This window comes from Trichomycterus rosablanca, chromosome 16 (assembly GCF_030014385.1).
Source record: "Trichomycterus rosablanca isolate fTriRos1 chromosome 16, fTriRos1.hap1, whole genome shotgun sequence".
Lineage (NCBI taxonomy): Eukaryota > Metazoa > Chordata > Actinopteri > Siluriformes > Trichomycteridae > Trichomycterus > Trichomycterus rosablanca.
In genome coordinates this window covers 4,348,260-4,877,500 of record NC_086003.1, presented here as the reverse complement: position 1 = coordinate 4,877,500, position 529,241 = coordinate 4,348,260, and the positions used below count along the sequence as shown (strand labels likewise).

General features: G+C 40.4%; 12 protein-coding genes across 15 annotated transcripts in view; 1 reads left to right on the top strand and 11 right to left on the bottom strand.

The window, feature by feature from the left end:
- The window catches only part of si:ch211-196i2.1 (collagen alpha-1(I) chain), a 66,464-nt gene extending 11,520 nt beyond the window's left edge, over window positions 1–54,944 (bottom strand). Inside the window, exons 1-50 of the mRNA XM_063012100.1 lie at window positions 54,757–54,944; window positions 36,393–36,537; window positions 35,763–35,921; window positions 34,023–34,218; window positions 32,230–32,340; window positions 31,855–31,941; window positions 19,522–20,034; window positions 16,018–16,062; window positions 15,535–15,654; window positions 15,060–15,098; window positions 14,889–14,942; window positions 14,732–14,785; window positions 13,538–13,645; window positions 13,070–13,123; window positions 12,924–12,977; window positions 12,661–12,705; window positions 12,485–12,538; window positions 11,959–12,003; window positions 11,357–11,414; window positions 11,217–11,323; window positions 11,053–11,106; window positions 10,727–10,771; window positions 10,547–10,600; window positions 10,084–10,128; window positions 9,424–9,477; window positions 9,206–9,313; window positions 9,003–9,056; window positions 8,538–8,591; window positions 8,381–8,425; window positions 8,237–8,290; window positions 6,187–6,231; window positions 5,672–5,725; window positions 5,319–5,372; window positions 5,187–5,240; window positions 4,745–4,798; window positions 4,601–4,654; window positions 4,123–4,167; window positions 3,963–4,007; window positions 3,082–3,189; window positions 2,881–2,934; window positions 2,744–2,797; window positions 2,364–2,417; window positions 2,142–2,249; window positions 1,995–2,048; window positions 1,802–1,909; window positions 1,618–1,671; window positions 1,456–1,509; window positions 358–411; window positions 179–232; window positions 1–83 (exon numbers count right to left, since the gene is read on the bottom strand). The exon at window positions 1–83 is cut by the window's left edge and continues 25 nt beyond it. Of these exons, the coding sequence (XP_062868170.1) occupies window positions 1–83; window positions 179–232; window positions 358–411; window positions 1,456–1,509; window positions 1,618–1,671; window positions 1,802–1,909; window positions 1,995–2,048; window positions 2,142–2,249; window positions 2,364–2,417; window positions 2,744–2,797; window positions 2,881–2,934; window positions 3,082–3,189; window positions 3,963–4,007; window positions 4,123–4,167; window positions 4,601–4,654; window positions 4,745–4,798; window positions 5,187–5,240; window positions 5,319–5,372; window positions 5,672–5,725; window positions 6,187–6,231; window positions 8,237–8,290; window positions 8,381–8,425; window positions 8,538–8,591; window positions 9,003–9,056; window positions 9,206–9,313; window positions 9,424–9,477; window positions 10,084–10,128; window positions 10,547–10,600; window positions 10,727–10,771; window positions 11,053–11,106; window positions 11,217–11,323; window positions 11,357–11,414; window positions 11,959–12,003; window positions 12,485–12,538; window positions 12,661–12,705; window positions 12,924–12,977; window positions 13,070–13,123; window positions 13,538–13,645; window positions 14,732–14,785; window positions 14,889–14,942; window positions 15,060–15,098; window positions 15,535–15,654; window positions 16,018–16,062; window positions 19,522–20,034; window positions 31,855–31,941; window positions 32,230–32,340; window positions 34,023–34,218; window positions 35,763–35,921; window positions 36,393–36,537; window positions 54,757–54,886 (3,989 nt within the window). The 5' untranslated portion in view covers window positions 54,887–54,944. The remainder of the gene's footprint in view (window positions 84–178; window positions 233–357; window positions 412–1,455; window positions 1,510–1,617; window positions 1,672–1,801; window positions 1,910–1,994; window positions 2,049–2,141; window positions 2,250–2,363; window positions 2,418–2,743; window positions 2,798–2,880; window positions 2,935–3,081; window positions 3,190–3,962; window positions 4,008–4,122; window positions 4,168–4,600; window positions 4,655–4,744; window positions 4,799–5,186; window positions 5,241–5,318; window positions 5,373–5,671; window positions 5,726–6,186; window positions 6,232–8,236; window positions 8,291–8,380; window positions 8,426–8,537; window positions 8,592–9,002; window positions 9,057–9,205; window positions 9,314–9,423; window positions 9,478–10,083; window positions 10,129–10,546; window positions 10,601–10,726; window positions 10,772–11,052; window positions 11,107–11,216; window positions 11,324–11,356; window positions 11,415–11,958; window positions 12,004–12,484; window positions 12,539–12,660; window positions 12,706–12,923; window positions 12,978–13,069; window positions 13,124–13,537; window positions 13,646–14,731; window positions 14,786–14,888; window positions 14,943–15,059; window positions 15,099–15,534; window positions 15,655–16,017; window positions 16,063–19,521; window positions 20,035–31,854; window positions 31,942–32,229; window positions 32,341–34,022; window positions 34,219–35,762; window positions 35,922–36,392; window positions 36,538–54,756) is intronic.
- A 3,481-nt stretch (window positions 54,945–58,425) lies between these two features.
- Window positions 58,426–178,637, bottom strand: cacna1bb (calcium channel, voltage-dependent, N type, alpha 1B subunit, b). The gene is made up of 48 exons (XM_063011264.1): window positions 178,294–178,637; window positions 174,242–174,347; window positions 172,434–172,573; window positions 141,885–141,976; window positions 141,569–141,721; window positions 138,447–138,640; window positions 130,488–130,591; window positions 120,162–120,277; window positions 118,823–118,912; window positions 116,925–117,008; window positions 115,207–115,425; window positions 113,851–113,963; window positions 113,313–113,425; window positions 112,729–112,860; window positions 109,967–110,039; window positions 109,757–109,874; window positions 109,566–109,633; window positions 109,191–109,297; window positions 107,556–107,618; window positions 103,486–104,046; window positions 103,173–103,372; window positions 102,633–102,759; window positions 101,466–101,595; window positions 100,526–100,585; window positions 98,020–98,126; window positions 93,361–93,457; window positions 92,286–92,446; window positions 91,317–91,454; window positions 90,351–90,552; window positions 89,880–90,044; window positions 88,290–88,400; window positions 85,287–85,370; window positions 82,553–82,672; window positions 81,595–81,660; window positions 80,057–80,148; window positions 79,684–79,831; window positions 78,813–78,940; window positions 77,208–77,304; window positions 73,178–73,283; window positions 72,561–72,668; window positions 71,736–71,845; window positions 70,616–70,776; window positions 70,235–70,349; window positions 68,766–68,876; window positions 66,461–66,499; window positions 63,726–63,975; window positions 62,033–62,256; window positions 58,426–61,225 (listed from the first exon to the last, which is right to left on the bottom strand). Exons 1-48 carry the CDS (start codon window positions 178,557–178,559, stop codon window positions 60,689–60,691), a joined length of 6,906 nt encoding a protein of 2,301 aa, XP_062867334.1. The 5' UTR covers window positions 178,560–178,637; the 3' UTR covers window positions 58,426–60,688.
- Window positions 126,558–130,706, top strand: LOC134330230 (GTPase IMAP family member 4). Its single transcript, XM_063011263.1, has 4 exons — window positions 126,558–126,631; window positions 127,732–128,350; window positions 128,485–128,676; window positions 129,235–130,706. The coding sequence occupies exons 1-4, from the start codon at window positions 126,620–126,622 to the stop codon at window positions 129,480–129,482; spliced, it is 1,071 nt and encodes a 356-aa protein (XP_062867333.1). The 5' UTR covers window positions 126,558–126,619; the 3' UTR covers window positions 129,483–130,706.
- A 7,231-nt stretch (window positions 178,638–185,868) lies between the features above and the next one.
- ehmt1b (euchromatic histone-lysine N-methyltransferase 1b) lies at window positions 185,869–223,443 on the bottom strand. Of its 2 annotated transcripts, none has more exons than XM_063011082.1 (28): window positions 223,269–223,443; window positions 206,954–207,040; window positions 206,384–206,868; window positions 204,518–204,821; window positions 204,006–204,136; window positions 203,506–203,580; window positions 203,014–203,175; window positions 202,091–202,156; window positions 201,534–201,651; window positions 201,264–201,413; window positions 200,625–200,770; window positions 200,372–200,515; window positions 199,656–199,882; window positions 199,077–199,277; window positions 198,395–198,477; window positions 198,196–198,302; window positions 197,955–198,077; window positions 197,472–197,573; window positions 197,032–197,136; window positions 196,754–196,908; window positions 195,737–195,904; window positions 194,889–195,033; window positions 194,708–194,785; window positions 193,995–194,110; window positions 193,220–193,306; window positions 192,292–192,370; window positions 190,549–190,724; window positions 185,869–189,568 (listed from the first exon to the last, which is right to left on the bottom strand). In XM_063011082.1, the coding sequence occupies exons 2-28, from the start codon at window positions 206,997–206,999 to the stop codon at window positions 189,382–189,384; spliced, it is 3,966 nt and encodes a 1,321-aa protein (XP_062867152.1). In that variant the 5' UTR covers window positions 207,000–207,040; window positions 223,269–223,443; the 3' UTR covers window positions 185,869–189,381. The 2 variants fall into 2 exon arrangements, with proteins under 2 accessions (XP_062867152.1, XP_062867153.1); XM_063011083.1 differs by having other exon boundaries at window positions 200,625–200,767.
- An 8,160-nt stretch (window positions 223,444–231,603) lies between these two features.
- arrdc1b (arrestin domain containing 1b) lies at window positions 231,604–269,481 on the bottom strand. The gene is made up of 8 exons (XM_063011720.1): window positions 269,295–269,481; window positions 244,695–244,805; window positions 241,652–241,702; window positions 238,070–238,224; window positions 237,159–237,341; window positions 236,844–237,020; window positions 234,799–235,273; window positions 231,604–233,869 (listed from the first exon to the last, which is right to left on the bottom strand). The coding sequence occupies exons 1-8, from the start codon at window positions 269,410–269,412 to the stop codon at window positions 233,802–233,804; spliced, it is 1,338 nt and encodes a 445-aa protein (XP_062867790.1). The 5' UTR covers window positions 269,413–269,481; the 3' UTR covers window positions 231,604–233,801.
- Window positions 269,482–272,102: 2,621 nt separating this feature from the next.
- LOC134330831 (glutamine synthetase-like) lies at window positions 272,103–275,481 on the bottom strand. The gene is made up of 6 exons (XM_063012099.1): window positions 275,322–275,481; window positions 275,023–275,184; window positions 274,457–274,603; window positions 273,942–274,069; window positions 273,452–273,651; window positions 272,103–273,180 (listed from the first exon to the last, which is right to left on the bottom strand). The coding sequence occupies exons 1-6, from the start codon at window positions 275,479–275,481 to the stop codon at window positions 272,844–272,846; spliced, it is 1,134 nt and encodes a 377-aa protein (XP_062868169.1). The 3' UTR covers window positions 272,103–272,843.
- Window positions 275,482–280,833: 5,352 nt separating this feature from the next.
- On the bottom strand, window positions 280,834–295,458 carry mamdc4 (MAM domain containing 4). The gene is made up of 29 exons (XM_063012098.1): window positions 295,407–295,458; window positions 294,084–294,170; window positions 293,378–293,539; window positions 292,957–293,082; window positions 292,266–292,499; window positions 291,812–291,937; window positions 291,572–291,727; window positions 291,248–291,348; window positions 290,473–290,628; window positions 290,268–290,358; window positions 289,112–289,222; window positions 288,885–288,983; window positions 288,004–288,141; window positions 287,768–287,910; window positions 287,319–287,427; window positions 286,464–286,568; window positions 286,240–286,371; window positions 285,765–285,892; window positions 285,164–285,377; window positions 284,942–285,079; window positions 284,439–284,563; window positions 284,269–284,359; window positions 283,984–284,133; window positions 283,709–283,834; window positions 283,430–283,554; window positions 282,073–282,175; window positions 281,636–281,829; window positions 281,492–281,533; window positions 280,834–281,401 (listed from the first exon to the last, which is right to left on the bottom strand). Exons 1-29 carry the CDS (start codon window positions 295,456–295,458, stop codon window positions 281,363–281,365), a joined length of 3,603 nt encoding a protein of 1,200 aa, XP_062868168.1. The 3' UTR covers window positions 280,834–281,362.
- A 1,264-nt stretch (window positions 295,459–296,722) lies between these two features.
- Window positions 296,723–299,222, bottom strand: phpt1 (phosphohistidine phosphatase 1). Its single transcript, XM_063011422.1, has 3 exons — window positions 299,021–299,222; window positions 297,598–297,725; window positions 296,723–297,521 (listed from the first exon to the last, which is right to left on the bottom strand). Exons 1-3 carry the CDS (start codon window positions 299,163–299,165, stop codon window positions 297,429–297,431), a joined length of 366 nt encoding a protein of 121 aa, XP_062867492.1. The 5' UTR covers window positions 299,166–299,222; the 3' UTR covers window positions 296,723–297,428.
- Window positions 299,223–304,956: 5,734 nt separating this feature from the next.
- Window positions 304,957–310,708, bottom strand: noc4l (nucleolar complex associated 4 homolog). Its single transcript, XM_063011215.1, has 15 exons — window positions 310,559–310,708; window positions 310,304–310,424; window positions 309,818–309,924; window positions 309,627–309,734; window positions 309,142–309,291; window positions 308,524–308,626; window positions 308,393–308,427; window positions 308,238–308,288; window positions 308,044–308,155; window positions 307,329–307,389; window positions 307,136–307,246; window positions 306,789–306,952; window positions 306,444–306,526; window positions 305,863–305,976; window positions 304,957–305,179 (listed from the first exon to the last, which is right to left on the bottom strand). The coding sequence occupies exons 1-15, from the start codon at window positions 310,706–310,708 to the stop codon at window positions 305,063–305,065; spliced, it is 1,587 nt and encodes a 528-aa protein (XP_062867285.1). The 3' UTR covers window positions 304,957–305,062.
- A 1,045-nt stretch (window positions 310,709–311,753) lies between these two features.
- On the bottom strand, window positions 311,754–316,360 carry pus1 (pseudouridine synthase 1). The gene is made up of 6 exons (XM_063011453.1): window positions 316,166–316,360; window positions 314,628–314,863; window positions 314,413–314,550; window positions 312,808–312,910; window positions 311,951–312,636; window positions 311,754–311,873 (listed from the first exon to the last, which is right to left on the bottom strand). Exons 1-6 carry the CDS (start codon window positions 316,233–316,235, stop codon window positions 311,841–311,843), a joined length of 1,266 nt encoding a protein of 421 aa, XP_062867523.1. The 5' UTR covers window positions 316,236–316,360; the 3' UTR covers window positions 311,754–311,840.
- A 1,724-nt stretch (window positions 316,361–318,084) lies between these two features.
- Window positions 318,085–343,302, bottom strand: ulk1b (unc-51 like autophagy activating kinase 1). Of its 3 annotated transcripts, XM_063011074.1 has the most exons (27): window positions 342,826–343,302; window positions 341,809–341,901; window positions 341,668–341,709; window positions 335,025–335,057; window positions 333,752–333,788; window positions 333,384–333,557; window positions 332,971–333,044; window positions 332,786–332,887; window positions 332,066–332,124; window positions 331,878–331,960; window positions 331,736–331,786; window positions 331,517–331,608; window positions 330,328–330,490; window positions 330,098–330,158; window positions 329,774–329,863; window positions 329,549–329,680; window positions 328,795–328,934; window positions 328,447–328,691; window positions 328,108–328,274; window positions 326,716–326,831; window positions 325,972–326,091; window positions 324,267–324,454; window positions 323,871–324,049; window positions 323,182–323,300; window positions 322,854–323,011; window positions 322,278–322,413; window positions 318,085–321,759 (listed from the first exon to the last, which is right to left on the bottom strand). In XM_063011074.1, exons 1-27 carry the CDS (start codon window positions 342,913–342,915, stop codon window positions 321,704–321,706), a joined length of 3,000 nt encoding a protein of 999 aa, XP_062867144.1. In that variant the 5' UTR covers window positions 342,916–343,302; the 3' UTR covers window positions 318,085–321,703. The 3 variants fall into 3 exon arrangements, with proteins under 3 accessions (XP_062867144.1, XP_062867143.1, XP_062867142.1); XM_063011073.1 differs by lacking the exons at window positions 332,971–333,044; window positions 333,384–333,557; window positions 333,752–333,788; ... (2 more) ...; window positions 341,809–341,901; window positions 342,826–343,302 and having other exon boundaries at window positions 323,871–324,046; window positions 329,549–329,683; window positions 332,786–332,879; XM_063011072.1 differs by lacking the exons at window positions 332,971–333,044; window positions 333,384–333,557; window positions 333,752–333,788; ... (2 more) ...; window positions 341,809–341,901; window positions 342,826–343,302 and having other exon boundaries at window positions 329,549–329,683; window positions 329,774–329,860; window positions 332,786–332,879.
- A 20,601-nt stretch (window positions 343,303–363,903) lies between these two features.
- Window positions 363,904–471,630, bottom strand: mmp17a (matrix metallopeptidase 17a). Its single transcript, XM_063011866.1, has 10 exons — window positions 471,579–471,630; window positions 411,808–411,940; window positions 406,441–406,576; window positions 391,455–391,741; window positions 379,540–379,716; window positions 376,196–376,298; window positions 375,504–375,586; window positions 372,224–372,376; window positions 371,600–371,857; window positions 363,904–364,505 (listed from the first exon to the last, which is right to left on the bottom strand). The coding sequence occupies exons 1-10, from the start codon at window positions 471,591–471,593 to the stop codon at window positions 364,180–364,182; spliced, it is 1,671 nt and encodes a 556-aa protein (XP_062867936.1). The 5' UTR covers window positions 471,594–471,630; the 3' UTR covers window positions 363,904–364,179.
- Between the last annotated feature and the right edge of the window lie 57,611 nt (window positions 471,631–529,241).

The following is a 529,241-nucleotide window of genomic DNA, read 5'->3' as shown; positions in this document are numbered from 1 at the left end:
CCTGGATCTCCTTTCTCTCCCTCAGGCCCTAAAAAACCGTTAGGCCCAGCAATGCCATTGGGACCAACAGGCCCTGCAATGCCCTGTATTCAGAACAGTTAACGAGTTTACAGAAATTTACAGTATGCAAACAGTAACACGTAAACTTTACGTCGTAAAGGAAGCTACAGATGTTAACCTGTGGTCCTGGATTTCCTTCATCTCCTTTCACTCCTGCCACACCTACAGGTCCCTAATTGACACACAGAAAGTGTTTAGTCATTTCAGTGAATGTAAAATACAGGAATTAAAATCACAATGGAATAGAAAATAATTTCCAGTTGTCATTTTTCAAACCTGTTTTGAAGACATTCATACCTGTGGCCCAGTTTCTCCAGGCATGCCAGGTAAGCCAAAACGCCCCATCTCCCCCTTTGAGACAGAGCAAAAATGTAGACATTATTAGTTTTAGGAGATCGTTCTATCATACCTGCCAGATATCAACTATTACTTGATAGGAGACAGTAAGCTTGTTTCCATTAGCATTGTTAATAATGTTGCACTAGGTTTAAACGTGAATAATAATGGCATATGTGGGTGTTCAGGTGTGCAGCAGCTGTTTATTCCACAAAACCACTACTGTGGGGAGTTCTCAAGTTCAAATCTCTGTGCTGCTACCGGACTATTCAGGTGTCAGAAAGAAAAATGGTTGTATAGGTTTTCTAGTCATTGCTGCTATAATAACAACCCCTAGTATACTGGACATCCCAAGACTCATTGTATGCAGTATGGCTCTTGAGAATCCACTCTTGGCTTGTGTAAATAAGCAGCCAGTCTGCATGTTTCCATGTGCAGTGTGGGGGTGGTGAATGCGGCACCATGTTAGTAGGACATTTGACGTGACTAGATTGAAATAAAAAATGCTAAATAAATAAATGACTAAGGAAATGACTGCATGACCAGCTCAAGGTAAGGACATGCTGCACATCACTGCACACCTGTCCAAAAGCTTATTGGAACTATGGACATTATTTCTCCCCATTTCATTTCATGTTTTACCACTGTCTTATCCCTGTAACACAGGAATCAATGTACACAATACAGTAATACACCCGGGGCTGGACACCAATCTATTGTGTGGCCTCGGCCATCCTCCCTCATTACCCATTGCTGCTCTGTTCCAGACAGACAGTCTAGCATGATGAAACAGAGGCAGGACACAAGTGCACTCATATAAACACGGATGGACTAACATGTTTTGTATGAATTCAGTAAACACAAGACTTATTACACAGAGATCAATGGAGCACAAGTGCATACAATGAAACAAGGTTCATGTGCACGATTGACATTTGAGAATTACAACCTAAAGCCAATTTCATACAATCGAGGACAGTTATTTGATTCATGTCGCTGAGACCTTATAATGTGTACAGATGTTAAGCTTTATACAAACGAGTCCATTTAGATTCATACCTTGTCCCCTGGTGGTCCGTTTGCACCTAGTGGCCCTGGTGGCCCTGCATCACCCTTGGTAAAGAAAATGTATATGTGTAAAGAGTGTAGTTTGGATGTTCAACTAATACAACAATAAAATAAACTGTTCATTTATTGTATGTGTTTTAAAAATCAGCTCACAGGCAGTCCTTTTAACCCAAACGGTCCACCTCTACCCATGAGACCTGGCTCACCCTAAGAAAACATTGAGCAGAATTATTTAATTATTAACATAAAATGACACATTTCTTTAGAAAAAAAAAACATTTAATGTGAAAATATTCCCAGAAATGTGGATACACATAGGAAATAATTCTGCTCTCACCAGAAGACCAACATTGCCCTTGTCTCCTTTGGCTCTTCTTTCTCCTCTGTCCCCCACAACTCCCCAGGGCCCGTCTAAACCAGTCATACCTGGGGGACCTAAATCACCCTGAAATTTACACCGGTGACAGAAACACCTTAACATTTATGATACGGTATGATACAACAATATTTGTCTTTGAAATGCTGGTCACCTTTTCCCCTTTAGGCCCAGGGTCACCAGCATCTCCAGCTTTTCCGACGTCTCCCTTAATGTGACATGATTACAGACGTTATAATATGAACTTGCTTGTAAGGAAGACTTTGCAAATTTTAAAGGACAACAAAAAAAAAAAACTCACTTCTTTACCCACTGGCCCAGGTGGACCCTGAAAGCCCTTTGTACCCTGTGGACCAACGTCTCCTTTCTGCCCCTGAGGGCCAGTGCTGCCACAGGGACCTCTCTCTCCCTATGAATAAATAATACAGAAAAAAAGCAGTAAGTAATATAATCATAAAATACTTCAGTTGTAAAGAAATGGGTACTGACTAGAACACTATCGGAAAAATATCAATCACCTGACCTGGTCCCCTTTTCTTCCTGTTGGCCCCTCCAGTCCTCCTAGACCAGGTGGACCCTAAGAGAGACAAATGAGACCATTAAAGGGTTGAGAGAATTGGGAAAAAAATTCTGAGTGAAACTCATCATCATGGAGCCTTGACCATCGTCCCTCAAAACACAGCCCAACCCGGCAGATTTGGGGATTTGAACCCTGAGACCCAGTGGTAGTGGGCCAGCATAATTTACTACTGAACCACCTAGGTGCTGTATATGACTATCACTAGTAAATACTGTTCTAGCTGATGCCACTCTTTTTTGCCTATACCATGCAAAATACATTCATTTGTCATTCAGATTTTGCCGAAACAGACCAAGCTTTAATTTTACTAGCAATTATCTGACCTGTTCGCCTTCAAGTCCAAAAGGCCCAACGTCACCAGGAGGACCGAGCATTCCCTGTGAGAGCACACAAACCTTTATGTAAGTCATTTTAGCAGAGCACACACAAAATAACACTTAACATCTTAATACTCTTTTACCTTCTGTCCTTTTTCCCCTGCTGTTCCAGACAAGCCATTTTCACCCTGAGGGCCCTGACCAATAAAACAGAGCAGTGTAATCTGACACACTGTAGGAATCCACTATAGTTTTATACTTGTTAACACTGATATATGGCATGGTGCTTAACACATTCCATCATTTAAATACATTTTGACTCACTATTTGAATACAATACTTACTGGGATACCTGGCGGTCCATTCGGGCCCGGATTTCCTGAAGCTCCTTTACTGCCCTCAGGTCCAGGTATTCCAATCCCTCCATCAGGTCCACTTACTCCTGAAGGACCCTTAAACAGACAGAAAAATGTGCATCAATAGCAGGCAGTATGACTGACACCCACACATTTAGATTTTACTTTAGGAAATGCTAGCTTTTGAAATAGTCCTTACAGCCCTTCATTAAAAAACATTAATATCTGTAATAAGCATGCTGTGCATGCAAGACACAGAGGGGCAGCTGTAGCCTAGTGGTTAAGGTACTGGTCTAGTAATCAGAAGGTTGCCAGTTCAAGCCTCACCGCTGCCAGGTTGCCACTGTTGGGCCCTTGAGCAAGGCTCTTAACCCTCAGTTGCTTAGATTGTATACTGTCTCAACTGTAAGTCGCTTTGGATAAAAGCATCTGCTAAATGCTGAAAATATAAATGTAAGATAGCCCAAGAATATTCGAATCAGACGTGCTCAGAAGATTGGGTATAATATTTTTTAATCAGGAATAAAATAGACACATGCCTGGCTACAAAAAGGCCGTGTAAGCTGTGACACAGTCTGTTATTTACCTAATTATCTTGACAAATGAAGAACACAGTTTAGTAACAATCAGTTATTTTATCCTTTTCTTAGTATGTCCTGTAGGCAGAGGTGATCTGGGATCAAATGTCAAGCCATACAAACCTAACAAAGGCACTTTGGTAAATAAGCAACACAATACAGCACAACAGCAACAAGGTGGCATGGCTGGTAGAGTGAGTTCTGCCCTGTCATATTAGATTCTGCTTTATGAAATACAATACACATTAAAAACAAGGTCGACTGTTAGAGCAAGTAAAACTCGTGACTTACAGGTGCTCCATTTATTCCCTGAGGTCCAGGTTCTCCCTGTCTGCCCTGAAAAAGTACGTGCAGTAAGCTTTAAGAACATAGTTGTTTATTTACATAAAGCTGCATTAAACCACACTGAACCATGATACTCTCCAATTTTATATTCTGTGCTGAGTCTCACCTGGGGTCCTGGAGGGCCCCTCTCTCCAGCTGGACCTCTTTGACCCTAATACAAAAACAAAATACGTTCAAATATGAGTGTCCACAAATTCTCATTATCCAAAAGAGTTATTTCATTTTTTCACTCTGTATTTGGGTTCTTTTGGTGCTTTGATGCACAGCAGTAAATTATGGTGGCTGGGGTTGAAGAGTCAAAAATATACAAACAGTCAAACTCTTCAGTTCGAATCTCAGCTCTGCCACCCAGCAGGCTGGGCACCTACACGGACAATCATTGGCTCGTTTGTAGGGAGGGTGCTGGAGAGGACACTGACATGGTGGTGGTGTGTTAGTGTGTGTTGTGCTGGCATGAGTGGATAAGATTCCTCATAACTGATGCAATTACGACCTCTGCTGGCTGATCAATGGTGCTTGCACAGAGATCAGGGTGCGTCTCTTCGTACACAAAGCTTATCCACATATGAACTCGAGTCACTTACTGGTGGTCCAAGCTTCCCTTTGGGTCCTGGTGGTCCTTTTATGCCAGCTTCTCCCTAGTAAGAAATATGGCAATGTCAATAAACATTTACTGCCAACACAATGCAGACAAATAATGGAACAATATGATCAGTGTGATGTGTCACCCTTTCTCCTGAGTAGCCTTGTCTTCCTCGCATACCCATGGTTCCTGTTAAACCCTTATTGGCAGACAAAACACAATAAGACATATTTACTAAAACATCCAATATATTTTAAATACAGTTACTGGCCACTTTATTAGGTTGTGTTATTAAAGCAGTGCACCATACATGTCAATTAAAGTTACATATTAATGTTACATGTTCTAAACTCTAATTCTGTTGTAAAAGAGACCAATGCTAGGTTTTCAGGCATGAACTGCTCATGCTCACCACAGCAGTTCTACAGGGTTGAAATAAACTGTCTGGAACAGAAACAGTTTGAATTAAAATGTAAATGTACCTAATAAACTGGCCAGTGACAATATCTTAACCTTCTAAGTCACACCACTATTATCTTCCTCCATATCGTTCTCATTTCTGGGACCGCAGCAGAAACATCACTTACATGCATGCCAACAGTGCCCTGTGGTCCCACTGCACCTGGTTTTCCATAGAAACCCTGAAAAATATCCAATAAACTATGTCAGTAGCTAAATTAAACAAAGAAGATCCAAAACTGGTAAACAGGCACAACTACCCTTTCTCCTAGTGGACCTGGACTGCCCCTGGGTCCTTCTTGACCAGGGAGACCCTATCACAAAAGAGCTGGTTAGTCACACGTGTTATTAGGGCCATAAAGATGATAATGTATTTATAATGGTAATGGATTTATAACATATAAAATCTATCTATCTGAATCAAACATTGCAGTCACCATACAGCAGATCATTTCAGATATTGTGTGTATATTTTGATCCAGCAATTAAAAAATCACAGCATAATTGCATAAAGTGTTTTTTTGACAAATGATATGTTTTATTCAGTCATTCAGAAAAAGTTTATCTGCCTTTTATGTTGTCATTTTTAGACATCAACTAAATGGAAGCTTACAGAAGGTCCTGGTGGTCCATCCAGGCCATGTTCACCAGCAATGCCAGGCATTCCCTAAAGGAATAAGAAGAAAATTGAGAGAAATGAACATAAACACTATTTTTTGCTCAGGAAACTATAAATGGAATTGAGAAAGCTTCTTATGAAAATAAAAAAAGCATATTACATCCTCTATGAACCGTGAACACCTGCTTTCTTTGTTTTGCACCAGTGGACCGAAATATCCATGGCAACAGTGCTTAGTGAAGAGCTTAATAGAAAATCCATAGTGGTGTCAAATACCATCAACCTTAGCTCAAGTATAAAGCTAAATAAAATAGGTTACACATGCAGTGGTGTGAAGGAGTAATTGCCCTTTTTTTTAATTGCCTCTGTTATGTCATATTTGTCACGCTAACTGATTTCAGATCATTAAGTACATCACGATGTTCCACAAAAAGAACAAACCCCAAAAAAACATAACATTGTGTTTAAAAAAATAGGTTATTTACTAATTTTGAAATCCCTGTATTTACCATTAGTCCTTTTTCCCCTGGATTACCCACTGCACCTTGCAATCCCTAAAACACAGAATATTACAGGAGTGTTATTTTCAATCACAATCTAATGTGTAAATGTAACAGAAATTGATCAAGTAGTCTTAACAGATAAACATAAGTGTTTTTGCTATGGCCGTACACATTGTAGAACAATGTAACTGAAATCTTTACACAGAAAAACCATGGTAAGTAATAAGTAAGTAAATATTATTATTATAGATGTCCTTTAATTTGACATGGGTTATTGTGTGCATTATTTGTAATAGATGTTTACAGTGGTTAACAGCCCATGGTTTAAACTGGATAAATCACATTTACTACATTAAGCTATAAAAAAGTAAGAATGTTTATGCAAAATCCTCCCTAATCTCACAGTACTCAGTCAGCCAAGACATATTTTATGTCAGTTTGATACATTAGTATTGCACTGGAGCAACCAAAAAATTACCTAACACGTAATGGAAGTCATTCATTCTTAGGTAAGCACTTATAAGAATTATTGTGGATGTGGAGGCTGTCTTTGAAAACTGGGCTCATTACATCCTGTTAATCCAGACCAAAGCCCAAAGCTTTTTTTAATTTACAGTGTCAATTTACTCCAACACCTTGCCTTGTTGTGAAATTAAGACATATAGGCCATGGCTTTGAACCAGTATGTTAAAAACTGTCTGAAGAACAACATCTAAAAAAAATTAAAACAATTAGAAATCTGTTTCTAGAAAAGCTCAGATCTCATTTTAATTTACCATAAAAAAGAAGAAGCAACAAAACTACGCTTAGATTTTGCATCAACATTTCTTAGAATGTTACTTCAGATTCACGTCTGAATGAGTTGCACCACCAAGATTTGTGATGAAACCTCAAAAATGGCTGTACACCATCGGTTCTCTATCCCGTCAGCGTCGCTCTCAATTAGGTGCCACCTAAAAAACATTTGACTCGAGGTGTAAACATGCTTAGTGTGACACAAACCCACACACTCACTCACACCTAGGGGCAATTTTAAATTAGCCAACAGTGAGGAAAAACAGAGGTCTCAGAGGAAACCCATGAAATAAGTGAAACGTTCAACTTTTTACAGACAGTGCCTGAGACAGCGCCTCAGTAATGCCCCAGGCAGAAATTTTGTAGAGAAACGGGAACAAAATGAATTCTTTAAATAGTAAAAAAAAATTGATTTTAGCTACATGCCTGACAAAGCAAGTAGATCATTTAAAAAATGCTTTTAAAAGAAATACATTCCTTTAAAAAGAAAAACTTATGAGGCACAGTGGTCTATTACACCTGCCCACTAGAACATCAGCAATGCTGTCGACCGGCCAGGACTCTACATAATTGGCTGAATCTGGTGGGTGGGGTTGTGCCTAAATGTAGTAGATTGGTGTTTTAACCAGGTAATTCCTGCCTTGCACCCCTTCCTTCCTAAAAAACAGTCACAACCACGACAAATTATCTAAAAAAAAATAAGATAAAATGAAAGAAAACATTTGGGGTAAGATCTTAAGTAGTTTCAATAGGCTCGAAGCTTCAGAGAAAGACTTAAGATGCAGTCGTATAGCACAGTGGTCCCCAACCACCGGGCCTACACTGGTAGAATGAATAATTAGAGTTTTCACTGCTTCTACAGTATTTTGGGTGTTATTGTCTTATTGTCACCCCTAGGTGGAAGCAGCGTCTCGTTGCAGTGAAAAAAGCTCATTTTATACCGTTTGTGAGCAACATTATTAAATCCTCCCTTCCCTGTCGGTCTGTGAAATTATATCTTACATGAAACCGGTCCGTGGTGCAAAATCGGTTGGGAAACGCTGGTATAGCAAACATGTTTTGACCAACAGAGTACATTTAGTGTGAGTAAAAAACTCATTTTAAACTGTGAAATGTAATAATGCTACACATCCTATGTCAGATTTTTCAGTTCATAATAATGGTTAAACAGTGTTACATCTTTTTATTATAAAACTTTTTACATAGACATCAGTCATCAGGTAAAAGCTGTGATTATGGTATTAGAATATAGAATGGGAACCTGTGTACCAGGCTTTCCTTCAGGTCCCACTGCTCCTGGAGGACCTGGAAACCCCTGAAATATCACAACAACACAAATTGGACATTCTGACACTTTCATTTTAAACATATTTATATTTTACCTGTGCAAAAAACCTTTTCTTACCGGAGGTCCGGGCATTCCAGGATGACCTCTTTGTCCTGTGCGACCCTAAAGAGTCAGGCAGACAATATACAGTGTCCAGAATTTTATCACACATGATGTGTGTTAAACATTTTAAATTTGAGTAGTTTTTTTTATGAACTGGGTATATGTGTCCTACCATTGGTCCTCTAGGTCCAAGCTTTCCCTGACGACCATCTGGCCCCCTGTTTCCCTTTAGTCAAATTATAAAAAAACAGAACTGTATAATTGTGCAAATGAAATAATTTGATAACAATTAATAACAACAAAATAACATTTTAATAATGAGGTAAAATTTGCAATTTTTTCTTCTTAATCACTGTAAGGTCAGAAAATAAAGTATGATACTCTAAAAAAGACAAGAGTACAATGTAATTGAAAATCAAAGAAATGTGTCAAAAACAATATAAAATACAAAAATATGTGAGCAAAAAAAATAAATATTCATAATATTCCATACAGATAGAACATTTAAAGCAATTACATTACATATCTATTTACAAAATCTATTTACCTATTTACAAAAAAAGTTTGGACATTTATTGCAGTAAAAACAAGTTTGGTAATTTTCTTAATTATTTATTTAATTGACAAAAGTATAAACCTTTGATCCCTCTTTTCCTGTTTGGCCTTGTGGACCAGCCTCTCCATCCTCTCCCTGAGAAACAGATAGAAAAGGTGGAAGGTTGTACATTAAACAGGCACAAAATTAATGTAATACATTAATTACATTAATTACAATAGCTTTTAAACATAGCACAATGAAAGTTGCTATTATTCTGTGCTGAACTTCTCTCTAGTCTGTACCTGGAGCCCACTTGGTCCAGGGTGACCTTTGACACCTGAGAACCCAGGGTGGCCAGTGGACCCAGGCCTGCCCCGATGACCTCGTATTCCTTGATCTCCTTTAAGCCCCTGGGTTAGCAACAAAAAGAGAACAGCAAAGATTTAATGTCACCACTGTTAGACTCTTTTAAAACATCATTAATGTAGAAGAAGCAATATGATTCTTAAGGAACACTTACTCTGTCACCTTTTGGTCCTGCGTTCCCCTTGTCTCCCTCAGGCCCTCTCTTACCCTGCTCAGCACATCAGAAATGTGTAAGGAACAATAAGAAAAAGCCACTGACACATTCAACATGATAAACAAAACCAACAGGTATGGTTAACTTGAACCAGGAAAGTCACTCATATTTATTTATTTCATGCATTAGCACCACTTTGTCCCGGTCAGGGTCATGGTGGGTCCGGTTTTCCCAGAATCACTGGTCACAATAAAGTAACACACCCAGATGAGGCGCCAATCCACTGCAGAGTCTCAGTCACCCCCCTTTCTCAAAAATAGCCAATCACATCTGTGTGTACACCCTGGATTCCAGTGTTAGTGGACTAGCACAATTTACCGCTGCACCACCTGAGCGTCTAGCTTCATTACGTGTTACAAAAAAAAAAAACAGACTTCAACGACTAAATATGTGGTCTAATCAAAAAGTTTTTGGGATAAAAGGACATCATAAGCAGACATGATGTTCGGTTGGCTAGAGTAATATACAGTCGCTCCTCCGAAGTTCCTTTCTAAGTGTGTTGTTGTTATAATCTATTTGTGGCTCATGGAATGTTATTTAAAAACAAAAAATACAAAGAACATTTTAATAACGGTGATACAGCATAAAAAATGCACTTACACTGACACCCATAAATCCTCTTAGACCCATTGCTCCCAAAGCACCCTAAGAGAAATAGAGCGATATATAGATATTTTAAGCTTCAGTATGTAGTGTGCATTTCTGTTTATAAAAACACCATTTCATGGCAAAACAGGGCAGTGATAGCTCAATGGTAAAGGTACTGGACTAGTGATCAGAGGGTTGCTGGTTCGAGCTTCACCACTGCAAATGTCACAAACGTAAGTCACCTTGGATAAAAGCACCTGTTAAATGCTGAAAGTATCAAATATTAATATCATAGTAATGATGTTAGCGATTTCTACAGCTGATACAGTATGTCTGCATTAATGTTATAGTACGTACAGTATTAACAATTTCACAAAGGAAAGAAAAAACCACGTCATAAAAATTGCTAGAATGATTATGTATGCTTAAATTGCCTACCTGAAAATATAAAAGTAAAAAATAATGTAGATCTTACCATAGGGCCCTCAAACCCCGGCTCCCCTCGGCGACCTGTTGGCCCAATGGGACCCTAAGAAGAAAAAACAAGCAAAAGTGAAAGGCGAGCTTAATAAATATCATTGTTGACAACAGAAATCAGTGTAATAAAATCTTTTTAAACTGCATTTCAAAATCATTCTCTGTAATATGTACTTACAGGATCTCCCTTTGGGCCGGGTATACCTTCTTTGCCTGTTAGACCCTGTGAACATACAATTGTCTAAGTAAACAGCTTAACAAGCTTATAAAAGCTTATAACCCAGGCAGGCACGGGGAGAACATGCAAACTTCACGCAGAAAGGACCCGGACTACTCCACCTGAGACCTTCTTATTGTGAGGCGACTACCCACTGTGTCGCCTATCTGACTGTAAATAGTTAATACCGTTCTATATTTTACTTTCTATTTTTGTATGTAGTTGTAAATACCTTTTAATATTTGACTGTAAATAAAACGTGGTATAATATAAAAGTAAATTCTTACCTGGGGGCCCCGGGGCCCTGGAGGTCCAATTTGCCCCTCCAATCCCTGAGCACCCTGATAATGACACAAATATTATATAAATGTTACGCATTAGGCACATCTCTGAGCACTGCTTGAAAAAAAAAATAAAAAATCTGTGCAAAAAGCTGTGAGTATTAACTTACCTGGAGCCCCGGGGGCCCGATACCTCCTGCAGGCCCGGGCTCTCCCTGTGAACCAGAGAACAAGACAGTCAGAAAGTTTAGATGATGTTTTGCAAAACTTGAGAAGTCTGAAGTGAAACAGGACTTTCAAAAATGAGGACTCGCCTGTGAGCCGTTTACACCCTGAGCACCAACGAAACCAGTGGCACCAGGAGGACCCTAAACACACATTTAAATAAAATAGTTGTAAACGGCACTGCAATTTAGAGAGATTTCATATGCTGAATCATTTTACTGTAAAATTACTGTATTTTGAAGAGTGAAATTAGAATTATTTATTTTTGTTTTTATTATTTCATTGTTATTAACCGCTTTATCCTGGTCAGGGTCATGGCAGGTCGGGTTCCACCTGGAAACACTGGGCACAAGGTAGGAATATCCTGAACAGAACCTCTCCCAGACACTAAAATCCCTTCAGTTACAGAAGTAATGGATAGATTTTAAAGAGATGTGTGATGTTCCTTTCAGGTTCTTGTTAGGAAGCAGGAAATTAAGTGTACAAATCCAAAGCTGCTGTTGGGCCCCTGAGCAAGACCATTATTCTCTGTCCCTTAATCCTCAATCGAAATATATTGAACAAGAACACACAGCAACAACACTAAAAACAGTAGTTGATTTAGTGGCCGGGTACATGATTCCAATTATGGGCAAATATTTTACCTAGCAAAAAATGTAATCACACATTCTGATTAAGACAACTTACTGGAGGTCCTGGTGGACCCTGTAGTCCATCCAACCCATCATCCCCCTGTAAAACAGACAGTAAATCAAAGACTAACAGTGCAATAATCTCCAGTATGATCCTGTTAGGGGTGTTAATTGTCGTATGAATTGGAGCATGGAGCTACAGAGCTCTCTATTTTATAAAATTGTGGCTCACCCTCACTGTGTATGTGCTACCTAAAGAGTGCTACAGTTCTAATCCTGAACAGAAAAAAAAAACATTTTAATCCTCCCACAGTCCAAAGACAGTGCTGAACTACCTACAGTGTTTATGTTACTGTTGACATTACTGCCACTTTAGATACATTACAGTGTTTTATAATAGATGAACTATGAAGTCTTGTTTATATGAAGCTCAGTGGTGTATTTTATATTCTGATGCCATGTTATAAGCCTGTTGGCTATTGGTTAAAAGAAACTGGCCAAATTATCACCCCTAGTTTCTAGTTACGTATGTAAGGGCATTGACATAAATTCAATCAATGTTTAATTAAGGCTTTACTTACATCTGGCCCTGGAGCTCCCTCAGGGCCTGTGATTCCTCTATTACCGTGTGGCCCCTATAGGTCAGAACATACTTGTATTAGGTCAACAGTGTTCAAAACCTAATCACCATAATTTCTCAAATAAAATACAGTAGCAACATTTGAATAGAAATATTTCAATGAGTTCAGACACCTACCAGAGGGCCAATAGGGCCAGGTTGCCCAGGCTGTCCTTTATAGCCCTAAATATAAAACAACCACACGACATAACAAACTAATCAATTAATCAAGCAACATAAAAAAATGCAAATTGTTATTTCGGCATGCAAACGCTAGGTGGAGACACATTCAAACCACTAGCACTATCCCACTTCTGATCCGAATGAGTGCAGTTATGTTTTTAGATGTAACTATGAACTCTAATAAAGTAATAAAATTGTTTATTTGCAGTAGTCCTTACTTTCTCTCCAGGTTTCCCCATATCACCACTGGGACCCTCATCCCCAGTAAGTCCCTAAAGACAGAAGGAGACAGTTTTGCATTCAGGGAACGAGATTTACAGATGATTTCGACGAATCCCTGTTGTTTTTTTTTAGCATCTTTTACCTCGTCTCCTTTTTCTCCAGGTGAGCCCGTTTCTCCTTTATAACCAAGAGGACCCTGAGAATAAGGAAACAGTGTGACGCTTGATAACGTAACAGAGGATATTTTATTATGGGCAAGGGCAAGCCGTAGCCTAGTGGTCACTGGTTCAAGCCCCACTACTGCCAGGTTGCTGCTGTTGGGCCCTTGAGCAAGGCCCTTAACCCTCAATTGCTCAGATTGTATACTGTAACTGTAATGTAAGTCGCTTTGGATAAAAGCGTCTGCTAAATGCCGAAAATGTAAATTATGCTGTCTTATATAAAGTTTGGACACCCCTAGTCCAAAGTCCATGTTTCCTGGTCCAACATCTGCACATTTTAATACACATTTACACTTTATTGTTACACAGAAAATCAAAACAACAGGGAAAATTAATAAACGTTTACAAATGATTATAAGATCTATTGGGTTAAGATGGTCTTAATCTACCTTTGGTCCAGGGACTCCTGGAGGGCCCTGCTGTCCTTTCACACCACTTACTCCATCTTTACCAGGAATTCCCGGTTGGCCAGGTGGACCCAGTAGGCCAGGATCACCCTGCAATGTAGGAAAAGCATCATTTTAGTGTACAGGACAGAAAAAAAGGCCTTAATAAAAGTGGTTGAACCTTCCTTCTAAACTTTCTAATGTAGTTCATTACTGGCAGGTCATGCGATGTCTGTCTGAGTTAAAGCACCATGTCACTGTTACATTTACACCCACAAAAACAATGATGACAATCCCAGACACCACAGCTCTTGTTTATGTGGTTGAAGCTTAGAGTAATGAGGGGTGGAGCGTTTTATATATTTTTCCTTAAGACAACTTTTAAATAATTGTTTCTGTGTAAAAATGTCACAGAGAAACATAAACCAGACTGTAAATGTGTTTACAAATAGAAACTGAGAATAGAATTGAGATGAGAGGGCCTTCTTCACACTCTTTTAAGCAGTATGGTGCCATTGAAAGTAACAGGCAAAGAGATTATAAAAAAATACACAATTATACTACGGTCTAACAATTTCTAAAAATAGATACAAGAACATAAAGCTGCACCAGCATTAAAATCAAACCCTAAGGGAGGTAAAAAGTGTTCAAAATAATTATACCATTTAATTTCATGTTCATGTTTTACCACCACTTAATCATGCCTGTATGAGGATGCCCGACTGGCCGATAGCACAGCATGGGATTCAAAACCCTGAGTCCCAGTGGAAGTGGGCTAGCACAATTTACTGCTGCGTCAGCCGAACGCCCAGATGCATAGCGTTTACGTTTTCTGCATTTAGCAGCCGGCTAATATTACCATGACATTATACAGTCTGAGCAATTGAGGGTTAAGGAACTTGCTCAAGGGCCAAACAGCAACCTGGCAGTGGTGGGGCTTGAACCAGCGACCTTCTGTTTACTAGTCCAGTACCTCAACCGCTAGGCTACCACTGTCTCATTTAAAAATATGCTGCAGTTTTTTTGGGGGGACCTTGTTTATGGGCCCTTATGTGTGAATATGTGAAACACTTGATAGACATCAGTTGTTTACAGCAGATGCAGGATTTTAAGGTGTGGAAGATAAAAGTGATGGAAGATTCTCGCTTCTGTTTTTAATAATGTGTCTGTGTTATTGGTCTATAAACACACACTTACTACGTCCCCCATGTGTCCTGGCTTTCCTGTTTCTCCCGAATCACCTGGTGGTCCCTAAATAAGTAAAGGAATTATAGATAAATGAAACGTACATTTATTCTTGTTGACTGCACAAACTGTGTTAGTGCTTATAAAGAGGATTGGGTCAGGATCTCACCTGTGGGCCTGGCTTTCCCATCTCTCCCTGTGGGCCTGGTGGACCCTGCTCTCTCTACAGGCTCACAGAGAAGAGAACAGAGTCAGAGAGAGAGAGTATATACTGTATATATTAAGAACTTATGCTCATCTATAGACCCACAAAACATATACTGGTGCAGTGGATACTTACAGGCCAACCTGCGTACAGCAGCTGAAAGACTGATGTTTGCTGGAAAAGATGAAAGTTCACTTGATCAATCTTTCAGTGCTATAGTACTTGACAACATTTTGATTCATTCCATTTAGGTAAGTGTGCAAACTTAAAAGCAGCACAACACTGAAACTGGACAGTGAAATATGCTTGTCATATCTCAGAGACAAGATGCTCTCTATCTTCAAAGTGCAACACCAGCAGGAAAATATGCCAATCCATCACAGAGCTTCAACCAATCAGCAGAGCTTCTATCCCCCACATCACAGAACCTTTTTACATTTATTATTCCACATACATTCATTATTTTATAAGCTACACCTACCATACAGATAAACAGGGTACAGTTACTGGAATCCTCACAGGACCAGTGACCAAAATATGCTGCGATGACTCTGACATGTTAACCTCACACAAAAACAGCAAAGGCAGGAGGAGTTAAGATAATACCTACTCTAAATGAAGCCCACTCTTCGTCTGTGTTTCTCCATAGATATAAGGTGGGTGGTCCTGGTAGCCCTGGACGTCCTGGGTCTCCATGCCGGCCAGGATTGCCCTCTGGGCCTGGACTACCCTGAATGCATCGGATTGTTTAATTTGAAATGTTTTAAACACGACCACAATTATTACACATGTACTAAATGAAACATCTCTAATCAAATGTATATATTTATATTTATTTGTATATCTATTAATATATACTGTGAGAAAATACTTCCACTTTAGATGTGAACAGTGTGTTTTTTTTATTAGACATATAAACGCATTTAATGTTTAAGTCTCTCTTTTTGGCTTTCTTTTTTCTCAGAATTAAAACAACTATAAATTAGACACTCTCAATGTCCTAATTCAACATGACAACAATAAGACAACAGCAAGAGCAGATTGTTACAGGCCCTCTTCCTTTTGAAACAGGTAAATGATTCCTGGAGCTTACCTTGTCACCCTTGATTCCTGGATAGCCCACATTTCCAGGACACCCCTGGTGTAAGCAAGAAATAAAGAAGTACAACATTGATATTTAATATAAAATCCTTTCTTTTTAAAGAACTTTTATTTTATTTGTGGCCAAATAAATCTAGTCTGATACTAAAACAAAACCAGCAGTTCTTAGCCTTTGGTGTTGGGATACCACCTTGACAAGTAGATAGGGTTACTGAAACGTTCTAGCAAAATAATCAACATGAAATTCCAGGCACATACATTTGTAACTAAATGCTTGCCCTGCTCAGTGAATAAATATATTGACCCAAGTGAAGAACCTAAACAAGGCGGAACAATAACACAGCTCAAACAGACCAAATGACCTGAAAACAGTTCTGTGCAGCTTATAGTGCTCGGCAAGTGCATATACATCACAAGTGGTTAGACTTTATTTGACGGGTACCTACTGTATATTAGACCTTGATAATACATTAATAAGTATGAAGCGAAAAGCACATCTTAGAACAGTTTGTGTTTGTTGACCCCACTTGATTTGACTTCAGTGTAAAGCATGTGTGGTTTAGAGTCCGACTAGCTGGCATCTCTCACTGGGCTTTTGCACTACTGGCCAACTGGCATCCTATGACAGTGCCACACTATAAGTATGACACATTCTGCCAGTGTTTGTTATTTATTTATTAAGATTTTACCATCATGTTTTACACATATTGGTTACATTCATGACAGTACAGGTTAGTACTCGTTACACAAGATTCATCAGTTTAAGTAATCAAACACAGTCATGGACAATTTTGCACGTCTTTGGACTGTGGGAGGAAACCGGAGCTCCTGGAGGAAACCCACACAGACACAGGGAGAACACGCAAACAGAAAGAATCCGGACCTCTCCACGTGGGAATCGAACCCAGGACCTTCTTTCTGTGAGGCAACAGTGCTACCCACCGCGCCACCGTGCTGCCCACTAGTGTTTGTCTATGGAAAACGCATGGCTGTGTGCTTGATTTGTAAGCACTGGTATAAATAAATGTAATTAAAATAGCTAAATCCACAAGTCAGAAGTGATATTTGAACCCTTTTGGATATTTAGTGGACCCAACAGCAGAACAGCAGGGCTGACTCAGAACTGCGTGAGAAAAGGAAAGTTGCTATGGCTCTAGAGTATAGCCAGATGTCTCCAGATGCTGCTACATCTGTTCCTGCTTCTGTCTGCCTGCCCGTTGCCAATGCTTTCTAACACAGTTAGTCTGGGCACTTGGATTGGACTGTGCTACGGGATTCCCTTTTTCCTGTTTTAGTTCTGGTTGCGATCAGGGGTATCATTTACTGGGTGTTGTAGAGCTTAGAAAAGTTACATCTAAAGTGAAGAATGAAGGAGGCCTACTGTTGTTTTATGTACACAAACTGAAGAGATTTTAATGTCACAGACAAGTGATCTTCCCTGGGGGTAAACAACCACTAAAACAATCACATATAGCCATATTTTTTCAGCTTGCACCATGTTTACACACTAATCCGATTGTACACACATTGTATGATCATGTTTAAATAAATGGTTCATGTCTGTCATCCTTCTGTACATCTGTACTATGGATCACTTATTTGCTAAACCAGCTGCAGATGAGATCCATTGTGATTTATGATGCAGGATTTTGTTAGTGTAGTTTTTTTTTTTAAGAATAATGACTTCAATTCAGCCTGGATCACACATTAGTTATTGATCATTTCCAGACGATAGAAAATGAGAAACAGACATCACACTGTGCTGCATGTGTTGTGGCTTAATGGCTTGTGAGGGGTCCAGCTTTCACCAAAAAATCTAGAATAAAAGGAAAAGTCATGACGACAGGCTACTGTGTCTGAACAAGTTAATCTTAATTATTAATATACTGTAGATCTATAGGTCTGATCAGAAGCGATCCATACACGCCAGCTCGTCTCACATGACTCCATATAATTACTGTGTTTTAAAGGCTTAGTTCATATGCGTGATAGTGTTATAACTCTAAGAACACGAGCAGTTTAATAATGGCCGAGTGCCAGATCTATAAATTCACAACCCATCAAGTAGTATAAGCAAGGGCAAGTTGTAAACACTCACCTTCATACCTTATAGGCATGGCCACTTCAGGTGTCAGAAATGGAATTCTAAACTTCTCACACAATCATTTATTCTACTGTTTTACCATTTTTAGTCACATCCAATTTCCAACAAGACTTTATACTTTGGGTGCATGCACAACACACGCTGATCGAGGACGGGTGAGGGACAGCACACGCCCCCATCAACAAACACAGTCAGACGCTGTTTGTTTGTTTGTTTATTAGGATTTTAACGTCATGTTTTACACTTTGGTTACATTCATGACAGGAACGGTAATCACTCATTACACAAGATTTATCAGTTCATAAGGTTATATCAAACACAGTCATGGACAATTTAGTGTCTCCAGTTCACCTCACTTGCACGTCTTTGGACTGTGGGAGGAAACCGGAGCACCCGGAGGAAACCCACGCGGACACGGGGAGAACATGCAAACTCCACACAGAAAGGACCCGGACCGCCCCACCTGGGGATCGAACCCCAGGAACTTCTTGCTGTGAGGCGACACTGCTACCCACTCACCCACCGTGCCGCCCCAGCCAGACGCTGACCGATCCCCCTGTGCACAATAGTGTGGTCCATAAAGACACGGTTTGGTGAGTTTGGCCTGCGCAGATCCCTGTCCTCAACCCCACCGAACATCTTTGGGTTGAAAGTTGATTGTAAACTAGGCTCTCTCATCCAATGGCAGTACCTGACACACGCTAAAATGTTGTGAAGATTGTTATAGGAGCAAATGTGGGGACTCGGTGTCCATGCTTTTAAAGTGAAATGCACATTAGACTCCTGGACCGGTGTCCACATGCTTTTGGTTGTGTGGTTTATATTAAATAAAATTAAAAATGGCATCTTTGTCAGAACTGGATGCCAAAAATGCCAGTGTGAATGTCAGATTCAGACTGTTAGTACCAGTTTTTACTAATTAAGTAAATTATACTAAATAGTTACATTATACTAATGTCAGTTTGTATTAATGCAATAAACTGGCTGACAAGATCATCATACATTTGGGTTCTACTTTATCCACTGTTAACAGAAGTGAATGGGCATGCAAACCTTTATTTTAGGGCTGTTGTAGCCTAGCGGTTAAGGTACTGGACTAGTAATCGAAAGGTCGCTGGTTCAAGCCCCACAACTGACAGGTTGCCACTGTTGGGCCCTTAACCCTCAATTGCTTAGACATTATACTGTCACAGTACTGTAAGTCGCTTTGGATGAAAGTGTCTACTAAATGCTGAAAATGTAATTTGGGTTGAACTGCATTAATAACTATTTTAATATACATTTCTAAGTAACCCAAATGGAACCAAATTTACTTCTTGCAAAGTCAGTTGGGAAATACATTTTCATTTCATCATATTAAAGCTGGCGATTTAACAAATAGATGCTACTTACTGGCTTCCCAGTGGGTCCTCTCGGTCCTGGAGGACCTCTGTGAAAACGGTACAACTTGCCATCCGAGCCTCTCACCAAGTTTCCTTCCCTATCAATGACAATCCCATTTTCTACAGAGACTTTAGGAATGCTGGGAGCTGTAGTACTCGAGTGAAACGGGGCCTGCGTCGGTGTCCGTTTCTCCTCCCACTCCTTTATCCGGTTAGACTCGGTGTCCTGATCCATTCCGGTGTTTTCCACAGGCTTCTTCGGCAATGGTTTGTCAGCTTTGATCTTGTCAGTGGTGATGTTCTCATCCAGAAGTTTGGACGTAGAGTCTGGCTTCCCCTCCTTGCTGGGGCTAGATGGAAGGGTTTTATGAGGTAAGCCACCGTTTTTGGAAAGGATGTCGGGGTCGGCCAGGTCGGTGTCCTCGTCGATGTCAAAGACGTCCCCGCGGCCGATAGAGCTGGGTCGTTTAGAGCCTGTGGGAATTGTGCCATCACCACGAGAAATCCCACGTCTTCTCACACCCTTTACATGAACACAAAAGGGAAAATGGGGACGTGTTATTATCAAAAAGGATCTGAACATGAAGTTTCAAAATATACAACAGCAACAGACACCTTGGCCTTCCAAATAAAACCAGCAAATGCTGCATATTGAGTGCCAGCAGTTCCACCAACCTAAAAAATTGTTGTCACACAAGGGAACGTCTAAGACTGGTCAAAAGTGTGAGGAAAGGGCACTCAAATGGCACAGCGCTAAAACACGCTAACTTGTCGGTTCGAATCTCAGCTCTGCTACCGGCAGGCTGGGCGTCTACACGAACAATGATTGGCTCGTTCGTAGGGAGGATGCCAGAAGGGATTTCTCATAAGTGATGCAATTACAACCTCTGCTGGCTGATTGATGGCGCCTGCACAGAGACCCGCGGGATAATAGAAATCAGGGTGTGTCTCTCCATACACAAAGCTGATCTACAGGTGAAAAGATGCAGTCGGCTACTGCACGTGTGTGTTAGTCACGGCTTTCCTCAGTCAGAGTGGAGGTCAGCATCAGTAGAGAGGAAGCATAATGCACTCGGGTAATTGGATACAACTAGATTGGGAGAAAAACTGCACTGGAAAAAATTAAAAGAAAAAAGAAGTTTAATCCATGGTTACATTTTAAAATAAGTATAATAACATAACAGATATAAGGACAGATCTATAAAAATGATGTTCATCCTGCTGTAATATACTGTATGTCTACAGTTTTTGATAGACTAAGCCAGTTGATGAATGTGGATGGGTTGTTATATTAACCAACTTCATCCTCAGCATTGCTTGAACAAGTAAACAACAGCACCAAACTTTACATTAAGTAAGTGGCAACAGGTTTGTACAGTGTTGTGTTATTGCAGTTAGGAACCTTTGTAAAACTTGTACATGATATTATTAGGAATAAACAGGCAGCATGGTGGCACTGTAGGCAGTGTGAGTGCCAAACAGGTTTACACACGTTCTCTTCATGTTGGCATGAGTTTTCTTCCAGGTACTCTGGTTTACTCACACTTCCAAAAACATGCTGACTGACTGCTTTAAATTCCAGGATTAAATTACAGGATTTCCTCCTGGCAGTGTTTGCAGGTTGTGCTGGACTCTTACCAATCTTGTTTGAGCCGAGCTGTTGCATAAGAAGCATGAATGAACGCATGAATAACTAAGAATGATTAAATTTTTTTATAATCATTAAGATGACGGTCCTTTCCTGTTCCCGCATGACTGAGATTTAAAGACATGAAGGAATGTCTTAAATAAATCTTGTGGCGTCCTGAGAGCCTTGACCTGAGTCCCAGTGAACAAATTTGGAATGAACTGGAACATCAATTGACGTTTTCTCAACCAACATCAGCACCTTGCCACACAAATGCCCTTTTGCCTGAACGGGCACAAATTCCTACAGGCAAACCTTAAGGTCTTGTGAGAAGCTTTATCAGAAGAAAAGGCTGTTGTAATAGCTAAAGTGATCACATAGAGGTCAGTCTATTTTAATACGTTTGGTTTTAAATGGAATGTCCAACAAGCTCATGGTCAGGTGTCCCATTACTTTTGCCTTTATAGTGTGGGTTTTCTCATAGCCAATTTGGGCAAAAGTCTTTAAAATAGAATATCTGTGACTAGTTATAGATCCATTTCCTCAGAGGAAAAATATCACAGGGAAAGTAGACAGCCGTTCAGTAAGTAAGCAAAATAATGACATAGCTGGATAAAATAGCTCTGTGTCTACACACATGTGCAAAGCCAACGAGCTGGCGGTGTGGTGGAAAACCCTTGAAGCACAGACGGTCGGAGCCAACAAGGGAAAAAACTCTGAGGCAGATGCTGCACTGCCTTGTTTTAGATCTCAGGAAATAAGAAACAGCAAAGTCCATCCGGCAACATGTGCACTAGTGTGTGTGATCAACATAACAGACAAAGAGAAAATGATTTGTGTCTTGTTCTTTTATTACCATCTGTGGATTGGATGTGGATTTAATTATGTAGTTACACAGAACTATTCTGGTCCCGTAGCGATGCTAAGAAACAACCGCACTTAACTAATATACAGGGGTTGGACAAAATAACTGAAACACCTGTCATTTTAGTGTGGGAGGTTTCATGGCTAAATTGGACCAGTCTGGTGGCCAATCTTCATTAATTGCACATTGCACCAGTAAGAGCAGAGTGTGAAGGTTCAATTAGCAGGGTAAGAGCACAGTTTTGCTCAAAATATTGCAATGCACACAACATTATGGGTGACATACCAGAGTTCAAAAGAGGACAAATTGTTGGTGCACGTCTTGCTGGCGCATCTGTGACCAAGACAGCAAGTCTTTGTGATGTATCAAGAGCCACGGTATCCAGGGTAATGTCAGCATACCACCAAGAAGGACAAACCACATCCAACAGGATTAACTGTGGACGCAAGAGGAAGCTGTCTGAAAGGGATGTTCGGGTGCTAACCCGGATTGTATCCAAAAAACATAAAACCACGGCTGCCCAAATCACGGCAGAATTAAATGTGCACCTCAACTCTCCTGTTTCCACCAGAACTGTCCGTCGGGAGCTCCACAGGGTCAATATACACGGCCGGGCTGCTATAGCCAAACCTTTGGTCACTCGTGCCGATGCCAAACGTCGTTTTCAATGGTGCAAGGAGCGCAAATCTTGGGCTGTGGACAATGTGAAACATGTATTGTTCTCTGATGAGTCCACCTTTACTGTTTTCCCCACATCCGGGAAAGTTACGGTGTGGAGAAGCCCCAAAGAAGCGTACCACCCAGACTGTTGCATGCCCAGAGTGAAGCATGGGGGTGGATCAGTGATGGTTTGGGCTGCCATATCATGGCATTCCCTTGGCCCAATGCTTGTGCTAGATGGGCGCGTCACTGCCAAGGACTACCGAACCATTCTGGAGGACCATGTGCATCCAATGGCGGTGCCGTGTATCAGGATGACAATGCACCAATACACACAGCAAGACTGGTGAAAGATTGGTTTGATGAACATAAAAGTGAAGTTGAACATCTCCCATGGCCTGCACAGTCACCAGATCTAAATATTATTGAGCCACTTTGGGGTGTTTTGGAGAAGCGAGTCAGGAAACATTTTCCTCCACCAGCATCACGTAGTGACCTGGCCACTATCCTGCAAGAAGAATGGCTTAAAATCCCTCTGACCACTGTGCAGGACTTGTATATGTCATTTCCAAGACGAATTGACGCTGTATTGGCCGCAAAAGGAGGCCCTACACCATACTAATACATTATTGTGGTCTAAAACCAGGTGTTTCAGTTAATTTGTCCAACCCCTGTACATGCAGATACAACAGAGACAACAAACCAGCATTGCTGTTTAGCGCTGACTTAAATCTTAGTTAGTTAGTTAGAGTTACTTCAGCATGCAGACTGAAATGAATTCAGGCACATGCAGCACTGCACACCGCGACTCCTGCTAACAAAAGCTCTTTCATTAGCCTTGGCTGAAAAGTAGCCAGATACACTATCACTCCATCTTCACTGGATTAAAGAGGGCTCCAAGCCAGCTTATCTGACAGGGCACAGTAGGGCTGAAATCTTTTTGATAGCCTGCCAAATGAAAGCAGCACACAGGCGAGCCTAATATGAAACCACTCACCCACAGCTGACTAATTTCAGCACCTGTCAGTGCAATAATTCCTCACTCCCCCACCAGGGGGCACCTTTCTCACCAAAGAGAACACAGTCTGTGAAAAAAATCATAATTTAAATAATTCAAATTAGAGCAAATATTCTTTTTAGGTAAGTAAAAAAAACAATGGGTCCAAAATCAGCTGGACAAAAAAATTAGCTGGACAAAAATAAATGCAATAAAATGTAAATCTGCATTTTGTTAATTTACTTGAACCTTTATTCAGTAACAAAAGAACAAAGAAAGAAATCAGCATTTCCAATAACAAACTTAAATCTATTTGTTAAATACAATCTTATTTAGAAACTGATGCCAAAAAACCTGGGACGGGGTCATTTTTACTATTGTATCACATGACATTTTCTTTAAATGATACTTTTTAATGGTTTTGGGAAATGAAGATAATTGTTGCAGTTTTGCAATTAGATTTTTTTCTCCATTCTTGCTGCATACAAGACTGATGAGGCCTGACATTGTCCTGTTGAAATAGACATGAAGTTCCAGGCAAAAAACGTAGTAACAGACCAATTCAGGCCTCCATGTCAATGGTACCTTCACATATATGCAGATTACCCATGCCGTGGGCACTGATGCACCTCCATGCCATCACAGATGCTGGGTTTGGCACTTTCAGTCAGTAACAGTCTGTATGGTGTTTTTTATCTTCGGCACATAGAATCTGATGTCTGTTTTTCCCATGAACAAGCTGAAACGTGGACTCGTCTGTTTCCACTGTCTCTTGAACACGTTCTCACCCTCAAGCAATTGCTCAGGGGTCCAACAATGGAAACTTGGCAGTGGTGGGGCTTGTTCCAGCAACAATCTAGTCACTAGACCTGTATCTTAACCACTAAGATACCACTGCCGACACACATACTGACACACACACACACGTACTGTTTGAGAAGCCGCTTTTTCCCCATCTATAGCCATTTCAAATATTCACTTACTAACTACTGAGCATGGGATTCATCATAATACTGCCATCCACTTTTCGACTGGACACTTCCCTTTTTTATCTATTCTCTGTAATATAACGTGAGACTTTCTACATGCCCCCCTTTTCTAAACGTCCTGTTTTGGAACATATTCACATTAAGAGGAGGTTGGAAAAGTATAATTTGTCTTCTCCAATTCTGACAAGAAAATTGATCTACCCAGAGGCTAAACAACCTGTAACCCTTTAGAAACTAAAACATCAAGCACAAGAACGTCAGGAGACATGAACAAAAAAAACTAGTTGTGACAAAACGTATTCATTCAAGATGGTTTAAATAGCTAATAAACAGAGAATTTGAACCTCGAGGACATTAAAAGGACTGCATCAGCACTTTTTCACCAATCAGAAGTTTAAATTTCAATTCCAGCATATTTGATTGGGTCTGTAAGTTCCAGTCTTGTGTGGCTACAGCTCAATATTAGAAACCTGTCGTCTCAGTGGTGGTGGGAACTCAACACATGTAACTTTTTAAATCTTGTTTTCATTCCAGATGAAAAGTTTAACTTTTCTAACCACCAGATGTTGCAGATTTTGTCTTTACAACATAGAATATGACTACATCAACCAGTCAGATTACTATCTTACAAACTCTTTTCATATAGAGATTTGACCAATATCTACAAACTCTACATACAGAACAGAATTAAGTCCTCATGTACTTTACATGTATCACTTTCTGATATAAATGTCAACATATATGTTGTTGCCAAGTTTATAAATTACTACTAAATGTTCACTGCTTGTGATTACTAGTTGTTTTGATTATGTATGAAACATAAGTAGTTTATTGAGTGTTGCTAAATAAACATAGGACACGCATGCATATAAAAACGACACTGAAATGAAACAGTTGCTGATATGTATGTAAGATAAATGTATGACAACCTTTCTATTTAAACTTGGATCTTGGATTGTACTTTTGTGTATTTTTTGCACCAGCTTTTAATTGTGACCAACATACTGAAGTCTCTTCAAGTACTATTAAAATGATCATTGTTCATACTAAAGCACTTCAGCATTTTATAGACCAGCACTTTTAAAGTCTCTTCAGCTATTTATACTTATACAGTACGTGACACTGGATAAGATCATTTGCCAAATGACTAAATGTAAACGTAAACACAGACACAGATTGTACTGTTAAGCTAAAAGACTGAATGACAGATTTCTGGAAAAACCAAGGAATTACTTGAACTGCCTGCAGGCAATAGTGCTGCGCATAGAAGAAGTACTGAGCATATAGCATAATACATAATGTATGTACAGGTTATGTGAGAGAAAATGCTGAGGTAAGGTAAAGCTTGAGAAGTCAGATAAGTAGCTTGTAATAGAGTCAAAATAAATTGCTGTTTCCACATAGATACAAACACAAAAATTGATGATTTTGATCATAAATCCACCAAAGATTGACCTTCCATAAATCCACCAAAGATTGACCTTCCATAAATCCACCAAAGACAGACTTGCCATAAATGCACCAAAGATGGACCTACCATAAATCCACCCCTCAGACAGTGGTATGTTTACAGGCGACATTTAACTGGCTGCGTTTAGCAAACGTGACTAATGCAAAATGCAGGGGCAATGTTGTGGAATTTCAAATCTAAAAAATAAATTTAATAACTTTCCAGCACTTTAATTTGTATACAATGCAATACAAAGACATGATAATAAAATAATAATCAAACGCATTGAAATAACAGCACTAAACATAAAGGTTAAGGAGGTAAACTGCTCTAAATAAATTAGCTATGGTTATTCACATCGTAAAAGCACAGCGTGAACTGAAAACACTGTTTTTCATGGATTATTTGTGGTTTAGATTAAACTAGATCTTTCAAATAAAGCCAAAACTATTGTAACACTCCATCACATAAACCAAAACTGCAACAATCTGTCTTTTTGCTGATAGTAACAGCAACAGAGCAAATATTTGTCTGATTCTTTTATAAAATAAAAGAAAAAAAACAATTCTTCTGCATTAACCAAAATAATCACCTCTGCAACAACACAAACACGTGGTTTCACATATTTAATACATGAAAAATATTTCTAAGCAACCTACCCTCTGAAAACTGTTACTCTGGGCCCCTTGTCTCGCAAGTCCCTGCCCGTGTAGGTCAAGTAGAATCCATCCCATTAAACACATCCAAATACTCATGACTACAAACATACAGCACAGTACACCAGTGGAACCCAGAAACTGCTGTTAGCACCTACAACAGAACACTGAGGAGTTAAAATCAGACTCACTCACAGAGGTAAGAGCCCACTCACACCCTCTGACTTATTATCAATCCACTTTCTCACTCACTCACTCACTCACTCACTCATTCACACAGCCACAACATTTACTGAAGTGATAAGGCCTGCGATAGATTTGATAGATCCAGTCTAAGGTGTGCTACTGCATTGTGTTCCATGATTCCAAACCGGACCCACCACAACCCTGACCAAGATAAAACAATGGTGAATTCATGAAAATGAAATGAACCCAGTTAACACTTCAACACCTTCTGAAAAATATTAACTAATTCCATTTCTATCACGGACAGTGAGTGCTGAATGTACAGAAGTAACGAGACACAAGTGAGCTTATAGTTGCCACTGACACATTTGTCCCAGCCTTCATCGGGTCTTACTGTGAGACTTATGCAGTAACACAGGGTTTTATTGAAGTTATGACATTGCTAAGGCTTCTGGAAGAAGATTTTGGGCTTTCTACAATAGCCAGGCATCTTTGCTGGGGTACCGTCAGTTTGGAACTTCCTCTTAATGTTCAAGGTTTAGGAAATCTTCCTCTACCCATTGCCCTTTTTCATTTTAATTAAGCACTTTATCCTGGTCAGGTTGGTGCAATGAAATTATCTCCTCCCTCAGCTTTGGTGGAAGCTCCTTTGATTTCGCCATGAACGCAAGACGCCTTAAACACTTGAATCTTAAAGCTGAAGCAAATTATTGTTGTTATTGAGTTCCCGATGGTTTAATCATGTTGTAACCAAACTTAAGGTAATACGGACTGGTAGTTGGTTTTAACATCAGCATTTTTATGTGACAAGGCAGTATTAACAAAATATCCTGCTGCGCTAATTTCTACATCAGTATTTTTTTGTTTATTTATCATATTTATCATTTAACTGATTTAGTCGCTGCAGAAAAATGTACATTTATAAATACCAGTTGTTGGGGGAGGGGGTTGAATATTTTAAATTGAAGTTTCAGTCTCCGGTGATAAATCACAGCTTCAGAAAAGATCATTTGACTGTGACATGAAGTATAAGTGTATGTGTGTGTGTGTGAGTGTGTATGTGTGTGTGTGTATGTAATTTTTTCTTAGAAGCTATGATGCAAGTTTCTACGCTCTGATTGTCACAACAGTACAGTGAACATGTCAGACAGGAGATAAGCTATAATTCAAGTGTGTCAGTAAATCATTTCTTATATGAGCTCCTGCACTCATGAACCGCAGCCATAAAAAAGAAAAATTCCAGAAATGGTTCATTCGTCCAAAACGCTGACAGTGAGCTGATGAAGACTTGATGGATCTAAGCCAAGTGGAGCCCTTCTAATTGGTTCTAATGAGTTTGGTTACAGGCATACAAAATCAAGCAGTCATGCAGTGTCTAAAAAACACCAACAGCAAGAGGGGTCAAACTGAAGAGTTTAGTTATTATCAGCATGATTGTCTAGGAGCAACAACACCTCAGTTGAAAAATGGTTAAACATACAAACTAAAGAATTAAAACCACCCAGTACTTAAAACAACATTTTTTGTTGTCACACCTCTGCCTCTGGAGGCAACATTAGTAACAACAGTTAATCATAAGTGTTTTATAATTTCATTCAACTTGGCAGCATGAAGTCCTAAATACTCGTTCTCATTTTAAACAATGTTTAAACAATGCTTCCATGTGCGTTTTTATTACCGAACCAACATAAGCTATTTGTGTTGGCCCAGTGTTCTGCCTTATGGATGATGGACAACTAAAACACTGGCTTTTACATATATAAAACACTCTATTTAAACTTTTTAATACATCTTGCCCAAAAGTCTGACTGTTGTTTAATTGGCAAATCGGGTCAAAACACTGGGCTGCGTCCAAGATGTAGAAGATGAAGCCAACTGCAGGATGGTTAATTATAGCAGAACATACTATGGCTAAAGAGCCAACGCTATTAAATAAATACCAAATCAAAAAACACAGCCCAAAGCAGATAGAGATATTAGAAAAGAGTAAAACTGCTCAGTTCTCAGAAAAAGGATAAAGGAAGGGAGCTCAGAGCCCCAAGACAGCCAAAAGACACTGCAACGCTGGAAAAAGAATAAAGAATAAGAGAACTCGTAATTTAACCATTGCGCTACCCAAGCACCCTTATAGTCAGAGGCGATTTAACCTGCCTGTGGGCCCAGGGGCTACGGCTGGTTGTGGGCCCCCACGTATAGTTTTCATAAAATCAGTACAAAACGCAAGACAACGGAGTTCAGTGGCATAACTAGGAGCTCGTGGGCCCCAGTGCAAAAAATAATTTTGGGCCCTCCTCTGTATATAGGACTAGTAACGTTAAGCAGGTTACACAGATTCCCAAAATCCCTTGCTGTGCACTCACTGTGTATTGTGATTACATGTATTCTGATATTTCATTGTCTTTTAGTCATTTTTATATTTTACTTAACGAAAATATTGTCGTGTTTTTACTTTTTTTACTGTTTTTGTTTTTACTTTACCGCTAGCATTAGCCACTTGCTACCGTAGAGGGTGTGGAAAGTGTGCGGTGGTGGAGGTGTGGAAATAAAGACACACGACAGGGTAGAGTCACTTTAACTGTTTAGTCAGGACTTCAATGAGCGTTACAGCACTTTAGACTGCCTAGTTCCAGAACCCGAACTTCAATGCTGGGACCATAATGTCCCAGAGCCTCATATACAAAACTAACTGCAGAACGTCCGAACGCACATGTATAAACCTGGTGCTGCATTCTGATTGGCTGAGCTGAATGTCACTCACATACTAGCTCTAATGTTCACGTTGCTTAACTGAAACCACCAATCAGAATTACAGCAGCTCGTTTATCTGGCCAATCAACAGTCAGAAACATGAATAACGTGTAAATGATTTACAAAATCATTGGTTTGTAAGCTTCACCATTCTTATTAACCAAAATAACTAACTAAATAAATAAAAAATAAAACAGCCAATCCGGGGCCCTCAATTATTCGGGGCCCCTGGGCTGAAGCCCAGGTAAGCCTGTGCATTAAATCGCCCCTGCTTATAGTAGTTTAATATTTAGCTCCTGGTTTGAGCAATCAAACTTAAATCTGATGTTTAAGATGCATAAAGCAGCCCACTATTATGTGGGACATCCCCATCCATAGAAAACCTTTTTTCCCTTTTAATTTAGACATACTTAATTTCCCAATGTTCAAAGACAGTGCTGAATTCCTACAGACAGCGTTACCACACTGTTTCAGCACCTTAACCAGTAGCAGTTACAGACATAGCAGTACCAGAGCCTTCTGTCCCTCTCTCAGAGCAGGCCAACTGTGGCCACAGAGCATGTAATCAGACTGGTGGTACAGCTGAGACTGGGCTGACTAGTAGACTACTGTGACATCAGGTCACCCTTTCAATAAATCACTTAATCTAAAGCAGATGTGTGCTGTAATACACACATAATTCCCTATAATGCACTCAACACGTGGGCTTCACACAAGTTTATGGAGAACAAAGTTGCTAATTAGGGATTTACCTTTGACCTATTTAAATGCAAAAAAGATGTAGGGAATGCATTGAGTTAGTGATTAATCAGAGCAGTGTGGCAGATTTTTAGTGCATGTGCAAAAAGGAAATTAAAACCAGCCACCACAACAAAAGGCTATATACATTTTAAAAAGTTATTTTTCCTTTCAAAGATACTTTTACAACTTACAAGTTTTGACTCTGAACCAGCGACTCTTTGACAGTACATAATTAGAGCCAGATTATGGGTGAAAAAGGGGGCACATAGATGGGACTGGCATATACACATGTCTAAAATATATTTCACTTGGCTTCACATAAGATGGTACATTACTCTTTTGAATATTAATGTTACAGATCACCAACCGCAATCCCTATGATGAAAGAAAAGAAAGGTAAATCAGCTACCCTGACCATGTACATATGTACTCACATACAGAAATGATCTGTTTCCAAACCACTACTGAAAAAGCAAAGGAAAATTAAGTGCACGCACTGTGAGATCGCTTGAGATTGTTACATTTGTCTTTTCTGCAAAAATTCCATTCCCAAATCTTCACTATACGAGTTATAATATTTTATTTATTCTTTAGTTGCTTTATCAGTGTAATCATCCACATTATCATGATAGGGTTTGCAGGTCTTTAGCATATCCCAGAAAGCCTAGGTTTGTGATGAACACTGTTTTATACATATCAGAATATTATGAACATTCTGAGAAAACAAGCGATGCTTTCTTAATTCCTCTGCTGCTTATGTCACCACCTTGACCAGACTTTTAATTTCATGGTTGCAGCGACATGGAAGTCACTCCCAAGCCGCCTTTAATAGTTTCAGACACAGCCAGCGGTGTCTGTTGAGCTTCCCAGGCCTCCTGGAGCTTTCTGAACCTAGGCCACCTAAGCAGCAGAACACTTTCCAGCTGTGACAGAGACAGGGGGGGCTTAATTGGGGGAATTACATTGAGAGTAAAGCTGTATTAGACTGTGGTGCCACCCGATGTAAAACTCTTGGTTGTAAAGTTTACTGATTACTAGGCCTGCACAAATAAATACCAGCACTTGTATACAAGCGTTCCATGAGGAAGAGGACAGATGCTTACTTATTTGCATAAAGATTTACGATGTAAAACAAAATTAAAACTAAATGAGTTACATATGAGCAAGTCCTGTCCTGTATGTTTAACAGGGTGAAGCTTGATGAAGAACGCTGAAGAAGAATCTTTGCTTTTTCTTTCATTTTAAAACCACAAACTTAACAAACTTAAGCAATCCGGTGTTTATAGAGATTATATCAGGGTGGTATATAGGATCTCTTTTAGTATCTCTACATGTGGTTGGATAACTCAATCTTCACTATGACCTTTACGTCCATGAACGTTAATTAAAAGACAAAATCCAGTCAATGCACTTTTAATACTCACACTTAATGCAGGGAGATTGAAGTCTCTGTTCCCTGGATCTGAATCCTCTAGTAAATCCTCCAAGTCATTTAAAGACAGTAGAAGCTCCTAAAATAAGCAAAAGAAGAAAAGAGAAGAGTGACAAGGCATGAAAGTGATAAAAGTGATAACGCCAAATACAGAGAAAAGCCCACGCACATCTGTGAGCTGTAGTGACAGTAATGTAAGGGTGTGTTGCCAGGTCGATGATGGATGCAGCCTTAAATGCTTGAATGCTTGACAGCGACCTGATCTTCTGTTGTAGCATGTTCATGTTGCTATTTTGTGTTAAGTGGTACCGCAGGTGCTGATACGTAAGCAGTTTGAGTTCAAATAATCAGTGGACTGAGTTCGTACCTCTCGATTATGGGTACGCAGAAAGCGTGAGGGTTTGTGAGCAGCTTCATCACATTGATCTCTGGCTGCATCTGCTTCTCCCATCAAAAACACCACTTGCTTAAGATCACCCTAAAAGTACAGAACACAGAGAGATGAGAAGATCCTTTCATATCAAGTCTCATATTATATTAATCAAGTCATATCATGTTAATCGTCATGACCTGGCCTCTATTACACCACTGTAAGTGAGTGAGTGTGTAGCTAAAGCTTTGGCAATAATGGGACATATGCCAAAGTAAAAAAGTGACATTTTATATTTTACAAAGGCAAATACTGTTACCATAAACAAGATTAAAAACTTAATATGTACAAGCTGGACTGCAACAGACTTTAATAGACCAATAAGAACATTTTATAAGCAATCTCATGTCAGGTCAGGATATCTCAGTAATAGATGTCTCATTCAGTCTGTATCTGAAAGACAGCTGTCAGGCAGCATACTGTATGAGATTATGTTAAGGCACGCTGCCTAGGCTTCATGGAGTATTACCAACACTACTGTTAACTTGTATGCAGCTGTTCAAACCTTTTCTGCTGACCAAGAATAAATTCCCCTATCCTTCACAGGGATCACTTAAAGTATAATTTGAATAAAACCAATAAATATTGTAAAGTGGTAAAGGCTTCAAATTAATCCCAAAATAAAGCCTAAAGCTTAAGCAGAGCTTCTACAGTAGATCAGAGGTTTTTTTTCAGGCTTTTTAGGCTTATGTTGCCTTAAACCTCCTAGTTTGACACTATTAATAGTATGACACTGCATTGCTGACAATATTTGCTCTGTACAAAACCTAGATTTGACTATTTTTACTTCTGATTCAGTATTTGTTTTGTGATTGCTGCCTTGTATAGCTTTCGCTGATGTCTAGCCTATGTTGTTTGTTTTGTCCTTTAGCAATGTTACAGTTTGACAGTGATTTTGCCTGACATTTAGCACACAAAACAGCAGTTCAAGGCGCTTTGGTGGTGCAGCGGTCTAACACAGCTGAGTGAGTAAGTGAGTGAGTGGTGGTCTGTGTTAGACAGGCACCATGTCTGGATGTTGTCTGGGTGTATGAGCAAACCCACATGTGTCAGAATTTTATCTAGGCGAGCCTGTGTGTTGTTTATGAAGCTAAGATAGCAAAAAATAAAAGAAATTAAGAAAAAAAAGTGGTGGGTATTTTTGTGCTTTTTACTGCTCCAACATTTCAGAGTTCTTTTGATCCTAAAATCAGTAAGCGGTGTAAAAATTGAGGTCCAGTGATAACCATCCAAATCTGTTGGTATTACTATGCCAAACCATAACTGTATATTAGCAGAAAAGCATATTGCCATGGTAAAGCAAATACACTGTCTATCCACTGGGACTACATGATGAGAAATCCATTTAGCTGGTAAACAAATGCAACATACAGATGTTACACTAATCCCATACTGCACGTGTATCTGTATTCTTATGAACAAGCTGGGATTTGGGAGTCTGCTGGGACGAGTCTGGGGATGTCTTCATGCGTTGTATATTTTAGACAGGTCAGATAAATTACAAGCTGACTTCATCACCTGTCTATAAAGGGGAAATTATTGTGAGAAGGAAACAAAGCTCCTCAGCAGCCAAAGTCAGAATAAAATGTTTGCCTCAAAACCATGACAACAAGTGCTCAGGAAAAGTGAATAAAGTGTTAATGAATTCTTTTCAGATGTGGAGAGCAGACCTTTCTATAGAAGAAGTACAATTGCCCCAATATACAAATGAGAATACTTTGAACTTTTACCTCAAATGGCGTTTCAAAGCCCTCAACGATTCCTCCCACCACTATAAGTCCATCTGTTTTAATTCCTAAGCCATCCTCATAGAACCAATCAACACTTTCCACCATGGCGCAGTCCACATACAATGCCAATCGGCCTGTAGACACACTAAGCGCCATGCGATGCCACTTCCCGTCAGTCAACACAGTCACAGGAAACCTAAAACAAAGAACATAAGTCCAAAAGATAATATTACTTTAATAACAGTAATAGTGCTATTGGTTTCATAAGGTTTTACGTATGTGATTTTATGATATAATAATATAATATAATGTAATATATTTTAGATAATTCATTTTTTTCTAAGCGTTAGCAATGGTTGTGACTAGAAAAACTTAAACTGAATAGTAAGTAAAGATGTCCAAATACTTTTGGCCATTTAAAGTTCATGTGTTTATGTATTGTCAAATAGTACAGAAGAAGTATTTTAGAATAATATCCTGAAATGAAGCTTGCACAGAGATAAACTCCACACTAAAAGGTAATAAGAAAGACTGAGGCAGTTTGTATTGTACTTAATACACTGATGTGGAAGCGCTGTGTCTCTACTGACTCAACAAACCACATTAAATCTGTTTGAACTAGTCTTGAATTAAAAAAAACGTTTGATTTAGTGTTTTTTTTTAGAAGTTTGATTTGTATATTAAATGTTAAGTTTAAACGTGATTTAAGATTAGCCTTCATTAGTAGGGGAAAACTGTCTGTTTTGAAATGTGGTAAGATCAATTGCTTGGCTGTATTTAATGTGGTAGGAATTTAAAAGCTTTGTTTGCAGTCAATACTGTGTTGGCATAATATCTGCAATAACAACGGATTACAGAAGGTGGTAACAAGATAAATTAATAAAACCCACTAAGCTAACACACCCACGTTATGCTACTTCACCTGAATAACACTAGATCCTTCAGTTCTGACCATGAAATCTAGCCAAGCAACAGGAATAAAACAAAACAGAAGAAAATACTGGCTTACGGCCAAACAAATCAGAAACATGCGGGCTAAATTTTGTTTGTTCATGTATGGGGATGTCCTTACACTAAGGGACATTTAGAATAGTCATTGCACCATCTGCATGTTGTTAAAGAAGAAAACGTAAGTATCTGGATGAAACCCACACAGATATGTACAAAGAAAATGCATAAAAAGCGTCACACACAGTGACTAGATATAACGCTCTTTCTGTGTGGCACCCCTGTGTTCAGCTGCGCCACCACACTGACCATATAATTTTAATGATAACAATGATTATTATATATTATTATTTTTTTAGTCATTAATTTTTACTACAAGATTTATTCTGGTCAGGATTCAGTGCAGTGGGTACGGCACTACTGAAAATACTAAATATAAGTCAGAAAAACTGACAAATCATCATCTAAGGGGAGTTTTCACCATGCCAGTGGCTTTTAAGTGTAGCTTCTTTACCTATTACAGGTTTGGGAGGAAGTAGGAAACTGGAATACCCAAGTGAATCTCAGACAAACATGACAAGAACATACAACACTCGCAGACAGAGACCAAAAATGCATCAAACCTATATTTATCTGTCAGTAAAAGTTTGGTGTTTTTTGTCTGAACCATGTATCTACCAACAGCATTTTACAAGCCGATAATAAAGTTTTACAACCTCTGTACAACCCCTTGTCCCCAGACTACATTTCTAAAGTGATCTACCAGACACAAGCAGCTTGTGTGTTACTGACTCATAATGGCGCTGTTCAGTGGAGATGAAGGTAAAGGAGTGGGCACTTATGCGGATCTGCAGAAGAATGTGACCGTCTGGGCAAAGGAAGGTGAGGAGGCTACGGTCGTCATGTTGAGAGGTGCGCAGCTGCAGCAGCAAGCTAAACTCGTCATCAAATCTGAGAGAAAGAAAAAGAGCAAAGTTATATTTAAACCAGCACAGTCATGTAAAGATACACTGAATTCACAATATTACATAGAACAATTCACTCTGTATGGCAAAACAGCCAAGATGTGGTTTGGTGTTACGTTTAGTGGAGAGCAGTGTTTCTGCTATAGTAATGTGGTCGCCTGTTTTTTCTACAGTCTCAATTTGGGCTGTGGCTTTGGTTTGATTTTGTTTTATTAATTTCGCAAGTGTTTTCATTTTTATATTAGTCTTTTGTTTTGTTCTGCTTGGTTAAGTCTCCAGGCTTAATCTATTCATATCTCAGATGCAGGGTTACACATGCCGCCTCTGTCACCAGCCTTCACCACTCTGTGACTACAACAGTAACTTTAATATTACATCTCGGCATTTGTTTAACATCCTGTAATAAAAAGCATGCATATGTGTAGCAGTTCTATAAGATCAGAATCAGTTTGTTTACCTGTAGCCAAATACTTGGCGTAGGGGCAATGAGATGGTGGAGTACTGCCCTACATGCAACACCGGAGACCTCTGATCATCCAAACTAACAGTGGCGTTAGTGCTGTTGGCCATCTGCCAGAGCTGATGTACAAGGTCAATGTATTCTAAGGAGAAAGAATGGATATAAAGCATGGATTTAGAAGCACAGACATAATGGGCAAATCACACATCAAACTAATAACATGCTAGCAACATATGTTTCTTGTAAAGGGTCAGGTACGCCGCCTATCAACACTGCTGGATTATACAGTGAGTTCTGTCCTGTGGCCATTTATGCTTTAATGAGTTCTGCTTTGATCTTGGTGGCCTTATGCTGAGTCTGTACAGAGGAAATCAGCAGGGCTGATTATGAACAGGTCTTGAAAGCCTCAGTAATGGTTTTCAGTGACATAAAAGTAGAGTCATTTATTAAATAATGCACCACTGCATTTGTTTGTTTGTGTGTGTGTGTGTGTGTGTGCGCGTGCTTGTGTGCACCACAAGCACCACACTGGGTGAGTTAGCCCTGTTATTTTTTTGGAATAAGGAGCTCAGTTAGAACTAAGCCTGTAGCAATCATTAAAAGAATTAAGCTCAGTTATATCTGGTGCAATTCATTTAAACATTATTCCAATGCAGCTTGATAACCAATACTACTGATTTACATGCACGTAGGGTGTCCAAGTCAATGTGACCAAATTCTATGAGTAGTCTGGCCCACTTGTCATTAAAATTGCTAAACTATTATTTGGGCATCTGCAAAATGTAGCATGCTAGATGTTACCGATTCTAAGATGTTCTTAATGCTTCAGGCAAATCTGGGAGGGTTAGCAACCATACATAAATGCCAACACGTCTTATCAATCATAAAGGGTGTAAAACCTGTTTAAAATCTGTTCTTAAAACCATTAAATCCCAAATGCACAGCTCAGCATTTTTTCCAAAGACTAGAGATGATTAAATAAACAACAAATCTCATCAATCTCAACCAAATCTACTAATTCAACAAATATTTTGAATCCGCAATTTTATCCATTAACAAATCTGCTAAAAATGCATTGCACTGTTTACAGACTAAAAACATTTAACATGTATTCTGCTTAATTTGATATTAATGCATTTCTTTGACTTGATATTGTGAACTTGAAAATTAAAACTCAACTCAAACATGCCTAGTGTAATGTGCACCTAAATGTTTCCTGCATTCACCTTAAGGGTCACAAGACCTATTTAAATGTCTTAACATTATACTTGCATTGCTAAATTATTACCTGAATTACGTAGCAATAGCATAAAACGCTCTTTCTACAAGAATAGTTACTTGAATGTGACCTAATAAATCTCAAGGCACCATGGAAATAGGAAATTATAAGCACACACAAAGTAGAAAAACACATTGATTCAGAATCAGGTAAATCAATTACTGCCTGGTAACTGCTGTGTTGGCTGAAGGTGATAACATGAGGAAATGAGACAGGATAGCTAAGAAGTACATGCACATGATTTACACACCGTGTAAGACGTTTTTTTTTTTAACATAGCAGGTCTGGAACATAACATAAACACAGCTGTTCTCATAAAGGTTACAAGCTGCTTCATTCTTTTTCCTTTTTTCCAACATGTTTAGGCCTTTAGTTTTTTTAAAGACATTATTTTTGCATACCAGGAACACAGCGTATCAAATAATGATCAGTTCACTTTTACATACACCACTGCAGTCACATCCCAATCTTGCACTATAGCAAACCATATCTGTCAAAAATAGGGCACATAACTCTCGTTAACTCACAGCTCTCTGCTGTCTGCACAAGCGACCTCCACTTTTAATCTCTGGCAGACGATCCAAATTAAGTCTTTTTTTTCTTATGACCAAAGCATGCATGCATTAGGCCATCTGTTTTGCTGCTCACATGAAAGCCTAGTGCACACTACACACAAGACAACTCTAAATAGTAGTACAGTGCACACCTTACACCAGGTCACTTGTAGTTGTCATTTTGTAATCACATATGAATGCACACTACTCACACCATGCCATTTGTAAGTCGTCGACAAGAAGATAAATGAGGACACATCGTCACAAAATCAGAATATTGCACAAAAAAAGAACATGAGAATTTCATACACAATTAATAAAATAGTGCAGATACAAACAATCCATAGTCACTTGTTAGGGTCAATGGTAACATAGTGCCACAGGAGGAGAGGTACGTTTTGTACAGTACCAGGGTATTTTGGACATAGTTTCATGTCAGTGTGAGTGTACCCCCCACTGGTTTAGAAAAAGGGCCAATTAAGAAAAAACTGGTACCACACAGTGTAATCCAGACACCTGAAATCACTTGGTGGAGTTTGTGTTTGAACACCCCCTGTTCCAACCTGAGGGCAAAGCACGGATCAGTCTGTGAGACTGACTGCAGGGTCACACAGAGGGCTTTTGTTGACTTGCTTTTATTACTCAAGCATGCATTAAGCTGCCCTGTGAAGCAGCCTGGGAGAGCACAATCTATGCCTAACAGAACATTCCATGCATATACACTCTATGGACAAAAGTATTTGTCCATGCCCATGTCAATGTAAAGCTAGCTTGACTGTGGAAAGTGTCACCTGTGTTCCAGCAGTTTCTACATTAATTTGATCCAACCATCTAGACCAATTTCCTCTCAGGATAGGATGGCAGCTTTGACCTTATCAACCACTATTTTATGTTCTATATTTTTTAAAATAAGAGCTTTATTTATATGGGCATTAGGAGAACGTGCATCTCATTTTAACATTTTACAACTGAAATTGTATAAACAAATCAAAACAAGTCTTTTTCATCAATCGTAAAACAAGTCTGGTTGACAAATTGTAAAAAGACCCGGGAACAGTTCAACCATATGGGAAATGTTTTGAATATTGGAATGCCCTGTTAGCAAATACTGCTTTCAACTGCTGCATTTCTTAGGGCTTTGTTAGACCTCACTGCACTGTAATGTCTTCAAATGAATGATAAACCACAATTGCAGACCCCTTGAAAGCCTACTTATACAAATGTATGCCCTAGAGCAAAGATCTGATGCCCTGATCATTCACATATGCTTTAGCTTCACTGAGCTACATGTAAGCATCATTAAGACTTCTGAGAGACAGTAATAGAGAGCGGGGAATAAAGCTAAAACAGAAAGGTTTAACAGCTTAGAAATGTTCACTCAGAGCACAATGTCCGTTATTCCCAGCATTCGAGTCTACTCTTCACTCACCAATCTCTAAAATGGATCTGATGTAGGAATTGGTAACCGTGATTGACCGCTAGTGAAAGGGGGCACTTTGTAGAGAGAGAAGTCGTCCACCAAAAAGTCGTTCTAAAAGTTTCTTGCAAGCAGGTCATACATTTTGGACCAAAGACTAGAATAGGACCAATAGCCTAGATTTTAAAAGCAAAGGCAATACGTTTGATCCATTATGACTGATATCCAGCCCATATGGCGGTAGATACAAGGAATTTATATGCTTTCAATTGGAATTTATATGAAATGGTGCTAAGCCATATGGGTTAAGTCAGCATAAAAAATGACTGGAAATAATAATACAAAGCTATATTTCAGAATAGTTGTGACAAGGGATGTCAATGATTAACGCTTTTTACTGAAAACGATCAAAGAAGTCGTTGTTCGATTAATGCTGCCTGTCAAAAATGTCTTTTAAAATCATTTCCAACAGCTGACGTTTGGTTCCAATTGAGAGTTCAGCAGAATACGTTTACCTCTCACCTCAGCCACATTTGGATATTTGAATCCATTATTTCTATATTTTTATTTTCTTTTTTTATTCATTTATATTATTTCAACATTTTGTACTGAAATGATGTGGATATTTTGCATCATGTATCAGTATAAAGGTAAATCTCTGCTTGCTATCTTACAATAACAACACAATTGTTGTCAGAAAGAGTTTTAGCATATCAACTGCACCTTTATTTACTGATTAGCATGTTTACTTAGTGTTTGTAATGAACTCACATAAAATTCTTAATAATAACCTGTTTCTGCTTACTGTCCTTATGATCATCTAAATTATTGGCATGTTTATATAATGACACCAATTAATCATTAAAGCATAAAGTCTCATTGGTATTTAGCTCAGTGATGTGTTTTGTATTGTAATGCAACGCTGTAAGCTCAGCTCAGCTATTATCAGTTAACCATTGACTACGACAGAAACTTGGGCTCTGTCTGAGGGAGGGGAGGCTGGATGGGGAATCACCTCCATGCCTCCACAGAAGCGGTAAAGCACTGACCATGATAAACCTGAGGCCGGCAGCTCTGTGCTGAAGGAGTCATGTGCTTGCCTACAGGGTGCTGTGTTAGGTCACTCAGGAAAAATCCAAATGGATGCAAAGAGAGAGAAAACTGTTTTATAAATACACAAACTGTATTTATAGAAAAATAGTATAAAGACAAGATATTTAGTGGTTTAACTTTTATCTACATGCTTATTCTGAAACGAATGCCTACAGTATACTTCTATTCACCAAAGCATTCAATACTCTGTTTATTCAATATTATTTAGAAGCCTCTTCGACCGTATTTACAACTGCAATTCTTAATGGATCTGTCTCTACAAATACTGCACACCTGGATTTGGACCATTTATCCCATTCTTAACTGCAGATAGTTTTAGGCTGTCAGATTGGACGGCGAATCTCTGTGTACTGCCATCTTCTGGTCTTTCCTTAGATGTTTGATGAGCTAGACTTAAAGACATTTAGAGACTTGCCCTAAAGCCCCTCTAGTGTTGTTTTGGCTGTATGATTTGGGTTGTATGTGCTTAGGAGCTGGTTTTCTGCAAGGATGTTCCTATATATGGCTGCATTCAAAATTCCTTTACTGTTACCATTCTCCCTGTCCCTGCTGCTAGGAAGCACCCCAGAATATGATGCTGCCACCACAATGTTTCATCTTCGGGATGGTATCGGCCATGTGATATGTAGTGCCCGTTTTTTGCCAGACATAGTGTTTTTGTTTCTGCCCAAAGAGTTCAACCTTTCTCTCAGTAGAACATCTTTTTCCTTATGTTTCCAGAATCTTTCAATTGGGCTGTCATATGCCTTTTACTCAACAGTGGCTTCCATCTTGCAACCCTGAATCATTTCGAAATGATTGTGGCCACTGTGGTTCAGTTAACACTTAACCCAGTCAAAGACCTAGTTTTATATCCTTGCCCTGATAATGCCTTGCTACCATTTGATCGTGGACATCAACAGACAGTTTTATCTAACCCTATTTACAGAAAAGCTGGCACACTTTAACTTAAAATATTTGTATTGTTTTATTTTGTAAATTTAAACAAATTTGGAATTTCATGCCTGCAACACAGAAGCATGTTTAATGCCGTTACATCCTCCTTACTATTATTTACATTTTTTAATAGTTTGGGAAATAAGAATTGAAATTGTTACAGTTTTACAAGTTGAATTTTTGCCCATTCTTGCTTGAGACCTCAGCTGCTCAACAGTCTATGGTTGCCGTTGTCTGTTTCTTATCATGAGGCGCCATACATTTTTAATAGGAGACAGATCTAATTTTTACTTTCTGTGTTTTTAATTTGCATTTTAGTTTATAATGAGTTTTGTTTATATCTAAAATCAACATTGAAACTCAAATAATACAAAAAACAAAAAAAACAAAGCAGTAACAACACTGGCTTAGACAAATAGCCATACCTAGCTACATACAGTAGATCATGTTCCAGTGCCAGATGTGGCCTGCCTCTTGGATGAAAGATGTAATCTAATGTTGGAAGACAATGACATTGTTTGATGGATTGAATATGTGGATTGCTGAGGAATCATATTCACTGCATGGTTCGCTAAGGTGTTTTGATAATGCTTTACATATGCCCAATGCTTTGTTCGATTTTCCCCCACACACCAGACCAGATGAATCCAGATTAAGCCTGGCACAGAATTGCTGACGAATCAATGTTCACTACATGGCTCACTAAGGTGTTGTGATAATGCTTTGCATGTGCCAAATGCTTTGTACGATTTTACTCCAGACACCTAATGGGTTCCAGATTAAGTCTGGCACAGGTCTGTGACAACAGACAGCCATTGATATACTTTCACTGTTCACTGTCTAAAAATTGCACAAACAGTGATGATATGACCCTGATCTAGTCCATCACTTTGCATGCCGCTTTGTTTAGCTTACTTAACAGGTAATCAACGCAATTACTGAGCATGCTTCTGTTCTGTTTAAATCCAGTTAAGCTGAAGCTAATTAAATTGGAAGATGTAGCAAAAACAAATGTGGTTCAGCCAAAAGATCTTAAAGATCACTTTCCACTTATGAAACTCAAGTCCATGAATATATCTGCTGTGATACACATTGCTTCTGAAGGACCACTGAGAAAACCAAACATGTCAGTTGCTGAGACCTCAGGTTTTCTCTTGGCCAAAACAGCACTGTAAAAGATTAGAGGTTACAAGTGCACTCCAGATACAAGGAAACAGTACATACGTTTCAGTTAAACTGGGTTCATAAATTATGTCAAAAAGAGACACTGTAGATCATTTCAGTCAGTTATATCTCACGATGCTAAAACATTATGGTAGAGCATATTATGCAAGTTATGTTTAAAAATCCCAATAAACTGGATTAATCGATTTCTCTTCATTACTCATTTAAGGGAACAAAGTATCTAAGTATCTGACAATGTACACAACAATTTACATGGTTTAAATGTGAATAAATACATTAATCAATCCTTTAAAGGAATTTCTTGTTGTGGGTTAAACCAGAGGTCATTTTTACTGGTCAGGTCAATAATGAGGCTCATTGGCTTGATCATGAATAAATAATTAATAAATTAATCAGAAAATAATAACTTAAAACACTTACTTATTCAAGATAAGTAATGTTGTAATAATTAGACGTATATAATTAGACGTATATTTGAGCTGCTGTTTACTTGGATTTCTTAACTGATTTTGTGTTGACTGTGTGACAGAGAGGCTCTTACATATATCAACCTGATTAGAAAAATATCACTTAATTGCTGATTCGATGTTTTGGGCAAAAAATTTAGATTTGATCTTAACCAAAGAAAACATCCTATTACTACCAAACTACCAAAAACGCTTTAATTTGCTTGTGAACATGACAAGCATTTATCACATCGGAATTATAAGTAATTTATTGGGTGTTGATCTATACAACATGCATGTAAAGACAGACAGGCCTCTAGCTGAAAAGTATCAGAAAATAAGGAGGTCAGACATCAAACTATGTCATTCACCCTAGAAACACACAACTAATGTTCATTTTCCAACCTGCCATCTTCGAGGTGTGTGACAAAGTTGAGCTAACATCATTTAACCCATCATTTAATTCCCTTTCCCCCCTCATAGAAAATGGCTTATGTCTAAAAATGGACAAGTAGACTATCAGCTGTTTGGCTTCTGCTTCTGGCTCTTTTTATCTGGACTTGCTTCATTTTCAGATTCCAAAGAACTGAAGTCGCCTGCTACAGAGGTCTCTTAGCAGGATCACATTACTGTAATGGGAAGGAAGCGCCAGAAGCGATGACAATTAGCCTACCCTAATTATAGTGATCTGACAAAAAAGAAAGTGGTCAGGTCAGGACTAAAGATTTCCAACTGCTTTGCTAAATGCACATACTTGCCCTATAAAATACTAGAAAAATACTTTACAGTATATTCATATCAATAACATCAAATGAGAAAAAATCTACATACAGTGAATTCAAAAGGTATCCAAAATCCAAAACAGCAAAATTATTGTTTTCTGTGCCATTTTCCATTTTGTTTGCTGTGTTTAAAACACTTACTTTAACTTCTGCCAAAAACATCACTTTAATAGTCTGACAGACATTTAAAGACCTGCACTTTACAGACCAGCCTAAGCAAAGACACACTGTAAGTAAAGCCAGTTACCACATGTCTGGTCTAGAAAACAACGTATTAGGATACTCATTTTGGAAAAAAAATTGACAAAAAACAGCTCCCAGTCAAATACTATATGGTTTACTTCATGGCTGATAAGAGGTAACCACAAGGTGAAGTCAGTCAGTGAGTTCAGAAGGACAGACAGCTCCATTTGAGCAATGTCTGTATGGCAGCCGGCTGTCAAAAAAAGCCAGGCACATTGTAGCTGTATTGCCAGAGGGGATCGTATAAGAAATATCTGTTAGCATCTTTAAATTAACAGATATGCATTTGAGAGATATACCGCACATGCTGCATTAAAAATATTCAACAAAAAATTAAAAGGCATTTACAGGTTTTCCAGACTAAAGCTATACAGCAAGACTGACAAAACAGTAGCAAAACAGTTTAATACAACGGATGCTATACTTTCATGCACTTTAGATCAACATAAGCTGTTGCTGCTGCAGTTCTTTGTGCAATACTTTAAATTGTAAATACTTTTTACACTTACTTTTTCTTTTTTTCAGTTTCTTAGTTTATTTTATTTTATACTTATCTTAGCTTATTCTTATTTTATTCATGTCGCACACACCGAGGCCTGGGTAATTGTATTTCGTTCTTATCATGCACGTGGTTTTCAATGACAATAAAGCTGAGGTCTGAGTCTGAGAAAATCTAATGTATGAAATATTAGACAGATTCAAATGAGAAAAAGTTACAACAGTATAGAAAATGCAAGTAAAAATGCAGTCTTTCTTACATGTACTTGATTTTTATTTAGTTGCAGACAGAATAACCCCAAGATATTTCATGCTTTGTCTGGTCAACTTCATTTTATTCATTAATAAACATCCATTCCTGAATTTCAGGCCTTCAACACATTGCAAATAAAGTTGGGACGGGGGGAATTTAGGGCTAGTGAGGAAAATAAAAAACTAAACAAAGATGTGATTTTAAACAGGTAATTTCCAACTAATTTTAATCATGATTTAGAACAAAATATGATTTTTTATCTTAAAACTTTTATCATGCTTTTATCATTTTCTTGTAGTATGGATAGAAACTTTTCGACTGAATGAGTTCTAATGTGACCAACAAATAAAAAGGTTTTTTTTTTAACCTGTTATTGCAAACTAGACATGACACTTGTATTAAATATAAAAATGGTTCATTTTTTAAAATTGTGTGTTAAACTGCATCAAAGCTAATGAAAGTAATAGTCAAGCTGTGTCTAATTAGGTCAAGTCTTGCATAATGTGGTTTCTGTGCCTTCCTGTGGTTTTCAGCAAATATTTGGCATTTTGGTAAAGTTTTAGTTGTATTTCAGCTGTTTTTGTTTTAAACATGATGTAAATATTGGATTTTTAATTTTTATTACATTTGCATGGGATATGGCTCCTGCTCTGGATTTTATGTATAAAAAAGTATAAGACCTTCAACTATGACTTCCATTGGCAGAACAAAGACCTGGTCAACAGCCAACAGATCCAAGTGGGCTACAGTACTATAAAGTCATGCTTTCAGTTCAGAGTCTTTGCATTGTAATAGTGTTGATTATTTTCCTTTTTCTCCCTTTATATCAGCCACTTTGAAAACTTAACTGATATGTGTTTCTTTAGGCTTCCCTTCTGTTTAGATTCTGTTCAGCTACTGCACTTGGGCCAAGAATAACTATGGTGGTAAGTTTGCTTAGCAGCCCTTGCTTATTATAATGTTACAGTGTGATTAAGCAAATGGATTTGACTTTTTACAGGTGGCTACATTTAAAATTCATTCATCTATAGTAACTGTTTTTTCTTCCTTGGAAACAATGATCATAAAGCAGGAATACACCCAGACAAAATGTCAGTAACATCAAACAGAATCAAATACTATTTTACACCTACTTACGTACTGGAGCAAATTAAAGCAATCAATAAAACTGGGATTGTTTTATTGTTTTGGATTGTAGGATGTTTTTGATCAAACATTAATAAACAATTACCCTTATTTTGTTGCACTATTTATTTTTTTCCTGTTACATTGGATACTGCATTAATCTGACATCTACAAAATAGAGGGAATTGGATACCCTCTTGTCTGCACACTGCTCGAAATACAGTTCTGCATCCCAACAGGAAATATAGCCGTCTACAGCTATTGCTTTACATGTCTCCATCTGCAAATTTCCTCTAAAAACACAACAGTCTCATTTAACAGATGCATGCAGGGGATGGTTAGGATGCAGTCTTTGCAAAGTGCATTTTATTGATCCTCCCTCTCGACCTGCTTTAGCACACACAAGAGAAGAAAACTGAAAGCATCTGCTATCTTGTAAGCCAACGTTAGACTCATGAAACAAATTCACTCAGACTATTTCCTCATGGAAAATGAACAGCTGGAAAATATTACATCCTTTTATCATGTATAATTAGAGATGACGTTTGTCTAAAGGTATTATTCTCTATAACCATGACATTAAAGGCTAAGACTTTAAGAATACAGTTACATCGACATATTTGTTTAATTGCTACTTGCAACTGTACGTTTAATGGTCAGAATGGCAACTGATATGCTACTTGATGCATGCAGGCTAATGGTACCCTAATAAAATAATGACTGTATATAAAATAAGTTAAGACAGATGTGCCACCGGCCTGGTTGGACACTCAATAGATACAATAGAAAGAATAGAAAATCACTTAATTGCCAATATAACAATGATGCTAGTGTCCGGTTGACACATCAGCAGAGTAATACAGAGGGGGGAATGAGTTTGTATGTGTTAAGGCTCTGTGTCAGAATGAATCAATAACTGGTAAAAAGAAGCAACCTGCAGCTGGACACAGGTCCGGGAAGGTGTATGCTAGCGTGTGGCCCCTCAGCAAGGGTGTAATGCAAATAGCAAGGGACAGAGAGTTCAGAGAGGAACTGAAAATACCCTAATTGGAACAATGCAAAAATTAATGTATTGCTAAATTTGAAAAGTAAAATTAATTACAGGCAAAACTGGCTACTGCTGATTGAAAACAATAAATGATGATAATAAAGATTAGGTCAAAAAGGTCCATGAGGAAATGTTTTAACATATTTGATGTAGAGTGTCTACTGTGGCCAGCACGGAGCCTTGAACTTAGGACCGTCAAGGACCTATGGGATGAATTAAAACGTCAACTGTCTCTTTCATTAGCCTGACCCCATAAATTCTTTTTAACCTAATAAGCACAGATTTTTACAAACACACTCCAACAGCTTTCCCAGGTGAGTAAAAGTTATTAAACTAGACTAGAACTTCCAGCAGACCGTGGTAGTTAAGCGGTTAAGGTATAGGGCTAGTAATCGGAAGGTTGCCACTGTTGGGCCCTCATTTGCTTGCACTGTATACGGTCACAATTGTAAGTCACTTTGGATAAAAATGTCTGCTAAATGTCAAAAGAATAATAAAGGTTATAATAAAGAACAAATGTATTATTTATAACATAACAAAAGACACATCATTTTAGATCATTTAAAAAGATGTAAACCTGTTATCTTACAACTGCATTTGTTGACTTAGTGACTTTTCTGATATTGTTGGGTAAGAGAAGCAAAATGAAACTTGCCTAAAATGGAATCGAATGGATTTATGCTGTCTGACCAGCATGTTTAACCAGTATAGCTTTGTCTGCTGAGGAATGGTTCACATGGCTAAAGTCCAGTAAAAACGCAGGCAGGAACTCAGCTTTGCTTTCAATAGTTGTTTTTCTGACTTGCTAGGGCCATTCTCGCCATCCAAGAAGTCATTCAAAGGGTACGGCAACACTATAACTGCTCTGACATACAGTGTATCACAAAAGTGAGTACACCCCTCACATTTCTGCAGATATTTAAGTATATCTTTTCATGGGACAACACTGACAAAATTACACTTTGACACAATGAAAAGTAGTCTGTGTGCAGCTTATATAACAGTGTAAATTTATTCTTCCCTCAAAATAACTCAATATACAGCCATTAATGTCTAAACCACCGGCAACAAAAGTGAGTACACCCCTAAGAGACTACACCCCTAAATGTCCAAATTGAGCACTGCTTGCCATTTTCCCTCCAAAATGTCATGTGACTCGTTAGTGTTACTAGGTCTCAGGTGTGCATAGGGAGCAGGTGTGTTCAATTTAGTAGTACAGCTCTCACACTCTCTCATACTGGTTACTGAAAGTTCCAACATGGCACCTCATGGCAAAGAACTCTCTGAGGATCTTAAAAGACGAATTGTTGCGCTACATGAAGATGGCCAAGGCTACAAGAAGATTGCCAACACCCTGAAACTGAGCTGCAGCACAGTGGCCAAGATCATCCAGCGTTTTAAAAGAGCAGGGTCCACTCAGAACAGACCTCGCGTCGGTCGTCCAAAGAAGCTGAGTGCACGTGCTCAGCGTCACATCCGACTGCTGTCTTTGAAAGATAGGCACAGGAGTGCTGTCAGCATTGCTGCAGAGATTGAAAAGGTGGGGGGTCAGCCTGTCAGTGCTCAGACCATACGCCGCACACTACATCAAATTGGTCTGCATGGCTGTCACCCCAGAAGGAAGCCTCTTCTGAAGTCTCTACACAAGAAAGCCTGCAAACAGTTTGCTGAAGACATGTCAACAAAGGACATGGATTACTGGAACCATGTCCTATGGTCTGATGAGACCAAGATTAATTTGTTTGGTTCAGATGGTCTCAAGCATGTGTGGTGGCAATCAGGTGAGGAGTACAAAGATAAGTGTGTCATGCCTACAGTCAAGCATGGTGGTGGGAATGCCATGGTCTGGGGCTGCATGAGTGCAGCAGGTGTTGGGGAGTTACATTTCATTGAGGGACACATGAACTCCAATATGTACTGTGAAATACTGAAGCAGAGCATGATCCCCTCCCTCCGGAAACTGGGTCGCAGGGCAGTGTTCCAGCATGATAATGACCCCAAACACACCTCTAAGACGACCACTGCTTTATTGAAGAGGCTGAGGGTAAAGGTGATGGACTGGCCAAGCATGTCTCCAGACCTAAACCCAATAGAACATCTTTGAGGCATCCGCAAGCGGAAGGTGGAGGAGCGCAAAGTCTCGAATATCCGCCAGCTCCGTGATGTCGTCATGGAGGAGTGGAAAAGCATTCCAGTGGCAACCTGTGAAGCTCTGGTAAACTCCATGCCCAGGAGAGTTAAGGCAGTTTTGGGAAATAATGGTGGCCACACAAAATATTGACACTTCAGGAACTTTCACTAAGGGGTGTACTCACTTTTGTTGCCGGTGGTTTAGACATTAATGGCTGTATATTGAGTTATTTTGAAGGAAGAATAAATTTACACTGTTATATAAGCTGCACACAGACTACTTTTCATTGTGTCAAAGTGTAATTTTGTCAGTGTTGTCCCATGAAAAGATATACTTAAATATCTGCAGAAATGTGAGGGGTGTACTCACTTTTGTGATACACTGTAGCTGTTTCAAGGCTCGTAAAAGCAACTTTACATGTTCATGGGGTTTACATTGTGCCTCATATACTAAGGCAAAGCTGACCCTAAAGGTAACCTACTATGGAGAGCAAACACAAGTCTGAATTTTTGGAGACAAATGATGGACAATGCACTGTTCACAAGTGAAAACAGAACTAGTCAGAACCCTTTTTTCACTTTAAATGATTCCAAAGAGCATTACATCATGGCTGGACAGAACAGCCAAAGAAAATACAGACAGAAATCATTTGGGCATGTCATGCCTTCACTATAAAATTTTCCATCACTAAAATAACATATATCCTTACCTATTTTATTTATAAATGAAAAGGACAAATTAAACCATTAAACGTTAATTATCTGGTTATGTTACAAATGACATGCAAAACGATCAGCACACTGTTATGAGAGCTCTAAGAAATAAGGGAGTACTATCTGCTTACCCCCCATCTAAACAGCATGCTGCAGAGACATGCAGCAAATGCTACAGTACTGACTTGTGAATGACATAATCTCACCAAGCATGACAGTAATTGTGGTAGGATAGTAGGATGACAGTGTGTGCACAACCAGACCTTTCTTTATACCCTAATGACAGACTACAGGCATGCTATATTTCCAAGGCGGAATGATACCCTTAGCTTGCTGCTTGTAGATGCTTAGTAACATGGAACAACAAATAATGATACACAGGTATAAACAACCTGGGGGTTTATTGTTTCCTCTTAGTTACATCAGTTGTTTGTAGATTAAATAATGCTTGCTTAACAGCAATAAGCTATTTAGCAATAAGCTACTTTGCCAAGTCATATTCTGATCATTCAAATTTTACCTACATTACCTAAACATCACCTCAATATTATTTATCAAAAATGTAAGAAAATAAAGTAAGGGCCAAAAGTCTGAGACCACTAGTGTATTGTGTATTTTTAACGTTTTTATTACTGCAACAAGATTTACAAGATTTAAAGACCCAGTGCTCAGTTCACAGGTGGTATCCAAGCAAAATACCAGTATGAAAAGAAAAACAAATCTGTGGCAAGGATCAGTCAGCTCTGCCAGCTTCCACAGCTGACTTGTCTTCTACAGACAGTTGACACAAGTTTGGCAGGCAAACATTATTAATCAAGTACAGTCAGGCAAAGAGGTGCTAAAGATATAAGAATAATACACCTACCCTGTCTACAGTAAAAAAATATACAGTAAAAAGAAAGATGCACATGCCACTAAGGGTTTTAGTTTTGCATCAGTACAAAGCCCTGAATACTGAGTAATGTTCAACTCTACACATAGAGATCTTTGTTTTTTGACAAAAAATATCAATGCTTTAATGTTCCAGTAATATGTTATCAGAGCTTTGAAATACTGAGTGCATTTTTTATTATTTATGAATAAGCATGTTTTAATTGGCATTTATCATAAGTGGTACAGGCTACTGAATAAATGCTGATCACTGAACTTGTTCTACTTATGGTGTTCAGTTCAACCTACTGTTCAACACTGCTGCTACATTATGCACTTTGTTTTCCTGTTTTTAACGAATAAAGCATAAAGACATTGATATGAAACTGTGATGTGTTTTTTATTGTAATCAAACACTGTAAGTTGTTATGCTATCAGTTAATTTCTCAGTTATCAGTCCATTTCTTGACAAAAGCAGTTTATAGTATTAATTTGAGCTGTCCCACTTAAATGATACCTTTTATATATTACACTTTTATATTGAATTGTTGTTATATCGCATGACCTAACCTATTCTAAGTTTTAGATCACACAACAGCATTCCACTATAGAATTTCCTGTTAGAACTTGGTCCCTAAATGATTGCAAGCTGTCCAGACCCTAAGGCTGGAAAACAATTGGGATGAGGTAGTGTTTGATTTCTCCGAACTTTATGTTGTTTATCTTCACTGCATAATTAAACTTATGACTCATTGGTCATTGCAAAGTATCTCATCGTGTACTCTGTTAACCGCTCCTTTGGGGCATTTAATTAGGAGCTCTACATCACTTCTTTTGTCAGAAACAGAATAAAACTTGTGCTGTTTGTTTAATAACAATGTGGCTTAAATCCGCAAAATATTTGTAAGTAAACTATTTGGCCAAAAATATGTAAACATCTGACCATGAGCGTGTTAAACATCCCATGCCAAAATGCGCAGATGAGGCTATAACAGCCTCCACTCCTCTGGGAGGTAATTTCCCCCAAATGTAAAGCGTATCTGTGGCAATTAGAGCCAAATGGTCAGATACTGATGTTGGACGAGAAGGCCTGGCTTGCACCCACATACCAATTTACGTGTGTACTACGGTTAAAAGACACAGAGATAGTAAAAGAGATAGTAATCTCATCTTGAGCTTTAATATCCGCTTGTTAAGTGGTGACGTGTCGACCTTATGATACGTCACATCCGGGTCCAAGTTGGCCGAGTCCCTCGTATTTTCAATAAGCCACAGTGCTGTGTGCCGTACTGCTTCAACAGGTCCGAGTCGAAAAAAAAACTACCCAACTGTCTTTTTACCGCTTTCCTTGCGATTAGATATCATGAAGTAATATTTTTGTTCATAATTCAATGTAAAAAGATAAACTGTCATTGTATATTCATTACACGTGTTTCAAGCTTTTTTATTTTATTTCATATAATAATGTGAGATTCTGGATTTTTACTATATAAGCTATACTGATTAAAAGTAAAACCAAAGAGTTAGAAATGTCAGTTTTCATGTAATGAATTAAAAATATGACCGCGACATGAAATGAAATAATGACATGAACTTTTCATGATTTTCAGATTACCTGAAGTGCACTAGTGTACTGCACATCTTGTCTTATTTGTATCTTAATGTATGTTTCTAATATATATATAATATATGTATATAATAAGACCTTTTCTCGTCCAGACAGCTATTGAGAAGGACTAGACATTTATGACTCGGGTAATGTTTGTAAATCCAATTTCCAACGACAGCAACACGAGTTCCTTAAGTTTCCCACAAACAGAATTTATTTTAACTTTCTTCTTACATTGACTCATCCGTTAATCCAAGTTTCTTATAAAAACTCACTATGTTCGCAATTGGCGTATAACAAACAAAACTACGATCATAAATATGTTGCTCCACGTCCTCTTTCTTTCCGTATATTTGATAAATATTGTCAGTATATAGAGTCAGTACAATTCTGCCCCCCGCAGACTCCACCGAAGAGGACTAATGAATAACAGCATACACTGATTACCAGGAAAAATCATCAATAGCTGAAATACCAAGTCACCTCAAATAAGTATTCTTTAACCAAACAGAAAATATTTATGACAATAAACATAGATCATTACAATTAGTGCAATATGGATCTTACAATATATATATAAAAAGGTTCACAGGTTTAGCCATAGTCAGTGGCGGAGCCAGACAATTTCCATAGGGGTGGCCAGACTGAGACCATTGCTCACACAGGGGTGGCACAGAAACTGATACCTTTTTTTATGTGGTCACTCACTCATTTACCTATACAGGCAGTAAGTGCCATGTAGAATCACATCACGAAGAATAATACGCTTTTTTTTCTCTTTATTTTCTCTGACAAGTGAAAAACCAAAATATAGCCTATAACCTTAACATTATGAGGAAGAATTTCAAAGATATTCCTTTGCAATACTTTATCATTTGGCTGCCAACTAGTGTGTAATGATGACACTCAATTGAACCCCAGAACATGCTAGCGTGAATACATGGAAAACTAATTGTAATTTTCTTTCAACAATATGATACAGACTGACCAACACTATTAAGCCAAATCAGCATTGAAAATAGACTTTACTTTTAATAGCCTTCTACAATGCTGGAGCTTCTTAAAACGGAATATATTCTTTTAAATAGAAGTGTTATTTAACTGCTATTAAATTGTTTTCCAACAAAATCCGCCCAATTAGGCAACACTGGAATGCGCAGAGCCAGCTGGTGCCTTTACTCGTATTTGTATATTTTCAATGTTTGCTAAAATAAAATCATCAAAATTGTTGAAATGTTAATTTAATAACTGCAATATAAAAAACACTACTGAAATACACAAAGGATAAACAATGTTAGAGCTGACAACCAGTGCCACAACCCACAACAAATAAAAGTGCATTGAGAAGCTTTTCTTGATGACAAATTTCCAAGCCATGCCCATAAGATTTAATTTATAATGGTCCATACACAATGCACAATCATGTGATATAATAATACAGCCAATAATAATTCATTTGGTGTTTGTATTTGCATTACTGGCAGCACAATCATACTGAGACTGTAGGCAATCTGGCCATTCTCATCTCTAAAAGTATGTGGACCTTCTATTTCAAAACCTGTCCCTATTATAAAGTAATATTAAGTCACCATTCCATTTTTCAGCTATAACAGTCTTCACTCATCTGAAAACACTTTCTACGAGATTTTGGTGTGTCTGTGGGAGTTTGTGCCAATTCTGTCAAGGTCAGTAGTTGATGCCTGATGACAAGACTTGCCTCACACAGTGTTCTAATTTATCCAAAAGGGTTCAGGCCAAGGCTCTCTCAAGGTCACTAAAGCTTCTCAACACCAGATTTATCAAACCATGTCTATCCAAAAAAACAAAACAAAACAAAGGACCTTATAGTGTTTGAGGGTACAATCATTCTAGAACAGCAAATGCCCTTTCCCTAAATGTTACCACACAGTTCAAAGCTTAAAATTTGTTTTATATTGTAGGTTTTATACACCCAAGTAGCTCTAGGTCTGATTAGTGTATGTTTCTTTATAAGGGGCTTAAGCCTTTTTGACTGGGTACCATATGATTCTAACTAGGCTGCTGGCTTTGGAATATCTGTCTGGAACTGTAGAAACTTTATATGATGTACGAAATACATCACATTTATAATTTCTGTACATCAGTTATGTAGTATTTGTAATTGTAGAAGTGAATCTTACCTGTCTGGAGCATCCCGGATCCTGTCTCATGTTCTGGAGAGGCGGTGGGCACAATTACAGTTGGACTCGAACTGACGCTTTTAATGCGGGCAAACATAAAAACTGCGCAAAATAACATTTGAAGTGACATGGTGGGAGTGTATTTAAAGTTAAGAAGAAAATAAAAACTGCGTTGTGTCCTCAGGTATGGAAACGACATTAGCTAAATTGCTAACGAACGTCATCACCTGTCACGACTATTTAATCCGTCATTTTAACACCTCCAGAAAATATCTCGCACAGAATTCGACCATAAAAACGAGAACTTCTTTTAAAAATGTTTTAAACTTCGTTGGAACCAAGTAAAACGGGATTTATTTCGATTTAAAAGTGTTGAGGTCGGTCATCTTGAAAACTTTACCTCAGACGACCGTTTGTTGCTCACTTCAGACGCGCTCGAGCTCTTCAACTCGCAGCGCGCGCCGTCTCCTGCGCGAGCTGCTCCTACATCCCGCCTACTTCACCCCTTCTGACCAATCAGCAGCTTGTCCGCTTGTTTTCCCCGCCCACCGAGATTAACTTCATTTCTGAGGTGTCTGTAAAAACTGCACTTCAGTGTCAAGTTCAGTTTGTCCCCGGACCACACTGGCACTCTATGTGCCCTCCAAAACGCCCTAAATAGACGTCTAACAAGTACGACCACTCATACTCAGGGGCATTTATTAAATTAGCATTTGTTTTTATAAACCGCTTCATCCTGTCATTATGCAAAGTGGTCAATTCATGGTCCAAACACATTTACCCTCTCACACCAAGGGGTAAGCACTTCATTCTATACCCACGTATGTTTCTGCAAGCTTGGAGGAAACCCAAGTGTACAGCGAAAAACCATCCATAACCAATGTTGATGTCGTTGCCACCATACAGCCCCATGATAAAAGACAATATTCAGCATTATACAATACAACAGTGCCACACATTTTGAACCATAATCTTGTCTGAAAAGAGTTTGGCATGTTGTCACCACATATGTGTGGGTCTCATAGGGGTGTTTTGGTTTCTTCCCACCTTTTAAAAAAAGGTGGAATGTTTTAAATAAAACAGGTGGCACAGTGATGCAGCATGGAATGCAGGTGATACACATCATCTGGGTTCAAACCTCGACTCATTACTCTTTGTGAGATGTTTTGTCTCTTTGTGAGATGTTCTTATGTTGTCCATAAGGGTTTCCTCTAGCTGTTTAGGCTTCCTTTCACCTCCCAAAACATGCAGCAGGTGAACTGGCTACATATAGTATTTATTTGTCTATATGTGTGTACATGTGTGTATATGCATGTACGCCACATACACTTAGAATCTATCTTTCTCCCCTTACAAAACCTTCATCTAATAATCAAAGCAGTTTAGTCCAAGAATACAAAATAGTAATGAATAGTTAAGAAATAGACAATCAATAAACAGAACAATTTGCTCATCAAACATAATGGCATCAGTCCCGATGGCCGGCTTAATTTAACAGATATTTTCTTCAAAACAAAAGTCTAGACTTTCCATACTGCTTCAAATGTGTGGAGTTTATTAAAGACAGTGTATAAAGGCAGTACATCCCTCACAGGAACAAAACATAAAATATGTCAAACAAGAAAGAATGCAGTTTTACATGCTCATGTCATCATAACATGCAATCTTAACGCATTGTTCAAGGAGATCCACAGGTCAACTAGACAAGGTACAGCACAAGGACAGAAGTGGTGCTGTGTTGAATTTGGCACCTGGCAGAACATTTGATTAATATTAAAAATCTTTTTACAGAATGGCTTTAGTATATTAACAGTTATACTACATGTACAGTTCTCATCTCAACTTCCTCAAAAAGGAAAAATAAAAGGAGGTCAATTGTGTTGTCACAAATGCAAAAGAATACAACACACACGCACACACACACACATATACACACAATCCTGCTTATATTCATTAAAATATTTTATGGATCTGAATGACACAAACAAGACCATTCAGATTCACTTCTGATGGCAGGACACTGGCATGCATTTGTCCCGCAGAGGCAATGTCCCATTTTTACACTTGTGAGCAGCCACTTGGCCTGGCTGAATTTCCAGTGTACTGCAAGTTACATGCAACAGAACTGGTTTGGTTCTGATACTGAAACCTAAGAGTTCAAGAGGTAAAGCGGCAGAGGATGCAGTGATCAGAATGTGTCACATTGTTGCATAGCCCTGCTGTAATTTATTTCAACAGTCAAATCCTCCCTGCAGTAAACAGCAAAACTGTCCAAAAATATGAAGTCAAAGAGAAACATCCTTTTGTCTGATTAAAAAAATGTTTTAGGAAGATTTCAAGCTAAAAAACATGGCCAATTTTAAGTCAAGAAGTACATAATTGCTACTAAATGTGTTTTAATAATTACATTTATTTGTATATTAATATTTTTTCAAGTTGAAGAGATTTAATTAATTAATTAATTATTTTAAAAGTGTTGCAAAGGCTATTCAAACACATTTAAATCAATTTAAATGCATAAAGGTAACAAACTTATAAAATATTTTGCGTATTTAAATTAAATTGGGGCGGCATGGTGGCTAAGTGGGTAGCACTGTCGCCTCACAGCAAGGAGGTCCTGGGTTCGATCCCCAGGCGGGGCGGTCCGGGTCCTTTCTGTGCGGAGTTTGCATGTTCTCCCCGTGTCTGCGTGGGTTTCCTCCGGGAGCTCCGGTTTCCTCCCACAGTCCAAAAACATGCAGACAGGTTAACTGGAGACACTGAATTGCCCTATAAGTGAATGTGTGTGTATGTGTGTCTGCCCTGCGATGGACTGGCGTCCCGTCCAGGGTGTTACTGTGTGCACAGGTGTTACCCCCCCCCTCCCGATATGACAATGAATTAATAAATTCAATTGTCTACTGTAAAACTATCTACTTTAAAATACTGTAAAATTAAATATTTCATTAAGTTTGATGTATTGGTGTTACCAAAAGATATTTCTTATAAAAACTATTTTTTAAACTTTCTGTTTACAATTGTCACACAAACATATTACAGTAATAATGTCCTGTTTACTTGAACACAATATTGGCAATGCTAATGGTCGGTCTACTTCTAGACCCTACATCTATCTCTTTGAGTAAGGAAACACATTTGTCTTTAAATTGTTGGCACCCTTGGTAAAGATGGCTTAATAAGAATGGTGCTATCGGCCCGGCTGACAGTTTACACAGACATGATTGGCTATGTCTGGGGCCCAGGGTATTCCTGTCTTGCACCTCGTCTTTCCCTGCAGTATATTAGGAAATCTGAGAGTACCTCTCCATATAGAATCTCATCAGATCTTCCAGGCTCCTTGGTCTGCTCCTGTGTACGCTCCACTTCATCCTGCTCCACAGCTCGGAGTCTTTTCCTGTAATGCTTAATAAAACTGGAGAGGGTTGCCAGGGCCTTTGAAGCAGAAAAGCCCCAATCACAGATCCTGCAGCATACAGGAGTGTTCGTTAGCAAAAGACCCTATTGTTTTTATATCTAATTAACTTGGTGTTAGTAAAGGGTCAGTAGTGTCTAGAGAACTCAATATTCGTATGTTAATTGTTGGATGAAAGAAGCAGTTTTGGGGGGTACAACATCCAAATAGTTTGTTATGTTCTTTAATCTTATGTTGTTGAAGGATTTAGATGTTTGCCGCCTCATAAAACTGGAGGTATAACCAAGTAAAACAGAAATTTGTCATGAATTTGACAGTTTCTGAACACAGTTGAATATAAAATGTAAATAAAAATATAACATTTCAGTTACAATTTCTTTGTACAACTAAAGTGTGCCAAAAAGTGCAATGTGGTTTTGTAAAATAAATAAATAAACAAATAGTATCGAAACTCAGCTCTGCTGTCCGACTGGGCTGGGCGGCTGCATGAACAACGATTGGCTGTTGTTCATAGGGTTAGGGGCAAGCCTGATCATAGGCCTTCATAACTGGTGCAATTACGACCCCTGCTGGTTGATTGATGGCACCTGCACAGGGCTGAGGAATAATGCTGATCAGGGTGTGGCTCTCCGTACACAGCACTGATCGGTATATAAACTCCACTCGTGCAGGTGAAAAATGCAGTCTGTACTGAGCACGTGTCGGAGAAGGCGTGTGTCAGTTAAGAAGCGTCCTCAGTCAGCGGTGGAGGGTTGAATCAGTGGAGGATGCAATCAGGGTAATTGGACACGATTAGATTAGGGGAGAAAAAGGTTGGAAAAATAGAAAATTTAAATAAATAAATAAATAAAAGAAAGACCATTTTTTGCTGGGATTCTAAAAATAAATTTTGCAGTTCACCTTGCAGTGTCTGGTGTCACCACTTCTCACATTAACACCAAAGAACTGTCTGTAGTGTTATCACATTCCATGGTAACACCAAATATCATAAACAAGTGAATGGACATTTTATCACAAGGTGCTGTTAAAGCAATGGCTTAACAAAGAAGATGCAGAGGCTATTTCTCGAGTCCAAATATAAGTGAATACATGAATATCTTTTAATTAAAGTCCTAAATTAATGTAATAGCAATCCAGAGACATGGCAAATTATTCTTAGTTGACTTGCAACACTATTCGAAGAACAACCCACTTATTCTTAACAACACATATTTACTCCATCAAATGCATTCAGGCTTATACTAGAAAGGCTCAACATGACTCTTTGGCAAAAAAAATGCACCAAACATACTGTAATTTCACAACACGACATTACATAAACTCCTTACATGCATTCAGTTCATTCAGACCAGTAAAAAATGCTACTGCCTTTTAGATATCTGTATAGAGAATCTGTCTAAAACTGCTTTACAATGTTTCCTCCCCTGCAGTCTGTATAAATTTCAATATTCAATAACTGCTCTGACACTCTTATCACTGCTTATCTCTTTAAATAAAGACTTTAACACACATAATTCTTTAAAATCTCACTTTTGTGCAACATGATCGTTTTTGCTTTCGTAATATGCTATGGTACTTAACCGTTCAGTTGATAGCCCAAAGCTCTACCCACTAGGCTACCACTGTCCCAGTAGAGATAATTAGAGATAATCGTCTCAGAATATGTTTGAGGATTAGCTGTGTTGGTTAAGGTCTAATAGAATGGTATATGGTATTGGTCTAAATAAATATAAAAATGTCCTTAATGTACCAAATGTGAGCTCTTTTCCACTGAGCTGTGGCGAAGTGTATTGTTGTCTGACAAGACTTTAGTGAAGTTCAAATTCTAAATTGTACATGTGTGAACATAAAAAGTATTTCAGCTGTCAAATATAGTGGTGGTAGCATCAAGTTATAGGGATGCTTTTGAGCAGCAGGAACTGGCATCCTAGTCAGAATTGATAAATATTTAATAGTGCACAGTACGGTTTTGACCCCCCACTTGGTTAAAAAGCCTAACCTTGCTTCACCATGTTGCACAAACTCTCAGTCTAATGCTTAAAATAAAATAATTTAGTTTTTAATTTAATTATTTTTATTAGTTACAGTTACAAATCCCAGGATGTAACAATGATGTATGTTAGGGGATGAATCTTTTTCAAGACACTGTATTATCTTCTGTTTTGCAGATATTAAGTTTAGCCCTATTACTATGATTCCACAGAGTGGAGGGCAGTATGTGTTAGCATTGCTAAACTATGTCTCTCCTCTTCAGTGCCAGATCGCACTCACAACAGGCCAAATGTACCACGGCACTGTTATTTTTTACAGCCTGTGACCAGAAAACCATGACAACAAGACAGACTGTCAAGCCACATTAGGGTGATTATCCCTGCTGGACTGTTACTTCTTTAATTAGCTTACTTCTTTAACACCCCAGCTTCACACTAATACCCAGGCACGAGTCTGGCACGGGCTTGAGACTAGGATGATAAAACTCATCCTGCACTTCAGATACATGAGAGACAGAAACCGGTCGTGCTAGCACCAGTCATCCTTCTCTGTCTCCTGATAGCTGGGGGAAATCCTGGGGCTGCATCCCGAAGCTGCGCTCACTCCCAGGGTGAAATGGTACCCATTGGGAACGCCGCTCCGACTCTGCTGGGGCACGGTAGGCGACGCCCCGATAGAAGAGTACGAAGAAGATACCGTAGTCCTCTGAAAACGTCCGGAGCCGTGAGAGCTTAACGCGTCTTGAAAATCTTCTGCTTCAGAGTAGGGGGAATCTCGCTGCAACGGGCCCAGATTGGGGTCGGAGCCGATTCGAGTGACGGGAACTGGAGACGGGTGGTAGGTTTTGCCAAGCAAGGCGTCATGCTCTGACTGGCCACGGCTCATGTAGGTGGGGCCTAAGGCTGACGGGCGGGTGGTGCGGATCTGCACTGAGGAGCTGCTGGCTGTCTTAAAAGCCACTGTACTTGGGGTGAGTGGTGTCTGGGGAAGCTGTCTTCTCCCACGGCACGGGGTACTGGAGCCTGAGGTAAAGACCACCGAGCTGCCCTTAGCTGAACTACCACCCTGCACACACAGACACACACAAAGAGTAAGAAACAGGCAATAAACAAAACAATAGATCAAAAAGCTATGTTTTATTAAAAAAAAACTGGAAGAAAAGGTTTGTGAACCCTAATCTACACTATATGACCAAATTTATTTGGTGCATAAAATGAATAATATGAAATTAAAGTAATATAAAATAAATGAAATACATTAAACTTAAGTTGAGCTAGATCTGCAGCAATATTAGTAAAGTAGCGACCTAGCATATGGTTCATCAGCAGTATCAAAAAAAAAAGTGTTAATGCCCCATGTTGGAAACCTCTACAACTTTACCAACTAGCCAACAGGCTGAAAAACAGGCTAAAGAGGGAAAGAAAAGACTAATTGTAATGGTTCCACCTGCCATAAAGATTGGCAGAAGGGCACAATTTACTGAATCATGCCCATCTGCCATGCCATTAAGGCCAACAGCAAGCATGATGATGAGTGCAGATGATTCACTGTATTGGTTCCTGTAACCGATCTCTGCATCTCAATGGACATTAATGTGCCTCTATTTAAGATGTCGGCACACTTAGCCATCATGACTAAACCGGCCTGAATGGGCAAGTTGCCTCCAGAATTGAGGTGGAATTATGCTGGGCACAAATTCAGCCAGTCAATGGAGTGGCTGTTCTACTTATTTAATAGCCGTCCTCAGTTTGTTCTGAGTTTAAGGCCAACAAAGCTCTAAAATTTGAATTGACGTGAATAAAGAAGACCACATTTTAAAAGTATCTAAAGTAATTCCAAAGGGTTCACAAACTTTTTTGCAAATGTACATACTGGTTTGAATCGATCGGGTTCACGTGATTCTCCGGGTGATGAGGATCTACTAGGCCCAGGTGATTGGTACTGGCAGAGCTCTCTGCTTCCATAGCGATCGCAGGAGTAGTATCGTTGCTTCTTATCCACAGCTGAAGATGAAGGATGCCTTCTCTCATGAGAACGTCCTCGGTCCCTCTCCAGCTCACGAGCTCTTTCTCTGGGTAATGGCTCATTGCTCATATCTGTCACGGCATTTGAAATGGTCAGGGTTATAAAAAAGTCCATGGAACAGTGGTGTTCTGCCAAAGTCAGGAGGAAAATCCAAACTGTCAACTTATGCAAAGAGGAAATTTGTGTGCATGGTTTGGTCTGTCATGAGTTAAAGGCTGTTGGCACATCAATGTGGGCTCTGAAGCTGAAACATAAAGAAAGAACCTCTGCTCCAAAATCGGCCACTTAAAAATCCGCTGATCGCATGGACAAAGAAAAAGCCGGAACAGGGGGTTTCCAATATAAAGCTTGCTTAACAGTGGACAGTCTCGCTTGAGCTCCAGCAGCTTCTGATTTATGGTAGACCTGTTTTTGGTGGAACTAGGATCTGATTACCCAAAGGACCCAAATTTCCTTTCAGCATAAGCTTATAAGTTTTAATCTTTCTGAGCTTGGGAAACAGCGCACTGTTCCATTTACTATGTTTTAACTGGTGTGGTCATGCCAGCCCTATTTATACTGGCATAGAGAAGTCACAAGTTGTAGAACCACTAACAAGAAATTAGTTCATGCCAACAAAGGCAAGTCTACAATCCCTTGTGTTTTTTCGAAGGTATTGTAGGCCAATCGAACTACTAAAAATTGCCCTAAGTGTGAGAGTGTGTGAGTGTGTGTTTGTCTGCTTTGTAAAGAATGGTGTTTTCTGTCCTTCGCCAAATTAATCAGACTTACCGCCAACCATGCCAGAATAACGCAGTAAAACAGACAATGAACGAATGAATGATAGCTTATACCAGGGGTGCCCAATACGTCGGTTGCTACCAGTCAATGTGATTGGTCAGGTCAACGTGATTGACATCAAATGTGGCCACTGTTTCTTTAATTTGCGGTTTGTCACCATAGCTACGCCTCAGCCTGCCTAAAGCACTGCGAATCTAGAAAGATTTCATTCATCAGTAGCCAGTTTGTGCCATTTTTGCATTTTTTTTATTTTGTAACCTGAACTGTTTGTGAAGATGAGGGAACAACCAAGAACAAAGAAACCAAAAACGGTTCGATTCGGGCAAGACCACTGCAAAGACGGCTGTTTCGTTCATACATGGAAGAGGCTGACAGAGAATCTCAGATCTCATGTTACAAACAATTTTAATCCTACAATCTGCCAAGAAGTCAAGGGCCTCTGCTGGACAATTTTGGAAATTACTGGCTGAGGAAAAATATCCAAAGATTAGAAAATGTGCCACATATTTGGCAGTATTTTTGGATCAACCTACTTGTGCGAATCAGCTTTTTTCCCACATGAAAATAATTAAATCTAAATATCGGTCCACTTTTACTGATGAACACTTGGAAGCTGCTTGAGAGTTGGCAGATTGATAGATTTCCCATCCAACATTAAATCAAAATGACTCTTACGGGTGCATGAAAACTTTAGATTTTTAACTGTAGTGATTGTGTAAATGTATTATGTGTGTGTGTGTGTGTGTGTGTGTGTTCTTACCAACATTACCAGGCTTTTCCTCACTAATAGCCCGATCCAGCGATTTATGCTTCTTGTCTCTACGACGGTGACATCGGTGATGATGATGGTGATGATGATGATGTTGGTGCCCCCGCTCACTCTCCATCTCCTGGTTCTCTGCTGTCGGCACTCGTTCCAGCACATACTCCTTCAAATTTACTTCGACCGCTCCTCCATGAGGAGCCAAAGAGGAGGCCGAGCGCCTCATGGGACTGCCGTGCGCGATAGGCTTTGTACAGAGAGAAAGAAGGACACAAAATCAGATGCAATACACAGAAGGGTCACTAGGTCACTACAGAGAACTGTAACAAGCCAGAACAAAGGACCAACCAGTCAGCAAACACATCATCACTGTCACACACACCTTGTATAAGAACAGCATCATAAACAGATGCTTCCTTAACCAACACAGATCATTCTCAGATAATGCTGCTAAAAGGAATATCCAGTTGAAAGTCATGACCACAGTACAAAGAGGAAGCACAGACACCTTCAGATGTTTACCTGTGTGCACCATATCCGAGCTGGTCCTTCCAAATGTAGGTCAACAATTCAAATCTACAGCCTAAACCAAACTGAGTCAGTAGTGCCTCACTGTGGCACATAACCAGAATTCTGAGCATCCCTCTGCCCACAGCTTTCCAAGCCATTTTTCATGATTAATCATAATTAAAGGTGGCAAATTACCATCTGTAGTCTGGACTTTGTGCTGCCAGGGTCCTTTGATTTTAGTTGAGGTGCATGTTTTAACCCCATTCATATGTTCTTATGCTATTATCATAAAAATTAGGCTAAACCCCATATATTTATACTGTTATACATTCAATTAGTTGTAAGAAATTTTTAAATGTGGATCTAAAATCCTAGCGTAATTCTAAATTTTGACTGGCATTTATACACAGTGACCTGCATTACTGTGACAGTACACAGTCTAAGCAACTGAGGGTTAAGGGCCTTGCTCAAGGGTCCAACAGTGACAGCTTGGCAGTGGTGGGGCTTGAACCAGTGACCTTCTGATTACTCAGTGCAGTACATTAACCACTAGACCATAACTGCCCAGTGGTCAATAAAACAACAGTTCAAATAATGTATTTAATTGAGGAAATTTAAATCTGAGAAAACATAGGGTCCTGGAAATATTGTGTCCTGGCTCCTGTAATATAGGGCTCTTGGGGGGAAAAGTACGCTCTGGAAGCATGGGACTCCAGAGATGTTTTATTGACCACTGGGATTATAGAGTCCTGAAAACACAAAGACGGCTGTGAAAATAGGGCCATATACAGTAAATATGTAAGATTTTATAGAGCTATTTTATCAGCTGTCCCTGGAATCTTAGATCCCTAGGATGTCCTGATATGAGAGACCTCTGGAATTAACCAGTTTGAAAAGAAAGAAAGATAGAAATAAAATAGAAGAAGGAATGACAGAAAAGAGAATAAGACAAAAAAAAAGAAAAAAAAAAGAAGAAATAAGGAAGGAAAAAAGGAAAAGAAAGAAAAGTAAAAAAAAAAAGAACATAATTTAAATACCGGGTGAGTCAAAATTATGTTAACACTAATGGATCTATTCCCCACAAAATGTGTGTCCGGGCTTTAAATGGTACTGTTGCTCGCTGGTTTTTGTGTGTTGAACATGATGGTGAACAGGTTGAGACTGTCCTGTAAATCATCTTACACATATGAAGTATACTTTGTAAATAAATGGTTTTAGCCATTCAAGTGTTTATAATTTTGACTCACCCTGTATAAGTAAATGGAAAATTTGTTAGTATAGTTAATGTCAAAGATTAAACACTTTATTTTACACTCCCCTAAGTTCCAGCTATTAACCAGGTTAGTGTGAGTTACAAACTCCAATGTAATAGGTAATTATTTTAGGTAACAATGATCATGATAGGATAATTTAGGGCAGATGAATGCCTTTATTTATCATATATACCATTTCTTATTATTTATTTGCATATTCCAGCTTCTTTGGAAGATGCTTAGTATAAATACAGTCTTAACTTAATTACACTGAAATGTCACACATGTTCCAGGTATTAATCAGTTACGTGTGAGGTAAAACATGATGGTAAAATGATGGTTAGTATCATACATAATTACTTAGTACTCTGGAGTTTGTACCTCACACTTAGCTCATTAATACCTAGAGCTTAGGGAATGTAAAAGAAAGCATTATAGGTAAGAAAAAGTAAAGAAAGGATGAGGAGACTGGGCTACTTAAGACTGCACATCTATCTGAAACCAGATTACCTCATTTAAAGCTAGATGTCTGATGCAAAATAAATAAATATACACTGGGGATGTGGGAAGAAGAGACTGCATCATTACCACTACCTGTACACGGTACACAATGGTACACTACTCACATACAAATACACACAAACACACCTTACTGTACATCATACACATGACTGATGACAACCCATCCCCAAATGGCTTTTATTATTTTGCCAGACGTATCTTCACAAATGATCTGAGTATAAACACATCTGCCTAATAAACAAACCAAACGTTGATGTGTTGCAAACCTGACCAGATTATTGATCTTTTTTATTTTGATTTTCCAGTTATCAGACTATGGAAAATGCTAAGAAAGAATAGATTGGAATGGGCAAAGCACACATAAGCCAGCACAAATATGAGAGGAGTGTGGCTGAGAGAAACACAAAAGTCAATAGCTAGAGAGGGGGTTGGAACAGTTGTACATACTGCTAGGTACGTCCCGGTGGTGTGGCGCGAGTGGTTCCGCTGTGGGGTAGGAAGAGGACAGACAAGTGAGGAGAGCATAGACAAACACACAGCCAACACGGACTGACTTACACAGCATCAGAAAGACACGGGACAGGAATCAGGACAGAAAGGAAGCAGAAGAGGAGGATGAGCATCATGGGAAGTCTGAGAGAGGATGATATCTGATGATATAGTGATAGTTAAAATCTGAACATGGATAGATTTAAAATGAGAAATGAGATGATAAAAATGAGCAAAGCTGGCTTTACTCTTATGTATCAGGATCAGTGGTCTTATAATGCATAACGCTGCCAAAACAGCCAACTAGAAACTTTTGCATCAACAGATCAGCCAAGTGGATGCTCTGGTGGCACAGTGGTCTGGAGGAATCTGAGTTATCTAAGCCAGTTTGAAAGTAATTTCCATGCTGGCACAACAGATGCTACTAAGGAATTTCTGGTCTGGAGTCTGGGATGTTCCTCTGCTTGTTTGGGGCTCTTGGAAGATGCCTAGAATAGACAATTTCTGTTCCCCAGTGCCTAGATCCCTATGCCTAGATACCTATCTCTATGCCTAGAATAGACAATTTCTATTCCCCTATGCCTAGATCCCTATCCCTAAGCCCAGATCCCTATCCCTATGCCTAGATCCCTATGCCTAAGCCCAGATCCCTATCCCTATGCCTAGATCCCTATGCCTAGATATCTATGCCTGGATCCTTATCTCTATGCCTAGAATAGACAATTTCTATTTCCCTATGCCTAGATCCCTATGCCTAGATCCCTATCTCTATGCCTAAAATAGACAAGTTCTTTTCCCCTATGCCTAGATCCGTATGCCTATGTGTAGAATAAACTATTTCCATTCCCCTATGCCTAGATCGCTATGCCTACAATAGACAATTTCTTTTCCCCTAATCCTAGAGCCCTATCTCTATGTCTAGAATAGATCATTTCTATTCCACTATGACTAGATCCCTATGCCTATAATAGACCATTTTAATTCCCCTATGTCTAGAACTGTTGTCTCATAGTCATATGCCATGGAAATTGGTATGGTGAATCTTACAATATCACTACAGTCTATAACTGGTGTAATGATGTGAATGGAGGTACTGCACTTAAAAATGAGCAGTAGAAAATAAATAGGAAGAGAAGAGAATAACACTGGACAACAGATAAAATAAAGAAGTGAGACATTGAAAGTACGATACAATAACATACAGTACAGTACAAGTGCACATAAAAATCAGACGAGACAGCAGAGACACTGAAATCATTATAACATAAAACATAAAGGCGTATTGGGACCACACATAAAAATCATAGTGAAGGTAAAGCATAAAACTGCTGCACTGTTTTGGTACGATATTTCATGGCAGACTTGGAATTTTAATGATTTCTTGAACTTTTTAGTGACCGAATGATTCAAACGTCATTTGTCAATAACCAAGATGAGTAGCATGGCTTTATGATTGATTGTTAGTAATTATGTGTGTCCAAAAAAATAAGGATAGTGTGACTGAACCCATTACAAAGTACACTGAACAGTGGTCTCACGCCAAGGTCAGGGAGAAAACCCAAACTGTCACTTTATGCTGGGTAGAAATTTGTCCAAATGATCGGATATAATCCAGGAACCACCAGAAAACAGATGTGCTAATAATTAAAGACTGTAGGAACAAGGGTGGCACTGTCCACACTAAGTTAAGCTTGGCTGACTGTGGACAGTGTGTCCTATGTTTTAGCAGCTCATAATTCATAACATACCTCTTTTTGGTGGTTCTCCATTTGGATAATTAGGAAAAGTTTCCTTTTCAGTATAAGCTGACAGTTTAGGGTTTCATTCCTGGGTCAAACTAACTATTTTTCTGTGGGCACAGAGACGTTACCAGCTGCAGTAAGTCATAGCCATTGACATTCCAAGACTGCCATGACTGTCTTTGACTTTTACTATACATTTTCAGATCCGTCATATCCCCTTATTTATCATACTCATTCCAATTCACACACTATTCACAGCCAAAAGTATGTAGACACCTGACCAGGTGCTTGTTGGGCGTCCCATTCCAAAACCATTTGCATGAATATTCCCTTCAACACACAGGAGAGGTTTCCACATACTTTTGGCCGCATATTTTATTCAAAAGATGCATTTAATAAATTAACCTTATTAGGTAAGGACTCTTTTTAGGTAAGGACGTTTTTGACTAAACAAACCGTAAACATTCCTGATTACATCTGAATAGTAACTTTTTATTAATACTGTATATATAAAAGCTTACCTGGAAGCCTGCACTGAGTCTGGGCATAGATGCCGCCCTCCCGTGGCCCTCCAGTGTTGGAAAAGCACCAACATCTGAATCATTATCCATATCTGTCATCTCTACTAATTCCTGCTAGATCCAGACAGAGCCCACAAACATTCACACACATTTATATGTGACACTTGCATGAGCAAGAAATTTCTACATTGACCTTAAATGGATTATATTGATCTACGCTGATGTTACACAGTGCTACAGCCACCAGTCACACTGAGTTATTGTTCTCTACAGCGACCTATGGTGTTTTTATTAGACTGCAGTGGGGTTATAAAGAGCTACAGTGGCCTCTGGTGGGCTATGATAGCGTAATAGGAGACTGATTACATAGTGGGTTGTATGAGCCATGGTGGAATTATATTAGTGGCTTAAGTAATCCATAGTGAATTCTAGTGGACTGCTATATGCTATAACAGTTATAAATGGCTACAGGGACCTATTATGTCTAGCGTGTGGTTATAAAGGAAGTAAGTGGAAGTAAGTGAAGAATTCAATGTGTTACAGCGGACAACAATGGACTATTGTGGTCTACTGTGCAGTTATAAAAAATTACAACCTATAGTGGTGACCTGTAGTGGTCTACCATGAGATTATAGAGTAATACAGTGGTCTACAGTGGACCATAATGGGCTATAGTGTATTTTGTGTAATTATAAATAAAGTCATTGGCTGTTGTGTGCTATAGTGGGCTACAGTAAGATGCCCTACGATGGGCTATAGTAGGCTTAATTTGTTATAAATGTTTTGCAGTAGACTAATCTGAGGTACCACAAAGAATTTAAACCATATAGTGTGCAAAATTTAGTTTGGGACTAGAATGTGCCCTAAATCATCTGTAATAATAAAGTTATAGCAGAGTATAGTGGACTATGGAATTATAGTGAGGTACAATGGTCTAAATTGGTTTAAAGTGGGTTATAGTGGAATATAATTGTCTAGGGTGAGTTTTAGTGGGTTATTGTGGGCTATGATGGTGTACTATGGGCAATAGTGGGATAAGGTTGGGTATGATGAGCTATAATGATCTATGAATGAAGGCAGTAGGGTTATCAGGGACTATACTGGACCTTAGGGAGGTACAGTACATTACAATGTACTAGTCTACAGTAGTCTACAGCTGGGTTTTACAGGACTACAATGATTGTTAATGGGTTACATTGAGATATAATGGTCTACAGTTTACAGTGGGGTTATAAAAGGTATCGGTGTTTTACAGTGAGCTACATTGGGCTTTATTAGTGCATAATAGGCTGTAGTGGGGTTATAATCCAATAGTGGCTATAATGTCTTATACTAAACTATGATTGTGTACAGTTTCTTCATTGGGGTTATAGAGAACTACCGGGTTCTATATGGTCTGAAAAAGGTTATAATGGTATAAAATGGTATATGGTTATAGTGGGGACAATATTGTGTTGGCACTACAGTACCTGAGATTCGGTTGTGTATGGCACATCTTCTGAACAGACCCTTTGGACAAAGTTCCTGCCCCTCTGAGTCGCCTCTAACGCCGGAGAGTTTTTCATGGAACTGTTTTGGCTTTGCCTGTGATCACACACACACACACACACACACACACACACACACACACACACACACACACACACACACACACACACACACACACACACACCTTAATCCAGTCTTAAATAACCTAAACCATATAACCAGTAGGTCATCATCTCAAGCAGATGTCCAACATACAACCAGTTATGACTGGCAATGTCTGGTACTGTTATCTTTATAACAAGTTAATTATAATAACGTAATAATTAATATTACTATGAAGCTCAGCATGATGAAACACTCACATTGGCTCCCCGTTGGTCAACAGAGGGGTTGTGGGAGGGAATTCTGGCAGGGGAGCTGCGTCAGTTTGGAAAAGATGTGGTGGTCTGGCGCTCTTCATTGGTGGCTCTTCATGTATGTGAGTAAGAGGCAACATGGGTTTGAAAAGAGAGCTCATTTTACTCTGCAGAACAGAAGAACACATGTTTTTATTCAGACAATAAAATAAAACATATGGCCAAAAGTGTGTGGACACCTGCCCATTCCAAAACATTAATATGGATCCCCCTTTATTTGTGTCTATAACAGGCTGCACTCTTTTGGAAAGACATTCCACAAGATTCTGGAGTGTCTCTATGGGTGTGCCAAGTATGTTCAGTCAACTATGCATGTGTGAGGTCTGGCATTAATGGTGGACTAGAAGGCCTGGCTTTAATAGACAGAGTTTAGTATGGTTGTAGCACAGTCACAATAGGACAGACCAGTGCCACAAAGTTAAAACCATATCAGTGTTTAAGAGTCCCCCCCTCTTTCCCAATCTAGTCATATCCAGTTACCCGATTGCATTACACTTCCTTTCTACTGATGTTGACCTCCACTCTGACCGAGGAGAGCCGTGATTAACACACGCCCCCTCCGACACATATGCAGTACTGACTGCATCTTTTCACCTGTACGAGGTGACTTCATATGTGGATGAGCTTTGTGTACGGAGAGATACACCCTGATCACATTATCCCCCGTCTCTGTGCAGGCAACATCAATCAGCCAGCAGAGGTCGTAATTGCATCAGTTGTGAGGAATCCCCTCTGGCACCTCCCTTGAACAACAAGACAATCGTTGTTTGTGTAAATGCCCAGCCTGAGATGTTCAAATTTTTATAGAATTCGTGTTTGTGTTTTTATAGAACTGATCTGATACCCCTGTTAGCAGCAGGATGTTGCTGAAACCCTCAAACTCAATAATCAGTGAGATGTTTACATACATTTGGCCATATAGTATTTTTGAAGGATGACAGATGCACAGAAGTTCTCAAGTGAACAAAATAAAACTATAGTTTTATGAAGTAATTTGACCTGAATTATAAAATCTGTACTTAATGCTGTTTAACTGCAGGTGGAAGTAATGTGAGTAGAAACGTACCAGTGGACCTGCATTAGGCTGCTGCTGCTGGAGTCTTTTAGCCCGGTTCTGTTTGTAGTAATCAAATATCATCAGAGCTGCGTACACCTTCCCAACCGTCAGCTCATTATCTGGTACACACAGATTTACAATATTATTACAATATGAAGGAAAGTGAGAAGCCAGCAGCCATCTGAATAGTTGCATGGTAACTTGGAGGCAGCAAGAACAAAAATACATGCATAACAATTAATAAATAATGGGCCCTGACGTACAGATACCTGTTAAGGCTTTCCAGAAAGATGCCTATGAGAATTTGTGCCCATTTTAATCTTGCAGTTTATCTTAAAGGTGTTTAATAAGGTTGAGGTCAGGACTTTGTGATGGCTAGTGTGGCTAAGTTCCTTCACAACAAACTTATCAAACCTTTTCTTTATGGACCTCAGTTTTTACACAGATATAGTTCTGGAAGTTGTGCTGGAACAGAAAATGGTTTCTCCAAAACTGCTGCCATAAAGTTTGAAGGATATTAATTTATTTTATACATCCGAATTCAATAATTAGCAAGAGTGTTTACAGAATTTTAGGCATGTCGTTCACCTTACTGACCAGGAGAGGGCAGTAAATATACATTAACTATATACAAACAAACGGTTCTATATTATTTAGAAATACTAAAAGCACATGTAGTACTTTCCTAATATTGCTTTATTTAAACCAAACCATTGGTACTTCAGTTGTGAAATTAATGCCACAGGTTCATAAATAATGGACTATTTTAGTTACATAAACACATCAAACTACAGACCCTTTCCAGAATGTACAGAATGTACCGGAACAGCTTACGTTTATGAGGTGTTACCAGCAGGTCCACAGTCTTGGATGACAGGCTGGGCCACACTTTATTAATCTCCCTCCTCAAGTCTACATCACACAGACGCTGAGCCAGAACACCTGAACAACAAGAGCACCAATAACATTATCAAAATTACAAAATTCAGGAATATACCTGTATACACTTGTATACCTGTCCATCATAGGGCAAACACACTCTCACACACACACACACACACACACACACACACACACACTCATACCTAGGGCAATTTTGTATCTCCAATTAACCCGACTGCACGTCTTTGGACAAAAAAAAAACCCACCCAGCAAGCTCCACCTGGGAGGCTAACACAGGACCTTTTTGCTGTGAGTGCTACCCATCAAGGCACATTGCCACCTGGATCAAATACAATCCTGGCTGATCTACACTCTTCTTAAAGAAATTAATCCTAAAATCCTGTCCAATTCATTTTTATTTCATTCTCATCAAAATAACAACAAACCAGTGGCTGAAAAGAGAAGAACTGAAAAAAATGAATGATCAGAAGTGCTAATAAATACAAAACATTATTACAAATAGTAAGTGGCACGGCACTGGGCGCTAAATGGACCTATCCGAGCGCTACCTGATGCCAGTTTGATATCCAGGGCGGTGCGTATTAGACCCATAAGCGTGGACGTGAAGTGGACCGTGTTGTCGTCAGCAATAGGCATGTTCATCCTCACCAAGCGCTGCAGGCAGGTGTACACAGAATCAGTATCACATGTAATAAAACCACAACACTTTGACTGGTCAGTCAGTTTGCGTGTTCTGGATGAGAGGTCTTAAATCTTTGATACTCAGCCCTATTTGGATGAATTTTATTTCCTCTGTTCAGTCATTTCAGCCTGTTCAGATTGTCAGAATACTGTAGGTGGTTTCCTCATAAAGCTGAGAGACAACTTCAGCCCAAAGGAATAGTTTTTTTTACTTAATGATGGTCTGATCATTTCAGCCCTGCCCACACAGACAGTTCTGTCATTACTGCTCACAATGAAAAACGTTTACAGTCATCACGACCTGACAGACCCGACAATGTGGGCAGGCCTCGGAAGTCCATGATCATCCGCTTTGACTGCCAGGACCGCCCAAAAAGTTGAAGTTCTATATTCAGTTCCCTGTAAATGCTCAAATAATTGAATAGCAAATGCAATGATCATGTTTTAGTGTCAAATTCAGACCTCTCGTTTCAACACACATCCTGACTTTCTAGGAATAATGAGAGAAATGAAGAGAAATAATAATGTAATAAAATACAGTAGGAGAGTGAGAGAGAAGCAACATTCATATATGATGAAGATGTAAGGTGTGCAGGAGGTGTACAATGGACAGTGGATCTGCTGCTAAATGGGTGCAGCACTTAATAATAAAATATGTATTTGGGTGGCTGAGAGCAGTTTTGTCAGCAAGCTAACCAGTTCATGATATGTCAACTTATACTAAATGACCAAAAGTATATGGACACCTCTCCTTAGTATTGAGCTCAGATGTTTTTAGCAAATGAGAAAACGATGTACAGTGGAAAATCAAATATCACGTCCATCACGTTTGGAACTTGAGAGGTTTGCACAGAGCCCTGTGACCTTTGGGAAGACCTTTGAGGGCAGTAGTGAGTAAGGTACTGGACTAGTAATCAAAAGGTCACTGGTTCAAGCCCCACCACTGTCAGGTTGTCACTGTTGGGCCCTTGAGCAAGGCTCTTAACCCTCAATTGCTTAGACTGTATACTGTCACAGTACTTGGATGAAAAACATCCGCTAAGACTTTGGGAGGACTTACTACTGTAAACCAAATTTACCTCTAGGTACAAATACAGTAACCTGAACCTACTTAAGGTCCAACAGTCTAAATTGCATAAATGGGCACCTAATGGGCATTGAAGCATCTGGAATAGCCACATTAATAAGAATGAATAGGAATTACTATATTGTCAATACAGTACAATACAGTACATTTCTTTAAACATATCTTACCTTGTTTGACAACTGGACCTTCCTCAATGACCCTACAGTGGCAATTTGGGGAGTCAGAATTCCAACCCTCAACCTTTAGCTCAGAGCTGTAAACACTGAGCTCCCACTGCTGTTTTTATTTAATTATTTGTTTAATAATATAGAATCAAATGAATGCCCACTGTTTTAATTTGGGATGTCCAACAAGCTCACATCAGGTGTCCACATACCTTCGACAATATAGTGTACGCCCACCACAAATTCGGTTCTCTCTACAGAAACACGGCTGCACACACAAGCCACAGATTACTGTCCATGTTCAATACACACCCATACACACACACACACACACACACACACACACACACAGACGGCTGGTTAGTTCCAAATCATGCACTTAGTTAGATAGTTAGATGACCAACCACATGGGATGGTTTCAACAATAATGACTGAATGTCTTGCATTTTCTGAAGGACAGAAGAGAGTAAAGGGGAAGAGTACAAACAAACTGAACGTCCAGTACTGTGGTGTGATTAAAGCCTGGAGGCAGCACCACGTCGGCTTTATTAAAGCGAGCCTGCCAGCGAGGAACGTTTCCACAACAACAAACACAATAAAAAACAACAGGAGATATATGTATTGTTATGATGTGGGGAGGAAGGACCCAGGGATGCGGAGGTTTAACTAAAAAGGGTTTTTATTTACAAAATCATAAACATAATATACATAAAATAAAAGGAATAACAATAACAAAAAACACTTCGGGGAATCCCGAAGGCAGCCGGACGTCGGGGGCTGAAAAGGAACAAAAAAAGCATACAAAAGAAAAAGGGAAGCGCGAGGCGCGAACCCAGGACTCTTGCCTCCCGACCGGGAGCTTTAACAGCCTGCCACAGCGGCGCTAGTGGCAGACTCGCTCCCGGCGCTATTGAAGCAAAGAGTGGGTTCGCGAGATGGACCACCTCGCGCTGTTGGCCGAAGAAGGGGGGGTAACACCGACAATAGCTGCGTGGCATGGCGCTTTCCAGCAACTAATGCTGGCTAGAGCCATGCCAGCTACCGGGTGTGATCGATTTGCGGGTTTCAAAAGTTAATGGCAAAGGCGCTGTCACCAGCCAGGGTGGCTGGGAAGTGGCCATTTGCTCCTGCGCTCCAGAGGGCGGAACGTGACGCTGTCACCAGCGGTAGCTGGGAGGGGGTCACGTTCCTCTGGGCGCAGCCGTGGGGTCTCTAGGTGGCGGCGGCACGGCGGCTCGACGGCTCGGCGGCAGCGGCCCGACGGCGACCTGAGAGCGGCAACCAGGCGGCGGCGGCGGCACGACAGCTGCGGCACTATGGCGGCAGCTTGGCGGCGGCGGCGGCGTGGTGGCCCGGCGGCAGCGGCACGGCGGCGGCGGCACATTGCGGCGGCACAACCTAAAGATAAAAAAAAACAATAAACATAAAAGGACACCGCAGTGTCAAACAAACTCAAAGAAAGAAAAAAGAAACAGCCAACAAGAGCAGAAGGTGCGACGGCTACAGCTCTGCACCTATCCCTTAAATAAGGGAAGGCACAGGTGTAGCCACTTCGCCCTAACGAGCTGGCCAGGTAATAAAAGGCACAGCTCGTTTCTGCTCTGTAAGGCCTGTGGCATCAGGGAGAGATGGTACATTCCCCTGATGCCACAGAGCCTAACATGTATGGTATATGTATGGACGCAGGGGTCCTGTTTCGCTTCACTAAACACACGTCTAAACGTCCAAAGCATTTTTCCTTTCTTTCTTCCAATCAGTTTCACTTCTTTAATGTGAGGACATGAACAGGATCTAAACCCAATCACATCTCAACACACATGGCTTAGCAGTCATGCTTTACAGTCTTATTAGTTAGCCATAACATTAAAAACCACCTCCTTGTTTCTAGACACACTGTCCATTTTATCAGCTCCACTTACCACATAGAATCACTTAGTAGTTCTACAATTACTGATTGTAGTCCATCTGTTTCTCTGCATGCTTTGTTAGCCCCCTTTCATGCTGTTCTTCAATGATCAGGACCCCCACAGGACCACTACAGAGCAGGTATTATTTAGGTGATTGGATCATTCTCAGCACTGCACTGACACTGACATGGTGGTGGTGTGTTAGTGTGTGTTGTGCTGGTATGAGTGGATCAGGCACAGCAGCGCTGCTGGAGTTTTAAAATACCATGTCCACTCACTGTCCACTCTATTAGACACTCCTACCTAGTTGGTTCACCTTGTAGATGTGGTCACAGAGCGCTGCCCACAGGGCGCTGTTGGCTGGATATTTTTGGTTGGTGGACTATTCTCAGTCCAGCAGTGACAGTGAGGTGTAATTGTAGAACTACAAAGTGCTTCTATATATGGTAAGTGGAGCTGATAAAATGGACAGTGAGTGTAGAAACAAGGAGGTGGTTTTAATGTTATGGCTGATCAGTGTATATTTTCTATTGTCTATGACAGTTTATGATTATAAGAACAAGATATTATAACAAGAAAGTGGACAAAACACAAGAGCAGAAGAAGAAGTGAGACACCTACAGCACAGAAAGCTTGATGGCAATGCTACCTACTACAAGAAAGCACAGACACGAAAAGCCAAGCACAGTTCAGTAACAGTGATAGACATAAGGACGAAAAAAAATAACGTTGGGTCTACCTTGTACGCAACTCGCGATGGACATTTCTTCCCCAAACCTAGCGGAGGGGACATGTGGCGCAGCATTTCGTACATATCGAGGTAGCATATGCGCCCACTTCACCGGGTTCAAATGTCAAACATCACGCAATTAGGAAAGGTTGCAGGAAACCAGTGGAGAAAACAAAACACAACCACAATCAGAGGGATCAAACATGGAAGTCATTATTAGGGTTGATTTGGTATTAGTTTTGAGCCTGAGGTGCCATCTTTACCCATGGAGAAGCAAAGATGCATTCAGAGTCCCTGAAATGAAAGGACCGGGGTTTCGGATATTGAACAGGGCTACAACCCTGTCCCTGTTTGTCTGCATGCTTGGATGAGGTCAACTAACCAATCAGATCCACAGGAACAAAAGTCACATGGTGCTTATTTTTTCTTCTAAATGGTCGAATATTTTTCAGCAGATTTTCAGCGCATGAGTGTTAAAAACCCAGAGTGACTTGGTATGCAATGTGGCTTTTTTCCTGCAGTTTCTATGGTTACCTGTGGTAAGATTAATAGGGAGGAACGGGGATGGGTGTAATCACTCACTAGCATAACCAGGCAATTAATGGTTGTTAATTAGCGCAACAGCACTGCCCTTTGCAGGGAGAGTGTGTAGCTTTTCAAACCTTGTAAGCCACCCTGTTAGGGCAGTTCTTTCCTAAGCCGAGTGGAGGCGAAATGACACGCAACAAATTATACATGTCCTGATAGCGCACTCTTTCACTGGAAAAAAGAGACACGGGTTAAACTACAAGACATTTATTTATTTTTATAGATACAGTGCCTTGTAAAAAGTATCCAGCACCTTTGGCCTTGGCTTTCTAGTTCAACATCAATGGGTAACCTCACAGATACTGTTCAGACTAAAAGAATATCCATTCCAAAATAATGTGAATAGCCTTTCTAGAAAACTAAAGGTTGTTGGAGCTGCAAAATAGGGAGATGACTAGAGGACGTCGTTTCTTTTTTCTGGAAGTCCATGATTATTTGAGCAAGACAACACTAGGCTATTCTGCATGTGCTACAACAGTGTAGTGTGCTTGACTGGCCTGCCTGCAGTCTAGATCTGTCTCCTGTATTGAAATGCTTGGTGACCAAGGACTGTTGAGCAGCTGGAGTCTTGTATCAAGCAAGAATGGGCAAAAATTTCACTTGCAGAACTGCAGCAATTACAATCCTCAATTCCCAAACCATTGAAGAGTGGAGTTTATCTGACATGATACTGAACACGATGGTGGTCAGTAAAACATTTAACAAACACCTAACTAACCCAAAATATCCCAATATTTCCTGAAATACGGTTTGTAGTTTAAATAGCTGAATATTTTTTCAAGGCACTGTATTTGCTTGTTAAAATATACTGTAGACAATCTGTTTTCTTATACAAAGCTTTGGTGGTTGAAGCTTAGCAAGCTTTAAAGGAGACTCTTCTACCCGACGGATCTCTGAACCGGGTGGATTTATTTGTCAGTCATGCAGAACGTCAGCTCAGAGAACACATCTTCACATTAGTTCCAGAGTATTAAGTAAGAACCACCTGACTGTTTGTCAGAAACGTCTATGAGGAGTCAGACGTACCAGGCAGCGGGGTCGTAATCCGCCCAGACACGGATGAACTCATCCAGGTGGTGAGGTCCGAGGATGGAGGAATCGCGTGTCAGGTACTCAAAATTGTCCATGATGACAGCAACAAACAGATTCAACATCTAAAAAAGGAAAATAGAGAGATGGGACTGAAATACATGAATCAGCCATGACGTGTGTCTAAATAAAAAAATAAAAAAATAAAGATGGCAATGATATTCCTAAGCGACTGACTATTTTTTAATACTATTTAGATTTAAGTAAAAATACTTACTGTGGATCCAAATATAATCTAATTACAGTAGTAAAATAACGTTCTAGTTCTTTTCACTATACCTGTATCACTTTGCTGACCACTGGTTTCTAAGCAACAGTAACTGGCCTCTAATCTTAAGTTAAAATAATAAGTCATAAATAATAGATGGATTGAATTAGAAAGCAGATTGTAAGTCAGATATTATTTTAAAACATCAGCACCTGAGCTTACAAGTGCTCATTTGACTGATGAGCACAAATTCCCACAGACACTCTTTGGGAAAAAATATTTCTAGTAAGGAAAGCCTTACTAGAGGACTAAACAGCGCCATAGCTGCCAAGAGAGAATACTCCACAATAATGCTAATGGTTTTGGAATATCTAAGCTTATTATCAGGTGTCCAAATACTTTTGTGCATATAGTGCTTTTAATCAATCAACACATCAGGCTGTGTGTCATCGCCTTCCGCTATACTGCCTGCGATTAAATCCCAGTTGTGATGTCATTAGTGCGAACACTCTCAAAAACAACACACGTGCTAAACTGACACCCTTAAATTTACATCAAGCATGCGGTAATGTTCGCTTGAATTAGTGTGACGGTACGAACCAAGAAAGAGCAAAGGAAGATGAAGGAGACGAAATAGAAGTATGCAAAGTCACTGCCACACTTTTCACTGGAGCCTGAAAACGGGTCACAGGGCCTGTCACCCAAACAGGAAAGCATGATATCATGCCAGGCCTCACCAGTAGCACTCCTGTTGATTGAAGACGTACAGACACAAACAATATAAATACATACAAGCCAATACATGCCATAGTTTCCAGATTCCCTCAATCTTTTCACAATATTTTGTACGGTAGATGGTGAATGTACAATGTAAATGTCTAGCTGAAGTAAGGTTAACATGTATACACTGCAAATCATCAGTGGAACCCAGTAAAGTACCAGAAAAAAGCATAAATTATGCATAAAATGTTACCTGAAGAGTAGCATGAGCGCCTGAAGGAAGGTGCGGAAGTTGTTGTGTTCGTTAATGGCTGAATCATCAATTAACTTAATGTTTCCAAACACCTGATTAAAAGACAAGATGGGACACAGATATGATGAAACCTTAAGGACATGTCAATATTTCTTACTGTCTTTAGGCAAGGCTACGTTCTACATTTTCTTAAACCACTTTTGAAACTGGGTGTCCACACTGCAAATTCAAAGTGACCAAATCTGATCTTTTGCTTGGTTGGTAAGGTAATGGATTAATTGGAATGGTAAAGGAAGTGTCACTGTTACAACAAGCTAAAACTGGATGGGTCACACCTCTCACAGAGGTACAAGGTGTAGCCTCGTACCTGCAAGGATTCTAGAATGAATCCAATAAACAGGAAGGTTAACCAAGGCAGTTAAATGCACAAAAAACAATTGACGCCCCTAACAAAAACATGATTCGGTCGGTTGTCACAAATTCCTACAAACAAAAAAAGCCTTTACAGAGATGTGGATGTTGATATCAGCAAAGTTAATATGGGGCTGGCCTATCTTCATAGTGATGCCCACGTTTTGGAATGGAATGTCCAACAAGCTCATGGTCAGTTGTTCACCTACACCAGATCAATCCATCAAGTTTAACATTGAGAAATGTGTTCAGTTGGACAGCCAGATTAGGTTTCACATGAAACACGAGTAAGTAAAGCTCAGCTTTTAAACGAGATATTTAATCCTGCAGCCCAGCACGCGAGTGTTTATCCAGCTCCCCGATTCCCCTGCTCCCCTGGATGCATATGATGCAATTAGCATTGATTTACAATGGCTTCCTCATCGACTGAAAAGCGGCCGCGCTCGCTTTAAACACAATACAGATGATTGCCTGTGCGCTGCTAACTAAGCAATCAGACTTAAAGGTTAGATTTATTTATTGCTGCACCAAGCCTGCCTCGTTTCCATACTGAATGTACCGCCAAGAAGCTAAATATGCACTCTAGTCAACTCTCAGTGGCATTTTCTCCTCAGTTAAACTTTACATTTATCATTTCAAAACTGTGTGTTTTTGGAACAGGAAGGTAGTCAGATGGGACAGGTTTATAGACGCTCTTTGCATGGTGTTCATTGTGTTCCAGTGGTTCATGAAAAGAGGGTATGTGAGGTCTTGTTAGTGGGTCTACAGTTATATTTCTAAATATATTTCTATTCTAGGGCAGTGGTAGATCAACGGTTAGGGTACTGGACTATAATCAGAAGGTTGCTGGTTCAAGCCCCACCACTGCCAAGTTGCCAATGTTGGGCCTCTGTGCAAGCCACTTGCTCCAACTGTATCAATCATAATTGTAAGTCTTGGGGCAGTTGTAGCCTAGAGGTTAAGGTACTGGACTGGTAATCAGAAGATCGCTGGTTCAAGCCCCACCACTGCCAGGTTGCCACTTTTGGGCCCTTGAGCAAGGCCCTTAACCCTCAACTGCTTGGATGATATACTGTCACAGTACTGTAAGTCACTTTGGATAAAAGCCAATTTGTATCAGGACTCACCTGCATTCCAATGATGGCATAGATGAAGAAGAGCATGGCAATAAGTAGACACACATACGGCAGTGCCTACAAGACAAAAGCAGATTCATCCTATTAGCATCGGCTATGAACAAAATCTTAGGCTTATACACATAGACAGGGTTTAGACCCTGAATCTTATCCTAAACCTCAACATAATACAGCAAAGTAACTGAAACAAAAAATCTATCCAAAGTAAGGCATAGCTAAGTGCAGAAAACTCAACCAGAAAATGGAGAAATTAGAGAAAGCACATAAAAACTAGAAAAAAAAAAAAGACTCTACAGGCTTTAAAAGGAAGAAAAAAGCAAAAGGTGTAACTAAACCAGCTACTCAGTCCACCAGCAAGTAAGGTGTACCCAACTGCATAAAAATCAACCAGAAAACTGTAAAACTATAGAAAACACACAAAAACTAGAAAAATAAATAGACTCTATAGGCTCTAGAACAAGGCAAGGCAAGGCAAGGCAATTGGGTGTAACTAAACCAGCTACTTAGTCCACCAGCAGGTTAGAACCCAAAATCTAGAGAAAGAAGGGAGGAAACTCAGAATGCGAATCACAACTAGAAAGAGCTTGACCATTACAAACTCAAAAAGAAAAAGCCATAGCAATTAAAAAACATAAATTGATTCCATTTGGGTCCACAAAGACATGGTTTGTTAGGAGGGATCTCCAGTGGCCTGAACAGAAACCACATTCCAATCGCAACAAACACCTTTGGAATAAATTGGAACAATCCAGGCAATTTTATCCAGCATCAGTGCATGACCTCATACTCTGATGCTCTTTTGACAAACTATTCCAAAAGAATGGAGGTTTTTATAGTCCTGAGTATTCCCGCCATACTCCCAAGGATCCCAGGTGGAATCTGGCCCATCGCAACCTTCATTATGAAATATTCAGGATAAACATTGCAGATTGCGGTTTAGGTTCCGCACCTTAAAAGACTGAACGAAGGTCCAGAGCAGGATGCGGATGGTGTAGCCTTGCCTCAAAAGCTTGATGAGACGAGCAGCTCGAAACAGTCTCAGGAAGCTTAGATTGATGAGCTTGTCCTGCTGGGAAAAAAGACAAACTATGTGAAGGTGACATGGATTTAAATTCCCTTGAATGATCAGTTAGAGTGGGAATCTTAAGGTCTTAAGGTCAGTGGTTCTTAAACTGTGGCCGGGACCATATAGTGGTAATTTCAGTCCTGTTGAGAATAAGGATGATACGTCTGCCACCTATGTGATATCTGACGTCAGTTAGTGGTCTTTGAGATCATAGTAGATCATAGTAGATCATTTATCTTAGTATTAGATTCATACCAGAACAGTGGAAGAACTGGACAAAAGTATTGGGACACCCCTTTTAATTTTTGCTTCCAACTTTGCTGCAACAATTTAGGGAACACCCTTTCCTGTCCTCAGCATGACTGTGCCCTTGTGAACACAGCAAACTTGTAATGAAACTCCATTGACCTGCGCAGAGCTCTAACCTCAGCCCCACTGAACAGCTTTGGAATGAACTGCAACATCAATTGTGGCTTTCTTGACCAACATCTACAGCTATTTTGACTTAAAGGGCACAAATTCCCACAGACCAGACTTTAATTTCTATTTTTTTGGAAATGGGATGTCCAACAAGCTCATGGTCAGGTGTCCAAATATTTTTTTTTACTTTGCATATGGTGTAGATTTAAGTGTAGGTGTTACCTTGAGGTTTTTGGCTTGGACAAGCAGATTTCTATTTTATTTTTGTTAGAAAGTGATTTCTGCTGGTCATTGTCATGCAGATTAGTGGTATCAATAATTCAAAATATGCTAAGCCTGAAATCATGCACATGTAGTAATACGTGTTAGTTGTTCTATATAATAAGGGTAAGAAAAAATAAAAGTTGTATTTATTTTAAATGAGTTAATCCTCAAAATTGTGCAATAGGAATTGAAGATCAATAGTACATTGATCTCTGTACCAGTATAGTGATGGGCAATCAGCTCGATTCTGACTATTAAACAATTCTCAATTAGATCAGTTAACAATTAAAAATCATGATCAAATAGGCAAAAGTATGTAGACACCATTCCTGATGATTGATTTCTGGTGTATAACAGGTATATAAAATAATTGTATGAAGACAGCTTGTTTTGTTCATATTTTTTAGGGACGCCAATATTTTTAAACAGGACAATAGGACCCTGTTGTAATACATGCCCTTCATAACACCATATGACGTCTGTTATGACAGGTTAATGGCATTCTTACATCTGTCTTGGTTTCAGCAAAGTGTTACCTACACATGCACTATTCACCTCTTCTGATTACTGGCTTTAGGTGTTTTAGCCACTCCCACTGCTAACAGGTATATAAAATCAAATATACACAGATCAGGCATAACATTATGCCCACCTTCCTAATATTGTGTTGGTCCCCTCTTTCAAAGCATGGACTTCACTAGACCCCTGAAGGTGTGCTGTGGTATCTTCTTCAGCACTTTGAGCTACAGTGGCTTGTCTGTTGGATCACTCCCCACGTGCATCAATGAGCCTTGGCCACCCATGACCCTGTCGCCAGTTTACCACTGACTTTTGATAGATACTGACCACTGCAGACCGGGAACACCCCACAAGAGCTGCAGTTTTGAAGATGCTCTGGCCCAGTCTTCCAACCATCACTATTTGGCCCTTGTTAAACTCCTGCTTCTAACATTAACTCTGAGGATAAAATGTTTACTTGCTGCCTAATATACCCCCCCCCCCCTCACTAACAGGTGCCGTGATGAAGAGATAATCAGTGTTATTCACTTCACCTGTCAGTGGTCATATAGTTATGCCTCGTCAGTGTATACTATAAACTTAATCATACAGGAACTTTAGTGACTGGTACAAAGCCCTGACGTCAACCTCAGTGAACACTGATGAATTAGAATCTCTACTGTGAGCCAGGCCTTGTTCAGCAACAGTGCCTGACTCTTTCAACTAAATAGGCACAAATTCCCACCCAAATCTTGTAACTCCATGTTAATGCCTATGGGTTTAAAAATGAATGTCAAGCTCAACAAGCTCATGGTCAACTTCAGGTCTTCACATACTTTCATACCAACAGTTCAGATTAGGCAGTGAATTATTTTGGGTCATATCATCACTTGCCCATCGCTTTCCACTAACCAAATACTAGAAACTGACATTGTGTGTTGAAATGAAATGGACAGAGAAACAGGCAGGACAGATGGACAGAAGCAGTGCAGGACAAATAAAGCCACTTACCGTCTGGAGAGTCAATTCAGGAGAGAAGAGGACAGGTGCCAACAAAGATTTAGCATAGAAACAGAGTGACAGTGAAATTATTAGGAGGGTCGAGAGTCTCCTCTGATTGTCAGAGCTCATTGAGGAGATGTGTTTACTACACAGCTACATTGGATAAACGTACTCTTCAGTATGTGTAGATTTAACAATGGGTAAAACCCTTGAATTCCACTAAGGTGTAATCTAAACTGTGTATGTGGTTGCGGGGTATATGGACTTTTTTACGTCCTGTATTTCCTTTATTTTCCTTTTAATCAAACATCCAGAAAGCGGAAGTTGCAGACACACAAATACACAGAGACAGAACACTGAAAGCCCAAACGTAACAACAGTGTCATTATCCTAAATACAGTTTACATACAGAACAACCACCTCAAATTCTTACCTTGATCTCAGTGACCAGGATATCAGTGATGCTGCCTAGGACGGTCACAAAGTCGAATATGTTCCACGCCTCCTTCAGGTAGTTCTGAATGTGTTAGAGAATGAAAACATGAGGGCAAAAGAAGAGGGAAGAGGGGCGTAAAAGGGGTGGAGACATAGAAACGTCACCTATACTACACTGATCAGCCATAACATTAAAACCACCTCCTTGTTTCTACACTCACTGTCCATTTTATCAGCTCCACTTACCATATAGAAGCACTTTGTAGTTCTACAATTACTGACTGTAGTCCATCTGTTTCTCTGCATGTTTTGTTAGCCCCATTTCACCCTGTTCTTCAATGGTCAGGACCCCCACAGGACCACCACAGAGCAGGTATTATTTAGGTGGTGGATCATTCTCAGCACTGCAGTGACACTGACATGGTGGTGGTGTGTTAGTGTGTGTTGTGCTGGTATGAGAGGATTATATGAGTGGATGAGACACAGCAGCGCTGCTGGAGTTTTAAACACCTCACTGTAACTGCTGGACTGAGAATAGTCCACCAACCAAAAATATATCCAGCCAACAGCGCCCTGTGGGCAGCATTCTGTGACCACTGATGAAGGTCTAGAAGATGACCAACTCAAACAGCAGCAATAGATGTGCGATCGTCTCTGACTTTACATCTACAAGGTGGACCAACTAGGTAGGAGTGTCTAATAGAGTGGACAGTGAGTGGACACAGTATTTAAAAACTCCAGCAGCGCTGCTGTGCCTGATCCACTCATACCAGCACAACACACACTAACACACCACCACCATGTCAGTGTCACTGCAGTGCCGAGAATGATCCATCACCTAAATAATACCTGCTCTGTAGTGGTCCTGTGGGGGTCCTGACCATTGAAGAACAGCATGAAAGGGGGCTAAGAAAGTATGTAGAGAAACAGATGGACATTCAGTCAGTAATTGTAGAACTACAAAGTGCTTCTATATGGTAAGTGGAGCTGATAAAATGGACAGTGAGTGTAGAAACAAGGAGGTGGTTTTAATGTTATGGCTGATCAGTGTATGTGCACCTGTGGCAATTTGTGCGCCGGTCATTTGTGCACAAATTCCAACAGATACATCTTGGAAATCTTTAAAAGCCTTTGGGAGCCTTTGGGAGACTGTTATAGCTGCAAGGGGGGTCAACTGAATATTAATAATGGCCATAGTTTGTGATTGGAATGGGTGCGCCACCTGGGTGCCTGATACACATTTTAATATAGTTACTTTAACAACCAATCAGGGAACAGACAGCACAAAACAGACTTGGCAATTATAACCAATAAAATAGTGTGAAAAAGTTGAGTAATTAGGGTAAGATTTTGGGGTAAATATGCTCTTTTACACAAGGCTTGATCATTTGCTGTTATTTTTAAACAGTGGATTCTTATTAACATATTTTAATTTTAGTAAATGTTTAATTCCTAGTAATATTATCCCTGCACTATTTGAAATATGAGGTCCAATAAGCTTGTATTTTTGGCCATATGGCGTATGACGGTATAGCATTCTGCCAAAGGTTCCTGTGTAGTTAAATGATATAGGTAATTTGCATCTGCTTTTAAGAGGAGATCGAACCGCAGCCAAATGTCACGCATTGCAAGCCTGCGGAATGGATCTTCTGCGTCAGGCCCCCTGAAGTCACGTCTCCTCGCCCCTCCCGAACGCCACAGTGATTCGTCCAGCCGCAGGCTTGGAACAACAGCAGCGAGGCCGCACCGTCTGCCACCGGCTCGAAACAGGTGGAGGTACGAGCGTCACACGGGCCACAAGCCATTTTAATAAATGAAGCTCCTGAATGAAATGGAGCCTGAGATGGGTCCTGCTGCTGCTGGCACTAAGAGTACAGATTTATGTGCCACTTACAGAGCTTCTGTTTAGAGCACGGTGCTCGCGCTTTTACTAAAACCTTCTCTTTATCTCAGTGCACTTCTCATCACATCGTTCTAATCTCTATGGTCTGGGAAAGCCACAAAACTTTGACATGTTACTGTAAACACCAGATGTTTTAATTTGCTTACTGCCAGAATCTCTAACAGCTTTTTTTAAATGTTAGGACTTACTTAATATGTTTACTAGCCCTCTGCATCTCTCTTTATTGTGAAACTAAGCTGTTATAGCAAGCTCCAATGAAGTACTCGAGGCATGAGCTTCAATCATGAGCTTTGCAAAGCAAAAAAATGATGGCAGGGCAGACATACAAAAACCTACTACAGAGAACAAGGCGAGAACAAAGTGAGCCTCCTGATAAAACAAAGCCTCTCACTCATGTAAACACAGAGATGTGCGCCAGCTAGTGGACAGTTAATGAACTACTGGTCTTGATAAACAATCGGACTGGACATTCGGTTTCTCAGATTTTGTCTGTTAACTCCAAACCTGTTAAATCTTGGTTCCTCTGTATGTATATCAAAGGCCAATGCTCAGTTATGCAAACTTTGGGTGTAAGGAGCACAAAACCAGGACCCCTAAGCAATAAAAAAAAACCAATCTATTTTTATTACATATGAATTATGGATAAACTATGTCGACGCCCTTGTAATTACATAAAATGCCTTTAACTTTGTGGCAACCGTTTGAGAAGGTTCTTTTTTGGGGGGTTTACCTAAAGACTACTGTGTTCTCTGCCTCTTATTACCTTGAGAAAGTTTTCAGTGTCAGTAAGTCCTGACTAGATTGTTAAATTACTTAACTGACTGGCTGAATCAGATTTTTAAAATTAAATTTTAAATTAAAATCCTCAAAACTGGAACAAAAGAGTAAATATTAACCAACTTCCTTTGTTAAATGTGGACCGGGGAACTGCTCTCCTATATGCTTAATGACAAATCTTATAGCATACGTCATCAGACCCACTTCCAGGATCCAGTCATTTTAATCTAGACATTATTTTAGCTGGTTTTATGTAGCCCTTGCATAGGTTGAGCTGTCCTTAGTTAGCATTCTGTGACATTATGCTGTGTGTGCTCTCACCAGCAAGCCAAAGGCGATGATCTTCAGGATACATTCCAAGGTGAAGAGGGCAGTGAATATGATGTTCAGCCACTTCAGCATGTCCTCATATGGCTTGGAAGCAGTACTGAACTGAAAGCAGAGAATCAGTGAAGCTACATCTTTCATGTAAGCTTTGATTGTATACAATGACTGACCAAAGCCATTTACATTTATTTGTAAGTTGCTTTTATCCAAAGTGACTTAAAAGTATGACTGAATACAACTCGAGCAATTAAGAGTAAAGGGCCCTTCTCAGGGGTTCAACAGTGGCAACTTGGCAGTGGTGGGACTTAAACCGGCAACCTTCTGATTACTAGTCCTGTACCTGTATCTCAATAATATAAAGGGACCCCATAGGACCCTTACTGACCAAAATTTGAGTGGTGGACCATTCTCTGCACTGCAATGACACTAACATACTGTAGTAACAATATAGTAGTCTGTGTTGTACTGGTGCAGCAATGTTGTCAGGATTGTTCAATACTGTTTAAACATACTGGTATATAAATCAGGAACACATACCCTGTCAGTATAGTTGTTTTGTTTTATGCACAATGTGTGTGCTAATCTTCTACGATTCTTTCTGATCACATGACATTGTTGGCTTTATATTTTTATTTAAGCTCTATTCTTCTCCCAGCATTGACACTAAGGTGTTTAAAAATCCCAACAACATTACTGTACCTGATACACTTAAATTTGTACAACACACATTACTACGAGATTACCATATAGTGGCATTGTGGTGCAGGGAATGGTCCACTGTCCTCTCCAACTTCTGCCTCATACATGACAAGAATGACCACAGACTAGCACACATCCTCTCTAACACGTCAAGCCATCATGCTTTTCTTATCATATTCTTACAAGGGGTCATACACATGTTACTGAGTGTTTTTTAACACTCATGTTGATGCAGCAGCAGTATGGCAATGATTCGTCTACGTCTACCCATCCGGTCTCTCCTACCTCAGACACAGCCAGTTGTGTCTGTAGTTTATAGAGTGGTATCAGCCTGGTCTGGCAAGTACAATACACTGCTGCGCCACCCAAGCACCCAAGTTAATAAATATATAACTTATGCCCGCTATTTACAACATTACATAAATTGAAAAAGAGAGAAAACAAGGAAAAAAATCAGAAATAAAATCTCTCTAGAGTACACGCTGGACCGTCTCCACTATTAATCGTTGACTCAGCTGACTCAGATCAATACTTGGATTTCATCCATTTATTCCCTTATTTGCTTAATACACTGTGGAGTAGACAAAGGCCATTCCACTTTGTTTTAAACTGCACTTTTAATAATTAATGAACGAGCCGGGTGCCAGGCCAGGGCCAGGGCTGGAAAAAAAGAGATTGAGTAAGCACATAGACAAAGGGTTTAGCTGTAAATAACGGGATGTTCTTTACAATGGTAATTAAAGAGAAGTGTACAGTTACATTGGTACAATTAAAGTTAAAATTTTGCAAACACTTGTAAAAGTGTATTAACACTTTTATTACTCTTTTGAGAGACAAAACATCTGATAAACGTACTTTACAATGTTCTGTTATGTTCTAACTTACCTTCATCATCAGAACCACAGTATTTACTGCGATCATTGTCAGGATGGAATATTCAAAGGGCGTCGAGACCACAAACTTCCACATCTTGTACTGGTAGGACTGCTTATCCTGGGGCATGTAGCGAGTCAGGGGTTTGGCATTAATGGCAAAGTCGATGCAAGCCCGCTGTGGATAAAAAGAGAAAAGGCCTTAATTTTCTCATTACAAAGTCACCAAAATAAATCGTTCCATTAAACTGCCGCTTCAGGACATTATCACTCACATTTTACTCATAATAATTTCTAAATGTGCAAACAATTATGGCACATAGATTTGAATTTCTGTTGTCATTGTACTTCTAATAAAAAGGAGCAATCAAAAGCATAAGCAATAAAAATGCTTTTACAGTGTCGATGTTTGTGAAGATGTATGTAGAAACACACGTGTGTCTAATCTATCATGCTAAATAGTCTGCAGGACTTTTCCACGTACCTCGTTTTTCTCCAGGCTGCACTCGGACATAGCCTTGTCCCCTTGCTCCTGAAATGTGATGATGATCAAGGCCACGAAAATGTTGACAAAGAAAAATGGGAAGACGACAAAGTAGACCACGTAGAAGATGGAGGTCTCCATGCGGTAGCCTGGGCTTGGGCCTTTGTCCTCATAGGTGGCATCCACAGAGTGTTTCAACACCCTATAAATACAGACCGACAGTAGACATTAAATAAAGAAACGTCAAGACATCAATAAACCTACCAATGTTACAGCTCTGTTATGAGTGACTGAATGATCTTACAGTATAACTGAATGTTTCAGTTTACATTTACTAGATCATGACTAGGAGTAAGGATTAAACCCAGGTCCCTAGGTCCCTATTGCTTGGCAGCACCCACTCTGCCTGTTGCACCACTGTGCTGCTGTCAGGAAATGTATTTTTTTTTAAATAATAATGATGTACTCAAACTTAAAAATGTCAATTTTAACACTACCTTTTAAAAGCAAATGGCTATTTCTACTCAAATATGCTGCTTGGACTTCTAACCATGATCTTGTTGGACGTACCCTTCCAAAACCATGGGCATTAAAATGGAGAGGTATTTTTTAAAACAAAAAGAGCATTCGTGAGGTCATGCTGAATTGGATGACCTGGCTCATGATTGAGGTCAAGGCTTGGTGGATTTCTTCCTTACCAAACTTGGCAAACCATGCTTTAATAGAAAAGAAAAAAGCCAAACCAAACAATTAATAATAAATATTTATTTGATATAATTGAGTCTTATACAATGATAAGCAATGAACGTAGATAAAGGACATGAACTTTTGGTCAATATAGTGTATAACAGTCCCAAACCAAATGTAAGCATTAAGCATCCCCTGAGGTCTATGAAATACATTTAACATGATGGTATCTAATAGGAAGCAGGTCTGTAGGATTCTGTGCTATGCTGTTGTACTCACATGGGCCAGCCTTCTCCGGTAGAGACGGTGAAGAGGGTAAGAAAGGCCCACAACACGTTATCGTAATGAAACTCGTACTTCTTCCACTCCCGCGGCTTAGCAGCTACCTCATCACCATCGTAATCCAGGAACAGGCCTCTACAAAGAAACATGGAGACACGAGTTGTGACATGGGTAACATTCAACTATATAGATATACACTTGAAGTTCTTCTTAAATGTAACAGATTGGTAACACTTTGTATGAATAATTATGATTCTGTTTTATTTACTTGTACAACAATATTTAGTGCATATAAACACTAATACCATATATTGTTTTAATTAATGTATGCCATCCTCTTAATTAAATCTTTTTTTGAATATTTTTGCACACTTCAAATTAAATAGAATGCAAACAAGCTGATTAAACACAAAATACAGTTTTAAAAGAGGAAAGTTAATCAACGCCAATTGGCCCAGACCTTATAAACCAATTTACCAACATTTATCCTGGTTAGGAGCCATTTGGCACCATTATTTCCAAATGAAGAATTTTCCCAGCAGTGGTTGGCCTACCAAAAGGCCTTCAAAAGTGCCTTGATAAAACATTTAGACAGAAAGTGATAAAACAACACAGGTGAACATCTAAAGAACTCCAGTCCTTGTTAGTCTCAGATACGTCCAGTGTTTAAAATTTTACTAGTAGGCCGAGACTCTACGAGAGTGGTATCCATGCTAGAGTTGCAGGCAAAAACAAAAACTAAATAATAGACCAAAAGAATTTTTGGAGAGGCCTGTTCAGATGTTGTGGCAGAATTATTAACAAGCAGTTCAGCTTTAAAGTCTTTCTTTTTATCGTGGCATGGTCTGCCCAATTATTAATGCACTCGGTTGGTCGTAAGGCATAATGTATGGTTCATTGGGGTTTGTGGGTATTTCTGTATGCTGTGTGTGTATGTGTAAGACAGAGAGAAGAATAATTCAGCACCTGCAGTCTTTCTCCACAGCTTTGGACTCGTCGGTGCAGTAGAAGAACTTGCCCTTGAATAGCTGCACAGCAATGACGGCAAAGATGAACATAAAGAGGATGTAGACGATGAGAATGTTGAGTACATTCTTCAGAGAGTTCACCACACAGTCAAAAACCGCCTGAGGAAAAACAACAACAAAACAGCAATTGTAAAAACTCATAATAGAAATACTAGATAAGCTTAGCGGAAAATCTAATTGACTCATTTTTGACTCATTTACACAAAAATAGTCGAACAATCTTGATTTGTTTGGTGTCTAATGTTTGTTTTTGAACGGGTCTTCATTGAACGGCAACAACATACATTTTAATTTTAATATAATCTCATATTTTCCTTATAAACATGTATATAAACGTTAGATGTAAACATTTTACTTTCACTGGATGTTTATGTAAATGAAGCGTCAAACTACGCCCTGGTCAGGTGTGGGTTTTGCTCAAATCTGGCAACCCTACCAGTACACGTCTTCTTTGAACAGCAACAGCATGGATTTGGATTCTGATTGATACAGTAACAACTGTTGTCCTAAAAATTATCAATGATATTGTTAATTAATTAAATTAGCTGACACACAAGACATAGAAGATTGTAAAGAAGGAGTATATTAAACGTTCTCCATCATTCACTACATTATTTTTATTACACCTTTTATAATCTGTGATGTGTGGACTTGTCTCATGTCTCTGCTTGTCTCTTATCTGACAAACCATTCTGTCTGAACAACTGCCTTTATTAGATTTGTCAATTACTAATAATGCAAAAAGATCAAAGCTGACGTCGACTATATCAGTACATTACTGATAAGCGAATTACTCTTTATTACCTTTAACAATTTCTAATTCATTGCAGTCTCTCATGAGACGACATGTCTCTGAATGATAACACATAATGAGGGAGTGCGTGTGCTTCAGAGCACATTAATCCTCCACTTCAAGCGATCCGATTAGCTCTCCGCAACTGCTAGTCAACCCAAAAGAAGGTTCTAGTCAGTCGTGTTTAATGCAGTGCAGTAGTTAATGCATTGTGGAGTACCTTTAGTTTAGGTAGGCGTTTAATGGTCTTCAGAGGTCTGAGCACTCGCAAAACCCTGAGAGACTTGATGGTGTTGATGTCTTTGCCTTTGGTCCCCCTGTGCGACAAAATCGATGAGTTAGTGCACACATGACAAAGATTTATAATAAGGGGTTTTACACCCCCCCCCAACGCTCACATACATAAATCCTTTCTACCACACACATGCTTGCACAAGCCTGTCCATATCTGCAGTGAAAGCCATTCATTCTCCCTCATCGGTCTATGTCATTCTAAATTACATTAGCCAGAGGGTCTTTGATTACTGTAATGCATGCTCTCAAAAACGCTACTACGAGTAAAAACTATTTTGAAAGAAAAATAAGTCAATAAATAAATCAAGTATTAATGTCTAGAAAATGAAAAGATATACCATGACCAACAGGATGATATCAGCTGGCTAGGCCACTTTAGCCAAACATTAATAATCAAATATAATTTGTATTAAAAGGGTCATTATCTGGACAGAGTGGCATCTGGGGTGGAATAAAGTAAAAAGGCTTCTCACAAACCTTTAAAGTATGTCTGTGAGAATTTGTGCCCATTCAGTCAAAATAGCATTTGTATGGCTAGGCACGGATGTTGGTTCAGAAAGCCTCAATCAATGTTCCTGCTCCACCAATGCTGATCCCTGCTCTGATTGAGGAGAACAAAGCTAACCCACGCCCCCTCCGACATGTGGGCAGCATGCCGTATGCATCTTATCACCTACACTTTGACGAGTGCAGTGCAGCTCAGCACTGTGTACGGTGAGACACACCCTGAGAGCACTCTTTTCTCATCTCTGTGAAGGCGCCATCAATCAGCCAGCAGAGGTCGTAATTGCACCAGTCATGGGAGAGAGACCCCACCCGGCTTAGTCCCACCCATATCTGAACAAAAGGCCAATCGTTGTTCATGTGGCTGCTCAGCCTAGCCGGCAGGCAGAGCTGAGATTCGATACGATGTATTCAAGATCCCAGCTCTGGTTCCAGCGTGCGTTTTTACCGCTGCGCCACCTGAGCGGCCTACTTTCCTTTGTGGCTGAAACACATTAATTTAAAAATTAGAAGGGGTTTCTTAATACTTTTGTCCATATAGTGTATTTGTAATAGCAACACACATGAATGTTCATATAGTGTGTTTATTACTATACACCTAAAGTGGATACACATTTATTCAAAGCATTTTTTTTCACCCTATCCAGAAAATGACCATAATTACAGGGAGAGGTCTGGAAGATTGATGACATATTATATCCAGATGTGTACATCTGAATGTTTATTGGCAGAATAAATATGGAGGAGAGATGTGAGGAGAAAATGTACCTGAAAGCTAGCAGTTCGGTACTGGCAATGATAGGTACCATGATGCAATGAAGCACTATGTGGCCAAAATATATATAAACATTCATTTTCCGCTAGGACATTTCAGGTTTGAAACCTATGGGTGTCACCTATTACAGATATGACTACACCAAATAAATACCACCATCACATTTATACTTAAATTGTGATGCTGATTCTATGATCTGTAAAAATATGTTAAATCATCAGTGTATATACCCTTTATTTCACCATACCTCACCCTCATGCTTCTGCGTGCAATGTTTATAAATAAAACACATTCATTTTTTATGTTATCTGTTGATGAAAATGGTAAAACAGCTCTATGATTGGCTTGATCACGTTTGGCTCTGATTTAACTCCACACTGATCAGTCCTGAACAATCCAATCATGGTCTAGTGTCAGCGATCAACACTATCCTCCCATTGCTTCCAAATATTGAACAGTAGTAATCAATTATACATTTATTTTCCAAATGTATAATGTATAATATAAAAATACAATCAGACGGACTTTGGTGTCCTTAAAAAGCTGATGTGGTTTCTTCAGAGGCAATGGCAGTAGTATTATTATAGTACCACTCACAATAGATGGTTGTATGCAAAAGCGTGGGCACCTTTGGACAAATCATAAACTTAAAAAAGAAAACAGTAAACAGGACAGGTGCAAGTTGCAAGTTTTGGCATCATGTCTATAATATTAAACCAAGGGTGGCCCAACTTCTGCATACAACTGTACATCTGAACTCCTGGGTGGTTATAGGAACATTTTGGAAGGGAAAAGGGCTTCATCCTTGTCTAAGTGGGATGAGAAGAAGGGCTGAGGGAGTGGTGGGTGGAAAGGTCATGGGGTGAAGGGTAGCTTTATATAATAAGACTGTCCCCACCTGGTCACACTTTGTTGAGATCTGATGAAGGAAAGCAAATGATAAGAACATGCACACACACAAAAGTAGATAAACACAGAAATACACAGACATAAGCAGCTGTACAGACAGAGAATAAGCTTTAGAAGCAGACACAGTGGATAGAGACACAATTTATACCAAAAGACGTTCAACACTAAATCAAGAAGTAAACAAACAACAAGAACCATAATTTAGTTTTTCGATCGTAGTTGCAATTACTGGATAATCCTTTATATGTATATTGTATGCTGTGGAATCCAGTGGTAAGCCTATTTCTGAATAATACACTCAAGTTTGGCTGTGTTACAGCATAAAAGGATTTTGAAAAGTCTGCGGGTGTAGCATGTTCTCACTTTTTGCCAATTATTTACAAAGATTACCCCAGATTGTAATCTCATTAGGGATAACAGAATGCACCGCAACACTAGTATTGCGCAATCGTTTCTAATTGCATTTAAACACTGCCTAATATTAAAATCTGACAGCTCAAGCACAAATAACCAAAAATATAAAGATGGCATATTATCTGAAAATAAAAAGAGTTGAAGTTTACAGAAATGACACAACGGAACTAATCTAGCCTACGGTTAGATGGATTGTGTTAGAATAATTCATGCATGCACTCGCACACACATAGAGAAAGCTATAAAGAGAAAGCAGGCAGAAGCAAGAGCGTACCCCATGAAGCTCCTGAAAGCGACACGTACAAGGAAAGAGAAAATTGGAGGCAGAGAAGAAACAGAGAAAAGCAGAGGAAGATAATGAGGTATACTAATGCAGAAAAGAAGGAATGAGAACAACACAAGCAATAGGAACAGTTCTAACTACTGCAGTAGAATTACAAAGAATAATGTAATCAGAACACATAATTAATTCCCCAAATGACACTGAATCAATAATTCATCATTCATTTAAAGGTTTCTCAGATATATACACGTCTAGACACACACATACACTAGAAGTCCAACTCTTTGCTTTCATTAATGCACTATATGAGCACAACTATGGACATTATAATGGATTTGCCATTGTGATTGTAACAAACAAGCATTTGTGCCTTTATGCACTGATGTGCAATAATACTGCTACTTATACATGTGCAATATACACCGACCAGTCACAACATTATGACCACTGACAGGTGAAGTGAACAACGCTGGTTATTTCTTTATCACGGCACCTGTTGGTGGATGGGATATATTAGGCAGCAAGTGAACATTTTATCCTCAAAGTTGATGTTAGAAGCAGGAACAATGGCCGAACGTGAGGATTTGAGCGAGTTTGACAAGGGCCAAATTGTGATGGCTAGACGACTGGATCAGAGCATCTTCAAAACTGCAGCTCTTGTGGGGTGTTCCCGGTCTGCAATGGTGGTCCAGGGTCCAAGGAAGGAACAGTGGTAAACCGGTCATGGGCGGCCAAGGCTCATTGATGCACGTGGGGAGCGAAGGATCCAACAGACGAGCTACTGTAGCTCAAATTGCTGAAGAAGTTAATGCTGGTTCTGATAGAAAGATGTCAGAATACACAGTGCATCACAGTTTGTTGCGTATATGGGGCTGTATGGGATCTGTATGGGGGGCTGCACACCTTCAGGGGTCTAGTGGAGTCCATGCCTCAACGGGTCAGGACCAACACAATATTAGTAAAGTGGTCATAATGTTATGCCTAATCGGTGTATATACATTTACATTTTTGGCAGTTAGCAGACGCCTTTTATCCAAAGCAACTTACAGTACCGTGACAGTATACAATCTAAGCAATTTAGGGTCAAGGGCCTTGAACCAGAGACCTTTTGATTACTAGTCCTATATAAGTGTATAAGTAAATGTGTTTCATTTATTCAGGCCCATAGAAAAGAACTGTTTCAGGAATTATTAAAATCCCTTAAGTGTATGTAAACTTTTAACTTAACTGGAGTCAAAACATTGAACATGTGTTTAGCTAATCCAGCTGAGGAAACTATTTATAACTCACTGGAGCAAATAAACCCCGACAGTAACGTAGCAGAGGGAATGAAAGCTAAGGTGAGGAGAATCGATGTGTCTCAGAATTAAGCTGAACTGCTTTCGAAGCGCTGCTGTGTTTGGCTCCACTTTTTTTGAAGAGAAGCAAACAGATCTGACAAAAATCCAGCAGGTGTATAATTTCCACGGCACATAATGCAACTCCAAACACATAAAACATTCTTTATTTAAAAAGGAACCAATAAACACACTCCCGTCCCACTAATCTTCCCCTCTATCTTCCACCAGCGACTGGAGAGGCAGCAGTCAAACCCCATTTCCATCACTTTCAGCCCAGTGAATCTGGCTGGATTGAAATTGACAGCTGCTGCAAATTGTTAGCTGCTGCCATGACGAGACAGCAAATAAGCGTGTACTCACGAGCAGGCGAACGCCACCAGCGCCCCGCTGACCACGATGAAGTCTAGAATGTTCCACAGGTCTCTGAAGTAGGATCCAGGGTGGAGCAGCAGTCCAAGGTCAATCATCTACAAAGGCACATAAACTGTCACTGACTGTCGTGTACGTTTATATAGTTGAGTTCAAATGTTTACATACATTCTTAAGAGATATTGGAGTGAATGATTCTATTGGCTGCTCATATTAAATGTGGCCACTGAGGATTTGATTTGGCACCGATTTTACACAGGATGCCCTTCTTAACGCAACCCTCCTATTTATCCCAGCTTGGGACCAGCACTACTGGCACTGATATGTGTCCCTCTTGATGGTTAGGTTCAGGTATGTCCATGCACCCAACCCTAGAGTCCAGCCCGGGATTCAACCCCTTTTAAGTAATATATTGATATATTGTATATATTGAACATATTATAATTATAATATATTGAACCCAGAGGTTGCCAGATTCCACATAGTGTCTTGCATCCACAAGACAAATTAAGTTAAGTTATATATTAATTAAATATAATATTAAATAATTTTTTGATTGTGTATTATTTAAACAGTAGACTAACCAATCAAGATTCCACACAGTGCCTTGCATCCACAATTAAAGGATTTATTAATTAAATATAATATTAAATGATGTTTAGAAAGTGTATTATTTAAACAGTAGACTAAGCAATCAAGTGCATTCGTGCTTAAAATAACCCAGAGGTTGCCAGATTCCAGACAGTGTCTTGCATCCACAATAAAGTGAATTACAGTTTTAATTAAGTATAATATTAAATTATGTTTAGGAAGTGTATTATTTAAACAGTAGATGAACCAATCAAGATTCCACACAGTGTATTTTATCCACAATCAAGTGATATATTAATTAAATATAATATCAATTAATGTTTAGAAAGTGTATTATTTAAACAGTAGATGAACCAATCAAGTGAATTCGTGCTTAAAATAACCCAAAGGTTGCCAGATTTCAGACAGTGATTTGCATACACAATTAAGTTATATATTAATTGAATATAAAATCAAATGATGTTTGTTATTTAAACAGTGTATTATGTTTATAATATGTGTATTATTTAAACAGTAGATGAACCAATCAAGTGCATTCGTGCTTAAAATAACCCGAAGGTTGCCAGATTCTACACATTCCCGATCTGAACTTTCTCCAGACTTTACAGGACTCAGACTGTGGATTAAAAGCACCATGACCAAAAATATGTGGTCACACCGAACTGTAATACTATTGCAAAAAGAACATTCTGCTCAAATTGGATATAAAATGTGTTTTTGGAAGTTTCATCACAGCAAGAGCGTCAGAATGCAGGTAGGACGTGAGTTTACATGAGTTTACTGTAACGCTTCTGCCGTGCAGTGTGGGTTCCATTATTCAGCTCCTGGAACAGCAGCTAGGAGTCTTTTATATAAATGTATAGTTTTTGTTTATCACTGCTGACAAGCAATATTTTCTAGTGGTGGGGGGATTGATCCAAATATCGATATTATCGATACCAACGTTGGTATTGGAATCAAATCGATATTATTGTGATGGAATCGATACTTTAGTTGTTTTGTTAAAATCCTAACAGACATCAGTACATTGGTAGGCATTGTAAGATTGTAAGTTTTTGAATACTTTGCTTTGCAGATACAGAAATAGGGGCGATTTTATGGAAATTGATTGATTGATTGATTGAGTACTTTATTAATCCCCGAAGGGAAATTATGGTAAACAATTATAATAATAGTGTAAACAATAGTAATAATAATAAGAATAATATAATAATAAGAATAAGAATAATAATAACAATAATAATAAGAAATAATAGTGTAAACAATACGTACGTAAAGTACGGACGCACTTTGCGCACCCTACGCAAATGAATCTGCGCATGCGTAGTGAGGCTCTAATTCCGTGTGTTTGTGTTTAGGTGAATGAGCGCTCTTTTCTTTTGACTTTGTGCTTATAAATGTAAACAGAATAGCATATTTTTTTTTATTTTTAATTAACAAGGACACATATATTTGGTCACTATTAAAAATTTACAAATTTATTCACCCAGCAAACACAACTACGTGGTATGAGTTAGCCGCTTTGTGGTGATACACCATGATGGTAACGATGTGAGAAAGTAAAGCACTAGAAACCTGACCGCTTTAAACAACTGAATTTATTTACAACCCTACTGGGAGCAGCTACTTACAAAAAATGTATGTATAACAATAATACACTTAAAGGTCACGAAAATTCATTCAGATTTAGCAATTTGCTGATGCAGCTACATTAATTATTAAAAACTATCTGTAGCTGTATCGGTATCGACGATACTGGCCCTGTATTTACTTGGTATCAGATCGATATCAAATTTTGCAGTATCGCACACTGCTAGTATTTCCTGTCTGGGCTATTAATTTCAGTCTGCGTGTGCTTATGTGTGTGATAAAAAAAATTGCGCAATGTGCAATGATGAATAAATACCTTTATGACCATTTCAAACGTGAACACTCCAGTAAATACGTAATCCAAGTATTTAAGCACCTGAAAGAAAAAGGAAGAATAGACATGACGTGTTGGACATCGAAATTCAAAATACAATTTAATTTCCACAGTAGGGTCAATGACCTGAGGTAAATAATTTTTCCTAAACGTTTACTCACATGACTTGATGTGTTTCTTCAATACAATATGTAAACACATTATTAGTACCTTTAGAAAAACCTATATCTCTAGGACTTATAAATAAAAGTAAAATGCTATAAATGTCTATCTTCCATTTGCCCCTGCTATTTGACCTTCTTTGAGTCTTGGGTTTGAGTATCTGAGGTGGCAGTGGCTTGGCCGACGCTTAACAGACACAACATGCCGTGTCTGAGGTAGGGATGGTCAGATGTAGGATCACCAAGTTGCTAAATTGTATTTTTAACTTCTAATGTTACTCCTACTGTTTGGCCAAGGCATGAAATATGCAGGTTCATAAAAAAAAAAAAAAAAACAGCTTCATAAAAAGTGGCCAGTGTGTGTTTACATTACAAAGGTCCTTCCTAATTAATATCTAATAAAATTCTTTGCTAATAGCTTAAATTTACCTGAATGTTCTTTGTTCTTCTGCCATGCAGCCTCATGCACTCACAGTCTTTTCTTAAGGTCTTAAAGGCATGAAGTCCAAACAAAGACTTCTGACAGAGTGGCTTTTGACAATCGAGACATAGACTGGCACGCTGCCCTGGAGGAATATCTATTATGTAAAAGGCAAAGGCTTCATCGCTAGTCTTGTTTTTATTCTGCCACTGTGACAAATCCAGATGTTTGATGACTTGATTCACTCTTCTTTGTAGCTGTCAGACTGACAGAATGATTAATTCCTGATCTAAACGTGTGTGTGTGTGTGTGGTATGGTGTGTGTATGTGTAGGTCTTACGTTATTCCGGGGTGCATTCGCGTGCACTGGGTCCTCTGCAGCCAGCGCAATGCTGCTCATTGTGATCACTGTAAGAATGCACATTTCGAAGTAGCGCAGGTTGACTACGTAGTGACAGAGTCGTCGTACCCTGCAAAACACAACATGGTCAATATGACCACATCAGAACACACCGAATTTTCTGTATGTATCAAAAGCGTGTCTTATGCCAGGGGTTCAAACTTTTTTTCAAGTCACCCACATTATATCCATGATTTTTTACGCGACCCAGGCAACACAAACAATGCGTCAAAACGAAATATACTTGATGAATAAAAATAGTGGCAATCTGGTCTCACAGTGGTTTACAAGATGTAACGTAAAGCCTCCACAAGGGGGCATTCACATACATGTTTATTTAATTATTATTATTTTTCTCTGCAACTCTTTTTTTTTGGCTTGCGACCCACCCAAGGGTCACAACCCAGGGTTTGATAAATCCTGCCTTATGCTTCAGTTTGTACAGGTGCTCACTGTCTTAGGGCGGTCATAAAGGCTCTCAGTAAATCAATAAGTCAGCTTGGAAAAGTCACTTTTCAGTCTCTGTCCACAGTGATGGTGACGGCTGTGGGTTTCTGCTGTTGGAAGCAGAAACACTAGAGGCATAATACCACACTAGCCATTAGCCTGCCAGATTAGTACTTAGTAATGTAATGGATCATCGGGTTTGAAAGAAGCTGCATGGGACACAGTGTCGGTCAGTACTAACATCCACAATCGTGGTATTGGCATGGTAGCATCGTTAACACTACATTATTTATTACTTTGTACACACATGCTGTATTTGATCTAATAAATGTAAAGAAGTATGTGGACACTCCTCCTACTTATTGAATTTTTGTGTAGGCATTTTAGACCCAGGTGGAACTATTAGCCTAGCCGGGTGCCCATGGCAAATACACATGGCTTAAGGGAAGTTGGCTCTGCAGTCTGGTTGAGGCACCTGTACTAGTGTGGTATTCCCCAAATTCATAATTTGTCTTTCCATACGAGGTACGGCTCTCCGTGAAGCGCCATCACTGGCAAATGTAACATGGGAATTGGCAATGATTCGATTGAGTGATGTGTATTGGCAATAAAGGCTTTTTTGCACTTAATATAACCGCAGCTTTGTGATGCTATACTTACGGGTTGGACTGACCAAACACAAACATGGAGCTGTAGGGTAGGATTTGTTTGGGGGCATTCTGATTCAGCTCATCCAGATCCTTCTTCTCTTCGTTCAGCAGCTGATTCTCACCATCAGTGTTATTCACTGGCGAACACAGAAATATATTACAATTAATAGAAAGCTTAATCAATATGGGACAGTAGTAGCCTAGTGGGGAGAGCTTTGTTGGTTCAAATCCAGGCTCTGCTTTGCCACCATTGTTGCACCCTTGAGCAAGGTCTTTATTAAGCCTGTCTGCTCCAGGGTTACTTGATACTGGGCGCTTGGGTGGTGCAGTGGACTATTATGCTACCCTACCACAGTTGAGATCCAAGTTCTAATCTTAGTGAGGGTATCAGCCAGCAGGGTCTCTACACAGACTTGGAAATGTCTGGAAGATGGATTGCCACCCTGTCTTGCATCCGGGGTTTCCCGCTTGGACCAAACCCACTGCGACCCCCAGGATGAAGCAGTTAATAATAAAAAAATCTTAATAAATAAAGTGTTAGACTACTGACGGGGAATGATGGTGGTCTCTCCTGGAGGAGCCGTGATGGTTACAGGAATGTTGATTGCATTCGATCTGGCCATGGTGCTGTTCTTCAGGTTATCCGAGTCCTCTTGCCTCTCTCCTGCCTGTGGGACGATGGGTAAGTGCGTGGGGCTCGATCCCAGACCATCTCCATCTCGATCTGCATCTGCATCCAGCAGCTTGTCCCTGCAAAACCACCACAAATGCGATGTAGTCACGGCAAATGTAAAAACAACATACCAGCTCACGGAATATCGAAAGTAGGAAGTGGTCATAATAATGAAGCGATCATTGCTGACCTGTGGCAGGGCGTATCCCGGTCTCTGTTCTCCCTGTACTCCTCCGCATCAATTGTTGACTGAGCTTTGATGCGAGGCCTGTGCCTCCTCCTCTCACCGTTCCCTGCTTCACCCTCTCTTTGCCCTTTCTGCCTCCGTTCTCCCTTCGATCCGTTACTCCCGTCACCGCCATCCTCTCTGGACCGGTGCGAGTGGTGGTGACGATGCTCCCTGTCCTCCGCACCGTCTTGGTGTCCTCTGTGATCGCGACTGTGGTGCCGATGCCGACGCCCCTCCCCGGCCTCGCCGTTCTCCCCGCGGCACCGGTGCTGTTTGCGCCTGTGCGGCTCCTCCGGGGTCTCCCTGTCCTCCGGAGGGTCGGTTTTGTCCACCACCAGGGGCCGGTCATGGTGAGCCTTCATGTCAGGGTGCAGGTGAAGTGCGGAGGACACGCGGAGACGATCCTCAGGTTCGAGCTCGTTGTAGAGGGCCTCGGTACTGCCGCGCAGGTTGCTGCGACGTAGCTGCGTGGTGCGCTGCTCCCAGATGGACATTTTCTGTAGAGATCGCAGCTGCTCCCTGCTGAAGGTAGAAAGAATGAAGAAATGATGGAACTGCATGGAGAAGATTACATTAACATTTGATCTGGCAAAGGTGAAGCAACTCATCCATGAAAGATCATCTTCAGTCCAAACTCAACACCTACTATAAAGATCAACATCTCTGAGAATACAATTACTTGTTCTTCTACTGTTGATCTGGACACTTTGTTACCCCGTAACTCATTTGCCAGTTGAATGGAACTGGACCAGTACCAGACCGGTACCAGTCCATTGGTCAATATTTTCCATCATTGGTGAGTAGTATTGTTGTGCACTTTACGATGTTTTTTATGCTCACCGCCGGTCTATTAAATTATATCTTATATGAAACCGGTCCTTGGTGCAAAAAAGGTTGGGGACCGCTGCTCCAATGGTAACATGGTAGTGACATCATTGTGTGTTGTACTGGTATAAGTGTAACAGGTGCAGCAGTGTTGTTGGGATTTTGAAACACTGTTCAAACTGACTGGCCTCTATTAGGAAGACACCCTGTAGAGACTATTATTTTGTGCTATCATGCTTCCTCTCCACCAATGCCGATCCCCGCTCTGATTGAGGAGAACGAAGCTAACCCACGCCCCCTCCGACACGCGGGCAGCAGCCGTATGCATCTTGCCACCTACACTTTGACGAGTGCTAATGCGGATCAGCACTGTGTACGGAGAGACACACCCTGAGAGCACTCTTGTACCGTCTATGTGCAGGCACCATCAATCAGCCAGCAGAAATCGTAATTGCATTAGTTACGAGAGAGACCCTATCCAATCGTTGTTCATGTGGCCGCTCAGCCCAGCCGACAGGCAGAGCTGAGATTCGTTACGATGTATTCGAGATCCCAGCTCTGGTGTTCAGCATGTGTTTTACCGTTGAACCACCTGAGCGGCCGAGACTCTTTTTTTTTTTTGTACAATTCTTTTATGTGTGGATACTTTCGGATCACAGGACGCTGTTGGATTTATATTTCGGTTAAAGCACTCAGGTGTTTTAAATCCCAACAACATTGCTGCACCTGTTACTTAAATAAGTACAACACACTCAAACGGTGTAACTGTTTTAGTGTCATTGTGGTTTTTAGAATGGTCTACCGTCCAAATAACATCTAGTCAAGGGGCTCATTGGGCCAATGAGGGGATTTTTTTTAAATAAATGAGGTACAGGGAGTGACAAAGTGTACAGAGCAACAGACGGGCTACAGGCTGTAATTGTATACCCACAGAGATCCATTAACCTTCTGTATAGTTGGTATAGCTTAAAATTAATCACTGAATGTATGAACTAGTATATTTGAATTCTAGCCCAAACGTAAAGACGATCTTCATGGATGGCAAATGACTTTCAGGACATTCCGTTTTATTCATGCTGTTTTCTTTCATGCTGATAAATCAGACCTCATAACCAGGCAAGCACAACGCTGCCTGCTGTGGAGTTTTTTGCCTCTTAAGACCAAGAAAAAAGCAGCGGGCGTGGCAGAACGATCTAAAAGGCCACTGTTGATGTTTTACTACAGATTTTACTCACTTTACATGATCGCAACCTTAGCTTGTACCTGACCTTCACATAATTGCTTCCCCAGAGGCTAAAAACTACCTCTACTATGTCTGCTGGGTCATTTTTATACAATACTACGTCCAGAGAGACAGCATCTATTTTCTTATGTATTTATAGCATACAATACACACAAACAGTGGCCACATTATTATGGAAGCAAAACATAGTACATGGGGTCTGTCCGAAAACCTAGTGAGCTGTCTTGCTGCCTACTCCCTACCTGATCAGCTGCCTAAGTAGAGAGGATTCTAATTACACATTGCAATTTTTTGTGCCGCACTGAATGCTGGGATTGCCTTCACTTCATGCTAAGCAAGCATCGGATGCTCCATCGTTATTCAGTCAGATTATCATTCCAAATTAAGGCACCTCAGTAGGCAGCATTTTAATGTATCTAAAAATTAAGACATGCCTTCTTCTCAGGAGCATAGGATGACGTAAAATGCGTCTATGTAGAGAGATCACTAAGTTTTTGGACAGACCCAGTATTGCTAAAATTGGTCACAGTGGACTTTAAAATAGGGATATTTACAGCTCTAACAGCCTTTACTCTTTTGGAGAGTGTATATAGGAAGTGGTATGACGTCAGGTACTGATGATGGACAAGAATTTGAATGATCCAGTTTTCCCAAATGTGTCAATTTGTCTTTATGGACCTCGTCAGTAATTGTATAGCCATTGTATAGCCACAAAGTTCATCTGTATTGTAGGAAAATTCATGGCACTCACAGTTTGGAGCCATTTGCATTACATTTACACTCCAAGCAAGGGTTAGGGGCCTTACTCAAGGGCCCAAGAGTGCCAGCTTGGCAATGGTGGTCCAGCACCTTAACCACTAGGCTACCACTGTAGGTTTTTTACATAGGCAATTATATTGAGGACATTTGCAGTAATCATTAAAGAACCAAGCCATGACATACAGTATATGGCCAAAAGTATTTGGACACCTGACCATGAGCTTGTTGGACATGCTATTTCTAAAACAAATAGTGTAAAAAAATTTTATTAAATCTTTTTAGCTAGTCAGTCAAAAGAGGATTTGTATGGCTGGGCGATGATGTTGGTCAAGAAAGCCTCAACTGATGTTCCAGTTCATTCCAAAGCTGTTCAATGAGGCTGTGGGCTTTATAGAGCTTGCTTTGCCTACAGGGACACAGCCAGGGTGTAACAGTAAAGAACCTACCTATATAATTACTTTAATACATTTGTTAGCAATTGTTGTAGAAGGGGTGTCCCAATACTTTCTTCCACATAGTGTACGTCAACTGATCTCAACTGTACTTGGTGATAATACGTCCTAACAGCTCTTCTGATGTAAATACATGAGTGTTGATCTGTGGGAGCTCAACAGGACCTTCTGCTTAGTAACTATACCTCACAAATCGATGAACAGGGGAGTAGATATAACTCCTGCAAGCAACACAAAAAACCACACAGCACAAAACATTGGACATGTTAGAAACAGGACAGACATGATAGCAGCACAAATGGTGAGAGGAAAAAGAACGTGAACACAGGGTGATAACTGAAAGAACAGACACAAAGATAATCAGGTTTATTGGCATGAAGACAAACAAACAGTATATATGGGGTCAGTCTTAAAACCTAGTGAATTAGGAGGGGACTAATTCTTATGACCCTCTTTCCATCGGACTAGCCGATCACTGTCAAGAATGGCCGTGTGATCACAGGCTTATGTAGCACTACCTTTATTATGTTACTCAATACACAGTGACAAAATCATTTAATTTAAAGCAGATCATTAATATTTGAATAGCATTGCAGGGTTAACACAGGGTACCAGTACAGAAAACAGGGGGCAGGGTTGGTGAGGATAGGAAAGGAGTGCAGACACATTCAAAAGAGAAGTGAGGAAGGTTGGAGAGCGGATTTAGGGCAATATTGTTAGGTTGTAAGTTTGTAAGTGAGAGCAAAACTCACGGTGAGTGAACGCTGCAGACGGAAGAGCTGCGAGAGAGCACATCTCGATTTTGCTTTACTAAACTGCACATGCAAACAGAATACAAACAAAACACAAAATAAGACAAAAAAACGATCAAATCACAAATGAGAACAGAAAGATGATCACTAGAGAGACATTTGCTCAGGAACGCATGTCTAGATGGGGTGCACATCTCAAACACACTATATGAAGATGGGTAACACTTAAGTTTAAGGCTAACAGTGCAGTTAAACGTATTTGCTCCTCCTTATTAGTTTTTCTTTATTTCTTGCATGTTTGTTAGAGTATGCCCCACCCACCCACCTACTAACAACTGGTGTTGATGTCAGTTGGTACACCGGATGTCCTTCCGGTCGCAACCTTCTATTTTAATGATGCATTTTCTCCCTTTTTCTTCCATTTTATCGTAGCCAATCAGTCTTCTCCTGCTGAGGATCACGATTGCGTCCGAGGAGGGTATATTTGCCTGCCCTATGCCCCTTTCCAATTGTGCCAGCTAGAGGGCGCCCAGCTGACCTGTAGCAGAGCTGAGATTCAAACTGGGGAGTTCAGAATGCCAGCGCTAATGCTCTACCAGAATATCTCACTGCGCCACCTGGGCATCTACCCTCCTTGCATTTTCTCCCCTTTTTTTCTCCCTTTTAGTGCGTCCAATGGCCCGATGGCGTCATGCTTCCTCTCCACCGATGCCGATCCCTGCTCTGTTTGAGGAGAGCGAAGCTAACCCACGCCCCTTCCGACACGTGGGCAGCATGCCGTACACATCTTGTCACCTACACTTTGACGAGTGCGGTGCAGCTCAGCACTGTGTACGGAGAGACACACCCTGAGAGCACTCTTTTCTCATCTCTGTGCAGGTGCCATGAATCAGCCGTAATTCGTAATTGCGTTAGTTATGAGAGTCCCTATCCGGCTTAATTCTACCCATATCTGAACAACAGGCCAATCGCTGTTCATGCGGTTGCTCAGCCCAGCCGGCAGGCAGAGCTGACATTCGATACGATGTATTCGAGATCCCAGCTCTGGTTCCAGCGTGTGTTTTTACCGCTGCGCCACCTGAGCGGCTACCCTCCTTATTTTTAATCAGGCCTGTAACTGGCACTGAGAGTGCACTGACAGGTACACCTTCCAATGGCTGGGTTGTTTTAGTCATATATACCCCTGATCTCAGTGGTAGTGGATTAGCTTACTGTACCGCTGTATCACCCGAGCACCTAAAGCTGGAAGAGTAGAATTTATCCATATAACTGATTTCATACAGGGGTGTGGCTGGACACCTTTATCCAATAATTAGGACGGGTGTCCAAATCCTTTTGGAAATTCTTTTTTCTGCATATTCCAGTCTGTTTGGAAGCTGGGGTCAGAGCACAGGGTCAGCCATTGTACGGCGTCCCTGGAGCCGAGAGGGTTAAGGGCCTTGCTCAAGGACCCAGCAGTGGCCCTACATAGTAGTGTATGACCTACTATGTTATGCAGGGTGTCGAAGCTACTACGATTTATAGATATGAAATATAAGTTCACAGAGTTGTTTGGATAGACAACAAACTGTGAAACACAGGACTAAAGAGTGCTGTGGTGTAAAATAAACAAGGTATAGGTTTTTACAGACTTACGCTGCGATGGAGATGTTAGCCGCTGAAATGGGGCTGACCTCCTTTACCTCCATGGCTTTCTGCAGGGCCAGGCTCTTTTTGGCAGCCTCCTCCTGCTTCTCTTCATCCTGTTAAATGCAGACATAGAAAAAAAAGTTTGAAAATTAATGACTAAGACCTGATTACACCTGGAAACCTAAATTATGAGGGGAAAAAGTCTACACTATATAGCCAAAAGTAGATACCCTTCCCAAAAGAACAGATGCTGCTATAGGTGCAATGGTGAGACAGTGGGTAGGGGTTTGGAATAGGATGGAATAGAATGTCCGACAAGCTTTTGGACAGCTGTCCACGTACTTTTAGCCATACAGTGTAAGTACAGTTTGATTAACTAACCTTTGTCAGCTCCTGGGCATTAGCAAGGTTATCAACAGCAATAGCCAAGAAGACGTTGAGTAGAGTATCTGGTTCATCTCAAGTTAAAGGCATTTTATATTAATATGCATTTCCTATGAAACCTCAATTAGATATTAAATCAGGAGCCGTCCTGACTGTCTGAACATTTTTGCTCTCTCAGCAGAGGATACAGTTGCCAAATAGAGTCAGAACGATGAAGTAAACGGAGGAGAACATCCCGAGCGGAACTCCACCCTGTGATTCGATCCCGTGGTACATCACCTCATTCCAGTCCTCTCCTGTCAGAATCTACACAAGCAGAAGAGAACAGTCACAGATTGTAAAAACTAAAAATTGGAAAACAAAGATAATAAAATTGTAATAAACATGACATTACAAACCTGGAACACGGTCATTATGGCTGCAGGAAAATTGTTGAAATTTGTCGTGGGGGTTTCATTCTCAAAGTTAAACCTTTAAAAAGAGAGGAATAGTGATAGAATAGTTATTATTATGAAAGAAACACACAGGAGGTGCCAGTAAAGAAAGACACACTGCATAATCATCAATGTCCTGGAGTTAAGAAATCTATTTAAAAGCTTATAAAGATGACAATGTTGTGAATAATTTAACAGTTCACGTGTCAATCAGGTCCCAAAATAAACTGATACAGAGTGAATGTGTTTAATCCCGGGTTAAGTATGATGTCACAGTGTTACTCATTATATAGTATTTAGGTTTTCTATTACTCTAGACTCCTCCTACGCCAACGACCCCACTGGCAATCTAAAGGCTTTCACTTAATCACTTAGCAGTAAATCGTACAAGTAAAGAGATGGACAAATGCCAAGGCTTCAACCCTCCACAGATGCTGAAACAGCTTCATTAGCCTAAGCACTACAGTAGCGGATACTGAAGAGCGTTTTATAAAAACCCAGATTTAAATCTGCACAGCAAACATTTTACTAGATTCCAAACTGAGCACGGTTCCAGGGAATCCATTTCCATCCACACATTTCAGCTCAGTTTTTGCCTCCATTTACACGCTTTCTATCACGTCTGGTTCAAAACCTCTGATGCTTCGGTCCTGTTGTGTTGGTTAGTTATGGTAGGAGATGGAAACGAAAGTCATTACACGCCGACAGAAGCAGCGAGGCCGTGCCAGAGGTCTGACTGTACGTATAGCTGGTTGGCAGTGGGGGTGGAATGCCGTTAAAGGAAGACACATTGCATAATCATCAATGTCCTGGAGTTAGGAAATGTAATTTCCTGCCGCCATGCTGGCTGTTCTTGTCCCTGCGAAGGGACGTATAGGTTCCAGGATGACAGAGGAAAAGTAAATAGAGATAAAATATTAAGAATAACGCTTTATGCGCCAAAGGTATTTACACAGTGGTCAAAGTGAAGGGTCAGTCATTATACTGCATTTCTAGAGCCAAGGAAGTTAAGGAAATTGCGGAGGACCCAACAGTAGCTGCTTGGCAGAACTGACATTCAAACTCACAAGCTTACAGATAAAAGCCCAAAGCCCTGATTACTGTTGACCACTGGTCTGAAATCTGAACCATGGTAGGCGTCCAGGGTTTGGTCCCATTAGAGAGATCTGCTCAACTTCTTTTCCTGAGGTGATAATTGTAAGACGACCTGATGTGCGCAATGTTACTTCACCAACCTGTGTGGAAAAATGTGAATTGGCTGTTTTTTAATTACTTCACAAAAATAAATTGTCCATTTTGTGAAGTCTATCAGTATGGTAAAGACTATACAAGAGATTCAATCATAGTGAAGCACAGATCTGAAAAAGAATACAAGACCATCTTAATAGCACTAAATATATAATTAAATAATAGCCACACTGCCTAGGTCAGGCCATCTCATTAAACCTAATTACCAAACTAGATAGACACACATCTGAACGATTTCTGTGACTGACAGTGAGTTAATCGAGCCAGCGGCTGTGACTGGACGTCTTGTTTATCCCCGTTTATAAAAGAGATGCAAGAAAGAAGCTCTACTGCCAAACATCAGTCTAAAACAGCATCTGTAGGGCTAATCTAACAAGGCACAACCGCCAGAAAACACCATCTCTCAGCTGCCCAGGTAGGTAGTAGGCAGCAAGACCCATAGTTTGTCTTTCAGGAATGACCCAAAGCAACACTGGAGTGTTTAAAATGTACACAATTGTTGTACATAATCTTCTACAGTGGCTGAATTGTTCAGTAATTCTGCATCTGAAGCTCCAGTCTGTCCAAACTGGTGCTGACAGGAGGTGACAGTCACCCAGTCTATTATACAAACGTTAGTGGACAATTTTGCACGTTATGACTGGGGTTTCACAGTCACTGATAAGACAGTCGTGCCCACCAGATGGTGCCTTTGGCTGACACTGACCCTTCAAAAGAATACACTCATAAGCACCGATTATAAGCCACACTATGTGGTCAGAAGTATGCAGACACATGACCATCAGCTTGCTGGAACTCCCATCTATAGAGTAGATGAATGTGCTCTTGGTAGTCAGTAGGGAGTCTATTAGAAGGAATCAACTGTAAGTGAATCAGGAGTGAATCATTTTGATAACAGACCATCACAATGATAAAAACATAACAGATCTTTTTTGACCATGAGTCCACCAAATTAAGTGCGTGTGGAATTAAAGAAGCCACTCTCATACTTTGGTGGATTTGTGTGAGGTCAGCTTTGCATGGGGAGAGCCACGCCCAGATCTCTGTGCTCCTCCACTTTCTATACAGGCACCCTGGGCAACCAAGGTCCTTACACTGCATTGATAACCCCACCCCTTAGTCCAGTCTTTCTCACCCAGTAGACTGGAGGCCAATTTTGTCTGATGCAGGAATTAAAAAGTTGTGCCTGTAAGAGGTCGCCCAGCCGACCGGTAGCAGAGACGAGATTCAAACACGGGAGCTCAGAATTCTTTATCCATTGTCTAATTCTTTAACCACTGAGCTACTTACTACTTCTTGGTGAACTCAGTGGTACTTTGATCATTTTAGTCCTGACCTAACAGACACCTCTTGTGATATATCAGGACTTGATATGGGTCATAAAACGTCATCTCTGTACCATCTACAATGGAAGAGCCGTAGTTACACAGTTCACAATACACAGATGACAAATACGATTCTCTGAAAGGTTTACTTACTGTCCTCCGAACAGCTGCATGCCAAGAAGAGCAAAGACCACGATGAAGAGGAAGAGGAGGAAGAGCAAGCTGATGATGGACTTCATAGAGTTGAGCAGAGACACCACCAGGTTCCTCAGTGAGTTCCAATACCTATTAAAAGTTGGAGTTCCTAAGCTTGTGTGTCTTACAAAAGCATGAATCTTTATGGATCTAACAATTTAATATGACCTTTATAGGACTGTCAAATCAAAGATTTTTAATTGAGAGTCAAGCATAATTCAAAGTATTGCTTTATATAATTATAAACTTCAGTTAAGCTGCCTGAATACAACTTATTTATTGCATGGCAGCTCTTTCCACCCTTGACTCTGCACTGTCATAGCAGCTTTGAATTAATGGCAGATTTGTTTTTAGTGGTTTTTGGATTAATGGAGACATTTCTAACCTCAACTCTGAATATTTTTACATCCACACCCTCAGATATATTCCAATCTTGGCTAGAAATCTACCAGGTTGCACATTTATTGAGGCAGAAGCATAAAATTAGACCATAAATATATAGTATATTTGCTCATTAAAAAAATAGTAAATGCTTTACATACTTGGTGACTTTAAAGATTCTGAGCAAACGCAGAGCTCTTAGAACACTGATGCCAAAAGATGCTCCCGGCACAATGGCTGCCCAGATGACCTCAAATATGCTGCCCACGATGACCTGCACAGATCAGCAGACACAAAAACAATAAGGCACAGAGATAAGAGTCAAAAAAGTTGCCTAAATGAAATGAATAGTAAATAGTTCTCTATATCAATGACTCTTCATTGATAAATGTACAAATACACTACATGGACAAGGTATTGGGACACCACCTCTACTACATGAATCCATGGTTTAAAGACAATCCACTGGCCCTTTTATTAAACAGCTCTGGAATGAACATTGATTGCGGCTTCCTTGACCAACATCAGCGCCCAGTCATACAAACAATCTTTTGACTGAATGGCCACAAATTTCCACAGCTTGTTGGGTGTTCAACAAGCTCATGATCTGGTGTCCAAATGCCTTTGGCTTTATAATGAATAATAGATCGCTGTTGGCTAAATGAGTTGCCTTTTCCAGTTCATCTGGCTGTGACTCACCCCAAAGTCGAAGCAGTTGAATGAGGAGTGGAAATAATTCCTGGGCCCCAGGCCATACATCTTCAGAGTCATCTCAGACAGAAACAGACCCAGGAATACGAACTCGGCCAGATCTAAAACAACCAAAGATGTGAATCAGAGGAGCACAAAAATATACTAAACATTTTAATAGAAAGTTATTATGTAATTATGTAAATTATGTAAAGCATAACACTGACTCCAATGTTGTAATACATCACTGTGTAAGTACACTGGGCAGCATTCAGAGGGATTTACACGAACGTACTGAGGACTTGGTTTGCATTTAAGGCATTGCAATTGATACAATGCAAGCAGTTGAGGCTTAAGGCGTCCTAATTTGGCAATTGTGGGACTTGAACCAGGTACCATCTGATCACCAGTCGAGTATTTAAACCAATAAGCAAACACTGAGTTGTGGTTTTACGTTTACATCATTTAGCAGACGTTTTATCCAAAGCGACTTACAATTGTGACCACAGTTTAGGCATTTGATGATTGTGGGGTCCAACTATGGTAATTGGGCAGTTGTGGGGCTTGAACCAGAAACCATATGATACTAGTCCAGTACCTTAACCACTAAGGTACCACTGAGTTGTGGTTTTACGTTTGCAGCGTTTAACAGACATTTTATCCAAAGCGACTTACAACTGTGACCATAGTTTAACCAATCAGGGGGTTAAGGGGTCCAACTATGGTAATTTGGCGGTTGTGGAGCTTGAACCAGGAACCATCTGATCACTAGTCCAGTAGCTTAACCACTAAGGTACCACTGAGCTGTGGTTTTACGTTTGCAGCATTAGCAGATGTTAATATACAAAGCGTCTTACAGTTGTGACCATAGTGGCAAACAGTGGCAGCCTGGTAGAACGTGGCAGAAAGGTAGACGACAAGTAATCTAAAGATTGCTGGTTCAAGTCCCATATCTGAATAATCAACCTACAGATTACTAGTCAATTACCTTTATTACAATTCCTCAGACTGGCAGTATTATGTCCAGCTTCAACGTCAATGTCAAAATTTCATCGTAACCACGATATCTGACCATGGGTCTGTCCGAAAATCTAGTGACCTTTCTACATAGATGCGATGACATAATCACCATAATCGCTGTCTAAGTAGAGCATGTAAATAATCTGCCATTAAGTTCAATGTCTTATTAGAGTCCTTTTTATTTAGGCAGCTATAGGCAGTAGGCAGCAAGGCAGCTCACTAGGTTTTCAGACAGACCCCATCCAAAAATGCATTGACTTTTAAGGGTAGTACTAAATGTCAGCGACTCTGAACACTGCCCCGTGTGTCTGATGTTGGTGAATGTAAATAATCTGCAGTACGTACACAGTGCATGGCTGAGCCACTCAGGCTGGTTGTAGTGAACCATGGCGACACACAGCGTGTTCAGGCCCACTATACACAGCACGATCCAGTAGAAGCTTTGGGCCTTGACCATGCGGCGGATGAAGAAACGTACTCGCTTTTCCTTGCGGCGGAAGTATGAGGAACCTTCGCTCTTGCTGCCCTTCAGGCTGGTTCGAGCAAACGGGGATCCAGGGGGCGCTGCGTGTTTGGGAGACATTGATAAGCTTTACATCAATGTCAGCTTTATTTATTTATTGGTTACATTCATGACAGGACAGATAATGACTGGATTACTGAATTAACCTAGATTCATTATTTTAAGTCTTTTAATGTCAAACACAGTCATGGACAATTTTGTATCTTCAATTCACCTCACTTGCATGTTTTTGGACTGTTGGGGGGAAAACCAGAGCTCCCAGAGGGAGCGTTTCAGACATGGGGAGAACATCAAACCCAGGACCAGTGCTACCCGCGGCTTTGTTCAGCCAAATATCGTTTACAGAAACTGCACTTCTGATCAAAAAACTGTAAGGCAAAAAGAATCTAAAATAAAAATGAACTGAAATAAAAATAAGCTGAAGGGAGTCGTAACCACAGGCTGTTAAGTCTGGCATTGAGCCCTTGAGAGAGACAGTCCTGCTGCACTGGGTTGACGCCAGTGGTTTGAAATGAAAGTCTTATATCACGGATGAACTAATACACAGGGTCGCCCACTCACGGCTCCACTTCTGCTGCACTTGAAAAAGCTAATTTGTACTCAAATTAAATACACTTGACACACAGGGAACAACAAAAATGCAACCGAGACCAAGATCGATTTTGTATATTTAATTTTTTAAATAATTGTTGATAAAAATGGTGTCAAAATTACTAAAAAAACTGTGATCATAATCTCTAAGACCTGGGTTTAAGTCTGCAGACACAATTGGCAGTGTCTGAAGGAGCGAAGGCTGGATGAGGATTCCAATATGAACACCACAATTAAGAATGTCCATCTAACAGATTAGCACGTACACCGACCAGGCATAACATTATGAGCACTGACAGGTGAAGTGAATAACACTGATCATCTCTTCATCACAGCACCTGTTAGTGGGTGTGATATATTAAGCAGCAAGTGAAAATGTTGTCCTCAAAGTTGATGTTAGAAGCAGGAAAAATGGACGAGCTTGAGGATTTGAGCCAGTTTGACAAGGGCCAAATTGTGATGGCTAGACGACCGGGTCAGAGCATCTCCAAAACTGCAGCTCTTGTGGGGTGTTCCCGGTCTGCAGTGGTCAGTATCTATCAAAAGTGGTCCAAGCAAGGAACAGTGGTAAACCAGCGACAGGATCATGGGCGGCCAAGGCTAATTGAAGCACGTAGGGAACCAAAGCTCAATTGAGGCTTTCTCGACCAACATGAGTGCCCAGCCATATATACGGAATGGGTACAAATTCTTTTTTAAAGCTTTATCAAAAGAGTGGCTGTTGTTATAGCTTAAAAGATCACACATAGGTCACTCCATATGTTTTTGAAATGGTAGGTCCAACAAGCTAACAGTCAGGTGTCCAAATACTTTTAGCCATATAGTGTAGGTATAAGTGTGTATGTAAAAGGATGTAATAATGTATATATAAAGTATTAGTGCCAGTGCTTGTGTCAGTGCTATCCTGACTTGATTTCTGTCATGATTTCTGTTAAATACCAAGCCTCACCAACAGAGGAGATGTCTGTGAAGTGTTCCTCCCCTTCCTCTGCGCTGATGAGGTCATTCTTACCCTTCTTGGCCTTTTTCAGCACTAAAACAAAACAGAAGACGTTAAGTGACTGGAACAAAGCATTTTTCACTACTCCTGTCTGACAGATGGGTCACTGTAGCATGAAGTCTAATATATTCTATACACAGCTGTCAAAACAAATAATCCCAAACCATTTTACTCTTCAAATACTAAAATAAGTGTTCCTGTCCCTTTTATCAGCTCCACTTACCATATAAAAGCACTTTGTAGTTCCACAATTACTGACTGTAGTCCATCTGTTTCTCTACATACTTTTTAGCCTGCTTTCACCCTGTTCTTCAATGGTCAGGACCCCCACAGGACCACCACAGAGCAGGTATTATTTAGGTGGTGGATGATTCTTTGCACTGCAGTGACACTGACATGGTGCTGGTGTGTTAGTGTGTGTTGTGCTGGTATAAGTGGATCAGACACAGCCGCTCTGCTGGAGTTTTTAAATACCGTGTCCACTCACTGTCCACTCTATTAGACACTCCTACCTAGTTGGAGATGTAAAGTCAGAGACGATCGCTCATCTATTGCTGCTGTTTAAGTTGGTCATCTTCTAGACCTTCATCAGTGGTCACAGGACACTGCCTATGGGGCGCTGTTGGCTGGATATTTTTGGTTGGTGGACTATTCTCAGTCCAGCAGTGACAGTGAGGTGTTTAAAAACTCCACCAACGCTGCTGTGTCTGATCCACTTTCTATCCCCCACTCCAGTGTTTTCCTGAGATATCTGCTTCTGTACATGTGCATGCGCGTTGCTAATCCAATTATCCCTGTTGTCTTAATCCCTGTAATTACTTCTGGCGTCCACAGCAGGCGTAATTGATAGAGATTAGGGGCCTGATAAGGCTGAACTACTGGGATCAGAGTATTAAGCACGTCACCGATCGTGCTGCAGAGAGTCCAGTCTCCAGTAAATGAAAATGGGTGGGGCTGGGTTAGGGCTGGTTTATGCTTTCAGCATCGTTATCATGTGGTGTTGTTCGAGAGGAGTGTGTGATCTGAAAGCAGCATTTACTTTCTGCTACTACATTTGAAGTGGTGCGCAGATGTTCCTCCTGTTGGGTATGTGACCTTCCATGCAGGATGAGCTATAAACTTGCACAAATTGTGGAGGAAGAGCTTTGTTTATTCAAAGGGTTGTGTCCTGGACACGGTAACACATTGTAAAATGAGAAAATCAATCAATGTGGTTTAATGGACTGAAGCACTCGCACAGCAGCACAATGTACCCTACGTACCAACGATATTATGAACACAGTGTACTGCCAAAATGTCAAAAAACCCTTAAATTCCTAATTTCTTCATAATGAGGTTCTGGGATTATTCCTGGTGGCCACAAGTTAGTCCGAGTCGAGTCTTGGGGCTGCTGTCAGCCTGGTCAAATGCTAAACAGACACAACCATGGCTGTGTCTGAGGAGGGGAAGGCCAAATAAGGATTCTTCTCTACATTGCTGCAACAACAACACATGTTGTTTGGTTTTGCATGAGCAGTAGAGGATTCCAGATGTAAATATGTGGTCCTTTATACATGCTGAGGTTCTCTGTAAGAAGATTTACACTGGCCAGCCACTTCACACATGACAAAGGAGGCAAGCAACGGTGCTGTACAGAAAGCAAAGGTTCCCAAAGTACAGGGAATTAAAAATATTCAGATAGGATACTGCAATAAGGGGGTAAATCCAATGCTTCCATCAATGTTTCAACAAACCACTACCAACTGTCTTATGATCTTGTACTAAAATTCCCATCTATCAATAAGGAGTTGATGTGTTGAGAGATCATTGGGAGAATTTCCGTCTAGTTAGTGTGACATCATTTTTACCCTGGTTGTTCTGTTTCCTCTTGTACCACGCACCATCCAGTGGAGATTTCTCCTCAGCATTCTCATCCTCTTCAGCCAGCAACACCTCCTCTGGAACAACAGAAAATTCATCAGCTGTGGCAAGAATTCCTTTGTCGGTCTTTATCAATACTGAGGTTTAGATATTTTTACACCTGCGACTATTTTTTCTTCCATATTTGTTCCTCTAAATGATTTCTGATCATAAAATAAGACACAATATTACACAAAAAAATAAATAGAAACATGGTATTTTGGAAAACACACATATTGGAGGGTATTCAAGCGCTTTTTACAGTAGACATTGTCTCAAAGCAAAATTACAGAATCCTGGACCAACAGACCAAAAACCCTTGTTGAGCAAGCCGAGGGTGACAGTGGCAAGAAAAAACTCCCTTAAAAATACAGGAAGAACCCTTGAAAGGAACCAAAATCAGCAGGGACCCTCATCTTCTTTGGGTGGCCTGGACATTAAATTACATTACATTTACATTTTTGGCATTTAGCAGACGCTTTTATCCAAAACGACTTACATTACAGTTACAGTATACAGTATGAGCAATTGAGGGTTAAGGGCCTTTGCTCAAGGGCCCAACAGGAGCAACCTGGCAGTTGTGAGTCTTGAACCAGCGACCTTCTGATTACTAGTCCAGTATCTTAACCGCTAGGCTACAGCTTGTCCTATAAGTATTATTAATATTTATATTATTACTACTACATTTATGGCATTTACAAGATGCTTTTATCCAAAGTGACGTACAATACTTTGACAGTATGTTGTCTACACAATTGAGGGTCAAGGACTTTGCTCAAGGGCCCAACAGTGGCAAACTGGCAGTGGTGGGGTTTGAACCGGCAACATTCTGATGGCTGGTGTTGTACCCTAATTATTTTTATATTTTGATAGTTGGCTTCCATATCACTGTTGGGATCGGTTTTGGGGCATTCCATGATTATTATAAGTCTCGCTATTATAATTCTTTTTTTATACACCTTTAGATGTAAAGTTGTTTTTGTGTTTAGTCCTGCTGCGAAACCCAAATCCCATTCAACTTCACATCATGGACAGATGATCTTATATTCACCTCACAAACCATTAGATTTTTTAGTGTATCTAGGGGTTAAGCTCTGGATGCAGATAGAAGGAGCCTCAAAGAAACCCATTGTTTGGTAGATAGTGATATGGGCTCCAGGGCAGAACTTGGCAAATGAACCCACCCTCACAGTCACTTGGATCTTTTCCTTTGGCCATCTTGATCCAAAACGAAGGTTAGCTTAGTCTGCTGAGAGTGAGAGAATGTGAGAGATGTATTACACTTACCCGCCTTACAGATCCACTCGAGGTAGCCGGTCAGCTCTCTCTCAATCTGCTGCTGCCTACGCAGCTTCAAAAACTCCTGTCTCTTCTCCACACGTTCTCGTTCCTTAGCAAACTCTCTGAGAAAAAACACACACATACACACATCAGCCAGGTTGGTCCAAATACATTAGTCCATACGAGCCAGAAGTATGACATCTGACCATGAGCTTGTTGGACATGAATTCTAAAGCTATAGTGTTGCCGACAATTTATAACTGCAACAGGTTCCACTCTTCTAGAAAAGCTTTTCCCAAAGTCTATAGACTGTGTCTGTACGAATTTGTACCCATTACATCAAAATATTATTTGTAAAGTCAGGAACTGATATTGGATAACAAGGTTTGGCTTGCAGTTAACAAACAGACATTCACCATGCAATAACGGACTGTTGACCCTTCAAGCAGACGCTGTGATCTACTGCTACCACGGGACAACTTTCTCATCTCTGCAGGTGTCTAGTTCCCCCCCGCCAGTCTAAAGTGGCCTTTCACTTCAAACAGGACCAACTGCTGTGGACCCACCATTCAAAGAACAAGCACCGATTGCCTCTAGACATCTTTAACACTTTAACACAAAAACTGAAGTCGAGAAGACGGATTATGGAAGAAAACGATCCAATAAAGTCAAAGGTGGGGTGCTGTGAGATCATTTGTTACTTGCAGGTCCCGACAGTGCAGAGACGGTGGTGATCATATAAAACAGGATTTGTCATTAATTGAATTTGTTCCCACAGATACACTTGAGAATCTTGCCTACTTACTTACTTTATTGCCAAATTCTTCTGAAACCCTCATGCAAAAGACCATTTGATTAAAGTTGCTGTTGGAACTATATTTCTACAAGTCGTGATTGAACAGAAGCCAAAAGTAAAAAAGAAAATCCTAAGCAGTAAGTGGCTCACAGTTTCTGGCAGATCTGGGATATAGAATAGAGCGTGAACAGGTATGGACAATTACTTATAAATAAAAAGCAACAATAATTTCAGAAAACCTTAAATTCCTTAAATTGTTTTCTGACCAAAATCATCTAAATTCTTACTTAAAGTAAAGACAATGAATTTAATCTCTCTATGCCCTAACTTCCTTTACATATAGGGTGTGTTCGAAAAGCTAGTGCGCTCTCTACATAGGCAGCATTTTACGTCATTCTATGCTCGCTCCCGAGAAGGAGGCTGTTCGAAATCCTAGATGCCTTAATATGCTGTCTACTAAGGCATCTTAAAATTTTAATGTTATTTTGACTCAAGAACGAGTGAGCATCGGAAGCATCCTTAGTGATCAAGGCAATCCCAGCATTCAGTGCGGCAGCTGTTCTCTCACAGAAAAATAAAAAAACATGGCTGACGGTGCAGAGAAACGAACGCGTTATTTTAAAACGTAAATAAATTGTTATGGATTTTTAACTTGTATAAACTTGTACAAGTGTTTTTATTTGCAAGTTCGGGCTTGTCAGCGAATTTAACCATATTCGGTACACGAAGGGAGATTGACATGTTGACATGCTAGCGCGCTGTGCCACCACATCCCATTGGTTTGAATGGCCCCTAGGTTTTCCCAATGGGTATTAATAACATGATTAATGACCTGTAGTATGTAACCATGGTTCTAATTTACAACCTAATTTGCCTAACATGGCTACCTAACAAGGCACCTAATTGTTGAGTGATTGTTGAGTTTGTTGGATGTCCCACTCTAGCCCCTAAACACATAGGACAATATGCACTCGTATTGGGAGGCTTCCACAAGATTTCATTTGTGGGAATTTGTGTGTCTCCATTCAATAAACTCAATCAAGACACAATCAAGGCATTTCAATTGTGGTATTAAGTGAGGGTTAGGTTCCTTCACGTCAGATTACTTCAATCATGTCATGCTGAAACAGTAAAGGTCCCTCCCAAAACTGTTCACAAATTTGAAACGCCCAAACTTACTATTAAGGAGGGGTGAGCACATACCTTTTGCTATTTTGTAAAGGGTGTCCCAAAATTCACGCAAGAAGTAATTTTGATAGAGAACACAGGTTTTTAATTAAAAATTGTAAATTTTTAATTGATTCATAAAGTATACAGTATAGGGTTATGTATGGAATAGCATATCGGGTAAATGGCCTCCACGGCTTTGCTGGCACATACGCACTCTTTTGTCGAAATTTACATTTTCAGCATTTAGCAGACGCCTTTATCCAAAGCGACTTACATTACAGTTACAGTATACAGTCTAAGCAATTGAGGGTTAAGGGCCTTGCTCAAGGGCCCAACAGCAGCAACCTGGCAGTAGTGGTGCTTGAACCAGCAACCCTCTGATCACTGGTCCAGTACCTTAACCACTAGGCTACAGCTGGCCCATGAAATTTTCCATGACTGAATTTCGTTGATACCTCCTTCAAGGCAGAACTTTCACTTTCTGTTCACAAGCCAAGTAACACGAATCAAAGATCACATTTTATTTTTATGTTTATTTTGTAAAGGAGCTTTTTTCAGTTTCTTTGACAGACTTGCTTACTCTCTTTACTATGAATTTGAGATTTCTTTACTATGCATAATCAAAGCAGGTAAGACTTTACAGCATCATAAAACATGCAGTTATATATATTTAATAAATAATAGATAGGTGTAAGTTTGTGAATTACCTAGAATTTACATGAATCACTAATGAACTTCAAATATTCTTTATTATGGACCTTGTCAACATGACACAGATATTTCTCAAAATTTGTTGTTTTCCCTTTTATGAAAACAAAACCCTAACATAAGCATTTTCATCAAAATGACTAATGATTATAAATCGTCGAGTTAAAGTTTAAAAAGCCGGAAGAAATACTGCGCATGCATACTGCGCAATCTAGGAACTTCGGTGTTTGGAACAGGCTTGTCAGACAGACAGTTAATCGTGGTGTAAAACATTAAAAGTATTAAATTTTGAATGTATTTGCATAACTTGTGCGTGATGATTCCGGAGTCAGAACGCAAACAAGCGAAATCTTCCTCAAATAGATTTGGATTGTGTTCCAAATGCAGTTTACTACTTTTTACATACAGTATGTTGTACTGTACACTACCTAGACACACTTTATAGTACTTGAGGATGTGATTTGGGGACGTTACATTGTGTGCTCGTTGTCAAAACTTAAAACAATAATATAGTAGTTTAACTTTATTTTACTATTTACTTCATATTTTTATGTCAGATATTAAGTATTTTTACCCTGTGTAGATTAGTTTAATCTGTAAACACATCCACACAAACCCATAATACTCTAGCTTTAAAGTTTCTTTAGATAAACGTGCAAATCATATTTAAAAGAAAGGATAAATAATGTAAAAATCCAGTTTACATACAGTTAAGTTTGTGTAGTTATTTATTATTTATATATGGGTGTATGTGGGTAGCACGAAAACGGGTAGCATTATAACACCAAACAACTGTGTTTTAATAACTGCTCGTTTTGATATGCACCGTTGTTTTCTTGTAGCAAGAAAGTAAACATTGCAGTTAGAAAGTGTAAATATAGTTAAAATGTTATCTCTCAAAAAAAATTCAAGTGTAATTTTACACTTTAAACGCGGTGTAAACGTATACATTTTATTTAGGAAATGTAGTGGAGTAAAAGTTGGTGTAACAACAGATACTTCAGATTATTACCACAGATGAATACTTCGTTACATTACACCACTGCTTATTTTTAGTTTTTAAGTGACCCACCTTTATTTGTAAGCCACATCTATTCGTAACCCACCTGTATTCATAACACACATCAATTTATAATCCACCTCTATTCGTAACCCACCTGTTTTCATAACCCACCTCTATTTAGTTCAAGTGTTTACCCACTTCTATCCAGTTAAGCTATAACCCACCAAGGTCACCCTACATTAGCTATCACCATCTTTAGTGAAATGTAATGTTACCCATAGTATACTTGATGAAGGCCTTATGTTATCTTAACGTTTTATTATACCAGTACAATTGTTAAGTTTCAAGCAATTTTGTAGTGTTTGATTTGGTCAAAACCATTCAGTTCAGAAAATTACTGCAACAGATTCAATGACTACCATGATATGTAAGTGTATGTTTCTTAAAAGTGTATGTTCACTTTTTATTTGTCTGAATTTGTCTTTTTTTCCAGATAAAAATGTCTTCACTCCATGAACTGAGGGTTGTTTTGATCGGGGGTCGAGAGCTAGGGGGAAAAGAGGCAAGTGGAAAGAGTTCTGTTGGAAACACCATCCTGGGCAGAAATGTGTTTCATACTGACAGAAGAACTGCCTGCTGCCAGATAGCAGAAGGACAAGTCCATGGGTTTACTATCAAGCTGGTTGACACTCCTGGATGGTGGTGGCATTATTCTGTGGAAAACACTCCCATGTTTGATAAACTCGAGATCATTCGTAGCCAAGCGTTGTGCACACCTGGACCTCACGCCTTCCTTTTAGTCATTCCTGTGGACTCAGCTTTTCCAAATGTCTACAAGATCGCTTTGGAGGAGCATCTGGAATTCTGTGGCGAACAAATATGGAATCACATGATTGTGGTGTTTAGTTCAGTAGCTCCATTTAATTCCAGAGCCTTTGAGAATCATGTGAAAAACTGGCCAGACCTAATGTGGCTTTTAAGAAAATGTAATAAAAGATTCCATGTTATTGATATTACAAACCAAAATGATGGGTCTCAAGTTTCCTCACTCTTGTCTACAATAGCTACTATGGTGTCAAACAAAAATGACAATTATTTTCGAATTGTCCATACTGAAGAGTATTTGAAAATAAATGAGAGCAAAAGAACAAGAGCCAAGGAAAGAGCACAAAAGAGAGTGATTGCAGTCCAGAGGCAAAGAGATGAAATGAAAGCAATGATGCTAAGTGAGTATTGATTACCGCCCAGTAATGATAATTTTTAATTACCAATTTACCTTATAGATCAAAAATGCAATAAATGGACATAAATAATTTTACATTTATTTTAATAATTTAACTTTATTTTTGTAATTTTAATTTAATTTACATTTTCATTTAATTTCCTAAATATACACTATTTTTAAAATGTAAGCCTCCAACACCATAAAGTTATCTTTTTTTTTGTTTTCTTCTTCAAAGGTGGTGCATATTATTCAAATGAAATTCGCCTTGTGATTGTTGGGGCATCCTGGGCTGGAAGAAGCTCTGCAGGAAACATTATTTTGGATACCGATGCATTTGAAGTTGATGAAAATAGAACAACAGTGCGGTGTGCAGTCAGCTACGGTGAAATAAATGGGAGGAAACTAACAGTGGTTGACACTCCAGGGTGGTACTATAACAGTCCTCTGAAGAAAACCTCTGAGATTGACAAGCTAGAGATAAAGCGTAGTGTGACTCTCTGTCCTCCGGGTCCACATGCATTTCTGCTGACTGTTCCCATTGCTACAGCATTCAATCAGTCCTATCAGAAAGCCGTGGAAGAGCATATGAGCTTGTTTGGGGAGGAGATCTGGGACTATACTTTTGTTCTTTTTACAAGAAAAGACTGGCTTGGTGATACATCCATTGAGGAGCGCATTGAAACTGATGAACCACATCTTGAGTGGCTAATGAAAAAATGTGGAAACCGATACTACGCTGTTACCAACAAGAACCAGCTAAATTCCACACAGTCCACAGAACTCATTGAGAGGATTGATGAGATGGTGGCAGGAAACAAGGGTGGTTATTATAAAATTGATAGCAGTCTCTCAACTCAGCTGAATGAACAGTTAAACACAGTTCAAAGCAGAGCAAAAACAAACAGGATGAAAGCAAGAAAGCAAAGAAAGGTTCTTCAAGAAGTGTTTAGAGGTAAGCTGATGCTCTTTACCAACGGTTACTCTTTGCCAAGTCAAACTGATTTGTATAGCGTTTTTTATGGACATTGTCTTAAAATAAAAAAAAACCCTGAACACAAGCAAAATTACTAGAAACCTTGAGAGGGCCCAGACTGAACAATGGCCCATCATCCTTGGGTGGCCTAGAGGATATTTTGGATAAATTAGAATAAATACAGTACATATGTAAAAAATAAAATTAATTCTAACATAGTCACAAGAAATAAAAAAGCAAAAATAATGTAATTCAGGTTCATCAACCTTCAGTCCTGCCTGTCCGTGAATTCTAAACATTGTGAGCGTCATACACAGTTTTCTATCTTGTGTGTGTGTGTTTGTGTTTCTAAATACCAGATACAAACTACAGATTGTCAGAGATGAGAATTGTCCTACTAGGAGGAGAAAAATCTGGAAAAAGCTGCACAGGAAACACAATTTTGTCGAAACACTCATTTCAATCAACAATTTGTGAGGTAATTCACTTTTTAATTAATTTTAAATAATTCATTCATTTTGAGACAGCCAAAAACTGTATACATACTGTATATCTATGTTGTAGGTGTAGCTCATAAAAGTGCTAAATAATGTACATAAAGGTAAGTGTATCCTATAAAGGGGTTGGTATGTGAAATAAAAAATTTTAGAGGTGCACTGTGTTTTAAGTCACCAGATTTCTTTGAGTAACTACTTTCAGCCCAACATTTAAGATCTCTGACCTTGAAATGCACAACTGTTATTAAATTGGCATTACCATGGACATTTTATGGGGTGGTCCTAATGTTTTGGCTCTTCAGTGTATGTTATAATTAGGGTCCCTACTAAATTCAAATGTGCTTAATTTCACGGACCTCATTTTTCAAAAAGGACAGATTTCACAGATTTTTTTAAAGATTTTTTTTTATTTCACAGCTGTCATTAAATAACACTCAAAAATTTAATAATGGAATAAATGCAAGCTACAATACACAGTACAGCCTACCCTAATGGTTGTAAGATGAAAAATATAGTCTGTGTTTTCACACACCCCTCTCTGCTTCCACAGAATTGGTCGGGAGTTTTACAAACTCAGTTACCAGTTTCAGTCATGTTTTTAGCTGCTTTAGACTTGACAGCTTGGACATTTTGTCTAACCGATTGCTAGTGTAACCGAGCATCTTTAGACTTTGCAGAGTTTATAAAGTAAGAAAAAAACTGTACATACACAAACTATTGGGAGCGGAATACTTTACTGGCTGTTCTTTTAAGCACAGCACAGAGATGATCACATGTGTAGAGAAGCACACTTCCATGACTATGGAATCCCCAAAGGGACAAAAATGTGGTCAATACGTAAACACATTAAACATTGTCAGCACTCTACAGCACAGAAAAGTCTGTTACACTAACGTTATTGCCGTATGATTGCTAGGAGCACCTCATATTGCATATTGCATTTCATATATCATATGCTACGTCAATGAAAAACGTTAATTCACTAAACAAAAACTTTAAATTTTACATTTCACCTCAAATTGCACATTACATGGGAAATGGCTCATTTCAAGGTCCATGACGCGATTTCCATTTTTGAATTTTTAAAATTTTGAATTTATTTCTATTTCTAAACTATGCACATTGCTATGCATATGTCAACACTTTATGTTAAGTGTATATTTGTAATGTCAACCATACACCTACTAACATAGATTATTTTCAGGACTTTCGAACCCAGTCACCAACTGAAAAATGCATCATGCACCAGAGGAAAGTTGATCAGTATCAGGTCTCAATTGTTGACACACCAGGATGGTCATCATCGTCTTTAGAATCTGCAGTACATATTTTGCAAAGCACGTCACTTTGCCCACCGGGGCCACACGCTTTCATTCTGGTGCTCTCAGCTAGAGAATCGTTTACTAATGAAGATCAACAAACTCTGGAAGCTCTGATGAAAAAATTTGAAGACAAAGTCTGGAGACACACTCTGCTGTTGTTCAGCCATGGCAGCTGGTTAAAAGACAGATCTATTGAGGAGTACATAGAGTGCGAGGGAAACGGCCTTGAATGGCTATTAAACAAATGTGAGGGAAGATATCACGTGCTGGATAATTATGACTGGGGAGACAAATCTCAGGTCAAAGATTTGCTAGAGAAAATAAATGAGATGGTGGTTAGAAACAGAGGGCAGCACTTCATACCAAAGCAGAAGAAGGGACTGAATATCCAGGACCTTTTTCAACGGCCCAAATTGCTGACTGAAGAGGAATGGCGTCAAAAAGAAGATGAGCTTATCCAACGCATGTTCAAAGCATTCTGGAGGAATATTGATGCAGAAGGTAAAATCCCAAATCAATGGCGAATGGGGAGCATTGATCCTGCCTACATTCTCAGTTGTATTGTTATGCGAAAGTTAATCTATTCAAATAATGAGAACTTAATCATAACCTGAAGTTTTGTATTTTATTTTCAGTAAGTGGAGATACGATGTGGGAATCAGGAAGTGATGTCACCATACGGCCACATCGCAAAGTCTCAAAATGGCTGAGAGAAAGTCAACACTGTACAAGAGCATCTTCCTCAGGATATGGCACTGAAAGCACTGATTTTTTAATTCCACATCAGAGACGAGCAGGGAGCAAAGATGGTGCCTTTATTCCCAGTTGTAAGTTTTAATATTAATTTTTATTGTGCATAACACACAGTGTATCTTTTGTAAAATAACATGACAGCCCCACCCTAAGTAGACAAACAAGTGCCCCCCAACCTAATCACCACACAGTTGTTTTGACACCACTTTAGCAAATGTTAATGAACAGTTATGTACAAAGTTTGGTCCTCCTTCCAGTTGTAAAAGTATCAGAACTTCATTAACATGCTAGGCTTTAATTGACTCTTCAAGACTGTCGGTTTCTTTAAGCAGGGCACATAAATGAAGCAAATTAATTATTTCAAAGCAAAACAAACTATAAAGAGATCTTAAAATGCTTCCAGTGTGCAATTCCATTGTGCAAAAAGTCATTCTCTCGAAGTTAAAAACTCCAAGACCAATGAAACTCTCAGACTGAACTGTTTAAATACTGGAGAAAAGGGAACGCAAAACCCCCATTAATAAAAAAAAGTTTATTAGTGGTTATTACAAAATGTCGACCCCCTTCCCTGAATGAGAATTGCTCTACTATTAGTATAGTTCTGGTTTCTAATTTGTCTGTTTTATTTTCAGTGAGTGGAGAAACAGCGTCTGAAACAGAAATGAACCCGCATTCTGAATCTGGGATTGACGCAGGATCATCTGGATATGACACTGAAAGCATTTCTATGGGCAACAATGACATACTTGAACTAAGACATGCAGTGTTAAATAAACAGATGGGTTATGACCAGGATAAAGAAAATTATTCGAAACCCACTGTAAGAACTGCACAAAGGGATAAAAGAGAGCAAAATCGTTTAAGAAGAAATTCCTGTTAAATAATGTTTTTACACAGAAGTCTGTGCACTTACACTGGACTCATATTAATGTTTACAATCAAACAGATAGCCTAAATTAGCTGTTTTTTTATTTTGTTTTCTGTTTAATAATTTCCTTAACCTTTGCCCTTGCACTTTGTCCAGATTGCTTTTCCGACCTTTGCCACATACTCAGTACTACACTCGGACAGTAGGGCTAGCACACTGACACGTGAAGTCAAATTGCCCCTTTTTTTTCTGGACACTGGAAACTGGTGGATTCCTAAAGTGCTTTTTAACAAGCCTGCAGGACCACCCCAGGCTCTCGATATTCCTTCACTGCTTGTGCCATAGCCTGAACTTGACAGTAGGAGTCACTGTCGCCAGGGCAAAAAAGTGACTTCCCAAAAATCCGAATGTGTCCCTGTGACGGCCAAACACTTCCTCCAAGAGATCACCACAAAATATAATAATTTCAATGTACATAAATTGTAATTACAGAATTATACATACAATAATACACTGCTGTTTAAAATACATGTATCATTTATTTATATTTTTTTCTTGCATGCTACAATATACAGTATATTGCTGACTACATTTCCTAAACTCCCTTAAACTGCTTAGTTTGTACTTAAAATAATGGTGTCTATGGATGCTTAATAGTGCATCAGGGAGAATTTTTAATTATAACTTAATTAAGAAAAATTCTGCTGTTAGACCAGAAATATTACCACAAATATTTCTATAATCCAATACGGCCGAGCATGATAAAACTTTATACGCTTTCCTCACTAAGGTAATAAAACTCTCTTATCTAAGCCTGAAATATTCAGCCGTGCAGACAAAGCCGTCTAGTCTCTCTGATCTCTCGTAAAAAACACTTTCAAAAGAATCGGAGAACAATGCACGAGGGAGAAAATCGAAGCGAGGTAAAAGAAAAAAGAAAAAGAAAATGTGAATAATACTAAGAGCGAGAGGGAGAGAGAGCATTAAAAATTGTGACTCTTTTAAAAGCTGACTCACCCTGATAAGACTCCCAGGACCAGGTTGAGCATGAAGAAGGAGCCGATTATGATGAGGGGAATGAAGTACAGCCAGTTCCAAGTGTTGCCCATGGCATCGTTGGTCTGCAGGGTAAAAAAGATGCAGAAACAGTTTAAAACTCTTGATTTTTTAATTACAAATTATAGCATCAGCTAAACACTGAGTGGTCATTTTATTATTATTATTATTATTGTATTTGCTGCAAATAAATGAATTTCCTAGTATTTGTTGTGGTCATTTTTTTAATGTATAATTTTCTTATTTACATTTTTTTTATTTGCTGCAAATGAATGAATTTCTTAGTATTTATTGTGGTCATTTTTTTTTACATTATTATTATTATTATTTTATTTGCAGCAAATGAATGACCTTAATCCTCACTTTCTCATGTTTGGGGTCCCCTGAGACCCCATAGCCTTTTATCAGCTCATAAAATCTTTTTTTTATCAGCTTGATTATTCATGACCTTTCCTAATATTATGGAAACTGCAAATAAACAATATTTTTTATAATAATAAAAGCTGTCAAAATCATTTACCACACTAATCTGGATGAGACTAATCATATTTATAAGATTAGTGCTTATATGCTTATAATAATTATATGCATGAGAATAATTGAATGTAACTGTAAATATTCTTCACATATGAAGTGAGTGTAATAATTTGCTGATAATTAATAATTTTCCACTCATGGTCATGACAGGAACACAGCGGTAAGATCTGAACCGCAGTGAAGCCTTGGGTTCTTACTAAAAACAATGTGGAATGTACTGACAGTACTGATCATCATTAGGAATTTAGGTTTAGCTCAAACCCCTGATTCACACAGTGGGTGCCATGACGTCAATCCATGAGCCGTAAAATCTGTTATAAATGTAATCAGATGTAATGTTAAAACAGAACCCACTTTATATTATACAATATATGTATGTGTAGATACAGAGGGGCCTTAAAAAGTATACACACTTTAATAAACGATTCCCCAACTTCCCTGATTTAACACCCCTGGACTTCTAACTATAGAGGACCATCAATGTGGGGTTTCAGAAGATGTGAAGCTTCTATAGTGATTTTTCTTTTGTTGAACTATATATTATATTGATATATACATCACAGTCAGGGTAACAGGAATCAATGCACAACCTCAAACAGGACACAGTTAATTTAATTAATGTATTAATTTAAGGAACTTTAGTGAATATTTAACTTGTTGGTATTTTATAATGTCAACAAAAACAACAATATTATTAATAATAATATAATATTAATTATTATTATATGCAGAAGAGAAGGTGATAATCAAAAGTATTATTTTTATTATTGTTGTTGTTATGATGTTACAGAAATTATTATATGATTATAAGTATTATTGGATCATGAAGGTCCATGTTATATAAAATGCCACATTATTAAACTTTCACCACCAAATGAGTAATCTTCAAAAATCCAACTAGAAACAAATCAGTATGTGTCCCAATCTTTCAGTCACAGAAAAACAACAATCGCAGAAAAAATTAAAAACTCAAGACTGCCAAGACGTACACATCCCTATACAGGTGTATGTAAACTTTTGACTTTAGGTGTACTGTTAGTTGAATCCCTCTGCCCACGACATGTCTGTTCCTTCTTCTTAAAAATGTCCCTGCTAGAGACTGTGGGGGAGGAAGAAGAGGGTGGCTGAAACCTGTTCAAACTTGCATCACAGAGCAGTGTCAGCTGTTTGCAAGAGAAAGTTTGGACATATAAAGTTAAAATATGTGGAACTGATAGAAATGTGCCTGCCAGGAGAGAACTTTGTTTCTTTACCCCATAATGCTCTTTTTATCAATTCTTTATTGATCATTTCCCCCTTGTGCACAGCCGCCAATGTCTCATGATCAGCCGCTAACAGGAATTGCCCAGCAGTGTGAATGTGGCTGGTATTTACAGTCTAGCACGTGTAAGTAAAGAGCAGTACTGGTGTACTGGTGTACTGGTCCTCACTAGAGGTGAAGAGTGATGCTGACTGGTGCAGTTCAGTTCTGATGTGGTAAGCAAAAAAAAAATCTGGACAGGGACCATAAGCTCGATGCTGTATCATATATTTACTTACACAATCTTTAATGCTTTGATGGAAATGAGAATTCCTGCCAGAGCTGCAATTACTGCTGATTGATTTCTTCACTTGCATAGTTCACTACAGCCTGGTGTAAAAGCTCTGTCAGATTAGAAACCCATAGTGTCCATTGCTTTGTAACTAGGAAGGGTCAGAAATGGTCCACTATTGTGTGTACAGTCCCTCAATTATTGCACCCAGATAAATAAGTGAAAACAGTTACAGGAAATTCTTTTTTTGTTTAATTTGTTTAATCTCACACTGAGAAAATAACAAAAATTTAAAGTATTTAATGAAATTTATTCTGTCCAAAAATCCCTGAACAAAAAATAATTAATAATAATAATAATAATAATAATAATAATCATAATAATAATCATAATAATAATAGTACCTAAAGCATTTTTCTTCATTTATATGTGTTTAGGAACTTTTAAACAGTAATCAATTATGTTTTTTTCATTGGGGAACATATACAAGTATAGGGTGACACAGAGGTCAGATTCTGATGCTTTTGCTGACCTCACAGATCCTCTTACCTCATGGACAATGATTTCTATGGACACACTTCAAAAAGCCTTTCTAAAATAGAGTAGGCTTTGACATCTGCAAAGTGAGGTCCAACACTATGCTTATGCACATGGTTTTGGAACGGGACGTCCAACAAGCTCATGGTTACGTGTCCACCAGTGGCGATTTCTCTAAGACTGCAAGAGAAGCTCAGCTTCCCCTAAAATGTCAAAAATTAAATGGTCAAATATGTACAGTTGTGTTAACATTTCATTGAACATTGAACAGAATTTATGTATAAATAAATTGACAAATTTTATGATGTAAGCCGACAATGAGCTTCCCCTCTTTGAAAGACCAGCAGCCGCCACTGGTGTCCACATACTTTTGGCTAAGACAGAATACTATATTTGTTTGTAAAGACTCAAAGTTAGAAGAAGAGAGAATGTAATATGTATAAGGGGGCTCAGTTGGCACAGCGGTAAAATAGACTAGCCCACTAACGCCATGATATGTGGATTGAATCTCAGCTGTGCTATTGTCCAGTGGGGAGTGTACACAGACATGATTCATGATTGGCTATATCTGAGTAAGGGGGGTTGGGGTGGCACTGGTCAGTGCAGGTCCCAATCCCGGATAAAATAAGAAGGGTTGAGTCAGGAAGGACATACAGGCAATTATCAGCTGTGGTGACTCCTGAATACATGCAGCTGAAATATGTGTGAAATGTGTGAAAAAACCCAAAATAAATGACAAAATGTAACAAAAATGTGTTTTTATTTTTAAGAAAATAAACCAGAGCCAAAAAAATTGGTACACAAACGCCCCCTTGTGGAGGCTTTACGTTGTACCTTGTAAACCACAGTGGGACCAGATTGCCACCATTTTTATTAATTAGGTATATTTCATTTTGTGTTTTGTTTTGATCATGGACAAAATGTGGGTTATTTTTTCAGTCACAGTAAACGGATATAAGTATGTGGACACCTGATTATGAGCTTGTTGGACATCCCATTCCAAATCCCCATTTAATGCGTCGTAAATCTACGTACCAGACTCACGCGTGACGCATTTTCAGAGCAGAACGACAATATTAAAGTAAAAACAAACAAAGGGATCTGATCTATAATGCACGCGGTACTTTTTGAAGTCACAGCAGTTTCAGACGCCGCAGATGAAAGAAACATATTTTGTAATTCAAATATCTCAATTACAATGCTTTTATAGCAGCCGGCAAAATGCAAACCTCTGTTCTGACCTGCTTTCATCTTTCCTGATGTTTCTCAGTGCCCTGAACTGTCTGCCTGTCGAATATATTCTATAAAATAATGATGAAAAAACAACAGCGGCACAATAAAGTACACTGATCAGCCAAAACATTAGGACCACACTTTGTAAACGTGCATGGTGATACATACAGTATTGCAAAATTATTGTGTATGTAATGTGGCGGATATGTGCAGCATAAAGACTTGAGGAGCGACTCTGAGGGCAAAATTATTATGGCCAGACGACTGGATCAAAGTACAGTATTTCCGAAACAGCAAGGGACGCTCACAGGCAGACATGATGACTAGGGTCAGACCAGCAGAAGGGTTGGTAACTCCTGTCCATCACTGAAAGCACCTAAACTGGCCATACAGGCACCTACTTCAAGAAAGGGACGGCTCCAGGATTCACCGTATGACAATCTACCTTTCAACGTACAGAAATGTCCTGGTACCAGGTCTGAAAACCTAGTGATCTCTCTACATAGACACATTCATCCTAAGCACACTCCCCAGAAAAGGGTGTCTAAATTCTAGATGCCCTAAAATGCTACCTACTGAGGTGCCTTAATTCTAGGAGATAATCTGACTAAATAACGCGGCAGCACATGAGCTTGTTGGACATCCAATTTAAAAATCAAACGGTGTTAAAATAACCAATCATGTCTGTATGTAAATGCTCGATGGGCTAATAGCACCGTTGGGGATTCAAACACTGGATCTTAGCAGGAGTGGGTTAGCCTAATTTACCACACAAGCATTCCTGCGCCGTTTTCATTAATATTTTTTACTGTCCCAACTTTTTTGGAACTGGAATTGCACAGGTATATTCCTTCATTAATTAATTGTCTGTTTGATCACCTCTTTATTCTGGTCAGGGTCGTGGTGGGTGCAATTTACTGGTAGAAAGGTAGGAAACAACAACAAATAAACAAAAATGCTTTTTTTTGCACTGCTATAGCGTTCTGTGCTCTCCTTACTGCCACTGCAATTAGTAACATCAACGAATAAGGCAGCAGGAGACTGAAAAAGAGGAAAAGAAGACAGTACAATAGTACAAAATGTGGGGAAATTATTCACTGCTGCCTGAGTGCAAATATAATTCTCATTACGGTGCTGACTGGTTATTTTTAACTGCGTTTAATGAGCTGGCACGTTCGTCCCGACGGCTCAGGATGGCGACGCAACAGGGTCAAGGTGCATACGGGTACGGTGAGTCAAGCCTGCAATAATGAGTCTACCCAGATACACCCTCACATACAGGATCACTGCACAGGCTCCACCCGGAGAGCTCTAATGGGCGTAGTTTGATACCTTGTAATCAAATTAAAACCATGAGGATGGGCACTTGGTTGGCACAGCTGTAGTAGCGCTTTAGTCCACCACCTTGGAGATTTCAAGCTCTCAAGTTTGAATCCCAGAGGTGCTATAGACCAGGCTGGGCAGACAGCATACACATACAGTTGGCCATGAGAAAGAGACTGTATATAAATGCAATTGTAGACCCTTGGGACGAATTGGAATGTGAACTGTGAACCAGGTCTTCTCGTCTAACATCAGTGCCAAACTCCCTCCAGTCCTGTTTGTTACTCTTCCAGAAATTCTGCAGTGTATCTGGAAGAATGTGTGTTTGTAAGGGGGGGTGCACAACTCCAAGGTGGTGGGTTTGGAATGTTACTCTGAGTTCTGAGTTGGGTCTTCTGACTTCCTGACTTTCTGACTGGCATCTTTGACTAGCTTTTTTGCTAGCGTCCTCTAGCTTTTGTTTTTGGTGGCGACATTCTGGTTCTGTAGCTGTCATCTGTCTAGAGTTTGCTCCATGGGTGGCATGGTAGCTTTGCCGCTACAGACTTTCTGAGGTCCCCTGTCTGGTTCCTGTGGTGAGCATTTGGGTTTGAGTCCCGCTTTGGGCTGCAGCTTCTGCTTTGGTTCTTGTAGTTTGTTTCTGCCTTGGTTTAGTCTCCTGCATTTGGAGGACACCTCACCCTGGTGAAGGGGTCAGTGCAGTAATATAAAGTAATACATCAATCGAATTCTAATCCAGCCAATTAGCATGTGAAATCTGTCATGTTAGAAGAGATTAGCAGGCCTCTATAATTGTGAGTGATCCTGCAGTGGTAATTTAGCAGAAATTTATTCCTCTGTACTACAGCAATAGGGTAATAAAATCAACAAGCATGAAATGAGGACTGCAGTGTCATTAGCCAAAGCCTCTGTCCTTACTGCCTCAGGCAGGAGCTCAAGATGTTCCTCATAAGAGTAATAAATAAATCAATTTCATATTCTAGATTCAAAATACACTGTAAATTACTGCCTGTCCGAAAGTATGTGGACACCTGATGAGCTTGCTGGACATCCCATTACAAAACTATAGGTATTAACAAATGCAGTTTTGACTCCATGTAGATATGCATGGTTTGGAAATGGAATGTCTAAAACAGGTAAAGCGTCCACATACTTTTGGCCATACTTTGTACAAGTACATTAAAAATATGCTGTAAATTGTTGCCTTTTCTATCTGTCCAAAAGTATTTTTGGACACCTGATGAGCTTGCTGGACGTCTCATTACAAAACCACTGGTATTAAAATAAAGTTGGCTCTGCTTTACAAGCTACATCAACGTCTATATATATATATATATATATATATATATATATATAATATACATAAGATATAGAGTGAAAGGCGGGGGGGGGTAACTCCATGTAGATACGTATGGTTTGGAAATGGATAAGTGTCCACATACTTTTGGCCATATAGTGTACAAGTATATTAAAAATACACTGTAAATTACTGCCTTTTCTATCTGTCCAAAAGTATGTGGACACCTGATGAGCTTGCCGGACATCCCATTACAAAACCACTGGTATTAAAATAAATTTGTATCCACTTTACAAGCTACACCTCGTCTTTCGACATCAACACCTGACATCACAAAAGCTGTTTTGACTGAATGGCCATAAATTCCCACTGTACACTTAAAAATCTTGAGAAAAAAAATACATACAGCCACAAAAAGGTGTGGGTGTGTGTGTGTGGGGGGGGGGGGGGGGTACATGTAAATATGTATGGTTTGGAAATGGTTTGGCCATATTGTGTACAAGTACAAATATAAACATATACGTAGGTTTTACCTCCTATTAAAAAATAATATAATTTGCTCACAAATGAACCCATTATTGTGTGTCTTCTTGAGAACGTTCTGTTTACGCTCACATGATGTTTGCCGGTGATCTGATGCCGTAAACATTCATGTGAATGAGGCTGACGTTAGCAGTAACATTAGAGCAAGAATAAAAGAATGTGATGGAATTGAAGCCGAATGGCTGTGCAGTGCAGCTGGCAGCTTATCATTCTTCCACAGATTTGCTGCTTATGAGCAGCGTATGTTGCCCCCTTCCCCCCATCTGCTACGTTCTGGCACTTTGCTGCACTTTACAGTTGGAGTGGGCCAGGTGTAAGCATACCAGCCTGGTACAACATCCTCTGAGCCCTAAAGCCGGGCGGCTGCAGGACGCCCAATGCACGCAGTCTGGTTTCTTAATAGCTTACAAGCATCAGACTGTTGGAAGTGAAATGCAGCTGGAAACTAATTATTAACAAGCTTTGATACTTCTGTCAATTTCAACTGATATAAATGGGGTACAGGGTGGTAACAGTGCACAAACCAAAGATGGGCAAAGGTTCGTAATTCTGTGCCCACAAAGTTCATCTGTATTGTAGGTGTAGCTTATAAAAGGATTACTGAATGTACGTAGCAGATAGGTGTATCTAATAATAGTCAAACTAAATGATTTTGGATCATGAAAATATGACAGTGTACAAAGAACACTAAAGTTAGCCAACACATATAAATACTGGCTACTCAATCCACCACAGTTCCAGATCCAAGTGGTAAGCCAAGCTGGCTACTTAAAAACAACCAGGCTTGACTTCAGACACTGACATCTTGCCTTAATTAAAAGAATTAAGCTGAACAGACAGCATCAAGTGTTCTGAACTGTACAATAGTGAACACATAACAGATACTTATTTGTCATTTCAGGTTTGAAAGCTACTCACATGGTACAGAATATCGGTCCATCCCTCCATGGTGATGCACTGAAAGACGGTGAGAATAGCGAACAGGATGTTGTCAAAGTTAGTGATTCCAAAGTTCGGTCCTTTCCAGTCTTTTCCTTTTCTACACACGGAGCCACTGGGACATAATCTAGCTGGAGCCTCCAGACCACAGGGGTAATCCGCAGTTCTCTCTTCTACACTCCCAAAAACATAAACACACATAGAAACAGTAAAACACATAAGAGAAGTACAGAATTATTATTATTTTGTTTAATAATGTTGTTATTATTGGAAGTAATAAAAGTAGTTGCAGTATTACATAATTATTATATTTATTATTTTTATTTTTATCATTATTATATTAGTAGTATATATTATTATTATTATTAGTAGTAGTAGTAGTAGAAGAATAAGTATTTTTTGTATTACAGTAATATTAGTATTACAGTATTATTATTATTGTTGTTGTTGTTGTTGTTATTATTATTAATATTATTAGTAGTAGTAGAAGTAGTATTAGTATTACAGTATTATTATTATTATTATTATTATTAATAATAATTTTATTATTAGAAGTAATATTACGAGTAATTGTAGTATTACAGCATTAAAATGTTAATAATAATAATAGTAATAATAATAATTATTATTAGTAGTAGTAGCAGTATTGGTATTTCAGTGTTAGTATTATTATTATCATTATTTATTATTATTATTATTATCATAATTATTTATTATTATTATTATTATTAGCAGTAGAAGTAGTGGTAGTAGTGGTAGTAGTATTAGTATTATTAGTATTACAGTATTATTATCATTATTCCTATTATTATTAGTAGTAGAAGTATTATTAGTATTATCATAGTATATATCATCATCATCAATATTTTATGATTATCATTAGTAGTAGCAGTAGTAGTAGTACTAGTATTGGTATTATTAGTATTACAGTATTAGGATAATCATTAGTAGTAGTAGTAGTAGTACTAGTATTACAGTATTATTATTTTTATTATTATTAGTAGTAGTAGTAGAAGTAGTAGTGGTATTAGTAAAAGTATTATTGGTATTTCAGTATTAGTATTGCTATTATCATTATATTTATTATTATTATTATTATTAGTAGTAGTAGTAGAAGTATTATTAGTATTACAGTATTATTATTATTATTATTATCATCATCATCAATATTTTATTATTATTATTATTGCACAAAGCAAGGTCTATAAAGACATGGTTCAGTATGGAAGAACTTCAACGGCCTGCACAGAGACCTGACCTCAACCTCATTAAACCTCATGAATTGATACTAAGTCAGGACTTCTCATCCAACATCTTCACCTTACCTTAAAATGATTGATTAATGGGCACAATTTTCATAGACACATTTCTAGCAGAGTGGAGGCTGTTAAAGCAATGTTAGATTAATGCCAGTGGTTTTGAAAAATAGTGTCCAACAAGCTCATGGTCAGGTGTCCAGAAGAGTTGATTAGTGTCCAGAAGAGTACTGATTAGTTTCTAAGCCACTTAAACATCAGACTGTTTAAGCATACTGGCACGATGGGTCATCAATGTCGTACACATGTTCCTGGATTAAAAACACACTGGTGTGCAAAACCTGCTGATGATGCCGATTGAACAGCTACCAGCTACAGCTGGGTTTGTGTTAGCAGCTCAGCCTTGGCACACCAGGAACATCATTACCAACACAGCGCACAGTGTGTGTTATTCAAATCACTGACACACACTCACACACACACATCGAGTGTATATTAACAGCCTGCCAAGCCGTTTCGCCTACTGACACACTCACAGTCAGACAACGTGGCTCCTGCAGGTACATAAAACAGCTTCTTCATTCTATCCCATGATGACTCTGTGCACAGAGCTTCTCTTATTGGAACAAAACCCTCCAGTATTGGCTCAGTATGGCCAACCAAGAAAAAGCATTTAAAGCATTTTGAGGATTTATCACTGCTTTCATTCCACTGAGATTAAGTAAAATAGAAGTGTGTGTGTGTGTGTGTGTGTGTGTGTGTGTGTGTAAGTGTGTGTGTGTGTGTGTAAAAACACTGTGACAAACAGAGACTGAAGGCTTGTCATCTTTCACTGTTCAACAAGTCCTCAGTTGCCCCCGAGAGTGTGGAAAGCAGAAAGCCGTGTCGTTCCAGGTTCCACTCTGTTTATTGCCCAGGAACCGCATTAATGCCATCTGCACTTGCTAACTTTATGTAAAATTAGCTACAAAACTGTTCGCACTGTTGGTAAAATTGGGCTAAAAACCCTCGCCCCATCCAAAAAAAAAAAACACTTCTACAACCTATTCTTAATCCTCACCGAGCATTTGATTAGGTACACCAATCTGGTCTGTCCAATATACGAGTACAACGTAATTCTTTTTTTCGTGTATCCCAGCTCGTTTGGAAGCTGGGGTCAAAGCGCAGGGTCAGGCATTGTATGCCCCTTCAAGGGCCCAACAGTGGCTGTATAGCAGAGCCTGGATTTGATCTTCTGACTGATAGCCCAAAGCTCTACCAACTAGGCTACCACTGTCTGCTTAAGTCCCAATAAAACCTCCTGTTTCCCATTTATCAGTCTAAACGGACTCTCATGGAACCCCCACTGACCAAGTTATTTGGGACCATTCTCAGGACTGCAATGACACTAACATGGTGTTGTTTTTAGCACCTCAATGTCAAAGCCAGTGTCAGAATACAGCTCCAAAAATAGCAATAAGATGCTATAGAAGGTAAGAGGTGGGTCTTTAATCATCTCTTGAAGACAAGTAAGAGACTCCGATGTTAAACAGACAGGGGAAGTTCGTTCCACCACTTGGGAGCAAGTGCAGACAGGAGCCTTGATGCACGTCTTCCTTGAGCTCTGGGTGAATCAAGATGAGCAAGAATAGTGGCTCGAAGGTTGCGTCTGTACACCTACAACCAGTCCTAACAAGGGATGTGTTCCTAATAAAGAGGCCGGTCAGTGTAAACAGTATTTAAAGATCCCAATCCCAACAACACTGTTGCTGATTTAGAGATCTTGAGACCAAGTGTAATGCGTTGTTTATTAGTGACATGTTTATTATTTTTCAGACAATTAAGAGAGAGATAGATCATACTCACCTGTACCATTTTTGTAGCAGGTGGTTTGGAACTTGCCCATGTAGAATTCCACACCGATAATGGCGAACATGACGATAGCAAAGAAGAGCAGAAGGCCGATCTGCAGGAGAGGAACCATGGCCTTCATGATGGACTTCAGCACCACCTGGAGACCTGATACACAGGTAAGTACATTACTGCATGTCCACAATTTTAAAATTAGATGTCCAACAATTAGATGTGTTTAGCTAATGATTAAGTGTCCACATACTTTTGGCCTTATAGTGCATGTCATTTTCCTGCATATGTGTTTATATAGAGGTTCCTTCACACTTACTGGGGATTCCTGATACCAGTTTGAGAGGTCGTAGCACTCGAACAGCCCGCAGCGTCCTCAGGTCAAATTCTGAGCCCACCTTGGCCAAAATCCTGCAAGACATGTGTAAGTATTAAGGGTATAATCAGTCATTTTAGTTACTCATATCTATCTATCTATCTATCTATCTATCTATCTATCTATCTATCTATCTATCTATCTATCTATCTATCTATCTATCTATCTATCTATCTATCTATCTATCTATCTATAAGGTAAGCTATTTATAATGAAAGCTATTTATAAGGTAAACTATCTATAAGGTAAACTGTCTATAAGGTAAGCTATTTATAATGAAAGGCTATTTATAAGGTAAACTATCTATAAGGTAAACTATCTATAAGGTAAGCTATTTATAATGAAAGCTATTTATAAGGTAAACTATCTATAAGGTAAGCTATTTATAATGAAAGCTATTTATAAGGTAAGCTATAATGAAAGCTATTTATAAGGTAGGCTATCTATCTATCTATCTATCTATCTATCTATCTATCTATCTATCTATCTATCTATCTATCTATCTATCTATCTATCTATCTATCTATCTATAAGGTAGGCTATTTATAATGAAAGCTATTTATAAGGTAAGCTATAATGAAAGCTATTTATAAGGTAGGCTATCTATCTATCTATCTATCTATCTATCTATCTATCTATCTATCTATCTATCTATCTATCTATCTATCTATCTATCTATCTATCTATCTATCTATCTATCTATAAGGTAAGCTATTTATAATGAAAGCTATTTATAAGGTAAGCTATAATGAAAGCTATTTATAAGGTAGGCTATCTATCTATCTATCTATCTATCTATCTATCTATCTATCTATCTATCTATCTATCTATCTATCTATCTATCTATCTATCTATCTATCTATCTATCTATCTATCTATAAGGTAAGCTATTTATAATGAAAGCTATTTATAAGGTAAACTATCTATAAGGTAAACTGTCTATAAGGTAAGCTATTTATAATGAAAGGCTATTTATAAGGTAAACTATCTATAAGGTAAACTATCTATAAGGTAAGCTATTTATAATGAAAGCTATTTATAAGGTAAACTATCTATAAGGTAAGCTATTTATAATGAAAGCTATTTATAAGGTAAGCTATAATGAAAGCTATTTATAAGGTAGGCTATCTATCTATCTATCTATCTATCTATCTATCTATCTATCTATCTATCTATCTATCTATCTATCTATCTATCTATCTATCTATCTATCTATAAGGTAGGCTATCTATACGGTAAGCTATCTATCTATCTATAAGGTAGGCTATCTATACGGTAAGCTATCTATCTATCTATAAGGTAGGCTATCTATACAGTAAGCTATCTATCTATCTATCTATCTATAAGGTAGGCTATCTATACGGTAAGCTATCTATCTATCTATCTATCTATCTATCTATCTATCTATCTATCTATCTATCTATCTATCTATCTATCTATCTATCTATAAGGTAGGCTATCTATACGGTAAGCTATCTATCTATCTATCTATCTATCTATCTATCTATCTATCTATCTATCTATCTATCTATCTATCTATCTATCTATCTATCTATCTATAAGGTAGGCTATCTATACGGTAAGCTATCTATCTATCTATCTATCTATCTATCTATCTATCTATCTATCTATCTATCTATCTATCTATCTATCTATCTATCTATCTATCTATCTATAAGGTAGGCTATCTATACGGTAAGCTATCTATTTATCTATAAGGTAGGCTATCTATACGGTAAGCTATCTATCTATAAGGTAGGCTATCCATACGGTAAGCTATCTATCTATCTATAAGGTAGGCTATCTATACGGTAAGCTATCTATTTATCTATAAGGTAGGCTATCTATACGGTAAGCTATCTATCTATAAGGTAGGCTATCCATACGGTAAGCTATCTATCTATCTATAAGGTAGGCTATCCATACGGTAAGCTATCTATCTATCTATAAGGTAGGCTATCTATAAGGTAGGCTATCTATAAGGTAAGCTGGAACCCGGGTAGAACCGATAATCCACTAGCACACCAGCGCTGAGATCCCGGGTTTGAATCTCGGCTCTGCTACCGCTCAGCTGGTCACCCCCTAGCAGACAAATTGGCCTCGCAGGGTTATCAACACTGTGTAACACCTTGTTTGCCCAGGGCACCTGTACAGAAAGTGGAGATCGGGGCATAGATCGGGGCGTGGCTCTCCGTATGAAGTGCCGACCTCATGTGCAAATCCACTGAAGTATGGGTGAATAAGAAGGGATTGGTGGACTGCACACATGTCGGAGGAAGTGTGTGTCAGGCAAATATACACCCTCATTGGACGCCTTCGGGGAGCCAGCAGGGGATTGGCTATGCTAAATTGGGAGAAAAGGGGGTAAAATGCATTAAAAAAATTACCCTTAGGTAGATGCATTCCTGTCTTGCATAAAGAGTTTCTGGATTGCACTGGACTCACCACAATGCCGTTCAGAATAAACCAGTTAGTACAAATTTCCAAGTATATAACCACACCCCTACACCAGCACCTCCAAAAGCACACCACCAAGACCCCATCCAATCAGGAATAGTCCACCAGTTCTCTTTCTGCTAAGCTCTAGAACAGTGCTGGGTATCAGTATTTCTTCTAATGTGCTGCAGGACCATAAAAGGACACCGGGATTAAATTAAAAACATCCGCCTTTCAAATAAACTAAACGCCACCCTCGGGCATCTGTACACAAGTGGGTGTTGAAATGAACATAATCTTATCTAATCCCATCATGGATCCAGTTCCAGGATGACAGTGATTTGACGTTGCCAGGGAGACGAGGTCAGCTACCATAGCACGCATGAGTCTTGATTTCAGAAATTAGCCTCATTGAGCAGTGAACCGGAACCAGTATGTGCGCCTTCTTGAAAGCGCCGTGCTCGTCTTACATCACGTTCTCCAGCCCTCAGGAAACCAAACCACTGGGCTTTCATAGCATTATTCCTCTATAGATGCTGCATCTGAACCAGATACACAGCACAGATGAATGAAACAAAAGCAAAAGGAAAGATGAAAAGCTGAGGGGCATGGAGCGTTTTCAAGAGGGAACGTGGATAGCTGCGGGAGGAACATCACATACAGGGCCGCGCTGAGGAGGGGATGAGAAGGTGAACGGAGAAAGTGGAAATGGGGATGGAAAAAGGACAGCGGCATAGCTGGAATGAAAAGATCATCAGTGTGTTGGAGGGTTGTGCGGTAAATGTGTCAGAGCTGTCGTAACACCCCCGCGACGTGTCCACCCACTCAGCATATACAAACCCAAGCCAAAAGAAAAGTGACAGGCAAGTGGGGGGTAAAAAAAAAGTGAAAGTTTTCCACCTGAAACTGTAGACATTTCTTTAGCCGTTCTGACTAAAAAAGTACATTTTGTTAATTTATTTATTTATTATATTATTTTATTTAAAATACATAATTTTTTTATTTTATACATTATTAAATAATTAAATTCAATTAAATAATAATTTTATTTAGAAATAAATAATATTATTATATTAATTAAATATAATAATAAATTAATAATAATAATAATATTAATTATTAATAATAATACATTATTATTATTTATATACATGTGTACAGTACAGTGAAATTCTTTTTCCGTGTATTCTAGCTCGTTTGGAAGCTGGGGTCAGCGCACAGGGTCAGTCATTGTATTGTATGACCAAGAGTCTTAGGGGCCTTGCTTAAGGGCCCAACAGTGGCTGCATGGCAGAGCTGGGATTAAAACTTTCAACATTTCGATTAATAGCCCAAAGGCTACCACTGTCCCACTGACTAAGCTTGTTATAACAGGGCTCTTTTTCACCCTGCAGAACCTGGGGTTGTTACCAATCCACCTTCTGCATTTTCCTTGCTCAGACAATGACCAGAGGTCACCAGAGGTGAAACACAGTCTCCAATTCACCTCACTTGCATGTCTTTGGACTGTAGGAGGAAACCGGAGCACCCGGAGGAAACCCACACGGACACGGGGAGAACATGCAAACTCCACACAGAAAGGGCCCGGACCAGCCCACCTGGGGATCGAACCCAGGACCTTCTTGCTGTGAGGTGACAGTGCTACTTACCAAGCCACTGTGCCGCATGACTTTATGAGCCCTGAGTGTAGGTAAGACCAAAGTGTCTATGGGTGTGTTCGAAAACCTAGGGAGCTGCCTTGCTGTCTTACTGCCTACATAGGCAGCTGCCTCAGTAGAGAGGATTCTAATAAGTCAATGACTTATAAGTCAGGTTATTCGAACGCGCTACTTAGACAGCGATTCCATCGGGTTTCGCATTTAGCATTTAGCATTTTGTCATTTAAACCCATAACTCTCTTCTCCATATCTCCCTCCGTGTACCGAAAACCGTTAGATTCGCTGACAAGCCCGAACTTGCAAATAAAAACACATGTACAAGTTTATACAAGTTAAAAATCAGTAATAATTTATTTACGTTTGAAAATAACTTTCTCCGTCCCGTCAGCCATGTTTTTTTTTTTTCTGTGAGAGAAGAGCTGCCGCACTGAATGCTGGGATTGCCTTGATCACTAAGGACGCTTCCGATGCTCACTCGTTCTTGGGTCAAAATAACATTGAAATTTTAAGATGCCTCAGTAGTGAGGATGTTAAGGCATCTAGGATTTCGAACAGCCTCATTCTCGGGAGCACGCATAGGATGACGTAAAATGCTGCCTATGTAGAGAGCTCCCTAGCTTTTCGAACAAACCTATTGTTTCAGGTGTATGTGACATTTTTCTTTGCACGGCATGGCACTGTCATGGTTTTATTATTCTAAATGTTCCAGTCAAGCAAGTAGGTGTCAGAGTGAAAAATAAAAGTGGTTTTTAATATCCCTCGTATTGACAGAAGCATAAATCAGAAGCAGAAGAGCTCTGAGCCCAGCCACAAGAAATATGCTTTGGGATGATTGCTGCCATTGGTCACAGGCAAAATGTAGAAATAGACAGTCGATAGCATTTTATTAAGAACAACATTATAATTCTGAGCTTGACCCGTCTTTGGTCATAGAACTACATTTTAGAGAAGGAAGCTGGAGGGAACGTGGAAGTGTGAACTGGTCTGAAGAAGATTATCGGCTTCAAGGCCAAAGAACACAATCTTTAGGCAGTTTAGACAGAGAAAACAAGCTGAATATGTTTTTTGATATGTTCAGCATCACACCCTCCCCCACATCTGCAGCAGCAAATCCCCCAATCATCACCCCAGTCCTCCCACACTCGCATTCACCCACCCTAACCTAATAACCACTGTCTAAGAAATCAAAACTATCAGACCAGATACAGGTAGAGAGACACTGAGCATTGTTGCAAGACCTGATGGAATCATCCTGAAGGTGTTGAAGGTTTGTACCACCCGGTTATGTGGGATCTTTCAACCCCAGCCTTAAACACGAGTGGGTGCCAGTGCTGTGGAAAGCGCCATGGCTAGGTGTACATACAAGCACAGGTGAAAATTAACTACAGTATGTCTCAGTACACCAATCCATTCTCCACCAGACATTGAGATCAAATTTGCCAAGGTAACTGTAAACAAAAGCAGTTGCAACAGCGGGACAATTTATGATTTGCCCCACAGTGGTCAGCTTTGATCAAATGTATTGCAGTTGGGTTTTAAATATGGCACTTGTGTTGTTTCTTTCCAGTGGTGATTCTGTTTGACTGTTTCTCGCGAGCCCGCTTCAGTATGCTTGGTCCCTGGTTGCCCCACTGGGGTTCTTGTGGTGTTTCATTTTCTGCAGCTGTGTTTAGTTTGCTTTGATGAAATGTAGTCCTGTTGGGTTTGAAATATAACACTTGTATTATGAGGGTTCTTCAAAAAGTTTCCGCACTTTATAAACTCTATTTATTAAGAATTTTGAAAACAAATGACATCACTTTTCTACATGGTCATAGAATTTTTCCCATCGTCGTACCAATTTTTTAATGCCATTAGCAAAAAATGTCACTGATGCACCGCATGAAAATCTTTTTCCCCTTAAAGCTTCTTTGAGCGTCCAAAATAGTGGAAATCAGATGGCGCTAAATCCAGACTATAAGCTCTTTCTCTCAGTCTCTCAAATACGACCGATTACTACTCCTCCCACCCTCACTGTTTCCAACCAAAATATAAAAGTGTGGAAACTTTTTGAAGATCCCTCGTATTTCTATTCAGTCCTGATTCTGTTTGACTGTTTCTCATTCTACTGGTACAGCCTGCTTCGGTACACTTGGTTCCTTGGGGAGAAGGGTAACAAGTATTAGCACTTGGCAAAGGAAAGAACCACTAAATGTGTGATGTACCATAGGGTACAGTATTCACAAGAAGGGTTTGTGTTTTTAATGCCACTACAGTAAATGAATTTGTTCAAGTATTCAACAAGTGCTATTCATACACTCATCTAAAATTACTGTCAGTAAGTTATTAATCAAGTATAAAATTGAATTATAATTAATGTAGCTGAATTTACACACGCTCGCCTCATTACTTTCTACTGAATGTTGTTTTTCATTTCCTTATTATTTTTTTAAGCTAGTAAGCAAGGATTTAGTCTGGCAGGGAGTTTTTTTTACACCTCCTAGAATGGAATGCAGTCGGGTAATTACTGTACCCACATGAACTCTGCTAGAATTGAGTTTTTCACACCTTTACATGAGAGATGGTTCACTCCCGAGAGAGTGCAGCATCACGCCACATTCACATCAGCAATGTTGCTTTTCAATGCAGGCAATGCCTTGATAAAACTGAGAGATTTTAGCTGGACATTTAAACAATCTTAATAATTCATAGTTAGCAATTTAGCTCTGACAAATTTAACATTAATAACTCATGTATTCAGGTTTTCCAAATTTTCCAAGCAAGCTCATTAAACTCAGCTTCCAATCATACAACGATCACTTTATTAGAAACACCCATCTGGCACCTACGTTTATTCAATATTGTATAAGCTCCTCCTACCATACAGATATACCTTGTGGGTATGCAAATACTGACTGTAGCCTGTGTCCCCCGGTACCCCATTCATTAATCAACAGGGTCCCTTTAGCGCCCTGTGAAAGTGTCCGCTGATGTAAGACTAGACCAGATGAACACACAATGTGTCTCTAATTGTTCACTACAACCAGTGCTAACAGGGTATGTGTTCCTAATAAAGAGCCAAATCCCAACAACACTGCTGCACCTGCTGAACTCATACATACACAGAACAGCACACACCAGTACTACCAGTACAAACATCTGCTGAGTGGGGGTCCTTTTAGATCAATGCACGGGGTATAGGAGGAGGACAAAGCGTACAGAGAAAGTGTAGCAGTTAGCAAATTAGCTGTTTCTTGGCATTTTAAATTAATTCTGATTTTGCTGGCATTGAAAAATGCTAATGAACATTCATAAATAAATTTGACTCTTGAGAATCAAGAACTTTGCTTGAGAAATAGCTTTATAAGTTAGTATTGCGCTAGTTTAGCTAATCTCAGTGTAAAAAAACTGGTGTTGTGCTGTTATAGCTGGTTTTCAGCTAATCTCCCAGCCTTGCCAATTAGAACCGACCTGACTAGGATCTGAAATCATTTTTAAATCATCACACAAGACCAGATTAAGCAAGGAAGCCTTGTTTACATTGAGGTTTACACAATGTTTAGGTCAAAAATGTTGTTTTTAGCAAGCTAAGCTAATGTAGCACATGTCTACCTGTTGTATAAGCAGTTAAAACAGAAAAGAAAGAGATTTTACTTCATATTTTTCACTTTTACACTGGAGAGAAATTAGTGCTGTTTAAAATCGCTTCTTCTGATAATTTAGAGTCAGTTCATTTTTGAATGTTTAGGATCTCTCACGTCTTTCTATATTTACTTTCACAGCTAGGCGTGTGTAGTGGCCATGCTCCAGTCCTTCTCTGTTGAGGAAGAAAGGTGATGTGATGGCTTCATCGTTTCTGATAAGCCAAAAAATCACATGACCTGTGTGGGTGGGCAGAGAAGGAACTTTTGACAATACTGTAGATGAGGAGGCTAATGAAGCCATGCTGCCTATCACGAACCATTAGCATCAGACATCACACCATGCAGCGCACACACACACACACACTGCACTCATTACATCCATACACATTCTAATCTGAAACACGTATCAGGACAAGGATTAGCCCAGCTCATATAAAGAACTCACTCTCTTTTATAGACACTAGATATTTTTCATGATGTGACCAAGATTATATTTTTAAATGGCAGTGTAAACACTTCAGGTCTTTTAAAAAACTCATTTTTTTATGTACAGTCAAGATGATTTTAAATACCTGCCATTCACATAAAATCAGTTTTTAATCATGTCCCCTTCACTTCAAATGTTCACAGAATACACTAGCAGAATAAACAACACAATATAAAACATGAAACAGAATACGCTGTGTTCCTAATAAAGAGCCAAATCCCAACAACACTGCTGCATCTGCTGCACTCATACATACACAGAACAGCACACACCAGTACTGAGAACACCCCACCACTCAAACATCATCCACTCCATCAGGGTCCTTTTAGATTAATGCGCAGGGTAAGGAATGTAGTAAGGAATGTACATAGCAGATAGGTGTTCCTAATAAAGTGCTCGGGGAGTGTAATAAAAACACAATAAAGAGCCAAATCCCAATTACACTGCTGCACCTGCTGCACTCATACATACACAAAACAGCACACACCAGTACTACCAATACTGAGAATGCCCCACCACTCAATCATCATCTGCTCAGTGGGGGTCCGTTTAGATCAATGCACAGGGTACAGGAATGGGACAAAGAGCTACTGTAAGTAATTGTATACCTACAAATATAACATAAGTAAGGAATGTACATAAAAGGTAGGTGTTCCTAATAAAGTGCTCGGGTGTGTAATAAAAACACAATCATAATGAATTCTTTAAATTTTATATGTTTTTAAATACTGTATTTACACTATCAGACTATTTAATCTAAAAATCTAAAGTGACTCACAATTGTAACCAAATACATTGAAGCAACTGAAGTCCTTGCTCAGGGACCCAACAATGACAACTTAGTAGTGATGGGGCTTGAACCAGCAATCTTCTGATCAATAGTCCAGTACTAACCTAATTTAGTTTCATTGTGACCACTTTATATAATATAAAAGCCGAAATATACTTTATATTATAATATATATGGTGCTGGTGCCACAATTGTACAGCGGATGAAAGCAAGTTGACCTGCCTCCCTCAGGCACAGTAAATTGTGCCTGTCTTCATGCCAGCCAGGTCAATAGCACCACCCGGGATTCTAATTCGAGAGCTCGAGAACTCATCTGCATATAATGTATTTAGCGTAATTGACTTTATACATCTTTATTAATAAGTGTGTCTGAAACATTTGTACCCAGTAATAAGGAGGGATGTCCACAAACTTTTGGCCATATAGTGTATGTTTGGTGTAAATAAAATAGTTCCTACTATCGTGTTTGGTGAGCGTATTGCTGATGTATTCTGTAGGATTTTCACAACCATATGCAGGCATGAATTTATTCACACAACATGCTTGATTTGGTGTGACTAATGTTCTCCTGTTATGAAAGGTTCAGAAGAGGGAGAACAGAAAGCCAACGCTTCTCTTTCAGAGCATTGTTCCATGACGAGAGTCTTTGTCAGCAGACGCAGGGAACACGCTGCTTGTATCTCTGAATGTCAAATTGTTTTCCATTAATGGATTTACAGTTCTGATTAAATTCATTTTCTTTTACCTTTTTATTTTGCGTTCCTCAGCACATTAATGAACCAGACCAGAACTAAATGGACTGCTCTGGTGCTCGCTGTGATTGATGTGCGAGGCATTATAAGGTTATTACTACAGTTACTGAGTGAGTCTGTAATGTTCATTACACTACTTTACAGACAGACAGACAGACGGACAGATAGAGAGATAGAGTTTATTGTTATTGTAGTTATACTATGAAACTTTGTTTGGTAGCTCTCTCTGAGACCAGCAGCAATAATACAATAAAAAATAAGATAAAAAAATAGAGTACAGTGGTACCTTGTAACTCAACGTCCCCTAAATTTAAAATCTTTGAAACTCAACCTTTTCGTCGAGAAATCTGTACCCTTAAACTTAACATTTCCCTTAAACTCAACAGTGTTCAGTTTGTGTTTTAAAAAATTATTTATTTAATTTCAAATGAACAATGAACAGTTGCTTTGTCCAGCGCTCGGCTTGAGCAGTGCGGTAATACGTCATCAAAGTGCGCATATGAGACAAAACCATCAGATTCACTCTGAAAGCTCCACATGTATCTGTGTTTAGCTGAATTCTCCTCACTGTTTCACTTTTAAACTTGTGTTATAGCTCGAGGTTCTGAGAAATTGTAGGAATCAGCTTTTAATTTCAATGTTTTAATATTATAGTCCACTGGACCATGGAATGCATTAACAGGTTTCTCATACATCCTTAAGGGAAAAAATACCTTAAAACTCAACGCCAGTCCCGGAACCAGTTGACGTTGAGTTTCAGGGTACCACTGTATTTACATGGTGATTTGTAAATATACACAGGGTTTAAATAGAATTGTTTTATTGTATTTAATTTTTTAGAAGAATTTTAGTCTTTCAAACAAGCGTGTGGTTATTTGCACATACTGGAACACTGAAACTAAATTGTAAGAACTGTGGGACATAAATAAGCAATTATAAATAAAAACTTTATTTGCAACACCAAGCAGGAATTTAAAATAAAGATAACTCCTTACTTCCCTTCATCTTGTCTCTGTTGACTGTAGCTTGCTTTGCTACACGTGGATGGAAATAAAGGTGATTATAACCTCCAAAGGCTGATTTGGGGCATTGACCAATCATACCTAAACAAGGGGTAAGGCACAATGCTGAGAATGTTAACTTTTATGTTGTTAATTTATGTTTCTTGAGGTTCAGGTACATAAGGGTACGTATACCATTCTGGGCGCTTGGATCAGCATATATATTACATATTTAGAAGCGCCAATCTAACTTTGGTATACCTTAAGAACGTGCTTTTTCAAGCGTTCCTCAAAACCAAATTCATTATGTGATTTGAAAACGTTTCCACCAGGTCTCACTTCATTAGCACTTCCTCAAGTTCCAGGGCTTCCTTCACACCCTTGATATGACACATCTGAGTCATGGAGGACACGGTCAGGAATTATTTGTGGACCTGTTTTCAGTGTGAAGGAAATCCACTGGCCTTTACAGATCCATGGCACCTTGGGGATGAACTGAAACAAGCCAGGCCTTCGTGTTCAACATTATCAGTGTCTAGACTGAATAGGCACAAAGAAGAGGCGGCAACTTCATATTATCACCTATTGTTTTGTAATATTATGTATGACAAACCCATTGTTAGGTTTTAACATACATTTGGCCATGTATCATATGACCTGAATTTAACAGCTGTGAAAACTACTGAGGTCACTTTGAATGCAGTCTAGCCTTGCAGATAAAGCTTGGACTGAAAGACACTAGACATTTTCTGCATTATCTTGATCCTTGTTAGGCTCAACAGACATTAAACAAGTTCTGATCATTTGTGTGATCTATTTACAGAATTGCCTCTGTACGACCAATCAACACCAAAAACTCTAGTTCTGTTTTTGATTAATACTGTGTTAACTAAATAGCACATCTGTTCATTCAACACTATCAGTGCCTGGTCTCACAAAGGCTCTTTAGGCTGAATAGGCACTAAGACGGAGCGGCAACTCCATATTAAGACTTATAGTTTTGGAATAGGGTGCACAACAAACTCATTGTTAGGGTTAAAAATACATGTAGCGTATCAGCTAATTTAACAGCTGTGAAAACCACTGTGGTCACTTTGAATGCATTCTAGCCTCGCAGGAGATGAAGAGTGGACTAAATGACACTAGAAATTTCTCACACTATTATATAAACATGTTATAATCTTTACTTTTTGGTGTCTTAAGCATTTTTAGTTTAGTTAAATGACAGTTTCCAGTGCCAAACAGTATGGTTCAGTAGAGCATCACATTTCTGGTGCAACCGAGAGCTTTGAGATGAAAATAAAGCTGTTAAACTGAGTTAACTCTAAAGCACTGAGATAAGACAAAACGGCAGGTGCGGAGCCGAGTCTCGGGCCGGAGATTGGGGAGAGGCTTGGCGACGAATGAGTTACTAAATAGGCGCTATGTCAATAAAGATAGCTAAACTCATTATACGAGGAGCCAAGCAGCTGGGACCCTCATTGACAGCTATTCACATGAATCACTTAGCCAACGTGTAAAGAAACATGATGGCAGGAGTGGGAATATAATGATGTGTTAAGCGACCATCATTCTAGATTTTAACACCTGACAGTGGGACAGGGTGAGCGAGAGTACATAACAAATCATTCTGTATACTAGGAACAATATAGCATGATAATAATCACACATAAAAAAATACACAAGCATATACACCAATCAGGCATAACATTAAAACCATCACTGTTTCTACACTCACTGTCCATGTTATCAGCTCCACTTATCATATAGAAGCACTTTGTAGTTCTACAATTACTGACTGTAGTCCATCTGTTTCTCTGCATGCTTTGTTAGCCCCCTTTCACCCTGTTTTTCAATGGTCAGGACCCCCACAGGACCACCACAGAGCAGGTATTATTTAGGTGGTGGATCATTCTCAGCACTGCAGTGACACTGGCATGGTGGTGGTGTGTTAGTGTGTGTTGTGCTGGTATGAGTGGATCAGACACAGCAGCACTGATAAAGGGACACCTCACTGTCCCTGCTGGACTGAGAATAGTCCACCAACCAAAAATATCCAGCCAACAGCGCCCCGTGGGCAGCATCCTGTGACCACTGATGAAGGTCTAGAAGATGACAAACTCAAACAGCAGCAATAGATGAGCGATCGTCTCTGACTTTACATCTACAAGGTGGACCAACTAGGTAGGAGTGTTTAATAGAGTGGCCAGTGAGTGGTCACAGTGTTTAAAAACTCCAGCAGAGCTGCTGTGTCTGATCCACTTATACCAGCACAACACACACTAACACACCACCACCATGTCATTGTCACTACAGTGCTGAGAATGATCCACCACCTAAATAATACCTGCTCTGTGGTGGTCCTGTGGATTTTATGCTTAATATGAGAGATAAGTGACATGTCTGTCATTAAGCTGTTGTAAGCAGATAAGAAACAACAATCAGCACAGAATGAAGGTTCCAAAGTCCAACACCCAATGTGATATGACTAGAGCAGTATAAAGGGAGGCCCACAGTTCTGTTCCTTGTTCTTCAGCTATTCCACTGCTGTTGGAACCCACGATCGTGCCAATAAATTCTCCAATCCAGTCAACTGTTATCTTTAACACTGTGACCTCTTAATGAAAGAAGCCACTGCTCCTGCGTTTTCTTTGTCCTGTGATCACAAACCAAGTTCAGTCAAGCTTAAAGTTGCTTACTTGGACATAGGCACTACTCTGCTGTACCACAAGCCTGTTAAGATGTTAGGTATAAAAAGTAAATGACTAGGAAAAGGAGACAAATGGAAAAGAAACAACAGAAGAAATATCGTAGGGGGTGGGGGATGGGATTTAACGTCACACAGACTGAAATCTTTCATTTCACTTACAAGCATGTAATGACCTTATAGTAATGACACTCCAGGACAATACTCCATTGAAAGATCTAAGAGACTGATCCACACTGCACTCTCTATTCTTACGGCTATCTCATACCGCTAGCATTTCATATAGTGGCTACGTTTCATTTCCTGTAAAACACGTCATGACGAACATGAAGCCTAGTCACATCGCTTACTCATGCTGGCTATCTACACATATCTATCACCCACCATATATACAACCCCCCTTTTCCCCATACGCATATTCACACTTACATACACCGGTATAACATTATGACCACTGACAGGTGAAGTGAATAACACCTGTTAGTGGGTGGGATATCATAGGCAGCAAGTGAACATTTTATCCTCAAAGTTGATGTTAGAAGCAGGAAAAATTGGCGGGCGTGAGGATTTGAGTGAGTTTGACCAGGGTCAAATTGTAATGACTAGACGACTGGGTCAGAGCATCAACAAAACTGCAGCTCTTGTGGGGTGTTCCCGGTCTGCAGTGGTCAGTATCTATCAAAAGTGGTCCAAGGAAGGAACAGTGGTAAACCGGCGGCAGGGTCATGGGCGGCCAAGGCTCATTGATGCACGTGGGGAGAGAAGGCTGGGACGTGTGGTCCAATCCAACAGACAAGCTACTGTAGCTCAGATTGCTGAAGAAGTTAATGCTGGTTCTGATAGAAAGGTGTCAGACTCCATGCCTCGACGGGTCAGGGCTGTTTTGGCAGCAAAAGGGGGACCAACACAATATTAGGAAGGTGGTCATAATGTTATGCCTAATCGGTGTATATTTAGCAGTTTTAGAAGAGTAAAAACTGTATAAATTACTAGGGGGTCGCCACTGTGGATCTGGTCCGCACCCTGGACAGTTTTACCCTGAAAAACAACACAACAGTCTTTCCATATGCGACCCTCCTATTTCTATCTGAGCCTGGAATTTAAACCCTCGATCTTAGCAGAAGCGGTCTATCGTCTTCACTCCTGTGCCACCTGATTGGTATTCAGGCCTATACTGAAAAACAATATACATTACTCCAGTTGAGTGGTCAGTGACTAAAGCTCCTGCCATCTGTACTCCAGTAATGTATTCTTTTAAAGTGAATCATTTGGATCTTTATTTGGATGAATGAATAACCACAACAAAGATAACAAAGTCTGATACGACCATAATTTCATATTTTTGCCATTGGAACATTGATCTGGGTCAGAAGTTCCGCCTTTCTTTGTTTACGAGGATCTTATATTGAATCGTAATGATGATAATTATTCCTGGAGAGCGAGAGATCATTTATTTAGTGTAATGATGAAAGGGTGGAGGTCGATTACTTATTAGAATCCTCTCTACTTAGGTAGCTGCCTAGGGAGGAAGTAGGAAACAAGGCAGCTCACTACGTTTTCAGACAGAGCGCTCTACCTTTCAGATGATAGCCCAAGGCCCTACCCACTAGGCCACCACTGTCCCCAGCTACTGCTGCCGACCACTTCTTTTCACCTGTACTAGGCGGGTTCATATAGAGATCCGTATCGCACACAGAGAGACAAGCACAGGCTCCATCGATCAGCCAGTAGGGGTCATGATTGCAGCAATCCCTATGACCTCCTTCCCTCCCTCAGATGAGCCAATCATTGTCCATGTAGGCACCCGGCTGGCCCTAGCAGAGCTGAGATTCAAACTCAGGAGCTCTGGTGGGCAAGTGTGTTTTTGTTATCTGAGCGCCCATAAAGGACTATTTTTTTTTATATGGATTATAGGATTATACGAAAAGGATTTTTTTACTTATTTAGTATGATGTCATACTCTCAGAAAACAAGCTGGGATTTACTGCATGAGTTTCTCCATCATTAGGAAACAAATTAAACAAAAATTAGTCTCTAATTATTCATTAAGCCGGTGTTTTAAACCTTTGCCTCTAATGCGTTTGCACACGATGCACTAATTAGAATCTGGAAATCGTCCACAAGTTTGCTGCCTCAACAGGATTTTCAAACACGACTGATTTTGTCCCACAAAATAAATTTGATTTATTAGATTATTAATTACATTGTCAGTGGTCATTTGTATTGAAGAGGCATAAAAGGCATAAAAAACTGCAGCTACAGTGAGTCACATGACTTGTGATGAGTTGCGAGTTTGTGTCATTGGCTTAGATTATATTTATGAAACACATGTATACATCTGTTTCTACACTCACTGTCCATTTTATCAGCTCCACTTACCATATAGAAGCACTTTGTAGTACTACAATTACTGACTGTACTCCATCTGTTTCTCTGCATGCTTTGTTAGCCCCCTTTCATGCTGTTCTTCAATAGTCAGGACCCCCACAGGACCACCACAGAGCAGGTATTATTTGGGTGTTGGATCATTCTCAGCACTGCAGTGACTGACATGGTGGTGGTGTGTTAGTGTGTGTTGTGCTGGTATGAGTGGATCAGACACAGCAATGCTGATGGAGTTTTTAAACACCTCACTGTCAGTGCTGGACTGAGAATAGTCCACCACACAAAAATATCCAGCCAACAGCCCGTGGGCAGCGTCCTGTGACCACTAATGAAGGTCTAGAAGATGAGCAACTCAAACAGCAGCAATAGATGAGTGATTGTCTTTGATTTTACATCTACAAGGTGAACCAACTAGGTAGGTGTCTAATAGAGTGGACAGTGAGTGGACACGGTGTTTAAAAACTCCAGCAGCAACATACACTAACACACCACCACCATGTCAGTGTCACTGCGGTGCTGAGAATGATCCACCACCTAAATAATACCTGCTCTGTGGTGGTCCTGTGGGGGCATTACCACTGAAGAACAGGGTGAAAGCAGGCTACAAAGATATGTAGAGAAACAGACAGACTACAGTACAGTCAGTAATTGTAGAACTACAAAGTGCTTCTATATGGTAAGTGGAGCTGATAAAATGGACAGTCAGTGTATTTATGAACCGCTACATCAATATGCGTGAACCCTGGTCCGAGCTCAGTGTGTGAGGGACGAGGGTCAATGAGGCGGGCAGCAGTGGGTAAATGAGGCAGAAATATGTAATTAGGTGAGGAACCCGGTGCATTCGCACTTCTGCCAGCTCGACAGCAACACTTCAACTGGACACCAGCTTCACACTAATGCAATCACACCTGCTCACACACACACACACACACACACACACAGTCACCCCTATCAACACCCAATTACTATCATCCTATCAACATGTGTAAAATTAGCTGCACGCCACTTCTGACCTGTCAAACCCTTCATTACATTCTCTTTGCGCCTATAACAGCCTCTATTCTTTTGGACTGGCTTCTACAAGGTCATGGAGTGTGTCTGTGGGAAGTTGTGCTCGTTTAGTTAATATACAGCATTTCTGAAGTAAGACACCAATGCTGGATGACTTAATAATCCCAATAAACATGGACATTCATTTCTTCTTCTAGAGGAAATGCAAACCCAACCCTGCTGAAGTAAAGTGTCTTTCACCAGCCCACACAGGGCAGCTCCTGTCTCCTGGCACAAACGCAGCTGGTAGCTAGCTGACAAAAAGACCAGCCGCTCCGTACGCCAAGCTGATTATCTCCCAGCCTAATCTCCACTTAATTTCCTCCCAGAAGCTGTAAAAACACATTCAACAGAGTCCCAGCATATTGTTTTGGGGGTTTTTTTTCAAGGGGGTTAAGAGAGACAGAACACACTCAGTTAGATCCCTCCAAACCAAATTTATCATTTGATGAGCTGACTCATATCATGAACTCTTGCTCTACTGACGTTTACTGGGAATGAAGATAAACCAGCATATTAGGGCAGGTCAAGCTGGCAGGAACAGTTAGATACAGGATAGGAGGTAGGTACACATCTCTCACTGAGGTTTGTTCTGCTGGTCAGGCACAGGGGCTCGGTGGGTAGCACTGTCACCTCACAGCAAAAAGGCCCTGGGTTCATTTCCTAGGTTGAGTGGTCCGGGTCCTTTCTGTGTGGAGTTTGCATGTTCTCCCTGTGTCTGTGTGGGTTTCCTCCTGGCTCATAACCGACTTTCTGTTTCATCCAAGGGTCTTCATCATCTCATCTACATCTCGGCATTTAGCAGACGCTTTTTTATCCAAAGCGACTTACAGTTATGACTGAACACAATTTTGAGCAATTGAGGGTTAAGGGCCTTGCTCAGGGGTCCAACAGTGGCAACTTGGCAGTGGTGGGGCTTAAACCAGCAACCTCTTGATTACTAGTCCAGTACCGTAACCACCTGAGCTATCCTTGCCCTTCAGACAGAACCATAGTGTATATAGGGACCCCAAAGCGTCCACCAACCCCTTCTTACATTTAACATTTTCAGCATTTAGCAGACGCTTTTATTTAAAGCAATTCAGGGTTAAGGGCCTTGCTTAAGGGCACAACAGTGGCAACCTGGCAGTGGTGGGGTTTGAACCAGCGACCTTCTGCTTACTAGTCCAGTACTTTAACCGCTAGGCTACAACTTCCCCACTACCCCACCCCCCTTTTATTTTGTCTTCTGCCGGCACAGCCAATTGTGGCTGCTAGGGGGCACCCAGTTGACCAGTAGCACAGCTGAGATTCAAACTCTGGGGGTTTGGAATCCCAGTGCCGCTGTGCCACCTTGGCGCCTAACAGTTTAATTTAATATGATATAAAATGTATATTATACATAAATACATGGTGTAAACATTATAATAAATGGATCGACCACTCTTATGTTGGATTTGTAGATTCTGCAAAACACTGACAGAGACCCCACACATGAGGGAAATGGGGACAAGACCAGAGTAACAGGGAATGACCCTGTGTATCGTTTTGGCTTTCTTTAGATCTGAACAAGCGCTAACATTTAAATGTCAGGTGAGGAGACGGGGGGACTTGCTGTCAGTAAAAGCCCGAGGGGTGAAACTGAAGAGCCAGAAATAAAGAGGACGAGGTAGGGGATGGGGGAGTGGAGATTTCTCACAGTGTTTCAGATAGTGTCTCCTGTTTGGAGGCAGCACCACAGATCCAACCCAACTGGCCTTGCGCTAACGAAATGCAGCACTGAATTAGCATAGATTTCCCCAAGAGGCATCTGTATGCTGTCACTGTAAATTTATGTACCCCTGATCATGTGATTTCTTTTATTTATTTATTTATTTATTTACTTATTTTCAGTGACCAGTATTCTAATCGAATGTGTGTGTGTCCAGGGTGCCAATCGACCACAAGGAGTCTCATATAAAGGGGCAGAGTGCAAGAAGAGTCCCTGAACACAATGGAACTGTGTCCAAGACTACATGCATGTTGGAGGGGACATGTTATAGTCTCAGCCCTCCTTTACCAGAGGGGTGGAGGAGGGTGCAGGCATGATTTTAATTAAAGATGACCACGCTGGAAGCAAATAGCGGGAAAAGGGGTGTTTACCGAACTTTGGTGTATACTAAATGTTTGTAATCCACAAGCTCTCTGAGGTCCAGACAACACTGTTCTGTTATTCTACTGTATATCAGATGTGTCCAAACTTTTCTATTTTGGTTGGAAGCGATGAGAGCGGGAGGAGTAGTAATCGGTCGTGTCTGAGAGACTGAGAGACGCTTATGGTCCGGATTTAGCGGCATCTGATTTCCAGCTTTTTGGACGCTCAAAGAAGCTTTAAGGGGAGGAAGATTTTCATGTGATGATGATGTGAAAGCAGCAGTGCTTCTATGGCTACGAGCTCAACCAAAAACGCTGATGCTGATGGCATTAAAAGGTTGGTACGACGCTGGAAAAATGCATCACAGAGGAAGGTGACAATGTAGAAAAGTGATGTAGTTTGTTTTTGAAACTAATAATAAATACAGTTAAAAAAAAAAAAAGTGCGGAAACGTTTTGAAGAACCCTCGTAATGAGACAAATAAAAATATAACAGACCTACTTTATTTGAGTGGCTAATAATCTATCTTTGAAAGTGTTGTGTAAACTAACTCGGCAGTTTATAATTCTAATAGGAAAATCATTATAATTCTTTTAATTAGACATACCCACTTCCCTTTGAACTTGGTGAAAAAATATAAATTTTCCTCTGTCACGAATCAGTCTCTGTGCTTCTGGAGAGTGCCTATGTGTCACGCCCTCTCTCCAGCCAAGGCCGCTTTTTGGATTGGTCTCCGACTAATCACCCACAGCTTAAGAGGGCAGCTTGGGAACATTTATTGGGGACTATTTTGGTTGGACTTTGCGCCTGTTAGCGCCTGTTAGCACCTGTTAGTTCCTGTTAGCTCCTGTTAGTTCCTGTTAGCTCCTGTTAGTTCCTGTTTGCTCCTGTTAGCTCCTGTTAGTTCCTGTTAGCTCCTGTTTGCTCCTGTTAGCTCCTGTTAGCTCCTGTTTGCTCCTGTTAGCTCATGTTAGTTCCTGTTAGCTCCCGTTAGCCCCATTAGCTCCTATAAGCTCATGTCTGTTTTCTACTGTCTGTTTGTTACTGTTCATACCTTGGTTAGTCTTGTTTCTGTTTGTATTAGTCCAGTTCTTGTTAGGGTTTAGGTTCATGTTTCATGTGTTCAGTTAGATTAGCATTGTTAGCTTAGGTCATGTTTTAGTGTCTTGTCTTGTTCTAAAACATCTCTGCATGTGTGTCCGCCCCTCTCTTGTTTGTCTCTTGCTGAAACCTTCTGCATTCATCGTCTAGTTTTCATTTCTTCAGAGCCACCGTGTTTATCCAAAAACTTGGGAACGTTAATGTAGGTGTAACGTTAATGTTTTAAGTCGGGGGAAAGAAGATGGGGAGCATGTTAAATTTGTTTTATGTGATAGTGAGACCCAGAGTTCAAACAGCTTTTTTAAAACCTGCTCGATAGCATCCAATAGCTGTTTCAAAAATGCTTACGGGCTGCAAATGTAGTCTGGACACCCCTGTTCTACACGCACGTACCCCATGCCATGTCAGTCCCGGACTATCACTCGCTGCTTTCAGAGCAAAAACAACAGAGTAAAATGAGATTTTACTCGGTGCTTCACTTCCCCCTTTCCAATCGTTCTACACAACAGCAAAGAGACACGGCACCAAATCAATTGCCATGGCAACTAAAAGGCCTCCTGGTGTTTGTGCCCTATTCCTAAAAAAACAGCATGATAATGTGAGCAGTTCATCATATGAGTCACTCTGAATTCATACTGCATTAACCCAAACACACCCTGGTTAAAGTCTGTGGAATGAAATTCACCCCTGATTTTGATGTCAACGCTGCCGACCACAAATGAAGCGGCTGTTAGTGCAGATCCAGCTGTTTTAAGCATTCACTCCTGTGCAGAACGTTAGAAAAATTAACGTTCGTGAGATGTTAGATTTAAACAAGAACCTTTTTTGTAACAGTGATACACTAACATCAGATCCAGTATCAGCAAAGGACGAGAATAAAGGAAGTCCCGGTGTGTCCTCAACCACACTGAGTCACTTCTATTCTCACCTCCTGATAAGATGGTCCCTCCTGAGACCCACCTTGCAAGACTTGGTACATTTAGAGCCTAAAAAAGCCTAAATAAACTGTCACACTAGAGGATTAGTAGTCTACACTAAAAACAAAAATACAGTATAAATAAAAATAACAAATGATATACACCATATGACCAAAAGTATTTAGACACCTAACTATGAGCTTGACTTGCTAAGCTCTCCAGATCATTCATTTCTAGAACAGACCAGACAGCCTTGACTGAACAGTGGAGGCCATTAATTGTACTGCGGCAAGGAATTTTCGACCTGTTCCTTCCAGTACAGGCATAGCCAGTCAAGCCTGTGAGTGGGTGCCCAGCTGGTCGATAGCACAGCTGTGATTTAAACTCAGATCCCAGTAATTGTGGGTTAGAGTATTAGAGTATCATGATGTGCTTTTCAGCCCTGTGAACCCTAAATAATGTGTCAAAGCATTTTTATGAACTTCACTTAGAAGTAGGGGTCCTGCCCAATCTACTGCCACAATGTTGGGACATTTAATATTATACACCTCTTAGCAATAGTTGTGGCCAAAACACATGTTCACATAAATTACCTAATGAAACCTTATTATTAAAAGAGCGGGCGGCACGGTGGCTAAGTGGGTAGCACTGTCGCCTCACAGCAAAAAGGTCCTGGGTTCGATCCCCAGGCGGGGCGGTCTGGGTCCTTTCTGTACGGAGTTTGCATGTTCTCCCTGTGTCTGCGTGGGTTTCCTCCCACAGTCCAAAAACATGCAGCCAGGCTAATTGGAGACACTGGATTGTCCTATAGGTACCTAGCCACTAGGATGCATAAACGAGTGCATTGTAGTGCCGGTCCCAAGCCCGGATAAATAGGGAGGGTTGTGTCAGGAAGGGCATCATTCAAATGGGATTTATTATCATTTTTTAATGCTAGAAAAAATGGCAGAGAAACAATGTTATTTGGCCAGGAGTGCCCAAAGTTTTGCATACAATTGTAGTCTAGTGCAAACGGAAGGACGAATTAAAAAAGACCCCGTGTGGCTTACAGGTACCTGTCAGATCAAGTGTCAGTATCACTTTTATCAACACTGTAGGAAGCTCATTTCTCAAATCCTCTCAAGGCGCCGTACAGACAGGCATCTGATTCTCAGGCAATTCTGACCTAGCTGGCTAGAAGTGGCAAGATATCTGACTTATTAAATTCAAGCCATGTCTGTATGTTTTCCGATTCAATTACAATCAAATTTTGGGACAGGTGACATGTCTGAGCACGATGCATACAAGTTGAGAGATGTATATTATTTATTATTTGAGGGTTTGTGTTGGTGCAGCTTCATCACAGAGTTCATTTCTACACCGATTAGGCATAACATTATGACCACCTTCCTAATATTGTGTTGGTCCCCCTATGCAACAAACTGAGATGCACTGTGTATTCTGACACCTTTCTATTAGAATCAGCATTAACTTCTTCAGCAATTTGAGCTACAGTAGCTCGTCTGTTGGATCGGACCACACGTCCCAGCCTTCGCTCCCCACGTGCATCAATGAGCCTTGGCCGCCCATGACCCTGTCGCCGGTTTACCCCTGTTCCTTCCATGGACTACTTTTTTTTTTTTTTTTTTTTTTTTTTAAAACCTTTTTCTCCCACTTTTAGCGCATCCAATTTCTACCCGTCAATCATCCTCTCACTAATGCTGGTCCCTGCTCCTGCTTGGGGAGGACGAGGCTGCTCCACGCCCCCTCCGACACATGCACAGCAATCGAACATCTTATCACCTACACTTGACGAGCGCAGTGTGATACGGCGCTGTGTACGGAGAGCCACACCCCCTACCGCACTCCTTCCCCATCTCCGTGCAGGCGCCACCAACCAGCCAGCAAAGGTCGTAATCGCACTAGTTTGAGAGAAAGTCCCCATCCGGCTTTAGTCCCGTCCCTTATCTGAACAACCTGCCAATCGTTGTTCATGTAGCCACTCAGCCTTCAGCCGGCAAAGGCAGAGCTGGATTCGATACGATGTATTCGAGATCCAGCTCTGGTTGCAGCGTGTGTTTTTACCGCTGCGTCACCTGAGCGGCCCCGTGGACCACTGTTGATAGACACTGACCACTGCAGACCGGGAACACACCACAAGAGCTGCAGTTTTGGAGATGCTCTGACACAGTTGTCTAGCCATCACAATTTGGCCCTTGTCAAACTCGCTCAAATCCTCACGCTCGTCCATTTTTCAACTTTGAGGATAAAATGTGTACTTACTAGGTCTACTGAAAAAAAGTTTGAAAAAACCTGCTCTAAAAAAACTACATGACTCAAGATAAATATTTTAATCCATTCATCAACAAGCAAAGATGTAATTTCACAACAGTTAAACTTACTCCCAGCAACGATTTCAGTGTTAAAAGCTGCAAAAACTCACATTCTTTAGTAAAGGTGCCACTATCATCACTCTGTAAGTGTTACAACAGTTTGACTGTCTCAGTATTTGAGAACAGATGGAATCTGAGCTAACGTTTACCGCCACGTTAGGTGTGAACAGCAAATCTAAGCTCAAGCAGAGACGAAAAGAAATAAACAAACAGAGCGAGACAAAGCAGCAGTCACAAGTGCTAGACAGACTGTGTACGTTTTGTAGACGTCATTGTAAAGACATTTAAAACAACAGAAACCCTTAAACACTGTAACAGCCCAGCACTTCCCCAAACCACCAGAGGGCAACCTTGCTGAGGGCAGAGCTGGGATACGAACACACATCCGTTCAACTGATGGCACAAAGCTTTAACCACTGGGCTACCACTGTCTCATATATTTTAGTGCTGCTAGACTTAGATGATCTAAAGTTAAAGTGTATCTCACCACTGCTGAGATCTGATCTACCCAGACATAACTGGCTATGTCTGAGCAAGGGAGGGCCTGAAACCCTGACCAGGATAAAGCGGTTAATAAAAGAAGGACTACCTGGAGGCTGAAATCTGGCTCATATGCCCATATTGTACAAGGGACAGGAAGAACTAAACAAGACATAGCTTTTCATTGTTACCCCCTTCATGTGCTAGGAGTGTGACATGCTGATGGAAAACAAAGTGACATTGTGCTTCCTATTACCCCCACAAATACGCCCACACCAGACCCCATTTAACATCAAAACCGGAGCGAGTCCGTTCGTTTGGGGGTACAGAGACCCCGGCTCGGGTTTAAATGGCACTCGAGTTCGCAGCACTTTAGCAGAGGCAAACTGAGACGAGGCCGAGTCACTTTGAAGCCCACCGAAGCGTCGCTGTGTGCCGAACACATGAAAGGGGATCAGCCCTCGCTCTTTATTTGAAGTTTGGGATTTGCTGCCAGCGTGAGCAGCATTAAAGCGGGGTCGTTCGCTACGGCCAGAACTGAGACGTGTACGCACGATATCAGGCGTGCTGAAATCTTCTTAAGGGGGTTGAATTGAACATTTAGCAACCAAAAAAATCACATTTCCATATTTTTTGAGAATTCTGGTAAAAACAAACAAACATACAAACAAAACAATTGAGATTAGCTTAGCATTTAGCCTTTTCTTTTAGCTCATCATTAAAAATATGCATTTTCTATATTATCTCGTGTCAAATGATGAATTATTTTTAGAATTATGAATTATTTTTAGCTTTTATATTCACATTTTTATGTCGTAATGCATTTTATTGTAGATACAGCAACTGACATTATACTGCCAAAAGTATGTGGACACCCATCCTAATAATTAAGCTAAGTGCCCGACTTTAGGCTGTTTTCTGTTCTACTATGAATGTTCCCAGTGTTTTGGTGTGGAGAAATTTCCTTTGAGATATTTAAAGACTCAAAACATTGGGCAACAAAATTTGCAGTGCCTGGTATACTATATGACCAAAAGTATGTGGACACCTGACCATGAGCTTGTCGGATATCTTATTGCATTAACATATTAGTTAGCCTTCTCTTTGCTGTTATGACAACCGTCACGCTGAAAATCTGTATATATTAAGTCAAAAAAAGCAATTGTGAGGTCATCCTTAAGGTGTTCGTGGGGTAGAGGTCAGAGGCCATTCACAGTTTCTCGACACCAAACTTCCATGTCCAAATGTCCAACCGTGTTGTTAATTAATATGAGCTTAATTTGTGCCCAGGTGAACAGTCATGTTAGGGTGGGAAACTTCCCCAAACTGTTGCCACAAAGATAGAAGCAAATCATTGATTTTATACACCTGGTAGTAATGGGTACAAATGAAACAACTGAACTTAAACACTCTTAATTAGACTGCGTCCACATACTTTTGACCTTTTAGCTTCACCTCAGAACTGTTATTTTGCGACTGTACATTGAACAGATGAAGTGGCTCAGGGATAGTTTTCAACGTAGCATCCTGATGTTCTTCTCATGAGTGGCTTCATGAGCTTCACATCAATGGAAAGAGCGCGTAACCATAGCAACTGGAAGTAGCTAAGCACCCCATCCTCATCCTTACGGTGGAGTCAGGAAAGACTGACATGACCTTGGACCTTTACCCGTATCAGAAGGGATGAAGATCAGATGAACTCAGCTTGACTGTTGAGTCCGGGATTACCGAATTGAGCCACATTGATCAAGGGCAGAAAAATGGAAAGACCTTAATGTGTGATGACCAGAGCTTGTGTTACTACCTCTAGGGTTAAAATAACAGATACTGAGAATGCAGGGCTTATATTTATTTAAAATCTTTTGCTATGGTGATGTGAAAAAGTACTTTACCTAAGATAAGAAAAGGACCACCTGATCAAAGACCTATTTAAACATACCTTTTTAAATGCTTCATTTATTAAATACAGCTTCAATAAAACTAGACACAGGTAACTTAAATAGGTTTTTGGCATAAATTAGGATTAATGATCTATGCAAGCAGCAAGAGATAAATTGACAATAAAATACTGTATCAATCTGAAAAGGCTTCAAAGCCATTTTAGAGCTATGGGACTCCCAGAAATGGCTGGCCTACCTTAATCCTTCCAAGCATGGACAAATCTTGGACAATGTGCAAAAAAAAAAACCCTAACAAACATTTAAGCAACTGCTTCAATCACCTCAGAAGGGGTCAGTATTTATGATTTACCTATTTAACAGAAACGGTATCGCCGCTCAGGTGGCGCAACAGTAAAAACACACACTAGCACACCGGCGCTGGGATCTCGAATACATCGTATCGAGTCTCAGCTCTGCCTGCCAGCTGGGCTGAGCAGCCACATGAACAACGATTGGCCTGTTGTTCATATAGGTGTGGGACATTGAGCGCGTTGATCAGGGTGTGTCTCTCCGTACACAGAGCTGGTCCGCGGCTTTTGCAATAAACTGTATATTTGATAAAATTTTTGTGCTAGCCTACGTCTGCGTAACTGAAACGATTAAAAAATACTCCAAAAAAAACAACAAATTTGAATATACCAGTTTTGGACAAGAACACGGTTTGTGTTTGATTGTTCCTGAGTTCAGTGCACTAAAGATCTTAACCTGAGGGCACTGAGTACAGACACATGTCTGACGGTCAAGGAGAAGCCCAGCTGCCCGGGTCTTTTCATTAAGCAGACAAATATTAGATTATACTGAGGCCGGGTAGACAGGCTGTGGCTAACAGAGGAAAACAGAGACTTAAAGGATAAAAACAATAAAATTATAGAAAGTATACGTCTGAACATGTACACAAACATGTCCATATGCTAGGAGCACAGACGTACTGAATTAATCTGCACAAAATAACTGAGGTGTTGGAAAGGGGAAGGAGGGAGGCGTGGAGCTGGCAGCAGGACCATGATTAATTAGGAACAATGGTGAGATAGTGGGTAGTGGGTAGAACTTTGGGCTTTCCATTGAAAGGTTGAGAGTTCTAATCCCAGCTCTGCCATGAAGCCACTGTTGGGCTCTTGTAAATATTATATTTATTATAAGTATATATACTTGGTATATATTACAAATAAAGGCAATCTATTCTAATCACAATGCTAAATGTTGGCTTCTTACATTGGTGGTTGCCACTTTCTACTGATACAAATACACTAGATGGCTAAAAGTATGTGGACACCAGACCATAAGCTTGTCCAGCATTCTGTTTAAAAACTATGGGCATTCAAGTTGAGGAGCACTGGAGGAACGCATATGGCATAGTGTGGCTCTCCATGAGCGAAGAAATAAGTCGCTGGTCTAGGGCCTCGCCACCACTTTGCCAGCAGTAAGTGGTGCAAGAGGGACTCTTGTGAACAGCCTTTTGTTCATACAGTTACACTATATGAACAAAAGTATTGGGGCACCCTTTCTATTTTTTATTTATGTGTTTCAGCCACAACAGTTTCTAACAGGTACAACAAATCAACTATATAAATATAATACTTTGCAGCAACAGTTTAGGGAAGGTCCTTTCCTGTTCCAGCATGAAACATAAAGACATGAAGAAAAGCTTGGTTTAAACCAATTCCAGTGGCCTGCACAGAGCCCTGACCTCAGTCCCACTGAACAGTTTTGGAATGAACTGGAACATCAATTAAGGTTTTCTGGACATACATCAGTGCCCAGCCATACAAATGTAATCTTTTAACTGAATGGGCACAAATTCCCATACATAGACATACCTGTACTTCAAAGTCTTGTATGCTGTTATAGTTGAAATGATCACGTTAAGGTCGGTCTGTTTTAATACCTTTCGTTTTTGAACTAAGACGTCCAATAAGCTTATGGTCCTGCGTCCAAATACCTTCGGTAATATAAATAAAGTGTATTTTATATATGTAATGTTTCACTTCACCGTCCTTTAATCTCCAGCTCTGATTAATTTAGTGGAGTCTGACGCAGTAAGTGTGTTTCCAGTAAAACACATCATTGTGGGAAATAAAGGGCAGGCTCGGCATTGAGGGAGCAGATGGATTTAATTGTATTTGTGCTCGCGCATTTGTGTGTGTGTGTGTGCAAACATGAATTTTTATTCACAGCTGTCAACACCAACACAGACTTTGAGGTTAAAGAGCCGGTGCCGCTTGAAATACACTAACCTACAGAGCGGTGTGGGTTTCTGTAGGAAAGGACTGTTTACATCAGAGCCATAAGGTCTGCGAGGTTCAGATTGTTCATCTTCCTTCGACAAGCGACGGGTCTCTGGCCGGATCAATGGACGCGATCGGTCCTGTTTCAAGGACATACACCTGTTTGCAATAGACGGGGCTGATACAATTTAGCTCAAACTGAGGGTTCACATACTTTTGTCCATTAGTCACATCAAATAGATTTGTACAGCACTTGTTACGACATACATTTGTTTTACTGTGCAGCTTCAGAAGTAAAAAAAAAAAGATTAAAAACCCTGATAAGCAAGCTGAGGGCAACAGCAGCCAAAAAATTGTGGCTCTCTGAAGAAAAGAGCTGCTCAAATCAGAGCCATAAGGTCTTCAAGGTGCAGATTTTTCATCTTCCTTCAACTACCAACAGGTTTCCGGCTTGATCTGGCACTTTATGAACACGATCGGACGTGTCTAAGGGAGGAAAGGCCGGATGGTGTAGTAGCATTCTTGGAGCAACCGAAACACAAAGCTTGACTATTCAATGAAAAGAAATGCCCGGTGGCTTTACACATGTCAAGAGGAGGCATGTACCAGCCTGTGTTGGTTCTCTGCCAACATGGTTCTGGTGCAATGGGAATTGGTTATGTCCAAATACCTGACCATCATATGGGTTTGAAAATTCAGATCTTTTATACAGATCAGTAGTTTCTGGAGTGCAGCTCGATTGCGCAATATTACCATCTGATAGCCTGTTCAGGAATCGTACATGGCCAAAAGTATTTTGACACTTGACAGTTAGCTCGTTGGACATTTAATTCCAAAATCGTTAATATAAATTAATAATTAATAGCATTAGTATGGAGTTGCCCCCGACACACACACACACTCCATTTGCACCTGTTATAGCCTTTACAGGCATTTGGAGGGGACGTTTGTGTCAGTGGGAATTTGTGCTCATTCAGTCAAAAGCAAACGTGTCAGATCAGGATCTGATGAAATCCTCCAGACCAAGGATCCTCTGTAGCCAATCCTTTGGATCCATCGTGCAACACACGCTGTAAGGCCTCTCTTGGAAGACTCTTTTGGAAAGGCTTTTCACAGATCTTTGGAGTGATTCTGTCTGAATTTGTGCACATTTCTTCAGAGGAGCATTTGTAAGGTCAAGAACTGATGCTGGACAAGAACCCTGGTTTGCAATCACCATTCAGTGGAGTTAAAGTCATGGCTCTGTGAAAGCTAGCGGTGTTTCTTTATTGTCAACCTGTCACACCGTGTGTTATGGACCTTGCTTTGGAAACCTAGTAATAAGAGGGGTGTCCACATATTTTTGGCCTTATAGCATGTATAAGACAAATAAATATTCAGTCTATACTTAATCTAAACCTGCGCCATAGCACAAAGATGTGACTATACCAGCGCAATACACTCAAGGCACCTTTGAAATAATCAAAGCTGTATTCAGAGAAAGAGATAGTGAGCAATCTGGGTGGTCAAGATGGGTGGTCAAAGTCAGTCAAAAAAAGCTCCATCGTAAAACACCGGCCGGATCACAAAAGAGCTGAGACAATTAGATGATAGCAGACTGGAAGGATGGTGGAGGAGGAAAAAATGAAGAAAAGAAGAGGAAATTCCATCATTTCCACCAATCAGGGGGTTGCCTTAGGACAGCATGGGGCCAGGCTCGTGTAGTCAAGGTAACGGTGGGAGATTAAAAGGAGCGAGATCTGTCAGGGGGCGAGTAAGACATCGCCCTTCAAATGTTCATGAGCAAGCATAACAACCACGCGCACACTGCCTGCAGGGCTGGGCGGTTCGGTGATACATATGGCTGTATGGCCAAATGTATGTAGACACCCTGTTCTACCGTCCTAAATTCCCATTGACACACTTCTAAATCACAGAGTGGGGGCTTTTATATAGCTGTAAAGGGGGGAGGGGAGGCAACTGCATACTAATGTACCGGGTTAGGCATTTTGCTCTGTACAATCTAGTCCCACTGTGGTTTACTAGATGTAACGTAAAGCCTCCACAAGGGGGCGATCACATACAAGTTCATTTCATGTTTGTAGCCTAGCGGTTAAGGTACTGGACTAGTAATCACAAGGTTGCTGGTTCAAGCCCCACCAATTGTCTTATTGTCACCCCTAGGTGGGAGCAGGGTCTCGTTGCAATGAAAAAAGCTAATTTTACACCATTTGTGAGCAATATTATTAAATCCTCCCGCCCCCGCCGGTCTGTGAAATTATATCTTATATGAAACCGGTCCATGGTCCAAAAAAGGTTGGGAAAAGCTGGTTTGCTGGAATGCAGATGTAAACATATTCATTTTTTCATGATCACTATGGAGGAAGGCCGACACAAATATCAAACACACACACACACACACACACACACTTACACACACACACAGAGCATCTTTATCTGCAGGCTGTAGACTCACCCACTGAGGACAACAACAAAGTCCATTACATTCCAGCCATTGCGGAGGTAGGAGTCCTTATGAAAGACGAAGCCCAGGGCGATGATCTTAATGCCAGCCTCGAAACAGAATATTCCAATAAAGTAGGGCTCCGTGTCGTCCTGCAAAGAAAAAGGAGGTGAGAGTAGGGATGAGTTGTTATGTTCAGACAGAGGAACATAAAACGTATTGAAGCGACTTATAAAAAGGAGGAAGGCAGAGAAGTCAAACACATGTTCAATAAGCAAATATATTTAAAAACATCGGGCGCAGTGGGATATTTCACTAGCATACCAGCACCGAGATTATGAACTCCTCGGTTCGAACCTCGGAATTGCCACCGGTCAACAGGGCGCCAAGTAGCGAGCATAATTGGCAGTGCCTGCAGAGAGGGATGACCGGACTACATGGACTGGAAAAACCCTGTGCAGAGTGCATGGGTGGAAAAGGGTTCCGTTAAGGGCTGCGCGCGGGTCGGAGGAGGCGTGAGCAGCAATCTACCCAACTCGACTGCAAAAAATCGGGGATCCCCCAGCGGCGGAAGACAAATTGACTACACTAAATTGGGAGAGAATGGGAGAATGGGTGGCGCAGAACTGCTGAGGACCTGCTTAGATCCAGGTTCAAATTTTAGCAGGAATCTGACAGCAATTCGCCAGTCGGGCGTCTATACAGACCGTGTGGGGTGTATTTCCAGGGAAACCAGGCCCTCTGCAACCATGACCAGGTTAAACAGATGGTAAATATGAAATCTAACAGAGGATATGAATTTTTGTATAATTCTTTGTGATTCTAATCTTTCTATTGGCCAAAAGTGACAGTAGAGGGTTTGTCATATCAATGCTAATAGATTTAAAATTAGAAATCCAACAAGATCCCAGTCAGGTGTCCACATACTTTTAAACAGGATCAAAATCAGTACAATATAATTAATTATAACTGAGCCGAGTCTCCTGCATGAATTGATTTTTCCTATTGAGCGTTCCTATTGTTTGCTTATCGGCCCGTAGAGTCGCCGATGGCGCGGCAGAGTCGTTTGATTAATTAGGAAACAGGAGCAGGTGGCTGTGTTTGAGAACATGTCGTTGACCTTATCTCGTACGGCCCCACAGAACTACATTTGGGACCAGCGTTACAGCCGGTATAATCAAACCCTGGCTCTTCCGCAGCCAGTCTGTAGTCTGCTAGGATTGCTCCGCCGGAGACCTCTGAGGGTCTGGCTTTTACCACAGAGACCAGGAAAACAAGTTCACGTTGCTGTTTGAAAAGAGCATGATGCCAAGGGAGAGGAACCAAAGCCTGCTCGGCAGGGGTTAGGACAAGGGTCACGCAGAGAGCATGTATTCTCATGTATGTCAATAATACCCAGCAGGGTCGGGCCTAATGAGGCACAGATGTGCTTTCTGAAGGCACCGCAGGGGTGGGTGTCAAACCGTAAACCAGAATGAGAGCTTGAAGGTGGAAGGCAGGGGCAGGTTACTGTAGTTCCCTTATGGACGAAAGTATACGGACACCTAACAACACTTCTCTGGGAAGGCTTTCAACAAGATTTAAAGTGTGTCTGTAGGAATTTGAGCCCATTCAGTCAAAAAAGCACTTGTGAGGTCAGGTACCAATGTTAGATAGAAAGGCCTTGCTTATCTTAAAGGTGGTTAATGGGTTGGGGTCAGGGCTTTATGCAGGTCACTGGACTTTCTTCAAACCAATCTTTGTCAAACCAAGACTTTAGGGTTGGGTGTCTACTCAATTTTGGCAGAATGCATGAATAAAATAAAGACAATCATGCTTACCAGGCGTTCTGACATGGGCGTCTTGTCACGGACTGGCAGATGTTGCTCCAGCGCCAGGACAATACAGTTGGCGATAATGGTAGCCAGGATCATGTATTCAAATGGAGTGCGAAGGTCAAGGAAAACATCAACAGAGTCATTTTACAGACAAAGTAAATATACTCAGGGGAACGACTGATTAAAATACTGTTTTGTTGCACATGCAGTCTAAGGCAAACCAAAGTGATCACGTGCTGTTCAGTTCAGTAAATATTTCATTCTATTAATTATTACCAGGGTAAAGTGTTATAAATGCAGAAATACATGGACTACAAAAAGTGTGGCTCAATACTGGTATTAAACACAATAAAAATGGAAAACAAATGGATCAAACGGAAATAAGTAATATGGATGAAAACGAAAAACAAACAATGGATCATGTAAAAAAAATGTTATTAACAGTCATTCGTATTCACATAGGAGGAATTCAAAAGCCCACATGTCCAAATCGACTTACATTATAGAACTGTCAAAATCACTAAATCCCAAACTCACGATAAATTTGATGTTTCTTTCATTCAATAAGAAAAAAAACAATAAAAAAAAATTTAAAGATGTAAAAAAAAAAATGTAAAAAAAAATTATGTAAAAAACTGATGTAAATAATGTAATAAAACAAATGTAAAAACTGTTTTAAAAAATAATGTACAAACAAAAATGTAAAAACAAGTAATGTTAAAAAAAACTAATGTAAAAAACTAATGTAAAAGAACTAATGTAAAAAACTAATGTAAACATTTTTTTTTTAAATAATGTAAAAAAAAAAGTAACAAAAAAACGAATTAAAAAAACTAATGTAAATTATGTACAAAAAGAATGTAAAAACAAGTAATGTAAAAAAAAACAATGTAAAAAAACGAATGTAAAAAAATTTAAAACTAATGTTAAAAAAAAAGGACAGCATTTCTACACGTCCCAGGACTGAGAGCAATTTCAGATTTCATTTGGCCTCCTAGAGTTAATTTTTTTGTAAATTGTAATTCATGGAGCAATTCCAGAGCCACACGGGGCACTCACGCCGTACCCTAATCATCTCTAAATCTCCGGAGTAGCACTCTGCTTCATGCCAAGTTCAATAAAACTTAATAGTTCAATAAAACTCTATTATTAGGTTGAAACAAATTATAGACATCAAAAGTTCATATTATATTATTATCATTATTTATTCGTTAATTTACATAAACTGCCTCGTCCTAGTCGGGGCTGCAGTCCGAAAATACTGACCTCCTAATTCATTGTTAGTAATTATGATTGGCTACAGCTGGTGACTTCTCTGTGTACAATTAACTAGGGCTAGATGACTGCACCTCTTAAGTAGTACACAGAACAGTAATCTTTTGCCAAGGTCAGAGAGAAACCCAAACCCAAACCTAAACCTTTCCTAATCTTGAAATGAATGCATCTACGTTGCCAGATTACATCTAAAGTGATCAAAGAATCACCAAAAAACAGATCTGCCATAAATTAGAGGCTTCTGGAACACAGGGAGCACTGTAAGCAGTCAAGTGAGCTGTATATCTCTATGGACGTAGAGGCAATAAAGAAGCACTGGCTCTAAAATTGACAGCTAGAACTGGACAGAAGTTTGTTCCTGATAACACAGGTAAAGAAAGGGCATAAAAAAGCAAGCTTGACTGTGGATAGTGTCAGTGATGTTCCAACAGTTTCTAATTAATATCAGACCTGTGTCTGACCATTCTGACCATTGTTCTCTCAGCATCAGGTTTTTTTTCTCTGACTTTGACAAAATATGACTGTTTTATGTCAAGTCAAACTAGCCCTATTTACACTAAATAGGCCTGAGGGAGTCAGAGTCAACAGTCATCCATATTCACATAGAATGTATTAAAAAGCCAACATGTCCAAATTCAATTGACATTATAGAAGTGTCTAAATCACTAAATCACAAACCCACGATAAATTCGGCCTTTGTTACATTCAGTAAGTAAAAACAACAAAAAATTATGTGTTGTGATACACATCACCTATAAGTATCAAGTTTGGTCAATAGTTTGACCTTTTCGCTTACTGGTCACATGATGCATAAAACTCTGGACAGGAAAAGGAAAGCTGCTCAGTTCAGTACCATGGAAAGAGGCTTTTCAGAACGCAGCTTCTCCAAGCTACTAATGATCCAACAATAAAACAAAAGTACATTGTAATTGTTTCATCTCAAACAAAAAGATGCATCAACACAATAGAAAATATCCCTGTTAGTATTCCAGCAGAGTATGAAATGAAACAAATTCCTTATTCTAATGCTTTGAACTGGAATGTTCTTATATTTAGGGTCACCTCCACCTCCTACATAAAATCAGACGGACAGTCAGACGGATTGCTGCTTTCTGTAGACGGGCGTCTAATCGACCACACGAGAGCACGTCAACCGAAACCCTGCGGACCTGCCATCACCATGGCTACGCCCTCACCTGTACACCTGTAGAGGCTACTGTGAGGGCTGCGTCCACCCCGAGCACGGAGGAACATTTAAATATTTAGTTTTCATTTTAGTTTTTTTTTATTATTATTAGAAAGCATTTAAAATACTATATTTATTCAGGTTGTTACTGAAGGGGTGAAAAGTGGTGACGAATGAAGGAAACCAGCACATATGATTCAGAAATGAAGACGCCTTGTATTTACAGTAGTGTCACCATTTCGGTTTTGTGGTTCTTGGATTAAATCTGACTATCTGGACCCAGATTCTTTTCAACATAAGGCGACAGTTTGGATTTTTTTTCCAGACCTTGGCAAACACCATTGATTTATGTACTTCTTATTGGGTGCAGTCACACTAGCCTTATTTATGTGGGCACAAAGAAATCACTAGCAGTAGTCAATCAATCACAAACAAGGAATTTGGAGAACACCACTGAATTACTAACTGAAGTTCTTATTAATGCAGATTTGGGCAAAGAAAGATTTGTTTCTATTAATTAGTCACATAATCAATAGTTGCACAATTTAATAATATGCCAAGACTGCCAGACATTACAAGTTTGTGTTAACGGCTGACTTTAGCTGTACCATTCCTGTATCACCCAGCTGATCCAGATGTGGATTAAGTGATTTATTATTCTAAATGTAAAAATATCCCTAATAAATTTATGCCATTTATACATGTTCACTACCCACTTTATGTAGGTCCAGATCATGCTTGGTCAAGTGGGTGTAAATTAGGGCCTCATCCACACTTCCGAACAGCTGATCAACCTCCTGCAAGATTTTTAGAAGGTGGAAGGAAAACGATGTGCCCTTAGGAAACACCCAGAGACACAGGAATCCAGGACCCAGGACCCTGGCTGCAGTATGGCACATACTAACCTCTATGCCTCATTGGAATTCCCATAAATTACTTATCATGCATAAACGTAAACACAGCAATTACATAATTAACGCTCCTTATTAGTATTCCTTCCACTACCAAACATTGTAGCATAAACATTGTAAGTGCATTGGCTTCACATTTAAGATGTGAGTGTGATGCCCTGTAATAGAATGACACCCCTGTATCAAAATGATGCATAAATCATAGTACATAGTGGTGATGTAGAACACATTTGTAAAGAAGGTGGGGCTTAACACAGACACGACAGTAGCTTAGAGGTTAAGGTACTGGACTAGTAATCAAAAGCCCCACCACTGCCAGGCTGCCTCTGTTGGGCCCTTGAGCAAGGCCCTTAACCCTCCATTTCTTAGACAATATACTGCCGCAGTACTGTAAGTCGCTTTGAATAAAAGCATCTACTAAATGCTGAAAATGTAAATCTAAAAAAGGATTATGGGAAGGTTTGAAAATGAGATGTTATTCAGTTATTTCAGCTTACAGTGTAATAAACAAGTAATAAATAGGTTTAATAAATGCTTGCATTTCTTTAACCCCCTGCCTATTTCATTTGTACCACTGCACTAATCCATTAACCCCAAAAAATGCACAAGCTCAATGATCGGGTCATTATTTCTAGGCTAGTAAACTTTCCCCAAACCAAGCTTTGCTTAACCAGGTAGGATATGGCCACTCTGTGATCCTTTTGGCGTATTTCCTGATCACATTATCCTCGCTGAAGATGAACAGGGAGCGGTTAACGGTGAAGCAGTTCTGCTTGGTCTGTTTGGGGTTGTACAGAGCCATAGTCCGGGCTCTTTGCGCCATCGACTGCTTGTAGAGCCTCTGGCCGCCCGGTGCGCCTCCCGGCCGGGCTCCTGCTCTCCCCGCGCCCGGCGGAGCTCCATAACGCGCCGGCACATCGTTCCCAAAACGAGCCATCCTAATAGACATGAGGGTATATCCAACAGGTCAAAGCCGAGCGGCGATCAACAAGCACAGGACGCATTATAGTGCATGAGATCGCTACAGCACAGAATCTCCATCACTGAGGTAAAAAAGAAAGAGGAATCCGCCCGGTTCTTGATTTGGTTTGGTGTGATTTGCGCCGTGCGCCGTCGCCTCTTGTTCTATCCCCAGTATGGAAAAGGATGAAACTTATCACGCAAATGTAATCCGCGTAAAACGCGCGTCAAAACACAGAATGACAGCCAGCGTCCAATCCGTGCCACACATCATCCCCAAATCACGCTGATCCACGCCGGGTGCGCGCAGAACCAGCACGTAATTACCCTCGCCTGCGCGTCATTCGTGGTAAAAAGCGCATCATGCTGGTGCCACAGGGTAGATCCTAAACATCACCTAAACAGCATATATGCATTATATTGTAAAAATAATTCGAATTCATCAAAAGTGTAGAAAAGATCAATGAAAGAAACCTGTCCAGTTTATTCCCAGTGCTGCCAAACAGATGCGCGCCGCCGATGTGACCGCTGTAGCGCGCCGCTCCTGTCCACTAACTGACCCATGTTTAACCAACCTTGGCAGGATCCTGTTTAGTCAATTTCGGTCTAGTTTAGTCAGTTATGATTTTTTTTCACTGATCATATGATCAGCTTTTATGATACTGATATAGAAAAAACGCCCAAAGCAGGCTAATGAAAAAACAACCATGATTGGTTGGGTGCGTCTGTGGGTGTGGTCACAAACCTAAGGTTCATCCAGGGGTGTCAGGATCAGGGGGGGCAGAGAAGACCTGTCTGTCCTAATGTAAACATGGCATTATGTATTGCTCCCTGGAAATAAAATAACCTCATAACCCCATTATTATGCATGAATAAAATACACTATAGATCCAAAAGTATGTGGACACATTTGCTAATCACTGTGTTCAGGTGTTTCTGCTGCAGTGTTTGCAACCAGGTGTATAACATTATATAACCTGTTCTTCAAAATCACTGCTATGCCTCCAAATTTGTCAACAGCTTGTGAAAAAGTAGAGCAGAAGGGGGAGCAAAACACAATTCATCAGAAGAAAATCTGAATCTTCTGCAAGTACATCCCTGAATACATTAAATATGGATTAGCCAAGAGAGGAGATGACTAAACCCAATTCCCTATGTCTGGATTGCTGTCTGATTCTCTCAGACGTGCTCGTATAATCCTAAAAGAGTATGAATCCGTTTTAAATAAAACGCTTTACTACTGTGAAAAAGTCAATGCAGAAATGTTGATAATCAACTGTTGGTTCTTAGTATTTTCTCCCAATTTAGTCATTTCCAATTCTCTATTACAAATTCTTTTTTGCCACACTTGTCGAGGATTGACACAAACCCGTCCCATCCAACACGTGTGAATTCTTGGCACACAGAGATCCGTATAGTGTACACACATTCACTCTTCATGCCATATGTCAGCTGTAGTCTGGTGGTTAGGGTACTGAACCAGTGATCAGAGGGTTGCTGGTTCAAGCCCCACCACTGCCAGGTTGCTGCTGTTGAACCCTTGAGCAAGGCCCTTAACCCGCAGTTGCTCAGACTGTATACTGTAACTGTACTGTAAGTCGCTTTGGATGAACATGTCTGCTAAATGCTGAAAATGTAAATATAAATGTAAATGTACTTATTTTGGGCAGTTGTATCCTAGCGGGTAAGGTACTGGACTAGTAATCGAAAGGTTGCTGGTTCAAGCACCACCTCTGCTAAGATGCCACTGTTGGGCCCTTGAGCATGGCCCTTGACTCTCAATTGCGCAAACTGTCACAGAACTGTAAGTCGCTTTGGATAAAGGCGTCTGCTAAATGCAGAAAATGTAAATGTAAAATATTTGCTTTCACTACTAGTGACGCCTCAACCAGACAGCAGGAGGTGCTGTTGCAACTATGACGAGAAGAACCCCTATTTGACCTTCCCTCTCTCAGGCATCGGCAGTTGCGCCATTGAGACTCAAACCTAAGACTTGTTTTGTCCAGTGCTCTGCTACCCCCTTTGATTCCCCCTTGTGGTTCTGACAAACAAACAAAATGCATCTGCCTTGACTCATATCAATTTGCTCAAGCTCAGGACTCACTTAATCCAGATCAGGATCATGTAGATCACTGTGCACATGACAGGAATACACCCTGGATGAGGTTCCACATCACAATCCAATAACATTTTTTATTTTTTTGCAATATGACAAAATCTACAGGGACTAAATCCACACCAATAAGCTTAAATTATTAATTTGCCTGCCAGTAATGCTCAATAATACATCTGTACACCAGCCAGATGATTTATACAAAATACAAAGAGCCTCAGGTATGGAGATACACACGACTCCCGCTGTTTTCTTCTGCCCAGACAGTAGGAGTCACTGTTGCAGTGATTAGTGATCAATCTATAGACTATCCAGACTAACCTTTCTTTACATACTGAAGCATACTGACGTTCAAGTGTCGACGGTTCCTTTAACACCGCTCCAGCCACTACCGCCTCGAAGGGGTAAAAAAGTCAGCGCTTATTTCGGAAGAGAGGGGGCGTTGGTCTCTCCGGCCTGCCAGGCATCCGTTTGCACTCTGTCAGTAATCGAGAGTGCTTTTGTGTGGTGTGTGATGCATCATCAGGGTGCTGCTGGAGCTTATTCATTTTGACACAGTGCTGAGAGATGCTGAGCACTTTTGGGCACGTTGGAAATTAGGGGAGGTTGGAGTGAACGATCGGTTAATTAGAATGTTGTGCAGCTATTATAAACACGCATATAGCTTTGTTCAGTCATTTTTACTGGCCCTGATTGTTTATTGGCTCATTAAATGCTGAAAAAGATTATTGGGTGTCACGGAGATGCAGCAGTACGAATTTGGTTTGGTTATCCTGGGTTTTGTATGTCTAGTTGCTAACTATTTGAGCTAGTCCTTTCAGCTAGACACCTTCTTGAATCGTACATTCATTCATTTTCTTATTTGCTTATCCAATTATGGTCATGGGGGGGTGCTGGAGCCTATCCCAGCTTTTCAATGGGTGCAAGGCACACAGCAACACCATGGACGGGATGCCAGTCCATCGCAGGGCAGACACACATACACAAACACACACACACACCCATTCACCCATAGGGTAATTCAGTGTCGCCCATCTCTCTGGAGTTAGAGACACTGTACTGAATAGATTCTAGTGTCTTTAAGGACAAAAACTTAGTGATAAACGTCTCATCTAAACTACAGGTCGATCACTCTGTGCAAACATTTGGTTTTTTCCATTCTGAACTGATGTTCCCTCTAGCGGCGAAATGGTGTATTGCAAGTTATCACTATCGTTATGCATGACTGTGGACTTTAAATTTATTACAAATGTATTAATGCATTTTCTCCCATTTTTCTCCTAATTTAGTGTAGTCAATCTGTCTTCCGCTCCTGGGGGATCGCCTCCTCCGACCCGTGTGCAGTCCTTAGCGGACCCCTTATTTTTTCCCCCATGCATTCTGCACAGGTGCCTCTATCTGCTGATCAGGGTCTTTGCACAGCGTTTGATGACCCCTCCCATATAGTCCGGTCATCCTTCCCAGCAGACACAGTGGGCAAGTTTCGAACTGAGGAGTTCAGGATCTCGGCGCTGGCATGCTAGTGGAATATCCCACTGCGCCATCAGGTTATTTTTTTATGGTCAACTGGTAATTACCGGTATATATTAGCTACAAAAGAACTCCAATTATTTCTAGTTTGACAAGTATGATTTCAAACATGGAGCAACTAACAGAGATCCAAATTAGAGGGTGCTTTGTTTTTTTAATCAGTGAGGTTGTGCAGCCAACAGAGGTCGTCAAAGCACATCATTCATATGGGTAGTGATATGACAAGGCTGTTGCTGTTGGTGCCACGCAGGGTTCAAACCTCACTTCTGACCCCTGTAATAGATTGGTGCCCTCTTCAGATATTCCAGCCTTGTACCTGGGTGGTACCAAGATTAGAATAAAGCTGTTACAGATGATGATTAATAAATGAATAAATGTTTGGGTCACTGGTTCCTGCTACCACGTACCTGTTACACCAGGGTAAAACGTCCTCATGGAGTGCTTCATGGGTGCTGATGATGTTGGTCGCCGTCAGGTCTGTTGGCCTCTCCATGTCAATGACAGCATCGTAGCTGCTGGTCGGATCTGTGCTCTGAAGATCTTCACTCGTTTCATCGGGCTCAGTGAGGTCTACCACCGCCGCCCTCCTTTTCTTCTGTCTGTCCGAGAGCTCGGGGGACTGAGCCCAGGAGCTGTACTCCGCCCCCAGCGTCAGCATCCGCCACATTCCAAATGTAACCGAGCGGACAGCTTAAATGATAAGATGAGCAAACTACATGAGCGATTAAGCCACAACCCATCCAGGAAGATGCATAAGAAAACCTCTCAGTCTTAGCTAAGTTCACGAAAGCAACCACTGTTCCATGTACACTAGCCCTATTTATGTGAAGACAGCAGTCCTGAAAGACATTATGGAACTTTCTACCCCACCAAATTGATAATACAGGCATTCACACCCAATGCCATATTTGCTTCCACTACTAGTGACATCTCAACCAGACAGCAGGAGGTGCTGTTGCAGCTATGACGAGCAGAACCCCTATCTGACCTTCCCTCTCTCAGGCATTGGCAGTTGCGCCATTGAGACTCAAACCTGAGATTTGTTTTGTCCAGTTCTCTGCTACCCCCTTTGATTCCCCCTTGTGGTTCTGACAAATAAACAAAATGCTCCTGTCTGTCACTCATATCAACCACTGTTCCATGTACGCTATAATGGCTGATGTCAAACTAGCCCTATTTATGTGAAGACAGCAGTCCTTAAAGACATTATGGAACTTTCTACCCCACCAAATTGATAACAGAAGTTGATGTGGGGGGTATTTTTAACTTTATCTTAATATACCATATGGCTAAAAGTATTTGGACACCTGACCATAACCTTGTATTAAAAACTCTGTGCTGCCACTAGAGTTTCTTTTAAACCGAGCTTTTATTTGTGTCTTTATAGAGCTTCCTTTGTGCACAGGGGCCACAGTCATGCTGGAACAAGAAATGACCTTCCCTAAACTGTAGCTGCAAAGTTGGTTGAACATACTTTCCTTCATATATTTGATTTATTACACCTGTTAGAAACTGCTCTGGCTGAAACACTATAATAAAAAAAAAAATTGTAGAAAAAAAGAAGGAATGTCCCAATACTTCTGTCCATATACAGTAGTGTAGTTTAGTTAATGGTAACCAGCTGCTGGTTAAACCTACCGTAAACCACAGTAGATCTTCTCTCCATCCATCTAGAGTTCTGCATTGTTCCAGCCATTCTTTCTCTTCTTCTAAACCATAGTGCAGAATCAAACCACCCCAGAGTCACCGGCGGCTATCAACCTTCACACTTGCCACCCTAAAATGAAGATAAAGAGGCCGGGCATCCAGATCTGGCTCTGAGGAATGCGGAAGGGCAGTTTCCTGTCCTGCTCGGTAAAAGTCTCAGCCTATCCGAGTTTCTCTTCACAATCAGGAAAACAACAATCATATCGTTTGTACAACATCTCAAAGCCTGGTGCACAATTAGAGACGCTTCCTGCCTAGTCGTTTAGCTAAATCCGGCTAAAATAGTACTTTTGAAACGCCTTCCCAAAGTTCTGATCTTAATCCTGTCAGAAACGTGTGAACCATACCGGAAAGTCAAGTCCATGTCAGATAATCAACAAATTTAACCGAGTAGATTCATCAAAGGTCCAACCAGAAGCTTGTTGATTGGTTTTAATTTTGTCATAGTTTTAATAATCACCAAAAAAGTTCAGAAAGATACAGAAATCATTCAAATACCGAGGGGTTTGACATGTTCTCTTAGGTAGGTCGGGGCTGCTGCATTTTTGGCTTTGTAGGCAAGGCAGCCAGCATTAGGGTGATGTCGCAGCTTTTAGGTTGATTGTATTTTGAATCAGTTGCAGGGATCTGATAGTGGACTTTGGACATGGGATGACCTACCAAGAAGGAGTTGCAGTAGTCCAGCGTTGAGATGACCAAGACCGGAGAAAAAAAATCTGTGCGGCTTTGGTAGAAAGGAATGGTCAAACCTGTCTGACGTTAAAGAAGAAGAATCAGTATGAACTTCAGTTGGAACATCACCGCCTGACCAGAGCTCTTTGGACTAAATTTCCATGGAAACACTTTAAAGTCTTTGAGGGCAGTTGTAGCCTTGTGGTTAAGGTACTGGACTAGTAATCAAAAGGTCGCTGGTATAAGCCCCACCACTGCCAGGTTGCCACTGTTGGCCCCTAAATTGCTTAGACAATATACTGTTACAGCTTTTTTTTATTTTTTTTAATGCATTTTCTCCCTTTTTCTCCCGATTTTTAGCGTGTCTAATTTTTACCCAATTGCATTATGCTTCCTCTCTACTGGTGCTGACCTCCACCCCGATTGAGGAGAGCAAACTGACGCACATTCCCTCCGATACGTGAGCAGTAGCCGACAGCATTTTTTCACCTGCACCAGCCTAGTTCATATGCGAATCAGTCCTGTATACTGAGAGCCACACCCTGATCAGCATTATTCCTCTACTCTGTGCAGACACTATCAACCAGCCAGCAGAGGTCGTAATTGCATCAGTTATGAGGTCCCCATCTGGCTCCCTAACCCCGTATGAACAGCCAAACATTGTTCATATAGCCGTCCAGCCCAGTTAGATGGTAGAGCTGAGATTCGATACGATGTATTCCAAATCCCAGCTCTCGTGTACTAGCGTATTTTACCGCTGCGCCACCTGAGCGAAAACAGGCATTTTACGAAAACAGCCATTTTACGAAAACAGGCATTTTACGAAAACAGGCATTTAACACACACCTCCTCTAAAAATGTGGTGCGCAATTTTTTCCTCCATAAACGCTTCAAGAAGCACTGCACATAACCACATTAGGTATGGTGGATGACTCATCATTTTAGGGAGGCTTTATGGTCTCAAGAATTCAAGAATGGACTGGTTTCCAAAGCACCATTTTTCTAAAGCAGATCAAACCTGCATACCTGATTTGGCACAGTTTTTACTACAGATGATCTTCCTGACACAACCCACTGACAAGTGCACCTGGCTGTTCGACCATGCCACCCCACCAACCTAAACATAGCCAGTATTGTCTGTGTAGACGTCTGATGAGCAGATAGCACACAGCAAAGTAGCACATTTTAACGCTGCTCCACCAGTGAGGCATTATAATCATATCATATAATCATATCATATAACCATATATTATTTCATTTCATTGTCCCAACCATGTTTTTCTTTTTTAGAAGTAAATTTATTGAAGAAAAAGGAGAAAATATACAACCATGATGAGAAACGTAGCAGTTTTTTTTCATATGTATTGCAGGGTTCTGGATCTAAATGTCTGAACCGGGACAAAGTACAGGACTACACTAGCAACATTTAAAATGAGAGGAACTACACCGTTACAGTAACTCATAAAACAATTATCGTTAGAAAAGAAAATGCAAGTGTAAAAACAAACCAGAAAGCAACACTTGGTTCGTCTTATTTTACATCATCGAGAGTAATAAAAAAATAAAAACCAAAGAAAATCTTTCAGCACCATTTTCAGTTTTTATACCATCCAACTACAAATGTCATCAAGTCCTGGAGTTGGATTTCATGTCGTCTATTAAACAAACTGCTAAAAGTTCTTACATGATGATGAAGTAGAAAAAAAGAATTGTTGTTTCTGAGGGGAGGGGGAGTGAAGATAATTCGGGATGGGGAGTACGCTGGGGTAAAGTATGTACACTTAAAGTCAAGACTAATACACACACTTGTAAGGGAAGAGCAAGTCATGGGCAGTCTTAAAATTTCAATCATTAATGATTAACTACAGCTGATCACTTCTCTGTGCCCGTATAAACACTTTAGGACTAGTTTGACTAGTTTGCACTCATAAAAAACAAAGAAAAGCCTTCTGACAAGGGGCAATTTGGTCGAATTGAATATTCAGCCCCAAGAACCCTGTTTGACATGAAATAAAATAAGAGGCTGCAGGATTACAGGTGAAACTGCTCACAGTCAAGCAAGCTTTACATTATCATGGTGTCATCACAAGGTTGCCATGCAAGAAAGAAGCAACAACCTTAGACACAAGTCTGTAAAACATGACAATGTAAAGCTTGCTTGACTGTGGACGGAGTCACCAGTGTTCCAGCAGCTTTTCATGAGCAATGTGATTTTATTGAGTATTTATTTAATTAAGATTAATTCTGACCAGTTTAATGGAATCCCAAAACTGCCATGACATGCACGACCCTTACAAGCGAACGTAACCGTTTGACCTTAAATGTAAGCAGTGTCCACTCACAGAGGTCCTGACCTGGGCAGCCAAAGGTTCTCTCAGGAAAACCAAACCAGTTTACAGTTTCACAGCAGTGGATGATATTAGATGTAGTTTAACACTGGCTAAATGAATAAACATCCAGCACCAATGGAAACAGAACCAGATAACCGGACTCTTGTAATGGTCATGGTGATGACACAATCACATACTGGTTAACAAAACCAGTAAAACATTGCACTGGGTAGCAAGTGAATGACCGTTGTATTAATATACATCTAAAAAAAAGTTTATGAACCTTTTGAAATTACTGGAGTTGCGTAATAATCAGTGAAATTGCCGATTCTTAATCTACATTTTCCAACTGTGCTTTGAAATGCATTGCATGTAACCAAAACCTCGTCTTAACTGTGAGGTACGGTGGAGGATGCATCATTTTAGGGAGGTTTTAAGGTCTCAAAGTCACAACACCAGTAATTCAAGAATGGAGTAGTTTCCAAAACAGACCAAGAGAGACGCCAGAATGGTCAAACCGTCCTCCTCACAGTTGTGCAAGACTAATTAAGAAAAAACATCGACTGGTTACGATGTACAAGACTTTAAATACATTTTCCAGCCTGGACTGTTTTACTTAAACGGTATTTTCAATGACAACATTAAACAATTATCATCTTCGATAACGGATTCATCCCGATCAGGGTCGCAGGACTACATACTTATTACTTATTCAATGACTCGACCACTAGGGGGCAATTTAGAGCAAGCAATTCACATCTGCATATTTTTAGGATGTAGGAATAAGGTATTTCCTGAGGGTCTAGTGTCAGAAATGTAAATGGTAAAATGCCAAGTTGCCACTTTTGGACCCCTGAGTAAGTAAGTAACCTTAACCTTTAATTGCCTGCACTGTTACGTATTCAGTCATTATTATGAGTCGCTTTGGATCACAGCGTCTGCTACATGTCAATTTCATCAAACTCTTAATCCTGGTCAGGGTCACAGTGGGTCCTGTTTAACCAGAAAACACAGTGGTGCTGTGTGGTACCCACTTAACCTGCTGCATGACCGTACACAAGACAATATACTTATTTACTTATTTAACAACTCAGCCACTAGGGGGCAATTTAGAGCAAGCAATTCACATTTGCATATTTTAGGACGTGGGAACAAGGTATTTCCTGAGGGTCTAGTGTTAGCAATGTTAGAATGTCAATGGTAAAATGCCAAGTTGCCACTTTTGGACCCCTGAGTAAGTGAGGGCCTTAACCTTTGATTGCCAGCGCTGTTACTGCACTGTTACTTATTCAGTCACTATTACGAGTCACTTTGGATCACATGTTGTAAACCTTTTTCTCCCCATGTCATTTTTATCTCATAATCATAGTCATAAGTCATAATTTATAACTCATAATCCTGGTCAGGGTCACAGTGGGTCCTGTTCAACCAGAAAACACAGTGGCAAAGTGTCCACAACCCTGGTGCTGTGCGATACCCACTTGTCAGATTGACCATCTCCGTTATGGACGTACGCCTGACAATATACTTATTTACTTATTCGACTCAACCACTAGGGGGCAATTTAGAGCAACCACTTCATATTTGCATATTTTTAGGATGTTTCCTGAGGGTCTACTGTCAGCATTGTTAAAATGTAAATGGTAAAATGCCAAGTCACCACTTTTGGACCCCTGAGTAAGGAAGGCCCTTCACCCTTAATTGCCAGCGCTGTTACTGCACTGTTACTTATTCAGTCACTATTATGAGTCGTTTTGGATCACATGTTGTAAACCTTTTTCTTCATTTTTATCTCATAATCATAGACATAAGTCATAATTTATAACTCATAATCCTGGTCAGGGTCACAGTGGGTCCTGTGCAACCAGAAAACACAGTGGCAGTGTCCACAACCCTGGTGCTGTGCGGTACCCACTTGTCAGATTGACTGTCTCAATTATGGACGTATGCAGGACGTTCCAAAGGGTTCACAAACTTTCTTGCGGGTGTAACTGTCTATGCTGTCACATTTATAACAAAAAGACAGTAATTTTTTTCCATCATAAATGCAGAAATGGCATAAATGGCAGTCTGACCCCCCCCCTTCCAAAAAAAACCCTTCTGCTAAAAAGGGTAAACATCTGGATCTGCATTGCGACACTGGCTGGACACTGGCTGTGAGAAAAGAACAGTAAATGAAACCATAAACCTCTGTATGTTCTTGACGATTCAAAATCCTGCCAGTCACGCTCCAGCCTGTAGTTGTAAATAGCAAACCAGAACCAGTACGAGAAATCATTCTTAATGGTCCAACACGTTCATGTCTTTGTTTTCTTCGATCGAAAAAGTCAACGTGCCTTCAGCTTTCATCTGCAGCCGGCATGAGTTCCACCGAGTGTTGTCGGTCCGAGCTGCTGCAGTGTGTCTGTATGTGTGTACGAGGGTGTGCTGGTGAGGATGAGGCAGGAGGACAGTGAGGCTCAGCTTGGGCTGGGTGGTATGGCGGATGAGCTGGTGTCCGGCACGGCGCTGACGTGCTGCTCCCCCGGTGTGCTGTCCGCCTGCCGCTGGGCGATCGCCGCCGCCGAGTGCTTACACTTAGACGAGCCGCACTGGCAGCTGAAAAGTTTGCCCTTTACGTCCCAGAAATGTTCGCCGTAGTCAAACCTGGATAAGCAAAAAGAAATAAAGGTCAGGGCAATACATTATGGCTTTCTAGATAATAAGTAAGGCCCTCCCTAATCGTGTCACGGACCGTGAAATGAGACGTTTCCCGTGTAACATGTAATTTGCTGTGAAATTCAAAATGTAAGGTTTGTGTTTAGTTAAGTATGTGCCTCACGTCTACTGGTTAATTTGCACTGTGAGGCGGTCCTGATGTAACCGAGTGTGTTCAGAGTTTGCCGAGTTTATAAAGTAAGAAATAAACTGTCCATTGACAAACGGTCAGGAGCTTGATACTTTACTGGCTTGTTCTTTTGAGGCGCAGCACAGACTACACAGAGATGATCACGTGTGTAGAGAAGCACACTTTTCCATTGATTATGGAATCCCCAAAGGGACAAAACGCACCCAATACGTAAACACACACATCAAACATTATCGGCACACTACAGCACAGAAAAGTCTGTTACACTAGTAATCCTACAGCAATTTAGTTAGCAATCGATTAGTCAAAATGTCCAAAATGTGGAAAAATAAAGCAGCTAAAAACACGACTTGGGTAAATGAGTATGGAAAACTACCAACTAATTCTGTGGATGTCGAGGGGGGCGTGTCAAAACTCTTTGAAAAACAAGGTCCGTAAAATTAAGCACATTTTTTTCCGTGAATTAAGTAGCTAATTATTATACCTTAATTATACGTGCTAAAAAATAACCATCAATCCTAAACTAAATGAACTGTGCAGCTGATTGTCTATGATTATGATTTAAAGATGAGCTAGCTCATTTTGTGACGTTTTTAATATTTTGGGCCCCCACCTCTATGTCCCCAAATCCATGTCTACAATACAGATAAGAATAAGCGGACGAGGAATAAACGTTGACAGGCAACAGCATCTACTGTCGTGATCATCATCCACATCCCGCCACTTTTCATTACTCCTAATTGCTCTATAACGACTGCAGATTAGCGGCGCGGCTCACCCCAGCTCGTCGCCGGCGCTGACGTTCTTGCAGGCGAAGAAGGCGATGTGGGGGAAGCGCAGGTCCTGGTGGGAGGTGAACACCCGGCAGGGGAAGAGGTTCGGCTCGCAGTGGTGGTTTATGAAGCGGCTGATGTTGCCATAGAAACGGGCATCTATACAGTACATGTCGCCGACCTGGAACGAAACGGAGCATGATCATTCGAATGTGATGAGCGACACGTGAAGCAACACTTATATTACCTCGGCATGCTTCAGAAAGCATGAGGATGGGTTTTCTTTTATGTGGTCGAACTATAGTGCTTTGTTTTGAGTGATGGCGCCAAAACGGGGCAGGCCGTCAACAGACACAACTTGCTACGTCTGAATGAGGAAACGCTGGATGAAGAGATCTGTTGTCTGGTCACTGCACGATGAGCAGTGGAGGAATACGTAGAGAGGAGCGTGGTCCTCCGTAAGTGCTGACACTCCCTGTCAGAATCCAGTTAAAGGTGCAGCTGGCGGATTTACACCGCAAAATTTAAGCTTTATGTCATAGTTGAAGGGAAAAGATGCCAAAATAAATAAGCTTAACCTAATTCAAACTACTGGTTGAGAATGAGGAGGATTATTCTGCAGCTGCTGATTCGATGCAATGTCCTTAAGCATAAAATAGTGTTTTCATTAAAAGTCCTTACTACATACACTAAGCGTCCAGAATAATGTGGACACCCAATTTCAAAACCATGGGCATTAAAATGAAGCTGCCCACATGCTACTGATATTATAAAAGCATCCACTCATCTGAGAAGGCTTTCTACAAGATTATGGGGTGTATCCATGATCATTCAGTCAAAACGGCGCTGCAGGTGGACGAGAAGGCCTATCTGGGAATCGATGGTATCGACATTCTAATTCATGCCAACATAGTTTAACTAAGTTGAAATTGCGGCTTTGCGCAGGCCATTGAAGTTTCTCCACACCAAGCCTTTCAAACCATTTGTACAGTCACACATTCACACAGGAAAGAGCCTTCCTTAAACTGTTGTTGCGGCCGCTCAGGTGGCGCAGCGGTAAAAAAAACGCACGCTGGAACCAGAGCTGGGATCTCGAATACATCGTATCGAATCTCAGCTCTGCCTGCCGGCTAAGGCTGAGCGGCCACGTGAACAACGATTGGCCTGTTGTTCAGATATGGCCTGGACTAAGCCGGGTGGGGTCTCTCTCTCTCTCTCTCATGACTGGTGCAATTACGACCTCTGCTGGCTGATTGATGGCGCCTGCACAGAGATGATTGCAGAGACATGAGTGCTCTCAGGGTGTGTCTCTCCGTACACAGTGCTGAGCTGCACTGCACTCGTCAAAGTGTAGGTGATAAGACGCATACGGCATGCTGCCACGTGTCGGAGGGGGCGTGGGTTAGCTTCGTTCTCCTCAATCAGAGCAGGGATCAGCATTGGTGGAGAGGAAGCATGACGCAATCGGGCAATTGGACGCGCTTAAATAATTTTTTTTTTAACTGTTGTCGCAATATCAGAAGCATGTAGTTTGTTTATATCATTGATTCTATACACTGGTTAGTAATAGTTGCGGTTAAAATACCTAAAATGAATAATTGTAAAGGGTGTCCATTTAATTTTGGCCACATAGTGTATATAAATTGTGAATCCAGCCTGGGAGACAACAGATCTCTTAACGCTCTTCACCAACATACAACAGAGACTACATGGCATTATGAGATAGATTATTTTTAGTCTGACTCTACCTTGCTGTCCAGGCTGAACAGGTAGGAATCATTTTCTCTGACATCTGCTTCTGCGTCGGAGATGATTTCCCCCACGTATCTGTAGGAAAGAGGACACAACAGTCAGCAGTGTGGGCACAAACCACCAGGCAGAAGCGCAAGCCAAATTTATTGCTGAGTGCATCTGAAACTGATCCGGAGACAACAAACCTATTCCCTCATCCAAACCCCGCCCCCTTTTTTTCATTTTAATCAATCACTTCATCCTGTTAGGGTTGTACCAGGTCCCGTTCCACTGGGATTTCACCATCACACAGTCACCCAGACATATACAAGTCTGTGTAGACACGTGGCCGGCAGATAGCTGACAGCATAATAGACCACTGTGCCACCTGAACGCCTACTGTACCAATCAGAACATAATTAATTTCCCTGCGCACTCTGGCACCATCTGCCGGACGCACAACACCCACACAATCTGAGGTCCGTGCCAGGCTACTCCTTCATTTACATTTTCAGCAGTTAGCAGACACCCTTATCCAAAGTGACTTCCAACTGAGACCGTACAAGCAATTGCCCTTGGCTAAGGGCCTTGCTCAGGGGTCCAACAGTGGCAACCTGGCAGATGCGGAGCTTGAACAACTCCAGTTGACCTTATAATTACTAGTCCTGTCCTTCCCAGCCAGCCTTCGATTAATCACACACGGCAAACTGTGTCCGTTTTGGAGATGGTGGCCTTGTGGAAATGAACCCAAACTGCCCTGACCTGAACATCCTCCTGGGTCTCACCAAGCGTCTGCATGGCCTCCATCACCGCATCCATAAACCCCTTCTTTAGCCCTCCTCTCCTTCTTTCCTTAGTCCTTTCCTTTTCCTTAGTTCCTCACCTCATAGAACTCTGTATTAACTTTAATTAAATAACACAGAAACCGACACAGGTGAGGCTTACTCGCAGACAAAGGTTCCTTGAGGGATGTCCTGTAAGGTCCGAACTCCCCAGCCCATCTTCTGAGTCCTGAAGAGCTGCAACCTAATCCTGAGAACAGAACAAATTCAGTGGAACACACAGTAAAAGATACAAAGAGAAAATGACTATAATCTATGACTGCTGCTGGTATCTAGGTTTATTATATAAACTACACTTAAAAAGCTACACCTGCCATACAGATGAACTATGCAGATAAACAAGCACTGACAGTAGCCCATCTGTTGCTCTGAACACTTTGTCCACCACCCAAATAACATCTGGATAGTAGAAGTCCTATGGGAGTTCCAATCAATTGATAAATAGGACACAGTTTAATGTCAAAGTGGACAGAGCAACAGATGGGCTACAGTCAGTACTTGTATACTTCTAAGTTCACAGCATTTAATTTATTTACTAAAATTTTAATGTTATGTTTTATACTCTTTGTTTACATTCATGACAGGACAGATAGTTACTGCTTACACAAGATTCATCAGTTCAAGTTTTTGGACAATTTTGTATCTCCAGTTCACATCTTTGGACTGTGGGAGGAAATCGGAGCTCCCGGAGGAAACCTTCGCAGACACGGGAAGAACATGCAGACTACACACAGACCCGAACCACTCTACCTGGGAATCGAACCCAGGACCTTCTTGCTGTGAAGCGACAATGCTACCCACCGAGTCACCGTGCCACCGCATGGCAAGTGTGGCTCCTAAAAACTCAGGTGTGCCTAATAAAGCGCTCAGTGACTTACCGTAACCCATTTTGCACGACGCGGTTTTTGCAGGTCCTCCAGCACGAGCAGGCATGGTTGCACTCGAAGATGAAAGGCGGCTCCTCGCAGCAGAACTCCGGCAGCAGCCGACTCTCCTGAAGGACCGAACACAGGGCGTCGTTTTTAAACCAGTAAATCAGTACAGCGGTGAGATCATGTTTACTATATATAAATTAAGGCACTACCTAATTCACTACCATGTTTACTAGCGGTGTAACATTTTTCATTCATGTAGCGTTCAAGTGCCTCACGTTTACTTGTTCATTTGCACTATGAGGCGGTCCTAGCACTCCTACGGCAATTCAGTTAGCAATCGCTTAGTAAAAATGTCCAAGATGTTCGAAGTGGAAAGCTGCTAAAAAGTCGACCCGGGTAACTGAGTTTGGAAAACTTCTGATCAATTCTGTGGACACAGAGGAATGAGGGCGTCTCTAAGCACGGCCGAGTATTTTTGTACTTGAGACGGAGCCTTTACATTCAACTATGTTTATATTAATCAATTAAGGTAGGCTGTGCTGTGTATTGTAGCTTCTATTTATTCTATAATTTAATTTATTGTGTGAGTGTTATTTAATGACGTGAAATCTGTTATATTTGAAAAAACGAGGTCCGTGATATTAAGCACATTTTCCCGTGAGTTGAGTAGGACTATAAGACAAATGAATACAATAATATGGATCGGTCTGCGATACCTTGTCATACCAGCAGCGCAAACTGAGCTGGCCGCACATACAGCTGGCTGAGGAGCAGTCTTCTTTACAAACACAATACTGTAAATAAGAGGAAAAAAACAAACAGTTCACATTCTATTAGAATCTATTACAGGCCACAGCAGCAACAAGTGCACTAACGTACGTTATAGAGCTGAATTACCTGCAAGTGTGTGATGTTTTTATCAATGTTCATGGGGGAGGTGACGCAGTTATCAGGCACGTATTTGTAGTCATTGGGGCATGGTTCAGTGTCCACACCATTCACACATGGCACAGGTACTCTTTCATAACCCCGCGATATGTCCCTGAAAACCAGCACATCACATCTCAGATGCCAGTAGATATGCATGTAGTGTTGGGATGAATCAGATTTGTAGATTCAAATAAATCAAATATTTATGCAATTTTTCGCTTTATCTCTCAATCTATTGGTGGTTGTATCTCTCCTCTACTGCTGCAGACCCCTGACCGAGGTCGGGCGTACCCAAGGTGCGCCTCTTTTGACGTGTGCAGTCACCAACTGCTTCTTTTCGACCAACCAGCAGAGGTCATAATTGCAGCAGCAATTAGCAGCAGGAGTCACTTTAGCCCACCCACCTTCAGACATAGCCAAGACATAAGCAGCCGGTTGGCCAACAGCAGATCTGAGATTCAAACATCAGAGCTTAAGATCTCAGTGTGCCAATTTATTCATATTTATTTTCATTAAATTTAGTCTATATGAATAAAAGCGTCCCCTAAATACCATAGATTTAATTGTAGACCTATGTATATGGTCATTAGAAGTCACTAGATACTGGCAGTCACAACTACTAACAAGGAATTAAAAGGCCATGGCACAAAGCTAAATGACATTGTAGAATCTTCTACACCATCAGGTTGATGCAGCACAAATTCTTGAACAGTACGTTTCAATCACTGTGACGTACAAGTCAATCATAAGTATTTGTACACTTTTGACTTTGGCTGAATGCAAGTCACACAAAGCAAAGAGCAAGTAAAGAGTACCTGTTGAGAAGCTTTTCTCCTGAAGAGGACTGTTCACCTCTGGCCTCTCTCTGCTTCCTGTTGGCATGTAGAGCGTTCCACAACTTGGATCCCTGATTGCAGCACTCCAGGGGGGTGTCTCCTTCCCGGTTTTTCAAATTTGCATCTGCTCCTCGCAACAAGAACGACCTGCAGATGGCACAATTTAGCCGTGATTAAGCCACATGCTTGGTTTTCCTCACTTAGTGCATGTCAACAGAGGTTATGTTTTTAAATGTAAGATTTACCTTTGAGAGATGCTTTTCATTAACATATATTTGAGGATGCCTTTGATTTAATCAAATGTCAATTTTTATCTTAAAAATAAACCTTTCTATGATTTGACTCAAAACCTAGAGAACTTAAAGTTTGTTTGTTTTTGTTTATTGTAATTCCAGCTCAATTTGGCTATGTACATGGCATTATATGTGGGTTCAAAAACCAAGTTTAAGTTAAATCAAAATTGATGTACTATATTTGGTTTTTTATTTTTAGATAATTCAAGAAATTAAGTATTTTTTGTGGATTATTGTGTTGGAAAAGATCTTTCATATTAGTGTCTTTGTAATATGTTTTCTGCTATTGTCGATGGCTTGGCATTCTGTCAGGATATGTTTTATTGATAACTGTGATCCACAGTACTGGCAGTTTGGCGCATCTTCCCCCAAGAGAAGGTGTCTGTGCGTCAAGGCTGAATGTCCTATACGGCATCTTGTTAAAACCGTTTGGTCGTGTCTCTTCATTGGATAATGGGTAGGGGTTCTGTCAAGTTGTGGCTTGATTTCATAAAGTTTGTTGGCTGTGTTGCGATTCCATTCCTCTTGCCATGTGTTTTTGCAAAGTGAACGGATTGTGTAAAGGGCATCAGTGGGTGGGACATAGCACCAGGTAATCTGTTTTTCTGCAGCTTTCTTTGCCAGGTTGTCTGCTTTTTCGTTGCCCTGGATATTGCAGAGAAATTAAAGTAGACACAAAAACGTTCAATTATGTGTTACTCACGTGACACATTCTAACCGGTTCTCCCGTGATGCGATGTGCAGTGGAGAGTCTCCATGCACGTTGACCACATTGAGGTCACATCTGGCATTCAGCAAAATATCAGCAATCTCCACACAGCCAGAGAACGCTGCCCAGTGCAAACAAATGTTCTCCTCCTGAGAAGATGAAACACCACTAAATAACGTCTCACAATAACAACTGATGAACTTAGGCTCAAGATGCAAGATTTCAGTAGTCGACTGGACTAGTCAGACTGTTGTAATGAAAACCACACGGACCTTGTCTCTGATGTTGGCGTCAGCACCTTTAGACAGCAGCAGCTTGACTAGATCTACATGTTTGTACTCCGTTGCCCAAATCATTGCTGTCCAGCCACCATCATCCTGTAAAAAACAAAAATAAAGATGCTAGATTCTCCAGGTAACATAACAGCCTTTATTTAAGAACAATCCCAGATCTAACTGTGAATCCGATTTTTTTTGTCATAAAACCTTGACATGTGCACTGATTATGGTGCACTAAATCTCATCATTTATTATTACTTGTATTATCATGTGCATGCCCCAATGTACGATTACTTCCATGAAACGCATCCTAACACATACAGGGACATGTTAAGCAGGTTGTACTTATCACTGATGAAAGGAGAATGGAGGAAGTCCATTAAAAATATCTTATATACTCTAATAGCAAATGTGCACAATTAAACCCCATTTACCTGACAGTTAATGTCTGTAACGGCTGTAGACAGCAGGTGCTCTACAATTGCAAAATGTCCAGCCTTAGCAGCAAGATGGAGACACGAAGAGCCCTCAGCATCCTAAAAGAACAAAAAGATTTCAATCAAATTACTAAAATAGTTACAAAATCTATACACATGATTCATGTTTTCCATAATAGCAAGCTGGCTAATCTTGAACACTATTTTTGCTGTATTTTTAAAGATACCAGATTTTTTCTTTTTTTGTTTTCTTTTGGTTGCTTCCGTATTTAGGGGTTGCCACAGCAGATTTGGTGGGCATACCATTTTTTTTTACATTGGTGACAACTGATCTTTATAATTAAACACAGAAGTCTAAAATGAGTCAAGTTTTTATTTTTTTATTTTGGTTGCTAAAATATCAGAACATTCAAATCAGAGGTGAAGTTTTCTTTGTAGTTGTTTGTATTCTAAAATGTTGTCAGTGTGTATTTTGAGTACCTTATGGGAGACGATGGCACCAGCTCTCAGTAGGTAGCGCACCGTATCCAGCTGGTTGTTCTCACAGGCCTCCATCAGAGGGGTGCGCTGGTCCTCATCACAAATGTCCAGGTTAGCACCGGCCTAAAAAGCCCATACAAAATTATAAACACAGGACCATGGGACGCATTTAACAGGTTTGGGAGGGGGGAGTTAACATACGTGTTTTGACTTCTAAGGTAGATCATACATCAGTGTTTACCTGGACCAACATGTGGCAGATCTCCTGATGTCCCGCCTCAGCTGCTACATGGAGGGGTGTGCGTTTGCTCTGGCTCTCATTCTTAAAGTTAGGATCGATCCCATCCACTGGGGGGGAAAGAAAAACGTCTGCATCAGAATATTGATCAGCAAGAAAAGCACAGATGACTGTCTGGGCTGTGAGGATGAAAGCGTGTTACCCAGCATCAGTAAGACTTTCTGTAGCTCGCCCTGCTTGGCTGAGATGTAAAGCTGTTTTGGATGAAAGCGAAGCTTCTTGGGTCTGCAAGGGGGCAAAAACATGTCAGCTGAATACAGGCAAACATTTCTAGCCAAGTTTCTCTTTAACCCTTTAATGGTCACCAAGAAAATAATGTTTAAAATTATTTAGTTGCATTTCTTAGTTTTACTTCGATGCACTTTATGGCCAAAAGTATGCAGACACTAAGCTCAGGTTTATCAGCGACCCTAACAAATGAGTCCTGACACTACACAGGCTCTACACAGGCTCTACTCTTCTGTAAAAAGCTTTTCCACAAAATGTTGGCATGCATCTTAGAAAATTTGTCCTTATTCTGTCAACAAAGCATTTGTGAGTTCAGAGACTGGCATTGGACAAGAAGCCCAGGCAAACAATTACCATTACAGTTTATCTCAAAGGTGTTTGGTCGTGTTAAGGTCATAGCTCTAGGCAGGCCACTGTGGTTCCTCCACACCAAATCCATCAAACCATGTCTTTATGGGTCTTACCAAAGTGTCACCACAAAGTTAAAAAGTATATAATTGATTTTATTCCCCTGTTAACACCTGAACTGATCATTAGAAGTGATGTCCACATACTTTTGGACTTATAATGTGTGTGTGTGCAGTTTGTCTTCTTACTTCTCTGCATCCAGTGCCAACAGGATGGTCTCCAGAGTTTCCTTAGGTGGTGCTGGAGTGAGTCCAGCCCCAGGTCCTGTGCTCGCAGGTCCTGGCCTGCTGACTCCTGTGACTACAAATGCATTCCCAGGTTCAGGAGTTCTAAGTAAAGTGCTGTCTGCTTTACTGTCTGCAGGTACTGAGAGACAAGATGGCCTAAAACTATACAAATAAGACAAAAGGTTTACAAAGCTTACACTGAGTTCAAGCTGGTCAGGTTAAACTATTACATTAGCCTCAATAGTCCCTCATGTGTTATATCAACTGTTATTGCATGTGTTATAGCTCAGCAGGCAAGGTACTGGATTATTGATTGCCCTAAGCAATCTGTGGCATTGCACTCAATCCCAATAGTAAGAAAGTTTGAGTAAAGCGTCTGCTTAATGCCATAAACAGAAATGTTTTGTATTCATCCAGAGTGACTGAGAAAGGGGGCAATAACTTTTTCCCAGCACTTTGTCACAAGCTGTACCCACTTTGGTTCTTGCAAGAGCTAAACAATGTTATGAAGAGCAGACTTGTGTTATGAAGCAGCCATACCCTTCAGTCGTAGTGTCAGCCTTGCCCTCTGAGAGTCCCGTAACGCTGGAGCTCTGGCTTGGCGGCACTGTGGAGGTAGTGTCAGCTTTGGCGATGGTGACCTCCTTGGCTTTGCTGAGCTCCTCACCACAGTGTGGACAGAAACTTTGGCCCTTCAGGACTGATGCGCAGCGTCGATGGAAACGGTGGGAGATGTTGATCTCTGGCTGGCACTCCATGAACGTTCCCTATAGTCCAGAGAGGTGTATGCTATAAGTGATACATTGACACTACCTACAATCAAGCCAGCTTGACATTACATTAGAAAATGCACTGGCATTTGTTCATCAGGTGCAGTAGTGTTGTTGGAATTTTAAATACTGTTTAAACCTAGGAACACAACTATGAGTCTGTTAGCAGTTGTAGTTGTACAATTGGAGAATTTCATGTCTATCTGGTTGGAGCACTATTTTATTTGGAAATGCCAACAACACTGCTGCACCCATGGTGGCCCCATTCCAAATGTTACAGTCAGTAACTGTATATGCACAGCTAAGGATCTATATGGTTGGTGTAGCTTATAAAATGGTCCATGAACATTCAACATAGATGTGGTTGGTGAGAACATCTTTCATGTGGTAAAACCTTAAATATCCACAGCCAACCAGATAATCTAACATTTGGGGTAAGTGGAAAATTGCATTTAAATGCGCTCATTTCAACTGGTGGAAACTCACCGCCCTGCAGAAGTAGCCGCAGCCCGGACAGCACTGGTGTTTGATCATTCCTGTACGATGATCCTCGCATAGAACCAACAGCTGCACGGTGTTCGACGGCCTCATCATCTCATGCTTCAGCACTGCACTCTGACACCGACTCAGCTACACGTGGTAATGTGTTCACAGCATAAGAAATTATATTCGTTAACCATTAGGACCATACACACACACACACACACACACACGCGTACTAAAAAGTATGTGCTCTCACCTGTCCATCGACACTCTCGGTGGCCATGCACTTTCTATCGGCCAACGTGAGGATTTCTCGGCTTTTGGGGGTCTCTATACGGCAGCTACAGAGGGGGAGCTCCTGCCCCATGTCTACTTCTAAAGTGTCCGCTGTGCCTGATGCTTCTGCACAACACAAACCATGGGTTTGTTTTAAACAAAAACTGTTTAAAAACCCAAACAAATACACCCCCTTTAGGCTTCCCTCTCATGTCACCCCCTTAAAACAACTATATATTGTTGCTTATCGTTGTACATCCTTTCTTATATTAAATCAACTGCTTTGTAAGTTAAGGAAACACCTTAAGAAATGTGACCGAATACAATGGAAGTAATTTAGGATTGAGGGCTTTGGGTTCAGAGGTCCAACAAAGGCAATTAGGTGATGATGGGGCTTGAAGTGACAGCCTTTTAATTTATAGTCCAGCACCTTAACTGCCGAACTGCTGAGATTTCTGTGCAGGCACAGCCAATTGTGCCCTGCCTAGATCAAACTCATTCATTTATTCATTGTCTGTTTGCCACCATTTTATCTTGGTCAGGGTTGCAGTGGGTCTGATTCATTGAGCCCCATCACTTAGATTCAAACTGAGATGTAAAATTTAACAGCCACTCTTACCTGTGTTGTCTGTGTTCAGCAAAGCATCCTGGGCCTTCAGGTTGAGTGATTCTAATGGCACCTCGGTGTACTCTTTGTCCTGTTCAGCAGAGGGAGCTGGTGGAGTTTGGGCTGGACCCTGATCCTCTAACTGTGTCTGGGTAGCCAGATCTACAGGAGAAGGATCAGGGAAATAAACAAGAGGTCACGACAAGTACTGGACATCAGATGTGACAGATCTGTTTGACAGTGCGAGCAGCAGCGGACTGGAACTAAACCACGTATTCTTACCTGAAATTTCAATCGACTTGGTCGTCAGCTTCTTTTTGCGTTTCTTGTACGGCCAAACACAGGGGCCGTCTCCCTTGGTTTTCTTTTTCATCTTCTTCTTCAAGCTGGACTCAGAACCCTGAGGCAGATAAAGTCATTTTAAATGACTAAATAAAGTTGTTTTTTTATTAAAACACAAGGTGTCACTGTATAAAGTACATTATAAACCCCTGCCCGCCTTCATTGCTTTGTCAAGTTTGGCTTTACAGAACTGCAAACTAGCAAACTCTTCTTTTTACCAGTCAGCAGCAGGCTCCCACACATAAACATATGCACGTAGGAACACATTAGACTCCATGTATTTCTCCGTTGCTTGTGCCTGCAGGTTTTGGACTCGCTTTGTGTTTAAAGCCACCGCCATGCTGTTGCCACCAAGATGGAAGCATATCCTTTCATTTATATGTCCAAATCAACACATCTGTCAGCAACAGATGTGGATAAACATTTAGAACTCAGTAATTAGGTATCGGCACTGTACTCACAAATGTTACAAATAAAACAATAATTTATGATCCCACCAAGTCTGATTCTTCTCCACCTTCTTCTTCTGCTCCTGACTCTTCTGATTCTTGTTCTTCTCCAGGCTGAAACAAACAACCAGCAAACCTTTTCAGAAACAGTATTTTTGAACTATTTAACCATAGTCAGTTCCTAAATTAGTATCAAGTTTTTATAGTAAACATAAACATATACATATACACAAACATATACAGACAATTTTTGTTTCTTTTTCCCTCATTGGTGTGGTTGAAGTGTTCTTCAATTAAAAATTTTGGGATTTGGGCGCTCAGGTGGCGCAGCGGTAAAACACACTAGCACACCAAAGCTGACATCTTGAACTCATAGGTTCGAATCTCAGCTCTGCTACCGGCAGCCTGGGAGTCTACACGGACAATGATTGGCTCGTTCGTAAGGAGGGTGCAGTTACGACCTCTGCTGGCTGATTGATGGCACCTGCACAGGGACGAGGGATAATGAGGATCAGGGTGTGACTCTCCCAAAGAAAAGATGCAGTCGGCTACTGCACACGTGTCGGAGGGGGAGTGTGTCAGTATCGCTCTCCTCAATCAGTGGTGGAAGTCAACATCAGTAGAAAGGAAGCGTAATGCAATTGGGTAATTGGATACAACTAAATTTGGGAGAAAAATTGGGGGAAAATGCAAAAAAATATTTTGTAAAGTATAAAGTTGTTACAGATACAATATATTTTAAAGGTTAGACTTCAACCCAAGTTCAGCAAAGTGTTTAGATGCAGCCAGTGCCAATGATGGTTCAACCAGTAATTAAGATGAAAAACTAATGTTGGATAATCTTCTTTCCTAAATAACACAATTGTTGGGGGGAGGTGATTTCTTTTTCACAGCACTGTTTATCTCCTCACTATCATGCTTCAGCAACTGGTGAGCAGAATATGACCATTAAATCAAATCAAGACTCAAACCTGTGGAACTGATGTTACTCTGTCGTCCTCCTGAGATGCTTCGTCCAGATTTTTATCAGCCAGATCCTCGCCGTCTGAATCCTCTGAACTTGACGACTCCTCAGACTCTTTTCCTTCCTGCTCTCCATTTACCTGCATGGCCTCTGCAGCCTCTTTCAGCTGCTGTAGAACAAAGAGTCGCGGCGGGTCAGAAGCTCTCAATGTATGCATACTGATTTAGTCATTTCCAGTTCCCTATTGCAATTTGTGTCGTGTGCACCACATATACGCAGGTCCAGGAGGGCTGAAGACTAGCACACGGCCCCTCGGGCACATGTGAAGGATGACATTGCTTCTTTTCCACACGTGGAGGGACACACTATGCCTTCTGTATTTCTTTATAATTCGTGACAGCAGGATTTGCTGAAAGTCCTAATCGACATGCCACGTCTCAACAATTCAAAACAATTAGACCGATGAAATCAGCATGAAAAAGCTGGGTGAGAGGAGTACCTGCTCCTGGAATGTTGGAGAAGTAGCGTCTCTCCCTTCTTCATTTAAAGATTCTTCTGTTTTTGGCACCGTTGTCTGCAACAAGAGTCACAAGAGTCCTCAGTCATTTTTTTCACTATAACTGCATCACCCCGCTGTCCACCAGTTTAGTTATGTAATGGTAATGATGTAAAAATGAGTAAAGATGATTGAACAGTATAACTGATTGAACTTGTAGTGTGTAGATTAGCCAAACATTAGACTCCTGAAGAACCTGCTAAACTAAAGAGCTACCATTTCTACTGGCTGACACATACTTTCAACAAATAACACCAGAACCTAATACCACAAATGTTCTGAAGCATAGAAAATGGTCAAAATAACACATAGTACACTAGTAAGCAACCAGTTACCTCCAGTGCCTGTTCTTAAAACAGCTGTATAATGCTTTAGTTTTTTCCACTGCTGACTACATTTAATAATAACAATAACCAAATAATTTTTGAGCTTGGAAGGCTGACCTGAGGCTTGGATGGAGACTCAGAGATGCACTGGAACATCTCCAGCACTGTCCGCTGCTTTAGCACTTTGGGCTTCTTCTTAGGAACGAGGCTGTACGTGCCCATCTTCCTCCTCTTCTTTTTCACAAATGCTGTTGAGCAAACACAGATCTGCATTTAAATGCCTACATACATGTGCATATGCTATTTTTGGACTGATTAATAATTAGGTGCAGACAAATCAGATTTGGATCAGGTTAATTGCAGTATACACTGTCTGTACTGGTCTTAAAAGTAATAAACACCTTTGGGATGAATAAGAACCTTTGTGAGCCAGGTCTTCTCATCCAGCATCAGTTCCTAACTTTGCAAATGTTCTCAACAGAATGCTCATGATCCTGGAGCTTAGCAGTTAATATACTAGACTAGTGTCTAACAGGTTGCCAGTTCAAGCCCTACTACTGCCAAGTTGTCACTGTTGAGCCCCTGAGCAAGGCCCTTTACCCAATTCATCCTGTGTATACCCAGGTTACCTGCGTGTGGCTTGGTCGGCGTGGCCGCTGCTGTCGACGTGCTGATCGCTGACGTTGTGGTGGGGGATGGCGGTGTGCTGGCAGCTGCCTGGGTGGTGGCTGTTGTGTCAGTTGTGACCGGTGTGGTGACCGGTGGTGACGTGGCAGTCGTTGCCGGTGCGGTAACAGCTGGCGGTGTGGTGGCGGTTTGCTTCTGAGGTAGCTGGTCCTGAGCAAGAGGGGTCTGTACAGGCGGTTGAGCTTCAGTTCGGCCGCCGCTCTCACCTTTCGCCACGCTCAGCTCTTTAGTTTCTCGGTTTAAAATCTGAAGGATGAAATGCATGAGTTGAACTACATGTACAATTTACAGACAATGTGTCTGATACACCGACCATATACAGTAATGGGCAAATACATTATACATTATATTAACATCCAGCACAAATGTGGTAACGACTATTTCTTCATGGCATGATCCGGGATATATTAAATACTGAGCTGCCACATTTCACAGCAGTCATTAAATTACACTAATAAATTAATTGATAGAATAAATGGAAGCTACAATACACAGCACAGCTACCTCAATGGTCGAATGTAAACCTAGAACATCCAGTGACGGTGCAAGGCTTAATGTTCTGTCTCAAATGTTTTGACACGCCCCCCTCTGCGTCCACAGAATTTTTTTTGCTGCTTTAGACTTCGACATCTTGGTCTAAGCAATTGCTAACTGAATTGCCGAAGGATTGCTTAGACCGCCTCATAGTGCAAATTAAGCAGTAAACGTGAGACACTTGAATGCCAAGTTGGTACTCAGCAAAACTTTGTCATATTCCAGTTCTGTTAGTTTGCTGATTAGCGTTTGTACGAGGGATCTTCAAAAAGTTTCCGCACTTTTATATTTTGGTCAGAAATGGTGAGGGTGGGAGGAGTAATAACTAGGGATGTAACGATACACTCTACCCAAGATGCAATGCAATTCACGATACTGGATTCACAATATGATTTGTTTTCCGATTTGTTTAAACAAAATTAAATTGAAGACAAATTATGACAAAGTTTCCTTTTATTATTTCTTTAAAAAAAAAAAAAATACTGTATTTGTGCTTTACTTTTATTCATCTAAATAATGAACACCCTTTTATTTTTGAGGTAGGTACAAACTATGCAAAACAATGCTGCACATTTCCCTTTTTGTGTATAAAAACAACTGAAATGAAATTTAAAACAAATCCCACATTAATTAAATAAATGAATAATACAAATAAAGAAAGTATCCTCACATAAATAAATTTGGCTGGAAAATTCCGAACCTGGCAACCCTGTAGTGACGTCAACCAGACGAGGTGAATAACGCCAGCGCCCTCTGCTGTTTAAAGTGAATATCGATTCATTTTACATGTAAACCCATTTGAATTGTTACACGTCAATCGATTTTTAAATGTCTTTGGCTCATCGTTACATCCCTAGTAATAATCGGTCGTGTCTGAGAGACTGAGAGACGCTTATAGTCCGAATTTAGCGCCATCTGATTTCCACCTTTTTGGACGCTCAAAGAAGCTTTAAGGGGAAGAAGATTTTCATGTGATGATGATGTGAAAGCAGTGCTGCATCAGTGGCTACACGCTCAACCAAAAACATTTTTTGCTGATGGCATTAAAAGTTGGTACGATGCTGGAGAAAATGCATTAGGTGACTATGTAGTAAAAAGATGTCATTTGTTTTTAAAATGCTTAATAAATAGAGTTTAAAAAAGTGTGGAAACTTTTTGAAGAACCCGGGTGGTCGAATGTGCATTTCCCACAACCCAGAGAACTGATTCCTCTATATCTGGAACTTGAGACTAACTTAAGAAGTTCTGAAGCATTTCCCTGAACAATTCATTACCTTTAGTGCTTGACCGGACGCCGGTCTGGACATGGTTTTGCGCGCTCTGTGTACGGTCACACGTTGAGGAGTGTTCGATGCGCCGTCGTTTGTAGTCTCCTTCTCTGGTCGCCCATCCGCCAAGCTAGATCCTGTGCTCGTGTTAGTCCTTAAAGCTCCCTGGCTCTGGGATGTAGATACAGGACGAAGAGTTTTGGCAGCATACCCTATGGGTGTGGTCAACTTAGGAGACCAGTTAGTCCTGTGTTGGGTAGCCAATGTTTCCTGGTGCTTACTAAGGATAAATCCATTACTGCCCACAGTTGATCCATGTGGGAGGTCAGTCTCTGAGAGGCCATTTTCCATGGCGGGTGATTGGCTGGGAGATTCTTGAGCAGTAAGGTCTTTCGGATCTTTCCCTTGTTCTGTGCTTTTATAGGTCCCATTCAACTCGTCTTTAGTACTGGAAGGTTCTGTTAGCCTGCTGGAGTTTTCCTCACATGGCCCTAGAACAAAGCAGGAGATTGGAAGTGGTTGAAATGGTCAAACAATGTTAGATAATGAGAACGATATAGTCATAGACGCATGTACCTCCTTCTGCTTCGCTCCGAGAGTCCTTCATATTCTCAGTTTTCATGGATTCTTCTTTTTTACTCTCTCACTGACCAAACCTGGAGGCTAAAACAGAAATAATCTGGTTACAAAAGTGCAAAACTTACAAAGCACATTCACTAGCTTTGCCAAAACGGTAAGTCATTTGCCTTATTGATTGGCATGGGCCAGCAGCAATGGCCTATGGATGAATATGTAGGGAGTTGCTCCCCCCTATGGGCCAAAAGATAGAAAAAGTTTAAGGAACAAAGATTTCCAACACTTAAATTCACCAGTTACCACAATTTCATTAGTAAATTATTTAAATCCACTGAAAACAGAAGCCTTACAACAATAACAGCCATTCTCTAAATATAGGATCCAAAGGCAGGAGCTTCACCTGATGCATCTAATTTGTTGTTTCCAGATCAAGGCAAGCTGAAACTGGAGTGACATCTAGCTCGTGATTGGTTGGTATGAAAACCAGACACACACTGGCCCTGTGTGGATCAGAACAAGTATACAGGTAGGTCCACCATCAACCCCTCATCTCTGTAGCTCTTTAATCCTCCCCTTCCATCACTCTCCACTTAACATCCTCTCTCTCTCCTGCTTTGTATAGTAACACTGGCACCATGCCCAGTTACAGCAGACAGCCTGCTTATCCAGTCCTGCAGTATGAAACTACTCAATCTCCAGAGCTGGGTTGTAATTGTGCCCATGTTGGTCTCGGGTGGCGAGACGTTCTAATCCTGAGTTTAAATCTCGGCTGCGCTCCTGACCGGACAGTCGTCCACACAAGGCGGGACTGGCTGTGTCTCGAAGGACAAATGGTGGAACATGTCAGTCATTGCTTGTGCAATTGCGACCTCTGCTGGCTGGTCAAAGGACCTGCACAAGAGATGGTTAATATCACGAACCCTGTTCCTGGAAGGTGAACGGAAGACTTTGAAAGGGGTGATCAGTCAGAGGTGGGAAGTTACATTCGGGGAACTGGATACGACTCGATTGGGAAGAAAAGGGGAGGGGAGAAAATCTCTTGGAAGCATATTTATTTATTTGATTTATTTTTTAAGCTGTTAGCAATGGGTGTTGCTGACAGACTTGAACTCAATGATGAGTGTCCATATATTTTTGGCCAACAAAAATCTTACAAAAAAACAGTGTGAACCTCAATGCCCAATACAAATAATAATAAAAAAAAAAAACAGCAGCCCATGAATCACGACATTGAAAGAAGAATAAATTGCCTTGCTACACTCAACACAAAGCAGAGCAGGCCAGGGTCCCGGTAGGATGCCTGTCAAAATGCCAAGCATCTCTTCACCCATTCTCTCACTTTGAGGTCATTGATCACCAGTGGAGGCAGTAGAATGCATGGACACTTCAACCAAAAGAATGCTTTTCCAAGCATTTGCATGTCCGTCCTTATAAAACTCACAAATATCCAAAAACAAACCCTGAGAAATCTTAATCAACTCCTCCTGACAGGACCTGGCACCTAGGAGGCACCTAGACCTCTGCGTCTGCACATGGCAACAGTTAAACAGCACACTGTCACTCACTCACAAGCTTCCTACATCTACTCTGATGATCCTCAGGAGCCAAGCTTAAAGGAAGCAGGTCAGAAGGTGTAGCAGTCACTACAGCAAGATCCAGGCTCCTCACCGGCCGCCCCTCCCCCAGCCGTGCCTTCTCTTCTCAGAAGCTCTTCATCTGATTGGCAGCCACACCGGCTGCCTACCGCAGGACACAGAAAATGGCTGCCGTTCTTTGGAGCTGCTCTCTCGACAGAGGTCGGTGTCTTTCTGTTTCCCTCTCTCACCACCAGGGGAGCCACTTCATAATAAGAGTCCCTCTTTACCCAACAAACCCAGATGAGTTCTGGTCTGACTCAGCTGGGAAGGTGGACCTTGAGGGTATTAAGGACTCCAAGAAGGTTTTGTGTTGTGTCTCTGAGATGCTTGTTCTCTGATCCAAGGTCAGGATGATTCAGAACCTGGCAGGCAGGCACGCTCTCTCTATTGCTGGTCAAGTCAAGGGTACCGAAGTCATAAGGTCTGTGCCTCGGACTACTAAAAATCCTGAAAAATCATTACAGGTTTGGATTCGTTCATTCTGGTTGTGGACTAATGTTTGGTATCTTTCAGTTTAAATATCAGTTGATATCACAATGCTATAGGTGATGGTTTTACACAAGGGTTCCTAACCTGCATCACAGGGGTCATTTATGGCCTTAATTGGGGCAGCCCACAAGACCAGCTTTAGTCTACTGCTGAAGCCTGTCGTCGCCCAGCTGACAAAAACGTTGAGGACCACAGGATTCAAGGATTTACATTTACATGTTCGGCATTAAGCAGACGCCTTTATCCAAAGTGACTTACAGTACTGTGACAGCACACAGTCTAAGCAATTGAGAGTTAAGGGCCTTGCTCAAGGGCCCAACAGCAGGAACCTGGCAGTGGTGGAGCTTGAACCAGCAACCTTCTGGTTACTAGTCCAGTACCTTAACCACTAGGCTACAACATCCCTTTGGATGACCAAAGAAGTCTGCTACAGTAATCCCTCGCTATATCGCGCTTCGACTTTTGCGGCTTCACTCTATCGCGGATTTTATTTGCAAGCATGTCTAAATATAAATCGCGGATTTTTCGCTGGTTCGCGGATTTCTGCAGACAAGGGGCGTGTTCGAAAAGCTAGTGAGCTGTCTGCATAGACGCATTTTACGTCATCCTGTGCGCGCTCCCGATAAGGAGGCTGTTCCAAATCCTAGATGCCTTAACATCCTCACTTCTTAACATTTCAACGTTATTTTCACTCAGAAACGAGGGAGCATCCGACACTGCCTTAGTGATCAAGGCAATCCCAGAATTCATTGCGGGTCGGGCGCGCTTCTCTCGCAGAAAAATAAACATGGCTGACGGTGCGGACAAACGAATGGAGTTCTTTTCAAACGTAAATAAAATATTACTGATTTTTAACTTGTATAAACTTGTACCGAGTGTTTTTATTTGCAAGTTCGGGCTTGTCAGGAAATGTAACCGTTATCGTTACATGAAGGGAGATGTTATGTTGACGTCAGCATGCTGTGCTACCTCAATCCATTGGTTTTAATGACAAGATGCTAAATGCTAAAGCCGATGGAATCGGGTTATAAAAATAACCATATAAAACACATGGTTTTTACTTCGCGGATTTTCACCTTTCGCGGAGGGTTCTGGAACGCAACCCCCGCGATCGAGGAGGGATTACTGTACTCTCAAACGACGGTCACTCTGTGGAAATAGACCTGACGTCTTTGACCTTCACATCTGTAATGATCATGCAAAGCAATAAAGAATGATGCACATAATAGAACCAACTGCCATTCCTGACCTTCACTAATTTAGCATGATTAGGATCGCAGTGAGTCCAGAGCTCATCCCAGGAAAACTAAGCATAATGCAGGAAAACAATTCAGACAGAAAATCAATCTATCACAGTGCTTCACACACCCGACCCTTTAACTCAGTCCTAATGGCAATCCAGCCTAGCCGGTCCACTTTAGGGTCTGTTTTTAGGGGGGCGAGAGGAAATCTGAGAGCAGGAGTACACTGACGTAGACATGGGGAGAAGATTTCAAATTCTTTTTTCACCAGGTCCTTGGATCTGTGCAGCGCCCTTACTACCAATTGTGGATCACCGTGCTATTTATACACTGAATGTTGCCGGGATCCGAGATAGAATCAAAAGGATTGGACTCTTGGAAAATGGTGAAACCTTTAAATCATGGTGCAAATATGGAATGGAATTCACTGTTCAGTTATTTTTTTCCCCCCCAAATGGCTTAAAAGAAATTTTTGAGATACTGTGTTAAGTTGCGCTCCAACAGCCAGTACTTAATCAGACTGGTGATATTGGAGTTGAATCACATTTTAAAGGAAACTGATGAGAACACTGGTGTCCAAAGGTCTATATTGCAACACGCTGGCTTTTTTTAGCAGTCTCAATACCGGTGACATTGCAGACGCACTCATTCACCTACTCGAACTGTTAAACAAAGACTGAAGGCAGAAATGGCAGCAATAGGTAATGACCATGCTGAGGAGTAGTTGCCAAATGTTCACCATTCCAACAGAGAGCACCAGACACACTACTTTAATTTCAGTTTAAACTGGGTTGTGGAGGAACCTTATGGCTGATTTTATTTGTATAGCGCTTTTTACAAGACAACTTTACAGCATCCAGGACCGACAGACTAAAAACCTCTGTTGAGCAAACCAAGGGTGACAGTGGCAAGAAAAAACTCCTTTCAATTACAGGAAGAAACCTTGAGAGGAACCAAACTCAGCAGGGACCTCCATCCTCCTTGGGTGGGAAGGAGAATAATTTGAATGAATTAGACTTACACAAATCATACATACATACTTCAACTAAAAGTTATATTTAGCGAAAAGAATAAACAAGCATTGTTGGCACAGCAGTCTTAATAGCTGACGTCCAGTGAGTGGCAGCAACTCCATGCATTCAGTCCTACACAGCCCAGCCCAGATCTTTGCTGTGCCTTGAAGCAACAGTAAGTGCTACTGCAACCTGGTCTACTAGAACATCCAGCATGAGAAGATGAAGAGATGGCCGGGTTTGAAAAGATGTCAACCTATCAGACCTATGACATACAAAACAGATTAATTAAAAGTGTCTGTCTGTCTGTGTCTGACATCAAAAGCCGACTTCCAGTTACAAAGGATGTGTTCTGTATGTCATGGCTCAGCTGGATTTGGGCAGTTTACCCCATTTTTCATGGCAGAGTTATTTATTTATTTATTTATTTATTAGGATTTTAACATCATGTCACATTTTGCTTACATTCATGACAGGTTACACTGTTCATTCATTACCGGTTACACAAAATTCATCAGTTCAAGTTTTTAAAGTCAAACACGGAACAGTGGTCTCACTGCCAAGACTGAAAAAATTCCAACCAAGTAAGCTTTACATGACCATGAGAGAGAGGCACCTGCTCGAAAATTCATCATCCAAAATCTCTAGTGAAGTTTGCCGATTACACAGACGAAGTCCAGGGAGGGAGAGATTCGTGGTCAGAACTTCTTGCTATAAGGTAACAGTGTTACCCACCGTGTCACTATGCCACCCCTTCATGGCAGAGCCTCTCAAGTTTAGTAAAATTGGATGCGAGCCGTCTGTGAACTGCCATCTCCAGGTCTCTTTACAGACAGCTGATGGGCTTTAATCTTGACTTTGGACCACAGATGCAAAAACCCAAAATATTATTCATTTATGTCCTGTACACAGGACACATGGGGTTTGCATTAATTAACTCAAAAACCTGGTTCCTGTAACAATAGATAGAACACTGAGCAGTGTTTTCGGGCAAGTTATAGGGTCCGTTTTTGCTTTTTAGCCACGTATTCACTTCTTATTTTGAATACGGTAAGATTAACAGGCCCAAATCTGCAGCCATACATTGTCTTTTGAGCATGACTAGATAGATATGCAATTTTCCCTTTCCTAATCCTGACTCCTGATTAAGAAAGGAACATTGCATAAGAAAGCTCTGATGCAAGAATGAAAAACCAGCCAGGAATGAGACCTGTCCTCTACTGCAGCACCAAATCTAATAAATCACTCATCAAAACTGACAATCCTCTGGGTCCAAAAGCTATTGTGAGAAAGAAAAACATTATTTTTCAACTGCAGATTTTCTGTGCTTAGTTCTGAGGAAAGTCTCTCCCCTTTGCATCCTGCAATCCAGAAAACCAGAACTAGTTTCTCTTTGGAAGGTTCCACACCCTTTAACAATTAGGTTTCTCATTTTGCTTACAGCTTGAAGAGACTCCAGCAGTGGCGTCTCCTTCAGCCCAAGCTTGCTCACAGGCTGCAGAGCAGATGACAGCGGGCCTGAATGTAAAGAGAGCTTCCCTGTGCCTAGCACTCCCAATGGCATGAACACAAATGAAGGGATTAAAGGAAATGGCAAGCCGGAGCAAGTACAAGAGCCTCAACATCAAATCTACAGTGAGCCTGGATAAATGATTGAGGGTTGTTCTCTTGCTAAAGCTTCTCCTCAAAAATCAACCTACCTGCTGTCTACACAGGGTCTCCATTGAGAGAGAGCGAGAGCTTCAAATAGATTGTTCTTTTTTTCCACGTCCTCCTGCATGCAGACATAAACCCAGCTTGCTGGTCATGTGACCAAGCAGCTCCCTCTGTTGGTTGGCCTTGCTGAGGCTCCAACCGAGCATGCTCAGTCGGTTCAAATTTCAATGGTTGTTTCATTTTTCTTAAAGGAGGCCACCGGTTAAGACGAGATGCCATTTTGATGCCTGACAAAAGCATGAAAGGAGGTTTGTTGAGGTGACGTGGAACACGAGGTCTAAACAATCAGAACTAAGAGTGAGATCTATCCTTGATCTGTCCTGGTTCACCAGAGGTCTTTATCTCTGCTGAGGTGGGGAGGTGTCACTAGAGATTCAAGGTCTTGACAACAGGAAACGGTCCAAAACAACAAAAGAACATGTGAGCTACAGCAATCCAAAGCTTTTACAGATCTAGCATACATCATCTTTTGTCTTTTTAGACCAAATTTTACCTGCTGATCAAAGCAAAAGCTCATTTTACAGAAACGTATACGCCACATGAACCCTATGGCCAAAGGTATGCTGACACACCTTCCAAGTTATGCTCAGAAGTATCAGCCACACCGCTAAAAAAAAGGAATAATCCAAAAAGAATTCATGACCGGTGCACGTCTACTGATCTGGAACACAAGTCAAGAATTTGGAAGCAGTGCAAAAATCATTTGTAGTGGATTATTCTGAGTCCTGTCCTGGTCAGACATATTGGCTATACTGCTTTAGGAGATCAGCAAAAAAATGTCAAAGCTAAACTATAGGACTTTTAAGCTTTGGCTGCTTGTTAAAGTCTTGCATTGACAACAACTGTTATATGGTGTAATTGTTTTAAGGAACAGTACAGATAAGCCATATCAAAATTATATAAATTATATAAAAAACATAATTACTTTTTTAAAAGTTCAAACAGCAAGTAAAACCAACATATAAGCTGTCTGGCTTCACTGCAAAAACAACAATTGGTGGCTGAAGTGTTTAATCATATAAATAAAGCTACTGCTTTGTAACCCTCTACTGCATAGCTAACATGAAACTGACGGTGCATGATGTCAGGCGCATGATTTAAAATAAGATTATACGACGAGCATAATAAATTACCCTGCCAAATGCCGAAAATGTAAAAAACACAAAGTGCATAACAATACTACTCACCAATGACGGAAAAATCAGTGGGAACCCTGAGCTTTATTCGCTGCAATGAGACACTCCCACCTGTTAGTATTTTAGCTAGCTTGTGGGCTTAATTTTTTGGTATCACGTGACTGAACTAGGTACAAGTCAAACACGTCAAGAGGAACAGATCGATGTTATTAAAAGACAATCCATTTTTTCAAAATAAAACATCTTTTGAAGTGCAATTGTTATTCTTTCTGTCGGGCCCGGTAATAAGTGACCCAGGGGTCGGTACCGGTCCATGGCCCGGTGGTTGGGGACTAGGGCTGCAACGATTTGTCGACGTAATCGATAACGTCGCCTATAAAAATTTGTCGACGTGGAATTTCATTGTCGACTAGTCGTTATTGATGCAATGCACTAAAGGGACCGCAGGGGGCGCAGCGGGGAGTTTATGAAGACAGAGAGGCAAAGATAAAGAGACCGAAACTTTCTAAAGTATTTTAGCCAAAATAACCCAAAGAAACGAGCTGGACGCAGACACTACAGAGCAGAGTTGTGGTTTCACGCCATTAAGTGCAATAGTTAATCAGTGATTTATATGAGTAACGTTATATAACTTAACATTATAGCCTAACGTTACCCTGTCCCGTCTTCCATATTTTTGCTCTCGTTAATGAGAGCATTCATTCTAAATAATAAGCCTCATCCACTTAATGATCGCTAGTTAGCTCAGCAGATAATTCAGTTAAGATATTTAACCTGTTATGGTTTAGCTGGCATAGCCAGTACACTATTTGTAATAAACTATGATACATAGCCTTCAGTTTGTGATAATTAATACAGCTTTCTCTTTTGTGCTTTCTATTAATAGCACTAAGCAATGGAGTGTTGATCAGAAGAGAAGAAATTCATGAACCCCTCAGATGGCTGAGGTCTTCACAGACAGCATTTACATGTTTCTCAACGACATGTTATAAATGTTTTTGACTTCCAGAGTGATAACTTCTGAAACATAACAGTTTCTAATGCTGTCCAAAGCTTTCTTATTTCATTGAATTTTTTTTATTGTGATTGTGTATTAATGTTTCAAATATATTTAATTAAACTATCAAGCTTGAGTTTCATATTCATGTTTCATGGGTCATTGTTTTCATTTGATATTGGAACTTAAATAACATAACAGGGTTTTATGTTAAGGCAGAGATGGAGGGTATGACATAAATAATCGCTGACTAGTCGACTAATCGAAAAAATAATCGTCAGATTAGTCGACTACTAAAATAATCGTTAGTTGCAGCCCTATTGGGGACTACTGCTTTAGGACACACAGAACCATTTACAGAAATCACATGTGGCTCTTTAGAACAACATAGGATACAGAGGACAAGATGGGCTATACTGCTTTAAAAGATCAGCAAAAAATCCAAAAGCTAAACTATCAGAGTCTTTAAGAACAATGTTTCCTCTTGCACAGTTGCAAAAATGTAGGCATTTTATCATCTACGGTCCTTAACATTATTAAAAGATTTAGAGAATCTGGAACAATCCGTGTGCATGAATGGCAATGACAAAAAAATAATATTGAATGCCCATGAAATTGGCACTGCATTAACAAACAGTAATCGAACAATCGAACCTTCTGTAATGAATATAATCATTAGTCATGTGAACAAATTAACCAACATTAACTATCGGTTAATTGTTGACATCTGAAATAGAGCGGTCAGCAACTGCTGGCACATTGGAAGAGACATGTTACTCTGTAGGCCTTGGAATGCCATGGAATAGTTGTCCCTTGTCCCCAAGTTGTTTTGAAAACAAGCAGGAACCTAATCAGGAACCAATCCGGACAATTTATTTAAAAGAACAACTGCATACACCTTAATCCAAAGCGACTTACAGTACTGTGACAGTATACAGTCTGAGCAATTGATAGTTAGGGGCCTTGCTCAAGGGCCCAACAGTGGCAACCTGGCAGTGGTGGGGCTTAAACTAGTAACCAGCGACCTTCTGATTACTAGTTCAGTAACTTAACCGCTAGGTTCCAACTGCCTTTATTACACCTGAGCCACAAACCAACTGAAGCACCACAGAGAGTTAAGGGCCTTGCTGAAGGGCCCCAACCAAACCATTCAGCCGCTGCTGTCCCAAGCAAATGCCAAAAATATGCATCTAAGATCAATCATGCAGAAGCCGATCCTAAAATCAGCACCCGTGCCCAAGGTGCAAACCTCCTCTGTGAAGACTCGATACCCCAAAATCTGACGGGGCAGAAAGCACAAGAACAATTTCAGAAAATCTCTCAAAGAGCCTGAAGATTTTCTGCCCAGCAACCATCAGAACGGCCTTCTGATAAGCTTCTGGATTATATCATCCGACAGATCATTCATCTCCATTTGATCAGATCCAACACTGCGGGATGGAAAAATAAAAACCGTTCTTTGACTTCTGTTAAAATAGAGGGAGGATAAATACAAACAAACCTATTTTCAAGAATCAAAAACAATCATTTACACGCCCATCATTAATAATCCTGCTTCGGGTCCTCCAGCATGCCAGTACCTGGTTCAGCCCGTGGTCTCCATTGATGGGGGAGGAAGAGGAAGGGGACGAGCTCCACCAACTAAACTAGAGCTTCCCGCACAAACACCGGCCCTCCTCGGGTCACATGATCTACTCTCTGTAGAAAGCATTGACATGGCATTTTCTGGGCATGCTCAGTAGGAGCTCTGCTGGTCTTCATGAAGAAGGAAGAGCAGGAGAAAAAAAAGAACACTGCAGCCATTTCATGGAATGGTGTGTGAACACAGTAGTAGCGACAGAGTCGAAGCAGAATTTGGGTTCATATTTTTTGATTCTTGAGAAATGAAAGTAAATCCAGCACACAAAATGAAGCTTTAGCAGATTGGTGCCAAGAAACAGTGCTGGCTTCAAACCAGATCTCTCCTCTAAACAGCAGTTGTGTGAATCTTATAGTGACGGTGAAATTCTAAGATACAAATGAAGTAAAAAACCTTAATTATAAACACCAGGTCAAAACTTTACATACGCCCGAAAGGAAAACACTAGTCATGACAGCCTTGGGATTAAAAATGATTTCTGCACATGTTCTCTTTCAGTGCCGACGTCTGGAGCCAGTCTGTGTGGCACGGCCTCCTAATAACTGTTAGTAATGACCGACTATAGCTGGTGACTTTTCTATGGCCACATATTTAGGGCTTTGACTGCAACCCAATACAAAGTACACAGAACAGAAAACCCAAACTGTCACATTATACAAAAAAAAAATGTGTTTGCATGGTCAGGCATAACAAAACGGCCATCAAAACAAGGTCTGCCTGAATTAGAAGATGATGAAACGTGTTTCACTGTACATAATCAAGCTAGTTTTTAATCAGTATGTAAGAGCCTGCCAAAAGAGAAAGTCGTCCCTACTTCTGCCTCTTTTTTTTTCATGCCTTTTACCCCCTTTAGCTTTTTCCCCCAATTTAGCATAGCCAATCCACTGCTGGGGACCCCAACAGCCAATGTGTGCACAATAAGGTTGGCTTCACGTATGAAGAGCCACGCCCCGATCTCTGTGTTCCTCTACTTTCTGTACAGGCACCCTGGGCAACCAAGGACCTTACACGGTGTTGATAACCACACTCCTTAGTCCGGTCTTTTTCAACCAGCAGACTGGAGGAATTGTGCCTGCTAGAGGGCGCCCAGCTGACCGGTAGCAGAGCCGAGATTCGAACCCGGGAGCTCAGAATCTCGGCGCTGGTGTGCAAGCGGATTGTTCTGCCGCGCCACCTGAACGCCCTCTGCTTCTGCCTCTTAAAGCTTGATTAACATTTGCGGCAAAGCAAATTAAAGCTGGTTCGACTGTTGTCAAATTCACCAGCAATGTTTTTTTCTTGGCAGACTTTTTTTTTGGTGGTTCTTGGATGACAATCTGGCCCTTGTGTTTTTATTGTGTACTGTGTACTTTTTAAAGATAAAGATATCTTTAATGTATGGCATAGAACATCAACCCCAAAAACTGCAGTCAAACTGTGAAGTATGATGGTGGGTGCACCAGGGCTTTTAAAGCTGATTTGCTACCTAACAGCCTGGCAGTTAGGTCAGTGGCTTCCACAAAGCATGGGGATTTCTTGCTGGAATCACACCAAGAGCATAACATGCAATAATCAATGTGGTAAAAAAAAGAACCCAAAGGAAAACACTACAACAAAATGGTGTTAATTGAAGGACAGCACGATATAGAGACATTGCAGCAAGTCTTACGTTTCCAGGCCATTCAAAAAAAACGAGAAAGGAAAAAATGCCCCTGCCTACCAACACAAAACCTCCAGCTGTAAAGCATGGTGGAGGGAGTATCATGGTTTAAGGTTGCATTTCTGCCTACAAATGTGAACAGCATACAGTCTGATGAGCTGCTATAAGCGTGTTGACTAATGATTGTTAGCTATCATTTAACGTAAGGAATTAAGGCAAAATTTGCACCAGAGACGTGATCACATGATCTTTGATGTCTGTGATGATCAGCCCCTTATTTAAGAGAAATGAAAGTAAATCCAGGTACAAACCAAATAAAAAAACACAGCAATTGAAGCAGATGTGTGTATCCACATTAAACCAATGTTTCGCAACTCAGGACTGTTAACTATTTCCCCTTCTACAGTGCATATCATCATCAAAAGATGCAGAGAATTTAAAGAAATCTCTGTGAGCAAAAAACTCTACTAAATCCCCATGATGTTTGACCCCTTTTTTTCAAGCGACCCACAGGGGGGCGTTCCCGTACAAGATTATTTAACTAATATTATTATTATTTTTCTCTGCAACCCTTTTTTTCCGGGTGTGTCGCAACCCAGGGTTTGAAAAACCTTGCCTTAGACAACACTGCCTTGAAAACCAGCATGATAGTGTGATCGACATTAGCATGTGAACTCAAAAATATTGCACTGGTAACAATGTTTGGCCTGGAATAGTATTTACTGGCATGTGGTGCATGATTAAGCACAAAAAAGCTAAAAAATAACAGTCACTAAGCTTGCTAAAGACTAAAATATAAAAAGACTAAAGACTAAAAATATATTAGATCTGAATTCAATTGTGTCATTAGTCTCAAATCATTTATTAACTGCTGTTAAAAGACGCTGTTGTACCAACCAAATACACAAATAGTTTTATAAAGATAAAACATCAAATGTTGCATTTTACAGTGTAAATTTAAACCGCGGTCAAAATGAATCTGCACATCAGCGCTTTTTGTTTCTATTTGCATTTTAATTCACAGGGAATTGAGAGTTTTAATTCAATCACCTCTGCTGAACTTGGCCCACTAGAGAGATGTTCTATTAACATTTATTAGCATTTAATTCCTTTTAAATGCCGGAATAATGCATTACAACAGTCTGACATCCCTGCATCTTCAACAGAACCCAAGATGACCATAATTGTAGCCATTGACCAGGACCACTGAAGGCACTGGGTTCTCCCTCTGCAAGCACTCAAATCTCTAACATTGAGATCATGTCATCTTATTTCACTCACCCCCCTCCTTCTAATGTTTGGCTTAAAGCTCTGAGAGACTCTGGCAGCATCATCCACTCCAGTCCAAGCTTGTGGCAGACCAGACCTGAATCTAAAGGCCGTCTGCCGCCTCTCTGCCTAACACTCTCAACAACATGAACATGAATGAAGGGATGAACAGAGATGGTAAAAAGAAGCAGACCCAGAGCAACTAGTGAGAATGGATGGAAGCTTGGTCCCTCTAGCTAAAGCTAGCTCAGTTCTTCACCAGCACCGTACCTGCTCGCTCTGGGGGCCTCCACTAAGAGAGGACGAGAGCTTCAAACGGATCCTTCGTCTTGTTCCATCTCCTCCTTCATGCTCTCCTCCAGTTTGCCAGTCATGTGACAGAGCAGCTCCCTCTATTGGACGGCTCTGCTAAAGCTTTAACTGAGCATGCTCAGTCAGTTCAAATTTCAATGCTCATTTTATTCTTCTTAAAGGAGGCCATCTCTGAAAGCAAGAGGCCATTTTGCTGCTTGTCGAAATGTCAGGAGGATGTCAAGAGAAACATTAACGTTACAGCAAAGGCCAAGAGAGAGAAAGAGATCGAACCTTACTCTGCTCCAAATTACCCAGAGGTCCTTCACCTTTGGGTGGGCAAGGCTTTCAAGGCCTTGAAAACACAAAATGGCTTGAATTAGTTTACAGTAGTGAAATACGAGAGGCGCAAATCCACGTGTTTTACTTTCATATTTTTGGCTTCTGTCAAAAACTACAGACGTGAGGTGCTGGTGTGATTGTGGACAAAGTTTATTTCCCCACGTGAGTGGCAAATTTTATTTTAATAATACATAATAAATACTGGTACAAACAGCAATCACTATATTACTAAATTAAATGGCAACAGCAATAAGGAGAAACCCTAGTTGACCTAATTGTATCTCTTTAACAAAGGGGACAGGTTGTTAACACCACTGAGACATCTATCTATCCATCCATCCATCCATCCATCCATCTATGTATTAAGTGCAGTAGGATGTGGATTGGGACACAGCCACAGGTTGTAGATGTTTATACCCTACTAGGTTTCCTGTTGACTGGAGATAAAGAGCGAAAACAACGGAACATTTTAATAAAAAATAAAAAATACTGGTTTATTCTCAAGCTTGTTATATTCCTTCAGACTTGGAATGACGTGTAGAGCAAATAGATTGCAAGTGCAGGATTGGGCAGTTTTGGATAAAAGCTGATTAGCTTCAGCTTCATTTTCTTAATTAATCGAAATTATTAAATCCCTGTCTCTGGTTGGCTGACACATGACAAGTGGGATATTCAGCTAGCACACCAGAACTTGGATTCTAAACTTCCCAAGTTCAAATCTCAGCTCTGTTACTAGAAGGCTTACACACAATTGGCACAATTGGCACAATTGGCAGTGCCTGCAGCAAAAGTATTGCCCACTAGTCTGCTGACTGGGAAAAGACCAGACTATAAAGGGGCACAAAGAGTTCCAAACCTCCTCTGGCCTTAAAATCAGCACAAAAACTGTGCACCACAAGCTTTATTGCATGCGCTTCCTAGGGCTGAGCAGCTGCATACAAGCCTCACATCATCAAGCACAATGACAAACTCCGGCTGGAGTGGTGTAAAGCACGCTGCCACTGGACTCAGGAGCGGAGGAAGCCGCCGATAGACTCAGGAGCACTGTAAACATGTTCTGTGGAGTTAAAAATCCCGCTTTGCTATCTGGCAGTCTGATGGACGAGTCTGGGTTTGGTGAATATATAAGACATTCAAAGCTTAATGTGGTGTGACTGATCAAACAGGCAGCAAAAACAGACATACACAGTCTGGTACTGATCTGGTACACAAGTAAATTTATGTGCATATATGCAACAGAACACGACAAAACATTGTATAAAATATTCACATGAGAATGGGGGTAATAACTCCCCAAATCACCAACATGGGCATGGGTGTTTGAAAAGTCTGTTCACGTTCATCTCAATTAACTCAATGATTGCACAGGACCCTATGTGTGGTAAATTTGTGATAAAATATGTGCTATTTGAGGTGGGGTGATGGAGTAAAGGCTCAGAATAGTCCCAACAACAATCATATTTCCTTAATCTTAAAGTGAAAGGCTGATGTCAAGTAACAATGTCTGCCTCCAGGGTGTAGGACCAATAATGGTATGCATAGCTATCTTGAAACTATTATCTGTGTGATTGTATTGCACGGTTGAAAGAACCAGGTGAATGTTTTCCTGCCAAGGATCCCACACTGCAGAATAATAATACTCCTACAGATGCCATAATAAAAATTATTCAAGAGTGGTCTGATGAACACATTGATGCATGGACTAGCCAATCACCAGACTTTAACATCAATGACATTACACCACATGGCCAAAAGTATCTGAACACCTCTTATTATTAAAGTCTGTTTTTTAGCCACGCCCATTGCTGACGGGTGTAAAAATCAAAACATACAAATGAAATACATTTTTCATGCCAAAATTGGGTTAGATGCTCTCCTGATCCAGCATGCCTGTCCCTCTGTGCACAAACCAACAGCAATGAAGACAATGTTTGACAAGTCTGGTGAGGAGGCACCCTGATGACCTGCACAGAGCCCTGACATAAACACAGATAAACCAGATGAGATGAACACCCTTGGATAAACTGGAACAGCAATTCCAAGAGATGCCTGACCCGGATACACTCCAAAATCGTGTGAAGTCTTTCCAAAACAGAGGGCGGTTGCTAGCCGTAGCCTAGTGGTTAAGGTACTGGACTAGTAATCAGAAGGTCGCTGGTTCAAGCCCCACCACTGCCAGGTTACTGCTGTTGGGCCCCTGAGCAAGGCTCTTAACCCTCAATTGCTCAGACTGTGTACTGTAACTCTAATGTCTAAAGTCGCTTTGGATAAAGGCGTCTGCTAAATGCTGAAAATGAAAATGTAAATATACAGAGTAAAGCATGGAGGTGGGAGCATCATGATATGGGGCATGCATTTTGTATACATTTAAAGTTGATATATACACTTAAAAAAAAAAAAGAATGAATATTTGAATAAATTTGCAGATTCGCTTGGCATTTCAACTCTGGAATGCTTTCACTTTCAGCAAAATATAACACACACAAAAATCTGTGTTTACAAACTGATGTAGCTACATACAGTAGTGGACGTTGGATATTACGCGGCCCCGGAACGAGCATATATTAGGTCTGTTATTATGAGTCAGATTGGGGCTGAATATTATACATGTTCCGGGGCCGGTAGATTTACTTTCTTAGACAGCGCTAATCATTGAAGCATAACTTAACGAGCACCAAGACCACCAGGCGGGATGTTTAAACATTGTGTCTGTGTGAAATATCCTGAGTAACAACCTCATATACAGTTTTAACTGGAAAAAAGATGTAAAAACAGAATAAAATGGAATTAAACAACTGAAACGTCAAGGAAAACGTTACGACTCTCCGCTTCACACCGACTACACTGATGCTTCACAACATTACTGCAACATTACACCCAAAATAGCGTTAAATAAACTGCCTTACTCTTGTAAAGTGTATAATCCCACGTTTCCACAGGTCCGTAGCATTCCTAAACCTTTTTGTCCCCCCGAGCAGACAGAAGCGGTTTATCTTCTTCTTTCAGTTCATTCTTGATTCCTACCGAACACACACAGCGCCACCTTTAACAATGGAGTCGTCCGCTCACACATTGTTCGATTCCACGAATCAAGGAGTCAAGTATCGTTATAATGGCTTATCTGGGGAATCGTTTGATTTGAATCAAGGAGTCGGTTCCACACCTGTTTGAGGTTCCACACGGTGGCTCAGTGGGTAGCACTGTCGCCTCACAGCAAGGAGGTCCTGGGTTCGATCCCCAGGTGGGACGGTCCGGGTCCTTTCTGTGTGGAGTTCGCATGTTCTCCCCGTGTCTGCGTGGGTTTCCTCCGGATGCTCCGGTTTCCTCCCACAGTCCAAAGACATGCAAGTGAGGTGACTGTGTTCGATATAACCTTGTGAACTGATGAATCTTGTGTAATGAGTGACTACCGTTTCTGTCATGAATGTAACCAATGTGTAAAACCTGACGTTCAAATCCTAATAAACAAACAAACAAACACAGGGCATTAGACATAGCGTAGTAGTAAGCTACACACCGTAAAAGTTGCCGATACTAATTAGGCAGCAATACTAATTATTTCTACATTTCTATATTTTTTGTATAATATATATTTGGACTATTTGTACTTTTTTGTAACTAATGTGGCTGAGCAGTCACTAAAGCATTTCACTGCCAGCAGTACTGTGTATGACAAATAAACCTTGATTTGATTTTTGATTTGAATATTTTAGGCACACTCACTGCTAACCATTTGGGCAAGAACAGCTCCTCAGGTGTACCCAGCCACCTCTAGCCTCTAACTGTTACTGTAATGCTTTATTCTTTACAGTTCGTCATTAAAACTACAATAAATGCATATTTCCAATCACTAATTCATTCATACTTTTTACCTCTTTGTCCTGATCATGGTCGGGATGGATCCAGCATCACTTGTACATAATGACCGCAAGACAGGACTACACCTTGAACAGGGTGGCAGTCCATTTCAGGGCAATACAGACTAGCACAATTACTCATTAACACCTGTGGGCAATAAGAAACAGTGTATTTTTTCTGCATGTCTTGGCAATGTGGCTGAACCAAAGAAAAACATGAGGAACCTTTGGTGCTGTCATGGTGAGAACATGCCAATCTCAGTGACACACTTAGTCAAAGACAGTGACAAGCTCATGGTCAGGTGTCCTAAAACTTCTGGCCATATAGTGTATTTAAGATCTGTGCTCCTCTAGTTGTTTTGTTCAGTGGACAGTCTGTAACATGTTGATATCCATTTACCTTTATGGCATGACTTGCAATGGTGACTGAATTTAATGCAAGCGATTGAGGGTTAAGAGCCGTGCTCAGGAGCCCAGCAATGGCAGGTGACAGTGGTGGGGCTTGAACCAGCCACCTTCCGAACACTACCACTACTCATATGACTCAAAGAAAGAATATAAAGACAATGAACCCTTGTCAAGTAACCGATCCAGACATTTAACAGTCGTACAAATGACTAATAATCCAAACCACTTAGTTTCAAATAGTTTATTTGAAATATTACAATAATTCACAATGGTGCTACTGAATTCCAAAGCCCGTTAACAAGGATCAGGCAATAACATCGCTCGAAAGATCACCATATGCACATAATTATAGTTTCCAGTAGAAAAATACAAAACCACAGGCTTTTTATGTCAGCAAAATTAATACAAGATGACAGACAATAAAAAAAAAGAATATTTTGAACCTTTGGTAATGAAAATGAAGCAGAACTACCAATCAATACCCAAGTGTCAAGACCATTCTACCTTCGTAACAAATAAACTGCTGTTTATTCAATAGAGAGCAGTGGTTCTCAAACCTTTTCATCAACTGGGCCAAATAGACCGCAACAGTTAGCAACAGCTCATCTTGACGACTGAATATATGCAGTAAGGTAAAGAAATAACAGGTCCTAAGATGATCCACGGGCCAAAGTTTGAGAACCCTAGTACATAACGAGTAGTGAACAGAACTACATACATAATATACAATGTTTTTAATGATTAAGGCATGGTGTTAAAAAGAGTAAGCAAGCACATGCTTGGCACCAGTTCTAATTTTGCTCAAGCCATCTTATATGGCATTGTCTTGTTTGCTACATTAGGCAATGTTGAGTTGAGCATACATACTAGCTTAGTGGTTTTGACCAAATCAGTTCTGTAAACGTTGTCTCATCTCTGCATATTAGACATAGCATAACGTCTCACAAAGGGGCATGTATTGAAATATACATATGAAATAGTTGCCCTTTTATTCTGTCAACCACAACCCTTGTAGCCTTTATTTTGTTACTTTTGAGATGCTGCATTATGACACAGTGATTTTCTTACAAAATAAGTTCCTAGCCTCATAGCCTCAAGTCAGACCAGTTTTCTAATGAGATTTGACTCCTGGAGTAACTTGTAAAGGATTTTGTTTTAAAGTTGTGTGGAAAATTAGTTTTACCAGGGCCGGGCCAAACCAAGTTTGAATATTATAGGCCTTTATGTCACCTGAGGATGAAGGACAGAGCTCAAAGTAGCTGTGGAGGTGTAAGCAGGCTGTGTCACACATTACTGTACTGAGTATGTCTAATTAGTAAAATATCAATAATATGTCCACACACAGGATGCAGTTTGGGATTTTTGTTATAATTATGGATATAAGCAGTATATCAATAAGATGTAAGCAATAAGAAGTAAACCAGTGCATTAAAACACCTGAAAGAACTGAATCAAATGGTAAGCCTATTCAGCAATAGTCATTGTCTTATTTAATAAAATTGAAGTCACTGATTTTCTTGTGTATAGGTAAAATAATTATGGGATTTAAAGCCCTGGTTTTAACGCTAATCAATAGCATGTGACCTGTGGATGTGAATAATCATCAATAATTTCCCCTCTGTTTCACATGTTGCTCCATCCATGGTGGGGCTGGCAGCACATAGAAACAATAACGGGCATCACATGGTAGCACATTCATTCACTCACACTAAAGTGCAAGAAAAGCTGGTCCACTTTCTAACAGTGAATAGAAGTCAGGATCAAACCCAGTCAGCCATCATGTCACCCATCTTAGTATATAGCCCATCTTATTAAATATAAAATAAAATACAGTGTTTGGGTGGCAGAGAACTCTAACGCACTAGGCCACCACAGATGAGACTTGAATCTCGACTTGACGTGTACACCGATCAGCCATAACAATAAAACCACCTCCTTGTTTCTACACTCACTGTCCATTTTACCAGCTCCTCTTACCATATAGAAGCACTTTGTAGTTCTACAATTAGACTGTAGTCCATCTATTTTTCTGCATGCTTTGTTAGCCCAATTTTATGCTGTTCTTTAATGGTCAGGTCCCCCACAGGACCACTACAGCTCACTGTCACTGCTGGACTGAGAAGAGTCCACCAACCAAAAAAATATCCAGCCAACAGCGCCCAGTGGGCAGCGTCCTATGACCACTGATACAGGTCTACAAGATGACCAACTCAAACAGCAGCAATAGATGAGCGATCGTCTCTGACTTTACATCTACAAGGTGGACCAACTAGGTAGGAGTGTCTAATAGAGTGGACAGTGAGTGGACACGGTATTTAAAAACTCCAGCAGCGCCGCTGTGTCTGATCCACTCATACCAGCACAACACACACTCACACACCAGCACCATGTCAGTGTTACTGCAGTGCTGAGAATGATCCACCACCTAAATAATACCTGCTCTGTGGGGGTCCTGACCATTGAAGAACAGGGTGAAAGCATGTAGGTATGTAGAGAAACAGATGGACTACAGTCAGTAATTGTAGAACTACAAAGTGCTTTTATATGTAGCTGATAAAATGCACAGTGTGTGTAGAAACCAGGAGATGGTTTTAATGTTATAAATAAAGAATAAAAAAGCCACCATACTACGCAACATTTCTATTTAAATGTCTAAAAATTCAAACCCATGCCTAATTATTCCACACCCGTTTGAGATATGGGTGCTCTGAAAATGTATAGATGTAAAACATACAGGTGAAACATCTATGCTTCTTACATTACATTAAAAATAATAACTCATGTTGACACAGGAAAATACACGACACGCCACGTACCCATGCACTTCTGCACACACACACAAAGAAAACACAGGGCATAGAAAATCTTCAAAGCGTATCTTTTTTTGTTTGAGCCAAAGATGGACAAAAGCCGACAGACAACATACCAGGATTAATAATCAAACATGATGAAACGTTTACATTAAACATACACAGAAACAGTTGCTACTGGAATTACAGAGAATCACAGTATATTGAACCTGGATCAGAAACAGATTCCATCTTTACTGGAGTCTCAACTCACTAACACGCATAATTAATTTCCCCTAGAGTGCCAGTTCTTTCTTTAATATGTTGAATTGTTTAAAAAAACACATTTGGGCCATAAATACTACGGCACGGTGGCTCAGTGGGTAGCACTGTCACCTCACAGCAAGAAGGTCCTGGGTTTGGTCCCCAGGCGGGGCGACACAGTCCGGGTCCTTTCTGTGTCTTCGTGGGTTTCCTCCGGGAGCTCCGGTTTCCTCCCACAGTCCAAAAACATGCAGTAAGGTTAATTGGAGACACTGAATTGCCTTGTAAGTGAATGGGTGTGTGTATGTGTGTGTGTCTGCCCTGCAATGGATTGGCGCCCCATCCATGGTGTTAGTGTGTGCCTTGCGCCCATTGAAAAGCTACCCCACCCCCCCACCCCCCCACCCCCACGACCCTAATTGGATAAGCGGTTAAGACAGTGAGTGAGTGAAGGAGAATAGGATTAGGCCTCAAAGCGAGACTAAGACAGGGACGAATCCTGTAAACATCCAGTACAGGGAGATATAACTATTTAACCTTTTATATATTAATTTGACTTTCAGAATTAATAAATATATATATATATATATATTATATAATCATAGAGAAATATATGTTAGATATGTATTCAAACACTATTAAAAATGTATACACTTGGCCGGGTATCCTAACAGGCACGACCGGCTGTGCCTGAGGGAGGGAGATTCAAGTTCACAGCGTGTTGCTCAATTCATTTACATTTGTGACATTTAGCAGACACTTTTATCCAAACCTACTTGTAATTATGACTAAATGCAGTTGAAGAAATTAAGGGTCAAGGGCCTTGCGCAGGGGCCCAACGTACTGGAATAGTAATTGAAAGGTCGCTGGTACTGCCAGGTTGCCACTGTTGGGCCCTTGAGCAAGGCCCCTAATCTTCAATTGTTTTAACAATATACTGTCACAGTACTGCATGTCACTTTGGATAAAAGCGTCTACTAAATGCCAAGAATGCAAATGTAAACTTGGTGGTAGTGGGGCTTGAATCGGCAACCTTCTGATTACTAGTCCAGTGCTTTACATGATGTAGCCTTCTGTGGGAGTCCGCCGATAAAAAGATGCAACCAGCTACCTAACGTGTCCAAGGAGACATCTCATAGGGCAGACATGTCAAACTCAAGGCCCGCAGGCCACATCCGGCCCAAGGTACAATTATATCTCACCCGCCAGTATATAAGACGAACACCATTGATACTACAAGTCCCAGAATGCACTGCAACAGCAGGCATGCCAAGACGTAGAAGCCCACCTGCACCTTTCCTTCACTCTATTGCACATTCATTCAAGATCAGAAGTCTGTCTGTTTGGAAGCAGATGCCTAATGAAAAAAACCCAAACAAAGAAGTCGTCTCACTGATGCACACCTTTACTCCATCTTGAGAGTTACCACAGCACAGAACATTACTCCAAACATTGATGAACTGGCGGGCAAGAAAAGGTGCCAAACATCTGGCTCTAGCACATATTCATAAAAATGAATGTAGCCAACCTATTTGCACTTTATTGACTATTCTGTTTATCTTGTTTAATATACGGTGATCCTGTTTGGCTCTCAGTTTTTAAGTTTGGTTCTCTCTTTGATTGAGTTTGACACCTCTGGCATAGGGGGATTGGCAATAGTTAGATTGGGAAAAATATGGGGAAAATCCAAAAAACTGCTATATATTGTATATACTTCAAAGGTTAAACAGAAATAAATCAACTTCTATGTATAAGGTTTTCAGGGACAAATTATCAGACAATACTAAACAAGCTAAACACAAAACATCATTGTCAATACAGCTGGTTTAAAAAACAACAAGTGAAAAGTTCATGGAACCATAACCCGTCCCCAGACAGACATTACGCACCACACAATATTTCACAACATGCTTTCAGACTAATATTAAGGAAGGTAAAAGAGCAGCCAGAAGTTACTTAAAGTTAAAGTTGCCAGACAACCTGAAAGCAGCAAGAACAACAGTTACACCGATATTACTGCATCATCATTGTTCATATTTATAAGCACAGAGTTAAAAGACAATGTGTTTTAAATGGAAACAAACTGGAAATATATCACACAGAAGTGGTTGAATAATTGTTTCTTCTCTCTGTATTTGGGGGTTTAATAGACACATTGCTGGTTGGTTGTGGTTAACATAATTTGTATCATGTCCCGGATGCAGGGTTAATTTCAGGTATATATTCATTTTCTTATTTTATTCCATTGTTTAACGATTGTTTTAATTAATAAAAGTTTAGAGTTTGAGCAGTAAATTCTACGAGCTTGTCCGATGTCAGGTTTTTCGTTTAAAGGTTTTTATTTTTCCTCTCGATGTGCTTAGAACTATTTGCCACGTATTAGGAACATTTACTGGCACAGTGAAGCAGTATTTCTGTCCTTGTTTTTACGGTACTTTAGGCAGGTCTTGACTTGAAAGCATTCACTGCGCTGCTGCCTTCGGGTAGATTTTAGGCACACAGTCCTTAAAACCATTTAATATGAGCCTGGTAACAGGTACTGGGGGACTCTAAATTTTGTCATGTTTCTAAAGCATCCTTGGGCTGAGAGGGGCAGTATAAAACTGTGACCAACTAGATTTCATTTATATACAGACAAATAAAAATGATGTTTTCTTATTTAAAAAGATGATTGTAGGCTACTTGTGGGCAAATTACCATGGTATAAAGTAGTGGTCTTAACCTATTTATTAGTTGGGCTGCAACGATGGCAGAAGCAGGTCTCACATGCTACACGTGTATGGCCTTATTGGGCAGCACAACTGTGTCACATGCTACAGGTCAAGAACACCAATAAAATACTATTAATGTTGGAGTTTTAATGTATTAAAAAATAAGTATTTAAAAAGAAACACATCTCTCACACCCTGAGCATATCACATTCTCAAGATACAAGGGATCTTCAAAAAGTTTCCGTACTTTTATATTTTGGTTGTAAATGATAAGGGTGGGAGGAGTATTAATCGGTCGTGTCTGAGAGACTGAGAGATGCTTATAGTCCAGATTTAGCGCCATCTGATTTCCTCCTATTTGGACACTCAAAGAAGCTTTAAGGGGAAGAAGATTTTCATGTGATGATGATGTGAAAGCAGCGGTGCATTAGTGGCTACACGCTCAACCAAAAACATTTTTTTTTATAGCTGATGCCATTAAAAAGTTGGTATGACGCTGGGAAAAATTACCGTGTAGAAAAGTGATGTCCTTTGTTTTGGAATTTTTAAAAAAACACAGTTTAAAAATGTGTGGGAACTTTTTGAAGAACCCTCGTACTTGCTGGAGGTCATGATGCAGATGACCACTGAAGTGACCAAGACACTACAAGCTTAATTGATGTCTTTTCTAATATTCGGTCATGCCTTCTTTCATGAGTCCCAGCACTAACCCTGTTAGTTATGAACTCCACCAGTATGTAACCCACTTTGTTAAAAAAGCATCCCACAAATTTTCATTTCATTGAGATCCAGTCTTCCGTCACACTTGTTGAAGCCACTCCACGACATGAACTCAACCCCCCATCGCACTGTCCCCCCATTGCTGCACATTGCTTTTATATATATTACATTTGTTGAGGGGGCCCAAGCATTTTTTGCACTGGGGCCCATGAGCTCCTAGTTACGCCACTGATCTTGGAACATGAAAACCTGGTGATCTCTCTACATAGATGCATTTTACATCATCCCACGCTCCCAAGAAGAGGGCATGTCTAAATTCTTAGATGCCTTAATTCTGAGTGATAATCTGACTGAATAATGAGGGAGCGTCCGATGCTTCCTTAGGCGTGAAGGCAATCCCAGCATTCAGTGCAGCACAAGTTTTCTCAGAATAAAACATTACATTAACATGGCAAACGAATGGAGTTCTTTTAAATGTAATTAAACGCTCATTGATGTTTAATTAATATAAAGGTGTTATTATAAAAGTGTTATTTATTTGCAAATTCAGTCTTGTCAGTGACAATTTAATAGTTTTCGGGACACGGAGGGAGATGTTAGCTGGCATGCTAGCGGGTTGTGCCACCTCAGCCCATTGGTTTAAACTCCGTTAGCTTAGGAAGTTGAAACTGCAGTGATGTAATCTCTGTCTAATTAGTGTGTCTAAAATAATCTGCCTTATTAGAATCCTCTCTACTTAAGCAGCTGCACAGATAGGTAGTAGGCAGCTCACTAGGTTTTCAGACAGACCCTATGTTTCTTCCTGCTTGGACAAGAAGAACAGCAGCAACATGTGATCAACCCCAGAACAATAGTGAACCTGTCACTTTGTGTCATTAGCGTAGAGGCAAGACCAGAACTCATCAGACTTCATGACACTTTTCCAGTTAACAAAGGAAAAGAAAGCAAGGAAAGGAAACTCCTCTCCAGCATGATTCCGATTCGACCCTTTGGCATCTTGGAACGTATGAAAGACAAGGTTTGTTTCTGCTCGGACAAGAAGCACAAGCAGCGTGGTATGAATTGGAATTTCTCGACAGACACGTTGATGTAAAGCAGAAGACACTATGAGGTCTTCTGAGAAACTCTGCTCTAGCAAGAGTGAGATTCGATTATTGTCACTTTCCGCTTGGACAAAGAGCACCAAAGGAACATGTAATCGATCTAAATTTTCCATAGAGGTGCTGATTTCTATTCATTTCTATTTAGGCAGCTTGTTTTGTGTGCAAGTATTTTGTGCAAAGCTCTCTTTGGGTTAACTTTGCTCTGGCATCTTGCAGTGATTCCTACATGGGTGTTTTAATGTGCTAGCCCATCACCATGAGAGTATGAAGAGGCAGAGTTGAAGTCTTGGTGGTGCAGGTGCTCTGCAGACACAGTTGACCGTATCTGAGAAAGGAAAGGCTGGACTAACCTCCCTGTTACAACAGCCTGCCTCCTTACTACAGCCTGATCATGTCCCTAAATGAGCGGTGTTGAGAATCCACCACTGGTTTGTGACAAGTCCAGCGTGTGCTAGCTTGCGACCCTTCTCAGCCACTGTGGGTGTTGTGCATGCTGAGAGAGCTGCCAAGACTGCGAGAAATGATTTTGCCACAGTGATTTTCCTCTTTCGAACCATTTTACGCAACTGTGTTATAAGGTACGACAACTGACTTCCCACTTTTAGGCTACATTTAGCAAAATGTGCAAAACTACAAACATTAGAATAAGGTGTGTAATAAGGTGGTGAATGCAACTCAATTCTTGTCCCGGAAGCTTATGATGACAGTGACTGGATATATTTAAAAAGGAATAAGTTCTATTTGTATTCTGATTTGTGGCCAAAAGTATGTGGACATCTCGTATCTTGTTTGACGTCCTTTTCTTCCAAAACCATGAGCGTGGAGCTGGCCCTCTATTTGATGTTAAACTTTTAAAGGAAGGAATTTCAAATGTGTCTGTGTCACATTTATCCCAATAGTGTTCAAAGGGATTCAAATCAGGACAGCCCAGGCCATTGGAGTTCTTCCAAACCAAAGTCAAAAGTCATTCCATGTCTTTATGGAAGTCTTTTTGTGCACAGTCAAGCTAAAAGAAAAAAAGACTAATTAGAAATGGTGTCCTCATACTTTTGGCCATATAGGGTACCATTCAAGCACTCAATACCCAAGGCGGAAATGCAACCATCTTGCTTCTTCATCCATCTGAAGAGCGATGAGTACTTTTTGCCATCCAATAACAACAAGCTACAATGTATAGCGGGCAAAATCGCCAACAATACGTTCTTAAAAAGGCCGTTTCTTTTAGGACGTCTCTTAGGAAATGCTGACCCAGAAGACCAGCCTTGGCTACTGAAACTTCCTGTGAAAACTTGTGAAACTTTCATCTCACAGCATCTCAGCTGCTTTTCCTCTCAGAAGATTTCTTCAACCCACAGTAGTTCAGGAGTGCTACCATAACGAGGCACTGATAAACTCATTCTCTGTGCAAGTCCAGTGTTTTATAGCTCACCAAGAAGCAAAAAAGATCAAGTTTAATATAGTTTAAATCCAAAGGAAAATGGAAAGATCTCTACAAATAGTTTTGGTCGTATTTGGATGTGAGGCAACGCCTGGAGTGTCCAGCAGAGGAGGCTGCAGATAGACAGGGACATTTTTCAAGGTCGTCTTCTATGTCATGCTGGTGTTGATGCTGGAGTTGTTACTGCTACAGCTTTCCTCGTAAGTTGGAGGGGGTTCTGGGAAAGAAAAGGAAGAGAAAGATATTATGAAGGGTTTTTTGGGTTATTCGGACCAATTGAAATGCCTAGTTGGACCAAATGGCTCGATGGTACAAAAAATTCTAACTGACAAAGTTGGAAAACTTTATTTAGGGTGACCAAGTTTGGTTTTTAAAAAAGGGGACACTTGGCAGGATGGCAGCATGGGCCAGACAGACACCTGCACTGGGTTAAAAGTTTGGTTCAGTAATTGGCAGCATTTATGGTCTGATAATCTTATTCCTTTCAATTCAGCGTTTAGCCCTAAATAATAATAACAACAAATAAAACAGTTTATTAGTGTCACAAATCAAGCCTCTTCGTGCTCCTGGAGCTCATGTTAATGTGCTAGGCACGCCAGGAGCACATGCTGGGGGCGGTCTTGTTTTTGGTTCCTTTGCAAGGATTGGTCAATAAAGCTAAGGATCAGCTTCACTGACCAATCCTTGCAAAGGAGCCAAAAACAAGACCGCCTCCATCATGAGCTCCTGGTGTACCTGGCACATTAACATGAGATCCAGGAGCATGAAGAGGCTTGATTTGTGACACTAACTATCGCCTTCAGTCACAGACACTCACTTCTGTAATTCTCTCTGAATGACAAGAGCCAATCTAAAATGCCCCTCTATTTTCTTAACTAGAGACAGTCTGACCTGGGCAGTGTTGCTGTAGCTTCATATTTTATTCACCTCTTTTCACTGACTGAACTTCACTCAAGGTTTGTTTAGTACCTTTGAGACTGCCTTGTATTTTTCTCTAGATCTGGAATTTTCTACAATTAATTTACACATTGGACAGTCACTACTATACTGATAGACCTCAAAGTTTAACTACCATACTGATAGACCTCTAGGTTCAACTACCATACTAATAGACCTCAAGTAGCAAATCCAGACTGATTCACTAACCAGGTGGGTACTCGCTGTTACTGTATTCCGGAGGCAGAATGAGAGGGCAGGTGGTGGGCACAGGCGTTGCATTACCATCGGTGAAATAGGGAATGGTGGCCCCCGTCGAGACGCAGAAGAGAGGCGCGGAGCTCTCGCCCGACTGGCCGGGCTGACTCTGAGGGACAGCCTGAGCCGGCGCGTGACTGAATGCCCCGGGGGACATGGGCACGGCCTGGCATGTGGGGTCCTGCTGAGAGTGACTCTTGGTGGGAATCTCCTCGCTGTCTAGTCCACTCGCACCCTGAAAATCTTCTTGGTCATCCTCAGCCGGCGGCGCACTCGGGAGCACCGGTCCAGGGCTAAGGCTGGGCATGACGGGCAGAGGCTGAAGAGGACTCGGGACAGGGGGAGGCCTGGAGGGAGTCAGGTTGACAGCAATGTTTCCGATGTAGATGGGCAGAGTTACGGCCGTCTCTGGAGATTTTAGTGAAACCTTTGGGAGTAAAAATAAATAAATAAAATAAAATTTCTAAATAAATACACAAGGAATCAAATCAATATAGAGCACACAAAGGGTGGTAGTGTAACTATAATATGGGTAGTGTACTATTTACACATACTGTAGAGTGCGATTTGAAATACAGCCCATTTTAGTTACTGTAATTTCGTTAAACTCGGCCTTTAAAATGCACTAATTGGCTTAGAAATCAGGTCCCCAGGAGAGAATTTGGCCTCATAAGATCTCTCAGTGGGTATTTATTAGGCACCCTGGTCTTCTTTCACGTCTTCCAACATGCAGAAGGTAGATTTGTCTGCTTTTATTTCCCCTTAGTTGTAATTGACTTAACGTGTAATAGTGTGTTGCCTGATTTGCAGTTCCACTTAGTCCAAATCTGTGTCCTACATGTTAAAAATCCTAAACCACTGTCCCAAGAACTGCCTTTTGCACCCTTGCACACTTACAGCTTTGTGATCCACAGGTTCTTTCAACCCTCAACATGAAGTGCACCCTCTAAACCCCAAAATTCCAAATCAAACCGAAAATTAAACGCGTCATACATAATTTTGACCACCAGGTGGCGCCAATGTATTGAGGGCCATAATACATTAACACCTACTATGTTGCTGTGCGGCACCCACTCTACCAGCTGCGCCAGTGTAACTTTAAGGAAAAGTGAGTACATAGTGATGACATAGGAGAAATGACAGTACATTAAAAAGCCTGTTATACGCCACAAGTTACTCGCCTGGAATCAGTCTGATATAACACTACATTAAATCTACTCTTTTGATCCTATCTTTTTTTTTTTCATCCAATCCAGTAATAGCCAATTGTAGTATCTTCATCTCCACTGGTTGTTTGAGTTACTGTAAACAGCCTGGTAGCTTAATCCAGACTGAGCATTACAGCTTCTTTCGTCATTAAGCTTTTTCCACCTGCAGAACTGCTGCTTCCTGGATGTTTTTTGCACCTTTTTTGCATTTTCCCCAATTTTCCTCCCAATCTAGTCGTATCCAATTATCCAATTGCATTACGCTTCCTCTCTACAGATGCTGATCCCCACAGCTGATCAAAGAGAGCAGGGGCTGTCGCGCGTCCTGTCTGACATGCACACAGCTGTGGATCGCTTCTTGTCACACACTGCCATCTGTGATCAGCTGCCCCTATGTAGGCGCCTCAACCAGTCAGCACGGGCCACACTTGCCCCAGAGACAAGGAACCCCGTTTTAGGGATTGTCCCTCCCCATACAGACGCACAGCCAATCTTGTGTCTGTGTGGATGCCCGGCCGGCTGATAGCAGAGCTGAGATTCAAACTCGAGAGCTCAAGATCTCAGCACTTGTGGGCTAGAGTGTTTTACCGATGCGCCACCCGATAGTAAACAGATTTTATAGTAATTCTATATAGGTTCTAATCCTAAATGCTGGAACATTCTTCACTGCCATAATTTTATAAACCATACAAATCGTTATACTATACTAATAAATACTATAATATAATAATTATTACTCTGCCATCATAGGAAATCTTATTACTCAGATCATATACACATTAAACTAACCTGGATAAAGTATTCAATGTCTATAAGGCTGCAGCCAGTTAGTGAAGACTGAGGCAGGGCCGGTACGATGATCTGTTCCCTCCATTCGGCATGTTTACCCCCTTTGACGCCCGCCCCCTCCACTTCCGCTATGGTCCGCAGATCAAACAGCGGCCGCTTCATCTTATAGGTCACTTTCTGTATAAGAGAAAACAGCAAAAATAATCAAAAAATCTATAAATACAAACTCCTGTGTCTGAGATGTCAGCTCTGGTGTGCTAGCATGTAGGATCCCATTTTATCATGTGACCACGGAATGTAAACACGTCATCCCACCTGTATGAGACTGGCTAGCACATAGCCCGTGTCTTTTCCGGATTTGTTGTGGATCTGGGTGGTCAGATTGATGATTTGGCCAGGCGTGTACCCTCTCAGATCACTGCAGGCCTTAAGCATCAGGGTCCCCGTCTTCACTAGGAAGTAGGTGAACTTCTTAGTCATCATAGCACAACTGGGTTGCTGGAAGAAAAAGGAATTGTGGGTCATGAGATTTAATTATGAAAAAACATTTATAAAATGATATTTATAGCAGACTATGTAGTTGAAAGTATGTGGACACCTGATCATAAGCTTGTTAAACATTTCTTTTCGAAAACATAGCACATATTATAAAGTTGGCCCCATATTTTTCAGCTATGTCAGCTCTTCTGGAAGAACTTTTATAAGAGTGTGTCTGTGGAAATTTGTGTCCATTCAGTAAAAGAGTAAAGCCAGACACTGAAGTTGGATAAGATGGACTGTCCAGCATTGGACATTACATTTCAGGGCTCTGTCAAGTCATCTTTTTTAAGACTTTGCTTTGTCAGCAGGGGCACAGTCATGCTGGAACAGGAAAAGGCCTTCCTTAATCTATGCCCACAGGCCTTCCATACAGCCTAAATGAGAAGCATATGATTTCTTTTATGTAACTGATTTAATACACCTGCAAGCAATGGGTGTGGCTAAAAAACCCAAACAGTAATTAGAAGGGATGTCCACATACTTTTTGCCATATGATGTATTAAATAATAAGAATATTATAACTGTAAAAATAATAATAATACAGGGGACAACTTTGTATTAATGGTCATGGTTTTGGAATAAAACGTCCAACAAACTCTTAATAAGGTGTCCACATACTTTAGGCCATGTAGTGTTTTTGTTCATTTACCAAATGTACATTTCTAATATATTTGTACTTGTCTTACCTCTATGTCAAGCACTTCGTTGAGGTTCAGGGAATTGAGTAGGTAGAAGGGTCTCTGGGCCTTGTAGTCCTTAGAGAAGCGCGGTGTGTCTATTACAGCCCTGATTCTGTACATCACCTTCCCGAACGGACCCTCGAAAGAGGTGGGAGCATGAGCTGAGAATGAAAGAATGATAAACGATAAATGAACTGGGTAAAGCATTTATAATAAATAAAAAAAAACATTCTGGTCCCACAGGACCCCCACAGAGCAGGTATTATTTAGGTGCTGGATCATTCTCAGCACTGCAGTGACACTGACATGGTGGTGGTGTGTTAGTGTGTGTTGTGCTGGTATGAGCGGATCAGACACAGCAGCGCTGCTGGAGTTTTTAAACACTGTGTCCACTCACTGTCCACTCTATTAGACTTTCCTACCTAGTTGGTCCACCTTGATGATGGCTCATCTATTGCTGCTGTTTGAGTTGGTCATCTTCAAGATCTTCATCAGTGGACACAGGACGCTGCCTACAGGCGCTGTTGGCTGGATGTTTTTGGTTGGTGGACTATTCTCAGTCCAGCAGTGACAGTGAGGTGTTTAAAAACTCCAGCAGCGCTGCTGTGTCTGATCCACTCATACCAGCACAACACACACTAACACACCAGCACCATGTCAGTGTCACTGCAGTGCTGAGAATCATCCACCACCCAAATAATACCTGCTCTGTAGTAGTCTTGGGAGAGTCCTGACCATTGAAGAACAGGGTGAAAGAGGGCTAACAAAGCATGCAGATAAACAGATGAACTACAGGCAGTAATTGTAGAACTACAAAGTGCTTCTATATGGTAAGTGGAGCTGATAAAATGGACAGTGTGTGTAGAAACAAGAAGTTGGTTTTAATGTTATTGTTGATCGGTGTATATCTTATCTATTAGACATGTGTTATTGACATTTAAAAAAAAAGTTTGCTTTTTAAAAGAGTGTGTTTACCACATTATACATCAAAAATCCACACCACGCTAAAGTATGACCTGACATTTTACTAAACGTTAAGTCCAAAAGTCTAAAATTAAATTAAAACAGACTCTAAAAAGTTAAAGGAACAGTGATCTATAATTTAGAGCCAGACTGGGGGTAATTAGTTCGAGCTGGATATAGCACCGTCGCTGGATGACATCTATGTGATTTAAAAGCTCTTTTTTCTCAACTCGGACTCGACAGTGAATAGAGGAGCTCGTTTAGTTGAGCTAATAATGGAGGAGGATGACAACGACAAACAGGAAAGTGAGGAAAGAACATGAAGCACCAACATCAGGTTGAAATGATCTGGGAAACTTGATGTTATAACTGGACATCAAAGGAAGGCAAAGAAATGTGAACGACAACAAACGACCATTAAGTACAAAAGGTCGACAAATTAAAGGAAAACCCAATCCCATTTGTTGTGCTGAGTCTCTAGACAATGGAACTTTGGATTTCCGATCTCCAGTTAGGAAAAAACAATAAAAAACGCCCCCCAACTGGGAATTTGTACCATGGTTACGTTTACACGCGAAGATTTTCTCACAATCTAACTGAGGTGTTTATGTTCACTTTACTCAACAATCTGATATAAATCTACGTTTTCAAGTACAGTACAAGTAATTTACATTCACATTTTTCACATTTAGAGACTCACAGACAAAACAATTGAGGGTTAAGGGCCTTGCTCAAGGGTCCAACAGTGGCAACCTGGAAGTGGTGGGGTTTGAACCAGCGACCTTCTGCTTACTATTCCAGTTTCTTAACCGCTAGGCTACAACTGCCCCAATCCGATCCAAAACGACGTGCATGTGTAGAGTACCACTTAGTGTACACGTTACCACGACACCAAGCCAATCAGTCAAGTCCATTCAGAATAAAGGAAGCAGTGGTATGTTACCTGTCAGAGGGGGCGTGAGTCAGCACCAGGATGTTAAAACTTTAAAGTAAATTTGACCATCTTAAAGTCCACCTCACTCCTCTGCCTTTGATCATAAAGTAAACCTGTTCAGGGTGTCGCGGTGGGTCCGATTCACTGTGCGAAAGGCAGCTTGTTTAGTGTTTTAGCATAAGCTGTTTTTTATTTCCTCTTGAACTTTTGAGAGTGCCCCATGTGACTTTTAGCATTTCTGCATTTAAGGTTGAATTGTAGATGAACTTACAGCTCAGTAAGTAATGAAGGTATGACTGATTACATTCCTGTGTGATTTGTCAGTGTCTGATAAGATTAACCATTAATGGTCAGCCAGTCGGGACAGTAGCAGAAAGGTAATTTTAGCTCGAGGGACAGTTTGGTAATGATTCGTCTGACTGGCGTCTTTGTCTGGTTCATTATCAGTACTTGGGTTACGGTTTTTCCAGTCATCACTCCATTAAGATGCCAAGATGGGCACCAGTGACTTTGGGAAGGGAAAATGAGGGAATGAAATGCCATGAAATGACAAGTATTTATTTACCGTGCTTTATTTCCTGAGGTCTGAGTGTATTGATTGAATAGTATTGATTTACTACAAGGGCGGCACGGTGGCTCGGTGGGTAGCACTGTCGCCTCACAGCAAGAAGGTCCTGGGTTCGATCCCCAGGCGGGGCGGTCCGGGTCCTTTCTGTGTCTTTTCTGATGTTCTCCCTGTGTCTGTGTGGGTTTCCTCCGGGAGCTCCGTTTTCCTCCCACAGTCCAAAAAACATGCAGTCAGGTTAACTGGAGACACTGAATTGCCCTATAGGTGAATGTGTGTGTGTGTGTGTGTGTCTGCCCAGTTAAGAAAGTGACTGGCGCCCCGTCCAGGGTGAACACTTTGGTTCTAACAGGTTTCAGCAGATTTGTGTTCTTCGACTGTTGTTTACTTAAACTAGAGTAATGAAATGTTTACTATGGAAGCACTTCTGTAAGTCGCTCTGGATAAGAGCGTCTGCTAAATGCAGAAAATGTAAATGTGTTTCTGTGTGCCTTGCGCCCATTGAAAAGCTGGGATAGGCTCCAGCACCCCTCTGCGACCCTAATTGGATAATCAGTTAAGAAAGTGAGTGATTTACTACAATACTAGAGTTATTTCCTCGAATTTGATAGTTTGTTCATCTTTAGTTTAATAGTTCTTTAGTACAACATGACACGTAACCGTCTGGGTAAACCCATGACTTCAAAAGTACACAAATCCCACCTCTGACAGCACAGCACCCAAACAAACAGTTTTAGAAACGATTAGACAGGCCAAGAAAGATGTTTCAGATAACGTTACGCTGTGCTGCTGCAGGAAAAGCTTCCAGAAGCTACGTCTCTCTTTGACTTTACGCAGGCATGTACTGCAGTTAAAACATTAAGGCTGCAACACCCATTCCCAAAAGACAACTCCTCTCAGTTCTCTAAAAGCAGCAACACTTATCAGTTACCAAATATACCCAGAGACTGGTACAACAGGACGTAGCAGGCAGGAAGGGATCACGACTATCGGGCCGAGCATTAATAAGTGTGAAAAATTTGCTCTCGTGTGTTTACCATGTGAGGTCCTTTGGTTAACGTAATAGTATATGATATTTTAATAGATAATTATTTATACCTCAGACCTATATGAACAATGATCTTACCTGGGATGAGAAACTGAAAAGGGAAGTTGTGCTCGCCGGGTGGTAAAGTACCTAAAAAGCAAAAACAAGACATTAGAACAGGAAAGGAAATGGAACATGACTGTGTTATTTAGGTTCACACTTTCATTTGACGTGCACTTTTATTCAAAACAGCATACAAGCGAGGCATTAAGCTAGACATTTATGTGTCCAAAAGTCTGACCATCTCATTCTTAAACCATAGGCATTAATACAAAATTGTCCACCAGCCTCCAGTCTTATGAAAAGGCTTTTTTTACATTATTTTGGAATACATCTGTGGGAATATGTGCCCATTTAGTCAGAGCATTTGTACTATCAGACATTGGGTCTGTTCGAAAACCTAGTGATCTCTCTACATTGACGCATTTTACACCATCTTACGTGCTCCCGAGAAGAAGGCATGTCTCAATTCTTAGATGCCTTAAAATGCTGCCTACTGAGATGCCTTATTTAGAAGCGATAATCTGACTAAATAACGATGGAGCTTTTGATGCTTCCTTAGCAGTGAAGGCAATCCCAGCATTCAGTGGGGCAACTTTTATCACAAAAAATGACAAATGCGGAGCAATCTACGGAGTAAATAAATTCTTATTCATTTTTAATTTGTATAAAGGTGTAATTATACAAATGTCATGTGTTTGCAAATTCGGGCTGGTCAGTGGCAATTTAACCGTTTTTGGTACACGGAGGGAGATGTTAGCTGGATGCTAGCGGGTTGTGCCGCCTCAGCCCATTGGTTTGAATGGCCTGAGGCTAACTGTGTTAGCTTAGTAAGGTAAAACTGTGGTGACGTAACCGGCGTAATCGCTATCTAAGTAAAAAAAGTGCGTCATAATAATCTGACTTATGAGTTCGATGTCTTTTTAGAATCCTCTCTACTTAGGTTGCTGCCCAGGTAGGTAGGCAGTAGGAAGCAAAGCAGCTCACTAGGTTTTTGAACAGACCCAGTAATGTTTGACAAGAAGGCCTGCCAAGTTAATACATTCCAATTCATCCCGAAGGTGCAGAGTTGGATTCAGGGCTTTGCAAAATATTGGAATTCCTCCACACCAAACTCGGCAGATAAAATTTATTGATCTTGCTTTGAGCACGAGGGTACAGTCATGCTGGAAAAGGTCATTCTTGCCACATTTAGGGAAGTGTGTAATCTATCAGACGTAAGTTTCGAATTTTTACTCTGATTAGCAATGACCAGACTGAAACTGCTGAACTTAATGATTACAATTTTTTACATTTGTTTTGGGTCGGTTGTGACCAGAAGCTGCATCAACACGCCGCCCAGATATCAGATAAATAAAAGCAATGATAAAAATGATATATAAATGATCTGCTTCCAATTTTGAGGCAACTGTTTGGGCCATCTAAAGTTCTAGATCTGTATAACTGCCCCATGGTCCATAATGACATGGTTGGGTGAATTTGGTATGAAACTCTACAGACCTGCAAAGGAAAAAACACCTTTGGGATGAATAGGAAAGTTGATTACACACCTAGCGTTTTTGATAATATTAGTAGCAGTCCTAACAAATGCTTTTAAACTGGATGGGCACCAATTATTACAGACATGATTCCCATATAAATGGCTATGGATTTGGAAAGGACTGTCCAACCAGCTGGTCTGGTGCCCACATGATCATAACACTATATATGTCAATTCATTACAAATGGGAAATTTGTCAAAGTGTCTTCAAGTGAGCGTTACTTTCTGTGTTTTGCGTGTGTAGAGGCTCTTAGCATGTCATCACTCCTTATCACTATCACCCTTACCATGTTCCACAACTTCACCTGGAATGCTGTACAGTGTCGGTATGTTGCCAAGATATTACCACACCATCAACAGAACACCAAAAGCTCAACCTATTGTTCAATAGATGACTAAAGTTTTTTATTTAACTGACCCCAGTATATTATCCCATACTTAAATGCCTGTCCATAAATAATGCACCATATGCACATAAAAACCCTGTTGCCAGGGCAGCTTGGAGTTGAAACACAATTACCGCTGCTTTAAGAGCTATTGAACAAATCAGCTCTTGTTTACATGAATTCCTCTCAGACAGGAAGAGATCTGTTAGAGGAAATGATTGGAAGGAGTGGCTCATGTGTCAGAGGTTTGCTGTGATACTGCAGCACAGACTGTCTCCTGCGTCATAATAATAAAAGATGCAGAATATAATCAGTTTTGTTTCTGATGGTGTATTTCCAATGCAACCAGAGTAATGCTGATTTCATCCACTTTAATTCTGACGTGTACAGTTACAGTACTGGTTTATTTCACTAACTGCTTATGTTCCTGCATAAACATGTTTTGTGTTCCATATTTGCACTATTTATATGCTTGATACTTTGAACATTAGTTTGTACTTGCACTTTCTCAATAAAGTTGTATCTAATCTACTGTGGCAAACACTCATTACTTACTGTTTTGCTATTTTATTAATGCATTTTCCCCCAAAATTAGCATAGCTGATTCATCTTCCACTGCTGGAGACTCCAATCATGACTGAGGAGGGTATATATTTTGCCTGACACAAGTGCAGGTCCACCAAGACCTTATTATTCGCCCGTACTATGGTGGATTCACTCGAGAGGCCAGTGTCATGCATGGAGAGTCACACACTGATCTCCACGCTCCTCCACATTCTGTACAGGCGAATCGGGCTACTAACCAGGGTCCTTGTCCGGTCTTTTCCCACCCAGTGGCCAATTTTGTCTGCTGGAGCCACTGCCAATTGTTCCCCAATCGACGCCCAACCGACCAGTAGCAGAGCTGAAATTCAAACTCAGGGAGCTCAGAATCCCAGCACTGGTGCGGTAGCGGAATATTTTGCTGCACCACCTGGGTGCCAAATGCTCATTATTTAAAGAAAAACTTTAAAACAAAAAAAACAACCCCCACACACCATTTTTTAAAACGCCCTAATGTAACCTGCATCCAGGAAGGAAAGCCGTGCACCCTTGTTATTAACATATATAGTGGAAGAATGTCAACATGCATTAAAAGATACATTTATGTCCCTACCTTTGTCAGCGACTGAGAGCATGCTGCTGACGTACTGCTCCTCCGCCACCCACGACATGTCATTGATCTTGTTGGAGATGCCACAAGAGCCCACACAAGTGACCTTGATGGCTGGAGAGAGAGAAACATCGGTCACAATCACTACAGTCAGTAAAAAGCGTTCCCAGTTAATACTGGGGACCAATCAGTACCTTAAAATTCACTGATCTGATAGACTTCCGATATATTTTTTTGACCATTTTTGGTATGCATTTTCTCAGTTCTTCTCCCAATTTAGTGTTCTTATTTCCCCATACTTCAGTGGATTCGCACGTGAGGCCAGTCTCGCATATGTAGAGTCACACACTGATCTCAGCCTTCCTCCCTCCTGGACAGGCGCCTTGGGATACCAGGGCCCTTGTAGAGCATCGAAGACCCCACACCGGTCTTTTCCCTTCCAGCAGACTTGTGACCAATTTTGTCTGATACACACTGGCAATTGTGCCTGCTAGTGGGCGCCCAGCCAACCGATAGCAGAGAGTTCAGAATCCCAGGACTGTACCACCTGGGCGCCCAGATTTCCAATATTCAAAGTCTTCAGTCTCCTCTACTGTATTCATTATAAAGTCCCAGCAACACTTCTTTGGGTCATCAGGGTGCGATACCAGGCCCTGAAAAATGAGTAGGTCATGCCATCTACTCCTAGATGATTCATGATCCTAAATTTCCTTAAACATCTCTAAGAATAAAGGCTCTTAGTGTGGTTCTGTGGCATTGTAGATTATTTGTAATGATTATATATACTGATATATTCAAAAAAAATTCTCAGCATTGCTAGAATGTCCTTAGACTGTGACATAGTGCTTTTGTAAAAACATTAAGATGACTGCTGATAAGGCTTTGATGACAATGTACACTCTACACTACAGGACTGACTGAAATCAAGCCATTGTATAGCTGGGATCTGTACAAGCCTTTTGTCTGCCTTACTGCACTTGTACCAAAGCACCAGCCACGCATCTTTGCATTATAAAGGCGTGAGGCCAAGCTTTGGACAATGGCTTCATTTGGTCAGTAAGGCTGGGTCATCTCTCCACAGGCCATTATTGTACTCGAGTTGGAAACTGATGAAAATAGGGCAGTGTGGCTGTACATTATAAGGCACAAATAAAACACTCTTACATATCATTTGATGCATTCCACAAAACCATATTTGCAAATATTGGCCTTTAGTTCAAACGCAAATCAGTTAATGTAGTTCACATACATCCAGATTTGTCCATGAACACACTGCTTCCATTTCCAACATCCTATCTGTGTAATGCGGGATTTTCTACAATAACAGCAATCAAAACAAAGTTACAGAGTAGACTGGACACATTTCGGGTGTTAATGTCTTTTATCACTACTTGATAGTGCGTCTCATTGCAGCGATTTAAGCTCAGGGTTCCCACTGATTTTCCATCATTGGAGAGTAGTATCGTTATGCACTAGGGATGTAACGATACACTCTACCCATAATTTATGATACTGGGTTAACAATACGTTTTTTTCCTGATTTTTTAAACAAAATGAAATTGAAAACAAATTATGACAAAGTTTCCTTTTATTTTTCTCTTTAAATTACATTAGCCGCTCAGGTGGCGCAGCGGTAAAGACACGCGCTGCAACCAGAGCTGGATCTCGAAGGTGCGTCGTTTCGAATCCAGCTCTGCCTTCACCGGTCGAGGCTGGGCGGCTATATGAACAACGATTGGCATGTTGTTCAGGTGGGGGGGCGGGATTTGAGACCAGAGGGGATACTCTCTCAGGACTGGGGCAGTTGCGCCCTCTGCTGGCTGGTTGGTGGTGCCTGCATGGAGACGGGAGGGGGTGCGGCGGAGTGTGTGATCCTCCGTGCACGGTGCTCTACCGCGCTGCATTCGTCAAGTGTGGGTGATAAGACAGTCGATTGGCTGTGCACGTGTCGGAGGAGGCGTGGAACGGCCTCGTCAGCCCCGATCAGGAGCAGGGACCGGTATTAGTGAGAGGATGATTGATGGGATGAAATTGGATGCGCTAAATTATTTTTTTTTTTAAATAATAATAAAATAAAATAAAATAAAAAAAATAAAATAAAAAATAAAAATAAAATAGATTACATTAAACTACTGTATTTGTGCTTATCTTTTATTTATCTAAATAATGAACGCCCTTTTATTTTTGAGGTAGGTACAAACTATGCAAAACAATGCTGCACATTTCCCTTTTTGTGTAAAAACAAACTGAAACTAAATTTTAAAATAAATTCCACATTATATAAATAAATGAATAATAAATAAATAATACAAATAAAGAAAGTATCCTCACATAAATAAATTTGGCTGGAAAATTCCCAACCTGGCAACAATGTAGTGACGTCAACCAGGCGAGGTGAATAGCGCCAGCGCCCTCTGCTGTTTAAAGTGAATATTGATTCATTATACATGTAAACCAGTTTGAATCCTTACACATGTGAATCGATTTTTAACTGTCTTGTGGTGCATCGTTACATCCCTATTATGCACTTTTTTTTGTTTTTATTGTGCTCGTCGTATAATTTTATTTTTATTTTAAATCCCCCCACCCCCGCCGGTCCGTGAAATTATATCTTATTTGAAACCGGTCCTTGGTACAAAAAAGTTTGGGGACCACTCATGAATGAAACCTGAATGTAAAATGAATATTTAAATGTATTTTTGTGATTTTTCATGATCTGTGAGTAAATAAAACATGCAGTTGTCCATGATAACTAGAAATCACTCCACTGCTGCTCTTGATTAGTGGTCAACACACCTGGCTAGTTACTCTGGCTACATCCAAGTGGGCTCATAAAGTGAACCTGTGTACAATAAAATGTGCTCATGTTATTCCTCCTGTTTATTAGCTTTTCAGCTTTAGCAACAGCCTCACATAACTCACTGCACATATGCACAGCCCCATTCGAACATCAGCTCATTTTAATGCACGACAGAATCTGATCAACATGGTTGGTCCGGGAGAATGAAGCTGTATTTCCATACCGGCTACGAACACTGAGCGAAGGAGGTCAAATTCATCGACCTCAGCTCCAGTCCGTCGTGTAAACACACACACAAATACACAAACTCACACACACTCTCACCTAGAATTGTTCAAACCTCCCTGATTCCCAGAGTTTCATGTTTTCTTCACACAGTCACAAAACAACACGGAGCTTCCCAGCAGTGAAAGAAACGCCAGGCTGCAGGAGGTTTTTATCATGTTTGCTCGCTGAAACCACTGATCTGATCAAATGAGACTTTTCGGAATGAAAAATCAATCACAGTGAGACTGAAATTGGTAAAAAGACAAAGAAGACACGTCGCACCAGTTTAAAGCGTGAGTCACAACACAGGGACTAGATCAGAAAAAAATTAAAGACTCATAGACGGAGCTATCAGCTGAGACAGAACTGATACAACTACAGAGCTAATACAGAAATATTCAGGGAAAATAATTCAATCATAATTTTGTTTTGCATTTTTTCAACATTTACTTAATTTTTCTCTACTTTTTAAAATTCTTTTCATTGTTTAATTTGTTCAGAATTTTCACTATCTTTTGTATATTTTATTTTTATTTTTATTTTGTTTTAATTGTTTTTTTGTTTTTTTATTGCTTTCAGACTTTCAACTTTTCTTTTTTTGTTTTCAACGTTATTTCTTGTTTATTATGTGTCTTTTTTTCTTTCTTTAATTCTTTATTTATAACTTTCCTTAGATCATAATTAAATTATTTATTTGCCTTTATTATTCTGACAAATCTTTTATTGTTTACTTTATTTACTTTATCTTTTGTTGTTAATTTATTTATAATTTACCTTTATGCTTCACTTTTACTTTCTGTTCTGAAGTTTTGCATTTCTTTTACCTTACTTTTCGTTTCATTTCTCAATCATTTACTTAATTTTTCTTTACCTGTTTTTTAATTCTTTTAATTGTTTATCTTTCTTTTATTTGTTTTCTTTATTTACTTTCTTATCTTTGTATATTTCATGTTTATTTATTTTTCACTATTTTTTTTTTATCTTTTCCAGCTTGTCTTTCTTCCTTCCTTCCACATTCTTAATTTACCTTATTTCTGAATCTTTCATTTTTATTTAAATTATTTTCTTTTATTTTCCTTGTTTTTTTTTACATTCCTTTTATGGCTTTGTTTAGAATTTCCAATATCTTTCTTTTATTTGTCTTCTTTCTTAATTACCTTCTTATTTTTGTACCTCTCATTTTTATTTTAATTAGTTTAATTCATTTTATTATAATTTTTTTATCCTTTCCAGCTTGTCTTTGATCTTGCCCTCCATTTATGTTCTTTTTGTTTTAGTTTTTCTTGATCTATATATATATAGATATATTCTAATATTTAAAGACTCATAGACGGAGATGTCAGCTGAGACAGAGCTGATACTACAAAGCTAATAAATAAAATAATATTATAATAATAATATTAGAGAGAAATTATTTATTTATAATTTACATTTATGCATTTAGCTTTTACTTTCTGTTATGCTGTTTTGTATTTCTTTTACTTTACTTTTTGTTTAATTTCTCCATAATTTCCCTAATTTGTGTTTACTTTTGGGTTTTTTTCTATTAATTGTTTAATTTGTTTAGAATTTCTACTATTTTGTTTATTTGTACTTATTTTTGAACCTTTTATTTTTATTTCAATTATTTTTAATTATTTATACTTGTTTTTTAAATTCTTCTCATTGTTTGTTTAGACTTTCTAATATTTATTTTGTCTTCTTTCTTATTTACTTTCTTATCTTTGTATCTTTTATGTTTATTACAATTAGTTTATTTTATTTTATTTTTTACTTCTTTATTTATCCTTTCCAGCTTGTCTTTTTTCCTTCCTTCCCTCCATCCAACCATCCATCTGTACACCCATGTTCTTGTTGATTTCTTTTTCTTTAAGTTTTTTTTTGTGCTTAATTTCTTGTTTATTGTGTGTCTTTCTTTCTCTTTCTTTTATTCTTTCTGTATTTATAACTTTCCTTCATAAGGAATCATAATTTAATAATTTCCTTTTCTTTATTATTCTGAGAAATCTGTTGCTGAATACTCTTTCTTGGTCTTTTTAGCCTTAAAATCCTACAACTGCTTTATTTCCCTTTCAGTGTGTCACAACAGTGGCTACAGATCAGACTGTGGAATTTCCAGCTATTGGCACGCCATGTAAAACGCCATTCTGTTTACACCACACAAACACAAGTAACAGATGGCATTAGCTTACTGCACAGGCAGCTCTTACATCTCTGTCTTACAGGCATTTCTTAATGAATCTTTAGGAATAATAATATAAATATAATAATAGCAGAAGCGGGAGAGAGAAGAATACAGTTACGGCTGATTCAGAGTCCCGGTGATAATTACCAGCTGGAATGCCTGCGGGTTAACATCTGGATATCAGTGTTCACACCAAACATATCATTATCTTTATATATACTCGGCTGGTCAAAGGTTAATCAAATAGTTAATTATAAATGACATACATTACTCAGATCATATTACAAAGTGTTTTAGAGTAACCAGAAACTATTAAACATGATTTAATTCAGGCGCATGCAAATTTTAGCATAATGCGGCTATAATGGGAGAATCTATGCAGTGTGACGTCACCTAATAACACTAATGCAGAGAGATTGAAATAACTCAAGCTGCTCTGACGCTAATGCTGCTAATGTGTTCTGTTTACCAACAACAACATATAGCTAACTGTTGATAGCACAGAGTTATCTGTCACACACACACACTCTCTAACACACACAAACACAAAACACACAAACTTGTGTATTCATGCATTTTCTCCCCTTTTTCTCCCGATTCAGCATAGTCAATCTGGATCCCTGACTGCATTCGAGGGTATATTTTCTGCTCACGCCTCCTCCAACCCGTGCGCAGTCCCTAGCGGACCCATTATTTTCGCCTATGCACCTCTATCTTCTAACCAGGGTTCTTACACAGCATTTGAAGACCCCACCCACTTATAGTCCGGTCATCCCACCCAGCAGACACGGTGGCCATTTTCTGTATGCTGCAGGCACTGCCAGTTGTGCCTGCTAGATGGCGCCCAGCCGACTGGTGGCAGAGCCGAGTTTTGAACCAGCTTGGTATTTTTTTTTTTCAATCATATTCTTTACATTACTTTTATTACTTTTTCTTGTCCTTTTTGTTGTTTAGATAAATTTGTTTACAGCAGTACCTTGTAACTCAATGTCCCCTAAACTCAAAACTCAATTTCTAATTAACAATAACCAGTCGATTTGTTCAGTGTGCCGCTTGAGCGGTGCAGTAAGACGTCATCAAAGTGCGAAGTATTATTATTATTATTATTATATTTGAGTTATTTTCAGTGTATAAGTGTCAAAAACAACCCCATTATTTTACATTAGCCTAAAATATGTGCAGTTCCGCATTATGGGAAAAAATACCTTCAAACTCAACGCCACTCCCAGAACCAATTGATTGTCGAGTTTCAAGGTACCACTGTATCTATTTTCTTTCTTTCAAACGTCTATTATTCTTTTTTGTTTTTTATTCCGTTTTCTTTTTATTTATTCTTCTCATTTTCTTTCTTTTTAAACTTTCTTGTTGAAGTTTTATTCTTCTTCAAGTTTCATTCTTTTTCTTCAATTTTAACATTCAGTTTTTTGTTTTGTATTTTTCCTTTTGTTTTGCCTACTTATTTCCATTGTTCTTTCTCATTTTCCACATTTACTATGTTCAGGGTTTTTTCTTTGTCTTTTCTTTTCTATGTTCCTTTTGATTCTGTTTTTCTTTTCAGTTGCAAAACGAGTTTGACACTCACAGTTGAAGTGAATGTGAAAGTGAAGAAGTTGCACTCGGCTCTGCCACCAGTTTCCTGTAAGTACTTTCCTATTTAGACGGCTGGAACTTTATGACTTATTGTGTTTCACAACCAAGGCATTTTAGGAACAAACTACAGTGCAGCTAATATGCAAAATAAAGAGCACTGAGAAGTCTCAGAGAAAGCTTCTATCTGTCACTTTAATCCAAATAGACAAAAATCTGCAGTGGTGCAGAAGTCTTTTCAAGAAAACTGACCTGTACCTGCTATTAATCTGCTAATAAGTCTGTTATAAATGCTATAATGCCATAATGAGTGCTAATAGTGCTAATATCTTTAAAAAAGTTAATAAGCACCCATGTTACAACACAAATGCAAATTTAAAGGTTGGGAATCTCCCTGGTAACTGACAGGAATGTAGCAGCCAATCAGAGAGCTGAAGTGTTTTGGACAGAATTTGACCCCGTGACTTCAATGCAATGCAACTATGAATCAGCAGGAGAGGCGAGGAAAGGTGAAGCGAGGCGAGGCAAGCGCCAGTGCAGAGGGGAGGATCTGTGTAAAATGATACTAATGTTTCCGTGTTTTGACACTGGCTGAAAAGTTTCAGGAGGGCAGAAGAAGACCAGGGATGGAGCGAGTTTATTTAGGATTTAACAGATTAGCAGATAGCGCGGATGGCTCTTTATTCTCAAGCTTGACCACAGAGCGGTCACTGATTCACCACGACAACAGGGAGATTGTATCGTGCCATGAATTATCTCAAGCTGAAGTGGAGGAGGAATCTCTCCCACCTCTAAATGTGCTTACATCAACAGAGAGCAACACGAGCAGATCATTAACCATGTGCACTGATGCAGGGCAAGATCTGATTCCAGTGCGTTTTCTTCTCAGAACATAAAAAGGCAAAAAAGGGACCCACAGTCACAAAGCAATTTCAAGATCATTCCAAAATATCTAGTCTGATTTTATATGACATACTATATGATTTCACATGTACTTACAAATACACCATCAATCACAAAAACACAATTATCATACTGGTGATAATGTTATGCCTAGGTAGGTTTAGCCTAGCGGTTAAAGTACTGGACTAATAATCAGGACTCGCTGGTCCAAGCCCCACCACTAACAGGTTGCTCCTGTTGGACTCTTGAGCAAGGCCCTTAACCCTCAATCACTCAGACAGTACAGTGTCACAGCACTGTAAGGTGCTTTGGATAAAGGTGCCTGCTAAATACTGCAAATGTAAATGCCTAAAGAAAGCACAATGTGTCCATGGCTGGTAAAACAGGAGAACAAGTAATGTCAATTTTTCAAAGACAACGTAAGCTAAGAAGGACATCTTCTATTAGAGTCTGTGCTAGCTGTAAGGTGTTGGTAAGAAGGGTCAGCTAACCTGTGTATAACATATAAAACGACTGCTTGTGGAAACAATCGTCCAAATAATACAATGACCTCACAACTAAAGAGCAGTTTTGGCTATGACAGCAAAATCAGGCAGATTATCACACAGCGTAACTCTGGCTTAACTCTAGTTTAATGAACATGACAAAGTACGACCACAGAGAATTGTAAAATGCAAAGAGTTGCGCTTGGGTGATGCAGCTAATGAACTAGCCCAGGACTGTGAAGACCCTGTTTTGGGTCTCAGTGGTACGACCAGCCTGCTGAGGCACTCAAATACAACCGAAAGGAATGGCGCTGCTGTGAATAGCAGTGTCTACTATCTGGTCATGGTGTTATCATGAGCAAGGGAGGATGTCTGCCACAAAAACAACACCCACCATAGCAGAGGAGCAGCCAACCTCCCTTTTTTTCACCAGACAGCAGTAGAGAGCTTCACATGCCCAGTATCAGGTATCAGGTCCATCCACCTTAATTAAACCATAATGTCTCACAGGTTCCATATAATAACCGGTTAAGTGTGAGGTACAAACTCCAAAGTACTAGGAACTTAGAGAACTGTACAAGAAAAGGCTTCCAAATCTCATCAGCCCAAAGGAGCAATAGCTGTTATAGTTGTAAATCTAAGAGTAGAAGAGGGAATATTCTGCCATAAACAATGTATTCCCCAGGCCTGGTCAGCTGACTGGTCCTGCCCACCCCGATCAATCTGTAGAAAGACAAAACTAAAAAACAGAATCAATCTGGTGTCTGGCTGGTTAATTTCTCGTTTACAGTCTGTATCTGACTTAGCATTTTTCATGAGAACGTAAGAAGCTTAGCCGAGCAGAGTTACGCAACAGCGCTGTGCTGCTGTCGCTTGGTGTCAAATCTAGTCAGGGATTAGAAGCAGTCAGATCACAGACTAAGCCCTCTCCACAGTCAAATGCCAACGCAACTGCAAGCAAAATGTTCATGGAACGGTAATACGACTGTCCTTAAATCCTCAATTTATTCACCAAAAGGGCGACCAGTCATCCACTGAACTATGATATCACAATGGTTTCATGAAGCAAATTTAAAACTACATCTAAGAAATAATAAGAAACAATAAACTGTCAAACAGACGAGCACAGGTTCCACTTTTTGGGTCTTAGTTTAATTTAGAGTACAGCGGAAAGGAAGAATTTGTGTATTAGTCATAGGGCGATAGGGGTGTTGGATAAGTGCTGCCCAGAAAGTAAAGTACTCAAAGAAAGCCCATATGGATCAACCCAACAGTACGATCAATCTGTATTGTCTCTGTGCGACCTCAACGCTACAAGCTGCACCACTGTGCTACCCCCCGCCCCCGCCAACCCTCCCGCGCCAACAGCAATTCATAAAATGTAATTCACAGCTGAAATGTATTCACAAACATATTCTGATTTCCATGTTGACGAGCTGGTTTGAATGGCTGAGCTGAAATGGCTTCATTCCTTCACACAGCCGTTACCAACCCCTGTCAGCTGTAACGGACGTCTGAATCATCGAGGTCTGATAACCATCGTATCGTCTGGAGAGGACTGATTAGCAAACATCAGCACATCTGGTTTCACTGGGCCAGACCAGATTAGCAGAAGTGAAATGACTCAAAAGACGACGTGGCTTGAATCTCGTACTCTTTCTCACAGAGTTCTTCCACACCAAACCTGTTATATCATATCTTTACAGATTACACTTTGTGCCATAGGGTTGGAGGCGTAGACTTTATTTTATACAATTAATCTCTTGGTCATGGTATGGCTGAAACACCTACACTTAATACCTCAGAGAAGTGTGCACATACTGTATTTTTGCCCATACAGTGAACATCATTGTGTATTGAATCAAATGAATAATCAGTATGACACTGAAACCTGGTCGGATCCCTGTGACCGGTGGCTACAGCAAAGACCTCTTTGTTCTGTACAGTTCAGTATGAGAGATCACCTGTATAGAGCTGCTGGGAATCAGTGCTGGGAAAGTCCCACGAGTCTGCTCTGGCCTTGCCCTTTCAGTACCAGCTGCACAACAGCCACATTCCAGATGAGCCAACCAGTTTTGAGCCAGTCGCCGGTCGTTTCTTTAAACCTCTTTCACCCTCAGGTTTTTACAAAAGTTTCTACATTACTGTCTGGGGTGGTCGACATAAGCAACGTAAGTGTCCAGGCTGTATTTCTGTCTACTTTGGAGTGACTCTGGACCCACTGCAGCCCTGAACAAGACAAAGAACTTTGTGAACATGTTTTTGTCTATGAAGGCATGTGACAGAGCTGCTAGAGTACAAAAACATTTAGAAGGTAGATTGGCTGTTGGATCGTCACCCTGTTGAGAGTGTATTCCTGCATTGCACCTTGTACTGACCCTAACCAAGATGCCACAAAGTGGGTTTCCTTTGGGTGCTCTGATTTGCTCAAACCCATCAAGTAAAAAAAGTGCACAAGCAAAACCTTGGGATGTTTTGGTGCCCTGTGTAGGGTGTGTTCCTTCCTGGTGTCTAGTATTTTTGGTGACTCTTGACCCACCGAGACACCAAGATTAAGCCTCTAGAGAACATAACTAATGATAACTAGTGGCGCAGCTGGTAGAGTAGGTACCACATGGAACATGAATTCTGGGTACTCCAAAGTTCTAAAATACAGAAGGTAGACTGGCTGGTCTAAATTTCCTTAGATGTGAAAGAGTAAGCGTCCACCAACAATGTAATTTGCGCACTGTCTAGGGTGTATTCCTACCTAGCGCCCAGTGTTTCGTAGTGGAGCCACCGCAACCCAGGCCAGGATAAAGTGGTTAGTAAAAAGTTATGCCAAATTACTTCAGCCTGGATAATTTCAGGTAAGAAGTGTCGTGCGTTAGGTCATTTAAGATTCAATTCTGCTTTGCAATGGAAAACTTTTCAGTCTGGCTTAAACAAAAGTGAGAAGATTCGTGACGTTCTGCCCACACAGTGAATGCTGGAAAATAACTGATGTAAGTGCAACAATCCAACCTTCTTTATTTAGTAGTCCTGCTGGGCCTGAAATTCTCACGAAAGCAGGACCTGTGAAATGTGACGTCAATGAGCTAGCACCAAACCAAGTCCTGCTGCTATTTCCTTCCATCACTTCCTACCTTGCAAGCAATTTTGCACTTGTTTAGTGTAAAAACAGCTCTGACACAGTGAACCATGGACTTCACAAGACCTACACAGGTGTCCTGTAATATCTAGTACCAGGATGCTACCAGCAAGTCCTTCAATTCCTGTACACTGCAAATAAAAGGCTAATAATAATCCACATTATCTAGGATGGTCCCCATTACAGGCGGAATGGGGGACAGTAAAAATAAGCACCCCACTATAAGGAGGTGAATTGGTAACAGGTGAAAGAACCAGGAAATTTGGGTATTAAAAAAGGATACACCAAAGGATCAGCCCATACAAGTAATGATGGGTTGTGGCTCACCACTTTGCACCAAACTTTATGAGAAAAATGTCATTTCTCAAAACTATTCAGGTTTAGAATAACCACATGGTTCCAGGAGTAATGGAAAACCATTGTCACATAGCACAGCCCGCTGCTGCAACCTGTTACAACTTTATTACACAAAGAGAAAACCATGCATCAATTTTATGCAGAAACACTGTTGGGATCTCAGATGGACCAAAAGACAGTAAACACGCCTCATGTCGATACAGTGTCGATCTACTCGTCAATTAAATAAATATTCAAAGACCTAAAAATAAAATGGTTTAATACTTCTTTCTGCATGGAAAGAACTACTAGTACTGGAACTACTAGAAATATAATTATAAAATGATCAACACCAGGTACTTTGATTAGCTCAGATTGCTTTTTAAACCTTTAGCCAGCTGTAATTCTTGTTTTGGTCTATCAAACACCCCTTATAAAAAGCTTCAATTCAACAGAATTGTAAATACACTGAGGATCTTTGTTATCTATTGTGGGTTGGCCCACATTTTCAACAGTTTCAGTTTAACATCTCTTCCAGATGAAATATTAAAAGCAATTATACTTGTTAAGACGTGTCACGTTTTAAACAAACACCATCCAAATTCTAACAGGCATCAGAAGTATTAAGTTTCAAGCTTCCAGCCTGTTTTCTCTCAGTGTTGCTTCTACTTGGCAAAGAAGAGCACAAAGACGAATCCAGACAGAGAGAGTGAGAGAAAAGCACGGAGAATGAAGCCGGGCATTTTGCCAGGCCTGCGGCACCATACTGAAGTTGCACACAGAGGGCAGCTGGTGGATGGGCAGAGCTGCCAGAGGGCACAGTGCTGGGAAGTCAGGGGGTTCCATTAAGGACATTATTGGCAAATGAGTGTAGAGTAAACCTGAGTTTAGACTGCCAAAATCACCACATGTTCATGGCAGGGAATTTATTCCATTATGGGCATAAGGGTACCTACAAACTTGCCATTACACCCCACAAACTTAAGAATTTGTAAACACTACTTTACTAGCAAATTTGTATTTGTATCTTATTCTTTTAGGATGAAACAGCTGTGGGAATTTGTGGTCATTTAGACAAGAGAGCTTCTGTGTGGTCAGGGCACGGATGTCAAACGTGAAGTTGACAAATCATCAAGTTTCAAAAGTTTTTCTGTTTTCACTTCACATCATGCACCAGGGCATAATGATGCGCCAAAAAAAAAAAAAAAAAAAAAAAAAAAAAAAAAAAAAAGCCTTAAAATAACAGATTTTATACAACTGAACTTAATAATGAAGGGTGTGCACATACTTTGCATTTTTTCCAAATTCAGTACAGTATTTTTTATTACATTACATAATCAGCATAGTAGCATAAACGTGTCTTACAAGTGTTATCTGACCGTTCAACTGTCGGGAATCTAGTTTGCAAATAAAACACATGACTGATGGTTTTATCTGTTGTTGAGAAAGGAACTTCATTAGTTCCTCATGTTCCTGATGGGGAAACGTGCACTTTAAGGTAAAACGAAATCACTTTGACACACAGAAAAAAACTTAAAAGCATAAAAAACCTTAAATAAAATGATTTGTAATTGATGTGTAATTATACAGCAAAGCAAAAAAAAAGATCACGATCAAGCGCGCTGTGCTACTCAAATATTGTCTTATTTATGAAGAGTACTGTATTTCCAACCTAAACAAAGAAATCAAAAATAATCCGCCTCTTATTTAAAGCTTTTAAGCTAAAAAAACTAAACCTTAAAAACACTGGCTCATTTAGCCACATTTAGCACCGCACTTCTGAACAGTGACACGTAGCACATAGCTAATTTACTGCTACATTTACTTAAAGAGTGTGTCAGTTTTCAGATAGCTTTTTAGCAACATTCACTAAACCTCACATGATCTGCTAATACATGTTAAGTACAGTAAAACCTCTGTAAACTGTGAAACAAACAAACACAGAGGTCTGTCAATATTGAAGCATTCAAAACAAGAAGCTGTTTTATTTAAGCATTTGTTTGTCTTTTAAAACTGTTAACTGTTTCTTTGTAAAAAAAAAATGTTGTGTACTAATTTTTTTTATTCCGGTCATTTAAGGGGGTACTTTTTTAATACTTTCTTAATTTTTACAAATTCGTGAGGGTGAAATTATTATTATTATTATTAGTTAGTACCTCAGTATATTCAGACACAAGCTTCCAGCTAGCGTGTGTGCTCAAATGCTGTTCTTGAGGTCTTCAGCACACAATGTAGGTTCTGCAGTACTACTATGTCACGCTTTATGTAGAAACAATATGTACAATTTGGTCTGTGTATTAATAACAAAAAAAAAGTATAAAAGTATATATTTTCTTTCAAAACATGTTTACATGGACTGTTAGGGCTATAATGAAATAATAAAATGGGACAGGGAATAGCTGACAGACATCGGACTAAAATGTCTAAAGGTGACATCCGAATACACTAACAGCGGTGTAACCTTACATAATCAATCCTCTTGGGCCAGAGCCTAAGCCTAAGAGAGACTCCACTAAAGAGACGGCAACATAGAACCGCATGGGTCTTACATACGTTTCATTATTGTTTTTTCGTCTCAGATAAATGGAGTTGTGTTTCCTGTCCATGCTGTCCATGTTTCCTAATTTCATATTCCATGCACTTCGTAGGGCACAACATATTTACATGTGTATACATGTATATAGTGTTACCCAAATGATCATTCTATAAATGGTCTCAGCAAGTGTCTGCAGCTAAATACTGATCTATTGCTGATGTACGCTGGTCACTACTGGTTAAAAACAAAACAAATGCTGGTTGATGACCAGTGAAAACAGTAAAACCAGTATAGATACAACACAAAACAGCATGAAGCAAAAACAGGTATAACCAGTCCTAACATACCAGCACCAGTGTTTTGTTTTTTTGAATAAAAAAAGCATTGCTGAATTCCAACCAGTAATACTTTAGCATTAGGCAGCAGAAAGTAGCTGGTATTTCTATGCTAGTGTTAAGTCAATATGTGCCACATTGCTAGGCCAAACCGATAATGTACTATATCAGTTAGTCATAGAATGACAGTCAATAGAGTGTTATCTACGATTGTCTGTGATAACTGGATTGTCAATTGCGTTTTTCTTTGTTTGTGTCATTCTCTAATAGATTGAAAAACAAAGGCAATGCCTCATCAATTATGAAGCAGCAACACAGGATCTCCAAGGTCGCTGAGCTCAAACGCTCGCCGAGTTCATCTTACACTGCACAATCCGAATTATTCTGTTAGTAACTCTATACACCTCTTCTCCAATGGCCTGTAAATACACAAGCTGCTTTCAACAAGAGAGTCATTGTGTAGATCCAGGAGCAGATACAGTCTAAAAACAAATATCCTATCATTTGTACCCATTCAGTCAAAAAAAGCATTTGTGATTAAAAACACTTATGTTAGATGACAGGTTCTGACTTGAATTTATTAAATATAATTGCTTTAATGCATGTTAGCAAAGGTTATGGTTAAAATACTTAAACTTAATCATTACAAGAGGTCAGCCAAACTATGAATTCATTATTTATGAATATTTAATTATTCATTTACATTGTTTAAATCAAGAATGGCAGAATTTATATGCATTAAAATCACAAACAGAAGCTGTTTGGTGTCAGTGTGAGGTCTGACTGGATGTTCATCTCTGCATATGCTAAGCACATGTGTAACTATTTTTAGTAAGTAAAATGATTTGGATATTTTGCATCTTATCCAGTTAAAAGGCAGAACTCTGCCTATCAGCTTGTAATAACATTATAAATAAATTAATGGTGTCAGGAAGAGCTTTAAGATACTGACAGCATCCTAATTATTAGTTATTGCCTTTAGTTAACCCTTGTTATGAACTGTTCACTACCAACTCTCTTTGTCAGAAGGGCTGCAGTGGAACTGTAGTGGGAAATTGGGAGGAAAATGGAAAAATGGCAAAAGAATAAATGTATGGATGTTTGATTGACATATTGACATGAACTCCAAAGACTCTGGCTGTACTTGAGTCATCCTATTATCTGATTTGTTTTTGAACAGCCTTTATGACGTTCTTTAACAATCACTTTAAATCCACCAGGAAAACCACTAAAAATAGGAAGTCGTTAAAGAGCTATAAAAATTCCAGTGTGTCAAACACTAAAGGTAAATATTTATATTTGATTGTTTTCCATCCTACTTGCCAAATATTTCCTGTGTAGATTAGGGTTGGGCGATATTGCCGATTTTCATACCGTCATACCGTCTTCAGGAAATACCGCGGTATACAGTATACGGTAAAAATACAAGTAAGGTGCAGAAATTACTTGTTCAGTTCAAGGAGGTGTGCAAAAAATGCAAGTAACATAGTCAATACAGGTTAGTGTGTGTCAGCAGAAAATTTCCGGAGGAAATTGTTATAGTACTGAATTGAGGAGTCTGATTGCCTGAGGGATAAAACTGTTACACAGTCTGGTTGTGTTAGTCCGGATGCTGCGGTATCGTCTCCCAGACGGGAGCAGAGTAAAAAGTCCATGTGATGGATGGGTTGGATCGTCCACAATGCTGAGAGCTTTGCGGATGCAGCGGGTGTTAAAAATGTCCGTGAGAGATGGAAGAGCGACCCCGATGATCTTTTCAGCTGTCCTCACTACTCGCTGGAGAGTCCTGCGGTCCGACGCAGTACAATTTCCGAACCAGACAGTGATGCAGCCGCTCAGGATGCTCTCGATTGTTCCTCTGTAGAACGTGGTGAGAATGGGGGGTGGCAGATGAGCTTTCCTCAGTCTTCTCAAAAAGTAGAGACGCTGCTGGGCTTTCTTGGTGATAGAACTGGTGTTGAGGGTCCAGGTGAGATTCTCTTCCAGATGAACACCGAGAAATTTGGTGCTCTTGACGATCTCAACAGATGAGCCGTCGATGTGCAGTGGGGAGTGGTCCCTTAGTGTCTTTCTAAAGTCAATGACCATCTCTTTGGTTTTATCCACGTTCAGAGACAGGTTGTTGACTTGGCACCAGTCCGTTAGATGTTGTATCTCCTCTCTGTACGCTGACTCATCGTTGTTGCTGATGAGTCCCACCACAGTTGTGTCGTCTGCAAACTTAACGATGGAATTCGAGCTGTGCATTGCTGTACAGTCGTGCGTAAGCAGAGTAAACAGCAGTGGACTGAGCACACAGCCTTGGGGAGCGCCGGTGCTCAGTGTGGTGGTGCTGGAGGTGTTCTTACCGATCCGGACGGACTGAGGTCTCTCAGTCAAGAAATCCAGGATCCAGTTGCAGAGAGAGGTGTTCAGGCCCAGCGTGCTCAGCTTTCCAATTAGATGCTGAGGAATGATGGTGTTGAATGCTGAGCTAAAGTCTATGAACAGCATCCTGACGTAAGTGTTCTTTCTGTCCAGGTGTGTAGAAGCCAGGTGAAGTGTAGTGGATATGGCGTCGTCCGTTGAGCGGTTAGGACGGTACGCAAACTGCAGTGGGTCCATGGTGGGAGGCAGTAGTGTCTTAATATGCCTCATGACTAGTTTCTCGAAGCACTTCATGATGATAGGCGTGAGTGCTACGGGACGATAGTCGTTGAAGCATGACACAGATGACTTCTTTGGCACGGGTACGATGGTGGTCATCTTGAGGCACGTTGGAACGATGGCGCTGCTCAGGGAGATGTTGAAGATGTCAGTGAATACATCTGCCAGCTGGTCTGCACATCCTTTGAGCACTCGGCCAGGAATGTTGTCTGGTCCAGAAGCTTTCCGTGGGTTGACTCTGTGCAGAGTTCTCCTCACGTCCGCTGTGGTGAGACGAAGCACCTGGTCGTCACAAGGTGGGATCATCTTCCTCGCCAACATGTTGTTCTGCGCCTCGAACCGAGCGTAGAAGTCATTCAGCGCATCTGGAAGGGAGGCATCACTGTCACAGACGGGTGGAGTCGTCCTGTAGTTGGTGATGGCCTGGATGCCCTGCCACAAGCGCCGTGTGTCACCGCTGTTCTGGAAGTGGCTGTGGATGTTCTGGCCGTGTGCGCGCTTTTCTTCTCGGATTGCCCGGGACAGTCTGGCTCTCGCTGTTCTCAGAGCCGGCTGGTCACCTGCTTTAAAAGCGGAGTCTCGGGCCCTCAGCAGTGCACGCACCTCTGGAGTCATCCACGGCTTCTGGTTGGGTCTGGAAGTGATGGTTCTAGTGGTAGTGACGTCCTCAATGCATTTGCTGATGTAGCAGGTCACTGAAGTCGTGTACTCCTCTAGATCAGTGTAATCGCCGTATGTTGCAGCCTCCCTAAACATGTCCCAGTCAGTGCACTCAAAACAGTCCTGAAGAGCAGAGATGGATCCTTCTGGCCAGGTTTTCACCTGTTTCTGTACAGGTCTGAAGCGCCTGACGAGTGCTCTGTATGCTGGGATTAGCATTACAGAGATGTGGTCTGAGTATCCGAGGTGGGGGCGGGGCTCCGCCCGGTACGCACCGGCAATGTTCGTGTAAACATTATCCAGCGTGTTCGCTCCTCTCGTAGCAAAGTCCACATGCTGATGGAATTTAGGGAGAGCAGACTTGAGATTTGCATGATTAAAATCCCCAGCGATAATAAACAGTCCGTCTGGATGAATGTTCTGCAGTTCGCTGATGGCTCTGTAAAGTTCGCTCAATGCTTCCTTCGCGTTCGCGCTGGGCGGAAGATACACCGCGACAATAAGCACGCTGGTGAATTCCCGTGGTAAATAAAAAGGTCTGCATCTAACAATAGCAAATTCCACCATCGGAGAACAGTACGCCACAACAAGCACAGAGTCCTTGCACCATTCGGTGTTAATGTAAACACAAACGCCTCCTCCTCGTGTTTTACCGGACTGAGCTGCATTTCTATCGGCGCGATACGATGCTAGCCCGTCTAGCTGAATGGCACTGTCTGGAATGTTGTCGCTAAGCCATGTTTCAGTTAAAATTAAAACACAACAGTCCCTGTACTCACATTGGGTAGTTCGCTGAAGTCTGATACAGTCCAGTTTATTCTCCAGAGAGCATGCATTTGCGAGGAATAACGATGGTAGAGCCGGCCGGCTTGGGTTAGCTTTTAGCCTAGCACGGACCCCGGCTCGCTTTCCACGCTTCTGCTTCCTCGAGCACCGCTTGCGGCGCCCCCTCCCCCGGTCACCTGCTTCAGGTAACACCGAGGACTGCAGGCCTGGTTCGCGAAGTAGGCAAAGTTCATGCAGAGTTCGCTGCAGATCATCTTGCAGGTTGGTTTCTGACTGTTTTCTCAATTGTAGCAGTGTCTGGCGGTTGTAAACGGAGTCAAAAGTGGTTTCCATACGTTTATAAACAAAACTGTCCTAAACAAACTTACAAACTTTTCCTGAAAACAACAAAAAAACACCGTTTTTCGACCCCAGAGCGGCCGCTGCGTGTTAACGCGCCGCCATCTTGGATTCAAATTGTGGATGTTGCTGTGGAAGTGAAATACACGTCTCCCATATTGAAGTCTGATTACATTATTAAGGCCTCTGTGAGCAAATTTTAAACCACACAGATACACAAAGAAAATTTTTCACTGTCCATTTTACTGTCAAAATGATGCCTTACTGACTACAAATTTATGTAGAAAATATAGAAAGAGATTTTAAAATCTAAAATTTCTAAAACAATCTAAAATGTAAATCATCATATAGTCTGGTGTATTTCTATACAGTCTTTATTACATAGTTTGCTGGCTCTAAAAGCTTTGATTGGGACTCATTTCACAAGCTGTTGCTGGCTAGCTATCTGAGCAGACAAGCTAGCCAGGATGTTTGCACTAAGCACAGTTAATATGTTATATTCTGAAACATTTCACACACTACTACATGTATTAAGTTAATACGATTTAATAATGCAGTACAAGAATTTGAGGTTCATAATGCACTTGAGAGTTTTAGCTAGCTGACATGTTAGGTTGCTAAAGGCTAAAGCTACACGGCTAAAGCTAAAATGCAATGCTACATACTGCAATGCTACATACTGTACACCACCTAGTATTATTTAAGCATCTAAGACATAATAGTGATTACACTAATTAGACTTACTATTTAGTATGGTTGACTTAAGTGTGGGACACAGTTAAAATAGTGGATATTGTTAAAGTTTAATCATAGCTGTAATGTAAAGACGGATCTTTAGCTTTAATTCATTGGACTGTATTATATTTCCTTGGGCAGGATGGTGGCTAATCTGGTAACATACGTGCCCTGGGTTCAATCAGTGCCTCTGATTATTGAATGTGTTGGTTTTCGGTTTCCTTGCACATTACATGGAGGCAAACAGGCTGTTCTAGATTGTCCTGCAATGGATTAATACACTGTATATGGTGTATTCCTGTTGTGTCCAATGTTTTTGCGTGTAGCAGGACCCACTACGACCCCTGCGAAATTAATGAGTGCATTAGCATTAATACGTAAATGCACTTACTGAATCAAATGCATTTTATTTTCAAATTTAATGATGTTAACATCTCACTGTGAGACTACTGCCATGTGAGTTACAGATTTTTAAATACCATTGCATAATCCTGGTGGTCGGAAACAGATTTTCTCCACCCAACTAAATTCGAACCAGATGTCTTTGCTTACCTCATGACATCTGGAAATTGAGGCTACATAGGATTTGAATATCTTTAGTGGTTATCAGACTTGACTGGTCTGTTCCTCAATTATAAAAAATAATAAATATCTAACAACATATATATTTTATGCTTATATTTAATTTATGAGACAAGTTGGACATTTGTTGCATTTGGACATACATCTAAAGAAGAAACACAAGTGGTGCCAAGCATTCTAAAGGAAAATGTAACTTCTCTAAGGACCAAAAAAACACACTTCCTCTTGATAACACATAACAGCTGCTTCCTCGCCTTTATTTTGGGTGCCTAACCAAGACACTGACAGCAATTCTGGACTGGTGAACATGTCGTTAAAGGGAAACAGTATAAAATGATGTACAATCTTTATAAAAAATCTGTACAGACCACCACTGGTGATAGGTCATCCCAAAGAGTGAAATTACCTTTAATGTGGCACTATCGTAGGATGCAGGATACAACTGCCCTGTATGATCTGCCTCAGTCAGTTGTCTAGGAGCAACAGCTGCTTAGCCACAAGCCAGTAGCCAAAAAGCCCTAGCATAAAATGGTATGTCAGCACCAGCAGCACTCACCAGAGAGTCCCAAGCTGCTTTTGGTGGCAACATTTAAAAAAAAAGAGCGTTTTGCATTTTTATAGCACCCGGTCTCAATTGTGATTCTCATTTTGCATCTGGAGTATAGCAGGATCAACTCTATATTAATATCTATAATTCCGGATGTGATGTTTTATGTTTACAAAGGTTTGTTCATATTTTAATGTGTAGAAACAATATGGCCAATATCCAGAAAAAATCCAGTAAGGATACAAGACAAATTTCCCATTGTCCATTCTCTCTCTGACTACACGGTGGCAGAGGCCGGAAGACAGGTGGCACGTACTCACTCACTACTGAAAAAATATGACCAACCACTCATGCGTATTTGAGAAAGATAAATGACGTGCTTGCTATTCCAGGCAGGCACGTCTTTCTATTGTTCCATTTTTAAAAGTCTTCCTGGTGTGGTGAAGAAATCATTAAGCAATGTTTTCAGATAAGACTGGACTGTGGATCCTTTTAATTAAGGAAATTCCAGTCTGACTTTCCCTGGATCACAACTTCACAAACTATGTCTGAACTATCCCCAGCAGATGGATGAAGGGCTAACACGTGCTTCCTCCGAGACTCTCTGAGACTCCTAAAAGTAGTCAACCTACTCTAAGGCTACTGCAATGTCAAGTGTTGATAAGCAGCCAAAAGAAAGCAAAGCACTGCCAGTCAGATTTTAAGTCCTGGACACAAGATGGCTTTTGACCCCATAGTCAATTAGCTTCCAGGTCCTGACCACAGAATAGCTTATAGCCTAGAGACACAGGTAATAAGCTTCCAGGCATTGGCCATTAGATGTCTTGGGGCCCACAGAGCCAGTTGGGTTTTAGGTTCTGAACACAGGATGGCTTGGGGCTCAAAGCCTTCGAACAAACGACCTTTAGAAGATAGAGTGCTCATGACTGAAGCGTTAAGGCTATATTTTGCTAAATTTGAACAAACTCAACTTCGAACAAACTACCTGACTTTTAAAAAAATTTAAGAAGAGAGCTTTAATATCTAAAAGGAGAGATAAGTGTTCACAAACAAGCTGCTTCACCAGCTGAAGACATAATAAATCTATCAGCTAAAATATACAAATCAAAAAGTATTTTATGGTGGTCCTGGCATCAAGTATGCAACCTTGACCAGACACCACTTGTAGGCAAATCTTAGACGTTCATCTCTGTGCTTTTTTCAGAGGTAAAGTTTTGTATGGGGTGTAGGAACAATGTTTTTAGGTCATCCAGCAGTTCTGTGACTGCTGACATTTCACAGACCTAGTTACATAAACCTTCACTTGTGGATTATTGAAGGTGTTTGCTTTCCATTCAAGAACTTTGGGAAGCTTTATTACCTTTACCCTGATGGTTACTTGTCGGGTAAAAGTCTCCTGTCCAATATCAATGACTTTTAAATTTTATTTTTCATTATTGGCAGCATTATAATTGGTTATTTTTTATGTAACCTTTATAGGTAGGTATTGAAGTGGATGTATGCAATGGAAGTATGTTAAATGAAAACGATGGTTGAATGCTTGTTTTCCCGTTAGTGTATCTAAACTATTCCGGTCTATTTCAACAGAACAAACACGAAGCACTGACTGTGACAAACAGCATCCACATTACCATTTAACCTACTTTCTTATCTCAGTTTCAGTTTATTAAGTGTTAACCTGCCTCACAGTTTCACGTCTACATGTATTCTCGTTTCTTGTTTGCACAACCTTGTTGATTAAATTGTTTCCAATAAGTGAATAAAGTAAATTTCAAGGGACTTTCCGTTCCTTCCCATACAAATGACTCTAAAGAGAGAAAGTAGAACAGGAAGCTACAGTAATGCTTGTGGTGTTGAGGAAAGTTATTGCTAACCTGTTCAGATTCCATTCATTTGTTGAGACATGTTCAGTTCAACCAACCACTAATTTGACATCATGTTAAAATCGAAAGCAAGCGCTGTTGTAGCTTAAACGGTTAAACAGGTATGAGGAGCTGCACCCTTTCGAAAAACATTTAGTCAACAATGCTAGTAGTTTTCTGAGACAGGTATTGATTTATTTATAATCCGGAAAACATGGCGGTTATACAGATGTCAGCCAAAGTTGGCTTTGTCATATCATTAAAATCATTGTAATCACTGTACTGTATTGTGGCCTCAAGCCTAATAAAAATCAGATCATTGGTTTTAGTTATCTAAGTTCCACAAACTTAAGATGTCACGACCCAGGACCTGCATTTTTTGAAGTGCCAACAAGTAGCCAAAAAGAAAAAAGAAGAAAAACTTTTTAACCTCAAAATCTACCTGCTGATTTGTACCTACCATGAGGATGTGAACTTGACACACTTCCCAAAAAAGGTTCCCATCAAAGCAGCCATTATTTGGTAAGAAATTTACACCTATTACAGTAGAAATACACAAATATTTCCCCTTTATGGCCAACCATATTTGGACACCTTTTCTCAAGTGTTTTAGCCTGTTAACCATCGTATAAATTCCAACTTGTTGCCAAGCTTTGTAAAAGATATTTACCTATTCCATGAGAGCCCTGTGCCCCTGTGCAAAGCTAGGTCAATGAAGATTCGGTTCAGTGAGACTGATGTTCAGGAATGTCTCACAAAGCCCTGACCTCAACCTCAACAAACACCTTTGCAGTGGGTTACAAGCCAGCCATTCTCATTCATCATCAATACCTGACCTCACAATTGCTCTTTTGACTAAATGACTGAATGGGCACAAATTCAGACTGACACAAGCACAGATCTTACAGAGTGGAGGCTGTTAAAGAGGATATGGGTGCAATGTCTTAGTCAGGTGTCCACATACTTCTACACTAAGGTGTATCTTATGAGCTGATGAGTGAATATGGTGTTCTATATGATACGGGTGTTTGGTTAACCTGACAGTCCTGTAGATTTGGACCCCTGATCTGGACTGTTTATTGGTAAAGCAGTGTCAACTTGCTGTTCAGAAACATCACACAGAGCCCTGACCTCAAACTCAACCTCAACAAACACCTTTGATATGGGTTACGAGCCAGCCATTCTCATTCATCATCAATACCTGACCTCACAATTGCTCTTTTGACTGAATGGGCACAAATTCCCATTGACACAAGCACAAATCTTGCAGAGTGGGGGCTGTTAAAGAGGATATGGGTGCAATGTCTTAGTCAGGTGTCCACATACTTCTAACACTAAGGTGTATCTTACGAGCTGAAGGGTGAATATGGTGTTCTATATGATGTGAGAGACTGTTTATTGGTAAAGACGTTCAACAACAATGTCAAGGTACTGTTTAGAAACATCACACAGAGCCCTGATCTCAACCTCAACCTCAACAAACACCTTTGCAATGGGTTACAAGCCAGGCATTCTCATTCATCATCAGTGACTGACCTCACAATTGCTCTTGTGACTGAATGGGCACAAATTCCCACTGACACTGACACAAATCTTGACACAGAGCATATGGGAGCAATGTCTTAGTCAGGTGTCCACATAGTGAAGATGGTGTTCTCTATGGTGTGAGAACATGGTAAACCTGAGGTGACATTGCTGTAGATTTAAGCCCCCTGATTAGGACTGTTTATTAATAAATACGTTAATCGTTCATCGACAATGTCAACGTGCTGGTCAGAAACCCAGTACCTGCTCCACCCCGTCACATCCGCAGCAGTTAATCGTGATCGCACCAGCAAACCTGGTGGAACCAGTACAAACAGTGAAAGATCCGCTCACTCACCCTTGTACTGCAGCGAGTGTCCGGTGAGGATCTGGATCGTCCCCGAAATAGTCTCTCCTGGACTGTAAACCACTTTATTATGGCTGAATGTGATGTTGAATTCCTGTAGTTTGCCCATGGTGCTGGTTCGGTAGCGGCCGGATCAGCACGGTTCCCCGGGAGAAGCGCCTTCACGCTCGGTACAGCAGAGCGGCCTGGCTCGCATGACGTCACATTTGCGGCTCCCTCTCTGTCTCTCCACCCTACTTACTGACGTCATCACGAACAGGCGTGCGTGGACTTCACTATGCAGCATTATTTATGTACGTTTAAATAACTCCATTCAGAAAAACACACCAGCATTTTTAGTCCTTTCTCTATTTAGCACCTCTACATGTTAAGAAAAAAATCATTCATCTTTGTTTTTGTTGTTTGACATACGTCATAAAGCTTAAAGTATGTTTACAGCCTTTCTAATTATTCAGTTCAGGTGTTTCAGCAATTTGGGACCATTCCTGTCTCAGCATGTTCCATAAAGGCATAAAGAACCCTCACTATAACCCTAAGAAAAACCTTTGGTATAAATTGGAATGTCGCTTATTCATGTGTCCTTTGATGATGTGGCACATCCCGGTACAGTTTGCACACTTCCAGCCCCATATCATGATGCTCCCACCACTATACTTCACAGTGGCAATAGTGCACTTGATATTGTTCACACAACTACTTATGTACTTGAATTATAGTTGAATTATTCAAACTATAATTCTTAAATAATTAATTAAAACTAAAATAAATAATTAAATACTTACCTACTCAATATTTTTAACGTACCTTGAGCCTTTTACTTACTTAATATATAATCTATCTATCTAGCTAGCTAGCTAGCTAACTAACAAACTAACTATTACTAACTCTAACTATTTCCACTCCAGTCATCACAAGTTGAATTATTGAGTTCTATAAGAAATTCTATTTTTGTTTTATCTGACAAATGTTCTGATTTTTTTCAATGCATGTGAGCAAATTTGTAGCAAGGGAGACACCTACCTACTCCAACCCCAATTGGTACAGGTGCAATACATAAACCCCATGATAAATTCTTAACTGCCAATTCAGTTTCCTAAAGGCACTTTTCATTCCCTCAGGGCACTGATGTCTGCAGTTTATCTCCAGCTGGCCTGTCTCATAAACTTTATGTTCATTTGGAAGACAGTGGAAAACAGATGTAACAGAACATGACATTTACGTCATCCGTAGGCATTTACAATAGTGATGAATAACTACAAGCTCTTGCACTAGTTTCTTCTTTGAGCAGACAGGAGAAGATTATAAATTATAAGGTTATGAATGTTAAATGTAAAAATACAGAAACATTATAGCATGGGAGTTTGCTGTTTGCAGGTAGTTTCAATCAATCAAAAATCTCTGTATGTTCTTCAGATATTTCTATGATATTTGAATAGTAAAGTTCAAATTCTTTAACGTTTTAACTTAGGGTTAGAGACACTATATTATATGTCACACTTTCAAGTTAAGTACTGTATAAAGGTTCCTGATAGTCTACAGAAAAAACAAACAAAAAAAACCACATAATTTTTTAACCTTTTTAAAAACTTGGCTAGGTCACAACCCAACCTGACTATGTGGTTCAAAGTTGGTCAGGAGGCTGAAGTAGACCACTTCAATTGGGACGCTCCCTTGATATTTTATATATTAAATTGTTGTAACTGTTAAAAACAAAGAGGAGGGCGGCTAGGTGGCTAAGTGAGTAGCCCTGTCATCTCACAGCAAGAAGGTCCTGGGTCCGATCCCCAGGTGGGGTGGTCCGGGTCCTTTCTGTGTGGAGTTTGCATGTTCTCCCCGTGTCCGCGTGGGTTTCCTCCGGGTGCTCCGGTTTCCTCCCACAGTCCAAAGACATGCAAGTGAGGTGAATTGGAGATACAAAATTGTCTATGGCTGTGTTCGATATAACTCTGTGAACTGATGAACATTGTGTTATGAGTAACTATCGTTTCTGTCATGAATGTAACCAAAAGTGTAAAACATGACCTTAAAATCCTAATAAACAAACAAACAAACAAAAACAAAGAGGAAAAAAAACCATTGAAACAAAATACCACAAAATTCAACTACCTCAAAGGATTTAAGAGCTAAAACATTTCTGACTCGAGCCCAAGAGTAGCCCAAAAGCCAAACCACCATCGTGTCAAACACTTGTATATGCTGCCACCTTGTGAAACATGTTGTAAGATTAAGTACGATTAAAAAAAAAAAAAAAAACTTTAACTTAAATATCGATCTTTAATCTTTATTATTTCTAATAACCTTTATTGATTTATTTTGTGTAACCATTTAGTCAGGATAAAGCTTGAGTATACACCAGCTACACCGGGCATGTTTTGGAAGGTTAAAAAAACATAAACAAAGCACAAGTTAGCCAAAGACTAAGGTTAATAATTCATGCCTTTTTTTGGCTGATAACGTATCATTTTAATTCTGATATGTTGGTAAAACACCAAGAAAACCCTCTGTGAGATTAAAACTGTGCTACAGTTACACTTCAATTCTGAACAACAATAATCATGGTTGCTGCATGGCTATGCTAGATTCTGACGCTAAGTAGTGACCTTTTGCTGGTTTAATGCTAGATTGAGCTGCTAAGTGAAAACAGGTTTGTGCATGGTTTTAAGGTTCTAAAATCCACAGAGATTCAGTAACAAAGTAAAACGAATATTTAGCTTATATTATATATAGTACAAGTTTTAGCCTTTTACAGTGTATTTTAATTATATATTTTATTGAAAACAGTACACACAAAATGTAATGTTTCAATTCATTGTTCTATTTAATTGTTCTTTGATTATATAAGGTAATTCTAAACTCAATAGCTTAAACATTTTTCAATGACATATCATTTCAATATATCACACCTGTATATCACACCTGTATCTCACACCTGTATCTCACACCTGTATATCACACGTGTATCACACCTGTATATCACATCGGTGTATCACACATGTATATCACACCTGTGTATCACACCTGTGTATCACACCTGTGTATCACACCTGTATATCACACATGTATAGCACACATGTGTATCACACCTGTGTTATCACACCTGTGTATCACACCTGTATCTCACACCTGTATATCACACATGTGTATCACACCTGTATATCACATCGGTATATCACACCTGTGTATCACACCTGTGTATCACACCTGTAGAAAATTGGGGACAGGGGTATGTTTAATCCCAAACAATCACATTTGCTTTTTAAAACATTTAGCTACTGTTTGACAATTGAAGACACCAACTGTGGTAACAGGAATTCTTCACAATTTACCACACCTTTTTAATTTATGTTTTTTTGCGACAAAGAAGTTTATGTTCCAATTATCCAATCAACTTTTTGTCTTCAATTGTATGTATCTTTTTAAATTACAAAATAAATTAATTAATGCATAACATTTAAGAGTGTACATTAAAATATGATTTGCATCTAAGATCTCATATATGTAACACCTTGTTTATCAATGTAACTGACATGACATTGAGTTTTACTCAAATTCATTAATATCAAGCTCGCACAAGACGTCTACCTCCTCTCCCTCTTCCATTAGGCAGGTCTGAGCGATCGCACCAGTCACAGCGTATGGATCACAGTTGGCAGCAGGGCGGCGGTCCTCCAAATAGCCACATTTGTTCTGGTCCACTTGGATGGGAATTCGAATGCTGGTACCACGATTACTCACTGCAGCTGTAAACTCATGAATCTTGGAGGTCTCAAAGAGGCCAGTGAGTCTTCTTTTGTTGTCCTGACCTCCGTGAGGATCAGAGATTCGAATGTGCTGGATATGGTGCATACGTAGTTTCTCAATGGCTTTCTCAATATGTCTGGTGTATCAGAGTAAAGAAGAAAGATACATGATATTGTATTAGGTTACAGTAGCTTTAGAATGATTGGCACCCTTAGTGGGTTATTCCTTTCATCTTATATTGGAAATAGGACAAATATACCTTGCATTTAGTACATTTTGCATACTGCATTTGCTAAAAAACAACACTAAGTCATCTCCTGAAGTGCTTGATTATAATGAACAATACAGCATGTAATCTAGGAGCAAACCGTGTTAAATGTTTGTGCATTTGATGGAAATGTGCTTACTCTATTCCTCCTTCAGCTCTGGTGGCCTCAGTGCTGAAGTTGGTGTGGCAGCCTGCTCCATTCCAGTTGCCTGACATGGGTTTGGGGTCCAAAGAGGCAACCACGCCAAAGTCTTCACACACACGATGCAGCAGGAAACGTGCCATCCACAGGTGATCTCCAATCTCAACACCTTCACATGGACCTACCTGGAATTCCCACTGTAAAATATGACAAAACAATTGAAATGCTCTGAGCTTAAACCTACACCCCATGTTTTTTCCTCTTATTGTTTTACTTATGCTCTTTACATCATCGCTGTCATGAAAATATTGATGGAAAAAGTATTCAGACACCACTTATTAATAACAGTAGTACACTGTTGCAAAGCTGTTGCTTGTGCTGCTGTCTGGTCAAAGTGCCAACACTATGGAATAGTGTTTATAAGAGGGCTGGGTGCTTAAAAAAAAAAAAAAAAAAAAAAAAAAAAAAAGCCCATGCTGGGAATTACCTGAGAGGGCATGACTTCTCCATTGGCACCAAAGATGTTGATACCTGCATACAGGCAAGCTTTATAGTGACACTCCATAATTTCCCTGCCATAGGCCCTGTCTGCACCCACAGCACAGTAATACGGACCTGAGACAGAGAGACAAAGAGACAAATTAAATATTTTATCTGTAATGATAAGTAGTATTTGAGACAGTGTTTATGTCTTAACATACAGTATATAATATAGGCAAAGGTATGTAGGCACCGATATAATATTGAGTTCCAGCCTGACTGTTCCACTGTGCATGAAGTAAGATCCATAAAGTTGGAAGAACTCCAGAAACCTGCCCTGACCTCAGAGCCATCAAACACCTTTAGGATGAATCTGAGTGTTGCTTGTGCCTAAAGTCACTAATGGCCATATTAATATTTGTGCAATTAATATGTGTCCACATACTTTTGGCCATATGGTATATATGGACAAAGACCTAGAACCGAGTTTCTAAATGAATATGCTCACACAATATTTCTCACCCTGTGGTTTAGGGTAGCCGTTTGATGGCCAGGCATATGGATGTCCATTTGTTCCCATCAGTGTATATTCCTGCTCTATTCCAAACAATGGATGAAACTCCTTCACTTTCTCCATGATCTTTTTACAGGTGTGTCGATGGTTAGTATCTATATTGGAAAGCAGATCAAAACCGATATCAGTAATCAATATCAACCATAAATGATGTAGCTTATCTTTAAGGATCATACAATAGGATGCTGCCCATTAATCAATGTCAGTCATAGACATTTAAAACATATCAGGTCACATCAATCATTTTTCTTGCCATTTTCATGCCAGATCCAGCATTTCATTGCATGCCACTGAGCATAGTAGGTTGTTAGTTAATGAAAAGTATCACACAGTACAAATTCTTGGAACCTCAGTAAGTTTCTCCATTTATTCCTAGTTTAATTTGTCACAATTTGTATGCATTTGTATAAAAATGTACACAGCATATTACTTTTTAAAACTAAATGTGCAAAATTTTTCACTGACACACCTTAAAATGTTGTAGAAAGCCATCATATATAATTTCTGTATGTACCTGCAGGTTTGCGATCTTGATTGAGAACTTCACACAGCACCAGTTTGTTGGGATCCAGAGTGAAGGGATCTCTGAATATACATACTGGCTCAAGGATCATGTCGCTGTTTGCAGTCTGGGCCTGGTTTGTGCTGGAGCCATCAAAATTCCACTCCGGAATATCTACAAGGCAGTTTACACAAATATTACCCACCAACAATTGAATAAAGTGTATTAAAGATCAAGTTTCTTTTCTGTCAATGTTTTTTAGTTACTGCATATTTGTCAAATGGAATGATTCAAATATATTTATGTGATACCTTCTATGCTGCTGGGTTCAGACCCCAGGGTTCGAGTCTTGCAGCGCAGGCCTTCTCCAGAACCATCAATCCATACATATGTAACCTGACAGAGTCCGCCCTGAGGAAGGTTGAGGTAGTGAGAGCAAACTACCTTACTCAACTGAGAGTTGGCAGGCATGGTAGATGACCTGGAAGAACCTACAACAGCTAAAGCAGATTGGAATTGAGGTTATTTAAAAAAAAAAAAAAGAAGAAGAATATTAATTACATTAGGCATAATGACCAATGACCAAAGAATTCCAAGTAACCACTGTTGGACCCCTGAGCAAGGCCCTTAATGGAATATGGAATATAATTTCCATTGCCTAGTCTGAGGCTAAGTCTTCTTTGTAATTCAAGCTTCAAGAATTGACAATTAATTCTTCAAAAACTAGATTCAGTTCAAGTGTATAAAATCTAGGTGGTGATAAAGTCCAAGCTTTTAGATTAAAGTCTTTAGATATTGAGATGTGGGCTGGTATACAGACTTAAATAGGATAGTCCATAAACCTGTTGTAAAAATCTGGTTACTTACCCACGTCTGATTGAAACATTAAATTAAATTATCAAGTATTAAGATGTAATAATGTTAAGTAAACATCACTGATACACATAGAGGTACTTACTAAGGAAGAACAATAGTGTGAATTTGGATTCTCTTTCTTGTTGGCTCCACTCCAATGACTTGGCGAGACCTGATTGAAGTCCTTTATCCTGCATTTATATGTTGAATGATGCAAGAAAAAACACCTACTGCAGGTTAATTAGAGCTTGGTTGGGTGTTTTTGGCACATGGGATTTGGGCGCAATGGTATAACACCATCAAAGCTATTGTTTTTGAACTAATTCTAGGGTGCATTGTTTTGTTAGATACCTGACTGGATCAGTTATATACAGAACATACTGTATAATGTCTATTCTTACATCATTGAAAAATAGTGTTGTTTTCCTTGAAATGTACACACATTTATATAAAGATTCAAAGAATACGAATTCTTCAGGGATCTCCACTCACTGATGCATGACCATCAGCTGAAAAACAAATGACTTCAATTTGCTGAGGCGAGTTATCCACAGTACCCAGGACATAATTACATGCTCAACTGAGAGTGACTGAAGCTGATGAGAGAGCTAGTTCTAATGGACACCATCTATGCCTCAGAGGGTCAGAACTGTTCATTAAGTCATTTAACAAGCAATAAGTAATCTTAGAAATGCTGACTGAGAATTCAGCAATAGTAAAGGCAGCAAAGCTCTTTCAAGTGAACCAGTGATCACTCAACTCAGTCAAAGGATAAACTAAATCTATAGCCACATAGAGACCTGCCTTAGTTTGGTGTCAAGAAACTTCAGTGGTGTCCAGTGGAGCCCTGACCTCAACTCTATTGAACACCTGAATGAACACATGGATTGGAATAGTAAATAGGACTATTAAGATGTTTTCTTGTCCATTATCATTGCCTGACCTCAAATAATCATATGCTCTATAACTAAAAAGGCACAAATCCCCACAGAAATGCTTCCAAGAAGAGTGATGGCTATTAGGACAAATTACATTTAAATAGGTCGTCAAAAAGGGTACCTTTTTGTTTTTGTTATCAGCAAGCAAAATGTTTAATCTTGTTTCTGGAAGCATAGTCATACAGAATTTGTACTAACTAAGCTGATTCAAAATGTAATTATTGCCTCAGATTTTGGATGTTTTTGTGTTGGTTAAATTAGTCCTGAAATAATGACATCTTATTGGAAAATAAGGTTGGACAGACAAGTTTTATGTGACAGACTTTTACCAATTTGTTGTTGAAGTCTTAAAAATGCATTATGATATCCCACAAGGTTCTGTCTTAGGCCACTTATTGTTCTTTATTTACCATTAAATATTTAATTCTGCACTGATAATACATTACACAGTTATAGCAGGCAAAGTGGACAATTGTTTTTACTTATTTTGCTTAATAAAGACTTGCAAAATTTTATTTTGCAGCATCTGATGCCGCCAGCAAACCGATGTTGCTACTTCATGCTCTAACAAGTCACAGATGTACATTTATTTATGCTCATAATTCTGCTGCACCATGACTGATCCAGATCCAAACATGACTGATTTAGGTCTATTCATGTAAAATAACTACATTAACTTCTAATGTCCTCATAATGTCTCATCATTCCAGCTTTAGAGATAATAACTGACTCAGGACCAGATGCCCTCATTATATTACTCTGCTGACCTTCAAGAGCTGGTCTTTCCATTCTGAATGAATCCATTCTGTCAGCTCCAACATCTGACCACTACTTTTATGGTGTCATCATTCGACCTGTAATGTGTTTGTTTGTGTTGAGCTGAATTAGCTTCTTTGGGAACCCTAAAGCAATAAGGAATTAAATCTTTTGCTTATTTTCACCTCCCACTCAGAAACAGTAGAAAGAACATGGTGAGAGATATGGTCCTGCTCATTGGATAAACAAACAAGAGGTGTTTGTCAGAAAATAAAAATACAGAAATTGTGCAACTGGTGTGAGATATCACTGTGTTATTTACTATACAAAATCAATCAAGCTTCTGCCATGGTCATTTTAGTCTCCTGATCTAAACCCCATACAAAACCTGTGGGGTCAAAGCCTGCAACACATTCCAAAAAAGCTGGGACAACACAATATACGACTGGAATGTTTGTAAGGACAATATTTTCAGCGTTTAGTCACAGACAACTCCTTGCTTTAGGCACATCTTCATTTTCATTTTCATTTTCAGCATTTAGCAGAATGCTTTTATCCAAAAGCGACTTACCAAAGCGACTTACACTGTGACTGTGACAGTATACTGTCTAAGCAATTGAGGGTTAAGGGCCTTGCTCAAGGGCCCAACAGTGGAAACCTGGCAGTGGTGGGGCTTGAACCGGCAACCTTCTGGTTACTGGACCAGCACCTTAACCACTAGGCTACAGCTGCCCACATCTTTACCATAAAAATAAAAATAAAACAACTAGCATTTACAACAAATCAGACACAAAGTGCAGTCAGTATAGACACATTTATACATTTATATAGAGAACACAATAGACAAAAACAATTACAACTATAGTCCAGGCAATTTGTGGCATAGTTAATTGTAATAATTAGAACATGATTAGTTTAGCTTTAGCTGTCCGGATCATCATGCCTTCCTGACGATGCGACCAGTCTTCCTCCATTCTCGTCTATCTGTCCTCACCGACTTACTGCTGACCCTCCATTTTCCATGGCAGATACGGGCACTGAGGTGAGAGGGAAAAAAGATCATGTGTATGTTTTAGGGCATCTGTTGGTCTTAGATTTGTAGACTTGTCAGGAACACTAGATGGCCAAGTGTATCTGGACACCTGATTATAAGCTTGTTGGACACCCTATTCCAAAACTATAGGCATTAATATGGACTGACAGCACCATCCTTTGCTGCTATAACAGCCTCTAAGCTTTTCCGTGAGATTCAGGAGTAAGTCTGCGCCTGGAAAGCATTTGTGACAGCTTTTCAATGGGTGCAAGGCACACAGTAATACCCTGGACAGGGCTCCCGGAGGAAACCCACACAGACACAGGGAGAACATGCAAACTCCGCACAGAAAGGACCCGGACTGCCCAGACTGGGTATCAAACCCAGGACCTTCTTGCTCTGGGGCGACAGTGCTACCCACTTAGCCACCGTGCCGCCGACTAACAGTACAGTGACAGTATATTGTCTAGGCAATTGAGGGCCCAAAAGTGGCAACCTGGCAGTGGTGGGGCTTGAACCAGCAACCTTTGGATTACTAGTCCAGTAGACCACATCTGTCCTTTCTTTATGGGCATCGCTTGGTGTACAATGGAACAGATGAAACAGAAGAGTGTCTTTCCCATAGTGTTTGGGACAGTTTGAAGCATATAATTCTTAATCTTATAAAATTTCTTTTATACACCTGTTAGAAAGGGGTGTGTCCGTCAATCAGCAATTAGGAGGGGCGCCCACATACTTTTGACATGCTTGTTAGGTGTTAAAAATCTCCCCCTGGTTGGCAAACATCCTAAATAAGCACACATCGGTACACTACAGCATGCACAGTTATCCAGACGCATGCTATCCGTCTCACCTAGAGTGCCACGTCAGTGCAGCTCGCTTGTGTGGTTTGGCTGCTTGTGCCCGGTACTCCATGAGTCCACACACCAGCTCATGAGCTATCATCACATACAGGAGAAAGATAAGCACCCCGGGGTCCATCACTTAAACCTGAGGGAGCAGAGTTGATATCCGCTCCAGAGATTCTGCACAGAGAAACGTGGGCTGAAGTGCCAGACGCTGCCATTTACTGCTTCTCCATCCCAGACCTGCAGTCTCCTGGTAAACACTCACGTGTGAAGCTACATCCAGCATCACTCAGCAAACAGGACACGCCCATCTCTCCATTCTTACTGTGTTTTCTGGTTTTAATCCTGTATGCTTGATCTCATCATGAACTGCTCAGAGCTCTGTCGGGTGAGTTCTGCTTCTGATGAGCCAGACAAATCGAGCATGGGGGTGTTGCCGTGGAGACCTCACAGTTGCTAAGGGTGTCGCTATGCACTCTTTTACAGCATCTCTTAAACTACGATTGTTTTCTGACAGCATTTCAAAAATATGTTTTTAAAAGTCCTGTTGTTTTTAAAAGTGATGGTGCATAGGATGCAACAAAATGTACTAAAACATATGCTTTCCTAATGATGTGCTAGTGACATGGTAATGTACAGTAGGTGGTGCTCTGTCTGTCTTTTGTTGGGATTTTGAAACACCACAGGGTCATGACTACCAACCAATCAGGCAACCAAAAATCTACAGCTAACATTGACGGTCCTGCAAAAGCAAACCTACTCTGCAGCATTTTGTCCTTGTGTTAGGATGCCTCGGCTGTCATTTTATAATGCGCCAAATATTTTTAACAGGAGATAAGTCTGAACTGCAGACAGGCCAGTCTAGCACCCTAAAAGTGCGCAGTCCTAGCGAACCCCTTCTTTTCGCCCCCATGCATTCTGCACAGACGCCTTCATCTGCTAATCAGGGTCCTTGCACAGCATTTGAAGACCCCACCCACATAGTCTGCTCCTGCAGGCACTGCCAATTATGCCCTTTAGATGATGCCCAGCCGACCGGTGGCAACGCCGAGTTCCGAACCGAGGAGTTCAGAATCTCTGCACTGGTGTGCTAGCGGAAAATCCCGCTGCACCACCTGGGCACCAGATTTTGTTTTTGAGAATTTCTAAAAGTGCCAATAACTGTGGCACAGGTGGACTTGTTAAAATCTTTTTTTTTGACAAGGGTTCAGAATAAAGGTTCTCATTTTTTCAGTGTGAGATCAAGCAAATTTACCAAAATGTGTATTTCTAAGCCTTTTACTCATCTATGTTAGGGATTAGGGGTGCCAATAACTGTAGGAGACTGTAGCTACATGTTTATGTATATATTATGTTTAATGATCTTGTTGCAGCGTTTCAACAATTACGGGCAACATACAGTAACATTACTATACATATACAAAGCAGACACATCTGCAAAAGACATCATTTAACATTAAATATTTAAAATATTTGCATTTGTTGCATAAAACGTTTTAGATAATTCAAATAATAATGTAAATAATGTAATCACCTGGTATTAAACCTCTAATTGTACTAGATGTTGACCAAGTAAACTGGTACATTATTATAAGGCTGTATCATTTCTACAGGCTGATGCCTGTGATGAGGTGGTAGAACAAACAGGTCTCGGGAAACTGGAAACCCCCTTTTTGAACCAGATGATTCTGAAATCAGGGCTTTCATTTTGCTTCTTGGCTGACAAAAACAGTCTATGAGTGCATTGACAGCAGATACAGTGGTCAAACCTAAATGTACATAAAGTATTTAACCAAATTATTACCTAGTAATGAAATGCTAGTTAGAACAGTAGAATGCAGTTTGGATGGAGCATCTGGTTTGATGAAATAAAACACATATTTTAAACACAGTACATTTGTTTGGCATGTATGTGTGACGTCTTAGGAAATCTCTCGCTGGTTTACGGCATCCTCACTGCCCTGCAAATCAGGCATCAACACTGTTAGTGATGCAACAATTCAACTCAGGTATTTTAATAATAATCTGCAAAACACAGACAGATCACTCACATGATGGGAGGTGATGATGGGAGGTAAATGCACACGATCCTGCTGGGGAGTGAAAAGCAACCACAAGTAATCAGGATTTAAACACATATAGTATTAAACAGTCTAACAGGAGCATACATGGTTCATGATGACATGCATACTTACCATCACACTAGGGTCGTACAGTTCATTTGCAAAGCCCGGATTATCAGAACCTCCAGCTGAGGAGTGAGTTTGAGCTCTTGACCTTTCACGTATCCTCAGATAAAAGAAAACTAATACAGCCAGCGTTACCATCAGGAGAACGGCGACTACTGCTGAGGCAGCTATCGCTCCGGTGTTATCAGAGGATTTTGAGACTGTAGAACAGCATATTTGGAAAGTTAAAGGTTACATACATACAGTGAGACTCTCCAAAAGTTTAGAAATGAATTAACTTTTAAATGGAAATAATATTAAATCAGGCCAATATTAGGGGTCAGTTTTATTAACTTAATTGCACAGACCAAACCAACCATGTTGTGTGTTTTACTGTATGTACACTTTTTGTATTCTTGTAATAATTGTTGTGTGAAAAATGTAGAATAAATTAAAAATCTCACTGCTTTGGTCTGTCTCCTCTCCAACACAATTTACACCAACAGTGTAGCCAAAGTCATCTAGACCAAGAACTCCTTTTGTTCCTTTAAGCCCCTCAAACACAATCTATAACACACACACACACACAAACACACACACACACACAAAAGAAAGAATGTAAAACTATATCATAAAAAATACACATATCAAAATAAATACTATAAAACGGATAGTTCCGGTCCTAAAATCTGATTGGCTGAGCCGCGTTCGAAGCCGTTGTAAAATCCCCGATAAACGCACACCTAGGACCACCTCACATCATTCCATATTAATACGCCACTGAATAGATAAAATTAATTTTATTTTCGCCCTCATGTTGCCTAGCAACACTGTTAATCGAACTATTTTGCGTCGCGGAAGAATGCTTTATTGTAAGTTTATACACAATAAATACATTTATGAATTAAACATTGTTGTATTTATTATATTTTATGTTGACCGCCGTTTTATAAAAGCAATAAGCCACTCGAGACCGTGCATTACTGTTATGATTTTAGCACGGGGAAAGAAGTTTTAGGTCGTCCCCGTGCAAAAACGTCATCCCCGTGCTAAAATCACAGTAATGCACGGCCTCTCGTGGCTTATTGCTTTAATTGAATCTGTTGATAATCTTATGCACTGTAAAGGGGAAAAATCTAGTATATTTTATAGAGAATTGTTGTGTTTTGCCAGCCTTGGCATTTCCATGCTCATTAACAAGGCACACAAGTTACACTTTTTTTATTTTTTTATATATTTAATGTACCACACAGGACATAGGTTGGAATGCAACCAAAAATCCCTGGTGTGTGCTGTGCAAACATGCTGCTGCTATAAACATTTGGTCGTAAGATTAAATGGCTAAACAGCAGTGTCAAGTTGTCAAGCAAACCCCAATGCAGTATTAAAAGAAATGTCTGTGCAGGCATTGCACTGAATCTAAACTGTGTTCTGTCACCTGTGTTAATGTATGCAAACAAATTACACTTTATTAAAACACCTCAGAGAGAACTATCTAAATAACTATTTAAATAATGAGGATATATCTAAAAACATTTTGGCTTGTTGACTAAAGTTGGAGCCTGATGTCTTTTAGTATTACTAGATATCTAATTCTAATACATAATATCTGGCCTTGTGAGACTAATTACTGCAGCCTGTGTAATAAAAATGCACAATTTAATAATGAACTGCTTCAGCATGGGTGTTGTAAGTAAATTACACTCTTGGTTAGGAGTTGGTTTGGTTGTATTAAGTACATTTGTAACATTTTACACATAAACACACAAGAATAACTGAGTTATTTTATTGTTTAATAAAAGAACTTATAATATAACTCACTTGGAACTCATTGTCTGAAGTGATGTTTAATTTTAAGTGTCTCCAGGTTTGTCCAGCCTCATTGAGGCTCAAAAGTTCAGTTTTGGACCCTTCAGAAAGTTTCCACACCACCAATTTGCTGTCATCTACATGGAAAGAAAACAAATCCACATGCTTATTAAACATTACTAAGTCTGTACTTGCTGTGTAAAGTGTAAACATATCGACCAAGAATTTGACTACAGGAAACAGTAAATGTGATAATGAGTGCTTAATATTAGAACACAACTGTAAACTTACGAGCAACAGGCTGATAAACCCAAAAATACACACAGGTGCCTTTGGTGGGGGGCAGGTGAGGACTCAGCAGCCAGGCATTATGGTTGGCGGTATCTCGTGAAGTGTATGGAAGGAACAGGAAGTGACCTACAAAAGGGTTTCATATATGAAAGGTACATTTGGTTAATTTTGGTAAATTTGAACCATTGATTTGAATGTTTGAACAAATATGGCAACCAGAAACCAGCAATTGTTACAGTACACTTAAAACCGTAACCCCATGTAAAAACTGAAACCGTTTTCGTTGGCCAGCGTGTGGTCCGATGGCGGTGTGGGGTAGTGTGTTTCGGACAGCAGATTGCTCAGCTCCCAGTCTAAGCGATCCAGATGGTGGCTCTGAGTGTTGGACCAGCCACACAATCCTCGCTCCAGATCACAAACCTTATCTGAAGAAATTCATCACATAAAAAGAGTAAAACACTAAACTTGGGGCTAGCCAAAGATTAGCTAACGACACCCAGGAATTGAGTAATCCTGCATTCTTCATGCATGAGTAACTGGTTTTGTGTGGATAAACAAACCTGGTGTAGGACAACTGTGAGTTGAGAAGCTGATGTCATCAATGGCAACGTACGTGTCTTCTCCACCCTGTCCCTCCACCTCAAATTGTAACTGATGAAGCAGCAATACAGTGAGCAATGCGATTATCCTGCTGCATTTTTAAACATGCAATATAGGATGAAATATTTACCTGCCAGTCTCCATGCCAGCTTAAGTTGCCCATGCTGAGACGCCAGACATGCCCCTGATTTAGACTGTTGCTGAACAACTTGACTCTGTCCCCATTAACAGGCCGTACATAAACACTCAAAATGCCTGTCATATAGATAGATAGATAGATAGATAGATAGATAGATAGATAGATAGACATACAGACAGATAGACAGACAGACAGATCGATAAATAGACAGATAGATAAATAGATAGACAGACAGACAGACAGACAGACAGACAGATATATAAACAGATAGATAAATAGACAGATAAATAGATAGATTCCCTGAATCTTTTCACAATATCAGGTAGATGGTGAAAAACCTTAATTATTTACAATTCTGTTTGAACTATAGACAAAGTTTTTTTGAAACACAACCAATCACGTTTCCCTCGCCTGTTACCAGTTCACCTGCTTATTGTGGAATGTTTCAAAGCTTTAATGTTTAAAATAAAATTTATCACACTTGGCTGTCTTACCTGGGTTATGTCCTGTCATGTGATACCAGAAGTACACACACTCTGTGTGAGTCACACCCTGGCGTACAGGAGAGGTCAGGGTCATCACACTGCCCTTAGGAAGGACTGCTTTACCACTATGAGCAAACATGTAGTGACCTAAAGCGACATGACACACAACCTTCAAGCTTTCTTTCACTTTGTTTTAGAATTCAAGTGTTCAATGCCGTCACTTTGTTTTACCCAGCTCCGTCTCGAGGGTGTGGTCTGTCTTTGGGCCAGTTCGTGCTGAATCCCAGTTCTGGTAGACCCACAGTGCAGCTCCGCTGCTGCTATAGACACACTGTTGGCCCTCAAATGAACACTGTGTGGGTAGAGAGCATGGGCCCTTCACAAATACAACATCATCTATCGCTACTTGTCCATCGAATCCTGAGCGCACCGCCTCAAAGACCAACTGAGAGACGAAGAGAGAGAGAGAAAAAAACTAGTCCGACAAAAGAAATGCAAATAAATAATAGCTTCCTTTCTAATCGACTCTGTTTTGCATCATTGTTACATTGTGTGAGTTTGGTCATTAAACAAAACCACCGCTTCATCCTGGTCAGGGTCATGATGGGTCTGGTATCCCTGGAGCATAGAGCGCAAGGTAGGAATAAACATTGGAAAAGGCGCCAATCCATCTCAGGGGCTTTTGTAATTCCAATTCTAATTCCAATAATTTAAGGAACTAATTACTCAACACCCATAAGTATGTTATTATTTATTTTTTCTCACTATGTCAAATACCAATATATAAACCTGTATGTTCATTTTGGTGTTTGTACTAAAACGTTGCTGGTACCTGGAAGGTAGTAAGCTGGTGAGGAACTGGGCAGTGTCCCTCGTGCCACATGTTTCCGTGAGCTCCAGAACGAGTCCATAGCAGCTCCTCTGAGCCGTCTGTATGGAGCAGCTTAACATTGAGTGCACCTAGAGGAGGTGGACATCCATAAATCAGTGAAATACAGAACTTTACACACAGGTCAACACTATAAAGCCTAAAGCAAGAGGAACTCCAGTGGACAACACAGAGCTCTGAACTTCTTTGGGATGAATTAAAAGGTTAATTGCGAGTAAGGTCTTCTGACCTCACTAATGCTCTTTTAATTTAATGGTTACTGATTGCCACAAACACAGTCCAAATTCTTGAGGAAGAGTGGAACTGATGTTCAAGTCACAAATAGGATGGGGAGATGGGATTTTTAAATGGGATGTTCAACAAACTCATGGTCAGGTGTCATACTTTTAAGGGTCATTAAGTGTGATCTCCGTATTACCTGTATCAGGGCCGTAGAGTTTGTAGTGGAAGGAAAGGCAGTGTTCATCACGCGTATACTGCCGGAGCGAAATAAGTCGCCCAGAGAGACCCCGAAGTTTTGTGCTCCACATGTCCACTACCAGACTTTTACCTGAGAGAGGGACAGGAAAGCTTTTGCTTAGGTGGAATAACACAGCATAATTAGACAAACTCTAAAAACTAACCGTTTAAAATGGTCCATACCGATTCCAATAGTGTGATCAATGCCATCCTGAACACTCCAGTCAAAGTTATCCATTTGATCTTGGTACCATTCACATAAGCCTGTTTCAAAGTTACACGATAGTCCTGTTTAAAATGAGCAAATCATGCCAGGAAAATACTGTTAGCATATGACAGTACATACTGCTGTAGAAAATGACATCAAATGCTGTTCAGTCACAGTACACATCAGAAAACTGAATCAAACGGTAAGCCTGTTGTTGTGCTAATGCTATTGTCATTTTATGCAACCCGCTGTAAAATCATACATTAACTGCATCTCCCACAATGCATGCCGATTTTGTGACTGCATAGTGACCGCATCCCGCCACTAGATGGCAGTGTTTCTACATCAGCGTTTAACTGAGGCGGTTTTCCAACAAGTGATGTTGAGAAATATTTACAGATAAACCCAAAATGTACAAGAAGAGAAAACTGAAGCAGAAGGAGGAAATTTAATGAAAAATGGGAAAGTGAATACAAGTTTGTGCTATAAGAAGAGAAACTGGTATGTCTCTTGTGTTATGAGGCCGTGTCTGTGGTAAAGGAGTACAATATGAATGTAGATATACATTATAAATATATAGTATAAATTTGGCAGAATTTAGCCTCCAAGAAAAAGAACAAATTGTTCAAGAATTAAAAGGCAAACTGCAATCACAGCAGGATACGTTACAATTGGCTTTTCAAGGGGCACCATAAAATGAGTTTGACACCCCTGGTTTACAACATAAAGCCAATTTTTTCTAGAAATTTCCCCAGCAGCAACTTCATCAGAAATAACAGTTTATCCACAAGACTTATCAGGGTCAAGATGTCATGTTTTGCATTGCTTACCATCAGACGAGGAGACAATATACTCTGGGTGGCAGTCAACATAGCGAACATCCGTCACTGCTATTCTCACACCCGACTCAAGCTCCTGAGCACGAGCTCTGAACTCCAGCTTGTTGAGAAATAGAGAGACATGGTTAGTTTCAATAAGCAGATGATTTATCACAGCTTCTACCTGCTAAATAATTTAGATTCTGTACATCTTTCTGCACAGCAAGTCACAGTAACAAGACATAACAGGACTAAAATGTGAACGACTCACAAGTTTGATTCCTAGCAGAGCCACCAACGTGTTAAATTAAAAGGTAAATGCAGGAGGAAAATAAAGCTGTGACTGGATGATAATAAATACTTAACTTTTTTTTTCTTGCAAAAATAAGAAAATAAACGGTTGTCAAGTGACTTCATACACTTGTCGCATGATGGTACGATGAATTCTGAATTCTGTATACCTGAAAACGATGATCTCTGGCTCCAATATAGACCTCCTCGTTCACCCAGGATTCTATCTCGTTTACACCCGTCCTCCCACTATACTCCCACAGCCGGGGCAAAGACCCCAACACGCTGTCCACTACAGCTACAGATACTTCACCTGAAATAAAATCAGTAAATAGACCTATAGATATAAACTGTCCAAAAGTATGTGGACGCCTGAGAATGTGCTGTAGTGTTGGGTCATATCTACCAATGTGATTGTTGCTCCCTGTAAGACTGTAGGAGAACTTGAGGGTGCAGGCGGGACCAGACGGACCCAGTAGAGGAGTGCGGGTTTGAGCTTCGGTCAGTTGTTGACCAGCCGCATCACTCACAAATAAAAACACGTCTAAAACATAAAATTACCAACAGATTTGATAATATTAATACAATAACAATTAAATCAGTGTCTGTGATGCTAATAATGGACTGTAATGCAGGCAGGCAGATTCCCAGTCCTAAATTTGTTTACACATACATCTGTTTTGGGTTTTATGGAAATTTGAATGGTTCAATTATGTTTGACTATAGCAAGTGGCTTCTCTGTGGACATATAAATAAGGTTTGTTTTACTGCACCAATTAAACAATACATAGAACAGTGGTCTCTTGAGACGGATGGGTTTTCTTACAGACTTGTCATCTGATGTTGGGAGGAAATTTGCCACATGGTCAACTGTATTCCAAAAACCATCAAACCAGGCTCCTGTTCACAGTTTATATTTAATAAAATGTATATAAAATATGACTGATATTTAGTCTAAAACTAATTTTTTCTCAGCGTATCCTTGACAGGCTACTGTCTAATGTACTGTTTATTGTAAGGACGGAGTGGTGTCCTTTCTGGCCTTTCTGGCGTGTGTTAGTGCATTGCACCCAATTATTTTGGAGAAACCGGATCCAACGCAACCATGGTTATAAAACATACCAGACAAGGTTTGGTTTATGGGTTGGTGTTTAAGGTCAGAGCACAGTCCTCCTGTGAGGGTTAGATTTAGAGTTAAGATTAAGTTTAACACTCTAGGCACGTTTAGATTCTGGTCAGGGTGAGGATTAACTAAGAGGATAAATCTTTGTGTGGATTAGTACCTACCTGTAGATGTGGCATTACTCTCACGATTTAACTTCCAGCTTTGGCTTCCTGTACTGGTGTCCGTCCAACCCAGGCTACCCTGATCATACGAAAAGTCTCCTATAGACATAAGGAAACACACATCTCATTTACATTCATTTATAACTTAGACAATCACATTCGAAATATTAATAAGCCAACCTTGATTTATGTTTGTGTATTCACTGAGCACAAAAAGTAGCACTTACCACATTTTGCTTCATCGTCTCCATTTACACAGTCAGGGTAAAAGTCACAAATCTTGTTTTCCACTGTGCAAGGTTTTTTGGGGGGTTTGGGAAAGTCAGCTTTTACTGTATCTGTTAGCAAAACGAAATTGAGAAAAACTAAGTCTTACAATACTGATGGTCACTTGTTGGCCAGCAGAGGGCAGTGATGTTCATGGGGCCAGTAAGCTGCTCACTAACGCTATACAAGCAGCCCGTTTTAATGACTTTGCAGGGATCAAAAGTTGTAACTTCCTGTTAAGTGAAATTTCAATTTCTCCTCCACATGTGTTTTGCATGTAGACCTATATGTGCAGTAGGGACTTTTTCGTTGAGAAAGGTTAACATTTTCCTAATTCAGTTAATCTTTAATCTCTCAGCAGGTGTGTCTTATCCATTAAATATGCATAATTTATCTAGGTATCTGTCCCGTATACTCATAACATGATGCTGATTTTGCAGCGTATTTGTTCTGCCAGTACAGTAAGCACTGGGTGAATAAATATTGAAAAATGGCATGTGGTGTATGGTCGAATCAAGTATGGTTATTAAACTGTAGTACTCCTCACACAGGGCACCATTATTATATAAGAGATGCTCTAATACATTCTCTTTAAAGTAACACATTGTATCTTTACCCTGGTACTGTAAATCAGAGGGATTTTAACACTGTGGACTCACACTTGGCACATCATATGTAATATATTTGTTATATATGATTAATATAATTTTAATAAATGTTATACACATTACTGGTGCTGATGGTTTGATCGGTGATCGGTGATGCTTTCAATTTGTGGTAAGTACCCAATATACAAATCCTTTCATTATTGGAGCACCAGAATACAATGTCAGAAAATGAGAATTTACCTTAAACAGTAAATAAATGTGTGTATTATTTAAACTTTTTTTGTTGGGGGGGTTGGGTGTTTAAGTTAAGAACCACTGCTGTACATTGGCCTAAGGTTTCTACATTATGTAGATAGACTGGTGCCCTGTCCAGTGTGAATTCCTGACTTGTGGCCAGTGTTCCTGCAATAGGCTCTGAACACACTGCAACCCTGAACAGGAATACAAAAAACAATAACAAAAATTGTATGAAAAAGTTAATAAATAAACAGGAAAATGAGTAACTTGCCATTTGACAATTGACATTCGGGGGACAGTGTAATATCATCAACAGCAATGCCTCCATACGCCTGGTCCCTGATGGCGCCAACAAACAATATCTGTAGAATGGAGACAAGGACAGAATGAATACATGTGAATACATTTTCATGGCACCGTTTGTGTTTTTTCATTTTTAATAAACCAAATATTACAAATACATTTAAAAAATGTACCTGAAATGAGCTCTTGACGACAAATTCAATCTCAGCTTTCACCCACAGATCGCCCAGTGAGCCACCGCGCTCCCACACTGGGTAAATCTGTCTCTCTGCCACCAGTACCGACAGACCCCCTGATACACGGCCAAACTGGTGCGTGTAAAACACCATCTGCCAAACAAAATACCATATCTGTGAAAATCTGAATCTTAGTGTTGCATATTTAAATCACTACTGTGTATAAAATTTGATTAGATCAGATTATAAGCTGTTGGGGCCTGAGAAAGACATTGGCCAATATTAAAGATCTGGTCAGCCATTTCTGGCAATTCCAGAGACTAACACTACAAAAAACAATACATTATCAGTCACCAATGAGGACTATACTGCTGCCAACACAAGGCACATTAGCACATATCCAGTCTGTTCATTGATAATAAGCGCTTGAGCAAGAGAAACCAGCTGTTTAATACAGAACATCAAAAAAGCAGCACTATAAAAATGAACGTGATCAAACATTGTATAAAACAATCAAAATAAAAAAATTCAGCATATAATATTAAGGCATGATAAGATAAATTAATAAATTATATATTTTTAGATCCATGGCACCTCATGGACCTGACTTGTCACTGGTGGAAGTATCTCTACAAGGAAGTGCTGCTGGGATTTGTAGTATGTTGGGACCAGTCACACTGGTGCTTCATGTCAACAACACTGTGTGCCTTGTTAGTTCCCTGAAGTTGGTATGACTGACATACGTTTCACAGTGTAATATCGAAGAACCTACATGGCATGGATGCGTGCTATTGGTGGGTCTCAGTGAAGGGCTGTGAAAAGATGCCCAGTCGTTCTTAAACACAGCAGGCTTTGTAACATACAGGAAATTACCTGTAAACAGAAAGAAGTGAGTTATTTAAAAAGTGATTCATTCACACCATATGGCCAAAATTATATGGATACCTCCCCTAGCTCAGAACCCTGACCTCAACCCCAGTGAGCACCTTTGGGATCAATTGGAATGTTGATTGTTAGTCAGGCCTTCTTGTCCAAATCGAATCTGCACATTTTAACACACACACACACCCTTAATCAGGGCCACAATTTAAAGTACCTGTAGCTAAATTGCTGGAATGGTCCCTTCCAGGTCCTTTTAGAGGTTCAGATGTTGAGATATGAATCTGACTGGTCCTCATCCACCTCAGTGATGACAGTGTTCTCAGGTCCCATCCACAAAGATCTTTCTCGAAGTTACAACTCCAGTAGTTTCCTATACAAACCAAAACCAGAGCTGTAAATGACCTAATAAATCACTATATAAACTATAGTGAACCTAAAATGATTAGCAACTTACCACAGTTTTCTTCATCAGTTCCATCTCCACAGTCATCTGTACCATCACATACCATCCGCTTTTCCACACAGCCTCCTCGTTTACATTTCAAAAAGCCTATCCCACAACTACCAGTGTCTGAAGCCACTAAGAAATAGAAAGAAAATTTAAGTAAGTTTACTTTGCTGGATTTGTTCAGATAACAGTCCAGACTGGGAAAGCAAATTTTGCCAATTTCTTTTAATGATAACCAATCGTCATTTGTTTGCTATAACCAATACTAATAATTATATGGCTCCATCAAAATCCAAAACACATTAAAGAGCGTCCAATAAACATAAAGTCTTCATGTAATTATTCAGGACTGGTTTTAAACTGAGTAGTTCATTAGTCATTAAGACAAACCACTAACCATCTATTCTGAAATAATGCAAGCCCAAACCAAATCCACCAGCCATCCCACATTTTTCTTTACCTGGTAGGGCACAGTTCAAGAACTCCATCTGATCGATGGCTACATCTCCACTCCTCCCTTCTTGGCGAAGTGAGTGAATTTCAATCTGGAATTGTTTGGGAATGCGGCCCAGGAAGATAGTGGCCTCCCTCCAAGCACGAACGCTCGAGACCTCTGGCCTCCAAACCACCGCTTTCTGCCCATCAGAAGTCAAGATTGATGCCCATAGAGGACTGGTACCCAGTCCTGTATGACCTGGTACAAAGACATATACAAAGGAGGGACATCTATAAATAAACAGCAGAGTATATGTACACTACATGAACTTGTTGAATATCCTATTCCAAAACCATTGGCACTGGAATTAAGCCCATTTTGTGTCTATAATAGCATTCAATTTCTAAGAAAAGGCTCAGTGCAGACCACTGACGTTCCTCCACATAATCATGTGTTTAAAAATGATGTTTTTATGAACCGGTGAGCTGTCAGGCTACTTTTGGCCAAATAGTATTAAATGCTTCCCTGACAAGCAAGCAAGGCAAAATAAAAAAAACACATCACATACATTCTGCCACCACTGGATAATAAAATAATATCCAATCCAATCATCTGCTGTCCAGACAGATTTCCACTATTATGAATGATTGCACTAGAATAAACAACCAGTACAGATTAGATCTCAGAACCAAGGACTGTATGTAAGCATGTGTACCTGAGTCCCATATGAAGAAGTGTAGCTGGAGTCGACATGTAGGGGAGGACTGGCTTATCATGGGAGATGTCAAGACTGCAGTGCTGGGAGCCTCTGTGTTCACTACAGTAACAGCCATGAACCAACCTGTATAAAACACAAAGAGTTGTACAGCGTACAGCATTACAGCTAGGTATGACAATAATAACAAAGTTTTAAGTCCCCTACTAACAACCAATAATTAAATATTGAGTATTTATAAATTAAGTAAACAAAATACATTTGGAAGATGTGGAAACCAGAAGATGCATAACATTAATATAGTGTGTAATAAGGTAGAAGAAAACACTATACAAATTTAGAAGTGAATTTTAGGATTTCCAAACAATACAACCAGACAATCATAGCCTGAAATAATAATCATAATAAAACTCTGTTATACCTGTCGATGTGCCAGTGGTGTAGTCGGAGGACGGTCCGCTGTTAGGCAAAGGGTCTGCTCTCTGACGCCGCTCCCACTTATATTCACCTTCAGCCGAATTGTCCATCCAGCCACACATTCCTGCATCCTCGAAATCACAGACAAAGTCTCTACCGCTGTAACCTGTGTTATACAAACCGGGCCACAATAAAGTTTTAGTTGCAGAATGTAGGAAACAGTGTAGAATTGTATTATAGATATCAGATTGCTATTGAGTTTAGGTGTTTTAGCCACACCCATAACTAACAGGTGAATTAATTCTATCAAATATAAATATCTTAAAGGGTTCCAACTTTAGAACAACACTTTGGGAAAGGTTCTTTCCTGTCCCAGCAGGATGCACCTGTGACCTTAAAGACATGGTTTGCAAATCTGGGATGGCCTGCAGCGAGCCCTGACCTATACTCCCATTAAATACCTTTGGAATAAACTGAAAAATCAATTGTGAGCCAGTCTTTCTCAAAAAAGTCTCAAAATCAGTGCTTGACCTTGCTCATCTGACTAAATGGGAATGGTCACAAATTCTTACAGACACTGAAGACAAAATCACGTGGAGCATTTACAGATGAGTGGAGGATGAGGGGGCATCCCAATGTTAATGCCCATGGTTGTCTATTATGCTTATGGTCAGATGTCCACACACTTTTGGCAAATGAGTCTATCTTACCGCAGTTCTGCTCATCACTGCAGTCTGTACAGTCACAAATAAAGTCACATTTTGGCCCAGTGCAGCCACTGCTCCCCAAGACCAAAGCTACAGTAAGAAAACATAAATAAATATATTATCAGCATTTGGCAACACGTAAATAGTAAAACCAGCATTTTGAACACAAACTAGCTGTTTAAAAAAGGTGTTACTCAAAATAGTGTCTCTTTTATAGCACCCTCTTAAACTATACTCAACAAACATTCTTTAAGTTAGAGCAAATAAAGAACGATTGCCACTTCTGTCTTGGGATTTCCACAACTAAATAACTGGAACATACACCGATCAAACATAACATTATGACCACCTTCATAATATTGTGTTGGTCCCCCTTTTGCTGCCAAAACAGCCCTGACCCGTTGAGGCATGGACTCCAATAGACCCCTGAAGGTGTGCTGTGGTATCTGGCACCAAGATGTTAGCGGCAGATCCTTTAACTCCTGTAAGTTGTGAGGTGGGGCCTCCTTGGATCGGACTTGTTTGTCCAGCACATCCCACAGATGCTCCATTGTACTTAGATCTGGGGAATTTGGAGGCCAAGTCAACACCTCAAACTCATTGTTGTGCTCCTCAAACCGTTCCTGAAGCATTTTTGCTTTGTGGTAGGGCGCATTATCCTGCTGAAAGAGGCCACAGCATCAGGGAATACCGTTTCCATTAAAGGGTGTAAATGGTCTGCAACAATGCTTCGGTAGGTGGTACATCCATTAAAAAGGTCATGAAACAGTGGTAATTTTGCCAAGGTTGGACCTGATGTGCAATGAAAAAGAAGTTCCTGGAACATGGGCGACAGTCCACCTTCAAGCAAGGCATGGATGCGAGAATGAAGCGTTGAAGCACTTTAAAGATTGACTTGGATTGTTGCTGATCATATGGACAAAAAAAAGAGGAGCAGAAGCGTCTTGCAGACAGATCAATCAGTGTATTATAACTGGAAATGCTTGGGCCAAAGGTCTCAGATATTAGAACTGCAGATATCAAGGACATGTGGCAGACAATGCTCTTTCTGTAATAAGACCTCTGGGTTTTGAAATTCTTTCTATCAAATTTATTAAACCACGACCAGTTATAACTATTATTTATTATTACTAAAAAATGTCTGTCATTTTGTAATAATCTATAAAGGTTTAGTTTTTATTTCCACACACTTGATCCAGTTAATACAGGCCATTAAGTGTTTGTTTATATTGATAAGCATCATTCTAATAAGAAACCTAGCTTAAAAATAAGATATTGATAACTGCATGTATTTATAAATACAGATGGTTATAGAGTATCTCTCACCCCAGTGGACAGTTGACAGCAGCACTGAAAGCTGAATAGAGATCCTCTTCATGCCAGTATGGAGCAGGGACTATATGCACTACATCTGAGTTGACCTGCTCTTCCAGCTTCTGCACGTTCTTCAACAAGATAAAACGTGGACTTGACACTCTGACCGGCTTCCTGCTATAAAGCGGCTATAAATTTCCAGAAATCCACCAATGACTGTTTACTGATTTGGACAGTGACTTATAGTGTAAGTATTACTGACATAATCAACATGAACCTCTACTGGCATGAAATTTGCACTATAATGCTTATTAAAGTTTGTTGTTTGTTTTTAATGACGTTTGGTCATCACAAGACAAATAGAAAAGAATGTATCATATTTTACATAACAAAAAATATATTTATAAGCATTAAAATAACATATATAAATAATATTAAGCACTGTTTTTGGACCTAATGATTAAAAAGAGAAGCCAGCATTCATTTGTAAAAAAAAAAAAAAGTTGCAGAATGAGCTGAAAACAGCAGGAACAACAATTAGACAGATAAGACAATCATCTTCCATTTTACACCCCACACAAAGTTACCAAAAAATCAATCAACATGTTAGGAACTGATGCCTGAAAAAATGAATTAAATAATTAAGTCATATTAAAAGTCAACATACTTAAGTCTATAAGAATAGTATTTGAATATTTATTAAATACAGCAGTAAGTACATCACGTTGTGTCAATACCAGATGTAAGACTGTCCACAGTCAAGAAAGCTTCACCTCAACATGAGCATAGTGGCTGCAGCTGTTACTTTGCGATTGGCGACAGGCTTGAGTCAAGCTTTAAGATGCTGATTTTGAAGCAGGGACTTCTTACTTGCATGGTTGCCTCAAGGCACTAAAGATGAGAAGCTTGATTGACTGTGTACAGTGTCACTTGTGCTTCAGCAGCTTCTAACTCATGATAAACTGCATATCACTTTGCATAAGAGGACAGTTTGGGTTTTCTTTTCAGCTTTGGAACTAAAATTAGTCCTATTTATATGGACAGACATGTCACCACTTATAGTAACAATCAGTTAAGAGACCATACCACAAAGTTTAAAGACATTAAAGGACTGTATACATAAATGAATGAATAATCTACTTTGCCTTATGTTTGGCCCAGCAGATTCTTCAGAAAACCCTTAATACCTTAGAAAACCTTTGTCCAAATTAAGAAGTGTGTTCCAATTACTCGGTCAGAAAAAAATACAATTGCAGACTGGCAAGACATACAAGTCTTGTGTTCCTACAAGTTATGGAAACTTTCGACTTAAAAGGTTACTGTGTTATGTCTACTATAATTAAGAAACTAAACAAAGATATTTAATACAAATAAATAAATCAAACAATTTATTTTTGATGAAAGTCTTTGTTGCATAACATGATAGCAGTTTATATTAAGTCATAGACTAAACATTTTGTTACCAGGTTAGACTTGAGTCGTTTAGCACTTTGTCTAATCTAAAGTGTGTCTGGTAAGAAGAGTTGAACTGTCAAATGTTCATTTTTTCATTTAATTTTCATGTTTTAATGCATTATTCTGGTCAGATTGTGGTGAATCTGTTTATTCGGAATCACTGGGTGCACAACAAACCCCAGACAAGACGCCAATTTGTTGATGGGCCTCGGCCATTCTGTCAGGCATTGCAAATCATGTCTGTTATTAGACTTCCAATTAAGATTCAAACCCTGGAGCTCTGTAGTAAAGGTGAGTGTAATTTACCACTGCACCACCCAAGCACCTCCCTGCCAAATGTCAAAAACCCTGACAGTTTAGATCTGAACATAATAAATGTTAAGATTTATACAGACAAAATGTAACAATGAATTTAGCTGCTGATAATAAGAAACAATTTCATTTATAACTTAAGCACCTGTTAAATCTTCAAGACATCATGAAATGTCAAATTTCCCATCAACAACTCGAGTATAAACAGGTGATCAAAACAGGGACTGACAATCCATTGGCCATGATTGGAAAACCCTGGTTTGTGAATCAGTAGCCTTCATTCGACCACGATATCTCATAGTCTGGGTACCGTGTCTTCAGCTTCTCTGTAGAAACCATGTGATTGGCTCGTCCAAAGCCCTGAAAACAGAAAACTCAATTACATGACGAAAATATTCCTTGCATTTTTTGTTGCAATATTCAGAGTTGTACTTACCATGGAATAGCCATAGACGTGGATTTTTTTCTCAGCGCTGTCATGTCTGATCCTGCCACCTCCTAAACACTCACAGTCCACATCACCTGCTCTCTCCAGATCACCCGAAACCTTGTCGTAGATATCAGCTGGAGGAAAAGGATATTGAAGAAAGAGATTTAATCAATCAAGACAATGGCTGTACAGTTAAATTTGACAGTTTACATTCACTTGTCATGGCACTCCTGGGATTTGGGACACCAGACCACATGACCAGCCCAGTGCCATCGTCGTGTGCGTTGGCTCTGTTCAACAGTTCTGTAGTAAAGATCTGAAACAGCGCCAGTGGACAACTTCTATTTATTTGCTATGCTGGACTATTACTTTGCTTATTTATTAATTCCATGGGCAACTCTTGCCACATTTCACAAGCACATAGCAGAGTCGGTACAACTATTGACATGTGCAAGCTTTGCTTATCAAACTGAATGTCCTTATTGGTCGAAGTTATTGAAAGATGACCACGGTTTTACTGATTCTGGCTTTCACATCTGCATTGCAGCCTTTTAAAATGCAACTTCCCAGGTATGTGAACCGAGGCTGATCCCATGGACAACAAAAAGCAGGAACTGGAGGTTCTGTCACATGGCAATGTTTGTTTGTTTGTTTATTAAGATTTTAACGTCATGTTTTACACTTTGGTTACATTCATGACAGGAACAGGGTTCATCAGTTCACAAGGTTATATCAAACATAGTCACGGACAATTCAGCATCTCCAATTCACCTTACTTGCATGTCTGTGGACTATGGGAGGAAACCGGAGCACCCGAAGGAAACCCACGCGGACACGGGGAGAACATGCAAACTCCACACAGAAAGGACCCGGACTGCCCCACCTGGAGATCGAACCCAGGACCTTCTTGCTGTGAGGCGACAGGGCTACTCACTTAGCCACCGTGCCGCCCTCTCCTGGCAATGTCAGGTTCATGATTTCATGTACAATCTAGTGGGTAAAGTCAAACTAGTCCTATTTACAATGGAACAACCAAGTCACCAACTATAGTCGGTTATAATCACTAAAAGTAGTTAGGAGATTATGTAAAGTTGAATTATGTTATGGCTATACAATCAAACTAATAAACTATGTTGCTGTGTGTATTTTGGATCCAACAGATGTTTATAAAACCAACAATAAACATTCAGTCACCAAAGAAAGGTCATAGAAATCACTGAGGTCCCAAAACTGTCATTATTAACACGTACCATAGAAATGTATGTAAACTTGTGACATGATTAGACACAGTGCTTCATTGTGAGCACAAGCATGAGTGCATCGTGTGTGTATGTGTTGTAGAACAATGTCTGCTAGTATTTAAAACAAAGATATTTGTTTGTATATTAAAAATACGGAGCAATGCATCGGACACACAGGGGTACCATACCGTGATACTCGGCCCACGCGTATCCGCGCACTATGTCCACATATGAATCATCTGTTTTGCTATTAACTCTTATAAGCACGTATTTAAACACCCCATTCGGATCGATATCAGCCTCGGGAATCTTGGCGAGTAGTTCAGCAGCCATTCTTAGTTAAATATTTCAAACACACACGCTCATTCAAACCAATACTGCTCCAACCATCCGAATACTCTCAGACTGGGAATCGGTTTCAAAAAGATTCGACTCTCCGATTCAGTTGTTCAAAGTGTAGAGTCGACTCCGTGACAATACATTCGATTATAAGCAAAAAATCGATTTGTGCTCAGAAAAGATAACCCATATGTGCAGACATCCATCGCAAAGCAGTGACAGCGTAGTGTAATGACGTTACGAGATTAAAAATGTAATAAAAGTAGAAATTTAACCTGGCAAAATTGGTGGTTCTCAACCGTTTCATCAGCCCATCTATGACAATGAAAATAATCTTTATTTTAATGCTTTTCTATTTTAGTAAGGTGAACATTATTTGTAAAACTTGCCATTTGCTCTCCAATACTTTTAAACAAGAGTTTAAAACATTTAAACACATGTTCTACTATTCGGTTTTCAAAATCAAAAGTCATGTACCGTTTGGAATCGACTCCTAAAGTTACTGAATTAGGAGTCGACTCCAAAATTCACACTCGGCAAAGCTTCCGCCTGAGCAGAGGTGCTGTGGGTCTGGGTTGCCAGATCTACTTGACAGAATCCCTTCTTATTTTTAAACGAACATGATGACATTGTTTGGACTTTTAAAATAAATATAACAGTAAACGAACATTGTAAGTTTATGTAAATAATAGTGTAGATTATACATACACAAGGTACGAGCACCTTACGCACTTTGCGCACCCTACCCGAATTCACGAAACATGCGTAGCGTAGGTCAGCTTCGTGAATCGGAGCATGCGTAGTGAGGCTCTCCTTCCCCGTGTGTTTGTTTTGATGGATAAATGCTCTTTTCTTTTGACTTGGTGCTTATAAATGTCAATAGATTTGTATCTATTTTTAAATTTACATGAACAAGGACACATAAATTCGGTCTCTATTAAACATTTACATATTTATTCACTCGGAAAGCACAACTATGTGGTATGAGTTACCTGCTTGGTGGTGATACATCATGGTAACGTTTTACATCATAAGTGACGAGAAAGTCTGACCGCTTTAAACATCTAAATTTAGAAAGCAGCTACTTACAAAAACGTATGTATTACAGTATTAATATGATAGAGATATAAATACAGAAACAGAAATCACTGCAATTAGCTTAGCAACTAACACTAGCGACTAAGCTAACAAGTACCTGTGTTGTTTACCTTGGATATAAACTCACAGTTGTAATGTCTTTCGTATAGTTAGTGTACTACACACAGTGTACAAGTCTTTATTATATATATTTTATAATAATAAAGGTTGGTGTGTGTGATATTCGGGTTTTAGTCAGTTTATCAGCTGTGAACTAGTAGGCTAGGGTAGGTATTGACACATTCACACGGCTGATCTGACCTTATTACTAGTGATGGGCGGATCGATCCAAATATCAGTAGTATCTATACTTCAGTTTGACTTTTTCTCCGCTACATTCAGCACGTTTCTGCTGTTTTATAAGAAAGTAGAGATGATGTGTGTATAGACTGTAGCAGCTCCTCTCACATCTTACTGTGACGTGGTTTATTGTGGTCACGTGACTGAGCGGCACTGAGAGACCGAACACATGTAGCAGTGAGAGAGAGAGAAGCGACAATAAATGAAATAAAAAAGAATTGCAAATAAAAGTGCAGTGTTATTATATTATTGTACTGTATATGACTGTATGTTATTCATTTATTAGAATTTTAACGTCATGTTTTTACACACTTTGGTTACATTCATGACAGAACAGGTTACTCATTACACAAGATTCATCAGTTCACAAGTTTAATATCAAACACAGTCATAGACAATTTTTTGTATCTCCAGTTAACCTGACTGCACATCTTTGGACTGTTGGAGGAAACCAGAGCTCCCTGGGAGAACATGCAAACTCCACACAGAAAGAACCCAGACCGCTCCACCTGGAGATCAAACCCAGGACCTTCTTGCTGTGAGGCGACAGTGCTACCCACCGAGCCACAGTGCCGCCCTTATCCTATAAAAAACCTCTAACTGAAAATAAATTTAAGTTACTTAACAATTTTGTGTATTTTGTTTCTTTTACAAAAAGCCAGGGGCGGCACGGTGGCTTAGTGGGTAGCACTGTCGCCTCACAGCAAGAAGGTCCCGGGGTCGATCCCCAGGTGGGTCGGTCCGGGTCCTTTCTGTGTAGAGTTTGCATGTTCTCCCCGTATCTGCGTGGGTTTACTCCGGGTGCTCCGGTTTCCTCCCACAGTCCAAAGACATGCAGTCAGGTAAATTGAAGATACTAAATTGTCCATAATTGTGTTCAATATAACCTTGTGTGAACTGATGAACTTTGTGTAATGAGCAACTACCGTTCCTGTCATGAATGTAACCAAAGTGTAAAACATGACGTTAAAATCCTAATAAACAAACAAACAAACAAACAAAAACAAAAAACAAAAAAAAAAAAAACCAGAAAGTGCAATGAAATGGATAAATTATGTTTTGTTAAAAATTATAATTGGTTCTAACAAAACCCTCAGACTTCATAATAGTTCATTATAGTAATAAAAGTACTTTTTATTTGCCTAAAAGCTTTGCTGTTCTGGATTTTAACACGCACATCATTAACTAATTAACAGCAGACAGTAAAAATCACTTAGTGGTCATAGTATACTGATGATACATTTACTTCATAAATCCTGACACACTGCTCTCCCCTACATGAAAGTAAATTTACATTTTCTGCATTTAGCAGACGCCTTTATCCAAAGCGACTTACAGTACAGTTACAGTATACAGTTTGAGCAATTGAGGGTTAAGGGCCTTGCTCAAGGGTCCAACAGCAGCAACCTGGCAGTGGTGGGGCTTGAACCAGCAACCTTCTGAATACTAGTCCAGTACCTTAACCACTAGGCTACGGCTTTTATAAGTAAAAAGTAAATGTATTGGTATCGGTGATATTGGCCCTGTATTTACTTAGTATCAGTATCGCACATTACTGTTAAACAGGGCGCTGGTCCAGTTCAGGGCTTCCATCATTCCTCCTCACAGACAGAGACCGAAGGCCGTAACTGAACCCTGGTCCTCAAGACCCTGGAGCTGTGCGGCCCCCACACTACCTGCTGCACCACTGTGCCTTTCCACTTAAACAATTCCACCTTTTCATTGAGACAAAACACAATCAGATTGTCTGAACCAGTAGGTGGGAGCGGTGCTGCTTTTGTGTAATCTCGCCACAAACAGAGAGATCTCGCGAGATTTCATTAATGGCTGCGAATCTTCGTGTGCAGAGCAACGAAGCACCTTAAACCACATATTTCCAAACTTATCATTTTTATATGTATTTTACAGGTGAGCTGCTGTGTTCTATTCAATAATTAGTCAGCACATGATGTTAAAATCGCTATAACGTTGTTATTGTGTATAATATTCGAGTGTGAAATTACCCGTGTATGAGATGCTAAACGGGCTGTGGTGGTTCACAGTGTTCCGTACATCACGGTTGAGGTTTTATCATATTTTTATATTAAATGATGTGACTTTGCGTCTCCTTCTTTCTGGACAACAAAGAAAAGTAGTTTGTTAATATAACACTAGTCTGTATGGAATTAATGTATAATGTTAACTGTATGCAACACTTGTCAACGAGTCCAGAAGAGTGGAGGCTGTTATAGCAGCAAAACAGGGGACTTCACGGTTTTACAATGAGATGTTCATCAAGCTTTATTGTCGTATATGCAGATATGGAATGAATTGCATATTCCAGGATGATTTGGTCATTAAATAGGATCCCTTAGTAGTGTCAGAATTCAAACCTTTACTATTTAGTTCACTAATGTATATCTCTGTGCAGTTAAGCTCCATAAATCTCATGATTAATAAGCATTTTTGTATTTTACAGATTTCATCTTTTCTTTAGAAAATATGTGGCTTCAGAACGACGCTAATTTTGGGGTCTGTGACAGTCGCTGCCAATAAGCTCAAGAACAGATTACTACAACAGTTGTACTTCTATTTAGTAACATCTATTTTGTGAGCCATGCCCCGATCACTCCAAATTTCAGAGGACCTTAAAATGAGAATTGTAGAGATGCACGAAGCTGGAAAAGGCTACAAAACAATTTCCAAAGCCCTGGATGTCCATCGATCCACAATAAGACAGATTATCTACAAATGGAAGAAATTCAGCACCGTCGCTACCCTTCCTAGGAGCGGGCGTCCTGTCAAGATCACACCAAAGGCACAACGTGCAATGCTAAGGGAGGTGGAGAAAAACCCAAGGTTAACAGCAAAAGACCTGCAGAAATCCCTAGAACTCGCTAAAGTCTCTGTTCACGTGTCTACTATAAGAAAAACACTAAAGAAAAATGGTTTTCATGGAAGGGCACCACAGAGTAAATGCAAAAACACTGATGAGCCCAAAGTGAACAGCTCTAAGGAGAGTGATGAGACAAAAAACAATGCTGTGGACCAATAAAAAAAACAAAAACATTTTGTTACATTGTGAAATCTAAGACCAACCGATGACCAATTGTTTATGTGACTTATTCCATTTTCACTAACCCTCATAAATATTGTAAAATATGACTTTCTAAAAAGAATGTTTCTTTTTAGTGGTAAATAATTTGTTTAGCTGCATGTTCTGGGATAAACTGATTTGTTAAAATTCCTATTTTTAGCCATTCATTGGAAAATGGAAGTAGCCGAGACATTCTTTGGAATATACATGAACTGGCTAAATCTTAGCCAGCAAAGTAAACCTATAGATTGCCATTATTTAGCACTGGTAAGGCTTTATTTAAGTAAAACACTGTCGGATTGCTAGACTGGAATGTCCAAGTTTACGTCGTGTATGTGTAAACTTGAATCAACCTGTCTTGGACTTTAAAAAGCTCAAGTGGCTGACAGTATAACGTTTAACAATAACTGTAACAGTGTAACAGTTAACAGTGCTCTTAATCTCAATTCTCAGTCCAGCTATATAAAACAAAACTGATATATTAAAAACATGATGACTAAATGCACAGTAAATATCGGTGCCTTAGTGTTACAGCACTGAAGGGTAAATGGACCATTTATGCACATAGTTATATATATATATAAATATTGCATTATCTATTGTGTTGTATATGTAATTGTAATCTGTGCACTTTCCTCTGTGTGTATGTGTGAGTGAGTGAAAGGTTTGTTGTTATTGGGTTGAACAAGGAATGAAACATTTGGTAAATAAATTGACTTAAGTGGGTAATGTACAGCAGCATGGGTCCTGGGGACCTGGGTTTGGCCCTTGCCTTTGGTCACTGTCTATTTTATTTTTGGCATTTAAGCAGGTCCCCATTTTGCTCGAGGGCCCAACAGTGGCAACCTGGCAGTGGTGGGGATTGAACTGGCAACTTTCTGATTACTAGTCCACTACCTAAACCACTAGGCTACAGCTGCTGTCTAAAGAGTATCGCATGTATTTTCTGTGTGTCTCCCAAAAACATTCAAAAGTGGACTGGATACAGAGAAATGCCCTTAGGTATGACTGAGTTCGTTGCCCTCTCATGGTTTGGTGCCCTATTTTGTGGTGGATTCCTGTCTCAATTGCTTGTATTGTATTTGGTCAAGATGCTTTTGATCAAAAGTGTTCGTTTTGTAGGGCTCTGGTAGCTCAGCGATTGAGGTACTGCCAAAAACACACTACACATGCCTATTACGTTGTATGTAAACTTTTGACTTTATAGCATGAGCCCAAAAGCCACCAGTACACACCACATTATTTTTTGGGATCAATTTAGCAAACACACAGTCACAGGTCATGGTTGTTTATTTATACCTGACACACATAGATGTTTCTCAGTGGATGAATGTCAAAATAATACAAAATGGAAAGAGAGCCATCAAGTCCTTGTTAGTTACTCTAGAGAGAAGTGGAGGCCCAGCACCTCCCGGGAACTCTGAAGCAAACCGGTAGCTGGGTCAAACTCCAGTGGTACAGTCTGGTTTTGGGTTTTCAGGTCTCGTTCCATCAACTACACAAAAAACGTGATGTGTCATGATAGTGAAACAAATACATTCATTCAATAAAACATGTACAACTGAATGCAAAGGTTTGTGTCCCAAATATTTTCTTTAATCTTTTTTCTTTAATTATTAAGACTTGCTAAGCATATAACTTCTCATTTGGAATTAGTGTGTAATTGTTTGTCTTAGGTTCTCCTACTAAAAATGCAGGCAACCTGCAACCTCACCACAAAGGTAAATATGTAAAAAATAATTCAAAATTTAGAAAAAATTGGGTGGGAGGGGGCTTTGGAATAGGTGACAATAAAACTCCTTGACCACAATGTGTTTTTAAAAAAGGAAATTGATGAAAGAGGCTAAATATGGCACAATGATCCAAAACACAATCGTCTTTTATCAATACTAAATGTGAGTAAATGGCTAAAGAATATCTCAGAACTACAAGCGTTCTGCAAAGGACAAAAACAACATGGATTAAAATATATAAAACATATATAAAGTGCTTGCAAGCTATGCCTGTTGAGTGTTTTACCAATTACTGACTTATTTGGATGTCCTAACTTACCAACCAAATTTGAAATAGTTTATAAATCATTATCAGCTGAGGTTGTGTTTACTTAGTTTCATAAAAAATGAACAATAGGTCGTTGTGCCCATAAGTTTGCATACAACTGCATTTATTCCTACACACCTCAAAAGTAGACAGTTCCAGCAGCTCGCTGATATCCTCCTCTGGTTCCGGTAGAGGTTGGTTAATTGCTTTGGCTGCTTTGGAAACATCTGGATGGTAATGTTTCTGCAGGGTCTGAAGGCAGAACAAGATTTAAGTATTAACACTGTTAGATAATATAGTTCCACACTGGGGGGTCAATGGATGAACAGTCTAGCCATTGGGAAGTGCACTTGTCAGTGAGCTCTCAGCGCCAGTCTCAAGATGGATATCCAGCGATTGCAGCGACAATGAGAAGCCCTGTGCACCCTGATGCGGCCAATTGTGTCTGCTGAGTACCAGGCAGGCAGCACCTCTGAGACTTGTTTCAAGAGATGAAACTTTTTTGTGGTAGTGGGCTTGGGTATTGGATTGATTTTTTTTTTATCTTAGCTGATGGCAAGTCAGTCACATGTATTGGCTAAGCATCATGTCTGATTTAAATGTGTCTGATCCCTCCGTTTCTAGAATTTGTCAATAATTTCGGATGGCACTATGAGGTGTTTTGGGTAAAACATAAAGCTTTAATATTAACATTGAGATGAACACTTATAAAATTTTACCTTCATTTCCCATAAACTGCTTTTGAGGGCATGACACTGGGCAGGATCTTTCTCCTCCATCACATAGGGATCATGACAAAGTTCTGAAAAAACAATATGCATATTCAGTTTTGCTACTGCGTTTGGACATTGGTTCGGCCGCAGTAAGACTTCATTCTTACTCAATTTTAAATCAAAACCCCTTACAATAGAGAGCAAGCATGTGTCTAGCTAATTGTAGCAAGTAGTAAGAATGTGTTAGGTAACTGTAACAGTGGGGAAAAAGAAACATTAAAACAACTGATTAATTATTTCTTTTAATTTGGCGACCCATCTCAACTTCATAATGTCAGAAACGTGCGTTACCATTAGCAGCGCTGGGTCTGTGAATGAGGACTCTGCAGGAAGGATGTCTGCGAATGAGGTTGCAAATAAAAGGTAGAACTATGAGTAGGGCTGTAGGGGGTGCGGTCAGGGCAAGCCGAGACAGCCGCTTGATAAACGCTGCGACAAGATACACCGGTAGATGACTGCAGACAAAAAGTGAGACACAACATGGCACTTAAATACTGAAAATTAAATATTTGCATAATTATTTACTATTAAAAATAAGTGTCTTATTAAGTTTTTAGATATTTAAAAAGATTTTTACTTTAACAGTAATTGAGTCATTCTGAATAAGTCATCAAATTATAAGTGCAGAGGAGGTTTACCTTGATGAAAGGAAGATGTTGGCCAGGTGGAAGAATCGTGCTCTGTACTTCACATGAAATACAGAAGGGTCCAGCAGGTTATACAGCTTTGTATAAAAATCTGGATAATCGCTGGTTTGAAAGAAGAAATCAACTGGTCACGTTTAATAATAGAAGAAAAAGAAAAAAAAACATTATTTAAGTTGGTGCTTACAGATTATGCTTGTGGATGAGGACGAACAGGCCGTTCAGAGCCAGTAAACTCACAGCTCCACCTGAAATCCAACAAAACACAACAGCATGACTAATACAATAGGTTGTATGGGTGCCTCAAAGCACATATATCATGAAAACCTTGGTTAAAAACTAGTCTCCAGTCACTATTTGCAGTGTGGCATGGTCTTTTGTTGTCTGTTGTGGGTTTTTATGAACACACAAAACAGGTAAATGATGCCCCGTCAAGTGGTATGAGAACTTGAGGTAAGGACTGTATTACCAGTATAAACACACTAAATGAGTGAGATTATATAGATGAAATAATCTGATAGCTGTTTTTTAGACCTGTCACACCGTCCCAGTTATTATCTATTAGTCTATATAAGCCAATCATGATTATTTAAAGATAATTGCAATAAATCTTGATAATGACTTTAAGGAACCAGACTGAGATGACTTGAGCTTTGTGACATGGTACATAATTATGCTAAAAGATTTTCCTGACCCATTACACCACCAGCAGCCTGAACTGCTGACACTAGGGATGTTGGGTCCATGAAATCATCGGTTTATCTAAAATTCATTAGACTAGACAACATTCAACTTTCCAATCTTAAACTGCTGTACCCTCAGATATCAGTGATCTCCTGTTGTTAGATCTCTGCCAATCACACCTGAACAATAGTAACAACTCATCAGTTGTACAAACTTACCAACATCATATGCTGCCGTCAGGAAGTCGATCATCAGTGTGGGGTCACTCATGTGGGGCATAATGGTGTCATGCAGGATCACCAGCACCTTTTTATACATGCTGCTGGGTAACTACAGAAAACCATAAAGCCTGTTAAAAGCATTCTTTAAAAAAACAACAACAAACAGGACAGTAACGTTATCTTCACTGCACCTTGTACTTCAGAAAGGTCAGCCACATTTGCTCGAACGCTCGCTTGTGGTCCTTTACGGGGTAGAAAGAAGAAATAATGCCATTAATGTCATTCCATGCTTTGTGTAACTTTTACAATTATGAAGTGATACATTAAAAAGTCACCTTTTACTTACTTTGATTTTAGCAGCTTTCCAGTCCCCACATTTAGCTAAAATGAAGAACATATTGATGGAAATTAATTGGCTTTAAACAACAATTGATGTTCCAATATATATAAGGATGGATTAATAAAATTGGTACTTACTCTCCTGTTTGACAAGAAAGTTTGTGATTTCTGAAGCCTGGCTGGGCATGTTGAGGTTTGTCAGCAGTGTGAACACATTATTTTGGTAAACAGCCATGTCCGTCTAGAAGAACCACAAAATCCAGAAATCATGAGTGTGAAAGCATGGGGTCAAATTCTGATCAGAAAACAATATGCATCATTTTCCCCCAGGATTTCCCCTCTTTAACTCCCAATCTGGTATGTTCCAATTCCCACTTGTGATCTACGCTGCATGAACAACCTGTGATCTGATGATGGAGAGCTGAATCACCACACGCCCCCTATGACACATGTTCAGTCTGCACGTGTTGTAATCTCATATGTAGCGCATACGTAGAGTCATGCTAAGCTTCATGTGACTCCCAGGTGAATGGACCAGTCTTGTAGATCACATCTTGTAGCGGAAAAAGCCCCGTCCAACCTTCCCTCCCTAAAACACGGCCAACTGTGTCTGTGTGGATGCCCGGCCAAGATGGTGGTGGTGCATATATTCAAAATTAATTGAGTTCAAACACTCTGAAGTCGGGTGCTACCACGTTAGATGGCTGTGCCACCTGTGGGCCCTACATGCATTAAACAACCAGGAGACACACTCACCCGTTTGTTTTTGTCCATCACTTTGGTTACACCGTCCCGGATTGCGCTCATGACGTAGTATCGTACATCATCCATTTCTAGGAACTCCTGAAACCTGGAGATGAGCAGAGCCATGTCCTCTTTCTCTGACAGCAGTGACCGTACCACTGACTACACCAACATGAAACACACACATACCTACTAAATGACTGAGTTTATTATTCAGAACTAAATTGGAATTGTACCTGGGCACAGATCATAAAATGTGCCAAGTATGTATAAAATAAACAAATTTAGCATGTCATTGAATGACAATAAGGCGAACTAGTTCTATAAAATAACTACAGCCATGTTTAAATGTGTAATATAATGCTAAAATGCAAATTGGTTAGCGAATTACACTGCCAATTACACAAGCCATCCGAAAACACACTATTATAAGTTCAGGGTTCTAACTAATTCAAGTGGTGAACATTTAAGCTTGTTTTCTTTTTCGAAGAACTCACCAGTATAAGCTCTAGGGGAAAGTTGTAGTGGTCGCTCCAGTCCAGTTTCTGCAGTGGGTGCTTCCCCTCAGCTGCTGCAAACCTCATAAGAGCACAAAGTGCACTTTCCTATGACGGCACCACAAAGTTTCGTGTTAAGGAAAAAGCTCTCAAAGCACATGCAAGTCATGCAGCAAAAATCTAAATCCTACCTTCACTTGGTAGGATTCATGGTCTATGTTCTCCAGCAGCAGCTTCACGCAGCTGTTGTAACGATGTCTTAGAAATATACGGTACTTGTCATCTGCATCCCGATCACCTAGGAAAAGAAAACGAGAACTCTAGTCATGGTTTGAAGTATTACAACTGTGGAGAAATACATGGGTTAAAAGGTGCAGTGTTCTTGTGCAATATAGAAACTTTAGACAAATAGAAATATATATAAATAAGAAATGAAAAGTGAACTGAAATACCAGTGTATTGTTGTATTATTGTAATGTTGTGTGTCATTGTATACATTGAATAGGTAATTTGTAGAAGTGTCAAGAGGATTAACAGTTCTGTAGTGTTCAATTGTTTATTAGTATAATGGATTGATGCCTATTTTACTTATGTATTTAAACTAATTTATGCTCTGAAGCTCCATTCCTTCAAATTACAAAAACTCAAAATACCACAGACTTGCATTAGATGCTCACCATGCAGGATCTCCTCTTCCTTTGGTAGCTGCCCAACATACAGCTCTCCTTTCTCCATTAACTCACTGAATAACCTCTGACACGCGTTTACTGCAAATATCACTTCTTTCTCTTTCTCACTCTAAAAGCAACACAGATCATTTCTATTAAAAAGCTTCACAGTGACTTTAATCCACGTTATGTAGTAGTGACTGGTTAGCCATGAAGCTAACCTAGCTGTAGTTACTATATGTAGTATTATAGACTAGTAATTACCTGTAAATACTCCAGGAGGTCAAATATATCGTTAGCATGTTTTCTGCTCTGCAGTATCGCTTCTGTTTTACTGTTTATAGTTTGTTTATGTGAAGTTTGTTTACTCGCTGTTTTGCTCTTTTTCACGTTGTGTTCCTTGGACGGCGCCATGTTTGAAGTGTGACGTCACCCTCGTGCGCGCTCGAGCGCCACGCTTGATCAGGGTCGCGGAGGGTGCTGGAGCCTATCCCAGATCTCAATGGGCGAGCTGAACAGTCTGTTTAATGCCTTTAACGCTTGACTGCTGTAAGTTTATTTATTTATAAAGATTTTAACGTCATGTTTTACACTTTTGGTTACATTTATGACAAAACAGGTAATTACTTATTACACAGGATTCATCAGTTCAAGTTTTTAATATCAAACACAGTCATGGACAATTTTGTATTTCCAGTTTACCTCAACTGCATGTCTTTGGACTGTGGGAGGAAACCCACAGACAAGGGGAGAACATACAAACTCCACACATAAAGGACCGGGACCGCCCCACCTGGGTAATTAACTGATCCTGTATGAAGGCTAAAACTGTGATGTTCATTAGAGCTTCACACTTCCTACACAGCAGTAGAGGTACATTAAATCATTTATAAATTATAGTCAGACTTTGCTTTTTAACATTGATGCTGGTAAGACAACCAATAATCAGTACAAGACATCTCCTCGATGACCGTTATGGCTATTGAGATTCAATCTCTGATATTAAATAAGTTGTACGAGTACATACTACTTATGCCACATCAGTATGCAGTAAACAGTATGCGACCAAAATTATTATTTCTAGTAGGCTAAAGATACCAGGATGACGTACTACTCCAACCAATAACAATATCTGGTATGCGACCAAAGCTATCTTTGTGGGATACTGCATCCCGTCATGCAACACACCCAGTTTCGACAAACTACTTTGCATACTACTTTGGGGACCAGTATGCAGTATATACTAAATGCAGTATGCAATAGGCTATTCTGAACACAGCCATTTCCCTCAGCTGCTCCTGTCAGGAGGTCACGCCAGCAGGTCTCTTGTCTGCATATTTAATTTGGCACAGTTTTTATGCTGAAACAACCTTTTTTACTAGTAAAGCTACCACTGCTTAAACCTGTATAACCTGTATAACCTGTATAAAAATGTGCAAAAACAACAAACCACACTAAAAGCAGTAAAATAAAAAGTTTATTTTTAAAGTATATGTTGTATGAAAGAAAGATATATTGATGTGGGGTAGAGGTGCTTTGAAGTGACTTAGTCAGAAGCATTTCCGTCTTCATCTTCATCCTGTAAAACAGAATATCTTCAGTAATTTAATCAAAATTTTGAATCAATAGTCTGTTAAGTACATTTATTTTGCCCACCTTGCGTTGCTGTTTGCCTGACGCAGTGGCCTCAAAGTCATGAATGGGCAAAGTGCTCATCCAGCTCACCATTGACTTTTCCTGGGACTCCGTCTCCACTATACTCGGGTAAATATGCATTTCTTTAAAGTCAGAGATGGCTTTCTCCTCTTGGTTCCACTCCAACGTCTCGTGAAGCCCATCTCCCCCAAACCTCTTGTTGTACCTATCGAAGTGAACCCTCTCCAGCACCAGGCCCAGCCCAGGAGCTTTTGGGACATCCACCTTTTCTTCCCCCCAACTTCTTTCAATGACCTCCTCCTGCGCATACCCCTTAACCACAGCAATCACCAGGCCGATCATCTTTCGGATCTGGTGCATCATAAAGCTTTGGCCTCGCACCGTGATCACAGTGAATTCAGCCCCCTGTCTAATGAACGGCTCCCCGCAGGACATGTGCGTGATGTAGCGCTTGGCGCTCGGGTCCCGCGGGCCCTTTTGCGACGTGAAGTTGTGGAAGTTGTGGGTGCCTTTGTAGAGATCGAAAAGCTTGTTTACTTTCTGAAGCGTCTCTGCGCACAGACGGAATGACGTGTCCTTTTGGTCGCTGTCCTTTGGAGAGAAAGCCACAGTGGGAAGCATGTAGGAGTACGTCCGGGCATCACAGTTGTTTTTGGAGTTGAAGCCACCTGTGACTCTCTTCAGACCTGTCAGATGAGAATATGAACTGATTAAACTGATAAGCAAAGACGAGCATTTAAAAACCAAAACAGCAGTCTTTTAAATTCTGGTCACAATACTAAATTTTTGTGACCAGAATTATTAGTATTGGTACATCTGTGTCAAGTCATACTCATCAATTCCAGTCTTCGTCTTACCTAAAATTCTTATCTGTGGAGGTAGATTGGAGTTGATCTTTTCCAGAATGTCCTCAATTAACCACAGCTTTAAAGAAACAACCTGGCCTGCTGCTGAAACCCCCTAAAAATAACAGAATAGATTATTAAAAGAAACAGTTAGTCCAAAGTCACTCATTTAATGTGAACAAAAAGTTTGTGAACCCTATTGTTTGTTAGTTTGTTTATCAGGATTTTAACGTCATGTTTTACACTTTGGTTACATTCATGACAGAAACGGTAATCACTCATTACACAAGATTCATCAATTAACAAGGTTGTATTGAACACAGTCATGGACAATTATGTATCTCCAATTTACCTCATTTGCATGTCTTTGGACTGTGGGAGGAAACCGGACCGCCCCACCTGAGGATCGAACCCAGGACCTTCTTGCTGTGAGGCGACAGAGTAATCCCTATTGTATTGCCTGGTATTTTGCATTTATTACTTAAACTGGGGTCAGATTTATATCCAAATAATAATAATAATAATATAAGACATTGTCTACATTAATACATTTTAAATGGATGTATTTATTAAACATACTGACTAATCAATTACAGTCCACAAGAGACAACATATGTAAACACTTGAATTTGATATGGATAAAACACCTTACGTAGTTTGTGCTGACAGACTTGCATATATGGATTTCTTAAAAGAACCAACTTTTTTACTTTATGCCACAGTTACTATTAATTATGCTCAGATCTGGGCTATGATTTGACCAACTCTTGTTTATTAACATGTGTGTTTTGGTATATTGCAACATAAACCTACATTAAGGTCCAGGTAATGGACCAATACCCTGACATTCCCCTGTTGAATGGAGTTTTATTATTCAAATTACAGGGCAGTTGTAGCCTAGCCGTTAAGGTACTGGACTAGTAAGCAGAAGGTTGCTGGTTCAAACCCCACCATTGCCAGGTTGCCACTGTTGGGCCCTTGAGCAAGGCCCTTAACCCTCAATCGCTTAGATTGTATACTGTAAGTCGCTTTTTTTTGGAAAAAGCGTCTGCTAAATGCCCAAAATGTAAATTAAATTAGTTGCTTGTTTAATAGGTACCAGGGCACACTGCAAACTATTGCTCATACTAGTATGCAGAGTTCAGGAAAAAGTGCTACATGCTTCAAATAATCTTATTACTACATTAAAATCCAGCCCACTAAATATATTATATTCCAAATTCAGTAACTGAAGTATGCTGTTCACATGAGCACTTATATTGTCTAAGCAATTGAGGGATAAGTGCCTTGCTTAAGGGCCCAACAGCAGCAACCTGACAGTGGTGGGGCTTGAACCAGCGGCCCTCTGATTACTAGTTCAGTACCTTAAACTCTAGGCTACATGCTTCAAATAATCTTATTACTGCATTAAAATCCAGCCCACTTAATATTTTATATTCCAAATTCAGTAATTGAAGTATGCAGTTCACATGAGCACTTAAATAGTTACACAAATCCAGATATCCATTCATGATATATTCATATTTTCAGTGTGCATGTTTTTAAAAGGTCCAGATGTTTCCTTCTAACAGAATGTTGTTTGGGCTGGACTGAGAAACTACAGCTCCAGATTCTCACCTTGTCAGTCCTTGCACATCTCTGGAAAGACATTTTTTTCATATCGTCTCCGTGGTTTTCAGGGATGCACCCAGCTTTAATAAGAGCAGTGACGAGTTCATCCTCAATGGTTTTGAACTGGGAATTTCCAGGATTCCTCTACAAAAAAACAGACATAAAATTAGTCTCAGTTAAACCACTAATGATGCATATTATTACCATCATGTACAACTAACCTGCATTCCATAATAACCTTTTCCTGAATATGCCATGAGGAGAACAACTTTTCTCTTGGGATATCTCTTTTCTTCATCCGCCTTCTGATCCTCCGTTTTCAGTTTCTTCACCTCGTTCTCAGTCTCAGTGCTTTCTGAAGCTCGTTTCAGCACCGATGGTGCCTGGCTGTGATTCTGACTCTGTTGTTCAGCCATCATTCTGGCCTGCACACAAAACCTTTCAAGCCTGCACCAACCTGAAGAAGGAACACAGATGACGCAGACATAGAGATACCAGGAGAGACCATTAAAAGACTGTCACACTTCATGGCCAACAAGTATTTGGACAATGTTTTGGATTTTAACCCTAGCATGTGACATTGCCTTTGGTGTAATACATTCTCAGCCACACCCACTACTAATGTGTAATAAATCAGTTATATAAAAAATATGGCAACAGTTTGTCATAGGCTGTTCAGGGAAAGGCTCTTGTCTATTCTATATGCACACAAATCATGACCCATACAGACATGGTTTGATAAGGAGAAAGTTTGGTGTGGACATACAGAGCCCTGACTTCAACCCGACTAAGCACCTTGTGAATGAACTGTGTAACAGACATACTTGTCGAAAATACGTACCTCTATCTATCTATTTCCTCTGCTGCTCCCGTTGGGGGTCGCTGGCGGATCGTGATCCGCATTATTGATTTGGCACAGTTACACCGGATGCCCTTCCTGACACAACCCTCCCTATTTATCCTGGCTTGGGACTGGCACTACAAGGCACTGGTTTATGCATCCTAGCGGCTCGGTACCTATAGGACAATTCAGTGTCTCCAATTAGCCCGGCTACATGTTTCTGGACTGTGGGAGGAAACCGGATCACCCGGAGGAAACCCACGCAGACACTGGGAGAACATGCAAACTCTGCACAGAAAGGACCCGGACCTCCCCACCTGGGGATCGAACCCAGGACCTTCTTGCTGTGAGGCGACAGTGCGACCCACTTAGCCACCGTGCTGCCCGTCGAAAATACGTACCTGACCTTAGAAAAGCTGAGATTGTCACAGATACACTTAAAATATTGTAAAATGCCTTCTCTAAATATTTGCTTCCAACTTTGTGTTTGGGAAAGGATCTTAATTATTTATTTATTAGGATTTAATGTCACGTTTTACACTTTGGTTACATTCAATTTTATTCTCACTTGCACGTCTTTGGACTGTGGGAGGAAACCGGAGCTCCTGGAGGAAACCCACACAGACACAGGGAAAGGACCTGGACTGCTGCACCTGTGAATCAAACCCATCCACCGAGCCACCGTGCTGCCTGGGAAAGGATCACAAAGAGGCACAAATTCCCACAGTCTTCCAGAAAGTCTTTATAAAAAAGTGGAAGCTGTTATGGCTCCAACACGGTTGTTGGGGTTATTACTGCATGTTACAATGCTTATGGTTTAAAAATGGGTTGTCCAATAAGTATATGGTCTGGTGTCCAGGCACTTTACATGAACTATATTTGGATATACCTATGGTATGCATATATAGTGAAACTCACCACTGGGTTGAAGAGAAGCTCTTACACGCTGTCCTGTACACACACCAACCAGCTGAAACAATTTCAGCATCTCACACACACAAAGCCTGGATTATTATCTTATACAGCTCATTATGAAGCTACTGTCTAATGTAAGAGTCGCTTTATTCTGATTATAATCAGACAATACACTGTAATATCAAATTAACCTTGTTTAACAACAGCTACTTTCTCTATATGAACACATGGAGCCATGAACTGACGCCTGTCTGAAGTATCGCGAGAATACAGTCAAGATCGGGTTGCCTGAGTGAAACACGAAAATCCCGCATTAAAATGTCAGGTCATTTACATGCACATTTTCGGCAGTTAGCAGAGGCTTTTATCCAAATCGACTTACAGTACTGTGACAGTATATTGTCTAAACAATTGAGGGATAAGGGCCTTGCTCAAGGGCCCAAAAACAGCAACCTGGCAGTAGTGGGACTTGAACCAGTGACCCTCTGATTACTAGGCCAGTATCTTAACTGAACCGCTAGGTTAAGACTGCCCTCTCTAATTAGATTATTACATTAACATTTGCGGCATTTAGCAGACGCTTTTATCCAAAGCGACTTACAATTCTCACTGAATACAATTTAAGCAGTTTTAGGGTTAAGGGCCTTGCTCAGGGGCCCAACCATGGCAATTTGGCATATGTGGGGCTTGAACCTGCAACCTTAAGAATACTGGTCCAGTACTCTAACCGCTAAGCTACCACTTTCTTTGTAGAAAATAACTTAAAACCTTTATTCATTCATGTATTCATTGTCTTTCTGTTTTACCACTGATTTACTCTGGGTCCTTTCTGTGTGGAGTTTGCATGTTCTCCCCGTGTCTGTGTGGGTTTCCTCCGGGAGCTCCGGTTTTCTCCCACAGTCCAAAGACGTGCAAGTGAGGTGAATTGGAGGTACAAAATTGTCCATGACTGTGTGTGTTTGACATTAAAAACTTGCGAACTGATGAATCTTGTGTAACCAGTAACTACCGTTTGTCATGAATGTAACCAAAGTGTGTAAAACATGATGTTAAAATCCTAATAAATAAATAAACCACCGATTTATCATGGTCAGTGTTGCGGTGGATCTGATTAATTGGGCAAAATGTAGGAAACACCGCGGCCAGGTCGCCAGTCCATTAGTCCAACTAGCCAGATTGCATGTCTTTGCAAGAAAACCTGCACACACACAGAGAACATACAAACTTCACATAGAAGCACCCTGGCCATCCGACTGAGAAAACAAACCCAGTTTATTCTTGGTGTGAGGCAGCACCACTACCCACTGCACCACCTTGCCACCCTTGATGACTTTATGTTTCCCTTTATTTAGATATGGGTTGAGAGTTCGAATCCCAGCTCTGCCATGCAGCCACTGTTGGGCCCCTGAGCAAAGCCCTTAACCCTCTCTGCTCCAGGGGCGCCGTACAGTGGTTGACCCTGCGCTCTGACCCCAGCTTCCAAACAAGCTGGGATGCATGAACAAATAATTTTTTTGTATTGTACGTCTATATATGTATGTATGACAAATTAAGGCGTTCTATCTATCTAAATCTTGAGTACCCAAGGTACTTGTGTACTTTTACTTCACAAGATTTCACTTGTAATGTTTTGTTTGTGGGTGCTCGGGTAGCACTGATGTAAATTACACTAACCCACTGCTGCTGGGATCCAGGGTTTGAATCATAAGCAGTGCTGTCAACCTCTCGGGCGTCTACATACAGACATGATTGGCTATGTCTGAGGAAGAGGGCGATGGACTGGCATCCTGTCCAGGGTGTGTTACTGCATTGTGCCTAGAGATTCTGGGAAAAACAGACCCACCATGACCAAACATAAAAATTAAATATTTCATTTGATAACAAAGAAACTGAAGCCTCCACACAATGACAAAACAGATCAGTTTTAAATATTTTTTTTTATTTGTTTTGTACCCTTTAAAGAAAAGTTTTCACTGGTATATGGTCAGTGAAACGGTGTACATTTCCTTAAGTTATTACAGAGTGGACAATAGTAAAGTGAAAATGGGAGAATTAGCATTTTCCTTGGTGGGGTAACAGAAAAGTACAGCATGTCTTCATGACAGCATTTAAATATACAAGTTCAGCACAATAACTTAATTTAAAATCTTTATATACAAGTGGTACTCAGAGATCAGGTACTCAGGGTAAAACATCACCTGTCTGCTATGTACAGAAGCAAACCTTCCACAGTTGAGCTGAGCATACAGAGAATCGGTGAGTTTAGTGTCGCTCTGGATTTTCAGCATCAGAGACGATTAGGATACAAGAGCGACTGATGTGAATACAACATTCAATATGCATCTTAACTGATTAGCATTAGCAGAAAGTGAACGTTTACTAAATAAAAATATTACAAAGGCTGAAAAAATATATATCAAAGTCAGCCCAATGTCTACATGTTGTTTTTGTAGGGCGTAAAACCAGGCAATGCTGGAAAGTTCAAAATGACCCACTTAAAGCTGCAGTATGTAACTTTTAAAGATGATTTTGGAAGTCAGTAAAGTAATGTCAGGCTTAAAAGTCTAATATATTAATTCAGATGTCAGAAATAATAGGCCAAAGTAAATCTGAAATGACAAATTCAGAGCAAATGGCCCTACAATATATTGTCAGAAGCATGCGGACACTTCTCCTTCTAATAAGTTTAGTGTTTTAACCACACCCATTGCTGACTGGTATATCAATCAATAACACAAGTTGTAGGATAAACACTAATATAAATGCCTAAAATCTCATGGTCAGGTGTCCACATACATTTGGATATGTAGTGTAGGACCCTCTAGTAAATCAACTTTCAAATTAAATTAAGTAGTCACAGCAAATGTGCTCAACAGTAATCCAATTAAATGCTGGATTTTTAAGTTTAAGACCAATCACTGGGTCTTGAATAAGTCCTGATAATTCGTAGATAAATTTTTGGCTCAAGAGTTCAAATTTTACTACAGATTTACTGATCTATCTTTTAACTGCTAGTATTTTTCATGCTATTGCTACGGCTTATGTTGTCTCCCAAGACTGCGGCTTTTCTGAAGGCCTAACACAGCCCGGACTATAGAAATCATTCCTAACTGCGTATTAACCTGCACGTTGGAACATGTAGATATTCCATGCAAGTCTGCTGTAACAACGTCTTTCTACTAGAGAGGTCTCCAAAATTCAAAATCTCAGGTGACGTACTGCAGCTTTAAGCGAAAGGTCAAAATATTAATACATGCCACAGATAAGTCCATTCCATACTGTAACTGGCCACTTTTAGTCATTCATCATAACACATTTAATAATAATAATAATAATAATAATAATAATAATAAAAATTACTTCTGAAATGAATCAAACTGACATTTCCTAACCACACAATCCACATGCAAGTCAAACACACACAGTACACACACAGCATAGCAAACCACATCCGCTATTCATCTCCACTCATTCAAATATGATTAAACATCAAAACACGAGCATCAATCCACACATCTATAATCAAACAATAAACAACCTGAACATTAAAAGAAAATGAAAAAACAAAAACACACACATAAACAAAACTTTTTTCAGTGTTTTGCTTTTCAGTTTTTTTTCTTCTTCAAAGGCACGTTTTTGTTTTAAATAGCTTCAACCTATAACGAGACGAATATATCTACTCAGCACACGATAATAAAGCTTAGAATTAAAAGCACTGCAAAAACAAACAGTAAAACCAGACACAACATGTAGAAGCTTATAAACGTTAAAAAAAACTTCAAAGGCCACATTCGCCATAAAAAACAATCATAAAAGAAAGAAAAAAAAACAACACACAATATTTAACGAATGTAGTTATCCGAAGGAATTCTTAAGCTCGACAGACATGAGGGAAACTACAGAAACTAAAGATCACCTTACGACGCAGGACCTGCTGCACATCGTAAGGGTCGTTATGCACTTGGTTTCCCAGTACAGATAGCTAAAACTGAAATAAAATCCAAACCACCACTCGTAGTTTCACCTTAAGGTGTGTATTTGTAGCCAGACAGCACTGCATTCATACACACTCTTAAAAAAAAAAGATGAACATCCATATACGTATGTGATTGCCAAACTAATCGCCAAAAAGATATATTAATAATAAAATAAAATAATTAAAAGTGATCAGAGATGTCCACAGATCTTCCAGTCCCCTTAACATATGCACTTACGTGGAAATTTATTAGGCAGAAGACTTGGACAGCAAACTTTTACAACAAATTTCTTTGGGGTTTAACCCTTTTTTAAATCAGTTCAGCTACATTGAGCTGTTCCAATAGCCACTTTCTATCAAACAAAAGGCCTCCAGGCTGGAGTCATTGGGCTGCAGCTTGAGAACCTCGGAGAACCTCTGGATCATTTTTATATTTTTTACTTTATAACCATGTGTTGCTTGAAATGAAATCGGCATAAATGAACTTAATTATAAGCAGTCGATTTGAGACACAACCTTTCTTCCAAATTTTGGCTGCTCCCGTATTTAGGGGGTCACAACAGCAGATCGTTCTGGTCCGTATACCACATTCGGCACAGTCTTTCTTCCGGATGCCCTTCCTGACACAATCCTCCTTATTGTACCGGGACTTGGAACCAGCACTGAGAGCGCACTGACAAGTCCAGTGCTTAGTCATGGAAAAATATGTAAACAGGTACATCCTGGTCAATTATCATTTCATTGTTTATTTGTTAATGTAAACCTTTAAGAGCATTTAAGAAAGGGATAACCTGTTAACGTCACGGTTTTAGGTGTGAAAGGGGCTTTCGGGACATATGAAAATGGAAGTGGACGTCTCTGAGCTTGGTCAACATTCACTAAAGTGCTACACACTGCCTTACTGGAAATAAAGAAACCAAAAAGGATTAGTAATCATTTTGAAGTCTCAGAATTTTTCTAATGTTTATTCAGTGACACTGGTTTGCGTTCCTCAAACTGGAAAATTAAACACAGGGAGAAATTATGAAGGTCCTCCTGTTTTTTTATATAATTTTTGTGGTTCTTTGTTTTTGTTTGGTCAAATCAACTTAAAAAACACTGAGCCTATTTATCTGTGGACATATAATTACAAATCCAGCTGCTTAGAATGCAAGAAGAAACCCGTCCACCACCTGTGATTGCACCATCCCATTAATAAAGCAAATATGCCAAAATAAAGAGGTTAATAGGAAATCCACCTGCAGCAGGAACATAAAGGAATGAGCAGAGCAACATGCCTGATGTGTGTGACCTCGGCTGCAGCACATTGAATAGATCTGAGATAAATGCTTGGATTCTCTGATCTGTGTATGCTGATTGGAAGTGGCTGATTTGGGCATACACTAAAGTGCCGGTGTGGCTGCGTTCAGTCCACCGTGATCAAGTTGTACTGTTATGTTCTTCATTCTCCTGCAAGTGAAGAAGCAAAGGACTTGGTATAAAGGTTGAGAGAGCTGGGAATGTAGGAGAGGCATGGAGCTAACTTGGTCGCGCTGGTTGCAGTGCAGAACATCCCAGAGTCTCTACACACAGAGGCCCGACTGCAGAGCTGCGAGTCGACGCTCGATACACTGCTTACCTGTAGGAAGAAAAAAAAATACCATGGATGAAATTATCAGTTGAAGAGAGAGCTTTACATGCACTTGTAAGCAACTCTACCTCCACAAGACATCTAAAGGAGTCCTATGGTATCTGGTACCTAAATGCAGGTCCTAAACTTCAGTACATTGCAAGATGCATCGTCCTACAATGCATCCTGGTGCATCTCCTCCAGAATGTCCACAAGCCTTTTCATCTAATATCAATACCAGACCCCACACATCATTGGACACAAATTCCCACATAGGCACTCCAGATTATTGTGGAAAATGTTCCCCAAAACAGAGCAGGCTGTTCTAGCTGCACCGTGTACAGTGACTCCAACTTAGAACCTGTGGTTTTAAAACTACACATCCAGCAAGCTAACAGTTAGGCATCCACATACTTCTAGCCATATAAAACACTCGTGATTCGTCCTATTGATTTTGATCATCACCACTAAGGTTGTGTGTGGAATATGTGTAAGACAGGTATTACAGACTTGGTGGTAGCACTCACATTTGCTCACACTGAGGATGTCGGTCTGCTCAATGAGCAGCAGTGATAAACCCTCCATCAGCAACAAGGCTTTATGGTAGCGCTGCACAGACGCCTCACTCTGGTGGAACATCTCATCCAAAGCTGCAGCCTGGACCTACAACACAAGTATGATAGTGATCATTCAAAACATAATATGGTAAAATAAAGTATTTAGATAGTGCAAACTACCAGCATATGTACTTTGTTTTTTTTTTCCAGCATTGTGGTTCCTATTTTGCCCATAGGAAACCATATTTAATTCAACATGGTTACATTGGTCTCTATTGGACTCAATATTTAAAAGTTTTTTTTTCAGATTTAGGTCACATTTAGATACCAGTCTTCAGCTATTTTGGCTTTATGTTTGGGGTTTGTCGAGTCCGGTTCCATCAAAACACTAACCACATAGCTGGAAAATCCAATCCACTTCAGGGCTGTAGGCACAGTTGAGACTTAAACCCAAATCTCATAAACTGCTGCACCACCAGAGCGTTTTTAATAAAATAAACAAATGCAATTATGTCACATAATCCTCATCAATCTATTTTGTCATACCATCTGGACGGTGTGGCTAAAGATGAGTCTCTCTGCCGTGATGCTGTTAATGTGGTCCATCAGGCGGTGCTTATGGGAGAAGAAGCGCTCAAGGCGAGCGCTCAGAGACCGGCAGGACATCACGCTCGACTTGTACAGGTCGTTTAGCCTCTTTACCACTGTGAGACAAAAATGAAGCCAATACTTAGTTACACTCATTCTGAATGACTAGAAGAAGCAATAGGTAGGTTCAGTTTTGGGAGGTTCAGAGGCTGCGGTTGTCACTAGGTTAGACAGCTCAGGAGACTAAAATAAACTCAAGACACACAATGATTGGCACGATTCTAACCTTGTTTGACGGTGGTGGAGGTGTACAGTTTGCCCTGTTTGATGCCCTCCATGGCTGTGTGTATTGCAGCTGACAGGAGCTCAGCGGTCTTCATGTAGAGCACCAACTGCTCAGCATGGCTGAAACACACACACACACACCAACACAGTTAAACTCTTACCCGAAAAACAAAGAACTGAAGAGGAACAAGACCTTGTTATACTGAGGTGCTGTTATTGGACAGTATGTACGAAAAACCTTCATACATATATACAAAAAGGCCCAATTCCAAAGAGTGTAAACATGTGCATTTCTTTTTAACAATTTACTTTTATTTTTAACAATGTCTGTGGGAATTTGTACCTATTCAGTCAAAACAGCACTTGCAAGGTCAGGCATTAGTGTTGGATGAGAATTGCATGGATTGCTTGGCTTGCAATCAGTGTTCCAATTCATTCCAAAGTGTTCAGTGGGGTTGAGGTAGAGGGTCTCTGGCCAATGGAGATATCCCACACCAAATCTGTGGCACGTCCAACAATGACACGTCCAACAAGATCAGGTGTCCACATATATATGGCTACATAACTAGGTATCATGTTAGTCACCAACCCCCTGTCACAGTATTCAGACCTGTACCACGCCTGTATGAACCCAATGCCTGTATGTAAATGTGTGTTAGAGTGTGTATGTGTGTGTGGAAAACTTGTCACCTCCACTCGCGACTTAGAGAGCTGATCTGGTCAGCCACGACGCTTTGCTGCTGCTGTAGGCATGTAGAAAGCTGTTCGGCAAGCTCGGTCTCACCCCCCCTCGCTGCTGCCACCTCTACCATACAGCGGGCAAAGTCCAGCGTGAATCGGAGCCGGCGCAGAATCTCTGTGTGCTCCTGCTGCAATAAAGAGCCAGTACTAAGCAGGCAGAAGTAAAAAGTTTATGGAACAGTGATCACCATTGCCAAGGTTGGGAAGAAAACCCAACTGTCATCTTGTTCTTTGCAAAGGCAGTCCAATACCCCAAGCAACCTGATTAAAAATGCAAAACATCAACAAAAATGCCCTGTGCCTTTAATTCCAAAACTAAAAAGAGGAAAATAAGGGGATAATTACCTCCATTAATGTTTCCTCTGGGAGTTCAGGGGCCTCGAAGGTCACAGCTCCCTCTAGATTGGCTGATATGTGGTCAGTAAGACTATAGCGAGGACTGGAAGCACACTCAAAACCATCAGACCACATGCCTGTCTGAGGGTAGCGACTGGTCAACGACCCAACAGGACTGATAGAGCTTGAGGAGCATGCTGGAAGAAAAATTATAGACATTAATAAGTGAAGAAGCAGCTTTTTTTGGCAACTGTATTCGTATTAAGGTGTGTGGCGCAGTGGTCTAGGGCACAGATGTAAAAGGCTATGTCTGAGGGGGAAGGGAATGCCCCAAGCCCATCAATGAAGTCACACACTGTCCATGGTGTTCCTGCCTAGTGTCCAGTGTTTCCCGTTGGAACCGGACCCACCGAAGACCCAGAAGTTGATGAAAATGGAAATAAATATTCCAATTAAAATTTTTATCTGGCCTTTTTGGAACTCTGTTAGTTGTATTGTGCCACATATTAAAATTGCCAGGGGCGCTCGAGTAACGCAAACGCCCAACACACTTGCCCACCACTGATAAGATCTCAAGCTCGAGTTTAAATCTCAGCTGCACCCACAAATGGCTTAATGGGTTTCTCATTGCTGCTGAAACTGCGGCCTCTAGTGGTTGGTTGAGGAACATACACGAGTGACGGTAGGTTCACTAATAGCAGTAAGTGACTCTCGGTCCTCAATACCAGTCTTTTTAAAATGGTTGAGAGGTTGTCTGTGAGCAGCATCAGTCAGGGAAGGGGCCTGCAGCATCGGAGGAAGTTACAATTGAGAAATCGGATACGACTACATTCGGAAAAAGGGGGAAAATTGAATGAAATAAAATCTTTGCTTTTTATAGCTGATATAAGAGCAGAGTGAAGTGTCGGCTCATGCCTAGTTCACACTACACGATTTTTGCCCTGATTTTCGCTCGGCGACTGGTCGGCGATTGATTTTCCGGGTCGGGAGCAACTCAGCGTTCACTCGGCGATCAAAACTCGTCTCTCAGTCGCTAAGTGTGAACTATCCAACAACTCGACCCGACCGGCTCGCCGACCGCTCGGCGACCGGATCGAGTTTTCTAGCACGTCAGATATCTGATCTCAGACGGGCAACTGGGAACGAGTGACATGTCGAACAGCCAATGAGAACGCAGGATACAGCGTGAAGGGAAATGCAGAAGAGGATATAGTTTATATCAGAATACACCGGCACACACACGTAGTATTTCTGATTTGATCGTCCTCTACAAAACATAACACCCACGCTGCATTACAAAATTATTCATTAACATCCACTTTACTACAGAACAAGCCATATACTGTTTGTGTTGCCAAATCCACTCAGATTCATTTATTTTTCCTTCCTGATTTTACGCTGCACATCAGACCAAAAACACTTTGATCACTCGCTACTTGCTGACGTGCATTTTTGGACGTGGTATCATTAAAACCCTCGTCACTTCTCATGTGTGTTTTTGTAAAGAAGAAAAAAAAGGAGACCAGAGAAGCTCGCCTGAGATTCCAGTTGGTGATGGATCGTGTAGTGTGAAACCCCCTATCGCCGATCAGTCGTGTAGTGTGAAATATACACCGACTGAAAGACTCCCGAGTGCAAGAGATTCAGTCGTGTAGTGTGAACTGTACAGCGACCTGACGACTTGGAAAGTCGTGTAGTGTGAACTTGGCATTACCTGAGAACTTCCTAGATCGAGAGGTCTGCGGTGGAGTTCCTCCACTAGGCGGTGAGCCCACGGTAAACACCACACGAGCTGGACTGCCTGAACCCACCACCACATTTGCACCAGGAGAGCCTGTCGAGAAACAGTACAATACCTTATTATTCACTTATTTATTGTCATGTTTTAACACCAACTTATCCTGGTCATGGTCGCAGTGGGCCTGGTTTCCTCGGAAACACTGGGCACAATGCAGTAACACACCCTGAGCAGGATGGTCACGTGGCATTACAAACTCGCCCTCTCATTTAATAAATCACAACAAGCAATTAAGAGTAGCCGAGCACCCGGAATCACCGGGCGCACTGCAGCAACACCCCTTACAGGACGCCAGTTCATCACAGGGCCCCGGCCATCCCTCCTCAGACATATCTATTTATGTCTGTATGTAGATGCCCGACAGGCCGGTAGCACAGCTGGGGATTTGAACCCTGGATCCTAGCACTAGTGGTGCCACCTGAGCGCCTTGGTAAGATGTACCTATAATACTCCTCCCAGTCATCAGAGACAAGGTTGGGTTCTTAAACCCAGGTCCTCAGAACTGTTCCTGTCTAACACCCAATGCCAGTCCTGTTTTCAAGTACTTTTAGCCATGCAGGACAGCAGACTAGCACCGGCCCCTTGTCACAGGGGTATTTAAACTGTTGTTATAATTCACCACAATTCTTAATCCCACACTGAAATTCTGAGTGTATTTACCTGCTATGTCTATCGCTCTGTCACCGCTGAGGTTCTCTGAGCTTCCTCGGTCTCCCTTTGGTCCCACAAACGCTGCCATCAGCAGCATGTCCGACAGACGACCGGCACTCTGAGACCTGGAAACATGAAAAACAGAAACCGGGGGTTTAAAAAGCAGACTGATGACGTCTAGGGTCAGGATTATATTTGCTGTGTAGCTGTAAACATGAATTGGGAGGTGGGAGGAAACAGGAGTACCTGGGGGAAACCCATGCAGACATGGTGAGAAAATTTTCCATCACAGGGCCCTGGCAATCCCCCTTAGACATAGCCAATTATGTGTGTATGTGGACACCTGACAGGCCGATAACACAGCTGGGAATTCAAACCAGCTGTGTTAGCATGTGCATGCAGGTTTAAAGCAGCGCTTGTGTATGCAACATCTTCCGAAATAGTTGGGACAGAGGTCATGCAAGTTAAAAACACTCGTTTTGGAACTGAACAGTGAACGGTTCAGTCCTTTATGAGCAAAAATAGGTTCAACTAGGTTATCAACTATGATGAATTTAGTGATTTCTCCATCTACTGTCCATATTATTATTAAAGGATTCATATAATCTGGAGAAATCTGTGTGTAAAGGTGCACCATCGCTTTTCTACCCAAGGAGCGCTGCCCCCTCCCACATGTATGAGTTCCCATACAGAGTTGTATGGTGTTTAAAGAGCCATGTTGTGCATGTCGCCACTATTCCTTGTGCAGGTGCCAGGACCAGACCAGTTCAGTATAATACAGAGGGAGCAGAAAGAACCCCGTCCGACCTTCCCTTCCTCAAAGGAATAAATTTTTTATTTTTACCACTTTTTCTCCCCTTTTTAGCGCATCCAATTGTTCAATTAGCATCGTGCTTCCTCTCTGTCTATGCCGAACCCTGCCCTGACGGAGGTGATTGAAGCTAACCCGTATCCCCTCCGAAACACGAGCAGCAGCCAGATGCATCTTTGCCACCCACACATTGACGAGTTTTTGGCGCCACCCAGCGTTGCATGCGGAGAGACACACCCCAAGGGCACCCTCTCCCATCTCTGTGTAAGCGCCTCCAATCAGCCGGCAGAGAACGCAAACGCATTCTGACAGAGAGAGACCCACATCCGGTTCTTTGTCCCACCCCCCATATGAGCAACCGGCCAATCGTTGCTCATATAGCCACTCAGCTTCGAACCGGTAAAGCAAGGCTGGATTCGATACCACGTTCTCAGAATCCAGCCCTGGTTGCAGCGCATCTTTTTTTTACGGCTGCGCCACCTGAGTGGCCAAACATCCGTACTTTTTAAATGTAAACAGTATCTGTTACCATAGCAACATAGAGATTCCTCCAAATATTTCGTTTAATTTGTTTAAAAGTCATATTTTACCTTCCAAAAGTTTTGCTTTCTTCAGGCTGGAAGGCACCAGGCACGCAAGTCTCTGCTTGACACGGCCGGCCGGGAGACGACGGGAAAACCAGGCCCTGCTGGGTCAGAAAGGTCACCATGTTTGGCGAGCTGGGAGGCCTGGGAAATTCGAAAGCCTGGGAAAAAACCTGGGAAAAAACAGAATTATAGAATTTAACTTCATATTTAATGCAGTTCTGTCCACTGTCGCTTGTTTATTCACATTTAATGATTAGATGATGACGTCACATGCACAAACACAGAATTCTTCATGAGATTTCACTCACAAAACACAAACACAGAAACAGATCGAGCACGTACTCTAGATGGAGATCCCAGGATTGTGGGGAGCGGATTCCGCTGCATCAGCTCGCTGAGTCGTGGAGAGGAATGCAGGGGTCGCAGGGCTACTGCGCCTCCCTGAGGGACCACCGCAGGGTCAGAATGCTGCTTCCTGATGGTCTGCCTGCACCCGCCTGTGGCCTCCAGCAGACAGGGGGCGCTGTGGAGGCGTGAGCCGAGCCCGTGCTGTCCCGGCTTGGGCTTGGCCTCAGGGGTCTGAGGGGCTAGAACAAACAGAGCAGAAAGAAAAACGTGGGGTGAATTTGTGCTGACATATTTATGAAATATTATTAGAAACAAGTGGTGGGCGAGTTCTGGGTTCCTCACCTTGTGGGGAGAGTTGAAACGGTTTGTTACCCCCTACGGAGAGTCTGCGTGTAGCGATGGATGAAACATGAGGGGGGGACGGACCCGTTCTGCCGTAGCCGAGTGGACTACTACTGCTGCATCTTCGCACTGGAGCGGACCTACACAACACAGACACGGCTGATCAGAGAGGGTGAAACAATTTAGAGCACATAAAACAGCCAACATGAGCTAGACTGCTGTACAAGCTATACAAAACTGCCACTTGTGCTGTGTTCAAGAGCCCATTTGAGCTGTTCTGGAAGGTTTGGACATTATTTAGTCATCTAGTTGATCTATTTTTCTCCTTTATCCCCCAATTTAGTCACTTCCAATCCCCAAATATAAATCTAAATCTTCCCTGATCTGATCCAGAGAGAGCTGATTGTCACAAGTGTTCAATCTGTGGTCCCTTCTCTTCGCCTACCAGTTTTGGGTTCCCACACTGAGCCACGCTAAGGTCCATGTGACTCCCCCTACTCATTCCCATACACCTAATATCAGACGGAAGAGACCCTGTCTGACCTTTCCTTCTCCAACACAGTCAATTGTGTTTGTGTGGACGCCCGGCCAGGTCTGATGGGGATTCCCCTCCTTGCTACAGCAACAGTGACGCCTAGTGTCAGGTTGAGGCACCAGCACGAGTGGTGGACGAGTACAGGGAGAACATCACAGTCCCCCACCGTGAGAGTGTACCCCATAGGAAATTAGTGTGAAGGGGTGTGAGTGTGCTAACCGTGGGGAACTGTCCTGACTGGGACAGTGCAGATTCTGCTCCATGCGCTGGTAGTTGTGAATCTGGGTGGGCACTGGAATGGGCACTGATTGTCTGTAGTTGCCTTGGCTACTCACAGAGGGCTCGGTTGACCTGCTGGCACAGACAAATAAGAGGAACCAGGGCATGATGACACGTTTGATGCACAAATGCAGCACCCTGATTATCGAAATGAACTTTACATACCCTGCTGGTGCTGGAGAGCTGCTGTAGGAGGGCGAGCACGGTGGATTTTTGGTTTGATTGGCCTGGCTTCCAGACGCCAAGAGAGAACTTCTTTAACGGAGAAGAAATCAAAATCAAAGACGGAATCAGAAACTGGTATTACAGCAAGTAGGCAGAGATACAGGCTTTTATCTTACTGACTCTAGGATATAGGTACTAGGATCTGACGGTGAACTGGTTGAAATATGAAGCTATAAGAACTTGTTTATACACTATAAAGTGCAATTTGAACTACAATGTCCTCTGTCCAACTTAAGTGGCAGATAAAGTGGGTCAGACACTTACCCGCTATACATCAGACTATCCTGAAGCATCTTCCCTGAGGGCATTTCACACGCCAGCTCACCTAGAAGCAGAACGAGAGAGAGAAAAAAAACATAGAACAATGAAATGTGACAGTAAGAACTAATAAACCGAATTCTTCACTCGCATGCTGTCACCTCTCATCCTCTCACCGTGTGTGGTGACGGAATAAATCCGATGTGGAAGGAAGAGGAACAAAGAAGTGTACTTACCGGGGAAATGAGCCGGAACCATGACAAAGTCGTCCGTGTCGCAGGAGGAGTTTTTACTGCTGCCTCCTCCGCCGGCTGAATCCTTCAGCGGGAAGCCGGGAGAATCCTGGGTAGGGGAGGCCAAAGCTTTGGCTCGAGTTTGCTGGATCTCACCAAGAGATTGCTGTAAATGTTGAGAAAGAAAAGGAGAGCGTGTTATTATTTTATTACTATTATTAACCATTTCCAGTTATATCGTTTTATTTAAAAATGTAGGCACATTCATGTTTTGTTGATTTGAAAAACAGTGGATGCACTTGCAACAAGAAGCAAACGTAAACATACATATTCCTGCCATCACACACATCCCACAAACACACAATATACCAATACACCTGGACCTAGGGAGTTTATCCCAATTTTCAAGGCAGTGCAACAGGTTCTACCATCTCTATAGGACTTTTGGAGCACTTTTAGAGTGACTTTGGGTTCTTCCTCATCTCTCTGACTAAAAACGTCTAGCCTGGATGCCCAATTTACCCAGACAGGGACCTTCAGCAGGGATCAAGATTCGACCAAGCTTCTTTTATTAAAAAATCCCTGAAGCCACTGTTCACAATGTTATAATGGAGATCCACAGATAGCCCTTTTCGACCGAAATAACTCTGGTTCCTGAGCTGGTTCTGTCCGGGCTTCTTAGAACGATGCATCACCAAAAAAGGGCGCTGCACAACACGCACAATAGAAGCAAACAGTAGTAACTATCACGCCGATTACATGCAATCATTTGTGCTGCTGTTACAGATGTTTATTTTTATCCGAAAAACAAGCATGGATCAAATATTAGTCATGAGAAGACGTAGAAGACTACTCCATGCATACTACACAAACTTCTCCGTACTACATGTCCACAGATGGCACCACAGATTTCTGGTTAAAGCTGGGAATGAATGTTCCCGGTTCAGAACCTACTTATCACTGGTGGAAATGGGCCAAATGGTTCAAACTTAGGTTCCCGAACCAGAACGGAGCTCGTTCCATGTCAGTTGAAAAGGGCTAAGAAAGTTCCTTGGAGTTCATGGCTTGGTTTTTGTCCTGCCAATGTAGCAAACAGAAAACACCAGACATGCACACTTACAAGCAGCACACACTGGACATCTCACACTTCCACATACACACTAACACCACATGTATGCACGCACACACTTACAGGAGGAGAAGCTAGGTGTGATGTGGAGGAGCTGCTACATGAACTCGCTGAACCTGAACTAGGAAAGCACGTCAGGGTCACTGGTGCTGCTGCTGTAAATCCCAACATAAACACACACGCACACACACTATTATTATCTAACATTCTGATTTCTACACAAAGGAGAAAAAATTTACACCTAGATTTTAACACGCTATATGGAACAGGAAAGAGACTCACATTTCTTCATAGTGGAGCTGGCCTCTAGGAATGGATGTTTGAAGAACTCATCTAAACATTGGAGACAGGTTTGCATGTAAACACACTGAGTGCATCAATAAGCCATGACCTTTATATATCCATCACTGTATTAGCAACTAACCAAAGTCCATGCGGTCCTTGTGGTTCCTCTGCAGCAGACCCAGCAGCAGGTGCCTCAGGTGGCTGGACGTCTCTCTGGGAATGCTGTGTACACACACACACACAGAAAAATCAACAGTAACCTCATGCTAACCATAAAAAAATAGTTTTACCAACAAACTTGATGGGAAAACACAAAAACTCACTTACTTTGGGCTGAGATTTTTATTTTTCTCGTAAAATAAGCGGAGATCCTGAGGACTGCTTGCCTACAGAGTTAAAACAGACAAAACAGTTAGAATTACCGATAAAGTCGAACAATTACAAACACTTTTAAGAGACGTACAGTATTTCATGACAGCCTTGGAATTTAAATGGTTTGGTCTCCTTTCTACACATGACAGGTGGGTTAAAGACGTTTTGACTTGTATTAAACTGGAAAAGATCATTTCAATGCCAATGTTGCCCTGACCATGTTGCCACCTATGTGTAACCCATCTATCAATTGAAAGGGACGCGGGACCCCAGACACACCAGATTTTATGTGGCTCACCATTCTCAACACTGCTATGATAACAACATGGTAAAGCCATAGTAGTGGGTGTTGTACTTATATGAGTGTGCAGCAGTGTTGTTGGGATTTTTAAACACCATAGTGTGAATTCTGGGAGTGGATAGGTGCTCCAACCAACAATATAAAAATATGAATCAGTGTCAACTGATAAAAGACTGTACAGCTACAACCAGTGCTAAGATGTTCCTAATAAAGAGGCCAGTAAGTTTAAACACTGCTGCTGATACAATGGTACCAGAATAACACACACTACCACATTAATGTTAGTGCAGTGCAGAGAATGGTCAATCACCCAAATAACATCTTGTCAGTGAATGTCACTTTTGTTAAAAAAGTAAATCAGATCCAGTACTCACCTGGAATGGGGCCTTCCCGGTCAGACACTGAAACACAATGGTTCCTATGCTCCACAGGTCAGCCTTGGCATCATAATTCTGGGACATAATGACCTCTGGAGCCTTGTATAAGAGAAACATTTCAGTATGACTACATGCACATATGAAACAGGAGAAAGATCATAAGATGGACGGAAGATACTTGCCATATACATGGGGGAGCCGCAGAGGGTGGCAGCCATCATGTTGTTTTGTAGGTGCCGTGCAAAGCCAAAGTCAGCTGGGAAGAGAGAAGAAAGATCCATATAACTGGAGGTTGTAGAACCTTGAAGAACCTTCAATCATGGTGCCATGATTTTAGATAGTACTAGATGGGGCAATCAGATCATGTTGACCTTAATTTGGATCAGGATGTCAAAAAAAGTGGGCATACAACAAGAGAATGGCCCCTAAAATGAGGGCATGGCTTGAGTCTACTGAAAAATGTATACAAATTTACTGTGACTGATCACATGATCCACCCAAAATTGGGTCACTAACTAGTTTAGTAAGTATGAGAATGCTATAAATCATAACCGAACAGCCAGTGTGTTCCGCACACCTCCCAGCAACACTGTACCTATCTTGATGCAGGTGTTGTTGGAGTGGGACTTGCGGCCAGCTGGGTGAGAGAGCAGGATGTTCTGTGGTTTCAGGTCTCTGTGGATGATGCCCTTGGCCTGCAGGACTCTCATAGCACCTGCAATCTGCTGCAGAAACACACGGATGGTGTCTTCACTCAGTGTACCCTTAGCTGTTGATGGGGGGGAGAGAGAAATAAAACTGTAAGTGCCGACCACACCTCGCTACATACTTCACCACTTCATGTCACTGATAGAGCTTAAGGGGATAAATAGTAACACACATTGCTAACATTTATATGAAATAAATAACCCTGGTAAAAACCCAAAACACTGAACACAAGTCTTGCTTAATCCGGATACTTACAGTGAAGGTAGTCGGCCAGGTCGCCCCCGTTACAGTACTGTTAGCAGGTTAACAGGAAATAAAAAAAAGGAAAAAACAAAACATGTCAGTTAAGAATATATGAACAGACATGAATAAAAACAATGAGCCTTTATTATGCAATACACAAGTAAGTATGACTGAAACTCGGGCATTGTGTTGGTGAAAGCAGCTCAGGCATTCAAATGTATATTAAAGCTGACTTCTTGTTTTTGTGAAGGTCCCCCACCCCCAAACCCACCATGCACCATTCTGAACCCCACTGACCCTGCTGATTTGACATGCCAAGACTCCGAACCAACAATGCATTTCACAGATTTCAGGACCCACCACGGATCTTTTCAGCATTCTTAAGGCCTGAGTGCTTTCTTAATGTCATCTATAATCAGGAGTTATTACTTATACACTAATTCCTAATGCACATCACATGAGTCTGGGCAGATTCTGAGGAGGTTTCTAGCCTCAAATCGTTTAGCAGCTAGAATTAATGCATGGCCATCATTCGAGATCTCCAGTGGCTGGTCATTGATGGCCTGGTATTTGTCCGGCATGTTTAAAACGATCAGTGTGAGCTCTGCAATCACTGTTTACCAGCTGATTGATAAGAAACCACAAGAACAGCAAAAAGACAGAGAGTGGGCATAAGAATGTATGAATGGAATACTAGGGTACGAAATCCCTAATTATTTTGTTACATTGCACATACAGAAGACATGAACTGCTCCGTCCTGAACCCCTCACACATTATTTATTAAACAGTATTCTAACCACTTTTCCACCAGTGGTTTGGTGTGTGGTTTGTGACACAGTCCTTAGGCTTGCCTTTCTGCTCTTTGCATCCTGATACAGTAAGTAATATTACATGCTGAATTATTTAATGCACCCTGTAAACAGAACTGCACCATGCACTCCACCATGCGCTATACTATATAAATAGGGATGCAAATTTTGCAGATTTCTTTTAATGACCGTCATTCGTCAACAATTAACCGATAACGACACTTATAGCGTCCCATTAAATATATAAACCAGACAAACACTGAAAGCAGAACCAGTTCCACATTCCAAAATTAAATTTACCACTATTGCTGTTCGCCAACATTGCATTAAAAGCAAATCAAAATGTAGAGATGCAGTTGATATCTAAAAGCACTCTCACAATATAAGTGTGGTTATTATACGATATTAGGACTGGGACATGATGCAAAATAGCCACATCATTTTTGTTAAAAAACAGAACATGCACCAGTCTTACCTCCATCACCAGAAACACAGAGCTTGCAGTTTCCTACAGAGACACAAGAATAAAGAGTACATGATTAAAAGAACAAATAATTACAATGCACTTCTTTATAAATTAAAAATATATATATAAAATATGGGGTTTCTTTGAAATGTCTTAAAACATCCATAAAACAACTAATTATTTTGTTGTGTTTGTTTGTTTATTAGGATTTTAACGTCATGTTTTACACATTTGGTTACATTCATGACAGGAACGGTAGTTACTCATTACACAAGATTCATCAGTTCACAAGGTTATATCGAACAGTCATGGACAATTTAGTATCTCCAATTCACCTCACTTGCATGTCTTTGGACTGTGGGAGGAAACCGGAGCACCCGGAGGAATGCTATTGAGTTGTGTAAAATGTTTATAAAATTTCTGTAGCATTCTGTGGCATGGCCAAGAAAAAAGCCTCTCAAAATAGACACATTAAGTCAAAACAAAAAACAAAACATACTTAATAAATAAAATTGGTGGCAATCTGGTCCCACTGTGGTTTACAAGTTGCAACGTAAAGCCTCCACAAGGGGGCATTCGTGTACAAGTTCATTTCATGTTTATGTCCCTGTTTAAAATTGTTTATTTAATTATAATTTTTAAGTTATGTTTACGTGTTGCTGGGAGTGATGTAAAGCTCGCTTGACTGTGGATATTGTCGCCTATGTTCCAGCAGCTTTCATTCATGAAAGACCTGGATTACATATGGGTTCTTGGATTACACATGACCATCTGGACAAATGGTCTTAGTATACAAGATAGGATTTAGGGTTTTAATATCAACTTTGGCCAGGAGATGCATGATCTATCCCTGTTTATATGAAAGAATTCACAAGCTGTAGTCAAATATGATCACTAACAACGACTTAAGAACGTAGGGTCTCCTAGGGCCTTCGGCATTTTACAATCTTCTATACTGCTGGATAGTAATTTAAGTGGCTGTTTAAATATTTTCAACCAGCATATTTTTCACATTTTAGAAAACCCACAATAAAATCAAAAAGTTAAATTTGATTTGGAATTTTTTGTTTGTTTTTTAGAAGAAGTAGTATGACATGACCTTATAAGTGTATGTAAACTTTTGACTTCAGCTCTAGTATCTTCAGAGAGATTTGGTCATTTCTGGATGAATCTAAAGTATTTCCAACACTCTGGTCACTTGCCAGACCAAACAGGTCCAAGTTAAAGACTGTCATAAAAAAAACCACCTCCTGTTACCAGCCATCATAAAAGTCATCTGTTCAGTGTTTATCAGCAGCTCCACCTGCTCAACACCGGGGGGCAAACAAGGTCGGTCATAAAAACAAAGCTATTCTGCAGACCTAGCAGCAGTTGACCGATCTTCTCATGGTCTTTCTCATCCAGTCGGTTTTACTGAATAGGGCCGGTCCACTCCTGCTGACTCAGCCAGGCTAAAGTCGTTCTTTTGTAACAGCCATTGTGCCAGGTATAAATGAACTAGCAGGTTTCTATTCTTGACGCAAAGTTAGTTATTAGTTTGTTTGACTATTTAAGCTACACAAGCATTTTTCAAACCACGTTGTCCTTATGTTCTCACTCTGAACGTTTACTAAAGAACAAAATGAAATATAATTAATAAGAATGGTGTGTCTGTCTGCTCTGTACAATCTGGTCCCACTGTGGTTTACAAAATTAATGGGCATTCATGTACAAGCTGTGCTTATGTGCCTGTTACATTGTAATAAAATAATAATAAATAAAATGAAAAATAATAATATAAAATACAATAATTAATACATAAAATACTTTAAAATAATTATAAAAAACAATAAATTAAAACAATTTAATAATAATAATGAAAAAAATAATAAATATAAAAATAAAATAATAAAAACAAATTAATAAATAAATATAATAATAATAAAACTAGTATTTTCCTTTGCAATTTTTTTTTAAAAACACTGAGCTACCTTATAAAAACCTTATATGGCAGTATAAAGGCAACTAAACAGCTTGGTCACTTTCAAGAGCCAAAAGATGAAATTTCGACCCTGCTAGTGCAAGTCCAGTCGAAAATTAAACATGTAAAGTAAAAATATCTAATAGTGATTATAGCTCAGCTCTGAAGCTAGGTGGATTGGGTTCCACTGGCTGAGCAGCAGCATCAAGCTAAAGATTCCCATGTGCCATTACATGCTTTAACTACAGTGATGTAAAACACATCATTAGTGGACTGTGGAGCACTGGAAATGTGCTCTGATGTGATGATATTTTTGCCTGACAGAGACTGATAGACCTATGTGAAGTTATACAAACGCCAAACAACCAAACAAGACGCTGATGAGAAGTCAACTTTAAACCAGCAACTAAACATTTCCCTTTATTTGCTTTAGATCTGTCCAAATGCAACAGTTCATTTTGGCATGACAGCTCACAACACAAACATAAGTCTCAAGATGAGCACAAATATGCATTTACTAAGATGGAAAGAGAAAGTTTGCTTTGGGCAATTGTCTTGCCAATAGGAAAGAAAAATTCATCCTGTGAAGAGCAGCTACATGACAATATGTTACCACCACCACATTTTACATTGGAAATGATGGTAATTGTCACTTGTGTGGTATGTTTTAATAAATGTATGGCTCCACATGGTGCTTCAAATTCAAGCTGATCAGTTTCACTCTATTCTCACCACATCACTTTGATACAAAGTTTTATAGTGACATTTAGAAAACTATCTGAGCAATGAATCTACTGACTTTGCAAACTCAGAGCGACAGCTGGCGTCTCAATAGTCATTCAGTCACTTAATAGGAGGCTCATTCAGTCCTGGACTGACCTAGTTAGTGTGTTTATAGTTTCAGATATTCTTTATTTTACATGATTGACTGAACCTAAGATTTAAGGTTTGCTTAATAACTTCAAAATGGTCCTCCATCCATCTTCAGATGTAAGCATCTAAGAGTCCTGACTGGTTTTAAATGCTCCTATTTAAATACTAATTAGATTAAATACTTTTAAAGACAGTGTATCCACCTACATACCAGACAAATCAGTTTTCCAGTGCTATTACTGCATACACCCTATATTTACAATACACTATTTGGCCAGAAGTATGTCGACACCCCTTCTAATTTGTGAACTTGGGCGTTCCAAACACAATCATTGCTAACAGGCCTTTCCTGTTCCTTCCTCACTGTGCCCCTGTGAACAAAGAGAGGACCATAAAGACACTGTTTAAAAAGCGTGGTCTCCACAGAGCCCTGACCTCAATCCAATTAAACAACTTTGGGATCAATTGGAGGGTTGATTGCAAGCCAGGCCGTCTCGTTATTACCAATGTCTGACTTAAGAAATGCTTATTTATGTAAATTCTTGTCGAAAACATTACCAAATGAGTAACGGCTATTAATGTCCAACAAGCCAGGTGGTAAGGTGTCCACATACTCTTGGCTAGGTATTGTATTTGCATGTTTAAAAGTGATAACCCTGATCGTAACCCTTTCTGATTATTCACACACACAAATCATTGGGTTCACACCATACGGTTCTAAACAGCCAGCAGAACAGATTAGCAAGTAGAATTTCTCTACAGTGTAAATATTGTTTTATTATATAAGATTATCGCTCCCATGCTTAGTAATTTTAAATAAACATAACAGACGTGTAAAAACAATCGGCGAGACAAGGAGCTGGAACAAGTTAAACCAGACAGAGACGAAAAGCAAACATACCCTACATATCAAGCAGCTAAGAGTCTGTGTTATTAAAGAGGCCAGTCATTTCAGGTCAAAATGTGATATTGAAAGTATCTAAAGCTGAAGTCACTTGTAAGGGACATGGGTGCTGTGACATTCTTTGGATGTCAAATCATTCTGCTATTGCATATTTGAAGTAACCTCACAATACACCTAGATGAATAATCACATTTGTAAAAGTATACTACAGTAGACCCTTGAGTTACAAACGGTTTACCATACAAACATTTCAGGTTCCGAACGATCATTTTTAACTTAACGTACAAACAAATTTCGGATTACGAACAGAAATTCGCGAAACACATCACAAACAAGTTGACTCCAACCGTGTGTCTGTGTCTCTCTCTCTCTCTCTTATATATGTTTGCTCACTGTATATATATACAGTGTATCACAAAAGTGAGTACACCCCTCACATTTCTGCAAATATTTCATTATATCTTTTCATGGGACAACACTATAGACATGAAACTTGGATATAACTTAGAGTAGTCAGTGTACAACTTGTATAGCAGTGTAGATTTACTGTCTTCTGAAAATAACTCAACACACAGCCATTAATGTCTAAATGGCTGGCAACATAAGTGAGTACACCCCACAGTGAACATGTCCAAATTGTGCCCAAATGTGTCGTTGTCCCTCCCTGGTGTCATGTGTCAAGGTCCCAGGTGTAAATGGGGAGCAGGGCTGTTAAATTTGGTGTTTTGGGTACAATTCTCTCATACTGGCCACTGGATATTCAACATGGCACCTCATGGCAAAGAACTCTCTGAGGATGTGAGAAATAGAATTGTTGCTCTCCACAAAGATGGCCTGGGCTATAAGAAGATTGCTAACACCCTGAAACTGAGCTACAGCATGGTGGCCAAGGTCATACAGCGGTTTTCCAGGACAGGTTCCACTCGGAACAGGCTTCGCCAGAGTCCACGTGTTCGGCGTCATATCCAGAGGTTGGCTTTAAAAAATAGACACATGAGTGCTGCCAGCATTGCTGCAGAGGTTGAAGACGTGGGAGGTCAGCCTGTCAGTGCTCAGACCATACGCCGCACACTGCATCAACTCGGTCTGCATGATCGTCATCCCAGAAGGAAGCTGACGCACAAGAAAGCTCGCAAACAGTTTGCTGAAGACAAGCAGTCCAAGAACATGGATTACTGGAATGCCCTGTGGTCTGACGAGACCAAGATAAACTTGTTTGGCTCAGATGGTGTCCAGCATGTGTGGCGGCGCCCTGGTGAGAAGTACCAAGACAACTGTATCTTGCCTACAGTCAAGCATGGTGGTGGTAGCATCATGGTCTTGGGCTGCATGAGTGTTGCTGGCACTGGGGAGCTGCAGTTCATTGAGGGAAACATGAATTCCAACATGTGCTGTGACATTCTGAAACAGAGCATGATCCCCTCCCTTCGAAAACTGGGCCTCATGGCAGTTTTCCAACAGGATAACGACCCCAAACACAACCTCCAAGATGACAACTGCCTTGCTGAGGAAGCTGAAGGTAAAGGTGATGGACTAAACCCAATTGAGCACCTGTGGCGCATCCTCAAGTGGAAGGTGGAGGAGTTCAAGGTGTCTAACATCCACCAGCTCCGTGATGTCATCATGGAGGAGTGGAAGAGGATTCCAGTAGCAACCAGTGCAGCTCTGGTGAATTCCATGCCCAGGAGGGTTAAGGCAGTGCTGAATAATAATGGTGGTCACACAAAATATTGACACTTTGGGCACAATTTGGACATGTTCACTGTGGGGTGTACTCACTTATGTTGCCAGCCATTTAGACATTAATGGCTGTGTGTTGAGTTATTTTCAGAAGACAGTAAATCTACACTGCTATACAAGTTGTACACTGACTACTCTAAGTTATATCCAAGTTTCATGTCTATAATGTTGTCCCATGAAAAGATATAATGAAATATTTGCAGAAATGTGAGGGGTGTACTCACTTTTGTGATACACTGTATATATATATATATATATATATATATATATATATACATATATATACAGTGAGCAAACATTCGGAGAGCGGACAGGGTTTTTCTTTATATTTTGTAAAATTCTATATCAAAGAATGTGCAGAGGAAGTGTAGTGCTGAAAAAATGAACAAATCACTATTAGTTGTGTTGTATAATTACTCCTGCCATTAGGTGTCACTGTGTATCAGACAGAGAGGACAATGAGTGAGAGAGAAGAAAGAAATCGGCTCAGTAAAGTATTCTTTCTTTCATGCAATTACACCTACAAGATACAACACTACTGAAATAAAGAAAGAAATATGAGAGTTATTGTTGTTTCTGGTAGATACATTTTATATATAAAAAAAAGGAAATGTATTATGATGTATGGTACAGCACACGTCCTGTACTGAAATGTAATGTGTTGTTTTATGTACAGTACTACTGTGTATTGTTGTTTATTATTGTTTATTACAGTATTACCTATTCTATAATTTAAGATTTAAAGGAAATATACTTGTATTTATAACAAAAAAGACAATTTAAGACATTAGAAAGGTTAGGGTAAGGGGGTGGTTTGGGAGGTCTGGCACGGATTAATTATATTTACATTATTTCTTATGGGAAAAATAGGTTTAACTAACAAACATCTTGACTTAAGAACAACCCTTCAGAACCAAGTACATTCATAAGTCAAGGGTCCACTGTATATAGTCACAGAAAATAAATAGTTAGGACAATCATTAAAATAACATAGCAATTATTTAAAAAAAAACTACATCTCCCATAAGCCTTTGCAAATAAACGTTCTGTGCAGCGCACATGTCATGTCAACACAAAACACGTGACTAAACAGACCAATAGGCAGCAGCTCTTAACAACCTACTGTGCAAAAAAGGCCAGGAACAAACAGACATTAATTTTGTGCGTTTTCTTACCTGAAAGTCATGTAATGCCACGATATTTTCATGTTTTAGTTCCTTAAAAAGAAAACAAAACATATTAATACAAATATTACAACCTTAGGTGGATTTCACTAACGAGTTTAAAACATAACACTGGTGTGTATTGGATCTTACCTTTAATATTTTAATCTCCTTCCCTAAGAGGGTCTGAGATTTTGCCAGATTTTTCTTATTGATGCATTTAACAGCAACTTCCCAATCATGCTTCTGTTCACAAAAACAAACAAACGATTTAGTGCTGATTCGGATCACATAGATTAAACAGGATCATACGTTCATTGTTTTCCTGAATACAAGACATGCCCGGACATGTCTAAGTTTTATTCAGTTTATTCTAAGTCTATAAACACTGACCGATTATTTACACAGTGATAAGACAACCAGCTAATAGTATTGTACTGTGACAGTTAAAATAGAGACAAAATAAGCTGCTATACTTTTTGGTCGGTACACTGTTTGTACTGTTTTTCTGTCTTCTCTACAAATTAACTGATAATACAATTCAAAACCGAGTTACACTATTTAAAGAAAAGTTTTAACTGCCTAATGGATCGAGAATATAAACATCATAGCTTTATTACAGCCATAAACAAACAGTTTTGTGAGTGAAACTGGGAGTCGATTCCTAAGAGTCGGTTCTTCATTTTGAGCTTAAGAAGCAAGTCAACTCGGCAGCTTAGATTAAATAAATCACAGTATAAAAATAAAACAAAAGCTTATACTTCAGCGAAGTTAATTTAATTTAATATATTGTCCATATATGTACATTAGGATTAGAATATTTAAAATGTGTAGATATTTGCAATTAAATTTTAGCAAAAACTATTTAGGAAAGGCACATCTAGCTATTTTTTTTATTTATAAAAAAGTGTTATGCCAGACATTTTTTAAATACATATATTTTCCCCAAAACGTTTTAATCATATTAAATAATTAAATAAATAACGAGGATAAAATTGTTTTGAGTCGAGTCCGGGAATCGAGCAGAGTCGACTCTGATGGTCTCGAATCGACTACCTTAACAGCTGAGGCCCATCTTTAAGGTGGAACGGCTGAGTACAGTTCAAAGGCCTATCATGGTTATCATAACATCACTGTAAACAATGCACGATCTTAATCATCATTTCTCACCTCTCGATGCCTGCCTTTGAACACCACTGCGAATGCCCCATGACCGATGAGATCCTTCCTGCTGAACTCGAATTTGCCCACGGTCTCCATCTCCCTGCACTCGGCGATTATTGTCGGGACAAACAGGGATCGGTTTTGCTCCACTGGATTCCTCTTTCCGTCCCCTTCTCCTCTTCAACCGGGCAGCTGGAAAGTTGAAACTCACTTTCGTATTCCATGTGCTGCCTTTGCAAATAAATCCTCTCGTCTTTCATGATAGCCGCGATCGATCAGCACCACAGTCCCGACATTGTTGTGTTATGACAAGTGCACAATCTCACGATCTGCTCGAATTCTCGATTCCACCTTAAACCGGAGCTCTGCTTTTGTTTGTGTACATATCCGACACTGTCGTCTTTGTTTACAACAGCTTGATTTCTCGATCTATCAAATCCATCGCGCTCTTTATCCGAAACAGTGATGATCAGAAACACTCCTGAGTCTAATGAACTCCTAGAATGGCGAAATAAAAACAAACATATAGCAGATTCTAACAAAGACCTGATCAGCAAGAGTATACACAAGGCGCATGCGCGTAGCATGTCCTCTCTGCCCCTCTGCTGACGAAAGGCTGTCACAAATCAGCCAATCACAAAACGCCTGATCTTGTGACGTCTGGTGGTGTGCGGTACCAGTGTTGCCAGTCATTGGATTTTTCCCAAAATACTGGGATTTAGGGGATCGATTTGGGATTTGGAGAGTTTGCCAAGTAATCTTGGGATTTGTACTTAATCAATTAAAATCTGCATGCAGTTGTATGGTCTACAGTCATAAATAGGGAATGACAAAGCGTACTACTACTAAATAATAACCCAGTGGCGGCTCCTGCCAAATCTCTCAGGGGGGCAATTGTTGCTATGATGGCCTAGGTGACCCTTAAATAATTAAGTCATCTGTCAGTTTGCCCTCACAAATAACTTTTGAACATGGAGAGAGACCAACTTTACCATTGATCATAAAATGATGTAAAGCTTCACCCTAACAATTTAATTCTTCATCAGATAGCATTTTATTTTAGGTGCAGCAGATCCAGAATAAATATTGGCATCGGGGCTGATGTGCAATTAATAAAGAAGTACAATTAAACAATTGGGGAGATACAATAAGTACAATCACAATTCACAATTTAAAAATTACATTACTTACTTGTAACTTATATGATCCCCCCCCCCCCCCCCCTTTGTAGATACTTGATGTAGTCATGGTGACGAGATCGCGACACCAGGTTACGTGTGACGCAAGCACGTAAGTGCGAGCCCTCCCGGAACCCATTCAGAATGTATTGCAGCACCTGCAGTTCGAAAAAGAGAGCCCTGGGAGCACCCCAGCCCGAATTGTGCCCTGGGAGCACCCCAGCCAGAATGGTGCCCTGGGAGCACCCCAGCCAGAATGTGCCCTGGGAGCACCCCAGCCCGAATGGTGCCCTGGGAGCACCCCAGCTAGAATGTGCCCTGGGAGCACCCCAGCCCGAATGGTGCCCTGGGAGCACCCCAGCCCGAATGTGCCCTGGGAGCACCCCAGCCCGAAAGTGCCCTGGGAGCACCCCAGCCCGAAAGTGCCCTGGGAGCACCCCAGCCCGAAAGTGCCCTGGGAGCACCCCAGCCAGAATGTGCCCTGGGAGCACCCTAGCCTGAATGTGCCCTTGGAGCACCCCAGCCCGAAGGTGCCCTTAGAGCACCCTAGCCTGAATGTGCCCTGGGAGCACCCCAGCCAGAATGTGCCCTGGGAGCACCCCAGCTCGAAAGTGCCCTGGGAGCACCCTAGCCTGAATGTGCCCTGGGAGCACCCCAGCTCGAAAGTGCCCTGGGAGCACCCCAGCCCGAATGTGCCCTGGGAGCACCCCAGCCCGAAGAAAATAATTTTTTTGCGCATGCAGAAATCTGTGAAGTGTCTGTACATAGCGACTAACATGGTGTCTGAAGAAGAGAGGTTTGCACAGAATAGGCATAATAAAAGGCGCTATAAAGTCTGAGTGATATATAATTAATATTTGTCCTGTCTGCGCTCTTCTTTTTTTACGCCTGAGGAGTATTTTTGTAATATTTTAAATATTGTAAATGTGCAAATTTGTGCTATATTCTTTCTTATTATAATATTATTAATATATTGAACATTTGTATATATTTTGTCATTTTTAGATGTATGTTTTTCATGTCATGTAATTAACTTACTTACCCCCACACTGCAAAAAATGTGGAGTAAGATTTACTTAAAAAAACTTAGGAAAGTTTTTCCACGTACAAACTGCTAGTAAATTTAACAGACCATATATTCAAGTAAAAGTTACTCACAATTCTATCTGGATTTTACTAGAAATTCTTCAGTAAAAGTTACTTTGCTACACACTGCTTCAAGTATATTTTAATAACTGTATCTTAGTAGATTTTACTTAAACATTGCAGCACTAAAAGCATAAAAACATGGCTTATAAAATGCTATATTATATATTATTAAAATGCTATATATTATTAAAATGCTATATTATAAAATGCAAAATAATTTTACATTTGTTGTTTTACCCCGAGGGCATTCTGATGGAAACCTGTTTACCCGCCGAGGTTAAGGATTAAAGTCGGGACTGCCGGGACAACGATGCTGCTCCTGTCAGATGTGACTGGTTTGGAGTAATTGCAACGACAAGAAATCACTACAGACTTTATTGAAGACTAGAGCGGATAACAACTCTATTATTTATTACCAGTTATGACTTTTAGATCATTTAATTCTGTGTTTGTATGATTTGTGTAAATCGTGTATTTATTTAAAGTATCCTCCAGGCCACCCAAGAAGGATGGGCCCTGCTGAGTCTGGTTCCTCTCAAGGTTTCTTCCTGTAATTTTCAGGGAGTTTTTCCTTGCCACAGTCGCCCTCGGCTTGCTCAACAGGGGTTTTTGTATCTGTTGGTCCTGGATTTTGTAAAGTTGCTTTGAGACAATGTCTATTGTAAAAAGCGCTATATAAATAAAGTTGACTTGACTTGACATTATTCAATTCAACATCAATGATTACCATATACAAAAACCACTATAACAGACAGACAACATTTTTTGTCAAACTTTTTTATTTGTTTTGCTCAATTAATGGAAAGTTCAGTGGACAAAATGTCTTTCAAACAGCGTGTTTTCTAAAGTCTCACTCGCTACACAAAAGTAAAAAATGTAAATGGAAAACAAACTATAAAAGTGTCACAGTGTAAGGACAAAATAAATGATATCAATCTTTCAAACATTTTTCTGAAAACTTGCAGTAAAAAATTAAAATAGATGAAAGTTTGTCAGAAACACTTGCTCCAGGTGGACTGACTGTAGTTCTCCTCCTGAACTCATCTTTCACCTAAGACAAAGATTAAAAAAATAACATAAGTTTGTAATTATAAAGTTTATGTAGACATCAGAATGTTATGTTACATATTATAATTCAGTTTTACTTTCTCAAGGTTTGCTCACAGGTTGCCTAATAATGCACATTTGTATTTGAAAGACCCGGGACTATACAGCCTCAGACAGATAACAGGCTTTCATAATCATTAGACAAAAGAACTATTTTAGAACCAACGTTTTAAGCCCACGTTCATTAAATGGAACAAGTTATCCCGATTAATATAACTACATAACATTCATTCTGCCATGCTAATGGATGCTAATTTGGAGTCAATAATGTAGAAAGTTAAACAAATTTTTAATATTTATAATATTAACTGGCACTGTAATATAATTTCTTAAAAAATGACAACTTACCATAAAACAGTCCCCTTTGGCCAAAGTATGTCCTCAACAACCGAAAAACTTTGTGGTGAGAAGACTTGAGAAGATTCCAAAGTCTCAGCAGCTCGTTTTGCACTCCGTGTGTGAAACATGTCCGAACTTGCCAGGCAATGCGCATGCGTGGAACATAAAGTAATATTTACTAGAAGTTTTTAGTTTTGCTTTGCTTCAATCCAAATAAAAACATTGTTAATTTTACTTGGTATTTAGAATAAAATTTACTAATGTATTTGATAACAAATAATTACAAAGAAACACCAAGTAACACACTAAATTATATGTGACATTCTTAAGTAGCAAGACTTTACTAGAATATTCTTGTATAAAGTACTTTAAAAATCTTCACTCTATTTACTCAAAAAATCATTTTTTGCAGTGTAGAGCTAATTTCTCTCACTGGACCATGAGAAAACCTTCCGGGAACGTTACTGGAACGATACTTTATACACATAAGAAATAAAACCTTATTAAAGCAATAAGCCACGAGAGGCCGTGCATTACTGTGATTTTAGCACGGGGATGACGTTTTTGGAAAACTTCTTTCCCCGTGCTAAAATCATAACAGTAATGCACGGTCTCGAGTGGCTTATTGCTTTTATAAAACGACAATCAACATAAAATATAATAAATACAACAATATTTAATTCATAAATGTATTTATTGTGTATAAACTTACAATAAAGCATTCTTCCGCGACGCAAAATAGTTCGATTAACAGTGTTGCTAGGCAACATGAGGGCGAAAATAACATTAATTTTTTCTATTCAGTGGCGTATTAATATGGAATGATGTGAGGTGGTCATAGGTGTGCGTTTATCGGGGATTTTACAACGGCTTCGAACGCGGCTCAGCCAATCAGATTTTAGGACCGGAACTATCCGTTTTATAAACAAGCTTTAACTAACGTTCTCTGTTAATTCTCATAAAACCATGAGAGAACGTTAGGTTTCATAGTTTTATAGTTGGTACTTGTAAGTAAAGTTTAATCTACATGGACCGTCTCAAGCAAAAGGCCGCTTTTTTGGTAAGTTCCTACTAAAAAACTTTAAAGATCATAAGAAAACCTTCCGGGAACGTTACTGGAACGTTACTTTAAACACATAAAAAAGAAAACCTTAAGGCAACTTTTAGATAACGTTCTCTGTTAGTTTTCATAAAAACATGAGAGAACGTTAGGTTTCATAGTTACCGGAACGAATTGGAGACACTAAATTGTCCATGACTGTGTTTGATATAACCTTGTGAACTAATCAGTCTTGTGTAATGAGTAACTACAGTTCCTGTCATGAATGTAACCAAAGTGTAAAACATGACGTTAAAATCCTAATAAACAAACAAACATGTGATTTGGTACTGTTTTCATAGCAATCAGAATGATCCAAATTAATTTTAATCAGTTTTGCTTCATTTTTAAATGTCAGGTGAAATGAACCCTTAATACAATATTTAATCTTTTATATACAGAGATAGATAGATAGATAGATAGATAGATAGATAGATAGATAGATAGATAGATAGATAGATAGATAGATAGATTAGATACTTTATTGATCCTAAAGGAAATTGAGATATATATCTGCTGAAAACATGTTTACACGTACCTGTGTAATGTTTTATGCATTATATATAAAACTTCATACAATTAAACCTGTGAGGGCAACATGATGGCATAGCTGGTAGTGTGGGTGCCTCACAGCTCTAACGTCCTGGAGACCTGGGTTTAAACCTCTTACATGTGTTTCACTTGTTGACGTGTGTTATCTTTGAATACCACTAGGCCAACGACTAACTCCCCCACCCAAAGCCCTTTTTACAGGTGCAAAGTAACCACATTGTTTTACAGCTAACAAATAATTGTTTGCAATGTTTAAAATGTATTACTTTAAATTCAGTGTTTATTATAATTTCAGTATAATAACAAAGTAGACTACTTTTATAAACACAGGCCTTATCTTCTTATTAACTACCCTGGTAGATCCATAAATCTATGAAAACAACTGTGGAGCATTAAAGCAAGTGCAAGAAACTTGTATTTAGATAAAAACCCTTTATGCTTTTATCTACGTAAATACAAGTTGCTTGCACTTGCTTAAATGCTATCTTTTTCTCTAGTGGAAGATTTTATAAATCCCCGCATCAATAAAAATAAAGAATGCTTCGGATAACTCTTTTAAACGATCTTACTTCGTTACTGTGTATCAATGCTGTCTTAATCGAAAGCCTCTAGGAAGATGCTGTATGTTTAATAGCTGGGTCATTCAATTACAGCCTCGTTTAAAATGCTTAATCAATGTGGTAGCAAATTCACAAATCAACAATTGTATCCTATGACTACCTTGAATTACAGCAACAGGAAACACACAGTTTTAAACCCTATTGTACAGATAAATTAGAAGTAAATGACCTTAGCAAAGTGCAACTGTTGCAAATTGACATGTATATCCAGCCCAACAGACCAATGAATATGCAATGTACTGTAGTATGTAATAATAGCTCTTGTAATGCCTCCATGTGGTGCATTTGTGAAACACATTGTGGCAGACTTGAACTGTCAGTCGCAGAATGAATGCACTACAGGGACTGATTCATTATCTGCAGCCTACAGGCCTATTCTTTAAAACAGCATGGTTCAGAGACATATGGTGAACTCCAGTGTCTTCAGCTTAAATTTTTAACTGTAGCATCTGTAGCGTATTCAGTTACAAGGACAAGCACATGGACTTATACTTGGAAAAGTATGGCAAACCAGTTTACCTTAAACTCACTTATAATGAAGGTCTAAATGTGATTGTTGGAGCAGTCAGCTGAATTAATGAACTCTTTTCCAGCATTTCCAGCACAAAGCAAGTTCATTTCCATTTTACAATAGCAGAATAAATGTTTAAAAGTATGACCCATTTTACTGGACATATGCTTGATTTTTTGCACTTGCAATAGGTCTAGATTATTGTCCACATATTTTTTGGCTATGTAGTGTATTAAAAACCCACCAGTAGCTTGGGCTACTTGCTCAGAATATTTTTAAATCGGTCAATTATTTCTCTCATCTTACGGTTTTCATCTTGACAGTAGACAGCATGTCTGACTGAAGAGGTTACAGAAAAGGTCAGATCCATTTATATCAGCTTGTTCTATGGTAGACTGTAGCTAAAGAACAGACTGAGCTGTCTTGTCTATCACCATTAACACTGTAAATGATCTAATTGACCAAGGTGTTAAGTGGGGATCTCAAAATATCTGGACAGTAAAATGTATCTGATGGTGCAGCCACGGTTCACCTGTATCTTCAGACATCTGAAATTAACCATTCAGAAATTACATTCATGACAGGACAGGTTGTTACTAGTTACACAAGATAAACTTGCACGTCTTTGGGAGAAAACCGGAGCTCCCGGAGGAAACCCATGCAGACACAGGGAGAACATGCAAATTCCACACAGAAAGGACCCGGACCGCTCCACCTGGGGATCGAACCCAGGACCTTCTTGCTGTGAGGCGACAGTGATAACCACTATTTTTGGATGAAAGCTACTGCATTTATTAAAGTAGTCTTATTTCATGAGTCATACACTTGGAAACATATTTTAAATGTCAGCATTTTCACTTATTCTGAGAGCAGTTTTATAATTTTCTTCTTAATAACTCTACTAGTACTAGTAGGCGTAACATTATGACCACTGACAGGTGAAGTGAATAACGCTGATTATCTCTTCATTACGGCACATGTTAGTGTGTGTGATATATTAGGCAGCAAGAGAATATTTTATCCTCAAAGTTGATGTTAAAAGCAGAAAAAATGGGCGAGCGTGAGGATTTAAACAAGTTTGACAAGGACCAAATTGTGATGGCTACACGACCGGGTCAGAGCATCTCCAAAACTGCAGCTCTTGTGGGGTGTTCCCGGTCTGCAGTGGTCAGTATCTATCAAAAGTGGTCCAAGGAAGGAACAGTGGTAAACCGGCGACAGGGTCATGGGCGGCCAAGGCTTGTTGATGCATGTGGGGAGCAAAGGCTGGCCCGTTTGGTCCAATCCAACAGACGAGCTACTGTAGCTCAAATAGCTGAAGACGTTAATGTTGGTTCTGATAGAAAGGTGTCAGAATACACAGAGCATCACAGTTTGCTGTGTATGGGGCTGCAAAAACATCAACACAATATTAGGAAGGTGGTCATAAAATAAAGAGTACCTACACCATATGGACAAAATATTCAGACACCCCAATGTTCTAATATTGAATGCATGTGTTTTGGCCACAACAGTTACTAAAAGGTGAAATAAAACAATTGTGTGTGTGTGTGTGTGTGTGTGTATGACCAATGCCCATTCTGCAGTGTGGCTGGCTAATAAAAGAGTGCAGGTGGTGGACGAGCCTGCATGAAGCCCAGATCTCCCTACTGTTAAAAACATGTGGCACATTATAAAGTGTTATATTCAACAACATAGACCCCAGACTGATGAATCCGCTGCTGGTTGGTGTAAATTAGTCAAGTGGGAAATGAGAGCTGACTGGCTGTACTGTTCAGTTGAGTCATTACGAACTCCACAGGAACTGTGTGGCACCAACAATATCATGCTGTGACTTTATTAAAAGAAAGAAAAAACCCATCAGAAATCCAGGCATTTGTTTAATGCTGTATGTTTGTCAGTGACTGAATAAAAGCTTTTACTAAGAACTAAAGATCAATAACTAATACTCTGTTTATAGTAACTGCAGAATAGTCATTCTTTTGTATTTTTTGATAGTCCAGAAAGTGAAAATGATTTCTTTTTTAGTTATTACAGCCATTTATTTTGTTGTTATGTAGTCTTTTTACAAAAATATCTCATGTCAACAATACTGAATCATGCAGACACAACAAGAGTAATACAGACAAAACAAAAGCTAAATGAAAAACAAACATTACCAAATATGGAAATAGTAAAAGGATTATTAAAAATATTAAAGATTAAGGTAACTAAACTCTGCACACGACACAATGACACTTCGAAGGCCAGAAAATTTTATTGAAATTAGTAGTGACTTCAGTTATGATGAGTACACAGGGTGGACAAAACATCTTAAAATAAGCTAACATTAAGAAAGGGGCCTTCTTGAATTTTCTTAAAAGTCCATATCTCATAAACGTCCCTAATAGTTTGTGGTGGGATGTTGAACTTGAACAGTTTTTTGAGAGATGATGGAGGTTGTTAAAATCCCCTGATGCATGATGCTGTGTTTGATGCTGTGCTCCTTTTTATTTTGTATTTTTATCATTTGGTCGACCTGATAATAAACCTAAATCTTCTAACCTCATTAACAAGATAAACTAGGACCAAAAGCAGACGGTTTGTAGAGCTCCACAGGGAGGTGCTGTAGCTCTGTAGAAAACAGACATCTTGGCCCAAGCGTTGTAATTCATATACAGTCTTGGCTCTTGAAATCAGAAGACAGGATGGAACCTTAGGCATAATTCAGCAGAGAGTAGTTACAAATCTGTTTTGTGGCCCAATTATTGTGCCAACAGAACCACTTTAGATTCCTCACTGTGCATGGAGGGACGTGCCCTGCCACCGGAGAGGAACGTGAGAAGTAAGGGCTTGTGAACATGATGAATGCTATCGGACTATTTGTTTCTGCTGTCTGAGTCCATCCTCCCTCTGAGATGGCACACTGGCAGTCCACTCACGCGCTCGATCTTGCCTGTTGTCTCTGGAGTATCTCATCCTTCCAACATTTCTCCATCCTGCTAGGCTTCGTTGCATCTTTTACCACTCGGCTGATTTAAAATTTCTGGTATCGAGCTCTGATCTAAACTGTTTTGCATGGATGCAGGCAAATGGAAATTAAAACTGACTTATTTTCAGTGGCAATACTCAATCCCACACCTAACAGATGTCACAGTCTGATTAGTTTTTTCACAGGCTTATGAAAGCCATTGGAATTGCTGAATAGCTCTGCAACGTAAGCAGCTGACAAAGCTTGAGGGGGCTGTGGGCACGCTGGAGGTACAGGGGCTGATGGGAAATGTAGATCAATGTCAGCAACTTGAGCATGATGCAGGTTTAGTGAAAGTGCAGGAACTTGCAGGGTGGAATTAACTGTCTGCTTATCAACACTGCTTCGAAGCTAGACGCCGTCTCCAGGAGTTATAGGTTATCAGAGGCTTCTTGGGAGTCTGTGGCCACCGTTGGATACCGACTAAAGACAGCCCATCAACCGCCTGCCACTATTGTCTATCATGCTTCACTCCTGGAACAGGAAGCAGAGCGGAAAGGCGATAGCCTGTAGAGGACTAACCGAGCTGAGCTATCTGGATGATCTCCCACTGATTCCTTAACCTTTGCAGCACCACGGTCTGTTAAAGAACACATCATAGCTCTGTTGGATATGTTTTTTTTTTTAGTAGCAGTCCTGAAGTTACATGCAGTGGTGACTTGCCATTCACTAGATAAAACACTGATTGAATAAATTCTAAAGAGGGATTTCTTATATTTGATTGCCATTTGGAAACATGTTGATTGAATTGAACTAATTCTGCCTACTTGGCACAGCCGATCTATTTGCTAATGTTTATACTGCGAAAGGGAAGTCTAGCACTGTGGCCTTCAAAGCATTTCCTGCCAAAACTCTTACCAAAAATGGTTTCAAGCTATCCTTCATGAGTCACCTGAATGGTGTATGTTTTTGATTTGTTTGAATCAAAGTTTATTTTGTTTCCTATTTGATTTCACACTGAACAAAGTATAATAGACAATGCAAAGTGTGAAAGAGTCTGAAATACGGCAAAACTATTTCACCAAGCTTGCATGGTGTTAAAACCTGAGGTCCTGATTAAACTATATGATCCAGTCCAGGTAGTGGTACTGACTCCTAAACTGCATTAAATATTAAATATTGACATTCTTGGCATGCTTGAAATGACCACTTAGGTCATTGTTTCAATGAGAACAATACGTTGATGGCTCACATCTACAGATACAAACGACCAACCAGATTTGAAGTATTGATGTAACGTCAGTTAATCAGAATCAGTTAGTCTGGTCAAAGAAGGAAAGACAGAAGAATAAGAATAAAATAAGACAAAGAAAATTCTGGGCTGTTAAGCTGCTTAAGTTTTAAATGGAGAGTGGAAAAAAGTTCCAAAGTTCCACTTTGACAAGTACACTTGTGGCCCTTTATCATGGCACAGTACCCTACTCTACACTATGGTAGGACTATTCAAATTCATACCTAATTTGCTATTGTCTGTTTCCAATTGCACAAAGATATTGATATGCACCAATTGCACAAGTCATTGAGAGCAAATACACATTAAATATAAACAATAGCAGGAACAACAACAACAGCCTTGCTGCAATTTTAGGTTTAATTTTTTGTAGCCTTGCTATGGCACTGCTTTGCTGATTTCTAGTTCCCCATGTTTTGAATTAACTGGGAAATATCATTTTTATAGAAGCATTTAGAATGCTAGACTTGAGGTTTCATCTTATGTCTTCTAACACAATAAGATAAGTAAAAATAAAACAGTAAATAAAATCTATTGCAGGTGGGCTTTAAATATGGCGTTTGTATTGTCTCACATCAGTGGTGAATTTATGGTATGGATGGCATTGACCTATCCATGGCCTGCCATGGTTCGCTTGGCCCCTGGCCATAAAGGGCAACCAAATTTAGTATGGAAGCTTAGATACAGTATACCGGGTCACTTGGCAATAAAAACAACTTCTAAATGTGGGATCAGGGAATTAAAAATGTACCATAACATAGGGAACACTGGAAAAGGAGCATTAGAGATGCTGTTAAAATGTTGTTAAATGGAAAGGTGATATTAAAAAAACCCACATTGTATCCCAGTCCCAATATATTCTTTATGCCACAAACAAACCCTACTGTTCAGCTTTATTCATCCACCCTACTCCTTTCAGTGCTCACTATCTTCTCAAAATCATGAAATGACCCCCACTTTTTTCCATTTAACTTCACCACTTCAACCTCTAAAATGCTTATATAAACTTCATCATCTGAAGTAACTCTGCTGTTTTCTCAGAGAATGTTGGTTCTCAGTTTCTATACAAAAATGAATCTATTTATTGGCACTAGAATATTTCTGCTGTGAATGTACACGTGTCTATCAGCAAAGAACGCAATCCACATTCTCACACATGTACACATACATACACACATTCACCACTCACAGCTTACATCCATTTGTATGAGGTGAGCGGAGGCTTGTTACCAAGGTGACAGCGCGTTCCAATAGCTTTTGTCAGTTGTGTATGCCGCGTGTACCTCCGTCATGCCGGTGTAGCATTTGATCATTGACTAAAGCACTAAGTTCTTTAAGCTTTACACAAACAGGTTACTTGGTTCACAAAAGGCTGAGTATTTACTCATGTACATGTAGAATTACAACAAAACAAACCCAAAAGCAACAGTATGAAGTAGGTTCAAAACTTTAATTGCTGGTGGAGGGAATTCCCAACCTTTGGTGGGAGAAACAACAGCTGGAACACCTGCTAGATGCTGACAGAACCTGTCAAAACAGAGGAGGAAATGCTGGTGGTCCTTTCAGCAGCCGTTCAGTCTGGCCATGAGAAGACTAAAATGTGACACTGTGTATACTGTCTCAGGTTCACTCACTCACCAGTATAGCTAAGTGAATAACCCCAGGTTAGATTTCAGAAATCCATCCTGATTTCAAAAGGCATATAACTGTTTCAGCAGGACTAGTCTATAAGGTTTGGTTTAGTGTGGAGCAGGAACTCCAGTGGCCTGCACAGAGCCCTGACCTCAACCCCATTTGGGATGAATCAAAACATCAATTGCGGTCAGGCCTTCTTGAACAACGTTAGGGTCTGACTGATGGGCAGAAGTTCCCACACACACCAAGATGATGTGGAAAGCATTCTTAGAAAAGTTGAGGCTTTTTAAGGTACTGCACCAGTGATCAAAGACTCACTGGTTTAAGCCCCATTGCCACTGTGGGGCCCCAGTTCAACCCTCAATTGCTTCCATTGTATTCACTAATAATTATAATAATAAGAAGAAGAAGTGAGACTTATATATCGGCTTTCACAAACGCAAGGTCACTTTACATAAAATAGAAACAAGTCAAGACTGGTGGTAGTAAGTGAGTAGAACTGAGAAGAATTAAGTTTTGAGCTAGGCTTTCGAGATAGAAAAAAGTACAGGAGCTAATAGATGAAGGTAAGAAGTTCCAGACTGTGGGGGCAGCACCACTGAATGACCTGCCACCCATAGTAGGAAGGCTGAACCTGTGGATGGCTAGAAGAGCTTAATTTGCGAGATGGGACATACGGATAGAGCAGTTCTGACAGGTAAGTGGGCGCAAGGCCGTGCAGGGCTTTGAAGGTAAGCAGCAGGATTTTATAATGGACACGTTGTGTCATCGGTAGCCAGTGTAGCTGGTGAAGGATGGCGGTGATGTGTGCCGCTCTCTTGGTGGGGACCAGGCATCTGGGTGCAGAATTTTGGATGTGCAGTAGAGGCCGATTTTGAAGGTAGGTCATAAAACCTTGATGTGATGAAGGTGTGTAACAAGATCTCAGCATCTTTAGAACTCAGAATAGGGCGGAGTAGGGGAATATTGCGTGGTTGGATATATGATGATTTGGTCACGGATTTAATGTGTGGTTCAAAGGTAAGACAGGAGTGTCGGAAGGACTGATGGGAATGTTATCAACAACTACTATGGAGAGTATGCAGAGATGACATATGCATATACACACAACATACACTGATCAGCCATAACATTAAAACCACCTCCTTGTTTCTACACTTACTGTCCATTTTATCAGCTCTACTTACCATATAGAAGCACTTTGTAGTTCTACAATTACTGACTGTAGTCCATCTATTTCTCTACATACCTTTTTAGCCTGCTTTCACCCTGTTCTTCATTGGTCAGGACCTCCACAGTGCTGGTCTTATTTGGGTGGTGGATCATTCTCAGCACTGCAGTGACACTGACATGGTGGTGGTGTGTTAGTGTGTGTTGTGCTGGTACAAGTGGATCAGACACAGCAGCGCTGCTGGAGTTTTTAAACACCTCACTGGCACTGCTGGACTGAGAATAGTCCACCAACCAAAAATATCCAGCCAACAGTGCCCCATAGGCAACGTCCTGTGACCACTGATGAAGGTCTAGAAGATGACCAACTCAAACAGCAGCAATAGATGAGCGATCGTCTCTGACATTACATCTACAAGGTGGAACGACTAGGTAGGAGTGTCTAATAGAGTACAGTGAGTGGACACAGTATTTAAAAACTCCAGCAGCGCTGCTGTGTCTGATCCACTCATACCAGCACAACACACACTAACACACCACCACCATGTCAGTGTCACTGCAGTGCTGAGAATGATCCACCACCTAAATAATACCTACTCTGTGGGGGTCCTGACAACTGAAGAACATTGTGAAAGCAGGCTTAAAAGTATGTAGAGAAACAGATGGACTACAGTCAGTAATTGTGTATCTACAAAGTGCTTCTATATGGTAAGTGGAGCTGATAAAATGGACAGTGAGTGTAGAAACAAGGAGGTGATTTTAATGGTATGGCTGATCGGTGTATATATCTAATTAACTGTGAAAAACAACTAATAAAACTTTGAGTTCCCCCACTCCATTAACACATCCTATATTTAGCTGTTGTGAAGCAGAGAGAAGAAATTATTGGATACAGTAAACACAATCACACCACTGTCCTCTACCTCTTTATTATTCTTTTTTTACAAAAATATTTTAGCTTAGAAAAGACAGTTTCAGAATGTACATTTTTTGCAATTGCCAAAGAACATCTCGCCTTAAATATATCTGTATATATACTGTATATTAGTAAATACTTTTAGCAATCGTAACAAGATCCAAGCCCAGGTGGGATGTGAGCGTACATCTGCTCATCGTTCCGTCTTCAGCACTGAATGTCTAAGAAAATCGGCTTGGGCAGAATATAAGTTAGAAACCAGAGAAAATACTAAATTACTTTATAAACGAGCTATGGAAACCAGGACAGCGTGACCTCCAAGTTCACCAAGTTCATGCATGGCTTTAGTGTCTCACGCCAAAATTAGGTTTCTTAAAAAATACAATTAATTAATAAATTAATAAGCATCCTGGACTAAAAATAAGTCAGCACCTTGTTGTTTAATCTCCTGGACAGTAGACAGATGTAGCATGTATCCGAGTGGTCAGATGTTTACCAGGTGTGTGCAGACAATCAGAGCAGTATTGATTGTGTTTTGTAATTTGGTTGGATGGCAAAGGGGTGTCATTGCATTAAAGGTGGAAAAATGAGACCTGATTCTGAATAAGGCAGCAATTACTGCAAGCAGTTAATAAAGGAGTGCTCTGGGTTTTTTTGTTAACATCTGTACACACAACAACAGTGAGCTAAAATATGATTAAATGCTTAAATTAAAGTTTTATGAAGCGTTCTATCTTCACTGTGTTGAAGGATTTGTTCGATCTGAAGGTGGGTAACTCATATTTTGTTTATTTTCTGCTATAGTAAATTACTTGGTCCAGTGGTTAACATGTAACTGACTTATACATCTATAAAGTATTTCTGTATGACCCCACGCTGCATCAATTTCTCACCTCCAACAGCTCCTATATTCCAGAAAGACAAAAGTACATAGGGTCATGTGGTGTGTGTACGTGTGTGGTTTGTCGCATGAGTGAGATGGAACACTGGGACAATTTGACTGGACAGGAAATCACCAGAACTCAGTCGTACTACACTGCAATGCTTTAAAAGACTCGGATCAGTGGTCATGGTTAGTCAAAGCACTTGAAGTAATGTGTGTAAAAAGAAGTCGCTAATATAAAATGTCCCATCGTGCCTCTCACTCCTATAGCCCCATTAACAGTTTTATGTACCTCTGTAGCGTCTGGACAAGCACTACTATGACTGTTTTACTACTACAGTTATCACTGTGTTCTCCAGACTGTAATGCTCATATTGTTTCCTGTCAGGTTGTGATTGTACTGTATGTTGCCATGTTGCCATGGTGATGGTGGACGCTGGCGCATTTGGCTGCCGCTACCGTTACCGTATTTTACCGTATTTTACCGTATTTTATTGTATTTTTATCGTTTTTCGTTTTCATCTTTTTACACACCTTGTGGATCTATTTCTTTTATGTTACTTTTGATACTTTTATTTGTGCTTTTGATACTTTTTGTTCTTTCTACTGTACATCGCGTCTGCGGCCGGTGGTGAACGGTGGATGAGTTTTCCTGGGATCGGCACGATGTTGAACTATTCCGTTGACCAGCTGAGGAAGTTCAACAACTGCACTACTCCATCGTGTATTTCAGTCATCAAACAGCTTGGACTCCTTCGCCGGCCTCGTTATATTCACAGGGGCTCCCGGAGAAAGCTTGTTTATCTTCGAAACGGTAACGCTATTCCATCCTTCTGGTCAGCCGTGCGCACTGTCGCTCCGCAAACACGTCATCAGAGCGCTGCTGCCTTGCACACCAGTAGCGGTGTAGTCTCCATGACAACGCTGTCCACGGAGTGGGATGGGAAACGCGGAGTGGACTTAGCAAATCTCCGTTCTCTTCCTCGTTCCTCACAGCCAACTACACAACAATACCACTTGAAAATGGCATTGCTTAATGTTCGTTCACTCAACACAAAAAGTACTGTACTCAGTGAATTTATATCTGACAGTGAACTAGACTTTTTCTGTCTCACTGAAACTTGGCATAAACCCTTGGATTATTTTACGTTAAATCAGACCACGCCAATGGGATACTCGTATATTGATGAACCTCGTATGGAAGGGCGAGGTGGTGGTGTTGCTGCAGTCTATAGGGATGATATTAAAATAACCACTTTGTCTTTTCCTGCTGCTCTTTCTTTTGAACACCTGGCTTTCAAGTTGTCAGGGCCTACTCCTCTGGTCACTGCTGTAGTTTATCGTCCGCCAAAGCCAAACGCTTCCTTTCTCTCTGATTTTTCAGATTTTTTAACCCAGCTTAGTGCCCTCTCATCCTCTGTACTGCTTATGGGTGATTTTAACATCCATATTGATGACAACAACTGTAAATTTGCCAGGGAATTTTTGGAATTGTTACAGTGTTTTAATTTCACACAACATATACATTTTCCAACTCATAAAAAAGGTCATACTCTTGACCTTGTCTGCTCTACTGGTGTCCTAGTTCATCAGCCGTCCAGCCATGACCTTACTGTCTCTGATCATTTGACAATCATCATGGACATTGAGGTCACTAGGCCCATCACTAGAGCTAAACGTAAAATATCCTTCAGGAATCTTCAATATATCTCTCCCTCTGCTTTCTCAGATTCTCTTGTTAAAAAGATGTCTGTCTGTCCTGTACTGTCTAGTAATTCATCTGACCTTGTCGATTACTATAATGACATACTCGCCTCATGTCTTGATGAGCTGGCTCCTTTGAGAACCAAATTTGTTTCATTTAGTCATTCCGCACCATGGTACACAATTGAGCTTCACCAAATGAAATCCCGTAAACGCCAGCTTGAAAGACTTTATAAGAAAACCGGTCTAACAGTACATTATCAGATTTATTCTGATTATCTTCAACATTACAAAGACGCTCTTACGGCAGCCCGATCCACTTACTATTCCGAACTCATACATGCTGGATCAACAAATCCTAAGACTCTCTTTTCCACAATAAATAAACTTCTCAAACCAGTTGACAATACTACCAATTCCTTTACAGTTGACAAGTGTAACTCTTACCTCTCATTTTTTCAAACAAAAGTTGAGAATATCCACAATTTTCTGACAGTTTCCCCTGTCATCTCTGTTTCTCCGCCTATCTCATCTCAATTTATTACCCAGCCTCTGTCTCAGTTCTCACCTGTGTCTCTTTTGGACCTATCTGAGATCTTAACAGGGATGCGAAGCTCCACTTGTGTTTTGGATCCTGCTCCATCAAAACTTGTTAAGGGTTGTTTTCCAGTTATCTCATCACTTATCACAGAGATAATCAATTCCTCTCTTAGTTCTGGCTCAGTCCCTCAATCACTCAAATTGGCTGCTGTTACTCCCATACTTAAAAAACCTGGACTTGACTCTAACATTATGAGTAACTTTCGGCCCATTTCCAATCTTCCATTTCTGTCGAAAATACTGGAACGTGTTGTTGCCTCACAGCTCAAAGATCACCTAAATTCCAATAATCTATTTGAATCATTTCAGTCTGGTTTCCGCCCCCAGCACAGCACTGAGTCAGCCCTCCTCAAAGTCACAAATGACCTTCTTCTTTCCTCAGACTCTGGACAAATTAATATTCTCGTCCTCCTTGATCTTACTGCAGCTTTTGACACCATTAATCACTCCATTCTTCTGTCCCGCCTTGAATCCTCTGTCAACATCACTGGTACTGCCCTTTTGTGGTTAAGGTCATATCTCATAAACAGACAACAGTTTGTTAATATCAACAATTGTAGTTCTGCCATTGCTCCACTGTCCCAAGGCGTTCCCCAAGGCTCAGTGTTAGGTCCCCTTTTGTTTATTCTTTATATGCTCCCCCTTGGTGACATCATACGTCGGCATGGTTTACATTTCCACTGCTATGCTGATGATATTCAGCTTTACATCTCCTCCAAATCCATTAATACTGAACTTCACTCCACTCTGACAAATTGCATCACTGAAATGAAATTGTGGATGAAAGCTAATTTCCTCAAATTAAACTGTGAAAAATCAGATATGATCATCGTAGGTCCTACAACCCTGGCAAAAACCACAAAAAATTTTCAAATTACCATTGATAATGACACTTTGTCTCCGTCTTCTAACATCCGAAATCTTGGTGTAATTTTTGATAGCAACCTCTCTTTTGACCGCCATGTAAATCACATCACCAAAACTGCTTTCTTTCATCTAAAAAACATAGCACGTCTACGTCCATCACTCTCCTTTTCTGCCGCCGAAACCTTGATTCATGCTTTTATTACATCCAGAATTGATTATTGCAATAGCATCCTTTATGGTACATCTAACAAAATCCTAAAAAAACTTCAGTATATCCAGAATTCAGCTGCTCGCCTCCTTACTCATACTCGCTCCCGTGATCATATTACACCTGTTCTACAAAAACTTCATTGGCTTCCCGTTGCTCAACGCATTCAATTCAAAATTCTTCTATTCACTCACAAAGCTCTCCATAATCAGGCCCCATCCTACCTCACCGACCTGCTCCATCAGCACATTCCCTCCCGTAGCCTTCGCTCTTCTGAGGCTAACCTACTGTCCATACCCTCTAGGACCAAGCACCGGACCTGGGGTGACAGGGCCTTTTCCATAGCTGCTCCATCTTTATGGAATGCTCTCCCCAAACACCTACGAGATTGTCCTGACCTGTCCAAATTCAAGTCACTTCTCAAAACTCATCTATTCAGAGTGGCATTTAACTTGTAACAACACAAAATAAATGCTTTTATTTTTGCTATTCTTTTTAATAGTTTTTATACTTAGATCACGACAGAAATGTGAAGTCCTAGATCCTAAAACTTGTAAAGTTTTCAGTTTCCTGATTGCATGTAAATCTGTCCTGTTTCTGTCTAATTTTAAGAAATTGTTCTATATTTGTTGTTCTCTCTCATAATTTAGCTAATTTTTAATGAACTGTCTTATGCTGCTCTCTTTGTTTTTATCTTAATTATTCTTGATGTTGATGTACTATTTTGATTTTGTACTATGATTTGTATGGTGTATGTACGTATTTGTTTTGATTATTTGTCTTATGTAAAGCGTCTTTGAGTATCTTGAAAAGCGCTATATAAATAAAATGTATTATTATTATTATTATGTTACACTCTTCGATAGGTTAATGGAGGGCTTATCTTGGCAATTCATTAACAAAAACGTTCAAAACAACCACAGTAGTGGATCGATAACGATATAGGCAGCATCTGGATAAAAACGTGGAACCCCCAGTGCTTATTTTGCTTAAAATTAATCTAACAGGACGAGGTGCACGCCATGGTGCAAACAGTAACTGCTAATGTTTCTATATTACAGGATAATAACGACTTCTTACCCACTGAACAAAATTCAATAATGCTTTTAAACACCAGACTGCAGTCAAGTACCTTCCATGGTCGAACACATTTAAACATTTATAAGCCTTTATGGGACTGATCTCCACCTCCCTCGTCGCCTAAAGAACTAGAAGGATCGGCATCCCATCCGAATTTGTACAAAAGCATTTCAGAAAAGATTGATTGTAGGAAGTCTTCATTATCTGTTTTTATACTAAATATATTGTCATAAGGGCATGGTGGCTCGGTGGGTAGCACTGTCACCTCACAGCAAGAAGACCCTGAGTTTCCAGGCATGTGTGGATTTGCATGTTCTCCCTGTGTGTGTGTGTGTTTGTGTGGGTTTCCTCCGGGTGCTCCGGTTTCCTTCCACAGTACGAAGACGTGCACTTAGGTTAATTGGAGATACACTGTATTGCCAAAAGTATTCGCTCGTCCGCCTTCACACGCATATAATCTTGAGTTTCATCCCATTCTTAAGCTATAGGGTTTAATTTGATGTCGGCCAATGCTTTGCAGCTATAACAGCTTCAACTCTTCTGGGAAGGCTTTCCACAAGGTTTAGGAGTGTGTTTATGGGAATTGTTGACTTTTCTTCCAGAAGCGCATTTGTGAGGTCAGACACTGATGTTGGACGAGAAAACCTGGCTCGCAGTCTCCGCTCTAATTCATCCCAAAGGTGTTTTATCGGGTTGAGGTCAGTCAAGTTCTTCCACACCAAACTCGCTTTGTGCACTTGTGCGCAGTCATGTTGGAGCAGGAAGGGGCCATCCCCAAACTGCTCTTACAAAGTTGGGAGCATGAAATTGTCCAAAATCTCTTGGTATGCTAAAGCATTAAGAGTTCCTTGGTTGTATACACCTGTGGCCATGGAAGTGATTGGAACACCTGAATTCAATGATTTGGATGGGTTAGTGAATACTTTTGGCAATATAGTGTACTAAAGATCCCCTAGATATGAGTGTGTGTGTGTGAGGGTGCCCTGTGATGAACTGGCAACCTGTCCAAGGTGTTTTCTTGCCCCTTCGCCCAGTGAATCGGACCCACCGTGACCCTGAACAGATATAGTGGTGGTAAAACAGACAATGAATGAATGAACACTGTAATAAACATTAAAATCTTGTCCATCACCTGAATAGAAATGAATGTGGGTGTGTATTATAGTCTGGAAGAAACAGTTAAGCTTCATTATAAGTGTTAAAAAATCTTTCAAATTCAGGAGAAAAAGCAGTTAGACATAAAATTAACACAAAGTGCTTGAAACTAACATATTTGAGGCACATAAAATCATAGCAATAATAATAATAATAATAATACACAGTTCCAGTTTTAGTAAAAAAGAAAAACAAATAACAGAATTAAATCAAAATCCTTAAAGCAAGAAAGCAAGTAAGTCCTTGGAGTGTGAATTCACCTTCTGCCGTCTGAACTCACAAGCCACAGTGTGCCCACTTATACTGTCCGTGTCCATTTAAATGCAGGCCTGTGGCATTCCTGCTATCAGAGTGTTGCACATCTAAGCATCTGTGAGAGCATCCAGACGAGCATTAGCAGCCAGCTGGGTGCCAGCTGTAGCCGGGGGCTGGCAGGCGAGCTAGAGTCCGAGGTGCAGGAACACACCTCGTAGCCGTTGTCAGCGTGGTCCGCGTGGTGCTGCCCGGGCATGAGCATGCTCGTTTCGTTATTCCGTGTCTCTGGAGAGTCTGACTGCATGTCCTTGCAGACTAGCCAGTCTTTGCCTATGGAGCGTGGGTACCCGGACTCCACCTCCATATCGCTGCCCGCTACTCGCCAGTACTCCTTGCCCTTGAAGAAGTATGAGGCACCTGCACGGGCATACAAATAAGTACACTCAGTTCACAAGGAGGTAGAATTACACAATATGGGCAAAAGTATGTCAAAATCCCTCCTAATCTCCAGCAGCGCTGCTGTGTCTGATCCACTCATACCAGCACAACATACACTAACACACCACCACCATGTCAGTGTCACTGCAGTGCTGAGAACCACCACCTAAGTAATACCTGCTCTGTAGTGGACCTGTGGGGGTCCTCACCATTGAAGAACAGGGTGAAAGCAGGCTGACAAAGCATGCAGAGAAACAGACGGACTACAGTCAGTAATTGTAGCACTACAAAGTGCTTCTATATGGTAAGTGGAGCTGATAAAATGGACAGTGAGTGTAGAAACAAGATGGTGGTTTTAATGTTACGGCTGATAAGTGTATGTGTGCGGGTGTGGTGGATTTAGTTGAAGTAAGTAAAATGCAAAGTGCAGAATAAGTTGTATGGTGTGTATAGTGTGGATTGTCTATGGAGATCACTGTATTGATGATGAGGAGTGTGAGTGAAACCTTGTTTAGGAACTTAAGTGGTCTGCACACGGCCCTGGCCTCAACCCCACCTCTACTAGAACTGCCCTAGTTAACTGTAGGTGCCGTCAGTGTGAAGTGGAAATATCTAAGAGTTTCAAAACTGCCTCTGGAAGCAACATCAGCACAAGAGCTGTTCTTCGGGAGCTGAGAAGCTGCACACAAGCCTAAGGTCACAATGTGTAATGCCATGTAGAGGTATAAAGCACACTGACTTTGCCCCCTGGAGCAGTAAAAATGGAATGATAATGAAATAGTAATCAAGTGGTTTACTTCTACCATTCAAAAACACACAGGTGGATTGTTTACCCTTAAGATGTGAATAAGTGAGTGAATATGTGAGTATGTACTACCCTGCAATGAATGTGTGCCCTATCCAGAGTGTACTTCTGCTTCCATAATTGGAAATATGGTCTCGTCAAGGTCAATGAGTTCTGGCAGCTTCATTTGGATGACCTGCCATTGTTTGTTTGCTGAAACAAGTGCGTGCCAAATTAAACTGACACTAGTAAAGCAATTGAGATTATTATTTAAGAATAGTGCACTATATTTCATCAGATCGTGATGTGTCAGGAGCGGCACTAATAGCTTTAATATCCGAAGTTCAATTAATAAACAAAATGACATACAAATGGATGAGCAGACAAGACATCACAAAATAAAGACAGTGAGAGGAAGACACATGTAGGGCAGTTGTGGCCTAGTGGTTAAGGTTCATTCGTTCATAGTAGTCCATCGATTATCAATGACGATGATGTACTGTATTCATTTGTTATTGGTTTTTGTCATGTGAATCCATAGGTGACAGCGAAGGCCAAAGTCCGATGCACATGGTCTATTACAGTGTGGACAACGAGGGCCGACCTTTGGAATTCCCGCAGCCTCATGTCGCTTTGCGCGATGTTTTTGATTGGAATCAAACCATTCGTTTAGAAAGTTACGTAAACCTGCTTGGCACAGGGATCTCCACTCATCTCTGTCGACTGCCTTGGCTTCCAAGACAAATGGTTTGACGGTGCATTTGAGCCGAATTGCTTTAATATGGGCCACATACCACTTCTTAGGACGGCCAACCGAACGCTTTCCTGCTTCCAGTTCACCATAAAATAGCCATGGTGGAAGCCGATTTTCGGGCATTCGAATGACATGCCCTACCCAGTGTAGTTGTCTCTGCAGCAGTAAGTGTTCGGCTGGAGTTATGCTGGCCTTATTTAGAATTTCCGCAAATGGTATTCTGTGCCACCATCGAATGCCAAGGATGCTCCGCAGGCGATAATGGTAATTTTCAAGTGTTTTAATATGTCTCTGATATGGGGTCCATGTCTCGCATCCATGGAACAGCGTCGAGACGCAGACGGCTTTGTAAACCGCTACCTTAGTGGACTAGTAATTACCAGGTCGCTGGTTCAAGCCCCACCACTGCCAGGTTGCCACTGTTGGGCCCTTGAGCAAGGCCCTTAACCATCAATTGCTTATACAGTATACTGTCACAGTACTGTAAGTGTTGTTTGTGTTGCCTGGGTCGCAGTAAAAATCACGGACAAAATGTGGGTCACTTGAAAAAAAAGTTAGAAAAACACTGATCAAGATAGTATTTGGCCATGGTGGTCCTATAAACAATTGCCCTTATTTAACGGGGTAAAGAAGGGCTGCCAGATACTCTGTAACTAAATACCTGCAAAGTGCAATTATTTGGCAGGTGCACCTAACAAACTGGCAAGTCGATGCATATCCACAGCCAAACTTTTCCTCCCATCTGCCAAACTTTGCTGGTCCCTGTGAGTGTGTTGATAATGGATATTTTTCTCCCCGGATAAAGCTTTTCTGGCACATCATGTAGCTCCGTCCCTGCTTTCCTCTTTCTCTCTATCTCTGCCGGTGAAAAAAAAAAGCCTCAGGTTCTGTTTCTCTGCCAGCGCTCCAGCTGTGAAGCCCCTGAGGCCTGAGATACGGTTCGCCTCTTGGGATTGAGTGGGACTGAGGACTGTCACTTTCTAGCTTGGCCTGGTGCTCAGACGCACTTCAGACAGCTGTGTGAAAAAACCGCTGGAGCTGGCAGCACCTCAAAGGACCACGCCTGCCGTGCTGAGACGCTTCCTCCGCACACATCCGGCAGTCAGGAAAGAGCCGGTATGGAGTGCCTACTGAGCTGATTCTGAATCATTGTGGGGAAGAATATTTTAATATTTGGGTGTTTGCGTGGTTTAGAGAAAAAAGAAAGATGAAAATGAAAAAATGACATGTTGGTGAAAGATGGGTGAGAGCGATGCAGTTAGGCTGTGGGAGATTATTGTTCTGTGTATACCCTGCCGTGCCTGTCTAGCCCACTCCATTACAGCCATGATTGGCGTCATGATTGAGTGGTCGATGTTAGAACATGCCTGTCATCTTGTAGCAGTCATTTGTTCATTTTTCTGATGCAAAACACTGCACTTGAAGTATAAAGACAAACTGTCTGTACAGAAACAATAAGAGTAAAAAAAGCTTTTATCCGGCTTCTTACTCTGTCGTACATTTCAATGTTTAGAAGAATGAAGAATGAAGTCTTTTTATGTCAAATATACATATTATACACGTGTACAGTACAGTTAAATTCTTTTTCTGCATATCCCAGCTTGTTTGTACCATTGTACAGCACCTCTGGAGCACACAAGATTAAGGGCCTTGCTCAAGGGCCCAACAGTGGCTGCATGGCATAGATTGGATTCAAACTCCCAACCTTTGGATCGATAGCCCAAAGCTCTACCAACTACGCTACCACTGTCCTTGTGTTTATAGGGCTGCCTGTACTTGGTTTGTTTTGGTCACATTTTAGTTTTTTTTTAATTAAAATTAAATACAAACAATATGATTTATACACGACCACATAATAATATTTTGTTTGTTGTCTTTGTGTTTCGTCTGTTGCCTCTTTGTTTCGTCTTTTGTCCTTGCATTTTTTCTGTTGTCTTTGTGTTTTGTCTGTTGTCTTGGTGTTCGTCTGTTGCTCTTTGTTTTGTCTATTGTCTTTGTGTTTTGTCTGCTGTCCTTGTGTTTTGTCTATTACCTCTGTGTTTTTTCTGTTGTTCTTGTGTTTCATCTGTTGCCTTTGTGTTTTGTCTGTGGCCTTTGAGTTTTGTCTGTTGTCCTTGTTTTTTGTCTGTTTGAATTTTGTTTTGTCTGTTGTCCTTGTTTTTTGTCATCTTTGTGTTACTGTTGTCTCTGCATTTTGTCTGTTGTCTTTGTGTTTTGTCTATTTTACTTTTGTTTTGTCTGTTGCCCTTGTATTTTGTCTGTCGTCTTTGTGTTTTGTCTATTTTACTTGTGTTTTGTCTGTTGTACATGTATTTTCTCTGTTGTCTTTGTGTTTCATCTATTGCCTGTTTTGTCTGTTGCCTCTAAGTTTTGTCTGATGCCTTTGTATTTTGTCTGTTGTCTTTGTGTTTTGTCTGTTGTCTTATTGTTTTTTTTCTGTAGTCTCTGTTTGTTTATTGTCTTTGTGTTTTGTCTGTTCTTGCTTTGTCTGCTGTCTGTGTTTTATTTGTCCTTGTATTTTCGTCGATTGCCTCTGTATTTTGTCTGTTGTCCTTGTGTTTCGTCTACTGCCTCTGTGTTTTGTCTGTTGCCATTGTGTTTTGTTTATTTTACTTGTGTTGTCAGTTGTCCTTGTATTTTGTCTGTTGTCTCTGTGTTTTGTCTTTTGTTTTTGTGTTTTGGCTGTTGCCTCTGTGTTTTGTCAGCTGACTTTGTGTTTTGTCTGTTCTTTTTGCATTACTGTTGTTTTTATATACAGTATATATTTTTATCACTGCACCAGAAAATGGCCTGACAGCATTTCGTTACACTGTACATCTCTGTATGAGTAAAGTGACAAAATTGAATTGAATTGAATATTTACCCAGGCAATTATGGCTCTTTGTGAAATGTAATAATGCAGAAGAGCTTAGTCAATTCTTTCCATTAGTTTTGCTACCTTCCACCAGTCAAACATTATAAACACCACACATTGTCGAACAATGGGGCTGGACCTCATCATGCTTATCGCTGGAATGAATTCTGTACAAATACATGCTTACGATTTAACTCCTAATTCTGCAAAATACGGATACACGTTTTCTAAAAGCTATGTCCACAGTCTGACTGTGGAAAAACAGTAAATTCAGAGTGATAATACTAGTGTACATCAGTGTATTTTTACTCTGAATACAGAATATAGCTCTAGGGTAGCAAACTCTAAATACTCTGACGTATACACTATATGGCCAAAATATATATAGACACCTGACCATGAATTCGAACATGAACACATTGAACATCCTGTTCCTATTATGAAGTCAAGCACTGATGTTGAACAAAGATGTTCAGTGGGGTTGAGGTAAGGGCTCTGTGCAGAAGAAATCCGGCCGCACCAAACTTGTCTGTTCACATAATAAAACTGTACTTGCTTAAGACTAGCAACAAGCCAAGAGACAGCAGATGGTCACAGCAGTTGGCTAATTCTGACATTTACTCTGCAGAGGTTTATTGTGTACTAATGTGTACAGTTCCAGTGTCGAACAAAACGAAATACGGAGCCAATTCCAAAACAGTTTTTCCAAATAGACAGTAATGACTGGCAAATCATTTTGACCCAAATTCATCTGTCTCTTGCCTTTGTCTTTTGTCTATTGCCTCTGTGTTTTGTCTGCTGCCTTGTGTCTTTTGCCATCTGAAAACAATACAAAAACAAGATGTTTATTGATTTCATCAATCAGCTTTGGTATATTCACGCTTCCAAAGCAGCGGGATATTCCGCTAGCACACCAGCATCGAGATTCTTCACTCCTCGGTTCGAAACTCGGTGTTGCCATCGATCAGCCCTGCACCATCTGGCGGGCATAATTGGCAGTGCCTGCAGCAGATACTAATTGGCCACAGTATCTGCAGGGTGGGGGCCGGACTATGTGTGGGTGGGTGGGTCTTCATATGCTGTGTAAGGACCCTGATTGGCGGAAGAGACGCCTGTGCAGAGTGCAGGGGCGAGAAGAGGAGGGCTGTACATGCGTCGGAAGAAGCGTGTACAGTGACGTGCTCTCCTCGGATGCAATCTGGTATCTCTCAGCAGCGGAAGACAAAATTGAGTGCGCTAAATGGGTGGCCAGCGCCACCCAGTGGCCAGTGATAGCTCAGTGGTTAAGGTACTGGACTAGTAAACAGAAGGTTGCCGGTTCAAGCCCCGCCACCACCGAGTTGCCACTGTTGGGTCCCTGAGCAAGACCCTTAACCCTCAGTCGCTCATTGTGTTCCACTCATTGTGTAAGTCGCTTTGGATGAAAGCGTCTGCTAAATGCTGAAAATGTAAATGTAAATGACGAGGAAAATGGGGAGAAAATGCATTAAAAAAAAGAGCAGTTTGAATGTTTGATCCCAGTTCCTAGTTTTACATCGACCTTGTCCCATCTATGTTGGAATATGCTGCAGGCATCAAATAAAAAATATTGCAATATTAACAAAAGGTAAAACCGTCCCAACTTTTTGTGGAATTGGTATAATCAACCATCATATAAATCAGGCTTCAGAAAGTTGTGTGCATACTGCAGGCTATAGTCAGTTTTGTCTTAATGTTCAGTCACATTCTAATACAAATTCAGCTGATTGAAAATAAAAAAGTTTTAATAAACCATCTGGTAAAGATTTGCAAATGAGCTGCTGCTTTCAAGAAAACGTTTTTAATCACATTAATCAAACAAATTACATTTCTAATTAAATTCATATTGTGTGGCTTCATTTTCTCTTTAAATCTGTAATAAAAGAAACAAAGAATTCTATTAAATTTCTTCATTCTGCTGCAAGTCAGTAAAACATCTCGAAGCCATTTAAAGCAGCCGATCTGTGTTTCTCATGTTTTGGAAGATGGGAGGACATCAGAGTACCCAGAAATCCATGCAAACAGTGGCAGAACATGCCAAACCTTACACCGACAGTAACCAATCATGAGGGTCAAACCCAAGGTCCCCAGGACCCTGGTGCTGTGTGGGTACCTCTTTATCAGCTGTGCCACAGTTGCTTTTTGATTATGTGTATTCATTATTTATTCATTTATATTTACCGCTTTATTTGCTAAGCAAGCTGTGCTTTGGCACTACCCAGAAACACTGGGCGCAGGGTGCCAGTCTATCACAGGGCACCACACATTTGCACTCAGTGGCAGGTGAGAAGAAGCCAAAGAACACAGAGGAAACTTTTGGTTGAACTTATCTAATTATTCATTTTCACCAACTGCTTTAACTGCTAAGCTGGTAAACCTGGTCAGTGTAGCGTAGTGGGAAAAACACTGGACGCATTGAAAATACATTCTGGGCATTCATACAGGGCACCACACTCTCATTCATTCATTTACTCACACATTGCCAGCCCTTGCTGTTAAAAAGCATTTCCATTACATAGTACTTCCACCACCATATTTCACAGTGGAAATAACAGCACAAAATATGATGCAAAAGTGCAAAAAGGACAGGAAAGTAAAACAGTTTGCACCTTAAAACATCAAACGTGTGGACTGTAGAATAAAGCCACAACTAGAGCACTCACCATCAGACCAGCGCATGGCGTCGTCCAGCTGAGCAGGAATGCCTTTCCATAACGCCATGTCCTTCGGGTAGCCCTGGTCCATGCGCCGTAGGTGGTCATCGTAGCGCCAGTAGCGAGTGTCCTTAAAGAAGTACGTCTTGTCGTTGTGTAGCCAGACGAAGACAGCGTCTACACCCTCCATGGGCAGGCCGAAATCACTGATCAGGCGAGGGTAGCCTTCTTCTCCGATGTTGTCCTTGAATATCCAGTACTTGTCTCCTAATATAAAAGATCGGACAACATATAAAAATGTGGCAACTTAATGCTGGAATCCAAACAGCGTTTGAAAGTAAAACTTATTGGGAGCTTTGTGGAATAATTAGGTTTACATGGCTCAGCAGGAAACTCGTTGGAATGGTGTAAAACACACTACTATTGAATTCTGGAGCAAAGCATTTTCTGGATAATAAATTAGGTGTTACTATCTGGCTGCCGGATACAGATTTGGCAGACGAACATGATAATGGTCATGAGAAATACACCTGTCTGAATGCATAGTGTTATCTGTAAAATGTGGTGGAGGAAGATTAATGGTCTAGTATTGTTTGGCATGGGTTGAATCCATTAAGTCCAGTCTTGGCACACCTTTAAAGAAGATGATCTTATGATCCCCTGGTCTCTCATATACAGCATCTATGCCGTCCAGGTTGGCTGGCAGACCCCTCCAGAAGCGATGAATCTGAGCCGGCCTTAGCGACACCAGGTGCTTATCTCTGGTCAGTCGCCAAAAATACTTCCCTAGAAAGAACATGCAAATTTAGTACATCCTTCGCGTCCATGTGTTTACTCAAGCTGTTACGCTCCGCTATTCGTGAAGCAACACGAGAAACAGTGGGTAACCACAAGGAAAACATGTGCACATGTTAAAAGATGCAGCAGAGCTCCATGTACCCAGCTGTCCAAACTGAAACAAAGTGAACAGTTTTTTTTTTCACTTATAGAGAACACATCGTGCTTAGTGGTGCAAATTGCATTTTGTTTTACACAGAGGACGAACAAGTATTCATATTTTGTTATTTAATACATTTGCAGTGCTTATATTCCCTCCAAATGTACACACATGATGTAATTTGCTTTGTGTAGAATGGGCAAAAAAATCAAGTTCTGGATAAAGTTGCAAATTAAAAAATCAAACGATCTTGTGCGTATTGCATCCAGCTTCAAAATTAAAATGTTGCCATTGGGTGTGAGAATTTTACAAAAGTAGAAGTTAGGGAGAGTCACTGCAAACAGTTTAAACATCCCTGTCAATACAATTGGTTCTATAATTCACATGGAGGGCAGTTGTAGCCTAGCAGTTAAGGTACTGGACTAGTAAGCTGAAGGTTACTGGTTTAAACCCCACCACTGCCAGGTTGCCACTATTGAGCCCCTGAGCAATGCCCTTAACCCTCAATTGCTTAGACCGTATAATGTAGCATTTTTGGTGCCTTCACAGATATGCAAGTTACTTAAACTGCTACTGTTGGGCCCCTGAGCAAGGCCCTTAACCCTCAATTGCTCAAATTGTATTCAGTTGTAATTAGGGATGTAACGATGCACCAAAGGCAGGTAAAAATGAATTCACATGTGTAATGATTCGAATCGGTTTACATGTGTAATGAATCGATATTCACTTTAAACAGCAGAGGGCGCTGGCGCTATTCACATCGCCTGGTTGACGTCACTACAGGGTTGCCAGGTTCGGAATTTTCCAGCCAAATTTATTTATGTGGGGATACTTTCTTTATTTGTATTTTTCATTTATTTATTTAATGTTGGATTTGTTTTAAAATTTCATTTCAGTTTTTTTATACACAAAAAGGGCAGCATTGTTTTGCATAGTTTGTACCTACCTCAGAAATGAAAGGGAATTCATTATTTAGATAAATAAAAGATCGTGTCGTGAACCCAGTATCGTGAATCGCATCACATCGTGGGTAGAGTGTATCGTTACATCCCTAGTTGTAATTGTAAGTCGCTGTGAATAAGTGTCTGCTAAATGCCACAAAAACATTTAGACATTTAGACAGTCACTTACACTTAGGGGTAATTTAAAATAGCAAACTCACCTTGTGTATGTTTTGGCTGAGGTAGAAAACTGGAATACTCAAGAGAAACCAAAGGCGAGGATCAAATCCAGGTCCTCAGAACCCATGTTTTCATGCAGCACCCCATCTATAAGCTGGTCATCCCGTTTAAGGGGATTATAAGATGTTGAAAAAAGGTCCCGTGTGACATCCACAGGAAGTGTCATTTACTCACTTTCTCCCCCTACATGTCTCCTTTAAGAGTGATGCCCATTGTAGTTGCTGGAATCTAATTGGACGTCTTTAATCCTACGCGAAGACTGAACGTCTTACTGACTGATCCACATCGGGAAAGCATTATTTCTGCTCTGCTGGAGATCAAGCTACCCTGAAGCTTCATCCTACGCAGTGGGGTTTGAAGTAAGACAGCACGCAGCTAGATGGTAATTTGTTAGAGTACTTTTGGAAAAGTATTCAGCTTAACAAAAGTGATTTATTAACAAAGTAAAACATTAAGTCACATGTGGACTGATTTATATTTGTTATACAGCTTTGACATGAATGGCTTTGTGCTTTCAAATGCTGGGGGAATTATATCCACAAATGCATTTACTTTACTGGAAACATTTTGAACTGGGTCTGTGGAAACTTCTGCTCATTTAGTAAAAAAAAAAAAAATAATTAGGAGAAGTGTCCACATTTATTCATTGATTTTCTTATCCACTTATCCAATTAGGGTCATGGGGGGGGGGGGGGGGGCTAACACCCTGGAGGGACGCCAGTCCATCGCAGAAGTGTCCACATACTTTTAGTTAAATATTGTTACATATTTTTTGTCATTTAACTTATGGCCTGACCTACAAAATGCTAGTAAGTATGTTTGGTTATAATTGGTATTCACTTTTTGCCCGTGTATAAAGATCTGATTCGACTGTACCCATTAAGGAGTGCATGGAACAGTAGTCTTTTGCCAAGGTCCAAACAAAGCCAGTCAATGCTACAAGGAAATTGTCTGGATTGCTCAATATAATAAAAAAACAAACAACAATTACAGGCTATACAAAGGCTGGTATAACATTGGTGACATTGACCACAGTCAAGCAAGCTTTAAACTGCCATGGGTTTAGTGGCTGATGCCCAAAAATGAAGCCCATGCACCAGAATCTTCATCTGAACCCTGCTGCTGATCACTTAGACAAAGAAAAAACAAAAAGCAGACAAAATAGGTCCACAGCTTGTAGAAGTAGTGCTGCAGATAAACATGTGACTTGGGGACCTGGGTTTGAAGCTTAACTCAGTGGTAGCCTAGTGCTTAAGGTACTTGACTAGTAATCAGAAGGCCACTCGTTCAAACCCCACCACCAGCAAGCTGCCACTGTTGGGCCCCTGGGCAAGGCTCAAGGCTCTCAACCCTCAATTGCTCAAATTGTATTCAATGATATATGCCGTAAATGTAAAAATGACATGTTCACATGTTTGTGTGTATTTTCTTTAGGTACCCTGGATTCCTTCCATCTCTACATTGCCCCTAAGTGTGAGTGACTGTTCCCATCTAATGGACTGGCACCCAGTTCAAGCTGATTTTCCACCTCGCGCCCTGTGTTCGGAAGTGATGCCGGCCCCACTGTGACCCTGACAAAGACAAAACGGTAAGTGGAAACCGTGTGTTAGATTGTCTTTAGCTCGGCCCAAACGCTCAGACCCCGTGTACCTAGTTAGCCTCTAGGTTGTAATCTTTCTTGATTTGAAGTGTCCAAATGGGCATCAGATCGACTGTGTGTACAGTGAGAACGCTACACTCGGTTGCAAGTTGGAATCGATCGTACTCCGTCGCTCCTTTCCAGACCTGTCTGTACCTTTGAAAAAGAAGGCCTCCCCTCGTATCTGGGCCACTGCATCAAAGTGACTGGTGCATCTGTCAGGGGCATCGCGTGCCGGCCTAAGAGACAGAAAGAAAAAAACGGTGAAAAAGCGAGAAAACAGATGAGCAGAGAAAGGGCGAAGAGAGCGCTCGCTATCGCATGACAGTGAGGAATATACAACCTTTCACACTATTGATTCTTTGTACCAGATAGAGAGGCCGGGTGCGTAACTCAGTGCAACCGCGCAGTCAAGTGTGCACTCATTTTCGGCCTGAAATATTTGCCCAGACACCATGAACGATGGGTATTTAAAACCAGATCTTATCACCTCCTTCCAGACGAGGGTCTTTGCATGCATTATCCCTCGGCTTATGACTCGTCGTGTTTGGGTTGCTAATGAAGCAAACATTACGAGTTTCCTTTAGCGAGCGAGGACTCGCCGTGCACCTTATTAACAAAGATCTTCCTTCACAGCTTATTAAGAAAGCTCTCAGGGAGGAAGACATTTGTTAGGCTAAATCCACCTTTATGCACCTCCATCTGTGAAGATGAAATAAGAGGGAGACAAAAAACAAAAGGTGTAGGGTGCTCTTCAGGGCAAAATGCCCACTTATATAGAGATGAGGCTAAACGTGTTATTTTTTCATTCCCGCGTTTGCTTGGAGAGAATTGAGTTTTATACTCACGGCACTGTGGATTTGTTGTCTGGCAGGTCCAACAGAACTGGTGGATCATCGGTGTTAGACAGTCCATCTGGACGAGCTGTGTATGAAACCGAGTCTCGTACACCTGAAACATCGCCCGAAAAAACAAGACAAGCTATTTAGGCTAGTTGGACAATAAGTAGGACAAATCACAGTCTGAGAAAAGCGATTACAGTTGTACAAATATGAACTATCTGAAGCCCTATTTTATTTATTAGGTGTATTAAATATAGTAATTGTAAGTTAGGTTCAAAGCTTAGGTTTACTTATTTTTACTTCAAAATTAAAAGTTTCAACTTTGACTCTATTGACATATACAGCAATCAGCCATAACATTAAAACCACCTCCTTATTTCTACACACACTGTCCATTTTATCAGCTCCACTTACCATATAGAAGCAATTACTGACTGTAATCCATCTGTTTCTCTGCATGCTTTGTTAGCCCCCTTTCATACTGTTCTTCAATGGTCAGGACCCCCACAGGACCACCACAGAGTAGGTATTATTTGGGTGGTGGATCATTCTCAGCACTGCAGTGACACTGACATGGTGGTGGTGTGTTAGTTTGTGTTGTGCTGGTATGAGTGGATCAGACACAGCAATGCTGATGGAGTTTTTAAACACCTCAGTGTCACTGCTGGACTGAGAATAGTCCAGCAACCTAAAATATATCCAGCCAGCAGCACCCCGTGGGCAGCGTCCTGTGACCACTGATGAAGGTCTAGAAGATGACCAACTCAAACAGCAGCAATAGACTTTACATCTGCAAGGTGGACCAACTAGATAAGAGTGTCTAATAGAATGGACAGTGAGTGGACACGCTACTGTGTCTGATCCACTCATACCAGCACAACACACACTAACACACCACCACCAATGATCCACCACCTAAATACTACCTGCTCTGTGGCAGTCCTGTGGGGGTCCTGACCATTGAAGGACAGGGTGAAAGCAGGCTAAAAAAGTATGTAAAGAAACAGATGGACTACAGTCAGTAATTGTAGAACTACAAAGTGCTTCTATATGGTAAGTGGAGCTGATAAAATGGACAGTAAGTGTAGAAACAAGGAGGTGGTTTTAATGTTATGGCTGATCAGTGTAAAATGTATTAGATTTTTTTTGCTGTACATAATATATTTGATAAATGCTTCTATTTTATACTTGCAGGAACTGGAGAAGAGCTCATGAGATTTAGCTCTGCAGAAATGAATAAATATAAAGCACAACATGATAAATTTGCTAATAATGAATGTCTGCCAATAGGGACTGGGTGGCATTATGTAAATGAAATTATGCAAACTGATCACCACTAGCGCTCATTAATTGTTAGGCACATCAGCCGTTTGGCAGCGTTCCTTAGGTCAGAGCGACATACAAATGAACCCTTATTCAAACATAAGCGTTGCCAGTCATTCTCAATTAACTGAACAAATATGACGTTCCAGGCGCTGCCATGTCAAAAAGTCAGTCGCAGGTGGAGGTTTAACCGCTCAAGGGTTCAGTCAGTCAAACTCTTGGATTTTATCTGGTTTGATCCCGGGATCACAGAGCTCCTGATCCAGCCATCCATCTTCTCTCTTATCCTCGGAGCCTCCCATTAATTCTTGTTCTCGCTTCCGTCTGTGCTTGCTATGGTTTTCTCTGCCTCCGTGGAGGCCTGGTACTTTGTGGGCATGCTGAAATGTGATAAGTTAGGTCTGAGCCCTGAGACAAGCAATTAAACCCAGAGTTATCCATCTGTCTTAGCGCCGCCATGTAATTACATCAATAATCTCCTGATAGAAATGGATCAATTCTGCATCCTCAGCCTTTGCCTTACATTTTTGCTCTACGTGAGCCTGGAAAGTAGCCTGATGAAGGGGCAACCAGTGCCACTGCCACTCATATTGCCAGTTGATTATTTCAAGGACTGCAAAAATCTGACAGAACTGGCAGGAAAAGTCAGTATGGCTGGCACCAATATTGATTATGGCATCTGTTTGCCAGTCATTGTTTCACCTTGTTTCCTGTAATCAATCTTTGTTTTATCTCTGCAGCTATAAAGTGCTTTTATTTATATAAAAAGATTTACACAAGAGTAGAGACAAGGGTAGTAAGAGGTGCGGGAAGGAGAAAAGAATAGTAGATGACAAAATACCTATTCATAAGCAGGGGTGGACAGAAAAGCCAAGTACAATGTGGGGCAAATTTGGTTTTATTTTTACACCTGAGGGAATTGAAACTTGACAATATTGGTACCCATGTGGCACAGCATTTGTAGCCCATAACTGTAATAACCTACACTTAACATCTTCATGATGAAACTCTTCTATTTCTCTCAGGTTTAATGGTGGCTTCTCACACCTGCAAATTCCAATTCTTTGCACATGCTCATTGCAGGTTTCAGAATTCTCCTGTGTTTTCTACTTGTGTGCCTTTACACATTTAGGTCTTTATCCTGTTGGGACCCTTGACCTTGCCTAATGTCTTGAACGTCTATTGATTCTATTCTTCAAGGCCTTTAGTGTCAAAGCTAATAAAGCAACCCCAAAACATCATTGAGCTGCCAGCATGTCAGACATGTTTCATTATAGGACAAATAAAATATATATGTTTTTTGTTGTTGTCTGCTAACATGGAGCATTTATTAAATACTTGCAGAAACTGCAGAAGAGCTCATGAGATTTAACTGAATTAATATGAAGCACAAAATGATAAATTTGCTAATAATAAATGTCTGCCAACAGGGACCGGGTGGCCCTATCAACAGACTTTCAAGACATCAATAGACTTTCAAGACATTAAGAAAGGTCAAGGGTCCTAACAACATGTCTTGAAAGTTTATTGATTCTATTCTGCTGTGCAAAGATTTAAGGCCTTTAGTGCCAAAGCTAATAAAGCAACCCCAAAACATCATTGAGCTGCCGGCATGTTTCACTGTAGGCATTATGCTCTTTTCTAAAAATGTGTTTTTTTGTTGTCAGCTAACATGGATCTCTGATTTTTTTTTGCTAGAAGCATGTTTTTAAAAAAGTTAAGCTCTCCATGTCTGGATAGAAAAGAACACCATGTAGACTCAAGCAAGTACATCTTATTAGATTTCATGAAGACGTTTAATGACGGTAATTATACCACTTTACTAACCGTCTCTGACCAAAAAGTAAAAGCGGGATTTTAAAAAGGGGAATTCAGGACACAGTGAGACCAGAATTATGGGTAAGAAAGGATTACAGGAGCCAAATAAGTAGAAACGTAGGAGTACATGACTTCACTTGGACAGTTCAGCAGTTTTCAGAGAAATGATCGGGTCAAATAGAAAGGTAACAGGCTGTTTCAGTTCTTACCGTAAAGCTGCCAGACACGGACCTTGTCCTCGTACGGGAGGTCGTACTTGAGCGGGTCTCCCACCGGCCCCTGGTAGTACGGCCGCATGATGGACTCCATGGCTGACGTGTGGGCGAGTCCTATGGCGTGACCGAACTCATGCACTGCCACGGCGAACAGATCCATGCCATGAGAATCTACAAATGAAAAGAAAACTTTCCTGATGAATAGAGGAGATTCATTACAGCACTTCGAATTGACGAGGGAGTCGGTAATTGTCTCGCTTTCCTCATTTTCGGAGTTCTTTCTTCTTAAATTTAATCTCCACAGTCAGACCGTTATGAAAGGTTCAGTCAGACATAAAGGCTTCACATTAAACTGCCCTAAGAGATAGCGACACAATCAGAGGCGGGAAACTGTCAGTCAAACGAAGGCAGACGCTTAATACGCGTGTTAAAAAAATAAAGTTATTTATCACGGTTATTCAGCCTCCTCTGCATATTTCTAAAATGCAAAAGTCAGCTAGTCTGGCTTGTCAGAAGCAGGTAATAATAATAAAAAGGAGCGTTTTGCTGATTAAGACCTGAAGATTACGGGGTGTGTGCTGTATCTTCTCGACGCCCTGTGCACATACAGCAGTTTGCAGGTGGCACAAAAGGTATGTACGTCACCCAGATGACTTACGGGCACAATGCAGGCTCTAATCCCAGGCACACATTCTCTAGAAGGCAATGCCAGTAAATAAAAGTGTAGCGACTCTGGAGTTGGGTTATTATGACACTTGTATTCAAATGCTGCTGCAGGGATCTGTGAGAAACCTGCGAAGTGGAGTTTTTGAGGGATGAGATGCGAGATGCTGGCTGAAGGTAGAGCAAAGTGGGTTATTAAGAAGGTAAATCCGTAAACAGGGCCGGATTAAATGGCTAGTGACACTAAGCAGACCAGTTTTGAGGCTTACTTAACACCCGATGCGCCATCAAAAAGTGCATGCATCAGTCAGGAATGAGCTTTAATCTGACCAATACAATGCTCACATTTTTAAAAATAGGGGTATACACTATATGGCCAATATGTATTGATCTTTAGCTTGTTGGACATTCCATCCAGCTTGTTTGTTCCTATAATAACCTTCATTCTTCTAAAATAGCTGTGTAATTTGTGGGCAGCAAGGTGGCAAAGTGGGTAGCACTGTCACCTCACAGCAAGATGGTCCTGGGTTCGATCCCCAGGTGGGGTGGTCCGAGACCTTTCTGTGCAGAGTTTGCATCCTCCGGGTGCTCCGGTTTCCTCCCACAGTCCAAAAACATGCCACCAGGCTAATTGGAAACACTGAATTTTTTGTCCTATAGATACCTGGCCGCTAGATGCACAAACCAGTGCATTGTAGTGCCGGTCCCAAGCCTGGATAAAATAGGGAGGGTTGTGTCAGGAAGGGCATCCAGTGTAAAAACTGTGCCAAATCAATAACGTGGATCGTGATCCACAGACGAGCCGAGAAAATAGAGAGAGCTGTGTAATTTGTGCCTATTTGGTCAAGAGCCTTTGTGAGGACAGAAGTTAGATGACCTGGCTAAAAATCAGCATTCCAATTCATCCCTAATGTGTTTTGTTGGGATGGATTTCCAGTGGAACTCCTTTGCAAACTCAAAGCTAAAGCATATTTATTTTATATAATAAGTCCACTCAAACCAGCACAACACACACTAACACACCACCACCATGACATTGTCACCGCTGTGCTGAGAATGACCCACCACCCAAATAATACCTACCCTGTGGTGGTCCTGGGAGAGTCCTGACCATTGAAGAACAGCATGAAAGGGGGCTAACAACATATGTAGAGAAACAGATGGACTACAGTCAGTAATTGTAAAACTACAAAGTGCTTCTATATGGTAAGTAAAGCTGATAAAATGGACAGTGAGTGTAGAAACAAGGAGGTGGTTTTAATGTTGGGCTGATCTGTGTATATGACCATTGATCTTGCATGAACTGCCAGAAGTGGTGGCTGGCTTAATGTGTCTCAAGGGAAACAAGCCCTGACCGGTAACTGTCAAATAATGAGGGAATTAATGGGCAGAGAAAAAATGGGTCAAACTGAAGAGATTTTGAATGCGTAACAGGGGAAGCACTTCTTTGTGTTAGCAGGACAATCCATCTATGGATAATGCAAGACAAGGTCCATAAAAACATTACTGGCCGTAATCCAATACAAACCTTTGTGGAATATTTACCAATGATGTGATGAATGTCATTTTTGGCCGTGCGTCTACTTTTTGCCATGTAGTGTAAAAAACATAACCCACCTAAGCCGGAAAAATAGCAAATATCCCAGCAGCAAGGACTGACAGCTTTGTAATGTGAATGATAATGGATGAGGGTAATTTAGTACAACCTCAACACACACAACACACAAATTAGGGCCAGCGCCAAATTGCAAAAGTCATCAAAAATACACCTGCCTAATGAGGCTTTTCTTTGGGCTACAATCATCCTTCCGCATTAGCGAGCAACTGGCAAGGAAAAAAAAAAAAACTAACAGCATGCTGTCAAAACAATGCATTGCTCCCTCGACTGTTCTTCACTGGCCCCCCAAAAAGGTGCCAAACCCATGCCATGGGGTGTTTCAGCTGCCACTTAATCAGTAAAAAGGCCACCCACCACACCAGCTTAAATGGTACATTCAGCATTCAGGCAGTTTTGCTGGGTCATATCTTACTATAAATAATTAGACACATTAGCAGGCAGCCCTCGAAAGGGAAAGTTCCTACATCCAAGCCAAGAACAACAGGCCTCAGAGATTGTTCTCGCAGACGGTGGGAGACAAGAAATGGAGGAAAAAAGTTCTTCCAACACAGAGCTTCATCAATCTTAATAAGATTGATCGTTTAATATCTTCTGAACCACAGATGTTTGGCAATGTCTTTGGGTGTGGCAGATCTGTTGGTGTATTAGCTTATTCTTGTTCATAAAAACAGAATGCTTTATCCTGTCTGGGGTTGCTGCTGGTCCGGTTCCACCAGGAAACACTGAGCACAAAGTAGAAATTCCCTGGACAGGGGGTGAATCCATTTACATTTTTCGGCATTTAGTGGACACTTTTATCCAAAGCGACTTGCAGTACTGTGACAATATACAATCTGAGCAATTCAAGGTTAAAGGACCCAGCAGTGGCAACTTGGTGATTACCTTGACCACTAAGCTACAACAATCCATTGCAGGGCTTTGACTATCCACCCCTCCATCCCCAACCTGCTGCATCCCTCAGTGCTGTAGACCCCTACCCTGACCAATGAGGTGCAGAGAGGTCAGGACTTTTTAGAAAGACCATTCCAAGGTAGGCAAAACTCACTTTTCAGGATGGTTTGATTTTGATTGTTTTAGCCCCATACTATTATCACCATGCTTAACAGTAGGTGTAGTGTAGTTGGGTTTGAAAGCTTAATTTTTTCTATACTATGTACTACGTACTATATGGGAAATAAGGGACACACAACTATGAACATGTTAGAAATTCTATTACAAAACCATGGTCGTTACTAGATGCACCCTTTCCTTCCATTCATTGAGTCTATAACAGCCTTCGCTCGTCTGAAAGAGTGCACTCTTTTCAGTGCAACATACACTCACATTTAATTACTTACCAACACCTAGGGCAGTTAAAAGCAACCAATTAACCTTATGCATGTTTTTGGAAAGATCAGGATTACCTGATATTAGGAGTACCAGTGGCATCTACTCTAACAGCTGTGCTGCAGTGCCATCCCTGAAATAGCTTCATGTTGAGTTTGCAGCTGTAAGTAAATACTTTTTATTTGAAATAGGTGACATTTAACAACTCTAAGGCTTCAATAAATATTATTTTGGCATTGTAAGCACAATTTATGATCCGGGTGGGTTTAAGAATACAACTACGTTGGCAGATTTCAAATGTCACATCAAGTTCCACCTTTTTACTTACATCAGCACAAGCTCCAAAATAGTAACTAAAGCATAGCGACATTACATAAATCTGAATATTATAGAAGGATATACGACATTCTGCCAGATATTTGTGAACACCCTTATGTTATGCAAATCAGGTAGATCAGATGCTCGCGGATGTATAAAATAACTTTTGCTGATAGGGGTGATCCAAAGCCAGAGAATCAACCAACCAACCACAACGCCTAGTATGCACTAGAAAGAGTAACAATATATATACATATGGGCACACCTGAATCATATCAGTACTCAAGTGACCTGCTATTAATGATGTGTGAACAGACTGAATCATGGGAATTGGAGTCCGTTTAGTTACGGGCAGAGTTAGCAGACGTGGCACCTTCCCTAATACTGTGTTTAGGTCTCACTCACTCACTCACTCTCTTCACCGCTTATCCAATTTGGGTCACGAGGGGGTGCTGGAGCCTATCCCAGCTTTTCAATGGGCGCAAGACACACAGTAACACCCTGGACGGGGCGCCAGTCCATCGCAGGGCAGACACACACACATTGACCTATAGGGCAATTCAGTGTCTCCAATTAACCCGACTGTGGGAGGAAGCCGGAGCTCCCGGAGGAAACCCACGCAGACACGGGGAGAACATGCGAACTCCGCACAGAAAGGACCCGGACCGCCCCGGCTGGGGATCGAACCCAGGACCTTCTTGCTGTTAGGCGACAGTGCTACCCACCAAGCCTCTGTGCCACTCCCACTGCTAACAGGTGTATAACATTATACAAAATAAATCATATGCTTTTTGCTATTTGTACAGTTCCTCCACATATGGACTGCACTGACCTCTACCTAATCAAAATCTTGTGACAGGCATTCTAAGAATGGTGGCTGTTAGAACTGCAAAGAAGGATGCATCTCTATTTTAATGCCCATGCTTTTGGGGCAGAATGTCCAACAACAGTCTACATATTCTTAATAAGATTACGGCCATAAGGTCATTACCAGTGATGGCATAGTTACCTTTAAAAAGTAACTTAGTTACTTTATTGATTACTTGATTTTAAAAGTAACTTAGTTACTTTATTGATTACTTGATTTTAAAAGTAACTAAGTTAGATTACAAGTTACTTTATTAGTTACATTCAGCAGCTGCCGTAATGCAACTGGAGCTGCGTAGGCGATTGAAGCGGAATAAGAAACAAGAAAGACGCGGAAAACGGAGTCCTCTGTTCACAAGTGTAAGTAAGATAAATACAATTAAATTTTTAGAGACAAATAAATAACAAAAAGACGATAAATATCCAAAATTTTGGCGAGTGGGGTTTGTAATGAGTCTGTAACTATGGTGATATTACGTCATCACGTCCCCACGTGTAGTACGTAGCGGTGTTGTGTGCATACTGCACACTTCTGTACTGAAAGTATGTACTTCTTTACCGGCTGAGTAGTGCATACTTCCTCCAATCTAGTGCATACTCTGTAAGTATGCGATTCCGGACGCAGCTCGTGACTTAATTGTCGCATAGGCCAGACGTCACTCCCCGAGACGCAAAAATAGTAACGCACAGTAACTTGGATAAGTAACTTTAATCTGATTACTGGACTGGAAATAGTAACACGTTAGATTACTTGTTACTGAAAAATGTGGTCAGATTAGAGTAACGCGTTACTAAGTAATCAGTGGTCATTACATTGGATAAACTGTGGAGCGTGCACCATGTCCATTTTTCCCGATCTGAGTGTCACCCAGGGGGATCAAACTAGTTTTGGATGCAAGTGTCGGCATTTAGGTGGCACTTGCATTCAAATCCACTTACAATCGTGACAAGCACAGTGAGGCTTAATGGACTTGCTTAAGGACCCAACAGTGGCAATCTGGCAGCGGTACGACTTGAACCAGTGACCTTCCGATTATCGCTGAGCTATTACTGCCCATCCTGCCTTGTCTTATGCAGGAAATGAAGTTTGTACAGTTGATTGTATAGCTATAAAACTTCACTTTGTTTAATTAACTCACTTCAGCGAAGTTCATCATCTCCACAAGACAGAAGAGCAATCAGCCTGGCAAAAAGCCTCGCGTTAGTTATTTTGGGGGGCCATTAACTGCATTAACTGAGAGGCCTAATGTGTAATACAGTGCTTGGAGAGATGGAGAGCTTGAAATGAGGCTTTACACCAATAGGGACATGTACAGCATCCAGCTTTGTGGCAGAAGTCACTAACAGTAAATGATATTACAGTTTAATAGAACGTAAATCTTAGAAAATAAATTGAACTCTGTCGGAGCACTTTATATAAGACATTTATATTCATCTCATGGACATGAATCAACCGAAAGACCTGAAAAGCGAGACACATTAAGAAGGTCTTAAGAACTTGTGAAGAGCTTATTCTTTTTTCTACCATTCCACACATTCACCCACCAAGCTCACCTTGCAAACATCTGCTTCTCTGATGCAAAGCATAATTGGTGTAGACTTCACATCTGTCCAAAAGCATATGGGCTAGAACCCAGGGAGGGGAAGAATGACCAGAAACCATCTGGCCGTTCACTAACTAAGCATCTCACAAAGCTTCAGTCTTAGTAGGCATGAGCACCAAGCCAGATACGGCCCTGAATGAAGGGATATGGACTTAAATAATAGAGATCTCCAGCTTTCAGAGCATCCCTGCCAAGTCTGGAAAAGGCCTGCAGTTAAATGATTTGCCATGAGAAGAGCAAGGTTATGAACTCAGCTCAAACAGAATCATATTTCACACAGTCTGACTTAGTTCAGGACTTGCTGTCAAAGTGAATACTCTATGAATCAGGTCAGAACGGCAGCCTTAAATGTCCAGGTCTTGTTTTTGGCAAAATTTGTGGTGCAAATTCTTTGTATTTAAGGCATTTATGAGGCTGATGCTTTTAGCTAAAGCCATGTACAATTAAATACACCGATCAACCATGACATTAACACCACCTTCTTGTTTCTACACACACTGTTCATGTTATCAGCTCCACTTACCATATAGAAACACTTTGTAGTTCTACAATTACTGACTGTAGTCCATCTGTTTCTTTGCATGCTTTGTTAGCCCCCTTTCGTGCTGTTCTTCAATGGTCAGGACTCTCCCAGGACCACTACAGAGCAGGTATCATTTAGGTGGTGGATCATTCTTAGCACTGCAGTGACACTGACATGGTGGTGGTGTGTTAGTGTGTGTTGTGCTGGTATGAGTGGATCACACACAGCAGCGTTGATGGAGTTTTTAAACACCTCACTGTCCCTGCTGGACTGAGAATAGTCCACCAACCAAAAATATATCCAGCCAACAGCGCCCCGTGGGCCGCGTCCGGTGACCACTGATGAAGGTCTGAAAGATGACCAACTCAAACAGCAGCAATAGATGAGCGATCGTCTCTGACTGTGTCTGATCCACTCATACCAGCACAACACACACTAACACACCACCACCATGTCAGTGTCACCGCAATGCTGAGAATCATCCACCACCTAAATAATACCTGCTCTGTAGTGGTCCTGTGGGGGTCCTGACCATTAAAGAACAGGGTGAAAGCAGGTTAAAAATGTATGTAGAGAAACAGATGGACTACAGTCAGTTATTGTAGAACTACAAAGTGCTTCTATATGGTAAGTGAAGCTGATAAAATGGACAGTGAGTGTAGAAACAAGAAGGTGGTTTTAATGTTATGGCTAATCAGTGTATAAGTACAATTGAAGCATTTGAGGGTGTAGGACCTTGCTAAAAGGCCCAACAGTGGCTTAAACTAGCTACCACGGCTCATAGAAATGCAATCATTTTTAGCCTTACATTGGTTCTAGTAGAGAAAAATGAAGTCACAAGCTCAAATCATTTTACATAGAGATTTAAAGTACTGTGCCTTGTCACTGCGCACTCTAAAATGGTTCTGGCAGAGCAAATTATGGTTAAGTACTCAGCTTTGTAGATTTAAATTTCTTACACTTGAATATCAAAGCCTCACTGAATAGTGAATCTCTAAATGCTGTGATTTTGGGGAGCTGTTTGGAAATATTTTTTTTGTTCCATCATAATTGTGCTCAAACTGAGGTCTGTGAGGACCTGGTTTTATGAATATAGTGGAGAACCTCCATTGACCTGCACAAACCATTGAGACTTGGGGACAAACTCCCACAGACTCCCTTCTAACAGATCCAAAATCTTAAGGGGAGGCTTTCCACAAGAGTAAAGGCTGGCATAGCTGCAAAAGTGAGGGTCAACTCTATGCTTTTGGTCAAACAGTGTATCTGTAGACCTGATTGTTGCCACATTTTGCTTTATCATGCTTTAAGTTCCTGCATTCAAATAGTTTAGCTGAGCAAATGGCATTCATAAACCTTTTCACACCTCACTTCTCTTACAATTTAATTAAAAGAACTAAAGGTCAAAACCATGCTGAAGTGTGTGCGCTTCAAAACGCTTGAAAACCTCAAGATATTGCTGTAGCACTTTCAGGAGAGCAAGGAGAGGTCACAAACTCAGATCAGACTTAAACTTCTAATCATTTTAACTGGAGAACTAAAGTCCCAAACCTCATTGCTGCTAAATAATTTAATTAAGAGCTAAATTAGTTCTTATCTCAGACTCAAACCTCTCATTTAACTCCAATCTCACAACATTTACTGGTAAACCTGAAGGGTCAGCATCAAGCTCTGTGGCCCAACATGCTAGACAATGCTTTCTAATCAAAATAAGATCGAAATCATGTCAAACCTTCCTACTTATCATTTTTCTTGAAGACCTGACTTTCTCAGACTCAAATTTCTCTGGATTTGTTATCTGGAGGTTTAAGTTGGAGCCAAGGATCTCTTCATGTTCAAGAAAAAAATTGACTGACCCAGTATTGCTGCTTTGCACAAAAAGTCCCAAGCCTCATCACTGCTAAATAATTTAATCAGGAGCTAAATTAGTTCTTATTTCAGACTTAAACCTCTGCTTTAACTCCAATCTCACAACATTTACTGGTAAACTTGAAGGGTCAGGCCTTAAAATCAAGCTCTGTGGCCTAACATGCTAGGCAATGCTGTCTAATATCATTCAAAAATGCTAAAGCAGATTAAAATCTTCCCAAACATCCCTACTCATCATTTTTCTTGAAGACTTGATATGACAAAAACTTTCTCAGACTCAAATTTCTCTGGATTATTTCTCTGGAGGTTTAAGTTGGGGGTTTTAAACTTTCTGGAGCCAAGGACCTCTTCATGTTCAAGAAAAAAAATTGACTGCCCCAGTATTGCAAGCCTCATTGCTTCTAAATAATTTAATCAAGAGCTAAATTAGTTCTTATTTCAGACTCAAACCTCTCACAACATTTACTGGTAAACCTGAAGGGTCAGCATCAAGCTTCTCAAAATCAAGCTCTGTGGCCTAACATGATAGACAATGTATTCCAATATTACTGAAAAATGCAAAAACATATCAAAATGAGATCAAAATCTCCTCAAACATCCCTACTCATCATTTTTCTTAAGAACTTGATGCTGATAAGACATTAAAACTTTCTCAGAGTCAAATTTCTCTAGATATTTTATCTGGAGGTTTGGTTGGGGGTTTACATTTTTTATAACCACGGACCTCTTCATGTTCAAGAATTTACTGCAAACCTCATCGCTCCTAAATAATTAAATCAAGAGCTAAATTAGTTCTTATTTCAGACTCAAACCTCTCATTTAACTCCAATCTCACAACATTTACTGGTAAATCTAAAGGGTCAGCATCAAGCTTCTCAAAATCAAGCTACATGGCCCAACATGCTAGACAATGCTTTCTAATATTACTAAAAAATGCTAAACAGATCAAAATGATATCAAAATCTTCTCAAACATCCCTACTCATCATTTTTCTTGAGAACTTGACGCTGACAAGACATTAAAACTTTCTAGAATCTACTGCCCCAGTATTGCAAGCCTCATTGCTCCTAAATAATTACATCAAGAGCTAAATTAGTTCTTATCTTAGACTCAAACCTTTCATTTAACTCCAATCTCACAACATTTACTGGTAAACTTGAAGGCTCTGGCCTCAAAATCACTCAAAAATGCTAAAGCAGATCAAAATGATATCAAAATCTATACAAACATCCCTACTCTCATGATTTTGGACATAATTTTGGACTTGAGACCTTGTAATATTCTATGCTTTAAACTGTTGTACTCTGTTTAACAAGGCCTTTAATACTTTACTGTAACAATATAGGGAGCAAATTTCTTTATATTATTAAGGTCTAAGTAGGGTGTTTTAAAATTTTTGTAGCTAAGAACCATTTTATATTCAAGACAAAAAACCACTGCCCCAGTATTGCAACTTTGTACAAAAAGAACTGAAAGTCCAAGCCTTGTCTGTGTCAAAGTATGTGTCCTACAACGCTTTAAGATCTTGTGATAAAATGATCTTGCCAGGAGCGCAGTGACAACACTCAAACTCCTGAGTCAGCCTCAATCACAAAACCTTATCTGGAGACCAAAAGGTCTGGGTTTTATCACTGTCAACGTGTGTGCACTAAAATGCTCTGAGATTCAAATCTAGACTGATTTCAATTTTAGCTTGAAGTTCATGTTTTTATACAGCTTTACTGACTTTTTATCAGGGGACAAGGACCAGACGTCTCGACTGTCAGTGTTCAAGTAGCATAGTGACACTTTTTTTTTTACCACAAAGATGGTAGTGAGGTCACAAACTCAATCAAACCTGGGTGTGAGGATCATTTTTTATTCATCAGTGTAAGGTCACAAACACAGAACCTCGATTTACCTGCTCTAAGCCCAGACCTGAGGACAAAATCCCACCGATTTACTTAAAAATCTTGAGGGAAGGCTATCCAGAAGAGTGAAGGCTGGTATAGCTGCAAAGGTGATGGTCAACACTATAGTAAGGTGTTCTGAGTAATGGGAAGTCTTACTCTAGACCTAGTTTCACTAGGACACCTGAAGATCCAGACCTAATCAACAATCCTGTGGTGTAGATTATTTTAAAATGCTCCAGCAGTTCCAGCAGATCAAATGAGGTCAAATCTTCTCAAACATCCCCACTCTCATCATTTAGCTTGAAGACTTGATGACCTGTAGGTCCAGATTTTGTAACAATCTATGCTTTAAAGTGTTCTGTTTAAACTGTTTAAACAATGTTCTACAATACTTTTTGTAACAATATCAAGGAGTAACATAACAACAAAAACTCTATCCAGACCTTATCAACAATTCTGTGGTCTAGAATATTTTAAAGTGCTCCAGCAGTTCCACCAGATCAAAGATCAAATTATTCACAAAGAGCAGTGCCACGGTTTTACCAGGAGACCGGAAACGTCCAGGGCTCATCAACAGAAAGAATAGCTTTTCATGTCTGAAAACATTTAAGATCCTGTTCACAAATTCAGCTCCACAATTCTACCAGGCTTTGTTGTTAAAAAGAAACATCCAAAGCACTTCACATATCCTTTTTAACATCTTTATATCCTTTTCTAATATGGTGTTGACATTAAAAGGGTGTCGAGTTTAATTTATCACTCCCACAATTTTATGCAAAAGGGAAATCAAAAGGGTTTAATTTCTGTCACACAACTGCGAACTTTGCCGTCTAGTTAAAGGCACGTGCTTAAGTACTCTAGTCCCTACATGGTGCGGCTCTCTGTAAGGCAATACCCAAGACAAAGCTTGCGCTTGGTGTCTTTGGGCATTTCCCAAAGCATGTAGAGAAACAGATGGAAACTACAAAGTGTTTCTATATGTTAAGTGAAGCCGATAAAATGGACAGTGAGTTTAGAAACAAGGAGGTGGCTGATCGGTGTATACAGAGTATATCACAACAAACAGTCTCTAAGATGTCTAAAGGATTCTGCAAATTGCAGATGTTAATAACTTAAGATTTGAACCTACAAAGTTATGATTGGTAGCACAAAGCTCTACCAACATGGCTTCCATTGGCCTTGTTATTACAATCTTATTACACCGTTATTACACTAACAGTGCAGACTCGTACCTGGAGACCGGAAGGTCCAGGCTTCGTCGTCATCAAAGTGCGTGTCCCCTGCCGTGAAGCGTTCCCCGGGAAAAAACGCATGTGCCACCGTACCACCGGGCCCGTCAAACGGGTAGCCATCGTTATGATCCGCTTTGGTGAAGTCTATCTGAATGTCTGCCTTGTTACCCGCCACTTCATGAAAGTTAAGCGGTGTGATGTCACTCCACACCTTCAGCGCGTAGTACATCAGGGCTCGGACCGTTTCCCTGCCCAGGACAGCCGACTCCTTTGGAAATGTTCGCACCCTGGAAACAAAGAAAAGAAAAGATCATGAATAAACCAGCGCTAAAGTTCTAAGGCCACGTCTGGTGTCATTTGAATTTTTCCTATTTCACACATAAGCAAACACTAGTGTCAAAAACAAATTAGGTTTGGACTTGGCATTTAAAAGCTAGAACTAAAGCTAGCAGATAGTGAAAAAAACAAAACAAAAGCACAGCTATTGAATAATTTTGGTCCAATGAAGCTTTCTAAACTGTGCCACCCCATTGTGGATTACTCGATAATTCTGGATAATAGGATTTTACTCTCTGAATGGCATGAGAGGTTTATACAAAAAAAGGCCAATATTCAGGCCAAGTGCCACTCAGAAACATGGTAATCTCTTTCACCGGGGATAATTTGAGTCCTACGTCTAAGCAAAGAAAAAAAGGAAAATCCATCAATAGAAAATTAATCTCCAGGTGCAGACTTACAAATGTGAAACAGAAACGAGGACAGTTCTCCTAAAACTGATAACTTCTAAATACTCCTGCACTTGCAGCGTTAAGATGTGTCCCGGACAGATGTTTGGATGCTGCTCCCATAGCAAAGTGCCACCTGCTCGAAGGCAGAATGCAAATGTCCTCAGACGCTGAGTTGAAGAGCAGGAATCCACAAGAGCTCTCAAAGATGCACAAATTATGCAACATAACAAGGTCACCAGACACCTGTATTGCATTAGAGATGAGCTGAGCAAGCTTTCCTGTTTACAATGTTAGGACCATCTGCCTGATCAGCTGCATCGTTATTACCCGCGTCGCCCCGTAACCGTTCGGTGCGACTCGTATTGCAAGCGTGATTGACGTATTGAATCTCAAATGAGGTACAGATGTATGACAGGACTGGTTGATCTTGACATCGACGAGAAAAGTTCATTAATTATTTATAGCTGAAAATATTCACTCAAATGTTACAGTTACTGAGATGGGATTCATTAAAACACATACAAAGTCAGAGTCTGGGACTGATTACATTAAAAGTTGGAACAATACTATGTTTGGTTCAGCCTTATAGGAGCTGTGAAGCATGGTGGAGGAAGCATTGCAGGTTTTACCTGCTTTTCAACAACTACATCAGTTGTGGAACAAGCACTGTGAAATACAGACGTGTGACAGGACTGGTTGATCTTGACATTGACTAGAAAAGTTCATTAATTATTTACAGCCAAAAATATTGGCGACAAACTTTTCTGTGTCCCCACTTTACCTGTTCATTATGTAAATAATTCCACGTTCATTCATATTAAAAACACTCTGGCATAAGAATAATGTTAGCACAGCATTTATCTCTCAGCTTCAGCTTCATGATAGAATTCGTTGACATCCATCAATGTTCTGTCACCACAATACCCAGCATTCATTACTCACGGATGTCATTTTCTTTGAAGGACAGGGGAGAGAAGGTCTGACAGAGACTGTACGGAAAACAAATGGGTTACAGCAAGTAATTGCATATGTACACAGTGCACCTCTTTGGTAGCTGAATAAATGAGTAGTAAGTGTAGGTACGAGGCTGGCACGTCTGATAAACTGGCACTTGAGGCCTTGAGGGTTTGTTTTTTTTTAAAATATGGGAGGAAATGATTATACTCACAAAATGTGCCAGGTTTTGTGTTTGCCTGAATGAATAATTTTAAAAGACATGAATTTAATAGCAGTCTTGAGATTGCAGTGATTTTTTACGACTGTCTTGTGACTGGGCGGCACGGTGTCTCGGTGGGTAGCACTGTCGCCTCACAGCAAGAAGGTCCTGGGTTCGATCCCCAAATGAGGCGTCCCGGGTCCTTTCTGTGCGGAGTTTGCATGTTCTCCCCGTGTCTGCGTGGGAGCTCCGGTTTCCTCCCACAGTCCAAAAACATGCAGTCAGGTTAATTGGAGACACTGAATTGCCCTATAGGTGAATGGGTGTGTGTGTGTATGTGTGTCTGCCCTGCAATGGACTGGCGCCCTGTCCAGGGTGTTACTGTGTGCCTTGCGCCCATTAAAAAGCTGGATAGGCTCCAGCAACACAACCCCCCCCCCACTGACCCTAATTGGATAAGCGGTTAAGAAAGTGAGTAACACTCACTACAGATTAAGCTAATTAATCACAAAGCATTTTTATATGACATTTTACTTACATTTTTCTCACAATGCCAGTAAATCCTGACTGACTGTGTATCCTCTAAAAAGAAATTAAAAAGCCTGCTGCCAGACATCCAATGCCTCCTTTCAGACATTACCAGAAGCTTGTTTTTCCAGCTGTTTAAACTAGGAGATGTCACTCTGGAGATGAGAGCGGGCATGTTTACAACGGGAGGATAAATTCTTACATTTTCAATTTTGGCCCGAATCAAATAATCCTCTCGGAGAAAAAAAAAAAAGCTTCTCGCCGGAGCAATCGAAGAGCCGAAATTAAAAACACTTTATGACAGATGGATTCACATTTTATGTTTCTGTATCATATGGGTCATTTTTATGCTCTTGTCTGTTTAATTGACAGCTACATTGTAAAGCAGAGGAATTGATTGTTAGCTTTTCATTTTTGGTTGCTTTGTAGCCTGTAAATAAAGCAACTGGGTAACTGGGACTCTCTGATTGCCTCTGTTATTGCACATTTATCACAGTAACTAATCTTGGATTTTGATTCATGGGTAGAAAAAGAAAACTTGAGTCATGCCTTTTCACTACGACATTATTGCTTTGCGATGATTGGTTGTACAGATGGGTCAGTGTTCTCTAATGCCCTCTGTCTCGGTTCGCTTGAAGCAGACTAGCCCCTTATCATGTAGCCCACATCCAGTTTATTCTTGGTCTTTCTTATCTTCCGAGTCCATTCATAGTCTTGACATAACGCTGCCTTCAATGGTGTCATGTGGGAGCTTCATTATATGCAGTAACTAAACTTGCAGGACTTAATGGGACTCTTTTTCTGTTCTGGCCACCTTGTAAACTTGCTCAGTGGTCATCATCTTCCTCAAAATACACCCATCAGCCATAACATTAAAACCACCCCCTTGTTTCTACACTCACTGTTCATTTTATCAGCTCCACTTTCCATATAGAAGCACTTCATATGTTCTTCAATGGTCTGGACCCCCACAGGACCACCACAGAGCAGGTATTATTTAGGTGGTGGATCATTCTCAGCACTGCAGTGACACTGACATGGTGGTGGTGTGTTATTGTTATTGAGTTGTGCTGGTAAGTGAATCAGAAACAGCAATGCTGCTGGAGTTTTTACTGCACTCACTGTCCACTCTATTAGACACTCCTACCTAGTTGGTCCACCTTGTAGATGTAAAGTCAGAGACGATCGCTCATCTATTGCTGCTGTTTGAGTTGGTCATCTTCTAGACCTTCATCAGTGGTCAAAGCACTGTTTTAGGTTGGTGGACTATTCTCAGTCCAGAAGTGACAGTGATGTGTTTAAAAACTCCAGCAGCGCTGCTGTGTCTGATCCACTCATACCAGCACAACACACACTAACACACCACCACCATGTCAGTGTCACTGCAGTGCTTAGAATGATCCAACACCTAAATAATACCTGCTCTGTGGTGGTCCTGTGGGGGTCCTGACCATTAAGGAACAGCATGACAGGGGGCTAACAAAGCATGTAGAAAAACAGATGGACTACAGTCAGTAATTGTAGAACTATGAAGTGCTTATTATGTTATGCCTGATCAATGTACAGAATATTTTATATTTGTATTTTTATATTTGTCATTTCTTTGTACTTTTTCCAGTTAGGGTTCGAAATAATTAACAATAATTAACACAGATTCTTGTTTTTAATGCATTTTACAAAATGCCCAACACTTTTGGAAATGGGATTTGTACATATGGACAACAGCATTTCAGCAAGGACAACAAATGCTAAAATGGTTTAATGTGTTCAGCAGTTTTGCAATAATCCCTCATAAATCCTCAAATTTAAAGCATTTTCACGTTTATCTAAAATCCATTTTAAACACGTCTTTATCAGCTAACTCATCTGCAGGTATCAGTAGACCTGGGCATTAGAATATCATTAATTCCTGCAGCATCTTACAAGGTTATTCCACCATGATCACTTGACAAACAGTACAAAATAATTCCATTTTAGAGCTCTCAAAACTGGGAAAAGAAAATCCGGCTAGACGACGGCTTAATGATCCATGACCCCCGAGTAAGCCATTATCTGTCAGCATCAGCCGAGCATGCCGCCCACATTTCTTCTTTGTCCCAAAGTGAATTGCGTGGAATCGTGGTGTGCAAACAACTTTCTTCTGCTCAGCGACGTTAAAACCATTAAAGATCGTAAAACCCGATTCTGTTAAAAACAGAGCCATGTATCTGTGTAAATGGATCAGGTTCTGCTTTAGATTGAAACACTGTAACATAATACTGCTATTAGTGATACTCTGCATTACAGTTCAGTGCACATTACTGTCTAGTTGTGGCTTGTGTTATTGCTACCTACTCTATTATTCTCTAGAAATGAGGTGAGGTGAGGATACTTTATTCATCCCTGTAGGGCAGTTGGTTCCTTGTCCATATTACTGTCATACTAAGACTGTAGATATAAACTTTATTACACACCTACAGTTGGGGTCAGTGTAATGTAATATCCCAGGGTACATAATGTTCTTAGGATTTCAATCATTTCTGCAATTGATGTTTTCAATGACTGTCACCCTGGGCTTGCTCAAAAAGGTTTTTGGTCAGTCAGTCCTGGATTCTGTAAAGTTACTTTGAGACAATATTAATTGTAAAAAGTGCTATACAGTGGTACCTTGAAACCCAACGTCAATTGGTACTGGGAGTGGCGTAGAGTTTAAAAGACGTTGAGTTTTAAGGTATTTTTTCCCATAAGGATGTTTGGGAAACCTGTTAATGCGTCCCATGATCCAGTGGAACTGCATATATTTAAGACTTATGTTGTTTTTGACACTTATACACTAAAAATAACACAAATATAATATAAAAACACTGAAATAAAAAGCTGATTCTTACAATTTCTCAGAACCCTGAGCTGTAACACAAGTTTAAAAGTGAAACAGTGAGGAAAATCCAGCTAAACACAGATACATGTGGAGCTTTCAGAGTGGATTTGATGGTTATTCCACACAAATACATATTCGTCTAACGTATAATTAATTCATAGGTGTAAATAGTTTGTACGGCTGTCTAGGACTCGTAACTTCTCTGTGCCCATTTCTCTGTGCCAATAGTTATCTCTTGCCAAAATTGTACAGTAAAACACAAACTGTCACTTCATGCTAAGATGTAGTTGATGATCCGACGTAATCCATAAACCACCAAAAAAATCTGCTATAAATAAGAAGCTGCTGGAAGACGATTGACGCTTTCCAGTCAAGTGAGCTTTACATTGTTAAACTTCTCACAGCAGTCAGTTTGAATCTCAGCTCTGCTACCGGCAGGCTGGGCACCTACACGAACAATAATTGGCTTGTTCGCAGGGAGGGTGCCGGAAGGGATTCCTCATAACTGATGCAATTACGACCTCTGCTGGCTGATTGACAGCGCCTGCACAGAGACAAGGAATAATATGATCAGGGTGTGACTCTCCATGCCCGAGACTGATCCACATATGAACTCGCCTCGTGCAGGTGAAAAGAAGCGGTCGGGTACTGCGCACGTGTCGGAGGGGGCGTGTGTTAGTCACGGCTCTCCTCAGTCAGGAGTGAAGGTCAACATCAACACCAGACTAGATTCAACTAGATTGGGAGAAATTGGGGGGGGGGGGGGGGGGGAATGCAAAAAAAAAAACAAATTGTCTCTCCAAAATTGGACACACAAACCCAAACTTTCACTTTATACTAAGACGTAGTTAATGATCTGATGTAATCCATGAACCACCAAAAAGATATCTGCTATAAATAAGAAGCTGTTTTTCAGTCAAGTGAGCTTTACATCGTCATGTGCTAAAGGCTGTCGCTCTACAGAAAAACTGTTGAACTTTCAACACCACTAAATTTCTAACCCACAATATATTTAAAAACCTTTAATAAAATAAACTAACAATGTGCGTTTCAATTATTTAATATTTCAGTATTTCACAGTTAAAAGTTTAGAACTTTTTAGGTCAAAACTGCACACATGTTGGTATTTCAGAAAAATAAAATCATTGTTTAACATCCCTGGGGGTAATTTGACGGCCAAACCCCACGGACAAGGTGACAGTGCCCATTTTGTACAAAGTGATTTAAAAAGTTGCTTCACCTTGTCTGGCTCACATAAAGAGCCAGTGGGAGGAAGTACTGGGATTAAAAAACCCAGAAACGTTGTGGCAGGTAGCAGTAAAGTTGCTCCGGTTGTGATCATTATGAATCCGAAATGAGCTGTTGCTGCCTGAAGTGCTCCACAGACTACGTGTAATAAAAATACACTGTCGGGATTTTTTTTGCAGAATTGGACATAAAGTGCTTGTGGTGTGGGTGAAATCCAGACACTCTTGGTTGTATGTTTTAAACATATCCGAATCCAAATCCCTAAGGTTTAATAATTTTAAAATCTGGTGATTGAACAGGCCATGAGCCTTTTATCTACATCCTGGTGCACATCAAACCACTTCTGAATCATTTTAACAGTATCTATGGGGGCATTACCATCCTAAAACATGTGTCAAACTCAAGGCCAACTCAAATCATTTTATGTGGCCCTCGAGAGCTTAAAAGACGCATGATTGTCGTAAAATACACTGTAAAATCGTACATAAACTGCATCTCCCACAACGCATGCCGATTTTGTGACCCGCAAAGTGATCGCACCCCGCCACTAGATGGCAGTGTTTCTACATCAGCATTTAACTGAGGTGGTTTTCCAACAAATGATGTTGAGAAATATTTGCAAATAATCCCAAAGTGTACCAGAAGAAAAAATTGAGGCAGAATGAAGGGAATTAAATTAAAGATGGGCACATGAAAACAAGTAGAAAAACTGGTACGTCTCTTGTGTTATGAGGCCGTGTCTGTGGTAAAGCAGTACAATATAAATGTTGGTTAAATATGCTGGTTGTTATTAAGTATGCAGTAATATTACATCATCAAAGGCATTCAAACACATAATGAACATGCCATTATTAGATGTGTAATATGCCAACCTGCCATGGCTTTACTGGCCAGAAACTCACCATTAACTAAACATTCTGGTTCTCCCTTTTAGTTCTGCTGGTATAATTAGGTAAGCCACAGTCTCCTTATGACTTCTGGTTATGAATCATTACTTTGCTTCTGATATATTTTTAACTACATCTCCTGTTATTAACCCATGAGCTGGTTCTGACATGTACCGTTGTATTATTCTGTGGGTTTGAGGCTGCCATGCTACCGGTGCTATTACTGCAGAACTGCTGGATGTCCGGGGAATCTGAACTTGTGGGACTCACCATGTCCAAAAGCTCACCATTAACATTTTAGTCTCTAACAGACTGAACCAAAGGATGATAAATGTAGATCACAACTATCCAGTAGATCAGGTTTTTTTTTCAATTTTATTTATGCATTTTCTCCCAATTTAGCGTAGTCAATTTGTCTTCCACTGCTGGGGGATCCCTGATTGAAGTCGAGGTGGGTATATTGCCGCCCCCGCCTCCTCCGACCTGCGCACAGCCCTTATCGGAACCCTTTTTCACCTATGCACTCTGCACAGGCGCCTCTCTATATCCATCTACACAGTCCGGTCATCCCGCCCTAGCAGAGACGTGTCTGCTTCAGGCACTGCCAATTATGTCCGCTAGATGGTGCCCAGCCGAATTTCCAGGGTTTTTTAACCACATTTTGTCCATGATTTTTACCCCAACCCAGGCAACACAAACAATGCATCAAAACAAAACATGTTGGAAATGTAAAGCCTCCACAAGGGGGCGTTCATGTACGAGTTCATTTCGTGTTTATATGCCTGTTAAAATTCGTTAATTTAATTATTATTATTATTATTATTATTACTGCTCAGGGAGGGTGGATGTCCTTGTTGAGTCTGGTTCCTCTAAGCATATTGAGTTATATAAGCTGCTTTGAGATGATGTCTTTTGTACACTATATGGCCAAAAATATCTGGACACCTCAGCAAATGATTAAGGTTAGGTGATTCAGCCACACCCATTGCTAACAGGTGAATAATATCAGTTACATAAAGTAACTGGCTGTGAAACAAAGCAAGGTCCATAAAGACATGGTTTGGGGAAGAGTCTGGGGTGGATGAACTTCAGTGTCCTGAACTAGCCTTGACCTCAACCCTATTCTTGTCCAATGTCAGTACCTGATCTCAAAAATGCTTTTTTTTTTTTTGACAGAATGGGCACAAATTCCCACACACACACTCTAAAATCTTGTAGAAAGCCTTGAACTGTGTAGGCTAGTATACCTGCATAGAGGGTTGGGAAGTAAATCCATATCAATGCTAATGGTTATGCACTCCAATTCCCAATTTTCGAGTGCCCATAGATTTTTGGCCGTGCGTTTATGGTCGTGAAAAATGACTTGTTAAATGCAATTATACAGACTCATTATACTCTAGTTTATTTGCTATTATTGATTGTATACACCTGTTAGCGAGGGATGTTGCCGAAACACCTGAACTCAATCATTCAGATGGGTGTCCACATTTATTTTAAAATGATGAAAAATTATGATTATGATTTTTTTTAATTTTGGGAAAAAGTAGGAGATAAAAAGCACCTGATAAATGAGAACATGATAGAGAGAAATGGAGGGTAGGAAACACACAGATGCATATCATACCTCCTTTCCATTTCATTTCCAGCTAATCAGCAGGGGAAATCAAGTCTACAATGGGAATGCAGAGGCAAAAACAGATGCAATCACTCCTAATCCATTTGGGTAATTATAGGGAGTGTTAACAAGCAGCAGGATGATCTCCTGTTCGCCAGTGCTCTAATGTAAAATGATGAACCCGTAGTGAGAATCTGTCTCTGACTGGGGCTGGCTGATGCAGTGTGTGTCCACGACACTTACACACAGCTGATGCTCTGTACTGGGATTTGACTGGACAATCAGTCATCGTTCCCTTGGTAGACACTGAGCGTCTGAGATCAATTCATGCTCGAGAGTTTCCGTGTACACAGGATTTTCTTTCCAATCAAAAGCTATTTCATGGGGTTAAATCTTCATATTTGTGGCTAGTGATGGAACCAGACCAACAGAAATGTTATTTAAAAAATGTATGTCCTTAATTCTACATTTACACCCAGCACAACTACAGTACATTTAAATACATTTAAAACGACCAACCATAACATTAAAACCACCTCCTTGTTTCTACACTCAATGTCTATTTTATCAGCTCCACTTACCATATAGAAGCACTTTGTAGTTCTACAATTACTGACTGTAGTCCATCTGTTTCTCTCCATACTTTTTAGCCTGCTTTCACCCTGTTCTTCAATGGTCAGGACCCCCACAGGACCCCCACAGAGCAGGTATTATTTAGGTGGTGGATCATTCTCAGCACTGCAGTGACACTGACATGGTGGTGGTGTGTTAGTGTGTGTTGTGCTGGTATGAGTGGATCAGACACAGCAGCACTGATGGGAGTTTTTAAACACCTCACTGTCACTGCTGGACTGAGAATAGTCCACCAACCAAAAATATCCAGCCAACAGCGTCCTGTGACAGCTGATGAAGGTCTAGAAGATGACCGACTCAAACAGCAGCAATAGATGAGCGATCGTTTCTGACTTTACATCTATCATTCTCAGCACATATATGAGAATGCGCAGCACAACCGAAGTGCAATGGCTGAGACTCGCCCTGGGTGAACCATATTCTTGATCATGGTCTTGCCCATGCTAGGTAAGTATCAGGTACATATACAGCTGTAGCTCAGTGGTTAAGGTATTGGACTAGTTATCAGAAGGTTGCAGGTTCAAGCCGATTCGGGGTTTCTTTCCGTTTTTTGTTTTTTTGTTAAAGCTGCACGTGATTGGTCAAGAAACGTAGTGGCGTTGGTGTGTTTACACTGAGCAGGAGGGGAGGGGTTACAGACACACACACACACAGCGAGCACACGAACATGAGGGGAGAGGGAGAGAGAGCGAGAGAGAGAGAGAGAGAGCGAGAGAAAGAGAGAGAGAGAGAGAGAGAGAGAGATAGAGAGAGAGAGAGAGAGAGCTCGGCGCTTTACAGAGCCAGACATTACACACTGGAAAGGTGAGGAAAACATAGTAAAGTTTGGACACGAAAAGCCCTTTTACAGAGAAGTGCAGACGCACTGAGCTGGTGGGAGACCAAGTGTTCAGTGTACCCACATCTTATACATGTGATGGCACATAGACTGTGTATCTGTCCCCTCAGAGAGAATCTTTATTAACAGGGCAGATCATAACATAAAGGAGAAACAGTTTTTTGAATGCCAATCTTCGCTAAAGACTTACAAATACTGTCACCTGAATGCTGCTTTTTCTTTTGCACATTTTCATTTATAATTTGTGATGCAAATTTAGAAATAATATACACAATCAGACCTTTTTGTCTAATTGAGATGGGTCTTTGTTTTTGTATTTTATAATTTATTGCTGTAGCACTCTGTTCCATGCTGAGTATATAAATAAAGCCATTTAAATAATAAACATCTGATACAATGTTTTTACATTAGTAATTCATTTTGTAATTTGGCAATTAATTAATTTAAGCAACAAAAAAATCGAAGGAGCCACTTGGGAGCCAAAAGAACCGGCTCTCTAAAAAGAGCCGGAATTCCCATCACTAGTAGCCAGTATATGGAAGAGAAAAAAAATTGGCATCAGGGTTATAGAGTGAAACGGTACTTTGTATAAAATGCAACATCAAATAAAGAAAGTGAACTATTGCTCGACAGAACTGCCTATATTTCTACTCTGTGAAATCGATCCCGTTCTACTCCTGGGTCTGCTATAAAAAAGCTCTCTTCAGGACAATCTGTAGAACAACAATTCACGCTACTTGGCAGCATCGAGTTCATTTCTTTCTCGCTCTGTTTTTCTCTCCGTGTCTGCAACATTTCTCAGGGATCGAGAAGGGGCGTTTTATCATTGATCCTAAAAGTCACAATTTTAAGGGATATTACAGCATCTGGCCTCCGACATAAAACACTACCTTTTTCTTCCCTGCTTTATATGCCGTCCCCCCCCCCAATTTTCTCCTCTAATCTAATCGTATCCAAGTACCCTGTTTGCGTTACGCTTCACCTCTTCTGAGACAACCCTCCACCGCTGACTGAGGAGCTTTGCAACTGACACACGCCCCCTCCAACACATGAGCAGTACCGACTGCATCTTTTCACCTGCACAAGGCGAGTTCATATGCAGACCAGCCTTGTGCACGGACAGCCACACCCTGATCAGCAACATTCCCCAACTCTGTGCAGGCAGAGGTCGTAATTGCCAGTTATGAGGAACCCTGGTCCGGCTTTCCCATCCCTGAACAACAGCCAATCGTTGTTCATGTGGCCGCCCCGCCCAGCCGGATGGCAGAGCTGAGATTTAATACAATGTATTCAAGATCCCAGCTCTGGTGTGCTAGCGTATTTTACCGCTGCGCCACCTGAGCGGCCCTAAATGCCGATTTAAAAAATCAACAGTCATCTGAACCAGTGGTAGCTCAGCAGGTTAAGGTACTGGACTAGTAATCAAAAGGCTGCTGGTTCGCCGCTCAGGTGGCGCAGCGGTAAAAAAGAAACGCGCTGCAACCAGGGCTGGATTCTGAGAAGCGTCGTATCGAATCCAGCCTTGCTTTACCGGTTCGAAGCTGAGTGGCTATATGAGCAACGATTGGCCGGTTGCTCATGTGGGGGGTGGGACAAAGAACCGGATGTGGGTCTCTCTCTGTCAGAATGCGATTGCGTTCTCTGCCGGCTGATTGGAGGCGCTTACACAGAGATGGGAGGGGGTGCCCTTAGGGTGTGTCTCTCCGCATGCAACGCTAGGTGGCGCCAAACTCGTCAATGTGTGGGTGGCAAAGATGCATCTGGCTGCTGCTCGTGTTTCGGAGGGGATACGGGTTAGCTTCAATCACCTCCGTCAGGGCAGGGTTCGGCATAGACAGAGAGGAAGCACGATGCTAATTGAACAATTGGATGCGCTAAAAAGGGGAGAAAAAGGGGTAAAAAAAAAAAAAAAGGCTGCTGGTTCAAGCCCCACCACTGCCATGTTGCCACTGTTGGGCCCCTGAGCAAGGCCCTTAACCCTCAATTGCTCAAACTGTATCAGTCATGATTGTATATTTGTAAGTCGCTTTGGATAAAAGTGTCTGCTAAATGATGTAAATGTAAACCAGGACTTTATATCTCAGTATCTTTATATTCTATAACTGCAGCTACTTGTAAAAAGTTTTTAAGTTTTAAACTGTATATGCATCCCAGTGATTTAATATATAATAAAAATATAATTCACCACTAATTCGCAAAATTACCATAATGCAATAAGTTCACAAATCCTGATAACTGCATAACTGCAGCACGTTTATGACTACAAATACTGTAGATTTAGCCTGAGCAAACATAACATTAACAGTGCTGGGCTTCCTCTCTGCTTCCCTCGATTATTTCACCAAATGATTTTCTATAATTATACAAAACCTTATAATACACAACGGGAACCAGCGATGCCGATTTAGCTAAATTCCTTTAACCGACAACTTGACTCAAGAGGCTATCACAAATGTTGCAAAAAATACACAAGAACATCATCTCATTTGTTACGCGCAGTAAAGGGAGCTCGTGATTTGGCACTGCGTCGTTGTCTCATGGTTTGGATGGTTTGCAAACATTAAGGGGACAGAGGATTAAAAATTAATCCAAGAAACTGATCTACAGAACATCACAGTAGCGGAAGGCATTGTGCAACACAGCAACAAAGGACTTGCATGAAAGTCGACTATGTTTTTTTGGTCAACAAAGGGTCAACCTTTACTAAATAAAAAAATAGCCAATATAAATTGACATGTACACAGATCAGCCATAACATTAAAACCACCTCCTTGTTTCTACACTCACTGTCCATTTTATCAGCTCCACCTACCATATAGATGCACTTTGTAGTTCTACAATTACTGACTGTAGTCTATATGTTTCTCTGCATGCTTTGTTTGCCCCCTTTCATGCTGTTCTTCAATGGTCAGAACCCCCACAGGACCCCCACAGAGTAGGTATTATTTGGGTGGTGGATCATTCTCAGCACTGCAGTGACACTGACATGGTGGTGGTGTGTTAGTGTGTGTTGTGCTGGTATGAGTGGATAAGACACAGCAGCGCTGCTGGAGTTTTTAATACCTCACTGGCACTGCTGGACTGAGAATAGTCCACCAACCTAAAACATCAAGCCAACAGCGCCCCGTGGGCAGCGTCCTGTGACCACTGATGAAGGTCTAGAAGATGACCGACTCAAACAGCACCAATAGATGAGCGATCGTCTCTGACTTTACATCTACAAGGTGGACCAACTAGGTAGGAGGGTTTAATAGAGTGGACAGTGAGTGGACACGGTATTTAAAAACTCCAGCAGCGCTGCTGTGTCTGATCCACTCATACCAGCACAACACACACTAACACACTAACACACCACCACCATGTCAGTGTCACTGCAGTGCTGAGAATGATCCATCACCTAAATAATGACCATTGAACAGCATGAAAGGGGGCTAACAAAGTATGTAGAGAAACAGATGGACTACAGTCAGTAATTGTAGAACTACAAAGTGCTTCTATATGGTAAGTGGAGCTGATAACATGGACAGTGAGTGTAGAAACAAGGAGGTGGTTTTAATGTTATGGTTGATCGGTGTAGTTTCACTCCACACACACTCCAAAATCTTGAGGTAAGTCTTCCAAAATGATAAGCTGTATCATCCTGCAACCCAAATGTGTTTCACACTAAAGACAGGGAGGGAGAATGACTCTAGTGAGCTGTATGATTGGTACAGATAGGTTTGAGAAATCTCAGCAGGATCCGGTCATTAAAAAGTGCCGACACTTCGGATACAGGTCTGCCAAAACAATCCACCGTCTATAGAAACACTCACACACACCAGACAGCTGGCATGCCCAGGCTCAGTGGTGTTAAAAAGTAATTACTCCCTTTTGGGGCGCCCAGGTGGCACAGCAGGATTTTCCGGTAGTGCACCAACATTGGAATTCTGAACTCCCCGGGTTCGAATCTCAGCTCTGGTACCAAACGCCTGGGCGCCCCTAACAGGCACAGACAAAATTGGATTCTAGGGTAGCCAATCTTCTGCTGCTGGAGACCCCAATTGTGTCCAAGGAGGGTGTATTCCCTGACATGGGCTTCTAGTCTGCTGGGTGGGAAAAGACCGGACTAATAAGGGGTGGGGTCTTCAATGCTGTGTAAAAACCCTGGTTGGAGGAGTGTAGAGATTGGTGCCTTTTAGACAGAGCACATTTTGAAAACCACGTTTACTATTTACCCCATTACTATTTACTATACGTTTACTATTACTATAGATAGAAATACCGAATTAATATTTAATTATGGCATAATGTTTCTGTAGAAACTTTAATGTAACTGCTTGAGGGAAGGTATCGAACCCAGGACCTTCTTCCTTTCCCAAACTGTTTCTATAAAGTAATTTATTTTGTAATTGATATTATACACTTATCACCAATAGACGTGGCTGAAACACCTAAACTTACAGCTGTCCACATATTAGTGTCTGTTGTAGTGACATGGCTTGGACGGTGAACTGTACCTCCAGGAAAGGTGTCTCTTAGTCCACTTCTTTAGAGGTGCCAGGGCTCGTCTTCTCCTTCCAGCTGCCGTCTCTGGCTCAGATATGTCTGGCAGGGAACAGCGTGGCGTCTTCATAAGGCCGAGGGTTGCCTGATCTGCGGGGAAGCACACCAACATATTTCAGCTCATTTTTTCTGTCTGCTTTACACTTATGTCTAAAAACATTTCATATATATATATTTTTTTTATTATTATTTTTTTTTACCCCCTTTTTCTCCCCTTTTTAGCGCATCCAATTGTTCAATTAGCATCGTGCTTCCTCTCTGTCTATGCCGAACCCTGCCCTGACGGAGGTGATTGAAGCTAACCCATATCCCCTCCGAAACACGAGCAGCAGCCAGATGCATCTTTGCCACCCACACATTGACGAGTTTTGGCGCCACCCAGCGTTGCATGCGGAGAGACACACCCCAAGGGCACCCTCTCCCATCTCTGTGTAAGCGCCTCCAATCAGCCGGCAGAGAACGCAATCGCATTCTGACAGAGAGAGACCCACATCCGGTTCTTTGTCCCACCCCCCATATGAGCAACCGGCCAATCGTTGCTCATATAGCCACTCAGCTTCGAACCGGTAAAGCAAGGCTGGATTCGATACCACGTTCTCAGAATTCAGCCCTGGTTGCAGCGCGTCTTTTTTTACCGCTGCGCCACCTGAGCGGCAAAACATTTCATATTTTAACATTCTATTTTATTTATTGTTATAGTCTGTTCTGTTTTAATTGCTGTGTGTTTGATAGCATTGTCAAAATTAAAACGTAATATCGTTGTAGCCCGTGCAGTGACAGAATCTTTATCTTTTTTATTTTCATTGTTAAATATTTAATGAATTATTTAAAGGATTTTACAGATGAATTATAAAATGAAATACTGAAACTGTATAGAATTAAGAGCTCAGACACAGCTAACTGAACACGGCCTGGCTTAAATCGATGTTAAATAAATGCCTTCTGTTTTTATTAGCGTAGTTTTGTATACATGTCCCAACATTTTTGGAACAAGATAACAAGATAATCCCTTAACTTAAATTTCCTTTAAATAATAGCATTTTTGCTTAATGATCTTACAGTAGTTAGAGTAATGAATACTGTACATGGGCGCCTGGGTGGTGCAGAGACCCGGGTTCAAATTTTAGTTGTGCTATCGGCTGACCAGGCAACTTCACAGACAGGACTGGCTCTGTCTGTGATTGTCTGTGGGAGGCCAAAGCCCTGCAATGGATTGGTGCCCTGTGCTAGATATTATTGCCTTGGCCCAGTGTTTTCATATAGAAACCGGACCCACCACAACACTGACCATGATGACCAGGATGAATTAATAATCATAAAAAAAGATAATAGAGTATGCAATTGCTAGGGGATAGGTTATCTAGACCAGTTACTAAGTACATGGAATGGTAGTCTCTATTCCAAGGTCAAAAAGGAAAGCCAAAGATGTAACAGCGGCGAGCTGTAAAAACCAAGAGTCAAAGCTGTAAATCTTCAACACCCAAAAAAGAAACAGCTCCGCCTCACTCTACATAAAACAACAGCAAATCTAGTGCATGAGCAATTTTGCTATGTATCATATACACCGACCAGGCATAACATTACGACCACTGACAGGTAAAGTGAATAACACTGATTATCTCAGTGAACATTTTATACTCAAAGCTGATGTGTTAGAAGCAGGAAAAATGGGCGAGTGTGAGGATTTGAGCGAGTTTGACAAGGGCCAAACTGTCAGAGCATCTCCAAAACTGCAGCTCTTGTGGGGTGTTCCCGGTCTGCAGTGGTCAGTATCTATCAAAAGTGGTCCAAATGAAGGAACAGTGGTAAACCGGCGACAGGGTCATGGGCAGCCAAGGCTCATTGATGCACGTGGGGAGCGAAGGCTGACTCGTATGGTTTGATCCAACAGACGAGCTACTGTAGCTCAGATTGCTGAAGAAGTTAATGCTGGTTCTGATAGAAAGGTGTCAGAATACACAGAGCATCACAGTTGCAGGGCTGTTTTGGCAGCAAAAGGGGGACCAACACAATATTAGGAAGGTGGTCTTAATGTTATGCCTGATCAGTGGTGATTAAACTGATATTTCTTTGACTTTACGCACTAGTGAGCATGCTTAAAAAAGCCAATTCTTTAGTATTCATTCAAATGAATGTTTACATACTTTTGGTCATGTAGTGCAGGGTTTTTCAAACCCCGGGTCGCGACCCACCCAAGGACCAAAGCCATAAAATAGGTCGCAGAGAAAAATAATAATAATTAACTCAACAAATTTGTAACAGGCACAAACAAGAAATAAACTTGCACACAAACACCCCCTTGTGGAGGCTTTATGTTACATCTTGTAAACCACAGTAGGACCAGATTGCCACCAATTTCATTAATTAAGCTTATTTCGTTTTGAGTTTCGTTTTGATGCGTCGTTTGTGTTGGCTGGGTGGCCGTAAAAATCATGAACAAAATATGAGTCACTTAGTTTGAAAGACCTTGTAGTGATGTAGTGTACCTTTGCTCCTGACGGCATGATTTGTGCAAGTTTTGCGTTTGTGTAAGTTCATGGATTTCACTTGCACTGCAAATATCCAACTATTCACAATTTATCATAAAAATGTGGTGCCCTTCAGAGAACTAATGGTTTAAAGATAAGTGAGTCTGCACAATAAATCACTACCCACACAGCAGTAAAATAGTCCCGGGTGTGCAAGAAGATTCATTTTGTTCTTTATCGGGCTTTACTATCAGATGGAAGTTACACCACAACACAGATGCCTCACTGCATTAGGGGTTTATCCCTTTCTGAAATCAATTTTGATGCCCTCTGGAACTCTACGCCTTGTGGAAGTAACACGGTGAGGTCATTTTCGTGCTGTATTTTCTTTAGACGCTTGGGCTTTTTCACAGAATAATAACCTTGTTAAAAAATACGCTGCTTAGTCAGCGCTCGGGTGGCGCTGCTGTCCGATGTGCCGGCCCACCACCGCGGAGATCTCGAGATCTTGAGTTCTCAGCTGTTCTGTCAAACTGGCTGGACATCTGACAGGCACAACTGTGCCTGAGGGAGGGACGGCGACTAGGGTCCTCAGTGCTACTGCAGATGTGACCTCTGCTGTGACCTTTCAATGCATTATTCCCAGCATCGTACCAACTTTTTAATGCCATCAGCCACTGATGCCCCGCTGCTTTCACATCATCATCACATGAAAATCTTCTTCCCCCTAAAGCTTCTTTGAGCGTCCAAAAAGGTGGAAATCATATAGGGCTAAATCCAGACTATAAGCTCTCTCAGTCTCTCAAACACGTTTGATTACTCCTCCTACTACACCCTCACCGTTTCAAACCAAAATATAAAAGTGCGGAAACTTCGTATATTACTAAATATATAAATCACCGTTATATACACTGATCAGCCATAACATTAAAACCACCTCCTTGTTTCTACACCCCTTGTTTCAGGACTTTCCCAGGACCACCACAGAGCAGGTATTATTTAGGTGGTGGATCATTCTCAGCACTGCAGTGACACTGACATGGTGGTGGTGTGTTAGTGTGTGTTGTGCTGGTATGAGTGGATCAGCGCTGATGGAGTTTAAACACCTGACTGTCACTGCTGGACTGAGAATAGTCCACCAACCAAAAATATATCCAGCCAACAGTGCCTCGTGGGCAGCATCCTGTAATTGTAGAACTACAAAGTGCTTCTATATGGTAAGTGGAGCTGATAAAATGGACAGTGAGTGAGTCAGTGTATATATATATATATATATATATATATAAAACATTGCCTGTGCTGGCTGGGATTCACCGAGATAAATTCTACCCCAGTGCTCCAAAAAATTAAATAAATAAACGTTCTGTAGGATTCCGTGCTGACATATCATTTCCAATGCAGCTAAGCAAATTAGCATTTCTTCCGAGGTGAGTTTCCCCAGTCATTAGATTAGACTCCTACACAATCAGATTACAGTCTATTATGTTTTACTGCAACACCATTACAGTGAGAGATGGATCCTTTTCAGCAGAGTGGGTTAGCCTTTGAGAATAAAAGTACATTTAATTTTTCCTTTGTGGCTGTATTAAACAGTCATTCGCTCACAGATTGATGAGGGTTAGGCTACCGGCTGTAACAATAAACAGATCGTCCGTGATCATAAAAACACAAGCACAACGTTGTACTACAGTGGTACCTTGCACTACAGCGGTACCTTGAAACTCAGCGTCAGTTGGTTCTGGGAATGGTGTCGAGTTTAAAAAGCATCGGGTTCCAAGGTATCTTTTCCCATAAGGATGTCTGGGAAACCTGTTAATGTGTTCCATGGTCCTGTGGAACTGCATATATTTTAGGCTTATGTCAAATTATGGAGTTGTTTTTGACACTGATACGCTGAAAATAACACAAATATAATATAAAAACACTGAAAACAGTTAAAAATCTATATAAAAATACAATAAACTTGCACTTCATCTTTAGTTCTTTATTGTTTCCTTATGCTTCTTAATTGTGGAGATGCTTGATCTTGGAATACCGTATTCCGTTCAGTAAAGGCGCATTCACATGAGAATCGGCACAATAGCTTTTGCGCTGGCTGTGCCGTTATTTCCTATGGAGTATCACGGTGCACCAAGCTTAACGTGACTTATTGTACTAAAACAACAAGTGAGGAATTTCATAGTTGGGGAGAAATTATGAGCAGTAATAAATAAGAGATGTTTAGTGTTCCTGTGTCGTTCTTTTTAAGACATTATGTCCCGTTAGGCTTTTTTCAACGATAAGCATTTTAGACTCTCTCGGAATAGCGATTCTTATATATTCTCAGCGCCCTGAGTGATAACACAAGTTTAAAAGAGAAACAGTGAGGAAAATCCAGATAAACACACATACATGTGGAGCTTTCAGAGGTAATCTGAGTGAATCAGAGTCCACACAAATGCAGATTCGTCTCATATTCGCACTTTGATGCCGTTTTACAGCACCGCTCCAGCCAAGTGCTGAGCGAAGCGGCTGTCACACACGTTGAGTTTAAGGTAAATGACAAGTTTAAGGGTACAAATTTCTCGATGAAGGGTGTCGAATTTTAAAGATTTCAGGTTTAGGGGATGTCGAGTTACAAGGTACCACTATACTTCAAAAACTAGTAGGACTGCATTCAAATATGTATTATTAATATGGTTCAGTGGCATCAACAACAGATGCAGACTATTTTAGGCCCAAATATAAAGCTTGTCTACGAGCCCATCCTAAATGAAGCTGACACTCCTGTGAAAAGTGGTATTTCCCAAACCAAAACTTGATTCCAGAAATTCATCTAGCAAAATAATACATGTGGCGCAATCAGAAACCCACCAAGTATTCCAGTCTCTTCCAGGCCTCCGAATCTCTGCATAGCTTTAATAGCTTTAGTTAGCGCCTCCTTGGTTTGCAGCTGCCCGGTCACAGGGTCAGCCGGTGGGAGGTAGCCGAACTTACTCAGCCAGTCCTGGAAAAAAAGAAAAACATCATTTTAAAGTGGTTTTTAAGTCGTGTTTATATTATTAGAGATACATTTTTTGTGCTCAGCATGTAAAGCGTACTTAGTACCAAGCAGGAGTTAGCACGAGACTTTGGTTGTCATATTTTACAAGTAATGCTTTCATGTTTTTTCTGAGCAACATATGGATTCATGCAAAATCAGTGTGCTTGTATCACTGCATTACTTTAGTGACAACCATCTGGCCAAACTGCTTCTGCTCCTCATTCGCTGCTCAGTCAAATACGCAGTGAGATACAGCAATATAGCCTCGAAAATATTCAGTGCTTAAGCTATTCATCTCGATATACAGAAATTTTGGCTGCTCTCTTAAATGGTGTACAATATTTAAAATAAATACGGCAAGGCTTCTTACCAGTTTTAAAACCCATGTAAGCCTTTTAATTACTTCACAATAACAAATACATTATTTTTGGGAACAGATAACATCTTAGAGACACTAAACACACAATAATACCCAAAGTAGATGGACACCTGACTATAAGCTTGTTGATCCAGCCATTTTACAAGATTTTAGTGTGTCTGAGGGCATTGATGTAGTACGAGAAGACTTGGCTCACAATTAATGCGCCAAATCATACCAAAGCTGTTCAGTGTGATTGACGTCAGAGCTCTGTGAAGACCACAGAAGATCCTCCCCACTAAACTTGACAAACTATATATTTATGGACCAGCAAGCTTACAATCAGGTGTCCACATACTTTTGGCCATTGGTTTCCAAAGGTTCCAAAAAACAGGCAGAATTTAAATAGAATTCCAGAAATCTGCAAAGTAAAATGGTCATTTTTACTGAAATGCTATAGGCAGTTGTAGCCTAGTGGTTAAAGTACTGGACTAGTAATCAAAAGGTCACTGGTTCAAGCCCAACCACTGCCAGGTTGCCACTGTTCGGCCCTTGCGCAAGGCTCTTGACCTTCAATTGCTTGGACAATATACACACAGATCAGCCATAACATTAAAACCACCTCCTTGTTTCTACACTCACTGTCCATTTTATCAGCTCCACTTACCATATAGAAGCACTTTGTAGTTCTACAATTACTGACTGTAGTCCATTTGTTTCTCCGCATGCTTTAATAGCCCCCTTTCACCCTGTTCTTCAATGATCAGGACAGAGCAGGTATTATTTAGGTGGTGGATCATTCTCAGCACTGCAGTGACACTGACATGGTGGTGGTGTGTTAGTGTGTGTTGTGCTGGTATGAGTGGATCAGACACAGCAGCGCTGCTGGATTTTTTAAACACCTCACTGTCACTGCTGGACTGAGAATAGTCCACCAACCAAATATATTCAGCCAACGGCGCCCCGTGGGCAGCGTCCTGTGACCACTGATGAAGGTCTAGAAGATGACCGACTCAAACAGCAGCAATAGATGAGCGATCGTCTCCGACTTTACATCTACAAGGTGGACCAACTAGGTAGGAGTGTCTAATAGAGTGGATAGTGAGTGGACATGGTATTTAAAAACTCCAGCAGCGCTGCTGTGTCTGATCCACTCATACCAGCACAACACACACTAACACACCACCACCATGTCAGTGTCACTGCAGTGCTGAGAATCATCCACCACCTAAATAATACCTGCTCTGTGGTGGTCCTGTGGAGCAGATGCAGATAAGAAGACCTTACTTCCGCTTTTTTCTAGCTCCATGTGATCAGCAGCAGACCTCAGTCGAGCTTTAAGGTGCTAATTTTCGGACAAGTAATAGTTTCTTGCATAGCAGCCCTTAATCCCCTAATAATGTAAAGCTATCCTGACTCAATTTGGATATATTTTCTATTAGCATATGGTGATTCTTTTCTTTTGACCTTAACAGAGACGCTGTAACTTTATGTACTTTGTAGTGGGTGCAGTCAAACTATCCCCAGCTATAGTGAATCATATATACTGTAAGTCGCTTTGGCTAAAAGCGTCTACTAAATACCGTAAATGTAAATGATATAGAACAATCTGTAATATCATACCTATGCATCATGGGCTTTTAATTCCTCATTAGCAATTAAAAGCCCATGATGCATAGGTACGATATTACAGATTGTTCTATATCATTTACATTTACGGTATTTAGTAGACGCTTTTATCCAAAGCGACTTACAGTCTAAGCAATTGAGGGTTAAGAACCTTGCTTAAGGGCCCAACAGTGGCAACCTTCTGCTTAATAGTCCAGTACCTTAACCGCTAGGCTACAACTGCCCATCAAATACATACACTTAACAATAAACATAGTAGAGTACTTTTACTATGAAAGCTTTATGGGCTCAGGTGGCACAGTATTCTATTGTGCCACCCCCCCCACCACTGAGATCTGGGTTCGAATCCCAGCAGTGCTATCATCTGACTGGGCATCTACACATGATTGACAAAAACAGGGTTGAGGTAGGGGTAATTACTGTAGGACATCATATTAATACCAATAATTCCACCTTTCTAGTTTCAACAAATTATTTGATGGATGCCGCACGTCTCTGGGGCAATATTATTCCAAAGCTAGCATGAATTAAATGTCAAAGCATCTTGAATTTAAATGAGGTTTCGACAGGTGTCTAGGAGCACAGACTTACTCAAATCAATGACACAAGCCACCCTCACTGACACAAAGCAATTTAATTATGCTTGTCGTTCGTGTCTGTGTTTATACAGCAGTCTCGGGAAAGACTGGCAGTCCAGGAATTGTGTCTTTTCCTATGCTTTTATACACCAATCAGCCAAAACATTAAAACCACCTCCTTGTTTCTAGACTCACTGTCCATTTTATCAGCTCCACTTATATACCATATAGAAGCACTTTGTAGTTCAACAATTACTGACTGTAGTCCATCTGTTTCTCTGCATGCTTTGTTAGCTTTGTTTCATGCTGTTCTTCAATGGTCAGGACCCCCACAGGACCACTGTAGAGCAGGTATTATTTAGGCATGGTGGTGGTGTGTTAGTGTGTGTTGTGCTGGTATGAGTGGCTAAGACACCTCACTGCTGGACTGAGAATGGTACACCAACCAAAAATATATCCAGCCAACAGCGCCCCCGTGGGCAGCGTCCTGTGACCATTGATGAAAATCTCAAAAATGACCAGCTCAAACAGCAGCAATAGATGAGCGATCGTCTCTGACTTCACATCTACAAGGTGGACCAACTAGGTAGGAGTGTCTAATAGAGTGGACAGTGAGTGGACACGGTTTTTAAAAACTCAGTGCTGAGAATGATCCACCACCCAAATAATACCTGCTCTGTGGTGGTCCTGTGGGGGGCCTGACCACTGAAGAACAGCATGAAAGGGGGCTAACAAAGCATGCAGAGAAACAGATGGACTACAGTCAGTAATTGTAGAACTACAAAGTGCTTCTATATGGTAAGTGGAGCTGATAAAATGGACAGTAAGTGTAGAAACAAGGAGGTGGTTTTATTGTTATTGCTGATCAGTGTATAATAGTTTAAATTAAACAAGATAAAGAAATAAAATTGTTCATATAGCTGAAAAGCAAAGATTCTTTGAAATGAACCTAACGTGCCAGGATTTAAGTGTGGCCTCGAGTTTGCTCTTATGTAAGAAATACTATTGTTTTTGGACTCTGTGGCAGCTTTGTGGATCCTGAGAGCATGAAAACTTCACATTAAATTGGATTCCTGTTCTTGAATCGCTACAGCTACTGTTTTTCGACTCTTTTTTTGTTTACTTTTACTTTCTATCTGTCTCACAAAGTTTCTTTAATGCTTAGCCAATTTAAAAATGTCTTTTTTTTAAAAAGAGATCAAAAAGTGTGAGCAGAAAAACAATAAAATATGGGGCAAAAACAGTCAAATATTTCAAGCAATGGGCAATAATATTGAGTTGGTCCACTTTTGAAGCTATAATATCTTCCCTATAATATGTACAATAGACCTACATAGTTTGTTGTAGGTTTTCTGAAAATCTGCAGGGTCAAAAATAAACATCCAACATATGTTCTTTGTGTAGTACATGAAGTTTTATAATGTTACTTAACTTTTAACTTTGTGGAAATACAGTAACCCTAATTATTCAGAAAACACAAACTGAAATGCTGAAAGGTAATTTGTCCTGGTGGTCAGACTCAAGAAGTATAAACAGCACTAATAAGAATAGATGGATGGACGGACGGATGATGGATGACGGATGGATGGATGGATATTTTTTTGATCCCGAAGAAAATTAAAGCTGCTGAAACTTGCTCGTGAAAAAACTTTAATCAATATTTTTTGCATGGCAGCCTTAATGCCCACAGCATGGTAAACTTAACCCAATGTGGACAGTGTTATCCATGTTAGCACACAAACAAAGTCACTATGGCTGCTTTATTGACCATCTTTGACAACATCATGGCTCCTATTCTCCAAAAAAAAAACATGTATACCAATTTTGTACCACAGTAAAACCGCCATCCAGAAGAAAAGCAACTCTACAGAACAATGTGATGGTAAATTGTGGCTGGATGATGGTTCACTGTGGGCTTTGCTTCTCCAGTTACTTGCTGACACAACTTGTGTGTTTACAAACTGTGAGAAGAAAAAGCTTAGTCGGTTTGTGTGAGCTTCCCTCCCGCTGCCTCGAAAATCAATACTCTGCGAGTTCACCCGCGGTTCACTGCACTGGTTTATAAAGATGTTAAACAGTGATCTGATCAGAAGAGTCTTTCTTCAATGTTTTCTCAAGTGGGTAAGGGGATGAGTCATATACACCAAAAGAACAGGACAGATCTAAATCCTTGACCCCATGTAAAAATCTGGTGATTATGATATGCTGTGCTATGGATTTTGCTGGATGTTTCAGGTCTTCACCTTAGAAGGAAAGATTACCGCAAATCAATTCAAAATTATACTGGCGGATGAGGGAACCTTCCTTTCCTAAAGAGAGTAGTCTCTTCCATTTAAAAGGCTTTTATTTACTTACTTAACTAATTAAACTGAGAAAAATGGGAGCAACTGAGACAAATCAAGAAAAATCAAGTATGGCAACTGGAAAAAATCAAGTACGTGCCAGAATGTAATTATGTGAAGCAGAGTGGATTTAAGAACAGTGTGTGAGTGTTTTCCAGAAAGACAAGTTCTGGTTAGTGTTGTGCTAGAAAATTAATGAAGTCTAAAGGGAACCTAAGACTTATTTAATATTATTTTCTTATTGTCAATTAGATTAGATTTTCTGTAATTCCATGCAGCAAACTTGTTAAATTCAGCTTTAGAGGGAGCTTACACACCATGTAGAGCAGGGTGTAACATCATGTAAACACAAGAAACTGTCAAGGAAAAATAAGGTAAGAAGATAAATTAAAACAAAGATACAGTTGACTGGATAAGAGAATTTTTTAGCATGATTGTGGGTTCTTACAGCAGTGCATGAACTGAAGAAGAACAAGGAGCAGAACTGTAGGCCTCTCTTTATACTGCTCTAGTCACATCACATTGGGTGTTGGACTGTGGAATCTCCATTCTGTGCTAACTGTTGTTTCTTATCTGCTTACAACAGCCTCTCTATACTTTAGACTCCCAGCCACATCTCAAGCAACCACATGACTTAGTATTTAATGCACCAGGTGTAATTAAGCATGAAATCAAATGTTTCCACAACAAAACGTAAAAGGTTGCATTTTAATTTAGCCAATCCTCACTAGGAAAACACACTACTGAGGTAAAAACTTCTTAATAACTGCTGTATTTTGACACGGAGGTAGTTTCAGGACATTTTCTGGTCATGAGTTGCCACTGCTTGGTGTCAAAGCTTGTCAGCCATTGAGAATTTTCATGAGGATCAACTCCACCAGGTTTCTCACTTTGTCCAGGGAAAGTTCTTTCTCTCTCGCTCTCAACAAAAAACAAACAAACTAAGTGAAACCTGTGCAATGACAGGAAGCCTGAAGCCGGGAATCTATTTTATACCAACCACATTTTTTTCACCGAGATATCAAGTGAAGAATGATAGGCTTCATTTTTCTATGGACTCCCTACATTAGTATGAAGCATCCAGGGTAGGAAAAAAAAAAAAAAAAAAACAGTAATACCTACATCTTGACTTTTCTGACAAGCTGAAATAACTGGAAATGACCAAAATCAAATATGTTTTATTACCCCAAAAGGAGGATGCTTCCAAACTCAGTTATTAAATTATAAGTGGTTTATGCTAAATCATAAATATCACAAGACAACAGAAAATAAAACACAATTTCTATAATCTCATATTTTCAAGTATACCTGCATATTTGCTGGAAAAAGTACAACCCCAAATCAGAAAAAGTTGGGACAGTATGGAAAATGCAATAATAAAAAAACAGTGTTTCTTACATTTACTTTGACTTTTATTTCATTGCAGACAGGATGAACCCGAGATATTTCATGTTTTGTCTGGTCAACTTTATTTCATTTATTAATAAACATCCACTAATTTATTCATAAACATCAAATAAACATCCACTGAAATTCCTCCTGATTCCTTGAATGGTTTAATGATATTATGCACTGTAGAGGGAGAAATCTTCCAATCTTTCTTTGAGGTTCATTGTTTGTAAACATTTTAATCATTTTCTCACACATTTGTGGACAAACTGGATCCTCTGATCATCTTTACTCATCAGAGACTGTGATTACAATCACCAGTTGACATCACCTGTTTGGAATCACAACAAGAGCTTTTTCACCTCATTACTAGCCCTAAATTGTCCCCATCCCAACTTTTTTTGGAATGTGTTGCAGGCCTGAAATGCAGGAATGGCTGTTTATTAACTAATGAAATGAAGTTGAGCAAATAAAACATGAAATGTCTCAGGCTCATCCTGTCTGGGGGTCTGACCTTTGCCTTTGTAAATGTAAGAAATGTGTTTATTTTATTTGCATTTTCTATACTGTCCCAACTTTTTCTGATTTGGGATTGTATATCTCAATCATTGGTTATTTATGTGGTTGCTGATCAAAGCTTTTGCTGTATAATACTAATGAAGTGCTGGATTAAATGGTTTTATGTTAAAAACATAACATATTTGACTTTATGAACTGGTTAGACAGAAAATAGACATCTCTGGCAATTAGTCAGCTCATTATGTTTGAAAACAGATGTTTGGACAGTAGGACAGTACAGAGATGGGTGCATCATAGCATATATTTTCCCAGTAGCACTGCGGCAATACAGCTTGTAAAGGACAACATTGATTTTGGCAGCTTAATCTAACCCCAACTTCCCCAAACATAACTAATCATGATAGCACAGCTGAGATTTGAACCCACATCTCAGCAGCAGTGGGTTAGTGTAATAGACCAATGCGCCACCAGAGTACCCCTAGTTGGACATCCCATTCCAAATATAGCCCATTAATCAGTGTGAATATTAAATGTATGGAGAAACATACTGTATAAAGAATTTTAGATTAAAGCTGGGTGGAAACAAAGCCTTATTAGAATGGAAGTTATTTTCTAATATTTTTCCTTGAGGCAGGGTCTAAAGAAATCTAATTAGTTTACCACCAATGGTATGTTGTTTAATAAGTTAGTAGCATTGTTTGTTTGATATATCGATTAAGCATCTCCAATGTTAAAAATCTCATAGAGATCATAGCTGGCCCAGCAAGACTAATACAGACATATTTTTAATAGGGACTCAAGCTAACAAGATAAAAAAAAAGCTCAAGTTTAATTCCAGAGTGACTTTACTCTTACAGTCACTGTTATTTATCTTTATTATATAGTTATGTAACATTCAATTCCACACAGTAGCAGAGTGGAACTTCTGCCCACCTTCATTGTCACAAACTGGTGAATCACTGATATGGTGAGTAGGTAGGTGGTGAGTTTGGAGGTTTCCATTTCTTAGAGCTAACTGTATTTATTTCAAATGCAAAGCCCGAGAGTGCATTTTATTTAGACTACACAGAATGTATTACACTGTTTTAAAGCCCTGAAGTAACATGGAGAGCTGTGGTCAGCCCGTTTCTGTATCTCTTTCATCTTTTGTTGTACTTCACACCATCTCACCACGTAGAGTAAGGTTAACAGGTTAACACACAATAAGAGGTTGAAAGTCAGAGGCATCGATTTGGCAGTGCGAATGAAAGAGCTCATTCAGAGTGTGTGACATTAAAGGTCAGATGGACTGAAGGAGAACACATTCAGATTCAATGATTTGTAAACAAAACTATTTCAAAAATGTCTTTTTTTTGACGTAAGGCAGAGAAAGAAGGTTTAGAGACATTGAAGACAAAAGATTAAGAAAATGCTTTTATCTTTTTTCAACTTCACTTCTTTTTCTTAGTCAATCCCACCTGGAGCTTCATCCACCATCCACTATCCTCAGGTTCTTAAGTTAGCCAAGCAGGAGAACCACACATGGTGTGAGACATTTAAAACCTTTGCTACATAGAGTGTATTACACTACTTTAAAGCCCTGAAGTAACATGAAGGACTGTGGTCAGCCCGGTTTCTGTATCTCTTTCATCATTTATTGTACTTCACACTATTTCAGTTCCACGTTATTTTCAATAACAAGGCAGGCGAGGGAGGTTAAGAGACATGGAAGGCAGGAGAGTTAGAAAAAGCTCATATCTTTTTTCAACTTCACTTTTATATTTAGTCAATCCCACCTGGAGCTCCATCCACCATCCTCAAGTTCTTAGGTTAGCCAAGCAAGAGAACCACACATTTTTAAACCACAGATTTAAAAACCAAACCTTTGCTACATTGAGTGTATTACGCTACTTTAAAGCCCTGTGGTCAGCCCGGTTTCTGTATCTCTTTCATCGTTTGTTGTACTTCATACTATTTCAATTCTACGCTATGTTCAAAACAAAGTAGCAGAAGGAGGTTAACAGACATTGAAGACAGGAGAGTATAAAAAAAGCTCTTATCTTTTTCTTAACTTCTCTTCTTTTACTGAGTAGGGAGTAGAGCATTTGACTGCAGATCAAGAGGTCCCAGATTCAAATCTGGGTGCCCCCTGTTTCAATAATTTCCTTTGGGATAGATAACGTATCTTGTGAGACATTTAAAAAGCAAACCTTTGCTACATAGAGTGTATGACACTACTTGAAAGCCCTGAAGTAACATGGTCAGGCTGGTTTCTGTATCTCTTTCATCATTTGTTGTACTCCACACTATTTCAATTTCAAGTTATTTTTTAAAAACAAGGCAGGTGAAGGAGATTAAGGAAGCAAGTAGCTCCTATCTTTTTTCAACTTCACTTTTTTACTTAGTCAATCCCACCTGGAGCTCCAGCCACCATCGTCAAGTTCTTAGGTCAGCCAAGCAGGAGAACCCCACACGGTGCGGGACATTAACAGACAAACCTTGGCTGTTTTTCCACTCTGTTCTTCTGTACATTTCCACAAGACTGCACAAACATGCTTCTCGGTCTATACCTCAAGGCTGTGTGTTTGTTTTGGCCATTTTGACGCACATGCTTCAGGCCACGGGGGAATAAAATGGGATGAAGCGGTGTATGCAAAACACACACAGCACCACCATAAAATGAAGTGAAAAGCCTGGTCGTCTGCTGGATCGACTTCCCTTTTCGCTCATGACCTATCAACAAAACAAAATAGATCTAAGCTCTGAAGTAAGTGGTATATCCTGGTACAGTGCTGAACATAAAATACCCCATATTTGAGAAAACTGCCAGAACAAATGGAGAGAGTTTAAGTCATAATCCTCATCTATCATCTGGCTTTTTGTTTTCCACGTTCTCGTTGCCTAAGCCAGCTGTCCTGAAGCTCTCTGATAGCTCCCTTTGCTCCAGTTCTTTGTGTTACTTCCTATTGGAGAAGTTCCCTTTTTTTCTTTACAAACTAATCCCTCTTCCAGCTGTTCTGATGCTGTCGGAAAAAAATGATACACAACACAACTGTAATGAGATTCTTTTACACACATTTAGCACAGTCTCATGTACATTATCACGTTTTATAAATAATACAAGGCATTATGCAGCATCTCAATAGACAGAGCTACAAAAAATAAAACTAAAGATGACCTAAACCCAGGTTCTTATATTTATCCTCTGACTAATCTCCCAGTTCCACAGAGGCTTTGTAAAACACCCACACCACGTGACAAGCAGTCAAGTTTGATGTCTGGCAGCCAAAAAAGAGAACGCTTTCACTCCAGTCGCAAAAGGTCAGGCGAAGTCAGATGACAGGACGTTTCCATTTCCTGTGCATCTTCGCTCACTGACCGAGCCACTGTGGTCTGGCATCTGGGCCTTCGCATTGTAAAGAGTGGTATTGTTTCTGTCACTTTACAACACCATGACAGAGCTCCTTCATATACCACAGCGAGAGGAAGTAAGGCAACAGCCCCGGGTTCCCTGGCAACCTGAAACCTTGTCTGGGTTTTATTCAGGGATAAATGTCAGAGACGAGGACTAAAAACCAATAACCAGCACAGTCCAGTAATAATTCTTCTGCGGATCCAACAAGCAAGCTGAACATCATATGATTGCACTTGCTAAACATCACATCAACAAGCTTATGGGAGGATTTCAGAACTATGCGGATTTTCTGGCCTGGCTTGGAGTCACAGTCACAACCATTGTTATGCAATGGGCCGGTTTTGGTCGTTAAGCAAATCGGCTGCATGTAAGGTCGGGTAATCACCACCAGCGCAGACTAAAGAAGACATTTGGATGAGTGACGAAACGTATCTCTACAACAGACTTGTGTCCAGATGAACTGATTAAACTTTGTAAATATTTAAAGTATTACAATTTAGTAATTTCTTCTCTTGGATTACGTGCCTAATCACAATCCTTGACAGAGACGAGGACTAACAACCAATAACCAGCACAGTCCAGTAATAATTCTTCTGTGGATCCAATGGAGTCACAGTCCAAAGATTTTTAATGGCCAACTAAGGGACCTATAGATTAAAACCAGCCCCTCACCATTATTCCTCCCTGCCAAAATTTGTAGCAGGCACAGTTTTAATTCAGACACGACATTTCAGACCCTGTAAGCCATTAGATTGATTTAATTCTAGGGACTTTTCAGATTCGTACCCCTTATTTACATTTAAAACATGAGCTCTAAATCTGAACAGGAGTAAATTGAATTCCACAGTTCAGTAATGTTAATTAGCCAAAATAAACACTGTGCAAATGCCTCTTTAACTCTGCTAAATGTCTGCTTAGGAATAAAGTCCAACACTATTCTGCCTATTAGTTATTAATAGACAAAAAAACGATTTAAAGTTTTAGATGTAACCGAGTTTAACTATTTAACCGAGTTTAGTCATTTAACCAGTTAAAACTATTTAAGGTTTTACATTTAAACAAGTATAACTATTTAACAAGGGAAGGGGGGGGGGGTTAAAAATAGTTAAAAAGGGCAGTTGTAGTCTAGTGGTTAAGGTTCCGGACTAGTAATCAGATGGTTGCTGGTTCAAGCCCCACCACTACCAGGTTGCCACTGTTGGGCCCCTGAGGCCCTTAACCCTCAATTCCTTAGACTGTATATTGGAAGTCGCTTTGGATAAAAGCATCTGCTTAATGGCGTAGATGTATTCAAAGTTTTACATTTAACCAAGTTTAACTATTTAACCGGGGGGGCTCTCACCATCTTACAATGCCACGATTGCACCTATAACCCAATCATATGTTAAAGGCATACATGGCCGTTGTAATTAATGGTCATTGTGATTTGAATATGGACCTGATTACCGGCTCCACTGTTATGCAGATTGGCTGCATATAAGGTTCGGGTAATCACCACCAGCTCAGACTGAAGAAGTCACTTGTGTCCAGACAAACTGATTGAACTTTGTGGATATTTAAAGTTTTACACTTTAGTAATTTATTGGCTTGGATTACGTGCCTAATCATGTTCTGCTCTATGATTAGATCCTTGACTTGTTTTGAAGTTTCTATTGGCTTAAAATTAAGTTGTTCAGCTGTTGACTATCAATTAACTACAGCTGTTGACTATTAATGACGTAAGATGCCAAGGGCATGTGATGCATAAGATACAACAAGTCTTCTAATTGAAATGAAAATAAATACTTTACGCTATTTAATTTATGGGCTGTGGTACTGGGCAGTGGTTTAAGTCCCACCACTGCCAAGGTAAAACACCACAGACCTTCAGCACAGACCTGTCCTAGTTAGATTGCACTGTTATAAAGCCCTGGCTCCTCACGGCTGTTTTGCTCATATCATAAGTCGCTCTGAATGCAAGATTCTGTTGAATGACAACGTAAATGTACTAAAAAGGCCGAGTTGACATGCAGCTGATTTCTCTCGTCACACTTCGTCTTTCGCTCTCACGTCTTTTGATGGCTTGTATGATGTTAGGTAAAACGTCTCCCACCTTCACTTATCATTCTATTTTAAACAAACTCCCAGCTAGAACAGGCATGGCGCACGCTCTTGTGCCATGCCGTCATTAATCAAAAGTTTATAGATCAAGGAGCACTTTTTCACCCACGCTCCCACTGGGACAGAAACCGAGGAAGTGGAAGATTTGTCTGCAGGAGTCGTCTATTTACTGGGCCCTGTGTATGGATTTCGCTAAGCGAGTCATCTGTAAAATAGCTGAGAAATAGCTCGTTCTGGTGGCTTGTGGCCTCTGCACAGCAGGTAATTTGCTAAATGGGCACAGAGGACAGCGCTGAACAACAGACCAACTAATGCAGGCAATGGGAAGTGATCCGCTTTATCAAAAGTCTACAAAAAGACAGGAAGAATGTACAAAGAACATTTGACATATGACAGTTTTTCATTCAATTTTAACCCTCAACTTAACCCTTTAACTCTCTGCTCAACCATTTAGTTGAGATTACTTTGAGTCCAAATACTATATTTAAATAATCTTGTTTGGATATTTGGTAAATGACACTGTGGTTTCAAGAAATCATCTCACTTACCATATAGAAGCACTTTGTAGTTCTACAATTACTGACTGTAGTCCATCTGTTTCTCTGCATGCTTTGTTAGCCCCCTTTCATGCTGTTCTTCAAGAGGACCACTACAGAGCAGGTATTATTTAGGTGGTGGATCATTCTCAGCACTGCAGTGGCACTGACATGGTGGTGGTGTGTTAGTGTGTGTTGTGCTGGTATGAGTGGATCAGACACACAGCATACCATGTCCACACACTGTCCACTCTATTAGACCCTCCTACCTAGTTGGTCCACCTTGTAGATGTAAAGTCAGAGACGATCGCTCATCTATATCTATTGCTGTGTCTGATACACTCATTCCAGCACAACACACACTAACACACCACCACCATGTCAGTGTCACTGCAGTGCTGACTGTGATCCACCACCTAAATAATACCTGCTCTGTAGTGGTCCTCTTGAAGAACAGCATGAAAGGGGGCTAACAAAGCATGCAGAGAAACAGATGGACTACAGCCAGTAATTGTAGAACTACAAAGTGCAAATTGTAGAACTACAAAGGAGGTGGTTTTAATGTTATGGTTGATCGGTGTATAAATATATATAAGTCAGAGTTTGGTGCATTTAGTTGGTTCATACTTCAGACCAAGCAAGGCAGAAAGACAGCAAGAACAAGTAGAGCTGCGACAAGCACACCAATCAATACGATAAAGAATTCTTGACAGAACTGCTTAACTTAACAACTAAGCAAAGGACAGATCTTCTATCCAACCTTATTTATTGTACAGTAAAGGTTTTTTAACTGGATTTTCTTGTTGACCACAAATCAGTGTCCAACATCTTTTGAGTCTGAACCAATCTGGCTGCAAATAGTAATCTGTAACAAAATAAATAAATAAAAATTTTGTCTTGAATATTTAAATACTTTTGGTTAAATAATTAAATATTTGTCTTCCAAAATGGTTAGAATATCCATCATTGGTGTCCCAAGTGGTGCAAAAGTCAAGTGTCAGGGCTGTGGTGGATTAGTAGTTAGGGTTTTGAACTTTTAATCAAAAACCTGCTCTGCTGAGGTGACACTTTTGAGCTCTTCAGCCCGGCCTTTAACCCTCCTCGTTCCAGGGGTGCCTTGTCATGGCAAACCTTGCGCTCTGACCCAGAAAAAGCGCTCATATCTGTTCTGTGGTCCACCTGTACATTATGTTACTGAGCATTCAACAGAAGGAAAATGCCTACGGGCTCTGCCCTGTGCCCTGCGGCTGAAATCCGAGATCACTGCCATAGGAAGAGAGAAAAATGTGACCTTCACGGTCAGCTGTTGGCTCCACTACTGCCGTTTACATTGAAGGATTGTCAATAGTGTGGTCTCTTTTATGCAATAAGTGGGATGCATATCTATCCTAGTGTTTTAAATCTTTCTATCTTCATGATAAATATGTATTTATAACTCAGCCAACAACCAAGTTCAGCAGTATCTGCAAACACGAGAGCTTATAGTTTATTTAGCGCCAGTGTGTGATCTGCTTCACACGCCAGTTTTGGGTATAATTTATTTACAACAGTTCATCCAGACCAGATACAGTGTATCACAAAAGTGAGTACACCCCTCACAAATATTTTATTATATCTTTTCATGGGACAAGATATAATACAAATACATGGTACAATGACCACACATGCGCACTTAAACAAGCAGCACGGAAATTAGAACGCAAGTGGCGTCACACTACACTGGAGGTGTATAAGATTGCTTGGAAAGATGCTCTAACTGAGTATAAACATGCACTTATAAAAGCTAAATCTGTATATTATTCATCCCTAATAGAGAAAAATAAAAACAATCCTAGATTCCTTTTTGAGACAGTGTCCAAATTAACTAAAAACGTCAATGAAACTGAATCTAATATACCGCCTGACTGTACCAGCCATGATTTTTTAAAATTCTTTAATGACAAGATAAAAAAAATACGACTTCAGAGTCAGAGTGTGTCACTTGCCAATGTTAAGTATGGACTCACTCCGAGCAGCATTGGTGATAATAGTAACGAGTTAATCCAACTAAATTCCTTTAATCCAATCTCCCAAAATGAACTAACTGTGTTGATTAAATCATCGAAGTCATCATCGTGTATACTCGATCCTGTTCCAACTCGTTTACTTAAAGATTTACTCCCAGCTATTGTAGAGCCCCTGCTTACATTAATCAATGCATCCCTTAGCCTTGGGTATGTACCTAAATTGTTTAAAAGTGCTGTTATTAAACCCCTGATTAAAAAACCTAATCTTGATCCACATGTTTTATCTAATTATAGGCCAATTTCAAACCTTCCTTTTGTCTCAAAGATATTAGAAAAAGTCGTTTCCAAACAGCTATGTTCTTATTTGAATGAAAATTGTATTCATGAAAAATTTCAATCAGGATTTAGACCCAACCATAGTACCGAAACCGCATTAATTAGAGTAGTTAACGAGTTGTTAATGTCTTCTGATAATGGATGTGTCTCTTTTCTTGTTCTATTAGATCTTAGTGCAGCGTTTGATACGGTCGATCATAACATTTTACTGGAGAGGCTAGAAAATACAGTAGGTGTTAAAGGACTCGCGCTCTCTTGGTTTCAATCATATTTGACTGACCGCTCTCAATTCGTTTATGTAAATAATAAATGCTCAGAAACTACAAAAGTAAAGTGTGGTGTTCCACAGGGGTCGGTACTTGGACCGCTATTATTTACACTCTATATGCTTCCACTAGGTGAAATTATTCATAAACATGGCATAAACTTTCACTGCTATGCAGATGACACTCAGCTGTATATATCAGCCAAACCAAATGATACTGACACAATCAGTAAGATAGAAGATTGTGTAAACGACATAAAAAACTGGATGTCGTGTAATTTTCTTTTACTTAATTCAGATAAAACTGAGGTTTTACTTGTTGGCTCTAAAGCTGCAAGAGACAAGTTGTCTAACCTGGTGCTAAACTTAAACACGTTCTCTGTTACTCCCAGCCCAGATGTAAAAAACTTAGGTGTCACAATAGATTCAGATCTCTCCTTTGATACACACATTAATAATATTACTAGAGTTGCTTTCTATCATTTGCGTAATATCTCTAAAATAAGAAATATACTATCTGTTAATGACGCCGAAAAACTGATCCATGCGTTTATAACTTCCCGGTTAGATTATTGTAATGCTCTTCTAACTGGATGCTCTGGTAGATCCTTAAACAAACTCCAGTTAGTTCAAAATGCAGCAGCTCGAGTGCTAACTAGAACTAAAAAATTTGATCATATCACTCCTGTTCTATCATCTCTACACTGGCTGCCAGTTAAATTTCGCATTGATTACAAAATACTTTTACTAACCTATAAAGCGCTACATGGTCTGGCTCCACAGTATCTGAGTGAGCTTATTAATTACTACAACCCAGCACGTCCACTTCGTTCACAAGATGCAGGGTTACTTATAGTTCCTAAAATTAAAAAGACCAAAGCTGGTGGAAGAGCATTTTCTTACAAAGCTCCACAACTTTGGAATAATCTTCCTGCCTCTGTTCGGTATTCGGACACAGTCTCAATGTTTAAGTCTAAACTGAAAACATATTTATTTTCTCAGGCTTTTGATTAATATAGACAAAGGCGCAGAGCTTGGGGGTTCTTGGTCATAGAAACTTGTGGTGATCAGGGATGTTGGGTCGCTGTCGTTCTGCCTCTCTTGTCCAATCACTCTGGTTTGGGTAGGAGAGGTGGGCGCTGATGTCCTGTGAAAGCCTTCATGACCTTGTTACCTGCTCGCTCTCCCTTTTAGTTATGCTGTAATAATTAGGGCTGCCGGAGTCTAAAACTCTCTGTAAAACTGTTTGTCAACTAGCATTGTACATTATTAACTACATTCTCTGTTGTTTTACCCCAAGGGCATTCTGATGGAAACCTGTTTACCCGCCGAGGTTAAGGATTAAAGTCGAGACTGCTGGGACAACGATGCTGCTCCTGTCAGATGTGACGGGTCTGGAGTAATTGCAACGACAAGAAATCACTACAGACTTTATTGAAGACTAGAGCGGATAACAACTCTATTATTATTTAATTGTTTATTTATCTATTTATTACCACTGTATGACTTTTAGATCATTCAATTCTGTGTTTGTATGATTTGTGTAAATCGTGTATTTATTTAAAGTATCCTCCAGACCACCCAAGAAGGATGGGCCCTGTTGAGTCTGGTTCCTCTCAAGGTTTCTTCCTGTAATTTTCAGGGAGTTTTTCCTTGCCACAGTCGCCCTCGGCTTGCTCAACAGGGGTTTTTGTATCTGTTGGTCCTGGATTTTGTAAAGTTGCTTTGAGACAATGTATATTGTAAAAAGCGCTACATAAATAAAGTTGACTTGACTTGACTTGACAACACTATAGAAATAAAACTTGGATATAACTTAGAGTAGTCAGTGTACAACTTGTATAGCAGTGTAGATTTACTGTCTTCTGAAAATAACTCAACACACAGCCATTAATGTCTAAATATCTGCAACATAAGTGAGTACACCCCACAGTGAACATGTCCAAATTGTGCCCAAAGTGTCAATATTTTGTGTGACCACCATTATTATCCAGCACTGCCTTAACCCTCCTGGGCATGGAATTCACCAGAGCTGCACAGGTTGCTACTGGAATCCTCTTCCACTCCTCCATGATGACATCACGGAGCTGGTGGATGTTAGACACCTTGAACTCCTCCACCTTCCACTTGAGGATGCGCCACAGGTGCTCAATTGGGTTTAGTCCATCACCTTTACCTTCAGCTTCCTCAGCAAGGCAGTTGTCATCTTGGAGGTTGTGTTTGGGGTCGTTATCCTGTTGGAAAGTTTTCGAAGGGAGGGGATCATGCTCTGTTTCAGAATGTCACAGTACATGTTGGAATTCATGTTTCCCTCAGTGAACTGCAGCTCCCCAGTGCCAGCAACACTCATGCAGCCCAAGACCATGATGCTACCACCACCATGCTTGACTGTAGGCAAGATACAGTTGTCTTGGTACTTCTCACCAGGGCCACACATGCTGGACACCATCTGAGCCAAACAAGTTTATCTTGGTCTCGTCAGACCACAGGGCATTCCAGTAATCCATGTTCTTGGACTGCTTGTCTTCAGCAAACTGTTTGCGGGCTTTCTTGTGCGTCAGCTTCCTTCTGGGATGACGACCATGCAGATCGAGTTGATGTAGTGTGCGGTGTATGGTCTGAGCACTGACAGGCTGACCTCCCACGTCTTCAACCTCTGCAGCAATGCTGGCAGCACTCATGTGTCTATTTTTTAAAGCCAACCTCTGGATATGACGCCGAACACGTGGACTCAACTTCTTTGGTCGACCCTGGCGAAGCCTGTTCCGAGTGGAACCTGTCCTGGAAAACCGCTGTATGACCTTGGCCACCATGCTGTAGCTCAGTTTCAGGGTGTTAGCAATCTTCTTATAGCCCAGGCCATCTTTGTGGAGAGCAACAATTCTATTTCTCACATCCTCAGAGAGTTCTTTGCCATGAGGTGCCATGTTGAATATCCAGTGGCCAGTATGAGAGAATTGTACCCAAAACACCAAATTTAACAGCCCTGCTCCCCATTTACACCTGGGACCTTGACACATGACACCAGGGAGGGACAACGACACATTTGGGCACAATTTGGACATGTTGACTGTGGGGTGTACTCACTTATGTTGCCAGCTATTTAGACATTAATGGCTGTGTGTTGAGTTATTTTCAGAAGACAGTAAATCTACACTGCTATACAAGCTGTACACTGACTACTCTAAGTTATATCCAAGTTTCATGTCTATAGTGTTGTCCCATGAAAAGATATAATGAAATATTTGCAGAAATGTGAGGGGTGTACTCACTTTTGTGATACACTGTACGTTTTCAGATTCAGTTTTATCTTGTATACATTAAACGTAGCAGTGATGTGTTATAGCTGATAAAGCATCAGTTTGCCTCAATGCCTCTGATCACTGTGAGGACTTTTGCATATTGTGTCCATGTAGGTTTCTACTGGGTTCTCTAGTTTTTAATATGTCATATTACATGTAATGCACAGTTCACTACACAGGTAATACAATTATTTGGAATCCTACTTGTGCTTATAGAGGATATATACAGACTCATACAGACTGATTAATCTAGTATCTTTGTGTCGTGTAAACAATGCAATGACCATTTAACAGTTTGAAATTGTTCCAACAATGCTTAAAATGTTGAATATTTTTAAACATGGCAACACCAACTATTTACTGGTTCACCACTGATCATCCACTAAATACTTCTTATAAGCTTATCAATTATATGAATGGCCACATTTCCACTTTGATTGGCTGCTGCATAAAATCTCTGCACCCTCCTTGCACTCTGTAGAGGTGATTATGTCGCCCAAAATCTATAAACAGATGTGATATTTAATAATGCAGGAAATGTTATTATAATGGTGAATCTACATGAGAGTGTATGGCTTGCTAAAATATTCCCAGGGGCTCAGTGATGGTTCATTCAGAAAGTCTTAAGAACTGCAGCTGTTTCTCGTCTCAGCTCGGGTCCATGTACATAATATTATGGTACCAAAAAGAAAAGGCAAATACAGGAAACCAGTGAAAACTAGTGCTTTTCAAGGGAAAAATAAGTAATCATTTGATTTTTAACACTTGATTCCATTGGAAACTTTGTGGAATTGTTTTATGACTAACAAAAAGACAAATATATAATTCTAAAATTTCTAAGTGGTGGTGGTAACGTGATGACATAACGTAACGAGCAATTAAAGGTTAAGGACGTTGCTCAGGAGCCAATAGTAGCAACTTGGCAATGGCAAGGCTTAAACCGGCAACCTTTTGTATACTAGTCCGGTACCCTAACCGCATTTCTATTACCCCTAATGACTGGTGTCTTGCTTCTTCTAAACAAGACCTGAACCATAAAAAACTTAAACATTAGGTTACGTCTAAATGGCTAGAAATGAAACTGTAAAAAAAAAAAAAAAATCTAAAACCATATAAAGTTTTGAAGTGTCCTGGTCAAATTCTGCCTTTAACCCAATTGAGATGCTTTTGCAAGACCTATAAAGACTAAAGACCAGTTTTCCCATAAAAGACTGGGCTAAAATATCTCCACAGCTGGCTTTGTGTAATATTAATCATAGAAAGCATTTCATTTTTAAATAATCTTAATTCTTTAATAAATAAAACTGACTTTTACAAATTGTGTTATTTTTTACTTTGTGTAATATGTTTAGTTTAATAATCTGAAATCTTTCAGTGATTAAATCACACTGAAGCAAAAGGGGGGGGGGGCAATAACTTTTTCCCACCCACCCCTGTATAAAAAACTACTTTCTGTGAAAATTAAAGTTCAGGCTAAAAAAGCACAGTTGATTTAACATGTTCCCATGCAGGTTAGACGTACATTTAGCACCGCAGCCAGACATCCCTCCGGGGAAAACGGGATCAAACCGACACTCTCAGACTAACACTGACTGATAGACTGACATGAGACACAGACGCTCCCTAAAGGCATGTGAACACACACACACACACACACACACACACAGATACACACTGATCGAACCACTCGGCCAGCCTTTACACGCCCAGCTGTAATCTTGGATAACTAAATCTACATTTAAATGGACATTTATTACAACCATTGCTTTTGATTTGTATTAGAATAATGCATTGATTAAAATACTAATGGATAGCCATGCATAAAGAAATGACACTGCCTTATTCTTTTTATTTAAAAAATAGATTTAAATATTGGGTTTAAATACAATCCATCAGAGAAACTTAATTCTTCAGTAAAGAACAAGAGAGAAGCAAAACTCTTACAGTTTCTGAGTAATGTTGTAATGTCTGCGTCTGGACAGTTTTCAAGTCTAGAGCCACATATTATTTTTTCTTCATATCCCTCACTGACATAATTCATTCATTCATTTATTTATTTATTAGGATTTTAACATTATGTTTTACACTCTTTGGTTACATTCATGACAGGACAGGTAATTACTGGTTACACAAGATTCATCAGTTCAACTCTTTAATGTCAAACACAGTCATGGACAATTTAGTATCTCCAATTTACCTCACTTGCACGTCTTTGGACTGTGGGAGGAAACTCCACACAGAAAGGACCCGGACCGCACCACCTGGGGATTGAACCCAGGACCTTCTTGCTGTGAGGAGATAGTGCTACCCACTGAGCCACCGTGCCGCCCCATAATTAATTTAACCTAGTTTCTGTTTAGATGGTGAAGATGTTGTACATTCTGTAAAAAATGTAATCTGTATTCTTTAGGAGATGTTTTCCTTTTGCTTTTTGGGGAGGTTGGGGGTTGCACGGTGGGTAGCACTGTCGCCTCACAGCAAGAAGGTCCTGGGTTCGATTCCTAGGTCGAACAGTATGGGTCCTTTCTATGTGGAGTTTGCATGTTCTCCCCGTGTCTGCGTGGGTTTCCTCTGGGAGCTCCGGTTTCCTTCAACAGTCCAAAGACTGTACGTGAGGTGAATTGGAGATACAAAATTGTCCATTGTGAACTGATAAATCTTGTTTAACCAGTAACTACCTGTCCAGTCAGGAACTGAACCAGTGTGTAAATCATGACGTTAAAATCATATTAAATAAATAAATAAATTGTCCTGGTTGGGTATAGGGCAGCACAAGGGCTCAGTGAGTAGCACTGTCGCCTCACAGCAAGAAGGTCCTGGGTTTGATCCCCAGGCGGGGCGGTCCGGGTCCTTTCTGTGCGGAGTTTGCATGTTCTTCCCGTGTCTGCGTCCAAAAACATGCAGTCAGGTTCATTGGAGTACTGAATTGCCCTATAGGTGAATGAGTGTGTGTATGTGTGTGTATGTGTGTCTGCCCTGTGGTGGACTGGCGCCCCATTCAGGGTGTTACTGTGTGTCTTGCCATGTGTGTTTTGACCATATACAATGCAAACCATTAACTTTTAAGAGCCTTTGCTATGGGGGCCCAACAGAAGCAACTTAGCATTGGTGGGGCTTGAACCAGCAGCCTTCCAAATATTCCAATACCCTTAACTGCTGTGCCAACATGTGACCGCAGCATAATTTGTGTCAGAACAGATGGGTCATCAATGAAACTTTTATTTAAAGCAGATCACATATGGAGCACAGCTGAGCCGTAAATATTTGTGTACCTGAGCTGATGTTTACACGTACATCGATGTATCGTCTCGTTCATCAGTTTGTTTGGTCTGCATGTGAAAAATGAGCTCTTTGATTTATTTTTGATGTGCATTACAGACACAGAGGAGTGTTTATTTGATGTTGGTTTGAGAATTCAAGGCGAGATTATTTTCCCCTATATTGCTTTTCATCTCTTCTGACTTCTAACTTGCACACACACACACACACACACACAGATCTAAACAAGTTTTACTTTTATTCCGCTGGGGCGGTTGCTCGTGTAGATGTGTAGGTGATACGAAGCGTAAATGATTCTAACTGGCCAGTTTGGCCTAATGAGGTGACCGAAAGCCTGCAGCAGCTACTCAGGTGTCCACCGAGACTCTGCCAGTATACTGACAACCATTACGAGTCTAATGTTCATACAGTTAGAAGGGAAAGTTTGTTCTAACCTCTACCATCATTTCTTGAGTTCAAATGTTCTACAGTGAAATAAGATTGAATGTTTGGGTTGTAGAGGTGCCCTGCTCTATAAAAAAGTCCCAGTGTGCTCTGGCCTCTGTGGCAGTCTGATTCTCAGTTCAAGTTTTAATATCAAACACGGTCATGGACAATTTTGAATCTCCAGTTCACCTCAATGGCACGTCTTTGGTCTGTGGGAGGAAACCGGAGCTCCCGGAGGAAACCCACGCAAACTGCACACAGAAGAGACCCGGACCGCTTCATCTGGGATTCGAACCCAGGAGGACACAATTAAAATGACGTAAACCACAATCCTACACATTGCACCAGGGTGTTTTCTAAGTGGAGTATAATATTCATCTATTTAGTGTCTGATTTACCAATGCTTCATCCTTGTCAAGGTCCTCAATTTATTGGCCAAAAGGTAGGAAACTTGTAAGAGGAAACATAAGATGACAGCACTACCCACTGCGCCAACATGCTGCCCAGATTATATTGTTAATTATATAAAATGTATGTAATGCTTTCAGTTGTGGCAGCAGTTTGAGAAAGGATCCTTCCAGTTTCAGCCTGACTGTCACTGTGCACTAGCAAAGTCCATGATGACGTGTTGACAGGTTTGGTGTTAAGGAGCTTTAGTGGGCTGCACAGAGCCTAGATTAGCCCCACTGAACTCTTTCAGGATGAATTGTGAAGTCAACTGTAAGCCAGGCCTTTTTATCCAACATTTGTTCTTTCAAATGAATGAGCACAAATTCCCACATCTTTTAAGAAAATGAATTTCTTCCATTCCAAAAACAACGTGATGTTTAGGTCCAGGTAATTCAGAATGGTGTACAAATGTTCTCCCACAGCTGTATGTAATGCAAACAGAGGAGAGAAAGAGAGGAAGAGCTAAAATCTCCAGAGACAAAACCATTGCTCATCAAAAGCATTAGTAACAGAGGCTAATGGGCATCACACTCCAGTAATGTGAGATGTGACCCATAGTGGATGGGGGCAATGAGATTCATTAAATACATCAAAGGGGTCAATGTGACGGATTCTTTACACCCTGACTGTGGTACTAATGGACCTGAGTTAATGTAGTATAAATGGTGTAGACCTGCACTGTAAATGTATGTTTACAGCTCTGGTGGGACCTCCTGCACTGTATGTTCGCTGCTAATGCAGATTTCTATTCCTAACTTTGAATCCTGAGTTCAAGCGAGCAATCACTGATGATACTCGCTGGGTGTGATGGTTGCTATTCCTGTTTCCTGTTTCTATACTGAGAGAAACAGGGGTCTCTGTGAGCTAGCATACAAAATATGGTCCAGTAAAATCTTGAAAGTTTTGGATGGAAATCCAACTAATGCTGTGCTAAAAATGCTCAACCACCCAGTAATATCTGGTCAGTGATGGTCATATGACGGTCCTTTCGTGGACCACAAGAGGACCACCACTGATCACTATTTTTGGACTGGTACTTCAGGCATAGCAACAAATATGCCAGTTGCAGAACTTAACAAAAAGACTTAACACAGCTCGAATCTGGTAAATGAGGTGTGTATATTTAGGGAATTCACTTTCTGGCACCTGAAACATGACTAAATGAACAATCCCTTAATAACAGTCACACGTTTTCTCAAGCGAAGAAATTGGTACCCTACAATGTTGGAACAACTGGTACAAAAAGACGGTAAAAATCAATCAAAACGCAGCTGCGTGAAGGAGGCGTTCGGCACAGTCAGGCACTCTGGTGTTGTGGTTTACTTCCTGCAGCATTACTTTCATTTCTATTACAGTCCCAGCACTTCACTGTCATTTCCTCTCTTACTTAATCACAAAAAGATTGCAAATTAGATACGGCTTACTCCACTCAACAGAGCCTGTAGAGCTCAAATTTAACTTGGTCATGTGGTGTTCCAAAATAACCCTGCGATCAAAAATTTAGCTGCAATTAAAATGGCAAGGGGGTCCACATCAGTTCCACTCGCCATGACCGCGTGCTGTGAGGCAACGGTAAACACAAGGTTTAAAATAAACCCACACCAAGGCCAGGAGTAATTTTAAATGTTTTATTACGGTGGTTGTATTTAACTGACGGGGCAGACCAAAACCTCTGTGATCCTTTGATCTTCGTTCTCTTTGGCACCAGACTAAAAAAGGCACAGAGCCAGAAACTTCAAATCAAAGTGGTGAATAATTTGAGAGGAGTACCCCTGCTGTAATATTTATTACTCAAAATGCCTCACAATACACAGAGTGGGTGAGTCTCACAATTCTCTCATACTGGCCACTGGATATTCAACATGGCACCTCATGGCAAAGAACTCTCTGAGGATGTGAGAAATAGAATTGTTGCTCTCCACAAAGATGGCCTGGGCTATAAGAAGATTGCTAACACCCTGAAACTGAGCTACAGCATGGTGGCCAAGGTCATACAGCGGTTTTCCAGGACAGGTTCCACTCGGAACAGGCTTCGCCAGAGTCCACGTGTTCGGCGTCATATCCAGAGGTTGGCTTTAAAAAATAGACACGAGTGCTGCCAGCATTGCTGCAGAGGTTGAAGACGTGGGAGGTCAGCCTGTCAGTGCTCAGACCATACGCCGCACACTGCATCAACTCGGTCTGCATGGTCGTCATCCCAGAAGGAAGCTGACGCACAAGAAAGCCCGCAAACAGTTTGCTGAAGACAAGCAGTCCAAGAACATGGATTACTGGAATGCCCTGTGGTCTGACGAGGCCAAGATAAACTTGTTTGGCTCAGATGGTGTCCAGCATGTGTGGCGGCGCCCTGGTGAGAAGTACCAAGACAACTGTATCTTGCCTACAGTCAAGCATGGTGGTGGTAGCATCATGGTCTTGGGCTGCATGAGTGTTGCTGGCACTGGGGAGCTGCAGTTCATTGAGGGAAACATGAATTCCAACATGTACTGTGACATTCTGAAACAGAGCATGATCCCCTCCCTTCGAAAACTGGGCCTCATGGCAGTTTTCCAACAGGATAACGACCCCAAACACAACCTCCAAGATGACAACTGCCTTGCTGAGGAAGCTGAAGGTAAAGGTGATGGACTAAACCCAATTGAGCACCTGTGGCACATCCTCAAGTGGAAGGTGGAGGAGTTCAAGGTGTCTAACATCCACCAGCTCCGTGATGTCATCATGGAGGAGTGGAAGAGGATTCCAGTAGCAACCTGTGCAGCTCTGGTGAATCCCATGCCCAGGAGGGTTAAGGCAGTGCTGGATAATAATGGTGGTCACACAAAATATTGACACTTTGGGCACAATTTGGACATGTTCACTGTGGGGTGTACTCACTTATGTTTCCAGCTATTTAGACATTAATGGCTGTGTGTTGAGTTATTTTCAGAAGACAGTAAATCTACACTGCTATACAAGTTGTACACTGACTACTCTAAGTTATATCCAAGTTTTATTTCTATAGTGTTGTCCCATGAAAAGACATAATAAAATATTTGCAGAAATGTGAGGGGTGTACTCACTTTTGTGATACACTGTAGAAGCACTGTAGTTCTACAATTACTGACTGCAGTCGATCTTTCTCTAGATACTTTTTTAGCCTGCTTTTACCCTGTTCTTCAATGGTCAGGACCCCCACAGAGTAGGTATTATTTAGGTGGTGGATCATTCTCAGCACTGCAGTGACACTGACATGGTGGTGGTGTGTTAGTGTGTGTTGTGCTGGTATGAGTGGATCAGACACAACAGCACTGCTGGAGGTTTTAAATACCGTGTCCACTCACTGTCCACTCTATTAGACACTCCTACCTAGTTGGTTCACCTTGTAGATGTAAAGTCAGAGACGATCGCTCATCTATTGCTGCTGTTTGAGTTGGTCATCTTCTAGACCTTCATCAGTGCTTACAGGATGCTGTTGGCTGGGTATTTTTGGTTGGTGGACTATTCTCAGTCCAGCAGTGACTGTTAGGTGTTTAATAACTCCAGCAGCGCTCCTGTATCTGATCCACTCATACCAGCACAACACACACTAACACACCACCACCATGTTAGTATCACTGCAGTGCTGAGAATGATCCACCACCTAAATAATACCTGCTCTGTGGTGGTCCTGTGGGGGTCCTGACCATTGAAGAACAGCATGAAAGGGGGCTAACAAAGCATGCAGAGAAACAGATGGACTACAGTCAGTGGTACCTAGTATTCAGAAGGTTGCTGGTTCAAGCCCAGCCACTGCCAGGTTGCCACTGTTGCCACTGGAACTGAGGGTTCTCAGTTGCTTAGATTGTATACTGTCACAACTGTAAGTCGCTTTGGATAAACATTGTCTGCTAAATGCCAAAAAAATATGTAAATTTGAATGATAATTTTAGCTTAGCCAGCTTTCCTTGTGAAGTGCATATGCTCGTGTTTGTATGCGTGCGCGGCATCTCTAAGTTCTCTGACGTCCATCATTTTAACCGAGAGCCAGCTGTCCCGCATAGCCATTGTCATGGAGATGATTTACATGCTGCCTAAGTCCAGCGCCTCTCTGCCAAAGAGCTGAAGAATGCTGGCAACTGTCCTTGAACCTCTCGTTGGCTATAAACAAGTGTTAAGGAGCTGCCATCGACTCTCACAATGTCAAACTGACTATCACTTACATGACCACACGTGACCCTGTCTACACTCGAGCAACAATGATTAGATCAGCATTTTTTCTCCCTGACCAAAAGTAATGCCTGACTAAACTTCCAGAAGCCTTGATGCTCCCTGGAAAAAAAAAAACGGCCTGGTTTGGCTTTGCTGTTGTGGCTTTGTTGCTGTTGTGGCTGGGTGATGGAAAAGCTAATAACCATGTTAGCTTGGTCACAAGGGAGAAAGTTGTGGAGTAGCAGCTAATCTGATCCAGCTAAATTGCTTTCTTTACACTGTAAATGATATTTGAAAAGTTGTTAATAATGGCTATACATACCACAGGGGGAAATGCTAGTTTATACTGAGGAATTACACTGCAAAACAAAGTGAAGAATATGAACCAGCAAAACAACCACTTGCTACATTGCTTAAAAATAATTACTGCAGCTTTAAAACCTTATGATGACTTGTCTTTTTTTAAGTTGGTTACAATTAAATGTTAAATAAATATAATTGACACTTTATAATTTAAAACTACAGAAGACTTATATGAAACAACACTGATTATAAAGAAAGCTACAAGTTTTGCTTAAAAATCAGCAATCCAACAATTCTAACCCCCCTTTTAGCATTTCCTCAAAAAGTCATGCCTCCAAAGATGTGCAAGTAAACGTTTCAGGTCTGTTAAACGTTTTTGTATGAGAAATTCTGTTCATACAATTCTATTAATTTTAATACAATTTAAGGTGGTTTACTCTCTTCTGTAAACTCAGATAGTACTTGTACAATAGTGCTGGGCGGTATGCCGTCTTTGATTCCTCATACCGTATGGATTTTTCAAATACCGCCATAACATAGCACAGTAAATACAACAGCTGTAGGCTTCAGTAGGCAGCAAATTATATAATATAAAGGTTAAATATAAAGGTTTGTCTTACGGGGCGAAAATACCTCACGTCAGTCGCTAAACCAACGTAATAAGCGAACTGGAAGTGGAGATATTTAAAGTCGTCCACTTTTCTACAACAGACCTGTGGTCAAGTTGTACAGTGGAGTTTACAAACGCCGTTTTATTTGTTAAAGAGAGAGCTAAGGGTAATTAATTGTACAATACTTAAATATTAATGTGGGGCCAAGCAAAGCTTATAGTACTCAAAACCTTCATAATATATGCACATTAACACTTTTTATATTGTATGTACTTATGACAGTAGAATAAGCCACAGACATACCCTGATATACCGTGAAACCGCCCAGCCCTATTGTACAGTTATAAAAATGTACCATAGATTAACTTAAAATGGGATTTATTTATTAAACAGAATATGCTAAGCCACCGGTACATACCAGTAAGGGGCTTATCTACATTCTTTAACAATATGAATCAGTAGTAAAAGCTTAACATACTGTAGATTCAAGCAGGGACCACAAATTTCAAGAAATTTCATAATTTAAAATAATAATTTTAGCAGAATTTACCACAATTTGCAGTTTTGCTTTTCACAACTTTTTTTGTTGTCAATCAGTTATAGTTAAGTTGACTAAAACTTAAAAAGGAGGTCCATTTGTGTTGCAAACATAACAGATTCAAAATAGACCAAGCATCTATATTCCCAGGAAACTTACATCCTGTAATAAACCTTATTAAAATGATTGGAAGCCAATATCAAGCACTATATCCAGTTCTAATAATACCTCTATACTGTTGAAGAGACAGTTGGCAGAAATAAACTTTAATGCATTTTTAATTATTAAATGCAATAATATAGCAGATGTCTTTTTGTGTAATGCACTTGGCTAATTAGTCTAAGCATATTCAGTATAACAGCTACATTATTATTTTATTATTGAATATATTTACAGTATTACACCTCTGAAAATGGTTTCTTTGAGACCAATCTGTGGTGCTCCTGCACAGCTTAAAAGTAGTTAAACTTAAATTGTACCTTAACTATAAACCTACAAGTAAATTAATAATTCAACGTATTTTCATAAACACCGTTACTTTATCTGAATGAACATATGAAGGTTTAGTTTTTAATATTTTGCTCAGTAAAGTTAGATAGATGCTGTGATACAAGTTCTGACTGGTTTGTGGTGGGATGTTGACAATCTTCCAGTTCTAGGAATGAAGATATACTTTACAATCTGTTGGCTGTAAGAATATACAAAGTCTCATTGGACCCAATGATGTTTTTACCAGATAGCAGCAGGCAGTTTTGGTTAAAGGCATCTTTTTCAAGTCATCCAAACATAAACCCATCCAAATGTAGGGAATATTGTGCATATATACTGATCAGACATAACATTAAAACCATTTGATCAGCTCCACTTACCATATAAAAGCACTTTGTAGTTCTACAATTACTGACTGTAGTCCATCTGTTTCTCTACATACTTTTTTCACCCTGTTCTTCAATGGTCAGGACCACCACAGGACCCCCACAGAGCAGGTATTATGAGCAGGTATTATTTAGGTGGTGGATCATTCTCAGCACTGCAGTGTCACTGACATGGTGGTGGTGTGTTAGTGTGTGTTGTGCTGGTATGGGTGGATAAGACACAGAAATGCTGATGGAGATTTTAAACACCTCACTGTCACTGCGTGACACAATGAGCTTCCATTTACCACCATCGTTTTCTGATCCTGTTTATAAACAGCTTCAGCTTTAAGGGTGATTACTTAAACCCAGTATTTTTCAGAACTTGCACCATGGGTAACCATATGTTTAAAAACTCACATTATTATTATTTTTATTTATCAGAGCTGTACAGCTGTTTCTCATGCTGATAATTTATACTTAAAATTATTATCCGAAAGTGGTTGTAATTATAACTGTTTACCCCCTGTATATACACAAATGAGCTAAAACATTATGGCCATTCTTTAAAAGTGAGACAAGCAATTGTGTACATTATGTATAGGGATAAATTAAATGTTAGTCTTATAGCTGTTTCTCTTTTTACACGTTTAGTGAAAAAGATGAGCAGCCAAGTGACTTTCATAGTGGACTGAAATTGTCAAGGCCAGACAAGGGCAGCCATTAACAGCAATGGTCAATGGAGGGGCAAACCACAAACCACTAATAGAGTGTTCTGCAGCCGAGATTTATTAAATGACAGAGGCCTAACAGTAGCCCAACAAAAGGGCTACTGTGTTTAAAATTGTATTAAAAAAAAAAACCACTTTCACACTGGTGATTGGGTGAATGTTCCACATTAACCCCTACCCATGTGATCCCTTGTCCACTGTGAAAGCATGCAAATGTATACAGTGTATAATTTACCTTGAACTTTCAACACAAAAGAGTGGACACCAATAAACTGTAAAACACAAAGCAGAGGACCAGTCCATCACTTCACTTCGACAGCTTCACATTCTTAAACTTGACCAACTGTCCACACAAGAAAATGAATAATACTTATCTTTTTAAGTACTGACATATTTTCTCCATCCCTGTGTTTAAGACCATAACCAAATCCGTCACTCAACAGCTCTCGGTCCCGCAGCAATCACCACTCACTTGAAGAAATCTCACTCCAGTTCCTCTAGCCACAAGTGTTAAGCTCAGTCAGGGAGCTCAGTAGTTAAGATCCTGGACTAGAACTCAGAGGGTTGCCAGTACAAGCCCTACCACTGCCAAGTTGCCACTGTTGGGCCCCTGAGCAAAGCCCTTAACCCTCAATCGCTTTGGATAAAAGCGTCTGCTAAAATTAACTCTATCTCACGTGCATGAATCTCAGTCCCATTCTGCGTCATCGGCGAGTCAATGACTCAATTCATCCGCCATCCTTCATGCTCGCCTTTCCACTTAGATTAAAATTAGAGCTCTATTTTTCAATCAGCAGCATGGTAAGGACGGGCAGACTGCAAAGAGTCCGTGTCACATAATCACCCCAGCCTCTACAAAGAGCCTATCTGAGCTCCACTTGTGTTTACTGTGATCCAGCACTACTAATGACTGCTAATTAGCCCTTGATTCTGTTTGTCAGATCGACGAACAACGTGACGGTAGGGACGGGAGGGAAAGGTCAGTTTCGCCACAGGGTATGTTAACAAATCATAAGCTCTTGCACTGATGTTTCGAGGCATCAGAATAAAAGATTGGAAGCCCGTCAAACAATCATAACAATTTTGCAGAGGGTTCAGGTCCGAGAATAACAGGCTCTCTCTTACAGCGTGTTTCCCAGACTAGACTGGACTAGGTGAGGTCAGTGCTACCGTCACCTTTGATTGCGAAACTACGCTCAAAGCACACTGAGGGAATGTAATTGGACAGCTTGAGGACTGATCAAGCTCAGAGACTGTGAAGCGAACGCTTATAATTCACAGCACGTCCGATTCCATCCAAGAAAGAAATGACACAAAAAGACTGGAGAAAACCACAGCTGTGGAATACAGCCATCTTCCAGACTATCAATAGAGAGAAGTGGAAATCATACAGCGAGCAGCTTAACGTGTGATCCGGTTTTCGTCTTCGTTTGTAAGGCGTTCTGCTTTAAAGCTGCAGCCCATAAAAAATAAGGGTGATGTGTGCAGCGCTGGCAATTTTACGCTTTTTATTCATTTTTCATTCATAGTTTGAGACGCTGGGTTGAATTTGAAGCCGTGCTTACAACTGTTTACTTGTGAGATGTTTGCAGTGACGTTACTGCAAGCCGTGTCAAATTTCAACATTACCTAAGCGGATCCTTTTCGAGAACATGAAAGCTAAAAGGCACACCATGCCACTTCAAAAAAAAAAACTCAAGGAAATAAGAAAAAAGCTACTGAAATGTATCATTTTTTACGATTTGGGACTCCAACAAACCACAGTGAGAGCTCTTAATAAAGTGTTCTGGAGATCTACACGTTAAAATGGGAAGCTGAAAGACATGGACCCCGTTATACACAGATCAGCCATAACATTAAAACCACCTCCTGGTTTCTACACTCACTGCCCATTTTATCAGCTCCACTTACCATATAGAAGCACTTTGTAGTTCTACAATTACTGACTGTAGTCCATCTATTTGTCTACATACCTTTTTAACCTGCTTTCACCCTGTTCTTCAATGGTCAGGACCCCCACAGGACCACAACAGAGCAGGTATTATTTAGGTGGTGGATGATTCTCAGCACTGCAGTGACACTGACATGGTGGTGGTGTGTTAGTGTGTGTTGTGCTGGTATGAGTGGATCAGACAACAGCACTGCTGGAGGTTTTAAATACCGTGTCCACTCACTGTCCACTCTATTACCTAGTCGGTCCACCTTGTAGATGTAAAGTCAGAGACGATCGCTCATCTATTGCTGCTGTTTGAGTCGGTCATCTTCTAGACCTTCATCAGTGGTCACAGGACGCTGCCCATGGGGCGCTGTTGGCTGGATGTTTTTGGTTGGTGTACTATTCTCAGTCCAGCAGTGACAGTGAGGTGTTTAAAAACTCCATCAGCACTGCTGTCTTAGCCACTCATACCAGCACAACACACACTAACACACCACCACCATGCCTAAATAATACCTGCTCTACAGTGGTCCTGTGGGGGTCCTGACCATTGAAGAACAGCATGAAACAAAGCTAACAAAGCATGCAGAGAAACAGATGGACTACAGTCAGTAATTGTAGAACTACAAAGTGCTTCTATATGGTAAGTAAAGCTGATAAAATGGACAGTGAGTGTAGAAACAAGGAGGTGGTTTGAATGTTATGGCTGGTGTATCAGATGTATCTCGCAATCTGGTTATGCAACAAAACAACAATTTAAAAAGCAGGGTTTTAGGAGGTCACCCCCTTGTGGAGGCTTCAAGTTACACCTTGTAAACCACAGTGGGATCAGATTGCCACCAATTTTATTAATTAATTATGTTTCGTTTTGTATTTAGTTTTGATGTATTGTTTGTGTTGCCTGGGTTGAGGCAAAAATCATGGACAAAATGTGGGTCGCCTGAAAAAAAAAAAAGAACAGCAGCAAGTAAACGTCCAAAGGACTGAAAAGAAACAAAAATAAGGTGTTGAAGTGTTACAGCGAGTGCCCATTTCAACCCCTTCGAAATGCTGTGGAAGGACATTAAACAGGCAGTTCATGCTCAGAAGCCCTCCAGTGTGGTCGAATTAATTCTGCAAAGACGAGCGAGTCAAAATTGCCCCACGGCAAAAGACTGAACTCCAGTTATTAGAAGCATTTGTTCATAGCTGTTACTGCTAAAGGTGGATCAACCTGTAAGTTTAGAGGCTATTACTTGTTTCACACATGAAAAGCTGATGCTGGATTACTTTTCTCCTTCAAGAAATGAAATGATTATTTAAAGCTGCATTTTGTTTTAGTCACAATGCGATTTCATTTGAAGATAAACAACTGTCACCTACTTTTTTTTCGGAGCCCCTAAGGAGCCGCGGTTAAAAATAAATGCTAAATGCACAATATATCAACAGTATATGATAATTTCTCTCATTTCACTTCAGTAATAGAGATATGTGCTACACTTTGAAAATTTAAATCAGATCTTAACTGGAGTTTATTCAGTCTTACATTGAACTAATGTGCATTACAGCTGCAGTCTTTTGCTGTCCTCCTCTTGTAATATCACTTAGCTACAATTACAGCGAGATTTAAACAACTCCGCAGTTGTTTAAAGGTTAGTTACGCTAAAAATGCAAAGCTCAAATATAGGCAATGTCGTTAGTGACTTTTGATCTTACGTATGCTGCTGCAATATCATTTATATTTACCTTTTCTGTTTTTGTAGAGGCTTCATAATCTTATACTGCTATGCTATAAAAACACGATACTAGATGCCCAGGTGGCGCGGTGGATTTCCGCAAGCACACCAGCGCCGAGATTCTGAACTCCTCAGTTCGAAACTCGGCGTTGCCACCGGTCGGCTGGGCGCCATCTAGCAGGCATAATTGGCAGTGCCTGCAGCAGACTCTAATTATCGCCCGTGTCTGCTAGGAGGGATGACCGGACTATGTGGGTGGGGTCTTCAAATGCTGAGCAAGGACCCTGATTAGCAGATAAAGGGGCAAACAGAAGGGGTCTGCTAGGACTGCACACGTGTCGGAGGAGGCGTGAGCAGCAACATCCCCTCCTCGAATGCAATCAAGGATCTCCAGCAGCGGAAGACAGATTGACTACGCTAAATCGGGAGAAAATGGGAGAAAATGCATAAAATAAATACAAAAACACCATACTAATTTTCTTTTTTTTAAAGTTATTTATTTGTTATATATTTTTTAGGGTAGGGGGATCTTATTTACCCATTATTAAGACCCTACCTTATTCACGTCCGTGACAATCGCATCACGGACAGTGAAACGAGCCTTTTCCTGTGTAATATGCAACTTGCTGTAAAATTAAAAATGAAAGGTTTGTCCTTGCGTTCAAGTGCCTCGTGTTTACTGGTTAATTTGCACAATGAGGTGGTCCTAGTGTAACAGAGCGTCTTTAAATTTTGCTGAGTTTATAAAATAAAAAAACATAGACAAACTATCGGGAGCGTAATACTTTACCGGCTTGTTCTTTTGAGGCGCAGCACAGACTACACAGAGATGATCACGTGTGTAGAGAAGCACACTTTTCCCTTGATTATGTCAGCACAGTACACCAGAGAAGAGTCTGTTACACTAGCAATCCTACGGCAATTCAGTTAGCAATCGGTTAGTCAAAATGTCCAAGATGTTGAAGTATAATGAAGCTAAAAACACGACTCTGGTAACTAAGTTTGGAAAACTAACCTATTTGAAGTTTAACTAACCAACTGAAAATAACAAACAATCTGTATGAGTGTAGAACCTAATCATTAGATTAATATTTTGTGTTTCAGAGAGAGTGTTGTTTAGTTCTATAGTGTTCTCTAGGACCCTCTTAAGCCTGTATTGTTAATAGACTAAAATAAACTGCTGGCTGTATCACTAATTATTAATGTCACTTTTGATTGCAAGCTCCTTATGCTTCTTATTCTCCCCATGTTTAAATGGTTGTTTATCTATTTAAGAGAGCTGTAATGAGCAGTTTGCCAAAACCACACGAGCGCTCAGTCATTTCAGTGAGTCACTAAGGCAGATTACTTTCCGCGATCAGCAAAGACAAACGTGAAAAATGATGATAAATGAGAAAGCAACAGGACTAAATGTGTATAAAATGTTTAAATGCACCGGCAATCAAGTCAAACCTCTGCACGTTTTAGTTGTACTAAAAGCTTTAAAAAAAATTTGGCCATCCTCCAAAAAAACAAATGTTTACACAATGTATGCATACTGGCACTTAGTGAAACAGAGCTGTTTATCTTCCGGAGAGAAGCCCAGGCTCATTAATACACTATAGCACATGAAAACATATTAGTAACAGGGAAATGGAGAAGGCTGCTGATCATGGTAAGATGATAACAAAGTGACCGCAGACTGCGCTTTCAATCTGTTATTTTAATAAAACAACACCAATTGGGATTGAGTCCAGAAAACCGTTGTAATACAGCGCGTCTTGCCGTTTCCGCTTCACCACAGCTGTTGTAGTGGGATATGTGTTTATGACGGGAGTACAGAAGATTTCACAAGATTTTTAATGTTTTCACTGACCAACAGATTGTATTTTGTAAATATAAACGTATTAAGAATTTGATGCCAGTGACACAATCCAAAAAAAATTGGACAGGGGCAGAATAAGTATAAATTGTAGAATATTCTGTTTATGCATTTTCTCCCCTTTTTCTCCTTTTTAGCGTGTCCAATTGCCCGATTGCGTCATGCTTCCTCTCCACCAATGCCGATCCCTGCTCTGACTGAGAAGAACAAAGCTAATCCACACCTCCTCCGACACGTGGGCAGAAGCCGTACGCATCTCGTCACCTAAACTTTGACGAGTGCAAGGCAGATCAGCACTGTGTACGGAGAGACACACCCTGACAGCACTCTTTTCCCGTCTCTGTGCAGGCACCATCAATCAGTCAGCAGAGGTCGTAATTGCATTAGTTATGAGAGAGTCCCTATCCGGCTTTTTAATATCCCACCCCTATCTGAACAACAGGCCAATCGTTGTTCATGTGGCCGCCCAGCCCAGCCGGATGGCAAACCTGAGATTCGATACGATGTATTTAAAATCCCAGCTCTGGTGTGCTAGCATGTTTTACCGCTGTGCCACCTGAGCGGCATGTATATTTGTTTTTAAAAAAGATAGCCAATAAGTGTCAGGATAATTTAATTTTCCCAACAACTGTACTGTACCTGATACACCCATAGCTAAACAACACACACCACCATGCCATTACCAAAAAAATCACTTTTTTATTACCCAAATATATGTTTAGTGGAGGCTACAAATGGTAACTGTATACCCATAAAGTGCATCTATATAGATGGTTAACTACAGGTTAACTACTGCATTCTATTTCTTCCAGGAATATGTTGACACGAAGGCATTCACCAGGATCATGTGACTGGTCGGGCACAGTTCCAGTTCCATAAGAATGTGGGTGATGAATACTGTTATCATCTGTCTGTCATTCTTCTTCGCTTACTTGTCCTTCCATGTACACCAGTTACATTATTAATCAGGCTAAATAACAATAATCTGATCGATAAACTTGATAAAGCAACTATTACTAGAGAAGATCAATTTTACAGGCTGACTTTTAAAGCGTTCACTGATCGATCCACAGGTCATTTCAGACAGATCAGCCATGCCAATAAGCACCCATCATATACAACCCAAACTCCTGAAATAATAATGAGCAAAGTGAGCAAAGTAGTCACGCTTGTTGATGCGGTAGCTGAATTAATGATCTATCATTAATCTCCCATTGATTTGTGACATTATTAAATTTCTGCATGACTGAAAGCCCAGCAAAGGCAAAAGTTCAGAAGGGACGGAGAAACGAAGGTAGAAAGGGGTACAGAACAAAAACACGGAGATTAAAGATGAGTGGATCATTTTAATATGAACATTCATTTACATAATACATTTATCTTTCAAATGAGCAAAGTTCTCTCGCCATCAGAGCTTGAAATGAACACCTGTCAACTGAGGGAAAATTCAGCACTGGTGGGTGTTCACTTACCAGCCACTTTACTGGTTAACCTTATTGTAGAGTCTGGGTGATCTGGCTTTTAGGTCTTATTCCTTCCAGCCTGAGTGAGATTCAAACAAAATATCCGCTAGATTTCTCCTGTATCCTGCCTGGACCATTATGTTCCACCCTGCTTTTGAGATCACGTTATGTTATACTCATGAATTCCATATTTTATTCCGCCACGTAATCCACACAGTAATTTTTAATTTTGTACAATCCTTATGTTTGAAACAGAACATGTGATAGATAGATAGATAGATAGATAGATAGATAGATAGATAGATAGATAGATAGATAGATAGATAGATAGATAGATAGATAGACGGACGAACAGGCAGATAGATAGACAGACAGACAGATAGACAGACAGACAGACAGACAGATAGATAGATAGATATATAGATAGACAGACAGACAGACAGACAGATAGATAGATATATAGATAGACAGACAGACAGATAGATAGATAGACGGACGAACAGACAGATAGATAGACAGACAGACAGATAGACAGACAGATAGAGATAGATAGATATATAGATAGACAGACAGACAGACAGACAGATAGACAGACAGACAGATAGATAGATAGACGGACGAACAGACAGATATATAGACAGACAGACAGACAGACAGATAGATAGACAGACAAATAGATAGATAGATAGATAGACAGACAGACAGACAGACAGACAGACAGACAGATATATAGATAGACAGACAGACAGACAGACGGATAGATAGACGGATAGATAGACAGACAGACAGATAGATATATAGATAGACAGACAGACAGACGGATAGACAGACAGACAGACAGATAGATAGATAGACGGATAGATAGACAGACAGACAGACAGATAGACGGACGGACAGAGAGATACGTAAGTTAAGCTGTAAAATGTTGTAAGCAGATAAGAAACAACAGTAAGCACTGAATGGAGGTTCCAAAGTCCAACACCCAATGCAGTATTAAGGGAGGCCCTCAGTTTTTATCCTTGTTCTTCCTCAGCTATTTCACTGCTATAAGAGCCCATGATCGTGCCAATAAATTCTCCAATCCAGTCAACAGTAATCTTTTTTTTTTTTTTTATATCATCTCACCTTATTTTTCCAAGACAACAACTAAAACTAAACTAAAAACAACCCGAAGAGCTGCAAGTAACAGGCTGCCACAATAGGCGACATCCTGGAGTCTCACAGAAAGCCAAGAACAGAACAAGAACTGTTTTTGTGGACCAAAAATTTTTCACAGAAAGCCCAGACGTAGGGAGGTTAGTGATAAACAGATCATTATCATGTGACACCAGACTCACTGCAACCCCAATGAAGATAAATTGGTTATTGAAGATGAATAAATGAATAGATGTTTTTGTCTTTCTTGTTGACTTCATGCCTTTTTATATCATATTATACTTCCAAGACAGGAATCCAAAGCACAAGGGCAACTCCACCTCTAAATAGTTCAAAAGAAACAACATAAGGGCTTTGGAGTGGCCTAGTCAAGGTCTTGAATTAAACCCCATTAAGCTGAACAGCATTTCATCCACCAAAAGCCTTCAAGTGTGAATTAAAGCAAAAATAAATACATTAAAAAGCTGGTTGTCCAGTTATCGAATGGGTTTGCTTGCAGTTGTTGTTGCTAAAGGTGGTACAAACATTTATTAACTTTAAGAGGCCACGTTTTTACAGGGGTATTTGAAATTTTTATAGGCCAATAGCCATGCCCTATACAGAAAATTAATCTACTGCAGGGTACCCCCGTAAAAGCAATTTAAAGCCCAAATAAAACTGCTGTACCACTGAGCCACCCTGCTGTAGTAGTCAACCCTAACAATGATACACTATATGGCCAAAACTATGTGGACAGCCCTTCTAATTATTGAGTTCAGGTGTTCCAGTCACATTAATTGCTAGCAGATACAAAAATAATAAAAAAAAACACCTCCTTTGTTGCAATACTTTGGCCCTTTCCTGTTCTAGCATGGCTGTGGCCCTGTTAAAAAAAAGCAAGGCCTATAAATACATAGTTTGACAAGTTTGTGGTAGATTTAGCCTGCACAGAGGCCGGACCTCAAAGTCATGTGTGAGCCAGGCCTTCCATTTTTACAGATTTACCACGTTTCCAAAGACACAATCCAAAACACTTCATAGGCGAGTGTCTAATGGTATAATGGTCGTGTGGATATGTACTTTTAGCTATACAGAATACATGCTCAGTGAAAATGAATACATGCTCCACTTACCATATAGAAGCACTTTGTAGTTCTACAATTACTGACTGTAGTCCATCTGTTTCTCTGCATGCTTTGTTAGCCCCCTTTCATGCTGTTCTTCAATGGTCAGGACCCCCATAGGACCACCACAGAGCAGGTATTATTTAGGTGGTGGATCATTCTCAGAATTGCAGTGACACTGACATGGTGGTGGTGTGTTAGTGTGTGTTGTGCTGGTATGAGTGGATCAGACACAGCAGCACTGCTGGAGTTTTTAAACACTGAGAATAGTCCACCAGTCAAAAATATCCAGCCAACAGCGCCCTGTGGGCAGCGTCCTGTGACCATTGATGGTCTGAAAGATGACCAACTCAAACAGCAGCAATAGATGAGCGATCGTCTCTGACTTTACTTTATCTACAAGGTGGACCAACTAGGTAGGAGTGTCTAATAGAGTGGACAGTGAGTGGACACCTGCTGTGTCTGATCCATTCATACCAGCACAACACACACTAACACACCACCACCATGTCAGTGTCACTGCAGTGCTGAGAATGATCCACCACCTAAATAATACCTGCTCTGTGGCGGTCCTGTGGGGGTCCTGACCACTGAAGAACAGGGTGAAGTCAGTCAGTAATTGTAGAACTACAAAGTGCTTCTATATGGTAAGTGGAGCTGATAGAATGGACACTGAGTGTAGAAACATAGAGGTGGTTTTAATGTTATGGTGTTGCTGATCAGTGTATATTGCTAGAAGCCTGACGTATTCAGACTATGCTAAACATCACGTGTAAGCTACATTTACAACCTTAATTGAGATAGTATCTTAAAAAAGGACATAAAAGTGATAATTTATTCACTTTCCTAATCAGCCGTAGAGTTCAGGATCACTTGCATTTTTTGGTTCTGTTCCACATATAAAAATCATTTTATTGAATTTATTTTAATAAGGAGTCTAGAGGGGTGTCATGGTAAACAAGAAAACCACCTTCACCGCCTTTAGCTTGGATTTTGTTTTAAAAAATAAATATATTATACTGTATAAAATCTAGCTTTACTCTGTATTATACTAAAATCTTACAGTTCGACTAATCAAAAACGGTGTATAAAATCAATTACATAATTCAATTATATGCTTTTCAACTTTGGGGCAAAAGTTTAAGCTCTTTCCAGCATGACTGTGTCCCTGCACACAAAGCAAAGTCAGCAAAGAAAAGGTCCATCAAATCTGATGTAAAGGACTCTACCCCTGACCTCCCTCTCAACCCAAATTAAAAACATCTCTGATGAACTGGAACGTCGATTAGAAGCCAGGCTTTCTCCATCGTCTTTGCCTGACCTCACAACCTCTCACTCCTTCAAACCCCATTAGGCGAAGTCCAGAGTGGCCACATATACAGACAGTATAGCTACATGATTTTGGAACAGGATGTTCAACAGGGGATTGATTTGCTGGCCACATACTTTCAGTCATGTAGTCTTGGCAGTCTTGGGATTGCGATGATATCTGCCAATGTTCCTTTGACTGAAGAAATCATGCAGATACTACATTTACACGAAGAACATCTGTTTTGCTGGCCGCTGAGACGCATGTAAAGATGTCTGGACGTATGTGTCTGGTGTAAGTGAGCCAGTGTGTGCCAGTGAGTAACTTATGTAAATTATGGACTTTCTTACTGTATATGTGGGGTTGTTGTTGAGGCTCTTCATGGTTGTTGCCTATTTGGAAGACTACTGCTGGTAAATTACTTGATATTAAAAAATGACACTTGACATGGCACTCAAGTGGTGCAGCATTAAAACACACTAGTACTCGCGAGTTTGAATCTCAGCTCTGCTACCGGCAGGCTGGGCACCTACATGAACAGTGATTGACTTCATTCGTTCGTAGGGAGGTTGCCAAAGGAGATTTCCTCATAACTGATGCAATTACGACTGATGGCGCCTGCAGATGCACCAGAGACAGGGGATAATGGGGATCAGTGCGTGACTCTCCATGTGCAAGACTGATGAACTGGAACGTCGATTAGAAGCCAGGATTTCTCCATCATCTTTGCCTGACCTCACAACCACTCACTCCTTCAAACCCCAGTAGGCGAAAACCAAGGTGGCCACATATACAGTATAGCTACATGAATTTGGAACAGGATGTTCAACAAGGTATTGATTTGCTGGCGCCTACATGAACAATGATTGACTTCATTCGTTCGTAGGGAGGTTGCCTCATAACTGATGCAATTATGACCTCTGCTGGCTGACTGATGGTGCCTGCAGATGCACCAGAGACGGGGGATAACGGGGATCAGTGTGTGACTCTCCATGTGCGAGTCTGAACTGCTACTGCAAACGTGTGTCAGAGAGGGGCGTGTGTTAGTCACGGCTCTCCTCGGTCAGGATTGGAGGTCAGCATCAGTAGAGAGGAAGCGTAATGCAATCAAGTAACTGGATACGACTAGATTGGGCGGGAAATTGAGGGAAAAAATGCAAAAAAAATACTCCCCCTGGATTGTTTAGCAAGAGAACATTACAACAGGGCGAAAGTGTGTCAAAATATTCTCCTTTGCTGATACTAAACCTGCACTTACGTGCTAGTATCAATGTCCATACCAATACAGTATTAGTGTACACAAAACCAGTACACAAAACCACTGCTATACAGTGTAAGACTTGTAGACGGCTAATCAGATTTGTCCTAAGAAATTATTAACAAATGATACCATTTTAATTGACGTTCAGCTGTACGGTTCTGTAAACAGGCCATTACCTGTTATGCTAATGCCATGACTGAATAATTGAATCTAATAAAGCACTAAATGCCGCTCTGCCTTGACAAACGATCTGTCTGTTGTCAGCACCAGCAGAGACAGAAATGCCATTTAAACATTAGGCGGAGGCTTGAAGTTGATTCTTCGCTACACGTTAAAAGCCCTCGCTGTGCCAACACTGATTGTTTGGCACGACTTGCATACGGACGAATCATTTTCCTTTGTCTCTGCCTAGCACTCACCTTCATCTTGTTAGGAACTGACGAATGCAAACGAGTGACGAACTTCAGCAGCTGCCGCGTGACCTCTGGAACGAACCGACTTATTTAAACTGAGCGGTGCCGATCGGCGAAATGAGCAGCGCGGGGCCTTTATAAGATTCATTTGGCCGGCTACCAGGCATTTAACCAAAGAATGGCGGTTAAGTTTAGACACGCTATCACTTGAGACTGCTCAGTTCTGGAACCGATTTCAGTAAAGTCAAGCGCAGTGTTTCCTTTTAGGTTTACTTCATGCCGTTTACGCCTGCCAGATCTGGGTTATTTTGAGCTCCGAGCCAGCCTAACCACCAGCCCAAAACCACAGTAATTACAAGTGCCGGTTGCATGTTAGGATAGCAGTGGCATGGTGCCCGTGATCACAGGCTGAATGAAAAAGGACTAAATCAAGACAGGGCTGCACATGGAGCGGATTTGTTTTGGCAGGATAGATAAAGAGTGGAAAAGCTCGGGTTTTGAAAGCTCAAACGGTTTGGGTCGAACCCGTCGGCGGGCTCGCCACATCGCGTGCAGCTTCAGAAATGGAAGAGGTCAATCTACTTCTCTGGACCGCACAATCTGATCTATAACTGCTTTAAGCTGTCTTATGCTGTGCCATTTCTTTCCTGCGTATATTTACCATATTAAAAACTGCTGCTCCGCCTGTTGTGGTAAAACTAGAGAGACTCTCATACTGATGATCTGGGCTGAGTTTTGCACCACTAGCACAAAAAAGTATGTATTTATTTTTTTATGTATATATTCTAGTCATGGGAGTATAAAACAGCTTTCCTTACAATAACAATAGTACTTAGTGATTTTTAACCATAATAACCATCTTCTATTGAATCCAATCCTGGACAGCATGGTGGTATGGGTGCCGCACAGACCACGGTCCTTGAGATCTGGTTTCCAACCTTGCCTCTACAATTTTGGCAAATTTTTGTATTTTTTTCTGCTTTTGCATGTGTTTCCACTGAGTATTCCAGTTTTCTATCACCAACCAAAACCACACTGATTGTGGGCTACTCTAAAATATCCTTCACTTTGAGTAAGTAAATACACCGGTCAGCCATAACATTAAAACCACCGCCTTGCTTCTACACTCACTGTCCATTTTATTAGCTCCACTTACCATATAGAAGCACTTTGTAGTTACTGACTGTAGTCCATCTGTTTCTCTACATACCTTTTTTAGCCTGCTTTTACCCTGGTCTTCAATGGTCAGGACCCCCACAGGACCACCACAGAGCAGGTATTATGTAGGTGGTGGATCATTCTCAGCACTGCAGTGACACTGACATGGTGGTGGTGTGTTAGTGTGGGTTGTTCTGGTATGAGTGGATCAGACACAGCATCGCTGCCGGAGTTTTCCACTCACTGTCCACTCTATTAGACACTCCTACCTAGTTGGTCCACCTTGTAGATGTAAAGTCAGACACGATCGCTCATCTATTGCTGCTGTTTGAGTTGGTCATTTTCTAGACCTTCACCCGTGGTCACAGGACGCTGCCCACGGGGTGCTGTTGGCTGGATATTTTTGGTTGGTGGACTATTCTCAGTCCAGCAGGGACAGTGAGGTGTTTAAAAACTCCATCAGCGCTGCTGTGTCTGATCCACTCATACCAGCACAACACACACTAACACACCACCACCATGTCAGTGTCAGTGCAGTGCTGAGAATCATCCACCACCTAAATAATACCTGCCCTGTGGGGGTCCTGGGAGAGTCCTGACTATTGAAGAACAGCATGAAAGGGGGCTAACAAAGCATGCAGAGAAACAGATGGACTACAGTCAGTAATTGTAGAACTACAAAGTGCTTCTATGTGGTAGGTGGAGCTGATAAAATGGACAGTGTATAAAGCACCAGGGTCCTGGAAATCTGGTTCCAACCTTGCCTCTAAAATTTTGGCAATGTTTTGTATTTCTTTCTGCATCTGCACGTGTTTCCACTGAGTATTCCAGTTTCCTATCACCAACCACAACCACACAGATTGTGGGCTACTCTAGAATGCCCTTAGCTTTCAGTAAGTAAATATACTGTATAGACGAATGTGTGGTACCTTGTGATGAGTTCTTACAATTTTTCCTAGTGTTTCTTAATCTTGCTGGACCCTGATTAGAAAGAAGTAGTTTAATTTAACCAGATCTATTTACCTGCTGATGAGGTTCATTTGCACAGACACAAACGCTCTAGGCTAGGAACTTACCCAGTAAATTCAATCCAAGTAGCAATCCAAGACCAATACAGTGTAATGTGTATACTGGTGTACATACCTTACATAAAGTTTGGAATGTTCCTTCGTTTATGTAGGACTCTCTGTAATTTGCCTCTGCTTGGTAAAAAATAAAAGCCCAGCAGCTGAACGCTAGCCTGCGGCTCACCTCGGCCAGCGTGGGTGTTGTGCTCGTGACGAGGGTCGCAAGTGGAACAGGGAATTGGTAAATGAAAAAGAGAACAATAGGATTGTGTCCGACATGCTTGACAAAATTAATCTAGACATGGTCACTGTCCACATTCAAGTACATTCTTGTTGAGTTTGATTGGACTGAAAATGATTCTGTTCTATATAACTCTCTAAATGATTCAATCTTGATTCGACTCACTGTGATGTATATTACAGATTATGGCCTGCACTTTTTTACACATAGGCTGACCACATGTGATGAGCATCACGGTCAAATCAGGATAAGATAAGTCAAAAGAATTAGTGGATGTTCATAAATATTAATATTTTAAAATGATTTAATGATGTTATGTATGTATTTCTCTATTACACAACACAGACACTGTGTTCTTTGCACTAGTAACTAACCAGTCTGTGGACACAGTTGGAGAAGGGTGCTGACACCCCCCTTTTTAGACACATGAGCTTCCAGATGCCTAAAATTGCCTAGTGTTGGTTTGATCGATAGTGTGGACAGGAAAGACAACCCTTTCGCCCATAGGGCTAGTTATCTAAGAACCACAGATGGGAGCCCCTCAGACGTGTGATTTTAATACAAGCTCTTTTGAAGAGTCTTCACTCTGATTCTGATTAGGCAAAAGGACTAGAAAGTGATTAAGCACTCATGGTGAAATATTCTAAGATCTGTAACTTCTCAGAATCAGGAAAGTTTGGTAGGGATGCGATGGACCTTAAATGATGGATCATTTTCCAATCTCATCTTGCCATATTTTTGGTGTAAACACTTGATTTGGCAGGAACATAGCCTGGCCAAGGTGCTGGTTCATTGCAGGGCATCAAACACTTACCTTTTTATTCTCTCACAAACACACCAAGTCTCTATTTAACTACCAAACCATTTTTGGGCATGTTATAGGGAGGTGATTCGTATAACAAAAGGGCGGGGGCAATCACAAATAAGTAAGGTGGCCAAAATGATGAAAACAAAGTAATAAATAAAAAAAACACATCAACATTCACATCTACAGCCCTTAGCGGAGAAAGTGGATAGTACAGGGATAGTGCAGAACTGAGAACTGGTTGTCACAATAAAACAAGCTGCTCTGGCTGTCTGCCACAATTTGGAACTAAAAGGAAAGACCAACAATGCATGAGCAGAACCCCAACCACACCAACTGGTGCACCCTGTGCATACTGTAGATTTACTGGAAAAGGGGCAGACTGAGAACATCAGTTTTTAGAGAACATCAGGTGTGCCAACACAGGAGCAGGCAAGTGTGAAAGCAAGAAACTGTAATATATAGAAAAAACGTCCACCTGAAGCAAATGAACACTTACAAGGTGCAGATAATTGTCACACATCAATCATCTGTGCTAAATTGGCAACGCAGAAGGACACGACTCTTAACGTGACACAAACAGCCAAACTCATTCAGCAGCTGCCAGGTCACGTACAGACTGTGAACGGAGGTAAGGATTGAACCCAGATCCAAAGGACCCTGGAGCTGTGCAGTGTTAATTAGATGGATTGAATGTGTAAATATTTAAAGAGATTGAGCTGAGCTTAGCTTACTAACAGTAACTTGGACAAATGATGTAGACGCTAAATATAAATTGCTAAAAATATCCGTCTCAGCCTATCCATGCATGCTTTATAGGGCTGGCTCGATACCACTTTCTTATGTCCGATACCGATACTGCAAATTAAGTATCTGCCGATACTGATACCGATCCGACACGTCATTTTTCCTCTCAAACAACTTGCAGTAATAATACATGTTTCAATGCACCATGGTTAAACTAGCTATCTAAATAACAATGCTCAGACTGTAAAACAAATATTCTACAGGAATTAATACATCACACTTATACAAAACTGCTGTTTTTATTATTACATTTACACACAACATTTAGCAGCATTTTTGGTTTCACTTACGTTGAGCAATCAAACGCAATGGACCAATTAGAATTGACGCAGAGTTGAGATTTTGCGTTACAGTTCTGTCAAATTTTTAGATGATTAAACCTTCTGGATTTTGAAGAGGACGTCTGTGGCTAAACGGGAAACGGTGCAGTTGTGTGATGAAATAAAACATAATGGATTAATCGTTGAAGATGTGAGAGATCTCCAAGCCGGGACAAGATAGGTTCTTTATCTCAGGTGATCGGTTTATCATTTATAAAGCGATTTTTATCGTGTTTAAACAGTGTTTTTAGATGTGGCAGTAGTAGATGATTTGTTTAAAATGCTAAAAGTTGAAGTAGATCAGTGTGTTTTAATTTCTGAATGGCTGTTGCAGATGCGTTGTAAATCAGTGGCACATGTTGATGTCATCAAGATGCAAGCTGGCAATAAGCGGCACTCTGTTGGAACGTATCTTTGTGTGTTATTTGCTTTATACACAAACAATGGCCTTATTTACATTCAGTGTTATTTACATTCAGTGTTATTTACATTTAGCAACAGTATCGGATCAGATTACATGTTTTTTTCCTTCCGATATCCGATCCAGTGATTTGGGCCAATATCGGACCGATACCGATACAGAGTATCGGATCAGTGCCAGACCTAATGCTTTACATAGCAGTGTCTGCTTTGACAGGGACTTCAGACTTCATTCCTGATCTGGTTCTCCAGTAGTGTGTTGTCCTTGCAAGATCCCACAATTTAGGAGATCCTGTTGCAGAAAGAGTGATGCTCTGATTGACAATGAGATGAGAGTCTGAACCCTCCATGAAAGGGCCTTGGAGACTGCAAGGATTTAAGGATTTATGTCAAAGTCTTTCACTTCTGCTACACAAAACTGTGAGTCCGACCAGCTTCTACTTTTGGCCCATACAGATTAGATAAGCAGATAAAATAATGTGCACATTTTCCAACTCCATCTTCCAGCACCGCTTTTTCAGTGTAATTCATTTTCTTCCTTTCTAAGGCCACAACCTCCAAACAATCTTCCTAAAATAATGTGTGCGTCCTAAATCGGAACACCCAGGACACTTGCACGTGAAATAAGAGGTCAAAGAAATTAGAGTATCTAAGTAAAACTAGGACAGTCTACAATTCACCCAGCCAGAGAACGGAAGTGATTAACCCAAATGAGTGACAGTTTTTTCTACTTCAAAAGATGAAGATCTAATACTGAGATTACTGAGATTATTTTTGTCCTACATATCTAGTACAAAAAACTTTCTTTTTCTTTGAACTTTGCCACCATTGTATTTCCTTTTCCTCTTTCCCGTTCTTGCTGATTACTTCATCAATGCCCACGCAAACACTGACCGACTTACCGTTAGCCAACAATCACCACCCCCTTCCCAACCCATAGCACTCTGAGTAACTGAAAGTGAAATCCAATGAAGAGAAACGCAACCATATGTATAAAATCATAGGATTGTATAGAGTCAGTGGCAAAGACATACTGCTATACCAGTCATCCTGGAGGCTCTGGCAAGACCCAGACCAGTATGGATCAGTATGCTGGTGTGAGTGCGTGTGTGTGTGGTGTATGTAAAAGGCAGATTCCGAAATCCTAAAACCTCTTCGGAAGGATGAGATTTTCTCCGTACTTATCCGTCACTGATGAGTCCAGATGGCGCTCTCATTAAAGAAATGACACTAAGGTCTGATTCCTGGGTTTCAAACCGTGGCTCGTTATTCACGATCGTTATATCAGGCCAAGACTCCAACGGCAGACCCCAGTGGAGGCCGTGTGTGTAACGTGCTGAAATATTCAGCTCAGACTAGAGCAAAAGCAATTCTAACCAAAAGGTCAGACTGACAATTTACATACAGCTGATCAATAAATAATTAACAACAGAATGTGGTAATAATTACAGTGCTGGACTTCTGTTGTATTAAATGGCTCAGATCACAAAGGTGTATGACACAAGTATGACATTTGAATTAAGACTGACTTGCATGTATTATATTCACACACATTGTTTGAAAGAAAACCGCACACTGGCTGACATACTATTTTAGCCTGCTTTCACCCTGTTCTTCAATGGTCAGGACCCCCACAGGACCACCACAGAGCAGGTATTATTTAGGTGGTGGATCATTCTCAGCACTGCAGTGACACTGACATGGTGGTGGTGTGTTAGTGTGTGTTGTGCTGGTATGAGTGGATCAGACACAGCAGCGCTGCTGGAGTTTTTAAATACCACTCATGTCCACTCACTGTCCACTCTATTAGACACTCCTACCTAGTCGGTCCACCTTGTAGATGTAAAGTCAGAGACGATGGCTCATCTATTGGTGCTGTTTGAGTTGGTCATCTTCTAGACCTTAATCAGTGGTCACAGGATGCTGCCCATGGGGCGCTGTTGGCTGGATATTTTTGGTTGGTGGACTATTCACCATGTCAGTGTCACTGCAGTGCTGAGAATAATCCACCACCTAAATAATACCTGCTCTGTGGGGGTCCTGACCATTGAAAAACAGCATGAAAGGAGGCCAACAAAGCATGTAGAGAAACAGATGGACTGCAGTCAGTAATTGTAGAATTACAAAGTGCTTCTACGTGGTAAAGGAGCTAATAAAATGGACAGTGAGTGTAGAAACAAGGAGGTGGTTTTAATGTTATGCTTAATCAGTGTATATTATTCTTTCCTTATGAAGTCACATGACCAGTACTTTAATAAGCTAGCTTGTAAATGTATAGAATACAAATTTTCAGGTCTTACCCTGTCAGATTTGCCCCAGCATTATAAAGTGGGAACTTCTAGGAGCAACAACCACCCAACAACAAAGACCCACACAAACTCCTAGAATGACAGAACCAAATTCTAAATTACATAAGCACAGAATAGCTTATTTATAACCATGTTCTAAACTGCCTCTGTGGGTGGTGGAGAGTGTTATTAGCATGAGGCCTGTTTGTCAGGAGCTTTATGACTTGTGTTGGCATGATTGAGCAGCCGCACACGAGCCTAAGATCACCATATGCAACTGTAAGCATAAGCAGTAGGGTTGTAAAGCTGTTAATGGATACTGTAGCAGTACTATGAAAAATCAAACTCTACCATCTGTTAGTCTCTATGACAAATTTGCGTTTGGAAGATTAAAAAATGGTAATATTAATATTGTAGAAAGCATCACTGAATTCTCTGATCATGTTAGTGTTAGTGTGTGTTGTGCTGGTACGAGTGGATCAGACACAGCAGCGCTGCTGGAGTTTTTAAATACCGTGTCCACTCACTGTCCACTCTATTAGACACTCCTACCTAGTTGGTCCACCTTGTAGATGTAAAGTCAGAGGCGATCGCTCATCTATTGCTGCTGTTTGAGTCGGTCATCTTCGAGACCTTCATCAGTGGTCACAGGACGCTGCACACGAGGTGCTGTTGGCTGGATATTTTTATGGTTGGTGGACTATTCTCAGTCCAGCAGGGACAGTGAGGTGTCTTATCCACTCATACCAGCACAACACACACTAGCACACCACCACCAGGTCAGTGTCACTGCAGTGCTGAGAATGATCCACCACCTAAATAATACCTGCTCTGTGGTGGTCCTGTGGTGGTCCTGACTATTGAAGAACAGCATGAAAGGGGGCTAACAAAGCATGCCGAGTAACAGATGGACTACAGTCAGTAATTGTAGAACTACAAAGTGCTCCTATATGGTAAGTGGAGCTGATAAAATGGACGGTGAGTGTAGAAACAAGGAGGTGGTTTTAATGTTATGGCTGACCGGTGTATGTTTGGCTATACACAATAGTGTATAATGGTGATCTGAATGAACGCAAGAAAGAAAGTCTGCTTTCCTGATGACTTGTGACCTTTTGCATTATGGATAGTATGTTCCTGAAACAGACCTTCACTAACTGTAGAACTTGAATGATCTGCAGTCATTTGTGGTATAGAAACCACCGACATTGAAATTTTGATTAATACAGGATGGTACAATGAAATACAGCCTGAAGTAGCAAAGTAATTTCATCCATTGCTTACAGTTTCACTTTTAAGGCAAGGTTGACATTTCCATGTACAGTCTCTCTGTTATGACATTGAACTAAAACCACAGTATACTGGCCCACTTATCTACAGTAGATTCAATAAAAGCGCCACGGCCTTCAGAATCTTCCTCGCTTACTTATGCCTAGTTCACACTACACGATTTTTGCCCTGATTTTCGCTCGGCGACTGGTCGGCGATTGATTTTCCGGGTCGGGAGCAACTCAGCGTTTGCTCGGCGATCAAAACTCGGCTCTCAGTCACTAAGTGTGAACTATCCAACAACTCGACCCGACCGGCTCGCCGACCGCTCGGCGACTGGATTGAGTTTTCTAGCACGTCAGATATCTGATCTCAGACGGGCAACTGGGAATGAGTGACATGTCGAACAGCCAATGAGAACACAGGATACAGCGTGAAGGGAAATGCAGGAGAGGACAGGGGACAGGGGCTTAATTAATATAGTTTATATCAGGATACACCGACACACACACGTTTATTACAGTATTTCTGATTTGATCGTCCTCTACAAAACATAATACCCACGCTGCATTGCAAAACTTACTACAGAACAAGCCATATACTGTTCGTGTTGCCAAATCCACTCAGATTCATTTATTTTTCCTCCTTGATATTACGCTGCACATCAGCGCACAAACCCTTTGATCTCTCGCTACTTGTTGACGTTCATTTTTTTGGACATGGTATCATTAAACTTCTCGTCACTTCTCATGTGTTTTTGTAAAAAAAAAAAAAGAAAGAAAGAAAGAAAGAAAAAAAGGGAGACCAGAGAAGCTCGCCTGCGATTCCAGTTGGTGATGGATCGTGTAGTGTGAAACCCCCTATCGCCGATCAGTCGTGTAGTGTGAAATATACACAGACTGAAAGACTCCCGAGTGCAGGATATTCAGTCGTATAGTGTGAACTGTACAGTGACCTGACGACTTGGAAAGTCGTGTAGTGTGAACTTGGCATTAAGTGGAAAATATTTGGAAAGGCTGCTGCCTCGATGTTTATGCCATCGAGAGAAAAGTTAAAAACGCAGAGAGAAAACAAGACACAGGATTCACAAGGATAATTCACTATTTGTGTGGCCACCTGCGACATGGACCAACCTTTAAAAACCCTATCAGTGCACCATGTGCTCCCCGTTACGCTTACTTAACATCCGTCGGCTTGGACCACAGATACAACACCATCTGTCTGTGAATTGATAGCCTCTTGTCCTTATGAGGCCCATCAGCCACCTGAGCGTACCAGGTGCCACCATACCGAACCCTCCAGCTTGAATTAAACGATAAAAGTCCTGCCGAATTAAGGACTCACATCGGTCACGACATAAACAGGGCACATTGTTTGATAATTGGTCCCAAAGGTGCTGAAGAAATAATGCCGGCTCGGGAGCAACTCGGCGTTCGCTCGGTGATCAAAACTCGGCTCTCAATCGCTATGTGTGAACTGCTCAACGATTCGATCCAAGCGACTCGCCGAGAGATATCTAGCTTGCCAGATATCTGGATCCGAGTTGCCCGACTGGCAATGAGTGCTATGTCGAACAGCCAATGAGAACGCAAGATACGGTGTGAGGGAAAAGGCAGGGGAGGAGTTGTAAAAAGGTGGGACAGGGGCATAATATAGTTTTTATCAGAATACATTGGCACACACACGTTTTACAGTATTTTTTTACCTTACCGTTCTCTACAAAACATAACACCAATGTTGCATTGCAAAAATATTTATTAACCTCCAAATCACTATAGAACAATCCCTGCTGGTCATGTTGCCAAATCCACACAGATTCATTTATTTTTTCTCCCTGATTTTACGCTGCACATCAGCACACAACATTTGATTGCTTGCTACTTGTTGACGTGCATTTTCGGACGTGGTGTCATTAAACACCTCGTCACTTCTTGCGTTTGTTTTCGTGACAAAACGTAGTTTGGAAGACCAGAGAAGCTCGCCTGCGATTCCAGTTGGTGATAGATGGTGTAGTGTGAAACCCCCTATCGCCAGTCAGTCATGTAGTGTGAAAGCCACACCGACCAGTTGTGTAGTGTGAACTGTACAGCGACCTGATGACTTGGAAAGTCGTGTAGTGTGAACTTGGCATTATGTGAGAGCCTTGAAACTACTGAACTAGGAACTGGTTCTAATCAGATGCTGTCACATAGACCCTACAAGCAAATCTGTGCTCCCAAACTCTTCCTGTACTAAGAGTTCCTATAAAGAGGCAAGACTATTAGTAGCGGTGCTCATTAGTGCATTAGTTCTAGATGGTTCTATGTGCTAGATACTGCAGCCCACAATCAATCACCTTTAAGCAGCCTGCTTCTGCCCCAGCAGGTCACACGAGTGGACTGCCCGATCCGAGATTTCTAATGAGACAGTAAGAGAGGCATTCAATCAGAAGTCTTAAATAAAGGAGGATAGAAAGCAATAGGCAGGTTATGAACTTTCTTTTTTACTCGGAAAAGTGACAAGGTGGAACACAATTATAAATGAAGGTGAGTGGAGTGAGAGGAAAAACATTATTAAAAGCTGAACTCCAGCTTGGCCTCTTCCTGTGTAAATGGAAAGACGCTTGCTTCTTTGATGTAAAATTAATAACGTCACAGCTTTGTTCAGTTGAAATGGGAATGAGATACTATAGCTGCACCATCACTGCAGTTGAGGTGAGGATAACCCAGCCAGATACTATGTAGTGCGCACATGGTACTAAGTGGTGAGCACCAGATACTAAGTGGTGCGCACCAGATACTATGTGGTGCGCACCAGATACTAAGTGGTGCGCACATGGTACTAAGTGGTGAGCACCAGTTAATATGTGGTGCGCACCAGATACTATGTGGTGCGCACCAGATACTATGTGGTGCGCACCAGATACTAAGTGGTGCGCACCAGATACTATGTAGTGCGCACATGGTACTAAGTGGTGCGCACCAGATACTAAGTGGTGCGCACATGGTACTAAGTGGTGAGCACCAGTTAATATGTGGTGCGCACCAGATACTATGTGGTGTGCACATGGTACTAAGTGGTGCACTCCAGTTACTATGTGGTGAGCACCAGTTACTAAGTGGTGGGCACATGGTACTAAGTGGTGCGCACCAGATACTAAGCGGTGCGCACCAGATACTATGTGGTGCGCACCAGATACTAAGTGGTGCGCACATGGTACTAAGCGGTGCACTCCAGTTACTATGTGGTGAGCACCAGTTACTATGTGGTGAGCACCAGTTACTATGTGGTGCGCACCAGATACTAAGTGGTGTGCACATGGTACTAAGTGGTGCACTCCAGTTACTATGTGGTGAGCACCAGTTACTATGTGGTGCGCACCAGATACTAAGTGGTGTGCACATGGTACTAAGTGGTGCACTCCAGTTACTATGTGGTGAGCACCAGTTACTATGTGGTGCGCACCAGATACTATGTGGTGTGCACATGGTACTAAGTGGTGCACTCCAGTTACTATGTGGTGAGCACCAGTTACTATGTGGTAAGCACCAGTTACTATGTGGTGAGCACCAGTTACTATGTGGTGAGCACCAGTTACTATGTGGTGCACACCAGTTACCATGTGGTGCGCACCAGATACTAAGTGGTGAGCAACAGATCAGACGAGCACTTTCTATAAGCTCTACCATCACTGCAGTCGAGGTGAGGATAACCCAGCGAGCACTTAGACATGGAAACACGTCTTATTTACAGTAGATGTTATTTGGAAAACTTCCAGTTTGCCAAAATCAAGTGGATTACTAAGTATTTTAGAAATGAAGGACTAACCCCTGCTGTGGAACAGAAGGCAGAATGTTCTGGGGAAACACTATCTATAAAACACTCATTAATAATAAACAAGACATCAGGTAAAAAATAAGAACCCCATTTGGGACCTCATTTAAGATCAGGATAAATAGCTGAAGGTAGAAAATCTTTCTGCAAATAGTTTGAGGCTAGGAACTGTTCCTGCAACTGATGTTAGACTAGCACATAAAATGCCTTCAGCTAGAAACTATATCTGCAAATCATTTCAGTCAAGATCGAGTACTTTAAACTAGAATGTTCTCTCAACTAATCTAAGGACAAGACACAGTTCTCCAGGCTTCCAGTTGGTCAAACTCAAAAATGAATTTAAAAATGAAGGACTAACCCCTGCTGTGGTTGTGTACAAACAGAGAGCAGGATGTTCTGGGGATGTTCAGGTAAAAAAGGACCCACTATGGAGATTCATTTAAGATCAGTATAAATAACCGAACGTAGAAACTCTTTCTGCAAATAGTTTGAGCCCAGTAACCCTTTAGTAACCCTTTCCACATCCAATTTAGGAACATGATACAGTTCTCTAAACTACCAACCCTTTCCACAACCAATTTAAGGCCAGGATACAGTTTTTAAGCTGGCTACAATTACACAACTAATAACTCAAGTGGCGTAGTGGTAAAATACGCAAACCCACTACTACTGAGATCCAAGTTTCGAATCAGAGGTGCTATTGGACGGTTGGTCATCCCTACACACATGACCGGTTATGTCTGTGGGATAGGGGAATCACCAAACTACCTAGCCATTGGTAGATGCACCATTCATTGTGCTCTTAGTGCCAGTCTTAGATCTGGATAAAGTAAAGCGGGTTGCATCAGTAAGGGCATCCGGCATAAAAAGGTATGCAGACCAGAATGATTCACTGTGGCGACCCCTAAATACAGGAGTGATTGAAAGAAAAAAATTCACTACTTTAGGCGAGCGGTCCCCAACCTTTTTTGAACCATGGACCGGTTTCATATAGGATATAATTTCACGGACCGGCGGGGGCGGGGGGGATTTAAAATAGAATAACTATAAAATGGAAAATCAGTGTAAATCATGAGCTCTTTTCGCTGCAACGAGACACTGCTCCCATCTAGTGGTGGTTGGGGACAATTACACCCAAACAGTTTTGGAAATTTAATTGCTCTTGTAGCGATCTCTAATAATTTATTCTTTCTGTGCGGCCCCGGTAATAAATGACCCACGGACGCCCGGTGGTTGGGGACCACTGCTCTAGGCTACCCTTTCCACAACTAATTTAAGGACAGGATGCAGAGATAGCAACCGGTTCCACAACAAAATAAGGTCATAAAAAGGAACTCTACGCTAGTCACTCTTAGTGCATCCACATTTTACTGAGCATATAGTCCAACTGGTCCGACACGCATGCAGTCAGTCACTGGCCACTTATTATTATTTTTATTTATTTTTTACCAGCCATCCTTCCTGATTTTCAGAAGGATAGATTCTCATCTCGCGGATTCTTTCCTACCTGGGCGAAAGCGATAATTAGAAATGTAGCAAAGCTTTTGCTTATTCTCACTCTCCTGTCCAATTATGTACCTCATGCTGTCGGATAACACTTAGAAGTCGCGCTTGTGAGATGCCATGTCATAAAGCAATTATTGAAAATACCATATTTAGAATTTCTTGCTACACTGTGTGGTGAATAGTGTGTAGACACCCCTCATTATTGTGTTTAGGTGCTTCAGGTGCCTTATACACTTCAAACATTATACACTTCCAACTTGGGAAAGGCACTATCCATTTTCCAGCATGATTGTGCCCCCTGTGCACAAAGTAAAGTCCATAAAAATGGTTTACCAAGTCTGATGGGCTCTTGACACATTGTTTTGATTTTGTTTTTCCAAGCGGATTAGAACTGAACCCCAAGGTGTTTCCAATTCTTTACAAAATTTGCTCCGCACGTTTGATATGTGTGTTTGATATGCACAACTAATCTGCTTTTTTATTTAAAAAACATTGCACCATATAACTAGGAGGCATAATCTTTTTATGTGCCACACTGTTGAGCCAAAATATTATGACCACCCACTAGGGATGTAACGCTACACATGATGTGATGCAATTCACGATACTGGGTTCATGATTCAGTTTTTTAAACTGAAATTTAAGACAAATGATGACAGTTTCCTTTTATTATTTCTCTTTAAAAATAAAATACTGTATTTGTGCTTATCGTTAATTTATTTAAATAATTAATGTCCTTTTATTTCTGAGGTAGGTACAAACTATGCAAAGCAATTTTGAATTAAGCCCAATTTGGCTGAAAAAACCCCGAATCTGGCAACCAGGCATATAGCGCCAGTGACGTCAACCAGGCGAGGTGTATAGCGCCAGTGCCCTCTGCTGTTTTCGACTCATTTTACATGTCAAATCGATTTGAATCGTGGAGTTTTAGAATCGGTTATTAACTGTCTTGTGGTGCATCGTTACATCCCTACCACCCACCAAAAACAGACAACTGAAGCTCCTATTCTGTTATAATCAAGCATTACACTTTGATGTGAGAATACAATGAAGGCAATTGGGTCTCGAATGGACCAGTAGAACTGGAGTTCGGGTCAAATTGCAATTCCTTCCACTATGGGTGATGGGGGAAATATGTCACAACACAGTGCATCAAAACTCATCTCGTCTGAGTTGAGTTGACGAGATGTTAAAACCACCTACAATAGGCCCACTAGCATCAGAAAAAGGTCATCTGGTCAGATTAATCCCTTGAATGTCCTAAATTGTGTAGACAGCTGGACACATGTACAAACCCCCCTGCAATGACACCTTAAAATCAATTGACGGGTGGTCATTATGATTTGGCTCATCTGCCAAAATCTCTGCTCATAAATAAAAGTAAAAAATAAACCAGTTAGTTTGAAGCCTAATGCCTCTCAGGGGTAAAGTTAATTTAAACGAACAGGGGAACGACATGGATTACAAACTAGGTTGATCTGCTGAGGCCGGCACAAAGATTCATTAAATAAAGATTCATTAAATAAATTCAATTAGAGTAGAACGTATTGACTGCTTTTAGACTAATGCAATCTGTTTACAGTTCCAATAGTTCAACTTGATTAAACCAGTCACTGTAACACTGTCAGAAGGTTCTTAAGGATATTAAAGAGGAGGGGACGGGTGGCCTGTAGAGTAGGGTGGTAACAAAAGGATGTAACAGTAAAATTCTTTATGCTGGGTCATATAGGGCAGTGGTAGCTTAGGGCAGTGATAGCTTACTGGTTAATATACTGAACTAGTGATCAAAAGGTCACTGGTTCAAACCCCTACCAAGCTGCCACTGATGAGCCCCTGAGCAATGCCCTTTTAACCTTCAATTGAGTGAATTGTATTCAGTCACAATAGTAAGTCGCTTTGGATGAAAGCGTCTGCTAAATGAAAATGTAAATATTTAATATGTACATGCATAAATTCATCTAAACTTATTTGGCTGCAGTATTTCCTTTTCCATGACCCTGTAAGCCAGGCACCTCTTTACCAGACATCATTTTAAGATATAAAATTATGTAAATGCATTTTGTTGGAACACTTTTTCAATTAAAGGTTATAACAGGTTATTTTTACAGACCCATTAAAAATGGGTGCCTGAATGGTTCTTTTTCTTAATTATTAAAAGTTTGAGGTAAAAGCATTTCTACTTTTAAAACACAGTGGAAGTTTGTCTCCTTTTACCTTTATTAGGAATTTAATTCAATTTTATTTACCTTTTAATTTTTGCACCATTAAACATTTCAAATATTTTCTGTTATAAGGTTCTTAGGTAATCTGTTGTAAGGGTTCTAAATAGAATAAATAATATTCATACAAAATTGGATCCTTGAAGGTTTGTTGGATGCTAGTTCTTTGCCAATACTATGTGGTGTGCACATGATACTAAGTGGTGTGTACCAGTTACTATGTGGTGAGCACCAGATACTAAGTGATGCGCAGCAGTTACTATGTGGTGCAAACCAGATACTAAGTGGTGTGTACCAGTTACTTTGTGGTGAGAACCAGATACTAAGTGGTGCGCACCATTTACTAAGTGGTGAGCACCAGTTACTATGTGGTGGCACATGATACTAAGTGGTGCGCACCAGATACTAAGTGGTGCGCACCAGATACTAAGTGGTGCGCACCAGTTACTATGTGGTGAGAACCATATACTATGTGGTGAGCACATGATACTAAGTGATGCTCACCAGTCACTAAGTGATGCTCACCAGTCACTAAGTGGTGCTCACCAGTTACTATGTGGTGGCACACGATACTAAGTGATGCGCACCAGTTACTATGTGGTGAGAACCAGATACTAAGTGGTGCGCACCAGTTACTAAGTGGTGCGCACCAGTTACTAAGTGGTGCGCACCAGTTACTATGTGGTTTGCACCAGATACTAAGTGGTGTGTACCAGTTACTATGTGGTAAGAACCAGATACTATGTGATGCTCACCAGTCACTAAGTGGTGCGCACTAGATACTATGTGGTGCGAACCAGTCACTAGACACTAAGTGGTGCGCACCAGTCACTAGATACTATGTGGTGCGAACCAGTCACTAGATACTATGTGGTGAGCACCAGTTACTAAGTGGTGCTCACCAGGTACTAAGAGCACCAAAACATAGGGTTTATTTCGTTGAAAGAACTACAGCAACTTAGTATCTGTGCCCACCACATAATATCTAGCAACTGGTGCGCACCACATAGTATCTGGTGCGCACCACTTCTTTACTTATTTTTTTTTTCCTTAAAAATACACTTTGTCTCTTCAGGGGCTCCGTAAAATAGAACCCCTAAGGATAAAAAAAAAACCTCTAGAACTCTGAAGTTCTATCTGGAACACACTTTTCTAGAATAAATCAAATCATGTCCAGCTACAGTAAATCTTACCACAGTTTACCGAAATTAAAGAAACACCGATTTGCCACTGAAACATTGTAACGTTTCCTACCAATCTGGCAACCTTCCAGAAGCCAACAGGTTTTCATTAGTCCTTCACTCTGCAAGCTGGAATAAAAAGAATAAAAACAATCCATAAACAATAAAAAAAAAGCTCTTACCACCCCCATGTCCATCTGCTCGTTGTTAACAGAGGGTGCAGCCTGAACCTGCATCACCAAGCACAGGATCGGTACCAGGAGCATCGCGGGGTGAACAATCCACACACTCCAGTTAGAAAATGAACCGCAAGAATCCATAAATTAGATCCAAAACCCAGGCGCACACGCACTACCGTCCATCAGGACCGCACTACCTCACCGTGGCTCTCAAACACGTGAAGCACATATCACACCGAGCCGAGCAGAAAGACATCAGCCAACAATTCATCTTCTTCTGGAGCTTCTCAAAAGAAGACGCGCGTTTGTCCGTGTGTCAGGGCCGTTACGAGTCCGTGAAGTAGGTCCAGATGATTCATCTCTCGGTGAATTAATCCCGTCAAGTGTTTACTGAAAAGCTGTAGGACGAGCAGACAACAGTGGAGACTCACCGCGACTCAGTGGCTGCAGGAATCCCGGGGTGTGCAGCGACGGCACAGCTGCGCTTTTACTCCTGCCTGCTTCTCAAGCTGAGTGAGTGTGTGAGTGAGAGTGTGTGTGTAAGTGTGTGTGTGTGTGTGTGTGTGTGTGTGAGTGTGTGTGTGAGTGTGTGTGTGTGTGAGTGAGTGTAGCGCTAAACACGTTAATGACACGGACTATGCGTGCGTGCGTGTGTGTGTGGGTTACTGAGATGGGCTGGGTGTGAGTGAGTGTAGCTCTAAATTGGTCACTAAAACCGGCTGTGTGTGTGTAAATATTATAATTTATATTATAATATAAATTATTATAATATATAATATAAATTATAGTTGTATTATTATTATATATTATTATATTATATAATATATTATATTATATATTATATTGTTATTATATATTATATAATATATAATATATTATTTATATAATATTATAATATTATAATTATATATTATAATAATTATAATTATTATAATATATAATATAAATTATAGAAAATATTATATTATTATATATATTATATATACTGTAAATATTATAATTTTTATTGTTATTATTTTGCACTGTTTTTATTAATATTTTATTCTATTTTACATTTTTTGCACATGTAAATGTTTTCTATATATTTGTTCTTTCTTATTGTTATTTTTATTATTTCTCTCTAACTTGCTTTGGCAATACGAATGTCCTTATTTGTCATGCCAATAAAGCTTCTTTTGAGTTTGTGTGTGTGTGTGTGTGTGTGTGTGTGTGTGTGTGTGTGTGTGTGTGTGTGTGTGAACACAAGAAAGACTCAGAAACAGGAGAAATCTCCAAACCCAATTACAATGAACCAAATTACACAAACACTCAGAATTAAATATCTAAATAATTGGGAAACTGAAACTAAAGTCTAAAGTAAAATACAGTGTTATTTTTATTTGGCCCTAAACTGACAGTGCAGCAGATTACCTGAGCACAAAATCTGACTCCAAACTGAGAAACACCTTGACGAGGTACAGACTGAGTGTGCACAACCTGGTCGTATATACTGTATATGTAACTATTTTATATATATTGCATTGCTATGGTTTTCTTTTTATTAAATGTAACAAAGCTTGAATTTCCATATTTGACATGCCAATAAATCCCTTGCTAATATGCCAATAAAGCTACGTTTGAATTGAATTGAGTGAGTGATTGACTGAGTGAGTGAAGCAATGAGTGCATTACTAAGACTGACTGGAAGTGAGAGAGTGATGCGTGAGCGAAGCCCTGAGATTGTTACTGAGACGGGCTAGATGCGAGTAAGTGAAGCATTGAGAGAACTATTGAGACTGGCTGGTAGAAAGTGAATGAGTGAGTCAATATATGAGGGAGTGAATGAATAACTGAGTAAGTGAGTTAAGCCCTGGGAGCGTTACTGACACTGGGTGTGAGTGAGTGAATGAGTGTAGCACTAAACTAGTTACTGACACTGTCTGGGTGTGAGTAAGTGAGTGGGTGAGTGAGTGAGTGTAGCAATGAGAGCATTACTGACACTGTCTAGGTTTGAGTGAGTGAGTGAGTGAGTGTGGCACTAAACTAGTTACTGACACTGAGAGCCATGAGAGCGTTGCTGAGACTGGTTAGGTGTGAATGTGTGAGTGAGTGAGTTAAACAATGAGTGCATTACTAAGACTGACTGGAAGCGAGAGAGTGATGAGTGAGTGAGTGAATGAAGCCATGAGATCGGTTAGGTGTTAGACTGAGTGAGTGAGTGAGTCAATGAGTGAGGAAGTGAATGAGGAACTGAGTGAGTGAGTTAAGCCCTGAGAACGTTACTGAGACGGGCTAGGTGTGAGTGAGTAAAGCATTGACAGAACTATTGAGACTGGCTGGAAGAAAGTGAGTGAATGAATGCGTGAGTGAGTGAGTGAGTGTAGCATTGAGAGCATTACTGAGACTGGCTGAATGTCAGTGAGTAAAAGAGTGAATGAATAAGTGAATGAGTGAGTGGGTTCCTGAGACTGTAATTGAGTGAGGTATAGTTTGAGACTAATAATTTAGTGATGTAGAAAGTTCTATAAACATCATTTAATAATGCAATAAGCTCAAGGTACACAGTCAAGCTAGCTTGGCGTCATCACTGGTTTAAAGGCTGTCCACAGGAAAAGAAACACCCTGTTCAAAATTAGTAAGTTGGTTGCTGATCACATGGTCAAAGAAAAAGCAGACGCAGGCGGTCCTCTCTTACCCTCTATTTTTTATTCGATAAATTTACTCCACATTGTGAGCATTAGGGTTACAGCTGCGTTGGATGTCCTTTGCCCGAGGATGTATGGACATACTGCTAAATTAAAAGTTCATTTACGCTTGCAAGAGGCGTTTAGGTCGTGACAGTCTTGGGTTTCAATCATTTCTCATTGGGATCATGATGGCCACAAAGGCTGAAGGGTATAATTCACATGAACTATTCACTGACTTCTATCATCCTGTGAATTGGGGCTTTATCATTGTGAAAAGGCCACTCACGTTGAATTGTGTAGTGATATATTGTGGTGACCCTTCTGACTAAGTGGTCAATTAGACCCAAAACATTCCTGCCAAATGGCACCACAGTTTATGCACTCATTGTGTTTATCGTTATGATTAAATCTTTCACTGAAAAAACATAATATGAATTGAAATTGATGGTCAGTTGGATTTTGCAGCATTAATAATTAAATAAATAAATAAAGAAGGATGAAATATTGAAACCCAGTAGCAAGTAGATGCTGCAGCAGGAACTACTCTGAGCAGTACATGTCTAATTTAAAGTGGTTTTGTGAAGAACAGTGGGCTGAAATTTCTCCACAGTGAATATCAAATGATAGGAAATGTCATTTTCAGTCATTGCTGTGTGAGTAGTTAGTAAGTTAAGAGAAAAATAACTTTTTCAAAAGGATGAAATGTGTGTTGGATAACTTTGCTTCCTAAATTATTAAAACGTTTTTTTGTGTGCTTTTACTATATGATGGTTTGTTTAGTGCTGGACGGTCCCGTCGGATAATTTGTTATATTAAAAAAGGCTGTGTAATCACCGGACTAGTTCATAATTATGCATAAGAGAACACAACTTCATTCCCTAGACTGCCTTTTTTTGTTTTTACTAATAATTGATGAACCTCCTAGTTTATGCCATTGCATTATTATTGAAAGTCAGAGATCTCATAAATATTTACAGTGAAATAAAAGTTATCCAAAGCTCTGGATTAACACAGCACTTTCCCGATAATAAAAAAAGTTAATAGTGACTGTTACTTTTTAAATATTAACAATGTTTTATTAGGACTGGTTGCTTGGTGGGTAGCACTATCACCTCACAGCAAAAGTTCCTGGGTTACCCGCTCAGGTGGCACAGCGGTAAAACACGCTAGCACACCAGAGCTGACATTTTGAACTCGTTGGTTTGAAACTCAGCTCAGCCACCTGGCTGGGCTGAGCAGCTACATGAACACAGATTGGCTTGTTGTTCATACAGGTGGGAAGCTGGATAGGAACTCATTATAACTGATTGATAACGCCTGCACAGAGTCGAGGAATAATGCTGTTCAGGGTGTGGCTCTCCGTGCACAAGGCTGATCCACATATGAACTCGCCTTGTGCAGGTGAAAAGATGCAGTGGGCTACTGCACACATGTCAGAGGGGGCGTGTGTTAGTCACAGCTCTCCTCAAACAGATTACTAGATTGGGAGGGAAAAAAAAAAATCCTGGGTTTGTTCTCTCTGTGTCTGTGTGGGTTTCCTCTTACAGTCCAAAGATGTGTAGGTGAGATGACATTGAACTTAAACTGATGAATCATGTGCAGCCTGTAACTACCTGTCCTGTCATGAATGGAACCAAAGTACAAAACATGACATTGAAGTTCTAATAAATAATAAATAAATAGAATCATATTCACAGCACTGTACTGTATGTACTATAGCTACTTGTCTTCTTTATCTCCTTGTGTTTTAATTTCCTGCTTCTCCAGGGGGCCATTATAGTTTTCTAAGGGGGTTTTATTGGGATTAGCAGTTTTCAGTCAGGAACGTTTTTTTTAATACAAAGTTAACCTCATATTCCTGCAGCTGATAAAGAACTTAAGGGATATAAGAAATCAAATTCAACTTCTGGCACATAACAATAAAATCCCTGTACAAAAAAACAATAAAGGACGTTGACTTACCTACTTGTTTTAACTAATTTACTTGATTATTTTTTGTGTAAATACAATGTTCAGACAGACACTGGGGTTCCTGGAGCCTATCCCAGCTTTTCAATGGGCGCAAGGCACACAGTAACACCCTGGACGGGGTGCCAGTCCATCGCAGGGCAGACACACCTACACACACCCATTCACCTATAGGGCAAATCAGTGTCTCCAATTAACCTGGCTGCATGTCTTTGGACTGTGGGAGGAAACCGGAGCACCCGGAGGAAACCCACGCAGACAGGGGGAGAACATGCAAACTGGGTGCTCGAACGCTTGGGGATCGAACCCAGGACCTTCTTGCTGTGAAGCGACAGTGCTACCCACCGAGCCACAGTGCCACCATCTCCTATTGGTGCTGTTTTCAATTAAATAATCATGAAACAAAATTTAAACAAAGTTAGTTAGTTATTTCTGTTTAGATTTGAATTCTACCTACTGTCCCAACTTTTTAGAAATTGGTTTATATAACACAAATCAACACTTTAAATTTCTTCTGCAATCACACCCGGGTACATATTATTTCCAGCCTAGTAACCAATAAATAAACTGAACATGTTCGCATAACCTTTCTCAGTTCACAGTACTTAATGAACTGCACTGCGCCAGCGTCCTAAATCTCCAATTAGACATAATCATATAAAAGTTACACACTTTGGATTTTTGGACCGTGCAGCTCATCATTATCGAGCATCTGCACAGTTTCCTCCTGCTGCGATAATCAAGACTCCACATATGTGATAAAAGAGCCAAAAAAAACCTACAAGAAATGAGTTGACAATTAAGTGAATGAATTATTACTCGTCTGCATGTATTTGCTATTTGTAAATGAATTAATTAGTTTAAATCTCAAAGCCGTTTTAATCTGCACTAGTTTATTTATGGAATGTGTGACATATGCAGGGCTAAAGTTGGTTCTGTTCTTCAGGCGATGAAAAATGACCACCTGGCATCATAGGATGCCAAATTACACCCATTCAAGAGGGAGGCGGATGATGTGGCAGAGCTCCGAATACAGTTTAATGAAGACTGACTTCCCAGATATATGGTTCTGAGGAAGGTATAGTTTGAAGAAGCAAAAAGATAAAGAGTTGTATAACAGCAGCTATCATTGAAGCATGAATTAGAAGATGTGATATCTCACACTTGACTGCATGGCTGGTTCATGCATGTCATACTGAAAAAGGAGATATTCAGAGGCCGCTCAGGTGGCGCAGCGGTAAAAACACACGCTAGAACACCGGAGCTGGGATCTCGAATACATCGTATCGAGTCTTGGCTCTGCCTGTTGGCTGGGCTGAGCGGCCACATGAACAACGATTGGCCTGTTGTTCAGATAGGGGTGGGATATTGAGACGGATGAGGACTCTCTCATGACTGATGCAACTCCGACCTCTGCTGGCTGATTGATAGCGCCTGCACAGAGACAGTGAGAGAGTGCTGTCAGGGTGTGTCTCTCTGTACACAGTGCTGGTGTGACACAATGCATACAGCTGCTGCTCACGTGTCGGAGGGGGTGTGGGTTAGCTTCGTTCTCCTCAATCAGAGCGGGGATCGGCATTAGAGGAGAGGAAGCATGACGCAATCGGGCCATTGGATGCACTAAAAGTCAGGAGAAAAGGGCAGAAAGTGCATAAAGAAAAAAAAAAAAATACATATATTATATATATTTATATATAAAAGGAGATATTCAGCACCAAAGCCATTATTTTCTATTCTGGGTTTTAATTCAAACTGATGATCCCGCTCTGCTGTAGCATTCAAACCCATAGATCTGATATATTGCAGCATTAGTTGGATGTCTTCGATGTAAACACTTTTAGTGCCAGTATGGTAAACATATTTTTTCTGTAATGGTGATAGTGATGGGAATTAATTTTCCCAGCATCATGATTTCACAGGATGTCTAATCAGGCCAACTTTCATTCCAAGTCTCTTTGTAGTGATGAAAACGGTGGATGATATTTCATCTTGCTAGCTTGGAAAGTAAGAAAAAAATCCTCATCTTTCCTTCCTTCGGCTATGGAAGCACAAATAGAGCTGGTTGGGATGCTGCATGGAATAAATATTCCGAACCAAATCAATAATGTGCTGGGTTTGAAATCCTATCAAGGTAAACTAACCCTAGATACCTAGATGGGTTTCTGTATTTTCCCGTTTTTATTTTAGGGACCACTAAAAACTTGTGGAGGTAGGAATTAAAATGTAACTGCTTTTAATAAAGGGCGGCATGGTGGCTCGGTGGGTAGCACTGTCGCCTCACAGCAAGAAGGTCCTGGGATCGATCCCCAGGTGGGGTGGACCGGGTCCTTTCTGTGCGGAGTTTGCATGTTCTCCCCGTGTCTGCTCGGGTTTCCTCCCACAGTCAGGTTAATTGGAGACACTGAATTGCCCTATAGGTGAATGGGTGTGTGTATGTGTGTGTCCCCTGCGATGGACTGGCGCCCCGTCCAGGGTGTTACTGTGTGCCTTGCGCTCATTGAAAAGCTGGGATAGGCTCCAGCACCCCCGCGACCCTAACTGGATAAGCGGTTAAGAAAGTGAGTGAGTGAATTTGTCTTCCGCTGCTGGGGGATCCCTGATTGCAGTAGAGGTGGGTATATTGCTGCTCACGCCTCCTCCGATTCGCGCTCAGCCCTTAGTGGAACCCTTTTTCACCCATGCATTCTGCTAAGCAGGGTCCTTACACAGCGTTTGAAGACCCCTCCCACATAGTCCGGCCATCCTGCCCTGCCGGCACTGCCAATTACGCCTGCTAGATGGCGCCCAGCCAACCAAGGAGTTTAGAATCTCGACGCTGGTGTAGTAGCAGAATATCCCGCTGCGCCACCTGGGCGTCACATCTTTTTAAACATTTTCTACATTGCACACTTTGTTGGTGCAATTACTTAAACCTTAACTTGCCTACTATTTCATGTGCAATTAGGCTCAAATTTTCACAAACAAGTTCATGCCAGTCAGAGTCGCTGTAGGTCTGGCACCACCCAAAGACACTGGGCGCAAGGCCAGAATGCCACTAAACAGTAGATGATCCAACACAGCGCAATACTCAGTCACTTAGATATAATTTAGAATAGAACTAGAATGTTCAAGAGCCTCCCACAGACTGTAGCTGGAGAACAGGACTGAACCAGGTCTTTAGGATCCATCGTGCTGTTTGGCAACCACTCTACCCACAGTACCACCCACAGTACCACCATGCTGTCTAGTAAAAAACACAGCAGATCGCATTTAAATGTGATATTATTATTAAAACTGACATTCCCTTCATTAGAACAATGCACTCCTTTATAGAGGCTTCAGGTTTTTACCCTAAGCACACCCTTAATAAATGATGACCTTAAAAATTCACATTAAAATACTTCCATGTAATAAAACATATAGGATAAATATGCATAAATAGTGAATTTATGCTAAATATCTGCTGTGTACACTAATCAGGACCACAGCTGCTTTCTTCAGCACTGTAAAGCAGTTTTATCATGAGCAGTTAATCTTCACCCTTCTGCACACATATACAGAAAATTAAGAAATCCTCCATGTTCACTACATCCATAAAGCTTGACATACCAGAACCTTCAAACAAGGCAGCAGAAGATAAAACAGCACAGTAAATCAATCGAATGAACCTATGCAAGGAATTAAAGTTCCAGGGCGTAATTATTTTAAAAGGCTAGGGTATTCAACACTTTAGTGATACATTTTACGCATGTAAAAACCAAGAGGATCAGAATGCACAAGCAAACATTCATGGGGTTTAAACTGGCCCCTAATTAAATATGGATATATCGCCGGCAGCGAACTCTATCGACTGAAAAAATCTTCATGTCGAGTCTGAAATACAGAGCAGCTTGTGTATTTTCTACCTTTCTTTATTTTAAAAGACATCACAGTAAAAGCAGTTTTTATAAAAATTTTTAAAATAATAAAATCATAATTTGAACTGTTGCAACAAACAGGATTTAACATCAAACCATGTTGCATTTTATTCTTTTCTTTATTATTGTAACTTATGATGTAAAAACAGAAAATGCAAAAAAGTCATTACATAATGTTGGAGCTATGTTTACCCTGCCATACCAAACTTCTACCATATCAAACCAAACCATACCCTACTGCTACCATATCAAACCATACCAAACTTCTACCATATCAAACCATACCAAACTTCTACCATATCAAACCATACTGCTACCATATCAAACCATACCAAACTTCTACCATATCAAACCATACCAAACTTCTACCATATCAAACCATACTGCTACCATATCAAACCATACCAAACTTCTACCACATCAAACCATACCAAACTTCTACCATATCAAACCATACCAAACTTCTACCATATCAAACCATACCAAACTTCTACCATATCAAACCATACTGCTACCATATCAAACCATACCAAACTTCTACCATATCAAACCATACCAAACTTCTACCACATCAAACCATACTGCTACGATATCAAACCATACCAAACTTCTACCACATCAAACCATACCAAACTTCTACCATATCAAACCATACCAAACTTCTACCACATCAAACCATACCAAACTTCTACCATATCAAACCATACCAAACTTCTACCATATCAAACCATACCAAACTTCTACCATATCAAACCATACCAAACTTCTACCATATCAAACCAAACCATACCCTACTGCTACCATATCAAACCATACCAAACTTCTACCATATCAAACCATACCAAACTTCTACCATATCAAACCATACTGCTACCATATCAAACCATACCAAACTTCTACCATATCAAACCATACCAAACTTCTACCACATCAAACCATACTGCTACCATATCAAACCATACCAAACTTCTACCATATCAAACCATACTGCTACCATATCAAACCATACCAAACTTCTACCATATCAAACCATACTGCTACCATATCAAACCATACCAAACTTCTACCACATCAAACCATACTGCTACCATATCAAACCATACCAAACTTCTACCACATCAAACCATACTGCTACCATACCATACCAAACTATACTGCTACCATAACATACCATACTGAAACCATACCATAGCAAACTACACTGCTACCATACCATACTGCTACCATATCAAAACATACTGCTACCATATTATACCATACTATATCATACTGCTAACATATTATACCAGACCATACCATACCAAACCATACTGCTACCATAACATACCACACCAAATAATACTGCTACCATTCCATAACCATAACATACCATACTGCTACCATACCATACTGCTACATTACCATATCAAACCATTCTTTTACCATACCATACCAAACCATATGGTATACGCTTCCTAACTATGGGCATTCTGCAAATATCACAAAAGCCAAAAAGAGCAGCAAAAGACATATAAAATGTACAGTCTCTCTTTATTCCCACTATAAGACTGACACTGAATAAAATAGTTTTAATGAAAGGTCATCTCAGAGGAAAAACACTGCTGCATGTCTCAAGTTTGTAACAGACCTTTTTCAAGCATTTGAAACAAAAGTTAAAAAGGGAATAAGGGAAGTAAAAGGATGGTGGTGGTGTTGAGTAATTCGATAAATGAATAGAGAATGAAATATGATAACTGTACGCCAAAAAGTAAAATGTTAATAACCTACATATTGTCTAGTTAGCTTGAGGAATTTTTTTACTTTGCAGCATAACATTAATTATTCAGATTTGATTAAAATTCTCTTTTATTCTGTAGCAATTGTATTATATGTTTTTTTTTATACAGCATGCGAAGCATATATAATGCTATAAATTATTACTTTACATTTGTGATGTAATAGTGGTGACCTGTATAGCAAAATAGTATAATACAGCAACTAAAGGGCCTCATCATTTTTCTTTTGTGAACTTACAAGATTTTAAAAGCATTGATTTTTAATGATTTCATATACAGAGTTTTTGTTGTTGGGAGAGTTAAAATCAGTAAGTAAAGCTTGCTAGTCTTTGTCCATGTTTAGTAACAACTGCTTAAATTGTTGTTTATTTGAACCTATTCATTGTATTATGACATTTTGGTTTTAATAATGGTTTACTGGTTTAGATGTGCTAAAATGTTTGCAAGCTCGATCACTGGGTCACATTATAGAATTATTTTAAATATATCAACTCTAGCTAATAGCAACCACATAATATTACATATACATATTACATACTGTCAGACCCCCCACAGTACCACTACAGTGCAGGTATTATTTGGGTGGTGGATCATTCTTAGCACTGCAGTGACACTGACATGGTGGTGGTGTGTTAGTGTGTGTTGTGCTGGTATGAGTGGATCAGACACACCAGCGCTGCTGGAGTTTTTAAACACCTCACTGTCACTGCTGGACTGAGAATAGTCCACCAACCAAAAATATCCAGCCAACAGGGGCAGCGTCCTGTGACAACTGATTAAGGTCTAGAAGATGACCGACTCAAACAGCAGCAATAGATGAGCGATCGTCTCTGACTTTACATCTACGAGGTGGACCAACTAGGTAGGAGTGTCTAATAGAGTGGACATGGTATGTAAAAACTCCAGCAGCACTGCTGTGTCTGATTCACTTATACCAGCACAACACACACAAACACACCACCACCATGTCAGTGTCACTGCAGTGCTGAGAATGATCCACCACCTAAATAATACCTGCTCTGTAGTGGTCCTGTGGGGGTCCTGACCATTAAAGAACAGAGTAAAAGGAGGTTAAAAAAGTATGTAGAGAAACAGATAGACTACAGTCAGTAATTGTAGAACTACAAAGTGCTTCTATATGGTAAGTGGAGCTGATAAAATGGACAGTGAGTGTAGAAACAGGGAGGTGGTTTTAATGTTATGGCTGATCAGTGTATTTTCGTTGTATCTTAAGTACAACATTGTGATTGTGCAGGCCATATTACACCATCCAATACACCAAATCCCACCCACCAGTTTTCTGAGGCCTTTACACTGTTTGGTCTCCAGTGGCTGCACATAGTGCTATGTGGAGCTAATAATTCTCTCTTCTGTAAGGCTGTACTTATGTACAGATATCTGGTAAATCATTTATTGTGAAGAAGCCTGACTTTCATCTTTCTCTTCTTTTATAAACTACGTGACAAAAATTTTTTTTCAATAACTTGACATGCAACTGTTATAGGTTTTTTTTTACTTTATGCTCCATGTACATACTTTTTAATTATTCCACCATATTTTATATTGTATTTTTTGAATCCTAAACCCAAAAGGTTGTTTATAAGGTAAAACACCTTGGTGTGAATAAACACTGTGATCCACAAAGAGACAGGCTGACTGTAAATTCAGATTCTGAAATGAAGCTGTGTGCAGTTTATCAATCAGTGCATCTTGTTTTGCAAGTATGAATCCAAAAACTATGTGTATGGAATTCTGATCTGTGGTTTTGTTCACTTTCTTTCCTTAAATTGGCTCCATTGGGATATACAACAACATTCAACAAGAATCGTGTCTGTCATGTTAAAGTTAGTTAAAAACTGTTAAAAACCACAAACATAGACAGAAATCCCAACTGAGCAATTATTAAACTCTTTTCAGACCTCGTGGTTAAGCATTTATCTGTGAAAATGATCTAAAGTAAACAATTTGAGCACGAAGCCATATTTCGTGACAGGAAACGTAAATCAGAAGCCATAGTCTCTAGAAAAGCAAGATATTAAAGTCATATTTGACACTGGATCTGGCTTCCAGGGTGACCTTAAACAGACACAGACCGCAGCTAAAAGGAAGCACTTGTGTGTGAAAGTGATAAAAAAGCAAAGCTGCGTCAGATATGTAGGCATCTACGCTGCAGCTGCTATCGCCTTTAAAACATCCCAGTGTGTTTTTCAATTACATAAACCTCTCTTCCTTCATTCACGTTTAGTCCAGGGCAGCAGGGGTAAAAAGACCTTTTATCTTAAAGCACCTGGCTGTCAAGCACTTGCTACGTTTTATACTTGTATGATGGTTGTGTGAATAGAGGTTATTGTTGTCAGTCTGACAGGTTCTCTCTAGGTTAACCACACTGTTTATGGGCTAAAAAAAAGTTTCGTAAGAATAGCCAGTCCACAAATGGAGGGAGTAGGAGTATAAAGGGAGCATGATTGTGCCTCTTGGTGGAGGGTCAATTCTTTTTCTGAAGCCAATCTGTCTTGCTATTATCGCTCACACTAGAAAAGAGGATTTTACTCAACTGCCAGATATCTGCCAGCTCCTGTTGATTATTAACAAAGATAAAGCGTCCTTTTGTAATTCATATTGCAATCTTGTCATTAAAACGTCATGATGTAATGAAAATTTGTGCACAATGTATGTCGTTGCTTGTTCCTTGTAAGTAATAAATCTTTAACGTGGCGCTTACGCTTGTAATTAGAAGCATGAATCAAAACAGAGACAGGAACATAGTGATTGGTAAAGTGATTTCATTCTGCAAAGAACACTCTCACTCTCAACTCATTTTTCAGCTTAATTTCCATCCATCATATCTGTTGGAAGCATATATGTGATTACTGTGAACAACTATTTTGGCATGTCTCCATGTACTGAGAAATGAATGGAAACTAAGTCAAAACTTACATGTTCTGGATGTCTAAGAGCAGTTTACTGAATAACTTGTACAATGTGCATCTATACTGCACAAAACTACTACTACTACTAGGTACTGCATTATAACAATAAGTAATAAAGTAAAGGTGAATATCTTTCTTTAAAAAAAAAAAAGAAATAATGTCTTGCTGAAGCTGTTTTATCTCTAATAATGTAAAATTTCTCTAAAAATTTGTATTTCACCCTACAATCTAATTTAAAGGCAAAGTAACAAAAGTCAACCCACAAAAAGGACAACAACAATAATAATAACAACATAATATTAAAACTGCAGCAGGGCAGCACGGTGGCCTGGTGGGTAGCACTGTCACCTCAAAGCAAGAAGGTCCTGGGTTCGATCCCCAGGCGGGGTGGTCCGGGTCCTTTCTGTGTGGAGTTTGCATGTTCTCCCTGTGTCTGCGTGGGTTTCCTCCGGGAACTCCGGTTTCCTCCCACAGTCCAAAAACGTGCAGTCAGGTTAATTGGAGACACTGAATTGCCCTATAGGTGAATGGGTGTGTGTATGTGTGTGTAAGTGTGTGAATGTGTGTTTGCCCTGTGATGGACTGGTGACCTGTCCAGGGTGTTTCCTACCTTTCACCCAGTGAATCGGACCCACCGCAACCCTGAGCAGGATAAAGTGGTGGTAAAACAGAAACTGAATGAATGAATGAATAATAATAATGAATGGCAGGACAGATGTAGTACTAAATACAATGCTTGACAATACTAGCTCTCTCTCTTATGGCCTTAATATGATTAAAACATTGTATATTAAATACTGTAAAAAAATCTGGCAAAATTACTAGTAAAGCATGTGGGAAGTATGGCACAGTACTGTTGTAATTTTGCAATGAAACTAAGCTTTTATTGCCTTAAACAAATGTTTGCATGTAAGGTAATAATTAAATATTTAATCATATTTAACTATTAGATTAACATCCTTTTTGCAAGAGGACAGTGATAGCCTAGTGGGTAGAGCTTTGGGCTATCAACTGGAAGATTGGTGGTTCAAATCCAGGCTCTGCTATGCAGCCACTGTTGGGCAAGGCCCTTAACCCTGTCTGCTCCAGGGACGCTGTACAATGACGGACCCTGTGCCCTGACCCCAGCTTCCAAACAAGCTGGGATATGCAAAGAAAGAATTTCATTGTACTGTACACCAGTATATGTACATATGACAAATCAAGTATATCTTCTTCTTCAAATTATAGCAAATCACTGTTTTTCCTACTGCATCAACACTTGAAATTTGGGTAGTAAATATGGAGTTTTAAAATAAATGATTGCATTAATCACACACCCTTTTGCTTCATGTTTTTAGATGCCATTAGTACATGAATAGCACTGTGTTTATACTGAGGATTAAGCATGTCACTGTTTTATTAGTACATTTCTCTATTATTATTTCATATTTTAGAACCTGGATTTGCACAGGAGTTAGTACTGCTGGATTGATGAATGCTGTGAAATGTACCTCCACTATTAGTCTGTGTTAAAAACATCTAGTAATACAGGAGCAGACATGAATCCAGAGCGGCTTTATGGTGTAGATTTAGGACAGTGTTTTGTCCCAGTATGAATGAGTGCACAGTGAACACTGAAATGCTTTTCAGATTCAGTCTGAGATGTCTGAGTATTCTCTGACCCCTGCCTCTGACAGGCTTTAAGTTAACGTGATAGAAGGTTGTAAAACGATTCTGTATCAGCTCTTAAGTTTCTCCATGACAGGACAGTACATGAGCCATTTCCTTTCACAAATTAGAAGCTTGCTGTATTGGAGAATGACTGAAAAATGAGGCTGTCTCTTATTCCCATTACACGTGTCCGATACATAACCGGAGGTCTTTCTAGTAATCAGCTGTGTTCAGGACTGTATAGTAGAAAATTAAGCTGCGCTGCCTTAGGCTTCGTGGTAACTCTTATATTAAACTGCTTGAGGTAACGGAAATTCAGAGATGCACAATGAAACAGGCTGTCTGTTATGAAAGCACTGTGTAAAAAGTACATTTCAAAAAAGAACTGATTGACCAGACAAATAGTCCTTGGGCTAGAGCTGGGCAGTATATCGCAAATATCGATATATTTGATAGTATTTTTTTACACAATATTGTAAATGACCATATTTATTATATCAAGTATGCTTTGGATACTCAGGTTACCATCTGAGTACGGTTAAAACAGCAGATCTGTACGATTATCTCGGACACTCAGGTGTACCTCACTCGTTTTTGGTGTCTCTCACTGTCACAGCCTTTTTCTTTGCTAACACACAGCTTAACACTTTCACCATGTTGCCATTATGTTTCCCTGAAAAACCGGCCGCATTGTTTAGAAATAAAAAACCGATAACTCATAAGTCAGGCAAGAATGGAGGAAAACCAAACCAGTAGCGAAGATCTAATTAAATAATTACTGTGCATTGGTCAGTTATGTGGAAATGGTTTGGTTTCCGATGCACAACACAGTAACGTTTTATACTAATTTTACGGTAAAAACATTGCAAATAAAAGTAGGAGCATGACGAATTATATACATAAGATATATATGAATATATTTGTAGTACAAAACCTAATTTTTATTTAAGTAGGGCCTACAACCATCCTTACTTAAGTTACAAACTGTATGCTGGGTGTGCAATTGTCTTATGTTTAATAATATTATTATTCACTCACTTTCTTAAACACTTATCCAGTTTGGGTCGCTGGGGGGTGCTGGAGCCTATCCCAGCTTTTCAATGGGTGCAAGGCACACAGTAACACCCTGGACGGGGCGCCAGTCCATCGCAGGGCAGACACACCTACACACACTCATTCACCTATAGGGCAATTTAGTGTCTCCAATTAACCTGACTGCATGTTTTTGGACTGTGGAAGGAAACCTGAGCTCCCGGAGGAAACCCACGCAGACACGGGGAGAACATGCAAACTCTGCACAGAAAGGACCCGGACCGCATCGCCTGGGGATCGAACCCAGGACCTTCTTGCTGTGAGGTGACAGTGCTACCCACCGAGTCACCGTGACACCCTAATATTGTTATTATCAATATTATTTTAAATAGAACTTAGATAAACAGTTTGATAAGTATGGTTATAGTACAGCACGCTCTTTTGGTGTTACAAATTAATACTGATACTCACCCAGCTCTACCTTCAGCCACTAACATAAACTTTATTATTATTAATTAATTAATTAGGCTGTGGGCAGATATGCACAGCCGTGATTAAGTATGATATATGCCATGACAGGAGATTATTTTCCCCTGTTTGACAACTTTTAGTCTAAAATCAAACACACGATCTTTGCAGCATTTGCATCAGAGCATAAAAACGATGATCAGCTTTTACGATAAGCGCCTACCAAATTATTTGTTGACTGATTAAATCATTTGCCCAAAGAGTGCTTGCATAATGAAATCTGATAGGTTGTCTGCACAGACTTGAGATAAAACTAATGCTTTGTGGAGGCTGATTTTATATTACCAGACTGATAATTTGGCACATTTATGTTTTTATCTTTTTGATGGGATGCTCATCTGGCTTAAGGATATTAAAAACGGTGGGGTCGTGCGACCAAAATTCAGATGCAAAACCAAATGGTCTTTTAAATGAGTCTTCACAGACCCAGTCCAATGTTTTGGCTTTAGCGGGAGCCCATTTCAGCTGATTTTTTTAGACCGGATGCTTGCTGTATGTGACACTCATATGTATCTATCACTTAGACTGCAATCATTGTGGGTACACACAGGGTCCTCCTGGCTATCTCACGCTAGGGCAAAAATTGACTCGCTGCATGCACAGATTGCTCTAGCCTAACAATACATCCATATGGGCTTGCAGAACTAAATTCATGGTTTTTAATCTAGTTAGACCCTCTTTTTATTATCATTCTGAAACAGGAAAGATCATTTCTCAACCACAGTTCTTTGGGATGTCCTGTCCTGTAAAATTAGGGGTTCAACCAAAACTCTGACCATCAGCCCAAGTCTTTAATAGTTCCTCTAATACCAGGCCACAGCAGCCCTTTCGTTGACACATACCAGACTGCATATTCTTCACGTCATCTGGCATCAATGACAACCTGTCTGTGTTTGGTGGCTTGTCCTTCCTTGGGAATGTCAGTGTATACTTAGCACGAATGCCTGTGTTAAGGAGAGTCATCTGGGCATACTGATTTGGACCCCAGAGTCACTCAGGTCATTATGCTGCCCATATCGGTTGCATTCAATATGTGCACTATGAGTAAATACATCAGAACAGTTGTTACAAAATGGGCATTGCCATGCACATATCTGAGCGGGTTGTCCTGATTTTTTGGTTAATTAGTGTAAGATGATTAAGTTGTGCCTCTTTAGTTTTGACCATGAAGTGTATCTGTGCATATTTATTGTATGCATAGGTTTAGGTTCGGCATCAGTAGGGGTCTATAGCAAAGAACCAGGGTTAATGGCATGTCAGAGAACAAACGACATAGCCACGAGGGATTTGAAAAACCAATGCATCTCTAACATTACCGGCAAGGCCCCCACTATTCCTTTTCATCTCACGAATCCTCCTGCAGCATCTTGCTATCATTATCAAAGTTGCTGCAGGAGAAGTAGCTCATGAAAAAAAGACAAATCAAACACATTTGCATCCGACTTGTACAAACAAAGCATTGAAGAAGATTTACGGGGAAGATCAATCTCCTATAGGTTTATATGGAGAGGTAGACTCATGCACCGAGGATCTTACATACCTGCCACTTTTTCTTTGCGGGATTTATAAGCAAATTACACTATATGGCTGAAAGTAAGTAGATACGTACAGCTCTTCATATGATGTTGCATTAAACCAAGCCTGAAGTCATGTGATCCATCACTTGCACAAGTACTTAGCATTTGCATGTCTTTTCCATTTTTTAAATGTATTTGGATAGAAAAGTGTTTACATACAATATGTTATACAGTGTATGGTACATAATTTATTGTTAGGATGCAGTACTTGTATTCTCTCATCTACATATTTATGGTCAAAATGTGGACCTTTAGATGGAACCACACCAGTGACAAGCAAGAATACAATGTAATACTTCTCTTTTTTTATTTATTTATGCATTTTCTCCCATTTTTCTACTGATTTAGCATAGTCAATTTGTCTTCCGCTGCTGTGGATTCCCATTCAAGGAGGGAATATCGCTGCTCATGCCTCCTCCGAGCCTTTTTTATTCACCCATGCTCTATGCCTCTATCTGCTAATCAGGGTCCTTGCACAGTGTTAGAAGTCATCCCGCCCTAGAGTCTGCTGCTGGCACTGCCAATTATGCCCGCTAGATGGCGCCCAGCTGATCGGTGGCAATGCCGAGTTTCGAACCGAGGAGTTCAGAATCTTGGCGCTGGTGTGCTAGCGGAATATCCCGCTGTAATACCTCTTTTTTTAAGTGTATGCAAACAGATATGTGTCATAGTGTAAATATGGCACTGTCATAGTATAACATCATTCCAACAAGTGATGTGGTTAAAAGCTGACCTGGTTAACTTTAAAAATTGACTAGTGTAAAGTAGTAATAAATCTAGGAACAAACCATACATAAACCTACTATAGACTAACCAAGTAACAGAGACCCTTTAGAATATGTTAAGATTGAGGATTAAATATGGATTAGGGTTACACATTTGCCTCCAAATGTTCCTCTATCCTTTTTGGAATAATGTTATACAAATGGTTTTGGATTGGATGTTGGACTCATAGATGTTGGAAATATACTTCCCTGTCTGCATTGCAGACAGAATTCTTAAATAATTTAGCAGTATGATTAGAAAAATAAATCATGCTGAAAAATGGGAACACTATGAGGAAAGAATGTACTGTACTGTGTACCTTTTCATCACACTACATTACTTTTTACATTGCTCAGGAGTCTAGGTTTTATGCTTTTAATACTACCTGGATCAGACTGACCCTCGACACACAAGGTTTCTAAATGGTCTTAACTTGAATTCCAGCAACTCCAGTGAGGTTATTGACATACAGGTAAATAAGAGAAGCTAAATAATGGCTCTTAGAAATGTTCCATCAGACCTGTGCTGGTTTTTATGGTTTTACTTATGGGACATTAAGCAAATGCAGTATTTTGCTTATATCATCCATCCCAGTCAGAAAGCCTTGACTTGAAGCTTTAATGTTTCTCTTTAGTGACTAATCAACCTGCAGTTTTGTGTACCTGCGACTTTGCCCCTTTGGCAAGTCATATTTTAAATATCTCACAGCATTCATCTTTTATAGCTAATACAAGCTGTTATTTGGCTACTAAAGTAAACAGGAACAGAAGCCACCTATAGTTTGTCATTGTCGGAATTCTGTTTGATGTCTGCCTGTAGGTAAATAAAAAAGTAAAACGTCCCAACAGGCAGCAGAATGCACTGGATCAACAAATTGTTATTAATGATGTATAAAAGCCTACTGATGTACCCTGATTACGATTTGGTACAGGTTTGGAATGAGGCCATGTAGTATACCATCGAGGCCAATTAAATCAGCCTAATATTAGGCGCCATTGTTAAAAAAAATGAGAGGTTAATAGGTTTTTAGTTACTCAGCTAATTACAGGCATACAGTGCTCTAAGAGAGATACAGAAATCAGGCGAGGTATGGTTAAAAAAAGAAGCCTAATTATGTCAACACTGAGTTTTGGCACTGAACTGCAAGGCTGGATGGCGGACAGATTCTCCTAATTATTCCTCTTCCCTGCTGGCCTTTTATTGTGCTTTTTTGGTCCTCAATCATTAAACCTCTTTCTTCCTAGAAGACTTAGATTTAAAATACAGTATATATTAATATATTATATATATTCTTCCACTTCCTTGTTTACACTCACTGTCCCTTTTATCAGCTTCACTTATCATATAGGAGCACTTTGTAGTTCTACAATTACTGCCTGTAGTCCATCTGTTTCTCTGCATACTTTTTTAACCTGCTTTCACCCTGTTCTTCAATAGTCAGGACCCACACAGGACCACCACAGAGCAGGTATTATTTGGGTGGTGGATCATTCTCAGCTCTGCAGTGACAATGACATGGTGATGGTGTGTTAGTGTGTGTTGTGCTGGTATGAGTGGTTCAGACACAGCAGCGCTGCTGGAGTTTTTAAATACCGTGTCCACTCACTGTCCACTCTATTAGACACTCCTACCTACTTGGTCCACCTTGTAGATGTAAAGTCAGAGACGATCGCTCATCTATTGCTGCTGTTTGAGTCGGTCATCTTCTAGACATCATCAGTGGTAACAGGACGCTGCCCATGGGGTGCTGCTGGCCAGATATTTTTGGTTGATGGACTATTCTCAGTCCAGCAATGACAGTGAGGTGTTTAAAAACTCCAGCAGCGCTGCTGTGTCTGATCCACTCATACCAGCACAACACACACTAACACACCACCACCATGTCAGTGTCACTGCAGTGCTGAGAATCATCCACCACCTAAATAATACCTGCTCTGTGGTGGTCCTGTGGGGGTCCTGACCATTGAAGAACCGGGTGAAAGGGGGTTAAGAAAGCATGAAGAGAAACAGATGGACTACAGTCAGTAATTGTAGAACTACAAAGTGCTTCTATATGGTAAGTGGAGCTGATAAAATGGACAGTGAGTGTAGAAATAAGGAGGTGGTTTTTTAGTAGAGCAGCTTTGATTTAGTAAACTGCGGCTCTTTGCAAATGACAATTATTTGCTCTAATGAACTAGTGGCTGGAGCTCAGTTTTAGATCACTGCTTTTTCTGATCATCTAATTAAAGCCGCAATGCTTTATCTTTTTAATTTTATCAAAGTTCCTGCTGGGTTGATTAAGAGAAATGGAAAAATGTCTGCATTTTATCAATGTCATCTAATAAAAAATCCTTAATCTGTACTCCAAATTTTAAAACTGGCTTAAACAACAGAAGAGTGTCTGGTTTTATAAAAAAAAGAATGAAAATCTGTCACATTAGATAAATGTTGTTCTCCCTGTTAGCACTGATAACAAACTGATCAATACTGTTTGTTTAAACTTAATTATACACTTTAGTTTTGTAAAAACCTGTAAACCTGTCAGTGGTCATAATGTTATGTCTGGTCGATGTATTTTAGGTGCATTTCTCGAATCTCGAATACATCGTATCGAATCTCAGCTCTGCCTGCCGGCTAGGCTGAGCGGCCACATGAACAACAATTGGCCTGTTGTTCAGATATGGGCAGGACTAAGCCGGATAGGGCCTATCTCTAATAAGTAATGCAATTACGACCTCTGCTGGCTGATTGATGATGCCTGCACAGAGATGAGAAAAGAGTGCTCTCAGGGTGTGTCTCTCCGTACACAGTGCTGAGCTGCACTGCACTCGTCAAAGTGTAGGTGATAAGATGCATACGGCTGCTGTCCACGTGTCAGAGGGGGCGTGGGTTAGCTTCGTTCTCCTCAATCAGAGCAGGGATCGGCATTGGTGGAGAGGAAGCATGAAGCAATCGGGCAATTGGACGCGCTTAAAAAAAGGGAGACAAAAGGGGAGAAAATGCATAAATAATATATATATATATATATATATATATATATATATAAATCCTAATAAACAAACAAACTTGGCAGCTACTTCAGATTTTATTATCTACACAATTTAATCGATGGAAAACAAGAGAACAAGGTCCCAGTTTTCCAACAACCACGTTCTGATTGCCCACAAGACCCTTGGGTATTAATTAAAAGTATTAAAACTAAATGTTAAGCAGTGGATGTGAACATCGGATCAGAATCTTTATTTAGAATAAGATCAGTAAGAAACAGACTAACAGACAGCTACCGAGTAAATAATTTATTTACAGAGTAACACCTCGCTTTCAAGGCCCAGGGTGCAGAATTTACCAACATTAATGTTAGGAAGTGTGTAGTTAAATATTTCCCAGTATGTTTTTCCACTTTGATTCCAAGGTCATGATAATTACCTGATATTTTTCTTTAGACGTTAGAAAAAAGAAAGCTCTAAACAATACCCTGTAGCCTCCCTGAGGGATACGTTTCATCTTACTACTGAAGAATTCACTAATTCTCATCCAGCAGGGAGCCAGCATGGAGATAATTTTAACTCTGTTGGGTTTACAGGAACGCTTCCTGTGGATCTGACTCCCGGGGAGTGTAGAGTACGCAACAACCTTATTCAAGCTGTCATCAAATAAGAGTGAGAATGAATTTAGAGACAAATAGAGAGATTTTAAAGTAGCTCAAACACACTCATCACAATCGAGTGTACTAAACACTGACAGAAGGGGGTTTGAATTAAAGAAGTAAATTTAAATGTGATGTAGGGTGTTTGTTTATTAAGATTTTAATGTCGTGTTTTACACTTTGGTTACATTCATGACAGGAACGGTAGTTACTCATTACACGAGGTTCATCAGTTCACAAGGTTATATCGAACACAGTCTTGGACAATTTAGTATCGCCAATTTACCTCACTTGCACGTCTTTGGACTGTGGGAGGAAACCGAAACTCCCGGAAGAAAACCCACGCGGACACGGGGAGAACATGCAAACTCCCCCACCTGGGGATCGAACCCAGGACCTTCTTGTTGTGAGGCGAAAGTGCTACTCACCTAGCCACCGTGCCACCATGATGTAGGATGCCACCTCTCTCTAACTGAATGAATGTACAGTATAAATGCCTTTATTTGTCATATATACATATACAGGTGTACAGTATAACAAAATTATTTCTTCGCATATCCCAGCTTGTTTGGAAGCTGGGGTCAGAGCTCAGGGTCAGCCATTGTACGGTGCCCCTGGAGCCAAGAGGGTTAAGGGCCTTGCTCAAGGGCCCAACAGTGGCTGCAAGGCAGAGCTGGGATTTGAACTCTCAACCCTTTTAGTTGATAGTCCAAAGCTTTACCCACTAGGCTACCACTGTCCCATGCTCCGTCATCTCTCACATCCAGCAGCAGTTTACAACAAGTCAGTCAGAGATGCTTCATTGATGTTATTGAAAAAAAAAACCCTGACTGGTCCTGGCCTCAATCTCATTCAAAACCATTAAGGTTAATTGGAATGCCAACAGCTAGGGAGGTTTTATTGCCCAACATCAGGGCTCTTGTGGCTAAATGGAAGAGAGTCCCTACAACCGAAAGTGTACTACAAGCCCGTCCAAGAACACCAATAGCTATTTCACCAGCAAATGAAGACCAGCTCTATTTGGTCGTGGATTTGATGTTAAAGTCCTTTACATTTACATTCATTTGACATTTTCAGCATTTAATGGACGCTTTTATCCAAAGCGACTTACAGAACTGTGACAGTATATATTGTCCAAGCACTTGAAGGTTAAGGGCCTTGCTCAAGGGCCCAACAGTGGCAACCTGACAGTGGTGGGGCTTGAACCAGCGAGCTTTCAATTACTAGTCCGGTACCTTAACCGCAAGGCTACAACTGCCCCTAAAAAAGCAATGCAAAGTGTGTTTAAATAATTGCAAATGTTTAAGTAATCTCCTCATGATTATTTCAGCATGCAATTAATAAAAAGCAGTTTTGGTCACATACAGCCTACCGTGGTGTTTTTAATGAGCCTTTAGCTCCATTTCTACTTGGCACTGTGGTGATGAAAGACGGTGGCAACCGGCCATATAAGCAGAATGTAGAGATCTTCTCCAGCTTTTCCAGGCTGGCTTGCATATGCTAAAGGGTAAGATAAGCTCTTCAAATAGGACATGTTCCAATAGTCTGTTTGGGATTGCATTATTTAGTGCCACATACGGATCACATTGCTCAAATATAGAGATGGAATTTTATTTCTTTGTGCACGGCCAATTTATTTGACTAAAAATCTGAGCCATTCAGGTCATTGTGGACAGAGTATTTTCTTTAAAGGTAGAATCAATCTCTGCACGTGTAAAGGGTCTTAAATTCCAGCCAGGCAATTCAGATAGGCTTGTAGACTCTTGTGTTTATAAAAGAATGAAATAATTATCTACGTAAATAGGTTTATAAAAGATGACAGATGACAAGTTATTTTTAGGTTTAACTCAGTGACACATTGAATATACAAGTCTGCATCTCAGATTAAGTTTACTTCTAGCCTGTATTTATTTTTCACCAGGAAAGGCGACTGGAAGAGCTGGCACTAAGAGACTGGATCATCACTACACTTATGATTTCTTCTTCAACTGATTATGTTCCATGTTTTCAACAGTTTTCTGACAACATAATGGGTCAAAAACATACATACAGCAACTTGAATTATTAATTTGAAAGTGTTTAATGCATCTATTAAGAGGTACATGGAACAGTGGTCTCAGGTCTGGAACTGTTCACACCAAAACTAAAACCTTTGGTACCAGCCGGCATTTTGAACTGACATGATAGACACTAAAACATATTAGTACAGAAACAAGAACTATTGATACTGAAATTAAAACCTATAATATTAACATGTATTAATTTGTACCTGGACCTAAAACTTTTGGGTAGTTTGTTAGTTTATTAGAATTTTAACGTCATGTTTTACACCCTTCGGTTACATCCACGACAGAAACGGTAGTTACTCATTACATATGATTCATCAATTCACAAGGTTATATCAAACACAGTCATGGACAATTTTGTATCTCCAATTTACCTCACTTGCACGTCTTTGGACTGTGGGAGGAAACTGGAGCACCCGGAGTAAACCCACGCAGACACGGGGAGAACATGCAAACTCCACACAGAAAGGACCCGGACCGTCCCACCTGGGGAACGAACCCAGGACCTATTTGCTGTGAGACGACAGTGCTACCCACTTAGCCACCGTGCCGCCCGGGAGGAGTAGTAATCAGTCGTGTCTGAGAGACTCTTATAGTCCGGATTTAGCTCCATCTGATCTCCACCTTATTGGACGCTTGAAGAAGCATTAAGGGGAAGAAGATTCTCATGTGATGATGATGTGAAAGCGGCAGTGCATTAATGACTATGTGCTCAACGGACACATTTTTTTGCTGATGGCATTAAAAAGTTGGAACGATGCTGGAAAAATGCATCGGAAGGTGATTGTGTAGAAAAGTGATGTCATTTGTTTTTGAAATTCTTAATAAATAGAGTTTAAAAAAGTGTGGACACTGTTTGAAGAACACTCAGAGATTAAAACCACTTGAATTCAGCTAAGTACCCTGAAACATACTAATGTGTAATCAGACCTGAACTCTGCATGCTGTGCATCACTATCCAGTAATCTTTATTTGTTTATCTCTTGGTAAAACCCTGTCGCTAGTGCTAAGACCTTTACATACTGTTATATGAAGTCCAGATGGAGTCCCACTGGGAAAAGGGCATTCATTTTGACATGGCATTTCATTTAATAAACAAAAAAGCATTACTCACAAGCATCTCTCACTTCTTCTCGGGTCCTAAAGGGGAGGAGTGATGAAGAATGACAGGAGGGGGGTCTGAGGAGAAAAAAAATCAATATTGTGGTTTTCTTTAATCAGTTTGAAAGGAATTTTACATGAGCTAGCACTTTCACTCAAATGTCAAAGCCCCTGTTGGCCTGAACGATGGGTTTGCTGGGCCAGCTATTTAGTGAGTGTTAGAGAGAGTAAGAGAATTAAGAATGCTGGTAATAAATATTGAACAATAGAATAAAATATAAAGGACAGGCGTGAAATAAAGGTTCTAATTATCTTACTGTAAGTTTTGCAGGGATTCTGCGATAGGTTAGTTTGAACTCCTAAGACTTAGTCTGAACACTTCAAGACTTGGCCTAAAATAATATATAATATACATAATGCTATACCGATCATAACATTAAAACCACCTCCTTGTTTCTACACTCACTGTCCATTTTATCAGCTCCCCTTACCATATACAAGCACTTTGTAGTTCTACAATTACTGACTGTAGTCCATCGGTTTCTCTGGATGCTTTGTTAGCCCCCTTTCATGCTGTTCTTAAATGGTCAGGACCCTCACAGGACCACTACAGAGCAGGTATTATTTGGTTAGTGGGTCATTCTTAGCGCTGCAGTGACACTGACATGGTGGTGGTGGTGTGTTAGTGTGTGTTGTGCTGGTATGAGTGGATAAGACAGAGTTTTTAAACACCTCACTGGCACTGCTGGACTGAGAATAGTCCACCAACCAACAATTTCCAGCCAACAGCACCCTGTGGACAGAGTCCTGTGACTACTGATGAGGGTCTAGAAGATGACCAACTCAAACAGCAGCAATAGATGAGCGATTGTCTCTGACTTTACATCTACAAGGTGGACCAACTAGGTAGGAGTGTCTAATAGAGTGGACACTGTATTTAAAAACTCCAGCAGCGCTGCTGTGTCTGATCCACTCATACCAGCACAACACACACTAACACACCACCACCATGTCATTGTCACTGCAGTGCTGAGAATGATCCACCACCTAAATAATACCTGCTCTGTGATGGTCCTGGGAGGGTCCTGACCATTGAAGAACAGCATGAAAGGGGGCTAACAAAGCATGTTTAAATGTTATGGCTGATCAGTGTATGTTGGTGTTAATAATGGTGTGCAGTACAGAGAGGTTTTATCCTGGATAAAATCTGCTCCTTTAATACAAACATCTGTAAACAGGAATGGATTTTAGCAATTCAGTAAGTCAGTGACCTAAATCAAATCGCCAACGTGACACTGGATTGATTTGTATATTAGATGTTAGTTTCATTGAATCTATCAAGGTTTTTCATTTTATCTTTGCTTATCCCTGGAAGCACACGGTGCCCTTTGACAAAGCCTCCTAGCTATACACCAAATTTACGACAAGGGGAAGACTTAGGGAATACAGTGGATACTTTATTAGAAGAAAATGAAAACAGCTTATTCTGCACTTCAGTGAAACAATATGTAAAGGCACTATTAAATTATCTAATTTAATATTGTTGATTTTAAATTATTGTTGTGTTTGTGTGTTCACACTTAAAATTCACACTGAACCTGCTGGAGTTACAGCAGCTATAAAAATCATTGCACTTAACTGGTAGCTACATCACACTCTTTTCATTAAACCTGCTGCTTTATCTTTCTTGGACGTCCTGTATTTGGAACTTTTTAGCAGCCCGAGTTAATGGTGCCAGCAAAAGTACTCGGTTAAATGAACTTGGTGCTGTTCAGATTCTGAAGACTCTACGGTTCCTTTTTAACATTCATGTTCAGATTCTGTGTGGATTTTTTACATTAATTCAAAAATCATAAACTGAAATCAATTATGCACAAAAGTTTACAGAGCATTCATTCAATACCCTGTATCAGCTTGTATCAAAGTGATCCTGGATATGTTTTACAAGCTTTGCAAGCACGGATTTGCCCAGTTTTTCTTATTATTCATAGCAGAGCCTCTTAAACTCCTTGAGATTGGATGACAAGGGTCTATTAACTGCCCCAGTCTGAGTATGTGTGAGCTCTAGAGGCTGCATTTATCTGTTTCCCAATTCTTACAAGTCTCCCATTCCCTTCTGCTAAGAAGTGATGCTACCACCATTGTGTTTCACTGTAAATCAGTCACATGAAATGGACTCTGGCAACATAAAATACATAAAGATTCTCTGCTCCAATGAGGTGAGAATCCTTTGGGCGGAACAGCAAGCAATATGTCTGGTAAGAAAACAGGCACACATATCACTTGGAAAATACATCCATACAGTGAAACATGATGTTGGCAGCATCATACTATGGCAGTGTCTTTCAGCAGCAGGGGCAGGTAGACTGGTAAGGACTGAGAGGCTTGTAGAGGTGTATCCAAAAACGCTTGTCGATATAATGCTGCCAAAAGTGCTTTTACAAAGAACAATAGCATGACAGATTTGCTTAAATTTAGTACAAGCCACTGGAAATACTCCAAACCAGTTCCCTCAACCCACTCACTCACTTTCTTAACAGCTTATCCAATCAGGGTCCCGGCTTTTCAATTAGCGCAAGGCACACAGTAACACCCTGGACGGGGCGCCAGTCTATCGCAGGGCAGACACACATACATTCACCTATAGGGCAATTCAGTGTCTCAATTAACCTGACTGCATGTTTTTGGACTGTGGGAGGAAACCGGAGCTCGCGGAGGAAACCCATTCAGACACGGGGAGAACATGCAAACTCCACACAGAAAGGACCTGGACCGGCCCGCCTGGGGATCGAACCCAGGACCTTCTTGCTGTGAGGCGACAGTGCGACCCACCGAGCCACCGTGCCGCCCTCAGCTCCCTCAACCCCTGTATTTAAATGTGAACTGAAGCAACAAGGTAGATGATTTCCAATCACACTGACCTGTTTGTTCAACTATGAATAGCCCCACCAAGTAATTTGTCCACCGGAGTCATTTATCAGAAGTCAACTTGTTACAGCGTACACATTTGCCTGTAAGACGACGGCGGTGTTGCGCACTGTTATAATTAGAATGATGCCCTGCGGCAGCCCTTCATGCGGCCGGGCAGATTTACAGCCCACTTTCCAACCTCAGCTTTTAGTGCCTCTGCTGCAGCTCAACCAAGCAGGACAGCAAGATAAATAACTGCAAATCAGGCCCACGTTTTAATCACTGGCAATGTCAGGTGTGGCGCACATAATTTAAAAAGCCGAACAGTAGTTTCAGCAGTATCTTAACACAAATATTGAGCGGAGGTAGATTACTCGATGCAAGTAGCTTGCATGACAAATGAAGTAAATCTTTCTCTTGCCTTTGAACCTAATTTCTAGCCAGTTGGTGGTCTACAGCTCACGGGTGATTACTATGAACAATCATTTGAGGAACTAATGAACAATCCAAAAACCCATTTTCTGGAAACACATTTTTAATTATGTGACTGTACACTGAGCCGGCATAACATTATGACCACTCACAGGTGAAGTGAATAACACTGATTATCTCTTCATCACGGCACCTGTTAGTAGGTGGGATATATTATATTATATATATTATATAACTTTATATCAAAGTTGATGTTAGAAGCAGGAAAAATGGGCACAAGGGCCAAATTGTGATGGCTAGACGACAGGTCAGAGCATCTCCAAAACCGCAGCTCTTGTGGGGTGCTCCCGTTCTGCTGTGGTCAGTATCTATCAAAAGTGGTCCAAGGAAGGAACAGTGGTAAACCGGCGACAGGGTCATGGGCTGCCCAGGCTCATTGATGCACGTGGGGAGCGAAGGCTGGTGTGTGGTCCGATCCAACAGACGAGCTACTGTAGCTGAAATTGAAAGCTGATAGAAAGGTGTCAGAATACACAGTGCATCACAGTTGCAGGACCAACACAATATTAGGAAGGTGGTCATTATGTTATGCCTCGTCGGTGTATAAGATCATTACAAAATGATGCTACTACAGAGCTTTTAATTGGCAAACAGCAATACCATAACTAAAATACCAAGTGTAGGATAGTATAACTGGCTGCTGTCTGAGTGGATGACAATCCTAACACCCTTCAGTCAAAGCAACACTAGCCAGTCTTGAATGCCTGTCAGTAGGTGCGATCCTCCACACAAGTTGCATAAGTTATAGTTAGTAAAGATACAGTAATTAGCCCTACATGTTTTAGAGGAAGCATGTTTTCACATCACATTCCACACTGGTAGTTTTTGTGTGTTAGGAGAGATTAAGTTAGTGGTTGAGAATTGGATAAAGAGAGTCTAAATAAAGATCTAATTAGAAAATACTCTTTAACGATAAAGGTTTGGTGCCTCTCCGACAGCAGATAAGGATGGATAATGAACAATCTTGTACAGATTAAGAGATAAAAAGTAATGAAAAGTACTTCGATCAGCCATAACATTAAAACCACCTCCTTGTTTCTACACTCACTGTCCATTTTATCAGCTCCACTTACCATATAGAAGCACTTTAAAGGACTACTGACTGTAGTCCATTAATTTCTCTACATACCTTTTTAGCCTGCTTTCACCCTGTTGTTCAATGATCAGGACCCCCACAGAGCAGGTATTATTTAGATAGTGGATCATTCTCAGCACTGCAGTGACACTGACATGGTGGTGGTGTGTTAGTGTGTGTTGTGCTGGTATGAGTGGATCAGACACAGTCCTGACCATTGAAGAACAGCATGAAAGGGAGCTAACAAAGCATGCAGAGAAACAGTTGAACTACAGTCAGTAATTGTAGAACTACAAAGTGCTTCTACATGGTAAGCATAGCTAATAAAATGGAGGTGGTTTTAATGTTATGGCTTATCGGTGTAAATAATAGGAAGAGACAGTGGTAGCCTAGTGGGTAGAGATTTGGGCTATCAACTAAAAGGTTGAGAGTTTGAATCCCAGCTCTGCCATGCAGCCACTGTTGGGACCTTGTTCAAGGCCCTTAACCCTCTATGCTCCAGTATGATGGCTTACCCTGCGCTCTGACCCCAACGTCCAAACAAGCTGGCATCCGCAAAGAAAGGATTTTGTTGTACTATACATCTGTATATGTATAAATGACAAATAAAGGCATTTTATTCTATAATAAAAGTGTTACAGCACTGCATAATCATAATTTTGCCTGAAAATACATAAAAAAAAACAATATACCCTATGAGCAATCTTTTTTAATATGATCATTAAATGTGATTTGTTGCTCTGCATGAGCAAAAACACAGCACTTAAATAAATAGCAACATTTATTTAAGAAGAGCAAGAAAGTATCGGACTGTAGTGAACCATGGCGTGCTTATTCAAACATTTCATGGCTAAAGCAACACACAACATGTGCTCACAAATGTATGGGGCGCCCCTTCAACCAGTCGGACTCAAAATGATCTACAAGCCGGGGTTTTTCAAACGTATGGCAACACAGTCTTAAAGAACACAGCTAACAAACAATATGAAGTCAGATTGCACATACAAAAATAGCTCTACATAAATACACACACAGCGGGCCGCCAAACTAATGGAGTCTCATCTGGACCAACCCACGTTTTCGGGTCAGATCCGCTTTTAATGTAGAAGCTCTGCCTCGTTTTTTTTTTTCTTTTATCCACAGTGTCGGATTCATCTGATAATAAACGTCAGCTGCAGACAATAACAAAAGTACAGTTACAGTAATGCAGTGACATAAGAAGTCCATGAGTTGAGGGGTGAAAAAACTGACCCAGCTATACAGTGTCTTAGAATGTTGTTTCTAAACAAATATTATTAGAACATTACATATACAACCCAATATACACTGATCAGCCATAACATTTAAACCAACTCCTTGTTTCTACACTCACTGTCCATTTTATCAGCTCCACTTACCATATAGAAGCACTTTGTAGCTCTACAATTACTGACTGTAGTCCGTCTGTTTCTCTGCATGCTTTGTTAGCCCCCTTTCATGTTGTTCTTCAATGGTCAGGACCCCCACAGGACCACTGTAGAGCAGGTATTATTTAGGTGGTAGATCATTCTCAGCACTGCAGTGACACTGACATGGTGGTGGTGTGTTAGTGTGTGTTGTGCTGGTATGAGTGGATCAGATACAGGAGCGCTGCTGGAGTTTTTAAACACCTAACAGTCACTGCTGGACCGAGAATAGTCCACCAACCAACAATATCCAGCCAACAGCACCCCATGGGCAGCGTCCTGTGACCACTGATCTAGAAGGTCTAGAAGATGACCAACTCAAACAGCAGCAATAGATGAGCGATCGTCTCTGACTTTACATCTACAAGGTGGACCAAGTAGGTAGGAGTGTCTAATAGAGTTGACAGTGAGTGGATTTAAAAACTTAAAAACTCCAGCAGCGCTGCTGTGTCTGATTTACTCATACCAGCACAACACACACTAACACACCAGCACCATGTCATTGTCACTGCAGTGCTGGGAATAATCCACCACCTAAATAATACCTGCTCTGTGGGGGTCCTGACCATTGAAGAACAGGGTGAAAGCAGGTCTAAAAAAGTATGTAGAGAAACAGATGGACTACAGTCAGTAATTGTAGAACTACAAAGTGCTTCTATATAGTAAGTGGAGCTGATTAAATGGACAGTGAGTGTAGAAACAAGGAGGTGGTTTTAATGTTACGGCTGATCAGCGTATAGTTAAAAATAAAGGCCTCATGTTTCAGAGAGTTTTCCAGAGTCCCTGGATGTACCATTAATATTTTATTAAAATATTATGTAAAAGTTAAGAGTAGTGGTTCTGAAACTTTTCATTTTTGCCAGTGATCCAAGGGTTGCAATAAATAATCTATTTATGAAAATAGGTCTGGAAACTTATGTACACTCAGTGTGACTCATTTTTTGAGGGGTTTTTCTGTCAGTCTAGAGTAAACAGCACTGGTATACACTTCAATGGTACTCAATAACTCAATAGACATGTAAGTAATAAATACATAATAGTAATAATAAAATCGCTTAAGTATTTCCAAACATTTATGTTAACGCCGTAGTTGTGGAAATGTATTATGTACTATGGATCTATAAGCATTTAGCCACAGTTGTACTCCAGATATTGCATTTTCAATGGTGCCACATCCCGTGTATAAGTGCATGAAATCTGATGATGACCATATGCTGAGACATTAAGCTCTTCCAACAGGCGCCTCAGGGACACAATGCCAGTCTATACATAGCTTGTTACAAGTACAGTATCTTTCTAAATATAACTGCTTTAAAATGATGGTCAGAGTTTTACAGCAACAAAGAACCTGCCAATATCTCGGAAACATCTGAACGTCCACTGAAGCGGTAAGAATATCAATTGTAATCACTTTAGCCATTAGTGCACATTAATCTTCGGATGGATTAATGTAGATAAGTCGGGAACCATTGACATTCACATTTCTCATTCTAACTGGATGATCTTTCTTCTATGCCTCAGTAACTCTGGCGAATATCTACTGGCTGCCATAAAATTTCCCGATTTTATACCACCCTTGGTGTCCAGAAAAACTGCCATGCTTTGCTAAGTGACAGAACTACAGGGGAGCATCAGTGCATTCCTCGCCCCCCCCTCGTATTTGTGTCCTTTTGTCCTCATCTCTAGTGCCTAATCCATTTCACTAATAGCCGCATTCTGAGCCCAGATGCAGCACAGAACCTAATAAGGATGACTGACAGGGTCTAAGACATGTCTGACCTACCATGTCCGCCCAGGTGCCACCCCTATACAGAGCAGATAAGTAAAACAGGCTTGATTTATGGATCCCAATGGATATGGCTTGTAACCCGTTCAAAGCACTCCAATAATTAGCCACAGACTCAGCACAGGAAGCCGGATCAAGAGCTTTCTTCTTGATTACTGAGCTCGCTTTGTGTGCGCCTTTGGTACTCTCCTCCTTTTTAATGTTTTTTAGACGCCCCGCAGTTCTGTCTGCTACCAATTCTATGCACTAATAAGCAGCACCCAGCTGCATACACATGGCTCCCTGAATAATGCATACTGTGCATCTGTGGATCTCGGTTCCGTCCCAGATTGAAAACAGCCAGGCGGTGCTATGGACACCTCCCTTTGAGGTGGTTTAGATATTCCATCTCCAGCTGGCTGTAACAATCAGATATTGGAGGAGTCATATGGGACTGAGATTGGAGAAGAAAGAATATGGCCAAAGGGGATAGTAGATTTGTTTAGGCTTCAGGACAATTCAGAACAAGAGATTGAACCCAAAGTCTTATAGAATTATGGTCTGCATTGCAGGTGCAACAAACAAACAAATTAATTTATAAAGAAACAGACAAAGATTAAATGATTTTTCCTAAACAGCTGTTACCACATTACCAAAAAACATGGTATAATTAGGTTTGTGTGCAGGTACTCAAGTGGTCTGCATACAGCCCTGACCTCAAGCCCACTGAACACATTTGTGATGAATTAAACTGTTGATTGCAAGCGAGGGAAAATGCTTATTTGACTAAGTTTTTTTGGAAAGGCTTTCCAAAAGGAATTTTGGAATAGAATGTCCAGCAAGCTCATGATCAGGTGTCCACATACTTTTGGCCATATAGTGCCATATACACCAATTAGCCATAACATTAAAACCACCTCCTTGTTTCTACACACACTGTCCATTTTATCAGCTCCACTTACCATATAGAAGCACTTTGTAGTTCTACAATTACTGACTGTAGTCCATCTGTTTCTCTACATACATTTTTATCCTGCTTTCATGCTGTTCTTCAATGGTCAGGACCCCCACAAGAACACCACAGAGCAGGTATTATTTAGGTGGTGGATCATTCTCAGCACTGCAGTGACACTGACATGTTGGTGGTGTGTTGGTGTGTGTTGTGCTGGTATGAGTGGATCAGACACAGCAGCGCTGATGGAGTTTTTAAATACAGTGTCCACTCACTGTCCACTCTATTAGACACTTCTACCTAGTTGGTCCACCTTGTAGATGTAAAGTCAGAGACGATCGCTCATCTATTGCTGCTGAGTTGGTCATCATCTAGACCTTCATCAGTGGTCACAGGACGCTGCTCACGGGGCGCTGTTGGCTGGATACATTTTTGGTGAAAGGGGGCTAACAAAGCATGCAGAGTAACAGATGTACTACAGTCAGTAATTGTAGAACTACAAAGTGCTTCAACATGGTAAGTGGAGCTGATAAAATGGACAGTGAGTGTAGAAACAAGGAGGTGGTTTTAATGTTATGGCTGATCGATGTATCAATCAGACATCCCTAGTCTGGATCAAGTGAATTTCCTTTCTTTGTGTCTCATTGAGTATTTGCATATTGCCAATTTACCTAGAAGATTCAACAAGATTATTGCATTTGAGCTTCTCAGGTTTGACTTGCTGTGTATTTAACTCCTTGAAAATTGACTCCTTGAGGCAAACTTCATAATGAATGTTCATGCTGGCGGCTTGCAAAGCAACTGAATCGAATCTTTAATACCAACACGGCAATACTAACATTATTTGCAAAGTCTAATTAGTCAATTCTAATCACTTGGGCATTGGATGAAAACATGGTTAGATGGCAAAGTTATTATGGATTAAACAAATCCTGCTTCTTTGAGCAGCAAGCCAATTAAACTACCCTGAACTGAAAAGAAAATGGTGATGGGAGAGGAAACAAACAAGTCACAGATTTGTCTAATTGACAATACACGACATATATAAGTAGAAAATAGCAAAAGCTTGAAGAGTACAAATGAGTTTCTGAAGATAGAACATCACAAACTCCCTGCTTAGAAAAGCACATTTGAAAAAGTATAACAGTCTCAGAAGTATAGATCTTACAAAATCAAGTTAAATGAATATAACCTGTGGCCAAAATTAAAAAGCAAAGCTGCTACAGTTATCCTGACTTTTTTAGTATGCACCAAAAGTCAAGAGCCAAACAGGGAATTAAAGACATGGGTAGGATTAGGCTGGCAGCTGTCTCAGGAATGGCTTTACGTAACCTTGCATTATTAAGAACTGACTAATAAAAGCAAAACCTTTACTCAGCTGCTATATAATGTGGCCAAACATTTGGGAAGTCTCTTCTAGTATGGTGCATTAAATAAAGGATAGATCCGTGCAACCTTTAGAGATAAGCACTAAAAGTAGAATGGGTCAGCTCTGTCACGTTCAGCACGGCATCATTAAATTTTTGCCTAAACAAACAAGTGCTGTTTTTGCAGATTTAAAGGGGAAAATAAAAGAATTCTACCTGGCTCAGTATGTAGTGCCAAATGGTGGGTGAGGCACAATCATCTGAAACTGTTTTTATGACTGTTTCAGTATGGTACTGCCCTATTGCAAGGAAATGATTCCCAAAGTTATTTAGCTTAGGTTGGGTCTCATTGGTTAGACCTAATCTTTTATTGATTGGTACCCCTGATCAGATATCCTGAACAAACATTAATAATGATGATTGGACTGACAAGCAGAACTGGGATTCAGTATGTAAGGCTGCACAGGAGAGACGCATACAGAGTTACCCTACAGCTTCTGTTAAGGCTAAAGCCCAGCCCACAGTAAATATCTCAATTTACATGGTTATTACTGACCCCTACTTTATAATCCAACACAAGCAGGGTTAAAGTTTATGGCACTTTTACAGAAGGCAAAGCTGTGTTGGTCTTTAGGGATAATGCTGGTAGCAGTGTTAAACAAAATAAAACCCTAAACAAGAGTTAAATTGTCATTACATAGTTCTTAGTTAGTCAGATAAGCTAACATTTGTTACACCCAAACACAAAGCAGGGTCCACACTGAAATAGTTTAACAAACTTGGTAAGAAAGAACTTGCCTGGCCTGCACAGAGTCCTAACTTATTTATAACATTTGGAATCTATTAGAACAGGTCCTGTTGCTCAAAATCAATACCCAACTTCACAAATGTCTAAATGAAAGCAAATCCCTGCAGACATGTTCCAAAAAGTGAGGTCTTCCATTGGAGTGAAGGCTTCAAAAAAGGACCAATTCCACTTCAAAGTACATAGATAAGAAAAAAAGTGTTTGGAGATTAATAATTTAACCAGCATAAAGCTTTTAGATTCGGTGCAGCTGGCTGGCATGAGAACGGTGTTTACTTAATCAAGAGACATTTTATGGCACTTTAGTTTATTTACACGAATGGTGCTTGAAATGTGGTCACATGACTAGCAGGGCTCTTAACCTGTAAATCAAAATGAGAATAAATATGAATATAAAAAAGCTTCTATTTTGCAGCCCATCAAAATAAAACAATTTATTTTACGAATGGCATAAATCATCTGGAACCATCACAACATAAAGTGTTTGCTAAGAACAATGGTCCTTAACAATAAGGACAATATGCTCGAATGATTCCAGATGTTTGATTGCCAGTTTTACCTGGCTTGGTGAATATATATCTATCTATCTATAAACTTGTATATAAGTATACACATATACTCAAATATATCAAATATAAAATACAACATCACAACATATAAGGGGTGTTATATACACCCAGTGTATGTTGTGCTGGGAGGAACTGGGTGCACCAAGAGCTGGCTGGCAGGGTCCACAAAGGATTGATCACTTCAATTAAAGATAAGCTGCAGCACCAGTGGAATCAAAGAACAGTTTATGCTTTGGCCTGTCATATAACAAGGACTACTGTTTTAGTGTATTAAGCAGAGAATGGGAAACAAAAAGAGAGAGTACAGAATTATACTGCAGAATTTCTCAGCTGAAGGAGTAGCTGATAGTCATTGTTAGTGTCACTGCAAATGGTCAAGTTTGCCCACAGGTTTACTGTTATGGCTATATATATATTTTTAAATTGCTTATATGATTAGAAATCACTGTAAATGTGACAGTAGATACATTGAGTTAGCTGACAGATGAATCCCCCATGGTGGTCGCAGACAGTGGAGTTAAATATCTGCAAAAAAGACCATGTCAAAAGCGACATGTTGCATTACATGTGCAAAATGTCTTCTGTAAGAGTGCAATATGGACAATACTATTACTACTAATAATAATAACAGTACAAATAGTGGGTAGCTCGGTGGGTAGCACTGTCGAGTCACAACAAGAAGGTCCTGGGTTCTCCCCGTGTCTGCGTAGGTTTCCTCTGGAGCTCCGGTTTCCTCCCACAGTTCAAAAACATGCAGTCAGGTTAATTGGAGACACTGAATTGCCCTATAGGTGAATGGGTGTGTATGTGTGTGTGCGTCTGCCCTGCAATGGACTGGCGCCCCGTCCAGGGTGTTATTGTGTGCCTTGCGCCCATTGAAAAGGGACCCTGATTGAGTAAGTGGTTAAGTAAGTAAGTGAGTGAGTAAAATTAGTTTGTTAATAGTATTACAAGATTACTAAAAATCTGTAATATTGTCAACTGTTAAGGCCAGTGGCTCACAGGAGCATAGGAGGATAATTTAAGTGAGAGCTGCCAACTGAATCTAAAAATGTGAGCAGTTCCTAGAATATGTGCAAAAGAAATAATTTATTTTGCTTCTTTAAGTCCTGCTCCATTAAATCGTCTTTTCCTATAAATCTAAATAAAAAATAGGCTCCCAAGTTCTCAGAAAGAGGCAACAGTGCTTCAAAAACATGAACTAACAACTTGTCATGCACTCGCTGGTTACGGATCTGCTAAGGGAGTCATCAATATGATTGCTTGGCTCTGTATTGCGCCAGTGCTACATGACTCACACAGTTGGTATAGAGCCAATTTCTGTCTGTAAAGCAGAGCGAGTACGCGTTTGGATGTGTTGATGTGTGTTGGTTTCCCAGAAAGCTTTTTTCTAAATAGAATTTAACTTCAATAAATCAATTGATGAATAGCAGTCTAAGCTCTTCAGTTTACAGCCGAATGCTCACATAGTAGATTTATATTGTCGGTGACAAAGTTACACCTACAATGCAGCGTTCTGAATCTACAGCAATCTGATGTCTAAATTAATTTAACTTCTTCTGCTACACTGTTTTGAATGTATGTGAAATCATTCTGTTAAAACACATGGGTGTAACATATTGAGAATACTATTTGAACTGGCACATATTAGTGTTATTGACAAATAAGGTTCTGGGAGGTTCATCAAGTTCACTGCTATTTAGTCAACAATCTTATTCCACTGTTGCATGTTTGACAAACCCTGTTTCTGGAAAATAGGACATATTGTAAAGAGCGATAAAAACGGGGGCTGCTCAGGTGGCGCAGTAGTAAATCACACGCTAGCACACTGGAGCCTATCCCAGCTTGGCACCCCGCAAGGCACACAGTAACACCCTGGACGGGGCGCCAGTCTATCGCAGGGCACACACACACACATCCATTCACCTATAGAGCAATTCAGACACGGGGAGAACATGCAAAGTCCGCACAGAAAGGACCCGGATCGCCCTGCCTGGGGATCAAACCCAGGACCTTCTTGCTGTGAGGCGACAGTCCTACCCACCAAAAGACAGTGAGTATAAAACCAAAAAATTTTTATACTTTTTATAAAACTCTGAAGTTACTTTATGCTGAAAACTTACCAAAGCAATTAAAAGCTGCTTGAACACAGGTGTCACTATCAACAATGATGTGAACTTAACGTTGACATGGGCTTAACGGCTGCTGAAAAAAGCCCTCATTACAAAATCAGGACTCTAAAACTTTGACAAAAGTTTGTTGCTGACAGGGACAAAGTGAATGTTTTTTTAAAGAGGATTTTTAGCCACTATGACTAGAAGTAGATTTAATGGAGACTGTGGAAGGCACTTAAAATATGTATCTGCTGTTAAGCATAGCGGTGGTAATATTATTCAGTCACAATTGCAGAAATGTAGGACAGCTATAGCACATTTCACATTAACTGTATTTAAATGTATTTAAATATGTTTTTATTACTAATATCCTTATCACAGAAAAAGGTTTGGTAAACTTTTTAATTTACAAACTTGGCCTTTAAGTTCTAATAAACTTTGTTTACTCAGGAATTAAAAGGTCAGCGCCTGGTTTTACTCCTCTGCTTCAGTTTATTACAGTTTAATGGCATTAGCATTTGAAACATCACAATAAAATTTCTAGCACTGCTTGGCTGCAGAGTAGACAGACAGACAGACAGACAGACAGACAGACAGACAGACAGACAGATAGATAGATAGATAGGAACAAAAGGCACACAGTAACACCCTGGACAGGGCGCCAATCCATCGCAGGGCAGACACGCATACACACACCCATTCACCTATAGGCCAGTTGGTAACCCACATATCAACCCACTAGGCTCCTACTGTCCCAATTTAACACTTTTTTTATCTGATTCTTTAAGCTAAAACTAAAATCTTTCCTAGCTATGAAAATAAGGAGGAAAAAAAGAAACGTCCTTGGTTACGACTGCAGTATTTTATTAAATATGTCATTTACTGTACCTTGCATATGTCTGTATTTTATTCTTGAAAGCTGCCTCTGTTTCCCAGAAATCAAATCATCACAGCAGAACAAACATTTTGCTGAAGGTCTTCTGGCTTTCCAAGCAATCATAAGCATTTATTTATTTCTGCCTTGGTAATTTTATCTATTTGGGCGCCTAAATGTAGACCTGTCAGATCTGCATGCTAATATTACAGAAAACTTGATGTACATACCATTTCCACCTAACTGATTAATGTAAGGCATGTCAGGTAAGTGACAAAACCAATTAAAAAATCATGTTCTAATTTGAAATTGTAACCGGGAGGGTTGTGCTTCATGATGGAGGCACCAGACAGAAACCCCATTTTGCAAGGTGGGACGATATAAATCAAACTCAGTGTTATATTATTATTATGTTTTTAAATAGCTTAGGGGGGTAATTACATTTATTTCAGAAGCACAGACATTATACAACATTTTCTACTGAAATAAAGTCAAACATCACCTTTCGAGATATATAACTATTACAAAAATTGATTACTTTTTTTTAAAACATTAGCCACAATCTCATGATGAACATTTATTTTTTATTATTATTATTTTTTAACGTATTTTCTCTCGATTTTTGGGGCGTCCAATTTTTACCCAATTGCATTACGCTTCCTCTCTACTGGTGCTGACCCCCGCCCTGATTGAGGAGAGCAAACTGACACACGTCCCCCCATGCATCTTTCACCTGCATCAGCTGAGTTCATATGCAGATCAGCCTTGTGCACGGAGAGCCACACCCTTATCAGCATTATTCCTCTACTCTGTGCAGACACCATCAACCAGTCAGCAGAGGTTGTAATTGCATCAGTTATGAGCTCCCTATCCGGCTCCCTAACCCCGTATGAACAACAGCCAAACGTTGTTCATATAGCCACCCAGCCCAGCCGGAAAGCAGAGCTGAGATTCGATACGATGTTTTCGAAACATCAGTTAAGGCTTTGTTGACCATCATCAGCACCCAGTCATACAAATGCTTTTTTGACTAAATGGGCACAAATTGCCACAGACATACCTCTACATCTTGTAAGAAGCTTTCTCAGAAAGTGGCTTTTTTTTGGTATAGCTGAAGCGATCATCACATTAAGGTCACTATTTTAATACCATTTGTTTTTTAAATAGGACGCCCAACAAGCTCATTGTCAGTTGTCCAAATACTTTTGGCTATTTAGTATAATTCCTGGCCAGTTCATTAACAGAAGTGCCTTCCAACAATTGACTAAAGCATCTGAGATAAACAGAAGTTTTGTCTAATCCTATAAATCAATTCTCTAATCATGAGAAGTTCTCGTCTCTGTGCTCCCAGAGACACGTAATAATTGGTGTGTTTTCTGTCATCACAGGATAAAACGATTTTGTGTTTAATGCACAAACTCAGCCTGGTTCTAAAATTCAAATAGCACATTTACTCCCGTCGAAAGAAATTCAACTTGATTCCAACTGAAAGTGGAACTCGAGATTGTGGTCTCAAGGGAAGCAGTAATTGGGCCATTCTGAGAGCGGTAACTATGCATCAATTGATTTACTCCCTCCTTCCCATTGCCTCCCAGTTCCTGCCTACAGATCAGAAATCTGAAAGCACTTATTTGAGATACTGAGACGACTGAAACGCAGTGAGAATTCTTACTTTGCCCGGGGAATTTAGTCTTTATCCACAGACAATGGCTATGTCTGGATGCCAATTGACACAGCCTTCCTTATCTTGGTTGAGACTTCATAATTTGTTTAAGCAGAACGTCAAAACAGCACAATACAAACAAGAACTGGACGGCTTTCAAAGCCTGCACTAACTCATAAAAAACCAGCGAAGAATGCTTCTTTCTTTTTTGCTAATTAGCCACTCAGACTAATAAATACATTGATAACGCTGTGCTATAAAAAGCAAGAACCTTTGTTGTGAGAGATGTGAAGCGAATAAAATAAAGCTGTATTATCTTCCCAGATGGAAACTGGGTGGATTATATAAACAGAACAAAACTTTTCCCACAGAAGAAAACTTTTAAATCATATCAGTGAACGTTGTGCTGTGACAACTGTTGACAAAGTTGCATCACTGAGAAAGTATGAACATTTAAAAATTGCTTCTTAAACTTGGTGCATATATACTAAACTTAAGAATGGGTTTAGCGCTGCGCCTAGGGATATTCCGCTAGCACACCAGCACCGAGTTTCTGAACTCCTCGGTTCGAAACTCGGTGTTGCCACCGGTTGGCTGGGCGCCATCTGGCAAGCATAATTGGCAGTGCCTGCAGCAGATACTAATTGGCCACCATATCTGCAGGGTGGGGGCCGGACTATGTGTGGGTGGGTGGGACTTCATACGCTGTGTAAGGACCCTGATTGGCGGAAGAGACGCCTGTGCAGAATGCAGGGGCGAGAAGAGGAGGGCAGTGCACGTGTCTGTCTGTCTGTCTGTCTGTCTGTCTGTCTGTCTGTCTGTCTGTCTATCTATCTATCTATCTATCTATCTATCTATCTATCTATCTATCTATCTATCTAATAATAAAACGGCAAGACTAAACTGCTTCTTGGAAAATGATTTTATCCCATTTGACTTCTAGGGCAAGCATGAAACACTTAAACAGCCCAGTCCTACTCCACTAGAAATCAGACCCAGGTAGATCATGTAAAACCTGTGTAAAAACCTGTGTAATGTCTATGACTCAGCCTGAAATTACAGCATCATACAGAGCATCAGATAAACTAGCACTGACAGGAATGTTTTTGTGCAATTTGGGGATAGGACGTTTTAAAGTGCAGTATTGACCTACTGCACAGCAGAGGTTTACCGGCTGCTAGGTAAAAGCCTGCAAACAATAGTCAGCAAAATGTACCGAGCATCTCCAAGGGCCTGCTTTCTGAGCAAAGGAAAATACATTAATTTCTCCCGCTAAGAGGTTTCCTAATGCTGGTGCATGTGGATCCCAACAAAGGCCTTAAAATGGCCTAGCTGTACAGGTACCCGACTAACACAGAGTGTGATAAATAAGAGGCACATTTTAGCACGATCTGGCTGTCTATGAAAAAAATGGTATTTACCAGTTTGTACACAATAAGACTTTATCATCATTGCTGTAAGAAGAATATGTAAGGCTAAAGGCTAGCGCAGGATTTAGCAACAAGCTGTCAGCTCCACAAACAAGAGGACAACAATCAATTATAATAGATTTGACGAACAATACAATCAGAGATCTATAAAACCCTACAGTGCATTTATCTCTTATGAAATGCTTTTCCTCGAGCTTATTCTTCAAAAATAATACAGCTGGGCTTGTTAGATCTGTAAAGAAATGAGTTTCTGACATGCAGTAACAGGTGCTTTTTATAACACACGTCAACATGCATGGTCACTCCAACAAAGAGTTATTATGGGTTTATGTATAAATATTTTTTTTACTGATAATTTTCTAATTTGAAAAGTAAATTGCATACAATTTTGCTATAATTTAAAGTAGCCAATCCACTTGTTTGTTTATTAGGATTTTAACGTCATGTTTCACACTTTTTGGCTACATTCATGACAGGAAAGGTTAGTCAAACACAGTCATGGACAATTCAGTATCTCTAATTCACCTCACTTGCATGTCTTTGGAATGTGGGAGGAAACCGGTGTGCCCAGAGTAAACCCAAGCAGACACGGGGAGAACATGCCAACTCCACACAGAAAGGACCCAGACCGCCCCACCTGGGGATCGAACCCAGGACCTTCTTGCTGTGAGGCGACAGTGCTACCCACTTAGCCACTTTGCTGCCCTGCTTCGGATAAAAGCATATGTCAAAAATGAAAATGTGTATTTATTCGAGGCCTTTTGTTTCTTCTACATGTTTTGTTACTATACAATAAAAGGGTCTCGGGGAGGTCTATATATAAAAATCACAACGCTCCATACGGGTTTTGCACTAATCTCATGAAAGCAACATTGTCTTGTTGCTAGACAGGTGGAACAGTCCTTCAGAGATTTATGCCTCACATGCTTAGATGAACTTTCCCCTCTAAAGTCTTTTGACATCTGTGGTTTCAGTGTAACCCGTCTAACACAGCACATGAACCGTTATCCCCTTTCAGAACACACACGCAGAAGAGAAATGAGTTTACAGAAATATGAGATGTTTGTAATAGATGTTTTCATGATTAGAATTCCACTGTGAAATTGCCTGGCTAAGTTAATCTAGCAGTTCTTATTGCAGTTTTAATTTAGTCTAATGTATTTCCAGCATATATCAAGGTTATCAACTGATTGCTGTCTTTTTGAGCAGACTTCTATAGTTCCAACTATAGTACAGGCACAAGTGCATAACTGAACAAAACTACCTTAACACAAGGTTAAACTAAACATGAACTAAACGAAGTGTGGTTTATTACAAAGTAATTATACAACTGCAGATTTGTACGCAGCCAAGAGTTCTCATATCTAGCATAGAGGCCGCAGGACAACAACACCAGTGTCATTAACATGTACTGTATATTCCTTACAAAAGAGTCACCAACAACCAACTCTTATTTTCAAATTACTGTATGACTGCTTGTCTCCAGAGCCTCCTGTTCAACTCCTTTTGATGTCTTTGCTCAGCGATGTTGTGTTTATCATTGTTGTTGTGATCATTATCATTATAATCAGCCATTTTTAGATCTGCAAAACATACTACTCCCTAAAATATGACAGGGAGTCCCTTAAATCTCAAATCCAGCTCCTACCTTGCTACCTCTTTTACAAGCCTAACAAAGCAGAATGAATATATTTATGCATCAAATACTCTAATCACTGCGAAACGTGTCCGAGGCGTCTGGGTGCCTAGTGCCTAGACTAGTGTCTGCAAATCCCTGTAGTTCCTTGCAGTATTCCAGATGTCTACCATATCCCAAAAACTTCCAAAAAGATTGACTAGATGCTCTAAATGACCCATAATTTATTTTATTTATTTATTTTAACGCCATGTTTTACACACTTTGGTTACATTCATGACGGAACAGGTAGTTATTTGTTACACAGGATTCATCAGCACAAATTTTCAATGTTTAACACAGTCATGGACAATTCACCTCACTTGCACGTCTTTGGAATGTGGGAGGAAACCGGAGCACCCGGAGGAAACCCACACAGACACGGGGAGAACATGCAAACTTCACACAGAAAGGACCCGGACGGCTCGACCTGGAAATCGAACCCAGGACTTTCTTGCTGTGAGGTGACAGTGCTACCCACCGAGCAAACATGCCGCCCAAATTACCCATAAGGTGTTTAAGTGAATTGCTGTGTGTTGCTTTGCTTTGCAACCCTGACTCAGATGAAGCGGTTAACAAAAATAAATGAATAGGCTTAATAATAGGAATACATGTTCTCCATATTGCTCTAGTTTGACACGTCAGTCTTGATTGTAGGTTGTCTTTTTGGGAAAGAAGGTGTTTTGACTGTGCAGTGTTCAAAAATGTGTTTATTTTGACTCGTCATGTCTCACTCTTTGAACAACAAGACGTGTTTACGAAAACCCTTTTTTTAACTGTGAACATTTGAAGAATGTTTACGTCTAGTACATTTCTATATAAAGGCTTTGTGTTTGGTTGTTTTGACTGATGCAGGATAAAAGAGGCTGAACTTAAATATAAGTGTGTTTTGAACATCCACAGTTGAAGAAAAGATCACACTGCTGTGAGACACGTCACATGTTTGTAAACTTTCTTTAACTTTATGTGAGAAGCTGTAATATGACAAGCTGTTTCAACCTGGCGTGGACATAAGTAACGGCTGATTAGGAATGCCATCCAACGCCACGTCTTGACCTGTAGTTCATTTATTTAAAATGTCACACAAGCCTGAGGAGGATGAACATAACACGGTGCATGGACGATGTGCCGGCGGTTTGAACAGATTCAAACAGTTTGACAGTAAGAGAATTAAAACCTTTTTAAGAGCTTCTCACAAAAGGAGGTTCCTTTTCATTTCAGGCATCCGCTGTTTTAGACAAGGGAGAACGAGCAGACAGTCAAGGGCAAAGGTTGGCAAGGAACGTCATCCAATAAGACACGGCTGTTTCCAACTCCCCAGGCAGCCGTAATGTCAGGGTAAAAATGTAACTTCACGTAATGAGCCAGACTGCTCTGTCGTTTTAGGAAGGAGCCAAGCACGGCCGCCCCTTTTCTAGCGGTTAAATTAGATTCACTTGCACTAAGGCAGTGTAATCCATTTATGCGAGCCTGGATTTTGCGTCTCTTTTATTCGAGCGTAGGTACATCTATTTACATAAATCCCTTCATCTAGTCTCCGAAACCTCTCAGGAAATTTTACGTTCATGTTCAACAACCAACTCAAGCTTGAGTACTCGAGTCTCATTATTCTGTTTCACCGTAGATGTTATTTGCTGCTGTAATTGCTGTTGCAAAATCAAAGCACAAGCAAACTGAGAAATGATTCCAGATGACACAAAAAACCTAAAGAAAACTGAAAACTTTTCCTCTAATTAAAGGGCTTCGCTATTTCAGACACACTCATGCTAAGAAGCGTCAATCATACAGTCAGTAGAATGTATTGACCGTGTAACACTAATATAAAAATTCCACTTTATTATAATAAGATATTATTTGGGTCCACATGTGGCTTTCATAAAAGATCTTTAAATGCTTCATTATTTGCATATAATATAACACTGAACAGACGACCATCTAGAAGTGGTTCCCCATTTAGATCAGGTTATAATATTGTTTAATGAATTAATGAAGGCGGGCGGCAAGGTGGCTCAGTGGGTAGCACTCTTGCCTCACAGCAAGAAGGTTCTGGGTTCCTTTCTGTGTGGAGTTTGCATGTTCTCCCCTTGTCTGCATGGGTTTCCTCCGGGAGCTCCGGTTTCCTCCCACAGTCCAAAGACATGCAAGTGAGGTGAATTGGAGATACAAAATTGTCCATGACTGTGTTCGATATAACCTTGTGAACTGATGAATCTTGTGTGTAGGGATGTAACGATGCACCACAAGACAGTTAAAAATCGGTGCACGTGCCATGATTCAAATCTGTTATTTATTTAAGATGAATCGATATTCACTTTAAACAGCAGAGGGCACTGGCATTATTCACCTCGCCTGGTTGACGGCACTTTACAAAGTTGCCAGGTTTGGGATTTTCCAGCCAGGTGTATTTATGTGAGGATACTTTCTTTATTTGTATTATTCATTTATTTATATAATGTTGGATTGTTTTAAAATTATATCAGTTTTTTTACACAATAAGCATTATTTGGCATAGTTTGTACCTACTTCAGAAATAAAAGGGCATTCATTATTTAGATAAATAAAAGATAATCACAAACAGTATTTTATTGTAAAGAGAAATAATAAAAGGAAACTTTGTCATAATTTGTCTTCAATTTCATTTTGTTTAAAAAAAACGGGAAAAAAACGTATCGTGAACCCAGTATCTTAAATCGTATCGCATCATGGGTAGAGTGTATCATTACATCCCTAGTTATGAGTAACTACCATTTTGTAACGCTATGTGGGCTAGACGGACAGGATGGGCGGACACAAACGCAGAGATGTGTGATAGAAACTATTTATTAATAAACACTAAACAAGACAGAACAGGCTAAACACACTAAACAGGCTGAACAGACTGAACAAGACTAAACCAGATTAACAAGGCTAACAGGGCTTACAAGACTAACAGGGTGAACAAACAGGCTAAACGGACTAAACAGGCTAACGGACAGGCTAAACAAAGACTAAACAGGCTAAACAGACTAAACAGGCTAACGGACAGGCTAAACAAAGACTAAACTGGCTAAACAGACTAACAGACAGGCTAAACAAAGACTAAACAGGCTAAACAGACTAACAGACAGGCTAAACAAAGACTAAACAGGCTAAACAGTACCAAACAGACTAACAGGACTAAACAGACCAACAGGGCTAAACAGACAGAACAGGACTAAACAGACAGAACAGGACTAAACAGGACTAAACAGACTAACTGGCTAAACAGACTAAATTACCAGGAGCAAACAGACAGAATTACCATGGGCAAACAGACAGAGTTACCATGGGCAAACAGACAGAGTTACCATGGGCAAACAGACAGAGTTACACTCAATAATCTCCAACCAGCCTTTCCCTGAGCCTCTCCTAAATAGTAGCAGCTGGGGCTAATTAGCCCCAGCTAACCAATCAGGAGAGGGAGGCTGGCTGGAGACTGGGGAGAGAAGGGCGTGGCACACTGGAGCACAGGATCACCCTGAGGCTCCAAGCGTGACAGTAGGCCCCTCCCCGAAGGCACGACTCCTGGCGTGCCCAAATACAAAAACCAAAAGCAAAAAGGAGGTCCTGGACCCTGAGGGGCAAATTTGAAGTCATTTAACATGCCTTGCGGTAGGCATGATAGGAGACCAGAAGCGCTGTCGGGGAGCGCCGACGAGAGTTCAAAAGCGCCGTCGGGGGGCGCCATCGCCGGAACAGAAGTACCATCGGAGGGCGCCAACACAGAAACAGGAGCGCCATCTGGGGGCGTCATCTCGGAAACAGGAGCGCCATCTGGGAGTGCCAACGAGGAAACAGAAGCACCTTCGAAGGACACCAACTCTGGAACAGGAGCGCCATCAGGGGGCGCCAACTCAGGAACAGGAGTGCCGTCGGAGGACACCAACTCTGGAACAGGAGCGCCATCAGGGGGCGCCAACTCAGGAACAGAAGTGCCGTCGGAGGACACCAACTCAGGAACAGAAGTGCCGTCGGAGGACACCAACTCGGGAACAGGAGCGCCATCGGGATGCGCCAACTCGGGAACAGGAGCGCCATCGGGCTGCGCCAACTCGGGAACAGAAGCCAGCTGCGTGGAGCCTGGCGAAGAGGCTTCGGGAGTCAGCTGCGGTGAGCCTGGCGAAGAGGCTTCGGGAGTCAGCTGCGGTGAGCCTGGCGAAGAGGCTTCGGGAGTCAGCTGCGGTGAGCCTGGCGAAGAGGCTTCGGGAGTCAGCTGCGGTGAGCCTGGCGAAGAGGCTTCGGGAGTCAGCTGCGGTGAGCCGGGCGAAGAGGCTTCGGGAGTCAGCTGCGAAAATCCTTGAGAAACTCCTTGAAACAGCTGTGAGGACCCTGAAGAGGCGTCCGAAGTCACTAGCGAAAACACTGGAGAAACGTCATTCAGCTGCGAGGACCCTGGAGAGGCGTCCAAAGTCAGCTGCAAAAACACTGGAGAAACGTCACTCAGCTGAGAAAACACTGGAGAGGCGTCCGAAATCAGCTGCTTGGACCCTGAATATGCGTCAAAAGCCAGCTGTTTGGACCCTGGAGAAACTGGACTCAGCTGCGAAAACACTGGAGAGGCGTCCGAAATCAGCTGCTTGGACCCTGGAGAGGCGTCAAAAGTCAGCTGTTTGGACCCTGGAGAAACTGGACTCAGCTGCGAAAACACTGGAGAGGCGTCCGAAATCAGCTGCTTGGACCCTGGAGAGGCGTCAAAAGTCAGCTGTTTGGACCCTGGAGAAACTGGACTCAGCTGCGAAAACACTGGAGAGGCGTCCGAAATCAGCTGCTTGGACCCTGGAGAGGCGTCAAAAGTCAGCTTTTTGGACCCTGGAGAAACTGGACTCAGCTGCGAAAACACTGGAGAGGCATCCGAAATCAGCTGCTTGGACCCTGGATATGCGTCAAAAGTCAGCTGTTTGGACCCTGGAGAAACTGGACTCAGCTGAACCTGAGTACACGGGACTGGAGCCGGCAAACAAACAGAGAGACCCTCGGAGCCCTTGGGGTCGAAACAAGAAACAGGACCATAAGAATTTTGGCTGGCTCCTAACGTGGACATGGGACGGTCACGAGCATGAGTAGCGGGCACTGGCACCCGGACCACATCAGCAGTGGGCACGGGGGAAAATTGAACTTCCCCAGTGGGCACTGGATGCCGGGTATGAGCTGCAGTGGGCGCTTTGCTGCGTGTAGCGCCTCCAATGGGCTTGGGAGGTTGGGAAAACGTCCCAACACCAGACCTGTAAGGGTTTTTTCCTGGAAATTTTGCTCGCACGAGGCCCTCAAACACCTTAACCGAGTTCAGCTCAGCTCCCCTGTCAGACCAAAGCTGCCTAGCCCATTCACGAGCAGCACCCCTCAGTCTTGACATCATGAACAGAACCTTGTCTGTTTCAGCTGGCTGGGGGTCCAGAAGGTTCTGCAGGTAGAGCTGGCTCTGAAGAAGGAAGCCTCCGACAAATGAGTCGCCTCCATCATATGGAGCTGGCCTACTAAGCGGGAAGGTCTGAGGGAACCCCGTGGAGTCAAAATCAGGGAACACCTGAACAAAAGACATCTCGCTGTGTCCTATATTGGGGAGATTATTCTGTAACGCTATGTGGGCTAGACGGACAGGATGGGCGGACACAAACGCAGAGATGTGTGATAGAAACTATTTATTAATAAACACTAAACAAGACAGAACAGGCTAAACACACTAAACAGGCTGAACAGACTGAACAAGACTAAACCAGATTAACAAGGCTAACAGGGCTTACAAGACTAACAGGGTGAACAAACAGGCTAAACGGACTAAACAGGCTAACGGACAGGCTAAACAAAGACTAAACAGGCTAACGGACAGGCTAAACAAAGACTAAACAGGCTAAACAGACTAACAGACAGGCTAAACAAAGACTAAACAGGCTAAACAGACTAACAGACAGGCTAAACAAAGACTAAACAGGCTAAACAGACTAACAGACAGGCTAAACAAAGACTAAACAGGCTAAACAGACTAACAGACAGGCTAAACAAAGACTAAACAGGCTAAACAGACTAACAGACAGGCTAAACAAAGACTAAACAGGCTAAACAGTACCAAACAGACTAACAGGACTAAACAGACCAACAGGGCTAAACAGACTGAACAGGACTAAACAGACAGAACAGGACTAAACAGACAGAACAGGACTAAACAGACTAACTGGCTAAACAGACTAAATTACCAGGAGCAAACAGACAGAGTTACCATGGGCAAACAGACAGAGTTACCATGGGCAAACAGACAGAGTTACCATGGGCAAACAGACAGAGTTACCATGGGCAAACAGACAGAGTTACCATGGGCAAACAGACAGAGTTACACTCAATAATCTCCAACCAGCCTTTCCCTGAGCCTCTCCTAAATAGTAGCAGCTGGGGCTAATTAGCCCCAGCTAACCAATCAGGAGAGGGAGGCTGGCTGGAGACTGGGGAGAGAAGGGCGTGGCACACTGGAGCACAGGATCACCCTGAGGCTCCAAGCGTGACACATTTCCTGTCATGAATGTAACCAAAGTGTAAAATATGACTTTAAAATCCTAATAAACAAACAAATAAACAAACATCAAATACTTTATCCTGGTCAGGGACACTGCGAGTCCGGTTCGACCAGGAATCACAGGGCACAAGACGGAATTACCCAGGACAGGGCATCAATCCATCACAGAGCATGTAAAGCACTCGCTGTCTGGAGCTTTACAGTTTGCATCCACACAAAAGATAAGCTGTAAATTCTTTCCAACAAAGTTAGGATCTCATTTGTTTTCAGGCAAAAAGAGTGGAGACCATTTTATGCAAATGAGAACCAAGTAACTCCAGGCAATATCTGAATTCAGTGCGGTGCAGGTGGGGTCTAGTCTATAAGAGGACTATTCTTATCAAAATGTATATTTACTGAGAACACTAGAGAGGTGTTACTTTTTACTTTCATCTGATCTTATCTATATACCGGCCTAATGCTATATCTCTCTGAATGAAATGAGCTTCTGTGTTCGCTGCCTTTCATCTCTTATGTTTCTACTTTACATTTTTATGATGACAAAAGGTTTGTACAATATGAACAAGGTTCACTTAAAATATTGACTGTAAAATGTTGCAAATAAAAATGGAAATGTTTGTTGTTTAAATTTGTGTGATACATGTGACTTTGTAGAAATGTCTTAATGAGCTATTTTCTTTTTTCTGAATAAATTTACTTTAATTAAAGATTGGATTTTTTTGTCATTTATTTGAGTAACATGAAGCTAATTCACCAAAAGCTCTGTTTTTATAGCCCTTTTTACTGATTGTTTCCAGGGTGGGGACTCTATAGCCTATTTATTTTTTGATTGCCCTGCTGAGGCAGCTGATCCAGACATTTGCTGCATCCGAAATCGCATACTTCCATACTGAACAGTTTGTTTGTTTGTTTATTAGGATTTTAACGTCATGTTTTACACTTTTGGTTACATTCATGACAGGAACGGTAGTTACTTATTACATGAGGTTCATCAGTTCACAAGGTTATATCGAACACAGTCATGGATAATTTAGTGTTTCCAATTCACCTCACTTGCATGTCTTTGGACTGTGGGAGGAAACCGGAGCACCCGGAGTAAACCCACACAGAAAGGACCCGGACCGCCCCACCTGGGGATCAAACCCAGGACCTTCTTGCTGTGAGGCGACAGTGCTACCCACTTAGCCACCGTGCCGCCCCCATACTGAACAGTACGCGAAAGCAGTATGCGAGAGCGGTTAGTATGTCCGAATACGTACTATACATTAAACAGTATGTGAAAACTACCCGGATGACCTACTGCAGCCATTTTTGAGTATGCAAATGATGCACACTTACGATCCTATTATCTATCCGTAATGAAACTGGAGCTGCAAAGGTATTAGTAGCAAAGAAGAAAGATGGCGGTAAGCTGAGTAAGACAAACATTAAAAATGTTATGATTAAGTACAACCCTGAATAACGTTATGAGTAGCTTTGTGGAGAATGACAATGAATTTTGTCACATTTTGTCAGAAATTGTTAGAACTGTGGCGATGAGATGTCATGTAAGATGGCGGACGTAGTACGTACGAGGTTGCGTGCATACTGCACACTTGCGCACTAAAAGAGCGTACTGCTTTACCCGCCAAGCAGTGTGCACTGCCTTGAATCTAGTACGTACTGTTTAAGTGTGCAATTTCGGGCCGCTCAGGTGGCACAGTGGTAAAAACACACATTGGAACACTAGAGCTAGGATCTCTAATACATCGTATCGAATCTCAGCTCTGCCTACCGGCTGGGCTGAGCAGCCACATGAACAACGATTGGCCTGTTGTTCAGATATGAGTGGAAGTAAGCCGGCTAGGGTCTCTCTCTCATAACTAGTTCTGAGCTGCACTGCACTCATCAAAGTGTAGGTGATAAGATGCATACGGCATGCTGTCCATGTGTCGGAGGGGGCACGGGTTAGCTTTGTTTTGCTCAATCTGAGAGGGGATCGGCATTGGTGGAGAGAAAGCATAAGATAAAAAAGTTTATTTAAAAAAAAGTATGCAATTTTGGACACAGCCATTGTTTGGGGTTTTTGGGTATAAAGTTTACACCATGCTTTGCTAGACTACTGACATAATAACAAGAATAGTCAGATCAGGATGTACCAGAAAATAAATCAAACAGTCTGTACCCTCAAGATCACAGAGGCCAAGATGTCCATTATCAGTGTATCAAGATTCAAATAAATATGAAAGACACATCGTAGGAGTGACAATCTCGAACACATAGGTGTGATATTTCATAAAGAAAACCAATAAGCAGAGAACCAGCGAAAAAGTTACTGATCTTTTACACCCTGTATACTTTTTCATTCCTTTCCTGTAGAGCCGAGACACTAGACCATTAAACCAAGGACTTCATTACAAATACTCGCCTCTGGCTGTAACCCTGCTTACAAACACTGCATAAATACTTATTATGCTCACAGTAATATGGAACCGCACTCATAGCACCTGTTATTTACAGGCAAGTACAATGACATGGTCATTAGACGCCTTTTGCTCGAACACAATGCAATAAATGAATAAGAACTGCCTGACGATAGGATGCAAAAATGACCAGAGGGAAAGTCTTACAGAAACACAAAAGCTAGCTAAGCAGAACGAATTACTATATTAAAACCATTAATTCTCTATATCTCAAAAAGTCAAACCATATAGAGACTGTAGTCCTCAGGAAATGCTCTTCAAGTACGTACCAGCTCAGGTCTGACCGTACTGAACGTCTGCGAGCAAAATAAGTATATCTTGCCAGGGGATTATTTTAATAACATCACTCAGCATGAACAATTCCCGGTATAATTAGCTGTAGCTGTCAGAAAGTGCGTTTGCTGTGAAGGTCGATTTATTCTAGAGGTAATTGAGACTTGAGAAGGAAATTGAAAACAATTTTGAAAAAAACAAAACAAAACCAAGCGCTAAATGTATCACAGAATCCATGGAAAAGCAGAGACTCCAGCCCAGGGATTATTCTGGCAACATTTGTTTTCTTCTGAGAGCAGAGGGGCTGAAATCATTCCCAGCCTATAGAGCAACTAACCCTGCGCAAAGCCCTGGCTTCAGCTGATGAGGCTATTCTTCATTTTGCTAAAAGGTGTGTGGCACAGAAGGAACACAATGGCACATTTTGCAGGTAAATTACGCCTCACGCCACTTGGTAATCATGCCGCAGTCACAGTTGGCTGAGATTTCTGCTCCCAGTGGCATCTTGCTGAGTGACCACTTTTTCAAGCCTATATTGAGTTCATTTTTTCCCCTTTTTTTCAGCAGGTTTTGTCCTTTACTTTCATAAAAGAGTGGTCAGAGACTGGCTAACACACAGTTCTGATTTCTAACTAAATCAACAGAATAATTGAAAAGCACCCTAAAGTAGCCAGCAGAAAATGAAAACCACATGCAGTGGTCAGCACTTTGCCAAACATGCCAGCCAAATGAAAACAACTAAAGCTGCTTTTACTTTAAGGTGTCAGTCACAGTAGTTTTTTGTCAGTTTCTGTCGGACAATTTGCAAGTGAAATGCATTAATTTTTGGTTTTACATGGCAAAGTAAACTTCACATGCAGATTTTCATCTAGAAAAAACACCACAGAAATACCAGCAACCTTGGGTTTGAATTTTGGCAAAGAATACAGAGTTGTTTAGTCCTTCTTTTAGTGGAGGCCTTTCTCAACCAGCGAGGGCTCTGTGCGACAGACAAAAATCAAGTGCATCCTAACTGGAGGTCCTTTATATTCCAGAACAGAATATTCTACATTAGTAAAGCTATATGAAGCACTTACACTGATCAGCCATAACATTAAAACCACCTCCTTATTTCTACACACTGTTTTACCACTTACCATATAGAAGCACTTAGTAGTTCTACAATTACTGACTGCAGTCCATCTGTTTCTCTGCGTACTTTTTCACCCTGTTCTTTAATGGTCAGGACCCCCACAGGACCACTACAGAGTAGGTATTATTTGGGTGGTGGGTCATTCTAAGCACTGCAGTGACACTGACATGGAGTGGATCAGACACAGCAGTGCTGATGGAGTTTTTAATCACCTCACTGTCCCTGCTGGACTAAGAATAGTCCACCAACCAAAATTATATCCAGCCAACAGCACCCTGTTGGCAGCATCCTGTGACCACTGATGAAGGTCTAGAAGATGACCAACTCAAACAGCAGCAATAGATGAGCGATCGTCTCTGACTTTACATCTACAAGGTGGACCAACTAAGTAGGAATGTCTAATAGAGTGGACAGTGAGTGGACACGGTATTTAAAAACTCCAGCAGCTCTGTCCATGTCACCACCACCATGTCATGTAGAAAATACACAATATATGAAAACTATGGTATGTTGGGAATAAAGTAGTTGAAGCATCTGCAATACATGGGAAAGGGGCCGTGTTTCAAACCACATACTATCATACGAGTAACTCACAAGTGGGTTGTTTAACACAATTTGGTATTTAGTGAGTGTTTTGGCATGCAGCTATGAGAATTGCTATTAGAATTGTAATATTTTCTTACTCTGTGGTTGTAAAAAATTATAACAAAGCTAAACTTCATGATCAATATGCAATTATACTGCTTTACCGACAGATATTGCCAGACCAATAAGGTAAAGTAAATGTGAATGGTGATGCTTACAGTAAAGCAGTGCTATTCTACATCCTACAAGGTGTCTAGATGGACTGGACCTTTTTTGCATGTGTGATTAAAGCCTTAATTCTGTGAAACATTCTAGGATGGCAGAAAATCGACTGCTCTGTTTAATTTAGAAATTTCAACAGTTTCATTACATTTATAACAGTTGCAGAACCAAAATTAACTCTGGAACTTGAAATTAGTCACACCATAAATCAAGTGTGGACAAATCCATTACCCTGAGTGCCTGCGACAAGCTGACTTGAGCTGACTTGAGCTTTTCTGTTCTGTATTATGCCGCATGTGTAATATAAGCAGCCCGGGCAGATCATCAACTTATCCTAGGTGCTTAGACTAGTGGACTTGTTCACCCCTGTAAATCCTTATTCACAGAGCATTTATTTATAAATGGTCCAAAACGTTCAATTTCCAATCTCCTGTGAGGTTCTAATGGGTTCTGCACCTTTCTCATTACCCAAACGGCAAAAAGACAAGTATATAGGTAGCAGGAAGTGCAAGTACACAGTAATGTAAATGTGATATTACACATAAAATGCTCCTCTTTCCTTTCTTCATCCAGCTTTATTGCTTCGAGAGCAATACAACCAGAAGCACCTGGCAGATTTGTGATGATTAGGTCATAACCTTGTTTTTCTGTATGTGGTTATCTCACAGCATCCATGTCAGGCAGGAGGGAAAAAATAAACAAATGTTTTCCTTCCTGCAATTGCATTATGCTGAGAGCCGGTTCCTCTGAGAGACTTGCACTGAGAGGTTGGATTCAGCAATTATTATAGCTTTCCCTCACAGCTGAGCTGGTCTTCCAGCCACCTCATCTTAATCTCTCCATCCTCCTGCTACCCTGCATGGCAAAATTGAGGCTTTTATTGTCGTTTGAAGCCACTCCTGGGGTCACTCGGCCCTGTCTGAGACTGAACCTGAGTAAAGGGAGGTAAATATTGCACATGAATGTCTTAGTGATGGAAGCAAAACCAATCGTAAGGCTCGGTTCTGCCTGCAACCATGGTCAATATCTGCCTGAAGCTCTAAACAAGGATGGGCATCAAAGGTTGGTTATTATTCTTGCTTGTTTATTCAACACAGCCAATGACTGTGAGGAGATCTGGAGACTCATGACCTTCATACGTTTATTTTAATGTTTCCTCGTTATACAAGAAATATGAAGCAGATTGAAAAGGTCAATGACAAGTACTGGTGAAATGAAAAACGGTTATATCACCAGACTGCACAAAGCACAGATACACTACAGACAAGTGGATCAAAAATAGACTGTTCTTGGACCCACTGCATGATCATAAGTGCTGGCATATGAACGCATAGCATATCTTGTCGAAAAATAATGACAGATAAAAAAAGAAAACAAAGATTTCAGTTGACTGAATTGGAGAATTTAATGGCACGATCGTGGGTTCTTATAGCAGTGTATGAACTGAAGAAGAACAAGGAACAGAAGTGTGGGCCTCCCTTTATACTGCTCTAGTCACTTCACATTGGTGTTGGACTTTGGAACCTCCATTCTGTGCTAACTGTTGTTTCTTATCTGCTTACAACATTCTACAACAGTGTAATAACAGTACTTTAGACTCCCAGCCACAGTATAGGCATCAACATAAGGATTTAACAACTATAAAGATTTAATGCACAAGCAAGATAATACTAATATCCAGGTTATATATGTTTTTATATAAAAACACCACTGGGATGAATCGTAATGTCGACTGTGAGCCAAGACTT

Coding starts and splice junctions, on each gene's coding strand:
- mamdc4 (XM_063012098.1), bottom strand. CDS start 295,458: ATGAAGAGGATCTCTATTCAGCTTTCAGTGCTGCTGTCAACTGTCCAC. Junction 292,500..292,956: donor CTTCTTCATATGGGACTCAG/GTACACATGCTT, acceptor TCTTTGTACCAG/GTCATACAGGACTGGGTACC. Junction 290,629..291,247: donor ATAGCACGCATCCATGCCAT/GTAGGTTCTTCG, acceptor TTTGTTTGGCAG/ATGGTGTTTTACACGCACCA.
- LOC134330831 (XM_063012099.1), bottom strand. CDS start 275,481: ATGCCTGCCAACTCTCAGTTGAGTAAGGTAGTTTGCTCTCACTACCTC. Junction 273,652..273,941: donor GAGAAGTCATGCCCTCTCAG/GTAATTCCCAGC, acceptor CATATTTTACAG/TGGGAATTCCAGGTAGGTCC. Junction 273,181..273,451: donor AGAGCTGAAGGAGGAATAGA/GTAAGCACATTT, acceptor CTGATACACCAG/ACATATTGAGAAAGCCATTG.
- cacna1bb (XM_063011264.1), bottom strand. CDS start 178,559: ATGTCTATTAGGATGGCTCGTTTTGGGAACGATGTGCCGGCGCGTTAT. Junction 117,009..118,822: donor GAGGAAACAGAACAACCAGG/GTAAAAATGATG, acceptor GTTTTGTTTTAG/TGCTGAAAAAGGCCAAGAAG. Junction 112,861..113,312: donor AGAATCTTTAAAGTCACCAA/GTATGTAAAGCA, acceptor AACTTTTAATAG/GTATTGGAACTCACTGAGGA.
- phpt1 (XM_063011422.1), bottom strand. CDS start 299,165: ATGGCTGCTGAACTACTCGCCAAGATTCCCGAGGCTGATATCGATCCG. Junction 297,726..299,020: donor CGCGTGGGCCGAGTATCACG/GTATGGTACCCC, acceptor CTTTTCCTCCAG/CTGATATCTACGACAAGGTT. Junction 297,522..297,597: donor ACGTCTATGGCTATTCCATG/GTAAGTACAACT, acceptor TTCTGTTTTCAG/GGCTTTGGACGAGCCAATCA.
- pus1 (XM_063011453.1), bottom strand. CDS start 316,235: ATGCTGAAATTGTTTCAGCTGGTTGGTGTGTGTACAGGACAGCGTGTA. Junction 312,911..314,412: donor GATGTGCAAGGACTGACAAG/GTGAGAATCTGG, acceptor TGTTATTTTTAG/GGGGTTTCAGCAGCAGGCCA. Junction 312,637..312,807: donor TCCACAGATAAGAATTTTAG/GTAAGACGAAGA, acceptor CTCATCTGACAG/GTCTGAAGAGAGTCACAGGT.
- mmp17a (XM_063011866.1), bottom strand. Junction 406,577..411,807: donor GGAAGAGACTGGAATACTTG/GTGGGTTTCTGA, acceptor GCTTCCCCGCAG/ATCAGGCAACCCTCGGCCTT. Junction 372,377..375,503: donor GGAGGCCTTCTTTTTCAAAG/GTACAGACAGGT, acceptor TGTTCTTTCTAG/GGAAGTATTTTTGGCGACTG.
- LOC134330230 (XM_063011263.1), top strand. Junction 128,351..128,484: donor GAGGAATATTGATGCAGAAG/GTAAAATCCCAA, acceptor TTTTATTTTCAG/TAAGTGGAGATACGATGTGG. Junction 128,677..129,234: donor TGGTGCCTTTATTCCCAGTT/GTAAGTTTTAAT, acceptor TTTTATTTTCAG/TGAGTGGAGAAACAGCGTCT.
- ulk1b (XM_063011074.1), bottom strand. CDS start 342,915: ATGGAGACCGTGGGCAAATTCGAGTTCAGCAGGAAGGATCTCATCGGT. Junction 333,045..333,383: donor CAACACCTGCATCAAGATAG/GTACAGTGTTGC, acceptor CTCTCTTCCCAG/CTGACTTTGGCTTTGCACGG. Junction 322,414..322,853: donor TTAGCCACACCGTCCAGATG/GTATGACAAAAT, acceptor CTTGTGTTGTAG/GTCCAGGCTGCAGCTTTGGA.
- arrdc1b (XM_063011720.1), bottom strand. CDS start 269,412: ATGGGCAAACTACAGGAATTCAACATCACATTCAGCCATAATAAAGTG. Junction 241,703..244,694: donor GCTCTCAGTCGCTGACAAAG/GTAGGGACATAA, acceptor TTTGCTTTTTAG/GTACTTTACCACCCGGCGAG. Junction 237,021..237,158: donor TGCTAGCCAGTCTCATACAG/GTGGGATGACGT, acceptor TCTCTTATACAG/AAAGTGACCTATAAGATGAA.
- noc4l (XM_063011215.1), bottom strand. CDS start 310,708: ATGGCGCCGTCCAAGGAACACAACGTGAAAAAGAGCAAAACAGCGAGT. Junction 308,156..308,237: donor TGACCTTTCTGAAGTACAAG/GTGCAGTGAAGA, acceptor GGTTTTCTGTAG/TTACCCAGCAGCATGTATAA. Junction 307,247..307,328: donor CTCATCCACAAGCATAATCT/GTAAGCACCAAC, acceptor CTTTCAAACCAG/CGATTATCCAGATTTTTATA.
- ehmt1b (XM_063011082.1), bottom strand. CDS start 206,999: ATGAAAACTGAGAATATGAAGGACTCTCGGAGCGAAGCAGAAGGAG. Junction 204,137..204,517: donor GCCGACCAAGCCACACGCAG/GTAACCTGGGTA, acceptor TTTGCTCAACAG/CATTTGTGAAAAAGAAGAGG. Junction 194,786..194,888: donor AAAACATCACACACTTGCAG/GTAATTCAGCTC, acceptor TCTTATTTACAG/TATTGTGTTTGTAAAGAAGA.